General features: G+C 43.9%; 8 protein-coding genes and 8 long non-coding RNA genes across 33 annotated transcripts; 10 read left to right on the top strand and 6 right to left on the bottom strand.

The window, feature by feature from the left end:
• Positions 1 to 104776: 104776 nt before the first annotated feature.
• LOC127596427 (uncharacterized) lies at positions 104777 to 109626 on the bottom strand. Its single transcript, XR_007961455.1, has 7 exons — positions 109246 to 109626; positions 108193 to 108285; positions 107993 to 108094; positions 107813 to 107887; positions 106832 to 106945; positions 106685 to 106762; positions 104777 to 104978 (listed from the first exon to the last, which is right to left on the bottom strand). It is a non-coding gene; the product is annotated as an uncharacterized LOC127596427 (long non-coding RNA).
• A 21716-nt stretch (positions 109627 to 131342) lies between these two features.
• On the top strand, positions 131343 to 138159 carry LOC127596435 (uncharacterized). Of its 2 annotated transcripts, XR_007961466.1 has the most exons (4): positions 131343 to 131549; positions 132783 to 132956; positions 133985 to 134097; positions 137452 to 138159. It is a non-coding gene; the product is annotated as an uncharacterized LOC127596435 (long non-coding RNA). The 2 variants fall into 2 exon arrangements; XR_007961465.1 differs by lacking the exon at positions 133985 to 134097 and having other exon boundaries at positions 131348 to 131549.
• Positions 138092 to 174168, bottom strand: LOC127596342 (lysine-specific demethylase 6A-like). Of its 4 annotated transcripts, none has more exons than XM_052058699.1 (30): positions 173618 to 174168; positions 173435 to 173498; positions 163991 to 164099; positions 163798 to 163847; positions 163634 to 163710; positions 160423 to 160543; positions 160284 to 160338; positions 158418 to 158452; positions 157798 to 157891; positions 157591 to 157717; positions 156981 to 157079; positions 155841 to 156060; positions 155005 to 155142; positions 152442 to 152573; positions 152276 to 152347; positions 151908 to 152009; positions 151367 to 151783; positions 149117 to 149979; positions 148697 to 148826; positions 147197 to 147302; positions 146863 to 147068; positions 146701 to 146759; positions 146507 to 146581; positions 146283 to 146431; positions 146054 to 146168; positions 145772 to 145959; positions 142093 to 142234; positions 141850 to 141976; positions 140017 to 140187; positions 138092 to 139233 (listed from the first exon to the last, which is right to left on the bottom strand). In XM_052058699.1, exons 1-30 carry the CDS (start codon positions 173794 to 173796, stop codon positions 139204 to 139206), a joined length of 4452 nt encoding a protein of 1483 aa, XP_051914659.1. In that variant the 5' UTR covers positions 173797 to 174168; the 3' UTR covers positions 138092 to 139203. The 4 variants fall into 4 exon arrangements, with proteins under 4 accessions (XP_051914659.1, XP_051914660.1, XP_051914661.1 ...); XM_052058700.1 differs by having other exon boundaries at positions 163634 to 163692; XM_052058701.1 differs by lacking the exon at positions 155005 to 155142.
• A 272-nt stretch (positions 174169 to 174440) lies between these two features.
• Positions 174441 to 181563, top strand: LOC127596415 (FUN14 domain-containing protein 1-like). 2 transcript variants are annotated; one of them, XM_052058943.1, is made up of 5 exons: positions 174441 to 174564; positions 175335 to 175500; positions 175577 to 175652; positions 178219 to 178350; positions 180156 to 181563. In XM_052058943.1, the coding sequence occupies exons 1-5, from the start codon at positions 174474 to 174476 to the stop codon at positions 180231 to 180233; spliced, it is 543 nt and encodes a 180-aa protein (XP_051914903.1). In that variant the 5' UTR covers positions 174441 to 174473; the 3' UTR covers positions 180234 to 181563. The 2 variants fall into 2 exon arrangements, with proteins under 2 accessions (XP_051914903.1, XP_051914904.1); XM_052058944.1 differs by having other exon boundaries at positions 174443 to 174564; positions 178219 to 178344.
• Positions 181134 to 184726, bottom strand: cenpl (centromere protein L). Of its 2 annotated transcripts, XM_052058888.1 has the most exons (6): positions 184606 to 184726; positions 183299 to 183464; positions 182968 to 183219; positions 182472 to 182876; positions 182313 to 182388; positions 181134 to 182223 (listed from the first exon to the last, which is right to left on the bottom strand). In XM_052058888.1, exons 1-5 carry the CDS (start codon positions 184626 to 184628, stop codon positions 182326 to 182328), a joined length of 909 nt encoding a protein of 302 aa, XP_051914848.1. In that variant the 5' UTR covers positions 184629 to 184726; the 3' UTR covers positions 181134 to 182223; positions 182313 to 182325. The 2 variants fall into 2 exon arrangements, with proteins under 2 accessions (XP_051914848.1, XP_051914847.1); XM_052058887.1 differs by having other exon boundaries at positions 182313 to 182876; positions 184606 to 184723.
• Positions 184727 to 187466: 2740 nt separating this feature from the next.
• On the top strand, positions 187467 to 234660 carry LOC127596422 (peripheral plasma membrane protein CASK-like). Of its 3 annotated transcripts, none has more exons than XM_052058957.1 (27): positions 187467 to 188373; positions 194683 to 194795; positions 200418 to 200523; positions 202143 to 202220; positions 202988 to 203060; positions 210740 to 210842; positions 210948 to 211123; positions 211436 to 211558; positions 211630 to 211713; positions 211823 to 211922; positions 213308 to 213325; positions 213988 to 214109; positions 214474 to 214551; positions 214651 to 214731; positions 223581 to 223769; positions 223926 to 224004; positions 224079 to 224164; positions 224285 to 224353; positions 224439 to 224507; positions 224615 to 224650; positions 226133 to 226329; positions 226420 to 226535; positions 227199 to 227264; positions 227354 to 227434; positions 227558 to 227760; positions 230834 to 230917; positions 231345 to 234660. In XM_052058957.1, exons 1-27 carry the CDS (start codon positions 188315 to 188317, stop codon positions 231519 to 231521), a joined length of 2766 nt encoding a protein of 921 aa, XP_051914917.1. In that variant the 5' UTR covers positions 187467 to 188314; the 3' UTR covers positions 231522 to 234660. The 3 variants fall into 3 exon arrangements, with proteins under 3 accessions (XP_051914917.1, XP_051914915.1, XP_051914918.1); XM_052058955.1 differs by having other exon boundaries at positions 227184 to 227264; XM_052058958.1 differs by lacking the exon at positions 213308 to 213325 and having other exon boundaries at positions 187469 to 188373; positions 227184 to 227264.
• LOC127596382 (probable G-protein coupled receptor 34) lies at positions 205245 to 486493 on the bottom strand. 4 transcript variants are annotated; one of them, XM_052058803.1, is made up of 3 exons: positions 486478 to 486493; positions 266740 to 266905; positions 205245 to 207243 (listed from the first exon to the last, which is right to left on the bottom strand). In XM_052058803.1, exon 3 carries the CDS (start codon positions 206585 to 206587, stop codon positions 205340 to 205342), a length of 1248 nt encoding a protein of 415 aa, XP_051914763.1. In that variant the 5' UTR covers positions 206588 to 207243; positions 266740 to 266905; positions 486478 to 486493; the 3' UTR covers positions 205245 to 205339. The 4 variants fall into 4 exon arrangements, with proteins under 4 accessions (XP_051914763.1, XP_051914766.1, XP_051914764.1 ...); XM_052058806.1 differs by lacking the exons at positions 266740 to 266905; positions 486478 to 486493 and adding exons at positions 210022 to 210063; positions 210146 to 210239 and having other exon boundaries at positions 205245 to 206570; XM_052058804.1 differs by lacking the exons at positions 266740 to 266905; positions 486478 to 486493 and adding an exon at positions 346041 to 346191 and having other exon boundaries at positions 205245 to 207220.
• On the bottom strand, positions 257843 to 525976 carry LOC127596358 (interleukin-1 receptor accessory protein-like 1). 4 transcript variants are annotated; one of them, XR_007961441.1, is made up of 13 exons: positions 525596 to 525976; positions 481071 to 481167; positions 396156 to 396435; positions 375030 to 375216; positions 374333 to 374486; positions 338212 to 338286; positions 282446 to 282578; positions 280233 to 280378; positions 275921 to 276067; positions 270476 to 270646; positions 268009 to 268053; positions 258434 to 263110; positions 257843 to 258235 (listed from the first exon to the last, which is right to left on the bottom strand). XR_007961441.1 is itself a non-coding variant. In XM_052058749.1 (12 exons), exons 2-12 carry the CDS (start codon positions 481150 to 481152, stop codon positions 262383 to 262385), a joined length of 2148 nt encoding a protein of 715 aa, XP_051914709.1. In that variant the 5' UTR covers positions 481153 to 481167; positions 525596 to 525976; the 3' UTR covers positions 257843 to 262382. The 4 variants fall into 4 exon arrangements, 1 of the variants encoding a protein (XP_051914709.1); XR_007961442.1 differs by lacking the exon at positions 268009 to 268053; XR_007961443.1 differs by lacking the exon at positions 481071 to 481167.
• On the bottom strand, positions 263194 to 421769 carry LOC127596401 (uncharacterized). Its single transcript, XM_052058913.1, has 3 exons — positions 420583 to 421769; positions 418166 to 420536; positions 263194 to 263800 (listed from the first exon to the last, which is right to left on the bottom strand). Exons 1-2 carry the CDS (start codon positions 420776 to 420778, stop codon positions 419821 to 419823), a joined length of 912 nt encoding a protein of 303 aa, XP_051914873.1. The 5' UTR covers positions 420779 to 421769; the 3' UTR covers positions 263194 to 263800; positions 418166 to 419820.
• On the top strand, positions 333395 to 334422 carry LOC127596441 (uncharacterized). Its single transcript, XR_007961472.1, has 2 exons — positions 333395 to 333872; positions 333948 to 334422. It is a non-coding gene; the product is annotated as an uncharacterized LOC127596441 (long non-coding RNA).
• On the top strand, positions 381601 to 475329 carry LOC127596452 (uncharacterized). The gene is made up of 2 exons (XR_007961483.1): positions 381601 to 381859; positions 474314 to 475329. It is a non-coding gene; the product is annotated as an uncharacterized LOC127596452 (long non-coding RNA).
• On the top strand, positions 397392 to 398081 carry LOC127596430 (uncharacterized). Its single transcript, XR_007961458.1, has 2 exons — positions 397392 to 397670; positions 397958 to 398081. It is a non-coding gene; the product is annotated as an uncharacterized LOC127596430 (long non-coding RNA).
• Positions 403421 to 426023, top strand: LOC127596438 (uncharacterized). Its single transcript, XR_007961469.1, has 2 exons — positions 403421 to 404835; positions 423456 to 426023. It is a non-coding gene; the product is annotated as an uncharacterized LOC127596438 (long non-coding RNA).
• On the top strand, positions 491568 to 509129 carry LOC127596434 (uncharacterized). Of its 3 annotated transcripts, none has more exons than XR_007961464.1 (3): positions 491568 to 491875; positions 505351 to 505806; positions 508945 to 509129. It is a non-coding gene; the product is annotated as an uncharacterized LOC127596434 (long non-coding RNA). The 3 variants fall into 3 exon arrangements; XR_007961462.1 differs by lacking the exon at positions 508945 to 509129 and adding an exon at positions 508044 to 508320; XR_007961463.1 differs by lacking the exon at positions 508945 to 509129 and adding an exon at positions 507143 to 507334.
• A 21572-nt stretch (positions 525977 to 547548) lies between the features above and the next one.
• On the top strand, positions 547549 to 548811 carry LOC127596443 (uncharacterized). Its single transcript, XR_007961474.1, has 3 exons — positions 547549 to 547830; positions 547966 to 548086; positions 548561 to 548811. It is a non-coding gene; the product is annotated as an uncharacterized LOC127596443 (long non-coding RNA).
• Positions 548812 to 564599: 15788 nt separating this feature from the next.
• LOC127596383 (uncharacterized) lies at positions 564600 to 566881 on the top strand. 2 transcript variants are annotated; one of them, XM_052058808.1, is made up of 3 exons: positions 564600 to 565054; positions 565545 to 566420; positions 566497 to 566881. In XM_052058808.1, exons 2-3 carry the CDS (start codon positions 565557 to 565559, stop codon positions 566821 to 566823), a joined length of 1191 nt encoding a protein of 396 aa, XP_051914768.1. In that variant the 5' UTR covers positions 564600 to 565054; positions 565545 to 565556; the 3' UTR covers positions 566824 to 566881. The 2 variants fall into 2 exon arrangements, with proteins under 2 accessions (XP_051914768.1, XP_051914769.1); XM_052058809.1 differs by lacking the exon at positions 564600 to 565054 and adding an exon at positions 565158 to 565349.
• The last annotated feature ends 9835 nt before the right edge of the window (positions 566882 to 576716 follow it).

Raw genomic sequence — 576716 nt, 5'->3', positions numbered from 1 at the left:
ATAGCTACAAATTAAGCAGGAAGGTGAGCCTGTCTCTGACATCAGTGTCTGTACTCTTGGAATTATGGCTGAGACACAGACAGGAGGTCACCCTCTACTAGTAAAAAAGAAAAAAAAGAAAAGGCCTGTAATTATTCTTCATTACAGTGCATGTGGAAAATTCACAGACACTGGAGTTTCGGAAAGATGAGCAATATTTGGCCTCATCAGAACATCAGGGACAGTGGGAGAACTAGAATGTGAAATTATTAACCTACTGGATTTGGGCCGTCAAATGTCATCTGACCCATTTTAAATGCAGCATTAAGGCCGAGGGGAGCGCTGAGGAAAAACATCAACTTGAAATCCTTGAAATATGAAATATTATGTGATCATCCACACCTCAGTGTGACCAGCCATGGGGGAGATGTCTGCGCAAACACATGGCATTGCAACTTTCAATACAGATTTGCAGTCTGGCAAAATGAGGCTCTCCCTGCAGTTTGTCAACAAACACCTCCAGCACTGATCAAAATCAGCGTGGAAATTGTTGACGTGTGAATTTCTAAAGCATGCTCTTATTGTGGGTATCATTAAATTTAAGGGAGGTCCCATACCACCAGTCACTGATAAAATGATGCAGTATGTGGCATCTGTTGCACAAATAATGTCAGTGGCTTTTCCATTGCTCATGTTTCTAATGACCAGCAGCATATTTGAAGTACCGTATTTTCACGACTATTCGACGCATCGTACTAATGGCCGCAGTCTCATTAATGCGTGACATTTCTGTATTTTACACATACACAGGACGCATCGTACGAATAGCCGCAGTTTTACAGTGGTAAAACATACGCCAGCTTAAACATACGGCATGCATGCGCGCACTCTAACACGTTAGCTTGAAGCATACGGTAGCATGCCAAGACATACAAATAAGATAAAAACACGTTTTTAAAAAGGCAACAAAAGCAGAACTGAGTTCGGGTGTATTTTATTTAGCCATCGTACAATGTTCTCACGTTTTTCGATCAATCATCACCCAGAAATCCATCAAAGTCCTCATCCTCTGTATCAGAAGCAGAGGACTGCACATCTCAGTTGTCATTGAATGCATCACATGCTAGTGTGAGTTGCTACGCATTGCCGAGCGAAAAGAAGGAGTAGCAACAGCAAAGTCAACATTTCTCTCGTGTGAAGCTTTCCCACATTTGAAAGTGAAGAACAGAGCGAAACATGGTGGCAGCGCGTGTGTGTGTAGAAAGAATTGAACAATTGTGCAAGTACCGTAATCCATCCAAAACGCCGCGTTCCCTCTCGTTGTTGCGTATTGTGGCGTAACTCGCCAAGCGCTGCCTCTCACTCTTTGTAAAGTTGTGTTTGCCACCGATCATCCATTGTTCCCATGCCGTTTGCAACTTTACTTTGAACGCCCGGTTGATGCCAATGTCCAGCGGTTGGAGTTCTTTAGTCAAGCCTCCGGGAATAACGGCAAGCTCAGAGTTCATTTGCTTGACTTTTTTTTTTCACCGCTGCTGTGAGATGGGCATGCATGCCAGAAGCATAACCGGTGGCTTGAAGTTTGAACTGAGCTTCGTAGGCGTGCGTGTCTTTTTGTCGAATTTATTTTCAGGGGTTCTTAGAAACCAAAACCGGAGTTGTTTTGCAACAAAGCACATTGCCACACTCTATACAAGTGTTGGTACTGGCTTGAGGCGTCCACTTACACGCCCACCCTTCACCATTGGCGGACTAGCTTGTCTGTCCTCTCTCTCCCTCTCTCTCTCTCTCTCTCTCTCCCTCTCCATATATGTATGTATACACGCCCACCCTTCCCTGATTGGCCGACTTCTTTCACAGTCACTTCCGCCTTTTCTCTATGTAAACAGCGTGTCGGCAGTCAGTCAGATTTTGGAACTCAGCGCATATAAAGGACGCTCCGCACCATAAGGCGTACTGTGCATTTTGGAGAAAATTTAAGACTTTTAATGGCGCCTTATAGTCGTGAAAATACGGTATTTGTAATTCTGGCTGCACACAAGTGAATTAATCAATCACCGATGTTTACATTGGAGAATTGTATTGTTTCGGAAAAGTTCAGTCGGTCATTGAAGGAAATGTGGTGACTGTCTCGAATGTGAAAACAAACAGTTGAATATGATGGCTCAGGTCAGGTTTTGACGTGCATCGTGGTGTGTTGCTGATGTCTGCACCGACAAAAGCTGGAGGCAGGACATTAAAAGCTGGGTGGGTAAAAATACATTTTGTAGTTACCATCTAAGGGCAAATCAAGCGCTTTTCTTTCCTTACTTTCAAGGAATGGAATTGGGAAAATCCTTCAGTTCATCGAATTAGTCAAATACAACTAACTTCCCCTTTTATTTGGATTAACTAAGTACAGTAAAGCTGGTGTGATTGCAGGCAAACTGCTTTTCTGGAGAAGGGACTTATTTTTCCATCACTGCTATGTGTCCTCGTTCCAAAAGGTGGATTGCTTTGCGACTTGTAGAAGTAGCCATGTAAATTATACCTGATACTCAGCCGCAGAGAGTGGCTGCCTGTCATAATATGTCCTTGGAAGAGGCTTTGAGTCAAATAATTGGCGTTATTTTAATCTAGACTGAAACCTGGAATGGAAGCATTTGCAGAATTCACATGACGAGACTCTCGTATTTATTGCTGCACTCTGTTTGTAAATCTTTGGATCTAATCTACTGTAAATAGGTGGCACGGTGGAGAGGTGCAGGGTTCATGGAATATATTATCCTGTACAATTATACAATATGGGCGGCCCGGTGATCCAGTGGTTGGCGTGTCGACATCACAGTGCAGAGGTACCGGGTTCGATTCCAACTCCGGCCTCCCTGTGTGGAGTTTGCATGTTCTCCCCGGGCCAGCGTGGGTGTTCTCTGGGTACTCCAGTTTCCTCCCACATTCCAAAACCATGCTTGGCAGGTTAGTGGAACATTCTAAATCAGGCTTGTCAAACATACGGCCAGCGGGCCGGAATCGGCCCTCAAGGAAGTTCGATCAGGCCTGCAGGATCATTTAAAAGTGAAAAAAAGCATAAAAGGCACGGAATGAATACTTTTAATAAGGTGCAATTCACGGAGTATCCGCTAGGGGGACACTGTTTTGATCAGAGTAGAAGGCAACATCGTTTCTATCAGAGAAGAAGACAACCGCAGCCTCAGTCTGTCACTGAGAGAGACCCAACACAGCAGATACTATCAAAGACAGGTGAATACTTTATTCTTTACACATTTAATAGCACTCTCCTTAGTTTGGAATGTGTAGGCAGATATTAAATGTAGATTTTATATACACATGTGTAAACGGTTTAAAAACTCCTTTCTTTATAAATCTCGTTTAATCTTGAAGAGCATTTCTGCATTTAACAATACTAATTCCTTGTTAAAGTTTGTACAATCAGTGAGATCAGTTGCAATGCATATATGTGAATGATAAAAGTAAATTGCACATTTGTCTCAGGAAATATAAGGTGCTTCATGAAATGTTTTGTAAAACATATGTTCCTTCAATTTCAATATGTTCCTGATGTTCTTGTGCTTCACCATACTCAAGTCAAGTCAAGTCAAGTCAACAGTATTTATAGAGCACCTTCAAACAGCCATCGCTGCATACAAAGTGCTGTACATGGAGCAATTTAACATGCACAATAAACAGTAAGACAAATTGGTAATAAAGGCGGTATAAAGCACCAAACAGTAAAACCAAGAACAAATCTAAGTCATGTTGAGCCTGAGTTTAGTTCTTGGTACTTCTAATAATGTCTGGTCCACAGAACTGAGGCGCGGGGCAGGTGTGTAGGGGCGGATGAGCTCAGATAGGTAAGGTGGCGCGAGGTTATTCAGAGATTTGAAAACAAAGAGGAGAAGCTTGAAAATAACTCTAAAATGAATGGGGAGCCAGTGAAGTGATGCCAGAGTAGGAGTTATGTGCTCCCTCTTACGAGTACCAGTCAAGAGGCGAGCAGCGGCATTCTGCAACAGCTGAAGGCGCTTAATGGAGACTAGCTGACTCCAAAGTAAAGGGCATTGCAGTAATCGAGCCGGGATGTGACAAAGGCATGAATTACTGTCTCAAAGTGTCCATGTGAGAGGAGAGGTTTTATTTTGGGCAGCTGTCTAAGGTGAAAGAAGCTGGATTTAACAACGGCACCAATTTGCCGAACAAGTTTGAAATCACTGTCCAGTTTAAGGCCCAAGTTTGGGACTGTTGACTTAATATAAGGAGACAGGGGGCCCAAGTCTACAGGATGGAATGTACAAGGGCCACTGGGACCAAACAATATCACCTCTGTCTTCTTTTCGTTGAATTTATATATATATAGATTATCTATCTATATACAGTATATATTTTTTAAAAAAATCCTCATCTCACCCCTCGGGTGGTGTCCATCCCTCATTCAGCTCGGGTCCTCTACCAGAGGCCAGGAAGCTTGAGGGTTCTGCGCAGTATCCTTGCTGTTCCCAGCACTGCACATTTCTCGACTGAGATGTCCGACGTTGTTCCCAGGATCTGTTGCAACCACTCATCTAGTTTGGGGGTCACTGCCCCGAGTGCTCCGACCAAAACAGGCACGACTGTCACCTTTACCTTCCAGGCTCTCTCCAGCTCCTCTCTGAGCCCTTGGTATTTCTCGAGTTTCTCATGTTCCTTCTTCCTGATGTTTCCATCACTTGGGACCGCTACATCCACTACAACGGCTTTCCTCTGCCCTTTATCTATGATCACGATATCTGGTTGGTTCGCCATTACCATCTTGTCAGTCTGGATCTGGAAGTCCCACAGGATCTTCGCTCTGTCATTCTCCACCACCTTCGGAGGTGTTTCCCATTTTGATCTTGACCCAGCCCTCTCTAGCCACTGATAGGACTTCTTGAGATCAGCCACTTCAGTTATGGTCCGGTGGTACATCCCGTGTAGGGGCTTGTCCTCCCATGATGGTCCCTCTTCCAGCGCCTCATCTTCTGTTCTCCATTGTCTGAGACATTCTCTGAGTACGTCATCCGTTTGAGCCTTCTCCTTGATGTGTTCATCCGTTTGAGCCTTCTCCTTGATGTATTCATGGAGCTTGGATGTTTCATCCTGGACAGTGGCTCTCACACTCACTAGTCCCCGGCCTCCTTCCTTTCGGCTTGCGTACAGTCTCAGGGTGCTGGATTTGGGATGGAACCCTCCATGCATGGTTAGGAGCTTTCGGGTCTTAACGTCCGTGGTCTGAATCTCTTCCTTTGGCCACCTTATTATTCCTGCAGGGTATCTGATCACTGGCAGGGCATAGCTGTTTATTGCCCGGGTCTTATTCTTGCCATTGAGCTGGCTTCTTAGGACTTGCTTCACTCGCTGGAGGTATTTGGCCGTAGCCGCTTTCCTTGTTGCCAGTTCGAGGTTGCCATTGGCTTGTGGTATACCAAGGTACTTGTAGCTATCCTCAATGTCTGCTATTGGTCCTTCAGGGAGTGAGACCCCTTCAGTGCGGACTACCCTTCCTCTCTTAGTCACCATCCGACTACATTTCTCAAGCCCGAATGACATCCCGATATCGCTGCTGTAGATCCTGGTTGTGTGGATCAGGGAATCTATGTCCCTTTCGCTCTGAGCATACAGCTTTATGTCATCCATGTAGAGGAGGTGACTGATTGTAGCTCCATTTCTGAGGCGGTATCCATAGCCTGTCTTGGTGATTACTTGGCTTAGGGGGTTCAGTCCTATGCAGAACAGCAGTGGGGAGAGTGCATCACCTTGGTATATGCCACATTTGATGGACACTTGGGTAAGTGGCTTGCCATTGGCTTCAAGTGTGGTTTTCCACATCCTCATCGAGTTCGCAACGAAGGCTCTTAGGGTCCTGTTCACCTTATACAACTCCAAGCATTCAGTGATCCATTAATGTGGCATCGAGTCATAGGCTTTCTTGTAATCAATCCAAGCTGTGCACAGGTTGGTACGTCGGGACCTGCAGTCTTGTGCGACTGTTCTGTCAACCAGGAGCTGATGTTTGGCTCCTCTGGTATCTCTACCAATGCCCTTCTGTGCTTCGTTCATGTATTGATCCATGTGTCCACTTATCTTAGCCGCAATGATGCCTGACATGAGCTTCCATGTTGTGGAGAGACAGATTACTGGCCGATAGTTGGATGGAACTGCACCCTTCGAGGGATCCTTCATGATCAGGATCGTTCGCCCTTCGGTTAGCCATTCTGGGTGAGTCCCATCCCTCAGCAGCTGGTTCATTTGTACTGCTAGGCGCTCATGCTGTGAGTTTCTTTAGCCAGTAAGTGTGGACCATGTCCGAGCCTGGTGCTGTCCAGTTCTTCATATCTGAGACTCTTTCCTGTATGTCTGCCACCGTTATGGTAACCGGGTTCTGTTCAGGGAGGTTGCTGTGTTCCTCTCTCAGGGTCACCAGCCATTGTGCACTGCTGTTATGTGCAACCTCCTTCTCCCATATGCCTTTCCAGTACCTTTCAGTTTCCAGTCTTGGTGGGTCAGCTCTGTTGTTAGGACCCTGCCACTGAGCGTACACTTTCGCAGGTTGTGTTGCAAACAGCCTGTTTATTCGTCTGGCCTCATTCTCTTTCGTGTACCGCTTTAGGCGACTGGACAAGGCTTGGAGCCTTTGTTTGGCAGTTTCGAGTGCTTCAGGTATGGTCATCTGGATGTACCTCTCGGGTATCGGCTTTTCCGTCAATTGACTCACATCTTTCCGGGCCGCCTTGATCTTAGCCTCCAACCGTCTTTTCCATGGTGGGTAACGTAGCTCATGGCTTCCATGGTTGCTCTTATAGCCCAGAGTCTCCAGGATCACTGATGCTGAAGCGTATATCAGCTCATTGGTTTCTGTGATCGTTACGGTAGGGATCGCCCTAAGTGCTGCATTCACACTTTCTATGAGACTTTCAGATGGTACTTCACATAGCCGTTGTAATCGGTTTCTACGTTGCCCAGCTTTCATACTTCATTGTATGAGGTAGGCATTAGCGTGAAGGATCTTGCCCAATGACCCTCACTGGATGGTGTTATGTGCTCATTTTTGCCCCAAGCGGGATTCAAACCACCGTCTCTTAGCTTTCAGGTCAGTTGCTGCCTCGCTCAGCATTTCATTCATTGGGGCTGGCCACCCAATCTCATCATCTGCATTCATTGGGGCTTGCCTCCCAACCTCTTGTATGACCTCCTCCTCTGATCTGGCAGCCTGGGGCCCTTCACCATGGAACCTGCGTTGTACCTCATCAATCTCAAGTTGTGACAGCAGTTGCCGTTTGTGGATGTTGGAACACTGAGCTACTAGTTGTTTCGCGGTCAACCGTGACTGTGGGTTTCGAAGTAACCATTTAGCCCACATTCTCTGCATGTAACCCCTCTGACTAGGGTTGCTTGAGTAGTAGCATTCCAACAGAGCCATGTTATCGCATCTCGCCCATCTCCGCTTTGTTCCCATTTTTCATCAGGGTGCTCTGGTTCCCCAGCACCTGACGCAGACCTTGTTTGGCCGGGCGACGTCTGAGCCGGCATGTCATTCGTTTTATTGTCTCTCATCATTGTATGAGGTAGGCATTAGCGTGAAGGATCTTGCCCAATGACCCACACTGGATGGTGTTATGTGCTCATTTTTGCCCCAAGCGGGATTCAAACCACCGTCTCCCGTATGCCAAACCGATGCCTTACCAACTGAGCTATCCAGCCGCTATATATATATATATATATATATATATATATATATATATATATATATATATATATATATATATAGTATGGTATCATTTTAATGGCCTGGCCCACTTTACATCTACTGAGGCCGTATGTGGTCCACAATGTGAAATGAGTTTGACACCCCTGCCCTAAATTGTCCGTTGGTGTGACTGTGAGCACGACTGGTTGTATGTCTATGTGTGCCCTGAGATTGGCTGGCAACCGGTTCGGGGTGTCCCCCGGCTACTACCCGGAGACAGCTGGCGTAGGCTCCAGCAAGCCTGTGACCCTCGTGAGGAGAAGCTTGTGGAAAAAACTAATTGAATAAACTCCATTCAAATGAATGAGAGGTCTCCAGCAGCAGTGCAGGGCCTCAGCGGCCCCGCAGCCTGACAGTTGTGGCCCCTGCCTTGCTGATGACAACACGCATGGTGTAAATGTAAGTGAGGTCTCTATTCAACTGAATAAGAACTCACACTTGTTCACTTGAACCCGGTGAGGTGCCACCAGCTTCATTATGATAGCTGTCTTTAAACTGCAAGCCATTCTACTCGCCACGTGAGTTCACCTCCTTTTTACTAGTCGGTGTTTACATTGCGCCACAAGCTAACGCTAACACGGCGATACAAACGCTAGCCGAACAAGTAAACAAACTCGAACTAAAATACCCAGAGTCACCCCTGATCATTTTGGGCGATTTTAATAGAGCACATCTTAACCGTGAACTTCCCAGATATAAGCAGCACATAGACTGTTTCACCAGAGAAGGCAACATTCTAGATCACTGCTATACAACAATCAAAAATGCATACCGATCGGTCGCCCGCGCAGCATTGGGTCTTTCTGACCACAATTTAATCCACTTAATACCTACATACAGACAGAAACTCAAATGTGTTAAACCGGTTGTTAAGACTGTGAAAAAATGGACAGATGAAGCAAAGCTGGCTCTACAAGAATGCTTAGATTGCACTGATTGGGGCGTCTTTGAAACTTCAACGGGCACACTGGATGAATACACAGACACTGTAACATCATACATCAGTTTCTGTGAGGACATGTGTGTACCAACGAAGTCCTTCCGCTCGTTTAACAATAACAAGCCATGGTTTACTCCCAAACTCAGGCAACTCAGGAAAGAGAAAGAGGCCGCATTTAGAAGTGGAGATCGGGCACTGTACAAACATGCCCGAAACCAATTAACAAAGGAAATTAACATCGCAAAGAGAAGCTATGCAGAGAGGCTGAAAAACCAGTTCTCTGCTAACGACTCTGCATCTGTATGGAATGGCCTGAAAGCAATCACTAACTATAGAATGCCATCCCCCCAAACAGTGAACAAAAGGGTCTTGCTAATGAACTAAACATGTTTTTCTGCCGATTTGAAAAGGACACCCCCATTTCCCACACACACCCACCTCTACCAGAAACCACTCTACCTAGCCCCCCACCCTCTTTTTCTCCACTACAGATCCACGAACAGGACGTGAGACGGCTCTTCAAGCAGCAAAAGATCAAGAAAGCTCCGGGGCCCGACAAAGTGTCCCCCTCCTGCCTGAAAGTCTGCGCTGACCAGCTGGCTCCGGTCTTCACACAAATCTTCAACAGATCCCTGGAGCTGTGTGAGGTCCCATCCTGCTTCAAACAGTCTACCATCATCCCAGTTCCCAAGAAATCGGCAACATCGGAACTGAACGACTACAGGCCTGTCGCCCTGACGTCTGTGGTCATGAAGTCCTTTGAACGCCTTGTGCTGATTCACCTAAAGAACGTCACTGGTCCCCAGCTGGACCCTCTCCAGTTTGCCTACCGGGCAAACAGGTCTGTGGAAGACGCAGTCAACATAGGTCTGCACTACATCCTCGAGCACCTCGACAGCACAGGGACCTACGCAAGGATTCTGTTTGTGGATTTCAGCTCTGCGTTCAACACCATCATCCCGGAACTCCTCACCCCCAAACTACTCCACCTCGGTGTGTCCCCTACGATCTGCCAGTGGATCCTCAGCTTCCTGACGGGACGGACACAACAGGTGAGACTGGGAGCAACAACATCATCAATACGCACTACCAGCACTGGTGCCCCACAGGGATGTGTCCTCTCGCCTCTGCTCTTCTCTCTCTACACAAACGATTGCACCTCAACAGATCCAGCTGTCAAACTCATAAAGTTCGCAGACGACACCACGGTCATCGGTCTCATCAAAGACGGCGACGAGTCTGCGTACCGCCAACAAGTGGAGCAGCTGGAGCTTTGGTGCGGCCGACACAACCTCGGGCTGAACACGCTCAAAACTGTAGAGATGATCGTGGACTTCAGGAAACATTCTTCTCCTCAGTTGCCCCTCACACTATCCAACTGCCCTGTGTCAACCGTCGAGACCTTCAAGTTCCTGGGAATCACAGTCTCCCAGGACATGAAGTGGGAAGTCAACACCATCTCCATCCTGAAAAGGGCCCGGCAGCGGATGTACTTCCTGAGGCTGCTGAGGAAGCATGGCCTGCCACAGGAGGTGCTACGACAGTTCTACACTGCAGTCATCGAATCAATCCTGTGTTCTTCCATCACGGTTTGGTTTGGGGCCGCCACAAAAAAGGACAAAATCCGACTTCAACGGACAGTTAGGACGGCAGAAAAAATCGTTGGCACCGCCCTACCCACTCTTGAGGACTTGCACACTGCAAGAATCAAGACAAGGGCACGGAAAATCCTCCTGGATCCCCCGCACCCTGCCCACCACCTTTTCCAGCCACTCCCCTCAGGCAGACGCTACAGATCCATGCGCACCAAATCCAGTAGACACTTAAACAGCTTCTTCCCTCTAGCCATTAACTCCTTAAACAGTCACTGACGTAGTCACTCTTCTTGCACCACAAAATGGTACTTCAAAACTAGTGGTTACTCTAAAATGGTTCAATTATTTTGTTGTTTACGATGATACTAGTGCAGCGTGTTATACCGGAGACAAATTCCTTGTGTGTTCTACATACTTGGCCAATAAAGATGATTCTGATTCTGATTCTGATACATATTAAATGTAAATATGGTTAATTAATTATATATAAGTATAGGTAAAACACACTAGTGATTGAATGAATATTGACTCAATGCATTGACTCAATTCAGTACAGACATTATTTTTATTGGAAAAACCAAAAGTGCTCACTCTGTGTTATTTTGAGTAAGCTCAAGAAGCCGTTCAATAATTTTTTATAGTGATACCTGCAATGTTTGAAGGCAAACAATATTAGGAAACAACGCCTGAAATTACATCACACTGGCAGTTTTATCCACTAATGAAAATGGTGTTTTCTTTGAGTTTTGATTGTGTTGTATGAATGAAAAGTTCATTTTGTTCTGAACACAACGGTATTGTTGCATGTAACCTGGCTGACTCCAATAAGTGAGCCTTCAACTCCCTGAGATAATTTTTTGTGATGCTTTAAGATTTGTATTTGAGTAGCTCTGGTTTAGGGAATCACTAAATCGGACACACCTGTCATCAGGAACAGATTTATTTTTGAGATGTTCAGCTCCGTTGCACACACAGAAACTGGCTAAATTATTTTCACTCCTCCAAGGGGGACCACCATCTCCCAGCTAAGGACATTATGTTGTCTGCATGTGTTTGTGAAGCATCCAAGGGTTCCATGTCTATTTATGGAATTACAGCAGGGAGGAATGCCGATCTCCAAGCATGATTCGGGGAAGGGGTAGAGAGGGCATATGGAAATTGTTTTCAATTCACTTCCTATTCTAGACTGGAATACAGCAGGCCTACAGCAGACTGAGGCAGTCCTCCAGCTTCACTTGGATGATGGTGCTGACACTAGATATGGAGACGCCTGCTACATCCTCCCAACACTTAAATGGCTGGCCTGATTTTTCCATAGCCACTGTCCTACTTTGGTTCATGATCTTCAACCTCACTGTGACTCATTGGATAGTTGCATTTTTGAGAACATCAGACCAATAAATCATCATCCCAGTCTTTTTTTATGTTTTTTTTTGTTGGGTGATCTATTTCCCCCTTTGCATCACAACACCACCCTGAAAGCCACTGCAAAGAAAAACAATCTTGCATCAGCATGTGTGCGTCTTCCAGATCTTTGAAATGAGCACCAAATAAGGCCAACATGATTGGAGTGTAAACCACTGTACAAATGAGGCTATTCCATTCTGCCTAGTTTATATGACAACATCCTTCGTCAACAGCCAAATGCTCATTAAAAAATGATGCCGTTCACATGGACATAAAAAGTGATGGATGTGTATTGCTTTTGCATTTCTGTCTCTGGATCCTGGCCAAGGATGTGATTTGCATCTTTTCAGTGCAGTTTCTCAGGAGCGGATGTGTAATTTATCCGCAATCGTACGTAGACATCAATGCTTTAATTCATTATTTAGATTCATCCTAATAGATTTTATGGGGAGTTACAATACACAGGAAAGTCATTTCCATACAGTCAAACCTCAGTTTTCGAACGTCTTGGTTCTCAACCAATTCGGTTTTTGACCCAAAATTTAGAGGGGTTTTTTTTTTTATGCCTCGGATGACGAACACATTTTGGTTCTCGAACAAACTGAGCACACTTGAATGCACCATTTGAATCCTCATGTCACTCTATTTATTCTTACTATTTTCTCGACTGTTAAATAAGAAAACAGACAAGAAGAACATTGAAAATGACTTTGCGGGTTCAAGAACCTTCAATTCCCATTTTTGCGGCAGCAGGCCAAAAAGATTTTTTTTTCATTTTGGATATTGTTTTCACAATATGAAATTGCTAGTTACTTGATTAGCTATGCATGTTTTTGTAGTTATTGTTCTTACTTATGTAACACATGTGAATTGTACATTTTTTGTACAGTTTTCCCAGTGCAATGCAACTGTATCAAAAAAATAAACTTCTTGTGTTTCTCCTCTCTGCGGGGAGAATTACAAGATGTTTTATGGAGATTACAAGGCAAACTGGCTACTAGTGCCGTCTCCCTTTTGAATGCGGCATGGGGGTTTATTTTTGACTCCCTGTTGTCTGTATGTTCATCTCTGAAACCCATGTGGTAATACGCTTCAGTACAGGTATGAAGTCAGATGACGAGTGGCGAGCTAAGTGATGGCATTGAGCCTGTTTTCCTCCTTTTAATGTGAACCATGAATCTGTTGCAGCACATGCCGAGGAAGGTGTAGCCGCTGCCACCGCTGGGCCAAATCTACTCGACTTCAATGTTTGCACATTGACATCAGCTTTTTTTTTGTTCTCCGCTGCCCCTCCTGCATGGCACCTGGTGCATCATCTGATGGTGTTTATTATATGTCCACATGTGAGGGTAAAAGCGGGTCAGGGAGAACTGTAGGATTTGTTTTTGCATTGAGGTGAGCGTGTCACAACACGATTGAATACTTCCCATGGTCCTTGATGCTCCATAAGGCCCCCTGCTCCCCCTCAGCCTTCTGTTTAGATAAGGGGGCCCAGCTACTAAACACTGGGATGTGGGTTGGAGTGATGATTTGGACAGGGGAGGCAGGCACGTGCAAAAGCCTTTTCTCTTTCCCCCTCCAAGTGTTTGCTCTCAAACTCAAGCTCGGTGTGTGTCTCCCTTTCAAACCAACAAGGAAGTTATTGTAGACTTTACATTTGGTTTATTGCAACATAAATCCTTAATGAAGTTGTTTGTAGACTTATTGAAGTAAATATGTGGAGTACAGCACAGTTGGAGGTCCCCGCGACTCTTCAGTGCATGTAATTCTCACCTTTTTGCACATTATTTATGGTCTGGATGGAATGGAAATGAATGAATGAACGAATGGAAAAGTCTAGAGTCCGACATTACCAATTTCTGAAGCCGCTTTTCCGTTTCAGGTTCCAGAACAGTCTGGCCCTACAGCGCCCCAGCCTCACTTAGTCTGGCCTGGTCTGCGTCGCTTTGCAGAAAGGCATCAATCAAATGGGGCTGGATCAATTGAACTGTGCAGCCACCACTGCACATTCAAAGTAAGCTGGGTTCTGTCATACCATGTCACGAGTGGGCGAGTCTCGACCACTGGTTTTAAAGATTTTCAAAATATGAATTGCAGTTACATGATGTGATGACATTGCAAATTACAGAAACTTTCACACAGACATAAAAACAATTTAAATAGGACACATACATTAGTTTTCAAATAACACTTCACCATATTTACAATGTCATATGTACCAATGCTTTAAATTCGGAAGCTTTTGCTTAAAATATATGCCAGCCATGCCCACATCACTGGGTCCATTCTCGTGGCTGCCTCTCATTTATTTGGCTGCCTCTTCGACTTGTAACCATAGGCGACTCGTCATCATCAGCCTCCGGCAGCCGAAGCAGGGCCCGTGACAGTCAAAGCTCTGCCAGAGGTGGGAGTTGAAATTCCTTCTGATAGGTGATTCTGCCAGATGCTCACGACAAACTCTCACATACGTTTGGGTCTGCCCGATCGGACCAGCATGGGAGTCAACTCACCACCAGGTGGTGATCAGTTGACAGCTTCGCCCCTCTCTTCACTCGAGTGTCCAAAACTTGCGGCCGCAAATTCGATGATACGACCACAAAGTCCATCATCAAACCGCGGCCAAGGGTGTCCTGGAGCCAAGCCCACATTTGGGCCCCCTTATATTTGAACATGGTGTTCGTTATGGACAATCCATGATGAGTGTTTTGTCCAATAACAAAACACCACTCAAGTTCTGATCGGGGGGGTGGGGGGGTGCTGTTCCTCTCAATCACACCCTTCTAGGTGTCACTGTCATTGCCCACGTGAGCATTGAAGTCCTCCAGCAGAACGAGTGAGTCCCCAGCAGAAGAACTGTCCAGCACACCCTCCAAGGACTCCAAAAAGGGTGAGTACAGTATTCTGAGCTGCTGTTTGATCCATCGGCACAAACAACGTTCAGGGGCATAAAGCCCCTGACAACTTAGCTACTAGGATCATTGGGAGAAAACAAACCCTTGCGCCACGGTAAGGTGACGGCTGTCTACTTTTTTCAGTGTTCTGAGCTGAGCTTTATGGGTGACTCTGAATGGATGTTGTGTGTGTAAAAAAAAGAGTGAAGGCTAACAAAACAGCCCACCTGAGCTGACTTGGAAGGCCCATACATTCCACAGATTCTTGGCTAGTTGGGCGGGGGAGGGAAAAGAAAATACGTTTTTGAATAATTGCAACCACATTTTATGTGTTGTTCAAGGGGACAATGAGTAAAATTGTAAAATAAAAGATAAGGCGGGCAAAGGTAATGCTACATATTATTTTCAAACAATTACATTCCTAAGAAATCATGATCTGATTTGTCCTTGTCTGAAAGGTGACAGGATATGTGCCATGTTGTAAATACACCACAACACACACACAATTGAAATCCCTGTTTCCTCTTTAAGCTAATCAGATTTTAAATTTAGCGCTCAGCACCTTCTCGAAGTGTGTTTCTCCGTCCTGATTCACTTTCAAGGCGCACCTTTTAAGAAAAATTGACTTTATATTTGTTTGTTTTTTATGTACAATCCATTCATCGGTGTTCTTCAATTGGAACTGGTTCATGTGAAAATTTTCATCGATCGGTTCATGGAACACTCTAGACCACTGGTGGCCACTCAAGGCCCGGGGGCCAGATCTGGCCCGCCACATCATTTCATGTTCCCCGCAAAAACAAATAAAGCATGTCAACTTCTACGATGATTGGTAAAATCTGGACTAAAATGTCTACTTTTCACATTTAATAAATAAGAGAGATGTGAGCATTTTCTTGTGACTAAAACCTTCATTATAGTAGTTGACTTCTTCATATGGTTTCACAGTCATAACAGCCCTCCAAGTGAAACGGCCACGACAATGCGGCCCGCGACAAGAATTATTTTGACACTTCTGCTCTAAACTGTCTGTTAGTGTGATTAAGAGTGTGAATAGTTGTTTGTCTATGTGTGCCCTCCTATTGCCTGGCAACCAATTCAGGCTGTACCCCGTCTATTGCACAAAGTCACCATGGATAGGCTCCAGCACACCCACGACTCTCATGAGGATTATCAGCAGTTTCATGGAATGCATGAATGGATGATCCAGATCCTGTGATTTCATCCTCTGAAATGTGAATACTTTCTGAATTCCTTCATTCTTGATGAAGGCAGACACCGTTTGGGGGTGTTTTGAGCACGACAAGACATTCATGGAGCATTAGCTTGGACTGAAAAACTAATATTTTGCCAATTTTCAGACATCAAACACTTGCTCAGTCAATTCCAAACTTAAATATTGTCGAGGTCAATTAGAAATTTGAGATTCCCCTGAAGCCCACAAAAAACGCGTGAGCAGGCCTGGAGTGGGATTCATTTTCAGCCCTGGAGTTTCATTGCACAGACCAGCCCAATTTAGTTTTAATGTCGATGTATAATTTTACCCTTATTGGGGTATCAATGTAAACTAGGTTACCATTCCCTCTGAGATTGATATTCATACCTGGGAGGCAAATGGCGATGCACACTCAATAAATTTGCTCCCCTGTATGGGGTGCATCCCTCTTTATTTCAGGATGTTTCTCTTCATGACACCAAGGGCACCAGTTGAGGCAATCTCCGTGCTCTGTGAGGTCATCTCTCCTTCACTACACTTTAATATTACTTAATTATTTAATGCAGAAGTCATTGAGATATATATTTCCTACAACCAATTCAGTCGCATATGCACTAAAATGTAATTTTTCTTAACTTCAGAAATATTTGCAAAACAGTCACTGTGCTGGGAGCCCAAGTCATGTCATTTGCCTCCATGCTGAACTAAAATGTGTCTCAAAGTATCTTGCAAAAGGAGACTCGATGGTTACATAATACACAGTGAGCCTTTTTTGCATAGTTTGGTGTACACTATATAGGGTCCAGCAACCCCCCGCAATGATACACACACACACACACACACACACTTACATACACACAACCCACTGATGATAGGCCACCCAAAATACTGCATGAATCGTGACCAAAAAACAATTTCACTACATTCAAAGCATGCGGTCAGGCAGCACTTGAACAATGACCTAAGGCATCACATCAGAAGAACACATTTCATCATTGAACACTTTTGATAGATTCCAAAAATTAAACATATGTCCATCAGAGAAGCGGAAGTTTAGTCACTTGTGTTACCTGCTAAAGCGTCTTGTCATTGTTGAAGTCAAAATGACGGCGTGCCCGAGCAGGCATCCGTCAGCAAGTGGTCTCATGAGCCTTGCTTTTTTTGTTGTTTTTGTGTTTGTTTTGTCACTTTGTGTTTGTAACACTTTGTGTTACATCGTGTGGACCTGATGTGGACTTTTTTCCGCTTTTTTTTTTGGTCATGACATTCATCAAGGAGGAGACTCTGTGCTTGGTGGTTGCGCCTTCTCGGCAGCATGGGTATACCAGCACTGTTTTTGACTGGGAGGAATGTCGGCGCCATTTGACTGTCGTTGCTGGACAGTCCCGGAGCGCTTGTGTCTTGCACCTGTAATGGGCAGCATTTTTCACAGCCCCGCTTTGTTCAACGTAGAGATCGGTGCTGTTGAACGGTCTGCGGCTGGATGGATGTAAGTCTTGAGGAGCCGACGATGAAAAGAAAGGAGTGTTAGCGCGGACCGCCGATCCGGATTTGGAACTGGGAGTTGCAGCTTGGAGTTTGAAGCGGATTACGTGGGACAGGAGAAGTGAACTAATCTCTTTTCGTCAATGGACGCTTCGTGTTTGCTTTCAAACCTTAGCTTGTAGCAGACGTGTGCACATTTTCAGCATGACGTCTCTGATCCACTGGTGAAAGGACACTTTGATCCTCTCCTCTTTCATCTATAACTGCTTCAGACAACAAAGTGTATGCAGAAAAGTGGTGAAGATTGCACAACTGCTATGTGTCGTGTTGTGTTGTTTTTGTTATTTTGACTTCAAAATGGTGCCGCGAGAGTGGCTGCCTTTCCAGCAGCTCCTATATTTTGTTGTTCTACTTCTTACTTTCATAACTTTGCTGCTGGGAATTGGGAATTTCTCCATTGTGAGACTAATAAAGGTTTTCTTATTACAGATCAGTCATAGTCCACCTTCTGTGTTTCTTACACAGAAAAATTCTCTCTCCCCAAATCAAAGACACTTGAAGCCTTTTTTTTCCATCCTTCCATCCAAGCATTGTACTTGTGTTGTTTTCCTCTTACAGTTTATAAGAGTGTTATTAGGCCAGTGTGAATATTTTCCTCTCTATAAAAAGAAATTGGGATCGTATTCAGAGTTGGAAGGAGGGTGGGGTTTTTTGCCCTCCAAGTGCTTTCTTTTCTTCTTAGATATATGACTGCAGACACATAGACCTGCCTGGAATGGGTAAATGTCGGACTGTATAGAAAAATCCTTGTTCCTACATAGCCATGCAGCAGCTATTTTTCTCCTTTGAAAACTCATATGCATGTCAGGGGCCTCCCATTCGTGTTGCAAAATGGGTGCATTGTTTCGTAGGAAAGACACAAAACACAAGTAAGTGATGAACAATGAGGGAAGGGGAAAGCATTCATGTTTGAGTCCATACATCTGCCTTTTCGACCTGTAAACAAAATCTCGAGAACTGGTGCGGTGGGAAAATAAAGTTGATCAAAAAAAAGACAATAATTTCCACCTACATTAATAGATCAACTATGAGATGACCATATGTGCTTTGTTAAAGGCCAATTGTGAAGTAATTTCATGAAATGCCAAATAGGGTCACAATGAAAGTACTTAAACGTTGTCCACCAAATAAGGCATGAAAAAATAATTTATATGTTGTATATTTGACAAAATAATCGCTTTTCCGAAGTTGGAGCCTGAAAGGGGAGTAACCCGGAAGTGATACGTCACATGGAGAACAGCAATGACAGAGCTCCATACGGCCGAGCTGCAAAGCATTTCAAACAATGATTCAAACAGCGATACAAGCGATCGATCGGGCGCAAGTGAGGACATCCAAGTTTGTGAATAGTTGGAGGAAGAAGAGGAGTTAGGAATTTTACATGTTGTCTGACTCGTGCCAGACGCTAATCAGGATGTAAACAATGTGCCCAGATGACCTGACATGGAATGGAGACAAGACCCATGGAGATGACAAGATTGGTAAAATATAGGCTGGAATTATTTTTCTGATTTGAAGATGCCATCTTCTGATTTGATTTTTCTGATTTGAAGATGCCATCTTCTGATTTGATTTTTCTGATTTGAAGATGCCATCTTCAAATCAGAAAAATAATACCAGCCTATATTTTACCAATCTTGTCATCTCGATGGGTCTTGTCTCCATTCCATGTCAGGTCGTCTGGGCACATTGTTTACATCCTGATTAGCGTCTGGAAGCAGGCATGTGCACATAATTTTATGTTTTTGTCGATCTGATGACATTGTTTAAAGAAAATAATCAGACTTCATGTTCAAGCAGTGAGCCTACTCGTTACTTGAGTATTCTTTTTAGTAAATAATTTTTTGACTTATACTTCAAGAACAATTTGTCTGACTGTCATTTCGACTCATCGCTGATATGAATAGCATCGATCGTGGTTTGCCTCGAGCCGAAAAATAACGTTGCTACCTTCTCTTGTTCAACATTGCTAGCTTCTCGAGTTAGCTTTCGGCTAACGTCGCTACCTTCTACTGTTCATTCCACAAGAGTTGGCAGCTATGCTTTGACAAAATCATCATCATCTATCCAAAAATCACACTTACTTTTTTGCAAGTCCTTGATCATAAGCAGACCGGTTGAGAAAGCAGTCATCTTTGAAGTGGAGATAGCAGAGAACACTCGTCGATGATGCATGAAATTAATTCGCTTCGTGCAAATAAAAAATGTCCATTTAAGTGCCCTGCTATCCTTCGGCCACTGGTACAACTTTTCTGTCGATTGCGAACAGTACATCGCAACACACCGCCGTTGCATCTTACCAACAAGCAATGCAACAATGCTGTTCAATGGAAGGACTTCCCTCGCATTTCTCCATGTGACGTAATTTCCAAAGATTGCCGAAGAAAAGCATTTTCTTTGTCAAGGGCGTTGCTAAGGGTCAACCAAAGAAGCTGGAAGGGTTGCGTTTAAAAAAAATGGAAATATGCTTATAATTGTTCAGTTATTACTCAAACACATGGTTGGCCAACTTCACGTCACACCTTTTCTTTACAGTCTTTACACCTTTTCACCTTTCCAAAGAGATTATGCCGGCTCCCATTGTTTAAATTGAGATTTGAAAGGATTGTGTGTTGAAACAACCACAATATTCCTCTGCCAATTTGAGATGAGAAAGCTGTCGTGGCATTTTAAGGAGGCTTTCTTCTCGTGTCAACATGCGGTAGAGCCAAATCGCTGGTCAATTTGTCGGTCACTGCAAATAACGGCAACAGAGACGCTGCTCTGTGTCTGACAAAATCCAAGGCCGCCATACTCATCATTTTCTGGAAATGTGACGACATTTCAGAGGATTTCAGGAAGCCCCTAATTTACTATGTGACAATAATTTGTTGAACTTTCAAATGAGGCCCAATTTGGACTGAGAATCGCCCCAATTAGAACTAAGAAGCACATCTACACTCCTTACATGCTTTCATGGAAGTGGAAATGATTTCTTTCCAACAGTCTTTTGTCTTCATTTCATTGCGTATTATCTTGGCTGCACGCCTTCTGGTTCTCTTCGGGTTATTTATTCTTTTTTTTTTTGTTTGTTTCAATCAGATTTCAGCTTTGATGTGTTGCCATGCGCATACTACGTCCAATGCCTTCAGAACATCGAGAGCAAGTGTCTGCCGAACCAGATACAGACACACAAACACACACACACACACACACATGCACATGCACACACACACACACACACGCACGTCTAGAGAGTTCAGTTAGGTTGTCCTAATGCATTGAAACAAGACGAGTCATTGGACGCCCCCTCCGTGAGCCGTCAATGGCACAATAAAATCAATGGCACTCAGTTTCCCTTGCCCAGACGCGGCTCACTGGGGCCCCCCTCTGGAGCCAGGCCTGGAGGTGGGGCTCGTTGGCGAGCGCCTGGTGGCCCACACCCATGAGGCCCGTCCGGGCTCAGCCCAAAGAGGCAACGTGGGTCCCCCTTCTCATGGTCTCACCACCCGTGGGAGGGGTCAAATGGGTCGGGTGCAATGCGAGCTGGGTGGCAGCCAAAGGCGGGGACCTTGGCGGTCCGATCCTCGGCTGCAGAAGCTAGCTCTTGGGACATGGAATGTCACCTCTCTGGCAGGGAAGGAGCCCGAGCTGGTGTGTGAGGCAGAGAAGTTCCGACTGGATATAGTCGGATATAGTCGGACTTGCCTTCACACACAGCCTGGGTTCTCTCGAGAGGGGTTGGACTCTCTTCCACTCTGGAGTTGCTCACGGTGAGAGGCGCAGAGCAGGTGTGGGCATGCTCATTGCCCCCCGGCTCAGTGCCTGTACATTGGGGTTCACACCGGTAGACGAGAGGGTTGCCTCCCTCCGCCTTCGGGTTGGGGGACGGGTCCTGACTGTTGTTTGTGCATATGCACCAAACAGCAACTCCACATACCCACCCTTTTGGGAGTCCTTGGAGGGTGTGCTAGAGAGTACTCCTGCTGGGGACTCCCTTGTTCTGCTGGGGGACTTCAATGCTCACGTGGGCAATGACAGTGAGACCTGGAGGGGCGTGATTGGGACGAACGGCCCCCCCGATCAGAACCCGAGTGGTGTTTTGTTATTGGACTTCTGTGCTCGTCACGGATTGTCCATAACGAACACCTTGTTCAAACATAAGGGTGTCCATATGTGCACTTGGCACCAGGACACCCTCTGCCGCAGTTCGATGATCGACTTTGTAGTTGTATCACCGGATTTGCGGCCGCATGTTCTGGACACTCGGGTGAAGAGAGGGGCGTAGCTGTCAACTGATCACCACCTGGTGGTGAGTAGGCTCCGATGGTGGGGGAAGATGCCGGTCCGCCCTGGCAGACCCAAACGTATAGTGAGGGTTTGTTGGGAGCGTCTGGTGGAATCCCCTGTCAGAAATAGTTTCAACTCCCACCTCCGACAGAGCTTTTCCCATGTTTCGGGGGAGGCGGGGGGCATTGAGTCCGAGTCGACCATGTTCCGTGCCTCTATTGTTGAGGCGGCCAATCTGAGATGTGGCCGTAAGGTGGTTGGTGCCTTTCGTGGCCACAACCCCCGTACTCGCTGGTGGACACCAGCATTAAGGGATGCCGTCAAGCTGAAGAAGGAGTCCTATAGAGGCAGCTGACGGGTATCGACTGTCCAAGCGGAACGCAGCTTCTGTCACGTCCCGTGTTTGCCAGCAGGGGGCAGGCTTTTCCTGCCTACCGCCGACACACCTGTCACCCATCAAGGACTAATTACACAGGCTTTATCTTTGTGCTCGGGCAGTTGACTTACTGCCGGAGTACTCAACGCCGTGCCAATTCTCTCGATTATTGCCCTATTCTATTCGTTGCCGTGTAGCCTTGTGATTGTGATTGCGCGTCGTTAAATCTACTATTGTCAATTCCTATTATTACCAACTATATTCCTTGCCATTTTCTCGCAAGCGTTTTCTGTTTATTTCCTTTATTCCTGGTCCTGATTTTGACCAGCGTTTTCTGTTTGTTGCTCCCGGACGGGTACTTTGTGTTTTGTATTAAAATTCATTTGTTCTCGGAACACCTTTTCTTTGTCTGCTTTTTCGGGGATCAACCTCATTATCTTGTTGGGCACGAAGCGATCATTTTATCGCTTCGGACCCAACGTGACAGAATACTCCGGCCACCATGGATCCCGCAGACTTAGAGAAGATTTTTTCCGCTCTGCCCTGCCGAGAGCAACAGTTGAGTCAGCAGGGCCAAGCCATTGCGGAAATCAGCCGCGCGGTTTCCATGCTGGCTCACAGGTTCGATGATTTCGAACCCCGTCTTGTACGGGTGGAGGAACGGAGAGCACCTCCCTCCGTGATTCGTCCTGCCACCCCTGAGGGACCCGCATCATTTCCCACAATGATGAGGGAGCCTTCGCTTCCACACCCCCCACGTTACGGGGGTGAGCACGGGCAGTGTGGGTACTTCCTCCACCAGTGCTCGCTCGTTTTCGACCAGCAACCTTCCCTCTATGCTACTGACGCCGCGAAGGTGGCATATATTATGAGCCTGTTGACAGGTCCGGCGGCGTCATGGGCGATGGCGACAAGCGACGCGAAGCCGAGCCTCCGGTCTTCTTTCCACGGCTTCGTGGCGGCGTTTCGGGATGTTCCACCATCCCGTGCGGGGCAGAGAGGCTGAGGGCCGGCTACTTGAACTCCACCAGGGGAGGCGATCGGTTGCGGACTACTCCATCGAGTTCCAGATTCTGGCTGCCCAGAGTGGCTACGGCGACCGGGCGCTGTGCGGACTGTTTCGTCGTGGATTAAACACCGAGCTCAAGGATGAGCTGGCGACTCGCGACCACAGCCGACTCCAACCTGGAGGAGTTAATCGAGCTCTCCCTGCGACTGGACAACCGCCTGAGAGAGAGAAACCGGGAGCGGGGAGGTGATCGTTCTCCGTCCCGGAGTGCCACGTACTGCGGGGAGGAGCCGATGCAGCTGGGTGGCAAAAACGTTGGACCGGAGCAGAGACGGCGCCGATTCGACGATCGGGCTCGGTCTGACAGCTGTCAACGGGGACCTCATGCTGCTCCCAGCCGACCGGGACATTCCCCATCCTCGCCCTCCAAAAACTGTGAGTCCCGACCCCGCGCAGAGTTCCCCACGCCTCGGCGAACTGACTCCCGGCCGGGACACACCGGGAGACTGGAACTCGAGGGCGAGATATTTGAGGGGTCCCGGTCGCAGCGGGTTAGCGCTCTGATAGACTCGGGGGCTGATGGTTGTTTTATGGATACCGACTTCGCCGCTGACCTGGGCTGTTATGTCGAGAAGTTGGCCGATAAAGAGCGGGTTTGTGATCTCGATGGACGCCTCCTGGGGGACGTGACGCAAAGAACAGAACCACTAAAACTAAAATTATCCGGTAACCATGTTGAGCATCTACGGTTCTATTTAATGCAGTGTCGTAACGCCCCGGTTATTCTCGGCTTGCCCTGGCTCAGGACTCACAACCCCGTAATTTCCTGGGAGCGTCCGGCAATAGAGAGTTGGAGCCGGAACTGTTATGAACGTTGTCTAGGATCAGCCGTAGGGCAGCACGAACGTGCCGGTGACGACATCCCCGAAACTATCTGCCTTGACGGAGTGCCAGACTGCTATCACGACTTGCGACAGGTGTTCAGCGAGGATCGCGCACGCCCCTTGCCCCCGCACCGACCCTACGATTGCGCCATAGACCTGCAGGCGGGCGCTCCGTTGCCAACCTCACGGCTGTATCAGGTGTCCAAACCCGAGCGCGAGGCACTCACGGAATACATCAACAGCTCGCTCGCTGCAGGTCTAATTAGACCATCGCGATCGCCGTTAGGTGCGGGGTTTTTCTTTGTTGAGAAAAAGGACAAATCCCTGCGACCGTGTGTGGACTATCGAGGTCTGAACGACATCACGGTAAAAAATAAGTATCCGCTACCGTTGCTAGACTCCGCCTTCGCTCCTTTACAATCAGCCACAATCTTTTCAAAATTAGATTTACGCAGTGCCTACCACCTGGTTCGCATCCGGAAAGGTGACGAGTGGAAGACTGCTTTTAAGACCCCGCTCGGCCATTTTGAATATCTGGTTATGCCCTTCGGGCTGACAAATGCTCCCGCCGTTTTTCAGAATCTCATCAACGACGTGTTGAGAGACATGCTGAACATTTTCTGTTCCGTCTATCTCGACGATATTTTAATTTTTTCCCAATCTATCCAAGAACACAAGCGACACGTCAGACTGGTATTGCAGCGTTTATTAGAGAACAGGCTCTTCGTCAAGGCAGAGAAGTGTGAATTCCATGTACCTGTCATCTCCTTTCTGGGGTTTATTATTGAGCAGGGCAAGCTGAGAGCAGACCCCACCAAGACGGAGGCGGTGACGAACTGGCCAACTCCGACTAACCGGAAGGAGTTGCAACGCTTCTTGGGGTTCGCAAACTTCTACCGTCGTTTTATTCGCGGCTACAGCCAAAAGGTACTCCCGTTGACCCGTCTGACGTCCACAAAGATCCCATTCAAATGGGATTCGGCTGCGGAGTCTGCATTTTCTGGCTTAAAGGCCGCATTCACAAATCCCCCGGTGTTGCACCATTCTAACCCGGACTTCCCGTTCGTCGTAGAGGTGGACGCCTCGGATTCAGGGGTCGGGGCTGTTCTGTCCCAGCGTTCCCCGGTCGACCAGAAATTGCACCCCTGCGCCTTTTTCTCTCGTCGACTCAGTACAGCAGAGTCCAACGACGACGTGGGCAATCGTGAACTGCTAGCTGTAATCGTCGCCCTACAGGAATGGCGCCACTGGCTCGAGGGGACTAAGGAACCGTTCACGGTCTACACCGACCACAAGAACTTGGAATATCTCCGCTCTGCTAAAAGACTCAACCCCCGTCAGGCCCGTTGGGCACTATTCTTAACCCGGTTTAATTTCATCCTCACATACTCTCCTGGCTCTAAGAACACCAAGCCCGATGCCCTTTCCCGTCTCCACGACCCCGTGGAGAGGGACCGGTCACCAGAGACCATCCTCCCGACCCGGTGCATCGTGGCGTTGAGGTGGGAGATTGAACAGAAGATCCAGGAGGCCCTGGATGGTGTCCAGGTCCCGGCTGGATGCCCCGCAGGGAGGTTGTTTGTACCCCCACCTCTGCGCTCGGAGGTGTTGCAGTGGGGGCACGGGTCCAAGGTGGCCTGCCATCCTGGGGTGAACCGGACTGTGCATCTCGTCACCCAGCGGTTCTGGTGGCCGGAGCTTCGGAAGGATGTGGTGGACTATATCAATGCCTGCTCCGCCTGCGCCTGCGGCAAGGTCTCACATAGGCCTCCGGCAGGCCTGCTCCAGCCGTTGCCCATCCCTCCTCGACCTTGGTCACACATCGCCCTGGATTTCGTCACGGGCCTTCCTCCATCCCGTGGGCGGTCGGTCGTCCTCACCATCGTGGACCGGTTCTCTAAGGCGGCTCATTTTGTTCCGCTGTCTAAGTTGCCGTCTGCACTGGAGACCGCCGACCTCCTAGTCCAACACGTCTTCCGTCTCCATGGGATCCCGATGGACATCGTCTCGGACCGGGGGCCCCAGTTCGTGTCCCGCGTATGGAAGCGGTTCTGCCGATCCCTCGGGGCCACGGTCAGTCTGACCTCAGGATATCACCCCCAGTCCAACGGACAAGCCGAGCGTGCCAACCAGGATATGGGGGCGGCCCTCCGCTGTGTATGCCTGCGCAGTCCCTCCTCCTGGGTCGACCATCTACCGTGGGTGGAGTACGCACACAACACCCTCGTCTCTTCAGCCACTGGTAGGTCCCCCTTCATGTCGGCCTACGGGTATCAACCGCCGCTGTTCCCGTCCCAGGAAGGACAGGTGGAGGTCCCGTCTGTGCAGCATCACCTCAAGCGAGCCCACCGCGTATGGAAAGAGGCCCGAGCTGCATTGGCCCGCACGGCGACCCGGAACCAGCAGATCGCGGACCGTCGTCGGCGCCCGGCACCTACTTACGTGGTGGGGCAGGAGGTGTGGCTGGCTACGAGGGATCTCCGCCTGGCCGGCACGTCCGCGAAACTGGGGCCCCGATTCACTGGTCCGTTCGTGGTCGAGTCCATCGTCAGCCCCGTCACGGTCAGGCTCCGGCTGCCGCCCGCCATGAAGGTTCACCCCGTGTTCCACGTTTCCCTGCTCAAACCAGTGGTTTCCAGTCCCTTGGCTCCGCCTTCCACTCCGCCCCCCCCCCCCCCCCCCGCGGGTCGTCGACGGTGACCCGGTGTACACGGTTCGTACCATCCTGGACTCTCGGCGCAGGGGTAAGGGTTTCCAGTATCTGGTCGACTGGGAGGGCTACGGGCCTGAGGATCGGCAATGGGTGCCCCGCTCCTGGATCCTTGATCCGTCCCTTCTGCGCGACTTCCACGCAGCTCATCCGACCAAGCCGGGTAGGCCGCCGGGAGGCGTCCGTTGAGGGGGGGGTACTGTCACGTCCCGTGTTTGCCAGCAGGGGGCAGGCTTTTCCTGCCTACCGCCGACACACCTGTCACCCATCAAGGACTAATTACACAGGCTTTATCTTTGTGCTCGGGCAGTTGACTTACTGCCGGAGTACTCAACGCCGTGCCAATTCTCTCGATTATTGCCCTATTCTATTCGTTGCCATGTAGCCTTGTGATTGTGATTGCGCGTCACTAAATCTACTATTGTCAATTCCTATTATTACCAACTATATTCCTTGCCATTTTCTCGCAAGCGTTTTCTGTTTACTTCCTTTATTCCTGGTCCTGATTTTGACCAGCGTTTTCTGTTTGTTGCTCCCGGACGGGTACTTTGTGTTTTGTATTAAAATTCATTTGTTCTCGGAACACCTTTTCTTTGTCTGCTTTTTCGGGGATCCACCTCATTATCTTGTTGGGCACGAAGCGATCATTTTATCGCTTCGGACCCAACGTGACAGCTTCGGTGGTCGCCGAGGCAAAAACGCGAGCGTGGGAAGAGTTCGGTGAGGCCATGGAAGCCGACTTCCGGACGGCTTCGAGGAAATTCTGGTCCACCATCCGACGTCTCAGGAGGGGGAAGCAGTTCACCACTAACACTGTGTACAGTGGGGATGGGGCGCTGCTGACTTCGACTCGGGACGTTGTGAAAGGGTGGGCAGAGTACTTTGAAGACCTCCTCAACTCCACCAACACATCTTCCTTGGGGGAAGCAGAGTCTGGGGACCCTGAGGTGGGCTCTCCTATCTCTGTGGCTGAAGTCACCGATGTGGTTAAAAAGCTCCTCGGTGGCAAGGCCCCAGGGGTGGATGAGATCCGCCCGGAGTTCCTCAAGGCTCTGGATGTTGTGGGGCTGTCCTGGTTGACACGCCTCTGCAACATCGCGTGGTCAACGGGGAGAGTGCCTCTGGATTGGCAGACCGGGGTGGTAGTCCCTCTTTTTAAAAAGGGGGACCAGAGGGTGTGTTCTAACTACAGAGGGATCACACTCCTCAGCCTCCCTGGTAAAGTCTATTCAGGGGTGCTGAAGAGGAGGGTCCGTCAGGAAGTCGAGCCTCAGATTGAGGAGGAGCAGTGTGGTTTTTGTCCCGGCCGAGGAACAGTGGACCAGCTCTAGACCCTGAGCAGGGTCCTCGAGGGTATGTGGGAATTCGCCCAACTAGTCTACATGTGTTTTGTGGACTTGGAGAAGGCGTTTGACCGTGTCCCTCGGGGAGTACTGTGGGGGTTGCCTCGTGGGTATGGGGTACCAAACCCCCTGATATGGGCTGTTCGGTCACTATACCACCGATGTCAGAGTTTGGTTCGCATTGCCGGCAGTAAGTAGGAATCGTTTCCAGTGAGGGTAGGACTCCGCCAAGGCTGCCCTTTGCCGGTGATTTTGTTCATAACCTTTACGGACAGAATTTCTAGGCGCAGCCAAAGCTTTGAGGGGGTCCGTTTTGGTGGCCTCAGTATTGCATCCCTGCTTTTTGCAGATGATGTGGTGCTGTTGGCTCCTTCAAACGGGGCTCTCCAACTCTCACTGGAGTGTTTCACAGCCGAGTGTGAAGCGGTTGGGATGAAAATCAGCACCTCCAAATCTGAAACCATGGTCCTCAGTCGGAAAAGGGTGGAGTGCCCCCTCCGGGTCGGGGGGGGAGATCTTTCCCCAAGTGGAGGAGTTTAAGTACCTTGGGGTCCTTGTTCACGAGTGAGGGCAGGAGGGCGCGGGAGATCGACAGGCGGATCGGTGCAGCGTCTGCTGTTGTGCGGACGTTGTATCAGTCTGTCGTGGTGAAGAAGGAGCTGAGCCAAAGGACGAAGCTCTCAATCTACCGGCCGATCTACGTTCCAACCCTCATCTATGGTCACGAGCTATGGGTCGTGACCGAAAGAACGAGATCCCGGATACAAGCGGCCGAAATAAGCTCGGTCATCCGGGAGGGGCTCAGAGTTGAGCCGCTTCTCCTCCACATCAAGAGGAGCCAGATGAGGTGGCTTGGGCATCTGATTCGGATGCCTCCTGAACGCCTCCCTGGTGAGGTGTTCCGGGCATGTCCCACCGGGAGTAGGCCCCGAGGAAGACCCAGGACACGCTGGAGAGACTATGTCACCCAGCTGGCCTGGGAACGCCTCGGGATCCCACGAGGAGAGCTGGAAGAAGTAGCTCGGGAGAGTGAAGTCTGGGCTTCCCTGCTAAAGCTGTTGCCCCCGCAACCCGGCCCCGGATAAGCGGTACAAGATGGATGGATGGATGGAGTCATTGGATAAATGCTGGTTTTGTCCCGCCCGTCGGACGCTCAGCGTCTCTGGGAGTCTATGGACAGTGGGCGATTATGGGCTGGCCCGGAAAAAAAACCTTAGCTTTTCTGCATGATGATTGGAAGATCTGTCTAAGGCTGAATCTCTTTTTGATTGACAGCAAAATGAGCCAATCTTATGGTGTCTTATGGAATCTTATGGTGAAGGCATCCTTTTTATTTTTTTGAAAAGGAACGGAGAGTAGAATTCACGTACAAATAAACAGACACATTTTATGATGTAGGCCAAAATTGAGATTCCCCTCCTTGACAGACCAGCATCCGCCACTGGTTCCAGGGTACATCAAAAGGTGAAAGTTTTTATATTGGTAAAATTTGATTGTGAAGTATTATATTTTGCTGTAGAGGGTTGGAGTTCTTGAAGTGATATATTGGAAGGCAACTGTTTTTTTTTCTTTCTATGTTTTCTTCAAATACGTAAAATGCTCTTCTTTAAAGCCAAGTAACACATTGGCCGCTTTTCGTATCGATGCAGTGGTTTGCATGTGGAACATTGTTTCGAGACCCCGTGTTTATGTAAAGAAAAAAAAAGATCTGACGATCCCATTTATTGAAACAGCACGGCATACTGTCACCTTACTCTCCTGTAAAGGGTCCTCATGAACTTCATTTGGCTTTGTGTCTGCCCAGTAACAGAAGCTTTGAAATTGGGCCTCATCTGACATCCTTAACATGCTTCGAAATTCATCATCATTGTTTATGTTTGTTATCATTTGTTGACAGAATTCTAATCGCAGCTGGTAATCGTTTTCCTTCGGTTGTTGCACTATCTGCAGCTTGTATGGAAAGCATTTCAAATTTAAAGTAAGAATCCTGCGAACACTCAGCTAGGACATTTCAACCACAGCTGCTTGCTTTCGAAATGAACACCATGGGCCCCGTGAGACAGACTCGCATACAATATCAATGCTCTGTGGAGTACGAGCACTTCTTGGTCTTCGTGTTGGTTTCTTCTTTTGATGAGATCCAGTCTCTTCAAGGTTAATCTATCACTGTTTTTCAGATTTTTTATCATACACTACTTCCTGTTCTACTGATCCATGGTTACTAAAATAGCAGTGTGTTTACTTGCTGCTATTTCACAGGCACTGACTCGCAGTGCTGACCATGTAATACACACACTTCAATAATGCATGCATGTTTTTTTCCTATAATAATGCATGTTTTTTTTGGGGGGGGGGTGACCCCACATTATCCATTGTATTGAGTAAGTTGCTTGACGCGACAGAATAAAACAATGACTGGAAAAGTGCCACTGCCCAATTTTATTGACCAGGAAGTGGGCCGCCTGCCATTGCTTCTCTTTGTTTGCATATGAAACACTGCGTCAAGAATGAAATCTTTCGAAAATAGAATTGATTTCCCTTCTTACTGTGATAATCAGAAGTGACGCTGTGGAAGGGATGGCGACGTTTTGCTTTGTCTTGTTTTTTCTGGGAAATAGTCCTGCTCAGCCGTGCTCTGCAAACCTCATCCACAATAATATGAATGTTGTTAAATGTCGGATTGTCCCTATTTAAATAAAAAATGATTATCCTTTCAAATAGTCCATCGATTAATACATTTTGGTTTGCATTTAAAGTGTATTTTGAAACGATTTTTTTCTTGATGACTGTTCATTCCCCAATTGTGGTTTACTTGGTTTGTTTTGTATTGTCTCATGATTCCAAACATTAACAAAACAACTAAACAACAATTAACAATTATTAAGGACAGACACAATGGATTTGAACACATCCAATGGTTTTGGCAGGGTCAACTAATCTTGGGAGATTTATGTTAGGAGCATTATTCTCATTGTGTTGATAAAAGACCCCATTTATGCAATGGGTTATTTTTAGGGAACATCTGACGTAGAGTTCCTTCTGTGTCTTGATGGAAAACATGACTTTTAATGTCCCATCAAATTATGCACAGTATAATGCACTGCAAGAAATGAATCGTACTTTCTCATTTCCCACCACTGATGTGTGCCCTTACATCAGGGATGTGCAAAGTCTGTCCTCAACGGCCACCATCCTGCCTGTTTTCCAGCTCTCCCGGGAGCAACACACCTGATTCAAATCATCAGGATTGCTCGAACGCTGCTTCAGAGCTGGCTGATGAGCTGATCATTTGAATCAGGTGTGTTTCAGCCGGGAGAGATGGAAAACAGGCAGAACGGCGGCCCTCCAGGCCCGGAGCTGGAAAGCACGTATCTTTTCTTAATGTAAGTCTTACGTTTAAAAAAAAGATACGTGCTTTGGTGGTTTCATTAAGTTTGCTATTTCGAGTGATGTAAAGTGTGTTGCATAAAATGGAGAGCTTCTCCTCATATTTTGAGCATCTTGTGAAGCTGGAAAAGGTCAACTCAACATTGGGAAGTCCAAGATTGTTTATTTTATTATTATTTTGTTTTACTTCTATTGTCACCGGACATTACACATGACTGTTGAGTGGCTTGCTTGCAGTTCCGTTTGTTGCCTGGCTCTTTGCAGTGCGGTGGGCTGTTTTTTTAGGGCTCTTTTGCTCTTCAGGTTGGCCAGGCCTGGTGTAGACCAGGAACAGGGACACGGTGGCCAGCGGAAATCTCAGACGTGTGAAGACGTGTGAATCTTCCCAAAAGGATGGTCGGTCGTGTCGGTCAACCAACCACCGTCGCTTGTTTTCATTGCGAGACGTCCGCCTTCTACACATCCAACCATCTTTTTCCTGCTGTGCTTATTCTCAAGGTCATAATTATGCTTGGGTTTATCGGAGCTGGCTTTTGGGAATGGGCTGGGTATAATCTGAACTGGTTTCCTAAGGAACATATTGAAAAATAAACACTCACACTCACATCCACACCGATGGACAATTTAGCATCTTCCGAAAAGACCAACAACTCAGAGATGTCCCCAATCCATCTCTCTTGTCCCACTTCAGGAAAAGATCACGACATGGCTGATGGGAAGAACCAAATTTGAGGTGTTGCTTTGAATAAGAACCATTTAGCTAGCTCCATTGTTCTCATTACAAACGTGTCCTCAGCAACATTCCCTCCGTCAGTGTCCCACACATTAGGCGTCAAAACACAGGAAGGGGAGAAAAGGCATGCTCGGATAATTGCTGTGTAAATCATGCCAATCAAGTCAGGGATATTACCCAAACATTCAGTCTGATGGGTTCCATGGTGGAAAACGCATCTCAAGGGTGCGCACACACATCTGTCCATTTGGCAGATGCAAAACACACATACTCTTAAAAAGAAATGTCTTGTATATCGCTGGTGTCGAGCCAAAAGTTCCTGTGTCACAATTTGGTTGCTTGTTTTTTTTCACTTTGGTGCTGTAGGTCAATCCAGATATGTGTGTGTTCTTTTTTTCAAATTTTTGACGATTCCTACGCGGTGCAAATGGCTTGCTTTCTTTTGACGATACAATGTGAATGCCTGGAACAAACATACCGTTTCTCTGAGACCTGAAACGTGAGGATTTTGGAGGTACCAGAATTCCGCCTGACACCAGCAATGTGCACTTATAAGAATGTTTGCTAATGTGTATTTTCTAAAGAACACATCACAGAATGCTTCTCTACAAGTTTGTCAGAGTTGAGTAAAATGTTTTTGACCACACACCCCTGTGATTCAACTCTTGTATATATTAGTTGTAGAGGATTAAAAAAACCAAAATGTCATCTTCATTGCAATGGCTTGAAGTTTAGAAACTCTTTATAATTCCCAGTTATATTTTTGGAATCCTTCTGAGAACACATCAAAGAAAACACTTTTGAACCATTTGACGAATTATGTCCAATATTTTAGCCATTCCAATGCATGCAATCAGCCACCCCGAAACTCTGATTAGATGTGAGATCATCGCTCTTTCCTTTAATTGTCAGAACGGTGTTCATGCGTATTACAGGTTCTCTTCGTAAATGCTTAAACTCTAACAGTGATTCTTGTAGCATAGTGACACACAAATGTTTTGGGTTGTTTTGGGGGGATTTTCCCCTCCTCACCCCTTGGGACCAGTCCACGAATGGTGGATCGTGATCAAAGTATTGGGCACTCCTGACGTAGACAGTTTTTTCCTCTCTCTCTCTCTCTCTCTCTCTCTCTCTCTCTCTCTCTCTCTCTCTCTCTCTCTCTCTCTGTCTCTCTCTCTCTCTCTCTCTCTCTCTCTCTCTCTCTCATATTCTGTTTGGTTTGCTGTTTACAGTAAACACTTGGAATAAAAATACTTGAAATTTGGATCAATGTGTGTTTGCAGAAAAGCATGATTACAAACTTACATAGGCTTACTTGTGCACAGAGAAAACAAAAGCCAAACGTGTTTTTCAATCTTTTCATCAGTGTGTGGTGGACGCATCGTGTGCTTACTATTTTGTAATATGAAGGCTTGTGTCAATTGTTTGCTACAATAATACAATTTTTACAAAGGTTTGAAGAAGAGAGACTTATTTGCTTTTGCAAGATGGTTTGCCAATTTGGTGGAAGGCTTTCTTATTTGCGTGAAGAGATTTGCAAAAATAACCGATTGTTACAAAGTTGCCTAAAAAAAAGAAGTGACTGTGCAATGGTCTCTTTGACAGCATTATGAGTTTCAGGCTGAACAGTGTAATTTGGTGTACTTTTCAATGTATTCAAATGGATATATGAGTTTTATGAGTGCAGGCATTCTTGTGGAATGTTCAACATGTGCGTTTACAAAAATCCAGCATTCGAATTTTATGATGATTGCTCAAGTAACATGGCTCTTCTTCAATGTACCATGTTATGTAACAGTACTGCAGTGGATGATGGATGTGCAAAGATAATGTTGAGAGCGAAAAAAACTCAGTGTGTCTCCTTTCAAAATGTGTCCATGTGTGTGTGTGCGTGTGTGTTGGAGAGACGGAAACTGTGAACGAAGGAGGAACGAGAAACGTAGACCAAGGCAGATAAATCAAAAGGAAGAATTAATTAGGCGTAACAAGGTAGGGAACTGACGTCTGCCTACGTGCAAACATAGTCGGTGACGAAACCCTCAGGTTAGATGCGTCATTTTCCGTATGTTGCAAACGCATGATTCATTTCCTTGATGTGTTCCTAAGCCCAACGATAAACACCTTTTCCTTCTCTCTGCTGACAAACTTTAACTTGTGGTAAGGTCCTTGACGGCACTTCCCCATCTGCTACTGATAATACATCGAGGAAGAAAAAAAAAGAACATGCCTGGAAATCTTTGGACAACCTCAGTGTCGTGTGCAGTGCCTGGAAAGTTGCCACTGTGAGGGTGAAAATGCACAAGGCATATGATTCGAGGCACCTTGAGTAGCAGCGTTTTGGCTGGTAAGCCATTGCTAGCTTCACTGCATATTTCACAGCCACGGTTGGAGCTTCGCTGTTTTCAACATCAAACAGCTTTTCAGTCGCAACGCTGCTTTCGTGTTCATTTAGCGCAGGCCTGTGGGAAAGAAGCCGGCGGGAAAAATGAGAGGAGAGATGAAGCTGAAATTTGTAATTTCGTGTTTTGTCAATCAGAAATGTTTGTGCAGATTATTTTCTCGACAAACCAAATTGCTGTGGTGTATTTAAAGAATCCATTTTACATGTGATCTTTTTAAAAGGTTAATTTAATAGTTGATAACAATGATTACTTCTGAAATTATAACATTGTTTAGTACACTCTGTTCGGTTTTGTTAATAATAATATACAGTCGTCAGTCTGCGGCTGGATGGATGGATGGCTTGTGGAACTGGGAGTCACGGCTTGGAATTGAAGCGGATTTACATGGGAGATGTGAGCCAATCTCTTTTTCGTTGAATGAGCTTCTTGTTGCTTTCAACTTTAGCTTGTAGCAGACGTGCACATTTTCAACATGGCCTCTTTGATCCACTGGTGAAAGGACACTGATTCGCTCCTCTTTCATCAATAACCGCTTCAAACAACAAGGCGTATGCAGAAGAAGTGGTTGACATTGTAAAACTGTCTGTGTCATATCTGTTGTGTCGTGCCTCGATGGGATCACCACCTTATCGTGGTGAGGCACTTTGCGCGTCTCCATGACCCCTAGAGCTATGTCGGCAGGAGTCCCGCACTCCTGGCAGGGTCACCCAAGCCGAACAGGTCGAAGGCTAGAGGCCAGACAAAGAGTGATCCCAAACTGTCACCTGGGGGCAGGCACAAGGGGAGTCCAACAGACCGGACTACCGGCAGCCCCACTGTAACTCTTGCCAGGAGAAGGTCGTCATGGGTAGCCTCGTGCCACCGGAAACCACCTGGCAGGAGTTAATATGGTGGGAGTGAGGACTGTGCACCCACACCCTCACCTTAATCCGAACCTCTGCGCAAGCTTCTTGCCCCAACCCCACACCCAATCCCCCACCCTGCATCCCCATAATCCCCCAAAGTCCTGTGGTGATGTGGAATGGCGGTGGGCACAGGCCAAGGATGTGGCTGGGAGTGGCTTGCCAAAACATGCACACAGGTGGCAATGGAGTGATGGTCGTTGACACTGCGGGATGGAGCAGCGCATCTCTTCGGCAGCTTCCATTGTGACTGAGCAGCTCCACACTGCTCACCCCTGTGAGGGGAGGGACCTAGAAAAAAATGGTCTAAAAATTGTCTGCTCTCCACACTCCGGACGGTAAACCGCAATCGTCGGAGCATCCCCCTTGCGGTCGAAAGGATAATAAACGAAATAGAAAAAATCTATGCATAGCTTCGTGGAACGTCCGCACACTGTTGGACCTGGCTGAAAGTCCTGACAGGCCCCACCGGAGGACAGCACTTGTGGCCACAGAGCTTGCGAGGTATAACATCGATATCGCAGCTCTCAGCAAGACCAGAATACATGGAGAGGACTCCCTGACAGAAATTGGTGCAGGGTATACCTTCTTCTGGAAAGGAGTCCCTGAAGGCACTCGTCGAAACCATGGAGTTGGCTTTGCTGTGAAGTCCCAACTGTTGAAGCGCATCCCAGAATCCCCCACCAGCATCAATGAAAGGCTGATGACATGGCCCATTCCCCTGGCTAAGAGACGCTTCGCCACACTCATCAGTGCCTACGCACCAACTCTGAATGCCGAGCACAATATAAAGAAGGATTTCTACAAAGCTCTGGACACCATCCTGCAGCAAACACCGGCTACGGACAAGCTCAGTCATGGGAGATTTCAATGCTAGAGTGGGCACGGAACACCTGTTATGGAGTAAAGTTATTGGCCAGCATTGAGTGGGAAAAATGAACAACAACGGCCTTCGGCTCCTCTCCCTCTGTGCGGAACATCAGTTGGTCATCACTAACACCATTTTCCAAATGAAGAACAGGTTTAAGACCACCTGGCAGCACCCCCGCTCCAAGCACTGGCATCTCCTGGACTATGTGATTGTCAGTCAAAAGGACATACGGGATGTCCTCATCACCCGTGTCATGCGCAGAGCTGAGTGTTGGACTGACCATCTCATGGTCAGATCCATGAGCATTCAACCCCGTCATCCAAGGACATCTCCCAACAAAAGGCTCAACTCTGCAACATTGAACAACCGGACCACCAGAGCCAACCTCCAGTGACTCTTTGCTGAAAACCTTGACAAGATCCCGGAGGAATCAGGTGACTGGCCAGCTCTGCACCAGGAGCACATTCGTGCTCTGGATATCCTGGAGGTGCTTGGCCAGTCAAGGAGACGCCACCAGGATTGGTTTAACTGCAACTCAACCGAGATACATACACTTCTGAAAGCAAAGCACGAGGCCCATAAAGCTCTCCTGTCCTGCCCTACATCTCTCACCCGTAAAGCCACCTTTTCTGCAGTTAGAACAGTGACCCAGCAAGCATTCCGTATCATGGAGGACACCTGGTGGGTGCAGAAGGCAAATGAGATCCAAAACCTGGCAGACTGTAACAACACCCAGGGCTTCTACAATGCCATCAAAACACTGTAATGTCCCAAGAAGCGGGCAATTGCTCCAGTCCAATCAGCTGATGGCTCTGCACTTCTCAAGGACCACCATGAGATCCTTGCCCGTTGGGCAAACCACTTTGAAAATCTTCTCAACCATACCAACTCTGTCAACCTATACATTCTGGACAATCTTCCAGACCTGCCAACAATCATGAGCCTCAACACCTCGCCATCCTATTCTGAAACCCAGCAAGCCATTGTGGCACTAAAGAACAACAAAAGCGCTAGACCTGATGGTATCCCTGCATAGGTTTTCAAACACGGAGGTTATCTCCTCACGTGCCAACTGCACCTCCTGATTCAAAACATCTGGGAACATGGGACCGTCCGGCAGGATTGGAAGGATGCTAACATCGTTGTTATTTATAAGCAGAAAGGGGACAGAGCAGCCTGTGGGAATAGCCGAGGAATCTCTCTCCTCTCCACCGCAGGAAAGATCTTGGCCAAAATCATGCTTAGCAGGCTGGTCAAGCACATCTCAGAAGGTGTGCTTCCAGAAACTCAATGTGGCTACCATAAGACTAGTCATGATCTTTGTTTTAAGACAGCTAATGGAGAAAAGCAGAGAACATCACAAGGACCTGTACATAGCCTTCATCGATCTCAGCAAAGCCTTTGAAACCATCAACCGTGAGTTGCTCTGGAAACCCCTCTCCAAACTTGGGGTGCCACCCAAGTTTCTCTGCATCCTCCAGCAGCTGCATGATGGGATGCAAGCCAGAGTGCTCATCGGAGGACTCCAGTCAGAGCTCTTCAAGGTGAAAGTTGGGGTGAAGCAGGGCTGTGTCTTGGCTCCAGTGCTTTTTAACATCCTCCTCTCTGCCACCACGTGCCTCTTCCACCGTGGCATGGGACATGAAGATGGTGTCCATATGGAGTACCGCCTAGACGGAAGCCTCTTCAACATTAGACGGCTCCAGGCTCACACAAAGGCAAAAATCTGTCAGATCTGTGAGCTTCAGTATGCTGATGACTGCACTATACTAGCTCACAGTTCAAACTCTATGCAGCACGCCCTGGACACCATTTCCAATCTGTACCAATCCTTTGGTCTTCAGATCAACATTAAAAAAATTGAGGTCATGTCCCCAAGCAGCTTGAAACACTTGCACTCAACAGACCAACCTGGCAGATCACTTGTGCCACTGCAATCTCTCAAATACACCAAATTAACCAAGCCAGACTAACCGAGAAACGCATTCAACGACACCAGCGGGCAGCTGGTACCCCCCTGGTATCCGTTTTCCCTTGCTCCGTCTGGGGTCGAGTCTGCGGCTCAAGGATCGGTCTCTATGCCCACGAGAAGTGGCACCAGCGACAGAGTCGATAATTTATAGACAGGAGTAGGAGTGCAAATGACTGGGATTATATTTTACCCTTGGCCACAATGCAGAGCGGGATTCTGGTACAGGTAAGCCATTTTAAACTGTAAATGAAAACTTATGGCAATTTAGGAGTTAAAACAGCTGCAGGCAGGCACCAGCATGCTCCCAATGTACCTGACAGCTCAATTGATCAGCAGATAAATTAATGTTAAATGTATGTGCTCTTTGGGTAGGCACCGTATGATTTAGATACACTGACTGATCTGTAGTGCACTCCATTTACCATTTTAACCATGTTGGAGTTTTCATCTGTTGTCCTATGTTGTGTTTTTTTTTTGGGGGGGGGGGGGTAGACCAACGGACTGAAGATAAGACGGACTTGTGGCCCAGGGAAATTTACTGACGGAAGCGATGACGGAATCGTGGTTAAAATAACATGACGCACTGACCAACTGAAAAAAAATGTCGTGATGATGGACTGGCACGATTTTTTTAAGTTGCCCACCTCTGGTTCTGGGTTTATTTTAATGCCTCAAGTTATGAAAGTATTGTATTTTGAAAACCCTTCCTCAAGATATTGGGCTCTATTTTTGGCCCAGAGCTAGTCAAGCACATAGTACAGTCTGACTGAGCACATGGATGTAGTTTTCTTTCTTTGGGTATTTTCATAGATGGGCGCACTTAGTAAAGGGGAGTTTGTGCTGTTTTGGGAGTGAACACACCCGACTTGTTTACAGGCCAATGAAAGTGGCTCCACTTATTCCCATTTAAATTCTGCAGAGGAGAGGCACACGCTGGAGTCCATGCAGAAGAAGCATGCAAATTACCTTTATAAGGATGTGCAAGCAGACTTCCAATTGTAGAGTGTAGAAAAATCACTCATGGAGTTCCTCAGGGGTCAGTGCTTGGTCCAAAACTATTCATCTTATATATAAATGATATCTGCAAGGTCTCAAAACAATTTAAATGTGTCCTATTTGCTGATGATACAACTTTATACTGTTCTGGAATAAATCTGAAACAGCTCCTGACAACCATAGAAAATGAATTAAACAAATTAAAAAACTGGTTCGACAGAAATAAATTGTCACTTAACCTGAAAAAAAATCGAAGTTAATTGTTTTTGGCACAAGACCAATCAAACACAAAGCTAAAATTATGGTAAACTCAATTGAGATAGAAAGAGCGTATGAAACCAAGTTTCTTGTTGTCTTTAATAGATCCTATCTATACATCTTCTCTTTCACTTGTCCTCATGAGGGCCGCATTTACCCAGCTCCCAGTCAATTTGTGGCGCGAGGCTGGCAACACCTTGGAATGGAGAACATGTAGGCGCACACTGCACAGAGTAAGGCTGCGGGTGAGATTCAAAACCTCAGCCTCAGAACTCTGACGCAGTGGTGTTAGCCACTCTTTCACCGTTCTGCACCCTCAATCTCAGTCATAAATTCAAATTTATTTCAATTTTAATCTTCCCCAGTAAAAAGGTGAAGCATAGTTTGTTACTGTACAATAATACACTTCCTCAAAGGCCACAACAGATTTCAAATCAATTGCTCTCCATGATTTCACGCTCACTGACTGCACCCTCTCCGCTCTTCTTGGAGAGTAACATCTTTTCATCTGAAATTTCCAAACCTATCCATCCTTGGAGCCGTAAAGTGCAGCAATAAAGTTCCAGAATGTCAAGTACAAGAGCCGTGACTGCCTTAACATAACACACCGAGGCCGTGATTATGGCTAAAGCACATTCCCCTTTGAGAGTCTGCTTGGGACAAGGTATAGCTAGATTTGAGATGAAGCAGGGTGAATGTTGATATTTGAATAATATGCTCTTAAAGGCCAGACTTCCTGACCTTGAGAAAGTAGGTGCAGAATACATTCAACAGTCTATATTTTTGTGTTTCTCCAGGTGTGTAGCAGAAATCGAATGGGCCTTGGGGTGGGATGCTGACAGGGTTTATGGTAGGGTTTTGTTTCTAAGATAACACCAAAACACAATTAACCCCCAACGACACATGAGAAGTCCTTCCTGAGCCTCAGAATACCAGCGGTCTCAATGTCAGCCAGCATCCCTAAGTGGGCCTATTGTAAAAAAAAAAAAGGGTGTTTACTTTGGCCTGTGCTCACCTTTTTGCTGTTACATTACCCGCCCCATTCCTTTAAACTCATCGTTCATCCCTTCCCCTTGGCCACACAATCACACGCGCATATACAAATTGGAGATTCTTTGGTTGAAATGAAAGCCTCTTAGCAAATTACCTTTGGGGGGTCACCTTGCCCCGATCATTCCCTTCAGTGAACAATGTTATTTTTCAGACTTTTACTGGTCATGTTTGGTGTGTGCCCCCCGCTTCCCACCACACGCCAAAACCAAAGCACATTCCTGGCAAAGTGCTGTAAAATAAACGGCGGGCCACTAGATTTCAATGAGGCGAGATGGAGCGGATGAGAGAGAAAACAAGCGCATGTCAGCAAGAGAACAGGCAACGGGTAGAACGCAAGGTTGTTCAGATTGTTGATACAGATGGCCACACTCTGAGCAGACCTTGGACATGCAAAAAATGTGAAAATAGCCCATTTGGAATTGTAATTTTGAGTTACATCTTTACATTTCAAGAAATGCTTTTTGGTTTCCAGCAACATCTATTTGGAATTTGATCCATGTTTCTGCCATTCCTATCTGTACTAATGCAGTCAGGTGGTGGTGTTTGATAATCACTTCACTTTGAGGCTGCAAAGAAATTGGTCATCTGTACCATCCCAGTGCTTTTTGATACATACTGCCAAAGTTCATCTTTTAGATAGAGCTGTTTTTTGTAAATACTATATTCTGTGACGTTACCCCCGCCCCCCCCAAAAAAATCTTTGCAACCGCCTGATATGTACATCTGTAATGTGTATCTGTGATCAAACATTTGGACCACAGAAGCCCTAAACTGTACACAAAGCATATTGATGTTGGTCCAGAGGATGTTTGTGTGCCCAAGTGCGTAACTGTTGTTTATGTATGTGTCTTTGCGAAGGGGGCAAGTTGGTCACGAACAGTTGGCCACGACATCATGGCCCCCGTCAACTCGTGCGTCGAGGTTTGTTTTGCAGCAGAAAACAGCCGCAATCCACCGCCTTCAGCATGTGAGCACTCGGAGGCAGAGCCAGGAGGGGGCGGGAAGCGAAACTGAATGACTAAGGTGAAATTTGTGTCAGACGTTTGCGCGGGCAGAAAAGTAACACATATGCGACTACAAGGAATGAGCTCCGATGTGATGAAGACCGGCAAGCTTACCTTCTTCCCCCTGTCGTTGCAATTTCCTCTCTCCTTTACTGTAACTCAAACCCGAGCAGTTCACACGAAAACACTCTGCGGTCTTAGATTGCTCTTTGACGTCAAAAGTGTTTTTACGTAAGGCCAAAGGAACCCTTCTTGACGGTGTGTCTTATCCATTTGCCCAATTATTCGTACGTACCACAAAGACCTCCGCCCAACATTTGGTGTGCTTTGTGAAAATTTCTCAAGAGGCTTGTCTTTTTGCTAATTTGGAGTCAAACATGGACTTGGTTGAAGCAGATGTTGTTGTTTGGAAACAGCGACATTGCATCTTGAATATTTGCTGTGCGAACACTTTTCTTCTTTCCAGAAATTCCAGTACAAAGGTGGAACATTCTTCATTGGTCATTTGTTACCAGGGTCGACCATCCATTAATTTTCTAAAGCTCTTGTCCTCAATCAGGTTGCAGGTGAGCTGGAACCGGTCACAGCTAAATCTGCATTAAGACAACCATTAATCTAACATTCACACCTACAGATGATTTAAAGTTCTCAATTGACCTAAAAAGCGCGTTTTTGAAACATAGGGAAAAGAACATGAAACTGCCACAGTGGTGGTGTGAACCTTGAACCTCAGATCTCTGAGGCACATGTTATCTTCACAGCCATACCATTGCAGACAATCCGACTGTGCTGATATTATCCATGCAACAAAAAGTATGCTTTTTAACTGTCACGACTAAAGTCAGAAAATTTTTGAAAATACATTCGCAAGAGCGGCGGTCCAGTAGTCCAGTGATAAGCACGTTGACTTCATAGTGCAGAGGTACCGGGTTCAATTCCAGCTCCGGCCTCCCTGTGTGGAGTTTTCATGTTCTCCCCGTGCTTGTGTGGGTACTGTCGGGGTCCTCCGGTTTCCTCCCACATTCCAAAAACATGCATGGCAGGCTGATTGAACACTCTAAATTGTCCCTAGGTGTGAGTGTGAGCGTGGATGGTTGTTCGTCTGTGTGTGCCCTGGAATTGGCTGGCATCCGATTCAAGGTGTCCCCCGCCTACTGCCCGAAGACGTCTGGGATAGGCTCCAGCACTAAGCGGTGGCGCGGTAGTTGACTGTTTAAGGAGGTGCAGGGTTCGATTCCGAGTGTTCAGACCTACTTAAAAGTCTGAAATTAATAATAATAATAATAATACACTTTATTTGTGGGCGCCTTTCTAGAAACTCAAGGACACCTTACAACAAACAGTTAAAATCACGAGTACAATGTTAAAAACAACATCAATTAAGAAAAAATAAATACAACAAAAATAAATAAATAAATAAAATAATGGCTTTATGGTCTGAGTGAATAGGCTTGTCGAAACAGATGTGTTTTGAGGCTGGATTTGAAATGTGTTAGTGAGTCTGAATTACAAAGGTCAGCTGGGAGTGAGTTCCAAAGCTGGGGAGCAGAGCGACTGAAGGCTCTATTTCCCATGGTGACGAGGCGAGCAGGGGGGACAGAGAGGAAGACAGAGGAGGAGGAACGAAGAGAGCGGACAGGCGGAGGAATATGGATGAGGTCAGATAGGTATGGAGGGGCTAGGTTATGAATGGATTTGAATGTGAGGAGCAGGATTTTATATTGAATGCGGTGTAAAATGGGGAGCCAGTGGAGATGTTTGAGGACAGGTGTAATATGGTTTATGTATGGTGTGAGTGTGATAATGCGGGCGGCTGAATTTTGGACCAGTTGAAGCTTATGGAGGGTTTTTTGAGGGAGACCAAACAGAAGGGAATTACAGTAATCGAGTCGCGAGGTGACGAGGGTGTGTACAAGTATAGCAGCGGACTGAGGAGTGAGAGAAGAGCGGAGCCGGTGGATGTTTCGAAGATGATAATATGCAGAGCGAGTGATGTGGTTGATATGTGAGGTGAAGGAGAGGGTGCTATGGTTTGACACCCAGACTCTTGACCTGAGGGGAGGGGGAGAGCTTTCGAAGGGAATGGAGAAATTGTTTATTTTGTTTAGAGTGGATTTAGTGCCAATGAGGAGGAATTCAGTTTTATTGCTATTCAGTTTGAGGAAATTTGAGGTGAACCAAGATTTTAATTCCTGCAGACAGTTGGTTAGGGAGGATGGTGGAAGTATGGTATTAGGTTTGGTAGAGATGTAGAGCTGGGTGTCATCCGCGTAGCAATGAAAGTGAATGTGATGTTTCCTGAAGATATTACCAAGGGGAAGAAGATAGATTAGAAATAGCAATGGGCCAAGGACAGAACCCTGAGGAACACCTGAAGTGAGGGGAAAGGGGTGAGATCTAAAACGTTTGAGCTGGATAAACTGGGTGCGGTCAGAAAGATAGGAGCGGAACCAGGAGAGGGGGATGCTGGTGATGCCAATGGAGGAGAGTCTGTCGAGGAGGATGGAGTGAGAGATGGTGTCAAAGGCTGCACTGAGGTCAAGCAGGAGGAGGATGGCGAGTGAACCGGAGTCAGCAGAGAGAAGAAGGTCATTGCATATTTTGAGGAGGGCAGTTTCGGTACTATGGAGGGGACCGAAGCCAGATTGAAATTGTTCGTAGAGGTTATTGGAGGAAAGATGGGTGTGAAGTTGAGCAGCTACTGTTTTTTCTAGAAGTTTGGAGATGAACGGAAGGTTTGATATGGGACGAAAGTTGTTCAAGTCGGAGGGATCAGAGCCAGGTTTCTTCAGTATGGGAGTGACAGCAGCAGTTTTGAGATGGCATGGTGCAATGCCAGTAGAGAGGGAAGTTTGAATAATGTTAGTGCGGTCCAAAATGCAAGAACATCAGCAAACCAACAACAACAGAGACCTCTCATCTGTTCAAAAGCATGTTAGTCCATGCTAGGGTTTGTGGGAGAATTGAGGTTGCTCTGTAATCGTGCCTTCCCATCCAAAGAGACAGCTGCACAACCAGGTGAGTTGCATAGCTTTCAACCTAATGACAACCCCTGGCTGACTTCTGTCAACAGGGCCAAAGGGGCTTAAGACCAACTGGTGGGAGGATTAGGAACACGACAGGGAACACCAATAGCTTTTGCGTGCTTCTCTTGGCTTTGTTATATAACTAATTCGACATTTTTGAGCGGCAAAAGGGTGCGCGCCTATACCGCAGCCCGATCCAGAAAGAGTGAGAGGTGAAATACATTTAGCCAACAATACTATTTATTTATTTATTTATTTTTACATTTGGGGGGTCCATGTGTTGGAAATGGTTTCGTGTTGGAGGGGTTTCAACTGATTTCTCATCATATTTTGGGAACGATAGAAGAGGGCTCCAAATATGGCTACAAAATTACACTTTCGGACCCCATACTTCTGACAATTTTAGAGTGTTCAATCAGCCTGCCACGCATGTTTTTGGAATGTGGGAGGAAACCGGAGCGCCCGGAGAAAACCCACGCAGGCCCGGGGAGAACATGCAAACTCCACACAGGGAGGCCGGAGCTGGAATCGAACCCGGTACCTCTGCACTGTGAAGCCGACGTGCTAACCACTGGACTACCGGGCCGCCCTAGTCCTTATATAATTAAGAAAAAATATGAGAAAATGAGAGAAAATTTTAAGTTTCGAGTATATCCAGTAAAAACAAACAAGAAAGAGAAAAAAGCAACAAATAAACAATTTACAGTATGATCTTTATACAATAGGGAGTTACTTGTCAATCGCCCTTTGCATGTCAAGTTGAGTCAAGTCTATTTATTTATTTATTTATTATTTATTTCTGTTGCCCTTCATCCCAAAAGAGTCTCCAATGACTTCACAAGCCCACAGTTGACAAACATAATGATATGCCCATGATCTTAAGCCAACAGGAAGGCAAGGTAAACCTCACCCCAAAATAAACACCTGGGGAAAAGGAACCTTGAGAAGGGGCCAGAGATGGACTGGGGTCTCCTGTAGCCTGTTTTATACAGTGGAATAGAGCACCAAACTTAGTTGTGTCACAAACTAAATTGCCACTTCCTAGCTTGTACTTGAATACAAAATGGTTGATATTCCTACAGCCATGCAAAACAATATGAACAGTATTCTGATGTTTAGAGAGCGTTCAGAAAAAAAAAGCTGTAACTTTGCTGGTATTGACGAATAATTAAAATACAGACTTCTGCAAGCATTACAAATCACACACAAAACCACTGTCAGTGGTTTAGCTTTGCTTGCAGGTTTTATTGACCCTGTGTTGTAAACATATGTAGTTTGTTATAGATTGCATATCTTGACATTTTCCATTTGTCTTAGACTCCCTCCTACACACACACGTCCGTATGCACATCCTCTCTTCTGTCATTTCTCGGAAGGGCCTCTGGAAAAGTGTGCGGACCAAGTAGCAGCACACGTTTCTCCAACTGTCCAATATCTGCCTCCCTGAGTCTTAGAGTATGCAGTTTCACTCTGTGACAGAAACATTTATCTGTCATATAGTCCAAATGTTGAAATGTTATGAGAAGATTCAGAACAATTAAGATCAAATTGTGCAATTTTTTTAACTTAGTACACTCACCTCCCTTACACTATATGACAGTGTTCAAATAAAGAAACAAAGACAGCACTTTTGGAGAATGGCCTCATGACACAATTCAACAAAATTGCCAAATAGTTGAATGAAACTGTCTGACAGTAAATCAAATGAAATGTCGGCAATAAATCAAAGTGATTTGGAATCTGTTTTTCGTATAGCACCCCATTCTCCATTTATGTTGTTAAAATCAGCATTTTCCATAGTGTTTGGAGTTTGAAAAGATCCAGGCTTTCTTCCCCCTTGGGTTGCAGTGATGGAGTCATACTGCCCCCTAAGGATGAAGATGATCACGTGAAATGTGCATCATGTAGGCCAGGGGATCGCTTCTGTTTGGGGTTAAGCCTGGAAAGCCATGGATCCGAGAAGCACGTTTCCACAACAGAATAATTACAAGGTTGTCTTTTATGCCAAGGAGGATATACAGATTTAGACACTTGCTAATGCCATACCTCAGTTCTATTTTTTATGGCGCATACATACAGTATCAATGCATTTTACTTTTTTATGAACCTGTTTGAAGAGAATGTTGGCTTCAAGTTGTCACTTTAAAATAGTTGTTGAACCACAGTTTGTTCTTTGCAAAAGGGTAAACGAATCCTGTCAGTGTTGTTACAATTACCTTAAAAAGTAACATTGTTATTTTACTGATTACTTGCTTTCAAAAGTTAGACTACAAGTTGCTTAAATATCGGTGGCAGGAGGGGGACACCCTTAACCGGTTGCCAGCCAATCAGAGGCCACACAGAAACTAATAACCATACACGTTCACACTCACACCTAGCGACAATTTACAATACAATACAATACAATACATGCTGATTTCTATAGCGCTTTCACAACAGCAGCAGCTGTAACATTTTACAATGTTCAATTTAGAGTGTTCAATCAGCCTGCCATGCATGTTTTTGGACTGTGGGAGGAAACTGAAGTACCCACAGAAAACCCATGCAGGCACGGGGGGAACATGCAAACTGCACACGGGATCGAACCCACGACCTCTGCACAGTGAGGTCGACACGCAAACCACTCAATCACCGGGCCGCCTTAACACAAACCAGCCAGGAGTCGAACCCATCGTCTTCTGATCCGTAGTCAGACGTGTTTTCCATTGCGCCACTGGCCCCCAAACTTCACAATAAATTTTTATCAATATCAAAATTTTAAATAAACAAATAACATCATACTCACCGTATATGCAAATACAAAAGCCCCGACCTGGCTGACAAACTCCAGTTTGTCTTGAAAAGTACGCCTTGAAAATGAATTTTCAATCATATCTTACTCCACTGTAAATCAAGCTTCGTCCGCACGTAATGCTGAACCAATCAGAAGCGAAAGTAGCTAAACCAATAAGAGGACGGACAAACTCACTCGTCACAGGGCCTGCAGGATGGCTTTCCGCAGGTGAATGTCCAATCTTCTATACATCCATTTTCTTCCGCTTATCCGGGGTCGGGTCACGGGGGCATCGTGTTTAGCAGGGAAACCCAGACTTCTCCCTCCCCAGCCACTTCTTCCAGCCCATCCCGGGGCATCCTGAGGCATTCCCAGGCCAGCTGGTTGACTTGTCTCTCCAGCGTGTCCTGGGTCGTCCACGGTGCCTCCTGCCCATGGGACATGCCCAAAACACTTCACCAAGGAGGCGTCCAAGAGACATACTAATCAGATGCCCGAGACACCTCATCTGGCTCCTTTTGACGTGGAGGAGAAGCGACTCAACTCTAAGCCTGATGGTCGAACTTCTCATCTTATCTCTAAGGGAGAGCCCAGACACGCTGCGGAGAAAACTCATTTTGACCGCTTGTATCCGTGATATCATTCTTTCAGTCACGACCCATATTTTAAGGTGCTTTGATTCGTTTTTAAATGTCTCTACGGTCTTTGGGCTAGACGAGGAATTGTCATTTTTATATTATGTGAAAGGGATGTCAAATATTGGACAAAAGGTCATTTCTGTGATGCTGCTGCACATGTGTGAAGGTGTAGGTGTTTTCACTCTGTGCGTCACTCCATCTTAACAAAGATGAGTGGTGAGTGGGTAGGACGTGACTGCTAGAAATATAACAAGCTGGTGGAAACAGTCGGACATGAGAACCAGGCCGAGGGAGCCCTGCTGCTTCGCCCACCCTCTGATGACTTTACAATGAGACAAGGGTTCTTGGGTTCCTGACAAACACAGACGATTGGTCACAATATGGCGGTAAGTTTAAACAGTGTGTTTAAGTGCACATTAAAAGTGCATCCATGGGGCCATTACTCCCACACTGCAGGTCAGAAGCCAAATGGGATCTCAAGCTTCCTTCCTCTGGGAAAACAAAAGTCTACTGACGAGCTCAGCAGGCTGAAGGAACCTCCGTAATCCGCCATCCCTCCATTGTATCATAGTTACCTTACTGGGACTGTCTGACCATCTGTGGGCTACTTTATGACTTAAATAAGAGTCTACAGCAGTATACGGTGTCAAAGTTCAGCTGATGAAAATGTCATTTCAGTCCCCCAATCTAGTAATGACACTACCAGAATGACAGTAAACTACCATTTTTCTTTCCGGTAGTCATTGATATGGATCAGTTTGGTAATGAATGCTCCCTACAACTATGTCTTAGCATACAGTGGAACCTGTTAATATTTGTTTCATACATTGCCATTTAATAACATTGCCCGTAAATGTATTAATCAAGGATTTTTGTTGGAGATAGTGTAACTCTGCAACAGATTTATGAAAGGTCAATGATTTGTGATCTGTAAAATTGTTTCAAAATCCAAACTAATTGGAAATCAACCAGCATCAAGTTATTTCACGAACAGAAGAGCATGGCCCTCGTTGACTTTTTTCAAGAAATGAAGACACAGCGCAGCCTCTTATTAAATAGATGAGCCCCTGTGATCAAGCCAACATCAGGAATGCACGGCGATATCTCCAGGGCAGCATGTTGGGAATCCTGCTGCTTTTCTCCTCCTCTCTCTTGGAGCGGTGCTAAAACAACAACGCTCTTAAATTAGCTCTTTCACGGTTCAAAACGTGCTCGTCTTTCCCTTTCGCCTTTCTCCCAACATGTGTTGCGGTCTCCAACTATGTTAAGCCAATCCAAACAGCTAAGTGATGAAGACGTGGCCTTGGGTTTAACCGGACTTTGATGGGGAAACTGCCAGTTGACCCACTTTCCCATCAGACTGGTCGCTTCACTCTCTTGCTCTCCCTTGAAGTCGAGCAACTTCACAAACGGAGGCGGCGAGTGCGAGCAACAGTTAATGCGCCTCACACGGATGACACAAGGTTTTGTTTTCTCGTCAATTGGGTTAAAGCGCAAACCACCACTATGGCATCTCTGGATCTGAGAGTTGCCTAGGAAAAAAAATTGTGAATGGGATGCAGCATACCTCCAGGCTGATTCCAGGACTGTGCATCTGGGAAACTTCTCCACCATTTGCGGTTTGAGACCAATTTTACTGGCAGGGCTGGCTGGGGCCAGAGGTTTGGTTGGAGCAGCACAATCGACACACTTCTATAGCTACAGTAACTTTAGTTAACCTCGGCAAAACTGAGCAAGCCCGCAAACATACTCAGTGACAATAAATGTTGCTTTTTTCTGTCACAGGTTGTCTATAATTCAAAATGAAAGGGCAGTAGGCGGTGGGATATTGCGTCCTATTTCTGCAAAGACAAATAATAATGAGGCAGACATTGACACATAGACAGCTGAAGAGAAGTAAGCCGAGACTAAGAGCGCCACCAAGTGAGAGCAAGGGGACTTGCGAAATAGTGGTTTTCATAGAGACTACACAGACAATGAAAGAGAGACGGTTGTAGATCCTGAGAGTGAGCAGGTTGAGAGGGAAAGGATTTACAACTACAAGCAGAACGTGAGATTATACAGGTACTGTATGTGCATTCACAATCACTGGATCATCAAGTTTGTGATGTTGAAAAAAACATTTGCCTGCTTGGTGTATTTGATGCAATCACACACAAAAATAATGGAGTGTTTAGAGATTTTTTTTTATTTTATTTTAATTTTGATGTTTTACGGATGAATTATTCTGTTGCGTTGAGGATTGGGTCCTTGTGGGTCCTGGCCTTGCCGTGGCAACGAGGCTTGTGTGTTCCAATGATCCAGAGAGCGTTACCTTCTGGAGCTTGCTCCAGCTAGGGTCTCCCTTGGCGGTCCGGTCTTCCGGGGAGGTTCCAGACTAACAAGGTCCCAACGGTGTGTCGGTAGGCCGCTGAGATGGCAGCCCCATCATCCGACTATCCTGCAGAGGGCCAACAACCCACTCAGGAGAAATTTATTGTTACGAAAGCGACCAGAAGAAACCAGACTGCCCAAACAGAAGCAGCAAAGCTCGGCCTCCAAGTAAGATGGCAGAAAACCAAACGTATGTGTATCGGTGACGGACCCCACCCCTCACCCCTGATCTTTGGCACAGACGAAGTGGAATTCGTCAATTCCATCATCTACCAGGGCTTCACTATTACTAGCAGCGGCAATCTCAAGCCAGAGATTGACCGCAGACGCGCCCTCGCGGCCGCGGCAATGCAGTCACTGTTGCGGCCCCTCTGGCGCCACCACTCAGTGTCCCAAAAGACCAAGATGCACATTTATAACTCAGCAGTTCTTCCCATCCTTCTGTATGGTCAGAATCCTGGCCTTTAAACAAGACCCTGGCCAAGAGGATCGACGGCTTTGACAGCAGGTCACTCAGAACCATCTTGAACATCAGATGGCAACTCCATGTTTCCAACTCAGACCTACAAAAACATACTCTTCAGCCCCCTGCATCCCGACTGGCCGCTCAGAGGGGCATCCGTTGGTTTGGACATCTCCTCCGATTACCCCCGGAACACCCAACTCGTGCCATCTTCTCATTTGATCCAGCGACAGCCGGCTGGAAAAGGCCACGCGGCAGACCCCACACCAGATGGCTTGATGTCATCAGAGAGGATCTCAAACACCAGGGCCTTACCCTGGAGGATGCAGCGGACCTGGCCCATGACCGTGGTCATTGGCGGGCCCCGGTGAAGCTGATCGGCTCTACGCACTGCGACGACCCAGCCGAATGAGACTGGGCCTCTGCGTCGCAAGAGCATTTACTATTATTATTATTATTATTATGTTTTAGGGATGAATTTTTCTGTCGGGTTGAGGATTGGATTTGGGCAGGCTGAAGAGCTGAAGCTGGTTGCCAGTTTTTAATTTTGTGTACTGACATTTAAGTAAATTCATTGGGAAAAAAAACAATGACAAAAAACATAGGTGGCTGTGTGACTCAGTGGGTGAAACCACAGACTTTGAACTTGGAAAATGAGTAAGTTGTGTCAAAAGGGCATCTGGTGTTTGTGTTGTAGTCAAGACCACACCAACCGAGACGCAGTTGGCATCCATGTTTTGGTGCAGAGGAGCAAGGCACTTTTGAAGTGCACATCATTTTGATATGACGGGTTTTCACCATTGGTCTGGCTCATATCTTGAAACAGAAATGATATTCAAGATTATTTGGCCAAACAGTCTCACGGTTGTGAGAAACAATGCAGGTCCTGAGCATAAACGGAGTCAGTCCAACCAAATCGTGAAGATCCTACATGGATGGTTCAGCACAACACCATGGATCAACTGCAAAAGCTCATATCTCTCCAAAAACAGCAAACACATGTGTCAAACTAAATTCCCTTTTCATATAAATACTCAGTGCCCCCAAAATGCATCGTACATTTGTTATTGTGTCAGCACCGCAGGTCAAAATGCTTCGTTCGATGTTTTGTCACTTTGGCAGAGGCCAAGCTAACATAATATTCTGATGTATAAATCTGCTAAGAAAACAAACAAACAAATTAAAAAACATCAAATACCAGTTGTGTTTTCTTGATAGTCTTCGAGCTCCAGCAGCAGTGGCAAAAGCAAAACAAAACAGCCAAGATTATAATCCTTCGGTCACGGGGCAACCTCGGGTTGGGCTATATATCGTTATCATGTCAAAATTAGAACGATATCAGTCACGTGAACTTATCAAGCTTGTGTTGCGTGTAAAACTCAGTCTAACCAACCGCATACTGAACCACCTTTCAAGTATGAAGTTTATTACCTGTTAATTCCAGCGTGACAATAATCTTGCGCACAGAAAGTGGGACGGAGACGTGCAGCCGCTGGCAGAGAGCACACACACACACACACACACACGTGAAATCCACATCTGTGTTAGCAAGAGTTGCAAGACAGCTTTCTGTATTCAAGCCATAACACAGTATATAGTGCACATCTATTGTTTTTTTACAACATGATGTAACCATATTTATATTTCAAGTGTAGTCATGGATAAAAAAAGCAAAGCTTCTGGTGGTGAAAATGTACGAGCATTCCGAGATTCCACGATCCATTAATTTGAGAGAGTGGGAAAGTGTCTTGCGGTTCAATATAATTACACTTTCCTCATGATTTCCTCACACTTGTTTTTTGTTTTATGTTGAGAGGGAAGAAATTTCATCCGTGCTGTATACAGCACATTTGACAATAAAGTTGTATCCAATCCAATCCAATTATGTGTCATAACCTCTTGTCATACCATATTCTTTATAATTGAGTTCGATGTATTCAAATGTATTCCATTTTAAATTTTTTTTAAAGTGTGAATAAATATAAACGAGAGCAGTAATTTCAAGATGTATGACTCCGGTTACCTACCACGCAGGTGATCCCTCCTTCCTGTAATAAAACATTGGGGTTCTCAGTTTGGTAACCCAAGAATTCCATTAACTATCTGGTCCAACCATCTTCCCAGTATTCATTTCCATTATCATGTTGTTTCAGTGATCGTCCTCTGTTAAATCAATCCCCAACTTCCTTCTCTTACAACAGTTTTGGAATATAAAGGCCTGTGAAAAGCAACATCTCATCTACATGTTCTTGGTCCATTTTGGAGCTGTATAACCTTTTGTAGTACTCGCTAAATGTAAGCGCTTTGTTACATCTACAACTGTTGTGAAAGTGCTGTATAAATCAGGATGAATTGTATTGTAAATGTGAACGGTACATTGGAAATGGCTATCATTGACTCTGTTATTTGATTTGTTTCTCAAACATGGCAGCAGATTTTTAGGAGTCACCGATACAAGGGCCCATACTTCCCTTTTGCATCATCACCTATTGTGTTTGATTTCCTGTACTCACAAAATGCTCTATTTGACGTTCACTCCATGAAGTCACTCTGCCGCGTCCGTGCCCACGCCCTTACCCACATTTCGTCACAGTGACACTGGGAAGTTCAAGTTCAGCAAAACCCACATCTGCAACCATTTTCATATGCCAGAAAGACAAACTTCCTGCATCATAAGTAGAAGTTAGTCATTCCTCTGTGAGCTAAGGCCGGAAGGCAGGGTGTGCTACATGGAAGCGAAACTTCCTCACATTAAGAAACAAAGTGACATGTTCCTTGATTCAGTGATGCAGCATTTCCTTCCCAATTGCCTATGAGATAACTAGTGGATTAATAAACTGTGCAAATAAAGCCAAAGGTCTCCAGCACTTTCGAAAAGAGGTCAAACATCTGTCTGGCTGTGTAACATTGATGATACATCCATAATACACCTGATTATGAAAAGCACAGTTATTACCAACATGAGGTCTAATGGGTACAATTCTCACTGCTCCCTATCCTGTGTGTGCCTTGTGACTGACTGGTGACAAATCCAGGATGTACTCTGCCATTTCTTCTGGAGACAGCTGGGAGAACTTCCAGCTTTTCACAACCCTTAAAAGGATATGCGGTATTAAAAATAATTGATAAATAGGGCTGCAGCTATTGAATATTCGGATATCCTACTGAAAATGTAAACAATAAACATATGTAGTCCATTCAGACTAATATCTATAGATTGCTTAGTTATAAATACAGAATTGAAACAAAAAAACACATTTCCACTTAAAAAAGAATGACAAACCGATTTTCATTTTAATTAAAATTGCATAGCAGCACACTATTTTTCTTTCTAGATCGCACCTCTTTAGTTTTGAATAAATGTTGTTGAATCAATAAACAAATTATTTATTTGTTTATTTACTGAATTATAATTTCCATATATAAAAAAAATCCTCCCCATAATTGTTTATGAGACAAATGTGTAACGTCAAAACCACAGTTGCGCTTTTGCCGGCTAAAGCAACACATTTCGGCACGCCTAGTTTGTTAAAAATGATCAGATTAATGGCAACTGTGTCAGGCTGTCACCATCAACGTGTACGTTCAGTATATTCAAACTGCCTTTGAAAAGTAATCCGACGGCTCAATGTCGATATATTATTTGGTCAGCTAAGCTTTATTTTGAAGTTAGCCGTAAAACTCAATATACAGTACAGTATAACACCAACTATTGTTGGTGCAGTTAGCTTGAAGACTTCTTTCTGACTGTGTACATGTTAATAAGCGTTTTTTATTTATTTTTAACTGAGGCAGCTAAAGTACTTGACGATTCGTTTCAGCCCTAGATAAATGACTATTACCAACTATCAAAGTGGAAGGAACGGTAGACTTTGGGGTGCACATGGTCCTTGATTTTTCTACAGCTCAAAGAGCATCCTCGCTGCTGAACTGTGCAAGTCTTTCTTGCATTGATCCTTCAGAAATTGAAGTGCAGTTGCCCCTGCACCCAAGTCCACTACCATGGCCATTTTGGGCACAAAAAGCTACATAGGTCACCCAGCTCTCCACAGGTCAAGTGTTTACCAAGACTACACAAATAATTTCAATGTCTCCTCTCTTGTGCAGATCCACTTTGTAGTTCCCCTATCTGGGTAAGAGATAGGGAATTTAAAAGTCAGAACAGCACAAAAATTGCTGAAAAGCAAACCAACTCAATTACTGCATTCTTTCACAAAAAACCAAACTCCTTCAAAATTGTATGTAAGTATGTTTGCCATCTAAAGGTGAATGGATATATTACAATTTAAAACCAGTCGACCCTGCATACAAATTATTTATTTTCTTTGAAATGTTTTCCCCATTTATATTATTTTTAATTATATAACACAATAGTACTGCAATGTACCGCAACAGTATTGTGCATTATATTGCAAAGTATCGTGCGAAATCTAATTAAGTTGACCGTCGGTCTAAAACGTTTAGGCAACCCTGCTAAACGGAATACATTGTTTCTTTGTGTGGATTAAGATGAAGTAAGATAAGATAAGAAAACATTTATTTTTCTACCAATGGAGAAATTCCCAATTTCTTATGTGCTTTTAAAGCTCTGAATGGGCAGTATATTGATTGAAAACAACAATGCATTGTTTGTCCTGGTAATTGGCTATGTATCCACGGGTGACTTTGTCAGTCATCCAGCTGCATCTAAAAATATCTTTGCGAGTCAACTTTTTAGCATTGACAAACCCTATTTTCCAGTGCTTTTTGGCATCCGTCAACAGGAGCAGCCTGCCCTGTCCGGTAGATGATGTCATAGAAAGTGACGCAGATAATTGACTCAGGGTCATGTACCTACTTCCCTGGGTCCGATCCAACAAAGGCAGTGGAAATCTGTAGTTAACTCAGCTCTGACTAATTTGCCAGTCTCCCGGACTGCTGTAACTCACAACGGGTTAAAAATAAAAGTTTGTGTTCTCTCTGTGACATACCAAAAACAGTGGTAAGATGACATGTACAGTATGTTGTCATGGTGCCGGTGACAATCGTGTCTGCATTTGTTTTTCTTTCTGTCTTTAGTAGTTGTAGTGACGTGTCGAGTCATTGTGCATTCACAGCTCTTTTTTGTGCGCTGGGTTGGAATTTGTCGCTGTGCCATTCTTTCATTGCAATGTCATTGATTGATTGATCAGTCAATGGTACGATCAGATTGGGATATATGCAGACGACTACCCTCAACAGGAATAAGAAAAAAAATTAATGGATCGCAGTAATATCAGCACTAGTCATGATCGCATATTATTGAAACTATTTCTGTAGATGCCGTCACTCATGAAAGTTCACCTGACTTTTCTCACTCAGTGTGAATGTGAGTGTGAAAGGTGATCTGCCTGTCTGTGGCCTGTGAGCATAAGTGGTTGATAAAATGCATGGACATTGATGCAGCTGTACGACGGATCCAAAAGTCTCAACACCCCTATTAAAATGGTGTTGTAATATAAAATACCATTAATGTGAAATATAACGTGAACAATAAGGTTGAAGAACAAACTTGAATCTTTTAGTCGGCAAAAATATTGCATGTTAAAAAAAGCCTGGTTGCCCTGCACTGGTTGTTTTAGGTGCAATTTTCCATTTTTCATCACCTGGCACTTTTGTGATCTCCTCTTTTTCATTCTGCCGTTCATCCCCAGAAGCACCCATTTCTTGCTCTTTTGGCCAGAGATGTGTGGCTCATGCAAATAACAAGAGTAGGAAGACGGAGAAACAAAGAGCACAACTTCCTCCTCTGAGTCAAAAGGGATGAGAAGAACAGCCGCTTCCTTTTTTTTCCGTTTTGGAAAACCTGTATTCAAATTGTTTTGAAGTCTTGTTTCACCCCACCCCCCCTGGGTGGAGTTGATGAATGCTGGATAGCAAAAAAAACACCCAACTTGAATGTTCTTTTCTTCCTGCCTTTAAGGTCTGCACCACCCAATATAACAACAGCAATGAGGGGTGTCTTGGTCACGTATGGCCGCCCAGCCAATTTGTCCATGACCCTGGGTGGATGCACTGGATGTGGGGGGGGCATGCAGAGCAGCAGGGGTGTATTTTTGGCCAAGGATACCTTCCTCTTTTCTCCCTCTTCCTGTGGTTTTATGGCCTACTTACTGGTAGCTGACTTTCATCTGGCTATGGGAGGAGATCTCTGGCAGATCTGTCAAAAAGATCGCTTGGGGTTCCAGCAGTACTACTTTGCTGGATCGGATGTGACACAGTTCAGAAACGAACTGAATGAACGGACCGACAAAGTATAAACAGAAATCGCTCATCACGAGATGCCAGGAAAAACAAAGCATGAACGAAAAGGGCTTGCAAAAGGCAAGGTTATAGTCATGCCGACAACATACACTAAATGACTGGCGTCCGATTAAAAGGAAAACAAAACAAGAGCAAAATCAAAGACAAAATAATATCAGTACTTACTACTGAGGAACGAGAGGCAAAAGCGACGATGACATGACGTCTCGAAAACAACGCTTGAACAAGAGAAGCAACAAGGTCAATAATCCGACAAGAGACATGGAATCTTGGCAGTCTTTAATCATGATGATCACATTGGCATCAGGTATGCACGTTGGAAGAGAAGCCTTCCACTGCTACCTGCTGTCGAAACACAAGAACAGCATCATGACAGGGTGGCTGTGGGAGACTGTTTAACACACCTAGGTCAGCATGACATTGAGGAAAAAGCTCCAGACATATGTACTGAATGTATGATCCAAACATACATGTGCTCAGAATGTTAGGTAATTATGTTCACGTTTGTGCAAGGCACCCTTCAGATGCCAAGTCAAACAGGAACAAATGATTTTACTTTTTTTTTTCATTCATTTTCCGAACCGCTTTATCCACACTGGGGTTGTGGGGGGTGCTGGAGCCTATCCGAGCAGTCTTCAGGCAGCAGGTGGGGGACACTCGAAACTGGTTGCCAATCGCATGGCACACATAACCGAGCAACCAATCGCACTCAAATTCACAACTTTGGACAATTTGGAGTGTTCCATTAACCTGTCATGCATGTTTTTGGAATGTGGGTCGAAACCAGAGGACCCAGAGAAAACCCACGAAAACATGGGGAGAATATGCAAACTCCACACAGGAAGGGCGTAGCTGGAATTGAACCCGGTTCCGCTGCACTACGAAGTCGACATGCTAACCATTCGACTACCGGGCTGCCCATGAAATATTTCACCCTTTATCATTTTTAAACTGTTTTCTTATCATGACAGATGCACAAACTTGAAATGTCGTAAATCTGTCCAAAACATTGTAAGATGGTGGCTCTGAGATTGTATGCACCGCTCTGAAAATTATCTTTGGACGGGTACACACACGTGAGGCTAATTAATGAAATGCTGCAACAACCACAAATGCAATCCAGTGTGTATGTTGATATGCCTTGACTGGCCGCACTAACTTCATCCACAAAGGTACCAACGCTTTAAATGGTTACTCTTGTCACACAACTTTTAAACATGCAACAGACACAACAGAACAACTTTAAAGTGCATGAATAATACGAGCAGCACAAAAACTGAGGTATTTTATAGATATGACAACGTGAAGCTGCATTTTTATGCAACCATAGAAGCAGCATCCTCCTGAAAATGCGGCAACACAACAAATATAAATATAACACCTGTATATAACTCAGTCACCAAAACGCAAATTGTGCCATGCCGGCTTTGTGCATCATCTCTTTTTTACTCATTTTTCTAGCTTGTGGGTTGAACATTAGGTTTACGCAGCTGAGACAATTACTGCATCATCTTGACATGCATTTAGTGTCTCTCATGGCCAGATCTAACATAGAGAAGCCGGTCACTTTTCAAAATAAAATATTTCACAATAATAAGTTAACCGGTACTGGAGGTTTTATTTATTCTTTTATCTGCGTGGGCCGCACTGCAGCTAGGTCCAAAGTGGGTCCCGCAACACGATGATTCATGACCACTGATCTCAATGATTAGAGATGAATGCATTAACCAAATGTTCAGAGTCTGAGACAAGATCACAATTTAGATATGTTTTTGGGGTGGCCAATAGTTGTCTATCTCACAGAGTAGATCCAGTTCTGCACTATGCAGCAGCCAAATCCCATCTCCACATTCAGAACCCATCCGTCGATCCATTTTCCGATCCACTTATTCTCACAAGGGTCGCGCGGTGTGCTCAAGTCTATCCCAGCTGTCTTCGGGCAGGAGGCGGGGCGCACAGTGAACTTCTTGTCAGCCAATCACAGGTCACACATAGACGAACAACCATCTACACCAGGGGTGGCCAACCAGTCAGAGACGAAGAGCCAATTATTTTACTGTGTTACTGCAAAGAGCCACATCATACCCTTCCTTGCGCAAGCGCGTGCAGACACGCACACACACACTTTTTTCGCCAAAGAACGACTTTTGAAGCGACCAACTTCTCACGAACGACCCGATGGCGCACGTGCAAGCATACACACACACACACACACACACACACACACACACACACACACGCATGCAGTCACGCGGGTGCCCACCAGTGCACTCACGCACATATGCATGCACACCACGATGAGCAACAGTCGGAACAGGCCGAAAATGAATGAAAGCTCAAGATACAAACAAACAAATCTGTTTTTTCCCCACGCATTTCATCCTCCTATCCCTTGCGGTCGACTTGGGACCAGCTCGCTGGCTCCCAGTCGATTCTGATCGACGTATTGGGCACCCCGGCCTTAAAATCACAGGTATTTCGCTGACTAGCTTAACGCTTAACGCCGTTGTTTGTGCATGAGCGGTGATGCAGTCATCTGATTGGTTGCCCTCTATGTCACTCAAGTAACGTGATTGATGACAGGCTGACGGAGTACGTTCTGTGAAGTTGGCGCCTTGTTTGAATGGCATCGCCGCTGCTGAGGCGTTTTCGAAGCTTGTTGCGCGAGAGCCCGGGAGCCGCATTGAACCAGCCAAAGAGCCGCATGCGGCTCATGAGCCGCGGGTTGGAGTCTGATCTACACTCTCATTCAGTTATAGGGATAATTCAAGTGCTCCATTAACCGGCCATGTATGTTTTTGGAAAGTGGGAGCTCGCGACATTTGACATGCCACATTAATTAAAAAAGGTGAAGGTGGTCAAAGTGAGAATGGAGGATGTCCGAGAAATAGGTGCCATTATGCCTAATAAATGTGTTTTATTATGTGTTTGTTAAATGCTGGAGAACTTTTCTCAATATTAAAAGATACAAATAAATCATTAATGATTAAAAGAATAACACCATTTATCTTCAAAATACTGCAAAAATAAAGATAATTCAATTTTCAAGGTAAAATTAGTTTCCACTTCCCCTTAGTCCTCTATGGTTGATTTATGAAGGTGTCACATTAATGATCCTCAAGTGTTTGAAAAATGGTCAGCTTTTTTTTGTGTGTGTTCTGAATGAAGGGTGGCCTGGTGGTCGACTGGTTAGTGCGTCAGCCTCACAGTGCAGGGCTGCGGGGTTCGATTCTGGCTCTGGCCTTCCTGTGTGGGGTTTGCATGATTTCCCCGTGCCTGCGTAGGTTTTCTCCCGGTACTCCGGTTTCCTCCCACATTCCAAAAACGCACTCCAACGTGTCCCTCGGTGTGAGTGTGAGCGTGAATTGTAGTTCGTATGTGTGTGCCCTGTGATTGGCTGGCAACCGGTTCAGAGTGTACCCCGCCTAATGCCTAATGCTACAGCAACCCCGGCACCCTTTGCGAAGATGAAGCGAATCAGAAGATGGATGGATCATAGATATTACACATATATACATATGTATATGTATTTTTTTGTATGATGATGAGCAGTAATTCTTGCTTGATTGAAGCAGTGAAAAATTGACACCGCCTCTTCAGTGTTCTTACATTATTAGAGTGATGGTTGTTTCGAAGGTGTGAAGAATTGTTTTCACCTGAGTGAATGTTTATGTGTGTATGGGTAAAGGAGAGTAAGAGATGGAGGAGTGGCTGGGTGGGGGGTGAGAAAGAAAATGGGGCAAAAGTCTGTACGGTGCTCTGAAAATCATACTGGGTTGTTGATGTCATCATCAACCGTCTGAGTGCATGTGTGTGTATGTGTGCGCGCGCACGCGGATATGTGTTTGTGGGTGGGCAGTCTTCTCCCACTCTTCCGTTCGACACTCTTTCCTCTCTTTTGTTTCCCTTGCATCAGTGAGATTTAGCGTTCTGCAGACACTTGGCTTCACGTAGCTGCAATGTTTGGACTGAAAGAAGTCACCGTGAGTTGTGTGTGGCTCAATCAGATGTCTCTCACTCAAAAATTACCTACATCAGAATTGACGGCAACGTTGAGGGTCAGTGGCCCAGGAAAGCACTCTCAAGGTCACATGATGACAACATGCAGAGCACGTTTTGCTTTTTCGGGGCGCTCATACTTGACTCGATCCTTATTTGGAATGTGTGTGGAATCCTTTGCTAAGCCGACAGTTTCTCCCTCACAATTGATAATGGCACTATATCTCCTTCCCCCCAGGTTAAGAGTCTGGGTGTCATCCTTGACAGTTCACAATCCTTTCACTCCCCCATCAATAACATTACCCGGTCCGCTCATTTCCACCTTCGCAATATAAACCGCCTCCGTCCCTCACTCACTCCGCACACCAGCGCTATCCTTGTTCACAGTCTCGTCACTTCCCGTATTGACTACTGCAACTCACTCCTCTTCGTTTCGGTGTCCATCAAAAATTCCTCCATAAACTTCAACTTGTTCAGAATTCAGCAGCCCGGATCATCACGAGAACCCCCTCCTTCCATCATATCACCCCCATCAACCGACAGCTCCACTGGCTTCCTGTCAAACTTAGAATCAACTTCAAATTACTTCTCTATACATTCAAAGCCATCCACAACCTTGCGCCCCCCTATCTGTCAGATCTTCAAATCTCCATTCCCTCTCGCTCACTCAGGTCCTCATCCTCCCTCCACCTTTTTCTACTCTCTGCCCGTCTCAGTACAATGGGGTGCAGAGCCTTCAGTCGCTCTGCCCCCAAACTCTGGAACTCACTTCCTCCCAACATTCGTAATATTGACTCTCTTTACTTATTCAAAACCCAGCTCAAAACCCACATATTCAGACTTGCCTACCCGCCTTAAATCTTTCTTTCTTTATTTATTATTTTATCTGTGTTTTACTATTGGTCTTGGCTGTACAGTGTCGTTGAGTGTTGTGAAAGTCGCTTACAAATGTGATGTATTATTATTATTGTTATTATTATTATTATTCAGTAATCCGGATTTTTAAATGTCGTACATATTTTCCCAGGCTAAGTTCGAGCAGTTCTGAAGTACTAGATATGTGGCCATGCATTACCTGTACCATGTTATGGATTGATAATGATGTATATGATGTATAGAAATGCCCTCCGTCCCTCCATTTTACAGGGAAGCTGGAGCCGATCGTGTGCTGATTCAGAGACAGCCAACCATTCACACCATTCACATTTACAGCTATGGCCAATTTAGGGTCTTCAGTGAACCAAAAAAAGCGCCAACCTGCCAGCTGTGAGACAGCGGCCTTTCCAGCCTTGCCCGCTGTGAAGCTTGACTCTTCATCTTTCTTGCACAATTGTCAGCACAGCCAATTCCCTCTGCCGTGCTCACAGAAGTGAGTCTTCAGACGGCAATTTGAAATCAGATCACTGTTGCTTTTCTCAGCGGTACAAATATTTGGGGAGTGGAGAGATTACATTTCACCTTTTTCCTTTATTTTTCCTGTTAACTACCCATCTTTCCAAATTGTTGTATTGGGGAAAAAAAATCACCACGCGGCTTTGGAGCCAGGAAAGTTTCCGTAGAGCTGCAGGCCCGGTTCTTTTTTTTTTTTTTAATGGTATGCTGAGCGGGCTAATTGGCTTTGCAGACAGCTTTTATCCGCAGTGACCCATGCAGCAAACAAACCCATCAAGGCTATGACAGCTTCACTTAACTTGAGAAAATGGGTCAAATTCACTTTGTCTCCACACGTCATACGCTTAAGTGTTTTATACGATCATATGTTTGTGCAATAGAGTGGGCAGACAGGTGGGAGGCTTCTGCAGTGAGTCACAGAGACATACAAAATATCTTCTCAGCAGCTTCTGGAAAAATGGAAGCTCACGTTCCCAATCTGATTCGCCCCCAAATAAAAGATGAAGTGGGTGAGATGTGAGTCTGCCACTTGTCATTTTTGTCAGTCTTTGTGTTTCGACTCTGCATGGAAATGAATTCACTGTTTCTAGCCTGTGTGACATTCTAAGAGAAATTATTTCCATACTCCCACGTGAAGTAAAAGCAGTCATAATGGGAGAACTGTCACGAAGCAAGGTGGTGGTGGTGGACCCCAAAAAGTAGGCAAGAGGGAGGAGCAGAGTGAACTTGACGAGTTGTATTAAAACACAGAAAATAAATCCAGAACAAACAAAGTCATGAAAACACAAAGATCCCAAAGGAACAAACCAAAACCATGGCTGTGGCAAAAAACTCACAGGAACAAAAACATGACAGGAGCAAGCAACAAGCAAACAGCAACAAACAAACAAACATGACAGAAGCCAAGCGCAAACAGCAACAATGACCCGCCACTGGGTATTCGGGCTGGGAGTCCTTTTAGAGCACTAATTACATAATGACCAACAGGTGTGCAGCTGCAGGGAGATCCCTACAGTGCCACCTGTTGGTCCCAAATCGAATCATGACACTACCCCTTCCTCAAGGGACGGATCCCAGACGATTTGTTTGCTACTTTGGACTATGTTTGTTTTGATTCCGCTTTCTCTATTTTATTAAATATAATTTGTCAAGTTCACCCTGCTCCTCCCTGCTGCCTGCTCTTTGGGGTCCACCACCACCTCGCAAACGTGACGAGAACTTTAAAGTCACGCTGTCTACAGTGATTTGAAATTGGAACTAATACAACAAGTTCATCAAGACAATTTCTAATGAAATGCAATACTCGACCTGCGCAGTGTGCCCACGAGTCTCAACCTAGACTGCAGAATGGACTGTAACCCCAGGTGCACAACTAACATGCTAACCTCAACTTTGTCAATATTATATTGAATGCATTTACAAAAATATGTCATCTTATTTCAATACATGGCTATATGCGCATATATGGTAAGTATTGTTATCATTAGGAAATACACATTTTAATCAAAATTATAAGCGCTCATTTTAGCATGAAATAGTGAACAGTGATCCCTTGCTTATCGCAGTTAATGGGAACCGGGACCACCCGCGATAGACATAAATCTGCAAAGTAGGGTTTGCCCACCTAGGAATTTCTGTCTAAGGGTTTGTGGGTACCAGCATGTTTAAAATATGGAAACAGTATTTATACTTTACATATTTGAGACAAAGACTATAGCAGTACACATATTTATTTAAATCTTTAATTATAAAACCTTACACTGTACAGTAATTAAGATTCATCAGCATTGTCTTTATGCAGCTGTGACCTCCATTAGCCTCCAGCGAGCTGCTGGCCAGCTATCCCTCAGTGCAGCCGATGTGTTTGTGGTTAGACAATTAAGGAGGAAGAGGCACTGCTGATTTTTTCATACAAGCCCAATCACCCTCCCCCTTCTCTCTCTCTCTCTCTCTCTTTCTCTCTTTCTCACCTACCCCAGCCACACACACATACACAGGCACACACACACACACACACACACGCACACTAACACACGTCGTAAACACAACACTGATCTAGGCAACCACTCTATTAGACACTGATCAAAGAGTAACCCACGTGATAAGACAGAGGGAGGGGTGCTGGGCGGGGCTGAGAAGATGCACAGCCAATCAACATGGCTGTGTATCATGGGATCGATCCACTCGTGGTGTCATTGGTCGACGTCGGCGCTTGGAATCAATCAAGCCATGCACAAAACCTCTGAGTCATTCGGCATTTTTTTCTGAATACAGTACTTTTGAAAAAAAAACACGATGCACTAAGGCCACGATAATCAGAGCGCGAAATAGTGAGGGATCACTGTATACCATTTTTGACAGTGATGTGTCATTATGGGTGACACGGTGATAAACTGGTGAGCACCCTCACCTCACAGTGTTTGATTCCAGCTTCGGCCTTCCTGTGTGGAGTTTGTATGTTCTTTCCGTGCCTGTGTGGTTTTTCTCCAGGTTCCCCACCTCCCCAAATTCCAAAAACATGCATGGCAGGCTGATTGAACACTCAAATTTGTCCCTAGGTGTGAGAGTTACTGCGGATAGTTGTTCTTCTCTGTGTGCCCTGCGATTGGCTGGTAACCGGTTCAGGGTGTCCCGCGCCTACTGCCCAATGACAGACGGATGAGGATCCAGCACACCCCTCTTGAGGATAAGCGGATTAGCAAATGGATGGATGTGTAATGACAAACTTATAACGCACCGAATATGCACTGTACAGTAAATGAAACTCTAAATAAAGAATTATCAGTCAAATATTGGCCTTCATTGCTCCAGCATGCAGGAAATAATAATGTTGCTAACATTTGGCCCACGGCTGTCATTTTTCCTATTCTGTTTTTTGAATAGTTGTTGCTAGAATGCCTGGGAAAGATGCAAAATATAGTGAAAACGTTGGCAACGCAGCAGGCACACGTTGCAGCTCTTGCTGGCGACTTCGCTTGCACTGGCATCCGCACATGCACACAAAATAAAAGCACATGGTTCAAAATAAAAACACCACTTATTTTACCTTTTACTTTGACTTCAGGGTCACTGTGAAGGCCAGTCAGAGACACTGATGTGGCCCTTAAGGCCGTACTATGCCAAGAACTGGCCAAAAGTGAGTCAAAATGTTTGTGAAAAAACCTGTGATTTCCGTTTGCTCGTGATCCTTCAGTGAATCCTTCAAATCCCGGGCCGAAAGTGAGAATGTCCACAAAATTGTTTTATGTGCAGTGAAACGTCTTTTCACACACAAGCCTCCTTGGCAATAATCCTTCTGCTTCAGAACTGCGCAAAGCAATGGAACAGTGAGGCCAATTCCTTCATTTTTGCAGTAAACATTGAAATTAATAAGTGTTATGTTATCTTCAATTGTGAATATGCAATTGATAGAAAATGTTTGCATTACAAGAATTATTTAAAACAAATCACAATTTCTTTAGATGAAAGAAAAACTGTTGGACCTTAAAATAAGATGAATAGGACGGAATATTTAGTTTGGAATTATTTGGTTGCAACATCAAGGTTGTGGCCCTTTCCCTTCACGAGACTTTTGCATTATGTTTTTGAGTGGCATCTTTCCAAGATATTACCTCAGGTTCCTCTGCTTGTTTGCTCTTTCAGGCTTCTCTTCAGCGGGTGAAATGTTCACATGTGGTTTAAGTCTGAAGATTGACTTGGCCAGTGTGAGGCACTCCATTTCATGCCCTTGATGACCTTTGTTTTTTGGCAAAGTGTTGTTCACCGTTATCTTTTGGCATGATCAAGGTTGTCCTCATCCCATTTGTTGTGCACACAAAATATTTCTGTAGGATCTCTTTTGGTTCAGGTCCTACTTGGAGAAGAGGAGTTACGTTGTGACCACTGGAGGTTTTGAATTTAATCGAATGGTCATGACATGTGGGGTCAATCAAGGATCCCTTTTTCTTCAATCTGTCCGTGTTACCTTTGGGTTGAATACTTTTTTCGGGGAGGGGCGGGGGTTTATTCGTGTGCGTGTAATCTTGTAATCAGGTCCTGTGTCGTCCACAGAGGAAATCCACGATCGTCTCATATGGAGGAGACATGTTGATCAATTCCTCCACTCTTCAGGTGAAAACTCATTCATTCCAGAGGCATAGGTTCATCAAGAGCAAGGTCCATCCCCAGAGGAGCCTCAGGAGCAACGTTCAGAAATGGACTGGGCAATTGGAACCCTGCTCCGGGTTCTTATGCAGGCTACCACTCCCATTTCAACACTCATTCAATGCTCACCAAAAGACACTGCGACTGAATTAACCATTGGTCGTCACTCTTGCCGTAGTTCGTGCATCAGTTCTGATACTGCCACGAGGTGGTTTTTAACTCAACGTGAGCCGTTTTTCTCAAATTGGGAGAGTGCCAGCCACCTTTTGACCATTTTGACTATTTTTTGAAGGCCAACAGAAAATTAGATTCTCTAGCTCTAGAATGATATATATTTATAAGGAACCTACCAAAAGAAAGCTTTAACCCTCTTCTCCCATCAGGAAAAAAGTGCATGTCTAACTTTGACCATTCTTTAGTAAACGGCAGGTGAACATTGGTAAGTTTCTTGAAAAGACTCGTTTCCAAGAAAAAAATCTGAGAAAAAGAGCTTTTTATGAAAGAATGCACTTCAAGCAGAACTTTCACTTTGATGCTACTTGTTTTTTTTTGTTTTTTTTGCACTTGTGATACTTCAAATATCTAAAATACTTTCCCACTAAACAGCAACATAAACAACACAAAAAAGGTCACTTTGATTGCAAAACAAGTTTATTGCAAGATAAACACTGCACTGATGCATGACCTATGCATGAAGTTTTCATGAACGTTGAACTTTGTATGTGTGTGTGTGTGTGCGTGTGTGTGTGTGTGCGTGTTCATGTGCGAGTATTCATCAAGAATGACGATGGGTCTTGGTCATCTTTTTGTTATGTTTTTTTACTTCATAAAGCTGTGTTGTATAGTTAGCTGTCAATATTTATCCATTTATCCACGTTCTCAACACCACACTGCTTCCACACGTCACCTCGTGATGATCTTCCACTTCTGCCATTTAGTGGTGATTTATCAAACTGAAATAATTCCCACAGCCTCAATACTGACTGAGGAGGTGTGCAAAGCCCTTAATGAATCTTTTTTTTAATTAAAAAAAACAACATAAAACATATTCATATGTTTTGGCAGTAAATGGTTGTATTTTGGCAAACATAGTTTTACCTTTTGGCATTAAATGGGTTAATTTAAGGGCCATTAGTGTTTGTGTACTGGGGTACCTTGACGGTTGGGGAAAGGCGTATGTTGTGTATTTGATTGCTAATGTTTCTTGGTAAAATGCAGCGATGCCCCCTGGGTAATCTGAGTGATGACATAAGGCTGCTGTCGTGAGTTACCGGTAAACTGCAATGAAAGCAAAGGTGCAATGGCTTCCCGCTTTATAATACTGCTATTGGCAAGATCACATGTTATCAAGGGAGTGATTTATTAATTTTACATTTTAAAGCAGTAAACATGTTGCTTAATCGGTTACATTAAAATAAAGCCTAATGAAAAAAAGACATCAATTTGACCCTGGAGCAGTTTATATTAATTTCCGTGATTTTTTATGGGAAAACCTTTTTCCAAATGCCAATTTATAATGGATAGTGTTCAACTTTGGCGGTTCCACAGTTCACACAGAGAAGTCAAAGCTCCGGTTAATTTGCTCATGGTTGCTGATGCACACATGGTGATGCACACTTGCCTGCAAGACTGCAACTGTAAGTATTTAAGCATTTGTATTGATACAACTTCTGATCCCTTTGCTTCGATTGTTTTTTTGGCTCTTGTGGGCTCAGAATTTCTCAGGCCAATCCAATCAAGAACTTAATCGGATTTTAAACATTGTTCACTGTATGAAACTGACTGAAGTAGGCCATGTTCATTTTTGCAGAGATATGTCTTTTTTTTTTTATTAAAACTGCTGACGCTGTACAACTGAACTTGAGTTGGCTCTCAGATTATTGTTGAATTTGCGTATCAGTACTAGAAGAGGCCATTTAACTCATAATGCCATCATGCCACATTACAGTAAACACAAAACATAATGTTAATAACGATTGGTTGTCCACTCATGCCCTACAGTTTTATGAGACCCCGACCAACCTCTGCTTAACTCTCTTTCACATATGGAACAATTCTGCTCGTGGTTTGGATGGGAGCACGTGCATGAGCTTGCAGACACACACAGTAAATCGCCTTACACATCAACTCCCGCTGGTTGCATTTCTACTTACACACTACAGCGAAATGCCTACCTCAGCGATATCCAGTTGTTTTTGTATGGCGGCCTCGTTGTGGCCCGTGACCTCCTTTTTTCAATTTTGCTAAACGTGAACAGATTTTCAAGGAAAGGCAGTGAGACATTCCTTGCATTAAAAAAAAAAAAAAAAGACATCTGACTGAAACACCCACCGGCTTCTCTCTGCCAATGTTTTTGTTTGATTCACATCCCCCCAACCCCTTTCCTACAGTATAGAGCTCCGCGTGAGTGTTGGGTGCTCAGAGGACTGACCCACTTGGCAAAGGATCAGCAGTGTGGTTGTCGTGGGATGAAGACAGTTTCCCTAACCCACAGGCTAGCACATTTCACACACTACCAGTAGGACCGATTTTGAAGAAAACTGCAGCTTTGTTGGGTCTATTAGGTGTCTTTTTAATGATTACTTGCACGCTGGACGCAAAAGCCCTCATTAAATTTAAACAGGCAAACGCTGCAGTTAGATTACGCAAAATAAATATTGGCCAAAACCCACTTTTTTTCCTCATCGCCAAAGTTTAGCCATTCCACTTCTTTCCTGTGCTTTCAACTAAAAGAAGTGGTAACATATCATTTAGTTTTCAGCGAGAAATGTCATTATTAACATGCTGAAACTTGAGTGACCATTCATCTGAACCTTTTGCTTCAAGTAGCCCAGTTACAAGCCAGCCAAAGATTTCTGGAAGTGGAACAAAACTTCACAAAGTTCACAAGTTTGTCTTTGTCTTTCTGTGTCTTTCATGATGCCAAAACAAAGCGGACAAAGCGGAAAGGTGACTGACACTCATCGAACCAGAAGTTGAACTAGCCCCATATCAAAGCGGGAAACACATCTCTCTCTGTTCTCTCAGTACAAGACGGTCAAGCCAACGATAACACTGGTCAAGAGCAAATTTTAATCAGAGATGGCTTTATTTGTCCCAAAATATATTATAAACACTGCTTTAGCAGAAATAAAATTCCACCTGTTAATGAACCTAACTCTTTATTACTAAATACTGTACTTTATATTACTATATTAGATTATATATTACCGGTATGTTATAAACCTGACATGGTAGAGAGGCGCCCACAGGGGTCAGCTGTCGGCCCCGCAGTGTCGATTCCAGGCTCCGGTAAGTGTGGCGTTTGCATGTTTTCACCGTGCCTGCGTGTGTTTTCTCTGGGTCCTCGGGTTTCCTCCCACGTTAAAAACACATGCCTGGCAGGTTACTGGAACACTCTAAATTGTCCTTAGGTGTGAGTTTGAGCACGAATGGCTGTTCCTCTATGTATGCTTTGGCTGGCAACCAGTTCAGGGTGTCCCCTGCCTCCTGCCCGAACACAGCTGGGATAGGCGCCAGCACCCCCCGCGAAACTCGTAAAGATATGTGGTTTGGATAATGGATGGATGGATGATGTGCTCGATAAACTGTGCAAAAAAAGTTTATTTGTATCTCTGACAAAAATAATCTGTAAAGATTTTCTGACCAGTGTAATCAAAAGAATGAAATGTAAAATAACCTGTTTAGTCGTACATTATATTCATCTTAATCTCCATCTGCACGTTCATCACCTCATCTGTTTCCGCTAAACGCTAACAGAGTTAAGATTGAGTAGGAGTACACATTTTATTGTTTGTCCTGTTTGACATTAACAGCAGTGATTTTTTTTCCCATTATCTGTCTTAAAACTAAAAAAAAGATTCACCCTATGCAGGTTGACTTCCCTTCATGAATCATATTGAGAGTGAGATCACAATTTATACTTTTATGACTGCGATTGTCCAGTCCTCTTCTTGGACCAAAGACTGCTGGGGCCGCCTCCAGCTTGTTTGTGACTCTGCAGAGGATAAGTGGCAGAAACTCAATGACAGTTAAAAATATTAAATTGTTGCTTGCAAGATTGATAATAAAGTTACTGAGGGTTTACCCTTGAAGAAATAAATGCAATTTGTATGATTCCCTCTTGGAAAATGTATTATTTTTCCAAAGAATTTGGATACATCGTGCAACACTCGAGAATTGATTGTCAGCTTGCAAAAAAAGAACACCTAAAAGCATGCACAAACAGAAGAGCAAATTCAAAAGCAAACCAAGGAGAACAAAAGTAGAACAGTATTTTAAAATTCTTAAAAGAAAGTATATTGATAACATTGAAACAGATTTAAAAAGAAAACATTTCAAGGCATTTAAAAGCAAAGGAAAGAACTCAAAGTACACTGAAAAAAATAGTGAGCTGAAGGTACTCAATTTTATTTGTCAGTGGCTGCACAAAGGAGAATACATTTTTTATAAGTATAGATATAGTCGACTTAAAAAGTCTACTGGAGTGTAGCTTTCTGAAAGTGACTGTATCGTGAAATTGATTTTAAAAGTCCTTAATCATAAAATCAAAGGAATGTGGCAGGGGGGGATTCTTTTAAAAAAAACATTTTAACTTACATTGAAAATCATTTATATTTGCGGCTGACTTCTATGGGCAACCTCAGAGCCCTACTGTGTTTATTTTCTACCAGCAGTTCCCGAATGTATTCAGGAATGTATTCATGTATTCATGTATTCAAACAAATAAGACACGTGTGGTGAACTTCAGCCACTACTACACGTAGCTCTTGGCAGCCAATGGCACAATCCCCAATCCCCACCACCCACCCCACCCCTAAATGGTGCACAGGGTGGCCCGTCAGTGTGTCAAATGAGCTGGAAAGGAACAAAAACAATAGGCGAAAAGTGCATCATTCAACATCTCCCGAAAATAGGCCAAATGGCGCCCAATGAATCTTTCCTGGAGGAATACAAACCATGCTTGAAAATGAACAGTATGGAGAGTCATATTCTTCCTAACCTGGGGATTTTCACTGCTGGCAAGGAACATACTTTTTGTTTGTCTCTTTGTGATGAAGTCAGGGAAAAGATGCATCATAATGAGTAGACGCATGTGTACCAGCAACCACATGTGCACGCCTCTACTTTAGAGTGGGTTTTTTGAGTCTTCAGCCATGCTCTGCAATGCCATCCATCAATCAGGTGAGTAGGTGTGCTGGAGCCTATCCCAGCTTACTTTGGCGCAAGACGTGGCGTGCCGTGTATACCCTCGCCTGGGCTCCAATCAATCACGGGACAGATAGAAATACACAACCATCCATCCACTTTCTGATCCGCTTTATCCTACCCCGAAATGGTTGCCAGCCAATCGCAGGGCACACATCGACGAACAACTCTCACACCGAGGGACAATTTGGAGTCAGCCTGCCATGCATGTTTTTGGAATGTGGGAAGAAACCAGAGTACCCGGAGAAAACCCACAGAGGCACGGGGAGAACAATCAAACTCCACACAGGAAGGCCGGAGCCAGAATCGAATTCTGCACCTCTGCACTACGAGGCCGACGCGCAAACCACTCGTGCACCGGGCCGCAGAATACACAACCATTACCACTCTTATTCGCAGCTATTACAGTTTAGAATCCTCAAACCCACGCAAGCAATGGGAAAACATGCAAAATTATTTATTCTTGGAAAACCTTTCGTTTCCAATTCTGAGCCGCAGGATTAGACAAACCTTGACTTGCTGGGAATTAGCAATCAGAGTTGGGAAACTAAAGCATGCAATCTGTCTCTAACTGGATACTTATCCATCGTAGTCACAGGGATATTCTCTTGATATACGTTGATTGCTGTAAACAGCCAGTGAACAAAATTACAGACTTCATCTTCTCCGACTCAAATTGGGCCAAGGCCCTCGTGCTGAAAATGCTTCATTTATCCTTGCTAATCTAAATTTAGATCTGCGAGTATGAATCGAACATCCCCTGTGGATGTGGCAAGGTGCACGTTTCCATCTTACAGTAGGTCACATTCACCTCACTTGTATATTTGTAGGTCAGGAGGGTGGGCACCACTGCAGAAGAAAGCAGAAAATACAATGCATTCAGCCGCCGCGGCCTCATTGGAAATTCCCTTTGTGTACTTTCCATGGCATCAGTGCGCCTGTTCCCGTGATTCACTGTTTCACCATACAGAAATGGGGCCATGGCTGAAACTGCGATTGGAAACACCCATTTGCCAAGTGTGACTCAAAGTGAAACATGACAGATTTTTGAGCAGCAGTATATCATTGTCACGTTCACAGTAATATCTTGGATAAAAGCCTCAACAAACACCAGATTACACGTTTTCTTTATTGGACGATGATGCAATCAGAACTCGACAAGAGTTGGAGTGTTTCTTTGTGCACGTGAAGGCGGCTGTTCGAGGATCAAGACAACAAGTCACATAATCCCACGCAGTTCCTCCAATTGGCCAGCTATGGAATTCACAATACATTTCCACGCATTAAAAAAAAATCACAAAACTCTGTGAAAACAGGAATGTTAATGATAAATAGTGAGGTTGTGCATCTGTTGGAAATTAACCATATGGCAGCAATTACTCGCAGCCCACATCCCTCAAATGCAATTTATTAAACTCCACATAGAAATAAGCCACATTAAGCACGACAGCAACACTTACTGTATTATTATTGACACCTCAAATCTCTGTGTGTCTGTATATGTATTGTTTTACACATGACGATTGATGATTAGCTATTGTTCAGATTCCTGTTCTGCTGAATGCAGGCCACATATTGGATCGTGTTCTACCATGTAAACAAACAGTGTGCCCGCATGACCACAGGTATCGATGCTGTTATGCCCTCACTTTCCTAGATTCTTAGATATTTACAGACAGCAAATAACTACATTAATGTATAGTAAAAATAAGAAAGAGGAGTTGTTATGTTTGCCCTATGGGAGAGTGACGTCACGTACGAGCCATGACATGTTTTACCCATGTGAAAAATAACAAAAAAAGTTGCCAGTCCACAAACAGCATGTGCTTGTCTCAGCTGGTCCATTATGCAAAAAAGGTTGATGACCCCTACCCATAGATGATGAAATCCCGAGATTTCTTGCAATTGTATGGTGAGGAACATTGTCCTTAAACCGTTCGATCATTTTTTCCCTGCAGTTGTTCACAATTATGTGAACTTGGCCCCATCTTTGCTTGTGAAGGACTGAGCAATTCAGGGAAGCTTCTTTTATAGCCAATAGTGGCACCCACCTCTTCCCTGTTAGCCTCTTCACCTACCTATAGGATGTTGCAAATGGGTGTTTGATGAGCCTTCTACAACTTTCTCCATCTTTTTTTAACACCAGTCCCAGCTTTTTTGAAACATGTTGCAGCCATTAAATTGAAAGTTTAGGATAATTTGCTTAAAACAAGTAAGTTTAGCGCTTTGAAATTGAAACATCTTGTCTTTGTATCGTGTTCAATTAATATTATAAAAGTAAATTATATTGGTTGAAAATTATTTAGAAAAATCATTGTATTCTGTTTGGATGTATGTTGAACACAACGTACCAACTTCACTATATATAAAGCATGGCTTTCGAACAAAATAACAGCAGTGAAGTGAGATTTTCAGTGCTATGTCTAACAGATTGCATTTATGATGCATGTAATCCAAGAATGCAATCTTTTACTTTTGAGAGATCATAGCAACAAGAATGGCAGTGGTGCAGAGCGTGAAATTTAAAAGAGGGTTTTCATTTCAAGTAGCCCTGGTGGTTTTCACTTTAGAACGTTTGAGAGAGCACTGAAACCGAAATATGAACTTTTAAGAAATGGGATCGGAATGTCAGCAACATTGTAAAAGCCGCATTTGGTTTGATTTGAAGTCAAGATGGCGCCCGAGTAGGCAGCCGTCTCATGAGCAAGTGGTCTCATGAGCCTTGCTTTTTTTGTTGTTTCTGTGTTTGTTTTGTCACTTTGTGTTTGTTGTTGCGTCATGTAGACCTGATGTGGACTTTTTTCAACATTTTTTGGGCCACGAAATTTATCAAGGAGGAGACTCCTTGATGAATTGCTTGGTGGTTGCGCCTTCTCGGCAGCATGGGTATACCAGCACTGTTTTTGCCTGGGAGGAATGTCGGCGCCATTTGACTGTCGTAGCTGGACAGTCCTGGGGCGCTTGTGTCTTGCGCCTCTATGGGCAGCATTTTTCACAGCCCCGCTTTGTTCAGCGGAGGGATCGGTGCTGTTGAACGGTCTGCGGCTGGATGGATGTAAGTCTCGAGGAGTCGACGATGAGAAGAGAGGAGCGTTAGCGCGGAGCGCCAATGCGGATTTGGAACTGGGAGTCGCGGCTTGGAGTTTGAAGCGGATTACGTGAGACAGGAGAAGTGAACTCATTTCTTTTTGTCAAGGGACGCTACAGCTTCGTGTTTGCTTTCAAAACTTAGCTTGAAGCAGACATGTGCAGATTTTCAGCATGACGTCTCTGATCCACTGGTGAAAGGACACTTTGATCCTCTCCTCTTTCCTCTATAACTGCTTCAGACAACAAAGTGTATGCAGAAAAGTGGTGAAGATTGCATGACTGTCTGTCTGTATCCAATGTGTTGTGTTGTGTTGTGTTATTTTGACTTCAAAATGGCGCCACAAGAGTGGCTGCCTTTACAGCAGCTCCTATATTTTGTTGTTCTACTTCTTCCTTTCATAACTTTACTGCTGTCAATTTCTCCATTGCGAGTCGAATAATGGTTTTCTTAGGATTTAACTCACGACGAGTGTGTGGCAATTGGATGTCTGCACCCATCCAATGCCGCACTGCTTTTAAAATTTGGTGCAGCACACCAGGAAAATTGTCCGAGGAGAGCATCATGCCCAGCATCATTCCTCATCCTGCACTGAACTGACCCAGCTGCACGGAAAGGAAGAGTTTTGTCATAGGTCACATGGCATGACTTTTTCCTGTGACAGATTCCATGTCAAACCTGACATCATTCAGAACCTCTAAAATGGCATTGCTAGAGAGATGATGTGTCATGATAAAGTTTCTGACGTTTCAAAATGTTTGCATGAATGGAAACATTTTCCCTGTTATCTGTCATTTTGCCTGCGCTTCGCTGGCATCTCTGAGGGTGTTGGTTTGCACCTGGAGCCCCGTTTCACCCTTTCATGCACGCCTGTAACCTGAAAACATGATAAGCTGTCCACTGTAGTAACTAACCGCTGTCCCTGAAAGGTTGAAAGACACAAAATCAGTTAATCATATCATCCATGCTCAATCGTCCCAGAATGCATTTTGCATATTTTGCCAGCCGCAATTCTGGTTGCGCCCAGTTAGTCGATCAGCTGTCCTCAACTGTTTGCACAACCCATTTTTGCATGTGCAAAATTTGGTTTACCACATACAACATTTATTTTGAGTTTATGTTGCGTTTACTTTCACTCACACACACACACACACACACACACACACACACACACACACACGCACACACACACAAAATGCTGGGGTGTTTTATCAAACTACTGCGGAGTTATGAAATATTTAATCAATTTTTGGTTTCCGCAAAATCCCTCAATTCAAAACGTATTTTTTCTACACAACTCTAGGGTTATGAAATGTTTTATCCATATAGGAATAGTTGTTCCAATTGTATTAATTTGTATGTTTTATTATGTGTTAGGTTGTATTATTTTTATTTTCATCATTCAACACAATTATTATGTTGAATGATGTATTATTTTTATTTTCATCATTCAACACAATTATTATGTTTAATGATGAAAATAAAAATAATACAATGGTCAACTGGTCACCTGTTCTGTAAAGCGCCTGGTTAAAGCTGCAGCTGTTGTGAAACTAAATAAAGATGCATTGTATTGTATTGTATTCTGACCCTTGTGAGGATGAGCAGATCAGATAACTGATGGATTTATATTGAGCATTTGAGTTATGTGCGTCAGTCGTATGTTGTGACATCATCCTACCTTCACGACTTCCATCCATTGACCTGAGACTTCACACACACTTTGCGGTTCAGGCTCCATGAGCACATAATACCTGCTTGATGAGGTAAATTTCTGATTTTATTCACACTACATATGATTGACATTGTCTGTGTTACGTTTCCTATTGGAGTAGTATTGATATATTTTCAGTTTTTCTAACTACATCGGTAGTCATTTTGCCGCACACAGCTTCTTCGTCCCCTGTGGTCCTTGGCTATTTAACAACTTGGCGGCCAGATGGTCCAGTGGTTAGCGCGTTGTGGAGTTTGCATGTTCTCCCCGGGCCTGCTTGGGGTTTCTACTACGGTTTCCTGCCACATTCCAAAAAACATGCATGGCAGGCTGATTGAACACTCTGAATTGTCGCTAGGTGTGGGTGTGAGTGTGAATGGTTGTTCAGGGTGTCCCCCGCCTAGTGCCCAAAGACGGCTGGGATAAGCTCCAGCACCCCCCGAGACCTTTAAGTGGATTCAAAGGATCAGAAAATGGATGGATGGATGGATTCATGAAACTTGGTCATGATGCCTGTGGTCATGTTTATGTCGAATTTTTCTAACAGTCAATTTGCTAGGATAAAGTTCGCTCAATTTACATGCATGCACACACACACACAAAAGGTAGTCGGGTGGAGATCAAGGTACAGACACAGAAGACATTGTAGAAAGATTCAAAGGTTAGAAAAACAAAGGTGCTGATTGGACAAAGAGGAGATGTGTGTTTTGCAACTGATTATTCTTCCGAGAGTACCCGGACAACTGCCAATCAAACTGAATTCATATAGAGAAAATTTGAATTTGTATTTGGAAAACTGAATATGAAAATCGATTTAAATGAAAAGACATGCTCTGCCAGATGGGGATCCGAGGGCGACTGGAGGACTTGCGCCACCTTGCAAACCACTTGGCTTGGTCAGAGGGCGGCTGTATCGCTTGCGCTGCTGGAGGAGGGTTGGAGGGCAGCCACAGGATTTGCGCTACTGTAACAGGGTCGAAGGGTGGCAGCAGGATTTGCGCCGCCAGAACAGGGTCAGAGGGGAGCCACAAGACGTGCGCCGCCGGAACAAGATCGGAGGGTGATCACAGAGCAGAGTCGGGGGGTTGGGGGGGGGGGGGGGGTCACAGAGCTTGCGCCACCGGTGCAGGTTCGGAGGGTGGCCTCAGGGCTAGTGCAGGCACAGCAGGTTTGGTGGACGGCCACAGGGCTTGCACTGCCAGAGCAGGTTCTGTGCTCTGTGTTTTTGTTTTCAATACCAGCTGGAGTGGAGACCACTGCTGATCGTTCCCCATCAAGCCTTGCCTAGTATTTAAGGAATGTCAAGTTTCCAAGTCTTCTGTAGGATTATTGACCTTGCTTGCAGTTATGCTCAAGAGATATTTTCTTCACACTCATCTTCGCCCCTTTTCTGACAGTTCCTTGTTTTTTAAGTATTTTGGTTTTCCAATTATTCTTGTCTGATTTAAATTTTGTGTGTTTGGGTCCTTGCCATTACGATTTGCGCATTTTCAGTCGTCAAATTTACCTTGCAAGTGCTTTATGTTCATATTTGGTTTTCCTTATCGCCAAGGATTTCTATTCATACTTCATCGGTCCTTCGTTATTCTATAAATAAATATTTTTGTTTCATAGTTTGTCTAGGTCTGCGTTTGTGGGATCCGCACACTATCTGTTTAGGTTACGGGCCATATCAGGTTCAGAGGGCAGCCACAAGATGTGGGCCGCCAGAACAGACTCGGCGGGCGACTGCAGGGCTTGTACGCCTGGAGTAGTCTCAGAGGGCAGCCGCAAGGGTTGTGTTGCAGGAGCAGGATCGGAGAGCGGAGGGCGGACGCAGAGTGTGCGTCGCCGGAGCAGGGTTAAAGAGAGGTCGCAGGATTTGCACTGTTGGAGCAGGGTTGAAGGGTGGCCGCAAGACGTGCGCCATCGGAGCAGTGTTGGGGCCTCGCGCTGCCGAAAACTGGCAAGGGCTTGAGTAACGACTGGGGAAAGGAGTAGAAAAAACATATTCAATGTCAAAATCGGGATCGTAAACAGAAAGTAGCTCAACTAAATCAGGGCCATCTTCACAGTCCGAAAAGTCTCAGTCTAAAAATAAAACATCGGGTGGGAAAATTGAAAAGGAGCGTGAAAAACTAGGACAAGTACATGGCACAGGTGAGAGAGAGATGTGGAGGAAGAGAGAGGCTGTAAGAGGAAGAACGGGGCTTATGACGGCCTGGGCGACCCATTGAAGAGAAACACGAGGGGTTGCCGGTGAAAAGGTGCAGCAACAGCAGGTGAGGCGATCACTCCCTGATTGGAGATGGAGGGATGGTTAGGAACTGTGTGTGTCAGTACATACTGTCACATGAGGAGTGGAGTTTGGACTCTGAAGCAGACATGGAAGTTGAAAAATAAAAGTCTTTACCTGCGAAAATACAAAGTAACTACAGAGAGCAGGGCTGCATGCGGAAGACATAAAAGAGAGCGGACACTCTCACACAGAGAAAGCTTGACTACTGACAACATGCCACTGAGTAATCCATTGGTGAGACATCAAGCCTGTTTGACAGAATGCAGGACCAAAGCATAAAAGCGCAAGAGCAACTGAAACATGAAGGAGGAACAAACAGTCACAACAGGTTTGCAGTTTTACAGTTTTATCGGTCATGCTCATCTAATGCAATTAATATGTACAGATTGTACGACAATGTATTAGAATTCATTTTGTGTGTTGGTTAATGTGGCCGAACACTGGATTAGATAACTGAACAAAAAACATATGTACAGGAGTTGAAACAACCCAAGAATGTAGTACATTTGAGCCACCATTTAGGGAAAGTATTTAAGAAAAACATTGAGTTGAAACAAGACAGAGTTGAGGTTAATTTGGCCCATAATTTGGGAATGATATATAACAAACACGTTTCTTTGAAAAAACCCGGAAATGTTAAAAAAAATGACGCCGCACTTGGGGATAACAACACATTTAGTTGAAAACACCAAACATTTCAGTTGATTTGACACAGCATTTTGGGACAATGTGACAAACGCGTGTGTTTGAAACAACCCTGAATTTTTGTTGATTTGATAAAACATACTGTACAATATAATTATAATGCACCGATCTGGATTGAAAATAAACTAATTTGGATTCGTTTCGATTCATCTGTTTTCCCTGTGTGCCTTGGGAAATTAAGACAAGAGTCTAGTTTTTCGGGTGTGATGCTTGGTGAGATTTAAAAAAAAAACATTGGGTGGATTATAAAAGGAATTGATTGTCTCTTCTAACATTTTAACTAACCCTCATTTATTAGTAACAATGTTTCAATAGCTAATTTCAAGATGAAAGCCGAGGATCGCCCCAGGTTTAGTTTTATACAGTACGAATAAAAGAGATGTTACAGGGTCATCAAGCAAGATATACACTGCCCTCCAGTGGTCACAAATGAATAGGATTTTTCATTTTTTTAAATAATTTGAAAAGTCGTCGTATGATATTTATTTACACAAAAACATTGTTGATAACCATCCCTTTATAAATGAGCGCAATTCCGTAATCATTGGTTGACACACTTTGGTCACTTCCGCCAATACCTTTTCCATAAATTTTACGTGAAACCCAAATCTCCCTAACTTCTTATGAGCATTGGTCGAGATTAGATAGATAGATAGATAGATAGATAGATAGATAGATAGATAGATAGATAGATAGATAGATAGATAGATAGATAGATAGATAGATAGATAGATAGATAGATAGATAGATAGATAGATAGATAGATAGATAGATAGATAGATAGATAGATAGATAGATAGATAGATAGATAGATAGATAGATAGAGAGTTGGGGGCGGGGGGGCTTACAAGCCATAAACAATGCTTTATTTGTTCTTATCAACGGAGATGTTTTTAACAATAAGAAATAACATCTGTGAACTTTGTTCTTTTCTTCTCTCTACAAATCAAAATTTGACCACAGTGCTATGATCTCATTCTTCACGCATTCTGCCAGAACTATCACTGATGAACAATTTGTTCTGCGACTCGCCAATCATCCAGCAGGTGATGCTGTCGGCCATTACATCGCTGGAGACTGTGTATGGTGCCGCAATCTGTCAGGGATTTTGCTGAAGGTTTGGGACCTTTTTATTCCATACCTTCGATAAAAGCATCGCAAAGGGAGGACTTTCATCTACTATGTCACAAGTACTAATCAACGTAATTCCTAAAACGTTTAACATTTTAACAAGTTCATTCCAAGTCCAATCGGTTAATGGGGAGAAGGTTCTCTGACTTCTGTTAGTGCCGTTTGCTGCTGGTCTGACTGCCGCACATCTACTCTATTTTATCCAGATCGTTAGTCATCCACTTGAGTCCGTTCATGCTTTTGAAGACTGCTTTAATCACTAACAAGCAAACAATCAACATACAATATGACACGGTAAGGGAAGCGCGTGTCTCAGCAGCTAAACATTTCCGACCTGAACTATTTCCTCCCACAATGCCCAAGAGGAAAGCCTGTTATTGGCCACTGTGTGATTAATAAAGACAGGATAACGATGACATAAAAATAGTGACATAGCTCCAATATGTTGAGCCACACAATTTATTTATTATATTTGCATTTATTCGTTTATTAGTTTTAGTTAGGTGGCCCGGTAGTCCAGTGGTTAGCACGTCGGCTTCACAGTGCAGAGGTACCGTGTTCGATTCCAGCTCCGGCCTCCCTGTGTGGAGTTTGCATGTTCTCCCCGGGCCTGCGTGGGTTTTCTCCGGGTCCTCCGGTTTCCTCCCACATTCCAAAAACATGCATGGCATGCTGATTGAACACTCTAAATTGTCCCTAGGTGTGAGTGTGAGTGTGAGCGTGGATGGTTGTTCGTCTATGTGTGCCCTGGGATTGGCTGGCAACCGATTCAGGGTGTCCCCCGCCTACTGCCCGGAGACGCCTGGGATGGGCTCCAGCACCCCCCGCGACCCTAGTGAGGATCAAGCGGTACGGAAGATGAATGAATGAATGAATGAATGAATAGTTTTAGTCATCCCCTCCGTGAGCCGTCACCTTACCGTGGTGGAGGGGTTTGCGTGTTCCAATGATCCTAGGAGCTAAGTTGTCTGGGGCTTTATGCCCCTGGCAGGGTCACCCATGGCAAACAGGTTCTAGGTGAGGGGCCAGACAAAGCACGGCTCATAGACCCTAATGATGAATACAACAGATGGCCCAAGGTTTCCCTTGCCCGGATGCGGGTCACCGGGGCCCCACTCTGGAGCCAGGCCTGGAGGTGGGGCTCGTTGGCAAGCGCCTGGTGGCCGGGCCTACACCCATGGGGCCCGGCCGGGCACAGCCCGAAGAGGCAACGTGGGTCCCCCTTCCCATGGGCTCACCACCCATGAGAGGGGCCAAAGGGGTCGGGTGCAATGTGAGCTGGGCGGCAGCCAAAGGCGGGGACCCTGGCGGTCCGATCCTCGGCTGCAGAAGCTAGCTCTTGGGACATGGAATGTCACCTCTCTGGCAGGGAAGGAGCCCGAGCTGGTGTGTGAGGCAGAGAATTTCCGACTGGATGTAGTCGGACTTGCCTCCACACACAGCCTGGGTTCTGGTACCATTTCTCTCGAGAGGGGCTGGACTCTCTTCCACTCTGGAGTTGCTCACGGTGAGAGGCGCAGAGCAGGTGTGGGCATACTCATTGCCCCCCGGCTCAGTGCCTGTACATTGGGGTTCACACCAGTAGACGAGAGGGTTGCCTCCCTCCGCCTTCGGGTGGGTGGACGGGTCCTGACTGTTGTTTGTGCATATGCACCAAACAGCAGCTCAGCATACCCACCCTTTTTGGAGTCCTTGGAGGGTGTGCTGGAGAGTACTCCTGCTGGGGACTCCCTTGTTCTGCTGGGGGACTTCAATGCTCACGTGGGCAACGACAATGAGACCTGGAGGGGCGTGATTGGGATGAATGGCCCCCCCGATCAGAACTCGAGTGGTGTTTTGTTATTGGACTTCTGTGCTTGCCACGGATTGTCCATAACGAACACCTTGTTCAAGCATAAGGGTGTCCATATGTGCACTTGGCACCAGGACACCCTTGGCCGCAGTTCGATGATCGACTTTGTAGTTGTATCATCGGATTTGCGGCCGCATGTTCTGGACACTCGGGTGAAGAGAGGGGCGGAGCTGTCAACTGATCACCACCTGGTGGTGAGTAGGCTCCGATGGTGGGGGAAGATGCCGGTCCGTCCTGGCAGACCCAAACGTATTGTGAGGGTGTGTTGGGAGCGTCTGGCGGAATCCCCTGTCAGAAAGAGTTTCAACTCCCACCTTCGACAGAGCTTTTCCCATGTTCCGGGGGAGGCGGGGGACATTGAGCCCGAGTGGACCATGTTCCGTGCCTCTATTGTTGAGGCGGCCAATCTGAGTTGTGGCCGTAAGGTGGTTGGTGCCTGTCGTGGCGGCAACCCCCGTACTCGCTGGTGGACACCAGCAGTAAGGGATGCCGTCAAGCTGAAGAAGGAGTCCTATCGAGCCTTTATGGCCTGTGGGACCCCAGAGGCAGCTGACGGGTATCGACTGGCCAAGCGGAACGCGGCTTCGGTGGTCGCCGAGGCAAAAACCAGAGCGTGGGAAGAGTTTGGTGAGGCCATGGAAGCCGACTTCCGGACGGCTTCGAGGAAATTCTGGTCACCATACGACGTCTCAGGAGGGGGAAGCAGTGCACCACTAACACTGTACAGTGGGGATGGGGCGCTGGGACGTTGTGAACCGGTGGGCAGAGTACTTCGAAGACCTCCTCAACTCGACCAACACGTCTTCCTTGGAGGAAGCAGAGCCTGGGGACTCTGAGGTGGGCTCTCCTATCTCTGTGGTTGAAGTCACCGATGTGGTTAAAAAGCTCCTCGGTGGCAAGGCCGCAGGGGTGGATGAGATCCGCCCGGAGTTCCTCAAGGCTCTGGATGTTGTGGGGCTGTCCTGGTTGACACGCCTCTGCAACATCGCGTGGTCAACAGGGAGAGTGCCTCTGGATTGGCAGACCGCGGTGGTAGTCCCTCTTTTTAAAAAGGGGGACCGGAGGGTGTGTTCCAACTACAGAGGGATCACACTCCTCAGCCTCCCTGGTAAGGTCTATTCAGGGGTACTGGAGAGGAGGGTCCGTCGGGAAGTCGAGCCTCAGATTGAGGAGGAGCAGTGTGGTTTTCGTCCCGGCCGTGGAACAGTGGACCAGCTCTACACCCTTAGCAGGGTCCTCGAGGGTATGTGGGAATTCGCCCAACCAGTCTACATGTGTTTTGTGGACTTGGAGAAGGCGTTTGACCGTGTCCCTCGGGGAGTTCTGTGGGGGGTGCTTTGAGGGTATGGGGTACCGAACCCCCTGATACGGGCTGTTCGGTCACTATACCACCGATGTCAGAGTTTGGTTCGCATTGCCGGCAGTAAGTCGGAATCGTTTCCAGTGGGGGTAGGACTCCGCCAAGGCTGCCCTTTGTCACCGATTCTGTTCATAACCTTTATGGACAGAATCTCTAGGCGCAGCCGAAGCGTTAAGGGGGTCCGTTTTGGGGGCCTCAGTATTGCATCCCTGCTTTTTGCAGATGATGTGGTGCTGTTGGCTCCTTCAAACAGGGCTCTCCAACTCTCACTGGAGCGTTTCGCAGCCGAGTGTGAAGCGGTTGGGATGAAAATCAGCACCTCCAAATCTGAAACCATGGTCCTCAGTCGGAAAAGGGTGGAGTGCCCCCTCCGGGTCGGGGGGGAGATCTTGCCCCAAGTGGAGGAGTTTAAGTATCTTGGGGTCTTGTTCACGAGTGAGGGCAGGAGGGAGCGAGAGATCGACAGGCGGATCGGTGCAGCGTCTGCTGTGATGCGGACGTTGTATCGGTCTGTCGTGGTGAAGAAGGAGCTGAGCCAGAGGGCGAAGCTCTCAATTTACCGGTCGATCTACGTTCCAACCCTCATCTATGGTCACGAGCTATGGGTCGTGACCGAAAGAACGAGATCCCGGATACAAGCGGCCGAAATGAGTTTTCTCCGCAGGGTGTCCGGGCTCTCCCTTAGAGATAAGGTGATAAGCTCGGTCATCCGGGAGAGGCTCCGAGTCGAGCCGCTTCTCCTCCACATCGAGAGGAGCCAGATGAGGTGTCTTGGGCATCTGATTCGGATGCCTCCTGAACGCCTCCCTGGTGAGGTGTTCCGGGCATGTCCCACCGGGAGGAGACCCCGAGGAAGACCCAGGACACGCTGGAGAGACTATGTCACCCAGCTGGCCTGGGAACGCCTCGGGATCCCCCGGGGAGAGCTGGAAGAAGTAGCTAGGGAGAGGGAAGTCTGGGCTTCCCTGCTAAAGCTGTTGCCCCCGCGACCCGGCCCCGGATAAGCGGTAGAAGATGGATGGATGGATAGTTTTAGTCATTCTTGTTTGATTGACTTGTGATTGTCTTTTTTATTTTCTTCTTTTTTTTCCCCTTCTGTGCCGTTGCCATCTACTGGTCGTGCTCCATCATATTTTCAGTTTAGAAATACAAACGGGAGAAATGGATCAGACTTTCCCTTACTCGTTCCAGTCAGCAAACGAGAAAATGAAGCAGTATTTCGGCGTTTCCATTTTAAAATGAAATTCAAACATCTATTTTAACTATTCCAGTTTGGAAATCGGTTTAGGCAAGTCAAGTCAACAGTATTTATAGAGCACTTTCAAACAGCCATCGCTGCATACAAAGTGCTGTACATGGAGCGATTATCATACATAATAAACAGTAAGACGAATCGGTACTAAAGGCGGTAGAAAGCACCAAGCAGTAAAATCAAGAGCAAATCTAAGTCATGCAGAGTCGAACGCCAAAGAATACAAGTGAGTTTTCTAAATTTAGTACAAATATTTACCAAAAGAGACACGGACCCATCAGCATAGACTGCCCTGGAAAAGCCCACGTAATAATTCATCCATCAGCGGAGCGTGCTGGCGCCTTTCCAAGCCGTCTTCAGGCAGTCGGCGGGAAACACCCTGAATTGGTAGCCAGCCAATCGCAGGGCACACAGAGACGAACGACCATTCACACTCACACCAAGGTACTGTCACGTTGCGAGCTGGACCCCAAAAAGCAGGCAGGAGAGAGGAGCAGGGTGTATTTGAAGAAGTGTATTGATAAAACACAGAAAACTAAATCCTAAGCAAACAAAGTCCAAAGTAGCAAACAAAAATCATGACTGAAGATATAAGACATAAGAGCAACCAAAACGGTCGGTACTTCGCAAAAGATCTGCGATCCCTAGGCTCAAAGGTGCGGATCAAACCGTCGCCAATTCCTAGTGGATCGCAGTGAAATCCGTAAGGGAGCCTCCACGCCGAATTGACTGGAGAGTTGGTGCAAAGTGGTAATGACCTTCGGGTCAGCAAAATCCCGCGGGACCGTGTCCGGCGGTATACAAATCCACCGCAGTCCTGGCGTTAACCGCCAAGCAAGGCGGCGGACCGGATCCCCAAGCCGACCATCCCCATGGGTTATGAAGGAATGCCCACCCTTCAAAATAAAACACCGGGCCCGGCGCACCCACGGTCCAACCTCGGGTGCTGCAGACCCCCTGGACCACCACCGTCGGCCACCGCGCTGCCGTGGACCCTGGCCACGGGGTCGAAGTGCAGGGGTGGGGTTGCGACCGGTCCCCCTCCCTCACGCTACATAGCCCCCAGGATGGCGATTCTCCCCCCTCCCCCACCTGCCCCCTCAACCGGTTTCCCCCTCTCCCGATCCCCTTAACCTCAAGAAGTCCGGCGGCGATGGCGCGGGGCGTCGGGGACAGGCTCAGATGAGGGCCCACGTCCCTAGTTCCACAACCACACGTCGGCGGCCGTGGCACGATGGTCGCTCCCCTTGCGAAATGGTGATGGTGCAGGGGAGAGGCAGCGACCACGGTGGCGGAGCAGGACTCTTTGGTCGTAGAGCTGCTCCCCTCAATCCGAGGAAGGGCCAATAAAAGGCGGCCTAAACCCGCCCATCACCGCCACCGATCGGCTGGAGACCCGCCTCCAGCAGATTCATCCTTCATGCGGGCGAAACAAATACAAATACAATAACCGGACTGCTTTCCTGGAAATCGGCACTTGGAATGTACGAACCCTGATGGACAATGCAAGAGCAAATAGACCGGAGCGCAGGACTGCCCTCATCGCCCTTGAGATTCAGAAGCTCGGCCTGGACATTGTGGCCCTCTCCGAGACCCGTCTCCCTGGTGCCGGGCAGATCGAGGAGCCTCGGGTACACCTTTTTCTGGAGTGGACGAGCTGTGGAGGAGAGAAGAATTCACGGTGAAGGGTTCTGCGTTAAGTCACGTCTGGTTAGGGATCACAACATCATCCCCGTAAGAACTTCTGAGAGACTCATGTCCATCACTCTACCTCTGTGTCATTCCCTTGTGATCATCAGCTCCTATGCACCTTCCCTGGACGCCTCGGCCAAGGCGAAGGAGTCCTTCTATTCCACGCTGCGTGGCCTGATCCTCCGCGTCAACCCCCGGGATAAGCTCTTGGTTCTGGGGGATTTCAACGCGTGAGTAGGCCGGGACCATCAGCTTTGGGGAGGGATTCTGGGGAAGGGAGGCGTTGGCAACTGCAACGAAAATGGAGAACTACTCCTTGGTCTCTGCGCAGAGACAGAGATGGTAATAACAAACACACTGTTTCGGATGGCCAACAAGCACAAGACCACCTGGCAACATCCAAGATCCGGCCACTGGCACCTGATGGATTACGTCCTTACCCGCATCTGCGACCGAGCGGACGTCATGGTCACGAGGGCAATCCGCTCCATGGATGACGGATGGTCCGATCACAGGCTGGTAGCCTCAAGACTTAGGCTAAAGATCACGCCTGCGAAAAGAAGGTCCCCAAGAGGATACGTTTCAATGTTGGGCTGCTGAGGAATCCCGAAGTCCTCGAACAGTACCAGACGTCCCTCGCGGACAAACTGGACACTCAACCTCGGACCCTTCCTGCCACTGTCCACTCAGACTGGGAGCACTTGAAAACTGCGCTCACCAAATCCGCGGAAGAGGTCCTCGATATCCAGAAGAGGAGAAATCCCGATTGGTTTGCCGAAAACCTGGAAGAAATTGAGCCACTGATTTCAAGAAAGCGAGAGGCTCGCATTGCATAGCAGAACTGTGTTTCCTCCAAGAGACTTGAAGAAGTCTACCGGGCGGCCAAGAGTGAAGCACAGAGAGAGATCCGCAGGATCCAAAATCAATGGTGGGTCAACTTTGCCCACCAAATGCAGAGTTTCGCTGACCGTCACGATACCAGATCCTTCTTCGAAGCAACGAGGAAGATCATCGGTCCGGCTCACAGTCCTCCAAGGAGGATACTCACCAGCGATGGAAGGAGCATTTCATGGAGCTCCTGAACCGTCCGACATGCGCAGCAGACGGCTTCCTCGATCCTGTCCCCCAGCTCCCCATGCAACACTGGATGACGGAGCTCTCGACTCTCCGGGAGATCTCCGGAGCCCTGAGGAGGATGAAGAAGAACAAAGCTGCTGGAGTTGACGACATCCCCGTAGAACTTTTACAAGCTGGCGGTGCACATCTCACCCGCCTCCACACCTTCAATGCTGGGTCGAGGAGACGGTGCCTGGAGAACTGAAGGACTCCGTCATCGTCACGATATTCAAGAAGGGCGACAAACTCGACTGTGGTAACTATCGTGAAATTTCCCTGCTGTCAACTGCTGGAAAACTCATCTGTCGTATACTGGCCGACCGACTCACCTGTCTCGCTGAGCCGGTTCTTCCCGAGTCCCAGGCAGGCTTCCGTCCAGGCAGGAGAACCGCGGACATGGTGTTCTGCGCCAGGCAGCTCCTGGAGAAGTGCCGGGACCAGCGGAGGGAGTTCCACGCCATCTTTTATGATCTGGCCAAAGCGTTTGATTCTGTGCCCCGAACAGCACTCTGGAAAGTGCTGGAACGTCAAGGCTGCCCCCCCCCCAAATTCATATCCCTCATCCGGATGTTTCACGACGGTATGAAGGGTTGCGTCCTGACTCAGGGCGAAATGACTCCCCTATTCCCGGTTCGGACCGGTGTCAAACAGGGCTGCACGGTGGCGCCGACGTTGTTCTGCCTCGACATCGCCGCGCTCATCCACCACGTCACCCCTGTCCGGGAGCACGTAATCTGTCTACGCTACCAAACTGAAGGGTCGCTCTTCAACCTCAGCTGTTTGAGGAGCAAGCGGGGGACCATGGTCACGACCGTCAACGAACTCCAGTACGCTGATGACAATGCTGCGGTCTCCAACTCCTCCGGGGGCCTCCAGCTCATCGCGGACGGCTTCGCCGCGGTGTACAGGACCTTTGGCCTCTCCGTCAACACCAAAAAGACCCTCCACCTGAATCGTCATCCACCCCAAATCACCATAGACGACGAACCCATCGAGCAGGTCTCGGCGTTCCCTTACCTGGGTAGCATTATCCAGCAGGACGCCGGCCTCACGGAGGATCTCACTCACCGTAACCAGGCAGCCCACACAGCCTTTGGACGCCTCGGTCGTCGGGTCTTCAGGAATCACGCCATTTCCACCAACACGAAGATCATGGTGTATAAGTCTGTCATCCTCCCGACCCTTCTCTATGGCGCCGAATGTTGGACCCATTATTGGAGCAGCATCAAGAGGCTCGAGAGGTTCCACCAAGGACGACTCCGATCTCTCCTCAACGTTTCCTGGGAGGAGAGATCGACTAATAATGAGATCCTCACGAGTGAGGCTGGCCTCACGAGTATCGAGGCCATGATCACCTTGGCCCAACTGCGGTGGGCCGGCCACGTGCAGCGGATGAACGACGACCGTCTCCCGAAGCAGCTCCTCTACGCAGAGTTGCTGGAGGGCACCTGTCCCCGCGGTGCCCCGAAAAGACATTCAAAGACCAGCTAAAGGGTCATCTTCAGCGGTGCCGGATTCCCCTGGCACAGTGAACTGACCTGGCCGCGGATCGGGTGGCCTGGCGTGGGGCTGTGCGGGGCGGGGCCGGGTCTTCGAGACTCGACGCGTCGCTGCAGAGGAGGGCCGGCGAGCGCGGAGGAAGGAGAGGGCCCTGTAACCGCCCGGCCCCCCAACCCACTTCTGTCAATCCTGCGGGCGGGGTTTTCGGGGAAGACTGTGCCTCCACAGTCATTGGAGACACAAGCACAAGGAGCCGTCGCCCTGTCCTGCGGGCTGCATTCCTCGATAACGAGGGCCTTCACCAACCAAAACATAACTGAAACAAACCTGATTGCAGCAAACAAACAAACATGGTAGTAGCAAGAGCAAACAATGACCCGACACCGAGTGCTCGGGCAGGAGTCCTTTTATACAACTAATTACCAAATGACCAACAGGTGTGCAGCTGCCGCGGGAGCCCTACAGTGCCACCTGTTGGTCCCTAAACCGAATCATGACAGGGACAATTTAGAGCAGTGGTTCTTCACCTGGGTTCGGTGAATCGGTCTCAGTGTTTCGACGGAGCCTCTGCCATGGAGGTGAAGACACACCCGACTCAAGATGTCAATTAGTTATGACATGCTCTCTTGGCCATCGCTGGCTGCGGATGATCACATTACATTGCTAATCCAGTGCTTGTCAGTGCTGCGGGAAATTTAGTTCCCTCAGTTGTCACCGTGCAACTGTCTGATAGTACATCATACGTTTAAAAAAAACATGCTTATGCCATGCAATTTTAATTACTGTTATTTGTTTTGAATAAATGTGTTGTTGTTTTTTTTCATATATTGAATTTGTGGTGGGAAAAATCTTTTTCACTAATGAAGGGTTCGGTGAATATGCATATCAACTGGTTGGGTTCGGTACCTCTAACAAGGTTAAGAACCACTGATTTAGAATGTTCCAAAAAAACAAACCTACAAAAAACAAATTCTCACACACGAATTCCTCCTAATGACCACCAGAGGACGACTCCGCCATTTGTTTCACAAATGTTTTCAGTCCAAATTCAATGTCTGTCAATCTGTCATTCGACTTCTATGTACCATCAATGCAGCAAAACGTGTACAAATGAAGCCCTATTTATCATATTAATATACAGTAGTTTTAACAGCTACATTGTGATTGTGTTGAAAGAGTCACGTTGTCATCCCCACGGTTTTATCCACAAGTCTAAATAAGCTTCACTTCTCATCATGTTTCAATCTACTACTGCACCATGCAGCCCCTGTTGAGCTCCCCCAGCCATCTTATTTATTCCTTTATTTATATTTAGCAATACACGTGAGAGCGGGAGGAGGGAAGGACAGGTTTTAGCTTTACAATTGACGAATGACAAGAAACTAAAAAAAAAAAGAGGGTTATCACGACCGACAGACCTCTCATTCCATCACTGACGGACACCCGTTTTGCTGATGACTGACAGAAACCATCCCCGCTTGTCTCGGGAGTTTCATAGAAAGGAATATTCAATTCAATCCTACTGAGAAGCGAATAATTGTGAGTGTTTTTGAAAGCAGAGAATGTTACTTTCATCAGGCTTCGTTACAGTCACAAATGGTTGCTAGGCGCTTGGCGGACATTCGGCTGTACTTTTCTTCTTAAAATGAAATTTTGAACATGTTCCAGGAAAAAAAATGTAAACTATTGGTAAATATCTGGTGAATGGTAACCATTTAGCGAACATTCGCGACCTGATCAACGCTGATGTGAACATGCATTTTTCCAACATTGCCAACAGTCGCGATAGGATGAAGGCTTTAATTAACAATATATAAATTTAAACTATTTTATTTCATTTGTTGTCCATATTTTCAAGTGAATTATTTCTGTAGTGCTTGCTGGACATTTCATGTCCACGCTTTTGTCCACCATTTTGTTTTTGTACTCGCAATGCATTGTGGTCTATTTTTGCCCGTTGAGTGATTATTGATGGTCATTGCTTTCCAAGTGCAATGTGGGTTATTCTGAGTGCACACTTTTTTTTCTACATGTGCAACGGCGTAACCCCTTAAACCCTGCAAATTTATAGTATGGCCTTTGCAAGTTCATCTCTTTTCAGTTTACAAATGGGTAGTGTACCATTATTTGCTGAAAAACTCACCTGTTCTCGGTTTTTGTGCTCGTGGGTCAAACCATAAAAATAATAACTTTGGTGCCATCTTTTTTGGTGCATCTTGGTGCCGAGGGGCTTTGCTGAAGTGAGTTGAGGAGTTTCATATATTCACACTTGCACTGCGTGGTCCACTACAAAGGGACCGGGCTTCCTTTTATGCAGGCGTGATTACACACAAACGAATCCTGGTGTTAATACGAACCATATTAAATGAAAAAAAAATTTAGCATGCTTTTAGACCGAACCATACAAGTGATTGAAGTGAGCTGAGGAGTTTTATTCAAACAAAAATAATTCTTTGATCCCATCTCATGACATCTGCAGGCAATCATGAACCTTTTAGGGGGCATCAACCAGATTTCTGTTCTTCGTAGCAGGGCACTGGGGAAAAAAAACTCTGGAGATCCACTTTTGCATCCATCAAATTTAATTTTTTTTTGTCGTCATTGGCTTGCCGGGTGAGCTGAAGGTTTTCCCAGCTGAATTTTGGCCAGAGACAGGTTACACCATTGACATATCACCATGTCGACTCGGGTTATTATTTTCTTTCTGTCCTGCTAATTTAACAATCAAGACTTCCTTCCCCCAGTGTCACTGAACAACTGTTATTCGGCCATTTGTTTTATAATGTGCCACCGCGTTAACACGCTGGCATCTGAAAACCCAGTCAAGCCGCGTTTTCTTTTTCATCACCTGCCTCCCCCTCCTTCCTCATCCTCCTCTTCACCACTTCCGCCCACTCTCCACTTTTATTAACTCTTGGCCTCAGAGTGGGTGCTCATGGACATGTTTTTCTCAATTTTTTGCATACATTTTCTCCTTCTTCATCTGCATGTTTGCTCAACACGTTGCTCAGCTTGGTCGCACTGTGAATGAGCAGTTGGCATTGCTACCTTACACCCAGAATGATGCAGGTTCAAATCTTGCCGATATTCCTGCTATTGAATTCTTTCCACAGTGTGTATAGGTAGGTACAAAAGACTGGACCAAACTTGCCATGTTAGTGTTTCTTTCCTGTGTTGAGTTAGTGGTGAGTACCCTGCCTCACCCTCAAGTCAGCATCGCAGACAGTGGAATAGATGGATGTTAATGTATGCTTCCAAAAAACTGATATGGCCTCAAGGTAATTTTCAATAGCACTTGTCGTTTTGGGGTCAGGCCAGAGGCAGGGTACACTGTTAACTGGTTGCCCAAAAATAGCATGGCACATATGTGGGCGTGTCGTCACTCAACCTATCCATCCATCCGTTCATTTTCAACACCACTTACCCTGAACAGGGTCGCGGGAAGTTGTTCCATGGAGCCGAAACCAGCTGACTTCGGGTGGAAGGCGGACTGCACCCTGAACTGGTGGCCACTCAGCCGCAGGGCACATATAGAGACAAGTTGCCAGGCTGCCTGCAAACAAGCCCGGCGTGTGTACCACGACACCATCAGTGATGCTTCAAGCAACCTCACATACGCTTTTGGAGGTGCGGTGGTTGACTGGTTAGCACGTCCGCCTCGCAGAGCAGAGGTGCAGGGTTTGATTCCGCCTCCGGCCTTCCTGTGTGGAGTTTGCATGTTCTCCCCATGCCAGCGTGGATTTTCTCCGGGTAGTCCGAATTTCTCCCACATTCCAAAAACATGCATGGCAGCTGAATGGGAACGCTTTAAATTATCCATAAGTGTGACTGTGAGTGCACATGGTTGTTAGCCTATGTGCGCCCTGCGATTGGCTGGCAACCAGTACAGGGTGTTTCCCGCCGACTGTCCGATGGCAACTAGGTTAAGCCCCTGCATGCCCGCGTCCCTCGTAATGATTAGCGGGTTAGAAAATGGATGGATGGATATGTTTTTGGAGGGAAAGAAAAATTGGGCCTCTTTTTTTAATCCCTCAAGCAACTTTATTTTACATGACCAGCAACAATCTAGTGACTGTGTGGTGTTGTTGGAGGCCTCTGGGGACTCTGGCCCTCCCTCTAGTGCAGCAAAATACAAATGCAGGGTGCTTGTACAAGGCCATTCATTCATTCATTCATCTTCCGTACCGCTTGATCCTCACTAGGGTCGCGGGTGGTGCTGGAGCCCATCTCAGCCGTCTCCGGGCAGTAGGCGGGGGACACCCTGAATCGGTTGCCAGCCAATCGCAGGGCACACATAGACGAACAATCATACACGCTCACACTCACACCTAGGGACAATTTAGAGTGTTCAATCAGCCTGCCATGCATATTTTTGGAATGTGGGAGGAAACCGGAGCACCCGGAGAAAACCCACGCAGGCCCGGGGAGAACATGCTAACTCCACACAGGGAGGCCGGAGCTGGAATCGAACCCGGTCTGGAATCGAACCTGGTACCTCTGCACTGTGAAGCCGACGTGCTAACCACTGGACTACTGGGCCGCCTGTACAAGGCCACTACTGGTGAATTTAACCAGAGCTAAAACCCCACTGCATGTGGTCAGGGCCCATCAAGATATCACTCAAGAAATAAACCCATTCAACAGAGAGGATATTCAAACCTGAAATCCAAATCTCCTGACTGGGAGGCATGTGTGCCGACCCCCATTTCATGGTGCTATCCACTCACAACTACTGTACATCAAATTATTTTTACTTTGAAAGCGATCCCTGTTAGTCAATGACAGGCCGTTCTTTGTTTCCATTCGTCAATTTCTCTCCTCTTTCACAGTATTATAAGCAACTATTGTCAGGTAAGAATTATCTGGCTAATTTTTTTTGTGTGGCACAAAAACACTCTTCTCGTCAGCAGTGTTCGCAACCGACTGTTGCCATGGCTTTTGCAAATCTGCCAGCGTCTGGTTGTCAAGGCTGGTATGTTTGACAAAGATATTGTCTGGAATGATGATTCACTTCGCACTCAGTGGCAATGCAGAATGTGTGTGAGTGCGTGTGTGTGTGTGCGAACTACACAAGAATGCAAACTATTTGCCCACTCTATCAAGGGAACCGAGCATATGAAAGTTCAACAAAAATTACTTCCTTGCAATAAAAGAGGATTAGCGGATTTGCCCGACATATTTTGAAGATTGCCACTGACTGTCCGTTTGTTCTGAAGACCCACTGACTTGTGGAGAATTCAATCAGAATAGGCACCACTGTGTGATGAACTTACGATGTTCTCACGATGTTCTCAGTATGGTGATATAAAATGTCTTTTTTTTTTGCTGCAGCGTGGTTGAGCTTTGCCAGAATACGCCCACGCGCCCCATGTGTTCCTCTGCGGCTATCTAAGTGCACGAGCTGCACACAGAAACACTTAATATTACATTCAATTCATCATGGCTCAGAAATTAGCCCCTGGTGTAAGGTTGCCTCAAAGTACCACCACATTGAAAGTATCCAAAAGATGTTCAGGGGCTAAAAGTATTGAATTAAAATGGACAAATTTGTAAATGTGACTACGATTCAACGAGGGTTCAAACTTGAGTCAATGAGGGTGTGAAGTCTAGAGCCAATAAATTATTTCCTCTTGGAGTTGCCTTGGGCATCTGCAGCCACGTTTATCTGTTTGTGGGTCTTACTACCTTCACCTTCGTCTTTAGCGATTAAAAGGCATGCTCATTATGCTTGAAATCAAGCTAGTGGAATTGCCACTGAGGAACATTTCATTGATTTTCCTTCAAAATTCCTTCCATTGCTTTCACATGTTTTAAGGTCATTATTCATTTGAGCTGTCAAATATCATCCCCTCATCATATTTTGTTGAATGTGCGCTCAGGTTAGTCGATACAGCCTCACAATTGGTCGACTAAATTGTGTCAGGAGTTGAATCACAAATACACACCAGGAAGTGGGTTCCATGGGTACCATGTTTGAAATATTTTTGGCTCACAAACTGTTCCTTAACTTGACGGATTTACATTTAAGGCATGTCTTGATTGTCATTGTTCATAAAAATGCCAACTTGCTCCAGCATATTCTTGACTTCTGAAGACGTTAAAATGCTCAATAAAGAATGGTTTGGTCATTATCTGCTTTTACTTGTTCTGAGTTATTCCAAAACCAATTGCAAACTATTGGAAGGAGAAAGCCGAATCACCATTTTCTGCCCCCACCGACAGCAAGCATCATTTAAAAAGTGAATGAGAGATACTGTACATCATGGCTGCACCTGGTTTTAGCCGGTTTGGAGCCTTTTATTCACCATGTGCTACAATGTAATGTAATGCAATGTACACAGTTTGCTGGCTACATGACAAATCCACCAGTATTAAACGTTCAGGGACAGTGTTAAAAACAGAATGTCAGTGTTGAATTAACACCACTCAGTAATAAAATAGAATTATAAAATTTCTTCCCACATTCCAAAAACATGCATGGCAGGCTGATTGAAAACTCAATGTCCCTGTGTGTGACTGTGAGTGTGAATGATTGTTTGTCTCTGTGTGCCTTGTGATTGGCTGGCAAAAGGTTCAGGGTGCCGACTGCATGCCTTAAGATGGTTGGGATAGGCTCCAGCAGGCCCGCGACCCTTTGGAGGATAAAATGGATGGATGGATGAAATCCCATGTATTTGTGAACTTGAAGGAGCCCTTGACCACACGCAAACCCGCCAACGAGTTGTGTGTGGCCTACTAGGTAAGGAGCCATTCAGTCTAATGAGTGTCATTTGTCAGCCACCTGACGACTAATATGCCTATCCTCCAAAATGTAACATGTAAATGGGATGATGTGAAAAGCCAAGTAACCTTCCTCCAATCTGAGAGACATGGCCTCAACAACTAGTATTGGGTTGCACAAACCTCTTGCGTTTTCTCTTTTGGCGATGGAGGTCTACAGGAAATGGATTTGAGTATGTAATGTTAATTGTTTGGTGTCCACATTTGTCTCGGCTTCGCAAAAGATCTGCGATCCCCAGTTCCACAACCACACGTCGGCGGCCGTGGCACAATGGTCGCTCCCCTTGCAAACTGGTGATGGTGCAGGGGAGAGGCAGCGACCACGGTGGCGGAGCAGGACTCTTTAGTCGTAGCGATGCTCCCCTCCATCCGAGGAAGGGCCAATAAAAGGCGGCCTAAACATGCCCATCACCGCCACCGATCGGCCGGAGACCCGCCTCCAGCAGATTCATCCTTCATGCGGGCGAAACAAATACAAATACAATAACCGGACTGCTTTCCTGGAAATCGGCGCTTGGAATGTACGAACCCTAATGGACAATGCAAGAGCAAATAGACCGGAGCGCAGGACTGCCCTCATCGCCCTTGAGATTCAGAAGCTCGGCCTGGACATTGTTGCCCTCTCCGAGACCCGTATCCCTGGTGCCGGGCAGATGGAGGAGCCTCGGCACGGGTACACCTTCTTCTGGAGCGGACGAGCTGTGGAGGAGAGAAGAATTCACGGTGTAGGGTTCTGCGTTAAGTCACATCTGGTTAGGGATCACAACATCATCCCCGTAAGAACTTCTGAGAGACTCATGTCCATCACTCTACCTCTATGTCAATCCCAATCCCTTGTGATCATCAGCGCCTATGCACCTACCCTGGACGCCTCGGAGGAGGCGAAGGAGTCCTTCTATGCCGCGCTGCGTGGCCTGATCCTCCGCGTCAACCCCCGGGATAAGCTCTTGGTTCTGGGGGATTTCAACGCGCGGGTAGGCCGGGACCATCAGCTTTGGGGAGGGATTCTGGGGAAGGAAGGTGTTGGCAACTGCAACGAAAATGGAGAACTACTCCTTGGTCTCTGCGCAGAGACGGAATGGTAATAACCAACACACTGTTTCGGATGGCCAACAAGCACAAGACCACCTGGCAACATCCAAGATCCGGCCACTGGCACCTGATCGATTACGTCCTTACCCGCATCTGCGACCGAGCGGACGTCATGGTCACGAGGGCAATCCGCTCCATGGATGACGGATGGTCCGATCACAGGCTGGTAACCTCAAGACTTAGGCTAAAGATCGCGCCTGCGAAAAGAAGGAAGAAGGTCCCCAAGAGGATACGTTTCAATGTTGGGCTGCTGAGGAATCCCGAAGTCCTCTAACAGTACCAGACGTCCCTCGCGGACAAACTGGACACTCAACCTCGGACCCTTCCTGCCACTGTCCACTCAGACTGGGAGCACTTGAAAACTTCGCTCACCAAATCCGCGGAAGAGGTCCTCGGTATCCAGAAGAGGAGAAATCCCGATTGGTTTGCCGAAAACCTGGAAGAAATTGAGCCACTGATTTCAAGAAAGAGAGAGGCTCGCATTGCATGGCAGAACTGTGTTTCCTCCAAGAGACTTGAAGAAGTCTACCGGGCGGCCAAGAGTGAAGCACAGAGAGAGATCCGCAGGATCCAAAATCAATGGTGGGTCAACTTTTCCCACCAAATGCAGAGTTTCGCTGACCATCACGATACCAGATCCTTCTTCGAAGCAACGAGGAAGATCATCGGTCCGGCTCACAGTCCTCCAATGGCTGTGAAGGCAAAGGATGGCACAATCCTGCAGGAAAAGGAGGATACTCACCAGCGATGGAAGGAGCATTTCATGGAGCTCCTGAACCGTCCGACATGCGCAGCAGACGGCTTCCTCGATCCTGTCCCCCAGCTCCCTGTGCAACACTGGATGACGGAGCTGCCGACTCTCTGGGAGATCTCCGGAGCCCTGAGGAGGATGAAGAAGAACAAAGCTGCTGGAGTTGACGACATCCCCGTAGAACTTTTACAAGCTGGGGGTGCACCTCTCCTCACCCGCCTCCACACCTTCATCCTTCAATGCTGGGTCGAGGAGACGGTGCCTGGAGAACTGAAGGACTCCGTCATCGTCACGATATTCAAGAAGGGCGACAAACTCGACCTTGGAAACTATCGTGGAATTTCCCTGCTGTCAACTGCTGGAAAACTCATCTGTCGTATACTGGCCGACCGACTCACCTGTCTTGCTGAGCGGGTTCTTCCGGAGTGCCAGGCGGGCTTCCGTCCAGGCAGGGGAACCGCGGACATGGTGTTCTGCGCCAGGCAGCTCCTGGAGAAGTGCCGGGAGAAGCGGAGGGAGTTCCACGGCATCTTTTATGATCTGGCCAAAGCGTTTGATTCTGTGCCCCGAACAGCACTCTGGAAAGTGCTGGAACGTCAAGGCTGCCCCCCCAAATTCATATCCCTCATCCGAATGTTTCACGACGGCATGAAGGGTTGAGTCCTGACTCAGGGCGAAATGACTCCCCCATTCCCGGTTCGGACCGGTGTCAAACAGGGCTGCATGGTGGCGCCGACATTGTTCTGCCTCTACATCGCCGCGCTCATCCACCACGTCACCCCTGTCCAGGAGCACGGAATCAGTCTACGCTACCAAACTGAAGGGTCGCTCTTCAACCTCAGCCGTTTGAGGAGCAAGCGGGGGACCATGGTCACGACCGTCAGCGAACTCCAGTACGCTGATGACAATGCTGCGGTCTCCAACTCCTCCGGGGGCCTCCAGCTCATCGCGGACGGCTTCGCCACGGCGTACAGGACCTTTGGCCTCTCCGTCAACACCAAAAAGACAAAGACCCTCCACCTGAACCATCATCCACCCCAAATCACCATAGACGACGAACCCATTCCTGTTCCCGTTCCCTTACCTGGGTAGCATTATCCAGCAGGACGCCGGCCTCACGGAGGACCTCACTCACCGTATCCAGGCAGCCCACACAGCCTTTGGACGCCTTGGTCGTCGGGTCTTCAGGAATCACGCCATTTCCACCAACACGAAGATCATGGTGTATAAGTCTGTCGTCCTCCCAACCCTTCTCTATGGCGCCGAATGTTGGACCCTCTATCGGAGCAGCATCAAGAGGCTCGAGAGGTTCCACCAAGGACGACTCCGATCTCTCCTCAACGTTTCCTGGGAGGAGAGATTGACTAATAATGAGATCCTCACCCGGGCTGGCCTCACGAGTATCGAGGCCATGATCACCTTGGCCCAACTGCGGTGGGCCGGCCACGTGCAGCGGATGAGCGACAACCGTCTTCCGAAGCAGCTCCTCTACGCGGAGTTGCTGGAGGGCACCCGCCCCCGCGGAGCCCCGAAAAGACGATTCAAAGACCAGCTAAAGGGTCATCTTCAGCGGTGCCGGATTCCCCCGGCACAGTGGGCTGGCCTGGCCGCGGATCGGGTGGCCTGGCGTGGGGCTGTGCGGGGCGGGGTCCGGGTCTTCGAGACTCGACGCGTCGCTGCGGAGGAGGACCGGCGAGCGCGGAGGAAGGAGAGGGCCCTGCAACCGCCCGGCCCCCCAATCCTGTCAATCCTGCGGGCGGGGTTTTCGGGGAAGACTGGGCCTCCACAGTCATCGGAGACACAAGCACCAGGAGCCGTCGCCCTGTCCTGGGGGCCGCATTCCTCGATAACGAGGGCCTTCACCGACCGACGTTAATTGTTTGGTGTCCACATTCGTCTGTGTTGCTTCCATGTAATTCTGAAGGGTGCCCAAAGGTTCTGCAAGCCTGCTCAACACCTGAACAGCTATCCGGTGTTTCATGAAACGTTTGGCGAACCGGCCAGTTGTCAAGGTGCACAATGAACTCAACTTTCACACGTAGAGGGATGTTACATTATCCATAGAAGCACACCAAGTCTTGTCCAGAATGCCGAGAGTTGCTCCTACCTCCTTAGTGAAAAAAAAAACTACGGAACTGAATGCCAGAATGAGGTGTTTGCATGTGGGGGACTGAAAATTATTTTCCTACTTTTGGGGAAATCATTGACATCTTAACGACAATAAAACATTTCTTTCTTTTGACCACAAATATTATTACAATGGGTTTTGCTGGTTACCCGAATGTATTTAGAATTAATTTGTTCACTCTTATTGACCTGATTTCATGATTGGCATCATCATGGTCAGTTTTCACATGAGAACGATGAAAGAACATCGTGCCCTTCTGCTGTTTTGTATGAGCTGTTTGAAATCGAGATAATCAAAGAAATCTGGGGGGGAAGTGAAATCTTGACATCTTTGTTTGATTTAAGGTCTGACTCCACACTGGATAGTGTTGGTACGAACACTCATTAGTGTTAATTTAAACACTCAGTGTCATTATTAGTGCACCATCAACACTAGTTTTCGTAGCTCTTACACACTATTATGTGTTGAATGTGTAACACTTGTAGTGTTAAAATTAAAGGATTACAAATTATGAAATCGGTCAAGTTGTGGCGGACACTAAGACCATGTTTCTCACCCAGCACACATACAGTAGGGGGCGTGTTTATGTGAATTGTTCAGATCCACTTGTTGGCAGTCGTGGAATAAAGACGTGTTTACAGTCAATCGTGTGTGCTCCTTATGACTACCACAAAGTCAACTATAGGAGTTTGTTCAATTATTGTTCAAGTGAGTGTAAAAAGGGGAACAAAATGACTGCAAAATCTCACCGTTATTTACTACACGTGACAATTTGACGTTTCGGGACAGATTTTAGCAAGGATCATGTCATCGCATACATGATAGATTGTGCAAATTAATTGATTTGATTTAGCGGGCCACATAAAATGGCATGGCGGGCCAGATCTGGCCCCCAGGCCTTGAGTTTGACAAAAAGTGCTTAACTGGATAGATTACTGTTAAATAAGTAAAGATGTTAAAAAAGAATTTTAAAATAAATAGCCTCAAGTCAATGGAGCAAGCCTTCCACTGAATAAAGCAGAGGTCCCCAACCTTTTTTGCCCAACGGACCAGTTTCATGTCAGACAATATTTTCAGGGACCGGCCTTTTAAGGTCGAATAGATACAATATAATATGATATGATCTGCATGAAAAGTGTGGTATTTTCGAAACATAAACACGAATCATGACACGAGGAACGTCCTATGTGGTCGCAACATTCTCTGGTCACTGTGGTAACGTTTAAACGTGCCTTCAAAATAAGATACACAAATAAAAAGTGCGTGAAAAATACGACTCGCCATTGCCTTTTATTCTGCAGAGTAGTCTGGGTGCGTGTGAATCTTGAGATGAAGTCGTATTTGAAATTGGACTCCTGATACTGTCTATTAAATATAGCCTTCTCTTTCTTGAAAGCCGTAGGCTCCTCCTCTTCTGTCTCCTGGCTAGGCCTTTTCGGCCTCCCGAAAAAACTTTTCAAAAGACGTTTGTTTTTTATGCGGTAACCTATCACGTGAAGCATGCATTCACCTGCGTCAAGAGTGACATACAGTAGACTAATATAACAAGGAATCCGGTAATTTTTCACAATAAAACGTCTTTCAGATTGAAGTGGATAAAACGGAAGAAATGTAAATTATTTATTCTTTCAGTGCAGCCCGGAGATTGGGGACCCCTGGATGAAAGGTGCGAAGACTGCAAGACCCACAGACAAGGAGCAACTGAGCATTGAAATGTGTCCATCTTCATGTCAGACAATATTTATATCATACCATCTTCAGGTTGGACACATTTGGATTGGATAAAACTTTATTGTCAAATGTACTGTATGTGTAACATGTAACATGCAGCACAGATTAAATTTCTTCCCTCTCAACATAAAAGAAGAGGAGCCGCTGCAGGTGTCATTTCAATCAAATTGGGTATTATTTTGTTTGTAAACAACAGTGGGGGCCGACAAAGAAAAAACCCTGTCCTTGTCCATGTAATTTGTTGTCTTCACATGAATCAGTAGCTCTCGCCTGCACTGGTTAATCCATCATTGTCATAAGCATAAACAACAGTCGGGACTGGTCCGCCCACTCAGAGGCAAAGAGAGGCTACCCTGTTGTCCACCTGAATGAACCCCAATGTACTGGCACCAAGCCGGAAGGCAAAAAGTAAGCCCGTAGCTGCTCAGCGCCTCTCACCGTGTAGAACAGGGGTGCCCAAACTTTTTGGATCGAAGATCTACTTTTCGATCAACTAAGCTCCTGGGATCTACCCACACACACACACACACGCAAGCGCGCACGCACACACGCACACACACACACACACACACACACACGCACACACACACGCACACACACACGCACACGCAGGCGCACGCCATGATGAGAAACAACGTGAAACTGAGGCATGCGACGCACTTTTGCAGCCTGTTATCTATCATAGCTCACACATACCGTTTTAAAGAGCTTCCCTGGGCCCACCTAGATTCCTATTCTTTGCCCGTGCCCTCGGTGAATTGTACACAAAGCAAACTCTGAATAAGAAAAATGACAATAAAAGATAGAGCGCAACAGTTCTGATCACAAGCTGCAATTGCAGACTGCTGAGAGCTAACAACTTCCGGTGACGTAATCACTCGCCACCAGAAATTCAAGATTTACCTGCTTTATTTTATTTTTTCAATGTTTTTTGGATGAAAATGAGACTGATAAGATGATTAGGGTGCAGTGTACATTAACACAAAAAAAGATATTACTAACATGTACAAAGACACACAAATGGTTGTTTGTTTGTTTTCTCCTCGACACTCCTCGGATCTACTTGGGACTTGTCTTAGATCTACCGGTAGATCAGGATCGACCTAATGGGCACCCCTGGTGTAGAACCTCGAGTGGAAAAGAGTCCAGGTCCTCTCGAGGACTGGTACCATGAGAGCCCAAGCAGTCTGTTGAGGCGACCCCAATGATGTCTCGTCCTAGCTTCTCGATCAACCGCAGCATCTCGATCTGTTTCCCTGCCAAAAAAGTGATATTCCACATCCCGAGAGCCAGCTTCTGTAGCACCGCCAAGGTCTCTGCCTTCGGCCTCCACCAGGCTCACATTGCACCTGACCTCTTTGGCCCCTTTTACAGGTAAGAAGCACAAGAGAAGGGGAATCGGATGGACCCCGTGCCATGGGTGCAGGCCTGACCACCAGGCGTTTGCCTTTGAGCTCCACTGGGGAGGGGAAAACATAATCCACTTTTTATCATCGTCATAGCAGTCTTTAAGCCGAGCTTTGTTTGGCCCTACGCCGAGAACCTGTTTGCCATGGGTGACCCTGCCACGGGCAGAAAGCCCCATGCAGACAACTGGGATCACAGGGCCATTCAAACCTCTCCGCCTTGAGGCGTAAAGTTGAATTAATTTTTCAAAATGTTTGCCTTCCTCTGATATTTACTGTATTGATGTTATCTTCGGATTTCCACAATTATTTGCATCGAAGCAGTTCAGCATCGAGTTAAATACATTCCATACCTCTCATATTCACTCTGTTGCAACACAACACCAGAAGCTGTGAAATGCTTTTCTACATTCTTATTCTCTCTTGTTTGGTTGCATTGTTCCAAAGAATAGATTTTTTTTTTTTGAAGAACACATTTGAATAACCTTTCTCTGTCAGCGATTCAGTCCTTTTTTTGCGATGTGACTCAAAAGCCTGAAGCATAAATTCTTTTAAAGTCTGAACTCGTGTTCAAATGAGCACCGCTTTCAAAACCCCACTATCCTGCTGTTGATTTGCCCTTGTAAAAGTGTGCTCGCGTGCACAGTGCACACACACACACACACACACACACATTCCTGCACTTGCTGCACAGTGAGGACCGAGTAAAAAGGCCTACAAAGCGAGGACCACCCTTTCTGCTTGAAAAAGAAATGAAAAAGACACATTTCTAGACACAGGAGGGCGCCCTTAGGCAATACATTCCTTTAGATTAAATAAAACACCAAAGGTTAAGAAAAAGTTTTTAACTAGATAAGTGAGGACCGGGCACTGGCCATGCGTTCTTAATGATTTTGAAGTAGATTAGGTGCCGTTCACCTTACTAAACATTTAATGATGTAAATTTATAATCAGATATATTATTTTTAAACAGTTTATCACCATTAACAGGGTACTGTCATTTATTTAGTTTTATTTAGTTCTGATATTTGTGTGTTCAATACGCCACATGTTTGCACTGTGGCTGAGAGAGGAAAGTATTTTAATCTGTGCTGTACATTACACAGAGAGCATATTTGACAATAAAAGCTGACTTGACTTTATGATTTATTTTTGACAAACAAAAGTACTCTTATTCAAAACTTACAAGAACACCTGAAAAACTTCAACCTTCAAAACGCACACTAAAAAAACTTGCTGCGCCACAACCTGACACATGAACCCACATATACCCTACCAAATAACTGTGCTTTCAAACTCTTATCCTTTTCTCCCCTCTCTCTCATCCCATTCCCTCTCTCCCTTCATTTATCTCCCCCCTATGTCTCTCCCTCTCTCTATCTTTCATCTTCATGCTTTTTTCCCAATTACATATCTTTTAATAATTTCATTGTGGAATATCTCTCCATGTGCGGTCTTCAAGGTCTGGCGATGCTTGACTACGACACTTAACGCAGTCATCTTTCCTTGGAACTTTCTTTAATGCTACAAATTTTGAAAGGTGTCGAGCAATTGCTGCTCTTTCCTTTGGAGTCCGGGTCTCTTCCTTTTTTTAGTTTCCAATTCTGGAGGGAAAAAAAGAGGGTTATTAGTGGTTTAGTTGAATATAAACAGACATTCTTGAAGTTGTATTAAAATCTGAACGCTGCCTTGACTGATAACAGGACCAGAATAAAAACTATCAAAAATGCATTGATTCAAAACATGTTTTAGGCATCTAGTTTAAAGCAACTTTGTTGACTTAAAAACACCTCAGCAGCAATTTCCCTCAAGGCATGATTCATGAGTGTTATGCTCTTTACATTATTTAATAATTTTCAATATCCTTAAAATTAATGTGGGTTTTTTTGCCTAGTCTCGGCCTTTAATGTCTTGTTTATCTATGTGGGCCCCCCAATTGGGTGGCAACCACTAAAGGGTGTACTCTGACTACAGCCCAATGACGGCTAGGATAGGCTCCAGCATGCCAACTTTTGTTTTCTATTTCTGAAGCCTTCTATTGTGAAGAACGTACAGAAAAAAACAGTCTTTGCAAGTACAGTGATCCGCTAAGTAGCAAAACCCCCCCACCCTCCATATAGGTATATGAACATGTGTATGAGTATAAATATTTATAAGGCCAAATGTACTGGTATACATGCATGTTTGTAGTAATTAACAGTACTTAATGCTATATACCAATATATTTAAACATGTATAAGTTAGGTTAGGTTAGTGTATAAATAACGAAATACAGTAAACACAGTCCTGTATATGTTGCTCTATGTGACTCGCTGTTGTTTTGATTATTTTCACTGCCTCTTGAGGACCTTTTGCAGCATTTTCACTTTTTTTTAATGAATATGTTTGAAAAAATCCATGACACACAGAGGCCGCGATAAATGGTAATCCAGCGGCACTGTTGGCATTCATGTTTCGAAGCTACAATCAAAGCCTGAACCACTGTGCCGATTTCAGAGCAACATATGTGGTGAATATTATCTAATACGGTATGCATTACCAGTTTTCCTTGTTTGCAGTGAAATGCATTATTTTACAATCCATTCAAATGTCAGATACCAAATATGTAACTTCTGGTTGCTGATGGTGTATTGCAGGAGTGACCAACTCATTTTTGGCACAGGCCACATTGTAGTCATGGTTTCCCTTGGAGGGCCATTATGAATTTTGGGAGACCATATACATATTTAATCACCTCCACATTACATACACCACTCATAACATATTGATGGATAACTACTTTTAAAATCAGAAGTAAAACATAATGATTGTTCTTGTGGACTTCATATGACATTTTGAGATTTTGGTTCAGACTTTAGCAAGCCTCATGGAATTCGACATGCTTTATTTGCTTTTGCAGGCCACATAAAATGATGTGGCAGGCCAAATCCGGCCCCTGGGCCTTGACTTTGACACCTGTGGTGTAGTGGTATACTCGCATGACTTGTGTGGGATCAGTTCCTGCTCAGTGATGGTGTGAATGTGAATATTTCTGGCTGCAAACATGATTTTGTTGTCGAGAGGTTCGACTGTATCTCTCTTTGGTCAGATTTTTTTTTTAATTGGATTCAATTACAATCAGTGTGTAACTGTAACCAAATTATATCATAACCCTGTAAGAGAAATTGCTATACAATAGAAATTGAAGACAATTTTACAACTGAGGAGACCACTTCAACGACTCGTCTTTCCATCTGCAAGTCACAGTGACTTGTGCTGTTTGAGTTTCTTAAATTGTTATACGGATCTATCCAACAGAAATTCATCTTACCAACTTCACTATGTTCTTTTCGAACTGCTGTCTTCTTCTTCCCAAGAGATCTGTGTCCAGTCTTTTTGTCCTCTTCATCTAAGAAAGTTGGCATGTTAGTATAATGGTAATGAAACTTTGAGTTGTGTTGACGATGCACTGACTCACCGCTGTCTTCAACATCATCGTCGTCATGTGTAAGTGTTGCAATCCTCTTTCGTTTGGTGGCGCTCCCTGATGTTGATGGTTGTTCTTGGCCATGTGTGAAAGATGCGTCATAGACTGTAAATAATAATAATAATATACTTTGGGTGAATATGCTTTGATGATACACATTTGTAATTCCTGATATATTGGAATGTACAAAAAACAATCAGGACTTGGAGCGGGGGTGTCAAACATACGGCCGGCGGGCGGTTACCGTCCGACAAGCAGGTTTGATCAGGCCCGCAGGATCATTTAAAAGTGAAAAAAATGCAGAAAAGACATGGAACGAAAATTTTGAATAACATGCAATTCATGGAGTATCCGCTAGGGGACACACCGTTTTGATCAGAGTAGAAAGACACATTGTTTTGAGAAGAAGACAACAGCAGTCTAAGTCTGTCACTGAGACGGACGGACCCAAAACAGCAGATGCTATCAAGGACATTTGAATTAATTGTTCTTTAAACATTTAATGGCACTCTCTTTAGTTTGTAAGGTATAGGCAGGGATTACATTTATAATTTATATGCACAAGGCTTAAAAATTCCTTTCTTCACAAATCTCCTTTAATCTAAAAGTGCATCACTGTATTTTTCAACACCAATTACTTGTTTAGTGCCCTTGTACAATCAGTTGCGATGCATATATGTGAATGATAAAAGTCAATCGCACATTTGTCTAAGGAAATCTAAGGTGCTTCATGAAATGTTTTGTAAAAAGATATGTTCATTAAATTTCTACATTTCCGAATGTTCTTGTGCTTCTTTATAGCAGAGTACGGTATAATTTTAATGGCTCGGCCCACTTAACATCTACCGAGGCCAATGTGGCCTGAGTTTGACAGAGTGAAATGAGTTTGACACCCCTGACTTAGAGTAAGAAAAAAAATCTTACTAATGCCAGGTCTGTAACATGTCACTTGTGCTAATGTTAGAGACTCACCCAATCCATGTCTTCCCAACATTGTCTTTTTTTTCTTGACAGTCTTCTTAACTGTCTTATGGCACACCCCTCCATCTATAAAATAATGTTTTGATAGAATCAAAGTTCTTTCCACATGCATCTCAGAAATATGCCAATAATACAGCAAAAGAGGATTCAAGTCGGACAAAAAAACATTACCGCCATATTCACTGCCAGAAACATCACTCATTTCGTCATCAGCGTCATCAGCATAATTTCTTTCTTTAATTGACTGCATCTTCGGTGGCCTTTTGTAGGTGCCTTGTAGCAAGATGATGTACTCAAATGAAATTCCTTACATCTCAGAAACATAGCAATGGTGCAGTGACAGATGGTCCAAGTCAAACTGAAAGCATCACCTGTGTTTTCAGTGTCCAAGTTGGTACTGTTACCGCCTCCATCATCTTCATCATCAGATCTCGTTGCTACAGCTGAATGTGGCACTTCTCATTCTCTGAAAGATGACATTTACACCATGTAAATATGGATGGAAGACATTCACTCTTGCTCCGAGAATGAAAGGGTTTTCTCATTTATGCAAATGGTCTGGACACAGAGAAAATGAGAGCCTTCAAGGTAAAGGAATTACTAAACATCCATCCATTTTCCAATCCGCTTTATCTTCACAAGAGTCGCAGGGCATGCTGGAGCCTATCCCAGCTGTCTTTGGGAGGTCAGCGGGGGACACCCTGAACAAGTTGCCAGCCAATTGCAGGGCACACAGAGACAACCATCTCAAACTCGCACCTGGGGACAATTTAGAGTGTTCAATCGGCCATGCATGTTATGGGAATGTGGGAGGAAACCGAAGTACTTGGAGTAAGCCCACGCAGGTATGTGGTGGGAAAAATAAGCAAACGCCACATAGGAAGACTGGGACCGGAATTGAACCCTGCACCTTTGCACTGTGAGGTCGACATGCTAACCAGCTTTAATCAGTTGTAGTTTAACGGTATTAGAACGGTATCGATCGCATGTTATCACTAACTCCCTTTTTGATTAAAAGTTCTGTCTTTGATCATTGTTTGTTACTTTTAATCCACAAGACAGATGTGTGTCAGAACAGCACACGTGTGAGGATAGTGAGAGGGAGCTGCCTGTCAAGTTGCTGCAACATTCCCCCAAATAACTCGACATACATATGTGTGTGCTTTTGTCTGCTTATTGTTATCATTGAAAAAAAGGTTCTGGTTAAAGGTGCCAGAGGCAGAGGCAACTGGGATCAATTGGTGTCTAACTAAAAATTGTTGTAACTTAGAAGTAGGTCATTTGGTCAAAACTAGGTCTAATGTTTGAATGTGATTAATTTGAAATGATTCAAGGTTTCTATATTAATTTCAAGCATAAACTCTAGAGCATATATTGGCATCCCTCTTCCTGCTATGACTACTAATGTTATTTTTATTACATACCATCTTGAGCTTCCTGTCGTCTCCCTGGATCTGGTCTTCTCTTTTTGCCACCTTTCAGATCTTTGGTTGAGGTGGCTGCATGTGCTCTTCCTTTTGAAATATTCACAGTCAGAAATCAGAAAACAAAATTTTACACTAAAATATGAAGGTAAAAGAAAATATGCCGATAAAGACATGCACACTGTCGTGGAAACAAAGACAGAGGGAGAAAAGAATAAATGGAAGGGGATGACTTTAAAAATATATTAATTTACATACCAGTGATAACAGAGTCCAGGGTTTGCAGACTCTTTCCCTTCAGCGACTCTGTCCCACGTTCCATCGCAAACAGTAGTTTGGCAATCTTGGCCACTTGGAAAGTTTTATCGGTCTGCCGATAAAACTCACAATGGGACTCTAATGTCGTGTCCCATAAAACGAGCAACTTGCTCGAGTTCCTGATTATTCAGGTCGAGAAGCTGACATAAGGTAGCAACATGCTTCCTTAATTTTGTTTACCTCAACAGTTCTGGGTTTTTGGCCTTGCTCTCTTGTGCGTATTTTCTGAGGCACGTGTCACATCCACGAAGATTGGTGGTAGTTCCTTTTTTGGCCATCATTTAACTTCTCTGTTCCTTTCGATTTCATACCTTTTTGTTTTGATTTACATTTTGCCTTGAGGGCCTTAGCTTCATGCAAATCAATGTGGTCCTTTTCTGATCCACTGCTGTTGGACGACCGGGACCCCCTCCCTTCACTGAATGCGGGTTTGTGGTCATCTCCACTTTGGGCGGATGACACAGACTCCTCTGATGATGATGATGGTGTTGACCTTGTGGAGAAGGCTCCGGAATGAGTCTCAGCACCAGGCCTCTCTTTGAGAAGAGGTGTATGTTGCCCTGATGGTTGGGCTTTACGCATTTGAGCCTACACATCAGGGCAGAAGAGGGAAAAACAGGGAAAATTGTTAATTTTGTAGACAACTGAGATGGTGAAAAAGAGTTTTATGCTAGATCTCGGAAATTCTGTACAAAGTTTATCTGTCTTTGCCAATGTTTTCAACACTTGTCTTCCAACTTGCATCCATGAAAATACGACAATGTTTTGTCGTCACACATTTTCACAGGATGGAAAGTAGACCAGATGGAACTAAAACCGCCATTAATAAAACAAAGTATGAGTTAATCAGCATGCATTTTCTAGTATCATGGAAAAGAGACAAATAATATAATTTATTAAATTAAAAACTGGGCAAAAATCTATGGACATTTTAGTTGACAGGCAGAAAAAAAGAGTAAAATGAATATGATTATGTAAATTAAATCAAAATATGATAGCAATAAATAAAATGGTACAGAGTAGTATTTGAACCTGTGATGATAAAACTCATGTTGGATACACGCTTCGGATGCTCTGTGAAATTAAGCAACTGGCATTTAAAAACACAGTAAAGCAGCTCGCGTTGGCCTGCAAACCCGCCTCATTCATTCGGTATTTAATTTAAAAAATAAAATTTTCTCGAGAAAAAATGGTTTCTGGCTAGACTAAACATGTCTAGTTTAGTATAATACAGCGAGCCAGAGCATTGGTTCATTTCTCTACTTATTTCAATTCGGTATGAGTACAGAAACTAACAATTTCTGTCTCATTTTTGCCGAAATATAAACCACATAAATTCAACGCGACGCGGCCTTGCCGTAACCGCCTGAGCGCAAGCCATGTGCGTTGTTCCTAAATTGCTGTGTTCGTAGTTTACCATTGTTTCTTCGTGTAGAAAAAAAACTACATAAAGCAGCTTTAAATTAAAACCAATTGACGGCCTAGAGTTTACAGTACGCCGCGAGTAACAAGTCCTTCGGTGCTCAGTACGCAGATTGTTACGACGACACTCGTATTCGCGGGTACCCGTCTCTCGACAAAGAAAGGGTGATTACTTACCTGAGCATTCTCATTCTGACGGTGGTGCTCCCGGTTAGGGGCGAGTCTTCTCCGTGTTTTCTCCATGTCGTTAAAAAGCCAAATGGTGATGGTTGTCCCGGTATAGAAATATAAATGGCTGGAGTGCGCCGAAAAGTATCGCGCGAAGACAACGCTCCTCCAGCCTTTGAAGCCAACCGCTTCTTAATTGATGCGAGGGGGAGAGTGGGGGGATGGGCAGAGTGGGGGGATGGGCAGAGCAGCAACTTCGGAGCGAAAACTCTACTTAAACATGATTAACCCTTTCATGGTCTTCTCACTTTAACGTTTCATATAACATAATCAGAAATTCACACAAATTCTTAAACTACATAAAGTATTGTAACAACAGTCTTCTCCGTGTTTTCTCCATGTTGTCAAAAAGCCAAATGGTGTTGGTTGTCCCGGTATAGAAATATAAATGGCTTGAGTGCGCCGAAAAGTATCGTGTGAAGACAAACCTCCTCCAGCCTTTGAAGCCAACCGCTCTTAATTGATGCGAGGGGGGAGAGCGGGGGGATGGGCAGAGCAGCAACTTCGGAGCGAAAACTCTACTTAAACATGGTTAACCCTTTCATGGTCTTCTCACTTTAACGTTTCATATAAAATAATCAGAAATTCACACAAATCCCTAAACTACATAAAGTATTGTAACAACATTTCAAAACACTTTAGTTATTAATTTATCAATCAAAGAAATTAAAACAAATAAAACACCTACACTGTGTATGCAATGCTCTGCTTCGGTTATTACAGTTTGGGATATTGTCAAAGCTGTTCCATATTTATGTTTGTCCATTTTTCCTACTTCCAAGACTACAACTTCACTTCAACAAGGTGAGCATTTAACAGTGCTGCCATTGAAACCAATATACCACGAAACTGTCAGAAGGGCTCAAGTTGTAGTTTATCAATGTAGTCATCCAATAATACTGAAATAACAACCTATATTTCCAACCTGCCTTTCCAAAAAGATGTGAAATGTTTCTTAATTTAATACAGGGGTCTCACACTCACGGGCTACAAGACGCTAATTTCAGGCCCCTCACCTTGATGTGAAACTTTGCGTCAACGAAGCGAGTCTCCACTTTGTCCCCCCCCCCCCCCCCCCCAGAAACCAAATATGTGTCACACCCTAATTACTGTCCATTGCATTCTTAAGTACTCATCAACGAGTGGGTACTTGGCCACTGACAAAGACGCAGTTGTCCTGCACAATCTCTAATGTAGACATCTTTTTTTTCAAACCAAAAGTTCATTTTTACAGTGTAGCCATGTGAAAAGCTGTTCTAAAAGGACATGCATGGATGAACAACCATCCATACTGACACTCACACCTAGGGACAATTTAGAGTGTTCTATTATTCTTTCATGCATGTTTTTGGAATGTGGGAGGAAACCAGAGTACCTGGAGAAAACCCACACAGGCCCGGGGAGAACATGCAAACTCCATACAGGGAGGCTGGAGCCAAGATTGAAGGTTATCAGAACCTAGCAAGGGGCCGGTTGCGATTTGCTGTTGTAGGAACTGATTGACTAAAGGGCCATTCACACGGCACACATTTGCTCCGGCGCTGCAACGATATATTTTGTTGCGATATATTTTGCACCGCAGCAAATTGTGTGGAGCGTTCACACGTACAAAGCCGCTTCACACGGCAGTTTCTGCAGCGGAGCAAAACGACAGAAAACAAACGAGCTGTCGTGTTGGTTCTTTTTAAAACGTACTGTATATACACAACTCAAGCGACTACTAGACCGGCACGTCCTTCTCCTTCCCGGTTTCCATGCCTTCTGCTCGAGAGTGACCACCCAAGAAAACGTAAATGAACGATGACTTCAATGACACTCAGAAAAGCAAACACTAATGCACCAAACTGAAAATCAAGAGAGGAAATCACAAAATAAATTCTATGGGGGTGGGGGGGTTGTGAACAAACAACAAAGGAACAAACAACTCCGAGACAGGGGGTTCGGTACTCCATACCCACGAAGCACACCCCACAGAACTCCCCGGTCTGCCAATCCAGAGGCACTCTCCCTGTTGACCACGCGATGTTGCAGAGGCGTGTCAACCAGGACAGCCCCACAACATCAAGAGCCTTGAGGAACTCCGGGCGGATCTCATCCACCCCTGGGGCCTTGCCACCGAGGAGCTTTTTAACCACATCGGTGACTTCAACCACAGAGATAGGAGAGCCCACCTCAGAGTCCCCAGGCTCTGCTTCCTCCAAGGAAGGCGTGTTGGTGGAGTTGAGGAGGTCTTCGAAGTATTCTGCCCACTGGTTCACAACGTCCCGAGTTGAAGTCAGCAGCGCTCCATCCCCACTGTACACAGTGTTAGTGGTGCACTGCTTCCCCCTTCTGAGACGTCGGATGGTGGACCAGAATTTCCTCGAAGCCGTTCGGAAGTCGGCTTCCATGGCCTCACCGAACTCTTCCCATGCTCTGGTTTTTGCCTCGGCGACCACCAAAGCTGCGTTCCGCTTGGCCAGTCGATACCCGTCAGCTGCCTCTGGGGTCCCACAGGCCATAAAGGCTCGATAGGACTCCTTCTTCAGCTTGACGGCATCCCTTACTGCTGGTGTCCACCAGCGAGTACGAGGGTTGCCGCCACGACAGGCACCAACCACCTTACGGCCACAACTCAGATTGGCCGCCTCAACAATAGAGGCACGGAACATGGTCCACTCGGACTCAATGTCCGCCTCTCACCGTGAGCAACTCCAGAGTGAAAGAGAGTCCAACCCCTCTCGAGAGAACTGGTACCAGAACCCAGGCTGTGTGTGGAGGCAAGTCCGACTATATCCAGTCGGAAATTCTCTGCCTCACACACCAGCTCGGGCTCCTTCCCTGCCAGAGAGGTGACATTCCATGTCCCAAGAGCTAGCTTCTGCAGCCGAGGATCGGACCGCCAGGGTCCCCGCCTTTGGCTGCCGCCCAGCTCACATTGCACTCGACCCCTTTGGCCCCTCTCATGGGTGGTGAGCCCATGGGAAGGGGGACCCACATTGCCTCTTCGGGCTGTGCCCGGCCGGGCCCCATGGGTGTAGGCCCGGCCACCAGGCGCCTGCCAACGAGCCCCACCTCCAGGCTTGGCTCCAGAGGGGGGCCCCGGTGACCCGCGTCCGGGCAAGGGAAACCTAGATCCATTTATTGTATTCATCATTGGGGTCTTTGAGCCGTGCTTTGTCTGGCCCCTCACCTAGAACCTGTTTGCCATGGGTGACCCTGCCAGGGGCATAAAGCCCCAGACAACTTAGCTTCTAGGATCATTGGGACACACAAACCCCTCCACCACGGTAAGGTGACGACTCACGGAGGGCCCCAGAAAATCCAATTCATTTTATTCTGCTTTGGACATTGAAACTGGAAAATATGACTTGCATTCAATAAGTAAAGAATTCCAATTCCAAGAAACCAAGAAACGATTAAATTCCATATTAGAGTTTGGAATTATGTTGCTTTAAAAACAATTGTAAATTTTTAAGTCAGTTTAAATATACTGTGTGTGCGGTTGTGTTTGTGAACATATATATAATTTGATTTGCTGTAATTATTTTAGGAGTATGTGACATTGGTGATCCTCGTTACTCAAATACTGTATGTAGATGTTGCTTAAAATTTATCATGCTCGCCTTCACAGCAGACCTCAAAGTTCAAAAAGGCTGTGGCAATTTTGATAATTGACTTAGTCATTGGCCATGAAGAGGAGCGGCTGTTACCTGCTCCAAAACGAAGTTTTTGCAGCACCCCTCCCCCCAGACATGAGTTTGTTTACATTTCAATTAGCAGAGCTGCGCAGAAGCCAGCCACAACGCTTTGCAAGAAAAAAATGAGTTAGGTACTGTATTGCAGAAGTGTCCCCAGCATATCCAATTTATTTCATTCAGCTTTGGACATTGAAACTGGAAAATATGACTTGCATTCAATAAGTAAATAATTGTTTCATCTAAATTCCATATTAGAGTTTGGAATTATGTTGCTTTAAAAACAATTGTAAAATTGTAAGTCAGTTTAAATATACTGTGTGTGCGCGGAGTATGTGACATTGGTGATCCTCGTTACTCAAATACTGTATGTAGATGTTGCTCAAAATTTATCATGCTCGCCTTCACAGCAGACCTCAAAGTTCAAAAAGGCTGTGGCAATTTTGATAATTGACTTAGTCATTGGCCATGAAGAGGAGCGGCTGTTACCTGCTACAAAACGAAGTTTTTGCAGCACCCCTCCCCCCAGACTGAGTTTGTTTACATTTCAATTAGCAGAGCTGCGCAGAAGCCAGCCACAACGCTTTGCAAGAAAAAAATGAGTTAGGTACTGTATTGCAGAAGTGTTCCCAGCATATCCAATTTGTTTCATTCAGATTTGGACATTTCAACTGGATCATTATGATTTGCATCCAGTAAGTAACAACAGTAAGTATTCTTTAGTAGAAATCATGGTTGCGTTGCTCAATCAGTCTTGATAACAGAATTTCCTTATGTGGGACATGACTATGGTACACGTCCTTTATGAACATGCAAGTATGTTAACAAAATACATGTGTAAGAACACATGCAGTCAAATGCAAAAATATATGCCCCAACAAAACAAATAACACAAAAACGGCAGTATACAGTACAGGTATATGAACAAAATACATTATAACAAGAGTAGTCACAAAATGAGGGCTCTTTGCGACCTATAACAGCTGGTGGCTTTTCTTTCCAATCACTCACTATCTCGAACTTGACCTCCCCTCGATCACCACCCAAGACAGCGTTGCTCAGCTGTCCAGAACCTAGGCTGTGTGTGGAGGCAAGTCCGACTATATCCAGTCGGAACTTCTCTGCCTCACACACCAGTTCGGGCTCCTTCCCTGCCAGAGAGGTGACATTCCATGTCCCAAGAGCTAGCTTCTGCAGCCGAGGATCGGACCGCCAGGGTCCCCGCCTTTGGCTGCCGCGCAGCTCGCATTGCACCCGACCCCTTTGACCCCTCCCATGGGTGGTGAGACCATGAGAAGAGCTTTAAGCTAGCATTTTCAAATTCTGATTAGAGTCGGCATACTTGAAACATGCAATATTCCACAGTATTTAAGTTTGAGTCATTCGTGTGGACATGCAGCAAGGTCATGAGCAATATTTCTTCTAATTTTCCATTTGTAATAGCATTCACACAAACTGCCTGAGTATTACTTGGACCACGGTGAGCAAAATCAAACAAGCGTTACACCTGTCTAAAACCTGAGATCACAAGTTACATGAAGCAGATATGTTACAAAACAAGCAAAAATCAAACCACTGAATAGAGAGTTGTAACATATATACCAGCCCTCATTCGTTACTTTTATTTTAGCATGGGTCTTTTCAAGAATATTCAAGTCTCAATACAACCTGTAGCAATATGGTCCCACACTGCCTACTCATTAATCATGGAAAGCATGTCATTTAGTTAAACACAAACATTTCTAGTCTCCTGTCCACCGAAAAGTGTGAAAGAGGTTTAAACAAACAAAGAGGCTCATTTAAGGGGCTCGTAAACTATGTCCACATATGGTTTTCGTGAATTAAGCGGTCTCAAGGGGTGTTCACACGGCAAAATTTGGTCCGGTGCTACACCGGGGCTGCCCCAGTAGAGCGTTCACGCGTGCAAATTAGCTCCGGCGTAGCCCCGGAAAACAGCTTACACCGGACCAAATTTGATCCACCACAGGGAGGTGGTTTAAAAATTTGCTCCGGAGCAAAAGCTCGTTTGCGCAGCAGCACCGAAGTAAATTTGCACGTGTGAACGCAACTGGGTTAAATTTGCTCCAGAGCAAATGCTTGTGAAGAGTTTACGTACGGCGAGAATGCGTTGCTTTCACGCTCTGTCGGACTGCATGTGTTTGTTTAATAACGACACAAGATTTAGCTGGTAACATCTTTCCTTTTGTAGGAGACTGGACTGTCTCGGAGTTGTTTGTGTAGTTTGTTCCTTTATTGTGTGCTCACAACCCCCCACCCCCATATAATTTATTTTGTGATTTCCTCTCTGATTTTCTGTTTGGCGCATTACGTGTTTGCTTTTCTGAGTGTCATTGAAGTCATCGTTGATTTGCGTTTTTCGGGGGCGGTCACTCTCGAGCAGAAGGCACGGAGACCGAGAAGGAGAAGGACGTGCCTGTCCAGTAGTCCTTGAGTTGTGTATACGTTTAAAAAAACAACAACACGACAGCTCATTTGTTTTCTGTCGTTTTGCTCCGCTGCAGAAACTGCCGTGTGAACGCAAGTGGGGCTGCACGACGCTGTGCCGGTGCTGACATGCTCAGCGGCTTTGTTCGTGTGAACGCTCCACACATTTTGCTGCGGTGCAAAATATATCGCAACAAAATACATCGGTGCAGGGCCGGAGCAAATGTGTGCCGTGTGAACACCCCTTCAATGTTGCCTGCAGCTGCGCGTTGTGCGCGCCAGATTCACCGTGTGCGGCTGGGAGCACGAGAGCTACGCAAAATTGCTCACGAGCACAATTTAGAGGGAACATTGGTCATGCGGACATTTGGCGACTGATTCACAGCCTCTTCTAAGGAAAACCATGCCTGCAAGCTGAATTCTCGCAGTATTTGTGAATTCACACCAACTCCAGAATCCATCCAATAAAATAAAAATATGTGCCATCCTATTGTCAATCCCCATGATAAGTTATTTTATGATAAGATATTTGATTAATTCGGCTTGATGCACTCAGCAGGAGTTGGCCACCATGTGCAAACACGATGCCGTCTCCCAACGGCTTTCAATTCTCGCACACATTTTATTCATAAACTCCTGTATGTAAGTGTTCTGCCCACAGTAAAAGTTTCGGGCCATTTCATTAATAGAAATCGTGTTTAGAATATTCATTTAGTTATCGCGGTGCATTGTGGGTAGCAGACGCCGTGCTGGTAGCAGACTAATCGTTCCAGAAAGCCCGATTGTGGTCGTTGCAACTGGTCCTCCTGAGTTATATTCCTTTCGTTTCACCTTCGAAAGCAATGGCTGTAAGTCTGCTTGTGCTTAGAATTATTTAGAAATGTGTTTCGGAGATCGTTTTTCTTCAATTGTTGTCATTGAAACTCGCTAGCTCAGAGTACAGTACTGCTAACGACATAGCGATGATGCTAAATGAATGCTAACAACATAGCGACGATGCTAGGTCGGTGCTAGCGAGCTAATTAGCATGCGAAAGAATCGCGAAAACGCCTTGTTTATCGTTGTTTGTCACACTTCGAGCTGCATTTATGTCTTTGTTTAGTACCTGATGATTTGTGTTGTATTTATGTACACGAGGTTAGTGTTTAAATCTGTTCATTTCAGTTTCACTCTACATTTCATTGAGCTGATGTCACAGTTGTTCACTGTATGTGTACACATTGAAGAGATATGTCAGATCGTTTTAAAGTGCTATTTTCTTTGTCCAATTGTAATGGTCAGACAGTTTAAAATTATGCTAAATGCAACGTTTATTTGTGCCTCAACAAAAACAACTGATGAAAAGTGGCTTTAACGAGCCTCGAACCTCTCTTTTGTGATGTAATACATTTTTCTACTTGTTTAAGTACAGTACTTTTGGATCTAGACAATGTAAAATGTAATGTAGACAAGAAAAAAATAATAATTTTGTGTATTAACATTTCGTGTATTAACACAAAATAATAATTTTTATCCATTTGTGTTCATATTGTATTTAATTGAAAGATGTTTGGGTTTTTTTCTCTTTCTCCTTTCTTCTTTCTACATACATTCTTGCTGCTGGAGGCTGTAAATTTCCCCAGTGTGGGACGAATAAAGGATATCTTATCTTAAATAACTATTTCTCAAGGTGGCTCTTCAAAGAGCAGCAAGGGGATTTGTCATTTATAATTTTGGTCCAGTACCAAATTTCGACACTAGTTGAAGTAGAGAGCAAAAAGTGTGAAATTGTTGCAGTACCAAATTTTGACACGAGCTGCAGTAGAGAGCAAAAAGTGTGAAGTTGGTGCAGTACTGAATTTCGACAGAAGCTGCAGTAGAGAGCAAAAAGGGTGTGAATTCCCGGCGAAAAATTCTCAACATGGACCCATTCTGGGGACCTTTGGGGAAAAGCACAGGGTACCCGTTTTGGACACTTTGGAGTTGATTTAGAGGGTGTCAAAGTGAGGACCGGCCAAAATGTCCTCACTTCGTCAAAATGTCCTCACTCCGTTGGTTAAAAACTCACGCCGGTCCTCACAATGTAGTGAGTACAAGAACACACACACACACACGCACGCACGCACACACACACACACACACACACACACACACACACACACACACACACACACACACACACACACACACAAAGACAAATGCTTAAGTATGCACACACCTTGAGTATTGGCTTGCTCACACACCTACACAAGCATGTAGGCTGTGTGTGGACGCAAAGGCTGTTCATGCATGTCGAGCAGAACAGAGCTACGCAAGGGAGGATCTTTGATCTCAGCCGGGCACACCGGCAGCTTTTCTGCTATTTGTATTTAACCTCCTGAGTCGGCATTGGCTTGTTGGCCTCTCAACAACGTCACTTGTTGTGCGTGTGTGTGTTGCGTTTTTGTTTGTGCTACTTGAAATAAAGATAGAGAAATGAGAAAAAACAGTACTGTACCTGCTGAAAGGTACGAGTGCCAGTGAGAGACATGGGGTGAAACATTGATTGCTCTTGGAGGCAAAACAAAGTTGTGCAAGCGAAAGACTTAGTGAAGAGGAGATGAACGAGTGTGGACAAATAGAGAATGGGGGTGTGAGTCCTCTCCCACTGAGTTTCTGGATCTCTGCTCTTTGTGTGCCACTGCATATTCCTTAGCAACAACCACACCAGTCAGCCAGGGAGTTCCAAAAAATGACACAAAATAAAGGAAAGACTTTCATTTCCTTCTGTGATGTTGCTCCAATAACTTAGCTGCAAATCCCTTTTCATTCCCTCCTACTTCTCAAACCTTGAACCATTTTATGCCACGCATTATTTGATTGAGATACCTGATATCACTGTATTCAAAGTCTCAATGTTCGATGGAAGAATTTGATTCTGTCACATGGCTGATTCATTTTACTCGGGTCTTGCAAAGTGAAGGTTGTGTCGTTTTCCTTACTCACCGCATTCTCAAATGCTCTCCCATTCTAAACTCCTTAACAATGTGCAGATAACGGAAAGCAGCGGTTTTCAAAGCCCACTCCAAATACAACATCTTGATTAATAACATCCCGATACGACAATAATTACCACAACAAATAAATCGTGCTTATTTCCTTCATTTCATGTTTTAGGGTCCAGACCAATTTGCTTCTTTTTCAAAAAAATAAATAAATTAAAAACCCACTACCACCCATCTAACCATGCATCCATTTTTTTTTACTAATTGACCTCACTCGGGTTGCGGGTGAGCTGGAGCCTACCCAAGTTGACTTGGTGCAAGAGGCGGGATACACCGTGGACTACTCGCCTGCCGATCACAGGACACATCTCAGCACACCACAGCATTCAAACTCACATTGTCACCTCAGGATAATTTCGAGTCGTGCATGTTTTTGAAATGTGAAGGGAAAACACGTCAACTCTCCACGGGAGGCCGGAGATGAGAGATCGAACCTGGGACCTTTCAACTGTGAGCCAGATGTGTGAAACACTTTATCCCCCCCCCCAACCCCCAAACGGGTCCACCCATTCCAAAATCCTTTCTTCGCAGCCATTGACCAGAAGCTGAGATGAAGGCTCAGCATATCATAATCATATCTTAATATTTCTGTATCGATATCACAAGGCTTGAGCTGGACCTCTTTGTTCCATTTTTTTTTTTACCTTTTGGCCAATTTATGCTCTTGCCTTTGCAGGAACCGTGTAAAGACTTAGTGGGTTGAGTTTGTTGCAGGAGAACTTGGCTGGACACACACCATTCCTTTTTGCCACAAAAATAATTTGACTGACAGCAACTTTCGGCACATTTGGAAATGTCTTAAAAATATACAAGTGTCACTCACAGGCTCTGCCGCCCATAATGCACTTCCTGGTGTGCCACAGTCAGGGAGTTCACGCGTGTTCCTGTCGGTAATTTGAAATGTAATTACCTATAATTTTAGAGTGCTCCACAAGCCTAACACATTAAACTCTCTCTCTGCTTTTCTGTCTGTCTCCCTACCCCACATACGCTAACCTTCATTTTAGCTGGCTTTATTTATTTATTTATTTTGCATGACGGATTGTATATTTTTTGCCCATATACTTTTTACTGTACATGCTGTCCCCATCCTAACCTTTATAAACCATTTGAGCTCTGCAACACTTTAAAAAATGACTGTAGTATTTCAAGGAAAATATTGTCAATTCTCAACTTATTAATAATGCGGGCATGAAAGCATTACACAGTCAAATTGAGTAATATATGAAATTAAATAGTTTTCTCAAAATTAAAATTACAGCAAGTGTGTGATTATGATCAACTTTTGTTCAAACTACAAATCGTACTAGTATAAACAGAACAAAACATACTGTACTCCAATCAATATGTGGTTAAAATGACGCTTAATTATATATATTTTTCAGTTTCTTTCAAAATCCAACACACTTACAGGTATGTTAATGATGTTCTTGATTGATTGCTTAGTGAAATACACCATTATACATTGGGGTTGGTATAATTTGTGTTGCGTGAGAAGTCATAATGCCGTAAAATCCAAAAAGGTAAGAATTATTAAATTTATTTATTAATCTTATTAGTAAATATACACCAATGCTATTTATAGGGCCGGATTAACCTGCATAGTCAGACTTCATTTTCATTTCAGATTGATAAAATATAAATAAATTAGTGCTGTCAGTTTAGGGTTAGGGTTAATCTATCAGCCTTTTATCAGCATTAATTTAACGTGATTAATTTTTTTATCGCGAGATTAACGCGGCAACACGTCACAGCGGATGTTACATTGCTCTATAAATAAACCGGAAACAAAACAACAAGCGCGCTGCACAGGTCCATGTCCTGTTTTGCCAGCAATGGCAGCGCGAGACACTGAAAATGGATACTTAAAGAGTTTATGAATGGAAAGTTTACTTTTAAAAAGTTGCCAGATGGTTCCACTGACAAGACCAAAGTTACCTGTATGTTTTGCAGTCGTAAACTGAGCTATCATCATAGCATGCCGAGTCTGAAATACCACTTAATGGCCAAGCACACAGCTGATGAGAGTACTCCGCCCCCTCGTCTAAAACAGACAGCAATGGATCATTTCAAAGCGAAGAAAATGGATACCACAACGAAGAACAAATTTGCTGAAGCCATAGCTAAATAATTTAGCTATACATTTAGTCTAAATGTATGGCAACTGCCTGTCAACATTGTCCACAGCTAGACTCTAGCTGAAATCATTCGCATTGCATCTAACGACTCCACTACGGATTGCCAGCGAGAGCCTCCATTACAAGCTGTGTACAGAAATTGTACAGAGCGGAGAAGGCTAAGGTACACCTAGCGGGAGAAGACACTGTTTCGGGAGAGAAATAAGAGACTATGTTGATGAGCCTCTGGTGAATAAAGAGCAGGTAGCCTGACAGGTAGTGTGATGTATGCCACTGACACGATTGTTACTTGTTTGGAACTATTTTGTGTGGAAGGTTACCGTGTTCCGTGTCCATATAAATAAAGGGGGTGGAGCTCCCCTGTGTTTGTCTGACAGTGACGGTGCGCTGAGGCACGTCGAGAGTTCAGCGGTGCAGTGGTAGCGAAGACACTGAAAATAAAACGTCTCCAGTGTTGTGCCTCGAACCAAGCGTAGTCATACGAAATGATGTCTGCACAAAACCATAGAGAGACTTCCGCGCAAGAAGGACCAACAGAATCAACATAGCCTGACTGCTGTGTTCAAAGCAAACTAGAGAAAAACGAACTATGCAACCATGGCTTAAATCCACACAACCTCTCGCAGTGTTTCGCAAATAGTGGGGCGTGCCCCCCAGGGGCAGCGCGAGGCTCCGTCAAGGGGGGCGTGTTTGACCTCAGGGAACATGCTTTTTATTTTTTTACTGTCCGTTAATAAAGTGCAGTTGCACCTCCACTGCATTAGGGGGCAGTGGCGCTCTCATTGACAGAGTTTGTGCAGGGAGGATTGTAAAGGAGGAAATATGACGAAGCTATGTAGCGCTTGGCTCCACTGTGACTACGGTGCCAGACGAGGAAAGATTGGTGTGCTTACTGTGTCTAAAAATGATGGTAGCGGACAGCATGAAGCCAAATAAATTAAGGCATCACTTAAGACATTACACCCTGATCACTTTGACAAGACGCTTGAGGTTTTTTTCAGCGAAAACGTGCCGAATATTGCCATCAATCATGCCTCTTTGTGACTACTACTTCAGTAAACTAAAATACAGGTCCCGGCTACACATTGAGCAGGAGCCAAGAGTTGCTGTGTCCTGCTTCAAAGCTCGCTTCGAAAAGCTGTGCATTGCAAAACTTGCTCTTTGTAGCCATTAATCCAGACATCATCTTTGATTTAAAAAAAAGCACAAATTATTTTATATTTTTGGGTTTTCCTGGTTGAAGTTTTTTAAATATTGTGCTCTGAGATCATGTTGGTGATTAGTTTGAATGCATTATTAGTTATTGATTTAATGTAATTACGTTTTTCAGTATTGTATTGTTTGACATGGTCAGTTAAAAAATATCCATCTATCCATTTTCCGAACCGCTTGATCCTCACTAGAGTCGCGGGGGGTGCTGGAGCCCATCCCAGCTGTCTTTGGGCAGTAGGCGGGGGACACCCTGAATTGATTGCCAGCCAATCGCAGGGCACACAGAGGCAAACAACCATCCACGTTCACATTCACACCAAGAGACAATTTTAGAGAGTTCAATCAGCCTGCCACGCATGTTTTTGGAATGTGGGAGGAAACTGGAGCACCCGGAGTAAACCCACGCAGGCCCTTGGAGAACATGCAAACTCCACACAGGGAGGCCGGACCTGGAATTGAACCCAATACCTCTGCACTGTGAAGTCGACGTGCTAACCACTGGACTACCGGGCCGCGTAGTCAAAAAATATTTATAGTTAAATTAAGGATTTAATGTTATTTTTGAATTTCAGATGCATCTTTCTGTTACAGTTAGTTAGGCTATGCTTTGGTCCATATATCTTTTTTTATTGTCTTATGCGTTAATAAGGATACAGTGTTATGCAGAGGTGTATTTGAAACAATTTTAATAACAAATGACACAATTTAGTCGTGCGGGTGGGGGGGGGGGGCGCGAGATGGTTGACTCTTCCTGGGGGGTAGGGGGGGCATGACAGAAAATAATTGAGAACCACTGGCCTATAGTGACTATCGGCTGAGTACTAGTTTACCTTAGATGTGCACTTTATAAAGGGGGGGCATGACAGAAAATAATTGAGAACCACTGGCCTATAGTGACTATCGGCTGAGTACTAGTTTACCTTAGATGTGCACTTTATAATTTTATATTGCTCTGTTTTGATTCCCTAAAAAAAAGATGTTAAAGGAGCTGTTGTGTGACAAAATATTTTTAAATCACTGTTGTTGATGTAATATTGTGTGAGAAATTATGTGTGAGTAACTGCTCCGAGTGAAAAATGTTTATGTAAAATTGAAAATCGAAATTGTAAATATTTGCATTTTGCACATAGAAAACTGATCCATGATTCCCTGTTGATGAGAGCATTAAAACGGGAAGAAAATAGGACAAAAAATATATAAAAGGAAATTTAGAAACAATAAAAAAATGTGTGAGTAATCACGATTAATTATGAGTTAATTATGACAGTTGTGTTTTTAATCCCGATTAAATACTTTAATCATTTGATAGCACTAAAATAAATATAAAAAAATAGTTACTTTTCCTACTTCCTGCTCTCCTTTTCTATATAAATATAACCTTTTTTGTTTAAGTACAATGTGCGAAAATAGATCTCATTCAGAGTGATTCTCCGTGACTTTTTCCTTTTGTTCCACTGGGCCTTTGGGATTTTCCTCACTGAGAAGAACGAGGAACACCCAGCAGAGCAGCTGTTTGTCTATTTTCTCATGTCAAATATATTTGCCATTGCTGTTTCCAAGCTGTTCATTTTTTGTAAATCAGTTATATCCGAGGAGCCTGGAAGGAATCTTTTCTGATGTCGGGCTGTACAAAAAAAAAAATCCATTGAATTTGATTAATGTTTGCACCTTCTGTTGCTCTGTGTTGTATGTTGTGATGTCCTCTCATTGACATATTGTCATGCTAATAACATAACTAACTCAAGTTTTGCCTTTGAGATTAAATGGTGGAAAGTCGTTTCCAGCAAAAAAGAAGTAGCAGCAGTAGCGCACCTTTACACCTGTGTCGGGAAAAACGGAGAGTGTCCGATCACAGCTAAGCAAAGGTAGTGTTTTTTGGGGGTTTTCGCTATAAATCCAGAGAAAGGAACCAAAGCAGATCTGAAAAACACAAAGGTGAACCATTGAGTCATCACTCATTGACGTGCTGTGACTCCTGAATTGTGTCTCCAAATGAACTCTGTAAAAGCTCTCTCTCTGCAATCACTGACTGTTGTCTCACAGAAGAGAAATTCAAAGGTGACATTTTCTTTTCATTATGTCTCAATGTTGAAATCAGCATAATCCCAAGAGTTTTCTGAATTGTTAAGAGGTAGTTTTTTTTTTCAGATGTTAAACTCAAACATTGCATTTGTTCATTGATTCTTCGGTTTGAATGCAAAGTCTTCATTGTGTTGACCACTGACTTCTTGGCCTATTTTACTGGGATACCAACTTTGCCGTGCCATCCCTCAGTTTTCATGCCAGGCTGTGGAAGGACTTTATAACCACTAAGAAATTTAAAGGTGTCGGCAGGTAGCAGTCGCTGCTCAGGTCCTATTATTTCCGTAGGAATGATTATCCTTCTCTGCAAAGTATGGCACTTTTGAGACCCTAAACATGACCAAAATCGCACCGAACTTTGCACACACATTGGACTTGGTGGGAAACGTTATATTTTAAAATTGGCGTGCACAAGTACAAAAAAAAAAAGAGTCTGTTGCTGAAATCTTTTAACTTTATACCTTTCATTACGCCACATGGCGCACCCATTACATCATAAGTGCTCATTTCCACCTCACAACTCCTTCCTCTTGCGTCATGTGATCGTTCTCCATGTCACCCTATCCTCCACAGTTTTAACAGACCCCTATCCCAGTAGGTTTGACTCAGTTCAACGAAAATTGGGTAGGCTCATGTCGCACTTTCAGTCACAGACAAAAGTCTTTGGTCGCCATACCCTAAAATGTACAGCAACATTTTTTGCGCATTTACAAGAGGTTTCATGCCACTGACCTCAAACTTGGGTATCAAAATAGCCATCCATCCATTTTCTAATCCGCTTCTCCGAATGAGGGTCTTGGGCATGCTGGAGCCTATCCCGGCTGTCCTTCGGGCACTAGGCAGGATATACCCTCAACTGGTTGCCAGCCAATTGCAGGGACACATGGACGACCATTCGCACTCACAATCACACCTGATGGCAATTTAGACTGTTGCATTGACCTGCCACACATGTTTTGAGAACATGAAAACCCACGCAGGCACGGGGAGAACATGCAAACTCCACACAGTGAGGCCGGAGTTGGAATCGAACCCCTCATCTCTGCACTGTGAGGGCAACGCACGAACCAGTCGACCACCAGATGCAGTCCTTGCTTCCCGATTATGAACACTGAAAAATATGAGTCCAAGTGTCACCCCTGTACAAACATACTGTCGGTAATAGTTTGACATCCTTGAGAGCCATATGAATATACAGTAAGTCACCCACTGCGTATTGCATGTTGTATTTTCATGTCAGATATTTCGCTTAAGATGTGAAAACATCCATCCATCCATAAGTTTTTTTTTCACCATTTAAAACAGTTCATAGTCTTCCAAATAAAATTTGGACAGTTTTGTCTCTTGCAAATGTCGAATAAGACTTCCATTCTCATGATCGCGTGATACAGTAGGCCAGCGGTCTCCAAAGTACAGCCCGTGTCCCTGAACAATACCAGAGATGCAGTGTCATTTTTCTTGTCAACATTTGTACCTGCAAAGAACGTAACATACTATTAAATTAGTTAAATTGTGAAGACAATTCAAATTCAGAACAGCTTGCTCACAGACATAATTTCACAAACACAAAGATAAAGTGTTTCATTGGTTGTTGAATGGCAAACTTCATGGGAGGGCGGACACTAAAGACACTCGACTATTTCTATACAAGCAAATAAGTCAACTTTGTACGATATGTCCCCTTTAACAACACAGTAACAATTGTGCAATTGATGATTGAGTCCCTTGTCCATGTTTTTGTCGACAAACAAACATGCAAACTCCACACAGAAAGCCCAGAGCTGGAATTGAACCCTGCACTGTGAGGTCGAGGGGCCAACCAGTCGACCACCAGGCTGCCTGGCTGAATGCAGCTTCACCATGTGATTTAGTCCTCATCCTTTAATTAAAAGGCCAGGGCAATGAAGTGTAATTTGGAATTCCCTCTCTATTCCTGTAGGTGGCCTTAGAATGTCCACCTGGCGTCAGTGACACGATTCTATTCTATATTTGCTGGTCAGGGAGAATTCAGTTTCAGCAATGTGTGCAATCCTATAATAAGGTAAAGTGGCTGTTGTCGTCCATCACCAACAGCGCTGGTCAAGATCTCCTTTTTAGGACTGAAGTAAACTAGTAGATTGAAAACCGCAGCTGGTGCACAAAGCCATGACATCAGCTCCGTGCCAGGTATAAAAGATACGGGCCTGACAGGGGTTGGGGGGCTTTTTTACATCCATGCCTTGGGCCACTCAACTTTTTGGAAAGACTTCACTCTGACATTGGTAGAATAAAATCTTTTCCCAATCAGCCGTGGTCCCTGAAGTGCTCATTCGTCGGGAAACAGCCACCGATCACCCAGTGTTTTTTGAAGACCAGCGAAGCAGCAAATACCATATACCACAGCAATGCAATGGTTTTAAAACTGGTGTAATGTGTGTGTTCCCCCCGGTCCTCGTCAGGACTCGTGCGGCTGAGTTCTGGAGTAGCTGTAAGCTTGAAATACTCTTTATAAAGCTCTTTCTATAGCTTTATAAAGCTATAAAGATCTTTTCCTCAAAGAATCCACAAAATGTCTTTCAAAGTGATGTGGGTATTGGAACTAAAAGGCAGTTTGTTGGATTTACCTTGGGGAAAACTCAACCAAGTGGCCTTGCATCAACCAGGGCAAAACTTTCCACCGTTTTCCCTAGGAAAAATGACTGTTCAGGTTTTTTTTAAAACTTACATTACATGTCTGGTGACTTGCCAGTTATTAAAATTCGTTTGCAAGTAGTATGTAAAATTGATAAGAACTCTGAAAACTCACGGATAAAGTGGAGTGATGGGGATGTCTGGAGACAGTGAAACAGAATAGAAGAACTGCTAAAAACAAAGACATGTTTAAAGAATAAATACCTGTTAAAAATGATCTCCGTTGAGATAAGAGCAGTGTTAAAAATGGATGCAGTCCTGCCTCCTCTTTTAGCATACCTGGTCGAAAAATCCATTTTCTAATCAGCTTAACCTCACGATGTCACGGTGCATAGTGGTGGTGGACCCCAAAAAGCAGGCAGGAGAGAGGAGCAGGGTGTATTTGAATATGTGTATTGATAAAACACAGAAAACTAAATCCTAAGCAAACAAAAATCATGACTGAAGATAAAACATAACAGCAACCAAAACATGACTCAAACAAACATTACAGTAGCAAAAGCACAAACATTACAGTAGCAAAAGCAACAATGACCCGACACCGAGTGTTCGGGCAGGAGTCCTGTATAGGCCTGATTACCTATGACCAACAGGTGTGCAGCTGCTAGGGGAGCCCTATAGTGCCACCTGTTGGTCCCTAAACCGAATTCGAACCGAAATGCAGGAACGATAAGCGAGGTGACCTTTACCTCGCCAGGGAACAGGGACAAAAGCGAGGGCAATTCTCTTGGCTGGGCGTGGCCTGATGTGGACGGAGCTCGACGTAGCGGGGGATAAGGAACAGCCAGTCGTGAACAGGGGCTCGGCCTGACGTGGGCGTGGACGTGGCGCGGCTTGTCGTCGATGTGAATGTGACTTCGCTCCAACAAACATGTGACGAGCCTCAGCTCAACGTAGACGCGGCTTGACGAGACGAATACAGGACAGCCGCCTCCCCACTGCTGCCTGAAAGGGGAAAGGGGTGTCGGCCGCAGACGCGCTCCGCCAGTCACATGGTGGAACAGGGACCAATCCTTAATACCTGCAGGGTCCAGGTGGTCGGGTCATTCTGTCATGGTGCATGGTGGTGGTGGACCCCAAAAATCAGGCAGGAGAGAGGAGCAGGGTGTATTTGAAGATGTGTATTGATAAAACACAGAAAACTAAATCCTAAGCAAACAAAGTCCAAAGTAGCAAACAAAAATCATGACTGAAGATAAAACATAAGAGCAACCAAAACATGACTCAAACAAACATTACAGTAGCAAAAGCACAAACATTACAGTAGCAAAAGCAACAATGACCCGACACCGAGTGTTCGGGCAGGAGTCCTTTTATAGGCCTGATTACCTATGACCAACAGGTGTGCAGCTGCCAGGGGAGCCCTATAGTGCCACCTGTTGGTCCCTAAACCGAATCGTGACACACGAAGATCGCAGGGGGCATGCTGGAGCCTATCCCAGCTGTCTTCGGGCAGTAGGCAGGGGACACCCTGAACCGGTTGCCAGCCAATCACAGGGCACACATAGATGCACAACCTTCCGAGCTCCCACTCACGCCTACGGACAATTTAGAGTGTTTCATTAACACGCCACATGTGTTTTTGGAATGTAAAAGGAAACCGGAGTACCCGGAGAAAACCCACACAGGCACGGAGAGAACATGCAAACTCCACACAGGGAGGCCAGAGCCACAATCGAACCCTGCACCTCTGTACAGTGAAGCAGACGTGCTCACCAGTTGATAAAAAGGTCAAATTTGGTGGGCAACCCTCGGTGAGAGTAACAGGAGCATCTATGCCAAGTCATTTCTTTGGCAAAAGAATACCTTCTAGACTGTTGTCAGGTCATTTATAATCAAGGTTTTGTTTAAAAGAGAGCAAGCAAATGTTCGCCCCACGCCTGCGTGGGTTTTCTCCAGGTCCTCCGGTTTCCTCCCACATTCCAAAAACATGCCTGGCAGGTTAATGGAACACTCGAAATTGTCCCTAGGTGTGACTATGAGTGTGAATGGTTGCTTGTCTATGTGTGCCCTTCGACTGGCTGACAACCAGTTCAGAGTGTGCCTCGCCTGATGGGATAGGCTTCAGCACGGTCCGCGATCCTCGTGAGGATAAGCGGCTAGCATAAGGGATGGATGGCTGGACACAGCACACAAAAACCCAAAACGCGACACGGGCTCGCAACCAACTGTAAGCTCTTCAGTCTGTCCTTGCATTTATTCATTCTTATCTGCATTTGCCTGCCTGATTACGTGCTGCCTGCTCTAAATCGTGGTGCCTTCCTCTCTGCTACTGTTAACAGAACAGAGCGGTAGAACTGCACATGAGGGTCATTTTACAAAAAATCTAGCTTCTGATATTCTTGACCTTATGATTTACAATAAGAGATCAACTGCCCGGTCTTTATTTCTCTTCAGAAGAATCTATCTATCCATTGTCAACAGTGCTTTTTCATCATTAGAGTGGCTGGTGACATGGATGGTATCCCAGCTGACTTTGAGTACCTGGCAAAAACCAATTTAAGCATGGGGAGGACATGCAAAATAAACACAGAAGGACCTCAAACCCAAGACTTTGCAGCGCTCAGGTAATCACTAACCACTTGGAATCATCGTGACTTTTTTGCTTTGAAGCCAAGTTGGGCAGAAGCTACCCATTCGACCATATATGTAGTTAACAATTAATGGTTGGTTATCTTTTATAACCGCTAACAGGTGGCTTTGCCAATGCTGAGAAAAAGCTGGTGATGTTTGTGCGTGTGCGCATACGTAGGTGTATGCAGTGGTTAAGTGATGAGCCACTGTGGAGGCTGAGCGCCCTGGAGAGTGGTGTGTGTGGGTTGGAAGCCTCTTCTCCTCTCGGTGATACAGACACACACACACACACCCACGGGGGCGGGGTGGAGGCAACGAGCTCTCTTTGCTGCGTGTCCATTGAGCAGTGGAGTGGTCGCATCAAAAAGATCCGTGTGGTGAGGAGGAGAAAGGAAAGTTGGAAGCACCGAGAGGCGGAAGAAAGCCAAGAGTGTGAAGGGACTGCGGCAAGAGCGGAGCCCTGCGCGGCGGCATCTGGGGGTTGCCTGGGGCTTTCGGAGCCTCAATGACGCCTGGTAAGCATTTCATGTTTCCATTTGCCGATTTGTATGCCTTGCGTGCCCCCTGTGCCGCCCAAGCTTGTGTGTCACTGCGGAGAGAGAGAGAGAGAGAGAAAGAAAGAGAGCAAGGGAAAGGGAGAGTCGGGCGGCGCACAGGTGTCCAAACCTTGTGGGTTTGCACCGCAGACAGCCTGTTGTGTTTTCAATTAGAACAGCAGCCTCCTTGCGGCAGAGCTGGTGCACGATTAATTCATTTAGTCAGAGCGCGAGCCTGCGTGAAAGTAGGGAAATCAGAATCAGGGAGGGGAATGCCAATCTGCAGCAGCCGTTTGTGTCATGTGCATGTATTTCTGGGTTTCCGTGTAATGTCACGTCGGGTCGATGGAGTGGGAGGAATTGACAGTACTCATTGGATTTGCTCAATCTCAGCCCGCCAAATAAATCTCAATATGAAAGATTCGGCACGGCACCTGCTGGCTACAACACTCTAGAACAGCCTTTCCCAAAATGAGGATCAGGACCCCAAATCTTTCTTTTTAAATACTCGATGCTCGTGTCGATCATCAAACAGGTTGCACACATATTGTCGGGAAAGGGCTTATTGATTCTTGAAATGTTGTGTTGATCATCATCCATCTCTATGTGACCACCACATTAGGCCATAATCATACGTGTCTCAATCGAGATAAAACATTTGCCTCACCAAGAATATAACGCCAAAGCTAAATTGATGTGAATGTTTTATTGATTCAACAGTATGTTTCAATATTTGGAGAGGGTCTATGTGTCTTTGAGAGGGTTTAAATTACACTGTACTTTCCCGCGATCTGTGTCTACAATTTTGGCTCATAAATATCTCAGATATGGCTCTCTACACCACTCCAAACTTACAATTTCAATGATTAACATTGTTAAATGAATATACCTGATGTTGTCCATTATTAACTAGGTAATGAATGTTTTGATCCTAATTTGCTTCTCCTCCGATCGTACAAGTGTCCATATTGTTGTAAGCTTTTGTTAAATTGTTAAGCAATCCATTCAAAACCTGCGAACCCCTCAACTTACATTGTTATGGCTTGTGGTACATAGCTTATATGGATTGTATCGATATGTATTATGATAGGAAGAAGTTGGGGAAGATGTTGGGGGGGGGGTGTTTTTTTTTGGGGGGTGGGGGGTATTGAGTTGAGATAGTTTAGGTCGACCCCGTTGGAATCACTGCATAATCATGCATCAACATTTTAGGTCACGGATTCCAAAACGGGGAGCCACGGGAGGGCCGCACACCGCCGCTTGTGCACCGGGAAGGCAGGGGCTGAAGAATCCCTGCGATGACATCGAAGCGGCACACACACACGCTGACACACAAGCGCTGCAAAACAGGCACTCCTACTCGGGGACACGCGGTCAACAATATGGGTAAGTGCAGCTCGTTTTCTCGCTCACGCAGACAGCCGCGTCAAACGGGGAAAGAAGTCGCCCGGGGAGAAGTTTGAGCACTTTGTTTCGTTCGTCCGCGTCTTTGCGTCGACCGCACGCGTCAGGCGAGAATCGCACAACTCGACGCTGGATTGGAATGGATAGGAGTCCAAACATTTCTCCGTCGTCGGTTTCTGCTCGCCGCTCGCGACGGTTCATTCCAACCTTGACCGAAGCAAACTTTCGCTATCTCGGCCACGCTTTGCCTCGACCATGCGGCGCCCCTGGAGACCATCGTTGTGCGTCCGTGGAGGGAAAAATGAGTCTTAGCGCTTTCAGTCGTCGTGGGGTTTACTAAATCATCCTAAATTTCCCCTCTCCGTGGTGTTTTAATGTAAAAAAAAAACTTGAAATGGTTCGCTTGTGTGTGTGCCAAGTGCATGTGTGCATGGGTGGGGAGGGGGTGCACAAAGTGTGTGGTCCCCAAGCCACACGCACGCAAACTCATAGAAGAGCACACATACTGAAATTCGGGAACATGGACATGCATCTATGTTTCACGCAAGAAAGATTGGGAGCAATTGATTGAAGAATGCAATTACATCGAGACTTCCTGTTGCTCACGCCCGCCCCTAAATAAAATAATAATAATAATAATTGGAATTAGTTTTCTGCGTGACTTGTGTTTCTTTGATAAAATTGATTGCCAAAATAAACTGGCTAACCGTAACAAAGCATTTTTTATGGTTTCAACCCATACGCTCTTTTTTTGTACGATAAATTAATGTCAGTTAGAAAAAATAATTGGCCGGTGCTCAGTGGGATACAGAGTGCTTGTTTACCACTTTCTATTCGTTGTAAGATTTCTGAAACGCTTCAATGTCAAGGTTCTAGTTTCTTTTTCCGTTTTTTTAAATCTGAGGCTGGCCAATACCTCGTTTTCAAAATAATATGTGCGTATGAGTTGAGAAGATGTATTTATTTATTTTGGATTCATTCTGACTGTCGTACAACTTTGGTGTTTACAGTGTGTTTCCGGAGCACTCATGCTCGCTTGACTCTCGAGAGGAGAAGCTGGGAGACGGGGGTTCGCCCCTGTCTGCTGGAGAGGAGCGAGAGGGGGAAATTCTTCTTGTATTTGGTATGCGATTACCCAGCGGAGAACCCATGACTGGGAGGGCTGTGGGGGTGGGTGGCAAGGGGTTGAATTTAGGATACATTCCTCGCCTTCCTCTTTGAGTTAACTGCATTATCGGAGCTCCTGACAGGATGCCGTCTCACATGATGCCCATAAGCTCCCAGCTGATGTATTTGATCTGGACAAAGTGGTCAGATGACCTCAGCGCTGGCATTTTATTTGACTTTTTTGGTCCTATGGATTCAAACGTAAAAGTGGTGGCATTGCTGGAATGCGGGAGACTGGACTTCATTGTTTTCTGACGCTGACAAACTTTTCTTTTCAGCCCTTTTTTTTAAATAGACACCACAGCTACTCTGTGGAGGCATCATGAAATGGCCTTGACTTCACTTAATTATTTAATTTCATTCTCTCAGAGTGATGCAGGTAGTTTCGGCTTCACACAATTCCTCTGATTGATTTAATTATAAGCCTATTAAATGTTCTCAGCACAAAAAAAGGAACCATCTGATATTAAATGTCATGGGTGTTTTGCATAAGAGTCTTGCGCCGTGCTCTGTATTCCTGTCAGAACCGCAATCGCCCACTTGTTAATCACAATTACTGTAATAAACCAACTGTCAGATTATGCCGCTAAAATGGTTTTCACACAGATCTCCATAATTGCTCTCAGTGTATGTGCACCTGGGAACTCTCTGCTGCCATTAGCTGCCGCACAGTTCGTGGGGGATTGAAGAGCAGGAAATTGTGCCAATCATGTGGGCGTATCATGGACAAGTTGGATATGTCAGTAGTTTGTGGAAATTATGTTCTTTTGCTGATTGCAAATAAGAATTGTTGTAGTGGCAAAGCGAGGAGTGTGGTTGCATCACAGGGATGCCCACCTCTGGCCCTCAGCCCGTCCGATTTCTGAATAAACGTTCAGGAACGTCGTAAAAATGAATTAGAGTCTGCTCGAAAGCGTGCCATCTTTTCCCAAATTGGAACGAGACCAAGTTCACATGCAACAGATGATACCTGTTATTTCAAGGTGGACTATAACGCAGTATTGGCCAGCCAAACACACAACATAACTCTCCTTTTTCTATTTGAACACTGCGAGGTAGTGGAAAAGTGCAAATTTCCAACTGATTTTTACAAAGGCAGCGAGCACCTTGACCTCCGTGCAGCGTGCAGGCCTCTTTTCCTCTACATCCTCCTCTTCCTTCCATTACTGCTCATCTCTTGAAAGCGGGCCAGCATCCCACACACTTGCACATGTATCCATGCTGCACCATGTATTTCACGCCCATCCCCCCCCACCCGAACAGCACTTTGTGCTGATTGCCCGCCGTTTCCGTGGAAACGGGCAGCACCTTTTTTTGCTAAGATGCTTCTCAGTACATTCTCCGACTGAGGCGACGGTTAAGTTTGGTCAAGGAGGGAGCTTAATTGGTAGCTATTTGATGCACATATTATCCATCCATTATCCGAACCGCTTATCCTCAGGAGGGTCGCGGTCGTGCTGGAGCCTATCCCAGCTAACCTGAGGCCTGAGGCAGGGTACACCCTGAACTGGTTGCCAGCCAATCGCGGGTCACACACATGCACAAATTAATGCACGTGAAAAGAAGACTTGGTGATAGCACATGCTCAAAGCAGGAAACCTTTGTAATAATGGGAAACATTTAACTCTGGGCCCCCACTGACAGCTGCAATTTAAAGACAAGCATATCCAATTAAAAACCACCATCCATTGTATGCCCCATTTAATATCAACCCAGCTGCAGTAAATGATCTTGGTTTAAGCCAGTGGTGTCAAACATACGGCCCGCGGATCGTAACCGGCCCCAAGGAGGCTCGATCAGGCCTGCAGGATAACTTGAAAGTGAAAATATGCATAAAAGACACGGAATTAATAATGTGCAATTCACTGAGTATCCACTAGGGGACATAATGGGGACAATAGCAGTCTCAGTCTGTCACTGAGACAGAACCAACACAGCAGACGCTATCAAGGACATGTGAATACTTCATTCTTTACACATTGAATAGCACTCTCCTTAGTTTGTAAGGTGTCGGCAGGGATTCATTTATGATTTTATGTGCATGTGTCAATGGTTTAAAAATTCCTTTCTTTATAAATCTCGTTTAATCTTAAAATGCAGTACTATATTTTTCAATACCAATTACTTGTTAAAGTTTTGTGCCTTTGTAGAATCTGTGGGATCAGTTGCAATGCATATATGTGAATGATAAAAGTAAATTGCACATTTGTCTAAGGAAATCTAAGGCGCTTCATGAAATGTTTTGGAAAAGATATGGTCATTAAATAAAAAAAAAACATTTCACTCATGTTCTTGTGCTACCTTAGACCAAAACAAAAGAAACACATATTATTTTGGTTATTTATAGGAGAGTATGGTATAATATCAATGGCCCACTTGACATCTACCGAGGCCGTATTTGGCCCACAATGTGAAATGAGTTTGAATCCCCTGGTTTAAATTTCCCCAGTGTGGGACGAATAAATGATATCTTATCTTATCTTAAGCCATAAAATGATAGCAATTGCTCCTACAAAAAAAGGAAAATAACATTGAAGTAGTTTTAAAATGGACTACTGTGCTAATAATCATCAATATCAAAAACAGAGAAGTCAATTAAAATGGTTCCCCATTTCCTCCTGCTCTGTATCAACGCAATAGACACAGTGTTTTGAGCATGTGGATTTCTATCACATGACTCAAGGTTGTTTGCGAATGGGCAGCTCTGCGTAACAGCCAATCATAGGAGTGGACGGAATGGCGCGTGCGCGCGCCTGTGCGTATGTGCGCGGCTGTTTCGTCGAGTCCTATCTTATCTATCGCGATGGAACGCAATTGTTCATATGAAAACTAGCAGTCAGAGCCACCTGTTTGCCCCTCGCCGAGGCAGAAGCACGGGTGCAGGCGGGTGTAAGATGGCAGTTTTAGAAAGGAAGGAAGGAAGCAAGAGGAAGGTCACAGATCATTCCGCTGTTTTCTTTTCTCGCGTTCCTTCTCTCGCTATGTCCATCATAGGGACACAGTGAGACTATGTTAGGTGGTCAGGATTTGAGTGTGCGCGTGTGGTGGGGATGGGGGGGGGGGGGGGGGCGCCCGGGCCAAGCAGAGTTCACATACCTCTTTGCTGGATCATTGCCAGGTTTCACAAAAGGATATAGAGTATATAGTTGGGAGATGGAGGAGAGAGCATTGAGAGGGCTATTGCCGGGATTCGATATAGAGTGCGCCCCCACCTGTGTGTAATGATGTAGGTGCAGAATGAAACAGGTTCAATTCCTGAAAATCTATATCTGCCATGTTTGAAATGCTCTCCTTTGTGCCTTTTCCCCAGGACACCAGAGGGGCATCAAATTAAAGACGCTCCGGAAAAGAAGCACTGCAAAATCTCCACCGCCTGTGCGCCGCACGATAGTTAACGTGATCACAATAGGAAGATGCACAATAAAGGATTTCAAGCAGCGAATGTATGCATTTGGGCAGCCGACGTCCATCTTGTTCTGTTGTAGCCTCGCAGCTGAACGCGACTTGGAGTTGCCGCTTCCCTTTGGCATCCAATGAAGTTCCAGCGTGCCACGGTTGTCATCATGTATGGAATGGAGGGAGACCCTCTCACATTCATGGGATGCCCAACGCTTGCTCAGTAGTCAGTGTAGATCCTGTGGGGCTGACAGCAGCTACATCTGGCTACTGGGTCTCCGTTGGCCATCTGAGGATGCTTTTGAAGGTTTATCTCGTGACCGAGCTCCCATTAAACATACTATATGGGCTGAATGTCAATGCTCAAGTAACTGAGGGAAACATTTGGGGTAATTTCTGGACCTGGCATACAGTGTAGGACTCTGTGTGTCAGTCTACAGCTACATTGTCTGCTGGGTTTCAGACATTACTTTGCACAGGTGCTATTTTCAGTGCTTCCACTTTTAGTTGTGAGAAAAATGTCCGAAATTGGAGGAAGCGGAGGCAGTTGCAGATGATTTGACAACTTTGTGTTTATTGACTCATAAAACATTCTTCAAACAATAAAACAATTTTAAATGTCCGTTCCTGTACAATGCTTGCTAAGCAATTTTATTTATATATAGAAAATGTAAGAGGAATTGTTAAAATGACAAAACCTCTTCAAATTTAATGGCAGGTACTCTGGAAAAAAATAACAGCATTCCATCAACAAATATTTTCAAGCAATAAATATGCATTTATAAATAGTGTAAATTTACATCAAGATTAGAAACAACAAAACAAAAAATTAAACTTTATTTCATAAGTCTATGTGCAACCCATTTTCTTTGTGAATTGGCTAGTATACGGTGTATGTGTATGATGTAATATATATATATATATATATATATATATATATATATATATATATATATATATATATATATATACAGTATATATTACTAGATTTTTTTTCCTTTTTAGTTCAGAAAAAAGTATGGAAAAGAACAAGACAAAGAAATCAAAAGCTGAGAAAGAATAAAAACAAAATCGCATTACAAATTTGGTGAAGATACCGAGTCTCAAAATAGCAATGACAAAGAGCACGCTACTGCCCCTTAGGGAGGACAAACTGAAGACATTCGGAGAAATTGTTAAAAATCAAACGCCAAAGCCTCGATGCAGAAGTGAGAGAAAGGAGCGAAAAGGTGGTCAAGTCAGTAGTCTTTTAAGGGTGGTATAGCCAGTTATGAACAGTTAAGTATCTACAAAATATTTCATCGCGCATGAAAAGAAACTCCACCCTCGTTCTCCTGCTCTCAACCATTTTTGATTAAGTCCTCCACTGAAATGGGCTGAACCATTGTCATTCGTGAGGGCTGAGAGGGAGAAACAGTCCTGTGAGCAATCTTGGTGCCGCCCCCATCTGGTGGGGGCCTGTGCGCCAAATAGGTTGCATAGACAGACACACGCAGCAGCCTCAGCCTCCAGCCATCGCTATGGAGACCTGCCATGCGGGGAGAGGGGTGGTGGCAAAGGTGTCGAGACGGCCTTGGCTTTCCTGAATATCAGAAAGTGGTCCGTGTCCATAGAGCATTTTTATTTAAATTGGCTTCACGCTGCAGAAGAAATGCATCTCCTAATGTCAAGATGAAGAGGAATGAAGGGGCGGGGCCTATGGAAGAGGTGAAATGAAAGGAAGAGACAGGTTAGACAGGTCAAGTTAGTAAATCATGATTAAAATGCCATTAGCTCCCAAAAATCTAAACCTACATAATGATCTTAACAAAACACAAATTGTCGTATCCATGTACGAGGTACGTCAGAAAAGTTTCAGCACTGGTATAAAAAACGGATACATTTCATATCCAAAGGTTTTCCCGCTGGAAGTCATCTCATTGGAGTCTAACACCTGACACTCTTGAAAAAATTCTGACATCTTATGTGCCGTCGTATCAGTGCAATTCCTCACCATCCCACAATTTCAATACAACAACCGCCAAACCTTCCACTAGATCATCGACACAAGAACATTCCTCTCCATTCCATTTGACAATAAAGTTTAATCCAATTTCCAATCGATCACATTCACATTTCTTTTTTATTATTCTGTGACTGGATCTTTTCTCCTACACACTTGGAATGAACCATACTTCCGTGACTACAACAAATTACAGCTAACTTCTCATTAGGGTTACACAGGTATGCCGACTGGGTAAAAGGTGGGGTGGACATTCGACTACATGACAGCTACAGAGACTCACAGCCTCAACAGCAAGAAAAATAACAGCGCCTCCAATGACAAGTTTGTGAGACTTTTTTTTTTTTTAATGGGTGCCAATGATTTTCTAAACCTCAATCAAAATGGAAAGAACACACCCAATTAGAGTTGTTAGTTCCCACAACCTCCTAGTTTTTCTTGCATGGAGTCAATTGTGTCATCAATATGTATACTTACTAATGCAAACTGGTCGTAGACCTGCATGAGGTCTTCCATCCGGTGCTGCTCCAGCACCACAAAGTCGTCCAGTGTGGCGCTACCTTTGCGGGCGCAGTCCTGGCAGTGGACCACATACTGCTTCTTAGACAGGAGCTCACGGCGCACAAATAACAGGTTGAACACCTCGACCTGAAGACCACAGCGCACAGAGAAATATATGAGAAAAGAGCTCAACGTGTAGAGTGATTGTCTAATTGCCCATAAGTACCGTATTTTACGACTATAAGGCGCCATTAAAAGTCTTAAATTTTCTCCAAAATGGACAGGACGCCTTATGGTGCGGAGCGTCCTTTGTATGCGCCGGGTTCCAAAATCTGACTGACAGCCGACACGCTGTTTATAGAGAGAAAAGGCGGAAGTGACTGTGGCCAGGCATGCGGGAAAGAAGTCGGCCAATCAGGGAAGGGTGGGCGTGTATATATACATATATGGGGAGGGGGGGGGAGGAGAGAGAGAGAGAGAGACAGAGAGAGAGAGAGAGAGAGAGAACAGGCAAGCTTGGGAGCAGTCCGCCAATGGTGAAGGGTGGGCGTGTAAGTGGACGCTAAAGGGACGCCTCAAGCAGGTACCAACACATGTATAGAGTGTGGCAATGTGCATTGTTGCAAAACAACTCCGGTTTTGGTTTCTAAGAACCCCTGAAAATAAATTTGACAAAGAGACACGCCTACGAAGCTCAGTTCAAACTTAAAGCCACCGGTTATGCTTTTGGCATGTGTGCCCATCTCACAGCAGCGGTGAAAAACCAAGTCAAGCAAATGAACTCTGAGCTTGCCGTTATTCCCGGAGGCTTGACTAAAGAACTCCAACCGCTGGACATTGGCATCAACCGGGCGTTCAAAGTAAAGTTGCAAACGGCATGGGAACAATGGATGATCGATGGCAAACATAACTTTACAAAGAGTGAGAGGCAGCGCTGGGCGAATTACGCCACAATACGCAACAACGAGAGGGAACGTGGCGTTTTTGATGGATTACGGTACTTGCACAATTCTTCAATTCTTTCTACACACACACGCGCTGCCACCATGTTTCGTTCTGTTCTTTACTTTCAAATGTGGGAAAGCTTCACACGAGAGAAATGTTGACTTTGCTGTTGCTACTCCTTCTTTCCGCTCGGCAATGCGTAGCAACTCACACTAGCATGTGATGGATTCAATGACAACTGAGATGTGCAGTCCTCTGCTTCTGATACAGAGGATGAGGACTTTGATGGATTTCTGGGTGATGATTGATCGAAAAACGTGAGAACATTGTACGATGGCTAAATAAAATACCCCCGAACTCAGTTCTGCTTTCGTTGCCTTTTTAAAAACGTTTTTATCTTATCTGTATGTCTTGGCATGCTACCGTATGCTTCAAGCTAACGTGTTAGCGTGCACGCGCATGCATGCCGTATGTTTAAGCTGGCGTATGTTTTACCACTGTAAAACTGCGCCCATTGGTACAGTGCGGTCTGTCTATGTGTAAAATACAGAAATGTCACCCATTAATGAGACTGCGCCCAACCGTACAGTGCGTCGAATAGTCGTGAAAATACGGTCCTTAATATCATCCTATTAAAAAAAAAGTAGTGTTGATTGATGGTGATGTATGCTGCCTCTGACACAAGCGCTTCAGTAACTTGCTCAAAAATGGATTGAAATGAACCACCAGCAACCTAGTTTGAGCTGAGAAATGACTACTCCACCTACGCCACCAAATAAGCCAAGCCACCTAACGATTTAGACTGTGCAAGAGGTGACACTGGCTCCAAGTACGACACAGAAAATCTCTAATTGTGTTACGAACCTCACAGATGGTGCAGTAGTGGGCCGGTTCATCTCTGGTTCTGTTCCTCAGCACTGTTTCTTTGCCAGCCGTCGCTAAGGCTTCCTTCACCCACTGGCACTGCTTCAGCGTCCGTAGCAAACAGTACCTGCAAAATATGTGTCAGTTGGGAAGGTTCTGATTAACACACGCCCAAGAAAATAATAATAAAATGAAAATGAACCATAACAGTAGGGCAGGGAAACGTGTCAAATACGAACTCACTTGATCATCTCAAACAACTTGTGATCGGACACCTTTATGTTGCGTGCCATGTTCCAAGAGAGATGCACCATGGGTACCATGGATTTCACACTTTGGAGCTTATTCCACTCGTAACGCTCCACGGCCAACTTGTACTGATGGGCTTAAAAAAACACAGTCAAAGCAACTTGTCAGCAGCATACAATAATTGAAACTACCAGAGGCAGATCATAATGCACCACATTTACACAGTCACTCAAGTAACTTTTTGGATAAATTGCACATGTCAAAGTAGTTTTAATGTCATGTACTTTAGTATTTAGTCTTTTTTATTGTTTTTTTTTTTTTTTTAAATGGGGCGGCCCGGTGTCGATTGGTAAGTATTCTACCTCATGAAACTGTATATTGTTGTATGTACGGTAAATAGACATCCACTTTATATAATAAAATGCATTCATGACCCATATATCCCTCTTCCTCAACTGGCGGACCGCGATCCACGACCGGACCGCCGACCTCCTCTGTCCGGACCGCCGACCTCCTCTGTCCGGACCCTCGGCAAATTGTATAACATTATATAAATTATAAAGTGATTTTTACGTTGTACATTTTCTATTTTTGGACTATAATCTGCGCATTACCGCGATCGCTTGTTAAAATTATCCGTTGTATTATTTGCGTGCTGCTGCGTCCTATTGCAGAGGACGCAGCAGCGCGACTGTGTGTGTATGTTTGACAAACTGGAGACGGGGGCATGTCGGCGATAACGATGCGCTGATTGGCTCCTCTGAACTTATGGTGTGCCCATACATCAGCGTCACGCATTCAAAATGGATGATTGTGTCCGGAAACAGACGCATGCGCGACGCCACAGTGTGCTCACAGCTTCAGCACAGGAGAGCCACACACAGACAATTAGACAAGACAAATCGCGGGAGGTTCCGATTGTGTGCAGTTTTGCTCCCGTCTACCCGGGGATCTTTGCAGCTGTTTAACAGCAGAACACCGCAACATGTTAAATGAACATCCCAATGGCGTCCTCAAATAATATTTGCACGCCTCAGACATTGCATTCACCTTTAGTGGAAGAACAGCACCGCACATTCCTGTGCTCCCTTGTGTCAGTATTTAAAATGGTTCTTAACTCCTCTTCTGATATGTTTTTCAATGATTTCAGAGGGGATGTGAAAAGGGGAATTGTACAAATGAAAATAATATTTTTGTTTTCATGTTTAGTATTTATTTTGGTAAAATGAGTATTTTGTTTTGCTTTTGTTAAATTAAGGGGAAAAAGACAACTACGGTTTAACAAAGTTAAAGTAAAAAATGTCTTATTTCCCTAAAAGGGCTATTTCTATTATTAAGAAGGCACAACTTAACAAAATAAGAGTTCCTCTGCCTCAACACAATACCTCTCATTATTTGCTGTGTACTGGCAAAGTGAATAATTGTTATTTTCATGCACCCCATTATTGGTTGGTTGTGAGGAGTGTTGATTTGTATAAGCTTGGCTAGACCATACTAAATGGGCATATAACCCTGCTCCCCATGACCACCGTGCATGGGACTGGACCTTGGTCTTATAAAAAAAAAAAAGTGGACCGACAGCATTTCTAGTTGAGGACCACTGCCAAATATAGTAAACGGTGTGGGACTTCGCTATCACTGTATGAGGTAAGAATCAACAGCTTTTTTAAAAAAAATCACATTTACACAACACTTTATGAATGCAAGCAATGAACAAATCTTAAATATGGCAGGGAATATGTTTCCTTTTTTAGTTTTTATTTTGAGCAGCAAATTTGAAGTTACATGTTGGTGCTCACCAGGAATGCATAAGCAAAATTGCACAAAATTTCACTTGAAAGAATAGTGAACAATCTTGGGATTTTTTTCTGTTAAAGTTTCAAATAGTATGTAAATTGAATACACTTCATCTTCAGCATGTTTAGAGCCAGTTTTGTAATAATAATAATAATAATACATCACATTTGTAAGCGCCTTTCACAACACTCAAGGACACTGTACAGCCAAGACCAATAGTAAAACACAGATAAAATAATAAATAAAGAAAGAAAGATTTAAGGCGGGTAGGCAAGTCTGAATAGGTGGGTTTTGAGCTGGGTTTTGAATAAGGAAAGAGAGTCAATATTACGAATGTTGGGAGGAAGTGAGTTCCAGAGTTTGGGGGCAGAGCGACTGAAGGCTCTGCACCCCATTGTACTGAGACGGGCAGAGGGTAGAAAAAGGTGGAGGGAGGATGAGGACCTGAGTGAGCGAGAGGGAATGGAGATTTGAAGAAGATCTGACAGATAGGGGGGCGCAAGGTTATGGATGGCTTTGAATGTATAGAGAAGTATTTTGAAGTTGATTCTAAGTTTGACAGGAAGCCAGTGGAGCTGTCGGAGGATGGGGGTGATATGATGGAAGGAGGGGGTTCTCGTGATGATCCGGGCTGCTGAATTCTGAACAAGTTGAAGTTTATGGAGGAATTTTTGATGGACACCGAAGAGGAGTGAGTTGCAGTAGTCAATACGGGAAGTGACGAGACTGTGAACAAGGATAGCGGTGGTGTGCGGAGTGAGTGAGGGACGGAGGCGGTTTATATTGCGAAGGTGGAAATGAGCGGACCGGGTAATGTTATTGATGTGGGAGTGAAAGGATAGTGAACTGTCAAGGATGACACCCAGACTCTTCACCTGGGGGGAAGGAGATATAGTGGCATTATCAATTGTGAGGGAGAAACTGTCGGCTTTGTAAGCAGCCCGTCCCCGTGCCGGCCACGCCCCTTCCGCTTTTTTTATCACTAGCCACTCTGATCCCTGATGGGAGAAAATCCACGCAAAGACGGGGACATGCAAACTCCACGCAGCAATTGAACCGGGTAACCTCTGCACTGTGAAGTCGAAATGCTAACCACTCGACTACCGGGCCGCCCTGGCACGTTAATAGAATACTCTAAATTGTCCCTAAATTGTGTGAGTGTGAGCCCAATTGGTTGTTTGTCTCGGTGTGTCCTGTAATTGGCCGGCAACCAGTTGATAATAATAATAATAATAATACATTTTATTTATAAGCGCCTTTCAAGACACCCAAGGACACTTTACAATAACAAAAACACAAAACAATACGGTTGAGGGTGTCCCCCGCCTACCGCCCGAAGACAGTTGGGATAGGCTCCAGCACACCCGCCCTAATTTAGACTTTTGTCTAATTGACCAAGCTCTGGCTAAAAAGGAATAAATCAGAAAACTCACCACTTAGTACTTGAATTTTTTTTTCAGTGAGTATTTATTTGGAGGGCTGCTTACTTTCACTTGAATCACACTGATCTAAATAAAGTAACAGTTCTAGTAAGAACATATTTGGGGCTTTCTGGCAACTGCAGGCTTTGCACATACACTGATGATTTCCTGTAGTATGTCAGTATTGCACACTACTTGCTTTGTACTAAAAGTTGCGCCGGCTGAGTGTTTAAAAAAAAAAAAGGAAAAAAAGAATGGTTTCGGGAATGGAAGCCAATCAGCCGAAAAGGTCAATAATCAGCTGGAAATCGCAAATGCCATTGTAAAAGGTCAAACTATATTGGAGACAATTTTCCTTTACCAAGGCTCAGCTCAGCTAAAACTAATTCCCCTTGTGGCGGAAAAAAAAAACCAGGGCTGTTTTTTTCTGTTTGAATGCTGTTGAGGCCCCATACCTGTAAGTGGTCCAACGTTCCAGGCGATGTTGTTGCACCAGCCGATGGCCTGCACCCAGTGCACAGTGCCGGTGTTGAGCCATACCAGGTCACCCGGTCGCTGGATAAAGCGGTACACGGGTACGTCAGCCTCATAGAGGTCCTCCAAATTTGGCCACCACGAGCCCATGAGAAAGTTGATATTGTTCCTGAGGGTGCGAGTGACAAAAGGAAAACATAGGAGGTTAAAGCGCTCAACCGTGGTTACCTGGCAACAAACAGCAGCTCAGAACGAGGCCTTACTTTTCACAGAAGTTGCTCATCACACCCCAGTACGCCTCTGGCACAGCAAACCATTCACAGTCTCCCGGCCCGATGTTAATGTTGACTGCGCAGAAATTATTGTGCTCCTGGTGACCTATGGGTAAGCAAAAAAAAAAAAAAAAAAAAAAATTAAATACAAATTGCCAAAAACACCTACACCCAACTTGATCGAAGGAAGAATAAACATGATCCATTTGGTTGAACCGACCTGCTATTCGGCTCCCCGGAACCTTCATGTACAGCTGAACCGTGTTCATTCCCAGGATGGTGTGGCCCACGTGGCTCAGCAAGTTGCCAGCAGATACAACACGAGCGAATGCTGGCAGTTTACTGAGTTCCTGGAGCTGCTGCTTCCACCTGGTGGAGGAAAGTGTGTTTAATTTTTAAAAAAGCACATGAGATTCAAGCTGGCCAAACTCCAGTCACACTTACTTCCTTTCGTCTGACACGTCTATGTTTGTTCCGAACTTGATGTGCTTCAACGGTCCTCTTCTTTTGCGCACAACACTGCAGAATGACCAAGCATACATCCTCAACGATTCTGGCTGTAGACTAACATGATACTATATAAAAATGAGTAACTTCAAATAAGATGCTGGAGTGTTGCGTTTCCAATTTTTTTGTACCTCTCTGCTGCTGGCTCTGTGTCACAGGGTTCCTTGAGTGCCTTTTTTTCATTTTCCTCCTGAAAAATTAGACAGTGGCACAAAACGTGACATCGGACATTTATCTTGATCTTTTGGAATGAACATAAGGATTCTTCTTGGGTGTGTCGTCTTGTCACTGACCCGCAGGGACTCCTGGAAGGAAGCAGCTTGATACTGAGCATACTTGGCGATCGTTGTATGGGCTCGAGCACTTTCACAGCGCCACATTTTCTTGGTGCCCGTCACATCCCAGTTCTCATCCGCGGGTTGTGACAGCTGCGTCCACACTTCCACCAAGTGCTCTGGGTTGGCCTCAACCAATGTCTTTGTGGAAAAAAGGCCCAGGTCTGCAGATAGCCATCAACAACCACATAAAAGCTGGATGATAATACAAAATCTCTTTCGGTTGGCTGCAGCTTGCACATGAAGCAGTTTGGCTTCAAGCACAGGATCATACATTGATTGCAATATTTACCCAGTTTGAGTGCTCCAGCCAGTCCTCTGATGACAGTGACAGGATTGGAGGGATTTGTGCAGAACTGGTGCAGTGGTGGAAAGAAAGCATCTCTCTTGTTCTCCAGCTGGCTCAAACAGGAAACATGGTGTCGAGAAATTATTATGATTATCTACGTAGGATTTAGGCAAAAAATGTATTTGCTTTTCTGTGCAAGTCTCGACAAATGCTTCGATCACCAATAGCAACATAAAACATGTTAGATCATTACATTTACCAACTGAGGAACAGCATGAGTAGCCCCTCATCCCCCTGTATGAATGCCCTCATTTCATCTGTGGCGATTTAGTGCAATTTCCTTATGGATTCCTCACTGAAAATAGCTAATTTCTACCACCATAACACACAGTTAGCCATCAATCTATGCCTACAACCTGAAATGCCAATGCCTACGCCGGTGTCTCTAAATTCCTGGCGGGCATAAAGCAAGCGATGAAAAGAGCAGGGCAAGGATGGCTGTGAGTAGGCCTGTCACGATAGCATTCCCCCCACCCCCCCTGGACAATAAATTTATTGCGATAAACGATGGTAACGTGTTGTTGTTTTGTGTGTGTGTGTGAGTGTGTGTGTGTGTTCATTACCCGTAAGATTTTTCGAATGTAAAATAGGTATAATTGACTAAACAAAGATTGATTTTTAAATACACTAAGAATACTCTCCAATAAAATCTACATTACTTGTTGAGAAGTGTTGAACCTGGTTGTACAGTCTACTATTTTTTTGTATCCTGTATATGTGTTTTTCAGATAAGAAACAAAAAAAAGAAAGCACTTTTTAACGAGCGTTGCGTTTCCGGCTGATTTAAATGACAAAAGCTGGGGAGCCATTTGGAGCCCAAACCACACATAAACTCATGTCCTAAGAGCAACATCATCTGGTGGCTCTCTTTTGTTGGCTGTTGCTCAATGACATCGCTTTTCTGCGACACACATTAAGACGATTAAAACTCTCTCACGACCGTTCAACCTTCTCTTTTTCCGGCTAACGGACATGCAGCGATATCGAAATAAATCAACCCCTACGAGTCGTGGGTTAAATTAATTGCCAAAGACGAAAAAGGACATTCTAGCTTTAATTATAGTTAGTTTTGTAAACATAAATTGTAATTTCAGTTTTCGTTTTTAAAAAGCATTTTCGGTTTCATTTCATTTTGATCATGACTTTTTTTTTCCATTTCGAGTTTTTCCATTAGTTTTCAATTGAGAATGTGCAGTCTTGTGGTGGTTCCTGTTTGTGTAAAAAGCCTAAAGATGAAGGACTGGCAAAAGTTACCAAAACTTGTCATTGGCGTTCAGTGAATTCCGTAAAAATATAAGGACGATCCACAACATTTGACAGCTTTGAAATACTCACTATAGGGAGCAGTTTGTCTACATCGAAAAGCACTTATTTACACAGAATAACATTATCCTGAGCTAAAAAGAGCAGACATGGGTCAGGTGGAATGTCTCCATTACTCACATAGATGCTGGGGGTCGGTGGATTGAGTTTGTCTTTGGGCAGGGCTGGCGTAGGAGGAGGGGGCAGCCGTGGCGGCGGGCACTTGTCGAGAAGGATGCTGCTGTTGGACAGCCCATTCTTTCCCAAGTTTCTGCACACACAATTTTGCATGAGCACTGTCTAGTACAGTACAATGAAATGAATGAGATCATGTTCTTGCACTTTGTTCATCTCTTATGCAGCATCAATTTATCATCAAATTCAAATGCGGCCCATTTTTTTCTCACAAAGTCAATCAAATAAATCTTAACATTGGGTGAAATATCTGCATGGCAACAGACTGCCATGCAATTACATAACCATCTCTGATGTTTCAGTGGCTACAAGATACCACTCGGGGGAGCCATTTGCAAAGGAACATTGGCTCCACATTTGTCTCACCTGCAGGCTTTCAGCACATCTGTGGAGCTGGGGTAGATTGATACGGATGATGAAGACGATGAGGATGACGAAGAGGAGCCATGGGGTGGCGTGGCCTTGAGACCGGTGACAGCGGGTGGCTCGGCTTTCAGTGGGCTCTGAGAGTCCTCAGAGATTCCCCCTTTGCCATTTCCATTGATGGCCGGTGTTGTTGTGATAGGTGTGGCGGGGCTGTGGCTGCCGATCTGGGTATGTTCTAAGGATTTGGGGGAGGGTGTGGCCGTGGATATGACAGAGACGGGTGAGGAGGCAGCTGAGCTTCCCTGTGTGTTGGGGGTTGAGGGCAAGCCCGCCGGGTGGATGTTGTTGACTTTGTTGGGAGATGTCGTCGATACAGTCCCTTCTGTCTTTCTGTCACCCTCCTCCACCCTGCCTGCTAGCAGGGCAGATAGTCTTGGATTGTCTGCGCTAAGGCTCTGCTTTTCGCCACCTTCTGCCACCTTACCCTCCTCTCCCAAGTGGGTGTGACAGACCAGGTTGTCGGACTGCGCCACTTTGAGATCTGCTGATGACAATGGCGAAGGTGCCCGGCCCGCTGAACTGCCATTACCAAGGGATGGGAATGTGGTGACAAGGGTGGCTGCAATGTTGCCATCTTTGGTAGCGGACACACCGGGTGCTGCCCCACTTGAGGTAGAGGAAGGAGGAAGCGAGGGAGGGGATGGTAGGTGGTTGTGCGCTGGCTGTTGCTGGGCCGTTGTCACGTTGGAATGTCCAACCTGATGGTTGGACTGCGGGGGAGCAATGGAATTGGGGGGATGCGAGTGAGAGGTGGATCCCTCAGTATTGGAGCCCACAAGAGAAACGGACCGCTTCTGTAGCACCTGAAAGAAGGGGAAACCCACTTATTACGACCACTGGGGGGAGGCAACACAGCCTTAGAATTATTTTTGATTCCGATACGTATGGCAATTTTTATACTGCAGCTGGCAAGAAGTTGTATTTTAACAATAATAATCAATGAAATGAATACACAGTCAACCCCTGCACACTCAAGTTTTGGCACCTGTGGCTTTGCATATTAAAATCCCATTATATTTTCATATTTCAGAGGGGTGGGGGGGGGGCTCCTTTGTTTTGCCATGACCCCCCCCCCCCCCCCCGATTCAAACATCGCTGCCCATAAGCAGCAAGGCTGGAACCCGACATTGAATGCCTGTGAAATTTGATCCCTCAGATGCACAGCATTAAAAAGCAGCATCACCGTGTGAAGGTCATTGCCACGTGGGCTCAGAAACGCTTCAGAAAACAATTGCCAGTTAACACAGGTCTTCGCCACGTCTACAATTTTAAATAAGCCAAAGCCATATATCAACAACTCCAAGATACGGCGGTAGCGTCTCTGGGTCGGAGGATGGACTGGCGCAAAATGGAAAAGTGTTTGGACAAATCCACATTTCAAATTGTGTTTTGACTTCCAGGCTAAAGACGAAAAGGACCATTTGGATTGTTATTGCTGCAAAGTTCAAAATCCAGCATCTGTGATGGGATGCGTGGGTGTTAGTGCCAATGTCGGTGGTAACTTGCATATCTGTGAAGGCACCATTCACGCAGAACGCTTTACACGTGTTGCAACAGTGTTGTTTCATAGTAAAACACTGTGTGTCATTGACTGATCTGCCAGCAGTCCTGACCGGTCTCCCATTGAAAATATGTGGTGCATTATGAAACACAAATTCAAACAACGGATACCCCGGACTGATGAGCAACTAAAGTTGTACATCTAGCAAGAAGGAGGAAGAGTTCCACCTATAAAGCTCCTGTCCACAGTTCCCAAACACTCATTGAGTATTGCCAAAGAAAACGTGATGTAACAGTGGTAAACGTGCTCCTGTTACACTTTTTTGGGGGAATGTGTTGCAGGCATCTAATTTAAAATGAGTGAATGTATCCCAATTTGATTGAAATTGTACACACACACACAAAAACACATTTCATGTTTTGAGGCTTCAGTGCTTTGCAGAAAGACACGTGGTTTCATGTTGATTCGCGAGAGAAGTTTCCCTGCATACAGAACAAAGAGCTGATGTGACTCAAAGGCTTTGTACATGCCTGTGCACAGCGATCTCAAACAGTTAATTTGCCTTCATAGTGATATCCTACAACCGAGGGATTTCGTTTAAGGTCTGCTTCGTCAAAAGAATTAATTTTTGGAATTGAGCCCCTCATCATAAGGTGGGAAGACTAGATCCAAACTGCAGTATCACTTACCTGAGAGGCGTTAAGGTGCAGAGGGTGTGGCGTGGCGTCCTGTGTTTGCGTGCTTGTGCAGGTGTGAGGTAGCAGTGCTGTGTCGCCGCTGCCGGCAGGTTGCAGATAAGGCACATCTCTATTGGGCCCCAAGGCTGTTGGCCCCTTCTGATTATTATTACTACTACTACTACTACTACAACTACTGTTACTACTACTGTGACTGTCACCCACAGGAAGGGAGACTGAATCTGAGTGTCTGTGTGCCCCGAGACCCACAGGCCCATTGGCCAAAGGTTGAGGGGGGCACAGGGGCCGATGAGGTCCCAAATGGGGTCGCGTGGTATGCAGGCTGGGATTTGGGGATGGGAGGGAATTGGCAGTTGGGCCATTTGGGAAGGAGGGGCGCACCTGACCTCCTGCCGCATTCTGCCGCATCTGCAAGTGGAAGGGAAGATACCATGAGCAGTCATTAAGTTAACAAGACGTGCGATAGAAATGTAGCGCAGCGTATGACCATCATTTCTGCTCGTGTGAGTATTGCACAAGTCATCATGTTTACCTGGTGCTGCTGCATCATGGTGAACTGAGTTTCCAGCTGCTCCAACATCTGCAGCTGTGGAGGCTTCAAGCTGGCTCGATTACTCCGTAACTGTTCCAACAACTGTAGCGAATAACAGTAAAACAAAACGAAACGGAAAAAAGCATTGGAATCAGAAGTGAGAATATGAAATGGAATAAATGGTAAACCTACAGAATGCATAGCAGCACGTTCTGTCACATGTTCTTCTGTGTGCAAAGAAACTAATGTTCGGAAGGGGGAAAAATATAACAACCTTCAAAGCTTGAATATCCCTACTGACTGATACCCTCCACCTGAAAATAAATAAATAATTGGAACCATATAATGGAATAAATGCAATGACCAACCTGCAACTTCTGTGGGGAGAGGTACCAATTGGGAACGGGCTGCTGCACTGGATTCGTGGCCCAGGAATCCACCTGTTAAGAATTCATGGAATAGGGCAAGTTCGACCCATTAGACGGTAGCGTCAAAGAATAAATACATGCAAAGACTAATACTTCGCACTTTTACCTTGGCAGGGCTGGAAGCTCGTTTCCTTTTGGCTGGGCAGGTCTGGTCCTCCGCTTGACCCAGCGCGGTCACGTGAGGAGGCAGCGACTGACCTGAACTACCACCTTCTGCAGCGTGGTTGGGTTTACAGGCCTGAAGGACGGGAGAAAGCCGGGGAGTAGCGCAGGTAAAATGAAACAAGGGAAGAGTAAAAAAAAGCAAGAGAAGGGCGGGTAAATGTAACAGAAGTAATTGAATAATGGTTGCATGAGATCAGAGCAGAGTGGAGAGAAAAATGGGAAATTAGGGAGGAAAACAAAACAAGGAATCATTGTTAAAGTGAATGAAAAGGAAATACAAAGCCAAGCAAAGGATTGAAAGTAAGAGAAATGGGAAAAAAGAGACACATGTTGACGTAGGAATAATTTGAACACGTTTAACTATGACTAGACTGTTATTAAATTATCATGACATGTTTTTACTGAAGCATCACAGTGCCATAGCAGCCCTGGGTGGAAAGAGGGCTGCCGATTTCAGTCGTTGCAATGACCGAAAAGAAATAGCGCATAACATACTAAGACTATCTGGTGAAATGATTAGTTTGTGTACGAGTTTCTGGTGTCCGTTAGTTGCTAGCTACTAAAAATTATAGTATCTGGTGGAAAAATAACTCTCTGTAACTGTATGATAGCAAAGCTCGGGGCTATTCCAATGGAGGACTGTGTTGGTGTGATAGTGTCTCAGGCGGTAAGGTGGACATTTGGACGAGATTTTGGAAATGCGATCAAATGTAGACCACATAAAGCGAACAGCTCCATCATCAATTAAAATGAATAGAAATGGCACTTATACTGTATGTGTTGCAAGCATTTTGGGTCACCCTGTATATTCAATAGTGCAGCGCTAGTACTTTCCAAGATCAACATTTCAAATGTTTTTACTTTTTAAAGACACAGTAATAGCTAGCCATCACCGTGTTGTGCCGCCCGTCATGTTCAGCAATTCAATTTGCCTTTTTATTTTAATATGTTGAACAGTGAGCCGTTACTACAAAGGAGATGGAACGTTTACATTCACTGAGACAACAGCAACAATGATGCTCGACTCGACGTCTTCCAACCCCGCCCCCTCCATAAGCAGATGCTGCTTCATTCCTTTCTGGGGAGTAAGGCCCTCCCCTGTCAGCCATGCCCGTCATGAATCTGAAGTCATGACAATCAATGGAAGACACGATCGAGCTGTGATCAAATTGATCGTATCAAATGTCTTTTTTATGATTTAGTGAGTGTCCCCCCCCCCCAATAATGTTATATCTTCCCAATAAAATGTAAATGCAGACTTTCAAGTTCATGTAATACTTTTTTTACAGTTATTGTTTTTCTTGTGTGCTCTGGTTCAAGTTGAAAGTCGCGAACGTTATTAGCCGTGCAATTTAAAGGACACATGAACTTGTACTGTGAAGCTGAATGGCTCATTAGGTCCGATATGGATCCTAAAAATCATTCCACTGATACTTGGATAACTGTAGAAAGTATAAAGGTCAAATGTTATTCATGGCAGCATGACGCAATTCGAGCAGACAGCAAGTATACTTTGAAGACTTTGATGCCATCTTTGTTGTCGCTGTACATTAGCCCCCCTAACGTGTTAGTGTGCGTAGTGCATCAATTGAATGCATGCAACAGTACAATTGCTACAGCGCCCCGATAAAAGAAAAAAAACATCAAGCTAGTGTACATCTCATTTTACGCCATCAGCAGAATTGTGTTAAATTATTCTTGCTTCAAATTCTAAAATATGAAAAACAGTATGACCAGTAGAAAATGATATTTAAGGATCATTCGGACCCAGTGAAGAGACCCTGGTCAACACATCAAGGGACAGTCCAAAAATACAACAGCGATCATGCACATACAAAAGCTACAACCTCCTACTGTGAGACAGGTGTAAATGAACAAGTGATGGAACACTAGGGGGCGATGGAAGAAAGAGACTGGAGGTTGGAGGCTGAACCAAGCACAACCTCACTGAAGGCACCCTTGTCACAAGATGAAATGGGTTGGAGAATTCCGATTGCAGTTGCTTGACTTTAGAGCTGCGGCTCTTAAATCAGGAAGAGTTTCAAACAGATCAGGTGAAGTTTGCCCCTAAACAGATTTGTCGACAAAGTGCTTGCTGCCTATATCTTGTTCTGTGCGGGGGTGGTGAGGTGAGGGAGAGGGGAGATTAGTGTTTGACTTGAGTGGCGAGAGATGGGTGAAGCCGAGTGACTACTAGAAAGAAAGGGGGTGGCAGGCTGAGTAACACTTGGCTAGACTCCCTCACCATCTAAACAGGCGCTGTGAAGCAGCCGTTGACCTCCATATTATATCTGAAAGTGCTATCCCAAAACGATTGTGAAAGAGGCAAACTCAAGCATTGGAAGAAATAAACAAAAGATTTTCAGGTGTATAATATTGTGGGAGGTGGAATTCAAGCGCAAGTGTTACCCAACAGTGCATGTGCTGACAGGTGAGACGGCGTGTACATTAGGATTATGTGTTTTGAGCGTCTCAGATCAAAGGGGAGGGATCTGGTCTCTCACCTGCTGTGGCGCACTGCTCAGGCCTCCCTGCCTGGAGGTGAGCTCAGCCGGGATTGGTAGACTCCATGCCTCCTCAATAAGAGGGAGCATTTTACTTTTACTCTGTGGGCTACTGAGCTGGGGGTTACTCAACTGAGCCTAGGGGAATGGAAAACGACGTGAAAAACAAAAAAAACAAAAAAATAAAAAGGAAAACACAAAGCGCTTTCTTGCTAAAATTGCAATAACCTCAAAATAATATTGACAAAAAAAAAAAGAAAGAAAAAAGATCAGCAATGGTACAAGCAGGTTACAGCACAAGTGAAGCAGAGCCTTGGAGCTGCATGGCCATGTGTGAAGTGTGGTTCAAATGGGAAGGTAGCAACTGCATGACACTCAGTAACAATAATCCCAAATATGGCCCTTAAGGGCAAGCCATCGCTGTCCCGTCTTGATACAAACTAGTGGGAGTGTGACTCATGCGCAGGGTAGACATGAAACTGTTTTGAAGAGAAGTGACAGCAAATACAGGAATGGCATGACATGGCGACCCTCAGGACCCCAGATGACGACATGCCAACCTTTTGTTTAGCCAGAAATAAATTGCCCTTAAAAAGAAATGGCTCCTGACGGAACTGCAGTTGGACCTACTTTGTGTGACGATATATTACAGTGTGACACTTTACTGTTTTCCTCATCTTTTTGGAAATGTGTCAGAAATGTTTGTACTTGTGTTACAGGTGGCTTTTACATTACATAAACCTGACTAGTCAGCAGTATCGGTGCTCAAAACCGTGAATGTCAGTTTTTTGGAGCACATGTCTTCTATGAATTGCTGCGCATCTCTCTCCACCCACCTGCAGGCATTTTATTCGGTGAGTCAACATGGTGGCATTGGTGCATGCCTTGCTGCGTGTGGCGTTGATGTAGCACTTGATGGCGTCATGCGGCTGGTTGCACGACTCATACAGTGTGCCCAGGTCCATCCAGGCGGCAGCATGGCTGTGGTCCAGCTGCACAGCACAAATGTAAGCCTGCAGCGCATCCATGGGCTGGTTCTGCTGCTGATACAGCACCCTGGGGCAAGATGCAGGAGAGAATAAAGTGTACGGCGTGGTTCAGACAGGAAACCCCAAAGCGATGGAAACGGTAGCAAAACAATATCTGAAAAAATCAGTAGAGTCCTTGTGACTCTAATTGATACCCGATTCACGTGGTGGTGTCCATGTGCCATGAACACTACGCCGGATTTAAAAAAAGACACCATGCTGTTGAAATGATTCTATTTTGGCTACCAGACAAGCATGGGCCCAACCAGCAACCAAAGTTGAATAAAGCCTAGTCTGGACAGTGACATGCACTCACGACATAGTGTTTACATAATGGAGCGATTCTCATTTGTAAGGCATTATTTTGTACAGAAACCTCACAATATATATGCAGTGGAGTGAAAAAGTATTTGACCTCTTCTCGGGTTGTTTTAAATCGTTTTCCCACTTAAATGTTTAAGATCATAAAACAAAGATAACCAAAGTAAATAGTAAATTCAGTGTTTAAATTGTAATTATTTATTAGGGAAACAAAACGCCAACCTCAACAAGTGCAATCAAGCATTTTCTCTAACTGGCGAGGACTCTTTCACAACAGAATAATTTTTTTTCTCATTCTTCCCTGCAGAGTTGTTTCAATTCAGCAACACTGGAGGGGTTTTTGAGCATGAACGGCCTAGTTCATGCCACAGATTTCATGCAGTTTCAAGTCTGCACTCCAAAACCTAAACTTTTTTTAAAAATTCAGAAGTTGATTTGCAGATTTATTTTGGATTGCTGTCCTGCTAAATCGATCACACTAATTGATGATTATCTTTTTTTTAAATCAATTTAATGGAAACTTGTAGTGTTACTTGTCATCTATCCTTAAAAGCTGAGGGAAACAAAAATGACAAACCAAATCCTCCCTGCAACAAACATATGTACTTTAAAGAAATTAGTGTTTACCCTATAGAGCACCAGGTATCTGCGCTGGCCTCAGATTTATCGATGGATTGCCGATAGGAGATGAAGGCATCCTGGACCTTTCCAATACTAGAGTAGCACCTGCAGGAGAGACCAGCTTTCAGGGTTGTATAGGTAACGAAGAGTATTTAGAGAGTGCAGTGTTTCACTAAGCCTCAGACATTCACCATCTAGCACACGTGTTCAGATCAAATATTAAATGTAATTTTTCAACATATTATGAAATTCTTAGCGAACCCTGCCCAACGCCCCCACACCCCCCTAAAAAAAACATTCCTTCATTCATTCATTGATCTTCCGAGCCGCTTGATCCTCACTAGGGTCGCGGGGGGTGCTGGAGCCTATCCCAACTGTCTTCGGGCAGTAGGCGGGGGACACCCTGAATTGGTCGCCAGCCAACATTCAGCGAAAAATAAAATTCCAGCTAACCCCACAAAAAAAAAACAGGCGATCCAATACAATAAAAAACGAAAAATCATAGCCACAAAATAACGTGACCTTCTTGGTGGAGGTAATAAAACAACTGGGAAACATGCATTTGTTTCAGAATAAGTTTACAACATCAAGTGTAATATAAGGGCGTCATGCCTACCTGCCCAGGAAGTACCATGACTGTCCAGAGTTGGGATCTGCCTCCAGAGATTTCTGCAGACATTGGATAGCATAGCTGTCCCTACTGGCTTTGTCCCCGAGCTGCTCCACTGTGTGGTGCATCCAGCCTGGAGTGACAAAAGCACCCAGAGGGAGTCAGTCACAATATACCTCACAGTGTAATGATGCATGTTGAGCGGCTTCTTACCAAGCTGCTGCAGGGTAGTGGCTTTCACCTGTGCAGGAAGATCCTCTGTCTGCAGGAGGCTTTCATAGGCCTCCTTGGCAGCCCGATATCTCTTCTGGATGGGAGGAGCAGGGTAGAAGTATTGAGGGGGAAAAAAAGAGGAACCTAGACACCCCTTTCCCCAAATGCTCACCCCCCTGGATGCCACTAAAACGCACCCATAAAACTGACATTTTCATAGTATGCTCTTGTTCTGACAGAGCACAAGGTGTATTGTTGACACTTCTCAACAGCCAGTGAAAGTGATATTACCTCTCGACAGAGACACCATCAGCATATAAAAGAGGGGGAGATGGACTAGTTTCCGTGGCAACCCTGTCGATCGGCTCTGAATAATTTCCTATGCTCTCCCGCATTTGCCACCCACTCATGCACCCTCTTACCCCCTTTCATTTGTCAGCACTTGGCTGAAAGAATCGAAAATAAAGCTTTCTGTGACTTCACTGTGTTACCATTAAAAAAAATGTATTACAAATTTCTATACAAAAAATGTTGCAGCTCTTCACTTGAATTGAAAATAATACCAACAAAACAATGATTATGTCCTTTGGAGAGGACAAGAGTGGAAGAAAAACACTTACCTGAATCTCATATAAATGAGCAATGTGGAACTGAACTGCAAGAGCAAAGAAAATAAAGTTAGGTTCAACACTCGAGAGCATTTTAGAAGTCCTCCACATCGTCTTAACATTTTCGGCAAAGTTGTTTGGCAAGGTGAATAAATTGAAGCCCATGGTCGACTGGCCATAATCTGAGCAGAAGGGCGGCAGCCAAGCCAGCGCCTTCTTGCGCGCCGAACGCCGCAGTGTCTGATCTGAACTGCCTGAGTGACTCTCAGCAGATAGAGCTAGGGATGGAGAGAGAGCGAGCGGGTGAGGAAAAAGGATGGGGGCTGTCCTTAGTCGTGTGTGCATGTGAGAAGAGGTCTCTCACACACACACATACACACACACACGCACACACACACACACACACACACACACACACACAGAGGCTGGGCAAAAATGGATAAGGCTCTCTCCAAGGTCACACATAGCAGGTAGGGGAAATGAGGATGCTTCAGTATGTCTACAACTATTCAACCCGGGTCAAAAAACACGATTCTGCAGCGTGTGTGTGTGCGCGCGAGTAGGAATTCTAATGACATGCAGTATATGATTGTTTTTGGTTTTTTTTAGGTCAAAGTGCTATCCTCTGTCCAGTATTTACCGTCCATAACACCTTAAGATGATCTGAGATAGGTACAGTGAAACTCCTCTACAACAAAATCATGTTTGCAGCAAGATATTTTTCACAACAGGGGGTTTTTCACTGTAGCAAATTGGATCTCAGATGTAAGCACGGACACACACAAACACACACACGTATGTGTACATGCACACACAAACGTATGTGTAGTCTATTTTTATTCCAATAGTGCATAAGCATGAGCACACACTTATTTGACACTTCATATTGTCAGTGTACGATCACCATTCACTTAGATCAATTTCTTGGATAATGTCTTTTATTTTGCTTGTTCCGTCTTTCATTTTGATCACTTTTACCCTCTCTTCCAGCATCAGAGCTGCTCTTGTCTTAGCTTGACATCCAAAGGTCCGTTTTGTAGCCATTTTAGCAATGCAACGTCCATCCTCGTCTGAATCTAACAATAAGAAATACTTCCTGGACCCGGTGGCTTTTCTTTCCACCATCTCACCGTCTCTAACTGGACCACTTGCCACTCAAGACAGCGTTGCTCAGCTGATGTCATGCAATGAACTTTTAAGCCAGCCACGGGACGCTTCATAGTCCTCGATGGCCATAGTTAGCTCTCGAAGGCTAAAAACCTTATGCTAACTGGAGCGCTTCTCTCTAATTAGCGCTCCAGTTAGCGTAAGGTTTTTAGCATGATAACAAGTAAAGCATTCCAGGAAACGTCCGTTATTTGAACGTCCGTCAAGCCATAAGCAATTTACTCTGAGCGGCTAATCGATTGCATTCCACTCTATCTTCCACAGATCTAGCTACAGTATCTACACACATAGACAGTGAGGTCCCTCTTGGCCAATCGAAGGTCAGGATGATGCTCAGTAATCCAATGGCAGAGCAGCTATGAGTATGTTGCGTTCAGGAAACTCGCAGCTGTGACCGAAATAAACATCGTTCACTATGTAAACCAGTGCGGTGGTTGCTGTTGCCGTTTCCAAACGAAGCAGTAGAGGTCGTTGATGGATTAGACTTCGTTGTAGTGTCTTTGCGTGGCTGGAGCAGAGAAAATTATTTTGTATCACGCAACAGGGTTTTTTTTTTCGTCGTATGGGGACAGGAGAATGGGAATGGTGTGAATGCATTAAGATTTTTTCACATTAGGGGGTATTTTCGACCACGTAGGTTTCGTTCTAGAGGAGTTTCACTGTAGTCACTTTCAACATTTCAAGTAAAGAGATAATGAGGGCTGAACTTACTTTCAGCTTTGGACAAAGTGCAGGGATTGGAGTCAATCAAAGCTAGCTGAAAATGCTGTAAGAGAACAGAAATTAGGAAAGGCACTTCAGCTGCCTTCACTTGTTCACAGTGACTTTGCAAATTTGGGGGTGGGTCTACCTTTAGGCTTGACTCGTAGTCTGTGTTGACCTTGAACATGAGACCCAGGCGAAGGTGGATCTCCTTGGCTCGGGAAAATCCTGGATCAATGTACAACACTTCCTGGAATGCTTTGATCGCCCTGGGGGTAAAGAGGTAAGAGGAGTGGCAAAACGCAGGGCTGTTTCAACAAGATGATGCAAAGAAGTTTAACAATAAGAACGTGACAGTTTAGGCGAAAGCTTGATCTTCCTCAGTGGTGGTAAAGGAGACGGACAGCACTCAGTATGGAAGGCCAACCACAGTACTGTGCAAATGTACCGCACATTTTAAACATTTAACATAAGGAGAAGGGCTGTCAGCAACAAATATTTTTAGAATGGATTTTCCCATCAACTTATGCAGTGATTAGTCGGGTAATTCGGCAACCGCCCACCTCATTTTTTGTCCACATTTCCCACCTGCTGCATCACAGTTTTGGGGTGCATGTGAGTATAGCAGAAATGCAGGGGACTGTAAAGTCAAAGGTGTTTCAGAGTTCAGGATAAAAAGGAACTCTTTCTGGGTCCCCCATTGCTGGTTTTATGGCCGCCATATAATTTTGAATCTGTTTTACATAAAACTGCATTTGATTTATATTTGACTATCATTTCCATATTTGTTTAAAGAACATGGTAGTTAGTTGGTATGGCAAGCACTGAAATCCATCCATTTTCTAATCCGCTCATCCTCACAAGGGTCGCGGGCGTGCTGGAGCCGATCCCAGCTGTCATTAGGCAGTCAGTGGGGTACCGGTTGCCAGCCAATTGCAGGATGCACTGAAATACGATGAAAGTCATTTTGATTCAGTTTGCTGAGATACGAATCGGACACTGTACAAAAAAAAACCCATCTCTTCTTTTACTAACCATTCATCGGTCATGATGTGTACAAATGTTTCTTGTCCATCCTTGTTTTCTTACAGTTAAAAAAAATAATCTTTCTTTGTACAAAACTATAAACATTTGAGAAACACTCAAGCTCTGACACCATAATATCAGTTTTAGTTGAACTATTCATTTTCATTGTCATGTTACCTGATGAAACAAAAATGTAATTTAAAACCATGTTTGCGTGGAAGGACAAGATAAGAAAAGAGGGCATTGAGAGCACAACAATTTGATGGATGGAAAAATGCCATTCAAGAGCAAACTGAGTCCCAATTGGGACTCCGTGCTCACTGTTAAATAAAGAAAAGTGCAGTTTGCTAGTTTTTAGCCCAGCGTTATTGTTTGCAATTCGATGCTGTATCGTGGTGTACATTGCGCACGGTAGGATTTCCTACTTGGCCCATGTATTGTATGTGGATTGGTGCCCTACATTGTCATTGCTCCAGTAGTTCTTTGGCCACTTTTTTAAAATTAAAATTTGTTGATCAACCTATCAATCACTTTACAGTCTTGCTGGCCACCCAGAATTATGATGCCTTTGCAAGTCTCCTGAAATGGGTCGGGGAGAATGGCGAGGAAAAAGCAAACGGCACTAATTAAAAACAAACGTGTCTTACACTATGTCATCTTTTGGATAAAAGTGGTTTCCCCAGACAGTAAGAAGTCGCTTCCAAAACAAGTCCTTTGTTTCCGGCTCATCGCATTTTGTGCAAAGCTGTCATCACTCAGTTCACATTGATGCATATCTTGGTCTTTTTACTTATTTTTTTTCCGTTATTTTTTGATTGATTCTTCGATCGGGCGCGCCGGTGGGCGAGTGGTTAGCGCGTCCACCTCCCAGTGCATAGGTTCAATTCCAGCTGCGGCCTCCCTGTGTGGAGTTTGCATGTTCTCCGCGTGCCTTGTGTGGGTTTTTGATCCGGGTACTCCGGTTTCCTCCCACATTCTAAAAACATGCATGGCAGGCTGATTGAACACTCTAAATTCTCCCGAGGTGTGAGTGGGAGTGCGGATGGTTGTCCTTCTCTGCGTGCCCTGCGATTGGCTGGCAAGCGGTTCAGGGTGTTCCCCGCCTACTGCCCGAAGACGGCTGGGATAGGCTCCAGCAATAAAGCCCCAAAATTTATTTTAAGCTCGTACCCAGTTCCTTTGATGAAATTGTATAGAAACGTATTCATATTTGTGAGCGGTGCCACATTTCAGTCTCGTTTCAGACAAACTCAATCAACGGTAACCGGCGCAAATCCGTGACATTCTGCTGTTTGTGTGGGGGTTTGTTTTCTTTTGGGGGGAGGGGGTTGTTGTGAATTCATTTGACCCGCGGGTTTCACATTACAGAAAGTGGTGATTGTTCTGATTGTCCTTAGCCAAATCTCCGAGCAAAGCAAGAGAACTTTTGTGTTCAGTTGTGTACTTTTTGTCACAAAAGTACACAACTGAAGACAAGAAATCCTAATGGATCGAATGACTATGCGAAGAATACTTCTTTTATGCATGGATACCAGCGAATCAGGTGGGAGTGTATTTAAGTTCATCGGGAAAAAAAAAGCTTTTGAAGGCTGAGTTTTGGGGTGCGTATATTAATCCAAAGCATGTTCTCCTCAAGAAATTCTGGTTGTAATAAAATATAAGTACATATTTCAACATAAAATGGTTTGGTTGACCTAGTGGGGGGAGCACCGCAGGCACACACATGTGAATGGTCATTACGGCACCGCCTCTACCTAAATTTGGGCCAGGAAAACACCTTACAATTCGTACACGAACAAAGCCAGTGATCACTTTGTCCGGTTTATATATTTAATAATTTTTCTTTAGTTTAAACAATTAGTTTGGACAGTTTGGAAGTCAATTTAAGATTTGACAATTATGTACATGTTGCCAAGTAAAAATAATTCCTTGATATTCATGATTTAAATACCTTTTAAAGTGTAGTATTTTTCAGTTCCTCAAAACATTTGCGGCTTTGTCTGCATAATGGTGATCAGTTTTGATGCTCACATTCAGATGAAAAACTGAATTGCACATCTTTCTGAAGAAATCAGATTGTTTATTTTTTTTCATGATTATTGATTCACTGTAGAGATTTTACCAATATACTTGTATTGCTTTACATTAAAACATTTTGTGGGCATTCTGACCGGATGCAACATTTTGACACACTGTCATTTTTCAGAAATCTTGTCATCGTGCTAATAGATGAGCTCATGGGCATGCGTGGGGCTTATCATCACCTGCAAAATTTTTATGTGGTTCTGTATTAAACAGCCGCTGAATAAAAGATAACATTCAACATGACTCACCACTGAAAGGCGTTGTAGTGGAAGTAGACCATTCCCAGACCATACAGAAAGGCAGCATTCTGTGTGTGATGAGAAGACTTTTATTTGGATGAGTAAAACAGAATAAAGCCCATCAGTCTAACTTTAATCCTTGGCACCATGTGAGCATGGTTGTGCTGGCTCACCTTCCAGTAGTCTGACTGTAAACTGTAGTACCTCTGGTATGCCGATAATGCTGTAATTGGGAGAAAAAGAGGGAGGATCACAGTTTTGAGACGGCATATTACATGAACCAAAGCACACGAAGGAAAGCTTAGCATAGGAAGCGGATGATTTTAAATGAACCAATGAAAGGGGAGCCCCTCAGTCCAGACTCACCTTTTGGATAAGCCTCCAAGAGGAGGTTGAAGTGGCCGAGTTGGCAAAACACCTCTGGCTCTACTTTTCCCTCCGCCTTGAGGATGAGTGAATCGTAGCAGCGCACAGCCTGAGGGGAACATATGCGCACACGTGATTAAAAAATGTCCCTGATATCCTAAGAGAAAACAGGTACAAAGGCTGAACCAGAGAGTGCAAAGTCATGCAGAACTGCTTCCAGACCGTGAACAAGTTGCCATTAGTGTTACTTCAGCCGGACACCAGAATATATTTCGTATCCCTGGCAGGCACATTTAAACTCCAAGAACTCTCTATCTTTGATGTGCATTAAATGGCATCCTAATTATTGACAGAAGGAAGCTTGAAGAAGCCACATTTAATGTTGGCTGGTGAAATGTCACTGTTCTGTGGTGTGAACTGATTGTACTGTTTTTGCAGTCCTGTCTTCATTGGGATTCCATTAGTTATAGACGTCCCAGGACTTAATTCACCCACAGCTGCACATATTTTGAAGGATCTTCGTCAGCTTGAAGCAGGGTCCATCATGAACGGTGGCCCGATGGCCCGGACCTGTCTTGCACTGTGTCAGGCCACCACGTAGCTTCTAGACGAGGGATTTAACGATGTTAAAACGTCACAATACGATATGATGACATGATGAACCTCATGATACAATAATTATCACAATATTGAATGGAGATTGGTGATATACAGTATATATATATATATATGTATAGGGCGGCCCGGTAGTCCAGTGGTTAGCACGTCGGCTTCACAGTGCAGAGGTACCGGGTTCGATTCCAGCTCCGGCCTCCCTGTCTGGAGTTTGCATGTTCTCCCCGGGCCTGCGTGGGTTTTCTCCGGGTGCTCCGGTTTCCCCCCACATTCCAAAAATATGCATGGCAGGCTGGTTGAACACTCTAAATTGTCCCTCGGTGTGAGTGTAAGCGTGGATGGTTGTTCGTCTATGTGTGCCCTGCGATTGGCTGGCAACCGATTCAGGGTGTCCCCCGCCTACTGCCCGCAGACGGCTGGGATGGGCTCCAGCACCCCCCGCGACCCTAGTGAGGATCAAGCGGTACGGTAGATGAATGAATGAATGAAAACATTCTTAGTCTTTCAATATTTAATAAATAATACACACATGGGGGAAAAAATGGCATCACCTTTGTTTATGAAAAAAAGGTCACAGAAGCAATGTGAATCTGAGTAAAGAAAAAAATTATTTAAAAAAATTATGAAAATCAGACATTGCTTCTGAATTGTGGTTCAACAGAATTCTTAAAACTCAAGAACCAGACCTTGACAAAAACTGTGATCCATCACTTAATATTTTGCTGCGCAACAGTTGATTTTTTAACCTTCACTGAGAGTTCTGCACGTCTGTGCATGAACACACAATCGAATTATTTTCTTTTCCTCTTTTCATATCGTTTTAAAAACAAACGAGCCAGGGGCTTTGACAAGCAGTGGCTAAATGAATTTAAGTGGGCATACTGAGGAAGGCATGCATTGTAATTCATGCCAAAAGCACTGCGTCCCAAAAGAGCAGGCACCCGCTGCCTTCCTTTTGAGACAGCCATCAACCAACTACAGGCTGGACACATTAAAAAGACATGAGGTGACAACCATTCACAAAGCAGCAGAAGAGAAGGAGAAGTGAAGTAAAGATGGTCGGACCAAAAAAATAGTCAACTAGTAAAGTTTTTTTTAAAAATAGCAGTAAATAAACAAACAAACAAACACATTGGGTACATTACGACCGTCACACGTTGACGACAGAGAACTAAATTTGCCGCAGCACTGATTGGACAAGCAATGTAATGTGATTGTCTGCAGCCAGTGATGGCCAAGCGGGCGTGTCATAACTAATTGACATGTTGAGTAGGGTGTATCTTAACCTCCATAGCAGAGGCTCTGTCAAACCCCTGAGACGGGTTCGATCGAACTCTGTTTAAGAACCACTGGTTTAGATAGATGGTGTAAAAATGTGTTTTTGTTCTAACAGAGGAAACTGCAGCATGCTATTGCAGGACAGGTCAACATGGACCACAGACGGTACTTCAAAATAATCTATGAGTGTCTCAAACTAAAGTGGCCCCACTCCATCAGCTATACGTACATCATTCTCCTATGCAGCTTTTTATGAATGAATGCTTGACCATGGTAACAGTTATATTCTTAATGGGACTCTAAGTATGTTTCCTGTAAAAGAAAGTGAGTCGGTTCGATTTACAGAATACATGAACATCATGGCGCAAGGTCAATGTGGTACCAGCTCTGCCTTAACTTGAGCCGCGCACACGTGCACACACGCACACACACAAAAGGAGATTCCCTGAATTGCTCAGTCATTCACAAGCAAAGATGGGGTGAGGTTCACCATCATCATCTATGGTCCATAATATCATCAAAAGGTTCAGAGAATCTGGGGAAATCACTGCATGTAAGCGGCAAGGCCAACAACCAACCCTGAATGCTCATGACCTTCCATCCCTCAGGCGGCACTCCATCTAAAACCAACAATAACGTGTAAAGGCTATAACCACACGGGCTTCAGAGCACTTCAGAAAACCAATGGCAGTAAATACAGTTTGGTGCTACATCCCTTAGTGCAACTTAAAAGTCTACGATGCAAAGTAATGACATTTGTCAGCAACACCTGCCTGCAGTCCAGACCTGTCTCCCGGAATGTGAAGCGTAAATGCTGACAATGGAGACTGTTGAACAGCTGAAGCTGCACATCAGGCAAGAATGGGAAAGAATTCCATGTATGAAGCTTCAACAATTAGTGTTTCTCTGCAACCCTAATCTATGGTACAAGATAACATCCCTCCATCCATTTTCTGAACCACTTTATCAAATCTCCATACAATAGTCTTGCTTTGCCACAAATCGTATCTTGGCTCAGACTGTCCCCAGCTAGCTGTTTCTCACTTGTGAAAATAAGCAAAAGGTTCTCCACTTCCTCTAATATTTGTGGCAAATGTTTGCTCAACACACGAGATCCTTTAGCCACATCAGTGACTTTAAGATAGTCTTTCTTTTTTTAGGATGCTGCTGATCATCGATTTTGGCATGCCAAACTCCTTACCCAACACGGACACACATACGCCTGATTAAGATTTCGCTATCAAATCTTTCTTCAATTCAATAGTTTTGCGCACTACTTTCCTATTTTTTTCACCAGCTTTACTATTTCCACTTGCTTTCTCTGGTGCCATGATTAGGGGCTGATGCACAATGCAAAAATAACAGTCCGATTTGCATAGATGTAAACAAACACGGTGCCTTTTTTATTTATCTTTATTGAACACGTTCGCTGACATTGGACGCTTTTTTTCCCATCTTTATTGAACACGTCCACTGACATTGGACGCTCTTTTTAAAAAAAATCTTTATTGAACACGTGTGCTCACAGTGGAACGCTTCACGAGAAGGAAGGCAAGAGGAGTCGAGTTGTGCATTCAAGTGCACTCAGTTTGGTCGAGAACTGATTTTCGGTCGCAATCCAAGGCATAAAAAACTTGAAATGGTTGGTCGGAAACCGATTTGGATTGGATTGATTAAACGTTATTGTCAAATGTACTGTGTGTATCGCTCGAGAACAGAGACGTTCGAAAACCGAGGTTTGACTGTGTGTGTATATATTTCAAATGAAATACTTTGTCATATCGTCCAGCCCTTGTACCACATATACTGTACAGTATTTCTATGACAGTTCGCTCACTTATGACACACAAATGCATGTGTCTATGTGCATATCTTGCCCTCACCCTCCCTCCCAGTCAGATAATTGCCGCCGGATGGTTATTTCATCCCATGGTTCAGTCTTTGAGTTCATAAATTCTCCTCTCTTTACCCTGCTTCCAATGATGCAAGGCCTTCTCAAAGTCAACAACTTATCATCGCAAAAAAAAAATCCAACTTTAGCTGTTTCCTCTGTGATATTGGATTGGATTGGATAAACTTTATTGTCAAATGTACTGTATGTAAAACATAGAGCATAGATGAAATTTCTTCCCTCTCAAAACAAAAGGAGCCGCTGCGGGTGTCTGCGCCGCCATCACAAGAAAAGTTAATCTCCGCAATAAACTTTCGCAACACTTGTTTTAACGTTACACAACTTGGCAATCGTCTGCTTGCCGCGAGGTGAAGGCCGATCTCGTCTCAGGAGAACGGAAATCTCGTCACACGAGATTACTTAACGCGAGAGCAAAACAGCAATGGCGGCAATGGTCTAAATGCAATCGTTACTGGAGAAAAAAAAATTACCGTTGTTTTTTTTGTTGTTGTTGTTTTGACTGAGAAATTTCCTTGCGTCCCAAAAACGCACATTATTTGGAACTGTGCGTCCCGCGGAAAAATCATGTGTCTAGGACGCGGCACGCAAAGGTAACGAGATGGCTGTAGAAGGTTTTATAATTCAAGATTTAAGTAAATATGTGGAGACGTCCTGTCAGGGGAGGCAGGTGAGGCAGATCCTCACTTCTGAATGCCCATTGCAATCATCACAAACTGGGTTGATACATGCAACTGGCTCGTGCTGCTTGCCGTATATCTGCATGTCGCAAATATAATGTTTAGCCAATTGAATAAGCTACCCTTTTTTGCTTTATATATTTTTAAATCTGACACTAAAGGAGTCAGTGCCTCACCAACCATGCACCTCACCGCACGCCACTGGTTTGTGTACTGCTATAGCAACACTGACTTCATGTCATGTTGCCGGCATCAACTATTTAAAATCGCTATTCAGTTTAAATTTCTCTCTCCCGTGATTATTTATAATTTTATATGTGGTTTTATTATTCTTGTTTTGGTTGTAAAGTGTCCTTGAGTATTTTGAAAGGCGCTTATAAATGAAATGTATTATTATTATTATTATTCTAAAAAAAAAAAAAAAACCCCTGTCTATTTGACATGATTGCCCCGACATTAACCGTTCATTGTCTTAATTAAAGATCCGCTAGATTTCAATAAATAACATACAGACTGTAATAAATGTTTTTTGGGGGGGGACGAAAATAAAATGATTTTCGGACTTCTACAAATCCAATAGAATACACTGATTTGCAAATCACATTCACCTTATATTGAATTGATTTAGCGACAAAGACAAGTTAAGAAATCTTCATACTAATAAACTTTTTTTTTATTTTAGCAAATAATAATGAACTTAGAATTTTATGACAGCAATACTTTCCAAACAAGCTGGGTCAGGTGACAAAAAAAAAGACAAAGTTGAGTAATGCTCATCAAACACCCGTTTGCAACATCCCATAGGTTAACAGGCTAACTGGGAACAGGTGGGTGCCATGAATGAGTATAAAAGAAGCTTCCCTGAATGGTCATTCACAAGCAAAGAAAGATGGAGCAAGGTTCACCTCTTTGGTTACAACTGTGTGAGAAAATAGTCAAACAGTTTAAGGATAATGTCCTTCAACATACAACTGCAAGGAATTTAGGGATGTCATCATCTGCGATCCATAATATCAAAATGTTCAGAGAATCTGCAAAAATCACTGCATATGTCAGCGACAACCCTGAAAACCAACACGAATACCCGTGACCTTCGATACCTCAGGCAGCACTGGATCAAAAACTGACATCAATGTGTAAAGGATATCACCACATGGGCTCAGGGACACATAAAATACAGTCGATACAGTTCAGTGCTCCATCCGTAAATGCAACTTGAAAGCCATTTATCAACAACACCAAGAAACACCGACGGCTTCTATGGGACTGAGCTCATCAAAGATATACTAATGCAAAGTGTAAAAGCGTTTTGTGGTGCGAGTCCACATTTTACAGACACATCTGTGAAGTCACCATTAATACTGAAAGATGCCATATGCTGCCACCCAAGCAACATCTTTTTCATGGACACCTCTCCTTATTTCAGCAAGACAATGCCAAACCACATTCTGCATGTTACGACAGCGTAGTAAAATTGAGTGGGTAATTGAGTGGGTACAAGACTGTCCTGCCTGCAGTCCAGACCTGTCTCTCATTGAAAATGGGTGCTGGATTGTGAAGCGTAAAAGCGGATAATGGAGACCCCAGAATGTTGAACAGCTGAAGCTGAGCATCAAGCAAGAATGGGAAAGAATTCCACCTACAAAGTTTCAACAATATCCTCGGTTCCAAGATATTTTTTTATGATTGTTAAAAGAAAGGTGATGTTAGACAGTTGTAAACAAGACAAGTTTTTTGAAATGTGTTACAGCCATAAAATTAGAAACTAATGATTATTTGCTAAAAATAATCTTGTTCTTTCAGTTTCAACATCTTGTCTTTGTACCGTAGTGTATTGAAATATAAGTTGAATAAGATTTGCAAATCATTGTATTCTGTTTGTTTATGTTTAACACAATAGTATGACTGGCTAGCACATCGGCTTCACGGTGCCGGGGCGCAGGGTTCTGGCCTTCCTGTCTGGAGTTTGCATGTCCTCCCTGTGCTTGTGCGTGGGTTTTCTCCGGGTACTCCAGTTTCCTCCCACATTCCAAAAACATAAATGTCAGGTTGATTCAGCACGCCAAATTGTCCCTCGGTGTGATTGTGAGTGCGAATGGTTCTTTGTCTATGTGTGACCTGCGACTGACTAGCAAATCGGTTCAGGGTGTCCTCTGCTGAACCGATGACAGCAAGGATAGGCTCCAGGACACCTGCAACCCTTGCGAGGTTAAGTGTATTAGAAAATGGATGGACAAAATCCAAATTACACCGGGAATTGGGTTTGTAGTAGGCCACATGTCATTCAACCATGATTAGACTTGTGACTGGATGATCAAGCATGTGGAGGTGAAACTTCAGCCGACCTCTGCAACCTCTTTCTGTTTTTGCCTTCAGCCGTGGAGGAATACGACTTGTTTTCAAGTTTATAGCAATGTGTTCTGCTATCCTTGGAATCCAGACTCATCACTGTACAAGCGCTTGAGTCTGGTGGCCAGTCAGATCAAGTGCATTTCTGAGGTGCGGTAAAACTATCAGTGAAGAGCAGATGTGATGATTGGGGAAAAAATATTTTTGAAATAAAAGCTTCCAGTGGCGTCAATTGCTGGGGGTTTTCATCACGCTATGTGTTTCTGGTCATTTCAAATTGAGTTAAATGCTGAATGAAACAAATTCTCGTTTCTCCGGCGTGCCATTTTGAATGTTAAGAGGGTGGATTACCACTGCCGAAGAGTGACATTGCTCACGAATGATACATCACAGCAAGTAAATGAATGATTGGACTGTTTGTTAAGAACTGAGGACTAATCATGGTGAAGGGCTTGCTTTCAGACCCACTTTCTTGTGGCTGTGGGTGTGGCATATATCGAAAATGGTCCAAAAATAGGTGGGCTTTTTTCTCCGTAAATTTTTTGCTTAAGTCAAATTTGTGGGTGTTCAAAACTTGAGATTCCACTGTACGGCACAAAAAGAATATAGTTATCATTTAAGCCTTTGAAAGAAAATGAAAGACTGTGATAGAGAATTTCCATACCGAGTAGCCCGGAGATTGCTTGCTTTCAAGGATTTTGCTTGTGTCATTACAACATCCACTTTCGGCTGTGTTTCTTCATAACAAATCTATTTACTTTTTTTATACTTTTGTCAATTTTTGCCCCCTCCCCCCCAAAAAATCAGCATTTGGCCAAAAAAAATCAGCACATCCCAATGATTTACTTCCATAAACACGACGCCACTGGACTTCATGGTTTGTGCGCATGTGTGTTACCTCAAGGACATATTCCATTGAGATTAGAAGTAACATTTGTTTCATTTATCTGAGTGAGTACATAAAAATATTGAATTTTAAAAAAAGTGTAAATATAGCTCAAGTCTTTCAATCAAGCTGGACCACCTCACAATCCTTTCTTGACACCAATTACTTTGTGTGCATTATTAGACAGGCTTTGGTGCTATCTTGTGGTATTATGGGGTGATACAAAAAGGGAACAAAATTTGCATTCAGGTGACTGCCCAGCAAAAAAAAAAAAAAGTGCAATTCCAAATCTGGCCATGCGAAATGGCAGGGGTTCAGCGTAAAGGCATTTTACAAAACTAGGCACATAAAACAGGCAGTATAAATTGGAGCCTTGTTCTGAACGATGCATGCCATCAGAAATGTACAGGTGACACGAAGGAGCTGGCTGATAAATCACAAACTCTTCTCGGGCATGAGGTGTGCACCTGCTCCATCACTGACCCTGGCTGTAACTTGGCAGCCACAACAAAGACAAGATTTTTGTACATAGAAGTGCATTCATCACCCAGACCTTTGACTGCATTCTCTAACAAGTCTGGGGCCTGCTGCTGACCCGCGTGCAGTGACTTGAGCAGTGAGCCCCTCCTGGTATCCTGCACCACCTAGCGAGTAGATTTGTGGATAGCGCCTTAGAAGTGAGATCATCATACATTTGTACACAATAAGCGTAATTCAATTACCAGGCTCAGGAAATTGTTTGTTTGCTCAGAAGTGTGTAGAGAGTGGATGGGCTGAGGTTTTTTTTTTTTTTTAACAGAAGACAATGCAACAAAGAGTGGGTCTTAAACCTAAGTCAATTCCATGTATAACAACTTCAAATACCTGTACACATAAAGCCCAGCTAAAACGCGCCTTCAACACACCACAACTGATGCCACCCGACACATCAACAGAGTTACATCACCAGTCCGCCATGTCCCCGCCATCTTGGAGAGCCATATTCAACGTTACGTGAAACGTTTGTAAAAGTCGAACCCGACCACAATGAGACACACCGCGCTTCCGTGAGGGTAATCCAACGAATTGAGCATTTACACCTCCGCCACAGCAGTCAGCTGAAAAACGCCTATTTTGAGCACCCCGATCCGGAGACTGTTCGTATTGTTTTCGTGATCGTGCATATAAGCAAGCAGATGAGGCTCAGCCAGCACACAGTGTTGTTTTGCGTTTCGATTTGACACGACACCACACAATAGACACGCGCAACGTATTCCACGTAGTGAGGGAACAATCGTTCGACTCGCGTGCTGGGTAAAACCGTGACGACGTTGTGTTGCGGTGCGACGAAAACGTCAGTCACAGCAGGTCCACTTTGACACGCTGAGCGGAACGGCCGACATTTCCCTGCAATGTAGCACTCCGTAGTTCATAACACAAGCACGACTAAACATTTCAACGCCAGCGAGATGTTGTAAACTACACGTTGTAAACGACAGAGCCAGAACAGAATGGACGCAGGTGCAGGGTCGCTGATCACCGGATGAAGGGAGCTAAAGATCATGCTAGTATGCTAACACATAGGCTAAACTGGCCTCCGTCTACTCTGCAAGAGGGCCGCTTGCAAGCAGGTTCGCTTTGGGGGCTGATTCTCCGCTGTACATTTTACTTCACTGGTTGAGCTGAGTATGCCCCGCGGACTAGAGTGCACCTTTGGTCGAACACAGCATCTACTTTCGATGTTCTACCTTCATCAACAGGGCCTTCGTTCTGGCGCCATCTTCATGAAGCTTCTGAAATCCAAATAGTGAGCTGCAAGCAGAAAGACAACATAGGCGGCTCGGCGTTAGTTGCGAAGCGCCTCGGCATGCACGTGAAGAAATCCACTCTATTTCACACAACACGCGAAGACGCGGGCTCACTATTCCCACCTGTCAATTCCGGCCAAACTGTCCCTTTCCTGGGCTGTCAGTGTCGGAAAGTCCTCCTCTGTTTCACTCGCTTTTCCCGCCGCCATTTTCTTTTCCTCATCACCACCATCAGAAGCTGAGCCGAGACTCCGAGCAGCAGCGCAGGCAGCAACGGCGACAGAAACACTGCACGATTGCATGGAAAAATCCCGACGCAGGGGCGATCGTCTTACTCCACCGAATCAAACAGAGGCAACCGAAGAAAGGCAAACAATCAAAAACTTTTTCCCAGTCTGAAAAGATGTGATTCGATGTAGTAATTCCTTTCCGGGGGACAGCAGCGCTGTGCGAGCTGATCTTCAGGCGTCACATTTTTTCTTCCCGAAGCGAGATCATACCGTGGCTCAACTGCGACTACCCGAACACATAATCCAAACGTGTAAGTACAGTATTCCTCGATTAAACGCGTTTCGGCCGAGAAGATAAAGTTGTTTTAATTGTGTCACCGAAGCGAACCCACGCGCCGTCGTGGCCACGCCCTCCTCTTGTGTTTTAGCCAATCAACACGCGTGCATCCCACCATATGACTTATCTGCCATAGCTTCTCGTTTTAAATATACTGTACATCATCCCTCTGCAAACAAGTCTCCGTATGGAGTCTGATCAACTGAGAACTGATCAGAACCATGTCTATATCACCTCTGGTCATGGCGTTAAAGGCACGTTTCAGAAAGTAAGACTGCATCTTAATAGCTAATTGTAAGTATTGAGATACTTTGTCCCAGAGGTTGTCAAATTTAGACTCTATCCACGCCTTTCATGCAATGTGAATTAAAGATCCCGATATTTTTATAATAAACTTGTCGGGTTACGTGGCATGGCATCATCGTGTGGGCGCGGCTTATTTTGTCAACATCCTGTTAAATTCTCCAGCCCATCCAAAATGGCGACCGTGGACCAGACGGAAGGTGCGCAATGATTTTTGTATGAATTACCGACGGAGTCGCTTCAAATAATTAGATGCATTGAGAATATGTAGTCTCTGTACTTAGTCCTTAACTGTTATTGAAATATTTGCCGTAGCCATTTGATGATGATTTTCCAAAAATACTCCATCCCAACCCCATTATTATGACCGGGTTCTATATATAAATTCGAAGGTACCTGTCAAGAGCTGAATCTTTCGCTCCTGCAGGCCATTCCTTATGATGCCGTGGTGAAAAAGAATTCCGATCAATTTGCATTTTTCTTTGAGAACCTGATCGTTCAGATAAGATAAGGAACATCTATTATTGTCTCACAATGAGGACATTTGCAATGTACAGCAGCTAAGTTCGGAGGGAAGAAGTAGAAAACAAGTATTTGTATGCATAAAATATATTTTTTAAATGAAAAAAAACCGTACAGTGCACAGATTTTTTAATTTATTGGACAGACTTGTTTAAAATCACACAGCGTAATCTGGGTGGCATTTTATTTAGTATTTTTAAATCATCTTTTTATTTTTGACAATATCTGTAAATTTAGTTTCCTGCTCTTAATTGTGAATGCATACTTGATGGTTTTAAATGCTCCTGAAATTAAGTGCTGCTTGACGAGCCTATATTTTTCTATGTATGCGACGTCACTGAAGGCCTAAGGTTGAAATGCACGGCCCACCACTGTCAGAATGCAATATAAAAATACAAAATATGAGATACTGTATAAGCATATTACAGCATTCAACTCATATCAGCAGGGCAGGAAGAGCCGGGGAGTGACAAAGAGGTGTACGAGGTGGTGGATCTGACAGAATACGCTCGGCGGCATCAGTGGTGGAGCAGGATATTTGGGAACAATTCTGGGCCTATAGCTGAGAAATACTCTGTCGCAACCCAGCTCATGATGGGAGGACTCACTGGATGGTAAACATTCAACATTTGGTTCAGTGGACTCCTATAGAAAGTATAATATTACCATTCATCATTTGTCCGCATGCAGGTGTGCTGGTTATATCTTCCAGAGAGTGGGTAAAGTGGCCACCACTGCTGTCGGTGGAGGGTTCCTCCTTTTACAGGCAAGACATACACATTTTTGAGTTTTTATATATATATATATTAGTGTGTGTTGAAGTGCTGCCACCCTATAGAAATCCACTTCCAGAATAATTTGTCATAATTTCTACATTTTTATGCCAAGAACATCACAGGATGACTGGTGTTTCATGGCTCAGACCACCACTCTGTAGATGATAATATTTTCATGAAGTTGTATCATTTTATCCTTTGAGCTTGCCATTCCCCTAACATATTTTTTTTACATTCTGTTCATATTGCATTTGATCCAAAATAAAAATTACATCTGAATGTGCTCTCAAGATCGCAATCAGTGTTTATTTGTACAAGTATGAGAATATAAATAGTTAAAATGGACAAAAAAAACAACCAATAGGAAAACATCTATAACATGGATTGAGAATAGAGGTAAGATCTGTCCTAAAAAAATCGAGCCCGACCCGACCGTGCCCGAGGGTATTAAAGCCCGTCCCGGCCCAAGCCCGACCAATGAAGTTGATTTGCAGGCCCGAGCCCGAAGCAAACCCAAAATTTCACATTTTATTTGTGAGTATTTTTGGCAGAAAAAACGTAAGATTTCTTACGGTTAAAATAATCTATACATTTTTATGAACATGATAAATGCATTTGCACAACGAAATAACGCTTAAACACAGAATAAGAGTCCAGACAAAGAGAGATCCTGATGCGCATTTGCTTAATTACGCAGAGAAATCCTGCAGCCCACTAGGCTTAAAATAGAATAATTCAAATCAAATAAATAGGTAAAGATATATGAAATTATTTCAATAGTTTTGTTTAAACGAAATTTAACATACACGTTTCAGTTTTCGTTATCTGTAATTTGATGTGACATGTGCGCAGTGCATGCTCAGCGTTTCGCCGTCTGCAGCTGCGCTCCTGTTTGGGAGTTAAATAGCAATTACATTACAGCGCCATCTCTGTTTTATCCAAATTGTTTGTTTTAAAACAAGTCTTCCTTAGTTTGGTATCCGCATATTATTTTAGTATACATTTTTAAAAACATATATTTATTTTTTTAAAAAGTCAACGAGAGAGAAGCCTGACCCGAACCCGAAGCATTGATTGACATTTTAGGGCCCGACTCAAATTTCAGCTCGGGCGGCCCGATCTTACCTCTAATTGAAAAGCTTCACACAAGGCAGATTAAGGAAACAGTATTAAATCAACATTTGGGTCGCTAACACGGTACTTCCCATTTTCTAATTTGAAACCAAGTCACACAATCTCCAGTGTACTACAGTGCATACTGACGCGAACTTCACGATCGACTCACGGTGACAGGCACGTTCTAGAACGTCACACAAAAACAAATATTGTGGCCTTCTGAGGACATGACAATGTCATTCAAGAAGTGGCATTTCCACAATGCTTTGCTGCAGTCATAGTTAAGACTTGTGAAATCGTTTGACAAATGTGTTGTGTCATGGCTGTTTATAGTACAGTATAGATAAAGGGGTGTTGTTTCTAGTTGATTGGCGGCAACCAGTTCAGGGTGTACCCTGCCTACTGCCCAAAAGACAACTGGGAGAGGCTCCAGCACATCCGCGACCCTCTTGAGAATGAGCAATTGGGCTGGATGGATGATTCTCATTTTGTGTTAAATTATTGCTACTGTTGATATTAACCTGTGCGGAGACTAAGTAGCAAAATCGGTCAGTCGGTCAGTGCTGCTGTGTATATACAGTCAAGTCTATAAATATTTGGACATTGACACAATTTTCAGCACTCCAGCTCTCTGTAACACCACAAGGAATTTGAAATGAAACAATCAGGATGTCTCGAACCCAAGGACATCACCAGACACTGGGTTTCCCAGTTCATGCTTTTTCTTCGGGCATTTTCCTTTCGATTTTGTCTTCTGCAACTGAAATGTATGTTCAGTCGGATTCAGGTCAGGCGATTGACTTGGCCGGTGCAGAACATTCCACTTCTTCGCCTTTAAAAACTTCTTTGGTTGCTCTCGCACTATGATTTGGTTGTAAATACCCACAAATTAACCTTTTCATTCATAAATACAAAATTGTATTTATGGACCTGACTGTACTTCGATGGCCAATTTTAACAATGCCATATATAGATGAGCCTCTACTTCTAGTGAGGAAGATCATGAGTCTTGCACCAGATGCTTTCTTTGTAGATTTGCGAATGATCTTGAATGTTGCGTGACTGAAAAGATATAAAATATATTGATATGGCAGACCCCGAACCATGACCCCCGTATTGAATGCTTTGATACAGGTACATATAAAACCCATTATCCTCACTTCTTCACAAGGTTTGCAGGCGTGCTGGAGCCTATCCCGGCAAGCAGTAGGCGGGGGACCCCCTGAACTGGTTGCCAGCCAATCGCAAGGCGTGCATAGTCAAACAACCATTCACAATCACACCTAGGGACAATCCACGTGGGCGTGCGCAAATACGCACGCACGCGCGCACAAACACACACAGAGGTTAGGATATTGTGTAAGAATATATAGCTAGAAAAAGTGGAACGATGTCTTTCTCAGTTGAGAAAGCCTAAATTTGTGCACCCTATTTCCACAGATTGCCAATCACAGTGGCTATGTGCAGGTGGACTGGAAAAAAGTGGAGAATGATGTAAACAAAGCAAAGAAACACCTGAAGAAAGCGAACAAAGCAGCCCCTGAACTCAACACATTCATTGAGGAGGTAATGGTATCTGTTAAAAAACAAAAGATGTCTTTCATGCTTATTCCTGTTATAGAATCTTATTTTTCTATAGATTAGTAAATATTTTTTGTCCCAATTGAATGCACCACACCCTCCTCTATGAAAATGTCTTTCTTGTGTAAATTAGACCAACCTTTTAACGTAAACTGTTGTGTTTATTATTTTACTTTGTTAACTGTTTTGTTAAGCGCTTTGTTACAGCTGCCACTGTTGTGAAAGCGCTATATAAATCAGCATGTATTGTATTGTAAACTGTAATGCTAACAAATTTAACTGAAAAGCAACTTTTGGGTGAGGCAGGGGGCATAGGCATGAGTTAAAAAAAAAAAAATTATGATCCAATTTAAGGGGTGTTCACACGGCACACATTTGCTCCGGTGCTGCACCGATGTATTTTGTTGCGATACATCTTACACCAGATCAAATTTTCTGGAGCGTTCACACGTACAAAGCCGGTGAGCGTGTTAACTCCGATGCAGCCCCACTTGCATTCACACGGCAGTTTCTGCAGCGGTGCAAAACGATGGTTCTTTTTGAAACATACACAACTCAAGCAACTACTGTACAGGCACGTCCTTCTCCTTCTTGGTCTCCGCGCCTTCTGCTCAAGAGGCGTTCAATGACCGCCCCCGAAAACGTAAATGAACGATGACTTCAATGACACTCAGAAAAGCAAACATACAATGCGCCAAACAGAAAATCAAGAGAGGAAATCACAAAATAAATTCAAGGGGGGCGGGGAGGTGTTGTGAACACACAACAGAAGAACAAACTACACAAACAACTCCGATACAGTCCAGTCTCCTAAAGAAGGAAAGATGACGGAAGTACAACAGAGCACGAAAACAACGCATTCTAGCCTTCTGTAATCAACTCTTCTCATGCGTAACAAGGCTACTCCCCCCGCAAACGAGCATTTGCTCCGGAGAGAAATTTTTAACCCTGTAGCGTTCACACGTACCATTTTACATCGGTGCTGCCCCGCAAACAAGCATTTGCTCCGGAGCAAATTTTTAAACCTACCTGAGCAGGGTTAAATTTGCTCCGGTTGAAGCTGTTTTCAGGGGCTACACTGGTGTAACTTTGCATGTGTGAACGCTCTACTGGGGGAACATCGGCGCTGTACCCGAGCAAATGTTGCAGTGTTAACAGCCTTTTAGTAAAATCTTGACTCATGACTAAACATTACTTGAATAACAAAAATGGGATGAGATTTTTTTGCACAACAATGCACATACTGAACTGTACTGCTCATGCCACAAAAAGCATGTTCCTTACGAATGGTGAATCACTTCAAGGGGGAATTTGCGGTTTAAAAAAAAGGCAACTGCACTTTTGTCATGTCTTAAAACTGCCTGTAAACCAGATAATATTGAAAAATATTAAAATAATATTTTGAAAAATAACCCCTTAACAGCCTTTAAATGTAATTTTAATTACCAGTATATTGGATTCCCACAAACTTATACTTCGTCATCGCATTCATATATTTGTTAATTTTTATAACATTTTCAAAAACAATTTTGTTCGGTGGGGGAGTGCAACCCCTGTTTTAGAAACGTTACAAACTCATGTTGATGGCTTTGTTTTCAGACGTTTTTTAAAAAAGCGGAGGGTGGGGGTCAAGTGAAGTGAGGGTCCATTCAAATCCCAAATTGCCCTTGAACGAAAGAAGTAAAACAGAAATCCATCAGGCTCAGTTTGTTCTGTTTGGTATTATGCTCAATTTTTCGATTTGTATTTCTTTATCTACTGTGCTTATTGTCATGATTTCCCCCCCTATCACACAGGCCACAGATTTTATCAAGAGAAACATCGTCTTGTCCAGTGGTTTCGTTGGAGGATTTTTCCTGGGTTTGGCCTCCTAAAAGACACCGACTGCACTCTATCAGTCACTGAATAGATCATTTTTGTCTCCATCATTTACATCTCCTTCCCCTTTCTTATTTAATGACGGACATCATTGTGAGCGTTGAATCGTGATAGTTTGAGTTACAGTATACATTTACATTTATGGTTGTAAATTACCCAAATTAACACTCATGCTGGATTATACTTCTCATTGTGGACTTAATCCCAAATATAGGTCCACCGCCGTTTTATGTAAAAATGTGTCTAGCCTCATATGCATGAAAACACGGCCCCAGAGGCCACAGCAGCCCCACCAGCGAATGGTATCTGATCGTTGCACATTTTTGCACCATCTTAACCTTTCATTTCTTTGTGCTCTTTCTTGATTTGGGTTATCATGTTGCCATGCACATTCGATACATACTCGCCTCACGACTGTGAAACTAGCAGCGGGACCGACAGACCAAATTACATGCATAAATACCATATCTTGATTAGCTCACTGTACTGTCCATACTGAAGTCAGACCATGGGGTCGCCCCCACTAAGAGAAGTCGGAACAGGTTTCATAGGGTACTTTAACAAAGATTTGGTCCATTTACTGTCTCTGTTGTGAATACATTAATGAATCGCTCCCTGTAACTGTGGGCCGTTCCCCTGATGAAAACAAAGGAGAGAAAATAATGAATCAATAGCACTGCATCGGCCCCGAAGGGCTGCCGTTGCGCCTGGCATTTATCTTGCCCACTGCTGGCCAGTCCAGCCCAGCTCATGTGCCCAACACAAGAAGTCGTGACTTTTGGATGACTTTTGGATTGTCTCGAGTTGCCACTGTGAATCACTCACACAACTTGCTTGGCATCATTTTTATGCCACTCTTCCTGTCATAACCAGAACCCACTCATTTATTCCCTCCCCCGCCCACCCTTTTTGTTTTTTTTATTCAGCAGTGGCTCAGCATTGTTTGGGATACTGGCCATGAATTGAAACCACTCTTTCACAAATCTACTGCATGCAAGTATTATTTTTTTAATCTTAATCGCCTTGCAAATTCATGGAAGAATGAGAATCTGTCATCAAGAGTAAGAGCGTAGTGACTGACTGCCGTGCATTTACTGTAGTAGAATTTAAACTTGACATTCATACATGACAAACTGAAATAGGACATCCATTTTTGCTCTTTGCCTTAATTTGTTTTTGTACAGTATGCATCTGGATATGGGTCGATGTGAATATGTGAACTGCCTGTTTTTATTGTTGACATCGAAACCGTAATATTTTGTTTGGCTCCTTATTTCGTCTTAATAATGGACTTTGACATCTGTATTAAAGACTATTCAATGCTGACTGTGTACTTGTGTAAAAGCCAGGAAAAAGCTAATTACTAAACTTAACTTTTATTATAGCTATGCGAGCCATAAAAATAACATGAATATACAATTACCAGTATACAGTACCCGGCCAAATGCCAAAACATTGGTTGCTTCAACCAAACTTTACCACTTAAATAGTGAACAGAAATTGTGTGGATGGGCATCAATGTTTGTTTTCTTGTGAGCAAGCAGGCTGCGTCTTGGTTTATGAATAATAATAAACAGGGTGAAGATGTCATGATTCTGAAGGGTGGACTCTCACTGTTGAGGATTCAAACTCTTAACCCACCGGTAAATGGATGGACTCTCACATTTATACAGATCCTCATTAAAATGGAAAGCTTTCCTCGACCACCCCTCTACAAAGTTCTCAGGCCTGTTGTGAAAAAGGTAATGGGAAAAAAAACGCTGTCTCACAGTTTGGGTGGACAGCAAATAACGCGCTTATTTACAATCATTTTACAGATAAAATCTAAGACACAATCCCACGATTTAAAAGAGCAAGCTGAGTGAATTAGACTTAAAAAATGTCAATTTACTCTGCTTCATGACGGGAACGTTAAATGGGCATTTTGAGGAGGGCACACTCTGTGAGCAGCGCCAGTGTGGTGGCCATGCATTTGCTGTTGGAGATCTGAAACAAAAGCACAGAAATAATCACTGTACGCCTTACTCAGTTTTTGCTGGACACACAAATGAAAATGCTGTTTCAGGTGAAAGTACCTTAATGCTGCCACTACTTTTGGCTGAGCCCAGGGCTGTGGACACAGAGCTCAGGCTCCCCGCTGATAGATCCACCCTGAAGAACCGATAGAAGTGGCCCATCAGACCCTTCGTGAGTTTCATCACATCGTCTATATCAATGACTTTGTTTTCTTTCACCAATTCTGGCCGATCCCCTTTTACACTGCACCATAGCTCCCAAGCATCGACAGGATTTACAGCATAGGTGACCTGAAGCAGAGGCTTAACTGGAAGAGTCCAAATCATTTTGAGTTGCTTGATATTGGACTCCGCATGGTCGTTTGTCCATAATGCCACCAACCACTGCAAGCTGATGTGGTTGATCTCCAAAGACCCGAAGCAGCAGTCAAAGTTCTTCTGGAACCAGGATTTTACCAAAGCAGTAAGTGCCTCTGTCCCGCTGCTGCCAAACAGTGGTAGAGAAATAAACTCTTTTGGGACTGAGTTCATGTAGTCACGGTTGCCATTGACGCATGCAAGCCAGCCCTTCCATACTGGCTTCTGATGTTCATTTTGGCCAGCAGAGAAGGACTTTGAGTAGATCTGTAGTAGGAGACAATGGAAGAGTAGACTAAAGGATCTTACAGATGTATTGACATCTGTCTGAGCATAAGCTCCATAAGCCAGCGCTCACCTGTATTAAAATGGTCTCAGCATCGTAATCTGTTTCAACCAGGCCATGAACCACGGAGAAGGAGACCTTGAAGCTTTGTGTAGCTCCATCATCCACTGCCACCCCTTGCTGCTTCTCTGCAGCCATAAATGCAGACAGTTGCCTGGCGTAGCTCTTCAGCTGGGTATAGCGGAATTGGTAGAGGGGTGTGACATAGGACAGCTGCCATTCTGTTTTCATCAGTGAAGCCAACTGTCTGGGATCCACCTTATCCTGATAAAAGTGTAGGGGACGCGACCCATTAATGATAACCTGTCTCTCATCAAGCGAGAAACGACTTGGGATGACTCACAAGCATATTGTCAGACTTTGGTGCTGTCCTGCTGGTTTTGAACCGCAATGACGTCAGTGCCCTCGTCAAGCAGAGACGCGAAGCAGCCGTCATGCTCTGGTAGGACTGTTGGTAGCTCTTAATTTTACTCTTTCTATGTACAACACTGTTGGGGGTTCTTGCCACACTGGAAAACAGATTTTTCAATGTACAGTACAGTATTTGAAGAACTTAATGGTGAAGCAGCACATGCACAGTGAAACTAGAGACGCATATGTCACAAAACATCTTGCAATTTAAAATGGCTGAAGAGAAATCAGGTTTTACTGATAAGGCTGTCCATGGTCCTAGCAGTGAATTAGATATCTTACGGCATCTTTTAGTTTGAATAACTTTCGGTGTAGGTTGTAAACTCAAGTATTGGTTAAAATACTTGGGCAAGGGAAATGACTTCTTTCGTGTAAGGATATCTAAAATTACATGGTGATGACACGTAAAGGTTAGTCAGCCCTTAACACCTTATTTTTAATTCATTTATGGGTAAATTTTGTCTTTTGAAAACACAAAAGGTCACAGGTACGGAATCTTACATAGACCGCGGACCCTTATAAGGAGGGGTTCGACCTTTGTGCGAAAAATAGGAGCGTCAAGTACAAGTTTGTCATATTTTGTCAAGCATATATATCCCACATTGCCTCGCCATAGAGGTAGGCTGTTTCCCTTTTTCATTGCGAACATCAGCCCGTAGTTTTGTTAAAAGTACATCTAGATTTGTTTCATAAACTAGAAGTTTTTAGTGGACTTTGACAATCAGAAGCAATGGAGGAGTACGGTTCTGATTGGTCGATCGCTTCAGCGAGAAATTCTGGGCCAGCTGTGAATCATCTATTGTACTGATTACAGTAGGGTCGCCGTGAATAGGATATTTTAGCGTGATGTGTAGGCTCCCGTGTTATGGTTCTACTGGCTTCCACATTAGCTAGAGCCCGATTCCAGCTGTGCTCCTTTGGGCAATGTCAGTTCAGTAACTTTCAGTTGCCTAATCGTGTATTTGTAGTTCTCATGCGGTTCATGTCAAAATAACCACTATATTTTGTCTTTACTGGAACCCCCCCCCCCCAGCTGATAGAGAGTCTTCCCTTAGAGGGCGGACAGTTTTATTACAAACCCATACAAATGGATTCGCTCCGAACGGCATCGCGTCCCTAAACAAACAAGGACTCCACAATCCAGAATTTGCTAGGATTTATACACACGGGTAACTGGGCAAAATGATTTAGAGACGAAAGCATTGCTTAACGATGAAAACACCGTAGTGACATGATTACCTTTTTTGTCCTGCGGGTACCATCTTTGCCACTCCGATTCAAACAGAAGAGCGCCGGAAACACATTTGAACACCGCGCCCGCATTTCTTCTTCATTGTAGGCAGGAAACTGTCAGTTGCATTACCGCCACTTACTGGTAGGAAGTGTGAACGAGTTTATCTCGTTAAACTGTCGCACCCAGGAGAGGAGGGAAATAATAAATAGATAAATAAGGAAACTTAACAACCCAACTCTAAGATTCTCCCAACCAAATATTTAGTCTTTAACTATTTGAACTAAATTCACTTTAAAACTGCAGTTTCCATTTCTTTTTTCCAATAGATTTATCATGTGTATGATAAATGACAAGTGTATGTCGGAAAAGTGATTAAGATTACACGACTGTCTGTATTTTATGTGTTGTGTTATATTGTTATTTTGACTTCAACATGGCGCCGCGACAGTGGCTGCTGTCTTGTCCAGGGAAACCAAGACAACAAAGGTATTTATAAAAAATGATGAGATTTATTTAAGAAAAAAAGAAAAGAATAAAACATGCAGGGGCACCATTCACAGATCTGTCAAAGGAGCCTTCTCCCTTTCCGCGTCAGCACCGTGCTCTTTGTCCACAAAATGAAAAGCACAGGTATAAAGTGGTGGTCTTTTCAAACAAAGATTCTCAGACAAGGGTCGCTGATGGTGGAGTGGGCCACTCTCCTCACTTGTGTGTGGGCAGCGTGGGATCGGTGATGATGTGGGTGTGAATGGTTGTTCTTCTCGATATGTGATCTATGACCTATTTTTTAATTTTTTTCTACTTTCTTCCCTCCAAATTTTCCCGCTGTAAATATCGAATATCTCCATTGTGAGACAAATAAAGGTTTTCTGATCTTTTCTTATCTTAAGACTGTCTGGCGACCAGTTCGGGGTGTAGTCCACGTTCCACCGAAAGTCAACTGGGATAGGCTCCAGCACCCCCCCCCCCCCCTCCCCCCGGCGTGATCCTGTTCTGGATAGGCGGTTTGGATAATACTGTAGATGGATAGATGGATTTCTTTCTGAGATTCTCATTCCTACATAAGCACTGGAAGCTGCCATGACAGTCTCATCATCCAGGCAGCCAGTTCAAAATGTTGCTCTTGTAGTCACAGATTCAACTTATTCTGCGTGTTATTATAACTGCCAGCTTCTCACTTCAAAACTCAAACTTTCACACCAAAAGAGCAAGCTCAAAGCATTCAAAAATATAACCACTAAACACATCATTACACACTACACCAAAACAATTGAAAACACAATGCTCAATTTGTGATATGGTTCTTTGTTTTATAACTGCCAATGCATATTTTAAAAAACTTTACAGTAAAGGATCTTATTAGATCTCTGTAGAGGATTAGGCATTTAAATTTACGAGTTTCATATTGAGTACAAATCTATAGAAATTACTGCATATACACTACTGTAACACAACTTTTTGTAATGCAAAAACAGAATCTATCTCACACAACAGTATTCTTGAAAAGATGTTCAGGGTGTGAAGTTTATTTTTATTTACTTTATTCACACCACAATCACTGTGCAGCACCATGTCCCTGAGCTGCATCGGTTCACATCGCAGGCTATATTCTCTCTTGCCAGGCACCATGGGGAAAACGCCCTGCAAAGGCGACTTCATCCTTGGAAGGCCTCCACTGGGATGTATTGTTGTCAGTCATAAGCCTCCCATCTCCTCGATGAGAAGAACTCTTTTATAGGTTTCAGGAAAGGGGAGTAGGGCGGCACACAGGTGGAATACAATACAGTATTTGTGGAAGTTCATCCATCCATCCATCCATCCATCCATCCATCCATTTTCAACACCGCTTATCCTAAACACGGTGACGAGGAGTTGCTGGAACCTATCCCATCTGTCTTCCGGCGGAAGGCATATTACACCATGAGCTGGTCGACAGTCAGTCGCGGGGCACATATAGAGACAAGCAACCACATCCACATGGTCGGAGCGGGAACCGACGCCACGCTGCCCGCTCCCAATTCAGGCGAGTGTCCCAGCGACTCTGGGAAAGCTAAATTACATTAAAATGAATAAAAGCAATAGTTTCCATTCAAATATTTTTACAATTAGGGATACATTAATTTAATCTAACCAGTAATAACGGTGTGTGTGTGTTTGTGTGCGCGCGCGCGTGTGTGTGTGTGTGTGAGTGAGTGATGAAAAAAACGGCTAAAAATAACCCCCGTATTTTATGTACATTATTTTGTATTGGTGTTAGAAGGAAGAGAACAATCTATGAGCAAATGTTTTCATCGTAAATCTTGGGGATTTATATTCACCAATCAGGAATGACCGACGAAGTACGAAAATAACGCCCCCGCCCACGGACACAGCCTGGTCGCTTCTCCAATTTCGATATTTGTTTCTTTTACTTGACATTTAGAATCCAATTAGTCAATAACAATACAGATATTATGTTGTCCATGGTTTCAATTTTATTTGCTCAATTGCATGATTTGAATTGGATCTCGGGCTATGTATGTACTGGATAGTACTACTTCGATGACAACATCAACAGTGGACGCGAGGAGAGGGACTGATGCAAAGCCACTGAAATTGCGGAGGGGGGCACGAGTATCACCGCACAAGACACGACAAAACAAACGTATTTTCTGTGGAACCTCCTTTTGAAACCATGGGCATCAGTGAATCGCTGTCAAGATAATACAACCATCAGCGTGACTAAAATTATGCTAACAAATCATGCCAAACACTGGATTTTATCACACAGGATAAAGCAGTTCGAGTAATGGATGGATGGATGGAGAAGCAGCGACGTGGTAAAAGGTGACGTAAGACAAGGAGCTGCAGGAATGCAAGCACATGCGCAGAAAAAAATCGCACTGGATGGCTGGAACCGTTGCCTGGAAATCAGACGCCCTGTGAACGCCATCTTGGCTCTAAAGTCAGCAGAGCATTAAGTGTGGGTCGTGCGCGCGGGGCCATTTTGGCTCACCAGGTTCTTGGGCCACACATTTGTGGAACTCGGAGCGACTGCCAGCATCCGACTAACGGTGGACGTAACGTTTGATGTGTTGGAGGCAATTTGGGGGTTAAGAAGCACATACGGCGTCTCCATCGGCGTTGTGATCGACCCAAAAGTGGAGATTTTCTGCTTAGGTTGGGGGAGCGGAATTTCCCAAATGATACTTTGGGTAGGGTAAACCGTCTGAGATACTGGGCGTACACAGTGCAATCAAGACAGGAGTCCACCGGCGATTGCATCGTCAGCTAGCCCATTAACCTAGAAAGCTAAGCATTTTGGACAGCTACGTTAGCGTGCGGTGGAGCTCAGCACCGTGGTCCGAACTGGAAGTCTGGTTGTTTTTTGATGATGGAGTCAAACACTTCCCACTACAATTCGATGCAATAATGCGGATTCGAGTCATGCAACTGTTTCCCTGCAAAGGAGGAAAATCTCCAACCCTTGCGGTCTGGTCTGTGGTTCCTGTTGAGCTAGCCCGCTAGCTGGCTAGCCCACTCACCGGGATACCAGGACAGTACCAGAGAAGGTGGGGCGGGCGAACTTGGACGCTTTTATCTTCATCCCATTTGGGTCATACGTTCTCCACTGCCTTTGAGCTGTCATAGAAACACCTCCGTTAATTAAGCGTGCAGATCTTAAACTATTGTGAAGCGTCTATTTGTGGAGCTCCCCGCGTTTGCCTTTGGACCATGGCGGACGACGACGTGCTTTTTGAAGATGTCTACGAGTTATGTGAGGTGATTGGCAAGTGAGTACGCACACGGCACATGTTCATCGCCTTGTTTTTCCCAAACAGCTATTTTGCATGGCATTTGTTCCGCCGCAACGTTGAATTTCAAAATTGGTGTTGGCACAAAGTCTTGCAACTTGCTTGATTCTGTACTCTTATCTCTTTTTCCCAATACGACAGTGGCATCACTGCATGCCTTTGCAAATATGAACTGCTATAGTGCGTGCGTGTGTGTGTGTGTGTGTGTGTGTGTGTGTGCGTGTACGTGGGCGTGGGCGCGGGCGCGCGAAAATAGTCATGTGACTGGAAATTTGGGGCTCAATGACATAAGATTACAATGCTTAGTTTGCATTTATACTACCTGCCCATTCAGCAGAGGTTAGTTTTCTAAGGGGACGTTACAAAAAAACGTCAATGTATTTCTCATAAACTCAGGTGACAAATGGCCTGTGAAAACATCACAAACCAAGTGTCAACCCACCTACAATTATTTGTTCCTATGTGTTGGAAGGTGTTTAGACCTTGTTTTTATTTTTGGGAAAGAGGACCCCGGGCCGTTTGAAGTACCGCTCACTTTAGTACATCATTTCATTTGTACACACGATCGAGGCACTCTAACATGCGGCTTGCCTTGAGAGATCTGGTTGCTGCTGTGGTCATGAATTCAAGGAAGGTCCTGGAAAATGACCTTGAAATTCCACAGGCTAACTAATTAATGAAATTATTTGAGGAAAGAAAAGAGTGGGCTGTGATATATTTCTGAAAACGTTGCTGTAAGGGCGGCCCGGTAGTCCAGTGGTTAGCACGTCGGCTTCACAGTGCAGAGGTACCGGGTTCGATTCCAGCTCCGGCCTCTCTGTGTGGAGTTTGCATGTTCTCCCCGGGCCTGCGTGGGTTTTCTCTGGGTGCTCTGGTTTCCTGCCACGTTCCAAAAACATGCGTGGCAGGCTGATTGAACACTCTAAATTGTCCTGAGGTTTGAGTGTGAGTGCGAATGGTTGTTCGTTTCTGTGTGCCCTGCGATTGGCTGGCAACCGATTCAGGGTGTCCCCCACCTACTGCCCGAAGACAGCTGGGATAGGCTCCAGCACCCCCTGCGACCCTAGTGAGGATCAAGCGGCTCGGAAGATGAATGATTGAATGAATGAACTCCTGTTTCACAGTTACTTTCCCCATTTCATCCCTCCTCACTGACACAAAAAAGACCTGTTAATTTCATTTCTTTTGGGTACTAGACCTATTGTTTTGATTTGTAGTTTCAATTCTCTTTAGTGCTCACACTAGCATTGCACATTTCACACCCATGCTTCCTGTTTCATGTCGGTGCATCCCATCTCATTGCATTTACCTTACTTCCACACTTACCAGTTGAACCAGTCAGCTCCAAGGTGGTCTTCTGAATAGATCAAACTGTGGCGAAAGATGACAAACAGATCTTTGAGTTAAGCCATGGGAGATTGTTCTTTGCTTCTCATGTTAGAAGACAGACATTGTTGTGTTGCAGAAGCATGTGATACAGTCAAACGTCCTCCTAACCAGTGGTTCTTAACCTGGGTTTGATCGAACCCCAGGGGTTTGGTGAGTCGGTCTCGGGTTCGACTGAGCCTCTGCCATGGAGGGAAGGACACATATGCCGTAACACGTTAATTAGTTATGACATGCCCGCTTGGCCATCACTGGTTGCAGATGATCACATGACATTGCTTGTCCAATCAGTGCTATGGGAAATTTCGTTCTCTGAGTAGTCAACGTGTGACTGTCGTCATAGCATGTCATTCAATTTAAAAAACGGTATACTTATCCCATGAAATTTTATTAACTTTTTCTGTTTTTAATAAACGTGGGTTTAAAAAAAAAATATATATATATATATATATATACCGTATTTTCACGACTATTCGACGCATCGTACTAATGGCCGCAGTCTCATTAATGGGTGACATTTCTGTATTTTACACATACACAGGACGCATCGTACTAATGGCCGCAGTTTTACAGTGGTAAAACATACGCCAGCTTAAACATACGGCATGCATGCGCGCACTCTAACACGTTAGCTTGCAGCATACGGTAGCATGCCAAGACATACAGATAAGATAAAAACACGTTTTTAAAAAGGCAACGAAAGCAGAACTGAGTTCGGGTGTATTTTATTTAGCCATCGTACAATGTTCTCACGTTTATCGATCAATCATCACCCAGAAATCCATCAAAGTCCTCATCCTCTGTATCAGAAGCAGAGGACTGCACATCTCAGTTGTCATTAAATGCATCACATGCTAGTGTGAGTTGCTACGCATTGCCGAGCGGAAAGAAGGAGTAGCAACAGCAAAGTCAACATTTCTCTCGTGTGAAGCTTTCCCACATTTGAAAGTAGAGAACAGAGCGAAACATGGTGGCAGCGCGTGTGTGTGTAGAAAGAATTGAACAATTGTGCAAGTACCGTAATCCATCAAAAACGCAGCGTTCGCTCTCGTTGTTGCGTATTGTGGCGTAACTCGCCAAGTGCTGCCTCTCACTCTTTGTAAAGTTGTGTTTGCCACCGATCATCCATTGTTCCCATGCCGTTTGCAACTTTACTTTGAATGCCCGGTTGATGCCAATGTCCAGCGGTTGGAGTTCTTTAGTCAACCCTCCGGGAATAACGGCAAGCTCAGAGTTCATTTGCTTGACTTGTTTTTTTCACCGCTGCTGTGAGATGGGCACGCATGCCAAAAGCATAACCGGTGGCTTTAAGTTTGAACTGAGCTTCGTAGGCGTGTCTTTTTGTCGAATTTATTTTCAGGGGTTCTTAGAAACCAAAACCGGAGTTGTTTTGCAACAATGCACATTGCCACACTCTATACAAGTGTTGGTACTGGCTTGAGGCGTCCACTTACACGCCCACACTTCACCATTGGCTGACTAGCTTGCCTGTCCTCTCTCTCCCTCTCCATATACGTATATATACACGCCCACCCTTCCCTGATTGGCCGACTTCTTTCCCGCATGCGGCCACAGTCACTTCCGCCTTTTCTCTATATAAACAGCGTGTCGGCTGTCAGTCAGATTTTGGAACTCGGCGCATATAAAGCACGCTCCGCACCATAAGGCGTCCTGTCCATTTTGGAGAAAATTTAAGACTTTTAATGGCGCCTTATAGTCGTGAAAATACGGTATCTTGAATTTCTAAAAAATATTTATATTTATTTTTCACTCATGAAGGGTTCGGTGAATGTGCATATTAACTGGTTGGGTTCGGTACCTCTAAAAAGGTTAAGAACCACTGCTCCAGACCAATGACTTGTGGGTTGTAGTTTAGTGTCTCACTGTGGACCAACATCCTTGGGATTGGTTGTTAGAAAGAAGTTTGGTCCCTTCGCCTATTTCACTTACAAGCTGCCCATCACAAACGACTGCTCAGGGGTGACACTCAACCAAAACTATTATCTACACTACGACCATTTAAAAAAACGGAGTGTGTGTGTGTGTGTGTGTGTGTGTGTGTGTTTGATGAACACCATTGCATTCATTCACACCTTGAGCAGAAGCATTTATTTAGATACCAAATTCCAATGAAATTGCGACATTGTGCTAAACATAATTAGAAACAGAATGATTTACAAATCATGTTCAACCTATACTTAGTTGATTACACTACAGAGACAAGAAATATTATGTTCAAACTGATAAAGCTTATTGTTTTTAGCAAATAATCATTAACTTAAAATTTTACGGCTGCAACAGATTCCAAAAAAGATGGGACAGGGACATGTTTACCCCTGTTTTAAATCACCTTTTCTTCAAACAGGATTCAATAACCGTTTGGGAACAGGGGACAGTGACTGTAGAAGTGTTGTTAGTGGAATTCTTTCCCATTCTTGCCCTATATACAGCTTCAGCCGTTCAACAGTCCGGAGTCTCCTTTTTGTATTTCACACTTTATCATGTGCCCCACATTTTCAATGGGAAGCAGGTTTGGACTGCAGGCAGGCCAGTCGAGTAGCCTTTTAGTATGAAGTATGCACTGGTTTTATATAAATCAGCATGTATTGTATTGTAACACATGCAGAATATGGTTTGGCATTGTCCTGCTGAAATAAGCAGGAGCATCCATGAAAAAGATTGCTTGGATGGCAACATATGTTTCTCCAAAACCTGTATGTATCTTTTAGCATTAATGGTGCCTTCACAGATGTGTAAGTTAGATATGCCCCATACCATCACAGATGCTGGCTTTTGAACTTTGCATCCATAACAACCCGGATGATTCTTTATTTTTACTTCAGCCGGGAGGACAAGGTGTCCACAATTTCTGAAAACAATTTGAAATGAGGCGGAACACTTTTACACTTTGCATCAGTCCGTCTTGGATGAGCTCGGGCTCAGAGAAGCCGGCGGCGTTTCTGGGTGTTGTTGAAAAATGCTATTGCTTTGCATAGTAGAATTTCAAGTTGAATTTACGAATTTATGGGAGAACTAGAGTGACACTGGTATTCTGCAGTGTACCTAAGCCCACGGGGTGATATCCTTCCCACATTGACTGTTTTTGTTGCAGTGTCACCTGAGGGATCGAAGGTCACCGGCATTCAGTGTTGGTTTTCAGCCTTGCCGCTAACAAGCAATGATTTCTTCAGATTCTCTGAACTTTTTGATGATATTATGGACCGTAAATGATGACATCTCTCAATTCCATGCAATTGTACGTTGAGTAAGACTGTCATTAAACGGTGAACTGAGTATTTTCCAACACAGCTCTTCACAAAGAGGTGATTGTCACTCCATCTTTTCTTGCGAATGATTTAGCAATTTGGGGAAGCTCCTTTTATACCCACTCATAGAACCCACCTGTTAGCTTATTCACTTGTGGGATGTACCAAACAGGTTTTTAATGAGCAGTCCAAAATTATATTTGCCACCTGTCCCATCTCTTTTGGAACCGGTTGCAGACATAACATTATAAGTTAATGATTATTTGCTAAAATAAAAATTAAGTTGATCAGTTTCTACACGATATAAATACAGTTGAGTATACATCTTGTCTTTGTAGCGTATTCAATTAAATATAGGTTGAACGTGATTTGCAAATGAGTGTACCGGTATTCTGTTTCTATTGATGCTGAACAGAACATTACAACTTTTTTGCAATTGGGTTTGTACTTGGCCCTGCTGTTTCGACCACACTAATAAATGGACTTACATTAGGCACAGTGAGAGAACATAAAACTGCACCTGAAATGTAATTTTCTGCGCATGTTTTTTTTTTGCTCTTCGTGTTGAGTCTGCAGCTGCACGTGTTATGTCTGTTTAGGCTAGTAAAGCAACCGAGGAGCTCAACGAAAAGTGCCCTCATGTCCAGCACATCCTTTTGCAACAAAAATGTCTGTCATCCAGACGTCTATTGAAAGAATATAAAGGAGGCCTCTGTAATGATTTAAATTCTGGCAAGTGTTTTGATGGTTGCTGCTGTCTGGATGTGAGGAGCATGTGGGCGTTTTGCATGATCCCACAGCTGTGGTGATGTCAGCGTGACATGCGGCACCTCCACTCCCTCAGACACAGTTGATTCAATTGATAGAGTTAAGTATCATTTTTATGCTATCCATTGAAATGGTACCTCTCCCACCTGTTGTGTGTAGTGTGCCCCATTTGTAAATTGATTTTCAATGCATTCCCCATTGTTTAATCATTATTACAAATGGGACTTAAACATGAAAGCAGGCATTGTCACCTGGCGCAAATTGCTCAATAGTAGTAATGACGTCTATTGGCATCCTTCAATGAAATGCTCAATTGCTAATAGCTGGAATTTTGAGATTTCCTTGCGAAGGGATGTTCAGCTGCTGTAGCGGTTTCGCCCAATTGGGCAAAGGTCATTGTGGTTGTCATATCATCAGCAGGGAACCGAGTGAGAAGAGTGTTTTCCTTACCAAACTTTGCACATACCTCATGCGGTGCTTACTTGGTTCAGAAAGAAATGACGGTCAGGGGCAACTTTCAAGCTCACCACATTCTCTTTTCACTAGTCTTTCACCGCTCTATAAATAGCCTGCATGTCCATACACCATATGCCTACACAACTATGTTAGGGAGCACATTAACAATACCTGCCACCTCTGCGACCATTGGTGTGGTCACTTTTGCCCATGTCCCTATAATAATGCTTTTATTTCAGTATTCACACCTGTGTGGCTTACAACTGCTCTGTAATTCCTTTGGCAACAGTATGGCAAAACTTCCATATGCCAAACCTTCCACATGGATGTTGTGATATAATTACGAGCCCCTGAGTGCTAACTATGTGCACACACATGCGTAGGTTTCTGATTAAATTTGTGTCTATTGTAGGGGACCTTTCAGTGTGGTACGCCGCTGCATTAACAGGGACACGGGCCAGCAGTTTGCTGTGAAGATCGTCGATGTGGCCAGCTTCACCTCCAGCCCCGGCCTCAGCACTGAAGGTGAGAAACGGTGCAGACCAGAGGCGATTGCGCTAAGACTGCAAGGGAAGCTCAGCTTCCCCTAAAATGTCAAAAAAATAAGTGATCAAATATATGTGTGCACATACAATTGTGTGTACATATCATTGACTAAATATGCGCTACAACGTGCTCAACTTTTGTTCCTAACAGCTTCTTATTACTGGTTACGACGCGACAGCTTCACTGTGCTTTAAACTGTGTGGACGCTGAGCGTCTACAGCACGGACGCTGGGCGTCGAGAGAGCTCAGGGTAGGTTGTCCCAATGCATCGAAAGGAAACGAGTCATTGGATAAATGCTGTTTTTGTCCTGCCCGTCGGACGCTCAGCGTCTCTGGGAGTCTATGGACAGTGGGCGTGTATCGGCCCGCCCGGACGCTGAGCTTTTCTGCATGATGATTGGATGATCTGTCTGAGGCTGTACAGTGAAACTCCTCTACAACGAAATCATGTTTGCATGTAGAAATTTTTCACAACAGGGGGGTTTTCACTGTAGCAAATTTGATCTCCGATGTAAACACACACAAACACAAACGTATGTGTACACACACACACACAATCGTATGTGTACTCTTTATTTTATTCCAATAGTGCACAAGTATGAGCACACACTTATTTTTTTTTGTTGTTCTACTTCTTCCTTTCATAACTTTGCTGCTGTGAATCTGGAATTTCTCCATTGCGAGACTAATAAAGGTTTTCTTATCTTATCGTATCTTATTTGACACTTCACATTGTCAGTGTAGAAAGAAAAAAAGGGAAAGAAATTGCGAAATTTACGATCAGCATTCACGTTCACTTACATCAATTTCTTAGATAATGTCTTTTATTTTGCTTCCTCCGTCTTTTCATTTTGATCACTATTACCCTCTCTTCCAGCGTCAGAGCGCTTCTTGTCTTAGCTGCCTGACATCCAAAGGTCCGTTTTGTAGCCATTTTAGCAATGCAACAGCCATGCTGCGTCTGAATCTAACAATAACAGATACTTCCTGGACCCGGTGGCTTTTCTTTACACTAACTCGACCTACCCTCAATCGCCACCCAAGACGGCGTTGCTCAGCTGATGTCATGCAATGAACTTTTAAGCCAGCCACTGGGCGCTTCGTAGTCCTCGATGGCCATAGTTAGCGCGATGGAACTCGCCTTCTCTCTAATTAGTGCTCTAGTTAGCGTAAGGTTATTAGCATGATAACAAGTAAAGCATTCGAGGAAACGTTTGTTTATTTAAATGTCCGGCGAGCCATAAGCAATTTACTTTGAGCAGCTAATCGGATGCATTCCACTCTATCTTCCACGGATCTAGCTACAGTATCTACACACATAGACTGTGAGGTCCCTCTTGGCCAATCGGAGGCCAGGATGATGCTCGGTAAGCCAATGGCAGAGCAGCTATGAGTATGTTGCGTTCAGGAAACTCTGAGCTGTGTAAACCAGTGTGGTGGTTGCTGTTGCCGCTTCCGAACGAAGCAGTAGAGGTCACTGTTAGATTAGACTTCGTTGTAGTGAATCTTTTCGTGAGGCTAGAACAGAGGAAATTATTTTGTATGACGCAACAGGTTTTTTTTTCGTTGTATGGGGGTCAGGAGAATGGGAATGGTGTTAATGCATGAAGATTTTTTCACATTGTGGGGTATTTTCACCCATGTAGGTTTCGTTAGAGGATTTTCACTGCATCTCTTTTTTATTGACAGCAAAATGAGCCAATCACCGATCTTTTGGTGTAGGCATCCGTGAGAGCATTTTTCAATTCTCATTCTGTTCTGAGTTGAACTGGAGACTTCTTCTAATCATTTTAGCGACACTCTCTTTGTTGAAAACTGCTAGCAACAGATTAATATTTTATTTCTGGTGTGTTTTGTTGTAGTTGCTTGTGTTAGCAGACTGATTTATATCACCACAGTTAAGACCTTGGAAAAGACGCTTTGTTGGTATGACAGGGTCACAGATACATTTTTTTTAAAGGAACGGAGAGTAGAATTAACGTATAAATAAACGGACACATTTTATGATATAGGCTGAAATTGAGCTTCCCCTCCTTGACAGACCAGCATCCGTCACTGGTGCAGACATTGTTGCCATTGTTGTGCCTAAACCTTGAGCCTTGTGCATGTGGAACATCAGATGGGCAGGGTAAAACCTCTCTGCACACAAGGGTACTGAATAATTTGCCAGAAATTACACTTTCAATGCCCAATCTGAATTTTGCCTGCGTGTGTCGGCTTCAGGGGCAGGACCTAATTTATGTGGTTGCATGCATGTTAAGATCACATGTGCCCCTGTAGTGCCCCTGACAGGGGATTAGCAGCCAGTGAGAACATCAAGAGAGGAAATGAGCCCCAGGAGGAGAACCGCTTAGTCTCTTGTGACTTAATGCTTCTCAAGTCCAAAACTGACACAAATCTTCTCAAATTGGATTCTATTGTCATGATCCGAAAGCCCACCACACACCGAGCAGCATGGTCAAAACTGGTTTATTTGAGTGGCTGCCAGTCAGCCACTGCTTTTGGTAAAATTAAAAATTTGAATCGTTTGTGTACTGAATTGCAATGCTGCGGGGCTCACGGGCCTTCAGAAATACAATAGATCTTTATATGGTGTCTCCACAGCATCTGCAGCTGTAACAAAGCACTTTACAGAACTCAACTGAACTGTATTTATAGAGCACTTTCAGACAGCCATCGCTGCATACAAAGTGCTGTACATGGAGCAACTAACATATACAACAGTAAAGCAACAAATCGGTAACAAAGACGGTAGAAAGCTCTGAACAGCAAAACCAAGAACAAATCTGCCATGCTGAGTCAAATGGCAAAGAATACAAGTGATTTTTGAAGCGGGTTAACAGTTAACATAAAATAACAAAATATGGTCAAATAACAAAACACATAAGACGTGCATGCTGTCATTTGTGTCAAGACAATAACTTTCTCGGTGCATCGGTGCATTGAATCAATTACAACGAGACTGTTATGCTTGTTTGAGAGGATGTTTTGCCTCTCATCCATGCGGGCTTCATCAGTTCATTCTCCAAGGTGTTGTTCGGACTGCACTGATTTGGTGTGGGGAAAAGCCAACTATTTATGTTCCAAATTAGAGGCATGCTCCAACCACGAATGGTGTCATTCTTTTGAAATGCAAAGCAACAATTTTTGAGATGCATTGCAGAGAGGCATCTGTCTGTCACCAAGGGTCATTGAATGGAAATTCACTTATCAATATTTCATTCAGTTGTAAAAAAAAAGTATTGGAGCTGAGTCAACAACTGGCTTAAGTGTCACCCCCCAAACTTTCTCTGGAGAAAAGGAAAGCTGTGACATTGCTGAGCAAGGAAACATCACAAGCTTGAAAGCAGATAAGGGGAGATGCAAACTAATCCTTCACACAGTAGACTACCATTACAATGTACTCACACTTATCAAAACGATACCACCACAAATGAAAGACTCAAAGAGACCCAACCCATGGATCCAAGATCAAAATAACGTAGTACTTACAAATATAGATATTGCGATCAGGGTTTTAAACTGCTATGACCAATCATCCATGAGTGTGAACGCCTGATACCGATCATATGGATTTGGTATAACATTTTCAAGTTTAGAGCTGGTAGTATTTTTCTGAATAAATCGATTAATCAGTACTGCCATATTGAATTTGCAATTTGGAGTTTGGATCCAATGGGGGAAAATCAATCTTTGGGCAAACTTTGTGTGGCAGAAATACATGTAATTAATGAAGGACATTCATCCTTTTCGTGTGTGTTTGTGTGTGAAATTGTCATATCTAAATGCGAACATTTGTCACCTTTTTTTCTTTGAACATACCGTTAGTTTACCTTTTGTGTGAAATTCTGTCATCCATGTAAATTGTATTGTATTGTAATGTCACTGGTGATGTGTCGTGCATTGCAGGTCAAAATTAATGGAATGTAGAGACCGTAACATGTATATACTTATTTTCTTCTTACCAGAACAATTGCATATGTAGGGTGATCGGTTGGCGTGTAGAGGCTTTGATCAAATTCACAGCTACCGCACTTTTTCAGAAATATCAAGTGATTAATGGCCACCGATTGATCGGGGCATCCCTACATAAAAACATGAGGGGTGGAGGAAAACCATGGGGCCCCTGATTGGCCCGTGCTCCCTATTTTTGTTACCTTTGATTGGGACCGTTTTGGGCTGATTAAAACTTCTTCCACAATATAGCAGAACCTTTCAGTCTGCTGAAAATACAGAGAGGAACACCTCTCACACCTATTGACATCAACACCATAGCATTATGAAGTATGTCGCTAACGTCTTGGCAGCTTTGGTTGGCGATACACCACACCAGGTCCATAAACTCTATGGACTTTAAGAATGTCAGAGACCTAAAGTGGTTTCATTTGATGTTACTTCTTTTTTCACATGGATTCCAACCCAGGATCCAGTGGTAATTCGTGAGGCAACGACTACTGCTTGTCACGCTGCCACAAACGATTATTGTGCTAGTCAACTAATCACCAACAGTAGTCGCGATTAGCTGACTAATCGAATCACATGTAATTGGCGGCATATTGCACCACCAAACAGATACTCAAATGTAACCGAGCCATCATTATTTTATAGCCTGAATTTCTTAAGGCAGGGTTGTCAAACTATTTTTGTCACGGGCCACACCTTGGAGGGCCGTTATGACTGTACAGTATACAGTACAAAGAAGTCAAGAATAATGGTTTATTCAAGTATTTTTTTAAAGTTACTATACTGAGGGGTTTCCTAACAAGAAAATCCTTACAATAGCTCTCTTTTTGACTCTATATGAGAATTAGAAATTGAGGTGCAGATCCAGTATTAGCAAGCATCATGGAAGTTAACATTTTTGATTTGCTTTCACGGGGCTCATAAAATGAGGTGGCGTGCCAGATCTGACCTTGACCCCTGTGTGTTACGGTACGTAGAAATTAACAATAAAGACAATGAAGACTTTCCTACTTAAAAATGGTAAGTTGGATACCGGTCTGTATGTATTAAAAACAATGTGGTCAAAACTGCTCTTCTTCAGAAAGGGCTTCAACCGCCGTTTTAAAAGTTGTTGGGAAGAAACCAATCTGAAGAGAGCAATTGACTACCAGTACATTTAAAATCAGTAAAATGTCTTTATAAGTGACTTGTGAAGTGTGTCTAAAAGGCAAATTGTTGGATTTACCTGGGAGAAAACTCGACCAAGTGTCTTTGCATCAACCAGGGCAAAACCTTCCAGTGTTTCTTTCCTCAGGTAAAAATAATTACCGGTATGCAGATTTCTTGAAACTTACATTACAAGTTGGAGCTGGTTAATAGATCCATGGTGGTGAAAAGAAATCTGCGGCTGTTTTTATTGACTGATAAATCAGATATCCTTGTCTGACTATTTTAAGTTACATAAGTTATAATTATTCAGAACATGTTCAATAATGGATTTGACCTACTGGCTTAAATTGTGCTTCGACTGAGTGTGTTTATATTTGTAAAAATTGACTTGCTTTGTGACTGCTCACAATGTCTTGAGTCTCTTGATTTATAAGTGATCGATGAGTGATTCGAACAAAGACTCAAAGCACCTTTTGTCTCATTTGTCAGATCTGAAGAGAGAGGCCAGCATCTGCCATATGCTGAAACATGCGCACATCGTGGAGTTGCTGGAAACTTACAGCTCAGATGGCATGCTTTACATGGTGTTTGAATTGTAAGTGCATGTATCTCACCCACAGCCCGTGAAATATTCCATAATTAGCTGCTGGAGTATCTAGAAGATGAATTTAGACCGTTGGCAAGCAACTACTTTAATTGCTCACCCACATTAGAGGGTGAGGCGGAAGTGGACTAACATTTCTGTTCCAATTCCACTTCCACTTCCACAGAAAAAAAATCCTGTCCCAGTCCCGGATCATCGTTTAAAAGAAATAAATTAATAAATAAAAAGTCCTCAACCATTCCGCTCTCGTTGAAGCCAAATCCTACTCCCGTCCAGCTCCCATTCAGAATGACTCCCACTCTCATTTTGGAGGTCACCGACTTTAATCAAAAATGACTGCGCACCAGTACAGTGGTACCTCTACTTATGAAATTAATTGGTTCTGGAAGAAATTTAATAACAACAAAATTTTGTAAGTAGAGATACATTTTCCATGTAAATGCCCTAATCCGTTCCAAGCCCCCCCCAAAATTCAGGCATAAATGTTTTCCAAATGCGTAAAAATGCATCAAAAGATGGAACAAATACATGTTACAATTAGATTGCACAATAAATGAGAGTTGTGCGTAATGTAAAGAATAAAAATGATGGTCATTTAACTTTAAACTGTGTCCTCATCGTTTTTTGCCCTCTTTAGTTCATGTTCTCTCTCAGAAATGGCGTTTGTAAAGAAGTGATCCTAGGGCATTTGCTTTTTTTCGGTTTTGAACAAACCTTTGAAAATGTCCAAGGTAAACATCAGCATAGTGAGCGATCGACCGACTGGTGAACACTTTTTCTGGGTGATTCACATTTACGTAAAATTATCGGGACCTCATGGCCCGAGGGGCAATTGACGAGGACGCTCCATCGACATATCTATCGACACACATCGACACATTTGGTAGAGGTCCATCTTAGACAATGGGATGCCAGGATGATGCTCGGGAATAGCCAATGGCAGAGCAGCTATAAGTATGTTGCGTTCATGAAACTCGTAGCTGCGACTTGCAGCCCATATTGTATTTTTAACTTTTGTATCTTGAAATTTCTTTCATAATAAGAGGCAATATTTTACTTTTGAGACATTTCGTAACTTGAACATTTCGTATGAAGAGACTTTCGTGAGTAGAGGTACCATTGTATATTTTTTTGCCCCTTATGTATAATCGCAGTCCCATCTGCTCTTGTGAACTTTTTATCCCGTATTGTCTCAATCCCGTGACTAAAGATAAAGTTTACTCCGATCCAGTGGGCGTCCCACAGGATTCCCGAAAAATGTCAACCTCTAACCCACAGCCTTTGTGTGTGAAGAGTTAATATTGGTACACAATATTTGTTCTTACATACCCACCAGGATGTCTGGTGTAGTTGCATAATAATAATAAATAATTGAGTGAATTCTAAACGCTCATAAAAGAGAATTAAAATCACTATGCTGCTGCAGTATAACTTCCAATGTGATACAGAGTTAATTAGTTGCCTTATTGCACTTGACCTTGAGAATGCACTCTCTATGATGTAGGTCGTCTTCTGCATTCTGTTCAGAACGCTTTTTGGATCTTTCAGTTGGTTTGCCAAAAATAGTTGCTTCAAGCCAAAATGTAACCCCGTTATCCTCTTACTTCTAGTATGGATGGAGCTGACCTCTGTTTTGAAATTGTGAAGAGAGCTGACGCTGGGTTTGTGTACAGTGAGGCTGTGGCCAGGTAAGACGCCCATCATCTGAATTCTCTCTTAAGGGCTGTTGCACACGACCCAATTATTCCAAATCTGAGTAACACCCGATCATGAGTACTGCTGTGTTTCTATCACTTGGTGGACTGTGGTGGGCGGTTGCTTGCTCTCTTTTAATGTGATAATTGATTTTATTTTAGTTTTTTTGCCTCTGTGAAAGTTTTCGTGCAACTTTGATTGGTTATAATTTGTGACGTCACCACATTGTACAACAGCAACCTCAAACATATATATATATATATATATATATATATATATAATATATTTTACTTAAATAAGACTTTATATTCACATTTTTCACAATTTACAGCCCACTTTCCACCCTCTTTTTTGTTGCCTGTTTTTATGGGGCTGTTCTATTTTTTATGTTGTTGTTGTTTGTTTTTGTTTATTTTGTTTGTTTTTGCTGATTTTGTTCGCACTGAGTCTTAATGAGCAAACACACATGCAAGTCTGTAAAAAGGCCTTAAAAGCACTATTCCATCTTCACAGCACTACTTAATTATGCTTGTCTTTTAGTGTAGCATTTAATTATACTGCACTTGTGTATTAGTGTACAAAACCGCACAAATTCCAGTGTTGTGAAAATTTGACAGGTTAATTTTTCACTTGATGGATGGGCAAGCACTTGAGAGACACAACTATTTGTATTTTAAAAATTCCTTTTTTCCATCATGTAACCCCCTTAAAGTTTGACTAATTTGCTGATGGTGTTAATCTTTTTTTTTTTTCCTCGCAGCCATTACATGAGGCAAATTTTGGAGGCACTTCGCTACTGCCACGACAACAATGTAATACACCGTGATGTCAAGGTGAGCTAGCCGACATCTCTCTTTCCACTACACAAGCTACATATACATCCAGAAATTAATCAAGTTACTGCCATATTGACATTGCAGTTTGGAGTTGGTATCCAATGGGGAAAAATCAATCTTTGGGCAAACTCTCTTCTTTTGAATGCTAGGTGGTGATGATACTGCTCTCAAATGGTTTAAATGTGGATTTGTTTTACACTTAAGAGGTTGCTTGAAACATTGAATGCTGCTGCTGTAAATTAAGAGCGCGCGAGGAAGGTAGCTCCGTTGTTCAGTTCGTGTAAATTTCCATCCCAAACAAGCGTGGTTTCCAATCAGTCGTCTGGGGTTTGAATACCACTTTTTAAAAATTAAAACATGGTCAGATTATAGTATTAACATTTTAAAGTTTGGTTTCAATCAATATAAGGCAGGGACGTAGCCAGAAATGTGCAATTATTATTAAATTAATTATTATACATGCGCTCCAGACTTTGAAGTTACGATTTTATAATAACCGCTACAAACAACTATCAGATTAACTAACTGATTCATTAGGGTTTTTTTTGGGGCGGGGGGTGTATGCCGTCTGTGTTTCTGTTTGCTGATGTATTATTTTCGCTATCGACACTCGTCAATTTGTCTGCTCACTTGTTGTTTATAGCCATTTGCTCTCTGCTTCAATGCAGTCAGTTCCAGCCAGAGATCTGTGAAAAGTGTTCTTAACACTTAAGCACTTTTTGTGGTGTTTGGTGACACAGCAGTAGCTATTAGCATGGGCTTCTTTTGTTCTCCAATGGCAATGCACACCATTATTACCTGTCAGTGACTCTGGGAAATTATGCATGGTAATATCGAGCCAGTTAAGCTAGTCCAAATAAAGCTGTCATTTGTTGTATGATAGTAATGGTGTGCGTGCCGTTTAAAAGCTCAACTAGATTATTAAAATGGACGCTTGATATATGATATGTTGGTCTCAGATTTTTGCCCCACATTCCTTTGTTTTAATGACAGCGTTTGCATTGCTGGCCACCTTCATCATGTGAAGGTGGTAAACTACACATGTAACATCTTGTAATTGTTAAGCTGTTCTGAAGTGCACACACTTCGACCGATGTTGTTGTTGTTTTTTTTTTTTTTTGCCCAATTATTGGTCTCCGGCTTTGTGGTCATTTTTTTTTCATGAATGTCCCTTTTCCTTTCTTGCATTCTAACGTGATGTCTTTTACTACAAAGTCTCCTATACATCCACAATGGAAAGTTTACTCACTCCTAACATGGCAGATCTTTGCATGCCAAAGTGCAGCTTGATAACACAGTAGGGTGGCAGTAGCTCTGTAAGGACTTGGGCTTTGGAGCCAGAATCAAGTCCTGCCACGGTGTCAGTTTTAAAATGGCTTTTAGTTGTTGGAGAGACGCTCGTCTGCTTCCTGGGGACTGTTGAGGTGCCCTTGAGAAAGGCACCATCTCCACTCTGCCACTTCATGAGGTGCAGCACTGTTTGTCCTCCCCTTTCACTCGGACATCTCATCTCGTGTGTGATTTGGCTCTGTGTGTGGTGTGTAACACAATGAGTACTTTGAATTTCCCCAAAAGGAATTATTATGAGTACAGTAAGTTAAAAATGCAAATAATAGTTTGAGAGTCCCTGTTATAAACAGCTGATTTGTTAGTGGTTGGTACTCAAAATGTTGCACAATTGATAAAAATAGAAAAATTGCACACTGAACTGTAGGGTTTTTTTTAATGTTATTGTTGACTAAATCACAAAATAATGTTACTGTGTTCAGCTAATTTTAGTGACACTTATACAGTACAAAGTCTCCACAATTAGCAGTTCATGAAAGCAATACAGTACAATTTAATGGCTCATATAACTACATTTAAATTGATATGGAACACATTTGAGCTTTTAACATGTTGGCATTATCCTTGACAAGTGTTCCAGCTTCATAAATGCCCCCTTTGGAAAATTAAATTCCCACCCCTGATCTACAATGGTGTATAAAAAAAGGGCTCATAACTACAAGAACCAATGCACAATTATCATGCGCGGGCAGGAAAAGTATCGAACAGTTCAAGTTACCCCGAATTTGGTAGGCCTTCTTCTGGTCACCAGATTAGGCATCCAATTTGTGCAACAAGCCCAAGGGGTCCAGATGGAGCAGTTTTGAATCCGTCACTGAAACAGCACAGCAGGCATCCAACCACACATTTATTGGTGTTGGTATCTGATTCATTGCTTTCTTAAAACTCAGTGCTTTAAGGATGCCAATTTTTCAGCATATGGATTAAATTCAAGCAGAAAGGCCAACACCAGTTGTGAAAATTCGGTCCACAGTTTCTGTTAACGCCAAAGGTACTGAACGCTTTCGGAACTCTGTTGTCGAGCTGTTGGATGTGGCTTCATTTTGGAAGAGAGGCCGATTGCCAAGTCGTTTTTCGAGCACATCGAGGGCAGTTTTGCGCACTGAGCCTGAGAAAAGAAAATACATGATCGGATTCAAGCAGCTGTTAAAGGCAGAAAACAACAACATGACCTCATTGGTGTGATCTACCACACGCAAGTAGTCACAGGATGCTGTGGTGTTAAGCTGGGCGAGAATGTAGATGGGCCGGAAGGTGTGGTACGGAACAAAGCAAAGTATGAACAGGAAGAGGACAAAGAAGGACTTCTTTGCAGTACGTTCATATCTTAGTGCATTGGGAAGTTCTGGCTTGTCCCTTGACACTTTTATTAACCGGTAGGCGATCTTGGCATAGGACACCGCGAGCATGAGGAAGACAAACCAAAACAATATGACCACTACAACATTAAAGTAGGCTTTCCCACTGGCACGTTGCCGCCGCTTGAATTGGAAACATTTGTCTTTGTCCTCTTTGTCCTCCGCCGTAGCAATCATGGGAACCAGTGCCACCAGAGACAGGCCCCATAGCGCTCCACATGCCACCCAACTCCACGGCAAACTGCACCCGCACAGCCGCAGCCCCAAGCGTCTCCTCTCCCTGCGCTTCCCTTTGAGCCTCAAGTAGCGATCCAGGCTGATGAGCCCCAGTAGCATGATGCTGATGTACATGTTCATATAGAAGAGATTCCCCACTATCTTGCAGGCGACATGTCCCAGTAGCCAGCGGTTTCCCATCACGTGGTAGAAGAGTCGGAAGGGGAGACATGCCAAGAGCACCAAGTCCGCCACTGCACAGTTGATGAGGAACACAAACACAGAGTTGCGGCTGGAATGAACAAAAACAAAGACCCACAAGGCAAAGAGGTTACCCGCTAAGCCGAGGAGGAACAATAGGGAATAGACAACAGCTAGCGGCAGACGGAAAGCCGCATCATCTAGTGAGCAACTCGTTGTGTCAGGAGTGACCACAGAGGAGATCAGCATAGTGGGTGTGGGAGGAGATGTGGCTGAGAGCGAGAACACAGAAATGTGAGCAACAACAGTGTTGACCGAAGTTGGTGACCACGCAGCAGAGCTGTTCATTTTTTTGAAGCTTGGTATCCTCGGGGTAGACCGGTTTCTGAGGAAATCAAACATAATGGTTCGATATAAGAACAAAGAAATCAATAAAATAGTTTCAACATCTACTTCCACAGAGGCAAAGGTTAATTCAGATGTTTGAATCTCCGTTCAAACCTCTTTGTATGGGGTTTGTATTGACTCACTCTTTTTCCCCATTTAAAATAAATGGAAATTAAAAAAAAGTTTAAAAAAGTGAAATAGAAGGGGTGTGGTGTGGTGTTGATGTATATTAGCGGTTGAAAATGAATCCACTACTGCAGGGGCGTCAAAGACACAGGCCACATTTTAGGTACCATTTTCCTTGGAGGGCCATTATTCAATTCAATTCAATTCAATTGTATTTATAGAGCACTTTCGAACAGCATCGCTGTATACAAAGTGCTGTACTTGGAGCAATTTAACATATACAATAAACAGTAAAACAAATCGGTAACAAAGACGATAGAAAGCACGGAACAGTAAAACCAAGAACAAATCTAAGTCATGCTGAGTCGAATGCCAAAGAATACAAGTGAATTTTGAGGAGGGATTTGAAGATGGGCAGCGAGGAGGCTTGCTGAATGTTCAGTGGGACGTCATTCCAGAGAGAGGGACCAGCAACAGAAAAGGCTTGATCCCCTCTGAGCCTCAGTTTAGTTCTTGGTACTTCTAATAATGTCTGGTCCGCAGACCTGAGGCGCCAGGCAGGTGTATAGGGGCGGATGAGCTCAGAGAGGTACGGTGGTGCGAGGTCATTTAGAGATTTGAAAACAAATAAGAGGATCTTGAAAATAACTCTAAAATGTATGGGGAGCCAGTGAAGGGATGCCAGAGTAGGAGTTATGTGCTCCCTCTTACAAGTACCAGTCAAGAGGCTTTATATGATTGAAATCATATAAAGAAGTCAAGAATAATAGTTTAGGGAACTATTGTTTAAGTGATTGTAATGGGGTGTTTGGCAACAGAAAAAATGCTTTCTCTCTCATTTATTACAAATGAGAATTTGACATTTTGGTACATATTTTAGCAAGCTTCATGGAATTTGCCATGTTTGATTTGCTTTTGCAGGCCACATGAAATAATGTGGCGGGCCAGATCTGGCCCCCGGGCCTTGACTTTGACACCCGTGCGCTACTGGCAGGGATTCTCAACATTTTTTTAATAGATTTTTTTTTGTCTTGCGAACGACCAAAACTTTTGAGTAAACCCTCATATGTGTTAATAATTCTAAACTTGAAGGTATCCGGCTAACTGTTCATTGAATGAAAGTCATGTAATTTCGTCTGCTTGATTCGAAGATTCACTTCCCAGGCATTGTCTTGTTTTTAACAAAAAACAAACCCAATGTTGCCTTGGGAATGGTATTATAAGTCAAATAAATTAACATAATGTTTTTTTAAGTGCCTTTGTTATATATAACATATGTAACATTCACCACATAAAACTGAGCGCCTTTGCTTCAGTCCCCTTTAAACAAGCATTTAAACTTTCAATATCAGGAATGAAACACTTGGATGGGGTTGAACCAATATGGTTTAATTTCATCGCCAATTAATTTTAATCAGAGTTTTTAAATTAAGCTGAGCTCTGTTGCGTCATTTAAAATGAATCTCAGTTTGATAAAACTCGGCGGTCCGGTCGTGAAGTGGTTAGCACGTCGACTTCACGGTGCAAACATATAAAGTTCAATTCCAGCTCCGGCCTCCCTGTGTGGAGTTTGCATGTTCTCCCCGGGCCTGCGTGGGTTTTTGATCCGGGTACTCCGGTTTCCTCCCAGATTCCAAAAACATGCATGGCAGCCTGATTGAACACCCTAAATTGTCCCTAGGTGTGAGTGTGGGGGTGATTGGTTGTTCGTTTCTGTGTGCCCTGCGATTGGCTGGCAACCGGTTCAGGGTGTCCCCCGCCTACTGCCCGAAGACAGCTGGGATAGGCTCCAGAATCCCCCGCGACCCTACTGAGGATAAAGCGGTTTGTAAAATGAATGAATGAATTGATAAAACTCACTTCAATTATATTTTAACTGAGTTTGAACTGATTTAAATGAATAGGGACATTTGTGAATCTTGAAATTTAAATGAATAATTAGTTATGCAATTAAAAGTGTGCTGTCAGGACCCCAAGACTATTTCAACGGGCGACTGTGCTTAGAGAGGAGGAGGAGGTTGTCTTTCAAAGCGACATGATTCACTGTCGGAGAAAATCATTCCCCTCATCCCGCAGCAGATGGAGCCATTTCATCATAAAATTCAGGTGTGAGCCTGTCTCTCAATTTTCATTGAGGCGCTTCATTATTTTGCACTATTCACCTCATGGTTAAAGTTAAACCTTCTCAATCGTCTGTGTAAAATTAATTCTCAATCACAGTTTGAACAGGAGTTCAAAGTTCTGGTACTACAGAATTACATTAACTTTGAGACTAAATATTTCACTAAGTTTTAAAGTTCATCAGTTTCATTTTAAACTAAGTTGGAAGTTTGGGGCGACAGAATTCGTGGTTTAAATTGAAATTCAAAACCATAAATTTTAAACCTTATTCGTGCAACCCAGCCTTAATAACGAATCAAATTCAGATCCCTGGAAGCATTTTTACTTTTGCTTCCAGGGATCTGAGCTCTAAGAGACACCCGAGCTGACATGCAGCTACTGTTATTTTGGCGTGGTTGTGCTATAAGTTATTGTTTCCCCGGGAAAACAAGTTTCACCTTTTTATGCCTTATGGAATGATTGACATTGTGGGGAAAGAAAATGTTAGGTTTTACTGTTGTACCACTGTACCTCTGCTTGGGGAAACACTCGCCCATGGGCATGGAAGTGATCCAGTGGGGCAAATAAGTATTTAGTCAACCACCAATTTTGCAAGTTCTCCTACTTGAAAAGATTAGAGAGGCCTGTAATTGTCAACATGAGTAAAACGCAACCATGAGGGACAGGATGTGGGGGGAAAAAACTCAGAAAATTACATTTTGATTTTTAAAGAATTTATTTGCAAATTAAAGTGAAAATAAGTATTTGGTTAGCTACAAAGAAGAAAGATGTCTGGCTGTCAGGGGTCTAACTTCTTCTAGTTCAAGCCAAAAATCAAACACACAAACTCTTTGCAGAGAAGCGAAGTCACTTGGTGGCTCATTTTTTTTGCCCACTGCTAGATGATGTTGTTTTCGTGCGGCACACATATATAACTCCCAGTCGGCTGAACATTCTTCAGACTGATGCCGAAACAAATACACTTAAAATTACATTTTAAACCAACCCCAAAGGCTCAAGTATTAAAGTAATTTCCAAAGATGAAAACGACGGAAATTTCCGCTTATTATTATAGTTAGTTTAGTATACGTAAAAATGTCGTTTCAGTGACTTTTTTCCCTGCATTTTTTTCTTCCAAATTTTATTTGTTAGTTTTTGTGAACCAAAATAACCTTGCACACATATCATGTCCCCCACGCATCCTTTTACTGCGTAACACTTACCAGCCGTGCGCGTTTAGGTCCCAAGTACGTTTCTCCAATCACCTTCAAACAAAACACGAAGAAATTTGTGCAAACGTGACTGAATAAAAAAAATAAAATAAAATCTCTGGTTTGCAATATGGACCTTTCACTTCACTCGCTCACTCTCCCAGTGAGTTCGGCACTCGTCGCATCTTCTCTACTCTTTGTGGCCGCCTGTCGCTCTTGCTTCAATGACTGTGAAGTCAGAGGGCTGTCTATGCCCCCCACCCCTTTTTCTTTTTTTTTTTTTTTTTTTTGTAATGCTGCACAGTATTTCTCACCACCTCACCACCGTCATGAGAAATGTTCAAAAGCAAATTCAGGTAATGGTAAGTGTTGGTTCCCAAGTATTTACCAACCTGGTTGTGTTATCTTCAAAGTTGTCCATTTACCTGTTTTACAGGCGGCATTTTGAATCATCGTTTGTGCCTGTGAATGAACCAATGCCATCTTGCATTTGTTCTTTTCTTTTTTTTCCTCCCCAATCCATGTATTAATAGAGAAGACATAACAATGGCAACGTGGACATGGGGGCACAATGGTGGAGGCAAGTACTTAGGTGATATCTGCACATAGTGCTGTCAAGACGCGAGAAGAGTTTGAAGACTTGCCATTTCATTGTGATGGTGCACACTTCAAATGTCTGTGCTTGACATGATTGGCCTTTGATTCGATGCTCCGATGTGTCTGTGTGTAGCCCCACTGTGTGTTACTGGCATCCAAGGAGAACTCTGCTCCAGTCAAACTGGGAGGCTTTGGAGTGGCAATACAACTGGGAGAGTCGGGCCTCGTTGCTGGAGGTTCGTACACCTTTGTGACATCCCGTTTCGGTCTTTTTCGTCAAGACTGCCACTTTCGTGAATGCTGCTTCTTCTAGCTTATACCACGTGGCTCCCCCTTTTCAGGTCGTGTTGGCACTCCCCACTTCATGGCTCCAGAAGTTGTCAAGAGAGAGCCGTACGGCAAGCCAGTGGATGTGTGGGGATGCGGGGTGATTCTTTTCATCCTCCTGTCTGGCTGCCTGCCTTTCTATGGTACAAAGGATCGCCTTTTTGAGGCTATCATCAAGGGAAAGTACAAGGTGAGGAGTTTTTTTTTCTTTATCTTCCTCTGACATGCATTTCTGTGGACGGTATGAAGTGAACGCGTTTGAAAGAGCAGTAGGCACCCTCTCACTGTGAAAGTACGGCACACTGAGGTGTTGCTTATTTTGCTGCTGAGACTGTGTCTGCCGCAAATTCGTCATGCAGGAAGTCTGCTTTATTCTGTTCCTCTGCCTGCAACCTGACATTGTGTTTCTGTCGTCACGCTGCAGTTTACAGCTTCATACGTTGTTCAGGGACCCGAGACTTCATCTCTCTGAAAATCTTTTGTGTGCGCAACTGTTGTCCAGATGAACCCACGGCAATGGGCCCACATCTCTGAGAGTGCCAAAGACCTGGTGAGACGCATGTTAATGCTGGACCCCGCAGAAAGGATCACCGTTTACGAGGCTCTCAACCATCCATGGCTGAAGGCAAATTTGAACAATTTCCTTGGAGCCATCGTTGTCACGTTTGCATACACCAACATTGCCTCTGTTGATAGGAGAGGGACAGGTACGCCTACAAGATCCACCTGCCTGAAACGGTGGAACAGCTGAGGAAATTCAACGCCAGGAGGAAGCTGAAGGTCAGCACCTTGTTGAGTGTGATGATCTGGGTGAATCAAAGAAAACCAAAAAAGGCCCCCTTCTCATCACTGACTTTACAAGCTTTGCCATTTTCTCACTGGGTGCTAGGGTGCAGTGCTGGCTGCTGTGTCAAGCCACAAGTTTAATTCGTACTACGGCGACCCTCCTGAGGAGCTCCATGACTTTTCAGATGACCCAACCTCCTCAGGTGAAAAGCACAAGGCTTTGCTTGCTGCAGTTAATGCCTGTAGGACAGATGTGTCAAACTCATTTTTGCCACTTTGGAGTGACATTTTCCCTCGGCGGATCGTTATGACAGTGAAACCGAATAAATGTTTCATCATCTCTTCGCATAACTTGTACACAACCAATTGATACATTACTAGTTTTGAAATCACTCAACTATTTGTTAAATTAGGTATAACGTTTTATTTATTTATTTTCTAGACAACTGTCTTTTTTGGTGAAGTTTCTCTTCAACTCTTACCTGGCTGACAGTTTCGGCTGTGAAGGAAGCCGTCACTGCTTCCTTGTGACATTAAAAACAGCAGTTTGTTTGTTATTTGTTCCATTATTGTTGAAGTGAGTGTAAACAGGGTAACAAAATTATTGCAAAATCCCAACGTCATCTATTACACATGGCATTTCAGAACTGATTTTAGCAAGGATCATGCAAGTTGACACAGACAATTTTCTTTCGTGGGCCACATAAAATGATGTGTTGGGCCAGCTCTGGCCCCCGGACCTTGACTTTGGCACCTGTGCTCTAGGGCTTCGCGAAGAGCCACAAAGAAAAGCACCTTTGAACAATAGGATGGTCATTTCACCGGCGTTCATTTTGCAATTAAATATGGTCTGAAACTCACTATTATTTTAATAAGTGATCCATTTTGTCAATGAATCGAAACGTTTTAACTTCCACACCTCGAATTCGTACTTATCAAGTATCCAACCCTGGTTGTGTATGTATGTTTCATGTTCGGAACCATCTCTGCGTTTTCTCTTTTTCTTTGAAGTGAGTGCAGGCTGTCTGGTTCGAGCTTCCTCTCTCGGTGGAATCTGATACAGTATTAGCTGCACATCCCTGTCTCAGCCAAGTCTCACTTCCTTCCACAAGAGCTGCAGACTGCGCATGCGTTATTTCTCCACAACACTTGAAAACCACGTTTCGAATTCAACAGGAATTTGGAAAAATTACAATTTGCAATGCGGTTTCTTAAACGTTCAAAAGCTCACTCCAATGAATCAACCTGATGTGTTTTCTACTCTGTTGAATACGGAGGCACCTTTAACTCAACTCGGCTTTGCTGAGTCATCCAGCAGCGCTTCTTGATTTCTTGGTCGATTAGTTGCAGTTGTCTGTACCAGACATGCTGCTGTTCTTCGTGCATGTTTACGGCGTCTTAGCGGCTTATTTTTTGCTTCTGCTGATATTACTTTTTCCACTCTGCTGCAGCTGCTCTTTCTGTCACCCATATGCCCTGCGTACTCCTTCCATCGGCTTTCCTGTCGTTTTGAAATCAAACGGTTGTGCAACTGTTTCTGTCGACCTCCACTAATGCCACTCTTGTTCCTGTGCTTTGCTGCCCTTAGGACTGCTAGCTGCAGAAAGTACGTATCCGTGCCCCCACATGTTAGAACCTTGATGTGCGTTAATAACCCTTCTGCCTACCCCTGCCCCCTTTTTAGTTACATTTGTGTTCAAGGTTCCTCCTGGCCTTTGTTTCCCTCATCTACCTTAAAAAAAAACAACAACAAAAACCTTGCTCCAAAAACGTTCACCACCTTTAGATGACCAAACCCGTTGATGATGAGGACGAGCAATATACGAGTTGTTGAGATTTTGAATGTAGTTCACGAATTGTGACAGTATTCAATCAATTTTTCCCCGATGCGTGAATGTGCTGCTCTTTGCAAGCATCCACTCTTTGACTTTGTGAGCTGACTTTCTTCTCATGTCGTATTGATGCCACTGCTACTGTTTCTCTGGTTTTGCTGCATGTGTGGGCAATGCAGCAGGTACTTTGGCTTATATAGCTGAATGTTTACCTATTTGTGGTTGTGACTTTGCCTGTAGTGTGATCGTGCATCTGTCTTCCTTGCCTGTTTGTTGTTGTGTCTTTGTTTCTGTGGGTACATGTACCATGACCGGTGTTTGCATTTTGTGTTGTGTTGAATGTTTTGGAGAGAGTGCTCAGAATGGTTTGATCATCAGCGTGTACGGCATGCATTTTATATTCGAGTGAGTAACATGTTTTTGTTTGCATACTCAGGGGCAGTATCGCAGGTATTGGACAGTCTCGAGGAGATTCACGCTTTGACAGACTGCAGCGAGAAAGATATGGATTTTCTCCACAGTGTCTTCCAGGATCAACATCTCCACACCCTGTTAGATGTGAGTGGACCTTCCGAAGCTTATAGTTTCCTGTCACACCAAAGTTGATATCATGGCGCATGCGTAGTCTGTTGCCTTCATTATCATGTTGGTTATAATACCATTTGTCTTCTATCATAAATGCTCAGGAATGAGCATCTTTGATGGTTGCAAGGGCGGCAAATAATTAAGCTGCTATGGGCTATTTGACCATAATGTCATTTTGTGTGGTGCTGGATTGGCAACTTGGCACGTTAAATGACTTACTTAAAACATGTCTTCAATCTTGACTGAAAGTGATACTTGTTTTGGTCCCACAGTCACATTTCTTTGTGGCGGTTACCCATGCTTGTCATTTTATGGTGTTGTGCTTTTGCCTTTGCAGTTGTACGACAAAATCAACACCAGGTCGTCACCACAGATTCGAAACCCTCCCAGTGATGGAGTGCAAAGAGCCAAAGAGGTAAGCTTGATGCAAGTCTCATATCATGAACATGTTGGCCTGTCGTTGTGCCTCCGTGTGTCAGTGCTATTTATCTTTGCTTTATTCTTTTTGCTCAAGGTGCTGGAGACAGTCTCCTGCTATCCAGACAACACGGAGGCCAAGGAGCTCAGAAGGATCCTCACGCAACCACACTTCATGGTGTGGGCACGCACACACACACACACACACACACACACACACACACACACACACACACACACACACACACACACACACACACACACACACACACACACACACACACACACACACACACACACAGTATTGCGGTTTGTCATGAATGTAAATTTTGAATTCTTAAAGATATGAATGTTTTTTCTAGGTGGGTAGCATTTTTTTCTGAGGTAGAATGATTACACAACATAAAGGGAAAAAAAACCTCAGTGGAATTACACGCTGTTCTGTCAGGGCGCCGCATGCAATCCGCAGAACGGGCCTGGCAACACAAAGCTGCTTAGCACCTGAGCTGGGTTAGTGAGGTTAGACCTGCCAGGGAAAAGCTTGGGGACAGAAGTGATGACAAGAAGTCACTGAGGGGCTCAAGCCTACTGTTGCACGGAATGTTTGCTCTGATGGCGATCACGGTCAAAGCGGGACCGCTTCTGGACTCGCTCAGAGATTGATCGTAGAGGCACAAGGAATGTGGGGAGGATTTCAAAGGTGAAAAGCTTTTTTTGTGTCTTTCTGAGCTGCGGTGTCAATTGTAATGCATAGCGCAGAGTCTGTAGATTAGTATGTATGTATGTATATTGTACATAAGTGAATGCGTGTGTGTTAATGCAGTGTTTAAGGTGAATCCCCATCTATTCACGGTTTACAAATTGGCCTTGCCACATCTTTTTTCTTTTGTGAGTTTGAAAAACTCACCCCAACATCCTGAGATGCCACAAGATGGCGTCAACATGCCGGTTAATAAGAAAGTAGGCAGTCATTTTTGTCACGGGAGTATTGTTGAATCGAAATATCCCGAGTGAGAGACTATAAGACCTTTTGTGTTTCAGGAGGAGGTGAGTTTTAACCCGGTTTGTTTGTGGAAGTGATGGACATGCGCTGATCGCTCTATTTTGTTCATTTCTAAGGGTCATGTTTCAAGATGATTCCTCAGGCTCGCAAGCTTCGCCCTTTCCTCCAAATGTCACGATGCCCATTATGGCCAAACAGCTAAATTTTAGTTTCAGCAGAGAACAGGACTTTTTTTTTCCATTCCATGTCGGTGTTGGAGTACAAACTCTTACCAGCTCCAGCCATCATCTTCACAGGATATTTTGCTTTTGTTCTTTGGTAAATATGCACACTTGGGACTGAAACACATTCATCTCTGGTACACAGAATGGGTCCACTTTCTGAGCAGTATGATAGCTGGACATTCCCATAGTGTTTATACTCGTGTAAAATTGTGGGTGTGGGAAGAGATGAACGTGGCACTTTTAAGGCATCTGGAAATTGCACCCAAAGATGAGCCAGACTTCCACAAGTCCACAATTCCCTGCCAGATATCCTGGAGGAATTCTTTTTACTTTGCCACTAATTTGCCTAACTGACCTAGTCTGGTTTAGTCAGACAGGGAAAAAATAATTCTGCTTTCAACTACATGTCGCTGATGTCCGGTTGAAATCTCCTCGGTCAGAGTAACAAGTAACGATTCACATATTGATAGTTGTTCAGTCCCCTCATGGGTATGTTAATTTTTCAAGTGACTAAACATGACAAAGTATTGACAATGCAATCTTAACGGCTTAACAAACATGCCGTTTTCTTTGTTTCCTGAAAAATTATGCTTTTGGAAATAAAAGGTTTCTGCCTAACACTAGCAATATTATACACACACACACACACACACACACACACACACACACATCGTATAAGTGGATGGGCATGTTCAATTGGTATTAAGTACACTGTTGTGACACACTTTGTCGACCTCTATCCAATTAGGCCGAAATGCCTTGCGATCTCGTGCATGCTGCTTGTTCCACACACATAATACTAAAAAGTTCTGTCTTCCTCACAAGCTCAGCTTCATATTTGACGTTCCCTCCATTTCTTTTAATGCTACAGAAGAGGATTAGGGCCAATGAAGAAAGAAAAAATAAGGTTGGCAAGATTCTCACTTTAATCTCAGAATTCTGACTTTAAAGTGAGAATTCTGACTTTAATCTCAGAATAATACTACTATTTCCACAATTTTACACGAATTCTGACTTTAATCTCAGAATTCTCACTTTAAAGTCAGAATTCTGACTTTAATCTCAGAATTCTGACTTCAAAGTGAGAATTCTGACTTTAATCTCAGAATCCATCCATCCATCCATCATCTACCGCTTATCCGGGGCCAGGTCGCGGGGGCAACAGCTTTAGCAGGGAAGCCCAGACTTCCCTCTCCCTAGCTACTTCTTCCAGCTCTCCCCGGGGGATCCCGAGACGTTCCCAGGCCAGCTGGATGACATAGTCTCTCCAGCGTGGGACATGCCCGGAACGCCTCACCAGGGAGGCGCTCAGGAGTCATCCGAATCAGATGCCTAAGCCACCTCATCTGGCTCCTCTCGATGTGGAGGAGAAGCGGCTCGACTCTGAGCCCCTCCCGGATGACCGAGCTTCTCACCTTATCTTTAAGGGAGAGCCCGGACACCCTGCGGAGAAAACTCATTTCGGCCGCTTGTATCCGGGATCTCGTTCTTTCGGTCACGACCCATAGCTCGTGACCATAGATGAGGGTTGGGACATAGATCGACCGGTAAATTGAGAGCTTCGCCCTTTGGCTCAGCTCCTTCTTCACCACGACAGACCGATACAACGTCTGCATCACAGCAGACACTGTCGATCTCCCGCTCCCTGCTACCCCCACTCGTGAACAAGACCCCAAGATACTTGAACTCCTCCACTTGGGGTAAGATCTCCTCCCCGACCCGGAGGGGGCACTCCACCCTTTTCCGACTGAGGACCATGGTTTCAGATTTGGAGGTGCTGATTTTCATCCCAACCGGTTCACACTCGGCTGCGAAACGCTGCAGTGAGAGTTGGAGAGCCCTGTTTGAAGGAGCCAACAGTACCACATCATCTGCAAAAAGCAGGGATGCAATACTGAGGCCCCCAAAACGGACCCCCTCAACGCTTCGGCTGCGCCTAGAAATTCTGTCCCGAAAGGTTATGAACAGAATCGGCGACAAAGGGCAGCCTTGGCGGAGTCCTACCCCCACTGGAAACGATTCCGACTTGCTGCCGGCAATGCGAACCAAACTCTGACATCGGTGTTATAGTGACCGAACAGCCCGTATCAGGGGGTTCGGTACCCCATACCCACGAAGCACCCCCCACAGAACTCCCCGAGGGACACGGTCAAACGCCTTCTCCAAGTCCACAAAACACATGTAGATCGGGGGGGCCGTTCCTCCCAATCACGCCCCTTCAGGTCTCACTGTCATTGCCCACGTGAGCATTGAAGTCCCCCAGCAGAACAAGGGAGTCCCCAGCAGGAGTACTCTCCAGCACACCCTCCAAGGACTCCAAAAAGGGTGGGTATGCTGAGCTGCTGTTTGGTGCATATGCACAAACAACAGTCAGGACCCGTCCACCCTCTCGTCTACCGGTGTGAACCCCAATGTACAGGCACTGAGCCGGGCGGCAATGAGTATACCCACACCTGCTCTGCGCCTCTCACCGTGAGCAACTCCAGAGTGGAAGAGAGTCCAACCCCTCTCGCGAGAACTGGTACCAGAACCCAGGCTGTGTGTGCAGGGAAGTCCGACTATATCCAGTCGGAAATTCTCTGCCTCACACACCAGCTCGGGCTCCTTCCCTGCCAGAGAGGTGACATTCCATGTCCCAAAAGCTAGCTTCTGTAGCCGAGGATCGGACGACCAGGGTCCCCGCCTTTGGCTGCCGCCCAGCTCACATTGCACCCGACCCCTTTGGGTCCCATCCAAAAGAAAAAAATTGACTTTTGGAAAAATTATGTGAAAAAATGAAAACCAGGAAAGAAAACGGGAAAGAAGACACTTCCTCAAAGACACAACAAGCAAGACAGACGAAGAGGCAGAAAACAACGAGAAATGTTGCAATCGGATGGATACACAATGATGGAAAAATAACCAAACAGGTGAGGGAGAAACAGGGAGGGCGTACCAGAAAACTTCAAATGTCCACAGAAGCTGGGTTGAAAGAAATTCTCAAGGAAGGAAAGAAGGTATTTTCCCCGATGGCCAAGATTTTCCTGCAGAAAAGTGGAAAGCAGTTGGGAGAATTATTTTCAATGGATCCCAAGATTGTTGCTACTTCCCAAACAAACTTGCATTTCCTTTCTTCGAGCAGGTGCTTTTCAACTGTGTCTATAGTGATCTAAAAGCCCATTTCCTGCAGTTTGTGAGCAGCCAAGAATGTGAAGTTTTGATGGGAGCAATGAAGGACTTTTCAGAAGTGGACCTAGATGATCTTTTGGAATTTCTTGACAGCTACGGGTGTCGAAAAAGAATCTCTGCTGAAATCTTTCCCACAATACTGCAGGAAATGGCACACAAAGAGCTTATCCAAAAGCCCATGTTTGTGATTGACTGCTGGAGGGAGGTTACTCTTCACCGTGTCTCCATCGGTCTTGAAGCACTGAACAAGTTGTGCTTGGACTTGCAACCTACATCAAAAAAGTCTGCCAACTGCTGAAATTTGCAACTGATTTAACCCCAAAGCAAAAGGAAGTGATAAATCATCTGAAAAGGTTCATCAGAGAGTTGGATGAATTCAAGCTTCAGAAGTTTCTCCGGTTTTGCACTGGATCTGATCTTGTTGTAACCAATGCCATTCTTGTGGAGTTCCAGGAAATGACGGAGTTTAGTAGAAGGCCGGTGGGACACACATGTGGAAAGGTTCTGCATATTGCTGACAGCCATGAAAATTTTCCAGATTTCTGATCGGAATTCAATGCTGTTCTTGAAAGCAATGTCTGGTTGATGGACATTGTTTAGCTTTTTCATACCCGTAATGATGCTAATAAGCCATCGTAGGTTGCATCAGCACTTCATGGCTTGGGTACATTACCGTGTTCACTGTTTACGTTAAGTTTGTAGAAACGAATGTTGCATTGTTTGCTGTTTTTATAGTTACTGTATATAGAAATAACTTGCATTTGGTGTTATATTACAGTAATATACAGTTCTGGGGTTTTGTATACAAAAAGGCCAAAGAAGTTATACATAACCATTGGATGGTTGTTTCAACAGCTATGCTGTATTATTTAGGTCCATGCTTCTATTATTAAATGTAAGAATTTATTGTGTTCAATAAACTTACTCTTCATTCACTATGTTTTTCTGTCTACACATGAATGTTGAAGGATAATATACTTGTGTGCAACGGTGAATGGTTTAATAACATTTTACAGATATTTCCTAATGGCTGTAAGGCACGTCGGCCTCACAGTGCAGAGGTGCAGGATTCAAATCCGGTTCCGGCCTTCCTGTGTGGAGTCTCCGGCTACTCCGCATCCTCCCACATTTCAAAAACATGCGGGGCAGGTTAATGGAACACTCCAAATCATTGTCCGTGATTGTGAGGGCAGATGGTTGTTCGTCTGTGTGCACTGCGATTTGCTGGCAGCCAATTCAGGGTGTCCCTCGCCTACTGCCCAACAAATGCTGTGCAGCCTGTCCCAGCAGATCTCGTGACCCTTGTGAGGATAAAGCGGATCAGAAAGTGTGGAGATGATTTCTATCAATATTAACAATAAGACATCCATCCACCTTTGATCCACATTTTCTCCAGGGTCATGGGGCATGCTGGTGCCCATGGCACTGTTGTTTAAAATAAAGGTTTCAGAATGGGCAAGTCCGTGTACTTCCAGCCCACTGCTGAAAAGAATGCAATCTAGAGAAGTTCAAAAACAACAACTGGTTCATGGAGCAAATGTGAAGCTTCATTTTCCCAAAATTGCATCAGTACACATGTCAAATAGACTTCAGTAATTCCTCTCTCAACTTAACATACAAGTCACTTGCATCCAATAGATCTGATGGCGCATGCCATTCATTTTCCTCCATTAGTAAACAACAACGTTCAAAAACAGTTTCATGACAAGGACAATTGCCTTTTGTAGTGCACTCTTCCATACATGCAGCTCTTCCGTTCCAACAGGTTTTAATTGATCCTCGGCACTGCATCGCAGGGAATGAATACATGACGACTGGTCGACCTGAGGCTGTATCATGGTGCAATCTTGGTCTTCTTTTGTGTGCGTTCCACGTGTTCACAACTTCATCCAGCTCATCCTGAACACAAAGCAGCATAGTTAAATATTATATTTTCATTCATCCAAAAACAATTTGTCCAGAAAAAATCTACCTGCACAAGATTAAGAAAGCAGATTAAGACTTTTATCCAGAAAATCTCCTGAAAAGTGGCCATCATCTTGAAGAGTTTGAAATAAATTACCGTATTTTCACGACTATTCGACGCATCGTACTAATGGCCGCAGTCTCATTAATGGGTGACATTTCTGTATTTTACACATACACAGGACGCATCGTACTAATGGCCGCAGTTTTACAGTGGTAAAACATATGCCAGCTTAAACATACGGCATGCATGCGCGCACTCTAACACGTTAGCTTGAAGCATACGGTAGCATGCCAAAACATACAGATAAGATAAAAACACGTTTTTAAAAAGGCAACGAAAGCAGAACTGAGTTCGGGTGTATTTTATTTAGCCATCGTACAATGTTCTCACGTTTTTCGATCAATCATCACCCAGAAATCCATCAAAGTCCTCATCCTCTGTATCAGAAGCAGAGGACTGCACATCTCAGTTGTCATTGAATGCATCACATGCCAGTGTGAGTTGCTACGCATTGCCGAGCGGAAAGAAGTAGTAACGGCAAAGTCAACATTTCTCTCGTGTGAAGCCTTCCCACATTTGAAAGTAAAGAACAGAGCGAAACATGGTGGCAGCGCGTGTGTGTGTGTAGAAAGAATTGAACAATTGTGCAAGTACCGTAATCCATCAAAAACGCCGCGTTCCCTCTCGTTGTTGCGTATTGTGGCGTAACTCGCCAAGCGCTGCCTCTCACTCTTTGTAAAGTTATATTTGCCACCGATCATCCATTGTTCCCATGCCGTTTGCAACTTTACTTTGAACGCCCGGTTGATGCCAATGTCCAGCGGTTGGAGTTCTTTAGTCAAGCCTCCGGGAATAACGGCAAGCTCATTTGCTTGAACTTGTTTTTTCACCGCTGCTGTGTGATGGGCACGCATGCCAAAAGCATAACCGGTGGCTTTAAGTTTGAACTGAGCTTCGTCGGCGTGCGTGTCTTTTTGTCGAATTTATTTTCAGGGGTTCTTAGAAACCAAAACCGGAGTTGTTTTGCAACAAAGCACATTGCCACACTCTATACAAGTGTTGGTACTGGCTTGAGGCGTCCACTTACACGCCCACCCTTCACCATTGGCGGACTAGCTTGTCTGTCCTCTCTCTCCCTCTCTCTCTCTCTCTCCCTCTCCATATATGTATGTATACACGCCCACCCTTCCCTGATTGGCCGACTTCTTTCACAGTCACTTCCGCCTTTTCTCTATATAAACAGCGTGTCGGCAGTCAGTCAGATTTTGAAACTCAGCGCATATAAAGGACCGCTCCGCACCATAAGGCGTCCTGTCCATTTTGGAGAAAATTTAAGACTTTTAATGGCGCCTTATAGTCGTGAAAATACGGTAACCCAAAACTGTGCACTCTGTTTGCAAAGGGTGGACCACCGCCCTTCAATTCGCTGATTGGCTGTACTTCTTCCGTAAAGGAAACCTTTCTCCGCAGCAAAATTGTCTGAGTGGTTTCTACGCAAAAACATCTGCATCTGTTCGACACAAACATTTTCTGTGCCCGTCTGCACGGGTCCTCTCTGGGCACCCGCCAAAGCGTGAAACTGTTTTTATAAAATAACTTGCAACCACCTTAGAGTCACTGTTTGTGGTATAGGCTCCCGCCCATAACACATACCGGCTAAAGCCATCAATACAGCCATTGATGCCAATCCCGTAGGGCTTTAATTTGTCATAGCCATCCAGGTGCCAAAGAGCATTTGGCCGCCGACAGTTGTATTAGCGCCTTCTTAGGCGTCGTGCTCTTCTTATTCCCTCACCTACAGGGTCAACAAATTTTATAATTTGTCTTATTGTATCTTGTGACACAACAAATCCTTTTTGAATGGCACACAGATGAAGCCAGCGATAACCTTGCTTGCATCTGTCCACTAGTCATGATCTCATGCTGGACAAAAGCCAACACATCTCCCAGGTCTGACTGGTTCTTTCTTCGAAAAAGACCAAGTCTTTTGCATATCCTTTTCAGAGACCGAATACTTAAAATACTTTTGAGCATTATGTGCTAAAATTGCAAGTATTTCCTTATTGCTGAATCCAAGTCTAAAGTGTAGCTTGATCAAGTCATCCAAATCTGGATTTCCAGCCACTGTTTGAGTTGCACCCTCCATCAGTCACTTTATCTGCACAAGAAAAGACACAACAATTACAATCTGACAAAAAACAACGGTGGACATTTTCAAAACATGACTGCATGACCATATGGTTGTTAAAGTTAAAGTCAGAATTCTGAGATTAAAGTCAGAATTCTCACTTTAAAGTCGGAATTCTGAGATTAAAGTGAGAATCTTGCCAACCTTATTTTTTTTCTTTCTTCATTGGCCCTAATCCTCTTCCGTATAATACAGTGAGTTGTTCTATGGAACTTGTTGAGTCTTTACAAGTAAAACAAATGGGTTCCGCTGCATTGTTATTCTCGGTTCTAATGTAGAGGCAGCTACTTCCCCCTCCTTGAGTGTCAGTGAGCATGTTGGCAGGTTGATGAGCAAGGGCAGCTTGTAAATGTTAGTAAAAACAAATAATGGGTTAGTAACTTGATCAGTGGCCTGAGAGTATTCGTGCAAGCCACTGTAATGCTACGGGCGTGTATTTTAACTCTGAACGAATGCTTTCCACGTTGCCGCCCAGGCTCTGCTCCAGACACATGATGTGGTAGCCCATGAGGTTTACAGCGACGAGGCGCTCAGAGTAACCCCCCCACCCACATCCCCTTACCTGAACGGAGACTCGCCAGACAGCGCCAACGGAGACATGGACCTGGAGAACGTTACCAGAGTCCGCCTGGTGCAGTTTCAGAAGAACACGGATGAGGCCATGGTGCTTATATACACACTCTCTCACACACACACACACACACACACACACACACTCGAAATGAAATCATTTTGGAAAATTCCAGATATACCTCCTAACTCTGTTCTTTGCCCTGTAGCTCAAAACTTCTCTTTGACCTGCTGTTTGTGTGTTTCACAGGGCATTACGTTGAAAATGAATGAGCTCAACCATTGCATCGTGGCTCGAATCATGCATGGTGGAATGATTCATCGGCAAGGTGAAGTCCCTTTTGATTTTATATGCTCATGTTATGTCATGTAACTAGCCTAACCTTTTGTTTCTCTACTTCAGGGACGTTGCATGTCGGAGATGAAATCCGAGAGATTAACGGCATCAGTGTTGCCAATCAAACTGTGGAACAGCTCCAAAAAATGCTTGTAAGTTAGCGGCTGAGTTGCAGCGTGCCACTTCAATAGGATAGCATGATCTTTCTCACGTTACGTCTCATGCCAAATTCATGTTTGCAAACATGTTTTTTAAGTCTTTGTCATCCACAGAGAGAAATGAGGGGAAGCATCACATTCAAGATAGTACCCAGTTACCGGTCCCAGTCTAAGTCTTGTGAGGTACAGAACCAAAACCTGGTATGCTAACGTGTCTGCGTATGTGGTTAAAAGTGAACAAAAGCACAGGAAAATGTTTGTGTTGCAGAACGAGTCACCAGATTTGCCTCAACATTCGGCTGCTAATGGTCACGCAAGTGTCACCAGCTCCATCCTGGTGAGTGTTCATTCTTTGTGATTTTAAAACCGAAATAGATGTAAGAAAAAGAAAATGTGAGAAGTAGTGTTGTGAATATTTACAAAGATATTTTGGCTACACAATAGGATCTGCCAGCAACAATTCAGCCCAAACCTCGACAGGTGAGTTCTACGGCAAAGCCCCAGTTGTCTTCCATGTTTGCTTTAGCAGCAACTGCAAAGTGTACCAAATCAGTGTCAGTCCGAATCTGCATGCATGTATGTGAACCATTGCATAACTACAAGGACCGTATTTTACGGACTATAAGGCGCTTAGGAGTATAATGCTCATCTACAATGAATGGTCTATTTTTAAACCGTTTTCATATATACAATACAATACAATACAATACATTCTGATTTATATAGCGCTTTCACAACAGCGGCAGCTGTAACAAAGCGCTTTACAAAACAGTTAACATAAAGTAAAATAATAAACACAACACACAACATAAAACACAAACAGTCGTGCAGTCCTAACCACTTTTCCGTCACACGCTTTGTTGTTTGAAGCGGTTTGAGATGAAAGAGGTGCACCACAATATAAATCACTTAAAATAGAAGTTACAATAGTGGTTGCATTATGCATCCACTAGATGGCGCTACGCTAAAGTAATACAATACCATATAGCTTTATTTATATAGAGCTTTTACAACTGCTGCATCTGTAACAAAGCGCTTTAAGAACCTTGACCACACTTCTTGATCCATGTATAAGGCGCATTGGATTATAAAACGCACTGTCGGCTTTTGAGAAAATGGAATGCTCTTAGGTGCGCCTGAAAATACGGTTTCATTGGTTTAACTTCTGTCTTGGACTTGGACATTTAACCTTAGCTCAACTCTGCTCAGGGCTCCACTGAGGTTTTATTCTGACTCCCACTGGAGTGCTCAGCAAGAAAGGCCCTGCTGTCATGATGCATCATTTTGCAGTAGGGCGTGTCTTGCTTAGCACTCGCCTGGAACCCATATTAACAGTCCATCGAACATTCGAATACACGTGTTTGACTTAATCGCACCCAGTGGGGAAAAAAAATAAACCATTGTGACAAACAAGAGTTTTTCCTGTCACAACTTCACTTACAAACCTCAACACTCACAAGCTGCATGATTAATTTGATGCTCAAAAGGGACACACACGTACGGCTGAAGGCATATGAACAGACAATTGCATATGTCAGATTCAGTTTACACTTGTGAGTCGACCTCCTGTTTGCGCCGCACAACTACTCTACTGCATGATTTCTATGTAAGTGTATGATGCTCTCGACTCCATAGATCTCCAGACCTGCTATCCAGGACAAATTGTCCATTAAGGTAAGATGTCTGCTAGAGGAAGCACGTCAAAATAGATCCCGACTCACTCCATCCCTGTCGAAAAATGCTGCCCCCACGCCAATTTGATGCATAGGCCCCATACTAGCAGTTACCGTTAGCTAGTATTATGCATTCTCTCAACAGTGTGCTGACTTTGTATTTGTAAAATGTTGATTTAGCAGCCATTCCCATTTTCATACGGGCACCTGAAACAATCAGCGCCTTTAATCATATGGCCTCGCATGATTCCATCAACAAAAATCACGTCTGACTGTTCTACTCCTGCAGATCTATGTTCGTGCTCAGTTTGAGTATGACCCGACAAAAGATGACCTCATACCTTGTAAGGAAGCAGGCATTTGCTTCAGGGTGGGTGACATCATTCAGATTATCTCCAAGGATGACCACAATTGGTGGCAGGGAAAGCTTGAGAATACCAAGAACGGTACGGCGGGCCTTATCCCTTCCCCCGAGCTGCAGGAGTGGTGAGTGACAAAATGACCGCTGAAGGTCCCCTTGACAACTTTGCAGATTTGCATCAAACGGCCTCACGCGTGCCCATGTGGTCTTCACAGGCGTGTGGCATGTATTGCTATGGAGAAGACCAAGCAGGAGCAGCAAGCCAGTTGTACCTGGTTTGGCAAAAAGAAGAAACAGTATAAAGACAAGTACTTGGCCAAGCACAATGCAGGTAAACCATATGCGTTCACGTCAAAGTATATGCTGTGTAATACAGTACACAGTTCGGCGTTGGCATAGTAAAAACCAGAGGCTCAGTAGCCAATTGAAGGTGATGTTCAAGCAGCAGTACTTAAGTGTGCAGTCATTTCACAGCATTGTTTGCAAAATCAGATATGCATTTGCGAGATCCTGCTGTGATTTTTTTTTTTTTTAATGCGTCCTCAAATTTGTCCTTTCAAGTGCAGTGTTGCCAAACTGCATTTGCCTTGCCTTGCTTCTTGCCTCAGAGATCCTCACCTCACTCAGTGTTACTGTATTCCTAATGGACGTAGGCGCTGGATGTAACATTTTTGTCTCCTTTGATTTGAATGTATTTTACTAACCCTCGCGCTCCCACCCTCTGCCCATGTTACATGCTGTCTCATACCCAATGACTTGGCTGCATGTAAGTAACTCCTGAGAGCTGTTATCCAGCTTCCGTTTTCTTCCTCACCTTCTCCTTGCTTTTATTCCTGGTCCTCCCTAATCTGTGTTCGACCCTGGAATGCAAATGCCTTTTTGTGTGTGTGTGTGTGTGTGTGTGTGTGTGTGTGTGTGTGTGTGTGAGATACCTACGACTTTTATGAATACATTCCGAGATACGTCTTTATTTTGGCAGTGTTTGATCAACTAGATCTGGTGACATATGAGGAAGTGGTCAAGCTCCCTTCCTTCAAGAGGAAAACGCTGGTTTTGCTTGGTAAGTCTGGTTGGTGAAGTATGCTTTCAAGCTTCCACGAAGAATGACAATGAAGCTGTCGTTTCACACACAACTGGACTTCCATTCAGGTGCGCACGGAGTTGGCAGGCGGCATATCAAGAACACGCTTATCACGAAACATCCAGAACGCTTTGCCTACCCCATCCCTCGTAAGAAATATACATATGACACACACGCCTCCACTCACTTGTATACAGTAATGAGTCAGTCTAAATTTTTGTCCCGCCTAACTGTCCTATTTGGGCTGAACCTTTTCCTCATGTCTCCATCAGACACGACTCGGCCTGCGAAGAAGGATGAGGAAAATGGAAAGAACTATTACTTTGTATCTCACGAGCAGATGATGCAGGACATCAGCAACAATGACTACCTGGAGTATGGCAGTCACGAGGATGCCATGTACGGAACCAGGCTGGAGACTATTCGTCAGATTCACGCTCAGGGCATGATCTCCATTCTTGATGTTGAGCCACAGGTGAGGAACACCATGCTTGTGGACGGCAACAAATGCCCCTCAGAATTCAATCCGCTCCATGAAACTGTTCACTTTTGATTTGTAGCGAATGTGCACAGACTTTCCAGTAAAGAATTGTGGAAATCCTATGTAATGTCAAATAATACAATATCTCCAAAAAGTGAGTAAATCCCTTATTCTTTTTGGAAATATATTTTCACTTGGGTGACACGAAAAGAAATGACACTTTGATACAATGTAGTCAGTTTTTTAGAATGGAGGAAATGTACTTTATGGGCCCGAATATTAAAAGACCCTGAGTTTAAGACGACCCCTCTTTTTCAAGACTCAAGTTTGAAAAAAGACTTTTTGAACACCAAATTAATTTTTATACAGAAAGTAATTATAGTACATCTGAAAAAAATGATTATAACAATATATTTGAGAGAATAAGCATGTTAATTTGCCTCATTCAAATCTAAAGTGCAATGCCATTCATAAATGAATGGCTTCTGGTTTTTGAAATGTAAATTACATCATACTGTAACTTCTCCTCAGCTGCCGGTTAACCTGGCCGATCTTCGACCCACTTTTCTCCAGATTGTCAATACGTTTCTACATTTTCTGTTATCTCTTCTGTTTTTTTCTTCTCTTTTCCTTCTGACTGCTATTTTTTTATTTTTCTTCTTAGTGGCAGGGCTCACTTTGGCCTGGGGAGTCAAGTTCAGCATTCGCTTCAATTATATCTAGCGCCATCTAGTGTCGTGACTGGGTATAATGTCTAGAATATAAGACGACCCCCACTTTTTATTTCAATGTGAAAAAATATTCGGGCCAATATGGTACTCTCTTCTCTAAATAACTCAACGTACACCCGTTAATGTCAAAATGCCCCTCTGCAAAAGTGAAATCGACCTGACACCCTAGACTTTGCACCGCCCACCTTTTTTTGGCGGGAGCAGAAGAAAGCAGCACAAAAGTTAGCTTCAGCCACATTTTCGACTGTGTCAGATTCAACACCACAGTTTAATAGGTCCACTCTTAAATAGGTAAGGTGAAACTCCTCTCCAACGAAATCATGTTTGCAGCAAGAAATGTTTCACAACAGGGGGTATTTCACTGTAGCAAATTTGATCTCAGATACAAACACACTCACACATTTGTATGTGTACTCTTTATTTTTATTCCAATAGTGCATAAGTATGAGCACACACTTATTTAACACTTCATATAGTTAGTGTAGAAAGAAAAAAAGAGAGAAATTACGAAATTTACGATCAGCATTCCCTTTCACTGACATCAATTTCTTAGATAATGTCTTTTATTTTGCTTCCTCCGTCTTTCATTTTGATCACTTTTAACCTCTCATCCAGCGTCAGAGCGCTTGTCTTAGCTGCTTGACATCCAAAGGTCCGTTTTGTAGCCATTTTAGCAATGCAACGTCCATGCTGTGTCTGAATCTAACAATAACAGATACTTCCTGGACCCGGTGGCTTTTCTTTACACTATCTCACTGTCTCAAACTCGACCTACCCTCGATCGCCACCCAAGACAGCGTTGTTCAGCTGATGCCATGCAATGAACTTTTAAGCCAGCCACGGGACGCTTCGTAGTCCTCGATGGCCATAGTTAGCGCGATGGAACTTGCCATCTCTCTAATTAGCGCTCCAGTTAGCGTAAGGTTTTTGGCATGATAACAAGTAAAGCATTCCAGTAAACGTTCGTTTATTTGAACGTCCGTCGAGCCATAAGCAATTTACTCTCAGCGGCTAATCGGTTGCATTCCACTCTATCTTCCACGGATCTAGCTACAGTATCTACACACATAGACAGTGAGGTCCCTCTTGGCCAATTGGAGGCCAGGATGATGCTCGGTAAGCCAATGGCAGAGCAGCTATGAGTATGTTGCGTTCAGGAAACTCGCAGCTGTGACCGAAATGAACATCGTTCACAATGTAAACCAGTGTGGTGGTTGCTGTTGCCGTTTCCGAACGAAGCAGTAGAGGTCGTTGTTGGATTAGACTTTGTTGTAGTGAATCTCTTGGAGGCTTGAGCAGAGAAAATGATTTCGTATAATGCAACGTTTTTTTTTTTGTCATATGGGGGGCAGGAGAATGGGAGTGGTGTTAATGCATGAAAACCTTCTCACATTAGGGGGTATTTTCGCCCATGTAGGTTTCATTCTGGAGGAGTTTTACTGTAGCTGTCTTTTTAGGCAATACTGACTGGTAAATGATTAACTAACAGTTTGGTCATACACATACATAATGTTATTTGTGCTACAGTTAATAGAGATGAAGTTCCCAAAGGTAGTGGCGCTTGAAGCGCTGTGTGTCAGAGTGTTAACTAGGCACTTAATTAAATTGAATTGAATACGTTATTGTCAAATGTGCTGTGTGTAAGAGCACAGATGAAATTTCTTCCCTCTCAACATAAAACAAGAGGAGCCGCTCCGGGTGTCCGTGCCGCCATCAAAAGAAAAGTCAACAAAAAATGACAAAATAATACAAGACAACACATGAGACACAGACAATCGTGCAATTAAGGGTGACAAAGACTGGGTTTATTAATAACAGGGCAAATTCCAGTCACAACACACCTAGCCGTAGTTCACCAAAGAAGACGCCCAGTGTCCTCGCCAAAGGTTTGCCTTGGAAAATAAACGTGTAGCTGGCATTGCTGCTGAGGAGGTGACGCCCATGGGTACACGTAATTTGGTCACAAATTCTCCTACTTCTAACGGAAGTATTGTTCGTCTCAGTTGCTGTTAAGCACATGCCATGATTGACATCGCCGCCTGGGATCGTAAATTTTTATGCCTGGAGTCAGCTTTAAAAAAATAAAATAAATAAATACCCCTCCGCAGCAAACTACGGTGTAGGCAAAAATGGCTGCCGCTGCCACCCGGAACGTAGCGTAAATGTAGCTTTAATAGGCTCGCACAGGTTCGAGTGACGTTATATAGACAGTAGAAAACGAGAGTTCAACTTTTGCCATCTACACACAAGCACAAACCTCGGTGACACTGGCAAATGCTAAAGGCAAAGTAAACTACACAGACCTGTTGAGGGTTTTTCTCTCTCCCTCATTTTAGGCACTAAAGATTCTCAGAACCGCCGAGTTTGCTCCCTACGTCGTCTTCATCGCAGCTCCCACGATCACACCAGGCCTGACGGAGGTACAGTGACCGGCTTTCACGCGGCTTCCCTTGCACTCACGTGGTATTTGCCTGTTTTTATCTGTGCACACACTGACTGTTCGTGCATACAAAACCGGTGTTCTAAACGGCCAGTGTTGTCCTTTTCACCCCGTATTTCTCGACTGCCCTCTTTGCTTTAAGCACGTTTGTCTTTTCTTTGGCATGCCTTTTTTCCATTTACAATGGAGGTTCCCAAATGGTGTCGCAAACTGCCTGTAAGTATGAAGTGCCTATGTTTTGCGCGTTTGACTTTGTGAGGTGTGTAGCGTCAAAACCCAAGAGCCCTTTTGAGTGTGTGTGTTTAGTCGTCGCCACATCTGTCAAGCTCCTCACTTCCTGGCGACAGACGGCCATCTTCCGCTCCGTACCTCATTACTCCCGGGATGTGTATGTGTATTTTTGCCAGGATGACTCGCTGCAGCGGCTCCAGAAAGAGTCGGAGATGCTTGAGCAGACGTACGCTCACTACTTTGACCAGACCATCATCAACAACGAGATAGACGACACCTTGCGCCTGCTCGAGGAGTCTGTGGAGCTGGCGTGCAACACCCCTCAGTGGGTCCCTGTATCCTGGGTGTACTGACATCGTGACAGCAGAGGCTCGGCTTGCTGAGACGTTCAAAGCTCCTCCTGAAGGGACGTGTGAGGCCTGCGCAGACACCTGGAATGTCGTACGATCAAAATCCCGTGTTTGTAGATGAAGCTATAATTGGACAAGAAATAACGGTGCCACCTCATGAAGACTCCACTCTGGCCCTTTTTCCTCTTTCAATGGCCTTGAAGGCCTTAACGTGTACATATATACATATCTATCTCAAATGATATCAATGCTAAAAGATGTTAGATGAAAGCTGTTTTGTCCTTACATAGTTTAAGGCTGTGTGGGGTGTGGTCTATATTTTGTACATTTCTTTTCAACGTAATGGGTGACTGATAACGCTGAGACGGCAATAGTAAGTATGCCTTGAAGCGGGTGCCGCGTGGGCCCTCAAAGGCACTCTTTGTGGAACCCATGTGTTGAAAGCAGTTGAACTTTGAAGCACATCAGAAGCTGCCATATGTGCACAAGTCAGTCGCCGGACACCAAACCCAACAAAAAGCACAGGAAACTTGGCAGTTTCGTTTTCCCAACCTCTTATTTATGCCACCATTTTGTCCAATGGAGCACGTGTCGCGTAGGCAACTCGCCTCTCGTATCCCGTAACTTGTCTCTCCCAACCTCGCATTTGTTTACATCAGAATTTGCACAAAAAGGACAATGTAGATCACATTGTCGACTCACGCGTTTTGGTGTGCTCGTACGGAGCACCATCGGTGACCCTGCAGGTACAACTAGCACGCAAGTGGAAGGCAAAAAGATGAGGCAAAGTTGAAGTAAACTTTGCGAGAGACTTGGGGAAGAGGTTTGTAACATCTATGCACACCCCCAGTTTCTCTTGAGCAGATCACCAAGGCCATTTTTCCCCTCCACACTAACTGTTATTATTACTTGTGTGTCAGGAGTCATGCCTGTGCTATAGAAGAGGGTCAAACTTCACATAGGTTGGACGTATCAAATGTTAGAGCCGATGTTTTGGAACCGAACAGTTGTTTATTTAAAAGAAGAAAAAAAACAAAGACAAGTATTCTTGTTTTGAGAGTGAGTAAACAAGTCAAAATTTTATGTGTAAATGTTTCAATGGTGAGTATGTCGTTTGCGTGAACAACAGAGAGCCAGTGTTTAATAATGTTGAAAAGATGCTCAGTGAGTAACACGCGTCGCCAGAAGTAGCACAATGCTTTCCCGTCACGAGTGACATCGTCATGATTATTTTTGAGTACAGTTGCTTTTGTGCCTCTTACAGTGTTCTCATTTTAACTTGTGTAAATGACTTCTGTCCAAAGCAGCTCTTGTGGATGACATGTTTTTTTTTGTTTTGTTATTTCATTTTGTAAAGAAAAAAATACATACAGTATCTTGAATTGAATGCGTGAAAGCAAAGCGACTTGGTTTCCTTGTGGTTGTGGCTGTTTCGCATTCCATGTTGCTGAAAGAAACGGCTGCAAATGTTGCTGTGCGTGATCAAATTTGAATTCCCTCTCTGCTCCTTTTGTCAGTGGGGTGAAACACTGCCGTGATCCAGGGAAGATTGCACAGTCTTGTGGAGAATAAATCTTGAGTACGAAAGACATTATTTTACAATTATGGGTGTTGGCATTTACAGAATCTTAAATAACATGCAGTGGCAACACTTGCCCATGCGAGGTATCACATCCTGCGTTCACACCGGACGTGTTTTTAACTACAGTATTGGCACCAAATGATCCCACACAGAGAACAATGCAGCGGTAGTGCAAAAGGGAAGTGGGCAAAGGGCAAGGCGGGTGTACCGAAAGCCCTGACATTGTACTTTTTGCACATGATTACATCTAAAGTTCTACCAAAAAAAAGTACACAATACAAAACAATACATGTCAATGTTAAAGCAATGCCTGCTGTAAGAAAATGTTATTTCAATAAATGCATAACAGCACAAAATATTTTATTTATTCGTTAAAAATGGATAATAGAAATGTCCTTTAGAAAAAAAAGTCCCCCCTTGCTCAAATTAAGAAAAACCGAGCCAACATGACAAAATGGCATGACAGCTGTGTAGCCAAAGCCAATCAGAGGCCAGCATTCTAGACAGCAAATGAAAGACGAGCTAAACGTCCTGTGGCACTCCTGAGCTTTTCAATCCATTCTACAACAAAGACTTCAAAGATGAGCGAAGGAGGTGGTTTATTTTCTCAGCATATTTGCATTTACTTCATTTCACCTGTCGAGTGTAATTTACGTGTACCAAGTATGACTGTGCAGCGCACAATAACCAACCACAGGTAATACCAATTCACCGATTGTCTGATTGAGCAGCGGCATTTTTCTTCGATCTACCGCAAAAAGAAAGGACACTTATTTGACAGGATGCAAAATATATCATCCATCCATCCATTCTCTAATCCGTTTATCCTCATAAGGGCGTGCTGGAGCCGATCCCAGCTGTTTTCGGCGGGCTACACCCTGAACTGGTCACCAGCCAATCACGCGGCACACCTTGACAAACAAAACAATCACACCCATGGACAATTTAGAGCAGTGGTTCTTAACCTGTGTTCGATCAAACCCCTGTCTCTGTCTCAGGGGTTGGACGCAGCGTCTGCCATGGAGGTTCAGGCACACCCGACCCGGAGAAAGCCCCCACAGGTACGGGGGGGAACAGGCAAACTGCACAGGATGGCCGGACCTGAAATCTAATCTTGCACCTCTGCATTGTGAGGCGAATGTACCGCCCCACTTAATATTGATATTATTATTATATTTTATCATTACTTGTTGAGTGCCCTGCTGGACCACATGCTGCGCCCTAATAACTGATGGACTCTGCTCATTGAGTCGTTTGTTCTGTGGTCATGCATTAAACGGAAGCAGAAACCAGCCATGTGCTATCCAGGCACTCAAGTGCCTCCAAGGATGATGATTTTCCTCAAAGGCCTACAGTTTCCTGCCCTACGTAAATAATCTATGCTAATAGGGAGAAAGAAATTAAATTTGACGTTTGAAAATGAATATATATGAAGCCAGCACATGTCTGGGAAGCAGTCTTTGCAGGGGAAAAAAAACCCCTGAGGTTTTCCACTTTGTTGACTTTCTCCCATTTTTTTCTGATGCTGCGTTTCAAAATAAAAGGCCTCTGCATTTGTTATTTTCATTCTGATTTGATGTTGCATAAAAAAGAAACAACCCCCCCCCCCCAACCCCTGCCGAAATATGCAATTTCAACCGTTGATTCTGATTCCAGTCCCGTCTTGGGGGACGTACTTGTGTACATACCTGTTGTTGTATTTGAAAATACAGTTTCTTGGAAATTTAGTTGCGTTAGGGTTTGACTTTACTTTATAAAATTTAATGTTGGCATACGGACATCTTTTTTCCCCTGTATTACACAAATACAGAATACCACACATCCATCCATCCTTTTCTACCAGTTATCTGGGGTCGGGTCGCGGAGGCAGCAGGAAAGCCCAGACTTCCCTCTCACCGGCCACTTCTTCCAACTCTTCTGCAGGAGTGCCAGGCATTCTCAGGCCAGCAAGGACACAGCCTCTCCTCCCACATTCCAAAAACTCGGCAGTTTACCGTAATTGGACACTCTATAGCCCTCTTCCTCAACTGGCGGACCGCGATCCACGACCGGACCGCCGACCTCCTCTGTTCGGGCCTCCTCTGTCCGGGCCCTCGGCAAATTGTATAAAATTATAAAGTGATTTTTACGTTATACATTTTCTATTTTTGGACTAGAATCTGCGCATTACCGCGATCGCTTGTTAACATTATCCGTTGTATTATTTGCGTGCTGCTGCGTCCTATTGCAGAGGACGCAGCAGCGCGACTGTGTGTGTATGTTTGACAAACTGGAGACGGGGGCATGTCGGCGATAACGATGCGCTGATTGGCTCCTCTGAACTTAAGGTGTGCCCATACATCAGCGTCACGCATTCAAAATGGACGATTGTGTCAGGAAACGGACGCATGCGCGACGCCACAGTGTGCTCACAGCTTCAGCTCAGGAGAGCCACACACAGACAATTAGACAAGACAAATCGCGGGACATTTCGATTGTGTGCAGTTTTGCTCCCGTCTACCCGGGGATCTTTGCAGCTGTTTAACAGCAGAACACCGCAAAATGTTAAATGAACATTCCAATGGCGTCCTCAAATAATATTTGCACGCCTCAGACATTGCATTCACCTTTAGTGGAAGAACAGCACCACACATTCCTGTGCTCCCTTGTGTCAGTATTGAAAATGGTTCTTAACTCCTCTTCTGATATATTTTTCAATGATTTCAGAGGGGATGTGAAAAGGGGAATTGTACAAATGAAAATAATATTTTTGTTTTCATTTTTAGTATTTATTTTGGTAAAATGAGTATTTTGTTTTGCTTTTGTTAAATTAAGGGGAAAAAGACAACTACGGTTTAACAAAGTTAAAGTAAAAAATGTCTTATTTCCCTAAAAGGGCTATTTCTATTATTAAGAAGGCACAACTTAACAAAATAAGAGTTCCTCTGCCTCAACACAATACCTCTCATTATTTGCTGTGTACTGGCATGTGAATAATTGCTATTTTCATGCACCCCATTATTGGTTGGTTGTGAGGAGTGTTGATTTGTATATGCTTGGCTAGACCATACTAAATGGGCATACAGCCCTGCTCCCCATGACCACCGTGCATGGGACCGGACCTTCGTCTTATAAAAAAAAAAAGTGGACAGACAGCATTTCTAGTTGAGGACCACTATATTATCCACAGGTGTGACTGTGAGTGTGAATAGTTGTTTGTCCATGTGTGCCCTGTGATAGGCTGGCCACCAGTTCTGGGTGTATCCGGCCTACTGCCCTGCAACCCTTATGAGGTGACGTGGATTAGAAAAAAAAAAACTATATAGAAGCATTTTGAGTTGAAATACAGTAAGTGACATCCCATTTACCATTGACATGAAGCAGAATGAAAATAATCGTTCAAACCACTTTGTGAGTTGCCACTCGATTGATGAGCATCACCTTCAGAATTTGTGCGTCATTGTCAGAGAGCCACTCCTGTTACAGTGTGAAAGACTCAATCTATAATGAAGAGAAACAGCTCAAATTGGTGAATGCTGGATTAATTATTAGTCATTCATTTTTGACAAACAGATAAAAAGACTCTTATTCAAAACTTACAAGAGCACCTGAAAAAAACTACGAAACACATACTAAAAGGATTTGCTGCGCCACAACCTGACAAGTGAACCAACATAATCCCGACAAAACAACTGCTTTGCTTTCACTCTCTCCCAGATCTCTGTATCACTCACGACCACCCTCCCTCTCTTTTTCCCTTTCTCAACTCAACGGTAAAACCAAGAACAAATTTAAGTCATGCGGAGTCGAATGCCTAAGAATACAAGTGAGTTTTGAGGAGGGGTTTGAAGATGGGCAGCGAGGAGGCTTGCCGAATGTTCAATGGGAGGTCATTCCACAGAGAGGGACCAGCAACGGAAAAGGCTCGATCCCATCTGAGCCTCCATTTAGTTCTTGGTACGTCTAATCATGGCTGGTCCGCAGACCTGACGCACCGGGCAGGTGTGTAGGGGCGGATGAGCTTAGAGAGGTAAGATGGTGCGAGACCATTTAAAGATTTGAAAACAAATACTGTAATAGGATCTTAAAACGAACTCTAAAATGTATGGGGAGCCAGTGAAGGGATGCCAGAGTAGGAGTTATGTGCTCCCTCTTACGAGTACCAGTCAAGAGGCGAGCAGCGGCATTCTGGACCAGCTGAAGGCGCTAAATGGAGGACTGGCTGACTCCAAAGTAAAGGGCATTGCAGTAATCGAGCCGGGATGTGACAAAGGCATGAATTACTGTCTCAAAGTGTTCATGTGAGAGGAGAGGTTTTATTTTGGCCAGCTGTCTAAGGTGAAAGAAGCTGGATTTAATAATGGTACCAATTTGCCGATCGAGTTTGAAATCACTGTCCAGTTTAAGGCCCAAGTTTGAGACTGTTGACTTAAGATAAGGAGACAGGGGGCCCCAAGTCTCCAGGATGGGATGTACAAGGACCAGTGGGACCAAACAATATCACCTCTGTCTTCTTTTCATTGAATTTCAAGAAATTTTGTGCCATCCAGGTTTTGATTTCTTCCAGGCAGGATAGAAGTGGCCTTAATGAGAAGGAATCTTTTTTGCTCAGTGGGTCAGAGATCTGGCAGTCATCTGCATAGCAGTGGAAGAGAATACCATGTTTCCTTAACATGGAACCCAATGGGAGCAGATGCAGCGAGATCATCTCTCCCTTCATCTCTGACCTCACTTCTTCTTTTTCCCCCTTTGTCTGTCGCTCTCCCTCTTTCCATCTCTCTCTCTATCTCTCATCTTCAAGCTTGCTTCAAAATGCAATTTTTTTCTGTTTTTAGTTTTTTCATTGAGGAAGAAATATTTAATATCGCTCCAAGTGCGGTCTTGAAGGTCTGGCGATGCTTGGCTACCACACTTAATGCGGTCCTCTTTCCTCTGAACTTTCTTTAAGGCTATGAATTTTGCAAGGTGTTGATTGACTGCAGCACTTTCCTAGGGAGTCCAGGGTCTCTTCCTTTGTTTTTAGGTTTCCATTTATGGAGAAAAAAAACCCAAAAGGGGTTTATTAACAGTTTAGTTGAATATAAACAGACATTCCTAGAGTTGCATTTCCATCTAAACCAGGGGTGTCAAACTCATTTCACATTCGAGGCCACATATGGTGTCGGTAGATGACAAGTGGTCCGGACCATTAAAATTATACCATACTCTACTATAAATAACCAAAATATGTGTGTGTGTGGGGGGGGGGGGTCTAACGAAGCACAAGAACATTAGGAACATGTTGAACTTTAATGAACATATTTTTACAAAAAATTTCATGAAGCACCTTAGATTTCCTAAGACACATGTTGTATTTACTTTTATCATTCACATATATGCATTGCAACTGATCCCAATGATTGTACAAAGGAACAAAACTTTAACAAGTAATTGGTATTGAAAAATATAGTTATGCACTTTAAGATTAAACAACATTTATAAAGAATGTTTCATCCATCTCACATAAAATCTAAATGTAATCCCTGCCTACACCTTACAAACTAAGGAGTGTGCTATTAAATGTGTAAAGAATAAAGTGCAGGTATTCACATGTCCTTGAAAGTGTCTGCTGTGTTGGGTCTGTCTCAGTGACAGACTGACACTGCTGTTGTCGTCTTCTCTAATAGAAACAATGTTGTCTTCTACCCTATGCATCGCACCTTATTAAAAATATTCATTCTGTGTCTTTATATGCATTTTTTCACTTTTAAATTATCTTGCGGGCATGATCGAACCTCCTTGGGGCCGGTTTCGGCCCACGGGCCCTATGTTTGACACCTCTGATCCAAACGCAAAAAGTCAATCAAAAATGCATTGATTCACTACTTACATAAGTAGTGATACATTATATTATATTATAGTTATACATACATAATTGATACCATCTTACATAAGTAAGATGGGATGAATAAAGGATATCTTATCTTATCTTACTTATAAAACATGTTTTAAGCATCTAACTTAAAGTAACTTTGTTGACTTAAAAACTCCTCGTCACGTTGTGCCCGAAGCGATGGAATTATTGCTTTGTGCACAACAAAATAACTGAAAGGTGAATCCCCGAAATAGCAGACACAAAAGAGATTTTGTCAGAGAACAAAAGGAGTCTTTAATGACGAACACAAAATACCCGACAGGGAGAAAAACAACAAACGCTGGTCAAAATAAGTACCAGGGATAGAATAAAGGGAACAACAGAAAACGCTTGCGGAAAACAAATGGCAAGGAAGGTCTGATTAGACGATTATATAAATTTCGTACGTAATAGGAATAATGGCGCGTAATAACAGCCACAAGGCTAAGAGGCAACAAATAATCCAAATAGTAATTTGAGCGAGAGAATATTGGCGCGGCGTGGAATTCTCCGGCAGTGAGTAGACTGCCAGAGCGTCCAAATAAAGGCTGAGCAATTACTCCCAAATGGGTGACAGGTGTGTAAACGACGGGCAGAAAGCCCGTCCCCTGCTGGCAAACACGGGACGTGACACTCCTAAACAGTAATTTCACTGAAGGGGTGATTCATGAGTGGTATGCTCTTTGCACTATTTAAACATTTTCAATATCTTTAAAATGTATATTTTTTGCAAAGTTTATGACGTTTGTCTAAGTGGGCATCCCAAATGGGTGGAAACCAGTTCAAGGTGCACGTACTCTGACTACAACTCAATGACAGCTAGGATAGGCGCCTGCACGCTCGCGATTTTTGTAAGGATAAGAAGATTAGAAAATGGATGGATGGATTTGTGAACCAGATGAAGGCTTCTATTGTGTAGCACATACAGGAAAAGCAGTTTTTGCAAGTAGGTAAAAACAGCTGGATAAATGGCCAAACAGTCTGACTGTGAATATGTGTTTGAGAAACCATGAGTGATCTATCTGTGAATAATCCACCGGCACTGTTGACATTCATGTTTAGAAGCTACAATCAAACCCCGAACCACTGTGTTGATTTCAGATCAACACATGTGGTGAAAATGATCTAACAATGTGTGCCCTCTCATTGCATTACGTATTTCCTTGTTTGCATTTAGATGCATTATTTTACAATTCATTTAAATAAATGCCAAATGTCAAATATGTAACTTCTAGTCGTTGATGGTGTAGTACAGCGGTGTCAAACTAATTTTTGTCGCGGGCCACATTGTAGTTATGGTTTCCCTTGGAGGGCCGTTATGAATTTTGGGAAACCATATGCGTATTTAATCACCTCCACATATTGCATACACAGCGCACTAGAAATTGATGGATAACTAGTTTAAAAATCAGAAGTAAAAAATAACGACTGTTATTGTGGACGACATATGACAATTTGAAATTTTGGTTCCAACTTTAGCAATCACCGTGGAACATGACATGCTTAATTTGCTTTCGCGGGCCTTATAAAATGATATGGCGGACCAAATTTGGTCCCCGAGCCTAGGCTTTGACACCTTTGGTGTAGTGGTATACTCAACTGACTTGTGTGGGATTAGTTCCTGCTCAGTGATGGTGTGAATGTGGATGTGAGTGGTTTGTCTCTACGTGTGCCAGGTGACTGGCTGGCGACCATTTCGGAGTGTAATCTGCCTTCTATCCAAAGTCAGTTAGTATATGCCCGTGACCCTCATGAGAACCGGTTTGGATGGATGGAACGTCTAAATATATTCTTTTAAGTTTATGCAAAACATTCTTGGAATTTAATTTGGGAAACCTTACACATCTCTCTTTGGCCAGATTTTAAAAAAAAATTGACTTCAATTTCAATTACAAGTGAGTATACAAGTCTGCGACACCACTTTAACCACTGGTCCTTCCATCTGTAAGTCACAGTAACTTGTTCTGCTTGAGTCTCTTATATTGTTATATAGGTCTATTTAACAGAAATTGATCTTCACAACTTCTCTATGTTCTTTTGGAACTGCAGTCTTCTTCCCAAGAGATCTGTTTGCAGTCTTTTTGTCCTCTCCATCGGCGAAAGCTGGTATGTTCGTATAATGGTAATGATAATGAGATTTTGAGTTGTGCTGACCATGCTTTGACTCACTGCTGTCTTCAACATCATCGTCATCATGTATAAGCGTTGCAATCCTCTTTGGTGGAGCTTCCTGACGTTGACGGTTGTTCTTGGCCATGTGTGAAAGGTGTGTCATAGACTGTAAAAATAATATACTGTACTTTGGGTAAATATGCGTTGATAATACTGTACACATTTGTAATTGCTGATATATTGGAATGTAACGTAACAATGAGGACTTAGAGTAAGAAAATCTTACTAATGCCAGATGCATAACGACACTTGTAGCAATGTTATAGACACACCCAATCCATGCCTTCCCGACATTCTCTTCTTTCGCTTGACTGTCTTCTGGCACACCCCTCCATCTATAAAAGAATGTTTTGATAGAGTCAAAGTGCTTCCATATGCATCTCAGAAATATGCCAATACTACATCGAAAGAGGATACAAGTCGAACAAAAAACATTACCTGTATATTTACTGCCGGAAACATCACTCATGTCATCATCAGCATCATTTCTTTTTTAATTGACTCCATCAGTGGCCTTCTGTAGGTGCCTTGTTGCAAAATGATATACTCAAATGAAATTCCTTACATCTCAGCAACATAGCAATGGTGCAGTGACAGATGATGGAAGTCACACTAAGAACATTACCAGTGTTTTCAGTGTCTAAGTTGGTACTGTGACCATCGCCATCATCTTCATCATCGGATGTCGTTGCTACAGCTGAATGTGGCACCTCTCCGTTTGTGAAAGATGACATTTACACCACGTAAATATGGATGGAAGACATTATTCACTCTTGCTCTTAAAATGGAAAGGGTTTTCTTATGTATGCAAATAATAATAATAATAATAATAATATCACTTTTGTAAGCGCCTTTCATAACACTCAAGGACACTGTACAGCCAAGACCAATAGTAAAACACAGATAAAATAATAAAGAAAGAAAGAAAGATTTAAGGCGGGTAGGCAAGTCTGAATATGTGGGTTTTGAGCTGGGTTTTGAATAAGGAAAGAGAGTCAATATTACGAATGTTGGGAGGAAGTGAGTTCCAGAGTTTGGGGGCAGAGCGACTGAAGGCTCTGCACCCCATTGTACTGAGACGGGCAGAGGGTAGAAAAAGGTGGAGGGAGGATGAGGACCTGAGTGAGCGAGAGGGAATGGAGATTTGAAGAAGATCTGACAGATAGTGGGGCGCAAGGTTATGGATGGCTTTGAATGTATAGAGAAGTAATTTGAAGTTGATTCCAAGTTTGACAGGAAGCCAGTGGAGCTGTCGGAGGATGGGGGTGATATGATGGAAGGAGGGGGGTTCTCGTGATGATCCGGGCTGCTGAATTCTGAACAAGTTGAAGTTTATGGAGGAATTTTTGATGGACACCGAAACAAAGAGGAGTGAGTTGCAGTAGTCAATATGGGAAGTGACGAGACTGTGAACAAGGATAGCGGTGGTGTGCGGAGTGAGTGAGGGACGGAGGCGGTTTATATTGCGAAGGTGGAAATGAGTGGACTGGGTAATATTATTGATGTGGGAGTGAAGGGATAGTGAACTGTCAAGGATGACACCCAGACTCTTCACCTGGGGGGAAGGAGATAATTGATAATGCCACGAGCATTATCAATTGTGAGGGAGAAACTGTCGGCTTTGTATAGAGTGGATTTGGTACAGACGAGTAGGAGTTCAGTTTTATTGCCGTTTAGCTTGAGGAAATTATGGGTGAACCAAGATTTGATTTCTGAGAGACAGTGAGAGAGGGATGAGAGTGGGAGAGAAGCGTCGGGTTTGCTGGAGAGATAGAGCTGGGTGTCATCTGCAAAGCAGTGAAAGTGTAAGCCAAATTTGCGGAAAATGTTTCCGAGCGGAAGGAGGTAGACAATGAAGAGGAGCGGACCGAGGACAGAACCCTGGGGAACACCAGAAGAAACGGGGAGGGATTGTGAAGTAAAAGAATCAAGTTGAATGAACTGAGAGCGGCCAGTGACATATGAGTGGAACCAACGTAGAGGGGTGTTGGTGATGCCTATGGTAGAGAGTCTATTGAGGAGGATGCGGTGAGAGATTGTGTCGAAGGCTGCACTCAGGTCAAGGAGGACGAGGATGGAGATTAGGCCAGAGTCTGCTGCCATGACAAAATCGTTTGTGATTTTTATGAGGGCTGTTTCAGTACTGTGACGGGGACGGAAGCCGGACTGGAATTGTTTATAAAGACTATTGTCGGTGAGGTGGGAGTGGAGCTGAGAGGCGACAGTTTTCTCCAGAATCTTCGAGATGAAGGGAAGATGGGAAATGGGGCGTAGGTTATTGAAGTCATTGGGATCTGAACCAGGTTTTTTCAGGATTGGGGTGATAGCTGCAGTTTTGAAGAGCACAGGAACAATTCCAGTCGACACAGAGGAATGGATAATGGCTGAGATGAAGGGAAGCAGAGAGGGTAGGCAGGATTTGACCAGAACTGTGGGGAGGGGATCGAGCTAACAGGAGGAAGTCTTGGATTTAATGATGAGGTCTGAAATTAATGAGAGATGGGGGAGTTCAAAAGAAGAGAACAGTTTGCAAGGGGTGAGAAGGTCAGATGAGGGGAAAGGTACAGAGGAGCCCAGATGATGGTGGATTCTGTTGATTTTTTCATTGAAAAAGAGGAGAAGTGCGTTGCAGGTGTCACAAGAGTAAAAGTGAGGTGGTAGGGAGTCAGGAGGTTGAGTGATTCTGTTCCAAAGGGAAAAGAGAGTCTTAGTATTTCCAGCATTGGAGCAGATGAGTCCGGAGTAGTAATGTGATTTTGCTTGAGAGATGGAATCCTTGTAGAGGGATAGTTGAGCTGCATAGATGTGCTTGTGAGTAGTGAGGCTGGTTTTCCTATAAAGTCTCTCAAGCTGCTGGGTTTGGGATTTCAAGGAACATAGATGAGGGGTGAACCAAGGGGCAGACCGAGTAAAAAGGACAGAGCGGGACTTGACAGGGGCGAGCATATTGAGGATGCTGGTGAAATGGTCTGGACACTGAGAAAATGAGAGCTGTCAAAGTAAAGAAATGAAACATCCATCCATTTTCCAATCCACTTATCCTCACAAGGGTCGGGGGGGGGGGGGGGCTGAATCCTTTCCCAACCGTCTTTGGGCAGTAGGTAGGGGACACCCCGAACCGGTTGCCAGCCGCCTGCAGGGCACACATAGACGGACAACCGTTTGCGCTCATACTCACACCTTAAGAGTGTTAAATCAGCCCGCCATGCATGTTTTTGGAGGGGGGAGGAAAACCGGAGGACCAGGAGAAAACCCACGGAAGCATGGGGGAGAACATGCAAACTCCACACAGGAAGGCCGGAGCTTTAACCAGTTGTAGTTTAACGGTATTAAAACGGTACCGATCGCATTTTATTACTAACTCCCTTTCCGATTCAGACATCTGTCTTTGATCATTGTTCGTTACTTTTAATCCACAAGACAGATGTGTGTCAGAATGGAACATGTGTGAGGATGGTGAGAGGCAGCTGTCATGCTGCTGCAACATCCTCCCCAAATAACTTGACATATGTGTGTGCTTTTGTGGACTGTTACCATAGAAAAAAAAAGGTTCTGGTTAAAGGTGCCAGAGGCTGGACGGCAAAACCGGGACCAATTGATGTGTAACTGATAATTGTTGCATCTTAGAAGCGGGTCAACATTAGGTCTGACATTTGAATCTGATTAATTTGAAATTATTCAAGGTTTCTAAATTAATTCCAAGCATTAACGCTACAGCATATATAGGCGTCCCTCTTCCTGATATGACTACTAATGTGATTTTTATTAGGCACTATCGTGAGCTTCCTGTCGTTTCCCTGGATCTGATCTCCTCTTTTTGACACCTTTCAGACCCTTGGTTGAGGTGGCTGGATGTGCTCTTCCTATCGAAATAATCAGTCAGAAATGAGAAAACATCATTTTACATTAAAATATGAAAGTAAAAGAAAATATGCTGATACATAAAGACATGCAGACCGTAGCGGAGAGAAAGACAGAGAAAGGAATAAATGGAAGGGTGTGAATTTAAAAATATATATTTACATACCGGGCCGGCCGGTAGTGGTTAGCACGTCGGCTTCACAGTGCAGAGGTACCGGGTTCGATTCCAGCTGCGGCCTCCCTGTGTGGAGTTTGCATGTTCTCCCCGGGCCTGCGTGGGTTTTCTCCGGGTGCTCCGGTTTCCTCCCACATTCCAAAAACATTCATGGCAGGCTGATTGGACGCTCTAAATTGTCCCTATGTGTGAATGTGAGCGTGGATGGTTGTTCGTCTCTGTGTGCCCTGCGATTGACTGGCAAGTGATTCAGGGTGTCCCCCGCCTACTGCCCGAAGATGGCTGGGATAGGCTCCAGCACGCCCGCGACCCCGGTGAGGATTAAACGGTTCGGAAAATGGATGGATGGATATTTACATACCAGTGATAACAGAGTCCAGGGTTTGCAGACTCTTTCCCTTCAGCGACTCTGTCCCATGTTCCGTCGTGAACAGTAGTTTGCCAATCTTGGCCACTTGGAAAGTTGTATCTGTCTGCTGATAATTCTCGCAGTGTACTCTATGTCCCATAAAATTAGCAATTCGCTCGAGTTCTTGATTATTGAGGTCGAGAAGCTGACATAAGGAAGCAACCTGCTTCCTTTGTTGACCTCAGCAGATCTGGGTTTTTGGCCTCACTTTCTTGTGCACGTCTTCTGAGGCAGCCACATCCACAAACATTGGTGGTCGTGCCAACCCTCGCAAACAGAAGTGGGTTCTCCTCAAGTATGCCGACTTCCCTCCGTTTTTCAATTAGGAAGTCAAGTGAAGCTTGAGTTCATTCAAGGATGAGGATGGGGACCTTTCTCCCTCTTTCCTCGGGTTACCAAACGCGTCTGTCTGTGGCTTAGCTGCTTTTCCATGGGTGACAGAGTCTCATATATGTCCTTATTGACAGGGGCTGTGTCTCCTTTTAAATATGTTCCACGGGTTAAAATGTGATACTTCACACGCTTCTTATTGAAAACAATTATTTGAGTGAGAAGGCTTTCACTTAACTTTTTGTACGCTGTGATGCTCACACTCTCCGTCAGCTCTGCCTTTACCTCATACTCAGCTTTCCTAAGGTAATTCTGGAAGGTGACTACATCCTCTGTAAGAGGTACATCATCTTCCTTGCCCCACTTCCGTTGCTCAACTGTACTATGGGCACTGGTTGGCACATAAGTAGCCCAGGAGGTATCCAGAAGTGATGGGTCAATGAGACGTGTTGACACACTGACACATTGTGTTGATACTGTGCTGATACTTTGTCTCTGATCACTGCCACCTGCTGGACCTTCAAAATCCCTGCAGCCAAGCCACTTGACAGACTGAACTGACTGATTTGATGATGAAGTGTATACAATATCCTTCACATCCATGCATTCATATTGTATTAGTCAATGTGTTTCAAGAATGTGAAAATCATGTGAATGAGAATTCCTGTGGGCTTTGTCTTCAAAAATTTTGATTTGGAAAAATAATATGCTCCAGTGTTGTAAATTTCAGTCTGTTGCGTACATGCGATTTCCCCTGCTGTGGAGAACACACGCTCACAAGGGGCAGATGAGGCTGGCGTACAAAGGAACTCCTTTGCGAGGTTTGGGAAAGAAGTGTGTTGGTCCTTCCAATGCAACAGCGGGTCTTGGTCACGTGCAATATTCCCCTGTGCCAGGTATCGCTGGACCTCAGATATTGCATCTGCTGTTGCACCTCTTCCTAGTCTCCCCACCTCATCATCCAGATGCTACCACAGGCCACCTAAAAAACAAAACCCAACACATTGGCATTTAGAACTGCTTCCAGTAACAAACTAATAATGATGAGTAACATGCCAGATGTAGTTGCAGAGGGCTGCGATGATGGTCCTGGCTGGGCCTCGATTGTGCGCCCGATGACACGCACGCACTCAGACCGCAGTCTGGATATGGCCTCCGTCCACCTGGAGGAACTGCGGAATCCAAGTGATTTGAATCTGGGGTCTAGAAGTGTTGCTAAGGTTAACGCACTCATAGCCTCCAAACTGGAAGCAGTGTCTGCGAATCGACGCTTCAGGTGTTCGTGGAGTTGTATGACTGGCTGTGTGTGCAAGGTTGAAGCATGGCGCTCAAGTGCATGATGAAGCATTTTCATCATCGGGATGACCTTTGAACCAGACACTCGCCTCTCTTCAGACAACTCCACTGTAGCTTGATGGAATGGAGAAAGCACAAATAGTGCTTCTCCTATGATGGTGAACTCATCAGCTGTCAGTGGAGCCAAATCTGTCTTTACGGAGGCCAAAGATACCCACCACACTGGTTCCCTCTCATCATGCAGCCTTGACAGCATTTCATAGGTACTTCTCCAGCGTGTTGGCACCTCAGTGATGAGTTTCAGGGTTGAACGTCCCATCTGCTGCGGCACCTGAGCAAGCTTCTCCTTGGCTGTAGTGCTTGAATAGAAAAATGTGACAATGTGCCGAGCTTTGTTTCCTTATGTCTGTAAGTGCAGGGACCTGATCGTATGATTTTCTAACGAATAAATTAAGACTGTGTGCAATGCAAATTGAGTTGCGTATGTGGAAGTGTCTAGTGGATGCGATCTTGTTTGGTGCTGCGTCACTCACAAGACACTTTACTTTGTTGGTTATGGCCCAGTTCTCCATCATTCCCCTTTTGACCTGGGCCAAATTGCCAGCACCGTGATTCTGTGGAAAATATTGTACTCCCAACACTGATGAACACAACTGCATATTTGCATTAATGTAGTGACAGGTGAGTACCAAGTTGGCCTCCATGTTCACAGAGGGCCACATGTCAGTTGTTATATTCACTGCCACAGCTTGCTGTACTTCCATTTTCACTTTTTCCCGTTCCTCCTTGTATTTGTCGGCCACCATTTTCTTGATGGTCTGAAAATTAAACCAAAAGCAAATACATTATAGGGGATTCATCTACGACTTTATGGAACTTTGACACAGACCTTTCTTGCCGGCAAAACATAGGAGGATTCAAGGACCTGAATCGGTTCCTTGAACCCTTCACTCTCCACAATGCTGAGGGGCTGGGAGTCCTTGACAACGAAGTTCAGCAGTGCCTGATCGAGCAACTGCTTCCTGGAAGCTTGATTGTCAAACATGAAGTGGAGAGTGAACCAATAATAATTATAGACTGCCAATAAATTATCAACATAGCAAGCGTGAAAAGATAAGAGAATGACTGTATACCTGGCGTTATCCTGGGTGTATCGGGAATTTCATTCTCATGCTTGGCCTGATAATGCCTCAGCATGGAGGTGCTTTTGTTGTCATATGATAATTCAACCTGGCAAATTCGACTTTTCACCTGCAATAAAATGTGAATAGTAAACCAAGTTACCTTGAAATGAAATTGAATTAGAATGGAACAACACATGTCAATAATCTGAGAGGCACTTGGTGAGAGAAGGAGATTTGAATAAATACTAGAGCTGTCAGTTTAGCGCGTTTTAATTGGCATTAAATTAAATGAATTTTAACGGGATTAAATTTTTTCTCGCGAGATTAACGCGGCACACATCACAAGCGGATGTTACGTTGCTCTATAAATACACCAGAACAAAACAACAAGCGCGCTGCAGAAGTCCACGCCCATGTCCGTTTTGCCAGCCACGGCAGCACTACAAAAAACGGATACTTAAAGAGTTTATGAATGGAAAATTTACTTTTAAAAAGTTGCCCGATTGCTCCACTGACAAGACCAAAGTTATCCGTTCTTTCTCTCTGTATCATACAGGTATAAGATGTATGCCACTGACACGATTGTTACTTGTTTGGAACTATTTTGTGTGGAAGGTTACAGTGTTCTGCGTCCATATAAATAGAGCGGGTGGAGCATCTCTGTGTTTGTCTGCCAGTGGTAGCGACCTAGCGAAAATAAAACGTCTCCAGTGTTGTCATTCGAAATGAGGTCTACACAAAAATTGTAGAGAGACTTCCGCACAAAAATGACCAACACAATTAACATAGCCTGACTGTGTTATGGGGAGTGACCCCCCCCCCCCCTTTCAGAATGGTTTGCCCCAGCAGCACGGGGGAAGTGCTTGCGCTTTTTTGTACGGCCGACAGTTTTGAATACAGCGGCACATAATGAACACTGGCGTCCAGTGTCTCGTTATTCTTCAACAAACATACAGACTGCTGTGTTGAAAGTAAACTTGAGAAAAACGAAGTATACAACCATGGTTTAAATCTACTATAGGTCGAGTACTAGTTTACCTTAGATGTGCATTTTATATTGTTATATTGCTCTGTTTTGATTTTATAAAAAAAGTTGTTAAAGCAGCTGTTGTCTGACAAAATATTGTTTTCACTGTTGTTGATGGACAGTAATATTGTGTGAGAGATTATGTGTGAATAACTGCTCCAAGTGAAAAATGTTTATGTAAAATTGAAAATCAAAATTGTTATTTCAGTAAATATTTGCATTTGGCACATAGAAAACTGATTCATGATTCCATGTTGATGAGAGCATTAAAATGGGGGAAAAAATAGGACAAAAATGTAAAAGGAAATTCAGAAACGATAACAAATGTGTGAGTAATCAGGATTAATTTTTAGTCCATTTGAGTTAATTATGACAGTTGCATTTTTAATCAGATTAAATATTTTAATCGTTTGACAGCTCTAATAAATACCTTATACTCCAAAATGGTCCCACGTAGTGGATAATTTGCATTTCTGGCACGAACTTCAACAAGCGAGCGAGAGTGAGGTCTGGCTTGTTTCGGTAGGCGGCATCGTGTCGCTAGACGCACTTCATTATAAACACTGTGTTGCGGGCTTTTGCTGCGTCAACGCCCCCTGGACTGAGTCGACGCAGTTCACGTGTTGATCACGTGATCGTCACGAGGCAGCACACGCTCCGACACGTGGATCGCTCTGTGAGCCCGACGCATCAGCGTCGCTGGACCCATCACTAGTATGCAGCAACTATAAACTTGTTTGCCTTTTTTTCTGCCTTGACATTTGACGTCATCAAGCACTGGCCTAAGCAGGCCTCAGTTGCCCATCTGAGGGAAACCCAATTTTAACTGCTGTAGATGGCTTGCCATACTCATTCTTGGTTGCATCGTAGTTCGACACATGCTTGGCTGCTTGAATTGCCATCTGAAAATTTGCTGAATCACACAGGTCTTTCAGACTTTTGACATGCTGATTAATTTTCTTGGCGGCCAACACAAACTGTCCCAGTTTTCTCATTTTTTGTGCAATGTATCTGTGCTGAGATCGTTTGCGGCCCTTTTTTTGCAAATAATGCATCTCCATATGCACAAATCATCGCATCACTTCTGAGATGAGATCTTACATGATTCTGTAGCATGGAATGAATTGTCTGTACTCCACTGGATGATTCTTTAACTGGAATCAGGTGTGAGGATGATTTTTGTACTCTTGCTGTTTTGTTTTTCTGTCCTTCCTCTTTCCGTTCTCGAAATGACTTTGCGTGTCTCCAGAGTTCGGTCCTCTTGAACATTACAAAACAGTATTGACATGGTCGGTATTTTTCAATGTCTACCTTCGCAGAAGACCATTTCCATGTCACAATCTCACCATTTCCTTCTTTTAAAACAGTAAGATTGTGTTGCCAGTCACCCTTATTACGAAGGCCGAACAATGACTTCCTTTGTTTGGAACAAACAGGGAAGCTAAATGCATAGGCGACATCACGTTTGTCACTGTTTTCTTTCGAGATGTCTGGATATCTTCATTTGAGTCTTTTGCAGTAAATACAATAGTGAACTTTGTCCCAGACCCTGGCAACATCCTTTTATGTACTAGTCTTAATCATAATTTGGTTCCTTTTCTGGCCATCATTTACCGTAACTTCTCTGTTCCTTTTGATTTCATACTTTTTTGTTCTGATTTGCCTTGAGGCCCTGAGCTTCCCCAACCTTAGTTCTATGAGATGCCAAATCAAGGTGGTCCTTTTCTGATCCACTGTTGTAGGAACCCTCATCTTCACTGGATGATGGTTTGTAGTCATTTAGGTGGATGACACAGACTCCTCTGTGAGCACCTCAACCCTTGATGATGATTGTGTTGAGGTGGTGGAGCAGGCTCTGTCATCAGGCTCAACCCCAGGATGTTAAAAAGGTAAAATGATTGTGTGGACTAAAATAGAGTTTTTCCTGGCCAAAAGTAGATGAATAACATTGTTTTGTTGGATAAAAAAGACAAAAACGCTCAACTCATAGTCTACTAAAACTTGACTCAATAAAACGGAATGAAGCTGACTAAATATGACTAAATTGGGCTAAAAATTGACACCATGTAAAAATGGCTGATTAAAATCAACACTAGTGATGGGTCCAGCGACACCGATGTGTTGACGCATGCGCCGGGCTCAGAGCAAACCATGTGGCGGTGCATGTGCTGCTTCATTACGTCACGTGATTGACACGTGAACTGCACCGACGCAATTTAGACTGCATCGACACAGTCCAGGCTGCGCCACTTAGTCCAGGGGGCGTCGACTCAGTGCAGGGGGCGTTGACGCTGCAAAAGCCCGCACAGTGTATCTAAGGATGTGCGTCTGGCGACACGATGCCGACTGCCGAAACAAGCCAGACCTCACTCTAGCTCGAATAAAAATAAATGTTTGGGCAATACGGAAAACACACTGATTATCAGAAAAACGTGTCCGTCTGACTTCGAGCGTCATGTCGGCTGTCATATAATAGGCTATTATTATATGAGAAGTGCTTTATAAACGTTTGTACTGTACGTCATATTCCAGTTGATTGAGAGGTCCCGCCTATAAGGGGGAGTTTCAGAAAGTGACTGCGAGTGAGCACATCGCATGTTTGAGGACTCTGCCACATCGTTATTAAAAAGTCACATAAAACGTAAACCTTGTCTGCTGACCATCATTACATCGGCTAGGCTAGCTTAGCTGTTGTCGTAGTTCAAAGCTTAATATGTGGCGTGGGTTGGGTCGGCGCCACGAGTACTTGCTCGCGCTCACAGGTGAGAGCAGCAGATTATCGACTGCTGAGACGAGCTTCAATCGAGTGACATCGCTACAGTATGTGCATATTATGGAGCAGCTTCCGGACAAACAAATTGTCATTGTCCGTGTAGAGCAATTTTGATCTCCTTTTGGAAAATAAGGTATTCATTAAAATCTCCTTGTCTCACAAAGTGCCTCTCGGATTTTTTACACGTCTTTTTCCATTGTGTGTGTTCTCCACAACAGGGGAAATAGCATGCATTTCACGAAACAGACAGAAATTTGAAACACTGGAGCATCTCATTTTTCTAAATCAAAATTTGTGAAGACAAAGCCCACAAGCATCCTCATTCACATGATTGAAACACATTGAATGATACAATATGAATGCATGGATGTGAATGATATTGCCAAGGGTCAAGGTCATCTTTATTGTCAAATATGCTTTATGTATGACGTGCAGCATAGATTTAATTTCTTCCTCTCAATCCTCAGTGCATAAATGCATGCAAACATGCTGTGCATTAAACACACACAGCTAAGAAAGGATAGCAGCTACACTGTATAAAAAAAGACATGTAATCTGAAGAGTATAGACAATATAAACAGCATAAACAACAACATAAACAATGGCACTTGTGGCTATTGTGGGTAGAGTGAGGTAGTGCATTGTATACAATTCATCAAATCAGTCTGTTCAGTCTGTCAAGTGGGTTGTCTGCAGGGATTTTGAAGGTCCAGCAGGTGGCAGTGGTCAGCGACACAGTATCAACACAGTGTGTCATTGTGTGGACAGGCCTCATGGACCCATCACTAATTAACACTACCTCCAACATATTTAATGTACCGGTATTTACAAATGCACAGAAATTACTTACAGAAAGTGTTCGGGCACAGGAAAGGGAGAAGTAGCAGTGGATTCAAGAGTGAGTGGGGAGCAGGATAATCGTAGGGTAACGTGGACCGTGCGGAAAACGCAGAGGCAGGCTGGGCAGGGAGGCACTGGGAAAAGACAAGCGGGAATAAATAATTATGCACCAAACATCCAAAAAGGGCGAGCATGTGCACTAGAAAAGGCCTAGATACCAATCGTAATTCAAGAATCATCTGGCACCCGCTTGCAGATCAGTAGAGGTCTTACATACAGGTGGTGATTGCTCATCAGCTGCAGGTGCGGGAGCACCCTCTGGGCCAGCCTGATAATTAGAGGAAGAAAATAAAGTCCTGGAAGTGGACCACCAAAATGAGGAAGTCATAATACAAAAAACCTAAGGAGGATCACATCACAAAAAGGTCTAATGTGGAACAAATGGCTTATTAAGTCATGCCTGGCTGCAAGAAATTGTAAACATAATAACAGTATAGTAATAAATACAATGATAAAGAGCAGTGTTTGAACCTGTGATGATAAAACTTATGTTGGAGGGTCTGAGGAGCTAACCAACTGGCGTTAAAAAGAATTGCTCAGCTCGCGTTGGACTGCAATCCACCTCATTCATTCGTTAGTTAATAAAAAAGAAAATGAAACCTTTTTCTTGAGAAAAAAATGGTTTTGGCTTGACTAAACCAGCCTATTTTAGTACAATAGAGTGAGCAATAGTCATCATCATTTCAATTTGCGAGGTCTTATTTTTGACGAAATATAAACTACATAAAAAATACAATAAGTAACTGAGCGGAGGCCATATGCGCAAGGTTGCTAAATTGCTGCTTTCTGTTTTTAGTTCGCCATCATTTCTTCGTGTAGAAAAACACATTTGTTGATGAAAAACGTCCTTCACTGCTTTCATTATCAAAATCCACACGGTCAAGGTCATTCTCATTAGGTTTCATTGGTCTACATCAGGGGTGCCCAAACTTTTTGGACCGAAGATCTACTTTTCGATCAACTAACCTCCCGGGATCTACCCTTTCCGGCACGCACGTGCACAGACACGCACACATGCACACCATGTGAAACAGCCTGAAACTGATGCATGCGATGCACTTTTGCAGCCTGTTGTGTTAACTATCGTAGCTCACACGTACAGTTTTAAAGGTTTAAACGGTTGTTGTTGTTTTTTCTCCTCGGATCTACTTGGGACCCGTCTTAGATCTACCGGTAGATCAGGATCTACCTAATGGGCACCCCTGGTCTACATAAAGTAACTTTAAATTAAAATCAATTTACGGCCCATCGCTAACGGATACCTAGCATGCGCTGGTGACTGATTTGTGAGCGAAACCTCGAAAATAATACACGTACTGAGATTGACCGTCTGTATTGACTCGGTTCGTGAAAAGTCCCGAATCGGTAGAGAACCTGGAGACGAACAAAAATCTTCTTCCATCGGTGCTCAGTACGCGGATTGTTACGACAACAAGCTGGACGCATTCGCTGGTGTCCGCCTCACGACAAAGAAAAATTATTACTTCCCTGAGTATTGTCATATCGTTCGGCACACTGTCGGCGGTGCTCCCGGTAAACAGCAAATCTTCTTCGCAGTCTGTCCATGTCAAAAAGCTGAATGCCTGAGCCAACTAGTGTAGGTTGTCCGGGTACAGAAGTGTACGTACAATGCACGCGCCAAAATCACGGGAAGACTTAGCCGCTCCCCTCCGGCCTTGATTTCAATAATTGGTTTCCTAATTGATGCGAGGGGGAGGAGGCAGATGGGCACAGCCGCAACTGTGGAGTGAAAACTCAATTTAACTCTTGATCAATCCTTTCATGGTCTTCTCACTTTAACGTTTCATATAAAACATAATCAGAAATTCACACAAATTCTAAACCTATATAAAGTATGAAAACTGTAACACCATTTCAAAACACTTTAGTTCATAATTTATCGAGGGTTAGCAGGGTTACTTCACAGCGCGTGTCGACTGCCTAACATCCCAAGAATGACATGATGAGGTGTTTTCTTCAGCCATACATCGGTGTGTTTATTCGCCCTTTTTTATACGGCTGACTACGTCATTCACCACGAACAAAATGCGGAGTACAGTTATATTGCCCTCTGATAGCTCAGCTGCAAAAAGGCAATCATACAACTTTAACAATCTATTCAAGAAATTAAAACAAATTCAAACATCCATGCTATTTATGCAGTGATCTGCTTCAGTTATTTCAGTTTGGTATATTGTCAAAGCTGTTCCATATTTATCCTTGTCCGTTTTTCCTACTTCCAAGACTACAACATCACTTCAAGAAGTTTACTGGCTCCTTTCCGCATCCACCATTTAACATTGCTGCCATTGAAACGAATATACGGGTACCCTTAAACTGTCAGAGGGGCTAATATTGTGGTTTATCAATATAGTAATACAATATTACTGAAATAACAACTTATATTTCCAACCCACCTTTCCAAAAAGATGAGAAATGTCATTGTTTCTTCATTTAATACAAGGGTCTCACACTTGTGGGCCACATGATATTTAGCACCCCCAGCCTTCATATGAAAGTTTAATGTTAGTGCACCCAGTGCGGGTTTGATATGGATGCTGTAAGTACAGTATTAGCACTACTACTGTGCTAAAAAGTTAGGTTTGTCTCATTCGAAGGCCGACAGTTTTGGAGCACCTCAACTATAACGGCAACCTGACCGTGTCACGCTTCGGTTTTGCGGTCTGGCCAGCAGGTGGCATGAGCGGTCTTTCTAGCGCACCTGCTGCCAATCTGTAATCTATAGATGCACTATTTAAGGACTCCACCATCCTATACCTGTTGTGGGAGTATTGTCTATGGCATTGCTATCTTCACTGTTCTTTGACTTAGTGGCTTTTGACCTTGTCGTGATTTCGCGTTATAGTTCTCGGCACGCAGTTTTGAGTAAATACTGTTTTGTTTTAATGATCTGGCTTTTTGTGCCTGTACAGGTGTTACATTGTTTTTCGTTCATATTTTGCAGGCTTTATTTTTCTTCCTTGCTCTTTTGTGCAAGCACTTTTTGTTACTCGTTTGGATTTACCTCCTGGTCCTTATTGTGGACCAGCGCTTTATGTTCTCGCCTTATTTTTGGTGCGATTAAGACATTAAATTGTCTTCTTTCCTTCTTCGGAGACCTTGTTTTTGTCTACGTTTTTGGATCCCCCAAACTCGGTTTATCCGAGTCTTAACAGACCGCGACCACAGTTCCCAGGATCCGCTTGAATTAGTGATGGGAATTGCGGCTCTTTTTAGAGAGCCGGCTCTTTTGGTTCGGCTCACGAAAAAGAGGCGGCTTTTTGGGCTCCCAATTGGCTCCTCAGTTTTTTTGTTGCTTACCGGTAAATTAATTTACGACCAAAAATAATGTAAAATGATGTGTCAAATAATTACTAACGTAAAAAATATACAGAATATCAAATCTATTATTTATATGGCTTTATTTATATTCTTCTGAACATACTGAATATGGAGTGCTACAAAAAAGAAATTACAAAGTAAAAAGACTCATCTCAAAACAAGGTCAACAAAAAGTTCCAATCTCTGTCTATTCATAAGCTTTTAACCATTTACAGTGAAACGACATAAGTAAGCTTTGATTACCACACAACAAATTATAAATTAAAATTTGATATAGGATATTTTAACCTTGCAGTCTACACGCTGCCTTTGAACTATCAAATAAGTTGAAATGATTCCAAATTTCACTGCGTTTCCCTATCCATTTTCTCACCTTTCCACTTTCCACAGTGTTGTTTTTTCTCTGTAGCGCTATAGAGCTTCTCTCGTCTCCGTCTCTCCTGTTCGTGTGCTGCTGTGAATGTCACTCCTCCCCATTCTCTTCACTGCAGTGTGTGTGTGTGTGTGTGTGCGTGCGTGTGTAACCCCCCCCCCCCTCTTCTACCACGGATCTTGACCAATCACGTCGGCTTTAACCGAAAGGGGGAAAAAACAGGAGAAAAAAAAGTCGGCTCCTATTATAAGCGGCTCCCGATTAGGAGCCGGCTGCTGTCGTTCACTTCAAAGAGCCGGTTCGTTCGCGCACGACACATCAGCCTTTCCCGAGTAGATGTGTAAGTTGAGGGGTTCGCAGGTTTTGAATAGATTGCTCTACGTTTAGAATGGGCAAAAGGAGAGGACGACTTCGTTTGAACACAGCTCTTTTTCTCTTTATTTTTTTCTCTGCTCAACCGCTCCCCGCTAACGCTCTAACCAACACTCCCCCTTCCGGTAACGACCCGCCTTCCTGTTTTTCTTCTCCAATCACATGTAAGCAACCTAAGAATATTTCAGGACGTATTAAACAGAGTATAATTAAGGTAACTAACATAAAAGAATATAATGCATGAATATAAAATGATAATAATTAACAATTTAACAAAAGCTTACAGATGCATTGGGTGGTGAACTTCAACAGCAACACTGAGCAACTGCTCTGTTTATTGCTCAGCTAACTTTTACGATAGATCGGAACACATCGTAAAATGTGGGCTGTCACCAGTGTGAATAACCACATTTCATATTCTAGAACCGTTGCTGTATGCACGATCATGTAAAAAGTGACATTTAACTGTTTTTCAGCCAAAAACGGCGACTGCATTGCCCAACTGCTGGTTGATACATGACCAACACATTACCCACAGTTTGCAGTCATTCCAGTAATTCTGAATGTGTCATTCTCAAACTGAGGCCCACAGTCAGTGATCACCCGGTCAGGCTGGCCATAGCGAGCAAATTGTGACTTACACTTTAGAACTGTGGTTTCCGTCAGTGTTCTTCCACACACATCCAGGTGCATGCAAACATGTAACTCAGACTGTGTGACTTCAAGTGTGTTTTATTAATAGCATTAGCTCATTTCATGTACATTACAGATAGATGACAACAGAAGAGACCATTCGTTCTCCGCTCTAGTGAAAAGTGCCTGCAATTAATTCTGTGCTATGTATTTGTTACTCATCTTCATCACAGCCATTTGTCACCACAAATATTCCAAATACTCACTGTAATATAAAAAAAATGGGTGTCCACGTATAACATGAATTGGTGCAATGGGAATTTATTTAAGCTCCTCCTTTAGGACGATTGCTTTGTGATGTGGCCCCAACGGGATTATTATGTATTATGGCTTGATTGTCTTCATCTAAATCTTCATCATTGTATTTTGACATTGCGTTGTCACAAGCACACTGCTCTGCGTATCCGTCATTTGTTCTGCCCCCCGAAAGGGGGGCGGGGGGGACACACGGGTCCTTTCAGGAACGCTTGAATCTCAGTGTAAAAAGAAACAATTCAAGAGTGCTGAAAATTGCACCTTATGGCTCCAATAAGTCAGTGAGTGTTTTGTTTGATAGACCAGCTAGTGACACACCACAACCTGCCAGTGAAGCAAACAGTTGTGTGTTGACTTACTTTCTTCTGTTTTCGTGCTTCATATAAGCTTTCTTCACCCCCCCCCCCAAAAAAAATCATACACCTCAATGAATCCTCTCAAAACGTCGTGACTTTATTTCAAGCTGCCTTCAAATAAATTGTCAAAATTATGCACAATAAAATGTCTCAAATTTAGTTTTATTCCTTTAGTTTACCTAACCACAACAGTAAGCCAGGGGTTGGATGGATCTTTCTGTTCTTAATTATTTATATTACCAAGAATTTTGGGATGATTCTACGCTTTCAACTTTGTGGGAACGGTTTGCGGAAGGCCCAATGTTTTTCCCAGCGCATAAAGCAGCTTGATGGGTTTGGGGTGGAAGAACTTGAATCCTGACCTCAACCCACCAATCTCTTTCCACAGATGCATTGTTAAAGCGCCTTGACTGAGAGCGGAAACTACGATATCTGCAAAACAGGAAAGAAATCATTGTCTTGTCCTGTTAGGCATATATTCCTTTCTTTGATATGGCAACACCTCCCGCGCTGGAGTCGTAGTTTCATTTCTGCTCATGTTGCCACAGGTTTAAAGAAACAAGAAAGAAAAGTAGCAGTCACAACACATATGCAGTCCCACGTTTCACACAGAAAACGTGCACAGAGAACACGCGACATCATCCTGAGTTTGGAGGCCAAAGCCCTAAAGTTTGCACTCCTTGGATAACTGACATCTGTCCTTCTGGCAAAATGGAATGGTGCTCAAAGAGCCGAGCAGTCGTGTAAGGGAATGATGGCTTAGCCCTGGTCGGAGTGGGTGAACCGCATGAAGCGAATGCTTTGGGTTGATGATGTGGCTTCTCCTTTCCCCCGTTTCCGAAATCGCCAACGGCATTGTTGCATCACAACTCGTCTTTTTTATGATGGAAATACAGATTGTGCAAAAGTCTTCGGCCCTCACTATTTTTGTTGTTTTTCCTTTTTTTTCCCCTCAACAGTCATTTTGAGACATTGTAAAACAGTAAGTGGTCATTAAGATACCGCTACCACAAAAACACATTTGCGGGAGGAAAGGAAGAAAATGTCACATTTTGGTAAGAATCGGGGTAGAAGTGCAGATACAAGCTTTGATTTTCAGTGTTTGCCCCCCCCCCTCCACCCCATAAGAATTTTAACAACCTCCATGAATGACTTTTGTCTGGCCCTGGCAGAGATCTGCGCTCTTCTGAGGTACGCTAGCTGCTAAAACAACACAAGATCAGGTGGGCGAGGACTTCCCAACTGTAATATACTCTTTGCCATGTAAGACATACTGTGAATGACCCATCAGAGGGGGTGAGCGATGCCCTCCGACTTACAAATCTCTGCTCTGAAAGTCCTTCTGTCATCCGCACTTTTACAAAAATAGACTATTTTCATAAAATACTACACAATTAAATTTTTTCTGCAATAGAATCATTTGTTAGGGGTATATAAGTCTGCATTATCTCAAAGAAAACAGCAATGTAAGCCAATAGCACCGTCTTTCTCAGTTACCACTGCCATCCGTTATTGGGGTTTGTGACTCCTGAGTTTGTGTCCTTGACTTGACAAGTGGTTGGAGCGGCTGAGACGTGGCTCCCGGAGATCCTGCCCACCACCGGTAATCACCCATCTCACATATCTTCGACCCACACACTCATGTATGTGATCCATTTCACAAACTTCGCAAAAGCAAACAAAGAAACACACACACGCACGCACACACGCACGCACACACACACACACACACACACACACACACACATACACACACACGCACACACACACACACACACACACACACACACACACACACACACACACACACACACACACACACACACACACACACACACACACACACACACACACACACACAACCAAACGATGACAGAGAATGTCATCAATAAAAACAAATGCTACAAAGAATTACAAACACTATGTACATGACCCTGTGTTCCAGCATTTTGCCAGCCATATTGGCCGGTGTTGGATTAAGTTACTTGTTTACAGGCATGGCGTAAAACAGTTGCTCCCCCCCCCCCCCCCCACTTGTTATTCAGTGTCACAAAACAATCCGTGCATCGTTTGTACTTACCACTTTTTGTTTGGCAATTGAAAAAAAAAAGTGCCTGGTTATTATTATTATTTTTACTCAATTCAATGCTAAAAAAATACAAAATTTAAAAGTGAGTTTACATAAGATTGGTCCTTCTATTAGAACAGCTATGTTAGCTGTCATCGTCACCGCGATCAGTCCGGACAACGAGACATTGAATGATTTAACAGCCACATGAGATCATCAACACATTTTGAAAGGATTATTGTCTTTGGCATCATGTTTGCTTCGTTTGTCACTGCATAATGGTTGAAAGAAGAATAAAAATAAGCACTGAGAAAACGATTTGTCCCAATTCTACTCGTCCATCTGCTCGTGTGGACATGAATGAGTTGAAAACGATTTGATTAGAAAGACAGAGACGGCTGAAAGCAATTGTTCGGTCTGCCTGATTTTGATTAGGGTCCACGCAGTCAGATTCTAAGATCCACGGATATGTGAAGTGGATGTCGTCGTATTTCATTCATAAATATAAAAATGCTGTGTATCGATCGCTCTGAATCAATGTAGAAATCAATTTATTGAATGCATTATTATTATTATTATTATTATTATTGATATTTTTAAAATCACCCTCTTTGACCATGGGACAGCTATGTCGGTGGGGTTCACATGCAGACAGGAATGATCAGGTTTGAAGGTATCCAAGTGCCCACTTCAGAGTGATGATCTGCGATCGCACTGGCCAATTTGATATCCACCAATGGAGATCTCCTTGCAGTTCCTTATAAACACACTTTGTGTGCTTTGAGCCTCTGCTAGTCACTGTCTGCTTCAGCAATATCAAAGACTGCGTGCCTCTCACGCGCTGCACTTAACTCATTCACTCCGAAAGACGTTTTTAAACGTCTTTTCAGACTTGGTCCAGAATTGGCTGGTACTGAATGAGTTAAAGGACATGAGTTGCTTCCATTGGCCGGGGAATCTATTCGGCTGTGTTTACGGGCACAAAGGCTCAAGAGGCAATTTCTAATTGCGCTCATCTGTGAAAATATCAAAATAAAATAAAGTCCACCCTTGTGCACAATTAGACAGCCCTTTGTACTGGATTTGCACACTGGGCACAACAGCACAGCCTAAAGGATGACTATGTTACTGCATTTAAATGTGAGGCGTGATGGTAGTAATTCTTGTAAAGCCAAGTATATTTTTACGTGGTGAGGACCTTATGCATTATTTGAAGAATCATAGCCGTCGGAGTCTTAACTAATTAGGCAGTGAACAAGCTATTTTTGCTTCTTTATGCTTCTATTAAACTTCCGGTTCACATAAAGATCCATCCATCCATTTTTTGATCCGCTTTATCCTCACAAGGGTCACAGGTGGTGCTGGAGCCTATCCCAGTCATCGTCAGGCAATAGGCACGGGACACCCTGAACCAGTTGCTAGCCAATCGCAGGGCACACAGAGATGAACAACCATTCGCGCTCACACTCACAGCAAGGGACAATTGAGAGAGTTCAATCAGCCTGCCATGCATATTTTTGGAATGTGGGAGGAAACCGGAGTACCCGGAGAAAACCCACGCAGCCTCGGGGAGAATATGCAAATGCAACACAGGTAGGCCGGAGCCGGGATTGAAAGCTGCACCTCTGCACTGTGAAGCCCACGCGCTAACCACGCGCTTGATTTGGGCTTGAATTGAGATGTGAAATATCTGACATTTCATTTTTTGTTTCATTTAAAAAAACAAAACAAAACAAAACAAAAAAACAAGGAACCAAAAAGTCTTTTTTTCTCTCCTCCAATTGCCAATTAAAAACGGAAAGGACGAATGATACACAGATTGCAAAAGCAATCCCACCCTGTCTCCCGGATTAGTAAATCCTATATTGCGGTGAGGGCTGTGTGTCACCAGATAACGCTGGATATACTGGTCTCTCGGGGCAGAAGCGGGAGCATGGCGTTGTTGCCGTGGCCTTCCTCTAAACTCTGCTGTCGCGGCGACTTGGACTGAGGCCGCTGTCCATTCAGGAGTGTCATGGGGATATTGCAGTACGTGTGCTGGTTTCGGCCGGAGGACAAGTGCGGCAGAGTGCCCCTTTGTGGCAGCTCATAGTCGTAACTACGGTAGTATTGTTTCTGTCTCATCTGGGTGTGGTACGAGTTGTGGAAGTTGGAACGCAAGTCTGGATGCGCCGTTGCCATGGCGGTGGAGGTGGCGGCCGCCATGGACATTGCCGATACCGCCTGGAGCTCGCCAAAGGGCCCTTGCTCGCTCACATCCAGCACTTGCTCGTGGGAGATGCTCAGGGGCTCGGTGCGCTTGAAGGGCATCTCGTAGACGAGCTGCTTCCAGAACTTGGAGTCCAGCTTGTTGCTGGCCGCGCCGCGCCATTTGATGACGGTCAACGTCTTAATGGTGTGTTTGAGGGCCTCCACCTCCTGGTAGTTCATGATGCCGCGCAGCTCGGCGCACTCAATAAGGATGACCTTGATCTCGCCCGTCACCAGCATATTACGAAGACGTGTCTCCAGCTCAAAGATGCTCCACCCCCTCCGTACCACGTAGCTGGGCGTCAAAACGATGATGAGGCGCTTGCTCTGGTCCACACAGCGTGCAACGTCCTCGATGTAAGCTACAAGCACATGTACAAAAACCACACGGGCGATCACTTTCTTTCAGCCAGAGCTGCTTTGGCAATCTTATTTACATGATTCATTTTTGTTGGTGTGGTAACAACCTCGACTGCTTTCTTTCAAAGGAGCCTTCATGGCTTTTGGGGACGCGGATAAAATCCTATTGTTTACACCCAGTTTGAGACGATTGTTGCAAAGAATTACACATCTAAACCTAGCACAGGGGTGGGGGTGGGGGGGGGGGGGGTTTCAATTGATTCCCGACAATAAAGCTCAAACACTAAGATGAGTGAGCCAACAGGGCCACCACTGTCTGCATGTCTCTTAAAAATAAAACATGTTAAGTTTCATCCATCTTGAAACCTTAAACCCTTGTCTGATTTGTGTTTTCACATTCATGTGTGTCAGTGCAATACAGTGTGTCACTGCATCAGCTGCTAAGTGACACCTAAGCAGTGTGACACTAACACAGAATCATGCATGTTTTAACAGACAAAAGAAACATGACACAGTAAAGGACAACATCCATTACTTTCTTCTTGGCATGTCGAATTACAAGGCAAACTTTGCTTGAGAAAAAAAAAGGCTTTTGCATGACAATTCTCTCCACAGGCGTCAAACTCAAGGCCCAGGGTCTACCACATCATCATGTTCCAGCAGCTCCTATATTTTGTTGTTCTACTTCTTCCCTTCAGAACTTTGCTGCTGTGAATTGGGAATTTCTCAATTGCGAGACTAAGAAAGGTTTTCTTATCTTTCTTATCTTATGTGGCCCCAAAAGCAGCTCAAACATGTCAACTTCAATGATGCCTTCTAAAATGTCGGCCAAAATTTTACATTTTCATATGTAATAAATAAGAGATATGTTCGAAGCATTTTCTTGTTTCCAGACCCCTCATGATAGTAACTTAAACATAGTTGAATTAACAGTTGACTTCTTTACATGGTTTTAAGTCAGAACGGCCCTCCAAGTGGAACGGCAACTAAAATGTGTCCCGTGACATAAATTAGTTTGACATCCCTTGCTTTCGGCTGGGACCTAAAAGCTATCAAAACTTTGAAAAATGAAACACAACGTACTGTAATTGTTTACTGTACAGAACGGAATCCAAACCGAGCGACTTGCGCAAATGGTTTTGATTTTTATCTTGTTGTTGTTGTTGGATAATTTTTTTTTCTCTTTCTCCTTTCTTCTTTCTACATACATTCTTGCTGCTGGAGGCTGTAAATTTCCCCAGTGTGGGACGAATAAAGGATATCTTATCTTATCTTATAATAATGGCAGGAGACCCCGAGGACGACCCAGGACACGCTGGAGAGACTATGTCACCCAGCTTGCATGGGAACGCCTCGGGATCCGCCAGGAAGAGCTCGAAGAAGTGGCCAGGGAGAGGGAAGTCTGGGCTTCCCTCCTAAAGCTGCTGCCCCCGCGTCCCGACCCCAGATAAGCGGTGGAAAATGGATGGATGGATGGATGGATGGATAATACATTGGCATGCTCGTTGTTGCAGCCCAATTCCCGCTTCTCACTTGTTGCCATTCTGTCTCACCTTCAATTGCTCTTCGGGCAGATCAGCAAATGCAAGTGTGTGTTTCTTTTTACTAACTTGTCAATGGCCTTGCAAGCTTCTGATTTATTGGGTGCGCCAGAGAGGTTGGCGGTGGCAGTGTCACAAAAGACGGATTTCCCATCCAAACTACAAACTAAACGTTTGCCCTTCAAAGTAATCCTCTTGGAGTCGAACATTTCTCGGCCACACCTTCGGGCACTCCTGGAGGGATTCTTTCAAGACCCTCCTCAGCTCTATCATCACGGCCATCTCGGTGTCGTCCGCACCTTCAAAACCTTGATGATGACCTTGAGTTTGGGAAAGATGAAAAAAGATCACACATGGCCAGGTGAGGTTCCTCCGGCACGGAGGATTGCTGTCAGATGCTCAGCGTGTTGCGAGCAGCCACGCTGTCATGGTGAAGCAGTGCCGAGTTGTCCTGCAAAAGCCCTCGCCTCATTTCGAGTACTCAACAAAGCAAAGGCCACTGACCTCTTTGTAGATGTGTGCTACTTGATCAGGCCCACATTGAAAGGGAAAACGTAGTTTGGGTTTCAAATATGTTGTTTGTGACACTGGTTCTGGAATTTTCCTGACAGTCCTCATTGAGCAAATCATTCAGACCTCAATGAATTTTCCCTTTTCCCTAAATAGGAGCCAACCAAAGACATTCGGGCATCTTTTTTTTGGACTGATGGCCATACAAAGCTTCATGTTAAAATGCGCTGAGGTAATGCATTTCCACATTTCGATGTTTGGTATGTGCATTCTTCCTTAAAGGTTTACTCTATAATTGTCAGGTGTAAAGTAATGAAGTAAAAAGACTTAGTTACGTTAAGTAGAAATTTGGAGCTCAACACTCTACTGAAGTACCGGTAGTTATTTTTCAATCTACTTTTTATTTCTTGCAATTTATCGCAAAGATCTGTACTTTGTGGTCCTGAAAGAAAATGAAAACCCAGCCACAATTTGGCTTTCGCCAAACGGTGCTTCAAAACCCTGGAGTGCTTGTTGAAGACGCAGCCGTAGCTAAAGCCAAATTGTGGTTAGAATTTTACTGGATCTGGATTTGGACTTGGCAATCCTGCCTTTCAAAAATTCACCATCCAACCTGAAAAAGCATACCGAAGTAAGATGACTCCATGAATCACACATTAATGCTCAGGAGTACACATGGCTCTTAAATGTAATTTGCATTGTAGTCCTTTTAAATGTGTTAATTTGGAATGGCCATCTTTGCAAGTGAAGTAAGTAGACTTTTTAATATAACATTTTAGTCATGATGGCCTTCATTTATTCATTTTTTTCACAATAGCCTGATGTGGCCCAAACATTTGTCCTTAAAGTTTTTGTCAAATATTTTGGGATGGGGTGGAAGTGGATTAATTTGATTATTCTTCCACAAATGCGAGATTATGGAGAAAAAAATGTTTATAATATAAATGCACTTAAGGAAAAGAAAATGTTTGACTTGACTTCCTCATCAATGCATTTTCCCCCACATTGCATTACATTTACTTTCTTACTTTGCGTAGTTTTAAAAAAACATGACTTTGATACTTTTACCGAATTAAAAAGCTTGAGTTTATACTTGGACTAAAGTCCATCCATCCATCCATCTTCTACTGCTTATCCGGGGTTGGGTCGCGGGGGCAGCAGCTTTAGCAGGGAAGCCCAGACTTCCGATCCGATCCTGGGCAGTCGGCCCCCGCCAGGGACTTGCCCCCCCTCCCGGGTCCTGCACCCGGCACGAGTCCCGTTGGTGCCTCGCGAGGTTCCCCGCCAACAATTCCTTCCCACAACTCCCGCAAGCCACCCTTCTCCCTCCGCGACCCCCCTCCCCATTTGGTAGAAAGCACCAAACAGTAAAATCAAGAACAAATCTAAGTCATGCTGAGTCGAACGCCAAAGAATACAAGTGAGTTTTGAGGAGGGCTTTGAAGATGGGCAGCGAGGAGGCTTGCCGAATGTTCAGTGGGAGGTCATTCCAGAGAGAGGGACCAGCAACAGAAAAGGCTCGATCCCCTCTGAGCCTCAGTTTAGTTCTTGGTACTTCTAACAAAGACTGGTCCACAGACCTGAGGCGCCGGGCAGGTGTGTAGGGGCGGATGAGCTCAGAGAGGTAAGGTGGCGCGAGATTATTCAGAGATTTGAAAACAAAGAGGAGGATCTTGAAAATAACTCTAAAATGAATGGGGAGCCAGTGAAGGGATGCCAGAGTAGGAGTTATGTGCTCCCTCTTACCTAGTACCAGTCAAGAGGTGAACACCGGCATTCTGGACCAGCTGAAGGCGCTAAATGGAGGACTGGCTGACTCCAAAGTAAAGGGCATTGCAGTAATCCAGCCGGGATGTGACAAAGGCATGAATTACTGTCTCAAAGTGTTCATGTGAGAGGAGAGGTTTTATTTTGGCCAGCTGTCTAAGGTGAAAGAAGCTGGATTTAATAACGGTACCAATTTGCCGATCGAGTTTGAAATCACTGTCCAGTTTAAGGCCCAAGTTTGAGACAGTTGATTTCAGATAAGGAGACAGGGGGCCCAAGTCTACAGGATGGGATGTACAAGGGCCACTGGGACCAAACAATATCACCTCTGTATTCCTTTCGTTGAATTTCAAGACATTTTGTGCCATCCAGGTTTTGATTTCTTCCAGGCAGGATAGGAGTGGCCTTAATGAGAAGGTGTCTTTCTTGCTCAGTGGGACATAGATCTGGCAGTCATCCCTGCCAGAGATGTGACATTCCACGTCCCTAGAGCTAGCTTCTGCAGCCAAGGATCGGACCACCAGGGTCCCGGCCTTTGGCTGCCGCGTTCGGGCAAGGGAAACTTCAGACCATTTGTTTTGCTATGAAAGTCTATACTCATATTTCTTTTTCTGCTTGAGTAATGAACATGAATACTTTTGACACCTGAAATTTGTTGATGGCCTCTGGTGAAACTGTCATCGGAATGTAAACTATTGCAGCATTTGTTGGAGGCACTCAAGTGAAAAAACACAAAATAAACGACGTGAAGCAAAATTGGACTTTGTTGCAAATTTATGTCAACAATTATTTTAGTGGTTTCTATGCTTCTTGTACAAAATGTGTATTGTCAGTGAGCACTACTTATGTAAGTCAAACCCGCATTAATTTGGCATTTGGCAGTCGTATTAGCATTCTTTGTGAGAACTTGAATTACAGTGTTAACGCCTAACAAAATAGAGTACTCCGAGGTTAGTATGCTTCAACAGACCCTTGGGCGACAGTGATCGAAACAGTTTTAGTCAGAAAAGTTGGATTTCTTGATGCTGTGCACATCCAACATATTTGCTCTTCCTGTGTTGACACAAAGAGAAAGAAAGTACCTCTAAGTAGTCTGGTGTCATCCTGGAAATGATCGCTGGTGAAACCTACACATAAATATTCAACATTGGCAAGGTAACGAATACATTTACAGTCAACCCAAGCAACTCTGTGTTGTGGCTTAAACTGCCTGCAACCAAAGGCATGGCGGTTGTGTGCCGATTGGTCTGTTCTGATTCAATATGGGATGAGTAGCATAGAAAAGCAGAGGAGTGTCAAGTACCCTGTGCTGACAATTATCTGTCATCCCTGTTATTTATCTCAAGTATACCGTGATTCAAGTGATTGCAGTAATTCTGAGGACAAGGAGCAAGGAGCAGGAGAGGAGTTGGTATTTGAAAAGTCAAGTGAAGACAATCTACTTTGGAAATGGAGAATCGAACCATTCTGTCTGTGTAAGTTCCTCACTGATGGACACAACAGTTGCTTTTTTACTTTCAGAATTAGCTTGTAGCAGACGTTTGTATGCCACAAACACATGTATGCCTGCTGTGATCACATCTCTGATCAATTGGTGGAAGAAGACTTCGCTCCTCTTTCTTCTATGGCCGCTTCAGACAACAAAGTTGTGTCGGAATGGAGACCAAAGATTTTGTTGGTTTGCTTTGTTCATTCATTCATTCATCTTCCGTACCGCTTGATCCTCACTAGGGTCGCGGGGGGTGCTGGAGCCCATCCCAGCCGTCTCCGGGCAGTAGGCGGGGGACACCCTGAATCGGTTGCCAGCCAATCGCAGGGCACACAGAAACAAACAACCATTCGCACTCACACTCACACCTAGGGACAATTTAGAGTGTTCAATCAGCCTGCCACGCATGTTTTTGGAATGTGGGAGGAAACCGGAGCACCCGGAGAAAACCCACGCAGGCCCGGGGAGAACATGCAAACTCCACACAGGGAGGCCGGAGCTGGAATCGAACCCGGTACCTCTGCACTGTGAAACCGACGTGCTAACCACTTGCCTACCGGGCCGCCCGGTTTGCTTTGTGTTATTGTTAATTTTTATCTTGTGTGCTCTGTTCTTTGTTACAGCTGCAGACGTTGTGAAATCGCTATCCTGTATAAATACAGTTGGATAGAGTAATTCCTCACTACATGTGTGTGTGTGTGTGTGTGTGTGTGTGTGTGTGTGTGGAGGGGGGGGGCTGCCACGAATAGTAACAAAATGTGACTCATTGTTTTAATGAGATTTATTCTTGCCGAAATTAGTTGTTTAAACCTTAAATATATAACAACAGTTTCATGTCAGTTTTATCAGAATTCTCTTTAAAAACAAATGACTTACTGATGATTTGGTAGGTAAATAACGAACTAAAAATAAAAAATAAAGAACCCAAAGAGCACATGTATGCGGAGACGATTCTTTCCTAACTTCCTCGGCTAAACTTAGCTCCTTCCTTTGCTCCCAAAATATCTCAGTTGAGATGGATCGCTTTAATATCGTTGCTTGAGAGCAGATTGCCACAAGAGGGTGCCAGAGGCTTGTTTAATAGAAAAACAGTTTCCCGTTAGAGCACAGAGGCGAGTTGAATAATCAAGGATGGGTTCTGTAAATTCAGCGGAAAATTGAATTCCACAATAGGCACGGGAACACTGTAATGGCATTTTCGTGATTGGATTGCATCCAATTACAGAAAGTTACCAAACTCCTTGCATTTATACGCCACTTTCTCCATATTAGGGCCACTTCACATTGGGGACATATTCAGAGTCAGAATTTCTGACCTTGGAATGGTGCCCAAGACAAGTACAATTAGTGATGGTGCTGAGCCTGCGACGACAGGTGGGTGCAAGTACAATGATGATGCCATCCAAGTCATCCACATGATGAGTCCATCAGACATAAGCGGGTAATGGAGGTGGTGGCGGGGGAGTCCTGAAGGGTCGGGCGCGGCCTGATGGGGGTCGTCCAGAGAAATGTTTCAAAACATGCACATGCACCAGGAGCTTGCGGACTGCGCAGCATGCATTGAGTAAGAACTGGATCGGGACCATGGACGGGATTGATCAGTAGAGCTCCAGCTTCCAACCACTCACATTGCTATGCCAAAATTATGCTTTTTTTTTTTTTTTTTTTTTTTTTTTTTGCCAACTCATTTTGCGAATGGAACTTGACCATCATCCTGGTCATATAATTTTGAATTCAGGTAAATCCCCTGGTAAAAATGTCCCTCCAAAGTCAAAAGTAGTAACCAAGACAATAAGAATAAAACACCACCTCACATCTCAACCTAAATTTGTGCAACTTTTTAAATAAACAATGTCCGACAATAAATGTTTGAAGTCCACTGAAACCAGGAGCCCTCCATGGTGTCTATCCTTTTGAGCTCATGTCTGACAAAACAACTTGCTGGGCCACTTTTGCTACAGCACGGTAGCAAAAGAAAACACGCCACGGTACCACTGTGCAGACACCGGCGATGCCATGCCACACAACATTTGACGCATCGCGATGGAGGGAGAGCTTACTTCCTGTGGGGATCAAGTCCCTGTCTGGAATGAAGAGTTTATACCCATAATGCTTCTCCAGCATGTCGGGCAGGATCTCCAGGGCAAAGCGCTCCTCCTCCCGAGTCTCCTGGCTCCACTGGTCAGGGTCTACTTTCGTGTAGGACAGGTAGGCGTCATAGTCTTTGCTATCTGTAGGCGCAAACGCACATACAAATCTGTCAAGGCCTTTTGTCACAAATCTCTCTCTCTCTCTCTGCATCACTTTAAAATATATGACCCTTTGGTGCCCCAAAAACACACTCACACATGCCTCTCAAATACAAGCACACACACACACATATACGTGAGCCGTATATATTTTTTTCATGAAAAAAATTGTTAGCCCAATATGAATATTATCACCTTAGTTTTTGTTAAGTGTCACTATCACAACTGTCACAATAGAAATACCATTGTGCTTGCGATAAGGTCTGTGTAGATTCTCAATCATCCAGGTCGTGGTAGTCTACAAGAGTTAAATCAGAGCAACTACACTCTTATTGTTTGTTGACTTTTTTTGTATATTTTTTCTTGTTTTCCAAAGACAAGACTGGCAATTCTGCTAATGGACTAACAATCACGATATGTTGAATTATGAACTGGGCGGCCCGGTGGGCGACTGGTTCGTGCATCTGGCTCACAGTGCAGGGGTGCAGTGTTCGATTCCGGCTGCAGCTTTCCTCTGTGGAGTTTGCATGTTCTTCCCGTGCCTGCGTGGGTTTTCTCCAGGTACTCCAGTTTCCTCCCACATTCCCAAAACATGCATGGCAGGTTTATAGAATACCGGCACTCTAAATTGTCTGTAGGTGTGAGTGTGCCCTGCGATTTTCTTGGCAACCAGTTCAGGGTGTTCTCTGCCTACTGCCCGAAGACAGCTGGAATTGGCCCCATCACCCTCCGTGACCCATATGAGGATAAAGTTGATCGGAAAATGTATGGATGGATGAATTATGAACCAACAAGTGGCTAATAGCCAGCCTCCAGCACACTTCCCAATGATCACCAGATATCGTATTTTTTTTGACTTAATAATGTTCGTGTGGGGAGAAGGCTGACTGCCATAAATAAGTGGAACCGAATGACGCTGTCATGGCTTCACTGAGCTGTGTAAACGCAGGGTTTAAGATATCCTTTATTTGTCCCACACTGGGGAAATTTACAGCCTCCAGCAGCAAGAATGTATGTAGAAAGAAGAAAGAGAAAAAAAAAACATAAACATCTTTCAATTAAATGCAATATGAACACAAAATGGATAAATCGCAGTACTATTTACAATTTTCCTTCACATCATTTAATTATTATTATTATTATGATTGTTATTTTTTATTCAACAGCCTGACAGCAGTCGGTAGGAACGAGCGTCGGTATCTCTCCTTCTTGCAGCGCGGGTGTAACAGTCTCTGGCTGAAGGAGCTACCAAGTGCTGTCAGGGCGGGCTGGAGGGGGTGGGAGGGACTGTCCATCATAGCTTTTAGCTTAGTTAGCATCCTTCTGTTGCCCACCTCCTCCAGAGTGTCAAGGGAGCAACCCAGGACAGAACTGGCCTTCCTGACCATTCGCTCCAGTCTCTTTCTGTCCCGGGCTGAGATGCTGCCTGACCAGCAGACAATGCCATAATGGATGGCCGAGGCCACCACCGAGTTATAGAACATCTTAAGGAGTGACCCCTGAACCCCAAAAGACCTCAGTTTCCTGAGTAGGAAGACTCGGCTCTGTCCTTTCCTAATCAGGGTGTCCGTGTTTGAAGACCAGTCCAGTTTGTCGTTCAGAAGAACACCAAGGTACTTGTAGGAGGTCACCCTCTCTATGTCCATACCCTGGATGTTCATCGGTGCTGGTGAGGACTTTTTCAATTGAAGATAATATTTCTAGTTTGTTTCTAACATCTCAGAACAACAAGACAGCTGCTTCAATGAAGGACATTTTTTTTTGTTACCATCTCGCTGTCTTGAAATGCTCACCCGAAAAGACACTTCAGTGGCTGCTTTCAATTTTTGGAGTCAGCTGTGAGAAAAAGGACTGCTGTCTGGACAACTGGGATTTTACTTCCTTCATCTTTTCTTTCTCAGCTCACTTATTAGAAGACGGGCTGATGAGCCTTTGACTATGATACAGCGATACAAATGACATGGCTCCATTTTTTTCAGCTCCTTGACTCATTTTTATGTCCTTCCTTAAGTGGAATAAAAACACAAGGCTAACCAGGCAATGCAGTAGGCTAAAATGTTGTACTTGCAGCGCTTTTACACGCATGCATCCGGCTGACAGAACTCAATCAGTCCCACGATGAATGCCATAGGTTGTAAACATGCATTTCTCCACAACTTTAAACTTGATCACAGGTGCTTGCTCGAAAACTGGTGTGCTTTATTTTTCTGGGTTAATGTGCAGAAAAATAACCTCATTTTGGTTGAAAAATCTAAGATGAGTTTGTTGTTTAAAACACTCAAACGTTTCATATTTCGGACATGGCAGTTCTAACTGGCTCACTGAAGACTGTTCAGATGGTGCGCCCCGCAGCAGCCGCATCAAACCTCTAGTGCACAGGTGTCAAAGTCAAGGCCCGGGGGCCAGATCTGGCCTGCCACATCATTTTCTGTGGCCCGCGAAAGCAAATCAAACATGCTAACTTCCATGATGCTTGCAAAAAAAATGTCACATGTAAAAAAACAAGAGAGAGATGGTCAGCATTTTCTTGTTGTCAATCGCTTCATTACAGTAACTTCAATGTTATTCTTGACTTCATGATATGATTTCAGTCACAATGGCCCTCCAGGAGGAAATGGTAACTAAAATGTGGCCCATGACAAAAATGGGTTGCTCTAATGCTACTTCCTGGGGGAGGCCAGCCAATAATAACCCAAAAGCCAACTGCCTGACAAATATGATAAATTTAGTGCATTCCATTCTGACATTCAACAACAATAAATTTACTTTCCAGATTAATTAAACAGGAATAGCATTGCTACTGTCAGAGTCAGTCTCAAGTATCTCCAGCATAACAGCTGTGCATCCTCAAGAGTTGACTCCGAGGAACTACATAGGACATATAAATACTGGAACTCGCTGCATTAGAAATGGAGAGGTTTGAGGGTGTGGGGTGCTGTATATGCGAGTGCACCGAGAGCCCGCGGTTACGGAGTGAACTCCTGAACTTGTAGTGGTGAGCGCCAGCTGAGGTGTAGGCGTAATATGTGCTGTGTCTCCAGGCTCCATTAAGTTTGATGGGCGCTAAGCACACTTCAACTCTGAAAGCACAAACTTCCAATGAGGTATGGGGATTGTTTTTTAAAATAGTTTTGACGATACTAATTCCATATTTGTTTGAATTTAAGTTAGGGCTGCAGCCATCAAATATTTTGACATTCGGATATCTGAATGAAAAGTCTATTGAATAATTGGTTATACTGATTAAAAATACATTTTTGCTCGGCTAAAGTGCAATTATAAAAAAGAAGACAAAACACATTTCAAACTAATAATGAACAACCAACTGATTAGAATTTTTACATAATCAACATACGGCAATTTAAACTGCATAACAACACACTATTTTACGCAGCTCCTAAAGTGACATGGAGAAAAAATATATTTCCCGTTAGGACGAGAAACTTTCTCATTCTAATGAGAAAACGCTCTGGTCCGAATGAGAAACATCTTTCCCTGCGAGTGCCAGCTTTAGCTTATTCACTTGCGTCAGCATGCTTCCTGTGAAGGGTAGTCGACTTTCAACCACTGCAGTGAGACAAACGCAGCAGAAGAGGACCTACACTCTTTCCTCAAAATACAATGATACGAAATAATGTCATTGACCAACGAAGAGAAGACAATGTGAGGATAATTGTTTCTCATTAGGACAAGAAACATATTTCTGTTTTTGTCCTCCGCATCACTTTAGGGGCTCCGTACTATTTCCCTTCCCACAAACATTTGAGAATCTGCACAAATGTCTCCCTGTACATTTTGCTTGATGAAACAAACTCATGTCAGAAACACAATTGCAATTTTGCCGGCTAGAACAACACACTTTAGTAAATCTGGTTTGTTAAAAAGTGATCAGTTGAAATGGCAACTGTATCAGGCTGTCAGCATCAATGTGTGCCGAGTCATTTACGCCTATTAAACTGGCTTTGAAAAGTCACCCGACGGCTCTCGCCAGCCCTTGAGCGCTGCTAACGCTGGAGCTGCTGCTGCTTAACCCTGGCAGCAGGGGGGGATACAATGCAGGGTCACCGTAAATACCATATTGGCCCGAATACAAGACGGTGTTTTTTGCATTGAAATAAGACTGAAAAAGTGGGGGTCGTCTTATATTCGGGGTCTAGACATTATACCCATTCACGACGCTGGATGGCGACAGATATCCATTGAAGCGAATGCTGAACTTGACTCCCCAGGCCAAAGCGAACCCCTGTCACTAAGAATAAAAATAAAAATAGCGGTAGCACGAAGAAGAAAAATAGAAAAATAGCGGTAAGAAAGAAAAGAGAACAAAATAATAGAAGAGATAACAGAAAATGTAGAAAGATAGTGACAATCTGGAGAAAAGTGGGTCGAAGAATGGCCAGGTTAACCGGCAGCTGAGGAGACGTTATGGTGTAAACTTCAAGATGCTTATTCTCTCAAATATATTGTTCTAATCATTTGTTTCAGATGTACTGTAATTATTTTCTGCATAAAAATTAATGTAGGCTTCAAAAAGACTTTTTTGAAACTTGAGTTGAAAATGAGGGGGTCGTTTTATAATCAGGGCCGTCTTATATTCGGGCCAATACGGTAAGTTGTTTTTTTTAGCGTCCTCAATTAGCGATTAAATGTTTCCGTCCTAACTGAAATTTAATCCTTGATGCCACACTTTTGTAAAAGTTGTTTTGTTGCCTCGTTTCACAAAAGTTTCCTGCGAGTGTTTGATGGACATTCATCTCAGTTCACACGATTACTATGAGGTCACAGTGAGCATTCAGACTGTAATCCAAAAGATTAATTATTTGCCACTGCAATCGACAGACACTGTCAATGACACAACGTGTTGAAAAATAATTTCCAATGTCAACCTTTCTCTTGAGGGCTGTGGCTGCACAAAAGCTGTCACGACTGAGATTTTCACAGTGACACCACTTTTGCCAAACCCATGCCTGATGCTCTGTACCTCTTTTGCCTGACTGTGTTGATTGCTTCCTCCAAGTGTGAAAAATGTATGAGCTGAACCATGTATCGCGTAGTGGGAAGAAAGGGCATAAACGCAGCAGACAGGCCTCATCAAACCTATGTTGCATTGAGGAAAGTGCGACAAAGATGACTGCTCATCAACTATTTGCTATGGAGAACGACAACAACCAGTGTGCTGAGAAATCGTTCGCTTGGATGCAACAAGGATACAAATGCAGGTCCTGCGGAAGTAGCCTTACAAAAATTCCTCTTTACCTCCATCTAGATCCTCACTGCCGAAGTGGTTCCTGTAGAAGAGCATGAGTTCAATCCTGTAACACTTGTACAGAGTCACCAGGCAGATGAGCAGGATCAGGATGGCCCCCAGACCGCCGGCCAGTTCCACGGTGTACATGAGTTCAGCTGTGAAGGCAAATGCAGGGAGACAAAGCCATTTAGGGCCCGTTACCTGAAAATAACCCAAACATTTATCATGATCTTGTGAGCACATTCGGTGTAATTTTGATTTTCGAACAAACACAATAAAAATGCAATATAAATATCGATGAATGGTAAGCTATTTTAGAGTGATATACTAATAAGGGTGAAATAATACATTTTCATTCAAATGCCGTAAACTAAAGTAGGCTGTTTCCATTTGGTTCTGTCACGGTGAACAAAAAGCAACAAATGCAGTGGAGCCGGCTGACTGAAAGATCAAACTCGAATAGCTGTGCCCATTTTGTCGATTGTGAACTACCAGGAGCTTGCAAAGGGGAAGTCGGTCAACTCAACCACTGTCTGATGCTATTGATACAGCTACATGTCAATGTCATTGAATGAGTTAAAAAAATAGAGTACACTTCCTCCTGTCATCCATTGATGTGAAATTTATCATTTGATTGACATACCAGCCAGTCTCATACGCATTGTATGAGTGTACAACGACACGGTTTTCCATTTTAACTTTAAACTTAATAATTCATTCCTTCATTCATCTTTCTAACCGCTTGATCCTCACTAGGGTCGCGGGGGGTGCTGGAGCCTATCCCAGCTGTCTCCGGGCAGTAGGCGGGGGGCACCCTGAATCGGTTCCCAGCCAATCGCAGGGCACACAGAGACGAACAACCATTCGCACTCACACTCACACCTAGGGACAATTTAGAGTGTTCAATTAGCCTGCCATGCATATTTTTCGAATGTGGGAGGAAAGCGGAGCACCCGGAGAAAACCCACGCAGGCCCGGGGAGAACATGCACACTCCACACAGGGAGGCCGGAGCTGGAATCGAACCCGGTACCTCTGCACTTAATAATACAGTATAAAAATAATTTGCCGCACAAGTAAGCCAAGTATTTCATGACAGAGTGACAAGAAGATTTTTTTAATGGTCAGCTCTGTGGTGGGGCGTCTCAGATTTCCTGCGCAGTGGGCGGGCCGAGGGGAAGTGGACGATATATTCGGGCACACGTTTGCGGTATGTCCGGCATTGGACAAAGGCCAGCAGGACACAAAAGCTGGCCACCCGAACACCACCGCAAGGCCTGGGGCCCTGCGATGGCACGTCACGGCTCACAGCTGGTGTGGTGATGTGGAACATCCGGCAGACCCCATCACGCCAGTCGGTTTGCCCAGGGAGCATGCTGTCTGGCCAAAGGAAGGAACAGTGGAGCGACATTTTCGGGCTATTGATTAAAAACATTAATAAGTCGAAGTACTGTTCCAACATGACTCATGTCCGTTGGAAGATTTGCACATGGCTTGCTCTCCGGAGCTCGTGTCCAGACTCCACCTTTGGCTGATTCCATTCAGGGCAAGTCATGAAAGTCAAGTGAGGACAGGAAATGTACACAAGTTGTACTGTGCAAAATAGCTCATGCAGTTATGCAAGGTACTTTTGTACACCAAAAGGCTATTTGTAAAAGAACAATCAAGTGAATTAATAAAGTAGGTCCTGATACATAATTTGCATGTGGCCATTTGATAAGTATCTTGCATGCTAAAAAAGTGTGGACCCCTCTGCCCTAGAAGATCAACGGGTGGGAGTGAGGCTTAGCCTCAAGTAAAACAAGTCTGATCTCCAGTTTCTGAATGCCTCCTGGCCCACGACACGTCACACTGAGACAAATACTGATGCTGGTAAACAACGGCCCTCATTGACATGCCAGCAAAGTTTACTGTTGTGTGCTTCAGTGTGTGTGTGTGTGTGTGTGTGTGTGTGTGTGTTCATGTAAGGTGAAATGATGCTCCAGGCAGCACAATCTCCCTGCATCCCTCGTGAAGCTACAGGCAAGAGATTGTTGTGTACATTTGTCTTGGCAAGATCTTTCAAAGTCTGCTAACCCCACCTTCACTTCTCCTCATTGCGACGCATCCTGAACTAACTCAGTTCCCGGACGAGGAAAAAGTGGAATGCTTACTCTGAGGGCTTACTCTGAAGTTCTTCTGCTCCTACTCTTGGGACTACTTACTGCATGCCTCCTCATATCACCAGACAGTAAGGGGAGCCAGTGGCCCCCTTAAAAAGTGTATGAGGCCAATAGCTTGCCATCCACACTACCACAAAAATGATGAGCTCCTTACAAGAAGCAGGCCAAATCGAGTGAAATTGCAGAGGCCGCCACTTGGATAATGAGCAACAGCCATAACAGCCCCTGAGATAAACGAGGCACGGGACGCACTTTTGTAGCGTGTTAACTTTCGTAAATGACGTGTACTGTTTTAAAAGGCTTCTCTCGGTCCATCAGATTGCCATTCTTTGCCAGTTCCCTCGGTGGATTGGACATGAAACGCCGTTCCCTCTTACAACAGCCACCTGCCTGGCATCCCGCCCTGATAATAGAAACGTGTGTCGCAGTCTATGATGCAAATCAACAGAAAGGTTGAAATGTAATATTTATTCGATACATTTTTACAGCATTGGAAAATGTTAATACTATTTGTCCTCCTACAGAAACCAATTTCAAACAAAAAATATTTTCACTCCCTCATCTTTTTTCCATTTTTCCAATTTTTTTAAATCCAGGGAGCCACTAAGGGGCACTCAAGAGCCGCATGCAGCTCGGGAGCCGCGGGTTGCCAGCCCCCAATTTAGAGTCAAAGCGCTGACTGAAGCGGAGAGCTTCACTGAATAGAAATGCTTTCGAGCTAATGTATATAAATATTTGAAGAAACATAAAATACAGTGGAGTCAGCATTAATTTCATGATGTTTGTTTGGCCTCATCTTTGTTGATACTTTTTTTTCAACAGTAATATGAGATAAGATAACCTTTATTTGTCCCACACTGGGGAAATTTGTAGTCTACAGCAGCAATTTTTTTTTGGGGGGGGGGGGGGGGGTAGAAAAGAAAATAAACAAAGTGTTGCATGCACAAAATAAATAAATGTTTCAGTATTTATATTTTTTTGTGTGATGTGATGTTTCAATATTAAACATCACATGACATTATTTAGTGCTCATGTAACGTTCCATAAAGTGCAACATTCTCTTGTAGGTTTAATGTTTGGGAGATGAGTCTCTCTGCATAGCTGTCACGGTTATGTTTCAGTCTGGCCAGCAGGTGGCATTAGCGGACTTCTGTGCACACCTGCTGCCAATCTATGATTAGTCTCACTCTGTATTTAAGGAGCCCTCTGATATGCACATGTCGCTGGAGTATTGAATTTCGCCTTGCTACGTCCTTGCTCATTGACTGCTATTGCTACAGACCTCGTTGTGTTTTGCTTTTTGAACTCTCGGTGCTCAGTATTTTGTAAGTATGGTTCTTAGTTTGTGATTTGGCTCTTGCTTGCGTGTAGTGGTTACATTGTTTTTTGTTTGCCTTCGCGATTCTTATTTTCCCCCTTGCCTTTTGTGCAAGCGCTTTTTGTTATTCGTTTTTTTGTGCCCTCTGGTCCTTGTTTTGACCAGCACTTTATGTTACTACTTTGTCGGTGCCAATTTTTGTATATTAAACCCCTTTTGATACGGAGACCTTGTTTGGTGTCTGCATTTCAGGGATCCACTTCCTTATTTTTGTTGTGCACGAAGCAATTATCCTATCGCTTCGTGCACAACCTGACAATAGCAACTAAATGGTGCTTCGTTTTCGAGATGTGTGCCGTTGTGCATGACAGTGGTTCAAACACCGGCCGGGTTAGTGCGAGAATTTCAAAGTGTATTTTTCAAACTGCGTATTGAACAATTATTCAGGGGGGCAACTATAGATTACATTTTAAAATAATAACCTTGACATAAAAGTGCTATTTAGCATAATTCGAAGTACCACTGCTTGTCAGAATGCAAGGTTTGCTTTCAAAATGAGGGAAACGATTAAAAGGGTCAGAAATGAAATGCTGGATGATAAAAGGTGGAATCGAGCATCACAAGAGGTCACTGCTTATCAGTGGAGTGGCTTTTCTGGCACTGTCTTAATCCTGCCTGTCTCTTCCCGACGCCAGAAACGAGCAGTCAAAATTCATTGTGCTTGCTCAATTCTTGCAAGACATTCTGTTGTCAGAGTGAAGGCCACTTCAGACGCGTCACAACTTTGAATCAAAGCCCTTAAAATCCACTGTGTGGATTCATCACATTCAAAAAGCGCTACCTTTCTTGACGAGCTGGATGTTTGCCTGTCGTCGACCATTGCCATTTTCCACGTAGCAAGTGTAGTTTCCCAGGTCGCTCTCCTCCAGGGAATCGATGCTAAGCGAGATGGAGACCTCCTGCTCGCCCAAGTGCTCACGTATTGTCCTGAAGCAGAGCAGAGCGCCCGATATAAGGTCAGATAAATTAAGGCCTTTGTGAGTCAACAATCGACGCATCTTTGCTGCGCATGACAGAAAGAAAGATCAAAGGGCAACAAAACCACATTCAGGAACACTTTTTTTTTTTGCGCAAAATAAAAAGTTCTTGTCCAGTGATACAGTATTTATTTCCCACAACAATGGGAATTCCAAAGTGGCTTCTTGTCATTGTCGGTGTTAAGATGTAAACACAGAAGTCTTTGTACATCTGATAATGTACCTTTTATACTCAAAACTTTACTGTGAATATTGATGCTCAGTAACAATTCTGAAATGCCAGAAACACTTTGGGAAAACAATCAGTTCGCACTGTGGGGGGTCAAGAAAGTTTCCTCATGCCTAGAAAATGTTTTCCTTGAGAAAATGTGTGCACGTCCGAAAATCAATAAATTGTGACCTGAAAATTAGTCTTTGACTAATTGGGGAGAGATGACACATTTTTTGACACATTATTCTCAAAACTATGCACTAGCTGTTTATACCAGATATTCAATGTCTAACAATGAGATGAGCTGTAAGATGGGGAACACCGATGACACGAAATGGACAACATTTCATATCTCGATATTCACGTCGGATCTCAATAATAATAATAATTCATTCATCTTCCGAACCGCTTGATCCTCACTAGGGTCGCGGGGGGTACTGGAGCCTATCCCAGCTGTCTGCGGGCAGTAGGCGGGGGACACCCTGAATCGGTTGCCAGCCAATCACAGGGCACACAGAGACGAACAACCATCCACGCTCACACTCACACCTAGGGACAATTTAGAGTGTTCAATCAGCCTGCCACGCATGTTTTTGGAATGTGGGAGGAAACCGGAGCACCCGGAGAAAACCCACGCAGGCCCGGGGGAGAACATGCAAACTCCACACAGGGAGGCCGGAGATGGAATCGAACCCGGTACCTCTGCACTGTGAAGCCAACGTGCTAACCACTGGACTACCGGGCCGCCCAATAATAATAATAGATTTTATTTGTAAGCGTCTTTCACAACACTCAAGGACACTTTTCCAGGCAAGAGCAGACAAGAAAACCACAGATAAAATTATAAATAAGAGATAAATTTAAGTAGAATAAGCAAGTCTGAATAGGTGGGTTTTGAATGTGGGAAGATAATCAATGTTACAAATATTGGGTGGAAGTGAGTTCCAGAGGTTGGGGGCAGAGTGGCTGAAGGCTCTGAACCCCATTGTGATGAGACGGGCAGAGGGTATAGAGAAGTGGAGGGAGGATGAAGACCTGAGTGAGCGAGAAGGAATGGAGATCTGAAGATCTGATAGATAAGAGGGGGGAAAAGTTATGGATGGCTTTGAATGTGTAAAAATGAAAAAAAAAAAAGGTCCATGCTGTTGGCAGTTGTCGAGAAAGGTACCACTGTCAGAGCCAATGGACCTTGGGACTCAATTTCAGGGGCAATACAACCACTACACTCTTTGGCATGTTGTAACTGGGCTGCAATGATCTATGATAAAATTGACACGACGCAAGTTCAGCTGCAACTACTTAAAAAGTGTGGCAGTGAGTTTGGGACCCCTGCTGGAGACTCAAATTGGCCCCTGTGTCTTTCATGAGAAGAGAGTTGTGTTGAGAGCATGCTAGTACGCGGAGAGGCATCTGAAAATGCTATGACACCAACTCCTCCTCCCAGCCTTGTCATACTGCTCATTGTTAACCTTTTCATTCGGCAGCTTTTGTCTAAGATTGAGAAGTAGGAAGACTGCATTCCTACTTCACAAGGACCGCTCTGTTTCCCTTTAAACTGCTTTATCAGGTTGAAAAAGAGATTAAGGGAGTCATCCATGGAAACGTCTCCAACTAAGCTGCTGTTCTCACAAACGAAATGTCAGAGTCGGCGTCATTTCATTTGCTTCTTTTCCTGATGTTTCCAACTTGTTTCCTCTCCGCTCACTAGCTCGTATTTCAGTCAATCATCTGTCTCATGTAACAAACCAAGCTGTACATGCCATTTCATTGTGTTACTTTATGAAGACCTGGCACGAAAGGACTTACTTGATGTCACTCTCCCGCACCCGCTCCTCATCCAGATCCTCAATAAACTTCTCCGCCTTCATCCAGTAAATGAGTGGGCTGACATCACCACTGTACCCAAAGAATGCTCTGCATGTCAGGTTGACGGGACTTCCTGTGGGACAACAGAGGACAGGAGAATCATTGATGGTTTGAATTTTTAATTCTCCGACGCATTCAGGATGGACGAGTCCCGATCAGACATGCAGCACTGCCTCATTCGTCCTGTTCCGTTTTAATTCGACACATGAGGCCTTTTTTACACTAGAACCAAGGCCCATCCTGCTTTTGGAGAGCATTCCACGATCAGGCCCCCCCTTCCTGCGGAAACATCATCTCATCTTGGTCTTACGGGGACAGATAAGAGCAGACTTAAAATCATCTCCAAGATATAGTTCCGACTGGCCCAGGCTTGGCCTGAATCCCTTCTTTCAGTAAGGTTGCCATTTACCTCGAGTGCCAGGGCATTTCACATGACGTGATCTTCTATCCCCATTGATAGAAGCGTGAATGTTAATAACATTTTCCAAATAACTTTTTAAAACTGCACACGTTGAAGCATTCAGATCGGTATTCAGAAATGCCCCGCTCAAGTGTACACCCTCATTATGAAGAAAATACAATGTGATGCCTTTGATGCAGCTTTTAAATTGAAGGCACTCAACCAATGAAACAGTAGAATGACAAGATTCTCGACCTGTTTTTGTTTTCAGATTTTGTTGAGGCGTGAGCAGTATTTCTGCTTCTGTGGCATTCGGTGCTGTTTCCACATGGGTTTATCATTGACAGTAGGCTGGCTGGTTTTGTTTTCCCTCTATTCTCCTCTCCCAGAATGTGCAGGGTTTCGTTCGGCAGATAGTCTCCAAATAAGAAGCCAAGTGACCTTGGTTCAAGCTGTTGATTTGGGCAAATATTAATTCAAAATACCTACAACACAGCTTTGCAACCAATGACAATGGGAAATGCCATAGAAGGGCTATCAGATAATTGCACAGTTATATGAGTTTTTGGTATGCACGCCGCAGGGGGCGGCTCACTCTTTTATAAATCTCTTATTTGCTAACAAAGCTCCTTTTCAAAAAGAAGAAAAGAAAAGATTAGTGGGTGCGTATTACATGCACATTTTTATGGCACTACACTTTGGTTGTATAAAATGGTCTTCGTTTTTAGTAATAGTAGATTATATTACAGATTGGAGTTATTTTACCCATTATTCAAAGATTACTGTATTATACATGAGTAATCCATCCATTCATTCATTTTTCGTTCCACTTCATCCTCATAACGGTAACGAGGGGTGCTGGTGACTCTTCCAACTGTCTTCGGGCAATTGGTGGGGGACACCCTGAACTGGTTGCCAGCCAATCATAGAGCAGACACAGACGGACAACCATCCATGCTCACAATCACGCCTAGGGACAATTTAGACAAGAGTCTTCCATTAACCTGTCATGCATGTTTTTGAAATGTTGGAGGAAACCCGGAGTACCCGGAGAAAATCCACGCAGGCACGGGGAGAACAATAACATTAATAATCAACAACATTGAAAGCCACTCGATAAATAACTTATTTATTATGGCAGAGTTTTAAACCAATCATATTTCATCTAGCTTGTGTTGCCAGGTAAACTTGCTCGGGGCCTTCAGATTAAACAGAGCAGGCCCGTGCGCTGTAAGTGAACGGGCACACACAATCAGGTTGCAATAGCCAATCTCGTTTGCGTACTAGGGCCAGCTCGAAGGCCTTACGTCGAGACTGGCCGTGCGGGTTCGGTGATTGGATTAGCGCCTTTTCTGTTTCCTGAGAATTGTATCCTGACTTGTTCAATAAAGATTCTTTAAAAACAAATAAAAATATTGGATTAGCGCCTGCTAGAGCTATCACTGCATTTTAACCCAAAATGGCCAAAGGAGAAGACGTTTCGTTGCAGAACTACTTTCCACACAGCAAGGAAACATCAGAGCACGGCTGGGCACTTACAAGCTACAGTGCGTTTGAAAACGTTTGGGGACACTCACGTAGATTTGCAGCTCAGTGAACAGGCACTACATTGGTGAGTAAATGAATTTTATTTTACAGTTCTTCTTGTCATTTTATTTCGTTAGTATTAAATTAATGGTAACGAAATAAAATGACAAAGATACAAAAATGTACAGTATCAAATAAATCTGCTCACCTGCAATTTACAATGGTGCATTGTAGTCACCTTCGTGCACGAAAGTTCATTCAATCTCAGCTGCTCAACATTTTCAGTTACTGTATTTGCTGTGGTAGCGCCGATTTTCAAAATGCAAATGATCTGTTTACTTGATTTTCAAAGAATAGTTTTTTGTTATTGTTTGGTTGGTATTGCTCAATATATTGGACAGACTTGTTTAACACGCAGCGTAATATGGGTGGCATTTTATTTAGTATTTTTAAACCATCTTTTGATTTTTGAGAATATCTGTAAATTTAGTTTCCTGCTCTTAATTGTGTATGCATACTTAACGGTTTTACCACAGGTGTACCACAGGGATCTGTCCTAGGTCCACTTCTCTTCATCATCTACCTCCTGCCTCTTGGCCATATCCTCCGCAAATTTAACATCCACTTTCACTGCTTTGCTGATGACACCCAGCTCTACCTCTCCTGCAAGCCAAACTCCATACTCCCACCCCCCTCCCTCACCTCTTGCCTCTCCAAACTCAAAACATGGTTCACAACAAACTTTCTTAAATTAAATGCTAATAAAACTGAAGTCCTCCTTTTTGGCACCAAATCCACTTTATCCAAAGTAAACAGTTTTTCCTTCAACATTGACAGTTCACTCGTGTCCCCCACCCCCCAGGTTAAGAGTCTGGGTGTCATCCTGGATAGTATGCTCACCTTCCATTCACATATCAACACCATCACCCGCACTCGCTTATTTCCACCTCCGCAATATTACCAGACTTCGCCCTTCCCTCACCCCCCGCACAACTGCTATTCTTGTCCACAGTCCTGTCACATCCCGCCTTGATTACTGCAACGCTCTCCTCTTCGGCCTACCTCAAAAGTCCCTTCATAAAATCCAGCTGGTTCAAAACGCCTCTGCTCGTATCATCACAAAAACATCTTCCCACCAGCACATCACCCCCGTTCTCCAACAGCTCCCCTGGCTCCCTGTTCAACATCGAATCAATTACAAACTGCTTCTGTATACATATATGGCCATCCAGAACCTGGCCCCTCCTTACCTATCCGACCTTCTCCAGGTGCATATCCCCTCTCGCTCCCTCAGATCCTCGTCCTCCCTCCGCCTGTCAGAGCCCCCTGCCCGACTGATCACCATGGGAGCCAGAGCCTTCAGTCACGCTGCTCCAAAGCTCTGGAACAACCTACCTCCGGACCTCCAAAACTGCACACCTCTTTCCACTTTCAAGTCCCGACTAAAAACACACCTGTTCAGGATTGCCTACAACACATAGCTCTTCCATTTCCTATGTTTTTATTATTTTATGTCCTGTTTTTATATAACATCTCGTTTACAAATTTTTACATTGTATTTTCTTATTGTTTGTACAGTGTCCTTGGGTGGCATGAAAGGCGCTTTTAAATAAAATGCATTATTATTATTATTATTATTATTATTATTATTTTAAATGCTCCTGAAATTAAGTGCTGCTTGACGAGCCTATGTTGTGTATGCATGTGACGTCACTGAAGGCCTAACGTTGAAATGCACGGCCCGCCACTGATATTTAATACTAAGCATATTGCCATGTATTGAAATGCTAGCAGCAGTCGCTTTGAAGAGAAATGTACAACTTGGATGAGCTTGTTGTGGAAGCATGAGACCCCTGACCTTAACCCAATCAAACACCTCTGAGACAAACTTGAACACAAATGATGCCACAGACCTCCAGAATACTGAGTAAACAGCAACATATTTGGAAAAATATTCATATTCATCACATCCTGGTCTGATGGTATGAGAACCTTGTAGTGTGACACATGAGAAGTGGACAAAAAAAAAAATCAGGATATCCATAAAGAAGCTGCAGCAGGGATGCCCAAGGAAGCACTGCTGGGCACACATACAACAGTATAAAAAGATATTTCAGCCGGTCTCTGTATGCAATTCCGGATCCTTGACCCTGTGGCAGAGACTCAGGCGGCTGTGACATTGTAGATAACGGTCGTGTATAATTGGTGACTTGCTACTTGGGAGATGATAAGGACTTTTATTTTACCTCTTAAGAACAATCCAATTGAAAAGCACGTTTGAAGCTTCACCAGAGGCAAAGCTGGGGAAATCTCTTTCTCCGTGCATTTAGCACAAATACTTGGCTTGTACCGTACATTTAAAACTGCATCTGGGTCTTTTCCACTCAAGAGTGTGGACAAGTTGGCATTTCTTAAAAAGTCCACCGGGGGGCTCTAAGGCGCTACTTAGCAAACGATGCATAAAAAGAAGATAAAACAAAGTGAACAGACAAGCAGATCCTTTTATGTGACAAGGAATGAACCGCTTATTGTGTTGCTGTACCCACAAGGTCACTCCACTGGGAGCCTACACAGCACGTGCGGTCTGTGCTTACCGTATATATGCACACGTGGCAAAGGCAGAACCATGAGGTTTGTTGGAATTGAATTACACATAGAGCTGAGACCTCTGTGGCAAAGCAGATAAATCACTGGCGTGAAAAAAATAAAATGAATCACAAAGACTAATGAGAGCCTTCTTTCTGATTGGGTACACAAGATTGCACGTTGACATACTTACAAGAAGTACACACAACGCGGGGTTTGTCTATAGGTTCAAACCACGAGTAGAAAAGTAGGAAGACGGCCCTGAAAAAAAAGGGGGCCAGGAGTGAACAGGAATAACACTTAAGAAGCGGGATTTCCTTTTTTTTTTTAGAAGCTCAACAGTAATGAGGTCACATGCAGCTCCTTGCCTCGTGTTTTGGCAAGGCAGGAAGCAATTAAAGACAGAAACGCTGCATATAAGAAAAGCACAGTAATTGTGAGCGGGAGTCTGGAATCGAGACGGTATGTAGGCATGTATTAAAGATAGATCATTGCAGAAATCTGCATAGCATTCAGGTGTTTATAGTGGATCTCATTTGATCGCGTTGGACTGAGATCACTGAAGGCACGGAGCCTCTCGCTATCGCTAAATTCCTGAAAGCACGACAAGGACCCGAGTGCCGAGGAGGACAAGAGACATCGAAGGTGTATAGCCGCTAATTGCCAGGGCTGGGACCCCTCGCTTGTCAGCAGATGTCCCATTTTAATTGATACCCCGAACAGAACTTCGCTGAGTTCTTCATTAAAGCTTACAACTCTCCGATCACATTTTCAATTGCCTCAGTCAGACTCGTGTAGTCACACTGTGGCAGGAGACTTCATTGCCGGCTGCCACGGAGATATGAGCGGACGCACACATTGTTCAGCATCTTCACATATGGCAAACATCAAAGTCAATTATGTTGCATGGCATGTAAAGTTCCAATTTCTCTGCTTTTCTGACAGTCCGTTTTGCCAAGAGTGAGCTGTCTGCCAATAAATATTCTATCATTGTTGAATAATCCATGACGAATAGACAAATAAGCAGAATAACAAATACAATGGCGGAACAGTGGATGACATTTGTAAAGATTAAGAGCTGCTGTGTTCGCATGACGCATGAGTATGTTGACAAAGTCGTTAACTATTCAGTGGGTTTGTTGCCTGTTGTCTTGCTCAGTTGCATTCTCCAAATGCAAATCTCACCAGACATTAGAGAAATATGAGAAAGGGACAAAGGCCACATCGAATGGGAAAAACAACACTTCAGCCCCTATCCCACTGAGCGGCCGGTGTTTTTGAAGGAAGCAAAGGTTGCATTCATGTCAGAGTTCATCAGGGTTCGTTCAACATAGAAAATAACCTGTAACCACACTAACCGCTCCAAAGTTAGAATAGATCAAAACAGCGAGCTAAAGATGTGGGGCAAAAAACCCCCAAAACAAAACAATTGGCTTGTGGAAATTCTCATTGGCCAGTAACTTTAGAGAGTCACCGGCCAATGTGGCTGGCCATTAAAAAAGTAAATTAAAAACGCTGCCTGTCAGCCAACAGTTTTAGCCACAACATCTTGAAAAACAAACAATGAACACATGAAGTAAACAGCAGATCCTGTAGGAAGACAATTTAGTAGTCATAGATAATAGGGCCAGTGCCTTCTAAGAAGAGTTTGAGCATCGTGATATTTGTCAAATTTGTTTGGCGTGAAAATTGTATTCTTTTTCTGTCTTGAGGTTTACTATTGCTCTCATCTGGACTTGGACTTTGTGGACTCTGACCAGACTTGGACTCGATAAAGGAGGACTTGACGACAGCCCTGGGTCATACCTGGCATTACGGTACTAGGCCGTGAACAAGTGGCGAAAGACACCTTAAAAAGAAACCGACCAAATAGGCCGACATAGACATAAATGCTTTGGATTAAAAATGATTCCAATCTAACTTTCATCAAGAGGGCAACACAGAGATTATGAGGTTCATGCCGTTTGCTGTCTCTATACAGTACTTCTACATCATCATAATACTAGACTGAGGCCTGTGTTGGTTGCGGTGTGTAGACAGTCCTACGACACTACTATACTACTCGTTTTCTGTTGAGAGCTCAAGATAATGGCAGTTCTTTCTTACTTTATTGTGTTTAATGACTGTATGGGATTTAGGTGGGCTTCTAACAGAGTAGCCTGCTGGCCTCTGGGCATGGTTGCACTTCAGCCAGTGTTGCTGTACAACTTGTAGAACAATGTGTACAACTACCCAAACATCTGGCAAATGGCATGAAAATTCAAAGTCTTTTTGCATTGCATAACTAGCTCTCCTTTGGAATGAGACCTTGATTTGGCAATAGATACCAAAAGTAATATTTTAATGGAAATGGTACAAAGGAGAGATTGTTGATTGCCTCATAGTTACGGTACTCTTGTTTGGTAATGTGTTACCAAATCCTGGTCCTGAGCTTCAGTTCCTCCAGACACCTTTGGATTTAAAATCTTTTGTCATGTCTTAAAATTGTTCATCTTAATGTGCGCAGCTTATTCTCCAAAATTGACATGGTCAAAATTGGGATTAAATCTGCAGATGCATATATTGTGGTAATTTCTGAAATGGAGTTGATGAAATCTACTGAAAATGGTGACTTGAATATAGCTAGCTACAATATCTATCATAGTGGTAGGCCTAAAATAGGTGCGGGGCGTTTTTTCCAATTTATGTTGAATCACCACGTATAACCGTTGTTGAGTGTGATGGGGCTCCATATGTCCCCAATGAATCAGAACAATCCAAAAATCATATCTCCAAACTGAATTGTAATGAACTCATTTTGGCTGGTGATTTACTGGAAATTGGAACTGTATTAACAGTTTCAGATGAGTTCAAATCTTTTTGTGATCCTTTTAATCTCACACAGTTGCTGAATATCCTCATGCGATCAAATCTTAAAAGCCCTGGTAAATGAATGAATAATTGAGTTTGTTGTTACTCGTGTTCCAAATGAATTCTCATTCTTGAGTGTCTTCCGTGATGATTTCAGTAATCACTATGATGCGGCCGCTGTTATGAATACCAAGGCAATGAATTTTAACCATTGAAATGAACATGGTCATCATCATTATCACCATCATCATCATCATCATTATCATTTGGCTGATGTTGGCTGGTACCAGATGTTGAAAAACAGCGTGGACCTTTTCTGGGGATATTTTTATGCAAATTCTGAATAGCTATGCCTCATTAGGAAGGTACAGGCTCAAGGGATGAGAAGACCCCATGTTTTTCCCCAAACCAGTTCTGGAGGCTATTCATAAGCGTGAACAAGCTTGGGGCAAGGCAAGAAAAAGACTCGCACACAGATTGGTCTAATTTCAGACGTTTAAGGAACAAATCGTTGCCCTTCATTTAAAAAAAATAAAAGATAAATCAGAATATTATTTTTCTGTCACAAATGAAAATTTAAATAATCCACAGACATTTGGGAAAGTTATTAAGTCACTTTTAGTAAGTAAAGGCACTTTGGTTTTGCCATTGTAACTTTTAAGCAACTCTACTCTATATCTTCTATATATATATTGCGCGTCGTCCCGCATGCGGTCTGACCTTCCGTCTGTCCCTTTTCAAAACGTACCTACTTCACCGCGCCGCTGCGCGCCGCCACTGCGCCGCCACTGCGCCGCTCAGGCAGTGGCTCACTACGATCGCGCGGGCAACTTAGCGAAAAAATGTTGTCTACCCACAAGCATTGCAATAAAATTGTTAGTTATTTAGTAGAGCTAAACATCTCTTTATTTTCGCGATAAGCAATGAAGATGAACAAAAAGTTGAACCAAGCAACAACACTTTTGTGGGCCGAAGGCCCACCTTACCAGCCTTCCGCAGGAACTAGCTGATGAGCCGCCCGGAGGGTGGCGAACCACCACCTTACCAGCCTTCCGCAGGAACTAGCTGATGAGCCGCCCGGAGGGCGGCGAACCAGCTAGTATCTATACAATAGGACTGGGGTTCGAAACTGTTTTAATCAGCATTTTAAACTCAGGCTCTTTGTTTGTCGCTCTCGATGAAAATCTCAACAATTCTTCCAATGTACATTCGAGATGCATTTAATCTGGCGGCCCGGTAGTCCAGTGGTTAGCACGTCAGCTTCACAGTGCAGAGGTACCGGGTTCGATTCCAGCTCCGGCCTCCCTGTGTGGAGTTTGCATGTTCTCCCCGGGATTGCGTGGGTTTTCTCCGGGTGCTCCGGTTTCCTCCCACATTCCAAGAACATGCATGGCAAGTTGATTGGACACTCTAAATTGTCCCTAGGTGTGAGTGTGGGTGTGGATGGTTGTTCGTCTCTGTGTGCCCTGTGATTGGCTGGCAACTGATTCAGGGTGTCCCCTGCCTACTGCCCGGAGACGGCTGGGATAGGCCCCAGCACCTCCCGCATACCGAGTGAGGATCAAGCGTTTTGGAAAACGGATGGATGCATTTAATCTTGTATTTTTTTGTGCGGGAAGTCCATGAAGCCCTCCAAACATGAGATCGTGTTTGCCTTCTGCCAGCAGACAGTGTGGCGGAGACATACTTTTAACCTCAAAATTGGAAAAAAATTAATAACATCCAGTCCCTGTGCAAATTGGCTTTTGTTCTCTACTGCAATGTTGACAAACTATCGACAAATATAGAACCTCTCAAATTCATAAAGCTCTTGTTAGTAAGCAAGTAAATGGGTTTTTGTACTGATACAGTATGTCTTTTTAACAGCATCAATCTGGCTTCAGAATAAACATTAAACCCGCAGCAGTAACACTGTACATCGCTTTTTATTGATTTTATTTGACACCGTTGACTGATATTTAAAAATGAATATAAATATGAAAGGTTGTTTCAAATGATTCCCACTTTGCCCACTATCTGAGACAGTTTTTCAGCATGTGAGCTACTTATAAAATGACCAAGTCCAAATGATCGACCTAATATTTATTTATTTGTTTTTATTTATTATGTATTTATTTATTTATTTGTCCCCTCCGTGAGTCGTCACCTTACCGCGGTGGAGGGGTTTGTGTGTCCCAATGATCCTAGAAGCTAAGTTGTCTGGGGCTTAATGCCCCTGGCAGGGTCACCCATGGCAAACAGGTTCTAGGTGAGGGGCCAGACAAAGCACGGCTCAAAGACCCCTTATGATGAGCAAAATATATGGACCAAGGTTTCCCTTGCCCGGACGCGGGTCACCGGGGCCCCCCTCTGGAGCCAGGCCTGGAGGTGGGGCTCGTTGGCAAGCGCCTGGTGGCCGGGCCTACACCCATGGGGCCCGGCCGGGCACAGCCCGAAGAGGCAACGTGGGTCCCCCTTCCCATGGGCTCACCACCCATGAGAGGGGCCAAAGGGGTCGGGTGCAATGTGAGCTGGGCGGCAGCCAAAGGCGGGGACCCTGGCGGTCCGATCCTCGGCTGCAGAAGCTAGCTCTTGGGACATGGAATGTCACCTCTCTGGCAGGGAAGGAGCCCGAGCTGGTGTGTGAGGCAGAGAATTTCCGACTGGATATAGTCGGACTTGCCTCCACACACAGCCTGGGTTCTGGTACCAGTTCTCTCGAGAGGGGTTGGACTCTCTTCCACTCTGGAGTTGCTCACGGTGAGAGGCGCAGAGCAGGTGTGGGCATACTCATTGCCCCCCGGCTCAGTGCCTGTACATTGGGGTTCACACCGGTAGACGAGAGGGTTGCCTCCCTCCGCCTGCGGGTGGGGGGACGGGTCCTGACTGTTGTTTGTGCATATGCACCAAACAGCAGCTCAGCATACCCACCCTTTTTGGAGTCCCTGGAGGGTGTGCTGGAGAGTACTCCTGCTGGGGACTCCCTTGTTCTGCTGGGGGACTTCAATGCTCACGTGGGCAATGACAGTGAGACCTGGAGGGGCGTGATTGGGAGGAACGGCCCCCCCGATCTGAACCCGAGTGGTGTTTTGTTATTGGACTTCTGTGCTCGTCACGGATTGTCCATAACGAACACCTTGTTCAAACATAAGGGTGTCCATATGTGCACTTGGCACCAGGATACCCTAGGCCGCAGTTCGATGATCGACTTTGTAGTTGTATCATCGGATTTGCGGCTGCATGTTCTGGACACTTGGGTGGAGAGAGGGGCGGAGCTGTCAACTGATCACCACCTGGTGGTGAGTAGGCTCCGATGGTGGGGAAGATGCCGGTCCGACCTGGCAGACCCAAACGTATAGTGAGGGTTTGTTGGGAGCGTCTGGCGGAATCCCCTGTCAGAAGGAGCTTCAACTCCCACCTTCGGCAGAGCTTTGCCCACGTCTGAGCGACCAATCTGAGTTGTGGCCGTAAGGTGGTCGGTGCCTGTCATGGCGGCAACCCCCAAACTCGCTGGTGGACACCGGCAGTAAGGGATGCCATCAAGCTGAAGGAGTCCTATAGGGCCCTTATTGCCTGTAGGACTCCAGAGGCTGCTGATAGGTATCGATTGTATCGATTGAGTTTCAACTCCCACCTCCGACAGAGCTTTTCCCATGTTCCGGGGGAGGCGGGGGACATTGAGCCCGAGTGGACCGTGTTCCGTGCCTCTATTGTTGAGGCGGCCAATCTGAGTTGTGGCCGTAAGGTGGTTGGTGCCTGTCGTGGCGGCAACCCCCGTACTCGCTGGTGGACACCAGCAGTAAGGGATGCCGTCAAGCTGAAGAAGGAGTCCTATCAAGCCTTTATGGCCTGTGGTACCCCAGAGGCAGCTGACAGGTATCGATTGGCCAAGCGGGCCGCGGCTTCGGTGGTCGCCGAGGCAAAAACCCGAGCGTGGGAAGAGTTCTGTGAGGCCATGGAAGCCGACTTCCGGACGGCTTCGAGGAAATTCTGGTCCACCATCCGACGTCTCAGGAGGGGGAAGCAGTGCACCACTAACACTGTGTACAGTGGGGATGGGGCGCTGCTGACTTTGACTCGGGACGTTGTGAACCGGTGGGCAGAGTACTTCGAAGACCTCCTCAACTCCACCAACACGCCTTCCTTGGAGGAAGCAGAGCCCGGGGACTCTGAGGTGGGCTCTCCTATCTCTGTGGTTGAAGTCACCGATGTTGTTAAAAAGCTCCTCGGTGGCAAGGCCCCAGGGGTGGATGAGATCCGCCCGGAGTTCCTCAAGGCTCTGGATGTTGTGGGGCTGTCCTGGTTGACACGCCTCTGCAACATCGCGTGGACAACAGGGAGAGTGCCTCTGGATTGGCAGACCGGGGTGGTAGTCCCTCTTTTTAAAAAGGGGGACCGGAGGGTGTGTTCCAACTACAGAGGGATCACACTCCTCAGCCTCCCTGGTAAGGTCTATTCAGGGGTGCTGGAGAGGAGGGTCCGTCAGGAAGTCGAGCCTCAGATTGAGGAGGAGCAGTGTGGTTTTCGTCCCGGCCGTGGAACAGTGGACCAGCTCTACACCCTTAGCAGGGTCCTTGAGGGTATGTGGGAATTCGCCCAACCAGTCTACATGTGTTTTGTGGACTTGGAGAAGGCGTTTGACCGTGTCCCTCGGGGAGTTCTGTGGGGGGTGCTTCGTGGGTATGGGGTACCGAACCCCCTGATACGGGCTGTTCGGTCACTATACCACCGATGTCAGAGTTTGGTTCGCATTGCCGGCAGTAAGTCGGAATCGTTTCCAGTGGAGGTAGGACTCCGCCAAGGCTGCCCTTTGTCGCCGATTCTGTTCATAACCTTTATGGACAGAATTTCTAGGCGCAGCCGAAGCGTTGAGGGGGTCCGTTTTGGGGGCCTCAGTATTTCATCCCTGCTTTTTGCAGATGATGTGGTGCTGTTGGCTCCTTCAAACGGGGCTCTCCAACTCTCACTGGAGCGTTTCGCAGCCGAGTGTGAAGCGGTTGGGATGAAAATCAGCACCTCCAAATCTGAAACTATGGTCCTCAGTCGGAAAAGGGTGGAGTGCCCACTCCGGGTCGGGGAGGAGATCTTACCCCAAGTGGAGGAGTTCAAGTATCTTGGGGTCTTGTTCACGAGTGGGGGTAGGAGGGAGCGGGAGATCGACAGGCGGATCGGTGCAGCGTCTGCTGTGATGCGGACGTTGTATCGGTCTGTCGTGGTGAAGAAGGAGCTGAGCCAAAAGGCGAAGCTCTCAATTTACCGGTCGATCTACGTCCCAACCCTCACCTATGGTCACGAGCTATGGGTCGTGACCGAAAGAACGAGATCCCGGATACAAGCGGCTGAAATGAGTTTTCTCCGCAGGGTGTCCGGGCTCTCCCTTAGAGATAAGGTGAGAAGCTCAGTCATCCGGGAGGGGCTCAGAGTCGAGCCGCTTCTCCTCCACATCGAGAGGAGCCAGATGAGGTGGCTTGGGCATCTGATTCGGATGCCTCCTGAGCGCCTCCCCGGTGAGGTGTTCCGGTCATGTCCCACCGGGAGAAGACCCAGAGGAAGACCCAGGACACGCTGGAGAGACTATGTCACCCAGCTGGCCTGGGAACGACTCGGGATCCCCCGGGGAGAGCTGGAAGAAGTAGCTAGGGAGAGGGAAGTCTGGGCTTCCCTGCTAAAGCTGTTGCCCCCGCGACCCGGCCCCGGATAAGCGGTAGATGATGGATGGATGGATGGATGGATGGATGGATGGATTTATTTATTTGTATTTATTTATTTATAAGGCACACTTAAAAGTGTTACATTTTCTCCAAAATGCACCGAATAATGTGGGGCGCCTTATTTTTACACCAAGTTCCACAATCAATTAATGCCGTTGTGTGACTTGTGTAAAGGAAAGGAGGACGTCACTGAGGACAGCATGTGGGCGTTATGTGGGAAAGGTGGGCATGAAAGAAGATACTGAAGGCCGGTATATAATGCCGGTATTTGCATTGTGTAAAACAACATCAGATTGGCAAGGATCCCGAAAATGGCACCTAGGAAGAGACATGCTTACGAAGCACGGTTTTAAACTGCAAGCTATCAGTAAACGCGGAGGACGATGGGAATCGAGCAGCCACGAGAGAATTCATAATCAATGGAACCATGGTGTTTGGTGCTTTTGTTTTATGAAATGGTGCCATCTATCCATCTGGGCAAGGACTACCTTGGCACAGCAACAGCCGGCGGATCACATGGAAAAGCTGGCCATCTTCCACTCCTACTACAGTAAGAAGATCCTCAACAAACACATACAGCCCAACCACATCACCAACATGGATGAGGTGCCGATCCCTTTCGACATCCCAGTGAACCACACAGAAGAGAAAGAAGAAGGGGACCAGAATGGGACCCATACACATAACAGGGCACGAGAAGTCGGCTTTTACCGTTGTACTTGGTTACCATAGTAATGGAATGAAACTGCCGACTATGGAGGAAGACGCTGCCTCAAGAAAAATTACCAGTCAGACTGAGGTGGACATAAGATAAGATATCCTTTATTCGTCCCACACTGGGGAAATTTACAGCCTCCAGCAGCAAGAATGTATGTAGAAAGAAGAAAGGAGAAAGAGAAAAAAAAACAACAAACATCTTTCAATTAAATACAATCTGAACACAAATGGATAAATCGCAGTACTATTTACAATTTTCCTTCACATCATTTAATTATTATTATTATTATTATGATTGTTATTTTTTATTCATCAGCCTGACAGCAGTCGGTAGGAATGAGCGTCGGTATCTCTCCTTCTTGCAGCGCGGGTGTAACAGTCTCTGGCTGAAGGAGCTACCAAGTGCTGTCAGGGCGTTGCTGGAGAGGGTGGGAGGGACTGGCCATCATAGCTTTTAGCTTAGTTAGCATCCTTCTGTTGCCCACCTCCTCCAGAGTGTCAAGGGAGCAACCCAGGACAGAACTGGCCTTCCTGACCATTCGCTCCAGTCTCTTTCTGTCCCGGGCTGAGATGCTGCCTGACCAGCAGACAATGCCATAATGGTTGGCCGAGGCCACCACCGAGTTCTAGAACATCTTAAGGAGTGACCCCCAAAAGACCTCAGTTTCCTGAGTAGGAAGAGTCGGCTCTGTCCTTTCCTAATCAGGGTGTCCGTGTTTGTAGACCAGTCCAGTTTGTCGTTCAGAAGAACACCAAGGTACTTGTAGGAGGTCACCCTCTCTATGTCCATATCCTGGATGTTCATCGGTGCTGGTGAGGACTTTTTCCTGCAGAAATCCACAACCAACTCTTTAGTTTTCCTAGGGTTGATCTGGAGGAGATTCTGCTGGCACCAGTCCACAAAGTCCTTTGTCAGTCCCCTGTACTCCCGATCGTCCCCTTCTGTAATGAGGCCAACAATCGCAGAGTCATCGGAGAACTTCTGAAGGTGGCAGTTTGGAGTGACGTGTCTGAAGTCCGAGGTGTAGAGGATGAACAGGAATGGAGCCAGAACAGTCCCCTGCGGCGCTCCAGTGCTGCAGAGAAGCCGGTCCAACTCAAAGCTCTGCAATCTCACGTACTGCGGCCGATTTGTGAGGTAGTCTATGATCCATGCTGTGAGATGGTGGTCCACTCCGGCGTTGTGCAGTTTGCCTCCAAGCAAATTGGGCTGGATGGTGTTGAAGGCACTGGAGAAATCAAAGAACATGATTCTCACAGTGCTCCCAGCCTTCTCCAAGTGTGACAGCACTGAGTGGAGGAGGTAGATAATGGCGTCTTCCACGCCGATGCCAGGCTGATAGGCAAACTGCAGCGGGTCCAGTGACGGGCTCACCAGCGGTCGAAGGTGGGTGAAGATGAGTCTCTCCAGCGTCTTCATCAGGTGAGACGTCAGCGCCACCGGTCTGTAGCTGTTCAGCTCCTTAGGGTGGGGGGTCTTGGGCACTGGGACCGGGCACGAAGTTTTCCACAGCTGTGGAGCTCTGCCCAGCTTCAGGCTCAGGTTGAAGATGTGCTGGACAATATTACACAGCTGGTCAGAGCAGGTCCTGAGGAGCCGGGAACTGATCTTGTCCGGACCTGCTGCCTTCCTCACATTCATCTTCCTCAGTTGGTTCCTTACCTGCTCTGTTGTGACGGACAGGCAGGAACCAGGTGACATACTGGGTTGATGAGAGCTGGTCGAAAGAGGAGGGGGAGGAGAAGAAGTCCTCAGTGAGAGAGGTTGCAGTTTGTGGTTGGGGGAAGGGACAGACGACTGGTCGAATCGGTTGAAAAAATGGTTCAGTCCATCTGCCCAGTCCTTGTCCTTCTCGATCACTGTCTTTGGGCTGTCATGGCCTGAGATGGTTTTCAGGCCCCTCCAGACACCAGTGACATTGCTGGCCTGTAACTGGTCCTCCAATTTCATCCTGTATATCTTCTTCCCCTCCCTGATCTTTCTTCTCAGCCGAATCTGCACGGCCTTCAGCTCCTCTCTGTTTCTCGACCGAAAAGCTCTCTTCTTCTCCTTCAGCAGGGTCTTTATGTCAGGATTAATCCATGGTTTGTTGTTGGAAAAACACCGCAGAGTTCTGGTGATGGTGGTCATCAAGGGACCGGATGTTATTTTCCACGTGTCACTGTCCCCATTGATCTGTGACCCCATGCGCGACCATCTGACAGCAGCTGTGAAAAACCAAGAACAGCAAATGAAGTGGGAGCTAGACATCCTTCCAGGAGACTTGACGAAGGAACTCCAACCACTGGACAGTGATGTAAGTAGGGCGCTCAACGCGAAATTGCGAGCGGCATAGGAGCAGTGGGTGACAGATGGCGAAGTCAGCTTTGCTAAGACTGGGAGGCAGCACCGGGCCACAATTTCTGAATGGATTGTGGATGCTTGGGGAGTCTGTTTGCCCTGTTGTTGGAGCCTTCGCAAAAGCCTGCATCATTTCTGAGGAGCTTCATGGCAACGAGACTGACTCTGACACTGACATGAGGGATCCTGGCATGTTTGATGGCGAACTTGCCCAGCTGTTCATGAATGGGTACAGACCACGGTGACTTGGATGGATTTGTGAATGAGGATTGATCTAAATTAAAGTGAGTACATTGTTAAATACTTCAATAAAGTACAACCAAACTCAGTTTTGGTGAAAGTGCCTTTTGAAAAAGATACGCTCGTGTGCATGTATGCTACCGTGTGTTTTTTTTTAAGCTAGCCTGAGTTTTACCATGCCTGTGTCCAATAATAGAATGCGTATTGTGTGTGTTTTATATACTGAATTAGAGCCCGTAACTGGGATTTCGCCTTTTACGGTATGTGAAAAGTTGAAATTGTGAATTGCAATAAGAGTTTTGTAACATAACGAGATACCTCGTCTACTTATACAATGATTGAGTCCGAGGAGGAATGTTAATTTATATTCATATGAAATGTATTTGTGAGCATGGTTTATTTACTGTATGTGTGTGACCAATATGCAGGTTGAAAGTGTACTAGTTCATTATACAGGGGATTGAATACAATATAGCATGAGTCGATAAAAACCATCGTGATAACTTTGCCTTTAAACTTACTGAGTTAGTACATTATTGCGCATGTATGTGTCTAAGTTATTATTATTATTATTACCACTACTAATATTATTATTATTTCATTTTAGATATAGTCTTGGACCAACATTGCCGAACAATGACAGCTAGATAAAGTTGGAGCACTTACCGGTAATCTTCAAATCTCCAAAATAAGCTGTTGTCATTATTTACAATAGCTACATTTGCAGGAAAGTATTTTGAGCCGTACTCGGTTACATGCTACTGGCATGAAAGGACAATGACTATTCAAAGTCATGCTAAAGAAGCATTGTGGGCCTCCTTGCTGTGAGTCTCAGTTAGATGGTAGTAAAAGGGGGGTGGAAGGGATGGTATTTGCGGGTGGACGGTTGTAACGTGCTAGTGCCAGGGCTCATGGGGAATTACTGAGGAGATTTGGAAGGAAACGCTGGCAGCGTTTTTCCCGTTGCTTTTATTAGCCCAGATGTGCAAATCTCTTGCCGCCTCGTTGAATACAGGCGACGTCTTTTTTTTTATACTGCACCTCTTGTGCTTGTTAAATGTTAACATCATTGGATTAAGTGTCAAGTGTAGCTTGTGAGCGCTTAAGGTGGGGGTTCTCATCCCTCGCCTCTTCTGCTTTGTTCCCAGGCTACCCGCCTGCTGCCCTACAACACGACAACCTGTATCTGCACAAATACACAGTGCTCCTGGGAGGAACAAGCACAACAAAGCAGCCCTGGTCGGAAGCACATGCGCACCTCGGCGCATATCTTGCTCACACAGGCAGCCACATCGGAACTCTGCTGTTTAGTACACAAATGATAATGAAGTAACCTACAATGAATGTGATGATTTCTCAAGTAGGGTTTGTTTCGGTTGAATGATGCAGATGGAGCAAATCTTTGACATTTTCATTAGTGCGTCCTTGACATGGGCTTTGCCTCAGTCAAAGTAAATCCAGTGCTGATTCGCAATGGGTAAATGTGCTCACGAGGGCAGGGAACGGGACCTGCATTCTGATCGCTGCTGCTGCCACTAAGGCAAGCAGTCATCTCGTACCTGCTCACGATTTAGAAGACGGGGAGATAAATACGGCCTTGAAGGAATGGCTGCGAGCAACGAGTCACAGGAATCATGATCTGGAGCCAAGTCGAGTGGGAGACGGCGGTGGGAGGAAGAGAAGCTGCATCTTACAGCGTTCCCGCAATTCAAGCAACAGCGGCGTTGTGTTCTGATCCTGAGTCGGAGACGGTGTGAGTATGTGCAGATGGGAAGACGGTTTGCCACAAACATGATACAGACAACAGTTTCAGGACACGAGAAAGCCTCTCAGCGATTCCTTAAGAGACTGACACAGACACCTTTGCGTCAAATCATGAAGCGTTGTAAAAGTCAAAGTTGTTGGAAAGTCAGAAAAGGCTCGTGTTACCAGTTCTCTCCATGGTCCAAATCTTGATTTCTTGAGGCTCTGGCAGCAACAAAACAAACCTATTTTTATTGGCTCCAGCGACAGTGACACTCTTTGCAACTCACAACTGGCCCGCAGAATCGGGCGCACAGTGAAGTCACGGAGTTTAGTTTTCGTGGTATGACTTCATTACGTTGATAGGTTGGAGGTTGATAACAAAGAGTGGCTTTGTATGTTGAAAATTGGCTGAATCTCACCACAAAGAGCATTATTTGAGCATCCCTGTAAAGAGGCAATCAATCAAAAGTGTCATTTGAAACAATAATAATAATAAAGGGAGACTGGTTAGCACGTCGGCCTCACAGTGTCAGGTCCAGGGTTTGATTCCAGCTCCGGCCTCGCTGCGTGGAGTTTGTATGTTCTCCCCGTGCCTGCGTGGGATTTCCCCGGGTACTCCGGTTTCCTCCCACATTCCCCCAAAAAACCCCGCACAAGGCAGGTGAATGGAACACTCTAAATCAGGGGTGGCCAACCAGTCAGAGACTAAGATCCAATGTTTTTACAGTGTTACCGCAAAGAGCCACACAGACACACACGCACACACACACAATTTTTGCCGAAAGATCGACATTTGGAGCAACCAACCTCTCACGTTCGACTCGATCGCGCACGTGCAAGCATATGAACACACACACACACAGACACACACGACCATGCACTCGCGCACATTTGTTTGCACGCCAAGACAAGCAACAGCCTAAGCGCCCGAACATAAATGAAACCTCAAGACACAAACACACAAATCTTTTTTTTTTCCTCCTCCCACCACTCGCATTCGACTGGGGACCAGTTTGCTGGCTCCCGGTCGATTGCAATCGACATATTGCGCACCCCTGCCTTAAAAACAGAGCACTGAGCGCCGTTGTCTGCCCATGAGCGGTGATTCAGTCATCTGATTGGTTGCCCTCTATGTCAATCAAGTAACGGGATTGGTGATAGGCTGACGTAGTACGTACTATGTATTAAGCACCGTTGTTTTAATGGCAGCGTCATTGCCGAGGCGTTTTTGACAATTGTCATGTGAAAGCCCGGGAACTGCATTAAACCAGCCAAAGAGCCGCTGCTCTAAATTGTCCCTAGGTGTGAGTGTGACCGCGGATGTGTGACCGTCTATGTGTGCCCTGCGATTGGCTAGCAACCGGTTCAGGGTGTCCCCCGCCTACTGCCCGAAGACACCTGGGATAGGCTCCAGCACGTCCCACGACCCTTGTGAGGATAAAGTGGATCAGAAAATGGACAGATGGACAATAATAATACAAAAAATAATCAATTTGATGACACTCATGCTTTCCAGATAAACAACAGCAAAAACAAAAGTGGAATTGAGCGTTCAATGTGGGGAGTCCATGTGTTCTTACAGACACTGATCACTTGATTTCTCAATTTTGTGGTGTCCTACCCTGAAGTAAAGAGCAGAGAAAACTGTGCTCCACAGCCTTTGACTCATGTTCAATACAAGTTAAACTCAAGAGGTGGCGTACCTCCAGCGACAGAACAAATGAAGCGGGTAATGCGGGCAATGAATGAACCTGCCGTCTCCAAAATCAGCATGCACAGCTCAAGTATAATGGACCGAAAACACAAATGAGTCACATATCAGCTACACTGTATCTCGCCCATGATGATGCTTGTGCAAACACAAGACACTATTCATGCAAAACCCATTCGGAACAATGATGTGGAGCCAGTGGCCTGGGCCTTCAAGACATTCTTTGCTGGCACATGTACCTGATGGATTCCTTTGTCACAACAGCGCCATATTCTAAACTGAGTGTTTGGCAAGCCTTTGGCCTTTTATCGGTTATTGCATCCCATTCACAAATGTTAAAAAAATGTTACAAGGACAAATCACAGATTCATGTTGATATATGTTGTGCTTTGTACGGTGGAAACTATTTGATTATGACGAAAGGTCGCCTTCAATGAACTCACTAATGCACCTTATGCCATAATGACAGGCCAGCCACTTCAGGTGTCTATTCTGTGCAGTGTATTATGTGAATTTGCATCGTTTTCAGGGCCAAGCAACTCAAAGTGCAAAGCACAAGCTACCATGGTACTGATCTCAGACACCTCTGATGGCCTTGTGACGTGCTCTAGCACATGCGTGTGCTCCCCTACTTGCTCTCATTTTGCTCCATGACATTGAGGACCTCAACACTGAACCCCCAAATCTCCTGAATGTATGCAACTGTATCTTCAGACCTCGATTGTCATCAAGCTTGTGCCTATTGAGAGTGATGTCAAAGTAGCACTTGAAGAGTCTAGATTGTGTGTGTGTGTGTGTGTGTGTGTGTGTGTGTGTGTGTGTGTGTGTGTGTGTGGTGGTGGTGGAATGGGGGGGGGGGGGGGGACAGGCGCAATAAAAGAGGCCGAAATGGAAGCTCTGGACACTAAACATTTGCCCAACTGTAGGTTTGCAGACTCAGGTAGTTCATTTCCTCCAAATGTAACATTTTGCTGAACTGGGATATTTGAGGAAAAAGCTTCTTCCTACTCGTAAATGGATGGAAAATTGCCCCCCTATCAGCTTACCAAACAATTGAGGTAAACAGTTGAAGAGATGTCGGCTAGCGTAAAAAGTGTAATGTATGAAATTGAGAATTTTCAATGGTGAAATGGTTCCAAAGGAACATATTGCTGAGCGAAGGATTGCTGTCAGTTTCTTTTTATATGCAAAGCGGGGTCCATGTCTCAAAGCACACTTGTGGAGACAAATTCATTCATAAGCACTTTTTACTGATCCTGGCACATATACTGTAGTATAGCAGTTGTTATTTTTGAAATTTGCGACAATTTAAATTGCCTCCTGTTAGCAAACTGAAGGCCTGTTAGTTTCCTATTATGTTAGTTACGCAAAAAAAAAACAACCCCAAAACAAAGCAAAGAACAACAAAAAAACAGTCTATTATTTATAGTTACAAAAAAGTAGGATTCTTATACCAATGAAATTGTGACATGGTGTAAAATGTAAATAAAAACAACAGATTTATTTGCAAATAATTTTCATTCTACATAAGGTATTTAATGTTCAAAGTTATTAACTTTTTTTTTTCAGATATTCTCAAATTTTGAATTTGACACATGAGACACATTTCCAAAAAGCTCGGACAGAGTCATCAAAAGACTGTGAAAGTTGAGGAATGCTAAAATATAAAACATGTTTGGGTACAATCTGCAGGTTTTGCAAATCTCTGCATGCTGGTTTTAATTACGTTTGACACAATGTCCCGCCTTCATCTGCATTGGGCTCCAGATGGCTATATAGGACGACCACCCAAAGCTTAATTGATGAATTAAAAAGAACATTATATCTGCATTTCCATCGTTTTTATTATAGAAAAAAAGGACATTATTTCAAGTTGACAGTGTAGAAAACATGTTATGATACAGTGTGTGGTTTGTTCTGTAATCTGCGTAGTGTTAAGGATAGGCGGAGGGGATGCTACACTGTGCACAGGCTGGTCTCTCGTTGGCTGCAGGCTGCAAAGTACAAGTTGCAGCAGATCGATATTAATAACAGCACACCTATTAAAAAGGTCAGATTGTTTTCCATGTATGCATTTCCAGTATCCTCTTAGTGCAGTTTAATTCGAATTAGGCATGAGTTGGCCATCGATGTTTAAAACCCACACGAAAACATAACCCGTTTGAAGATGTGATGATCCTGAGCCTCAATCAGACACCCCAACAAAAGAGTGGGGAATAACAGCACCACATCCAACTTGTAGACATTTACTTATTTAAATTAAGATTTAAAAAAAAAAACACCCCAACATGACACCTTTTATACGGTTTGTGGAGCAGTGGTTGAAGCCAAGTAAAACAGCGGGAGTGGGAAATGACAACCCTGGACAGCTTACATCGGATGCTGTCAGACACCCTCCTATCCGCTTAAAGCACATGACTTAGTAAATCAGTCTTTTTTGAGTGCCTTTTGGGACTTTTGCTGAGGTCAGAACAATTCAGACATAATGAATACATATCCATCACATCTTTAGGCATCCAAAGCATCAAGCTATTGGCTGAGATGGAGCAGAAGACAATAGAATCAGTTGGATCCGAACCAATCCTCAGGCTCTATTCCCACAATGCTCAACAGGCTAAAAAAATTGCAGGGTTGCAGAAAGAATCGATTTGAAAGAAACAACAACACAAGCTGCCTGAGTCAACACACGTGGGGCAAATACAGGTAAGCACGGGCGATTTAAAACAATATTTGCTGAGCGGGAAATAATTTCCCCAGAGGCTGTTCAAAAGGCTGCTCTTCAACATCCTCATAAAATTGATGAGTACTCTCATTGCGCCATGGTAGACGGTAAGAATTCTCCCGTCAACGGGCAAGGATAAGATACATTCAGTTTATGAAAACAAACCCAAGAGACTAATCAGTTTGGAGGGCGATGTATGTTGGATCACAAACACTATCCAGTCCAGAGTTTATGTCGGTACATCCCTTAAACCATGAATGCTATGAACACCAGTTTTGCTCACCTTAACAAAATAAAGAGACGAAAAGGAAACCGGGAGAGCACTGTGAGGCATCTCAATGTGTTATATATATATATATATATATATATATATCCTCTTTGTCCACAAGAATCCATTTTCGGGCCTGCAGTTAGAATTCAACTTTTTCTCCACATATTGGTCCAACTGTATGGACCACGATGCAGCCAAGTGTTAGGTTATCATATTAAGCGCTACACAAAGAGTTGTTGACATATGTATGGATCAACAAGCACAAGTGAACTTTGTAGATTCTACGTAATCTAAACCATGGTGATCCGCAAAGATTGAACGGAGCCAACAGTACTTTCCTTGATTGTTGAAGCTGATAAATCTATCTGAAAACAGTTCTAAATTTTAGCTGTTGAGTCTCCCTATTTATGTCTCTGGTGAGTGTGTCCCCTGGAGAGAAACATGCAGACGACTTCTGCTAACTACAAGTAGAAATTCCCGAACGGTGCTTTGAAATGTTAACCATTTGTTGTTCTTGTCTCTCAGCCAGTCCTTTGAAGTACTGTACGTTTGTACATGAAACCGGTCAGCGGTGCAATAAAGGCTGGGGACTGCTCTACTTTGCTGACAAATAATCAATGACCTCATTGGCTAATCGACTACGACTTGATTCAATCCAATTTATCTGCTATGATAGATGACAAGAAAACCACAAGTCATTTAACCTCTTTCATATGCTGTCTTGATTAGTGTTTCAGCTCCAGCTGAGTTAAGGGTGTTTTCCCTCCAGCAGGCGCACCTGTGCCGCATTTCTTCATCAAGCTTGGCCGTATATTTAAGGACCGCCAAGATCATCTCTCTTTATCGGGTTATTGACCTCGCTTGTGTTACGATGCAGTGGTGGTGGAGGACCCCAAAAAGCAGGCGAGAGGGAGGGGCAGGGTGAACTTGAAAACATGTACTAATCAAACACTGAGAAAAACAAATCCAAAACAAGCAAAGTCTTGAAACAACAAGAATTCAAATTAACAACAAAACCCATGGCATAAGCAAAAAAAAAAAAAAAAAAGATGTGATTAACACAAACTAACAGAAGCAGTGACAGCAACAGAAAAAGCAACACGTCTTTTAAATTGATAACTACCATATTTTCCACACTAAAAGGCACACTAGAATATGAGGCACACCTTCAATGAATGGCCTATTTTGTATTTTTTTTCTTCATATATTTGACGCACCGCACTATAAGACACAATCTACAATGCATCCACTAGATGGAGCTAAACTCAACGAAATGTGAAGCACACCTCAGCAGTCCATAGTCCGTTGCTCTCCGCTGTGCGCACAAGCAGTAAGCAAGTGGTTCAACCAATCAGCGCCGACGCAACCCACATCACAGATCAAAGAAGCTTTGAACAAACGACAAGAGCTAAGATAGCTTAGCTGTTGAGTGGCGTTGCAACAAAACGATCAAATGTCAGTAAAACTGTCAGAGATTTTCTCGGACAAAGTTAAAGAAATGACTTGGCACACAGGAAAATTGTCTTCAATATCGGCGGAAGCGGATCTCTGAGAGCGAATGACGGTTAGTTGCTCCGCGATCACACTCAAGCTCCCTTCCTGCCAATTCGGGCTTTTATTGTAACATACAAGGAAAACACTGCCCCCGATATTTGGATACCGCACCCATGGTCCGGCCCCTCGGTAGTGATTGGTTACCTGTGTTAAACATTGAACCAGCAGTACGCTGGCGCCTTTTCTGTCTGGTCTACATCGAATTAACATGTTGCAGACTTTGCGGATGGCCAATGACGCCTGGACGCGACGGGTGTTCTTAACTCGTCTTTTGTTGCTCAACCGCTGTTCCCGAATTATTCATTCCCTTTTTGTGACTGAATTTCGCCTTCTCCCCTGTGGTCGCCCACCTGTATTGACGTGCTAATTGTGGACTTCAACAGCCCTCCGGCCAGATGGCCGGCGCCTTTATGTGCAGACATTTGGGAGTGCTGGATACGCACCCAAACGCTTCGATGTGCCCAAAGAAATGAAACTTTAAACATGATACAATTTTGCTCATAGATTCCTCTAACAAAAACTTTTTTAATCGAGCAGCGACACAGTTCACTTAACCAACAGCAAGTTATCACATTGACTCGTTAACATTGAACTCTCTTGCCGCTGCTCTATTTCCGTGTTCAACTGCGTGACCCGATCGTGTTAAGTTTTAACTCTGCGTTGTAAGCATGTCTCTAGCAAGGAGCCATTTTGGGGATGACTTATTACCGTGATGACGATACACAAGGCGCATCGGATTTTAAGGCGCGCTGTGAGTTTTTAAGAGAATGGAAGGCTTTTATGTGCACTTTTAGTGCGGAAAATACAGTCATGACAATACAGTCACGTGCAGCTGCAGGCAGAACCCTAAAGTGCTACCTGATGGTCACAAACATATCCATGACAGCTTGCTGTTGCGCTTCATGTGTTATTTTCTAGACCTCACAATATAATTTATAGTTGCTCTTGTTTGTTTGTAAGTATTTTGTTAATTTTCTTTTGCTCTTGATTGTTTTCCAGTTACTGGATTTCGGACCTTTTTTTTTTTTAGTATATTCTATGTTCTGTTCAACCTTGCCTTTTCAAGCATTTTTTGTTTCAAACATTGTTTATTCCTGGTTCCTTATGAGCAGCGATTTCACTTTATACTTTGTTGGTGTGATTTTCTTTAAGAAACATTTTTTTGTCGTCGCACTTTGTCTGAGCCTGCATATTTGGAATCCTAAAATATTCGGTTCCGTGTGAACCGAATGCACCTCTCGAGTACACGCATAGTGTAATAAAGCAATAAAGCACACCTGTAGTTCCTAGCAGAGGAAAATTAAACCCGAGAGATGAACGTGACTTTGCGAAGTCCATTCTATTTCAACTCTTCTCGCTCCTTCTCCACAAGGTTTGAATAAATTGAGCGAAGTCATAATAGACACCTCCAGGCATCATGACAATGGAACAAATTGGGGGTATAGGTGGGCGAAAACATAGTTTCCCTCTTTCCTTGCAAATGGCCATCCATGTTCATGCCCTTCTAAAATGTGTTTTTCTGCACGATATTCAATCACTGGCAAGATAACTCCCGAGGTGGAAGCGGAGGCAAACTGACCTGGGGTCCGTTGAGACTCGAGTGATGGATGGCCAACTTGCCAAGTGGTTGTTAATTTCTGCCAGACCAGGTCTGGTCCCAGGGGTTTTGTTGCACAAAACTAGGCTGGAAAAGCGCATGTGCCACAAATCCAACTCAATCTTCATGGCACTCACCGAGTATAAATTGGACCTTGCTTCTGAGGACGAATGATCATCTTATTTCCCTGCTAAAAACACCCCCAGCATAGGCCAGCATTGTTTTGTTGTGTTTTCATGCTGAGCAAGACCAGTACCAGACGCAAAACAAAACAGCCAAGATTCCAACAGTCGAACCCTTGGTCACAAGCAATCCACTCTGTGGCCTGAGCCACAGCCGCCCAGCAGGGGCGGCATGTTAGGCCCTGCCAGGAGCCGCACCGGCAGAACCAGCGGGCGGCTGTTGCCACAGGTAGGAGGAAGTCACTTCCGTGCAAGTAACAAGCACATTTTGCAAGTCGTAAGCTTCAAGTCTGAAGCAAGTACCAAGTTGCTGTGCAAAAAAAGTCAAGCAAGTTAAGTCGAGCTGCCACCAAATTTCAAGCAAGAAAAGTCATAACTTGGTTCACGCAAGTCGTAAATTGAGTCATAAAATCTTTCTCACGGACAACCTATGTTGGAGTCTTCATAACGTACTTTTTTTCCCCCATTGATCACGCTACAAAAAACATTATGTCTAAAAATTCAATGAACATTTACATCTCTACAAATGGAATGAAAAACAACTTTGTTTATGAGATGAATGTCTACGCTGAAATGATTTAGAAGAATGCATGGTATTTATAGAAATGTTTCGATGGTGATAAATACTGAAAGTGGGTGTAAACGTGTAAGCATCACCGCATAGCCGGTAAAGAAAAGATGGATGGATGGATGATCCTTTGAGTTGCTCTTCTGCTGTTTGTTGGCGATTATTTTGCCATGCCACATGGACAAGGGACGCTGACTGATTTGCCAGGTTTGCGTGAATGAAACAAAACCACTCCTTTTTTGTCTTTCGTTCTTGCTTTCCTTTCACAAAAGCCAAACTGTGTTAAAATTCAGATTTCAAACTGAAAACAAGTCTAAGTCGAGTTGAGTCACTTGGCATGAAAGTCGTAAGTTGTAAAAATAGCAACTCGAGTTTGACTCAATTCAAATCATACAACTCCAGTCCCTTATTTGTGACTGTTGCCCTGCTCATAGCTGGTGACACCAGGCACACCAGCATGAAAACACAACAAACTAACACAAACACACATTGAGCAAAACACCTTAAAGTGTGAAAAACGAAAGCTGACCTCCACTTTCTGAATAATCGGAAGACATTACAAAAAGCTGTGTGTTCGCCACCTCTGGAACAATTCATCAGTCCATGTGTGGGAACCGGAAAAAAAAGAGAAAAGAACAACAAATATATACAGGTTTGTGCGTAAGAAAAGACACATAGTCCCCCACAGGCATAGACATATGCATAGAAGTCATGAAGTGGGACCTAAGAACATGGAGTTTCATCTCTTAGTGGTTCAGCATCGGCCAGCTTTTGTGGCATCATCTTAAATCTAAGATCAGACATTGTGCAGTTGGTGTGTCGCTGCAAAGATAAGGCGCTTCAAAGATGCTGAAGATTGAGGGGAAATTGTGATGTAAAAAATTTGTAGGACGTTAACCCTGAGATGAGCAAACTGAATCAGTCAAGTGGCGAGAGCCTGGTAAGAGATATATTTCGAGTCAGTCACCATGGTAACGGACACTGCGAACCTAACCTGCTCGCTGGGAGTTTTTGTATGCTAAACTCTGACTTTCTACGGATGTCCTCCCGCTGATGACACTTATAGCAGGTCCGTTTCTCCATGAGTAGCAATGAGGAACTCACTAAATATAAAAATCCCAGATTAATTCCTGATGCTATGGTGTTGCTTTTAATCACACTCACTTTTGTACGTAAAAAAAATACATTTTTCCCCTCACACACTGTGGGTAGGAGTTGACATGGTTGCACATTTTACATATAGTATATACTTTACACACTATGATGTAAGACTTTGGATTGTCTACTGACGTGGCCGCTGTAGAGCGCCACAATATTGGTCATGAGTGTGCACATATTATGCAGAGAAAGATGAAAAAGCAAGAATTGGGGATGTGGGGTGGGGGTGCCTGACTCGGTCGCCAACGTGTCGATTGTGACTTTGGGCTGGTGCGGCTGCTTTGGAGCTCCTGGATGTCAGCCATGAGTGTGCCCATATCACAGAGAGAGGACGGGGATGCAAGGGAAAAAAGAAATACTGACATGATGGCCAGCACATGGATCAGGGGCATGGGGCTGGCATGCTGCTTTCGATTGCCTTCTTGTCAATTCGAAGTGCGTGCATGTCACATCGGGACAAGGGGAAGAATGAGTCTGACTTGTCAGCCAGCGTGTGTGATTGATGTAATTATGAATTTCGCTCTTTAACAGAAAATCATCATGGAGTATGTTCAGCCATGACTTGGTGACCTCAAGCCTAAGTGCGCTTCAGTTCTGCAGTGATCCACAGTACACAAGTAAGTCAACTTCTGAATGGCTTCATGAATGAATAAAAAAATAAAATGTAAAACAAAAGAAAGAAATTAATATCTGGTTTAGCTGCCAAAGTGTAGACTTCCAATTGAAATAATGCGAAATGATCCTAAAAAGACCTTTCATGGTCAAAATCAATCCAGTATTACAAAATGAACGCAATTCTGCAAGGAGTGGGCCAAATGATCTCCACAGACATACGAAAGAGTCATTGCCAGTTATTTCAGACCCTTCATTTCACTGAGGGTGGCCCGACAAGTTATTAGGTTGAAGGGGCAAGTGCTTTTTCCACGGAGGGCCAGACACTCGTGAAATGAGTTATCTCACTAAATTAATCCAACTCCCACTTAAAAACGGCATGTTATGTTGACTTGGGTTGCCTTTGTGTCGTTTTTACATTTGTTTTTGAAATGGGGAAATGAAGTGAGAAGAGAGCAAACTTTTTCGCAGTGCTGTAGATGAGCCTTCGGTTACCATAGTAACAAGAGATATACCGTTCCCTTCCACATTACGAGAGAGTACATCCGCATATCGTTTTAAAACTCTTTTTTTAATTTGCAACGACTACATAAGGCCGGGTTTAACACAGAGGCGGGAATAAATAAAACCCTTGAGTTGAATATTTTTTATTCCACTGTTTTAGGAGCCCCCACATTGCTACACGCCCTGAGGCAAAAAGCAGTCAGTTGGATAGAATCTGTCGACCAAAATGTATCATAAAATTCATATTTTTGAAACCTCACGCAGATATTACAACAACTTTGAGTTTTAATGGCCTGTGATAATGCAACAACTGGAACTTATTGATATAATATAAATGCATGCTAGATAATAATTATGTATTAAAAGTATCCGCAGGTCGAAGACAGAATTTTAAGGTGGATATTTTGTATATGTGTGGGAATTGCTGGCCTTGAGGACAATAATTGCAATTTGCCAACCTAATACTGTTCGCAAATCGCAACTTTCACATGTTTTTCCCTCTCAAGAATTAGGCCATTTACAAGAGGAACAGAAAATGAGAGAAAATAAAGACAATATACAGTGCAAACATGAAAAGTATACATGAAAGCAAAAAAATAAAACGAGACATTGACAAATTAAATGAAGGGTATGAATGACAACTAAAAACAACAAAACGTTCTTCCTTTAACAGCTCAACATCCATTTCAAATGCTATTTTGTCATGAGACAAACATATCAATCTGAATTATGAAGAGACCCATGAACCTAAGTTGTATTTCCTGCGAAAGACTGCCCCAGTTTTGGGCACCAAACCACAGACGGACAATTAAGTGGGTGTTTAAAATTATGATTTTTTTTTTCTTTGAGCAAAGAAAAATAACTGCAATCCATTTTAGTCTTGGAAGTCAAACACGTCTCCTTTAGCAGGCTGTTTGTTGGATCTTGAATTAATTTCCTATTAACGGTGAATGAAAATTGGAAGAAAAAAAGCCTAGGTTAGACACGTTTCATTGTAATTACCGATAATATTTCATGCTGTCAAGATTATCCTGCACAAGTTTTTGAAAAGATCAGCTTGCTCTACAGCTGCATCTGCTACCGATCCCACAGATCCAAATGGACTCCATCTGCTTCTCCTTTTCAAACTCAGACAAAATCGTGCACTAGCTGAATGATTTGCAGTCGCGTTTGACTCTGTGACCCGGAGACCAATTTTACAGAAAGGGTGTGAAGTGTAGGAGTCTGATTATGGGCCCATCTTCTCAGAAATGGGGTCTCTGTCACTGGGAGAGGGGTGGGGGTTCTTGGAGCATCATCACACATCTTGCTGCAAAGCTAAAATGTTTTTCCCCTCTTCCGTCACTTCTTATTGTTGGTAACTAACGCTGCAGAACGCAAAAGCCGCGTGGCTTTTACATCGATTAGAAGCGTGATCCCATCGACAGATGCCAAACGAATCACCGCGCACTGATGCAAACGCGTCTCTTTTCTCAAGTGACATGCGTGGCGGCAGAACTGCGCATCTTGGGTGTTCTATTTTCAAACATGAAGAACCTGAATTCCAGAGCAGCTCTCATCTCTTGTCATCTAAACACAACACTGGCATTCATAATGCAGATGGCACTGCAACGTTAGTTTAATCGAGCCCGGAGCATGTGGCACCAATAATCCTCAAAAACACTTCCAACTCTCACCGATGATGTGTCCTAAATTAATGAAAGCAAAGAGATGGATGTTACATCGGATGGGTGTATGCAAGGGTTATAGAGGGGTGGAGACCGGGGGGCGCGAGGGGGGGGGGCTAATTGCAAACGGTAATTGTTCAGCTTGGAAAACATTTATAAAAGCGACCCCAAATCTTCAACTCAGCTCATTTTAAAACCACGCAAAAACTTACTGTATCACTCCCAATCTGCTTGCTGATGTCGCAGTTCCACAAATTCATTTTGCACAGATAAAACGGCATGAATTTTTATTTCAAGGGACTGATGCACCAAGTGTGCATGTTCTGCTGCTGCGTGACACCCGGGGTCAATCTATCAGCAGTCAGACAGTGACAACACAGCTACAACTCGCTCTGCTTTCATGTGGGGCTTGGGTTGTGCTTCAAAGAGAAGGCTGGTTCAGAGAAAGCTTCACTTTGGATACATGTTTCTGCGCATGGCTGTGCGTGTGTGTTGGTGTGTGTGGGAGGACTGTGCACTAAAAGGTCAGGAATCGGCCCACGTTCTCCCTCGGAAGAAGAAGTAGTGACGAGAACTGGGTTCTAGTGTGGGTGTCGCTTAAATAACCTAAACCAGGGGTGTCAAACTCATTTCACATTGTGGGCCACATACGGCTTCGGTAGATGTCAAGTGGGCCATTTAAATGACCATACTCGGCTATAAATTACCAAAATAAAATGTCTTTCCTTTGTTTTGGTCTAAAGAAGCACAAGAACATCAGGAAAATGTTGAAATTTTATGACCATATCTTTTCCAAAACATTTCATGAAGCACCTTAGATTTCCTTAGACAAATGTGCAATTTACTTTTATTATTCACATATATGCATTGCAACTGATCCCACTGATTGTACCAAGGAACAGAACTTTAACAAGTAATTGGTATTACAAAATATAGTCATACATTTTAAGATTAAACGAGATTTATAAAGAAAGGATTTTTTAAACCATTTACACATGTGCATATATAATAAAAATGTAATTCCTGCTGACACCTGATAAACTAAGGAGAGTGCTATTAGATGTGTAAAGAATGAAGTATTTACATGTCCTTGATAGCGTCAGCTGTGTTGGGTTTGTCTCAGTGACAGACTGAGGCTGCTGTTGTCTTCTTGTCTGATCAAAACAGTGTGTCCCATAGCACATACTCTATGAATTGCACCTTATTAAAAATATTCATTCTGTGTCTTTTATGTACTTTTTCACTTTTAAATTTTCCTGCGGGCCTGATCAAACCTCTGTGGGGCCGGTTCGGGCACGTGGGGCCTATGTTTGACACCCTTGCCGTAAACCGAATGCCCTCATGCTCACTTTCACTGTAGAAGAACACTGCATTTTAATTAAAGTGACAAGGTTGAACATTAAAACGGAATCCGTTTTGGAACACATGTCACAAATTCCCCCAAAGACACACAAGCACAAAAGAAAGGAGCTGTGGTGAATTTAGGTTTTAACCACTAATGGCGTGGAGCAGTGTTCTTTTTGGCAGATCTAGATTTAGACTTGGCCTTCGTCTTTTGAGCAAAAATGCTTATTCGTTTTAATCACATTTTAGTCATTACTATTCGGAGTAGTTTTAGTCAACGAAAACTCAAAAAGGTTTTCGTCTCGTTTTAAGATGATGCATTACACACACATAAAGTGGTAACAATGGAATTACTGTTCATTATTCCAAAATAAATCAAGAAGCAAAACATTTTCTTTGTTGCAGTTGCAATTGTTGCAGCTATAATAAAAATGAGCAATGGATGAGGAACACTTAAAAGGACGAAACTAACATGACACTTTAAGCAAAGCAAAGCAGTAAAGAGACAAAATAAAACAACAATGTTTGAACAACATAGATGAGAGGGGACTACTTTCCCTAGTGCAGTCATGGTAAAAAGCTTATTTCATTCTTAGAGCTCACAATGTGGATAACTTTACACTCCCATTTCATCACTGGAGCTCAAAATAACATGAGACAGAAGACAAATAATTCACACATTTCATCCCATCATCCAACTAAATTCCAACCATCCAACTTCTTGCTTGGCTCTGGACGAAGGCGGACACTTTTGCTTTATGCTCCTAGTAAGATTTGGCCGCGGGCGTGCTGTAGCCTATCCCAGCTGTCTCCGGGCAGTAGGCAAGGTACACATAGACATTCAACCAGTCGCGCTCAAACCCACACCTAGGGACAATATGGAGCGTTCATTCAGCCTGCCATGCTGAAGTACCCGGAGAAAACCCACACAGGCACGGGGAGAACATTCAAATTCCACACAGGAAGGCCGGGGCCCGAATTGGACCTTGCACCTCTGCACTGTGAGGCTGATGCGCTAACGCAGGGGTCCCCAAACTACTACACATTTGACCCGGCCTTTTAACCCTCCTGTTGTCGTCGGGTCAAAATGACCCGTCGCTGTGTTAAAAATGCCCCAAAAAAACCCTAAATGATAATTTTTAACTTGAAATTTTATGACTTTTCCTAGATTGTCTCCAACTGCAGAAAAATTGAAATGTTGTTTTTATTCACATTTCGATGGAAGCTGTAACAAAAAAGTACGTACAAATGTGGTCTTTGGGGCAAAATGACCCATGACGCAAATAGCGTTGAAATCAAGGTCACAAATTATTATTAATTATTTACACACCATAGAATGTTTCAGTATTTTAGTTGTCTCAGATCAATTAGTAGAACACGTGAACAAGATGGTAGCAGACATAAACAAGACAATATAGGTGGCGTTCTCGTAGATGGCAGAACTCTTTTTTGTGGATTTCAAGGGGCTATAAAGAGAGAGAGTTGTTTAGCTATTATTTATTTCCTATTTTTTTCGGTGAAGAACTCAGAGGGTTATTTAGTTATTATTTATTTCATTAAGAGTGTTATTATTTGTTTCCTGACTTTTTTTTCTGTAAAGAACCTGGAAAGGGTTATTTGGTTATGTGTGGCTTTCTGGGAAACAATAATTTTTTTAAGCTCCCCTACGATCGTTGATGTTACAAACTGACACCGGCCCCCCATCAGAGAAGGGAAAAGTTATGTGGCCCTCACAGGAAAAAGTTTGGGCACCCCTGCGCTAACCAGTCGTTAGATATACGTTTTCTGTGTGATGATGTGGTGAGGGGAGAAAGTGGAGAGCAGGAGAAGGTGGAAAAAAATAACTATGATCATATATATATTAGAGCTGTCAAACGATTAAAACATGTAATTTCTATTAATTATTTATTAAAATTAAAATTAATCTAATTATTTTAATTTTAATCGAATTAAAAATGCAACTGTCATAATTAACTCAAATGAACTGAAAAATTAATCGTGATTACTCACACATTTTTTATCGTTTCAGAATTTCCTTTTACATTTTTGTCCTATTTTCCCCCCCATTTTAATGCTCTCATCAACTTGGAATCACAAATCAGTTTTCTATGTGCCAAATGCAAATATTTACTGAAATAACAATTTCAGTAAATACAAACAATGAACATTTTTCACTTGGAGCAGTTCACACATAATCTCACACACAATATGAATCCATCAACAACAGTGAAAAAAAATTCTGTCACACAACAGCTGCTTTAGCAGCTTTTTTTTAATGAAATCAAAACAGAGCAATATAACATTATAAAGTGCACATCTAAGGTAAACTAGGACTCCGCCTATAGTGGATTTAAACCATGGTTTCATAGTTCGTTTTTCTCAAGTTTGCTTTGAACACAGCAGTCTGTTTCTGTATGTTTGTCGGAGAATAACGAGACCCAAAACAGACAATGGGCGTGGACCTTTGCAGCGTGCTTGTTGTTTTGTTTCTATGTAATCATAGAGCAACGTAACATCCGCTTGTGACGTGTGCCGCGTTAATCTCGCGAGAAAAAAAATTAATCCCATTAAAATTCATTTAAATTAATGCCAATATATATATATATTGGGTAGAATTTTATTGTCTAATGTGCTGATGAGGAAAGCTATGAGTGACGCCCAGGAATGAAATTAACAGGCACAAAAAAAAGAACAAGTTTTCCATTTTTCAATTGCCATCCCTAATCATGATGACAACCAGATCAATTTCAATAAGTATCCAAAATGAGCCCCCTGAAACTGCTAATTCATCTTTTAACCCAGCGCTGCACAGTTTAAGTCCTGCTTGCTTCTTGCTCAAATGATTACCGGTAGCTAAATTGCCAACAATTCATGAAATCCGTTGTCTGAAACCTTGACTCAATAACCTCTGGCTGTGTGTTTTAGCCAAAGTCACACGGACTGTTGTGAGGCTATTTGGCCAGCCCATTCGGGTCTTTTGCAAGGATCACAGCATGCCCTAAAAGTTGACAAAGAGAAAATGCACTTCATTGCTCGAGCATTATTAATAATTGTGTCTAAGTGTATCTTTGCAATACAAATCACACATTCAGTATTTCATGAAACTTTATTACAAAAAAAACTTTACTTACTTAACTTTAACTAAACTTTATTATTAAAAAAAAACTGAAAAAAACATGCTGTGCCCAAACTGTGCTGCCAAACAGCTCAAGGGTGAGTTTCTCTTATCTTGCCGCTGTTGTTTTTGACCGCAGGTGCTCAATAGCCTCGCTCCTCTTTGTTTGCTCATACCGTAAAATTGATTAGCGATGGGCGTTAATTGCAGTCAAGATTTGGGGACAAAAACATTGTCTCTTGTCAAAGACGGGAGCTTTCTGTAATAATAACGAGAGAAGGTGTTCAGACTGCACTCAAAGTCGGAATTTAAACATCCATTTTTCTCAGCTGCCAAAGGATACATTGCAAATCATTAGGACGGCAACTCATGATTATTTTAAAATCAACTGCGTTGATTATTTTTTTAATGAATGAATGAATTGGAATTTTAATTTCAATTTCCACCACTTTATTTGAAATAGGACATTACAGTGGACGCGGTAGTTATGAATGCTCCGTTTCACAGACAATTCGAGTTACGTTACATTTTCGTAGAACAATTGCATCTATTTACGTGCTTTTTTTTCTTTCTCTTTATTGCATTGCTGTGATCTGAAAACGAGTGAGATCCCTGTGCGGCTAAAGGCATAAGCTGGAGCATGTGTCAGTGGAAGTTCCAATCCGAGCTTTCGCAATCACCCAATCGCAAATCGGCATTGAATTTGTGACGCCCAAAAATAATTTCATTCCGTGCCACCTACGTGTCCAATGACTGCGGAAGCCGGTCCCTTGTTGACAGACACAATACAGTACAATACAATACATCCTGATTTATATAGCACTTTCACACGTTGAACTTTTCCCAAAGACGTAAAAGTAAAGCGCTAAATAAGCAGCATGGCCCTTAGGAATAGGGAAGCTGCTCAAGGGAGTGTTGTTCAAAGCGCTTGTCATACAGGAGCAGAAAGCTCTGTGCTCTTCCTCTCGTGGTTTGTAACCAAGCTACGTATGTGTTGTTGTTGTGAATTTTATGAGACCGACAAATGAGAAAGAACTCGCTGTTGATAGCGTGAAAAAGAAAAAATAAATAAATTGTTAAAATGATCAAAAAACTATATAGCAAATTAATCTTCTAAATGTCAATGTGACATCCCAAGAATTTTTTTATTTTTATATTTTTTAAAGATTTGTTTTCCTCAATCAGTATGCTAAAATCAACTCATGAATTCGAAAAGAAACAGAAAACAAACACTTGAATCAGATTTTCCCTGTGTTGTAATGGAAGTTTAATATTTCTATTTGGAGCTGAGAGTGCAGAAAATGGACCAATATAAATTAATTATGATTCAGTTACTGTTTTCATCTGTACCATGTAAGAAAAAAGGTAAGCAAAAATATTGTTTTTCAAAGGAAAGGAGGACTTAAACAACAACAAAACGACACTTTTTCTGCAGAAATCAGATTTACTGTTGTGAGGCTGAAATGCCAAGGATTTGGAAAATTTTCAATGAAGTAAGTTCACTAAATGATTAGTTTATCAACAAAATAATTATTGATTCATTTGATTGATTAAATTGTTGATTAATCGTTTCATCGTTGCACCTATAAAAATAATCTTTACAAGCATCCTCCATATAAATGTGTGGGTGACTGAGCCTCATTGAGTGCTTTAAAGCAATACTGATTCATCAATGCTTCCCCCACAATTCATAATCAATTAAGAGAATCCTCTCATTCGATTCACCTCCTAGCCAGTGAGAGACACTTTGCATCTTATTGACAGAAGCCGCTTTCGACCAAACAGCAACAAAATAGCGACAAAAGCAAGCGGCAGTAAAAGAATTGTACTTGATATGCCACGTTTTTACAAGGCAGTTTTCATATTTGCAAACTGTCGAAATATACTTTTATCTGTATTGTTCTATTTCTTACTGAATGGATAGTGGAGCATTTAAGTCAAATCAAACTGAATTGCCGTCTAGAATCAATATCAAAATCTAATTGAAATGGGAATGAGGTATTTCAAATTAAATTCACCTTTTTATACCCACATTTGAGGTGGCTGACGAGACTCCTCCGAGAAAGTCAAACTCATCGCACATAAGATTCAATTAGGACTAAATTTTAGTAATATAAGGAAATAACTACATTGGACAGTTTAAGCAATAAATATCGTATTGCTTTGTATCTTTTTTGAAACTGTTAAAATTTAAATTTTAAAATACTGCAATATTATTTACAATTTAGCGATAACTGTGCTGTATATTTTTAACGTAATGGCTTGTAGATAGTGTATAAACCTTGACAGAACTAAAAACCAATATTTTGGTCTTTCCGATGCTGTTAATTGTGTGCAGTACAGACTAGTACAATTGTTAGGTACTTTTAGATACTTTAGTGTACGTTGTTCCCATGGGCTCACCTCCTATGGGAGAGGCCACAGGAGTCAGGTGCAATGTGAGCTGGGCGACAGCCAAAGGCGGGGACTTTGGCGGCCCGATTCTCGGCGACTGAAGCTAGCTCTCGGGACGTGGAACGTCACCTCTCTTGCAGGGAAGGAGCACGAGCTGGTGTGCGAAGCAGAGAAGTTCCGACTGGATATAGTCAGTCTTGCCTCCACACTGTCATGTTCCGTATTTGGGCAGCAGGTGGCAGGTGTTCTTTTCTGCTGTCTGCACACCTGCTGCCCATTTGTCTGTGATTACACCTGCTATATCTAGGCGCTCCGGCTGTCGACTCCTTGCTGGAGTATTCCATGCCGTGCTATTGCTGTTGCCCATGTATTTTTGAAAGCGCTACTCTAGTACTATTGCTGATTGTTACATTCTTCGACATGTCCTTGTGAATAATTATAGTATTTGCCTAATCATATCCCTTGCCGTTTTTTGCAAGCGCTTTTCGTTGTCTCGTGATATCATTTCCTGGTTTTCGTTATTAACCAGCGTTTTCTGTTTTTTAAATTAGACGGGGTTTTGTTTATAATAAATATTATTTTGTGACAAAGTCCTTTTTAGTGTCTGCTATTTCGGAGATCCACTTATTCTCGTTTTTTAGTTACGTACGAAGCGGTTCCTTTTTCGTTTTGTGCGTAGAGTGACACACACACAGCCTGGGCTCTGGTACCAGCTCTCTCAAGAGAGGTTGGACTCTTCCACTCTGGAGTTGCCCATGGTGAGAGGCGTAGCGCAGGTGTGGGCATACACATTGCCCCCCGGCTCAGTGCCTGTACATTGGGGTTCACACCGGTGGACGAGAGGGTAGTCTCCCTCCCAGTCCTGACTGTTGTTTGTGCATATGCATCCAACAGCAGCTCGGCGTACCCACCCTTTTTTGGAGTCCTTGGATGTTGTGCTGGAGAGTGCTCTCTCTGGGGACTTCCTCGTTTTGCTGGGGGACTTCAATGCTCACATGGATAATGACAGTGAGACCTGGAAGGGCATGATTGAGAGGAATGGCTCCCCCCGATCAGAACTTGAGCGGTGTTTTGTTGTTGGACTTCTGTGCTCGTGTGTAACGAACACCATGTTCAAACATAAGGGTGTCCATATGTAGACTTGACACCAGTACACCCTTGGTCGCAGTTTACTGACTGACTTTGTGGTTGTATCATCGGATTTGCGGCCGCATGTTTTGGACACTTGGGTGGAGAGAGGCGGCGCTGTCAACTGATCACCACCTGGTGGTGAGTTTACTCCGATGATGGGGGAAGATACCAGTTCGACCTGGCAGACCCAAACAAATTGTGAGGGTTTGTTGAGAGCGTCTGGAGGAATCCCCCCGTCAGAAGGAGCTTCAACTCCCACCTTCGGCAGAGCTTTGCCCACGTCTGAGCGACCAATCTGAGTTGTGGCCGTAAGGTGGTCGGTGCCTGTCATGGCGGCAACCCCCAAACTCGCTGGTGGACACCGGCAGTAAGGGATGCCATCAAGCTGAAGGAGTCCTATAGGGCCCTTATTGCCTGTAGGACTCCAGAGGCTGCTGATAGGTATCGACTGGCTAAGCGGAATGCAGCTTCAGCGGTCACCGAGGCAAAAACTCGGTCGTGGGAAGAGTTCGGTGAGGCCATGGAAGCCGACTTCTGGATGGCTTCGAGAAAATTCTGTTCCACCGTCTCAGCAGGCGGAAGTAGTGCACCATTGACCCATGTACAGTGGGGGTGGGGCGCTGCTGACCTCGACTCGGGGCGTTGTGAGTCGGTGGGCAGAGTATTTCGAATACCTCCTCAACTCCACAAACATGCCTTCCTTAGAGGAAGCAGAGTGAAGACTGAGGTGGGCTCTCCTATATCTGTGGTTGAAGTCACCTATGTGTTTATAAAGCTCCTCGGTGGCAAAGCCTCAGTGGCAGATGAGGTCTGCCCGGGGTTCTGCAAGGCTCTGGATGTTGTGGGACTGTCTTGGTTGACATGCCTCTGCAACATCGTGTGGCCATTGGGGAGAGTACCTCTGGGTTGGCAGACCGGGGTGGTGGTCCCTCTTATTAAGAAGGGGGACTGGAGGGTGTGTTCTGACTATAGAGGGATCACACTCCTCAGACTCCCTGGTAAGTTCTATTCAGGTGCTGGAGAGGAGGGTACCTTTCAGATTCAGGAGGAGCAGTGTGGTTTTCGTACCAGCCGTGGAACAGTGGACCAGCTCGACACCCTGAGCAGGGTCCTCGAGGGTACATGGGAACTCGCCTAACCAGTCTACATGTGCTTTGTGGACTTGGAGAAGGTGTTCTACCGTGCCCCTCAGGGAGTTCTATCCGGGGTGCTTCGGGAGTATGCCGTACCGAACCCCCTGATATGGACTGTTCGGTACCGATACCACCGATGTCAAAGTTTGGTTCTCATTGCCTGCAGTAAGTCGGAATCATTTCCAGTGATGGTCAGACTCCGCCAAGGCTGCCCTTGGTCGCCGATTCTGTTCATAACCTTTATGGACATAATTTCTAGGTGCAGTTAAGGCGTTGAGGGGTCCGGTTTGGTGGCCTCAGTATTACATCTCTGCTTTTTGCAGATGATGTGGTACTGTTGGTTCCTTCAAGCAGGGCTCTCCAACTCTCACTGTAGCGTTTCGCAGCCGAGTGTTGTCACGTCGCGTGCTCGCCAGCAGGTGGCGGGTTCCCCCGCCACCTGTTCGGCACACCTGCCCGTTATTTCGGGCTGATTACGTGCCTTTATTAGGCGACTCCGGCAGTCATCTCACTGCCGGAGAATTCCTTACCGTGCCATTGCTCTCGATTTGCTATTCTCGTCGTTCGACTGTTTCTCGCTGCCCTATTGCCTTACGGCCTCAATCATTCGCGTACTTCTTATAGTGATCAGATTGTTATCTCGGTTGTTCCTCGCCCTTTATCGTTTCGCGAGCGTTTTCAGTTGTCTTCCTTATTTTTTCCTGGTCCTTATTTGACCAGCGTTTTCTGTTACCGTTTTCCCTGTTCGGGCTCCTTTTGTTCTTTATTAAAAACCCCTTTGTTCTCACAAGATCTTTTCGTTGTCTGCTTCTCCGGGGATCCACCTCTTTTTTTCTGTTGTGCACGAGGCGATTCCTCATCGCCTCGGGCTCAACGTGACAGAATTCTCCGGCCACCATGGATCCCGCAGACGCCGAAAAGATCTTGTCCGCTCTTGCTCGACAAGAGCGGCAAATGAGTCAGCACCGCCAAGCCCTTACGGAACTCAACGGCGCGGTCTCCATGCTGGCTCATCGGTTCGATGATCTCGAACCTCGCCTTATTCGGGTGGAGGAACGAAGACCACCTTCCGGGCTTCGTCCTACCACCCCGGAGGCTCCCTCCTCGTACCCTACTATGTCGAGGGAGCCCTCGCTTCCACACCCCCCTCGCTACGGGGGTGAACACGGGCAGTGTGGACACTTCCTACACAATTGCTCGCTAATATTTGACCAACAGCCGTCCGCCTACACTACTGACGCCGCCAAGGTGGCCTATATCATGAGTCTCTTGACAGGTCCGGCGGCATCGTGGGCAATCGCGACCAGCGACGCAAAGCCGAATCTCCGCACCTCCTATTCTGACTTCGTGGCAGCCTTCCGTCGGGTGTTCCACCATCCCGTGCGGGGCAGAGAGGCGGAGGGGCGGCTGCTCGCCCTGCAGCAGGGCAGGCGTTCGGTCGCTGACTACTCCATCGAGTTCCGGATCCTGGCCGCGCAGAGCGGGTACGACGATCGGGCCCTGTGTGGACTGTTTCGCCGGGGTCTCAACACTCAGCTCAAGGACGAGCTGGCGACTCGCGATCACAGCACGGACTTGGAGGAGCTGATCGACCTCTCCCTCCTTATGGACAATCGCCTGAGGGAACGGGGTCGGGAGCGAGGAGGTGATCGGTACCCGTCTCGACGTCTCCCGTACCGTGAGGAATATCGGGGGCACGGCGAGCACTCCCGGGGCCGGGAGACAGCATCCGCGGAGGAGCCGATGCAGTTGGGCGGCAAAGACGGTGGCGCGGAGGAAGGAAGGCGCCGTCGCCGGGACCATGCTACACCTGACGGCGCACAACCACCCTCCCGCGCCACAACCAGCTATCCGGGATCGTCTTTCCACGCTCCTCCCGATTACTGTGAGTCACGACCTCGCGCGTCACCCTCCGAGTCTAGGCGAGTCGATAAGCGACCAGGACACCCTAATAGACTCGAGCTCGAGGCGGAGGTATTCGGCGAGTCCCGGTCAAGACGGGTTCGGGCCCTGGTGGATTCGGGAGCAGATGATTGTTTAATGGACACTAATCTCGCGTCCGAACTGGGGTGCTTTTTAGAGGAGTTGGTCGTGGCGAAGCGGGTGCGTGATCTGGATGGGCGCCTCCTGGCGGTGGTAACGCATCGAACGGAGCCGTTAAAGCTTTCACTATCCGGTAATCATATTGAGCATCGTCGTTTTTATGTTATGCGGTCCCGGAACGCCCCGATCATCCTCGGTTTACCCTGGCTCCAGACGCATAACCCGGTTATCTCATGGGCGCGCCCCGCTATCGATAGCTGGAGCCCTTATTGTTACCAGCACTGCCTGCAGTCAGCCGTCGGGAGGCACGAACGCGTCACGCCCCCCGAGGAGATCTGCCTTGACGGAGTGCCGGAGTGCTATCGGGACCTTGGGGAGGTCTTTAGCGAGGATCGCGCGCGCTCCTTGCCCCCACACCGCCCCTACGATTGCGCGATAGACCTGCAGGCGGGCGCTCCGTTGCCAACCTCGCGTCTGTATCAGGTATCCCATCCCGAGCGTGAGGCGTTAACGGAGTATATTAACAGCTCGCTCGCTGCAGGTCTCATCAGACCATCACGCTCACCGTTAGGGGCGGGTTTCTTCTTTGTAGGGAAGAAGGATAAGTCCCTACGACCCTGCGTAGACTATCGTGGACTAAATGAAATTACAATTAAAAATAGATACCCGCTACCCTTGTTGGACTCCGCCTTCGCCCCATTGCAATCAGCCACCATATTCTCAAAATTAGACTTACGCAGCGCGTACCACTTGGTTCGCATCCGAGAGGGCGACGAGTGGAAAACCGCGTTCAAGACCCCCCTGGGCCATTTCGAATATCTCGTCATGCCTTTTGGCCTCACAAACGCACCTGCCGTCTTCCAAAACCTCATTAATGACGTGCTCCGGGACATGATCAACATCTTCTGTTTTGTTTATCTTGACGACATTTTAATTTTTTCTCGTTCTCTGCATGAGCACCAGCAACATGTTCGGCTGGTGCTACAACGTTTGCTCGAGAACCGGCTCTTCGTCAAGGCAGAAAAGTGTGAGTTCCATGTTCCCGTCATCTCCTTCCTGGGGTTCATTATAGAACAGGGCAAGCTACGGGCGGACCCCATTAAGACGCGTGCGGTCACTAACTGGCCGGTCCCGTCCAACCGCAAGGAACTGCAGCGTTTCTTGGGGTTCGCCAATTTCTATAGACGCTTTATCCGGGGTTACAGCCAGATGGCGCTTCCCCTAACCCGCCTTACCTCGGTCAAAATCCCTTTTAAGTGGGACCCTGCCGCGGATGCGGCGTTCGCGCGTCTTAAGGCGGCGTTCACTAGTCCCCCGGTTCTGCAACATCCTGACCCTGACCACCCGTTCGTCGTAGAGGTGGACGCCTCGGATTCAGGGGTGGGTGCGGTGCTGTCCCAACGCTCCCCAGTCGACCAGAAGCTGCACCCCTGCGCCTTCTTCTCCCGCCGACTCAGTGCCGCCGAGTCCAACTACGACGTGGGCAACCGGGAACTGTTGGCTGTGGTAACCGCCTTACAGGAGTGGCGGCACTGGCTCGAGGGGGCTAAGGAACCCTTTACTGTTTACACCGACCATAAGAACCTTGCATATCTCCGCTCCGCAAAAAGACTTAACGCCCGTCAGGCCCGGTGGGCCCTCTTCCTCACCAGGTTCGACTTCGTCCTCACCTACTCCCCCGGGTCTAAGAACACTAAGCCTGACGCCCTTTCCCGGCTCCACGAACCTGCGGGGTGGGACCATTCCCCGGAGACCATCCTCCCGACCCAGTGCATAGTGGGGGCCGTCCAGTGGGAGGTTGAACAGCGGGTCCAGTCCGCCCTGGTGGGGGTGCAGGTGCCGGCAGGGTGCCCAGCGGGGAGGCTGTTCGTGCCTCCTGCCCTTCGTTCAGAGGTCCTGCAGTGGGGTCACGGATCCAAGGTGGCGTGTCATCCCGGGGTGAACCGGACTGTGCAGCTCGTCGCCCAGCGTTTCTGGTGGCCGGAGCTCCGCCACGACGCGACGGAGTTCGTCAAGGCCTGCACCTCCTGCGCCTGCGGCAAGTCGTCACACCAACCTCCGGCAGGACTGCTCCAGCCGCTGCCCATTCCTCCCCGCCCGTGGTCTCACATCGCCGTGGACTTCGTCACGGGCCTACCGCCTTCCCGGGGCCGGACGGTCGTGCTCACGATCGTGGACCGCTTCTCCAAGGCCGCTCACTTTGTGCCCTTGTCTAGGTTGCCGTCGGCGCTGGAGACCGCCAACCTCCTCATCCAGCACGTCTTCCGTCTCCACGGCATTCCGGCGGACATCGTATCGGATCGGGGGCCCCAGTTTGTGTCCCGCGTCTGGAAGCGGTTCTGCCGGTCTCTCGGAGCTACGGCCAGCCTGACCTCGGGATACCACCCTCAGTCCAATGGGCAGGCTGAGCGCGCCAACCAGGATCTGGGGGCGGCCCTCCGCTGTGTTTGTCTCCACCGTCCGGCATCCTGGGCCGACCACCTGCCCTGGGTGGAATACGCCCACAACACTCTCGTCTCCTCCGCTACAGGCAGGTCGCCGTTCATGACGGCCTACGGCTACCAGCCACCGCTGTTCCCGTCCCAGGAGGGGCTGGTGGAGGTCCCTTCCGTGCAGCGCCACCTTAAGCGGGCCCATCACGTGTGGAGGGAGGCCCGGGCTGCGTTGTCCCGCACTGCGTCCCGGAACCGGCGGATCGCTGATCGTCGTCGGCGCCCGGCGCCCTCATATGCGGTGGGAGAGAAGGTGTGGCTGGCTACGAGGGATCTTCGCCTGGCCGGCTCGTCTGCCAAACTGGGGCCCCGATTCGCTGGCCCGTTCGAGGTCGAGGCCGTCATCAGCCCCGTCGCGGTCAGGCTCCGGCTGCCGGCCTCCATGAAGGTCCACCCCGTGTTCCACGTCTCCCTGCTCAAGCCTGTGTCTTCCAGCGCCTTGGCGCCCCCTCCCGCTCCGCCGCCGCCCCCGCGGGTGGTCGACGGGGACCCGGTGTACACGGTTCGTGCCATCCTGGACTCTCGGCGCAGGGGCAAGGGCTTCCAGTACCTGGTCGATTGGGAGGGCTACGGGCCGGAGGAGCGGCAATGGGTGCCTCGCTCCTGGATCCTTGACCCGTCCCTTCTGCGCGACTTCCACACTGCTCATCCGTCCAAACCGGGTAGTCCGCCGGGAGGCGTCCATTGAGGGGGGGGTACTGTCACGTCGCGTGCTCGCCAGCAGGTGGCGGGTTCCCCCGCCACCTGTTCGGCACACCTGCCCGTTATTTCGGGCTGATTACGTGCCTTTATTAGGCGACTCCGGCAGTCATCTCACTGCCGGAGAATTCCTTACCGTGCCATTGCTCTCGATTTGCTATTCTCGTCGTTCGACTGTTTCTCGCTGCCCTATTGCCTTACGGCCTCAATCATTCGCGTACTTCTTATAGTGATCAGATTGTTATCTCGGTTGTTCCTCGCCCTTTATCGTTTCGCGAGCGTTTTCAGTTGTCTTCCTTATTTTTTCCTGGTCCTTATTTGACCAGCGTTTTCTGTTACCGTTTTCCCTGTTCGGGCTCCTTTTGTTCTTTATTAAAAACCCCTTTGTTCTCACAAGATCTTTTCGTTGTCTGCTTCTCCGGGGATCCACCTCTTTTTTTCTGTTGTGCACGAGGCGATTCCTCATCGCCTCGGGCTCAACGTGACAAGTGTGAAGCAGTTAGGATGAAATTCAGCAAGTCCAAATCTGAAACAATGGTCCTCAGTTGGAAAAGGGGGAGAAGATCTTGACCCAAGTGGAGGAATTTAAGTATCTGGGTCTTGTTCACGAGTGAGGGCAGGAGGGAGCAAGATATTTACAGGCGGATCGGTGCAGCGTCTGCTGTGATGTGGACCTTGCATCGGTGTGTCGTGGTGAAGAAGGAGCTGAGCCAAAAGGCGAAGCTCTCTATTTACCGGTCGATCAACGTTCCAACCCTCATCTATGGTCACGAGCTATGGTGCGTGACCGAAAGAACGAGATTCTACAAGCGGCTGAAATGAGTTTTCTCCGCAGGGTGTCTGGGCTCTCCCTTAGAGACAAGGTGAGAAGCTCGGCTATCCGGGAGGGTCTCAGAGTCGAGATACTTCTCCTCCACATCGAGAGGAGCCAGCTGAGGTGGCTCGGGCATCTGAGTAGGATGCCTCCTGGATGCCTCTCTGGTGAGGTGTTCCTGGCATGTCTCACTGGTAGGAGGCCCCGGGGACGACCCAGGACACGCTGGAGAGACTTTGTCTACCAGTTGGCCGAGGAACGCCTCGGGATCCCCCGGGAAGACCTGGAACAAGTGGCTGGGGAGAGGGAGGTCTGGGCTTCCCTGCTAAAGCTGTTGCCCCCGCGACCTGACCCCGGATGAGCGGTCGAAAATGGATTGATGGATGGATGGATGGATGGATGGATGGATACTGTACGTTGGGGCACAAAGCTCTCAAATGATCTGCTATTTTGTAGTACAAACACTTAAACATACTTGTTTCACTGCTGCAAGCGCAATGTACAAATGGGAAAAAAAACAAAACCAAAAAAACCCCACATTTGTCTCCATAGCAACATCATTGCAGCAGTTTGAGTGAGTTGCGATGGATTCACTCGGCAACAAAGGTCAGAGTCGCTTGCTGATGCATATCTTGTGGCTGTCAATCAAAACCATGTCCACCTATCCAAGCAAACAAATACATGAGAACAAAAGGTATGTTTCCAACTGTGAGAAGTACGCTACATGAAACTCACTTTCATAAAACTGTTATCAATATCACATCATCCACCATACATTAAAAAAAAATTAGTTCTAAAATCTAAATGGTTAATGTTGAGTAGGTGAAATGTTTGTATTCGAGTGAAAAGCACTGAATGCCTGCGAGCACGAAGGCTGACAAGATGACAATACCAGGCACTATGCAGACATGGAGGATGGAATTAATTAATCAATCAGGCATTAGCTACAGCTGGATTGAATTCTCCCCTCCGTGAGTCGTCACCTTACCGTGGTGGAGGGGTTTGTGTGTCCCAAAGATCCTAGAAGCTAAGTTGTCTGGGGCTTTATGCCCCTGGAAGGGTCACCCATGGCAAACAGGTTCTAGGTGAGGGGCCAGACAAAGCACGGCTCAAAGACCCCTTATGATGAGCAAAATATATGGACCAAGGTTTCCCTTGCCCGGACGCGGGTCCCCGGGGCCCCCCTCTGGAGCCAGGCCTGGAGGTGGGGCTCGTTGGCAAGCGCCTGGTGGCCGGGCCTACACCCATGGGGCCCGGCCGGGCACAGCCCGAAGAGGCAACGTGGGTCCCCCTTCCCATGGGCTCACCACCCATGAGAGGGGCCAAAGGGGTCGGGTGCAATGTGAGCTGGGCGGCAGCCAAAGGCGGGGACTTTGGCGGCCCGATTCTCGGCGACTGAAGCTAGCTCTCGGGACGTGGAACGTCACCTCTCTGGCAGGGAAGGAGCCCGAGCTGGTGTGTGAGGCAGAGAATTTCCGACTGGATATAGTCGGACTTGCCTCCACACACAGCCTGGGTTCTGGTACCAGTTCTCTCGAGAGGGGTTGGACTCTCTTCCACTCTGGAGTTGCTCACGGTGAGAGGCGCAGAGCAGGTGTGGGCATACTCATTGCCCCCCGGCTCAGTGCCTGTACATTGGGGTTCACACCGGTAGACGAGAGGGTTGCCTCCCTCCGCCTGCGGGTGGGGGGACGGGTCCTGACTGTTGTTTGTGCATATGCACCAAACAGCAGCTCAGCATACCCACCCTTTTTGGAGTCCCTGGAGGGTGTGCTGGAGAGTACTCCTGCTGGGGACTCCCTTGTTCTGCTGGGGGACTTCAATGCTCACGTGGGCAATGACAGTGAGACCTGGAGGGGCGTGATTGGGAGGAACGGCCCCCCCCGATCTGAACCCGAGTGGTGTTTTGTTATTGGACTTCTGTGCTCGTCACGGATTGTCCATAACGAACACCTTGTTCAAACATAAGGGTGTCCATATGTGCACTTGGCACCAGGATACCCTAGGCCGCAGTTCGATGATCGACTTTGTAGTTGTATCATCGGATTTGCGGCCGCATGTTCTGGACACTCGGGTGAAGAGAGGGGCGGAGCTGTCAACTGATCACCACCTGGTGGTGAGTAGGCTCCGATGGTGGGGGAAGATGCCGGTCCGTCCTGGCAGACCCAAACGTATAGTGAGGGTTTGTTGGGAGCGTCTGGCGGAATCCCCTGTCAGAAGGAGTTTCAACTCCCACCTCCGACAGAGCTTTTCCCATGTTCCGGGGGAGGCGGGGGACATTGAGCCCGAGTGGACCGTGTTCCGTGCCTCTATTGTTGAGGCGGCCAATCCGAGTTGTGGCCGTAAGGTGGTTGGTGCCTGTCGTGGCGGCAACCCCCGTACTCGCTGGTGGACACCAGCAGTAAGGGATGCCGTCAAGCTGAAGAAGGAGTCCTATCAAGCCTTTATGGCCTGTGGTACCCCAGAGGCAGCTGACAGGTATCGATTGGCCAAGCGGGCCGCGGCTTCGGTGGTCGCCGAGGCAAAAACCCGAGCGTGGGAAGAGTTCGGTGAGGCCATGGAAGCGGACTTCCGGACGGCTTCGAGGAAATTCTGGTCCACCATCCGACGTCTCAGGAGGGGGAAGCAGTGCACCACTAACACTGTGTACAGTGGGGATGGGGCGCTGCTGACTTCGACTCGGGACGTTGTGAACCGGTGGGCAGAGTACTTCGAAGACCTCCTCAACTCCACCAACATGCCTTCCTTGGAGGAAGCAGAGCCCGGGGACTCTGAGGTGGGCTCTCCTATCTCTGTGGTTGAAGTCACCGATGTTGTTAAAAAGCTCCTCGGTGGCAAGGCCCCAGGGGTGGATGAGATCCGCCCGGAGTTCCTCAAGGCTCTGGATGTTGTGGGGCTGTCCTGGTTGACACGCCTCTGCAACATCGCGTGGACAACAGGGAGAGTGCCTCTGGATTGGCAGACCGGGGTGGTAGTCCCTCTTTTTAAAAAGGGGGACCGGAGGGTGTGTTCCAACTACAGAGGGATCACACTCCTCAGCCTCCCTGGTAAGGTCTATTCAGGGGTGCTGGAGAGGAGGGTCCGTCAGGAAGTCGAGCCTCAGATTGAGGAGGAGCAGTGTGGTTTTCGTCCCGGCCGTGGAACAGTGGACCAGCTCTACACCCTTAGCAGGGTCCTTGAGGGTATGTGGGAATTCGCCCAACCAGTCTACATGTGTTTTGTGGACTTGGAGAAGGCGTTTGACCGTGTCCCTCGGGGAGTTCTGTGGGGGGTGCTTCGTGGGTATGGGGTACCGAACCCCCTGATACGGGCTGTTCGGTCACTATACCACCGATGTCAGAGTTTGGTTCGCATTGCCGGCAGTAAGTCAGAATCGTTTCCAGTGGAGGTAGGACTCCGCCAAGGCTGCCCTTTGTCGCCGATTCTGTTCATAACCTTTATGGACAGAATTTCTAGGCGCAGCCGAAGCGTTGAGGGGGTCCGTTTTGGGGGCCTCAGTATTTCATCCCTGCTTTTTGCAGATGATGTGGTGCTGTTGGCTCCTTCAAACGGGGCTCTCCAACTCTCACTGGAGCGTTTCGCAGCCGAGTGTGAAGCGGTTGGGATGAAAATCAGCACCTCCAAATCTGAAACCATGGTCCTCAGTCGGAAAAGGGTGGAGTGCCCACTCCGGGTCGGGGAGGAGATCTTACCCCAAGTGGAGGAGTTCAAGTATCTTGGGGTCTTGTTCACGAGTGGGGGTAGGAGGGAGCGGGAGATCGACAGGCGGATCGGTGCAGCGTCTGCTGTGATGCGGATGTTGTATCGGTCTGTCGTGGTGAAGAAGGAGCTGAGCCAAAAGGCGAAGCTCTCAATTTACCGGTCGATCTACGTCCCAACCCTCACCTATGGTCACGAGCTATGGGTCGTGACCGAAAGAACAAGATCCCGGATAAAAGCGGCTGAAATGAGTTTTCTCCGCAGGGTGTCCGGGCTCTCCCTTAGAGATAAGGTGAGAAGCTCAGTCATCCGGGAGGGGCTCAGAGTCGAGCCGCTTCTCCTCCACATCGAGAGGAGCCAGATGAGGTGGCTTGGGCATCTGATTCGGATGCCTCCTGAGCGCCTCCCCGGTGAGGTGTTCCGGTCATGTCCCACCGGGAGGAGACCAGGACACGCTGGAGAGACTATGTCACCCAGCTTGCCTGGGAACGACTCGGGATCCCCCGGGGAGAGCTGGAAGAAGTAGCTAGGGAGAGGGAAGTCTGGGCTTCCCTGCTAAAGCTGTTGCCCCCGCGACCCGGCCCCGGATAAGCAGTAGATGATGGATGGATGGATGGATGGATGGATTGAATTCTATGCTTGCAAATTTGTGGATTCAGTTTTAGAAAATGCGTCTTCTTCAGGACTGAGCCCCGGTATACAAAGCGAGGTCCACGAAGGCATGCTGGTATGCACTTGAGAGCCCTGACGTTAACCTCATTAAAGACCTTTTGGTTTGAACCAAAGCACCCAGACGACATGGGAGGCAGGCCCTCTCATCCAACAGGACCAACGTCTGACATCACTCATGCTCTTCTTCTGGTTGAATGGACACAAAAAAAAAACAGAACCTCAAAGTCTTGTAAAAAAGAATCCCACAAGACTGAAAACTGGCATAGCTGCAAAGGGGCTCAATTCAACATGTTGTTGTACTTTCACATGTTTGGTACTTTGGCCAGATGTGCCATATGTGTTTCCCAAACTTTATTGAACCAAACAACCAACACAATTCACACATGAAATAAACAGAAATTGTCTGAATTTACTCATGAATCGACTGACTCACTTTTAAATCTGGGCCTGTTTATTGAACACAAAGCTGATTCTATTCTAATTTATTCTAATGTATGAATGTCAAGAGGTGAATCAACAGATTTATTGCAACTTCCGTCATCTCATGGAAGAGCATTTCATTGACTGACGAACAAATATTTGTTTTGAATGATTTTTGAATGAGATTACAGTTTACCGGCGGAAGAGGATTAGGGCCAATGAAGAAAAAAAAAAAAACAAGGAAGAATCTTGCCAGCCTTGTTTTGTTTTTCTTCATTGGCCCTAATCCTCTTCCGTAACTACAGCTCAATGCATACATATATATACAGTATACAGTAAATATTCCCATCCCCGGTATTCTACGGAAAGGAATATCCTTCACCCGGAATAAAAACCTATGCATTGACATTTTGACTACGATATTACATGTTACCGGAAGTTGCGTAAGCGGAAATTCCACTACCCGTAACCCGGATGGACTTGTAATGCCGCGGGAGCTTAAATACAAGCAACGCCCACCCGATGCGACAGAAAAGACAACGCTGAAACAGGTTTTCACTTTGTGTTTTTCGATCATCAGATTCTAAACGACGACGTGCAAGTGAGTTTTTATTGCCGTGCGTTTTACTGTAATTGTGAATGATTTTAACTTTATTCACTTACGTCCTGTAGAACGCCGCACTAGCTTAAAAGCAGCACCCACTCGACACGACCGAAGAAACGTGTTCGCTTCGCAGTTTTCATTCATCAGATTCGAAACGAAGTCGTGTAAGCGACTTTTTATTGGCGTGCGTTTTACTGTAATAGCGAAAGATTTTAACTTTATTCACTTACGTCGTGTAGATCATCGCATCGAAACGTAGAAGAACTGTAACAACTGGAGCGGAGCGTGTGAAATGCATCCGTTTGAGCGAGGCTGGACACAAAGTTAAAAAGATCCAGCAAACACTTGGAGTCGGAAAGACGCAAATCTACGAAACTTTAAACAACAAGGCATCGATTCAACTCCTGATGACAAGCCACCATCCAGCAAGGAAGCAATGCAAATGGCAACAAAAATCCTTCAGTATGCACAAGAATTACCAGACATCGGTGATCAACGGGACAGTTACTTGCAACTAGCAAGAAAACTGTATGACACGCAGGCAAACATTGTCATAAACCAAAGAATGCATCCAACAAAACAATCCAAAATACATATTTTTTTCCAAAGACAGAAAAAAATAAACATTAAAATACTGTATGTATTTTACTTTTGTGATTTTTTTGGGTACACCTGTATTGCAGTTTTTGTTATATAAACAGTTTTTGGACAGTATATTTTTGTATTTTATTGATTGTGTTGTTACACATGCATTTTGTCAACATACTTGCAGGTCCATAAAGGACATGTACCGTGCTCATTTCCCAAATGAGGAATTTCTGTTATCAGGACAAATTGGACAGCGCAAACACGAGTCCGTACTAGAGAATATTTACTGTATATACAGGTATATATTTACAAAATGCAAAACACATTCCTACAAAGTGTGACAACAATGAATTATACAAAAGCTGAAATTTAAAAAAGTATACAGTAATCTGAAAAAACTATGCCCCCACACCCCCTCTGCCAAAAAAAAGCTGACGATGAAGCCAAAACGCACTTTTTATCGGTAGAATTTGAAGTAGATTACAGACATTCCGAAATGTTGAATTCCAATCAACCAGCTACAAACAGGATGACTGCGATGTATCTGCAACTTAACATAAAAACAGACCTACACTCCAAACACTTGTGCCACTTGGCAAACCACAAGCAAACTTGTCCTTGACTAATACCGTTGCTCAACAGCTTTCTGGCTGGACATCAGAAACCACTCTATTACTCTGTTGCACAAACAAAACCCACACAGCTGTGAATGCATAATCTGGGGTTGGCCAGAAGAGTACCGCAAAAGCAAAGAGATCCCCGATCAAGGTCACACTCCAGGCACGGATGAAACATCTTGGACCAGCCACACGCATAGTCAGAAGCAAACCATCATGTTCATGGTCTATTGTGCTGTGGTCATTCAAATGGGCTTTCCAAACATCTATCCATCCGGTTTACCCTGTTCAGGGACACAGGGAGATGGAGCCTTTGGTCCAGCTGGCAAAGCTGGCAGACAAAAGGTGGCAGTCAGACTCAAGGCAAATGAAGAAACAGACAATAATTCATCCTCACAAGCACGTCGTCACTGAGTGGATACGGAACCCATGCAGCATGCACAAGTCCGCTGAGTGAACCACAATGCCATCAGTCACTTTCTATATCCATTAAAAGTGAAATTGGGGACCTCCCTGAGATTATGACCCCTAAACATATCATAAACAGAAATAAGAGCAAGCATCTTGCACGCTCCAATCAAGTAAGGAATAATAAGTCTTACAAATTCTCCCCCGTGAGCCATTGCCTTTCTGTGGTGGAGGCATTTGTGTGTCCCAATGATCCGAGGAGGTAATTTGTCTGTGGCTTTCGGCCCATGGTAAACAGGTGGGGGACCAGACAAAGCACGGCTCGTAGAACCCTTATGATGATTGAGAAATTTGGAATACATTTTTCCTTGCCCGGATGCTGGTTGTGGGGACCCTGCTCTGGATCCAGGCCTACAGGTGGGGTTCGCTAGCAAGCCCCTAGTGGCCAGCTCTACACCCATGGGGCCTGCCCAAGCTCAGCCTGAAGAGGCAACATGGGTCCTCCTTCCCTCCACCTGTGGGAGACTCCAAAGGTGTCGGGCGCTTTGTGAGCTGGATGAAGGCGGGGAACTTGGCGGTCTGATCCCCTGGCTACAGAAGCTAGTTTTAGGGACATGGAATGTCACCTCTCTTGCAGGGAAGGAGCCCGAGCTGGTGTGCGAGGCAGGGAAGTTCTGACATTGTACGACTTGCCTCCACACACAGCCTGGGTTCTGGTCCCAGTCCTCTCGAGAGGGGTTGGACTCTTTCCACTCTCGAGTTGCCCACAGTGAGAGGCATTGAGCAGGTATGGGCATACTCATTGCCCCCGGGCTCAGTACTTTACATTGGGGTTCACACCGGTGGACAAGAGTGTAGTCTCCCTCCGGCTACGAATGGGGGAGATACGGGTCCTGGCTGTTGTTTGTGCTGATGCACCAAACAGCAGCTCAGAGTCGAAGGCGCTCCTCCTGGGGACTCCCTCGTTTTGCCGGGTGACTTCGATTCTCACGTGGGCAATGACAGTGAGAAGTTGTTGATGGACAATAATATTGTATGAGAGATTATGTGTGAATAACTGCCCCAAGTGAAAAATGTTCATGAAAATTGAAACAGAATATCGTGATCATAGATAAAGGGCAGAGGAAAGTCGTTGTAGTGGATGTAGCGGTCCCAAATGATGGAAACAGGAGAAAGGAGGAACACGAGAAACTCGAGAAATGGGCTCAGAGAGGAGCTGGAGAGAGCCTGGAAGGTAAAGGTGACAGTCGTGTCTGTGGTGGTCGGAGCACTCGGGGCAGTGACCCCCAAACTAGATGATTGGTTGCAACAGATCCCGGGAACAACATGCTAGCAAATATTCTCATGAAATGAACCTCCTCTAGAGTTCACACACTCTCTTTGCAACATTTTTGTTAAATACTGATAGGGGTTTCCTTTCATCACAAATGACCTGTTCCTTTCTCTAACAAGACCACATTTCACACCTCGACATTCCAGGCATGTTAACTTTGAAGAAGGGAAGAAATAGGGCGTTGAAAGAAATACCCTCATGTAATATTGATCCAAAAGTTCCCAAACCGATGTTGCTGATGCAGCGCTTTGCAACATTTCGAGAGAATATCTTGTTTGCTTGTGAAAGATATCAAAACAGTAGATGAGGAATTGTGTTTTTGTGTTGACTTTTGCTGATAACAAAATCATTTTATTCATAAACTTACCATTTATGACTTTAACATCTCAATGTTAAAGTAGAGGTGTTAAAGTTTTGGCCAGGGTGAAAAAAAGGCAATTATTTTGAGGAGCAGAAACAGAATAGCATTCAAAAGCTGCTAGCAATAGCCATGACTTGCTGACCTTTCTTTATTTGCGGTGCTTATCTGAACCAAAATCGATTACATGTGTCGAGCTTTCTGCCACATCTACCAGAATATTGTCAACAAGAATCACAACAAATCAATGAGAATCTGTAGGACTGAAAATTTTAGCTTCAGTGAATTCCCAATGCCAAACGTTGCATCAGCTGCTGAGGGTACCCATGCTGTGATCATTGAAATTGATCAACTCAAGAAAAGGTTATGCAGGTTAAGATTCTACACAGCTTCCATGAGATCGGTTCAAGGTTTGTCATTTGCTTCACACACTCACCACTCTTTGCTCTTTGATTGGATCACCCCCCGCCCCCCCCCCCAAAAAAAAACAAGACAACTCTTTTTCACTGTATTGGCACATTTGGTGTCAATCCAAGCGGACTGTGAAAATAAATTTCTCAACTATTCAGATCTGTGCCTCTAAAATTTTGTGGGCATTACTGATACAGATTATGCGTAATCCTGGGAACTAATTTATTACGTAACTAACCACAGTGACCAAAACATAAATCCCCTGCTTTTTTTGTCTTTTGTCCTTGGTGGAGGCAACAAGTAAAAATCTTTTCTTTGGCCACGTTGAAATAATCTTTCTTAAAACGCTTCATCAAAACGACATGAATTAAAAAAAAAAACATTTCAAAGAGCTTTCCGTCCATCATTAGTTTGATGCAACAGCAATCTACACCCTCTTTCGAAGTGCCACATTTTACGCCTATTAACACAGAAATGGGGGGGGGGGGGAGATCCACCATGACCTATTTTCTCTTTTGCAAAGGCTGTTTGTTTCAAGTAAGGCAATGAGCTGGAATTTTCCCAGGAACTCCTGACAGAAGAATGCCAGTCAAAGGCAGCCACATGATGTGTAATCAAGCTTGCCATGGTTTCTCATAAGAGGCACTGGGATTAATTGTCGATTCATTCCATTTGAGTAAACAGAAGGTGACCCAGTGGAGCATGACAGTTTACCCACCCGTTGGCAAATTCATAATTCCCACACAAAATGTACCGCACCGGTGCTAGCATGCGGCGTCTTTCTTTACCTAGAGCCATTTCAATGGCGCTGGTTTGGCCCTCGGACGGGGAGAGGATTTTTGGCGGCTTGTCTGTCAAAGGAGCTGCGGGAAAGACAAATGGAGAGAGGACCTTTAGTAACTCAAAGGCAAAACCTTGACATCACAGAGAAAAGGAAGATGTCTGATATCTGGTGCTGGATCAACAGTAACTCATTTCTCAATGAATTTATTGAAAATGAAACAAAAACAAATCATGTAACAGTCCAACTGCATTTGGTACTTTCAACATTTACAAATGTCCAAAAGTCGAATCAACAGATGATTAACACAAAGAGGTTCTTAATGCATATAAATCGCCATGAGCAAAACCAGGTCGGTTTTCCAGGATGCATATTGGAAAAGCAGAGCGGGGAGACCTTTTTTTTTTCGAATGACTGGCGGCGTGATTGGCGCTGAATGGGTAGGAATGAATACAGATGAACCAGGTAGAAGGTTTTTCAGGCACACACCTGGAATCGTGGGGAGCTAGCATTGGAAAAAATTAGTCAAGACTACAAATATGGTCTCCAGTCCACATTCTTTGTAATCGGGAGTATAAGAAAGTAAAACTGCTTCTATGAGCTCATTAATGACAAACTTAGAAACAAATGCCAAATAAATGAAAACGGGAACAGCAAACTATGCACTTGCGTGTGCTTGGCATGCTTCGGTGCCGTGAGAAAGAAATCTCATTACTTTAATTACCCCTTTCCCCACAAAGTGTGCTGGCATAATTTGCTTCATCGTGACAAGGCGAGGAGGGGCACTGACAGCAAGGAATGCTGGATTTAAAAAGAAGGTGCAAACACACGGACGTCACGCCTCAGGCGTGAAACCACAACCTCCAGTTTGCACAGGATGGAATCCTTTTGGATATTGTGGAGCACAACGGTTCAAATGCAATTGGCACCTGTTCCTGATGGTGCAATCTCATAGGTTTTTCGAGTGGTACAGTTCATTTCGATCAAAGGGACATTGCTATTGATTATACACGTATTGAGATTCTGCCATGTTGGAAGTGGCGAACACACAAACTCGAATTCTCTGGTGGGTTACTATGAGTGAGAGTTTTTAGCTTTTCGCTGAGGGACACCGAGCACATCAAGTCTGACCTGCTTCACGGCACACTTAGATGCGCGCAAATTCGGCAAGGCAACCGATGTCACAATCTGCTGCGGAGCCCATCTTAAAAGGTCCCTGTGATCACATGATAATAGATGGGTTAAAGAGGGTTGAGGGTGCCGAAAGGTTGGTGCAAGAGGGGAAAAAAAGACCTTGCTCTCTCCCATTAACTCTCCCATCACTTTGCTTCCTGTGCTCGGCTCAGAGTGTGGCACTCTGCTCGATTCTTCTTGCAGCTCCCTGGGGTGACACCAGGGAAGATGAAAACAGAGGGAGGAGAAGAAGGAGGGGAGGAAGGGGATTGGTCGTTGCAATGTGCTGTTCACACTTCATTGAAGACCACTTCTGCAGATGAAGGGCAGGAGCGTGTGTGTGCGTGTTTGTGCGTATGTGTGTGCGTTTGCCAGAGAATTGCGCAGGCTTTTCAAAGTCAACTTTTTGAATTAAATTTTGTGGTTACTATTTTGCATATTAGACAATGATATTCCGGCCTTTATTCTTCCCTTAAATTTCCAAACATTGAATACATGTTGAACAGCATTTGTGTATGCACATTGAAAGTGAGTGAGCATGCCCTCTGATCCAACAAATTCATTTACTCTGGTTCTGGGTCTGTGCGGTGCTTCCGTTTTGGGTAGAGCTTCCTGCGCACACCTGAGGACTGTGACAATCCAACCGTGCTCTTCAGTGCAGGAGAAACAGAAGAAGACTGCTTGCTAGCCACCGTTACCGGTTGCGGTAATCGTTTGGTTTGCTTTGTCACACCCTTACTCCAACTCAGTACTTCCCTTATTTACTCCTGTCAAAGGAAGTAGTTGTGGTGTTCTTGATGACATTTGTCTTCCTCTTTTGAGAAGGTCTTTACTTGTGTCGTTCAGATTTTGTGTGTTTGTTATTTTGTGGCATCGTCTGACGTGGCTCTATCTCCTTTGGATAGTTTTCCATTGTGTGCATAATTCTACGTGTTAACCGTTGGTCATCATTTTGCGTTGGGATTTGTTGTTTCTTCCTTTTGTTCAATACAACATAATCTCAATCTTCCGGAGAAAACGCTGAGAAGTTTGAGATGATCCAGCACAACAATTGTCAGAAGAGAACAAGACGGGCGTTTATAAGTGATCCAATGTGCAGGGTGGAGATGGCGTTAATTAGGGAGGTTGTCACTCATCACACAGCCAATCCCTCAGCGGGGAACCCCTGCTTTGTGAAATTTGCTCTCTGACAATGACGATGAGTGGTAGGAGGAAGGGTGAAGTATTTCTAGGCAACTGGGCTCAGGAAGTTGAAGATGAGTCAGAAGAGGAGGTGGTGGAGGAGGGAAAAGATTTCAAAGTCACATGGTGCGCCGAGGAGCAAAAGAATTCCATAGGATCTCAAATGAAAAGTCAAGTGACCAGAAGTGACGCCGAACTCTTGTCCTATTTCGGAGAAACGTGCACATCATTCAACATTCTGGGTACAGGTCGAGAGCTTCACACGAAGCTGATCGTTTCCTTTTGAAGTGTATGCATCATGATTGCGGTGAAAAATCAATTTAGCCTGAAACAAACATGACGGTTACCACCATGATGCGATTGAGCCATTTCTGTCATAAATCTTTCGTTCTGATTACAAAACGGATTTACGTATTACCTCCTCGGGTCTTATTCGGATGGATGAATTCTAACCATGTTAGTGGTATCTATTAGCATGGGAAATGTAATTAACTCCTGCAGTATGTTTCATTTTGTGATCAAGCTTTTGCAGGAAAAAGATGAACGTTGGGATTATGGGAAGAAAAAAAAAAGAAAAAAAATCAGCCTTATTTTTACCCCGTTGGTTAAAGATAGCTTCCATTTTTTAAAGCTCCGGGACCACCGTCTGGTGTGGGGGTGAACATTTCATAGAATGGCACTCAAGAACCTACTTTATTTTCTCAGTCACATTAGTGAGTAGTGTTCCGCTTAAGTATCAGTTAACACAAAATGTCTCATTTCACAACACTTCAAAACCATTCATTGGAACTGAAATGTTGATATTTTTGTTGAGTGTGAGTTTAGTATGAAGCTAGCCATGTTCAAATCTTTTCTGACTGAGTCACGTTTTGGAGAATTCTTTCCTCAATGGAGTTATTGTGAGATTTTTAACAACTTTTTGTGATTTCCAATTTTCAGTGACACACGAGATTGCAAATCAAAAACAAGGCAATCAGATAACCGAGGATTTTCTACGCATGCAACATTTTCTCGGATCAGCTGATTGCCATTTTTTTTTAACTTCACACATGCCACGATAAATTATTCAACATTTCTTTACTCGTCATGCTGCAATACAACCATAAGCAACTGCAATGATCTGTGCCAGCAGTCTGGCTTTAAAAGTAATTATTATAAAGTGTTGTCTATAAAATTGAAACAACATAAAGTTAAATTGTATATTTTTGTTCGAAAATGGCTCAGGCCTTATTTAGGGGCATAAGTCCGTTCTTTATGTGCCTTTCTTTCTTCAAGACAATGTAATTCTCCCATATAGACCTCTGCCACACCCACCATGGGTGACCTGGAAATATGTGTGCAATCACCAAAGAGGCCTGATTTGGTCAAGTCTGAGGAGGGCCCTAATTTCCGGACCGTGGAGTTTTCACGAGACGTGAATTCCATCCTGATCTATTTAGAAAATATGGCACACTTTGATTGGGAAACTAGCCTGCGTCGTGAATACAGAATTTATGGCAGTGACGTGCAGCTCATCTCCAGGCTACTTTGACGGCGTGTGTGTCTTTGTATTCACTTTTTTCAGATATCCAATCCAAGCAATTTAATCAAACACAATACTGTGCTCATAACGTATGCTTAGGAAATTGAGATTTGATCAGGTTGCCGAGCAACACGTGCAGTACATCAAATACCCTCCATAAATCTATAATTTAATACAGGTGTGCCAAACTCATTTTTGTCGTGGGCAACATTGGAATCACTGTTTCTCTTGGAGGGGCATTATGACTGTCAAACCACATGAAAAAGTCTAAAATAATGGTTTATTCAATGATTGTTGAAGTGACTGTGATAAGGACTTTGGTGGCAAGAAAAATGCTTCCAATATATACGATTTATTACATACTAGAATTTGAAATTTTACAAAATTCAAGCATTACAAGTATCAATCAATCAATTTATTCTTACACCATTTATCACGATATAATGTTTTTGTTTTTGGCCTTCAATGGAATGTAGTAGGAACACATATACAGCGTTGGGCAGTTATTCAGCATATATGGGACAGGTGTGGGCCAAATCCCCACCTGCCCCGCCCCGTCCAGCCGAGTCGGCCACTGATGGTCATCACTCCATCCAGTGTGTGGAGATTCCATGGAGGTCTGTGAGTGACACACCTAAGTTGATGGGAGAATTTGCCCAACCAAAGAATTGCGCGGTACCGCGCCTCTTCTGACTGAAGCGCGTGGAAAAATATATCCCGAAGTGCAGCAGAGATGCAGCATCGCTCCAAAGAGAGGCGAGACGTTGATCCGAAAAGAAGAGAATGGTATCTCAGGAAAGAGAGGGAGAAATGGCAGAAAGACAGAGAGACAGAAAAAAAAGAACTAGGGACCCAGAGATATGTTCAAGAACATATGGTGCAGTTGGAAAACTAACCGCTTCTTGTGATTTACTGCTTCCATTCTTGCTTTCCAATCATGCACACTTGTGTGAGATTTTTTTCAGTGAACACTGCTCTTGTTCTGCCCGCTGGATCTCCTGAAGATGATATCAAGGGAAGTTGCCATGAGGAAGATTTGGTTAACTGAGGATATGTTGCTATTTGTTTTGACGGTGTTGTTTTTACCAAAATGAGGACTGAAACGAAATTGGGAGCACGAGAAAGTTTGTGCAGGTGCTGCATTGACCCAATCATTGCTGTGGATTTTTAAAATGCAGATACTCTCCTGGCAGCAAAATGACTTCTCGCATTCCGCCTACTCTCTGCATGGTAAATTATTGCGCTGCTGCGACTGTGAAAACGTGTCTTTTAAGTCCATTATTTCCATATTTTTCACATGCGAAACCATGTGCGATACAATCTTTTAATTAAGATTTTACAAGTTGCTTCCTCCAGCTCCAAAGATGATCTCGTTTATTGTTAGCTTCCCAAGGACAGCTTCTATTGCTGCTTGGCTTGGTAGATCACACATCTTGCAGACTACTTTCGATTTAGCCTGCGCTGCTGGATATAAACATAACAGACACACTTTGGTCTGATAGGGCTTTGCAGTGAAGTTATAAATTTGAATTGAATTATTTGGGAAAGGTGCTATCTATCTATCTATCTATCTATCTATCTATCTATCTATCTATCTATCTATCTATCTACACATACATACAGAGCGCCCAATAATGCAGGAGCGTCTTGTGTCTGCACTGAGTTCTAAAATCTGTCAAAATGCTGTTGTGTGACTTCGATGAAGGCTCGACTTGACTGACTGATGTTGTGCCAACATGCTTGTTATGTAGAGAAAAGGCGGACCTAAGTGACAGCTTGCAGACATTAAAGTGGAAAAGGTGGGTGTGAAAGAGGACACTAAAGGCACGCCCACAGTTGGTGTTGATAGGAGTATATAGTGGACGCATTGTACAAAACAACATCTTGGAAAATGGCACTTACAAAGAGACACGCTTACAAACACGCTTTAAACTGCAAGCTCTCAGTTCAATGGAGGACAATGGGAATCGAGCAGCTGCGAGTCAATTCAAGATCAACTAATCCATAGTGCTTGGTGATTTCATTTTATGAAATGGCGTCTTCATCTATCCATCCGGGCAAGGACGACTGTGGTGCAGCAATGTCCGAAAGATTACAAGGAAAAGCTGGTCATTTTTTGCTCCTACTGCAGTGAAAAGTGTAATGTTATTATTCTGTCACTTGGGTGACACTGTCATCAACTGGAAAGCACGTCGAACTCATAGAGCAGAGGTGCAGGGTTTGATTCTGGCTCCGGACTTCCTGTGAGGAATTTGCATGTTCTTTTTTTTAAAATTTGATTTGATTTGATTCTCTCCTCTTTTATCTCAAACTGCTTCAAACAACAAAGCGTGTGATGGAAAAGTGGTTAGAACTGCATGACTGTCCGTGTTTTATGTAATGTGTTGTGTTTATTATTTTACTTTATGTTAACTGTTTTGTTAAGCGCTTTGTTACAGCTGCCGCTGTTGTGAAAGCGCTATATAAATCAGCATGTATTGTATTGTATTGTATTGTTCTTCCAGTGCCTGCGTGGGTTTTCTCTGGGTACTCCGTTTTCCTCCCACATTTCAAAAACATGAAGGGCATGTTCATGGAACACTCGAAATTGCCCCTAAGATGGTTGCTTGTCTCTGTGTGCCCTGCGATTGGCTGGCAACTGGTTCAGGTTGTTCCCCTCGAGCACGCGCCGCAACCCTTGTGGGGGTAAAGCGGAACGGAAAATGAATGAATGGATGGATATATGTAAGAACTAAATTAAACTTGACAGTATGTCATAGCAACGTGCGTAATAGCGGGAATCTTATTTAACCCCTACTATCTCCCACTCACTGCTTTCGCTATTTTCAACTCCTCCAAAGCTAAGCCAAGTGTTTAATTTATTTACAATATCCACCGTGGCATTCCTGATTCTAACAGTTGATGGTGATTAAGTGGGATAAGTCAAGTCAGGTTTATTTATAGAGCCCTTAATCAGAAAAGAGTCTTGAAGGACTTTCGGAGCGCAAGGTTTCCAAAAATCAATGACAAGAAACATCTCAGAGATAACCAATATGGTGAAAAAAAATTGAGAAACCTCGGAAAGGTATCATAGATGGAAGGATCCTCCTCCCAAGATACCCCAATTGCAATAAATGCCAAGATGTCTCACCTTTACAGTGGTAGTTCAAATGGCATAAGACCACATTGTGAGCGTGGATGGTTGTTCGTCTCTGTGTGGCCAGTAATTGGCTGGATACCAGTTCAGGGTGTACCCCGCCCACTGCCCGAAGGCAGCTGCTAAGACAGGCTCCAGCATTGAGTGCCTCTCAGTTCCGACCCACACCAATGTCGGACCCATCACCAAGGGCGAACCATGGACAAGATATTTGTGCCCCACCATTTGGGGGCACATCTTTCAAAGTGTGGCATTGTGTAATGTGGCAAGAAATGTGTTTTGTATTTTATGGATGGTGGATGGTATTTATTAATGGATGATATTTCTCTCGTAAAGTCAAGTCAAGTCAACAGTATTTATAGAGCACTTTCAAACAGCCATCGTTGCATACAAAGTGCTGTACATGGAGCAATTTAACATGCACAATAAACAGTAAGACAAATCGGTAATAAAGGCGGTAGAAAGCACCAAACAGTAAAATCAAGAACAAATCTAAGTCATGCTGAGTCGAATGCCAAAGAATACAAGTGAGTTTTGAGGAGGGCTTTGAAGATGGGCAGCGAGGAGGCTTGCCGACATAAGCATTGTAGTGAATGCCAAGATTAAGAGCAAAAACACCCTAAAAATCCCTCATACTTGAGTGATAATTTCATATTTTCAGAGGTTGATGTGAGCACAAGTAAAGATGTCAACATAAAGTTTGGTGACCATTGATTGCAGTTTTCGCACATTCGGTTTTGATTCCTACATTACCACTTTAAACTGCCCCGTTGTGTCACTGTGCGGCAAGTGAGGAGGGACACATTACATGAGTGTTGGCAACTTAATAATAATAATAATACATTTTATTTATAAGCGCCTTTCAAGACACCCAAGGACACTTTACAATAACAAAAAGCACAAAACAATACGGGTTGAGCAGCAGCAGCCAAAACGCGCCAGCGTTCACTCAACCCGAAGGTCAGAAAGAAACCAGCGCACACGTACACAAAAATGCACGTGCACACACACATTAAGTGCCATTTGAACTATTTGGGAGCCAAAAACTCTTTTGAAATCTAAAATTAAGATATATATTGTATTCCATCTAAACTCGGCAGTTCCCCCACCAGCTCCAGTCTCATTCCCCTTTCTTCTTCACTCGCTCCTTTTCATTCCTATTTCTCTCAAGCTCTATGCCAGTGGCCCTAGAAAAATCTTGAGGCACGGGCTGGGCTAGCAGCTGTAGAAACAGGTCAGTGTTGAATGGTCATTTTGGTCCTGAATCATATGTCACATTGAACCTGACCAGAGCCCAGAGATCACTTTGTGCTCAGCTGAGGGCTAGTAGTCTGCTGTTTAAGTAGAAGCCATTGTATTTGGCTCAGTCTCTGTTGCGCTCTTGGATGTGACCTATTGGGACTGTTTTGGTTTGAGAGATTCCTAAGCCCACTCTGCATAATGATGGTGAGCCGTATTCTTCATGCACTTTGTATTTGCCGGCTTATCTTATTTGAAGGACAGTTTAAACATTACCAGAGCAACCAGAGAGTGCTGCGGCCAGATAGGTCGTTCCTCGTGTCATGATTCATTTTTATTATTATGTTCCGAAAATATCACACTTTTCATGCAGGCATATTATCATGTTATTTTGTTGTATTTATCCGGTCTTAAAGGCCGGCCCCTGAAAACATTGTCTGACATTAAACCGGTCCGTGAGGCAAAAAAGGTTGGGGACTGCTCCGTTATAGTACTGAAGGTGAGATGGAACACAAGCATGAACTATGTCTCTGCTTCACTCATGTTTAGAACAGGCCATATGTGTGTGTGAGAGAGAGAGAGAGAGAGAGAGAGAGAGAGAGAGAGAGAGAGAGAGAGAGAGAGAGAGAGAGAGAGAGAGAGAGAGAGAGAGAGAGAGAGAGAGAGAGAGAAAGCACACTGTGCCATCAGTACGTGAATAATGTGTTCTTTTCCATGTGTTCTTTTGCTGGGATAGGCTCCAGCACCCCCGCGACCCTAGTGAGGATCAAGCGGTTCGGAAAATGGATGGATGGATGGTTATCTCTGAGATGTTCCTTGTCCAGCTGGGGGAATTTAATCCAGGGGATGTCATTGATTTTTGGAAACCTTGCACTCCTAAAGCCCTTCAAGACTCTTTTCTGATAAATAAACCTGACTTGAATTGTTCCACTTATTCAACATAAAGTGTTAGAATCAGGAATGCAACGGTGGATATTGTAAATAAATTAAACATATGGTTTAGCTTTGGAGGAGTTGAAAGTAGCGAAAGCAGTGAGTGGGAAATGTGGGGGTTAAAGAAAATAAAAGATACATTTCTTCTATATCATTTATTTCGGAATCTGAAAGATGTTTTAATTTGAAAAATTACCAGATTCTGTGTTACATCCGTCGAACAGTATGTATTTCTTGATGCAAGTCAAGGCGCGCTTCTCAGTCACGTGCAGAAATGAAACCCAGGAGCTAGCAAAATGAGTAAAAAAAACTAATGTTTCACATACAGCACATTTGCCAATGAAGTTGTACTTGGTACTTGATAGTCAGCTTTATTTTTTACAGTTATTATCCAATACTCAGGGATGGCAATGGCTAGTGATGAAAAAAGCGGAAAGGGGCGTGGCCTGGACGAGGTGACCAATCACAACAAGTAAGACATCATACACGTCCAATCGCAGGGCTGCTTACAATCGGAGGATGGAAAGACTGATCGGGAGAGCTTGTGAAAACTCGACGATAAGGTACCTGACCCCCGCTAAAATTTTCTCAACGGATTTAGACGATTAACAAAAATTATCAATTTAAGAAATCAAACGGCGGATTTCCGTGTATCCGCGGAAAATTACCATCCCTGAATACTGTGTATAAAATGCGGAGGTGATTGCGCTAAGACTGCAACGGAAGCTCAGCTTTCCCTAAAATGTCAAAAGTAAGTGATCAAATATATGTGTGCACGTACAATTGTGTGGACATGTCATTGACTAAATATGCGCTACAACGTGCTCAACTTTTGTTCCGAATCAGCTTCTCTTCCTGGTTATGACGCAACTCTTTTCTCATTCATGAGGACATTGCTGAATAAGCGACTAAGTGGGGCCATCATAGAAAGGCTATAGTAGCCGACGCTAATGTAGCCGACTAACAGTTTTAGTCTGAGTTTAATGTCTGCAAATACATTAAATTTAATATGGGCAACCATTGAGGTTAGTATGTTGGCGTCTTTGGGAAATGACATCCTCACCCCCAGTGTGTATTGTTCACTGAGGCACAGAGATGGACTCGACAAGTTTTTCAGAATTTTTTTTCTGAATCATCCCCTGACTTAAACAGTTGCCTCAAATCATGCTATTTGCATTATTCTGTTACACATTGTGACACATACAGCACATTTGACAATAAAGTTGTATCCAATCCAATCTAAATTGTCATGAGTTTCATCAAATCAGAGGTTGATCTCCAATAATTAATATTAACATAACATTAAGGTCAGATCATGCATATTTGCTTGCTTAAAGCCGCACAGGTTCATTCCAGCAGTCCTTCTGAGCCTTTTTCAGTGGCGGAAGTCCTGGCTTGACACAAATCTTGAGTCCACAGGAAATTTAAGCTTCATGACCAAGTGAAAATGGCGAATTTTTTTTTTAACAAAGTTGTGCAGACATGCAACATGTCATTGTGAAAACAATTCCTACTTACCCAGACCTGCAAAAATGACATGCCATGACAGGAATTGGCAGTTAATAGTATATTTTCCAAAATTATATTTTCTCTCCAATCTGCGTCACATGTATATGTTTACAATTTAAAGTACCGGTATGCTAGCAGTATGACTCGACTTCAGATGTGTTTTAAAATGTTTACATTGTGTAAACTCAACTCATCTTTATTTACGTAGCGCCTTAACAACAGTTTCAGTGCAAAGAGCACCCTTAAAAACGATGCCAATGTTCAATTAGGTCACGGCTTTCAGACCCTTAAAGAAGCGTTAAATTCTAGACAAATATTTTGGCGGCTTCAAATGCATCCATCCATCCATCCATCCCTCCCTCCCTTCCTCTCTCCATCCATCTAGACATCAAAGATTCACTCGATCATTACCGCTCTGGTGTGGAATTACATTAACACGAGCTTAGCACCAATTCCCTCAACTTGAAATTGCCTGCCCTGAGTGAGTGCTAATTAGGCAAGTGAAGGCATTAATTATGCTACGTCTCGTCTTAATTATACGACCCAGATGTACGACGTGCAAGAGGAACATTTGCAAGCACAGTTTGCTAATTGATTGATATCTGGAAAGTATGAATGGACTGTATATGACAGAGGCTTTTCAGAAAGGTGATGCTTGGCTTGGGTATTTGCAGTCAGTTGGAATGAGACACAGTCTTTTAATTGAAATGTTCCTAACTCCTCCTTGATGCTTCAGCCGTGAAGTTGTCAAGCTGCTTCTCATCCATCCATTGCACATTTTTTTGCTCATTCGCGTGGTGGGTGATTTTCAGTCTATCCCAGGTAGCATTGGGTGAGGCACAGCACATTCATGACCCAATGTTTCATTACTCAAAACATTTGTCCCTCCTCACTCCTCCGTTGCTCTGCTCAAGTCATCTAATCTCTGGTAGGAAGAGTTAACATGAAACCAGAGGAATGGGGATTGAAGTCCGAGGAGGTTGCAAATAAAGAAATTAAATTAAAAGAACCCATGTTCAATTTAAATTATTTCTCACGAAAACACAGCAACATTTATCTCAGTTTCACTGTAAAGTGCATACTTTCTAGAGGCCGCAAAAAGCTATATCTGTCATATGAAATCTGTGAAGTCCTCCAATAGCAATATTTCTCTAAATATTTGGCAAACAGTTATGATGCCCAGAACGCCCCCCCTCACCACACACACACACACACATACGTGTTTTGGTGCATTTTCAGGACGTCCGTTTGTTCACCCGACATATGGGTACATGCCTTTCCCGTGGTCCTACAGGCTCCAAAAAAATATGGTAACCATGAAAAAAAATCAGGAAGACAGCCATCTACTCAGATTTTGGCTAGGACGTAATTTTTTTTTGATTTATGACAAAACTACTACATATGAGGACATTGACAGGTTTTTGTGTATTATGGAGACAGTCACCTCAAACACACTACCATTTCATGTTTTTGTGAATTTTGAGCCCCCTGGATACACATCATTTTCAAGTATATATGACTTATGAAGACCAGCTAAGAGTAAAGTGTGTATTTTTAAATTGACTCATGTTACATAGCAACAGTATATGTTAGGCACATGTGTCCAATTGTCATGCTCGGGCATGGGGAGAACTCTACAAAGGAAGGATGCCCAGATTCAAACATTCAAATATCAATTGCTGAACTGTGAGGCGAATGTGCCAAACAGTCGTTATACCCGTCATCCCTCAAATATTCACATTAATAATACAAGATAGTAAAATAAGCTGTGAAGAAGAAGAGACGGTTAAATATGTGGTCAGTCCACTTTCTTATTTTTTAATTCCTGACAATATGAAATTATGAACACAGAAAACATGCCACCTCCTCTCCATGACACAAAGCACTGCAATAGATGAGGGTTGTTTGAACTGAAGAAGATTATGTCAAAATGTGAATACTGCGATGAAGAATTTTTAATGAATCTGGCCATATATTGTGCCATGTGTGTAGCAACTTCTTTAGCTACCGTTAGACAAAAGCAACTTTTCAAAAAGTATTGACATTCTTGAAATAGGATGAATTCAAATGTTTTAGGGTTTTTCCGAAATATCACCTCAAACCTAATAAGCCTATCTTTTGTGAGAAGTTTGTATATCGTACGTACGTTTATATACAGCAGGAGTGTCCAAGGTCGGTCCTCAAGGGCCGCTGTCTTTTTGTTTTCCAGCTCTCCCAGGATGTTCTAATGCTGCATCAGAGCTGACTGATGAACTGATCATCTGAAACAGGTGTGATGCAGCCGGGAGAGCTGGAAAACAGGCACGACAGTGGCCCTCCAGGCCCAGATCGGGACATGCCTGATATACAGTATAATTTACATGTTCATACATCTTCAAGGATTTTCCAAATTGCTCTTGAAGATCATGAAACAACAAACGTGAAACACAGTATCCAACAACAAATATGAAATCCATAATTGACCATCCCACCCTAAATGCACCATTGCTATTGCTTTAGTTAACTTGAACTGAAATGTACCCAGACGTGCTCGCATTTCAATGGACTAGCCATTCATTTCCCTTTTTAATGCAGTTATATCCTGTTGTGGATGTAGTTTTTGATGGACACCCAGCCTCTGTCGTTCAGAGCTGCTGGCTCTGCGTGGAGACAGGACTCACAGCTCGTTTTACCTGAAACTTTATGGCTTGTTATGAAATCAAACATGTCGCTCAACAGCCTTCACTTCATAATCTGTCCACGTGTGTCTCTTTTTCCCACCTGTAAAAGAAGGCATTATTTATTAAAAATGGAAAAATAAAATAATCAAAATAAGATATTCCAGGAAATAATGAGAATTTTGAAAATTTGAGAATTTTGAGAATTTATCTCTCATTCCATTCATGGTCTCCAGAGGGTTCAGTCAGGTCACTTGGTGTCTGGAACATAACATTACGGTGTCAAAATATTCAGCATTCTTCATTCTGACCAGTTAAAAATGAATAAACATTAATTATCATTGAACATTGCTCACGGGAGAGTTTGGGATGAATATACCACACTATAGAAAGTTAACACTGTTCAGTTCTGTGGAACAGCAATATGGGGACATTCGAACACAGGCTCTCCAGAGTTAGGTTAAGACAAAAGTCATGTCACCTGAAACACACTCAGGTTTTTCAGGTCTGAAGAAATATGAGGACATGACGACTGAAATCATGGAGAGTCCATGTTTCTGATTTATAACTTCTCCTGTGTTTGTCAAAGAAAGCTGAAAACTCAAACCTAGTATATAATGATAAGATGTAGTAACCTGTTGTAAGGAAGAAGTGGATCTTCCACTCCTTTCTTGATCTTCAAAAGGTTTCATCAGGATCGGAACACTTGGTGTCTGCAACATAGCAACAGTGCAGTGTCAGAAATATTCAAATTTATTCATCCTGATTAGTTAATAAATGAATAAACATTGTTATTCATTGAACATCGCTCACAGGAGGATTTGGGATTAATATAAGACACTATAGAAAGTTAACACTGTTCAGCTCTGTGTAACAGCAATATGGGGACATTCGAACACAGGCTCTCCAGAATTAAGTCCAGACAAAAATCATATCACCTGAAACACACTCCGGTTTTTCAGGTCTAAAGAAATATGAGGACATGACGACTGAAATCATGGAGAGTCCATGTTTCTGATTTATAACTTCTTCTGTGTTTGTCAAAGAAAGCTGAAAACTCAAACCTAGTATATCATGATAAGAAGTAGTAACCTGTTGTAAGAATGAAGTGGATCTCTCACTCCATTCATGGTCTCCAGAGGGTTCAGTCAGGTCACTTGGTGTCTGCAACATAACATCACGGTGTCAAAATATTCATCATTCTTCATTCTGACCAGTTAAGAAATGAATAAATATTAATTATCATTGAACATTGCTCACGGGAGAGTTTGGGATGAATATACCACACTATAGAAAGTTAACACTGTTCAGTTCTGTGGAACAGCAATATGGGGACATTCGAACACAGGCTCTCCAGAGTTAGGTTAAGACAAAAGTCATGTCACCTGAAACACACTCAGGTTTTTCAGGTCTGAAGAAATATGAGGACATGACGACTGAAATCATGGAGAGTCTATGTTTCTGACTTATAACTTCTCCTGTGTTTGTCAAAGAAAGCTGAAAACTCAAACCTAGTATATCATGATAAGAAGTAGTAACCTGTTGTAAGAATGAAGTGGATCTCTCACTCCATTCATGGTCTCCAGAGGGTTCAGTCAGGTCACTTGGTGTCTGCAACATAACATTACGGTGTCAAAATATTCAGCATTCTTCATTCTGACCAGTTAAGAAATGAATAAATATTAATTATCATTGAACATTGCTCACGGGAGAGTTTGGGATGAATATACCACACTATAGAAAGTTAACACTGTTCAGTTCTGTGGAACAGCAATATGGGGACATTCGAACACAGGCTCTCCAGAGTTAGGTTAAGACAAAAGTCATGTCACCTGAAACACACTCAGGTTTTTCAGGTCTGAAGAAATATGAGGACATGACGACTGAAATTATGGAGAGTCTATGTTTCTGACGTATAACTTCTCCTGTGTTTGTCAAAGAAAGCTGAAAACTCAAACCTAGTATATCATGATAAGAAGTAGTAACCTGTTGTAAGAATGAAGTGGATCTCTCACTCCATTCATGGTCTCCAGAGGGTTCAGTCAGGTCACTTGGTGTTTGCAACATAACATTACGGTGTCAACATATTCAGCATTCTTCATTCTGACCAGTTAAGAAATGAATAAATATTAATTATCATTGAACATTGCTCACGGGAGAGTTTGGGATGAATATACCACACTATAGAAAGTTAACACTGTTCAGTTCTGTGGAACAGCAATATGGGGACATTCGAACACAGGCTCTCCAGAGTTAGGTTAAGACAAAAGTCATGTCACCTGAAACACACTCAGGTTTTTCAGGTCTGAAGAAATATGAGGACATGACGACTGAAATCATGGAGAGTCTATGTTTCTGACTTATAACTTCTCCTGTGTTTGTCAAAGAAAGCTGAAAACTCAAACCTAGTATATCATGATAAGAAGTAGTAACCTGTTGTAAGAATGAAGTGGATCTCTCACCCCATTCATGGTCTCCAGAGGGTTCAGTCAGGTCACTTGGTGTCTGCAACATAACATCACGGTGTCAAAATATTCAGCATTCTTCATTCTGACCAGTTAAGAAATGAATAAATATTAATTATCATTGAACATTGCTCACGGGAGAGTTTGGGATGAATATACCACACTATAGAAAGTTAACACTGTTCAGTTCTGTGGAACAGCAATATGGGGACATTCGAACACAGGCTCTCCAGAGTTAGGTTAAGACAAAAGTCATGTCACCTGAAACACACTCAGGTTTTTCAGGTCTGAAGAAATATGAGGACATGACGACTGAAATCATGGAGAGTCTATGTTTCTGACTTATAACTTCTCCTGTGTTTGTCAAAGAAAGCTGAAAACTCAAACCTAGTATATCATGATAAGAAGTAGTAACCTGTTGTAAGAATGAAGTGGATCTCTCACTCCATTCATGGTCTCCAGAGGGTTCAGTCAGGTCACTTGGTGTCTGCAACATAACATTACGGTGTCAAAATATTCAGCATTCTTCATTCTGACCAGTTAAGAAATGAATAAATATTAATTATCATTGAACATTGCTCACGGGAGAGTTTGGGATGAATATACCACACTATAGAAAGTTAACACTGTTCAGTTCTGTGGAACAGCAATATGGGGACATTCGAACACAGGCTCTCCAGAGTTAGGTTAAGACAAAAGTCATGTCACCTGAAACACAATCAGGTTTTTCAGGTCTCAAGAAATATGAGGACATGACGACTGAAATCATGGAGAGTCTATGTTTCTGACTTATAACTTCTCCTGTGTTTGTCAAAGAAAGCTGAAAACTCAAACCTAGTATATCATGATAAGAAGTAGTAACCTGTTGTAAGAATGAAGTGGATCTCTCACCCCATTCATGGTCTCCAGAGGGTTCAGTCAGGTCACTTGGTGTCTGCAACATAACATCACGGTGTCAAAATATTCAGCATTCTTCATTCTGACCAGTTAAGAAATGAATAAATATTAATTATCATTGAACATTGCTCACGGGAGAGTTTGGGATGAATATACCACACTATAGAAAGTTAACACTGTTCAGTTCTGTGGAACAGCAATATGGGGACATTCGAACACAGGCTCTCCAGAGTTAGGTTAAGACAAAAGTCATGTCACCTGAAACACACTCAGGTTTTTTAGGTCTGAAGAAATATGAGGACATGACGACTGAAATCATGGAGAGTCTATGTTTCTGACTTATAACTTCTCCTGTGTTTGTCAAAGAAAGCTGAAAACTCAAACCTAGTATATCATGATAAGAAGTAGTAACCTGTTGTTAGAATGAAGTGGATCTCTCACTCCATTCATGGTCTCCAGAGGGTTCAGTCAGGTCACTTGGTGTCTGCAACATAACATTACCGTGTCAAAATATTCAGCATTCTTCATTCTGACCAGTTAAGAAATGAATAAATATTAATTATCATTGAACATTGCTCACGGGAGAGTTTGGGATGAATATACCACACTATAGAAAGTTAACACTGTTCAGTTCTGTGGAACAGCAATATGGGGACATTCGAACACTGGCTCTCCAGAGTTAGGTTAAGACAAAAGTCATGTCACCTGAAACACAATCAGGTTTTTCAGGTCTCAAGAAATATGAGGACATGACGACTGAAATCATGGAGAGTCCATGTTTCTGATTTATAACTTCTCCTGTGTTTGTCAAAGAAAGCTGAAAACTCAAACCTAGTATATCATGATAAGAAGTAGTAACCTGTTGTAAGGATGAAGTGGATCTCTCACTCCATTCTTGGTTTCCAGAGGGTTCAGTCAGGTCACTTGGTGTCTGCAACAAAACATTTCGGTGTCAAAATATTCAGCATTCTTCATTCTGACCAGTTAAGAAATGAATAAATATTAATTATCATTGAACATTGCTCACGGGAGAGTTTGGGATGAATATACCACACTATAGAAAGTTAACACTGTTCAGTTCTGTGGAACAGCAATATGGGGACATTCGAACACAGGCTCTCCAGAGTTAGGTTAAGACAAAAGTCATGTCACCTGAAACACACTCAGGTTTTTCAGGTCTGAAGAAATATGAGGACATGACGACTGAAATTATGGAGAGTCTATGTTTCTGACGTATAACTTCTCCTGTGTTTGTCAAAGAAAGCTGAAAACTCAAACCTAGTATATCATGATAAGAAGTAGTAACCTGTTGTAAGAATGAAGTGGATCTCTCACTCCATTCATGGTCTCCAGAGGGTTCAGTCAGGTCACTTGGTGTTTGCAACATAACATTACGGTGTCAACATATTCAGCATTCTTCATTCTGACCAGTTAAGAAATGAATAAATATTAATTATCATTGAACATTGCTCACGGGAGAGTTTGGGATGAATATACCACACTATAGAAAGTTAACACTGTTCAGTTCTGTGGAACAGCAATATGGGGACATTCGAACACAGGCTCTCCAGAGTTAGGTTAAGACAAAAGTCATGTCACCTGAAACACACTCAGGTTTTTCAGGTCTGAAGAAATATGAGGACATGACGACTGAAATCATGGAGAGTCTATGTTTCTGACTTATAACTTCTCCTGTGTTTGTCAAAGAAAGCTGAAAACTCAAACCTAGTATATCATGATAAGAAGTAGTAACCTGTTGTAAGAATGAAGTGGATCTCTCACTCCATTCATGGTCTCCAGAGGGTTCAGTCAGGTCACTTGGTGTCTGCAACATAACATCACGGTGTCAAAATATTCAGCATTCTTCATTCTGACCAGTTAAGAAATGAATAAATATTAATTATCATTGAACATTGCTCACGGGAGAGTTTGGGATGAATATACCACACTATAGAAAGTTAACACTGTTCAGTTCTGTGGAACAGCAATATGGGGACATTCGAACACAGGCTCTCCAGAGTTAGGTTAAGACAAAAGTCATGTCACCTGAAACACACTCAGGTTTTTCAGGTCTGAAGAAATATGAGGACATGACGACTGAAATCATGGAGAGTCTATGTTTCTGACTTATAACTTCTCCTGTGTTTGTCAAAGAAAGCTGAAAACTCAAACCTAGTATATCATGATAAGAAGTAGTAACCTGTTGTAAGAATGAAGTGGATCTCTCACTCCATTCATGGTCTCCAGAGGGTTCAGTCAGGTCACTTGGTGTCTGCAACATAACATTACGGTGTCAAAATATTCAGCATTCTTCATTCTGACCAGTTAAGAAATGAATAAATATTAATTATCATTGAACATTGCTCACGGGAGAGTTTGGGATGAATATACCACACTATAGAAAGTTAACACTGTTCAGTTCTGTGGAACAGCAATATGGGGACATTCGAACACAGGCTCTCCAGAGTTAGGTTAAGACAAAAGTCATGTCACCTGAAACACAATCAGGTTTTTCAGGTCTCAAGAAATATGAGGACATGACGACTGAAATCATGGAGAGTCCATGTTTCTGATTTATAACTTCTCCTGTGTTTGTCAAAGAAAGCTGAAAACTCAAACCTAGTATATCATGATAAGAAGTAGTAACCTGTTGTAAGGATGAAGTGGATCTCTCACTCCATTCTTGGTTTCCAGAGGGTTCAGTCAGGTACCTGTCACTTGATGTCTGCAACATAACAACATTACGGTGTCAAAAGTTTCAGCATTCATCATTCTGACCAGTTAAGAAATGAATAAACATTATTTCTCATTGAACATTGCTCACAGGAGAGTTTGGGAATAATGTACAACACTATAGTAAGTTAACACTGTTCAGCTCTGAGTAACAGCAATATGGGGACATTCGAACACAGGCTCTCCAGAGTTAGGTTAAGACAAAAGTCATGACACCTGAAACACACTCAGGTTTTTCAGGTCTAAAGAAATATGAGGACATGACGACTGAAATCATGGAGAGTCCATGTTTCTGATTTATAACTTCTCCTGTGTTTGTCAAAGAACATTGAAAATTCAAACCTAGTATATCATGATAAGAAGTAGTAACCTGTTGTAAGGATGAAGTGGATCTCTCACTCCATTCTTGGTTTCCAGAGGGTTCAGTCAGGTACCTGTCACTTGATGTCTGCAACATAACAACATTACGGTGTCAAACGTTTCAGCATTCTTCATTCTGACCAGTTAAGAAATGAATACATATTAATTATCATTGAACATTGCTCACGGGAGAGTTTGGGATGAATATACCACACTATAGAAAGTTAACACTGTTCAGTTCTGTGGAACAGCAATATGGGGACATTCGAACACAGGCTCTCCAGAGTTAGGTTAAGACAAAAGTCATGTCACATGAAACACACTCAGGTTTTTCAGGTCTGAAGAAATATGAGGACATGACGACTGAAATCATGGAGAGTCTATGTTTCTGATTTAGAACTTCTCCTGTGTTTGTCAAAGAAAGCTGAAAACTCAAACCTAGTATATCATGATAAGAAGTAGTAACCTGTTGTAAGGATGAAGTGGATCTCTCACTCCATTCTTGGTTTCCAGAGGGTTCAGTCAGGTACCTGTCACTTGATGTCTGCAACATAACAACATTACGGTGTCAAAAGTTTCAGCATTCTTCATTCTGACCAGTTAAGAAATGAATACATATTAATTATCATTGAACATTGCTCACGGGAGAGTTTGGGATGAATATACCACACTATAGAAAGTTAACACTGTTCAGCTCTGAGTAACAGCAATATGGGGACATTCGAACACAGGCTCTCCAGAGTTAGGTTAAGACAAAAGTCATGACACCTGAAACACACTCAGGTTTTTCAGGTCTAAAGAAATATGAGGACATGACGACTGAAATCATGGAGAGTCCATGTTTCTGATTTATAACTTCTCCTGTGTTTGTCAAAGAAAGCTGAAAACTCAAACCTAGTATATCATGACAAGAAGTAGTAACCTGTTGTAAGGATGAAGTGTATCTATCATTCCATTCATGGTCTCCAGAGGGTTCAGTCAGGTCACTTGGTGTCTGCAACATAACATTACGGTGTCAAAATATTCAGCATTCTTCATTTTGACCAGTTAAGAAATGAATAAATATTAATTATCATTGAACATTGCTCACGGGAGAGTTTGGGATGAATTTACCACACTATAGAAAGTTAACACTGTTCAGTTCTGTGGAACAGCAATATGGGGACATTCGAACACAGGCTCACCAGATGTTAGGTTAAGGCAAAAGTCATGTCACCTGAAACACACTCGGGTTTTTCAGGTCTAAAGAAATATGAGGACATGACGACTGAAATCATGGAGAGTCCATGTTTCTGATTTATAACTTCTCCTGTGTTTGTCAAAGAAAGCTGAAAACTCAAACCTAGTATATCATGATAAGAAGTAGTAACCTGTTGTAAGGATGAAGTGGATCTCTCACTCCCTTCTTGGTCTCCAGAAGGTTCAGTCAAGATCCCGTCACTTGGTGTCTGCAACATAACACCATTACGGTGCCATTACGGGACATTCGAACACAGGCTCTCCAGTGTTAGGCCCAGACAAAAGTCATTTCACCTGATCACACTCAGGTTTTTCAGCAACATTACAGTATCAGAAATATTCTAAAAAGTATTCTACAGTAACTGGGAAGTATGAGGGCATGACTGAAATCATGAAAATCAACATTATAGCAACCATAGAGTGTCAGAAATATGTCGTAGTTACATGACTTTTGAATAAATTAAACTTCATACACAGCACAAGCCGGCTCTTTATGGTAGTTACCACTGTACAGCTCTTATAGCTAACAATTTCAGGACAACAGACATGACTGAGTTCAAATAATAAAGACAACACCCGAAACATACTCTTTCAGACTAAAACAATGTAATGACTGAAAAATAATTCCGGTGACCATTCGTTGTTTTCAACTAAGTAGAGACTTTTGATGGGCAGTACAAATTGCTGATAAAAATGTGGATTTGTCAAACAGCTACCACAGCCTTCTTCAATCAGGTGAAATAAGCATTATGAAGGAAGTTTAAAGGCATCTAATTTTCCTCGACTATTACGGATGGTATGCGTTTTTATGAATTGTGATGTTTGGTGAAGCACAATATTTTAACAGAAGCCGAATAATTTCTATTTCTATTTTTTCATCCCAAGATATTCCTAGTTCTACATGGCAATACAATATTCTCAATAATTGAAAATAATGGCTGCTAAACATTTTCTTCAAAAGTACTTCAATTATTTTTGCTCCAATATGATCAATGGCATAAAAAATATGCTGTTTATTGTGACATTTTTGGGGTAAATACAATGTACGAATAAAATCTGTCGCTGTGACAGGCTTTGGTTGCAGCTCTTGTCATGTGCTTGCGGTAGCCATAAGAATTAGATAGCAGGTAGATTGATAGCATACCTTTATAATCATTGATCCACTGGGCTTTCAAACAAGGCTTGTTGACTCCAGATAAAAGGAGCAGCCTCAGATTCAGGGCTCAGTCTGGTTCTTCTTTGTGACATTATCACCACCAGTAAACATCTACAATGGAAAGTGAGAAGAAGTCAGCCAGACAAGCAAGCACAATATTATGGCAGCACTTATTTTGGCTCAAAAAGTACTGAGCCAAAGGAATATTATTTTCTTCCTCAAAAATACAAAAATTCATTTCATCAAACATTTGCTGGTCAGACTAATAGATTCGGGCAAACCATTTGTCAGGCAGATAACAATGTAAAATTAAAATAGAGTAACACAATATTGTCTTGACCAAATGTACCAACAAAGCTGAATTCTGCTATAATTTCATTGCAAACGTTTGTTTGTTTTTTTCATTGAAACGGTGTACAATTGAATCAGCACAAGAATAAACAGTGTAAATACACCGGGCTTAGCGTAAATGCTAGAAGTGCCTGGCCCACTTTCATTAGGCTACCTGTACTAACTAATTTAAATTAACTGCAATCGAATAAAACAAATACTGCACTGAAATAAACATATGGTACCAAAACCAAGTTCCACAGACTGTGTTGTTAAAGATTTAGAAAAGTTTTCCAGAACCTTGCCTGCAGGACATGTCCACACTACTTTTACTGGAAGCTTATTAGCATGCTAACGATCGAGCTAGCTAGCTAGCTAGCTGTCTTATTGAATGATATTACCTTTGGTGGGCACTGTTAAACACGGTTATATTGAAGAACTTCTATGTTACGGTAAGATAAATGAAAAGGAATTGCTTACCCGATGGTCATCCACGCGTGGTCGTGTTTGAGAGTAGGATTGTCTGGCTGCTTCACATGTTGGATTTTGTGTGACTGCTAATTGATGTGACTTATCAGGACGAGGGCGGGGAAAATGTGTGAGTCAGTCCGAAAAAGATGACATTTGAGGTCCTGCACAATGACGTCACTGAAAGTGTGTTAAAAGTGTGTTAAGTACCGAAGTTGGCCACTAGTTTTCCAAATGAAAAGTGAGTCGAAATTTAAACACACTTAAACACACAATTTCTGAAAATTGTGCTCTTTCAGGACATCACTTATTTTTGGTGTGGGAGTATCCTCGTGAGCTCTAGAGTAGTGTAGACTGCGTGGAAATATGAGGACGCGAAAAATGTCCTCATTTTTCCACAGGTCCTCATTGTGAAGGTGTGTTATCATAAAATTGTCCTGAGATGTCATGAATACAAACGCACACACACACACACACACACACACACACACACACACTACACCCAGAGGCCATCAAACCAGGTTACACTGACCAAAGTCATCTAACCTTCTGCTGTGCTGGCCAAGTCAGTATTTGCTGGGACTTTTCTTTGTGAAAGTGTTGATGTGGTTTGGATGTGCCAAGTCACATAAACTACTCTTCATCTCTTCTGAACACAATGTTAAGATCATGCCATTAAAAGTTTCCTAAAAATGACTGGAAAAGCAATTATTGATCCACAGAGAAATTTCCGTGACGCAGAAGTCATGCAACAAATGCTGGGACATGCTGCATGATGCCTCTTGCTTACAAGCAATCATCCTGCATGGGTGCTGCTCATTTTGTGGTGGCATCAAATGGAAACTTGCCTGGATTGTTCATAGTGGGACTGAGTGGATATGACAGATTGGGGAATACACAGTTGATGGCAAAGCCAAAGCCTTGCAGATGCTTTGGCAATAGTTGGACAAAGAGTAAAAGGACAGAAACCCCAAGAGTTGGCTGTGGATGCGGAATGCTAACATTGGCTTTCCATTGGACTCAACTGGGAGACACCTGCTTTTTGTAGAGACAGAAAGAAGTATCTAAGCCAGGCCTGGACAAAATACAGCCCAGGGGCCACATCTCTGACTGGTCCTCACTGTGACAATGAAGTAAAAGTAAAGCCTAAAATATGGAATGTTTTTACTTTAAATCGTATTTATGTGCACACATGTGAATACTCGTACAAGCAATAGCAAGTAGCAAATAAAAGCTACAACTTGTGTCTGTAGTGTTGCCAACTTTGCGACACTTTAGGAGCCTTTCCAAAAATGAGCCAGGATGTCATTCATTTTATTGTCTCTTATCATTGTATGAGGTAGGCATTAGCGTGAAGGATCTTGCCCAAGGACCCACACTGGATGATGTTATGTGGTAATTTTTTTGCCCCAAGCGGGATTCGAACCACCGTCTCCCGTATGCCAAACCGATGCCTATATATATAAAAAAAATCCTCATCTCACCCCTCGGGTGGTGTCCGTCCCTCATTCAGCTCGGGTCCTCTACCAGAGGCCAGGAAGCTTGAGGGTTCTGCGCAGTATCCTTGCTGTTCCCAGCAATAACCACCGTCTCCCGTATGCCAAACCGATGCCTATATATATAAAAAAAATCCTCATCTCACCCCTCGGGTGGTGTCCGTCCCTCATTCAGCTCGGGTCCTCTACCAGAGGCCAGGAAGCTTGAGGGTTCTGCGCAGTATCCTTGCTGTTCCCAGCACTGCACATTTCTGGACTGAGATGTCCGATGTTGTTCCAGGGATCTGTTGCAACCACTCATCTAGTTTGGGGGTCACTGCCCCGAGTGCTCCGACCACCACAGGCACGACTGTCACCTTTACCTTCCAGGCTCTCTCCAGCTCCTCTCTGAGCCCTTGGTATTTCTCGAGTTTCTCATGTTCCTTCTTCCTGATGTTTCCATCACTTGGGACCGCTACATCCACTACAACGGCTTTCCTCTGCCCTTTATCTATAATCACGATATCTGGTTGGTTAGCCATTACCATCTTGTCAGTCTGGATCTGGAAGTCCCACAGGATCTTCGCTCTGTCATTCTCCACCACCTTCGGAGGTGTTTCCCATTTTGACCTTGGGGTTTCCAGTCCATACTCCGCACAGATGTTTCGGTAGACTATGCCAGCCACCTGGTTATGGCGTTCCATGTAGGCTTTCCCTGCCAGCATCTTACACCCTGCAGTTATGTGTTGGATAGTCTCAGGTGCCTCTTTGCACAACCTACACCTTGGGTCTTGTCTAGTGTGGTATATCTGGGCCTCGATGGCTCTGGTGCTCAAGGCCTGTTCCTGAGCAGCCAGGATGAGTGCCTCTGTGCTGTCCTTCAGGCCAGCCCTCTCTAGCCACTGATAGGACTTCTTGAGATCGGCCACTTCAGTTATGGTCCGGTGGTACATCCCGTGTAGGGGCTTGTCCTCCCATGATGGTCCCTCTTCCAGTGCCTCATCTTCTGTTCCCCATTGTCTGAGGCATTCTCTGAGTACGGCATCCGTTGGAGCCTTCTCCTTGATGTATTCATGGAGCTTGGATGTTTCATCCTGGACAGTGGCTCTCACACTCACTAGTCCCCGGCCTCCTTCCTTTCGGCTTGCGTACAGTCTCAGGGTGCTGGATTTGGGATGGAACCCTCCATGCATGGTTAGGAGCTTTCGGGTCTTTACATCCGTGGTCTGAATCTCTTCCTTTGGCCACCTTATTATTCCTGCACGGTATCTGATCACTGGCAGGGCATAGCTGTTTATTGCCCGGGTCTTATTCTTGCCATTGAGCTGGCTTCTTAGGACTTGCCTCACTCGCTGGAGGTATTTGGCCGTAGCCGCTTTCCTTGTTGCCAGTTCGAGGTTGCAATTGGCTTGTGGTATACCAAGGTACTTGTAGCTGTCCTCAATGTCTGCTATTGTTCCTTCTGGGAGTGAGACCCCTTCAGTGCGGACTACCTTTCCTCTCTGAGTCACCATCCGACTACATTTCTCAAGCCCGAATGACATCCCGATGTCGCTGCTGTAGATCCTGGTTGTGTGGATCAGGGAATCTATGTCCCTTTCGCTCTTAGCATACAGCTTTATGTCATCCATGTAGAGGAGGTGACTGATTGTAGCTCCATTTCTGAGGCGGTATCCATAGCCTGTCTTGGTGATTACTTGGCTTAGGGGGTTCAGTCCTATGCAGAACAGCAGTGGGGATAGTGCATCACCTTGATATATGCCACATTTGATGGACACTTGGGTAAGTGGCTTGCCATTGGCTACAAGTGTGGTTTTCCACATCCTCATCGAGTTCGCAACGAAGGCTCTTAGGGTCCTGCTCACCTTATACAACTCCAAGCATTCAGTGATCCATGTATGTGGCATCGAGTCATAGGCTTTCTTGTAATCAATCCAAGCTGTGCACAGGTTGGTACGTCGGGACCTGCAGTCGTGTGCGACTGTTCTGTCAACCAGGAGTTGATGTTTGGCTCCTCTAGTATCTCTACCAATGCCCTTCTGTGCTTCGCTCATTTATTGATCCATGTGTCCACTTATCTTAGCCGCAATGATGCCTGACATGAGCTTCCATGTTGTGGAGAGACAGGTTACTGGCCGATAGTTGGATGGAACTGCACCCTTCGAGGGATCCTTCATGATCAGGATCGTTCGCCCCTCGGTTAGCCATTCTGGGTGAGTCCCATCCCTCAGCAGCTGGTTCATTTGTACTGCTAGGCGCTCATGGAGTGCTGTGAGTTTCTTTAGCCAGTAGGTGTGGAGCATGTCCGGGCCTGGTGCTGTCCAGTTCTTCATATCTGAGACTCTTTCCTGTATGTCTGCCACTGTTATGGTAACTGGGTTCTGTTCAGGGAGGTTGCTGTGCTCCTCTCTCAGGGTCACCAGACAATGTGCACTGCTGTTATGTGCAACCTCCTTCTCCCATATGCCTTTCCAGTTTCCAGTCTTGGTGGGTCGGCTCTGTTGTTAGGAGCCTGCCACTGAGCGTACACTTTCGCAGGTTGTGTTGCGAACAGCCTGTTTATTCGTCTGGCCTCATTCTCTTTCGTGTACCGCTTTAGGCGACTGGACAAGGCTTGGAGCCTTTGTTTGGCAGTTTCGAGTGCTTCAGGTATGGTCATCTGGATGTACCTCTCGGGTATCGGCCTTTTCATCACACCTCTCTGGGCCTCCGTTAATTGACTCACATCTTTCCGCGCCGCCTTGATCTTAGCCTCCAACCGTCTTTTCCATGGTGGGTAACGTATCACATGGCTTCCATGGTTGCTCTTATAGCCCAGAGTCTCCAGGATCACTGATGCTGAAGCGTATATCAGCTCATTGGTTTCTGTGATCGTTACGGTAGGGATCGCCCTCAGTGCTGCATTCACACTTTCTATGAGACTTTCAGATGGTACTTCACATAGCCGTTGTAATCGGTTTCTAGGTTGCCCAGCTTTCATTCTCGCCATGATCTTAGCTTTCAGGTCAGTTGCTGCCTCGCTCAGCATTTCATTCATTGGGGCTGGCCACCCAATCTCATCATCTGCATTCATTGGGGCTTGCCTCCCAATCTCTTGTAATCTCCTCTGATCTGGCAGCCTGGGGCCCTTCGCCATGGAACCTGCGTTGTACCTCATCAATCTCAAGTTGTGACAGCAGTTTCCGTTTGTGGATGTTGGAACACTGAGCTACTAGTTGTTTCGTGGTCAACCGTGACTGTGGGTTTCGAAGTAACCATTCAGCCCACATTCTCTGCAAGACAGGCTATGGATACCGCCTCAGAAATGGAGCTACAATCAGTCACCTCCTCTACATGGATGACATAAAGCTGTATGCTAAGAGCGAAAGGGACATAGATTCCCTGATCCACACAACCAGGATCTACAGCAGCGACATCGGGATGTCATTCGGGCTTGAGAAATGCAGTCGGATGGTGACTAAGAGAGGAAAGGTAGTCCGCACTGAAGGGGTCTCACTCCCTGAAGGAACAATAGCAGACATTGAGGACAGCTACAAGTACCTTGGTATACCACAAGCAATGGCAACCTCGAACTGGCAACAAGGAAAGCGGCTACGGCCAAATACCTCCAGCGAGTGAGGCAAGTCCTAAGAAGCCAGCTCAATGGCAAGAATAAGACCCGGGCAATAAACAGCTATGCCCTGCCAGTGATCAGATACCCTGCAGGAATAATAAGGTGGCCAAAGGAAGAGATTCAGACCACGGATGTTAAGACCCGAAAGCTCCTAACCATGCATGGAGGGTTTCATCCCAAATCCAGCACCCTGAGACTGTACGCAAGCCGAAAGGATGGAGGCCGGGGACTAGTGAGTGTGAGAGCCACTGTCCAGGATGAAACATCCAAGCTCCATAAATACATCAAGGAGAAGGCTCCAACGGATGACATACTCAGAGAATGTCTCAGACAATGGGGAACAGAAGATGAGGCGCTGGAAGAGGGACCATTATGGGAGGACAAGCCCCTACACGGGATGTACCACCGGACCATAACTGAAGTGGCTGATCTCAAGAAGTCCTATCAGTGGCTAGAGAGGGCTGGCCTGAAGGACAGCACAGAGGCACTCATCCTGGCTGCTCAGGAGCAGGCCTTGAGCACCAGAGCCATTGAGGCCCAGATATACCACACCAGACAAGACCCAAGGTGTAGGTTGTGCAAAGAGGCACCTGAGACGATCCAACACATAACTGCAGGGTGTAAGATGCTGGCAGGGAAAGCCTACATGGAACGCCATAACCAGGTGGCTGGCATAGTCTACCGAAACATCTGTGCGGAGTATGGACTGGAAACCCCAAGGTCAAAATGGGAAACACCTCCGAAGGTGGTGGAGAATGACAGAGCGAAGATCCTGTGGGACTTCCAGATCCAGACTGACAAGATGGTAATGGCGAACCAACCAGATATCGTGATCATAGATAAAGGGCAGAGGAAAGCCGTTGTAGTGGATGTAGCAGTCCCAAGTGATGGAAACATCAGGAAGAAGGAACATGAGAAACTCAAGAAATACCAAGGGCTCAGAGAGGAGCTGGAGAGAGCCTGGAAGGTAAAGGTGACAGTCGTGCCTGTGGTGGTCGGAGCACTCGGGGCAGTGACCCCCAAACTAGATGAGTGGTTGCAACAGATCCCTGGAACAACATCGGACATCTCAGTCCAGAAATGTGCAGTGCTGGGAACAGCAAGGATACTGCGCAGAACCCTCAAGCTTCCTGGCCTCTGGTAGAGGACCCGAGCTGAATGAGGGACGGACACCACCCGAAGGGTGAGATGAGGATTTTTTATATATATATATATATATATATATATATATATATATATATATATATATATATATATATATATATTCTTCATATCAGTGTTTCTGTATTGTGTCAGTTTGAAGTTATTTCGCTGGCCACTGTCATTTCTTTCTCGCACAGGTTTACCAGAATGTTGCCTGTGTGTGCGCCCGTGTGTGTGTGCGTGCATGTGCGTGTGTAGATGTAGCCGTCCATATTTTCACCTCCTAGGAGGAGCACCGTCTCAATGGGAGCTTGCTGCCTAATTAAGGCTGTCATTCAAGCATCTCGTTTCTGTGGAAACTGCCTTTTTTTCCAACCACCCAGCTGCTCCGTAATTGCTTTGACCAGAAATCTTGGTTGTCATCCTTTCTGTTGTTAAGATGTTACTTTGTTCTTTTTGACCTTGGACCTTGCTTGGCAATTCCTAACCGCAGCATTTGACTTACACTCCCACCCTCTCAGCCCTCCACACCACCACCTCTTCGTCTAATGCCAGCCACTAAATTGTACAATCCGTGCAACAATTTTTTTTGTTTTCCCGGTACTTTGTGCTGTAATTCACCGTCCTCCTAAATACAACAAGACTTTTTAAGCGACTTTTCAACCTTTCTTGCGGAAATCAGGCTGAGATATGATCATATCCTCCTAATGAGGGATTCTAATATCCATGTGTGCTGTCCGGAAAAACCGCTAGCAAAAGACTTCTTATGACTTATTGACTCTTTTAATTTCGTGCAGTATGTGACCAGCGCGACACATGAATAAGGACATATTTTAGACCTTGTCCTTGCTTATGGTCTACCGGTGTCAAATCTGGAAGTCCTTGAAAATGGGATTTCTGATCACATGGCAGTATTATTTGACGTAGTCTTATCGCATGCTGCTGTGAAATCTGCCGCTCCTAGTTGTAAACGGCAAATTTTTAACCTTCGCACTGCTAGTCGTTTCTCTGATGCCTTTAATAACCTTTGCATACCCTCGTCTAACACAGAGGAACTCACCTCTTGGTTCAACTCGTCATGCCGTGCCATCCTGGATTTTGTTGGCTCCTTCAAAAACTGTGCTCCCAAAACCTAAACCCGAGCCATGGTTTAACGACATTACCCGCACAGCTAGGCAGGGGTGTCGCAAAGCCGAACGCAAGTGGAAAAAAGACAAATTGCATGTCTCTTATCAAATTTGGAAAGACTGCTGGCGTAACTATCAGCTCACAGTAAAAGAGGCCAAAAGAGAATATCTGTCGGACATTATTTAAGCTAACCATCACAACCCACGCGCACTGTTTAAAACGATAGATTCTGTACTCAAACCCCCTCTGCCTACTTGCTCGGATTCTTCACCAGAGATGTGCAACAAATTCCTTCAGTTTTTCATTGATAAGGTCTCTACAGCTAGGACTCCGGTATCAACTACCGCATCTGACCCCTCTGTCCATGTTCCATGTTCAGCTGTGCTAAATTCTTTTGAAACTGTGTCCTTGGCGCTTTTGGAGGATGTAGTTCGCCAGACGAAGCCATCTGGCTCCCCTTGCGACTCTCTTCCCCCGCACTTCTTTCAGGAGGTTCTCCCGAGTGTTGGCGCAACGGTCTTGGATATCATCAACAGCAGCCTTTCTTCTGGTGTAGTTCCCCAACAGTTTAAACATGCGGTGGTCCAACCCTTCATCAAGAAACCTGGTCTTGATCAGGCCCATTTCCAAACTGCCTTTCATTTCCAAAATTCTGGAAAAAGTGGTGCACATGCAGTTGAAACTTTTCTTGGATGAACATAACATCTTGGAGGTCTTCCAGTCAGGTTTCAAGACGATGTATAGCACGGAGTCAGCCCTGTTACGCGTTTCTAATGACATCCTCCTGGCAAATGACTCTGGAGACCACGTGTGTCTAATTTTATTGGACTTAACTGCAGCATTTGATACAGTGGATCACAGTATTCTGCCGACTCGTTTGCAGCACTTGGTGGGCATTGGCGGCAGTGCTCTTCAGTGGGTTAGGTCCTATTTAGCTGACAGAACCTTTTGTGTCAGCCTTGGCTGCTCTGAGTCACGCACTGCTCCCCTGTCATGTGGTGTTCCACAGGGCTCAATTCTGGGACCTCTGCTGTTCTCGCTGTATCTGCTCCCATTGGGTTCCATCTTAGGGAAACATTGTATTCTCTTCCACTGCTATGCAGATGACTGCCAGATCTATGTCCCACTGAGCAAGAAAGATGCCTTCTCATTAAGGCCACTCCTATCCTGTCTGGAAGAAATCAAAACCTGGATGGCACAACATTTCTTGAAATTCAATGAAAAGAAGACAGAGGTGATATTGTTTGGTCCCAGTGGCCCTTGTACATTCCATCCTGTAGACTTGGGCCCCTTGTCACCTTATCTTAAGTCAACAGTCTCAAACTTGGGCCTTAAACTGGACAGTGATTTCAAACTCGATCGGCAAATTGGTGCCGTTGTTAAATCCAGCTTCTTTCACCTTAGACAGCTGGCCAAAATAAAACCTCTCCTCTCACATGAACACTTTGAGACAGTAATTCATGCCTTTGTCACATCCCGGCTGGATTACTGCAATGCCCTTTACTTTGGAGTCAGCCAGTCCTCCATTAAGCGCCTTCAGCTGGTGCTGAATGCCGCTGCTCGCCTCTTGACTGGTACTCGTAAGAGGGAGCACATAACTCCTACTCTGGCATCCCTTCACTGGCTCCCCATTCATTTTAGAGTTATTTTCAAGATCCTCCTCTTTGTTTTCAAATCTCTGAATAATCTCGCGCCACCTTACCTCTCTGAGCTCATCCGCCCCTACAGACCTGCCCGGCGCCTCGGGTCTGTGGACCAGACATTATTAGAAGTACCAAGAACTAAACTGAGGCTCAGAGGGGACCGAGCCTTTTCTTTTGCTGGTCCCTCTCTCTGGAATGACCTCCCACTGAACATTCGGCAAGCCTCCTCGCTGCCCATCTTCAAAACCCTCCTCAAAACTCACTTGTATTCTTTGGCATTCGACTTCGCATGACTTAGAATTGTTCTTGGTTTTACTGTTTAGTGCTTTCTACTGCCTTTCTTACCGATTTGTGTAACTGTTTATTGTGCATGTTAAATTGCTCCATGTACAGCACTTTGTTGTCAAAGACAAACTCTAAATTGTCCCTAGGTGTGAGTGTGAGTCCGGATAATTGATCTTCGATGTGTGCCCTACGATTGGCTGGCAACCGGTTCAGAGTATCCCCCGCCTATTGCCCAAAGTCAACTGGGATAGCCTCCAGCACACCACGCGACCCATGTGAGGATAAAGCAGATTGGAAAACGGATGGATTTTGTGTTAGTTCTATGCTCATACCGCAAAGCATGCCTGACAGTTTGCTGGCTCACCATATAAAAGGCTGGCAGAATAACAGCTCATTAACTCCAGTGACAGTCTATTTTGCACACAAGAGTTGACAATCCTTCCACTGGATCCTGATTAATCAAAACTATCACACTGTGCACTTTACATCGAGAATAAAGAAAACTTTAGAATTTCACCTTAAAAAGAAGCCTCACTTTCCAACAGTCGATGAGGAGTCTCATTATTATTCTTCCCTTCATTGTAATTAAATAGAATCTGACCTTTTGTCTCACTGGGTCGCTTTGAGATTGACTGCAAGCTGTTGATGGAGGTGAGTGAGAATGAAGAATTTAAAATGAAAGAATTTGTTGGTGACGGGAAATATCAACGGGAGGTTGATGATAACAATGCTTTAAGTTATGAGAAGTACTTATTCTGTGGATGATTGAAAGGTCACGTCTAGCAATATTAGAAGTTCTACGAACAAAGTTTCTCAATTTAATACTCTCGTCTCTGAATTTCATCCTCGGGTCAAAGTGGTTATTTGTGGTTGATTGTGAAATGGCAATGCAGAAGGAAAATTGTTTTTTTTTTTCACACAAACCAAAGGCCAAAGAGTTTTGTGTCATGTTTCGTATTATCGAGCAGCCACTGTCCTAAAAAAAAAAAAAAAATCTATTGACACAGCATCCATGACAGAACCAATGGCGACATGGCGACTGTGCTCACAAATGTGTTTATTTACTTCTAAGTAAATTCTACCCCGAAACTTTGCCCCTGTCTGGTGACAATATTCATATTATCTGCTAGGATGTGTAGTTTGCTAGCAGGTGGAGCTGCCGCACAAGGCTGCTGTGTGACCGGCTGTGAGTGTGAGTGATCGTGACGGGGGAAAAGCTCTGCAGCTGCCGTTGCTCGATGGGGAGCGAACCCGCAGAGTGACAGAAGAGAGTTGCCAACATCAATGCAAAAGGCAACCATCCTCTTGCCCGGGACATGTCCACTTTTTTTACACCCTGTCCGGCCATCCAGGGGAGTTTGATCAATTCATGAATCTTGGACAAGTGTGTGGAGCAGCTGCGCTCAGTTACAAGCGTGAGACCTAGAAAAGCTATTTGCTGTTGAAATGGGGCGGATTGCAGACCCGGTCCAATAAGGAAGCAATATGACATCCCGTTTATTCGTCAGTGTTTCACCACTGTGGTTGAAGTCACTGGGCTGAGAGGAGTGTGATTATGATTCAGCGCTGAGGATGGTGACGACACACATAAAAAAGGTAACATTATGCAAAGCTCGATTGCACATATATTTTTATGTATAATAAAAGTCGGAGAGCTCAAAGCTCATATGGATACAGAAAAACACACAAAAGCTGTAGGATGTATGAGAGTTCATGAGCCTAGTTGCCTGAGTTGCTTAATTGTTAGACCAGGGAACGAGGGCTTTCATCAAGTCCCTCTTTATCGAGTCCCAATTCAGTCACAAAGGTCCGAGTCCCAGTCAAGTCCTAGTCCTAATAAATGGACATGCAGTCAGGTTAACTAATAAGATGGCTAGTCTGATGATCTGAAAAATGCTATTTCAAGTTTCTTTTGAAGGAGGCTATTCATGTTCAGGATAAAAAACCTGATTGGACTCGGTCGAGTTGAGAAAGATAGTTTGTGAGTCCAATGTCTGAGTCTGCGTCAAGTCCAAGTCCCCCCCCCCAACCCCCCCAAAAAGACGTTTTCGAGTTTGGACTGAAGTTCTACTGTCATGATGGGAACACAGGATGGAGATTTTTAGATTAATTATGAGGAAAAAATTGAAAGACTGATGTGATTTTTTTTCTTTGTTCAATTAACTCCTTGTGAGACTACTGTTTCATTATTTACAGTGGTACCGTTACTTACGAAATTAAGTGGTTGTGGAAAAAAAATTCTTAATTAAAAACTTTGTAAGTAGAGATGCATTTTCCATGTAAAATCTCTAATTCGTTCCAAACCACCCACATTTCAGACATAACTGTTTCCTAAACCATAATAATACATCAAAATATGAAACAAATACATTTTGCAAATAGATTATCCCAAAATAAATGAGAGTTCTGCATCATGTAAAACACAAAGAATAAAGAATAAAAATGATGGTCATTTAACTTTTAACTGCGTCCTCATCGTTTTTTGCCCTCTTTAGTCCATGTTCTCTCTCAGAAGCGGTTTGTGCTTGGTGTCTTGTAAAGAACGGACGATTCCAAGGACGTTTGCTTTTGTTGGTTTTTAAGAATCCTTCGAAAATGTCCCAGGCAAACATCAGCAAGGTGAATGATCACCCGACTTGTGAACACTTTTTTGGGGATAATGGCACATGGAGTGCAGAATGCAAATTCATGTGAGAATGGATATTTTTAATCTCACTTTGACCAATCAGATGCAATCTGAAATGGTCATTGCCATCCAAAAGGAGAAAAGTATCTCGGGGCATTACTAACTCGAAAGAATCTAATATATTAGAGTTATCGTCTTTGAGTATCTTTTCAATATCTCAAGGCCAGATGAAGTGCTCTCTTTTCTGGAAATCAAAATATGGTAATCCTCATCAAAATCCCCATAGCAGTTCAGAGTAACGGAAAGAAAAACTTGAAAATGCTTTGGTGGAGTTTTATACTTGACTCGCTGTCACTAAAAGAGGAATTGCAACTCAGACAGATCATCCAATCATCATGCATAAGGCCCTATAGACCCCCCCAACCCCACCCATCCCAGAGACGCTGAGCATCGGATGGGCAGGTTATAGCCCAGCATTTATCCCTTGACTGTCCAAAAGTACAATGAGCAAAACAAAAATTACACAGCGTCAATCAACCCGTTGTACATCCGTATCTCATTGTCTGAATAGCAGACACAATATCGAGATTAAGGATGGTGTCATGGGTGATTTAAGACTTTACTTTGCCCCTACTGCAGTCTGCCTTTGTCACTTTACAAGGACGGAAAAGTCATCAGATAGCAGCGCTTACATCAACTTGTGCCAAAGAACTGACGGGAGCCTTTGATCCATCTGAAACCTTCTTACGCTGTTGTTTGGCCCATGTCGGGGCGATTTCTTTTGGATTGTGACAGAAAATGGGTGTTTCACCAAAATGAGATTTCTGAGACTAAACCACTCAATTGGATCGAATGTTCCACAATCAATTAAGATCAAAACTGTATTTTCCTTTTTTGCATATTTTGGGTGCCGTTGCTCAAGTCACCTACTGTACATGTAGTCATTCCTAGTCTAGATTAACAGTAAAAGAGAAGTTGAATAGCATAGTTGACCGTCTTTGGGCCAATCGCGTCTATGAGCGAATGCAGGGTTTTTGCTTGAGTTTGCTTTTGAAGGGGTGGGGGTGGGGCAGTAGAGAGAAATTTAAACTTCTACAACAGATTGTGTAAATATTATTTTGTTGAAACACTTTTAAAATGTTCCGATACAGAAAGTCTTTTAAGAGGTACCAAACTACCTGGAAAAAAAACCTCTTGACTTTGAATTTCTCCTTACCTGTGACAGACAGTTCGGTGGTCCTCCGCACTACAAAGTTTCCAAACTGTAATTCACAGGTGTAATTCCCAATGTCATCTTCTCGAACTTCCTTGATGGAGAGCGTGTCCCTCCTCCTCTCGATTGTCTGTCTCCATTGCTTTGGCATGCACTCCTGTGGTATAAGCAGATTAAATATGTGAAGCATCTGCTGCATGTGCCACATACACTGATCGGCAAAACCACAAATTAAAATACAATTTATACTTTCTTTTTGGGGGTATTGAATGTCCTTCACAGTTCCTACTCTGTTTGTAGACTTGTGTCTTTACATGTTGCCAACCCCAATTGCTCTGTCCCAAGTCATCTGGTAGTAAAGGCCTTCATTGGCTTGAACAGTTGATGACTGAAAAAGGGATCTTTTCACAAAATAATTTCGTGGACACATTAAGAGGCCCGGGAGCTGTTTTCAACTGTGAAAAATACATCGTACACAATGTATCTGTTGAAATGAAGGGGACCGAACAGATCTATCCAATCCCCCATGTATTCATTTATGGATTTTGGTTGGGATCTTGTTTCAGTTCTGTGGTGTATATCACGTAGGTCAAAGAGGGATGAGGTTGTATGCTTTTTGTTACAGTATGGACAGGGAGGCTTTGTATTTAATGTTTAAATGAAATGCTTTCGACACCCCAAAATAAATATTTATTTCTACCTTATACCAAACAATCTGGGGCTCGGCTCCTGTCTGGATATAATCTTTGATGCCTGTGCAGGTAATTTCCTTGCTTTTACTCAGCTCTGCCTTCTCAAAGAACCTCATCTTGGAGTTGTAGCAGAGGCCTGTGTCATTTTCTGCCACGGTGAGGGACATGGACACCTTCATGCAGTAAGTGGAGTTTCTGAAAAATGAATGAGAACACATGATTAATGCAAATCTTTCTGGAGGAAGTTTCAGTTTTAAGGAACAAGTGTAAGCAATGTTCATCCCTTTTTTTTTTGCTGTACTTGTCAAGTGATGACAAATCATACATTGAGGTACGGACGTTTATACTTTGATGAATAATGAGTCTTGTTTTTCCCTATTAAGCAGGAACTGTTTGGGCGAACAGAAATCATTTGCTGCAGTTAATGCCAAATGCATCATCCATGAGGATTTGACATGGCGTGTTATAAAGCACCTTCTGTAGTTTAGGAACTGATTTATAACCCAATGCATTCAAATTTAAAATGGAAGCTTATGCTCAATGTTGAAAAAAATGAATATAAGAGTCTAATCTGGTTTTACAGCTCTGGTATGCATGTACCAGTCCAATGGGATTGCGATCATCTAGATATGCCGTCATCGCGAAAGATGCAAAGCATTGGCAGGTATCCCAAGATGTTGTCGTTAATAAAACCATGATTTCAAGATTGCATCAATTTGAGTAACTCATTCCAGAATTTATTGTAAGAATCAACAAATACACTTTGATATGGTCACTGTGTCAGGTAGAGGAACAAATGGGACTCGCCGCTGATCAGTGGATCAGTTGGAGCACCTTTTCTCTTTGCCGACACTTGCTAAAAAGCCATAAAGCAAGCTGAGTTGCAGCAAGTACCTCCTGGTGAACAGACCAAACAAATGGACAGTCTTTCGTAAAATCTCATTTCTAAATTCTCAAAGCTTGTCGCACAAATTGAGCTGAGCCAACAAACAATAACAAACATGGCAAATCCTTACATAATTATGTTGCATTCGCGGCTTGGCGGATTAGCAGGCACACTGGTCGACAGTTACGGCAAACAAATCTTCAAACTAGCCAATGCCCAACACTTAGGCTAATTGTGGTTTTGCATGGTGGCCGGATGAAAATGTAACATGATGTGGAGATTATCCGACACAACTTTCGGCAGATGGTCTACTGAGCAAATGGGATCCCATGGGTCCACGTGTTTCCCTGTTGCACAGGGAGGGGGCGAGTAGGTGGTGGGGCGGCACTGTGTCATCTGCTCTGCTTGAATGAGCAAAGAAAGGGGCCAACATTTTGTCCTTCAATAGTCTTTCCAACATTCCAAATCCATCTTGGTGCTTTTTAAGCCAGGGCGAGTCACCCGGTGTCATCAGCAGGAAGGGAGTGCCAGGCTCAACTGTGCCCCGTGTACTCCAAGCACTCACTGTTCTTGGAGCCCGATGTGGCACGTGCTGCAGCAAGTGACACAATACCACGGCATTAATAGGCGATTGTGCCCATCAAACGCGTCACACTGAAGCGGATATCCAATGTCATGGCGATCTTAGATCACGTCCTGCATACATCAGTCATGGTAGGTGACAGTGACTGTGTAGGAGAGGGGTGCCCATTACATCGATGCTGATCGACTGGTAGATCTCGGACTCGTCCCAATTAGATCTAAAAGGTGTAGAGGAGAAAACAAAAACAAAAACAAAACATTTGTGTGTCTTTGTACATGTTAGGAATATAGTTTTGTGTTAATGTACACTGCACCCTAATCATCTTATCAGTCTCATTTTCCCCCAAAGAAATAAAAAAATAAAATAAAATAAAGAAGGTAACTCTTTCACCTACGGTGGCGCGTGACCTATGTCAGCGGAAGTTGTTCACGCTCAGCAGTCTGCGATCGCCGCTTGTGATCAGAGCTGTTGTGCTCTATCTTTGATCGTCATTATTCTCATTCAGTTTGCTTCGTGTAGAATTCACCGAGAGCATGGGCAAACAATAGGAATCTAGAGGGCCCAGGGAAGCACTTTAAAACAGTACGTGTGAGGTACGATAGTAAACAGGCTGCAAAAGTGCATCGCTTGCTTCCGTGTTTGGCTACTCATTATGGCGCGTTTGCGAGCGCGCGCGTGTGTGTGTGTGTGTGTGTGTATATGTGTGCGTGCGCGGTAAGGGGTGATCCCGGGAGGTTGGTTGAACGAAAAGTCGATCTTCAGTCCAAAAAGTTTGGGCACCCCTGGTGTACGGCATGGAGAGGACTCCAAAGTCAATATTCTGCAAGTCTAGTAAACGCACACTAAAATGTGATGTAGGGATGCAGAATTCGAGAGCGGTTATTATTATAACTTCCGGTTATAGAGTACATCGTTGTTCAAGAGCTTCCACTTTTAAAACACAACAGTCCAAACATCAAAGCAGACACAAATAGTAGCCTCATTTTAATGTGGTTGTGGTACCAACACTAAAGCGGGCAGAAGACAGCACAAAGGTTCACAGTCTTCTTCTGTGCTTAGCTAGTGTGTCTGTTCTTTGACTCAAGCTGTGTCCAAATTCGTAGGATGTGTTCTCTAGGACCCTTCGCAGACTGGGTCCTTCGAAGTCTCCTCCTCCGTGGCAAATTTGGACAACCGCAATGTCATTGTCTAGCAATGAGGGGGCCCTTGTGCCTGGTGCTTCGGCTAGAGTCCTCCAATGAAAGCACTCAGAACTAGTAACAGTTCCATCAGTCTCCCCCTTTACAAAAATTATGAATATATTATGAAACAGTAAATTATCCATCCATCACTACTTATTCTGAAGAGGGTCACGGGAGGTTGCTGGAGCCGATCCCAGCTGACGTCGGGCAAAAGGCAGACAACACCCTGAATGGGTCACCAGTCAGTCACAGGGCACATATGGAGACAAACGACCATTCACACTCACATCCATACCGTCACTGAGAAGGAACTGATCCCACCCAGTCTCTATTTAGATATTGAGAAAATGATCAATGAACGAAATAAGAAAGTTCACAGTAGTGTAACAGAAGTACAGGTGAGACAATAAAACATTTTAAATTAGACCAAAATTTAATTTTAGACTAATAAAATAAATAATTTAAAAATACTAGATTTGGATTGTATTAAATTTCTTTTTGTCATTCTTCAATGGTTTTGTTTAAAATATTCAAGCATGATAGTAAAATCGTTTGAACATAATATTTCACCATAGGACTGAATTAAAATGATTTTTTATGCATAACACATAACAGTAAACTAATGAGTTGACTCTCAAATGAAAAAGAAGTTTAACCGCCAACAATAACTTTTTTCAGAACCAAATTTGTGCAAAGAAAAATGCTATTATTTTTCTTCAGAACATTTCTTTGACCTTTTTTTTGTTTTTATGTCTGGCTGCAAATTTAATAGCAATTATCCCAATCTGTTGGGCTCTCAAGTTTGAAAATGTCACTCATACTAATGCTTCACCAGCCAAGGACCTCACCGCATCGACATTATTTTCATATTAACCAAATCCCTTCAGCTCTTTTTGAAATATAGTCTGCCATTCATTGACGTGTAGATGTGGGTGTGAATGGTGACTGGCGACCGGTTCATGGTGTAAATCTGCCTTTTACCTGAAGCCAGCACCCTTCCACAACCCAGTTTAGAATAAGCGTTGTTGAAAATGGATGGATGCAATTTTTATCTAGCAGGCTGGCAATAACACAAGCAAAGTCTCCAAGTTCATGCAGGCACGCAGGACTGAAGAGAACATTTAATTCATGCGGATGACGTTACAGTGTATTTGATTTGCAGGGAAAAGTCAACATTAAAAAAATCGGCTAAAGACGCAAAGTCAAGTGAAAAACAGCCCCAAGCTTGACATAAGAATGAGGGGAGTAGTCAATGGCATGGATCTTATGACACTAACAATCAAAATGATTTCCTCCTCAATCGCCTGCCTAATGTCCACGGTCCATATAAAACTTAGATTATGAAAACATACAGCTCGCCCACCTGTCTGTAATCAGTGTTCCAATTGGTCCATGGTTTTATAAATAACCAAATCGGTGCCTGTGGTATTGCTCGTCTCAGCTGTCCAGCTTGGTTAATCTGCCTGAATCTCTTAATTAGACCAAGGGTTAACTTGCTCCAGTTAGTATCGTCTTGTGCAGCATTGATCTGCAGCTCGCTACATGCTTCCTTGTTACGGCTTTCACCAAGGGAAGCTTGAGCTGCCTATGGACAAAATGCAGGGCAACTAGGAACATATTTCCATTGGATGGATTCGGAGGTGAATAAGCTTCCGTTTTCCGTTTATTCCAAGAAACCAGGATGCCGTCTGGAGGAAAACTAACCTCATTCTTTAAAACTGTTAGCACGAGTAGTGTGATCTTCCTGTAGTTGGAACAAACCTTCTTGTCCCCCTTTGTAAAAAGCGGGACCACGACTCTGGTCTGCCAATCCACAGACACTGTCTCCAATGTCCACACGTTGTTGTTGAGGCATGTCTACCAGGACAGCCCCACAACATCCAGAGGCTTTCGGAATTGCGGGCATATATCATCCACCCCTGGGACTTTGCCACCAAGGAGCTTTTTGATCACCTCAGTTGTTTCAGTCCCAGAGACAGGAGAGTCCACCTCAGAGTCTGAATTTTCTCAATGCAAGACATGTTGGTGGAATTCTTTGAAGTCGTTGAAGAATTCTCCCCACCGACTCATAACGTCCCGAGTCGAGGTCAGCAGCACCCCATCTCCACGATACCCAGTGTTAATGGTGTACTGCTTCCCCCTCCTGAGATGCCGGATGGTGGATGAGAATTTCCTCAAAGCTGTCCAGAAGTCGTTTTCCATGGCTTCACCAAACTCCTCCCCTCCCTGAAGCTGCATGCCACTTGGTCAGCCGGTCAGTTGCCTGCGGAGTTTTGCAGGCCAAGATGGCCGGAGGACTCTTTCTTCTCCTTGACAGCATCCCTTACTGTCAGTTAAATGACCATCTCTAAACCTCGGCAGCTGGCCCACTGTCCACGGCCGGGACGAAAACCACACTGCTCTTCCTCAATCTGAGGCTCGACTTCCTGACGGACCCTCCTCTCCAGCACCCCTGAATGGACCTTACCAGGGAGGTTGAGGAGCGTGATCCCTCTGTAGTTGGAATACACCCTCCGGTACCCCTTTTTAAAAAGAGGGACCACCACCACGGTCTGCCAATCCAGAGGCACTCTCCCCACTGACCATGCGACGGTGCAGAGGCATGTCAACCAGGACAGCCCCACAACATCCAGAACTCCGGGTGGATCTCATCCAACCCTGGGGCCTTGCCACCGAGGAGCTTTTTAACCACATCGTTGACTTCGACCACAGATATAGGAGAGCCCACTTCAGAGCCCCCAGACTCTGCTTCCTCCAAGGAAGGCGTGCTGGTGGAGTCAAGGAGGTCTTTGAAGTACTCCGCTCACCGGCTCACAACGTCCCGAGTCGAGGTCAGCAGCACCCCTTCCCCACTGTACTCACTTGTATTCTTTGGCATTCGACTCAGCATGACTTAGATTTCTTCTTGGTTTTACTGTTTGGTGCTTTCTACCGCCTTTATTACCGATTTGTCTTACTGTTTATTGTGCATGTTAAATTGCTCCATGTACAGTGATGTATGCAGTGATGGCTGTTTGAATGTGCTCTATAAATACTGTTGACTTGACTGTACACAGTGTTAGTGGTGCACTGTTTCCCCCTCCTGAGACATCGGGTGGTGGACCAGAATTTCCTCAAAGCCGTCCGGAAGTCGGCCCCCGAAGCTGCATTTCGCTTGGCCAGTCGATACCCGTCAACTGCCTCTGGGGTCCCACGGGCCATAAAGGCCCGATAGGACTGATGGTCTCCCTTACTCTGGTGTCTACCAGCGAGTATGGCGGTTGCCGCCACGACAGGCACCAACCACCTTACGGCCACAACTCAGATTGGCCGCCTCAACAACAGAGGCGCGGAACATGGTCAACTCTGACTCAATGTCCCCCGTCTCCCCCCGAACATGGGAAAAGCTCTGTCGGAGATGGGAGTTGAAACTGCTTCTGACAGGGGATTCCGCCAGATGCTCCAACAAACCCTCACAATACGTTTGGGTCTGCCAGGTCGGACCGGCATCTTCCCCACCATCGGAGCCTACTCACCACCAGGTGGTGATCAGTTGACAGCTCCGCCCCTCTCTCCACCCAAGTGTCCAAAACATGCGGCCGCAAATCCGATGATACAACCACAAGGTCAATCATTGATCCACGGAAAAGGGTGTCCTGGTGCAAAGTGCACATATGGACACCCTTATGTTTGAACAAGGTGTTCGTTATGGACAATCCGCGATGAGCACAGAAGTCCAATCATGAAACACCACTCGAGTTCTGATTGGGGGGGAGGACGTTCCTCCCAATCACGCCCCTTCAGGTCTCACTGTCATTGCCCATGTGAGCATTGAAGTCCCCTATCAGAACAAGGGAGTCCCCAGCAGGAGTATTCTCCAGCACACCCTCCAAGGACTCCAAAAAGGGTGGGTACGCTGAACTGCTGTTGGGTGCGTACACACAAACAGCCACTCGAAGGCGGAGGGGGGCAACCCTCTCGTCTACAGGTGTGAACCCCAATGTACAGGCACTGAGCCGGGGGGCAATGAGTATGCCCACACCTGCTCTGCGCCTCTCACCGTGGGCAACACCTGAGTTGAAGAGAATCCAACCCCTCTCGAGAGAACTGGTACCAAAATCCAGGCTGTGTGTGGAGGTAAGTCCGACTATATCCAGTCTGAACTTTTCTACCTCGCACACCAGCTCGGGCTCCTTCCCTGCAAGAGAGGTGACATTCCATGTCCCTAGAGCTAGTTTCTGCAGCCGAGGATCGGACCGCCAGAGTCCCTGCATTTGGCTGCCGCCCAGCTCAATCTGCACCTGACCCCTTTGGCCCCTCCCATGGGTGATGAGCCCCTGAGACGATCTGTTGAATCAGATTATTATTTTTTTCCCCCAATGACAGATCCCTCTATGTCTTGTTGAAAGATGTGTGATTATTGAAAATGCGAGAAGGCATCTTTCGAGTGAGTGGCACATATCCAGAGAACATACATTCAGTAAAGACTTCATTCCCAGGTAAGTTTAAGGATGCCTTTTCAAATAGGTCATCAAGTAGTTAATCATTCAATTAACTACTGGCAATATGACTGAACATTTAGAGCAGGGGTGGCCAACCCGCGGCTCGCGAGCCCCATGCGGCTCTTTGGCCGGTTCAATGCGGCTCTCAGTCTCCCACACGACAAGCGGCGAAAACGCCTCGGCAGTGGCGATGCCATTCAAACAAGGCGCTGACTTTACAGAATGTACTGAGTCAGCCTATCACCATTCCATTACTTGATTGACATAGAGGGCAACCAATCAGATGACTGCATCACCGCTCATGCGCAAACAATAGCGCTAAGCTAGTCAGCCTATTATCAATCCCGTTATTAGATTGACATAGACGGCAACCAATCAGATGACTGCATCACTGCTCATAAGGGATTTGAATCTCAGTCAGCACTGAGGATGATTCGATACACATCTCGATGCACTACCAGCGATGCGATACTTAAACGATACATGGAATTTTCTGGCGACACGATGCGATACGTTTCACCGTCTTCGCGATGTGATACGACGCGATACACATTTAGTTCAAATCAATGCGATCCGATAAGATACAGTGCAATTTGTTGTGATATTGTGCAATTAAACATGATGCAAATACGCAAAGAAAAAAAATTAATAAAAGATGGAATTCAGTATGGTATTGCAAAAAGTAGACCACTTTATTCCTTATAAACAGTAGAACATGTAAAACAACTTATTTAAGCCCTTTCACAATTGGGTTTTGTGCAAAGAAAATGTAAACAATTTGGCACCTGAGACTCACAGCTGTTGCTGTAGTGTAAACACAAACAGACTACTCACTGAGTGTCTTATATGAAATATCCATCTCCATAGGACAGAAAAAAATACAATTGAAACAATGTGGCAGTCACAGCCTCAAAGCTGCTGCGTGTATTGTAGCGTACACAGACCACTCTCACTGAGTGTCAAAATGAAATGTCCAAAAGAATCATACATATATAGTTTTGCCATGCGCGGTCACAGTGAGCTGCAAGGGGACCCCCAAAATAAGAGGCGATTTTTTTCTGATCCTGACCTGGTTTGCCAAGAGTTTCTCCGGTGTCCAACGAGGAACTGGACGGGGAGGGGGCGGAAAACTTGTCGGTGATGTGGTGCCATCGGTTTAAGTGGTCTGCATAATTGTGGTGCTGCCGTTGTATGGCTTCGTAGTGCGACATTCTTTGCTAATTACGGAGGTTTTATCAAGCTTTCCGTCTTTCTTTTTGAAGCCGTAGTATTTCCAAACATAAGATCTGAATGTTGCGGAAGCATTAAATACAGTAGTTTCCTCGCTGCTGCTTGCGCGAACTTCGCTAGTTGTGTTCTGGACTGTATGTGACGCACGGCTACCGTCCGTATTCAACACAAAACGCAAAACAATGATGGTGCATTCATTGCGCCTAGGAAAGGGCAGATAGGTGACGTTTAACATGAATAAAACGGCGCTTGAATCGGATTTTACCGATACCCACCAATGCATCGCGATGAATCTCGATTTCACCCGTCAATCGCGTCGTACCCAGTGAATGAGCTGATGCACTCGTATCGCGCATGTGCGCATCGATGTATCGATTAATATCGATTATTTTCCACACCCTTACTACTCATGCGCAAACAACGGCGCTAAGCTAGTCAGCGAATTTCCTCTGATTTTAAGGCAGAGGTGCCCAATACATCGATCAAAATCGACCAGGAGGCAGGGAACTGGTCCCAGGTCGACCGTCAGGGATGGGAGGAGGAAATGGGTGGGAAAAAATATATATTTTTTGTCTGTCTTCAGCTTTCATTCATTTTCGGCCCGTTCCGACTGTTGCTCATCGTGGTGTGCGTGCATATGTGCACGAGTGCACTGGTGGGCACCTGCGTGAGTGCGTGCGTGCGTGCGTGCGTGCGTGTGTGTGTGTGTACGTGTGTATGTGTGTATGCTTGCACGTGCGCGAGTAAGGGTATGATGTGGCTCTTTGCAGTAAAACAGAAAAAAAAATTGGCTCTTCATCTCTGACTGGTTGGCCACCCCTGCAATACATGAAAGAAGATTTATTTTGTTTTCAACCACCATGTCACCATCGTTTTTTAACCACCTATCTTGAATATGAACATTGCATGACATTTGATCATTGCATGCTATAGCTATCCATCCATCCATCTTCTGATCCTCTTCATCCTTACAAGGGTCGAGGGGGTGCTGGAGCCTATCCCAGCTGTCCCACGGGGAGAATATGGAGCCATAGCATTAATCATAAACAGATTACATAAATGAACCCCTGTTCATAAGACATAACTTTGGTGTTTTGATTGCAGTTATTTTATTGTGGACACTAACCCCCCCCCCCCCAACCTGCCCTGACCCCCCCCCCCCGAAAACCCCAAAACACACAAAAAAAAACCACACAAGCACACAAAGTTCAAATGACAACCAAGGCTTTGGCCACCAAGGGAGGTTTGCATGCACATGAAGCCCCATGAGCTGAACCTTTTTGTGAACCAGTTGGATGAAAAGCGTCAAGGGTTCAGAAGGCTTCATATGTTTAGTGCAGCGTGTTATACCGGAGACAAATTCCTTGTGTGTTCTACATACTTGGCCAATAAAGATGATTCTGATTCTGATTCTGATTCTGATTTATACTTCTCATACAACCCCAATCAATCACTCGATCTATCCTTGCGCAATTTATTTTTTGAACAGTGATAAAGTGTAATGAACAAAATAAAATAATGTCTCTAAAGTATATAGTGTATAAACAAAATATCTACTTAATGTAGGGAATCAAAGTATTTTTAATGCATTACTTGACACCTCTGCAAGCCTGTATACAGAATGACACACGATTAAACTCTCAATGAAAGTGGGCAATTACAATATTTCCTCCCACATATGTCCTAAAATCACACAATGTCTGACACATGCATCAGCATCATTTCCTCCCAGCTATAGTGCACAAACACCATTTAATAAAAATATAGTTCAAAACCTTCCCTCAAGTCATGTGCGACAAACACAGCAGCTTCTCTCACATGTCACAGTGTTACAGTAAGTCATTTCCAAGCCAAAACCTTCAGAGAACTAGTTTTTTTTTCCACAACACCCTCAGCTCATTTTTATGCTATTTGAGCATTTTCATTTGTCCCGGACACCGTTGATTGGAGCAGTAATATGATAGTCTTCTCTTTAATTGAGCATAACCTGATGGCGAATGCCCAGTGGCCGGGACCGCATTCATGGTGCACAGCTCAAAGAGGTAACTAGTAATGTGCATTCCCCCTCCCATCAACTCACTACTTGTGAGAAGGCCAATGGGGTCGGTTGCAATGTGAGCTGGGTAGGAAGTTCAGGCTAAAGGCGGCGGCTAAAGACCCGGGATGAAGGTGGTAACCTCGGTGGTCTGATCTCTGGCTACAGAAGCTGGCTCTAGGGATGTGGAATGTCACCTCTCTGGCAGGGAAGAAGCCCAAGCTGATGTGGGAGGTTGAGAAGTACAGACTCGTTGCAGTTAGACTCGTCTTGACACAGAGCTTGGGCTATGGTTCCAGCCCTATTTTGTATGTAGTATCTTCCCCTACACTGAAAAAAGTGATGTGTTGAACTAAATTTTATTTCATCAAGTGGTTGCACAAAATAAAATCATTTGGATCCAGGTACACTTTTTAAGTAGAATTATCTCAGCTGAGCAGCTTGCCAATATGATTTTATTCCGGTGGATGAGAAAATATTGACTGCTGCTTGTGCGTTTGCGCCACACTGCAACTAAGCCCATGTTCATAGTGCGGGCAAATGCGACCAAATCGGAATTCTTTGCCGTTATGTGACCAAAAATATTTCTAGCTAAGCTAACAGCTTTGATGAACAGACTCTCCCACACCCTCCAGGCCACCCTGACAGCACCGGGCAGCTCCTTCAGCCAGAGACTGTTACACCCATGCTGCAAGAAGGAGAGGTACCACCGCTCGTTCCTGACTGCTGTCAGGCGATTGAATAGACGCACTTGAAAACCTGGAATCACCCCCACTCACCCATTTTAAATAGCACAGCCATCTTATGCAGCATGTATGGAGTTGTATTGCACTTATATTTTATATTTTGTGTTATATTGCATTCTGTGCTGTGTACAGTTCATTTTTAAAATGTATTTTGTGCATGCAAATATTTTGTTTTTCTACTTTATTCCCTTCAAAATGTTGCTGCTGTAAATTGCAATTTTCTCCTTCTCTTGTGAGCCAAATCAAGTTTTTCTTATCTGATCGTATCCAGAATCACTCCTCTGATCGCATCAGAAGATAAAAAGATGAGCCCCTACACACGGCACCATATGTACTTCCAGAAACATTCCATAATAAGTTACGCCTCTTCCACGCATGCCAGTCACTTCGAGGATACATTCAGTTCACACACCAGACCGACTGAGGTCACAATTAATCTGGACGATAATACAAAACGGCTGGATTTCCCCCCAAAATATGAATTGAGCCCAAGACCTGCAGTCTGAATGCAGCCTTCATCGGCTTGCACGTGTCTGTGAAAGTTTGACACGATGCCGCATGCACAAAAATAAAGCCCCAGGATTGTCACACTCTTCATGTGTTCATACAGGCATATTTTGTGAGGCTAATGCCGTCAAGCTCCAGCTGGGTGATCCTGCAACGCAGCATCAAACACATACAGCATCTTTGAGGTGCACATCATCAGCAAACCACGATGATTCTTATTCTGGTGTTTCTTATTGTTTTAGAGAGGTGAGCTGGATCTAAACGACTGAGTGTTCCAGAAAGGCCCATTCTGACTGGGTTTATTACCTGCTACCCCTGCCTGTGCATATTAATCCTGCCCACATGGGGGAATTTCAGTGTGCACTTGCGAGCAAGGAGAGATATGATCATGACCTCGGTGAACACATGTTTCAATATTCTTGAATCTCTGTTCTCTGCTGGACACAGGGCAGTCATTGTGATACAGGCAGGGAAGTCATTAACAGGTGAAGGACAGCAACAACAGGCCAGCATAAGTGGACAGTCAAAGGTTAAACATTATCTACCTGCAAGGAGGCAGCCCGCTCTCCACCCATCTCATTTTGTAGAAACAGTTTTGTGTGCTTGTTTGTACATCTCAGCTATGCATTTGTTGATTTAAATAAATGTGCAGCTGATGGGCGGTCATGAATTGGCGCTATCCTCCGAAGATTAAGCTTCTTTGTTTGAGTTCCTTACCATCGGTTGTGTGGCAGTATCTGTAGAGCAATGTAGAGTAAATGAAGCCGTTGTGTAAGGTAAGTCATAAAAAACAATGCAATACAACAAACCTGTTGAATAATTTGAACAAGTAGTGCCCATGTGATAAAGTGGAAAGCATGACAATGCAAGAGTTTGCACAGTAGTTTAGCATCCACTGGACTACAGCAGCAATCAATCATGTCATCTGTTGCTCCTGCACATTTTCAAGTAGCAATGATGGCAATGTTGTATGTACAGTAGGATCATCACTTAAAAAATATCCATCCATCCTATATCTACATTTATCTGCGGTCAGGTCATGGAGGTAGCAGTTTCAGTCGGGAAGCCCAGACTTCCCTCTCCCCAGGAACTTCTTTCAATTCTTCCAGAGGGATTGCTGGGTATTCCCAGGCCAGCCGGAAGACATTGTCTCTCCAGTGTGTCATGGGTTGTCCCCAGGGCCTCCTGTCGGTGTGACATGCCCAGAACACCTCACCAGAGAGGCATTCCAGGAGGAATCCTAATCAGACGCCTGAGCGACCTCATCTAGTTCCTCTCAACGTAGAGGAGCAGCAGCTCAACTCTGAGTCCGTACCTGATGACCTACCTTCTCACCCTATTTCTCTGGGAGAGACCGAACACCCAGAAAAATATTGTAACAGCTTGCATACGGGATCTTGTTCTATTGGCCACGACCTACAGCTTGTGGCCATAGGAGAGGGTAGGAATATAGATCAACCAGTAAATAGAGAGCTTTGCCCTTTGGCTCAGATCTTTTCTCCACAATGGACCAATACAGAGCAGCTAATGCTGCATCAATCCGCCAATTGATCTCACACTCCATCCTACCCTAACTCATGAACAAGACCTCAGAATACTGGAATTTCTCCGCTTGAAGCAAGAGTTCATCTCCACCCTGGAGAGGGCACCTTGCCAAATTCCTCCCATAGTTTTTGTCTCAGCAACTGACGAAGCTGTATTTCGCCTGGCCGGTCGGTATCTGACCGCTTCCTCTGGAGTCCCACATGCCAAAAAGGCCCAACAGGCCTTCTTTCTTCAGCTCGATGGCATCTTTTACTGCCAGTGTCCACCAGTAGATTTGGGGATTGCCACCACCCACAACAGGCACTGAACACTTTCGGGCCACAGCTGTGATCAGCCGCCTCAACAATGGAGGCATGAGACATGGTCCACTCAAGTCAAGTCAACTGTATTTATAGAAACAGCCATCAATCACCGCATACAAAGTCCTGTACATGGAGCAATTTAACATATACAATAAACAGTAAAACAAATCGGGAATAAAGACTCAAATTCAATGTCCTTTGCCTCCTCCAATATGTGGGGAAATTTCTGCCAAAGGTGCTAGTTGAAACTCTTTCTGAGAGGGGATTGCGCAAGATGTTCCCAGCAAACCGTCACAATACATTTGATTCGGCCAGGAATCTTCCCCCTACATCAGAGCCAACACACCACAAGGTGGTGATCAGTTGACAGCTCTGTCCCTTTACCTGAGTGTCCTAAACATGTGCCCACAAATCTGATGACACGACAACAAAGACGATCATCGAACTGCGGCCTCAGGTGTTCTGGTGCCAAGGACACTATTTTGTTTAAATATGGTGTTCTTTATCGACAATCTGCGATGAGCACAGAAGTCCAGAAACAGAACACCACTTCTGTTCAGATTGGGGTGACACTGTTTCTCCCAATCATGCCCTTCCAGGTCTCACTGTCATTTCCCACATGAGCATTGAAGTCCCCCAGCAGAACGATGGAGTCCTGTGAGGGAACACTCTCCAGCACGCTCTACAAGGACTCCATAAATGGTGGGTACTCTTGCTGTTTGATGCATAGGAACAAAAATCAGTCAGGTCTAGTCCCTCCATCCGAAGGAGGGGGGAGGCTACCCCCTCATCTGCCAGGGTGAACCCCAACATACAGGCACAAAACTGGGTGGCAATCCATCTCCCCACGCCTGTTCGGTGTTTCTCACCTTGGGCAACTCCAGAATGGAAGACTGTTCAAGCCCTCTTGAGAGGACTGGGACCAGATACCAAGCTGTGTGTGGAGGTGGGCCCGGCTATATCTAGTCAGTACTTCGAGGCCTCACACACCAGCTCAGGCTCCTTTCCTGCCAAAGAAGTAACATTCCATGTCCCCAGAGTTTGTTTCTGTAGCCGGGGATCGGATCGCCAAGATCCCTGCCTTTTTCCACCGCGAAGGTCACAGGGCACCTGACTCCTTTGGCCCCAACCACAGCTGGTGAAGCCCATGGGTAGGGAGACCCACGTTGGCTTTTCTGGCTGAGCCCGGCCGGATCCCATGGGTGCAGGCCCAGCCATTAGGCGCTTCCCACCAAGCCCCATCTCCAGGGCTGGCTTCAGAGGTGGGCCTCAGTGACCCGCGTACAGGCAAGGGAAAATGCCGTCCGATGTTGTTCCTCATAAGGGGTTTGTGAGCCATGCTTTGTCTGGTCCCTCATAAAGCCACCAAAAATGTAGCTCTTAAGATCAGAGGGAGATGCAAACCCCTCTACCACGATAAGGTTCATGGAGTGAGACTGAAAAATTATGTTAAGATTTTAAGACACGTGTGTTATTTTACGTTGTTCCACAATTGTTGTACTATTAAATACATTCTTGAAATGAATAAAAAATAAAATATATTTTTCATTTTGGTAACCCCCCCCCCCCCCCAAAAAAAGTACTTCCTATATTAATACAATGTTGAATTACACTGTTGACCCCACCTAACTATCCCCATTTAGTGAATGGTTGCTGGTCCGTGAAAAGCATGTTCTTGTCCAAATCACACCATGATGCCAAAAAGGTTGTGGTCTACAGGGCATGAACTCCTAGATGCAGGAGATCGGCATGTGCAAAGTACATTTAAAAGCAAAGTTGGCCACTGCAGATGGGCACTTGGAGACAGCTTTTCACCCCTGATCGTGCATCTGTGTGTGACACACTCCCGCCGCCACACAAACACTACCCCCCATAGATGTGGCATGCGGACAGTGGGGTACTATTAAAACAATTTGTTCAATAAATTGAATGAAAATTGACAATGATTCAGAGGGATTGTATCACGCTGTTGTCATATTCATGAACGAAATACAATATTATAGACCACACACGTCTCTGGAGGTCAGAATCTGTCTGCCTGCACCTCATAAAAATCTCATTACACCATTTGCACCATAACTTTTAGCTAGTCTAATGTACTTTTGGTTACCAATTTGCCAGATGCTCTGAAGGCATGTGATAGAATATGCCTAGTGAGGTGTGGTGCGGTCTCCCAAATTTACAGACATTCCAAACTAGACTTGTCACGGCTCGAAAATGAAGATGCACCTGTTTTTAACACTGAACACAGTCTACTTTATGTCACCACATTGTCAAATGTAAACTCATTACAAAAAAAACGATTTCGCACTGCAAACTGCACGAAAGCTAAACAAACTGGTGGTGTGGTGTGGAATTTTGTATGAATCTTATGTATTTACAATGATTAATGGTGAATCCTGGAATGAGCATCTCATGCAAAGCAAAACTAGAAGCTTTATGAAACTAAAAAGATAATGGCCACTCTTGTAGCATACCGTATTTTCACGACTATAAGGCGCCATTAAAAGTCTTAAATTTTCTCCAAAATGGACAGGACGCCTTATGGTGCGGAGCGTCCTTTATATGCACTGAGTTCCAAAATCTGACTGACAGCCGACACGCTGTTTATGTAGAGAAAAGGCGGAAGTGACTGTGGCCAGGCATGCGGGAAAGAAGTCGGCCAATCAGGGAAGGGTGGGCGTGTATATATACATATATGGAGAGGGAGAGAGAGAGAGAGAGAGGGAGAGAGAAGACAGGCAAGCTAGTCCGCCAATGGTGAAGGGTGGGCGTGTAAGTGGACGCCTCAAGCCAGTACCAACACTTGTATAGAGTGTGGCAATGTGCATTGTTGCAAAACAACTCCGGTTTTGGTTTCTAAGAACCCCTGAAAATAAATTCGACAAAAAGACACGCCTACGAAGCTCAGTTCAAACTTAAAGCCAACGTTTATGCTTTTGGCATGCGTGCCCATCTCACAGCAGCGGTGAAAAAAACAAGTCAAGCAAATGAACTCTGAGCTTGCCGTTATTCCCGGAGGCTTGACTAAAGAACTCCAACCGCTGGACATCGGCATCAACCGGGCGTTCAAAGTGAAGTTGCAAACGGCATGGGAACAATGGATGATCGGTGGCAAACACAACTTTATAAAGAGTGAGAGGCAGCGCTTGGCGAGTTACGCCACAATACGCAACAACGAGAGGGGACGCGGCGTTTTTGATAGATTACGGTACTTGCACAATTGTTCAATTCTTTCTACACACACACACGCGCTGCCACCATGTTTCGCTCTGTTCTTTACTTTCAAATGTGGGAAAGCTTCACACGAGAGAAATGTTGACTTTGCTGTTGCTACTCCTTCTTTCCGCTCGGCAATGCGTAGCAACTCACACTAGCATGTGATGCATTCATTGACAACTGAGATGTGCAGTCCTCTGCTTCTGATACAGAGGATGAGGACTTTGATGGATTTCTGGGTGATGATTGATCGAAAAACGTGAGAACATTGTACGATGGCTAAATAAAATACACCCGAACTCAGTTCTGCTTTCGTTGCCTTTTTAAAAACGTGTTTTTATCTTATCTGTATGTCTTGGCATGCTACCGTAAGCTTCAAGCTAACGTGTTAGTGTGCGCGCATGCATGCCGTATGTTTAAGCTGGCGTATGTTTTACCACTGTAAAACTGCGGCCATTCGTACGGTGCGTCCTGTGTATGTGTAAAATACAGAAATGTCACCCATTAATGAGACTGCGGCCATTAGTACGATGCGTCGAATAGTCGTGAAAATACGGTAGTTACAATCTGAATAGCATATGTGTGCGTGTGTTTGTGTATGTCTGCACATACATGTGTACTTTGCCACTCTGCATTAAGTGACAGATTTTGCCATTGCAGATGGTTTTGCTTCGCATATGACAATGTTCCTCGGGGTATAACATCTGAAACAGCTGAGTGCTGACCTCGATTTGACACACAGCGCCGCTCATCTGCTCTGCGTTCCTTTACTATACATGACGTGACCGTTCACTTATAACGTGGCAACAGATCTGCACGTGTGTGTGTGTGTGTGTGTGTGTGCATGTGTGTGTGTTAACCGCATGTGTGCAAGTATGTGTGTATGTGGGAGGGAGTGGGCGCAAGCGAGCCAAAGAGAGAGGCATGCATGCTCAGAATTTCAAGCGTGCACGTGTATGTATATGTGGAAGTAAATGCTGTGTGTTGGAGGCTCACTAAGTCCTTGTCAGTTGCATCTGGTCTTGTGGGAGGTCAGAACTGACATGTTGTGTGTGCGCATCATAGGGCATGACAATGCCCTCGCTGAAATGCATCTCAGCAAACACAAGATGGGGTGCATGGGAATTTGCGTGCGCACTTTTTTTGGAAGTCGGACGAATCGATGTCATGCCTACAAAATAGACAATCCACAACATCCATGTATTTGTTTTCAAGACAGTGAGTAAGAATGAGAGGATGGCTGTAATGCAACAAGATATGCAACATCCTATATGAAAACACACACCAAACAATCCAATGTCAAGTGTATTTAACAATCTTTGGGTTGTTTATCAGTATTGAGATCTATGGAGCTCTTTGGGGAACCATATATATTTCTCATGTCATAAGGCTATACCGAAGAGAGCTCATCAAGTCAATGTTTGCGAGTTGAACACACCATTGTATGTTTGGGTCATCCCATATCACTCTGTTCATGTAGACACACAAAAGGGAAATGTCAATTTCAGGGGGAAAAAAAAATCAAAGCAGGCTATGAGACCTATAGGCGGGTTGCGGCTTTAAGTGAGTTAATGTAGTAAATTATATTTATTCTAATTATATCAGTAGGATTTTCTTTTATCATCTGAAATTACAATACACTGTGGGCTGTGGACCATTGTGAGGATAAAAGGGAACTGAAGCACTGTGCGAACTGCAAAACAAAAAAGATGTTCTAAGATTCCTCTTTGCGCAGATGTCCCATTGATTGCATCATGCCTCATTGCAGGGGTTGGCAATTCCAGTCCTGGAGGGCTGCTGTCCCACATGTTTTCCATCTATCCCTGTTGCAACACACCTGATTCAAATGATCAGACCATCAGCAAGCTCTGCGGAAGCCTGACATTTAACCTGTTCATTTGAATCAGGTGGGTCGCAACAGGGAGAGATGGAAAACATTCAGGATAGTGGCCCTCCAGGACTCGAATCCCCCCCCCCCCCCCCCCACTCCTCACCCGCCGCATTGTGTTGCAATCATATACTCAAGATAAAGTATCTTCTAGAACAGGGGTCGGGAACCTATGGCTCATGAACCCTCACTCATGCTCACATTCTGTTGCTGCAGTTGGCGGCAGGAGTGATTTTAATTGAATGATAGTGGTCTACATAGGCCGTTGCTGGGGAAACAGGTAAACACCCTTTTTTGAATCAGCTTGCTCGGTCATTAGCACAAAGCTTCGACGAATAAAATGGTGAACAGAAAGAAAAGATGATGACTATGGTACACTTCAGGACGAATGGACCGAAGGATTCAACTTTGTGGAAAGGTTTGCAAGGACAAAATACCATCGATGAAACGGTCGAATGTAAAGCGGCACTTTGACACGCACCTTGTTCCGTTCGCATCAAAATTCACTGCGGGACACAGTAGAAAGGAAGCGTACAAGCTACTTGAGTAGGGTGCAAGCTAGCCAGCAGCAACTCCGCGTATGAACCTGGCAAGCTGACTATAATTCCGTTAGTTTCGTGGATCTTTAGCAATCGTGAGGAATGGAAAAACATTCACATTAATGGTGAGTATTATAACAAGATTTAAAAGTATACATTCAGAGGCTTATGATACTGACACGCGTTATTATCGGCATTAAATTAAATGAATTTTAACAGGATTACATTTTTTCTCGCGAGATTAATGCGGCACACGTCACAGCGGATGTTAAGTTGCTTTATAAATAAACCAGAAACAAAACAACAAGAGCGCTGCACAGGTTCACGCATATGATTGCGGTGTTTCGCCAGTGCGAGACACCGCAAACGGATACTTAAAGAGTTTATGAATGGAAAGTTTACTTTTAAGAAGTTGCCAGATAGTTCCACTGACAAGATCAAATTTACCTGTATGTTTTGCAGTCTTAAACTGAGCTATCATCATAGCACGCCGAGTCTGAAATACCACTTCATGGCCAAACACACAGCTGATGTGAGTACTCTGCACCCTTGTCTAAAACAGACAGCTATGGAGCTGATATATATGGATCTCACTGAAATACATTTCCAAATACTTTGCTTTCATGGCTCTCTTAGTCAAAAAGGTTCCAGACCCCTGCTCTAGAATTTAAGTCACTAATTATAACACCAATGTTAAGTGGTTATGTTTTCTCATTTGGTCATGAATTTCCATTCAGGCCAAACAAAATAGAACAACTATAAAGATTCCATTGTAACATGGAAACAAAGGCAATGAGGGAAACCCCTATTTTTCAATTTAGCAATTTTGTTGAAGCTACAATAGGCACACATTTGCTCCGGCGCTGCACCGATATATTTTGTTGCGATATATTTTGCACCGCAGCAAATTGTGTGGAGCGTTCACACGTACAAAGCCGCTGAGCGTGGCAGCCCCGACACAGAGGGGCTGCCCCCCTTGCGTTCACACGGCAGTTTCTGCAGCGGAGCAAAACGACAGAAAACAAACGAGCTGTCGTGTTGGTTCTTTTTAAAACGTACTGTATATACACAACTCAAGCGACTACTGGACCGGCACGTCCTTCTCCTTCTCGGTCTCCATGCCTTCTGCTCGAGAGTGACCGCTCTAGAAAACGTAAATGAACGATGACTTCAATGACACTCAGAAAAGCAAACACTAATGCGCCAAACAGAAAATCAAGAGAGGAAATCACAAAATAAATTCTATGGGGGGCGGGGCGTTGTGAACAAACAACAAAGGAACAAACAACTCTGAGACAGTCCAGTCTCCTACAAAAGGAAAGATGTTACTAGCCAAGTCTTGTGTCGTTATGAAACAAACACATTACGGAAGTCCGACAGAGCACGAAAGCAACGCATTCTCGCCATACATACTCTTCACAAGCATTTGCTCTGGAGCAAATTTAACCCAGTTGCGTTCACACGTGCAAATTTACACCGGTGCTGCTTCGCAAACGAGCATTTGCTCCGGAGCAAATATTTGACCCACCTCCCTGAGGTGGGTCAAATATTTGGTCCGGTATAAGCTCTTTTCCGGGGCTACGCCGGAGCTAATTTGCACGTGTGAACGCTCTACTGGGGCAGCCCCAGCGCAGCACCGGACCAAATCTTGCCGTGTGAACAGCCCTAATGTGATGACAGAAATTTGGTTCTGAATGGTGCCAAACCAGTACTTTGTCTCCAAATCAACTTTATGCATGATGACACAATTCTCAATGTTTGTGTTCATTGACCTCAAAATGCTGCCAATCTTACTGAACAGAAAAGCATTGGATCAGGGCTGAGTGTAATGTCTATTTGTGGCCGCTACAGAGGTGAAGGTGCACATGGCGTTGAATGCTAATGAAGGTGCACATGGCGTTGAATGCTAATGTCCAAAACTATCACAGTGCCACTTGTTAAATACCAGGAATCGTGGGTGCTGGTATATTGATGTGAGAGTATCGACTGTACCTTAACACACAGGAATAGTAGCCCATGTCGCTCACTTCAGCTGGTCGAAACCATACTGCATCCTCCTCTTTGCTCATTCGTGTGCCATCAAAACTGATGGGCTCCTCGAACTCACCATGTCCTTCACTTTTGTACCACATGAGGCTGAGTCCTGAGCTCTGAGCATGTGTGTAGTTGGCACGGATATATCCATAGAACAAAGCACACTTAATCCGAACAGGTTCACCCACGAGCACCTTGTATTTCAGATAGTCCACAGACCAATCTGTGCATCCTTCCACTGCAACACAAAAACAGAATTACGATTAAGGACATTACATTTCAAATAATCATTGTAATTGTACTGACTCACGACTGGAAATTAAGTGTCCTTAAAAGGGACATACATTGGAAAATTGTTAATGTGTTTCTACACATAGTTATAAACAGTCTCTGGAGTGCCTGGCCAATTTCATGTGTGAAATTAGGCAAGTAAAAATATTAAAATAAAAAAAATAGGTAGATGACTGCTGATGCCAGAGAGGGAACTGAGTGGTTGCATGTGTTTGATGTATACCCTGGTATCGTCAGCAAACAAATGAAGTCTATGTTTGCAAATAATCTGACAGAGGGAGTATGTAGATAGTGAAAAGGAGAGGGTCAAGTATAGAGTCTTGTGTTACACCTCTCTCGACAGAACCTGTGAAGCTGTAAGGGCCAGCTGTGAGGGCCATCACTGTGCTGTGGTGGTGTCGAAAGCCTGCTTTTTTGAGGATATGGGAAAGAAAGTTTGGAAATTGGCCTATAGTTTTTTTTGGGGGGTGGTGTGGGGGGGGGGTGAAGTGTGTATTCTGCCCATATTTAGTCACGCTGGATAACTTCCCATGCCAACAGCGCACCTTTGCGTCCTTGAAGCAATCATCACTTAATATTGGTACACTCCTTACTGGAGACCTTGTAGAGACTCACAGACCATCAGAATGCGGCAGTCGATACAAGCTAAGAATCGGTTTAAGAGAAACAAAGGTCCTGATGCTACACCATAAGTTTCGGCCCTTCTGATGATATAAATATGTTATGAATCCCTTGCTGGTAGCGTGTTGTTTCCATGGCGTCATTTTGACGGTACCGAAAAACCGTCTCCCATAAGTCACCGAACACCAGTTGACTGCACGTGATCGAATCTCTCCTGTGTGATCAACGCGATTTCACTTTGCTTGTATGTGTGTTTGTGGAATGGTGTGTGAGTGTGTTTCTTCTAATTTCCTCTCTTTTTGTTTTGTTTTCAGTGTTGGCGGGGTGGAACAGATAACGTTATGTGCTCTTGCGGGTTGCTATCTTAGTCCGTGTTCTGCCCACAGTAAAGGTTTCGGGCCATTTCATTAATAGTAATTCTGTTTCTAGTTATCGCTGTGCATTGTGGGTAGCAGACGCCATGTTTCATCAGACGAGTCATTACAGAAAACCTGACCGTGGTCGTTGCAACTGGTCCTCCTGAGTTATATTCCTTTCGTTTCACCTTCGAAAGTAATGACTGTAAGTCTGCTCGTGTTTATCATTATTTAGAAATGTGTTTCGGAGATTGTTTTCCCTCAATTGTTGTTATTGGAAACTCGCTAGCTCAGAGTACTGCTAACGACGTAGCGATGATACTAAATCGATGCTAACAAGCTAATTAGCATGCGAAGGTGCTGCGAACATGCATTGTTTATCGTTGTTTGTCACATCTTGAGCTGTATTTATGTCTTTTACTAAATACCTGACGATTTGTGTTTTACTTATGTACACAATATTAATGCATGTTTTAAATCTGTTCATTTCAGTTTCACTCTACAATTCATTGAGCTGATGTCACGGTTGTTCACTGTACGCCGTCAAGAAGACCGTAATAAAGGAACAAGACGCTCAGTTTCCTGGCTCATGAATAAATGAGTTTGGCTTGCTGTTGACCTGCGTTAACATACTCATAGTATCGAACACGTAGCGATAACGGTACAGTCTGCAAACTGAGGAATCGCGCGGATGACAGTTTGAGATGGCGGCGAAACGCCCCCTCCCCCACAAAGGTCTACTAATTACGACATTTAAGAAATGGGAATGCCAGTCAGATTTTTCGTATGAATCGTCCAAACGGCATATCACTGAACTCACCTGTGACGTATGCACAGAACAAGAGAGCGAGATACGACGCGAGGCAAGTTGGTCATTAGATCTAGAGGCTAATCGCAATGAAAAATATTATGAAATAGTCTTGGTTATTCTATAATTTACTGGTTGTAGCATGGTAACTTTATGAATAAAACATTCGTCACAAAGTGTAGTTATGCTAATGTTAACTGTTGGTAGAACTCATGATGACGTGTGTTAAATTCTTTCGTCAAATTGATCGTAGATTACACATGCATCGTCTTGGGAAGAGGATGTCAAGCCACATCAATACTTACCTGTATTAATGATTACCTGTCAATTCATCTTTGCAGTGTGAGATTGGAAAAAATACTCTGATGATGCCACATGAGTACACCAGTTTTTGATCCATTTATTTTTTGGAATAAACCTGGAGTACACAGCTGCTGATGTAATGTCCATTGTTAATGCATAGTTTTCAAACATTGACCCTTGAAACATTATACTTTTGAGTTTCAGAATTCTTGATTATAAATATCAGTCAAAATAGAAAAATGGGAGACTGGAAAAAAAGACTCTGATTTTGTGGTATGTTGTATTCATGATGCCATATGAGTACAACATATTTTGACCCATTTATTTTGTTGAATAAACCTGGAGTATACAGCTGCTGATGTTCATTGTTAATCTTGTATGCCTGAATTATTAACATTATTGCAGCATTTGTTTATAAGAAAAAAACCTATTATCAATGTATATTGTTGTTGTTTGTGATATTATCATATGAATTGAATAAGTAGACCATTTCAGAATTCGAAATTTGGGACTCTCTAAATGCATAATGGAACTCACACTTTTCTGATCAGCGAGTCCCTGGGACTCGCTAGGGGAGAACTGTAAAGTTATCACTGGGACAGTCATGCAGTCTTAACCATTTTTCCTGTATATGCTTTGTTGTTTGAAGCAGTTCTCGATGAAAGAGGGGAGAATCCAAGTGTCCTTTCACCAGTGGATCAGAGGCATGAAGCTCAAAATGTGCACGTCTGCTACAGACTAAGTTTGAAAGTAAACAAGAAGCTGCAGCATTCATTGATGAAAAAGCAGATTGGTTCACTTGACTTGTATCATATAAATCCTTTTCAATCACAGCAGAGACTCTCGTTTCCAACTACATATCCGCGCTACGCCCCGATGATCCTCTCTTCTCATCCTCGGCTCCAGCAGCCATCCAGCCTGCCGCACCAACGCAGACTGTCCAACACCGCCGTTATCCCCGCTGAATAAAACGGGGCAGTGAAAAATGCTGCTCATTACAGGCACAAAACACAAGCGCCCCGAGACTGTCCAGCGGCAACAGTCAAATAGCGTCGACATTGCTCCGAATAAAAATCAATGCTGGTACACGTGTGCTGCCGAGAAGGCACCACCACCAAGCACAGATTCTTCTCCTTTGACGAATGTCGTGGCCAAAAACGTTGGAAATGGTCATACATTGGGTCGACGCGAAGTAACAACCAGTGACAAAATGAGACAAAAACTACAACAACAACAAAAAAAAATCTGAAAAAAGGCAAAGCTCTCGAAAAGCAATTGCCAACTACTGCCAAGTAGGACTCCATCTTTTGACGTGACCAGATCTGACCAGAGGTCTTTCTCATCCATGCCCCTGTGTCATGCTCTGCCAGTTTCACTGCTACGGTGGGTGCATAGCTGTGACCTGATTTGTTTATCTGACCTGGGTGGAAGTCGTGTACTCTTTGCCATACAGTTAATAAAGCTGTTGTTGTAACCCAAATTAGGTGAAATAGTTAACCTCACGCCATGTTTAATAGAGACCAAGCCAATGCTGGGTAATTTGTACCCAATGTATACAGTTGAGGATTTGACCCAGGATTTTGGGTAAAAATCTTGATCCAGAAAGGGTGTAACAACTACCCATATTGACGTTTACATACTGTCAATCTTTTCAAAAGACAAAAATTAGCAACATTCTACTAACGCCAAGGCACATAAGCCTTGGCAATAACCTGAATAAGAACCTTGGGTTACTTCTTTTCCATTGTGAATATTTGGTCAAATAAATGCGTATCAGGTGTATTTCAAACTTTATTAGTTTGGTGGAAGACACCGATATCATGGGGTCTATTGTTATTTCCGCCGCAAATCTAGCGCTATGCGCAGTCTAACTTTGCACATGCGTGGAGTTTTCTTTCTTTTGGTTTTTTGACTGACTTTGCACTCGGGCGTAACAGGGCATTTGCGTTGTCGTTGGATGGACTGGATTCCATACCAATTATGGCGGAGACCCTCATTTGCATTCAAATCAGGGCATTTGGAGAGTACGGCGTACTTTGCATTGCGAGAACAGAAATAGACTTGCTGGGGTTCATGCATGACATTGGCAGGTACACTTCAAGAGCTCACCGCGCAGATGTTGTAGTCGGCCGCACATGTGAGACGGGCAAGCATATGTAGGTGACCCCATCTCCTGAAATGGGCATAAGCTCGTTTTTATATTGAGCACAGTCTACATTCTGTTACTACATTATCAGATGTGCGGTCAGGGTCTTGGCAGCCTCATGGAACAGCCTCACGGAACACCCAGTGAAATGCATCACAGTCCCAAACACACGAGACTCCATGGCACCAAAATGAATTTGCGCATGCTTTTACATCGAGCCCAACATTATTAACATTCGTACCGATAACGTTTATTTGTGTCATGACATTGTCCGTGAATCGTGGTTCAGACGGGAGATATTCGAATTGATCACAATTACGAATTTTGACCTTCATCTGAATATTTATGGCATATAAACGTAGTCACTGCTGAGCAGTGTTGTGAACACACAACTTTATAAAAGTAGCTAGTTATAGTTACTCATCACTTGCTCAAAAACGTAACACAATCGGCTCATAGTAATCGACTCATAGGCGGCCCGGTAGTCCAGTGGTTAGCACGTCGGCTTCACAGTGCAGAGGTACCGGGTGCGATTCCAGCTCCGGCCTCCCTGTGTGGAGTTTGCATGTTCTCCCCGGGCCTGCGTGGGTTTTCTCCGGGTGCTCCGGTTTCCTCCCACATTCCAAAAAACATGCGTGGCAGGCTGATTGAACACTCTAAATTGTCCCTAGGTGTGAGTGTGAGCGTGGATGGTTGTTCGTCTCTGTGTGCCCTGTGATTGGCTGGCAACCGATTCAGGGTGTCCCCCGCCTACTGCCCGAAGACGGCTGGGATAGGCTCCAGCACCCCCTGCGACCCTCGTGAGGATCAAGCGGTTTGGAAAATGGATGGATAGTTCGCGTGTGTCATGTGCACAGTGGAGAGGCTACAAAGTGGTGGTTGACCACATGGTTTGAGGAGAACGGATTGTTGTAGTGGGAGTTCTCCTGGGTATTCATTCAACTGATTGAAAGAAAAGTATCATTACAGGGAATAATCTCCCACTCGACACTCGACCATGCCCTCCTAGTGAAATCGATATGTATAGAAACCTCTTTGCGAAACAAAAACAAATGAAAATGTACTTTAGTCATTTTAATCCAGTGCATTAACTGGAATATGTGGCTCTCTTTCCACCCCACAGTTGGTCGTGTTGAAATCTCAGTACAATTACCTGGATAGAGACAACTCTTCCAACTGTATGCTCTTGGTTTCGGCTCTATGCTCATTTCGGTTTTGGCTCTCGATGTTAGGATTACTTCGGGTCCACAGTTTTTTCTTTTAATCTGTCTTTTGTTCATTGTCTATTTAAGTAATTTTGTGGATTGAGTTTGTTTGGTTTGATTTGTTTGAATCATTTACTTTTTTTCATTGTTTGATGGACATCTGAACCACAGCCATCTTAGCAGGATTTAAAAATCTCTCGCTCGCTTGTAGAACAGGTGCTTCAGACCTGAGATACCGGCTTATTTCCTAGTTGTGGAGTTTAATCCCCGTTTATCTTATTTTGCTGGTGGGTTGTGTCATGGGTGTTTAGTTGCAGACTTTTTCCTTTTTTGAAATTCAGTTGTTATACAAATGAAATATAGTTAGCCTTCAGTTTTGTCTCATCTTTTCCCTTCTTGTAATTGCTGTGCTTTTATTAATGTAACCAATGAGCTAATCAGAAGCCTTAGTATTGTTGGCATTATTTGCTGAATAAACCTTGCTTACAATTTGGAAACAATCTCCCCCGAGGTGTAAGAGCATGCGTGTCACATTAGTGCTTACTATTGGTACTGTATAAACATTACTACCAGCAATTCCCGTTGTTGAAATTCCCCTGGATGGTATTGTTGGCAACATTTACCCCACCCCAGTCATGCCACACGGACAAAATGATAACCAGTATCAAATATTCAGGCTTAATAATATTAATGATGCTCAGTTTTGATTGTCTCTGTCAAAGTGAGGTATTAATTTAGTTTATTTCTTTATGTAGGGCGGCCCGGTAGTCAAATGGTTAGCACGTCGGCTTCACGGTGCAGAGGTACCGGTTCAATTCCAGCTCGGGCGTTCCTGTGTGGAATTTGTATGTTCTCCCCGTGCTTGCGTGGGTTTTCTCCGGGTCCTCCGGTTTCCTCCCACATTCCAAAAACATGCATGGCAGGCTGATTGGTCACTCCAAATTTTCCCTAGGTGTGAGTGTGAGTGTGAATGGTTATTTGTTTCTGTGTGCCCTGCGATTGGCTGGCAACCAGTTCAAGGTGTCCCCTGCCTACTACCAAAGACAGCTGGGAGAGGCTCCAGCACGCCCCGTGACCCTATTGAGGATAAAGCAGTTCGGAAAATGAATAAATGAATGAATTTCTTTATGTGGCCTTAGTTTGCAGTGGTGTAACACGTGTACACCAGGGGTGGCCAACCAGTCAGAGGCTAAGAGGCAATTTTTTTACTGTGTTACTGCAAAGAGCCACATCATGCACATGGGCACACATAAACATAACTGCATCCCTTCCACACACACATACACAATTCAGTTGCCATCTTTGTTGATTGTTGATAGGCTGACATCGTAAGTTCTGCTGTACATAGCCCCGTTGTGTGAATGACAGTGCCGCAGAGGCGTTTTCGACGCTTGTCATGTGAAAGCCCGGTAGCCGCATTGAACTAGCCAAAGAGCCGCACGTGGCCGGGGTTGTAACTGCAGTGTAGTAACTACATTATAATTAGAGCTGTGTCCAATATCCCTGGCGTCAAGAAGCCTCCAAAATGGTCTCTTTTCAAAAACATGACATGTTTGCTCAATCATGAACAGAGCGTCACCAAGAGAGCAAGCCATTTTCAGCACATCCGATTGGTTTTTAGATCGGTAGCTGACCAATAGTACAGATTGGTGAACCTTTCATGAGAGTTAAGAGATTTCGGCCCAACGCCAGCCATATTTTAGTTCACTAAAAGAGTAAAACTCATGATGACTCAGTATGATGCTGTACATTTAAACTACAACCACGGCAATTAACTTTTAAATCAATTGAACATTATTATCTTTGTAATGGTAAAATATTCAATGCCACTCTTGTATTGAATATTAACACCTTGCATACATGGTCATAATGTTGTGGCCAGTAGGTGTATCTCTCTACCTGAGTGAAGACTCATGGACCAACTCCTCAACAAAGATTATAATACGGAGTGCTTTTGACTCTGAATTTGGAGTGGTTTAATTGGAGTAAGTCACCATGGCAATCTGTGCTGCATGGCAACAGATACCGTATTTTCATGACAAAAAGGTGCATTTAGAAGGCTTATATGTTCTCCAAAATGGACAGCTAATAAGACAGGTCACCCCGTGTATGCAGAGAGTTCCAAATTGTGTGTTGATGTATGACTTCGATGAGGGGTCCGCTTGAGTGGCTGATACTGTGTCAACACCCTACTTGTATGGAGGAAAAGCAGACGTAACTGAGGATGGCATGCAGACGTGATGAAATGACGCCATGTATGCATCTGGACACGGACAACCGTGGTGCAGCAACATCTGGCAGATTACCGTATTTTCACGACTATTCGACGCATCGTACTAATGGCCGCAGTCTCATTAATGGGTGACATTTCTGTATTTTACACATACACAGGACGCATCGTACTAATGGCCGCAGTTTTACAGTGGTAAAACATATGCCAGCTTAAACATACGGCATGCATGCGCGCACTCTAACACGTTAGCTTGAAGCATACGGTAGCATGCCAAGACATACAGATAAGATAAAAACACGTTTTTAAAAAGGCAACGAAAGCAGAACTGAGTTCGGGTGTATTTTATTTAGCCATCGTACAATGTTCTCACGTTTTTCGATCAATCATCACCCAGAAATCCATCAAAGTCCTCATCCTCTGTATCAGAAGCAGAGGACTGCACATCTCAGTTGTCAATGAATGCATCACATGCCAGTGTGAGTTGCTACGCATTGCCGAGCGGAAAGAAGGAGTAGCAACAGCAAAGTCAACATTTCTCTCGTGTGAAGCTTTCCCACATTTGAAAGTAAAGAACAGAGCGAAACATGGTGGCAGCGCGTGTGTGTGTAGAAAGAATTGAACAATTGTGCAAGTACCATAATCCATCAAAAACGCCGCGTTCCCTCTCGTTGTTGCGTATTGTGGCGTAACTCGCCAAGCGCTGCCTCTCACTCTTTGTAAAGTTGTGTTTGCCACCGATCATCCATTGTTCCCTGTGCCCCTGTGCTCAACAAAATTTTGTCTCATTTTTTTTTCTTCTTGAAATTGGCTGACCTTTCGCTTCACAGCATGTCTTGAAAAGATAAAAAAGAGATAACTGGGACTGGGTGACAGGATATCTTTTCCTTCCACTCAGTGTTACTTCAGGATTACGTTTCTGAGAAAGCTGTCATGAGTGTGAGCTATGGCAGCCAACAAGTGATTTCACCTTTTGATTTCACTCAGTCTGTGACGTGGAGAAGTGAGGACCCAGTCCTTTTCTCTAATTGGGCGGGGGCTGATGGTTAGAGAGCAGGAATGAGCGGGAATGTTCCAAGAAGGGTCAATGGAGGAAAGCATCACTTTAGGGTGTTCTCGGTGAGGTATTAGCATTTTAACATGGCTAAAAGCTAATAATAATAATACGTTGATTGAGAATAGCATGATATGGCCCCTTAAGTCATAAAGACAAGATTTAAATTCATCACCGTGACCCCAATAAGCCTTCCTAGAAATAAGAGTGTAAGTTCTTTTGTCTTGTGACTTCAACTTTGTGTGTGTCTTACACCACAACCGAGCTCAGAGTGAGTAGCTGAAATTAATGCTGCCAAGGAAATTGCAACAAAGATTTTATATCTTGTCATGGTAACTTTCATTATCATTATGAAAAATAATAAATCTCATCTTATTATTCTTTTTCTCGCATAATGATCCTAATCTGCCGTTGTATTTTCACAAAGAATTGGATTGGATAAACTTTATTGTCAAATGTACTGTATGTGTAACATACAGCACATCCATCCATTTTCTAATCCGCTTATCCTCACGAGGGTCATGGCCATGATGGAACCTATCCTAGCTGTCTATGGGCAGTAGGAGGGGTGACACCCTGAACTGGTTGCCAGCCAATCGAATGCCTCACATAGATGTACGATTCACGTTCACACTCCCACCTAGCGACAATTTAGAGTGTTCTGGTGCATGTTCTTGGAATGTGGGAGGAAACCAAAGTACCCAGAGAAAACCCACGCAGGAGAACATGCAAGCTCCTCACAGGAAGGTCGGAGCCCTAAATCAACCCTACACCTCTGCATAGCAGACATGCTAACCAGTCGCTGACTGTGCCGCAAAGCTAAAACTGTCCCAATATCACTGTGAGCGCAATCTACGAACAGAATGATATCATGTTTTAAGTTCCATTTACTTTGGGCCTGTCTAGATCGGTTGTGCATTCAGCGCCCCCAAATGTCTGCGCTAGGGTGGTCGGGCCGTCTGAGCGGAGGGCTCTTGAATCACATTCCCGCAAGAGTGTGAACAGATAGAAGGAGGCTAGACTCGGTAAACAGTTTAAGAACAAAGTGTTTTAGACCATCAAAAGACTGTCTGGGAACTGGTCGCGACCCAGGTGACCATTTGTCATCTGCAAAGCCTGCGACTTGTTTATTCGTGGGAGACGGTGTTAAAGTACTATATCTGTGGTTCAAAGCTTGACAAACGTTGATCACATCTTCGACCGAGGGGCCGGACTGGGGGCGTGGTATGCAAATATCGGGGGCAGTGTCTTTCTTGTATTTTTCAGACGTTAACAATAAAAGACCGACGAGAAACACGAGGGACTTTGAGTGTGATCGCGGAGCAACTGCCCGCCGTTCGTCCTGAGAGATCCACTCCCGCCTTCCCTGAGTCGAGTTCTACTCTTCAAACTTGTTCGGATTTAACTCCGACAATCACTTTTGTCATTTCTGTTAATAAATACATTATTTGAGTTGCTTGTTTTTTTTTTTTGGTTTGGTCATAATGGTGGTATGTGCGACCGCTCATTTCTAGCATTCCTCGAAACTCACACCCAACCATTAAAAGATTCACCCACAACTCAATCCACTTTCTCATGACTAGTTTCCGTTTTAATAGTACAGCATATTGAATAAGCAGATGTTAAGTCATCTTAGTGTGGTTTCTCCTCCAGAGAGGGTGCCTCATAATCAGAAAATCATCTACCCGCGTTCCCACAATGCCAGTAATCCTCTCATCTAGCAGAGAGCGCCTTGGGTAGTGATGAAACCCACTACGTAAACAACAAGAAGTGCTGCATTGCAGACATGAACAAGCGCATCTCACCCACACAGTTACAAAACACCCATGGGGTGTGGGGTGGGGGACCATGCAAACCTCTCTGCCTACCCTCTTGCCTGTTCTGCTGCACTGTATCATAGCCACGTGGGCGTTCTAAGTTGGTGACTCAGACCCTCGCTGGTCCACTACAGACACTATCACGTCATTTGGGCGTTATGCTCCAGCGCCCTCACAAAATGAGAGTTGAGTGGAAAATAACGCCGTTGCAGTTGGATGGAGAGCTGTCTGAAAAATGATAAGATGAAAATATGCAACAACACCGGCAGCCAGCAGGGCCCTGATGTCAACTCATTTCGTCGCCATTTTTCCCCACTGTTCACTACCAGGGCCTCATTTCCTCCATGTTCCCAAGCCTTTGGACTTTTTTAGCCTGAGCACCGCTTGCTCTCGACCTGATTGTCTTTCAGTTGTGTCTTTCCGTTATCTGAAAGCTGTTCAGTTCCGGCAAAGAGAAATGGGAGGTGGTGCCGATCGTTGAAACGAATGAAGATATTTTCATTTATAAGACAAAATGATAGTTGCAGCACCCCGATAAGCACAGCAATGTCCCCACAAGCTGCACATGGAAGATAACACTGTAGATAGCTTGAGGCATTTACCAATAATACAGCATATGTTAAATGATGCAGCTCTTCCTTTTGTTTGTATTTTGGATTCAGATGTATTTTAAACTATTTCGAAAATAACAGATTGAATTTGACATCAAAACTAAAATGCACATCAGTGGGAAATGTGGAATTTTGGAACAAATGAAGGATACAGCACAAATGTTTTTGCCACTCTCTTGCCAGTGTCGTTGATCGCCCAGGAAGAAAAAGCTACTTTTGGGCTATGTAAAGCTAGCTTGAAAGGGAGGAACTGCCGCCGTTTTTTCTTTCCTTCCGCTTCCAAGCTGCCATCATGCTTTACATTTTGATGACACATGCAGCTGTGTAAGGTTCAACTGCTTGGGTTGACTGCAGATAATCTAATTTATCTGCAAACTGTGAAACTTTCACGTGTGCCTGCAAAAATGAATGAAAACGTGTCAAAGGCCCGTAGCAGGTGATGTTTTTGTAAATAGCAAGAACAACATAAAACACATCACCAACTACTTCTCCACATACAGTATTTTTTTACCCTGTTGGTAAATGTGAAGTGTAAAATCAGAATTTGGTGAGCAATCTGACTTTGTTGGACACGTACACAAACTGGGCCTTTGTTTTAAAAAATCCCTTAAAAAAAGCAGTCATGTGTAAGCAATCCCTTCAAATGAGAGATGAAGGAGCGCCAGAATGCTGCGCAGCCACAGAATCTCTTTAAATACAAACATAGGTCACACAAGCGCTCGCGTTGAGCAAAGTCATTTAAGAAAATGCTCGTCAAAGTAGAATCGACAACCCGCTGTACTCTGATTACCACCCTGTTTCCTGCCCAAATTCAATTACAGAGAAGAACATAGATCATGCTTGACCCCTCTAACAGGAAAAAGAAATGCCACCGCCACTTCCTTTTACAATTTTGCAACAAGGATGATCAGTATTCTTGTTTTTCTTTTATAAATCTTCCTTGGCACATAATGCAGATAGAAGTGAGAATGGATTCGAGGCTCTTGCCATATGCATCACAAAAATATCCACCCAAAACGGGAGCATTTGACTAAATGTGTGATCATTCTTCAGCTACAGCTGTACTTGTTTACATTATTAATAATATTGTACTGTCACAAAAACAGAACCGTGACATGTACTACTTTTGGGAAGTTATCTTTTTGCTGCTATTACATATACACTCCTTGCTGGGGTCAACAAGTTCCGCATTAATGATGAATGCACACACACACACACACAAACGCACCCATGCACGCACACACACGCACACACACACACACACACACACACGCACACACACACACACACACACACACACACACACACACAAACGCAATCAAAGAGAAGCATTTATTACATTGACCAATGTGCGCCTTCATACCATTATGCCTTCAGAAATTGAATTATTAACACAGCTGGAATAAAAAAAATATGAAAAAGAAAAACAGACTAGTATTTTCTCACTAATAGCAGTAAATTAACTTAAAAAAATTGTATGTAGGTCAGCAAAACTTTAAACTATGGAACACATACAGCATTGAGCTCAATTTGTTGAGGTCATTTGGAGTTTACTTAATTCTGCAGGCTTTCTTGAAGTCATTCATGCATGATGCATGGACATGTGCAACCAACACGCATATTTTCACACAGACAAAAGCTGGCTGATAACTAATAAAGTATTTTAAACTCCAAATTAGACCTAAATATTTTGCTCTAATCAACATTTTTTGCAGTGCAGCATGTCTGCCTCATTGTTCTGAGGTGTCCGTTTCGCATCTTGGCTCCAGATTGCGTGATCGCTTTAGCATTACACTTTTTTAAGGCTGGGAAGTGACAATAGAAGCATTACTCGAAGTGTTTCCGATGTGGCCTGAGACCACAGGCTGAGGAGGTCTGTGACGTCATTGTCATCTGATTTGCCAACAGATGTATGTGTTTCATTAACCTGCATGGCAAGGAACTCCACCGCATACGCACATTTCCAAAGGTTCAATCCAGGAGCAATTATTTTCTTGACCAATTTCTCAGAAACTAATTGTTATCAGTAGTTTTATTTTCTTCAAAACAAATAAACTCATCCGTGGTAGTGTTCCAAGGAAAAAAAATCATTGTTTACCAAACCCCCCCCCCCCCAAAAAAAACGAAAGGCTCGTCATACCTTTGCGAAAAATGAATGACTTTTGGGACAATATTAAATGGACTGACGAGACTAAAGCCACACTTTTTTTCGTGTGCGTCATTCGTTACATCTGTCATGACTGTACCAAAGCATTTCAGAAGAAAAACATCTTACCAACGGCCAGGGATGGTTTGTGTTAATGTGAGGGTTTGGGAATGATGATTACTTGATGGAATCATAAATTTTGCTCTTTACGAGAAAATTTATCTTAAGTCAACAGTCTCAAACTTGGGTCTTAAATTGGACAGTGATTTTAAACCTGACCGGCAAATTGGTTCTGTTGTTAAATCCAGCTTCTTTCACCTTAGACAGCTGGCCAAAATAAAACCTCTCCTCTCATATGAACACTTTTAGACAGTAATTCATGCCTTTGTCACATCCCAGCTGGATTATTGTAATGCACCTTACTTTGGAGTCAGCCAATCCTCCATTAAGCATCTCCAGCTGGTCCATTATGCTGCTGCTCGCCTCTTGACCGGTACTCGTAAGAGGGAGCACATCTGGCATCCCTTCACTGGCTCCCGATACATTTTAGAGTTCGTTTTAAGATCCTATTACAGTATTTGTTTTCAAATCTTTCAATGGCCTCGAACCATCTTACCTCTCTAAGATCATCCGCCCCTACACATCTGCCTGGCGCCTCAGGTCTGCGGACCAGACATTATTAGAAGGACCAAGAACTAAGCGGAGGCTCAGAGGGGATCGAGCCTTTTCCGTTGCTAGTCCCTCTCTTTGGAATGACATCCCACTGAACATACGGCAAGCCCCCTCGCTGCCCATCTTTAAAATTCGTCTCAAAACTCATTTGTATTGTATCGCATTGGACATGGCATGACTCAGACTTGATCTTAGTCTTACTGTTTGGTACTTTCTACTGTCTTTGTGATTAATTAGTTGTTGTATTGCTGTATATATGATATTTGCTCCATGTACAGCACTTAGTTTAAAGCAATGGTTGTTTTCAAGTACCGGTACTCTATACATGCAGTTGAGTTGAGTTGAGAAAATCCTGAAAGATAACATTTGGCAGTCAGTTCATGACTTCAAGCTGAAGCATAATTTGGTGCTGTAGCAGGACAGCAATCAAAAACACATCTGCAGGCCAACTTCTGAATACAGTGATCCTTCGCTATTTCGCGGTTCGTTTATCGCAGCTTCGGTGCATCATGGATTTTTTCATTCATTAATTTTTTTATAATTTTTTTTTAAAGTCGCAAAAATCAGTGTCTAGGTGTTGTTTACTATGCGTGACAGTGTGTGCGCACTCTGCTCAAGTGTGGAAGGTCCACGTGGGGCACGTGTGTGCGTGCGTGCGTGCGTGTGTGTGTGTGTGTGTGCGCGTGTCTGTGTGTGGTGCACGCATTGGCTGCAGGTGAGTGTATAGGGCTGTTCACACGGCAAGATTTGTTCTGGTGCTACGCCAGGGCTGCCCCAGTAGAGCGTTCACACGTGCAAATTAGCTCCTGCGTAGCCCCGGAAAATGGCTTACACCGGACCAAATTTGATCCACCTCAGGAAGGTGGTTTAAAAAAACCTCCGGAGCAAATGCTCGTTTGCGAAGCAGCACCGATGTAAATTTGCACGTGTGAACGAAACTGGGTTAAATTAGCTCCAGAGCAAATGCTCGTGAAGAGTATGTATGGCGAGAATGCAGTGCTCTCGTGCTCTGTCGGACTTCCGTCATGTGTTTGTTTAATAACGACACAAGACTTGGCTGGTAACATCTTGTTTGTGTAGTTTGTTCCTTTGTTGTGTGTTCACAACCCCCTGCCTCCCATATAATTTATTTTGTGATTTCCTCTCTTGATTTTCTGTTTGGCGCATTAGTGTTTGCTTTTCTGAGTGTTATTGAAGTCATCGGTGATTTAAGTTTTTGTGGGCGGTCACTCTCGAGCAGAAGGCACGGAGACCGTGAAGGAGAAGGACGTGCCTGTCCAGTAGTCGCTTGAGTTGTGTATACATTTTAAAAAGAACCAACATGACAACTCATTTGTTTTCTGTCGTTTTGCTCCGCTGCAGAAACTGCCATGTGAACGCAAGTGGGGCTGCACCGATGCTGTGCCGGTGCTGTCACGCTCAGCGGCTTTGTACGTGTGAATGCTCCACACAATTTGCTGCGGTGCAAAATATATCGCAACAAAATACATTGGTGCAGCGCCGGAGCAAATGTGTGCCGTGTGAGCACCCCTCCTGTGTTGCTGAGAGACACAGATGGTGAGATAGAGAGAGAGAAAGAGAAAGAGAGAGAGAGAGAGAGAGAGAGAGAGAGAGAGAGAGAGAGAGAGAGAGAGAGAGAGAGAGAGAGAGAGAGAGAGAGAGAGAGGGAGAGAGAGAGGGAGAGAGAGAGGAGGCTTATAAGAACAAAAGCAGGTCTCTCTCATCCTTAATTGTCTGAATTGACTAATTGTAAACACTCTACTGCACTGTTGCGGGATCGCTGGCCTGTGTGTGTTTGTGTGTGTGCTTGTGCGCTCTGCTCAAGCGCAAAGGCCCACGTGGGTCTTTTTTTTTTTAATGTACCGTATTTTCACAACTACAAGGCGCCATTAAAAGTCTCAAATTTTCTCCAAAATGGACAGGACGCCTTATGACGCGGAGCGTCTTGTGTATTCGCTGAGTTCCAAAACCTGACTGACAGCCGACACGCTGTTTATATAGAGAAAAGGCAGAAGTGACTGTAGACAGGCATGTGGCAAAGAAGTCGGCCAATCAGTGAAGGGTGGGCGTGTATATATACATATATGGAGAGAGAGAGAGAAAAGGCAGACGTGAGTGAGGACAGGCATGCGGGGGAGAAGTCCGCCAATGAGTGAAGGGTAGCGTGCAAGTGGACACTAAAGGGACGCCCCAAGCAGGTACCAAAACCTGTGTAGAGTGTGGCTATGTGCATTGTTGCAAAACAACTTCGGTTTTGGTTTCTAAGAACCCCCGAAAATAAATTCTACAAAGAGACACGCCTACGAAGCTCAGTTCAAACTTCAAGCCATCGGTTATGCTTTTGGCATGCGTGCCCATCTCACAGCAGCGGTGAAAAACCAAGTCAAGCAAATGAACTCTGAGCTTGCCGTTATTCCCGGAGGTTTGACTAAAGAACTCCAACCGCTGGACATCGGCATCAACCGGGCGTTTAAAGTAAAGTTGCGAACGGCATGGGAACAATGGATGATCGATGGCATACACAACTTTACAAAGAGTGAGAGGCAGCCCTGTGCGAGTTACGCCACAATTTGCGAATGGATTGTGGCTGCTGGGACAAACGTGTCTGCTTGCACTGTTGTTTGAGTTTTTGGAAAAGCCGGCATCATTTCTGTGGAGCCACATGGCAATGAGAGTGACTCTGACAACGAGAAGGAACGCGGCTGGATTACCGGTACTTGCACAATTGTTCAATTCTGATACAGAGGATGAGGACTTTGATGGATTTCTGGGTGATGATTGATCAAAAAACGTGAGTACATTGTACGATGGCTAAATAAAATACAACGGAACTCAGTTTTGCTTCCGTTGCCTTTTTGAAAACGTGTTTTTAGCTTGTATCTGTATGTCTTGGCATGCTACCATATGCTTCAAGCTAACGTGTTATTAGCGTGCGCGCATGCATGCCGTATGTTTAAGCTGGCGTATGTTTTACCACTTTAAAAATGCAGCCAATAATACAGTGCGTTTTGTCTATGTGTAAAATACAGAAATAGCACCCATTAATGAGACTGCGCCCAACCGTACGGTGCGTCGAATGGTCATGAAAATATGGTATATGTTAATTGGTCGCTACTTCCGAATTTTCATTCATCGCTGGTGGTTTTGGTCCCCATTAACCGCGATAAACGAGGGATTACTGTAGTTAAAAAATGGGGGCGAAGGGGTGTGAAGGTTTTGGAGTGGCCTAGACAAAGTCTGGACTTTAATCCAATTGAAATGCTGTGGCATGACCTTAAAAAGACTCACACTTTAAAACCCTCCACTGTTGATAAATTAAAGCAGTCCTGCACAAAGAGTGGGACAAAAATTCAGTATCTTCAAAGAGATGTGAATGACTGATTGCCAGCTATAAGAAATCGCTTGAGTCGTTGCTGATGGCCCACTTAGTTATGAGGTTTAGGGGGCAATTACTTCTCCACACAAGGGTAGGTAACTTGAAATATTTATTTTCCTTAATGAATAAAATCAGCATTTTAAATCTGATATTTACATTTCTTAGGTGATCTGAAACATTAAAATTAGGAAACTGCAAGAAAAGGTTATCATTAATTTAAAAGTGTGATCAAATCATGCAGAAGCAATTCAGTTCTAAGCTAGGTCTAATATTTCGCCATTTGCCCACCGTGCCATCCTGTTATATCTTACCCCAGCAGCATCTTCGACACCCGCCTTGACTGAAAAGCTCTGTCGAATTTGCACCCATCATATCGCTATCGACTGGTAGTCCATGGACTGGTCTGAAGTCGATCATGAGTGGTGGAAGGGGAAATGAAGAAAAGAAATTGTGTCTTTGTGTGTGTTATTAAGATTATATATTTTTGTATTTGTGTATATTGCACCCAAAGCATCCTATAAGCTCCACGTTCCCAAAAACATATTTAAAAAAATCAAATGAAATTTAAAAAAGGAAGTCACCTTTAACCTACGGTGGTGCACCAGAAATTATTGGTGGTCAACAGTATGCATTTGCAGCCTGGGATCAGAGCTGTTGCGAGCTATCTTTTTCTTTAATTCTTCTCATTCAAAGTTTGTCTGATCTGGAATTCACCGATGGCACCGGTGAAGAAAGGGAATCTGGAGTGCCAGAAGAAGCATTTTAAAATGGTGCATGTGAGCTACGATAGTTCATGGAACACGCTGTTTTTTTGGTGCCGGCAAGAGTGGCTGCCTCAGTTACGCGCTCTCTAGTATTGCCTTTGTTTTTGTCATTTTCGTTCATTTTTGGCGACTTTATGCCACTAACATACTTGAGAGAAGACTTGCTAAGCATTAGGGCACAGGTGTCAAACTCAGGTCCTGGAGGGCTGCTGTCCTGCATGTTTTCTAAGTCTACCTGTTGCAACACACTTGATTCAAATGATTAGATCATCAGTAAGCACTGTGCAAGCCTGACATTGAACCTGTTCATTTAAACAGCCTGAAGAGGGGAAAGACAGCTAGTCAAGCTACGTCAGCGTGGATTTGGAAGCCCACTCCCATCGATCAATCTTGCTAATCTATATTTTCTGCCAAACAAGATTGATGAACTTCTTCTTTCCCAAGGATCAACAAAATCTTTGCACATTCTGCTGCGCTCTGCTTCACCAAAACCTGGCTCAGCGACCGCCACTGGAATGCCGTGCTGCACCTACCCGGTTTCTGTCTCCACCGAGTGGACCGTGACACTGAACTGTCGGGGAAATCAAAAGGTGGTGGAATATGCTTCAAGAATGGTGCACTGATTTCACAAAGCTCAACATACACTGCAGCCCGGACTTGGCGTCACTGTTTCTGAAATGTAAGCCATTCTACTCAACACGTGAGTTTGCCTGCTTCATACTCACGGGTGTTTTCATCCCAGCACAAGCTAATGAGGATACAGCTCACAAATGCTGCCTGACCAAGTAAACAAACTCGAGCTAAAGCATCCAGAGTCACCCCTTATCATTTCGGCCGATTTAACTTCCCAGGTATAAGCAGCATATTGATTGTTTCACCAGAGAAGTCGACATTCTGGACCATTTGTTTGTTTGTTTGTTTTGTTTGTTTATTGAACATAAGACATATACAGTAATAATTTGACAGAAAATAAGGTAGATAAAAAAGTAAAAAGAAAGAAATCAGTCTTCATTCAACACAGTTATTATGTTCAAGGGAGTAGGATGAAGTAAAAAAACGTATCTAGTCCTACCCCGTTATGTGTTTATATCTACTAAATCATTTTTATATCAATCAGAAAAGAAAAAGTAAGAAGAAGTCTCCATTAAGGCTCATACTTTACCCTTAACCGTGATATTTTCACAACTTTTGGTTTGTATCGGGATTATATACATCCTCACCCTGGCACTCTTGTGTCAATTTTCTCTTGTATTCATAATGGATATTTCAATACCTTTCTCTATTTATCAACTTAGTTCTGATTTGTCATCATATTTAATGTTTAGAATTTATCATTTTAACTCTGATTGATGTAGGTTGTTTGTACTATTTTTTTGAATTCGTTTTTGAAATCAGCAAGCGATTTACTCATTTTTAGGTCCGTTTCGAGATTATTTCACATATTAACACCTTTGCTAGATTCACTTCTTTGCTTGATGTTTGTTCTTGTTTTGAGTTTTTTGAATAAGTTGGTACCTCTTAATTCATAGTTGCTTTCTCGAATTTCAAAAAACTTCTGAATATTTTGGCAGAGCAGGTTATTGTGTGCTTTGTACATTAATTGGGCGATTTTAAAGTCAACCAGGTTATAAAATTTCATCGTATTTAATTTGATAAATAGTGGATTTGTGGGTTCCGTATATTTTGATCTATTAATAATTCGAATTGCTTTTTTTTGTAGTTTGAGAATAGGGAGTGTGTTTGTTTTGCAGGCATTTCCCCATATTTCCACACAGTAGGTCATATATGGTAATAATAATGAAGTGTATAATGTGTACAAAGATCTCTTATTTAGCACTTCCTTGGTTTTGTAGAGGATCCCTACGGTCTTGGCTATTTTTCTTTTTACGTTATCGTATGGTTTCCAACATAGTTTTGAGTCTATTACTAATCCGAGAAACTTGGTTTCATACGCTCTTTCTATTTCAATTGAGTTTACCATAATTTTAGCTTGGTGTATGATTGGTCTTGTGCCAAAAACAATTGACTTCGATTTTTTCAGGTTAAGTGACAATTTATTTCTGTCGAACCAGTTTTTTTAATTTGTTTAATTCGTTTTCTACGGTTGTCAGGAGCTGTTTCAGATTTATTCCAGAACAGTAGAAAGTTGTATCATCAGCAAATAGGACACATTTAAATAGTTTTGAGACCTTGCAGATATCATTTATATATAAGATGAATAGTTTTGGACCAAGCACTGACCCCTGAGGAACTCCGTGAGTGATTTTCAGTTGATTGGTTTTTTTATTGTTGAGTTGCACGTACTGATATCTGTTTTCTAAATAACTTTTTATCCATTTATAAGCTACACCTCTAATGCCATATCTTTCTAGTTTTTTCAATAATATACTGTGATCTATTGTGTCAAAAGCTTTTTTTAGATCTAGGAAAACCCCAACAGTAAATTCTATTGCTTCCACAAACTCCATAACTGCCATTGAGGTGGTCCGTTTTTCCCTGAAGCCATATTGATTCTCACTTAACAGCGCATGCTTTTGTATAAAACTATCAAGTCTGCGAGAAAATAGTTTTTCTAATATTTTTGAAAATTGTGGTAGTAGTGATATTGGTCTATAATTTGTAAACAGATGTTTTTCTCCACTTTTATAGATTGGAATAACTTTAGCAATTTTCATTTTTGATGGAAAGATACCAGCTTTGAATGACAGGTTGCATATGTGCGTGAAAGGTCGCACTACATATTCTATAATCTGCTTGATTATTGTCATATCAATCTTTGAAGTCAAGATGGCGCCTGAGTAGGCAGCCGTCAGCAAGTGCTCTCATAAGCCTTGCTTTTTTTTGTTGTTTTTGTGTTTCTTTTGTCACTTTGTGTTTGTTGTTACGTCGTGTGGACTTGATGTGATCCTTTTTCAGCATTTTTTGGCCACGACATTCATCAAGGAGGACTCTGTGCTTGGTGGTTGCGCCTTCTCGGCAGCATGGGTATACCAGCACTGTTTTTGACTGGAGGAATGTCGGCGCCATTTGACTGTCGTTGCTGGACAGTCCCGGGGCGCTTGTGTCTTGCGCCTGTAATGGGCAGCATTTTTCACAGCCCCGCTTTGTTCAGCGGAGAGATCGGTGCTGTTGAACGGTCTGCGGCTGGATGGATGGAGGTCTTGAGGAGCCGACGATGAGAAGAAAGGAGCGGATGCGGATTTGGAGCTGGGAGTCGCGGCTTGGAGTTTGAAGCGGATTACGTGGGACAGGAGAAGTGAACTAATCTCTTTTCGTCAATGGATGCTACAGCTTTGTGTTTGCTTTCAAAACTTAGCTTGTAGCAGACGTGTGCACATTTTCAGCATGACGTCTCTGATCCACTGGAGAAAGGACACTTTGATCCTCTCCTCTTTCATCTAGAACTGGTTCAGACAACAAAGTGTATGCAGAAAATTGGTGAAGATTGAACGACTGTCTGTGTCCTATGTGTTGTCTTGTGTTATTTTTGTTATTTTGACTTCAAAATGGCGCCGCGAGAGTGGCTGCCTTTCCAGCAGCTCCTTTATTTTGTTGTTCTACTTCTTACTTTCATAACTTTGCTGCTGTGAATTGGGAATTTCTCCATTGTGAGACTAATAAAGGTTTTTCTTTTTTCTTATCTTATTAAAGCAATCAGTTGACTTTTTATTTTTAAAAGTTTTTATAATATTTGATACTTCTTGTCTTACAGCAGTAAGGAACATCGTGGAGGAGTTTTTTTCTACGTATCTATCTATTTCAAACAGGTTTGTTGGATCAGGAATTTGTTTTGCTAGGTTACTATCCATTATGGAATTGTCTGCTGGTCAGGCAGCATCTCAGCCCGGGACAGAAAGAGACTGGAGCGACTGGTCAGGAAGGCCAGTTCTGTCCTGGGTTGCTCCCTTGACACTCTGGAGGAGGTGGGCAACAGAAGGATGCTAACTAAGCTAAAAGCTATGATGGACAGTCCCTCCCACCCCCTCCAGCCCGCCCTGACAGCACTTGGTAGCTCCTTCAGTCAGAGACTGTTACACCCGCGCTGCAAGAAGGAGAGATACCGACGCTCGTTCCTACCGACTGCTGTCAGGCTGATGAATAAAAAATAACAATCATGATAATAATAATAATTAAATGATGTGAAGGAAAATTGTAAATAGTACTGCGATTTATCCATTTTGTGTTCATATTGCATTTAATTGAAAGATGTTTGTTGTTTTTTTTCTCTTTCTTCTTTCTTCTTTCTACATACATTCTTGCTGCTGGAGGCTGTAAATTTCCCCAGTGTGGGACGACGAAGGATATCTTATCTTATCTTATCTTATCTTACTGCCGATGTTGACAAAATACTCATTAAATTCAGTTGCTATTTCTGCAGTTTTTTCCAAAATAGTATTTTTGTCTTTGATAAAATACTCTGGATAATCCATTTTTTTAGGACTATTTCTGATTACTTGGTTAAGTATTTTCCATATTTCTTGTGTGTTACCTTTATTCTGCTCTAATAGTGCATGATAATGCTCTCCTTTACTGGTTCTTATATTTACTAGTTAATTTTTATATGTCTTATATTTTTTTTCTGCTTCTTCCGTTCTGAATTTTAAAAACAATTTATATAAATTGTTTTTCTTTTTACATGCGTTTTCTATGCCTTTCGTTATCCATGGCTTACTTGGGTCTTTATACTTTTTGGAGACTTTAGTTAATGGAAAATGTTTATCATATAAGGAGATTATGGTAGACTGAAATACTTCAAACGCTGTATTTGGGTCTTCGTTTGAGTAGACCTCGGTCCAGTTTTGTTTTTCTAGATCTTGCTTAAAGGCATCGATGGAACGTTGGGTTCTTAGTCTTATTTCTGTTACACGAGTTGTTGATTTAGCTTTTCTATCGAAATAATTATGAAAAACTGCAAAAACGGGTAGGTGGTCACTTATGTCATTAATGAGAAGTCCACTTTCCATTTTATGATCAATCTTATTTATAAATATGTTATCTATTAATGTGGCCGTGTCAACTGTTATTCTGCTAGGTTTCAGGATTACTGGGAAAAAGCTGTTGCTGTATATAGTATTTATGAAGTCAATTGTTTTTTTGTGTCTATTTGGGTTTAATAAGTCAATGTTAAAGTCACCACATATTATTCGTGTTTTCTTATCGTTGTAGTAACTGAGCATATCTGTTAGTTTTTTATTGAATGTGTCAATACATGTTCCTGGTGTCCTATAGATGCAACTTATGATGATATTTGATGCCTTTTTTATTGTGTATTTCAATGGTTAGACATTCCATTAGGTTTTCTATTGTGTTTGTCAATCTCTCGATTTTACTGCATTTAAGTGCTTTGTCTACATATATTGCAACCCCCCCTCCTTTTTTGTTTTCTCTATTAGTTGCAAACATTTCATAACCTTCTATTTCCATTTCAGTTGTTTTATCTTCATCAAGCCAAGTTTCTGATATGGCAATTATTTTAAATTTATTGAATTTAGTCAGGTATTCTTTAATTTTTGTGAAGTTTTTATAGAGACTTCTACTGTTTAAGTGTATTACCGAAAGTGCATTTTCCAATTTTATATTAGTGTTGAATTGTTCATCCAGGTAATAGTCAGAGTTTGTTACCCTTTGTTTGTTGTTGAAGAAGTTATTGTCTGGGTCCAAATTGTTCTCGGGATCAATATCTTCAAAGGGTTGGAAGTTCATGTTTTTGGGATGTGAATTTCCCGCTCCCACACGGTCTTCGATGGCTGCCTCACGGCCGTCGTTGGTTCCCTCGCTGTCGTCGCACGCTCTCTCGCCGTCATCACTGGGTCCCTCGTGGTCGCTGGCTCCCTTGCGGTCGTCGCCGACTCCCTCACGCTCGCCGGCTGGCTGCCTCCCGGCTCTCTCACGCGCGCTGGCTTGTTTGTCTCCTGGCTTCCTCACGGTCGCTGGCTTCCCTGCAGTCGTCGCTGGCTTCCTCGCGGTCATCACTGGCTCCCTCACGGTCGGTCGTCGCTGGCTCCCTCGCGGTCATCACTGGCTCCCTCACGGTCGGTCGTCGCTGGCTCCCTCGCGGTCGGTCGGTCTTGAAAAAGTTATTGTCCGGGTCCAAGTTGTTCTCAGGGTCAAACGTCTTGTGGTCAGTAGGGTTGGAAGTCATCAAAGGGTTGGGAGGGTCATCAAATGATTCGAAGTCCATGTTTTTTGGTATGTGAATTTCCTGCTTCAGTAGGGTCAGAGTTTTTATTGTTGGGTGGTGAAAAATTCTCAGTATGCTGCTTGATGGTGTTGACCTCGAGCCTGTTGTGTTGGAGTACTGGTGCGGGGGTGGACAATAAGTTTGTTATGTCTTAAGTAGGCAGTTTCCCCTCTGTCACATGCAGCTTTTAATTTTGGGAGGAGCTCTTTTCTTTTTTGTCGTACGGCATCTGTAAAGTCTTCGTTGATGTAGAAGTTGGAGCCTTTTAAGTATTTTGCTTTTTGTAGGATCCTTGATCTGTCTTTGTATCTTAGAAATTTCACCACAACTGGCCTTGGTCAAGGTCTTCCAGGGTCTTGTCTTCCTGTGCGGTGAGCTCTCTCCACCTCAATTTGCCCCTGTATCAGCAGTTTCTCCTTAAGGATTTTTTGAACTTTTTCCTCTGTTTCAGTCCACGTTTCTCCCGGTTTTTCCTCAATTCCATCAATTACTAAGTTGTTTCTTCTTGACTGTCCTTCCAAGTAGTCCACCTTGTCCGTTAATACAAGCATGCTGTCACATACTTTGTAGAATTCCGTTTGCATGTCTTTGGAATGGCCAGTTTGACAGATTAGATTTTTTTTAATGTCGTCTACCTCTTTTTGGGTAAAGTTGATGCTGGTTTTTGTTTCTTGGACTTCCCCGGTAAAAGTGTCAAGTCGTGAGTTTGTTGAGTCTACTATCATCTTGACAAATCCTTTGAAATTTTCCTGTTGTTGTTGCAAGAGCGCCGTAAAAAGTTCTTTATGTTGCTGGAGTAATTCATTTACTTGAGTGAGGGTCAGGGAATCCTCTTCCTGCTTTGTGTCTTGCTTCTGTTGCAACAGAAAAGGCTCGATCCCCTTTGAGCCTCAGTTTAGTTCTTGGTACTTCTAATAATGTCTGGTCCACAGACCTGAGGCGCCGGGCAGGTGTGTAGGGGCGGATGAGCTCAGAGAGGTAAAAGGGGCCACCTTTAGAAGTGGAGATAGGGCACATTTCAAACACGCCTGAAACCAATTGACAAAGAAATTGTCATTGCAAAGAGAAGCTATTCAGAGAGGCTAAAAAAAGTTTTCTACTAACCACTCTGCATCCGTGTGGAATGTCCTGAAAGCAGTTACAAATTACGGGACACCATTCCCCCAAGCAGTGAACAATTAAGGACAGGTTGATGATCTAAACATGACTTTGCTGCCGAAAAGGGCACCTCCACTTCTCACACCTGACCACCCCCACCAGTAACTACCTTATTCACACCCCAGACTCCATTCCCTGCCCTGGAGATCTACGAACACGACATGAGATGGCTCTTCAAGTAGCAGAAGTTCAATAAGGCTGCGGGGCCCGATAAAATATCCCCCTCCTGCCTGAAAGTCTGCGCTGACCAGTTGGCTCTGGACTTCATACAGATCTTCAATGAATCCATGGAGCTGTGTGAGGTACCATCCTGCATCAAACAGTCCACCATCATCCCAGTCCCCAAGAAACTAACAACATCGGAACTGGACGACTGTCGCTCTGACATCTGTGGTCATGAATGCCAATGAAACAACATCACTGGATCACTGAAGGACCCCATACAGGTCAACGTAGTCAACATAGGGCTGCATTACATCCTGGAGCACCTTGACGGCACAGGGATCTACACAAGGATCCCATTTGTGGACTTCAGTTCTGCGTTCAACACCATCATCCCAGACCTCCTCACCTCCTAGCTTTTCCAGCTAAGTGTCTAAGTCTTTAAGATTTGCCAGTGGATCTTCATCTTTCTGACAGAAAAGCAGATTGCTCCACTGACAAGACCAAAGTTACCTGTTCTTCTCTCTCTCTGTATCATACAGGTATAAGATGTATGCCACTGACGCGATTGTTACTTGATTGGAACTATTTTGTGTGGAAGGTTACGGTGTTCTGTGTCCATATAAATAGAGCGTGTGGAGCTTCTCTGTGTTCGTCTGACAGTGAGCTGCAGTGGTATAGCAACCTAGCAAAAATTAAATGTCTCCAGTGTTGTCATCGGAACAAGTGTAGTCATCCGAAATGAGGTCTACACAAAACTGTAGAGAGACTTCCGCGCAAGAAGGACCAACACAATCCACATAGCCTGACTGTGTTAGGGGGAGTGAAACCCCCCTCTTTCAGAATGGTTTGCCCCAGCAGCACGTGGGGAGTGTGTGCGCTTGTTTGTACGGCCGGAAGTTTTGAATACAGCGGCACTTAACGAACACTGGTTTCCGGTGTCTAGTTATTCTTCAACAAAAACAGACTGCTATGTTGCAACCATGGTTTAAATCCACTATAGGCTGAGCCATATTTTCACGACCATTCGGCGCACCGTATGGTTGGATGCAGTTTTAAAGTGGTAAAACATACGCCAGCTTAAACATATGGCATGCATGCGTGCACGCTAAAAACACGTTAGCTTGAAGCATACGGTAGTATGCCAAGACATACAGATACAAGCTAAAAACACGTTTTTAAAAAGGCAACGGAAGCAAAACTGAGTTCCGTTGTATTTTATTTAGCCATCGTACAATGTACTCACGTTTTTCAATCAATCATCACCCAGAAATCCATCAAAGTCTTCATCCTCCGTATCAGAATTGAACAATTGTGCAAGTACCGGTAATCCAGCCGCGTTCCTTCTCGTTGTCAGAGTCACTCTCATTGCCATGTGGCTCCACAGAAATGATGCCGGCTTTGCCAAAAACTCGAACAACAGTGCAAGCAGACACGTTCGTCCAAGCAGCCACAATCCATTCGCAAATTGTGGCGTAACTCGCCCAGCGCTGCCTCTCACTCTTTGTAAAGTTGTGTTTGCCATCGATCATCCATTGTTCCCATGCCGTTCGCAACTTTACTTTGAACGCCCGGTCGCAACTTTACTTTGAACGCCCGGTTGATGCCGATGTCCAGCGGTTGGAGTTCTTTAGTCAAGCCTCCGGGAATAACGGCAAGCGCAGAGTTCATTTGCTTGACTTGGTTTTTCACTGCTGCTGTGAGATGGGCACGCATGCCAAAAGCATAACCGATGGCTTGAAGTTTGAACTGAGCTTCGTAGGCGTGTCTCTTTGTAAAATTTATTTTCGGGTGTTCTTAGAAACCAAAACCGAAGTTGTTTTGCAACAATGCACATAGCCGCACTCTATACAGGTGTTGGTACCTGCTTCGGGCGTCCCTTTACCGTCCACTTACACGCCCACCCTTCACTGATTGGCCAACGTCTTTGCCGCATGCCTGTCCGCAGTCACTTCCGCCTTTTCTCTATATAAACAGCGTGTCGGCTGTCAGTGAGGTTTTGGAACTCAGTGCATACACAAGACGCTCCGCATCATAAGGCGTCCTGTCCATTTTGGAGAAAATTTAAGACTTTTAACGGCGCCTTGTAGTCGTGAAAATACGGTACTAGCTTACCTTAGATGTGCACTTTATAATGTTATATTGTTCTGTTTTGATTTCATAAAAAAGCTTTTAAAAAAGCTGTTAAAGCAGCTGTTGTGTGATAAAATATTTTTTTCACTGTTGTTGATGGACAGTAATATTGTGTGAGAGATTATTTGTGAATAACTGCTCCAAGTGAAAAATGTTCATGTAAAATTCATTCATTCATTCATCTTCCGTACCGCTTGATCCTCACTAGGGTCGCGGGGGGTGCTGGAGCCCATCCCAGCCGTCTCCGGCCAGTAGGCGGGGGACACCCTGAATCGGTTGCCAGCCAATCGCAGGGCACACAGAAACAAACAACCATTCGCACTCACACTCACACCTAGGGACAATTTAGAGTGTTCAATCAGCCTGCCACGCATGTTTTTGGAATGTGGGAGGAAACCGGAGCACCCGGAGAAAACCCACGCAGGCCCGGGGAGAACATGCAAACTCCACACAGGGAGGCCGGAGCTGGAATCGAACCCGGTACCTCTGCACTGTGAAGCCGACGTGCTAACCACTTGGCTACCGGGCCGCCCCTTCATGTAAAATTGAAAATCGAAATTGTTATTTCAGTACATATTTGAATTTGGCACATAGAAAACTGATTCATGATTCCGTGTTGATAAGAGAATTAAAAAGTGGAAAAATAGGACAAAAAATGTAAAAGGAAATTCAGAAACGATAAAACATATGTGAGTAATCATGATTAATTTTTAGTTCATTAGAGTTAATTATGACAGTTGCATTTTTAATTAGATTAAATATTTTAATCGTTTGACAGCTCTAGTTTTGACTAGTGGGGTCGCATAGAACATTTTCTTGAAAATGACAATTTTGGGTTGACTTCCCTTTTAAGGTACTCTTTTTTAGAAACTGAAATATGGTCAACATTTACTACATATGAGACGCAGAATTGCTGCTACTGCTGTTGAAATATTGCTTAATAAATGGTGTGCACGACGTTAAGCCCTGTCTGGATATGTGAAATAGAGGCAAGACAAGGAGAGACAATGGAAGGGACAGAAGGCACTGTAAAGGCAGATTGGAAGAGACAGACCACCCCAGACTCTAAGACTTTGTGAGAGTCCATCAGCTGCATGCATATTCATGTAGCACTGCGCAAATTCCTCTGATGAGGCAGCTGCCAAGGTCACCAGAGATTACTGAGACCATGACTAAACAGGCCATCCATGGAGCAAGCCCCCCTACCCACCGCAACACCTCGCCGCAGCCTCCAACCATCCCATCCAATTCAACGGCTGAGTGCAGTAACATACCAACAAGTTTCCCCTCTCTCGATGATCTGTGAGTAAGTGAGGCGGACTGAATATTTGAATTTTGATGAGGGTGCGCATAACAATGAGGGTTGGAATGATATGACAAGACAGAGACTTTTGTAGCTTCATTGCCACCCAGCATTTTATATGACAGAAAAGGAGGGCCATTTTCCAGATATCAAAAATGAACATCTAACGCATTCACGTCAATTTTAATTATTAATTGCCGATTTTAGACAAGTCCCTTACAAGTGTAACAAATGCATTCAATTAAGCATTGTGTATTACAGCTCCTAACAGTACTTGTAAAGGCCAATATGCTGATCCACTCTCGCCAACTTGACTGTTATTTAAAGCATAGCAAACTCGCACCAGCACCACCTTTTCACGGATAACCAGAAGCAATTCGTTTACGAATGTGATTTCACTTTAGTTTACATATTTAAATGCTCAGATATTAAGATTTGAATGAGGCAAAATAACATGCTTTTTCTCTCAAATATGTTGTGATAATAATTTGTTTCATATATACTCTAATTATTTTCTGTATAAAAATTAATATGGTAATAATAATAATAATAATGCATTTTATTTAAAAGCGCCTTTCATGCCACCCAAGGACAATGTACAAACAATAAGAAAATACAATGTAAAAATTTGTAAACGAGATGTTATATAAAAACAGGACATAAAATAATAAAAACATAGGAAATGGAAGAGCTATGTGTTGTAGGCAATCCTGAACAGGTGTGTTTTTAGTCGGGACTTGAAAGTAGAAAGAGGTGTGCAGTTTTGGAGGTCCGGAGGTAGGTTGTTCCAGAGCTTTGGAGCAGCGTGACTGAAGGCTCTGGCTCCCATGGTGACCAGTCGGGCAGGGGGCACTGACAGGCGGAGGGAGGACGAGGATCTGAGGGAGCGAGAGGGGATATGCACCTGGAGAAGGTCAGATAGGTAAGGAGGGGCCAGGTTGTGGATGGCCATATATGTATATAGAAGCAGTTTGTAGTTGATTCGATGTTGAACAGGGAGCCAGTGGAGCTGTTGGAGAACGGGGGTGATGTGCTGGTGGGAAGATGTTTTTGTGATGATACGAGCAGAGGCGTTCTGAGCCAGCTGGATTTTATGAAGGGACTTTTGAGGTAGACCGAAGAGGAGAGCGTTGCAGTAATCAAGGCGGGATGTGACAAGACTGTGGACAAGGATAGCAGTGGTGCGGGGGGTGAGGGAAGGGCGAAGTCTGGTAAAATTGCGGAGGTGGAAATAAGCAGTGCGGGTGTTGGTGTTGATATGTGAGTGGAAGGTGAGCATACTATCCAGGATGACACCCAGACTCTTAACCTGGGGGGAGGGGGACACGAGGGAACTGTCAATGTTGAAGGAAAAACTGTTTACTTTGGATAAAGTGGATTTGGTGCCAAGAAGGAGGACTTCAGTTTTATTAGCATTTAATTTAAGAAAGTTTGTTGTGAACCATGTTTTGAGTTCGGAGAGGCAAGAGGCGAGGGAGGGGGGTGCGAGTATGGAGTTTGGCTTGCAGGAGAGGTAGAGCTGGGTGTCATCAGCAAAGCAGTGAAAGTGGATGTTAAATTTGCGGAGGATATGGCCAAGAGGCAGGAGGTAGATGACGAAGAGAAGTGGACCTAGGACAGATCCCTGTGGTACACCTGTGGTGACTGGGGAGGCCTTTGAGGTGAATGATTTGAGCTGGACAAACTGTGTGCGGCCAGTGAGGTAGGAGTGGAACCAACTGAGGGGAGTGTGGGAGAGACCAATGGAGGAGAGTCTATTGAGGAGGATAGGGTGAGAGATTGTGTCAAAGGCAGCGCTCAAGTCTAAGAGGATGAGGATGGAGACTAAACCGGAGTCAGATGCTATGAGGAGATCATTTACAATACGGATTAGGGCAGTCTCTGTGCTGTGGCGGGGGCGGAAACCGGACTGAAAGGGTTCATAGAGAGAGTGAAGGGACAGGTGGGAGTGGAGTTGAGCAGCAACAGTTTTTTCAAGGATTTTTGAGATAAATGGAAGGTTGGAGATGGGGCGGAGGTTATCAAAGTTGTTGGGGTCAGAGCCATGTTTTTTCAGTGTGGGGGTGATAGCAGCGGTTTTGAGGAGTGATGGGACAATACCAGAAGAGAGTGAGGAGTGGATAATAGCAGATATGTGAGGAAGCACAGAAGGAAGGCAGGATTTAATAAGGGATGAAGGAAGGGGATCAAGCTGGCAAGTGGTGGGCTTGGATTTGAGTATGAGGTCGGATAATTCAGCAGTCGTTGGTAGAACAAAACTGGAGAAAAAATGACAAGGAGAAGAAGTTTCAGATGGGGGGGGGGGGAGCAGGCAGGTTGTGATGGAGTTGGTGATGGATCTTGAGGATTTTGTGGTTGAAGTGTTCCATTATGGAGTTGCAGGTTGCTGTGGAGTACAGGTGGAGGGGGAGAGAGTTTGGTGGCCGGAGGATTTTGTTCATGACGGAGAAGAGAGATCTTGAATTTCCTTCGTTGGAGAGGATGAGGCCAGAGTAGTAGCTGGATTTAGTTTGTGCAATTTGGTCCTTGTATTTAGTGATATGGGTAGTGTACATGTCCTTATGGATGGCGAGACCGGTTTTCTTATAGAGTCGCTCAAGTTGGCGGTTTTTTGATTTCAATGATCGAAGAGCGGGTGTAAACCAGGGGGCAGATGTAGAGAATGAAGCAGTCCTGGTCTTCAGGGGGGCGAGAGAATTTAGAGTATTTGTGAGGCGGGAATTGTAGTGAGCGGTGAGGTCATCCGGGTTTGAAAGGGCGTCTGGAGGCGGGGAACGGTCGATCATGGAGCAGAAGGTGTCAATGTTGATATTTTTGATATTACGAAAAGAAATGAGGCGGGAGGTTCTGATTGTAGAGAGACGGAGTACGGTGTTAAAAGTGAGGAAAAAATGATCGGTTTCAGGAAAAACATCAGCAGTGGGCTTGGAGGGGGAGAGGCCGGAGCAGCAAACCAAGTCCAATGTGTGGCCTTTGATGTGGGTGGGGAAGTCAGTGAGACAGTGTATCGCGAGACTCTCCAGGTAGGATGTGAAGTCTCTTGTGAGTGGCAGGTCGGGGTTGTCCATGTGAATATTGAAATCTCCCAGCAAAATTAAATTTGGCGAGAGAGTGGATAAGTGTGTGATTAAACTGGAAAATTCATTGATGAAATCACTATGTGGCTTTCGGGGGCGATAAACTATGACAATGATGGTTGGCATGGGTCCAGGGAGTTTAAACACCATGCATTCAAAAGAGCTTGATGCAGGAATGGAGACTGGTAAGACTTTCCACTTCTCGCGGTGGATTACCGCGAGCCCTCCTGCACGGCCGTTGCCATGGGGACGGCAGATGTAAACAAAGCCGGGAGGAGTGGAGTCATTCAGAGCAGCGAACTCGTTTGTTTGTTGCCAGGTTTCTGTTAAAACGAGGAAGTCAAGTTTGCGTTCGGCGAGTACATCTTGAATGAGGTGTCCCTTGTTCGTAAGTGAGCGGATGTTCAGCAGTCCAAAGTTGACAGCGGAGGTGTCGTGTTTGACGGCGGCAGTGCCGTTAGCCGACCTAGCCAGGCAGCCTACTGCAGAGTAGGTGGTGTTGCGGCCGCGGTTCCTGGGAGGACGTTGAGAAGTGGACCAGGTCGAGTTGATTGAGCCAGCATTTTTGTAGTCAACATGTCTACGCGACCGGCGGTGAATGTAGCGACGTCGAGGCAGGCGAGCGATGTCAGGATGATGGTGCAGTTCCGGCGGTGGAGGCTCTGGTGCAATCCTTCGGATCCGGAGAAGATCCGCGACAGAATAATGGAGTAGTCCTGTCGCTGAATGATGGCAGAACGTCAGGAGTATCAGAAATAACCCAAAGGCGGCCAAGTTGTGCCGCGCCATGACGAGGGAGAAATGCCGGTGCGGTGACAGCCGGTAAGTTTAAGTTACCGGCATTAGCCCATGGACTAAGTTACGATTTGGGTTTGGTTGACCAGGTGAAGCTATGATTTGCTACATCAATCACAGTCCAAACAGTCCAAAAACAGAAGGGAAAGGAAAAATCAGAAGAAAATCTGTGCTTTGTAAAGATTGGAAACGTTTTTGGAATGAGAAGCGGCGACATGCACGCCAGCGTCCTCTCACCCCGGAAGTCGCTGTCGGTGTTCGAAAAGTATTTTTTCAAACTTGAGTCTTGAAAAAGAGGGGGTCGTCTAAAATCAGGGCCATCTTATATTTATGCCAATACGGTATATTCACTTTTTTTAAATGAAAGAAATTAAATGTAACTTTGATTTTACCGCTTTTAGAGAATATTTAACATTACGCCTATTCTGTTTTTACTGTGAAATCTGTTTTAAAGAAATATGAACCATTTGTGATGAGCCCATTTTTGCTCATTTTAGTGGAAGGTAGTCCGCACTGAAGGGTCTCATTCCCTGAAGGAACAATAGCAGACATTGAGGACAGCTACAAGTACCTCGGTATACCACAAGCCGACGGCAACCTCGAACTGGCAACAAGGAATGCGGCTACGGCCAAATACCTCCAGCGAGTGAGGCAAGTCCTAAGAAGCCAGCTCAATGGCAAGAATAAAACCCGGGCAATAAACAGCTATGCCCTGCCAGTGATCAGATACCCTGCAGGAATAATAAGGTGGCCAAAGGAAGAGATTCAGACCACGGACGTTAAGTACGCAAGCCAAAAGGAAGGAAGCTGGGGACTAGTGAGTGTGAGAGCCCCTGTCCAGGATGAAACATCCAAGCTCCATGAATACATCAAGGAGAAGGCTCCAACGGATGACGTACTCAGAGAATGTCTCAGACAATGACGAACAGAAGATGAGGCGCTGGAAGAGGGACCATCATGGGAGGACAAGCCCCTACACAGGATGTACAACCGGACCATAACTGAAGTCGCCGATCTCAAGAAGTCCTATCAGTGGCTAGAGAGGGCTGGCCTGAAGGACAGCACAGAGGCGCTCATCCTGGCTGCTCAGGAGCAGGCCCTGAGCACCAGAGCCATTGAGGCCCAGATATACCACACCAGACAAGACCCAAGGAGTAGGTTAGGCAAAGAGGCACCTGAGATGATTCAACACATAACTGAAGGGTGTAAGATGCTGGCAGGGAAACCCTACATGGAATGCCATAACCAGGTGGCTGGCATAGTCTACCGAAACATCTGTGCGGAGTATGGACTGGAAACCCCAAGGTCAAAATGGGAAACCTCCGAAGGTGGTGGAGAATGACAGAGCGAAAATCCTGAGGGACTTCCAGATCCAGACTGACAAGATGCCGAACCAACCAGATATTGTGATCATAGATAAAGGGCAGAGGAAAGCCGTTGTAGTGGATGTAGTGGTCCCAAGTGATGGAAACATCAGAAAGAAGGAACACGAGAAACTCGAGAAATACCAAGGGCTCAGAGAGGAGATGGAGAGAGCCTGGAAGGTAAAGGTGACAGTCGTGCCTGTGGTGGTCGGAGCACTTGGGGCCGTGACCCCCAAACTAGATGAGTGGTTGCAACAGATCCCGGGAACAACATCGGACATCTCAGTCCAGAAATATGAAGAGCTGGGAACAGTAAGGATACTGCGCAGAACCCTCAAGCTTCCTGGCCTCTTGTAGAGGACCTGAGCTGAATGAGGGACGGACACCACCCGAGGGGGGGTGAGACGAGGAATTTTGCAGGGGTTTGCAGAGCCCAGATCATGTGGATTAGTACATTTTGGGGTATCAAAGTCATTATTGTTCACATGCCACATTCTGTCTAATTTGATGTCAGGTGCACCGGACCATTCATGCCATAATGAATCAAATTAATCTTCAGTGTATGCTGACTTTTACCCAAAGTCTGTTATGAGTGGCTTGATCTCACCGGTGAGCTGGGTGTCGTTTTGGCAGAGTTCTTGGTGTCACTGTCTCGTTGAATGATGAGGGATTTCTCAATCACTTTGGTTGCATCGTTCTTTAAATTGTCAGACACAATTAGCTAAAGAGTTCTGAGTTCATTTTGTTCCTGTGTTACATCAATACAGATGAGTGAGACCCTCCCAGATGAAGCCATTCAAGCCCAAGCAAAACGTTACCGCCGCTGGGTTTTGCTAATAAGCCTGAACTGTATGATCCTTTCTGAACTGTATAAATGCTTTTGAATGATGTCAAACCCAAATTATTAGTTCACAAGAATTGGCCTCACTGTTTCACTACTTTTGCAGGAGCGTGTCTACAATTATACTAATAAAGTATACCATAATCGTATAGTAAACTGAATATAGTTAAAGGGCAACCTTTAGATGGCATGTGAGAATAGACAGGTTTATTCCCCAGTGACTTATCCAATTGTGGCACTTTTCTGCCATGGCTCTCTTGCTTTGATTCCTCAATCCAAGCCTTGCTGGATCTGTTTACATACGAGCTGCAGATGAGCTGCTCCCCTGGTGATAGCAGTTGCTGCCCCAGAGCATTCTTGTCTGGCATCACAACACAACAGAGAGACAGAGAGACAAATGCTGTGCCCCATAATAGGAAGATCTCCCCCTACAGGCTTCTCCACTGCATGGACTCACACCTCCAGTAACCTGCTGTCTTGCTGCAACCCACTTGGCCTACTTCCTTCCCCCCCGCTCTGGCTGGTGTTCACCATTTTTCGGCATGCTCTCTAAACTTCTTTGCTCCCGCACCCCCGCCTCGTGCACTTGTTTTGAACACACCAGAAACGGGACATAGGTCTCCAGGGGTAACGGTTCTCTTACATAACACCATAAAAAATTCACACGTTGCACATTCTTATTACAGAGATAAAAATTAGACTGGGTGGAGGGAGAGGACTGTGATCAGTCGAGTGGTGTAACCATTATACATTTTAACATTTTGTGAACTAAACAGCATAGTTGCCAAGGTAACTTTTGAGTTGCTGCAAACAAACAAACAAAAACACCCCACCACTGTGCTTGTTTATTTTATATGTGCACATTGTCAGTTATCCAGGTCGTTGTCTTCTACAAAGGCTAAATTAAGCAACTGGACTATTCTTGTTTGTTTTAGTTGTACAGTTTATTTTCTCAACAAGATAAAAAAGAATTGGGCAAATAGGTTATTATGATAATGATTTACTTACTTGCAGAGTCATGTCATTGGTAATTAAAAAACATTTTTTGATCTCGTTCCCTTGCATATCCAGCACTAGTTTGATATGATAAACGAGAATCATGTTTCATCGGGCACCAACTCATTTTTTATACCGTTATTACTTCTTGACTGGAAATTTCCTTGTGAAAAATACCAATCGTCTTTGCATTGGCGGCTGACATTATCAATCATCAGTGGAGGAAGCAGGATTGGCGCACTCTCATGCAGCTTCCGCTCTCTGCATTTCCCTCATCAGTGGGAATGGAAAACATTTTACACCAACGCAAAATGCAATTTGAGGTATTTTCTTTTCCACTCAAGACATCAAGCTTATTCATTATTCATTTTCTCCTATGCGGACAGGTAAATATTGTGTAACTGATCGAAACACTGTGAAAACCCGTTTTTAAGTCTTTTGTTCACAGATCATCAGCAAAGCATGAAATGTTAGGAAAGGAGATGGTCACTACCTCTTTCCCTCGTCTACCTTGCTTCATCTTAAGACACTATTACTTAATGCCATCTATTAGTCATGACTTGGCTATACGCCAAGAAAAGACACACACACCCACATATCGGCTGACCAGATGTCCCAATTTGCCCTGACACATTTTTTTTAACCCCAAAGAATGGTTCAGAGAATTTCACAATCGTAAACTCATTATTAATGTATTGGCTGTGACCTTCGCCTAAACAGCAGAACAAGCTTCTTCTCCTCTCACAAGTGTGGCTGCCGTCTTTGAGTCTGTGACACTAAGCTAGATATCATACAGACACTTTGACATCCCTTTTCAAATGTCTGTATTTTCAAGATAGACAAATGTTCTGGAAATGAAAGCAAAAATAAAGTCATGTTCAGTCGTAAAAAAGTTGTTCAGTAAAGTTTCAAGTTTAAAGACCAAATTATTTTACTTGTGTGGAATTTTCCTTTCATCCTGTGGTGCAAGAAGTATAAATATGTGTTGCAGAATGTGAACATACAAAACTCTGTATACGAGCACATACAGTATGTAGGAGAGCACATTACTTTACGAGGAAGCTTGACTGCCGCCTCAATGCACACAAACAGCTATGTGACAAATAGCTATGAAAAGACAGCAATAGGCGGGCGAAGCTGGTTCAAGGGCTCTAATTTCAGCAAAAGAACAAGTGAGGAGCACAGTGCCAGCGCTGGTGGGTCACGGCTCGAACATGAGCAAGAAGACTTCTGGCCCACGTCTTTGTCATCTGCCAATTTCCTATTTTCAGCATCCACAGAAGGTGGCCAAGCATTACAGATGACAACACTTTTCTTTTCATCAAGAGCCTACTGAGATGCATCCACTGCAAAAGTGGACCATTCAGTTAAAAGGTGATGAAACACTCAGCCACTAAAACAGTGGTTCAAGGTTATAATTCTCATGAGAGAAAGGTGCCGGCTGGCGCATCATGCAGCAAACACCAACAGAGCAACATGACAGTTGACATCCAACGTTTCTGTTGCACCCGTCACACATCTCTGGGACACAGGCCAAATCCTGCAAAGACCTGTTTGTCTGACATGGAGTCGACAGGGTGCTCGTTCTCCCAAACGGCAAACCCACGTGGCACAGCTCTCTGTAATGAATCACAAACTCAAACATGGTGCCTGGCTGCCCTCAAATGATCAAAGTACAATACATCTTTATTTCTATAGCGCTTTCACAACAGCTGCAGCTGTAACAAAGTGTTTTATAGAACGGTTATCATAAAATGCAATCCGGTAATATCACAACACATTAGTAATAAGACATGGCCATGCAATCAGAACCAAATTCCAGCATACGCCATGTTTTCTGAAGCAGTTGTAAATTAAAGAGGAGAAAATCAAAGTATCCTTTCACCAGTGCATCAGAAACCTCATGCTCAAAACGTGGATGACGACCCACACGTCTGCTACAAGCTAAGTTTAAAAGTAAACAAGAAGCTGTAGATTCTTCTCCTTCAACAAATGTCATAGCCACTACCCTGAAAACAGCCTACAACGTGTGCATACGAAGAACAAAATACACCATGTGACAAAACAAAAGACCAAACAAAAAGCAGAGCTCTTGAAGCCCTCTTGCAGACAGCAACTAACTACGGTGCCATCTTGAAATTGTCATCCAAGTGACACAAGTCTTCTGTTTTCATGCTTTTTGTTGTCTTAATTCTGTTCCCCGAGATGAAGTTGGCTTCCCACTGACACCGGCAAGGCTTCTGAAACGCTGAAAGAATATGCGTCTTCTATGGTCCCTCACTCCTCTGTCAGGAGGTAATTGAGCATTTGGGAATTTGCATGTCTGTGCAGGGAAGACCCATTTATTGAGACTGATTGTATAATTTGTTCCGCTCTTGTGACTTCTAATGCACGAGAGAAATAGGGCCGTTGCACAACAGAATGATCATCGGAGTAGGGCGGTGACAAATGTATTTAAGTTGCCTCACTTCCAGTAACTGAGGACACGTTTGTGCAACTTGAATGAAAGTGGTCATGGTCACCAACCTTCCATCCAGCATACAGGATATAGTGTGTATATATTATCACAGTGAACACTTAAAAGAAAGAAATGAAAAATAATGACCGAACCACAACATTAATCAGGTATACTTATTTTGAAAGGCACAGACATGTAAAATACAGAGTTATCTCACTTGCTTGGAAGAGTGAAAGCAGCCACTAACGCAGACACACGGAAGGTACATGCAGCACGTAAAACCAGCCTGCTGAGCTTTAAACGTCAGTGACGATGTTATCCGAACTGGAGAGTCCACAAGACGTCTGCATCCAACCATTTTACCCACAAAATAAACAGAGTTAAAAATCACAGGCGATGACATATTGCTTCGGTTTAAATGTAAGCTAAAAATCACTCATTATGATAGTGGTGGAAAGATATCAAATTACCACGTCAGCCTTTCTGTTTGGCATTGTCATTTCATTTAGTCAAAATGAATAATGTACCCATTTATATTCGACTCAATAGGAGGATTTAATTTATTTCTGAAGTCAAAGCAAATCAAACTTTCTTTTTCTGTGTGGATCGGACCAGGTATTTTGCTAGACTCTCTGCCAACAGAAAATGGGTGATAACGGGGTGCTTGCAACTTTGTGGACCGTTGTGGGATGGAACGTAGTTATTTCCCAGCCTATCCTTGTGGCAGCCCTCATTTGCATCAAGACCAGGGCAGGAGGGAGCTTATGTTTCTGGTACACAGTCAATAAATATGGTACTTTAAAATGCAACATGGCTCAGTTAGAGTTGTTAAAATTTGCAAAGTGTCAAAAACTTGAGATTGGCAGTAACAACATGGCAAATTAAAATTATTGCACTGGAGCAGCAAGTGAATACCAGGAGAAACACATATTGAGTCAATACACATGTTTTCTCTCGGGTTTGTTTTTGTGCCAACTTTGCAAATGTATAAAAGTGGCTCGGCTTTTCACACATTTAAGTGAGTGTCATGCCTGAAATCATTAGTGAACGAATACATACAAGAATAAAAAGTCAAAGTGGTGAAGCAGCAGAAGTGCATGAGGATTGGACTGTAAGCCCTGGATTTGACCTCTCTCAGTACTTGAGAACGGTAGCGAGCAGAGGCGAAGGCCACACAACACCCCTGAATCACCAGAAAGCGAAGAGAAACAGAGAGAGAGAGAGCGAGAGAGAGAGAGTGACCGACCTTGACTGTGAATGTGCATGCATGCTTTGAGGCTTTGTGCAATAATTGTGACCCAAGTTGAAGGGACTACATGTCCATCAATTTCCAACACCTCTTATCCTGAACAGGGTGCTGGGGGATGCTGGAGCCTTTCCCAGTGAACTTCAGGCTGAAAGGCAGACTACACCCTGAACTGGTCGCCAGTCTGTCGCAGGGCATATATAGAGATGAACCACACACTGAGTGGGAACTGATCCACTCTGCCTGTTCACAAGTGAGGCGAGTGTACACCATCAGCAACTAGATATGTCAGGTTTTTTTTAAAAAAACTAAATCTTTGTCTTTTCTTTTTTTTAATCCAAGACTATTAGTTGCACTATTAGTTGCAGTATTTGATGAAATATGGTGACCACAAGTTGCTTTTTTGTCAGGAGCTTCCATGTTCTTTTCATTTTATGGTGGGGCCATGGATGCTAGAGCACTTGTTCCTTTTGTCTTTGGTCCCCATATGCTTATGCGTTTTTCTTCTTTCTAGTGGATGTGAAAGACGGTCTGTGGCCTTAAGTTTCAAGAATAATATATAACAGCATAATCATTTTGATTAATTAAATTACTCTGATCATGGTAACTTGTAGACGTACTCTAGCAGACATGCTAATACTCGATCAGCGCAGGTTGCATCCGATGTAGGTTGGTGCGTCCAAAACTGGCTCCATTTTAAAAATTCCAATGCCAATGAAGGTGGGTTGTTATCTAAAACGCGAATAAAAGCAAAGACAATGATTTGTAGCCTAAATACTTTTCAACCTACATTCAATTCAATACAGAGCAAACACCAAGTTACCAGCTGGAGTTGATGATGTCCCGTGGAACACTCCCATGGATGACACCCATAGGTCCGACGAGCGCTCATGCTGACTTTTTCAGATCTCTATAGGACAGCTTGTTAACTGAGCAGGCACAAAACTCCAGCTACCTATTCATCCATTCATCCAAGCACAAATCGCTAGCAGAGTCCAGTTCATCACAAAACCTCACAGAACATCACCACTGACTTTGTCAACACTCGCACCCACTTTAGCAATATATGCTGCCTTGTGGTAATGTGAGAGTGAAGGAGGTAGATAGAGTGAACATCGTTGCTTTGTTTAATTTTTTATTCATCATTCATTCATTTTCCGATCCGCTTTATCCTCACAAGGGTCGCGGAGGGTGATGGGGCCTCTCCCGGCTGTCTTTGGCCAGTAGACGGGGGGATCGGTTGCAGGACAATTTAGAGTGTATGTTTTTGGAATGTGGGAGGAAACCGGACCACCCGGAGAAAACCCACACAGGAGAACATGCAAACTACACACAGGGAGGCCGGAGCTGGAATTGAACCTCTGCACTGTGAAGTCAACGTGCGCACCACTGGATTACCGGGCCGCCTTGGGATATTTATATTGTAGCTCTGTGAAATGTAAACAAATGAGCCGGATTACCCTGACAAAAGGAAACTTTGAGGAAGGGTGTGTGTGCGATTTACATGAATTGCAATTAATGGCACACAAGTTTCCCAAAAAGGAAAAAAAAATTTTAATCCCTGCACACTCTAAAAGGTTTGACACTGAAACTGCCATTCAGTTTCCCTCTGACAAGATTGGTTAGACTAGAAACTCTCACTTGGCTTGCAAAGGTAAAGCATTTGTCACTGGAGACCCTTTAGGCCTCCGATTTTGAATAGGAAGGCCATTTTGTACGCCAGCAATCCGAGGTCAAAAGGGTCATTCCTTAAAACGACGCCTGTAATGAATACTGTACAGTGTTTGCAACATTCTTTTTAGAGCACACCTTTGTCCGGAGATAGGATACAACAATGTGGAGAGACAAGATTGCTTGAGAAGTGCTTGTCAGGAGTCAGGAAGCATTCAACAAATGACACCGCGCATTTCCAAAGACATGCTGGCGGACACAATACTTCCACTCACATCTCCATCCCCCCTCAAGGTAGAGATTAACATTAGTCATCACTTTAAGTCATACTTATTGGCTCCTATTCCTCCCTGTTTCCAGCAATCAGGGTGAATTCGCCGGCCAACGTTCTTCCACCCTTCACGTGCCTGAAGTTGAAATTTACCCCATGTGACAATTTCATCAGGCCACTTACACAGTCTTGACCTTCCTCAGCGCGTGCCCTTTCTGAGGGGTAAACATAGTGAATGTCCTCTCAAGCCTGTGATGCACAAAATCTGTTGGCCATGTAAAAATGTCACAATTTTTGACTCATGAATGGACTTAAAAAAGAAGGATTAGAAAAGGAAAAAGCATGTTAGTCTGACTCCTAATGCACTGTTTTCTGATCTGTTTTATCTTTTGTTTCGTAAAAGGTAAGATTAAGTGACACACAAAAACATGACTATCTACCTATTTTTGTTGTATATTGCTACATTATCGAAAGACAAATGACACCAATAACGACAAATATTTAACAGTGAAAACAGAGGACGCCATCACGGCACTAAAACATGAATTACTGATATAGGATTGGAAGATTGTAAAAGAAAAAATCAATTTCTTCTACAATAAAAGCAGCGGAATTAAGGCAGCACAGAAAAGAGAAGGGGAGGGAAGATGCAGAAGACATGGGGGACAGAAATCAAAGCCCAATTTTGTTCGCAGGAGTTGATGAAAAAGAAGTCGTGGAGAGAGTTAGAAAATGTAAAAAAATAAAAATAAAACTCCACAGACTGGTGTGGCATTGATATGATGATAGTTAAGAACGTCATTTAAAGAATTGCAAAACCACAAACCCACATTTTTGACTTGTCTTTTCAATCACGTACATATTTAAATATATATATAAAAATGAAGGTAAGACAAGTGACACACCTGTTTAAAACCGGAGATTGACACCGATTCTAGAAACTACAAACTAGAAAAAAACACTTTTTGCAGATAGATTGGACATATTCATTGAAAAAGACAATCTGGTTTGCTGACAGCCAATAAGCATTCTGAACAGACAATCTCTGGCACCTACAGAAGTAGTAGAATAAATCACAAATCCTATAGACAACAACAACAAAAAAACAAACAAACAAAAATTTTAGACCTGAAAAAAAGTATTTTCATGTCATGAACCACAGCATTTTAGTAAATGGGAAAGATATGGTATGAGGGGGGTGAGTTGAGCTGGCTGCAGAGCAAATCGGTGACCATAAATCAGAGTACAAGGACTTTATAGTTGGAGTACCACAGAGGTCAATATTAGGCCAATAATGAATTATATTATATAAATAATATACATCAAGTATCAAATTGTTGGGGGTGGGGGGCACTAGATTAAGATGATAACAAGAGACATAAACAAATGAAAGTTGTGGTTTGACATAAATAAAATCTTTAAATTTAATACTTCTGTGGATGAGATTATAATGTGTGTAGTATACATTTACTGTACATCGATACAATTTGTATATTATATACAGGGTGTCCCATAAATCTCCATAGGAGAAAAAATACATTCCATACATATATGGTTGTAACATTGATTTCTTTATATTTCAGATAACCCAGAGAAACTCATTTCAGCCGCTTGTATTCGGGCTCTCGTTCTTTCGGTCACGACCCATAGCTCGTGACCATAGTTGAGGTTTTGGTACATAGATCGACAGGTAAATTGAGAGCTTCGCCATTTGGCTCAGCTCCCTCTTTACCACGACAGACCAATACAAAGTCCGCATCACAGCAGACACTGCACAGATCCGCTTGTCGACATCTCGCTCCCTGATGCCCTCATTTGCGAACAAGATCCCAAGATACTTAAACTCCTTCACTTGGGACAAGCTCCCCTCCCCGACCCGAGAGTGCACTCCACCGTTTTCCAACTGAGGACCATTGTTTCAGATTTGCAGGTGCTGATCTTCATCCCAACCGCTTCACACTGGGCTGTGAAACGCTTCAATGAGAGTTGGAGAGCCCTGCTTGAAGGAGCCAACAGTACCATATCATCTGCAAAAAGCAGAGGTGCAATACTGAGGCCACCAAAGTGGACTCGCTCAACGCTTCGGCTGCACCTAGAAATTCTGTCCATAAAGGTTATGAACAGAATTGGCGACAAAGGGCAGCCTTGGCGGAGTCCAACCCTCACTGGAAACGATTCCGACTTACGGCCGACATTACGAACCAAACTCTGTCATTGGTGTCAGACCGACTATATCCGGTCGAAACTTCTCTAACTCGCACACCAGCTCGGGCTCCTTCCCTGAAAGAGAGGTGACATTCCACGTCCCTAGAGCTAGCTTCTGTAGGTGAGGATGGGACCACCAGGGTCCATGCCTTTGGCTGCCACCTAGCTCACACTGCACCCGACCCATTTGGCCCCTCCCATGGGTGGTGAGCCCATAAGAAGGTGAACCCACTTACCTCTTCGGGCTGAGCCCGGCCGGGCCCTATGGGTGTAGGCCCGGACACCAGTCGACTACTGCTTTGTTTTTAAATGCAAAAAATCCTCGCTTGCCGTAACACTCGGTCAACCATTCCTTTATTAAGCTTTCTACCATCCACGCTTTCGTGTCAACTTTCACGACAAACTCTTTCGGCAGGTTTTCTTTTGGCATAGGTAACCAGGTGAACAATACTATGACTGTTGTAGTGAATGCTGCCTTGTTTGAAAAAATAAAAGGAGCACTGTCACTTTAAAAGGAGCGTTGGATATTCTCGTTGGAAATCTCGTGAGACTTGGACCACGTGGTGAAGTGAGACAAACGCTGAGCTGTGCTTATTCAGACCTGATGTCTCTGCAATCGGCATTGTAACCCGGGAGATATACAGAGTAAAATATCTTAGTTTGGGAGTTTGAACAGTGTCGCATGGTGCGTCGTGCAAACAGCCGTGAAGCAGGGGAGATTAGTTGTTTCCCGTGTGTTTCGGGCAAATACAACATGCCGGAAAGTGCTCACAAGCCACTACTGTGTCTATTTTAGTAAACTTTTCTATTTGTTCGTCCCATTCGACACATCTCAGTTGTTTATTTTATGAATACTGTACGTTTTCTATTTTCAGTCATGAATAAAGCCTTCATAAAAATTATTTCATGTTTGATCAAGTCTGTCATAGACCTAGCCGCAGAGCTTTCGGATTGCAATCCAGCTCAAAACACAGGTGAATTGTGCCCTCTCATGGCCGGTTGTTTTCACTATCACACATGATAATGTCTCACTGTTACCTTGTCTGCTCGAGCGCTCCCTGGCGGCCGTTGGAAAAATCTTTAAACAGGCCGCATCATTATATAAGCCCCAGGGTTGAAAGCGTGTGACAAAAGTAGTGGCATATAGTCCGGAAATTCCGGTATCTACTTTTAAGATAAGATAAGATAAGATATCCTTTATTCGTCCCACACTGGGGAAATTTACAGCCTCCAGCAGCAAGAATGTATGTAGAAAGAAGAAAGGAGAAAGAGAAAAAAAAAACAACAAACATCTTTCAATTAAATACAATATGAACACAATGGATAAATCTCAGTACTATTTACAATTTTACTTCACATAATTTAATTATTATTATTATTATGATTGTTATTTTTTATTCATCAGCCTGACAGCAGTCGGTAGGAACGAGCGTCGGTATCTCTCCTTCTTGCAGCGCGGGTGTAACAGTCTCTGGCTGAAGGAGCTACCAAGTGCTGTCAGGGCGGGCTGGAGGGGGTGGGAGGGACTGGCCATCATAGCTTTTAGCTTAGTTAGCATCCTTCTGTTGCCCACCTCCTCCAGAGTGTCAAGGGAGCAACCCAGGACAGAACTGGCCTTCCTGACCAGTTTTGCCCAACACCCCAGGATTCATCTGCTTTTGCCTCCTTTATGACACTGTTAATGCAGGTGTACATTTCAATGAAGCTATTTTGTGCTTACTGTCTTTGTTATGAATTCATTGTTTGTTGTATGAATTACTTTTGCTCCATGTGCAGCACTTTGAAAACAGCGGTGGTTGTTTCAAAATCCTCTAGAAACACAGTTGAGTTGAGTTGTGTAAAATGTAATTAAAACAATACAAATATTTGCAAATGTCAATCATAAGCTTCTTAGCAATTTCACCCAAGTAATATTGATATTATTTTGATATTGGTTCTATCTCAGGGCGGCCCGGTAGTACAGTGGTTAGCACGTCGACTTCGCAGTGCAGAGGTACCGGGTTCGATTCCAGCTCCGGGCTCCCTGTGTGGAGTTTGCATGTTCTCCCCGGGCCTGCGTGGGTTTTCTCCGGGTACTCCGGTTTCCTCCCACATTCCAAAAACATGCATGGCATTCTGATTGATCACTCAAAATTGTCCCAAGGTGTGAGTGAGGGCGTGCATGGTTGTTTGTCTCTGTGTGCCCTGCGATTGGCTGGCTACCAATTCGGGGTGTCCCCCGCCTACTGCCCGAAGACAGCTGGGATAGGCTCCAGCACCCCCGCGACCCTAGTGAGGATGGAGCGGTTCGGAAGATGAAGATGTTTCTATCTCATCCAGCCATCCATCCATCCATTTTTCAATCCGCCATATCCTCACAAGTGTCGCGGGGGTGCTGGAGCCTATCCCAGCCGTCTTTGGGCAGTAGGCAGGGGACACCCTGATATATATATATATATATATATATATATATATATATATACACCGTATTTTCACAACTATTCGACGCATCGTACTAATGGCCGCAGTCTCATTAATGCGTGACATTTCTGTATTTTACACATACACAGGACGCATCGTACGAATAGCCGCAGTTTTACAGTGGTAAAACATACGCCAGCTTAAACATACGGCATGCATGCGCGCACACTAACACGTTAGCTTGAAGCATACGGTAGCATGCCAAGACATACAGATAAGATAAAAACACGTTTTTAAAAAGGCAACGAAAGCAGAACTGAGTTCGGGTGTATTTTATTTAGCCATCGTACAATGTTCTCACGTTTTTCGATCAATCATCACCCAGAAATCCATCAAAGTCCTCATCCTCTGTATCAGAAGCAGAGGACTGCACATCTCAGTTGTCATTGAATGCATCACATGCTAGTGTGAGTTGCTACGCATTGCCGAGCGGAAAGAAGGAGTAGCAACAGCAAAGTCAACATTTCTCTCGTGTGAAGCTTTCCCACATTTGAAAGTAAAGAACAGAGCGAAACATGGTGGCAGCGCGTGTGTGTGTAGAAAGAATTGAACAATTGTGCAAGTACCGTAATCCATCAAAAACGCCGCGTTCCCTCTCGTTGTTGCGTATTGTGGCGTAACTCGCCAAGCGCTGCCTCTCACTCTTTGTAAAGTTGTGTTTGCCACCGATCATCCATTGTTCCCATGCCGTTTGCAACTTTACTTTGAACGCCCGGTTGATGCCAATGTCCAGCGGTTGGAGTTCTTTAGTCAAGCCTCCGGGAATAACGGCAAGCTCAGAGTTCATTTGCTTGACTTGTTTTTTCACCGCTGCTGTGAGATGGGCACGCATGCCAAAAGCATAACCGGTGGCTTTAAGTTTGAACTGAGCTTCGTAGGCGTGTCTTTTTGTCGAATTTATTTTCAGGGGTTCTTAGAAACCAAAACCGGAGTTGTTTTGCAACAATGCACATTGCCACACGCTATACAAGTGTTGGTACTGGTTGAGGCGTCCACTTACACGCCCACCCTTCACCATTGGCGGACTAGCTTGTCTGTCCTCTCTCTCCCTCTCTCTCTCTCTCTCTCCCTCTCCATATATGTATATATACACGCCCACCCTTCCCTGATTGGCCGACTTTTTTCACAGTCACTTCCGCCTTTTCTCTGTATAAACAGCGTGTCGGCTGTCAGTCAGATTTTGGAACTCAGCGCATATAAAGGACGCTCCGCACCATAAGGCGTCCTGTCCATTTTGGAGAAAATTTAAGACTTTTAATGTCGCCTTATAGTCGTGAAAATACGGTATATATATATATATATATATATATATATATATATATATATATATATATATATATATATATATATATATATATATATATGGTACTTCACATAGCCGTTGTAATCGGTTTCTAGGTTGCCCAGCCCGAGAGGGACATCCAGATGACCATACCTGAAGCACTCGAAACTGCCAAACAAAGGATCCAAGCCTTGTCCAGTTGCCTAAAGCGGTACACGAAAGAGAATGAGGCCAGACGAATAAACAGGCTGTTCGCAACACAACCTGCGAAAGTGTACGCTCAGTGGCAGGGTCCTAACAACAGAGCTGACCCACCAAGACTGGAAACTGAAAGGTACTGGAAAGGCATATGGGAGAAGGAGGTTGCACATAACAGCAGTGCACAATGGCTGGTGACCCTGAGAGAGGAGCACAGCAACCTCCCTGAACAGAACCCAGTTACCATAACAGTGGCAGACATACAGGAAAGAGTCTCAGATATGAAGAACTGGACAGCACCAGGCCCGGACATGGTCCACACCTACTGGCTAAAGAAACTCATAGCACTCCATGAGCGCCTAGCAGTACAAATGAACCAGCTGCTGAGGGATGGGACTCACCCAGAATGGCTAACCGAAGGGCGAACGATCCTGATCATGAAGGATCCCTCGAAGGGTGCAGCCCCATCCAACTATCGGCCAATAACCTGTCTCTCCACAACATGGAAGCTCATGTCAGGCATCATTGCGGCTAAGATAAGTGGACACATGGATCAATACATGAGCGAAGCACAGAAGGGCATTGGTAGAGATACCAGAGGAGCCAAACATCAGCTCCTGGTTGACAGAAGTCGCACAAGACTGCAGTTCCCGACGTACCAACCTGTGCACAGCCTGGATTGATTACAAGAAAGCCATGGATCACTGAATGCTTGGAGTTGTATAAGGTGAACAGGACCCTAAGAGCCTTCGTTGCGAACTCGATGAGGATGTGGAAAACCACACTTGAAGCCAATGGCAAGCCACTTACCCAAGTGTCCATCAAATGTGGCATATACCAAGGTGATGCACTCTCCCCGCTGCTGTTCTGCATAGGACTGAACCCCCTAAGCCAAGTAATCACCAAGATGGGCTGTGGATACCGCCTCAGAAATGGAGCTACAATCAGTCACCTCCTCTACATGGATGACATAAAGCTGTATGCTAAGAGCGAAAGGGACATAGATTCGCTGATCCACACAACCAGGATCTACAGCAGCGACATCGGGATGTCATTCGGGCTTGAGAAATGTAGTCGGATGGTGACTAAGAGAGGAAAAGTAGTCCGCACTGAGGGGTCTCACTCCCTGAAGGAACAATAGCAGACATTGAGGACAGCTACAAGTACCTTGGTATACCACAAGCCAATGGCAACCTCGAACTGGCAACAAGGAAAGCGGCTACGGCCAAATACCTCCAGCGAGTGAGGCAAGTCCTAAGAAGCCAGCTCAATGGCAAGAATAAGACCCGGGCAATAAACAGCTATGCCCTGCCAGTGATCAGATACCCTGCAGGAATAATAAGGTGGCTAAAGGAAGAGATTCAGATCACGGACGTTAAGACCCGAAAGCTCCTAACCATGCATGGAGGGTTCCATCCCAAATCCAGCACCCTGAGACTGTACGCAAGCCGAAAGGAAGGAGGCCGGGGACTAGTGAGTGTGAGAGCCACTGTCCAGGATGAAACATCCAAGCTCCATGAATACATCAAGGAGAAGGCTCCAACGGATGACGTACTCAGAGAATGTCTCAGACAATGGGGAACAGAAGATGAGGCGCTGGAAGAGGAACCATCATGGGAGGACAAGCCCCTACACGGGATGTACCACCGGACCATAACTGAAGTGGCTGATCTCAAGAAGTCCTATCAGTGGCTAGAGAGGGCTGGCCTGAAGGACAGCACAGAGGCACTCATCCTGGCTGCTCAGGAGCAGGCCTTGAGCACCAGAGCCATCGAGGCCCAGATATACCACACCAGACAAGATCCAAGGTGTAGGTTGTGCAAAGAGGCACCTGAGACGATCCAACACATAACTGCAGGGTGTAAGATGCTGTCAGGGAAAGTCTACATGGAACGCCATAACCAGGTGGCTGGCATAGTCTACCGAAACATCTGTGCGGAGTATGGACTGGAAACCCCAAGGTCAAAATGGGAAACACCTCCGAAGGTGGTGGAGAATGACAGAGCGAAGATGCTGTGGGACTTCCAGATCCAGACTGACAAGATGGTAACGGCGAACCAACCAGATATCGTGATCATAGATAAAGGGCAGAGGAAAGCCGTTGTAGTGGATGTAGCGGTCCCAAGTGATGGAAACATCAGGAAGAAGGAACATGAGAAACTCGAGAAATACCAAGGGCTCACAGAGGAGCTGGAGAGAGCCTGGAAGGTAAAGGTGACAGTCCTGCCTGTGGTGGTCGGAGCACTCGGGGCAGTGACCCCAAACTAGATGAGTGGTTGCAACAGATCCCGGGAACAACATCGGACATCTCAGTCCAGAAATGTGCAGTGCTGAGAACAGCAAGGATACTGCACAGAACCCTCAAGCTTCCTGGCCTCTGGTAGAGGACCCGAGCTGAATGAGGGACGGACACCACCCGAGGGGTGAGATGAGGATTTTTTTTTTAATATATATATAAAAGTCCGTGGTCTGAATCTCTTCCTTTGGCCACCTTATTATTCCTGCAGGGTATCTGATCACTGGCAGGGCATATCTGTTTATTGCCCGGGTCTTATTCTTGCCATTGAGCTGGCTTCTTAGGACTTGCCTCACTCGCTGGAGGTATTTGGCCGTAGCCGCTTTCCTTGTTGCCAGTTCGAGGTTGCCATTGGCTTGTGGTATACCAAGGTACTTGTAGCTGTCCTCAATGTCTGCTATTGTTCCTTCAGGGAGTGAGACCCCTTCAGTGCGGACTACCTTTCCTCTCTTAGTCACCATCCGACTACATTTCTCAAGCCCAAATGATATCCCGATGTCGCTGCTGTAGATCCTGGTTGTGTGGATCAGGGAATCTATGTCCCTTTCGCTCTTAGCATACAGCTTTATGTCATCCATGTAGAGGAGGTGACTGATTGTAGCTCCATTTCTGAGGCGGTATCCACAGCCCATCTTGGTGATTACTTGGCTTAGGGGGTTCAGTCCTATGCAGAACAGCAGCGGGGAGAGTGCATCACCTTGGTATATGCCACATTTGATGGACACTTGGGTAAGTGGCTTGCCATTGGCTTCAAGTGTGGTTTTCCACATCCTCATCGAGTTCGCAACGAAGGCTCTTAGGGTCCTGTTCACCTTATACAACTCCAAGCATTCAGTGATCCATGTATGTGGCATCGAGTCATAGCAAGATTGTCATAGCAATATATATATATATATATATATATACATTCATTCATTCATCTTCCGTACCGCTTGATCCTCACTAGGGTATATATATATATATATATATATATATATATATATATATATATATATATATATATATATATATTTATATTCATTCATTCATTCATCTTCCGTACCGCTTGATCCTCACTAGGGTCGCGGGGGGTGCTGGACCCCATCCCAGCCGTCTCCGGCCAGTAGGCGGGGGACACCCTGAATCGGTTGCCAGCCAATCGCAGGGCACACATAGACGAACAACCATCCACGCTCACACTCACACCTAGGGACAATTTAGAGTGTTCAATCAGCCTGCCATGCATATTTTTGGAATGTGGGAGGAAACCGGAGCACCCTGAGAAAACCCACGCAGGCCCGGGGAGAACATGCAAACTCCACACAGGGAGGCCGGAGCTGGAATCGAACCCGGTACCTCTGCACTGTGAAGCCGACGTGCTAACCACTGGACTACCGGGCCGCCATATATATATTAGAGCTGTCAAACGATTAAAATATTTAATCTAATTAAAAATGCAACTGTCATAATTATCTCAAATGAACTAAAAAATTAATCGTGATTACTCACACATTTTTTATCGTTTCTGAATTTCCTTTTACATTTTTTGTCCTATTTTTCCCCATTTTAATGCTCTCATCAACTTGGAATCATGAATCAGTTTTCTAGGTGCCAAATGCAAATATTTACTGAAATAACAATTTTGATTTTCAATTTTACATAAACATTTTTAACTTGGAGCAGTTATTCACACATAATCTCTCACACAATATTACTGTCCATCAACAACAAAAACAATATTTTGTCAGACAACAGCTGCTTTAACAACTTTTTTTATAAAATCAAAACAGAGCAATATAACATTATAAAGTGCACATCTAAGGTAAACTAGTACTCAGCCTATAGTAGATTTAAACCATGGTTGCATACTTCGTTTTTCTCAAGTTTGCTGTGAACACAGCAGTCTGTTTCTGTATGTTTGTTGGAGAATAACGAGACCCCGAATACCAGTGTTCGTTATGTGCCGCTGTATTCAAAACTGCCGGCCGTACAAACAAGCGCAAGCACTTCCCCCGTGCTGCTGGGGCAAACCATTCTGAAAGAGGGGGGTTTCACTCCCCGTAACACAGTCAGGCTATGTTGATTATGTTGGTCCTTCTTGCGCGGAAGTCTCTCTACGGTTTTTGTGTCTACCTCATTTCGGATGACTACGCTTGGTTTGATGACAACACTGGAGACGTTTAATTTTCACTAGGTCGCCACAACAGCAGCGCACTGTCACTGTCAGACGAACACAGAGAAGCTCCACCCGCTTTATTTATATGGACACGGAACGCTGTAACCTTCCACACAAAATAGTTCCAAACAAGTAACAATCGCGTCAGTGGCATACATCGTATACCTGTATGATACACAGAGAGAGCAGAACAGGTAACTTTGGTCTTGTCAGTGGAGCAATCTGGCAACTTTTTAAAAGTAAACTTTCCATTCATAAACTCTTTAAGTATCCGTTTTTCGGTGTCTCGCGCTGCCATGGCTGGCAAAACAGACATGGGCGTGGACTTCTGAAGCGCCGCTTGTTGTTTTGTTTCTGGTGTATTTATAGAACACCGTAACATCCGCTTGTGACGTGCGCCGCGTTAATCTCGCGAGAAAAAATTTAATCCAGTTAAAATTCATTTAAATTAATGCCAATAAAAACGCGCTAAACTGACAGCTCTAATATATATATATATATATATATATATATAGAGAGAGAGAGAGAGAGAGAGAGAGAGAGAGAGAGAGAGAGAGAGAGAGAGAGAGAGAGAGAGAGAGCAAGAGATAGATCACAAAGATGATAGAAAAGAGTCAATATTGTCACTTTTCTAATGTTGTGTCTAGTATCATTGGTCATCTACAACAAATTGCATATAAGAACGTCACGGAACGCTTGATTAGATGGGCACTGTCTTTCACTTCATTATTTCATGGCACACAGCTACCACCAGGTGCCAGACTCAGAATCATTCATTCATTCATCTTCCGTACCGCTTGATCCTCACTAGGGTCGCGGGGGGTGCTGGAGCCTATCCCAGCTGTCTCCGGGCAGTAGGCGGGGGACACCCTGAATCGGTTGCCAGCCAATCGCAGGGCACACATAGACAAACAATCATCCACGCTCACACTCACACCTAGGGACAATTCAGAGTGTTCAATCAGCCTGCCATGCATATTTTTGGAATGTGGGAGGAAACCGGAGCACCCGGAGAAAACCCACGCAGGCCCGGGGAGAACATGCAAACTCCACACAGGGAGGCCGGAGCTGGAATCGAACCCGGTACCTCTGCACTGTGAAGCCGATGTGCTAACCACTGGACTACCGGGCCGCCGACTCAGAATCAATAAAGAATAATATATACTGTCATCCTGGACGCCGACTGGTTAGCGCATCGACCTCACAGTGCAGAGGTACCAGGTTCGATCCAAGTTCCGGCCTTCCTGTGTGGAGTTTGCATGTTCTCCCTGTGCCTGTGTGGGTTTTCTCTGGGTACTCCGGTTTCCTCCCACATTCCAAAAACATGCATGGCAGGCTGGTTGAACACTCCAAAATGTCCTTAGGTGTAAATGTGAGTGCGGACGGTTGTTCTTCTGTGTGTGCCCTGCGATTGGCTGGCAACCGGTTCAGGATGGCCCCCGCCTACTGCCTGAAGACAGCTGGGATAGGCTCCAGCACGCCCCGTGACCCTTGTGAGAATAAAGCGGATCAGAAAATGAATGGATGGATGGATGTTATCCTACACTACAAATGTATGGTACAGAATTTGTGTACCAGTGTGGGACAAATAAAGGATATCTTATCTTATTTAAATTAACAATCAATGCAGATTAATACATGAAGAGGTTGGTGAATGAAAATAACAAATACATTGGGAAATACTGAACCAGCAACAACAAACCCGTCATTTTTAATAACCTTTTACCAAAAAAAAAAAAAAAAAGCACTCCAAGATCACTATCAATTTTTACAATATGCATTCACATGCTGAAAGACCGACATTTTTGCAAGTCACTTCCTACAAACCTTACTTGGTGGTCCAAGGTCAAAATGATCCCACACTTCTGAAGGTTGCATTCCCCTGGCGAACATTACCAACGCATTAAAAAACACATAGTGTGTTCAATAGTTTGGTTGTTGTCGCCAAAGTAACCTGTCAAACCTATGACAGCCACCAAACCGATTTGAGCCGTTCAATACATGCGATCTATGATGCTTCGAACGTCATTGGTCACGTGATATTTGCAGAATGAAGCAAGTTTAGGAAAGAGCTTCGGCTGGCTACTAGTGAGTGCCTAGTGGACATGTTGCAGTTTTGTTGCTAAATCAGTAATCACAGCCTCCATGGCAGTGAATAAAATACACTTCTTAAATAGGGATTACGATAAGTAATTAACACAGGGAAAGCCAAAGAAACAATGCTAATTGCTAGATAAATTGTTTTTGTGAAAGAACTGGAATTAAGTGCTTTTGTGACTGAGTATACCTTACAGATGTCTCCCTGGAACCGCTTTAAAGTGGAGCGTGTTCAACTTTGAACAGCAAAATAGCAAAAGTTAATCAGTGTCTGGATAGAAAACAATACAATATAACACACGGCAAAACAAAAAATGTTATGGCGTTCCATGCGTCAGCCGAGGGAAGTGGCCCAGAAAATTAAATGTACATTAATGTTGAGGATAAGCGACTCAGATTATGGATGGATATACGATATTGAATGAATGTAATATTACAAATGTGATTTGTTTTCATGGCGGCATGATGGTCGACTGCATAGCATTTCTGCGTTCGATTCCGGCTCCGGACTTCATGTATGGAGTTTGCATGTTCTCCCCATGTCTGCGTGGGTTTTCTCTGGGTACTCCGGTTTCCTCCGACATTCCTTAAACATGCATGGTAGGTTTATGTAACACTCTAATTTGTGCTTCGTGAGTGTGAATGTTTGTTTGTCAACGTTTGCTCTGCGATTGGCTGGCAACCAATTCAGGGTGCACCCATCCTACTACCTGAACAGAGCTGGGATAGGCTCCAGCACGCCCACGACCCTTGTGCGAAGAAGCGGAAAAACGAATTAGAAAATGGATGGATGGATTTTTTTTCATGTTTCATTCCTGAGTTTTGATTCTGACTTTTGAGATCTGCGCAGTAAATCACATTCCTGCATAGCTCATCTTTTTATTTTTATTGTATTTGTATGGATCAATTTCTGTGACTGCATGACTGCATCTCTGAAGCTAGTGACCGCCGGTCGGTCCTTTTCCACAATAATTTTTGTCGACCCCAGTAGCCAGTCGGTGTGATGGGGACAGTTAAGACGAGTTATCCGAGCCTTGCCCTTGGTCATGCAAAGTTGATGGGTTGAGGGAAAAATGTGAGGTTGGCTCATTTGTTACTGGCAATGTCGAAACGGGCAGGGTTCTCGAGCCGGAGTGCGGCCAGCTCAGTGGGAAGCTTCAGGTTCTCGCTGTGTTTTGGGGGGGAGGCATGGGGGCTAGAATGGATTAGTGGCTTTTTAATTAATTTCATTAAGTGAAAATTAATTTTACATATGATTAAAGTGAGTTGGATGATTGATCACAGAGTGAAGTAAACTTATAATGAGTTATAAAGTAAGACAAGCACTGTTTTAGTATAAACTGTATTTCACTTTTTCTATCTGGTTACCAATATTTACATGATCATTTACCCCTGTTTTCAGTGTTCAGAAAGGACTGTGAGTACACACTCCGGTCCCTTGATGCCAAATCCATGTGAAAATCAAACTCAAAGCATACAAAACCCTCAAAATTACTGTTGTTTAAAAACAAAATCTGATTTGGATTTTAATCTTGTTTCTAAATGTGCAGTCTTGATTTTAGCACCATAGAAGTATAGTTCAATGTAATCTGATTATGATGCATGTTGACAAAATTTGCCTGCAAACAGTCCCGCTCCACCACCACACACACACACACACACACACGCACACACGCACATACACACACACACACACACACACATGCACACACACACACGCACACACATAAACATATTCACACATTTAGAATGGCAATAATTGTCACTGGACATGCAGGCATTGTGTCAGGTGCACCGTGCTCTGCCTCGGGGAACACGCTTCCTTACAGTCGTTCTCTGTAAGGAAGCATATAATTGGCCCACTGCTATCTGCGCACATTTATGCGGGCACTTGTGTGACAGACTGTCAAACTTTGACAACGACTCATGAATTCCCAGTGTGGAGCATCCCTAAGCTGTTCAGAAGACCTTCTGTCAGCATAGAGATGACAGGAAATTGCCCAGAACCTGCAATCTGTCTCATGATGGTTGGGATTTTCGAGAGGGATACACTGCTTTCCAATTGAGGAAAATAAAAACGGCAGCAGGGAGCAATATTCAGGCACAGGTGTCTAATACTGAACTAGGCAGTTCATTTCCAGCTTTTAAACTTTAATTTGAGGCATCGTCTGGATAGGAGTGTTCCGCTCAGGCATCAAGCAGGAGCATGAGTTTCTCGTAAACATGCTTGCAAGAGCGCTTGTACACAATGCAGCAGATAAGAAAGCATAGCAAGAAAGCGAGAGTCAAACACAAATAGCCCATTAAGCCGCAACCGAGGAAAATACTTCAGCACGTCAGGTCCCTGGAGAAGCTGCAATAAATCCACATGGCTTTGAATGCAATATAGACCAAAACCTGTGCTGCTTGCTGTACGACAAGGGTTTAAATTACGGGGCAGTACACCTTGTTTCCAAATACTCCTCATTTTTCCCTTCAAGGTATTTTGCATGAGGTGGCTCGGGCATCTGATTAGGTTGCCTCCTGGACGCCTCCCTGGTGAGGTGTTCCGGGCATATCCCACCGGCAGGAGGCCACGAAGACGACCCACGACACGCTGGAGGAACTATGTATCGCAGTTGACCTGGGAATGCCTCGGGATCCCCCGGGAAGTGTTGGAACAAGTGGCAGGGGAGAGGGAAGTCTGGGCTTCCCTGCTAAAGCTGTTGACCCTACGTCCCGACCCCGGGGGTCTTTTCTAAGTGGTAGAAAATGGATGGATGGTATTTTTCATCAAGTGTGTTTATGCGAAGAACTATAGGCTCGTTAACGCAATTCCTTGAGCTTGGTTTTCACTTAAATTGTGGGAAATCACTGGTTGTTCAAACTATAAATGCAAATATAGATATGAAATATTAATCACATTAGCATAACTTCGGGCCATACCACTATATGACACTCTCCTTGGCGCGTGAATGTCGACGCGTGCTTACAAGGACAGAAAGAATCATCCTGAATGAGTTATGGTGAGTCATCATGATACTGTACAAAAGTCATCCCAAAAACGTAATCTGTGCTGGGAAGCACATCAGGTACCGGTAATCATTTTTCCATTGCGCTGTTTTCGTTAGGTCACAGCAAATGTAATGGGGAAAGTGTCAACGTTGTGACGGTGACTGCTCTTTTTGGTGTCAGGGACAGCTCAGATTTACCTTGTGAAATTGCAGAAGCAAGGGAAAGTTCTTCGGATTTTAGCAATGCAAGCGAGAAGAGACTATTTGTTTTGTAAGGGCACTTTGGAGGAGAAGCAGAGATGTAGGCTTATTACACTTCTGCAGTCAATTACAAATAAATCCGATGATTTACTCTGTGAAGGGCCACGGATAAAACCTCCCATGCAAAGGATGCATTTTTTCATTTTATTTGCTTGCTTATCCAACGATGGCCTACATTTACCAATTATACTTTTGTAATCTGTTGTTTTCTGATACACACTTTCAGATATTTGTAATATCTCATCAACACATTGATAATCTGTTATACCGCCATTATTGCGGACCGAATTGACCTTTTCTGAAGTGATGAGATAATTCATTCATTCATTCATTCATTCATCTTCCGTACCGCTTGATCCTCACTAGGGTCGCGGGGGGTGCTGGAGCCCATCCCAGCCGTCTCCGGGCAGTAGGCGGGGACACCCTGAATCGGTTGCCAGCCAATCGCAGGGCACACATAGACGAACAACCATCCACGCTCACACTCACACCTAGGGACAATTTAGATCGTTCAATCAGCCTGCCATGCATATTTTTTGGAATGTGGGAGGAAACCGGAGCACCCGGAGAAAACCCACGCAGGCCCGGGGAGAACATGCAAACTCCACACAGGGAGGCCGGAGCTGGAATCGAACCCGGTACCTCTGCACTGTGAAGCCGACGTGCTAACCACTGGACTACCGGGCCGCGTGATGAGATAATCTCATAGCTTATTCAACAGGTGTGGAAATTTGGGCCATTCTTTCGGAATGGAAAGGCGTTATGTCTTATCGACTGCAGCCTTATCAGCAGCCCCTTGGGTTCAAGAGTAATCTTCTTGGCCTGCATAGCAAGCCTTTTTGCAGTGGTTCTGACAGAGTGAAGAAGGGGGGGGGGGGGGGGTCAGAAATGACTTGACTGAATTTGTCAAAGGTACCATACACGAATGCCCAATGAGAACTAAACAAGATCATTCATCAGTGGTTTTTGATCTCTGCACTTGATCACCTGCTGGATTTCCAGCTGAACCCCCTCTACCCACCATTCATTATGACTGCTAGCAGGAAGGCAGAAAGACTTCAAATTCACTCATGTAGGAAGCATTTACACCATGTTTGATGCTCTGTCAATCATCGATTGGCGATGTAGTGTTGAGAGTAGGCTGGATGAGGTCGAAATATGGAGTGGGTGGACAGTGGGTGGAAAGCGGCTGCACTATGAACAAGATGTGCAATAATAGTCAATCTCTCAAGAGTTGCTTGGATTCTGTGAGCAAAATAAAATGACGATAATGTCGGTTCATACATCACAGCAAATCATTATTCCTCCTCTTTTGATTATCCGATCGGAAGCTGAAGTCAAAAGCTCTTTCACCGTTTTTGGTTTCTTCCTTTGGCAGTGTTACGGCATCACTTCGGCCTCGTATTCATACAACAGAGTTTCATCATTCTCGCGTGGACACAAACATTTGTTGAAACGAGAATGTGACTGCGGGAAGCTTTTTTGAAAACCAACAAGAAATGCATTGATTCTGTCTCTGTGTATACATGGCATGAGTGGTGGGGCTTTGGCCAGGATCATGTGCCACGCTTGTTGCTTTCTACCTTTCCTTTTAATTTCCCTTTTATGTTTCAGCGGAGGAAAAGTTCGGTGTACAAGACGTAGAATTTTTTTTCAGTGTTAAGACCGAGAGAAGAAAGAGCTCATCTGTTATAAATGAATGACACATTTAATTTGTGCACTGAATGAATTCTAACCTGTTCACCCTGCTGTTGCCATTAGCAAAATGTGTTCTTTAAAAAGCTGGGGTGGGGGGTATTTGCCCACATTACCCGATGATGAGAAAGCATGTCTCTCAGTATTCACACAATAAAAACATGAAAGAATAAGAAGATAGGATATGATACAGGCACTCAGAGGTTGGGCTAAAGTTAGAAGTAATGGTGCAAGAATGCCACCCCTCCCCCGTGTAAAAATAAATAAAGAGGGAGGAGCAAGGAGGGGTTACTGCAGCAAATATAAGTATTCACACTCAACCACTCTTTTTCAGCTGACGCAGAAGAAAAGCTCTACTGTTGAACCATATAACAAGATCGCTGGACCGTCATTAAAATCCAGCACCTGCCAGACAAACCAAGGCCCAAGTGACTGCTGGCTGGCATTGTACCCCAAAGAAATGGGTCTTGTTGAACAATATCCTCCTTTGTCAGCACTTCTGTGCAAATTTTATCCACTACTCCGTGGTAGGTCAAATCCTGGAGTGGAATTCACTCCTTTGCCAGATCCTTCAATATTTTATCTGACTAGCCCTATTACAGGCCACATGTGTTGCACCAAGTAACTCACAGATAATTTTAGCTTGGAAAAAATTACACAGTACCATCATTCCCAAATAGTCCCACCGCCTGACAGATAAGAAGACGGAAGCCTATCTGTGACATGCATCAGATGGTTCCATTTCCTCATGTACCGGTAAATATCCATACAGGCATTAAAAAAAAAAGACAGTGTGTGCAAATTTCAGGCGGCTTCTTCGATCACCCCCATGATGGAAACGCAAGATGAAATTAGCGACATTGGGCATTTATCTATTCATTCAATTAGAATATTGGCATAAATCCTTTATGGCTCTGAGATCTGCATACTTGGGTCAAATAGTGGGGCCCAGAGTTCAAAGTAAACACGGTGACCCTGCATTTTGTCGTTATGCTGGACACAAATGGAATAAGCTGCCAACAAAAATGAAGTAATTCCTAAGTGTAAATGCTTCTAAATCCAGGTTAAAAAAAAACATTTATTTTTCTCATGCCTTTGAGTGAGGTCCTCTCAAAAAAATTTAATCTTTTTTTTCCCCCAGAAATTTCAGAAACCCACTTTCTTTATCTACCTGACTTGTAAATGTAGGGTGGCACTGTGGTCAACGGGTTAGCATGTCGGCCTCACAGTACGGAGGTGCAGGGTTCCTCTGCAGAGTTTGCATGTTTTCCCCATGCCTGTATGGGTTTTCTCTGGATACTCTGGTTTCCTCCCACATTCCAAAAACATGCAAGGCAGATTAATGCAACACTTTAATTTGTCCCGAATTGTGAATGTGAATGTGAATGGTTTGTTTGTCCATGTGTGCCCTGCGATTGGCTGGCAACAAGTTCAGGGTGTATCCTCCTGCCTGCTGTCCAAAGACAGCTGGGATAGGCTCCAGCATGCCCGTGACCCTTGTGAGGGTAAGCGAATCAAAAAAAATGGATGGATGATGCCCAAAAGGTGTAGAGGTGACTAAAACCTGATACCGTGTGAGTAAATTTGATTTTTAGTAGTCAGCTTATTCCTGCGCCCCATGAGCCTTTGAGTGAATTATGTGTGTTACTATAACTGAAAACTGTTATTTTGTTTACATGGAAACTGTTTGGGCGAGGCCAGTTTCTATCACAGCTACCGACTTCATGTGAGGATACCAGTGCAGCTTAGACTAGCGACATTGCTACGTTTGGAACTCTTACGCTTTAGACGACAGCACAATGCTCAAGCTCAAAAGTCTTTTGTCCATGGGTGAGGGTGAAATGAAATATTTGCTCATATTTGCTCAAATATGATTATTTACCTTTTAACATTCAAGTTCTTGGTTCTTACCTTTATTATAATAATTTATGATATTCCTTTACTGCATGTGATGACAATGATCATGTAAATGATTCATCAAAAATAATTAGCAAACAGATTAATATAATAACCAGCATGTTATTTCCATTTTTAGAACAGTTCTAGGGTTTCGAATGTGGTCCTTGGAGGTTACCTGGTGCCCACGGGCATCACATTGGTGAATCCTGGTATGAGCATGCAGGAGTGATAATCAGGAGGAACTTCCACACCAACGATGAAGGGCTAACAGCTATTTTAGGTAGTATCTGGACTGTAATATGTAAGGTGTATTGTATTTTCAAAAGTATTGAAAAATACGACCATATTTACTAACCAAACAGTTGATGTTTTTTCAGTAAGACCCGAGCACCAAGTGAACAGTGCTGCAGTGAATGCTTGGCAGAGCATCTCTCGGATGAAAACAACATTTGGTGATGTCGATGGGGTCCAGACTTCCAAAGTATTCTTTCTTCATTGACTCTTAAAAAATAACACTCATAGGGCAGACTCACTGCTGAATGATCTACTTATTCATGTTTTGAGTATATGATTATTTACCTTTTAACATTCGAGTTCTTGGCAAACAGTGCTTCGTGTTGACCCTGCTATTTAGTAAACGTCAACATTGCATAGGTTTAATTTTGGTCTCCTCGTGCCTTTACCCCCATGTGCCTTATTTTCATTGCACCCCGATGGCTTGTACACACGGGACAGAATGGGAACAAAAGCAGACATGCATCCAATAAACAGCCATGCATGATTGAATGTGCGCATTTCCGCGACTATGCAGCTCGTGCATCATAACTCCCATCGAATGCGACATCGCATTACTGAAGCCTTCAGAGAGCCTGTTTATTGTTACACTATTTTACTTGACAAATCCATGGAGGCCATGCGAGTGTGAAATGGGATCACGGGCATCAGCCTTTGCAGTGATATTCCTTCCCGTGCACCTTGGGGTTTGGTTGAGCAAAGGAACAGGCATACACTAATCATAGCCACAAACCAACCAACAACAAATCAGCACACTGCTCCGAGGGGCTTTCAGAATCTTTCAAACACTTCAGCATGTACATGTCAGTTTGCCTTGCGCTAATCTGCTCAGCGCTATCTGGGTCATGTGAAAACAGAATAGCCTCATCAGAAGAATGCTACTGAACCTTACGTTTTCCCACCACAGTCTTCAATCTCCTCCTCGCTGAACCAAATATCCGTCATGCCTCCGCTCACTTCCTCGTCACATTTTTTAAAAATCTGGCTACATGGACATTTTGTGATACGGTGCAACATTGGGGTGTCCATGATTTTGCATGATGGTAAGAAAAGATATATTCCAGAGATGACTTATTGTCAAAAACTGACCAAACAAGAGGTATCCTTTGGAAACAATTGCTTTTTTAGTCAGATAACAAACACCATCGTAGATGTGCCTTGACACATCTCATGCATGCGCAGCTGAGGTAATCATGAGAAAAGTATTATATACCCTAAACTTCTCCTTGTGTGCTGGAAAGCTGTCCACCGCTCACTCATGGTGTGAGCCAGGCGGGTGACGCTGGCAAACGAGACACAAATGAATAATGGTGAACACATTGCAATCTGTAACTGACCCCACAGGACTCGAAGTGGGACTGAAAAGCTTGGCTGGATTTACTGTATTTTGCACGTAAAAGCCTTTTCACAGCGCCTTAAAATCCGATGCGCCTTGTGTATGGTTATTACGGAAATATGTCGACCCCAAAATGGCTCCTTGCTCCGGACAAGCTTACAACGCAGAGTTCAAACTTAACGTGATCAGGTTACGCAGTTGTACACGGAAATAAAGCAGCGGAAAGAGAGTTCAATGTTAACGAATCAATGTCATACTTGATGTTGGGTTAAAAAAAAAACTACACAAATCAAAGTTAAGAAGATAAATTTGATATACTCATAAAATATAATAATACAACAGAATTACATTGATCAACTTTTTAAATGTATTAAAGAAATGCAGTATTTGCAGTGAGAAAATTGATATAAAAAGGAGAAATAATAATTTTATATATATATATATATATATATATATATATATATATATATATATATATATATATATATATATATACAAACTGAAAGGTGTATAAATAGATAAGTACAGTACACAAAAGGGTAAAAGTATTTGATGATATGTATATTTTTTCTTTTTCATCTTTGTATTGAAAAAAGATCAACTCATATTACTACATAACAAGGGGTAGGACTAGATAACTTATTTACTTCTTCCTACTCTTTTGAACATATAACTGGGATGATGTCTGTTTTTATTTTTTTCCTTTTGTAATTTTTACTTGCCTTCACTTCTGTCAATCTGTTATTGTATTGTATGTTCTATATACAGTATGTTCAATAAATAAACAAACATGAGGATTAGTCAAATAAAAACATTGACACTGGATAGCAAGAGTTACTGTAATAATGCTTTCGAGCGTTCAATTGAGCCAACTTCCTATTCCCACTCAGAAACTATATTTTCAAACACGTCTTTGAGCTCATGAAGAAAAACCTCAGGCCAGACTCAAACTTTCCAAACATGCAGATGGGATGGGAAATGCTTTGGGCCAATGTCTGATTACTTCTTATCTGTTCTCGTCGCCCCTGCAACCAAGTCTTATCACCGTCTGGACAATAATTAACTGGAATTACAAAGCACCAAATGCTAAGCTGACGCCATTAGTACCAAGTGGTTTGTCGAATTTGGGGCCTGCCTGTTCTGAGATGACCACGAGGGAGGGCCGAATTTCATCCAACGTGGCTGCAGACAACAAATGCTTGCCCCGTGCCGCTGCAGAGTGACATACCTGTCAGGTTGTATGGTCTTGGCGTATTTTGTACAAGTGGACCCTTATTTTCAAGTGGGAATCCATTACACTACATACCTGTACACTTTTTGGACAGGCAGTCATTTTTTTTTTTAACCGTTCTGATTTTGTGACCGTTTTTGCTTGCAACCAAGGAGCGAATTACCGATATCTTCGCCTTTACTCATCGTCTGGTTCTTCCGATCACATGACTGCAGCTCATCACGTTGTGTAGTTATTTGAAGTGAAGCAAGTAAAAATTCTTCCAAAAGTGATAATATGGATGAACCAGCGCATAAGAAGAGAAAAGTTCTTGCCGGCGAGAATGCTGGATGGATTAAAGCATCTTCAAAAAGAGCACAGTATTCTTGCCATCTGCTGCGTGGAGCGAACATTAAGGTTTCTGCCTCCGGATGTTACGATCTGAGGAAACATTTTGAGGCGAAAGGTCATGAAGAAGCAATCTCCAGAATGAAAAGCTACAAATGGATAAAAGAACAACTTTAACAAAGAAAAACCATGCACTCATGTGATGGTATGAGGAAAGCGGAGATTTTATTCATCCACTTTGTTGCTAAGCACTATTTGCCTGCCGCTGTAGCAGATCACTTGACAGAACAAACGAAACAAATGGTGCCTGATTCAAAGATTGCAATTTTACTTATCTACACGTTTATTTCTTCAGTGACAAAACACGATCAGTAACATTTCATTCATGCTCATATGCTTAAAATGCTTTATTCTTATTTGCTAAATAATGTGATTAAAAAAAACAATCAGTTAAAAAATGTAGGTCAGTGTTTTTCAAACCCTGTGCCGGGGCACACTAGAGTGCTGCGGGATATTGTCAGGTGTGCCATGGGAAATTATACAATATGTATGCCTGTGCGGTCTATCGCTTGGCAGAATCTAATCGTGTAGTACTCTTCCATACCGGTAGGTAGCAACAGCAGGTAGCTAATTGCCTTGCTGCTTCGTGACAGGCGAAGTTTCTGGCCCGAAGCAAAACAACGAAAGGCATCTTTCAATTAGATTTACCGGAGATGCAACGGCACCGACTCCGTCGTGCTTGGTATGTGGTGAAACAGCACTATGGTCCCAAGTAAGCTTTAACTCCGTCTCCGAACAAAACACCCTTTACTTCGAAACAACATTGTGGAGTATTTGGTCTGCCTGCTTGAATACACGGAGAAACAAGCAACGTGCATGAAAAAAAAACGCAAAGGTAAACGACAGAGCCTTGAAAGCAAGTTACCATGTTGCTGAACATGTGGCTAAATCAAAAAAGTGGCAGAGCAATTAATACTTCCCGCCTGCAAAGCCATTGTAAACGACATGTTCGGACCCGAAACGGCGAAAGAAATATTCTGACAGAGAAAGAATGAGAGCTGCGCAGGAAGAGCTTCATGTGTCTTTCATCGATTGCTGCCAGGATATCAGATCTGTGTTCATCCAAACCATTTATCACACTGAGTGAGAATAAATATGAAAGATTGTAAAATGTATCTATCTATTTCCTATTCAAGGTGTTAGAACGTAACATTATTTTTCAATGTTTAAAAAAACGCTTATCATACATAACAACATAACACTTAACTGTTAAAATAAGCGTCTTTCACAATTTCAGCTAGTGGTGTGCCGTGGGATTTTTTTCAATGAAAGAAATGTGCCTTGGTTCGAAATAGATTGAAAAACACTATTGTCGGTCATCGACCTGCACAGTAGGAAGGCTACGTGACCTGAAACGAGAGGAAAGCCATTCTTTCAAAATAAAACAGGAAATGACCAGACAAACACAAACAACCTTCACCACGGCGTGACAATGCAAAACAGATAATACATATTACAGTTTACCACAATTGAAATGCAGACAGTGAACATGCATCTTCCCATGGGAGAAAGATAAACACAGAATACAGGAAGTCTTTGGGAATGCATATGCTGACAAATCTCCAAGTCAAGCTGAACTGTGAACTGAAATGCTATGAAGTGAAGCCATCAAAACAGATGAGTGAAATGGCAAAAAGTGCCACTGACACTCACAACAAAACTCACAGTTGAATTTCTTGCTGAAAAAGAAAATGACAAATGTGCTTTGATCCCTCCTGGTTATATTTTGACAATAAAATAGTCATTTGTGTTTTAATAAGCATTTAATTTGGTTGATATTGCACGTGATATGAATGTTGTAAGATCATTTTGGAAGGGAAAACGGCAACTTTTGTAAGATTACCTACAGCCTCGCGTTGACGGGTATAGACTGAAGTGTAGGCTCAGGTCGCACTGGGGAGCAGAAGTCATGTGTGTCAAATTAATGCAATGGTGTCAAAATTGTCAATACGTACAATCCGTCAAATGTGAAGCTTTTCTCCTCTGACAAGAATTTTAAAAAACGGATTCAGATGCAGCGGCCCGGTAGTCCAGTGGTTAGCACGTCGGCTGCACAGTGCAGAGGTACCGGGTTCGATTCCAGCTCCGGCCTCCCTGTGTGGAGTTTGCATGTTCTCCCCGGGCCTGCGTGGGTTTTCTCCGGGTGCTCCGGTTTCCTCCCACATTCCAAAAACATGCGTGGCAGGCTGATTGAACACTCTAAATTGTCCCTAGGTGTGAGCGTGGATGGTTGTTCGTCTTTGTGTGCCCTGCGATTGGCTGGCAACCGATTCAGGGTGTCCCCCGCCTAATGCCCGGAGACGGCTGGGATGGGCTCCAGCACCCCCCGCGACCCTAGTGAGGATCAAGCGGTACGGAAGATGAATGAATGAATGAATGAATGGATTCAGATGCAACATTTCCTGAGGCTATAGGTCATAATCAGCTACTTTGGCTTCCATGTCAAAATTACGCCTTTGGGTAAATTGGAGGTTTGTGAACTGGTCACTTTAATTCCTTCCAACTATGTAGACTGAACAAAAGATGAAATACAGTTGCAAGGCGGACAATCGACGACCAACCACGACAAATCTCTTCCGCTCTCTTTCCACCCTCCCTCGTTTAACAGCATCCTTGAGCCTCAGCACTTTTGTTTCCGTGGCAACGAGCATGCACTGGAATGGATGATGATGATCTCACCTCTTTCGTTGGTATAAAACACACACGCGTGCACACACAGATAAAAATGGTCCATTCTAACTAATGTGATGCTGATCTTTCAAATGTCCATATGATGTTAAGACTGCAGTGGAGGCGCAAAAGATGAGGCTCCTAAAGATGTAGGAATCAGACTTTGACCCAAACTTTAATTGAAAATACACCGTGTGATCACATCAAATCTTTGAGGTTGAACTACTGTCACACGAGATTTCAATATACTGCTCAAGAGCTCCTCAGCTAGTGTTTGACTTTTTCTGTCTTTTGCAACACAATTTCCCAAAAGACAGTTCAGATTCTAGAAGAGAAGATTAAGATGGGCATCCAGCTTCTCTATCTGCGTCAAGTGTTTCATTGCTTTGATGTTTTACAATTAACTGTCATTTGTTTATTTTTGCACTTGTATGAAAAATAATGTTCAATCATGAGATGCGCAATCCTGAATAATCTCTATTTCGAATGCAAAAATAACTGCTTCCTCATCCAAACAAAGCGGATGCGCAAGAAGCAGCTTGGAAAGGATTGCGAAATACTCTCATAGATGACATGTTCCCAATGTTCAATAATTGAGATTGAGCTTGTTATGGGCCAATGTGGGTTACAAGCCATTGGAATTTTCCAAACTGCTTTCACCTTATTTCCTCAATAGGAGAGTATGTGCCATTGCATTTTTAAAATGTATTCAATAGCAGCCCTGTGAACAATTCTGAAGAGATGCACCCAAAAACCTGGACTCACCCCCACTCACCCATTTTAAATAGCACAGCCACCTTATGGAGCATTTATGAAGTTGCATATATGCTTAGATCTTTTTTTCTTTTTTTCTTTTTTTTTGCATTCTGCACCGCGTTCAGTTCATTTTTTTGGAATGTATTTTTGTGCATGCAAATACTTTGTTTTTCTACTTTCTTCCCTCCAAATTTTGCTGCTGTAAATTGGGAATTTCTCCATTGTGAGACAAATAAAGGTTTTCTTATCTTATCTTAATCAATTAAGCTGCATCCAAACTGATGGGAATTTGTGATAGGAATATGGGGGCTGGGGGCGTTGGCGATATTTGATTAAAACCCCCCGCCAAAATAAATAAATAAATAACTCTTCTGATACGTCCTTTATAATCTGGTCCGAACTCATATCCATATGCCACTCACAGTTTCCTTTGTTAGTAAATGCTTCTAAGTGTGTACAGCCTCCAAAATAGATTCCACATGGTCAAAAAGCTCTTGGCAAAGCACTTGCTGCATTTGGCGCTTGTTTAAACATTCACTCAAGTGCCACAAGCCTCTGACAGCCAAGGGACTTCGGAGGCACGTTGCCCCATTAAACAAGTGGATGTCATGCATGTGAGCAAGAGGCAAGACACTATTCTGTCAGCACAATTACATGGAGGCTGCACAGTTCGACACGGACTGCATTCTGTTGGCTTAAAAGCAGGGAAGGCACAAAAACGGTCTTTTTCCCATTTTTGCAATCGGACAGGCAGTCAACGATTTGACTTGCATGAACTACAGCATCATAGAAACGTGAATGAACATAGTAAAAGGTGACAATAAACACTGGATAAAATAGAAAAAAAACATAAGTACATTCGTAAGTACAATTTGTAATTCTCCGGATGTTTTTGTAAATTGGGCATCAACAAGCCAGTCCTTCACAATAACTTTAAGAGTGATATGATGTAAACTCTCTGATTGGTTGTGGCGTTGTATTCCATTGGCGTGATGCTCTGAATGAGAACACTGCTTGAATGGATGCTGTTCTTCTCCAGACTTTTTTAGCTGCACCTCCAGTAGCAGAGGATTCGATTTTTATAAAACTTGGATAGAGGAAGAGGAGCTGTACAATCATCCGAGCCTATATTGTTTTTGTACATGATGAAATTATCTCGGCTCAGCAGTTTATACTTTGTCACCATATTACAGTGAGGTTTCTTATCGAGTATTTTAAACGCTTGTTTTATAAAGTGACTCCAGGGGCTTCAGTACTACGGAATGTGCACTAGACCAGCTTATGGGACAGGATGAGACATAATTATGGAGGAAAAAAAATGTGTACCTTCAATGCTGCTGTTGGCAGTGAGTCTCAATTTAATCTAAAATTTGATAGAGTGAACTTCATTTGATTTCAAACTTTCTTCATGTGAGATCTGAAACTGAGATTGGTGTCAGCATTTGTATTTTGTAACAGCCTGTAGCCTCTCCCCAGAGACAACGATTTCCAGAGTCTTGATTTCCAATTGAATTATTATTTGGGGGGGGGGGGGGGGGCATACAGTTTTAGTGAGTTCGAAACAGCATTGATTCAGCCAAAATGTAATTCCCCGCATTGCATCGGGCAGTTTAATTGCACCCTAAATGATGTCTTCCTATGCCTCAGAATAACTGTATCTTCTGTTTACATTAAGATGCAAATCATTAATATACGTGCTAAGCAAAAGTGGACTTCATATGGAGCCTTGCTTTACACAAGCTGATAACTGTAAAATATTGAAAAATATTATGATCGATTTTAACCACCCGGGAATGCGATGAAAGCTATGATTCTAAAACAGTCTGTAGAATACTGAAATTAAGTACTTTTTGTTAGTTTTTTAAAGAATTGGGTGTTTTTTCTTTTAAATCCAATTCAAACAGTTGAAAATACTACACCATTCTTTATTCGCAAAAGTCACAGTTGAATATTTTTAGAATTGAATATTCAATTTGTTATTCCATCAAGTAATAGCTGCATAAATAAATAAAGTGTATGTGCAAAATTTTTCCCAATTACTCCATATTGATAAAAACAACAACAACAACTAAGCCACAATTAAGCAATGTCGCAAGAGGGATGACCGACAGGCGAATCGGCGCAGTGCTTGCTGTGATGCGGACCAATGGTCACAAGCTGTGGGTCGAGATTCCGGATAAGAGTGGCTGAAATGAGTTTCCTTCGCAGGGTGTCCATGCTCTCCCTTAGAGATAAGGTGAGAAGCTCGGTCATCCGGGAGGAGCTCAGAGTGGAGCTGCTGTGAGGAGCCAAATGAGGTGGCTCGGGCAAACACAGAAGACAGTCTTGAATATAAATAATTTCACCAAGATTTAACAGAAAACCACAACCATAAAGGTTGATATGAAAAGAAATACACGTACCGGCACATAGAATTTTAAGACTCAAACAATGATTGTAGATTTGAACATAATTTGGTTCCTCCTCCTTAGCCAATCACTTAGCCAATAACTGGCCATCACAGTACCCGCCGTGATCCTACTGAAAACAGAAACACTCACCCTCACATTTATATTGTCTCCAAAAACCGTGGAAACAAACGCACAAGACAGGCGGGGTGTGTTTCTCTCAGTCAGTAAAACGGGCGTCCGTCAGTGATGGACTGAAAGGTCCATCAGTACCTTACCCGATTAATTATGATTACACCATCAGCACTTTAATCTGTCTTTTTTTATTTTTTCCCCGTCATTCGTCAGCAAAACGCAGGTCCGTTACTGATGGACTGGCAGACCTTCCATCAGCACTGAAGGAATGTCCACCTCAGTTAATTTCCACTATCCCACATACATTAAAAGTAGATCAGAAGCGATGATAGCACCACCACTGGATGCTGCAAAAGACACTGGTGAGTCAATGGACTCCATGCCCGCCTCATTTCCACATTTTCAGGCGTGCTAACTTCCAGTCGCGAATTTAACCTTTTCGCAATAGCATCGAACTCTTTAAAATATACAATCTGCTAAAATGATGACAAGTTACCACAAAAGACGTACGACCGTATTATTTGCGCCAGCTATCCAAGTGTTGGGGAAGTGATCAAAGAACCATATCTCATTAAATGAATGCCAATTGCTGTATCATGGTACATGTGGGTCAAGCCAACTTTGGTTAGAGGGCACAAAAACCACCAGGAAATAGAAATAAAACCTTTAATATCACATTCTCTGGTGCGGAGGTTGAGCTTACGAAAACATAAACGACAATAATAAAATAAGAATGATAAGCATGTTCTACTAACTGCAGGCTGAGGATAAATGTTCCCGGAGGGGGTGAGAAAGATTTCGACTTCATGACTCGCCGGGAAAACAAAGAGAAAGACGTACAGACGACTTTCTTTGAGTCGATCATGCAACTGTTAAATTGTCTCACAGAATGTATAACATTTCAATCGCCTTTTTAGTACCGGCTCACTGGCCAACACTTTCAAAGAAAAAGCTCAAAATAACGGACGGCACACCACAGAGTTGGCTGGAGTAGCGGTTACTTCATCTTTAAAAAGTCAGAATTTCGGAGGACATTTCCACCTTGAAATGCACTGGCTCCGAACTGTTGAATATACCAAATACAAAAACCTACGGGAACACAATTTTAAAGAATGAGGCTATGGTCACACGTCCCGATTACTTGGAATAAACTGAAACCGGAAGCTTGTAAAGCTCTGAATCTTCCCCCTGTAAATATGTTACAAGCTGTCATGTATAGTGTCCGTTAGCCTAAAGCACGACGTGAAAGGGTTAAATCCTTTAAAGTTGCTGAAAGATGCAGCTCGCTTGCAGAAATTGGTACTTAATTACCCGTTTAAAAATGTTGACACTTTTAGAGCTTGAACACCAGAACCATAGATCAATTGCACTGTTTCCTGAAATGTTTTCCGCCGACCATGCTGAAGATCAGAGACATTGTTATTACTTCCAGTGGCACAATGGGAATGGTTTTCAGATCGTACCCCTGCCTCATTTACCGAGATGTAGGTTTGGGATTTTGTTTGACGTGTCTGAATGATGTTGAAGCATCCACCATTGAGACTACTGAATCATCTTCTGCATTTCCGGAGCTCATTTCACTTCATTTGCATGTCCTGACTTGGATAGTGCTTGTCTGATTTGAAAAAGCGGTACGTATGAAGGGTTAGCACAACATCCTGGTACATATAAGTCTCCATACCAACGACCTTCTTCCAAAGCTAATCCATCATTTGCATATTAGAAGCAATGAAAGACGCAAACAGAGCCATTATCCTGAGCTGTCCGTGTGTGCTTTTTAAGAACTGGTGCGCAAAGGCGACAGAGAGCCTCAGAGAGCAAAGTGAACAGCAAAAAGGGGCCCTTTTAATGCTGGTATAATGCGCTCTTTAAAAGCACTGAGGGTGGCATGCTCATTAAGTAGTACAATTAGGCAACCTTTTAAATTCCATACAGCACAATGACCAACGCTTGAAAAGTATTACAGTGGGATTTCAGTCAGGATTATAAATTCAGAATTGTGTTGCCCTTTTGTTGCTCCATTACCAAATAAATACAGACAAGGAAATCCGACATAAATTACAGCAGTCTGAAAATCTGGTTGAAACCTTCATTTCTATGCATGAGACGATATTTTGACCGGCCTGATTGTTAACTTGTTTCAGAAATTATAGGTTGTTGGGCCAAATTTGGCAAAAAAGAAATTGCTGCAATGGATAAAAAATATATTTTTAATTATTGCAAATGTTGAAAGTCATGGCTGGAAAACGATGAATCACATGGATAGCAAACGGCAGTCAAAAGTTACCAAACACAAACGTTGCCTTGTCCATGCACCACTATGTTATAAACTGTAGCAATACTGAGTGTCATTACGAATAAATCACATACAGTGGTACCTCTACTTACAAACGTCTCTTCATGCGAAATTTTCAAGTTACGAAACACCAGGAAAATATTGCCTCTTGTTGCGAAAGAAATTTCAACGAAATTTCAAAGAAAATTCATACGAAAGTATGCTGCTCGCCGCTCTGATTTTCCTGAACGCAACATACTTATAGCTGTCTTTGGATATTACAGAGCATATTCCTGGCATCCCATTGGCGAAGAGGGACCTCTCCCGTATGCGTCTTTTTGCGTACATCAGTGTCAAACCCTGTGCCGCGGTTATCAGGTGTGCCATGCGAAATTATCCAATATGTACGCTTGTGCGGTCTATCTCCTGGCAGAGTAATCATGTAGTACTCTTCCATACCGGCAGGTAGCAGCAGCAGCAGCTAGCTAATTGCCTTACGCTTCAAGACAAGCGAAGTTTCCGGCGCGAGGCAATACAACAAAAGGTATATTTTATTTACCGGTAGATTTACTTTTACCAGAGATGCAACGGCACAGACTCCATTGTGCTTGGTATGTGGTGAAACAGTGCTATGAGCCCAAATAAAACACCCTTCACTTCGAAACAACAATGTAGAGTATTTTGTTCGCCTGCGTGAATTCAGGGAGAAACAAGCAACGTGCATGAGAAAAACCGCAAACGTAAACGAGTAAGCAAGTTACCATGTCGCTGAACATGTGGCTAAATCTAAAAGTTGGCAAAGCAATTAATACTTCCTGCCTGCAAAGCCATTGTAAACGACATTCGGACCCGAAACGGCGAAAGAAATAGCCTGAGTGCTGTAAAATGTAAAAACATAGAAAGAATGAGATCTGTGTTCATCCAAACCATTTATCACACTAGTGAGAATAAATATGAAAGATTCTAAAATATTTGATTGATGTTGATTTGATTCCTATTCAAGGTGTCATAATACAGTGTCATTTTTCAATGTTAAAAACGCTTATAATAACAATATAACACTTATTTGTTAAAATGAGCTTTTTTTCACATTTTTTAATAGTAACTGCAAATTTGTTTTGTGCAAGGTTGTGGTTTTCCTGTGCTTCAGGCATGTAGATGCAAAACAGGATGGGCTGCAGACAGATGTCAAAACAGGAGCACTCTTCCCTTTTCTCTTGTCTTTTTCCTTCAATTCATTCTCAAATACGTACAACCAATAAAAATGAAGTATTGTTTAACATAACCATACTGGAACATGTTTAGGGTTCGTTTTACTGTTTAATCCCTCCAGAGAAGAAATGCCGTAAGAGGGGCCGCGCCCCACTGCTCGGGGAGCTGCTTCATCACAGATCTGTAAATCGTGTTTCTCCATCAACTGTAGCAGAAATAAATCTCATGGTTAGCCCAAGACTTTCGTTGTGTTGGTTTCCCTGGAGAAGACACCTGCACCTCTGCACTGTGAGGCCGGCGCGCTGCCATAACAACGGGACTTTGCATTTTGACAGACTGTAATTTTTTCAATTCAATTCAATTCAATTGTATTTATAGAGCACTTTCGAACAGCCATCGCTGCATAAAAAGTGCTATACATGGAGCAATTTAACATATAAAATAGACAGTAAAACAAATCTGTAACAAAGAAAGCACCGAACAGTAAAACCAAGAACAAATCTAAGTCATGCTGAGTCGAATGCCAAAGAATACAAGTGAGTTTTGAGGAGGGGTTTGAAGATGGGCAGCGAGGAGGCTTGCTGAATATTCAGTGGGAGGTCATTCTAGAGAGAGGGACCAGCAACAGAAAAGGCTCGATCCCCTCTGAGCCTCACTTTAGTTCTTGGTACTTCTAATAATGTCTGGTCCGCAGGCCTGAGGCAGCTGGTAGATGTGTAGGGAGATTTTTGGGAAATCTTGTCACTGTGCTTATTGTAGTGAGGTACAAACAGGTGAGTTGTCGAGCCAAACGCCTTTTAAAATTGAGGGGAATGATGTGGTGAATTAATCAGATGTATGCATGTAATATTTTAGTCTCCATTCCCCTCACCCCATCCAGGCAATTAGCTTACAAGTGAGACTACACAGCTTCAGGCAGCCAGCAGGCCAATCCGTTGAGGAGGCGTGGAAGGGAGTGTGGGGTTTTTAAAAGACAATTGGTATTCATGTCCACATTGTAAATGTTAAAGTTTACAGTACATTCAATTGTTGTCAACCTTAAAGTTCAGGTGCTTTCCTTTCATCTTAAAGTCTGCCTCATCTAACATGGAAACCAAATTCTCCTCATCAAAGCACCGGTTGGCCTTCTTGATATTTAAATCCTCTTTTGGACTCAATCTTATTATCATCCATACCCCTAATCTCTGAAATTGGTACAGAGCGACCCAGATGTTGAAAGCAGGCTGAGAAATTGGCTCAGGGATCTTGGAACCGACTGTCGCGGAAGTTTATCAAACTAGAAAGTAAATGCATTGTGATCAGTATGAAAATACTGACAGACAATAGGAGCTCCACAACTCTGAACAACTGGAGGCAGCTAAATGATATTACGCCAGGCCTGTTTGATTGATAGCTGTGTGATCCATGGACACTTCACCATTTAGCCACAAGTAGCCACCCAACCTGATTCCCAAATCCGGATTTCAGTCAGACTTAAGTGAATGGTTTGGTTATATTTCTCCTCAGATAGATAAGTATTTAGATGGGTAAACTATGAATGGGTAAACGTCCCCCCCCCAAAAAAAAACTTTTGTGAAAGGTTTATTACAGCCTCAAGGTCACAATTGACAGAGGGGGGCCCCGATGACCCGCGTCCGGGCAAGGGAAACCTAGATCCATGGTTTCAGATTTGGAGGTGCTGATTTTCATCCCAACCGCTTCACACTCGGCTGCGAAACGCTCCAGTGAGAGTTGGAGAGCCCCGTTTGAAGGAGCCAACAGCACCACATCATCTGCAAAAAGCAGGGATGCAATACTGCGGCCCCCAAAACGGACCCCCTCAACGCTTCGGCTGCTCCTAGAAATTCTGTCCATAAAGGTTCTGAACAGAATCGGCGACAAAGGGCAGCCTTGGCGGAGTCCTACCCCCACTGGAAACGATTCAGACTTACTGCCGGCAATGCGAACCAAACTCTGACATCGGTGGTATGGTGACGAACCGCCCGTATCAGGGGGTTCGGTACCCCAGACCCACGAAGCACCCCCCACATAACTCCCCGAGGGACACGGTCAAACGCCTTCTCCAAGTCCACAAAACACATGTAGACTGGTTGGGCGAATTCCCACATACCCTCAAGGACCCTGCTAAGGGTGTAGAGCTGGTCCACTGTTCCACGGCCGGGACGAAAACCACACTGCTCCTCCTCAATCTGAGGCTCGACTTCCTGACGGACCCTCCTCTCCAGCACCCCTGAATAGACCTTACTAGGGAGGCTGAGGAGTGTGATCCCTCTGTAGTTGGAACACACCCTCCGGTCCCCCTTTTTAAAAAGAGGGACTACCACCCCGGTCTGCCAATCCAGAGGCACTCTCCCTGTTCACCACGCGATGTTGCAGAGGCGTGTCAACCAGGACAGCCCCACAACATACAGAGCCTTGAGGAACTCCGGGCGGATCTCATCCACCCCTGCGGCCTTGCCACCGAGGAGCTTTTTAACCACATCGGTGACTTCAACCACAGAGATAGGAGAGCCCACCTCAGAGTCCCCAGGCTCTGCTTCCTCCAAGGAAGGCGTGTTGGTGGAGTTGAGGAGGTCTTCGAAGGCACTCTGCCCACCGGTTCACAACGTCCCGAGTCGAAGTCAGCAGCGCCCCATCCCCACTGTACACAGTGTTAGTGGTGCACTGCTTCCCCCTCCTGAGACGTCGGATGTTCGACCAGAATTTCCTCGAAGCCGTCCGGAAGTCGGCTTCCATGGCCTCACCGAACTCTTCCCACGCTCGGGTTTTTGCCTCGGCGACCACTGAAGCTGCGGTCCGCTTGGCCAGTCGATACCCGTCAGCTGCCTCTGGGGTCCCACAGGCCATAAAGGCTCGAAAGGACTCCTTCTTCAGCTTGACGGCATCCCTTACTGCTGGTGTCCACCAGCGAGTACGGGGGTTGCCGCCACGACAGGCACCTTACGGCCACAACTCAGATTGGCCGCCTCAACAATAGAGGAACATGGTCCACTCGGGCTCAATGTCCCCCGCCTCCCCCGGAACATGGGAAAAGCTCTGTCGGAGGTGGGAGTTGAAACTCCTTCTGACAGGGGAGTCCGCTAGACGCTCCCAACAAACCCTCACTATACGTTTGGGTCTGCCAGGACGGACCGGCATCTTCCCCCACCATCGGAGATCAGTTGACAGCTCCGCCCCTCTCTTCACCCGAGTGTCTAGAACATGCGGCCGCAAATCCGATGATACAACAACAAAGTCGATCATCGAACTGCGGCCTAGGGTGTCCGGGTGCCAAGTGCACATATGGACACCCTTATGCTTGAACAAGGTGTTCGTTATGGACAATCCGTGACGAGCACAGAAGTCCATTAACAAAACACCACTCGGGTTCTGACCACTCGGGGGGGCCGTTCCTCCCAATCACGCCCCTCCAGGTCTCACTGTCATTGCCCACGTGAGCATTGAAGTCCCCCAGGAGAACAAGGGAGTCCCCAGCAGGAGTACTCTCCAGCACACTCTCCAAGGACTCCAAAAAGGGTGGGTATGCTGAGCTGCCGTTTGGTGCATATGCACAAACAACAGTCAGGACCAGTCCACCCACCCGAAGGCGGAGGGAGGCAACCCTCTCGTCTACCGGTGTGAACCCCAATGTACAGGCACTGAGTCGGGGGGCAATGAGTATGCCCACACCTGCTCTGCGCCTCTCACCGTGAGCAACTCCAGAGTGGAAGAGAGTCCAACCCCTCTCGAGAGAACTGGTACCAGAACCCAGGCTGTGTGTGGAGGCAAGTCCGACTATATCCAGTCGGAAATTCTCTGCCTCACACACCAGCTCGGGCTCCTTCCCTGCCAGAGAGGTGACATTCCATGTCCCAAGAGCTAGCTTCTGCAGCCGAGGATCGGACCGCCAGGGTCCCCGCCTTTGGCTGCCGCCCAGCTCACATTGCACCCGACCCCTTTGGCCCCTCTCATGGGTGGTGAGCCCATGGGAAGGGGGACCCACGTTGCCTCTTCGTGCTGTGCCCGGCCGGGCCCCATGGGTGTAGGCCCGGCCACCAGGCGCTTGCCAACGAGCCCCACCTCCAGGCCTGGCTCCAGAGGGGGGCCCCGATGACCCGCGTCCGGGCAAGGGAAACCTAGATCCATTTATTGCCATCATCATTGGGGTCTTTGAGCCGTGCTTTGTCTGGCCCCTCACCTAGAACCTGTTTGCGATGGGTGACCCTGCCAGGGGCATAAAGCCCCAGACAACTTAGCTTCTAGGATCATTGGGACACACAAACCCCTCCACCACGGTAAGGTGACGACTCACTAATACTATTCTGAGCAGTCTCATTAATTTAGAGGGTGCGTTCTATCCTTTAACATAGTTATTAATGTGGATGTCCTCCCTGAGTTTAACATTACGATGGTGAGAAGACAGTAAATGTAATTGACTGTCAGGATGTCCTTGATTCTTCCTGATGGTGTGAAGCTGATGGAGTGAAGGGGGCTAATATGTGTGGCAGGCCTACTAGTGTCACGTTAGGCACGAAGCAGGAAAAAGGAACCGCTTTGTACGTAACGGAGAAAACGAAAACAAGCGGCTCCCCGAAATGGCAGACACCGACAAGGACTTTGTAAAACAATATTTATTATAAACAAAAATGCCGCCTAATAAACAACAGAAAACGCTGGTCACAGAACGATAGCCAGGAAATAAGGAACGCGACAACAGAAAGAGCTGGTAAAAACGAGCACCAGGAAATAAGGAAATGCGACAACAGAAAACGCTTGCAAAACAACGGCAAGGAAAATATGTTAAACGAGTACTGATTCACGTACGCTAAGATAATGCTTCCCGTGGGACGACGATAATATAACCAACCGTGAATGGTGTCGAACAATATGTGTAATCATAGGCAATAGCAGTGGCACGGCATGCATATTACATAAAAGATAAAAAGACTTACACATGCCTTTTTAAATGCTACTTATTTGTGATATGCTGCTACGGTAATTATTTTTCAAACATGTATTCACCATTAATAGGATATATATAAGCTGTACAACTCAATAAGAACAATGAAATATTGCTGAGAGCATTGAAAAAAAGAAAAACAACAACAGCTGAGATCTTGTGGCTGGAAAAGTGTGCGCACCCTCTTATAGCGGGCAAGGTGATAATGTTAAGCGCTAACCATTCATTCATTCATTCATCTTCCGAACCGCTTGATCTTCACTAGGGTCGCGGGGGGTGCTGGAGCCTATCCCAGCTGTCTCCGGGCAGCAGGCGGGGAACACCCTGAATCGGTTGCCAGCCAATCACAGGGCACACAGAGACGAACAACCATCCACACTGACACTCACACCTGGGGACAATTTAGAGTGTTCAATCAGCCTGCCACGCATGTTTTTGGAATGTGGGAGGAAACCGGAGCACCCGGAGAAAACCCACGCAGGCCCGGTGAGAACATGCAAACTCCACACAGGGAGGCCGGAGCTGGAATCGAACCCAGTAACTCTGCACTGTGAAGCCGACGTGCTAACCACTGGACTACTGGGTCGCACAAGCGCGAACCAATCACATGCAAACACATTAAATAAGAGTCAGCACTCACTTGCCACTATTTCAGGTACCTTTAATTAACCAAGCATCTAAGGGACAGCATTGTTCAAAGGCATCATTCGGAAAACGGTACAAAAACATTTCTACGGTATGAAGTATACAGCATAGAACACAGTCATACTCAAGTGGAGAAAATATGCTGCAAGAGTAACATTACCAAGAACTAGACATCCCTCTGAAATTGATGAACAGATGAGATGAAAACTGATCAGGCGGGCTGCCAAGAAGCCAGCATTGAAGGACTTGCAGGAATTTCTGGCTGTTGACTACATCTGACTAAAATCTCCTATCTCAGTCCATATGTTTGGGCTATGGAGTAGGGTGGCAAGATGCGAGCCTTATCTTAATATATCCATCCATCCATCCATTTTCTGAACCGCTTAATCCTCACTAGGGTCGCGGGGGGTGCTGGAGCCTATCCCAGCCGTCTTCGGGCAGTAGGCGGGGGACACCCTGGATCAGTTGCCAGCCAATCGCAGGGCACACAGAGACGAACAACCATCCACGCTCACAATCACACCTAGGGACAATTTAGAGTGTTCAATCAGCCTGCCATGCATGTTTTTGGAATGTGGGAGGAAACCGGAGCACCCGGAGAAAACCCACGCAGGCCCGGGGAGAACATGCAAACTCCACACAGGGAGGCCGGAGTTGGAATCGAACCCGGTACCTCTGCACTGTGAAGCCGACGTGCTAACCACTGGACTACTGGGCCGCCCTATCTTAATATACCATAAGCTAAATGGTACAACTGTGCTGAAGTACAAAAGTGGTAGAGCAAATCTCCACACTTACTTGGTGAGCCGGCATGTGGCAGCAGGCAAAGAGGAACACTAGTGCGTCAGCACACCCCGGTTGGGAATCACGACTGGACATATTATTTGTATTTGTCATGTTTGGTCAGTTTGGGCTGTAGTACTTTTAGCTAGCTGCCCTGTAATTGAATGTACAGAGCTCTTCTGCCACGCATCACTTCAATGCATCACAGGAACACCCAAGTAAAATTGTAAAATCGATGAAGAGTCCACACCAGTTCTGATCGCTTGACTGACCGCAACTGTAACAATCCAATTAAACCGTTCGTCCAAATGCCAGAGCCGTCAAACACAAATATGCCCATTTATTGTCGTGCCGCAGGTCGTTACAAGTTGCAGGACCTCGGACATCACAATAACTCCAGTGCTATGGTCTGCTGTCTGACCCCAAGCAACAGGTGACAGTAATTCACAATGAAACAAATGAATTCTAATGATTGTGAACTAACCACAGCTCAAATACATCTCCTACAGTGCTCTAGAACAGCTGTGTCAAATTCATTTCATATTGTGGGCTACATAAGGCCTCGGTAGTTGTCAAGTGGGCCGGACCATTAAAATTCTACCATACTCTGCTACAAATAACCAAAATAATATGTCTTTCCTGTTTTGTTTTGTTTTTGGTCTAAAGAAGCACAAGAACATTAGGAACATGTTGAAATTTTATGACCATATCTTTTCCAAAACATTTCATGAAGCACCTTAGATTTCCTGAGACAAATGTGCAATTTACTTTTATCATTCACATATTGCATTGCAACTGATCCCAATGATTGTACCAAGGAACAAAACTTTAACAAGTAATTGGTATTACAAAATATAGTTATGCACTTTAAGATTAAACAACATTTATAAAGAAAGGAATGTTTAAACCATTTACACATGTGTGTATATAGAATTTAAATGTAATCCCTCCCGACACCTTACAAACTAAGCAGAGTGTTATTAAATGTGTAAAGAATAAAGTATTCACATGTCCTTGAAAGTCTTCGCTGTGTTGGGTCTGTCTCAGTGACAGACTGAGACTGCTATTGTCTTCTTCTCTGATAGAAACAATATTGTCTTCTACCCTGATCAATACAGTGTGTCCCCAAGCGGATACTCTATGAATTGCACCTTATTAAAAATATTCATTCTGTGTCTTTATATACATTTTTTCACTCTTAAATTATCCTGTGGGCCTGATCGAACCTCTTTGGGGCCGGTTCTGGCCCGCGGGCCGTATTTTTGACACCTCTGCTCTAGAATTTCCCTGAGGCTGTGAGCAGAGGTGTGCGATGGCATAGGAAGAAAGATTGGGTGTCCTGAAGGGAATTCATGAAATAGTGTAATTGTATCCGAGTTATTAACACTTCACCACTTTGGTTGTACATTTGATTAAGAAATTCATGGGAGACAATTATGAACACTCATTTGCTTCTTCTTGCTCTTTAAGGATTTCCCGTGTAACCATTTTGCAATCGGGGTAATAATATAATTACATCTAAAATGAAACGGCGACAGATGATGTGGAGCACAATTTAACATTCAACATGACAGTAGTTAATGACAGTAAAACTTCAGTTTTGATGGAATCAAATTTCAGATGACTTAGGACCATATTTTCAGATCCAGCGCACATCTAACTGTGGGTGGAGTTTTCTTTTGGTAGTTTCGTATCTAGGCACAGTTTGGGCATTTGCACCGGTGTGGGCATGAATACAGCCGACCTGATTCCTGACGAATCAAAGAGGCTCCTCTCATTCCCTTTAAATTCAGGGCAGGTGAAGATGGAGAAAATGGCGCACACGAAATATGTTAATCTATATATATATTGCGCGTCGTCCCGCACACGGTCTGTCCTTCCGTCTGTCCCTTTTCAAAACGTACCCACTTCACCGCGCCACTGCGCCGCTCAGGCAGTGGCTCACTACGATCGCGCGGGCATCTTAGCGAAAAAATGTTGTCTACCCACAAGCATTGCAATGAAATTGTTTAGTAGAGCTAAACATCTCCTTATTTTCGCGATAAGCAATGAAGATGAACAAAAAGTTGAACCAAGCAACAACACTTTTGTGGGCCGAAGGCCTGCCTTACCAGCCTTCCGCAGCAACTAGCTGATGAGCCGCCCGGAGGGCGGCGAACCACCACCTTACCAGCCTTCTGGAGGAACTAGCTGATGACCCGCCCGGAGGGCGGCGAACCAGCTAGTACTACATAAGAAGCTCTCCAGTTGTGGATGATGTAAATTTGGTCACTGACTGTAAAGTGTGCTATTGGAGACTGCCTTCCACCCCCAACCATACGACTGTGTGTGAACAACTCTCCTGCCACCCCCCCCCACCCCCCCCCACGCACACACACACACAAACACACATCAGTTGTGCCACAGAAAAGGGGTGCTGTGAAAAATTGATGACGGTTGAAAATAACATCCATCCATTTTCATCACTGCTTATCATGAACAGCGTTGCAGGAGGGTGCTGAGCCTATACCAGTTGATTTCGGACGAAAGGCAGACTACATCCTGAACTGGTCACTAGTCAGTCACAGGGCACGTCGTCCCTAAGTGGGAACCGATCCTGCGCTGCCCGCACACAAGTCAACAAGTGTACCACGACACCACCAGCGACTTTGATCATAACACTGTATTCAATTTACTGATTTCTACAATCATTCAGCTGCACGCTGATCTCATATTTATTAATGAAATACGATGACATCCATGACACATATCATCGGGGGCACAGAATCTGTCTGCCTGAACCTACATCAAATTAAACACAGCCTGTGCCACAACTTGGACTTGGTTTCCCCATGTCTAGTCTACTTTCTGTCATTAAATTTCCTGGTGCGCTGGTGGCATCATAAAAAATGCCCTTGGTCCACCAGAGCGGCCAGTGATGTGAAACAGGGTCTGTCAATTTGCCAAACGCTGTCATCTAGACTTGCCCCGGCATGAAAATGAACACTTGCCAGTTTTTACACCGAGCGCACGTGCACCTGTCTGCAAACATAGGATCCTAAGAGTTACGGTATGTCATCAGATTCAACGAAATATGTGTTTCCATGTCATAATATTCACCCTCAGTCACTAGTCACTTGCTATTACATATACAATATCTAGTGGTCTGATTTTAGCCGTGCATGCAGTCTTAAACAACATGGCTTGTAATAATAAAGAAAGAAGAGACAATATAAAGAGTTGCTGGTGAAAGAGTGGAGGTCTGTCAAAAAAAATCTGGATTGTTCCTGTTTAAAAGTCTTGTCCCTGGCGAAGCTGAGTTAAGCATCGCCAAAACCTTCGAGAAGTATGCTTGAGAACATACCGAAGGGGTTTGGTGTTAACAGTTCACCTGTGTTGTAAATGCATGGATGAAAATGTCCTCTCGTGATATAGCTATCAGAGCCCTTGAAAAAAAGGGTATTCTACATAACATTTGGAGAGACAACATAGACCTTGCAAATGAGTGTCCCAAAAAGCAGTTTGAAGGATTAAAATCGAATCCTGTTTGCTCATGAACTATTAGCACCTCCAGACAAATGGGGGCAATATCAATGAGGCCACTGACTCAAGGAGGTTGACTTATGACTGAAATACATGTATTATGTGTTGGTGACGCAGTTGTATTTATTTTGGTCAGACGAGGGTTTAATGTTGCATGTAATATGTTATTGGTTATGATAGAGCTTTTGGGTTCATAATATATTACCAGCTCTGTCTGTCTGTCTCTCTCTCTCCCTCTCTCTTTGACATGTTCTAAAGATGAATTTGAGGCGGGCAGATTGACAAGGGAGAGTCCAAAAACCATGTACCACTATGACTAATAAATTGGTTTGTAAACTGTACTTTATATACCACATCAAAGTGCATATACAAAGTAGGAGGAAGCTTCCGCTCCTCTGGTTAGACTTTCAAGTCTGTGTATTATGGATATTTTGTCGTAATGCTAACACATTTCTGTGAGATCTAGGATTGAAAGATGCCGGATTAGAGATTTACTTCATTGCAGTTTTTATTTTTATTTTGGGAGAGTGGGATTATGTTTGTGCACTCCAGTACTCCAATACAAATGCTGCAATATAAAATTTACAACAAATGTGGCCCAGCTCAACCTGTTTTTGCTCAATAGTTAATTAGTAGCCGTCTTTTAGTTTGTTGGTCACTGGGTTTTTGCAGTTTATGTTGCATATAAAGAGTACAAAACTTACCTGAGCCTCTCTTTGATACCACTCTCAGGCAATGGACCACAATTGCATGAAGTAGGACCAGAAAGGGTATGGATGCTTTCATTTTTTCCCCCAGGTCCTAAAGCAATAGGAGAGCAAAAGTTACTATGCTGTAAAAAGTACATCACCAGCGCCAATCATGATTAATGGCTGTGGCAAACATAGACAGAAAGACAACAATTAGAGTGAACACTTCAATGGCACAAAGCGAGTTGGGCACACACAGAATCGAGACAGCAAGCAAGTCTTATAAAATGAGACCATTTTGAATTTGGAGGTTTCAAGCTCCGCTTTTTTTTTAACCGAATCAATGCTCAACTACTTGCTCTAAGAGGGCGCTACTGTTCTTATTTGAGACAAATGGCAAAGATGCTTTACAGCGGTTCAACAAAGCTGCATTAGAAAGCCTTTAACAAGAACACTGAAAAGCTACAATAGCCACTGAGACCTTTGGAGGAATGTGAAACTGGGCAACAGCTAAAGATGGTGACAGGACTGTTTTCTCCTTCAAAAGGTCTTTTGTCATCATGCCCTTGCTAGCTGCAACAAGCCCCACCTCCAAAAAAGCAACATGTCAGAAATCTGTTATAGTTTCCTTTTAATAAGTTCTGAGTTTGGTTCAAATCTGCAAAATTAACACTTAAATCTCCAGTCGCTTTCCTTGGAGTGAAGAGGGAAAAAAACACTTAATCACTAGTATTGTAAGGCATTGGTATCACATCAGCATGCACTGTGGACCCAACATGCTTTTGCAAGACGTGGCAATACATTTCTTTGTTTAGTTAAAACACAACAGAAGCCGACGATGTCCAAGACACCAAAAAGGCAGCCATGTTACTGTATACAGTGTATGATGATACTGAATGAGCAAATTAAGCTTGAGGCATTAAAGGAGACTCAAAGTGTCAGATGTGGAATGTGCAGAGCCCAGAGCGGTAGGAGAGATGGGTTCCCATTGCCAGGAGAGCGGGCCAGTGTAAGCTGTACAAGGGAAGTCCAACAGCAAGAGGGAAAAGGCTGCCCGAGCTCTGGCAAGACTGTAGCAGACTGAACACACCCATACTGCACTGCATGATCTCCTTTGTGAGCGGGCAGGCATGAATCAATTTCAGGATGTTCCGAGAGAATTTCACATTGATTGCAGTCATGAATATGTTGGATTAATCTCCTGCACTGTATCTTGAAAGAACAGCTAGCAACTACTTGGGAATATTGACATGTCCAAAATTGGAGTACTAAGTGGTTATTGCACCGCGTTTCAAAACGAAGGGATGTCCAGCCCGAGAAATGTGTTAGATGAGTTCACTTGAGGTAATCAATTCCAAATTTAAAAATTAGTCAACTCATAGTGACAAACTAAAAACTTAAGCCTCTCAACTTGCGCATGTGTCACTTGGTCACGATAAGAAGTGGTTTTACCTTAGGTCCGCAGCACCTACCGAAATCTCGCAAAGTGTGCGTGGTTTGGCATCTATTTGTCATGACTGGCCATCCTGCTACTACTGGTTTTTAAAATGTGCATCACAGTTGCACAATAGGGAAAAAAAAACATTCTTTCACTATATTGGCCATTTTATATCACAATCACGACATACAAAAATATATATTTTCAGTTATTTTATTTAAAAAAATTATACAACACGTTTGTTGTGACTGTATGTTCCTCATTAATGTTTCAGTTGCTGTGGCTCTTTTTTCTTTGAATCTTTGTTCTGTCATCTAGCCTTGATGTCTCACAGTATATCAACTCGCAGTACTCAGTGACACATCAGTACATCAAGCTTTCTCCCACTGAGAGTGTCAACTCCTTTGCGTGTCTTCTGCATCCAACCCTGCTATCTGTAGTTACTGTATTATTTTCGTGGATAAAACATTTTTACTTTTCAATTTCTGTGTCATGTCCTAATTCCGCTCCTTACCTTTTCTCAATTCATTTTGAAAATACATTAAACCGACTTGTATCAAATGAGAAATTTATTCAATAGTGCTGCTACATAGAAGTATCAAATAAAACAGAAGCAGCCTACATATTTTGACACAAATGTAGATATCAAACTAAGAGGCCTAAAAATGTTTCTGACAGATATTGATGAACAAAAATAAAATAAATTTAAAAAGCCTGACTCTAATGTGACTTTCAGAACATTTATTGTGTACATCTCTGAAGTAAAAAAATTTAAACTATTATGAAAACAAATCACACTAATATAAGCGTTGAATATACTATTCATCCATTTTTTTGAATCGCTTATTCTAAATATTAACCACTTTTAATCTTCTTGGCCACTCCTCCCTGCTGTTGTATAGCACCCGGAGAATTATTCCTGGAGTGCTGTGTGTGGAGCATTATTTTATTTTAATTTTCCCACCAGATACTTATTAAATTGTCTGCTATTTTGCTGTTTAAAGTGTCACGTCGCGTGCCCGCCAGCAGGTGGCGGGTTTTTTCCTCCGCCATCTGCACACCTGTCCGTAATTTCGGGCTGATTACCCTCCTTTATTAAGAGACTCCGGCGGTCCTCTCACTGCCGGAGAATTCCTTACCGTGCCATTGCTCTCTCTCGCTATTTCATCGTTCGATATTACTCGCTGCCTTTTTGCCTTACGGCCACTACTATTGTTATTCGCGTTGGATCAAAATTGTTATTGCTCTAGATTACTGATCTCTGTACTTCCTCGCTCTTTGTTTTTTCGCGAGCGTTTTCGGTTGTTTTCCTTATTTCCTGGTCCTTATTTGACCAGCGTTTTCTGTTACCGTTTTCCCTGTCGGGCTCTTTCTGTTCGTTATTAAAACCCTTTGTGTTTCATACAAGATCTTTTCGTGTCTGCTTTTTCCTGGGATCCACCTCGTTATTTTTTGTTGTGCACGAGGCGATTTTTCATCGCCTCGGGCGCAACGTGACATAAAGTTGGACTTGCTCTGCTTTAATGCAGTTCCAGCAACATCTCTGTGAAGCCGTTGAAGTCTAACTGCTCCGTCAGCCAAGTACTTTATTCCGGTCTTTTACGAAGTCATTTGCTTAGCTTCGCAATGAGCATGGCTTTTCTCACCCTCGTCTCCAGCACACTTGAATAGACCTTACCAGGGAGACTGAGGAGTGTGAGCCCTCTGTAGTTGGAACACGCCCTCCGGTCCCCCTTTTTAAACAGAGGGACCACCACCCCGGTTTGCCAATCCATAGGCACTCTCCCCGATGATGTTGCAGAGGTGTGTCAACTGCGGGTAGATATCATCCACCCCGAGGGCTTTGCCACCGAGGAGCTTTTTAACCACATCACTGACTTCAACTACAGAGATAGGAGACTGTGCTTCCTCCAAGGAAGGCGTGTTGTTGGAGTTGAGGAGGTCTTCTAAGTACTTTGCCCAATGATTCACAAGGTCCTGAGTTGAGGCCCATCCCCACTGTACACAGTGTTCGTGGTGCAGTGTTTTACCCTCCTGAGACGTCGGATGGTGGACCAGAATTTCCACGAAGCCGTCCGGAAGTCAGCTTCCATGGCCTCACCGAACTCTTCCCATTCACAAGTTTTTGCCTTAGTGACCACCGAAGCTGCGTTACGCTTAGCCAGTCGATACCCATCCGCTGCCTCTGGGGTCCCATAGGCCATAAAGGCCCAAAAAGACTCCTTCTTCAGTTTGATGGCATCCCTTACGACTGGTGTCCACCAGCGAGTACGGGGTTGCCACCACGACAGGCACCAACCACCTTACGGCCGCAACTCAGATTGGCCGCCTCAAGAATAGAGGCACAGAACATTGTCCATTCAGACTCAATGTCTCCTGCTTCCCCCGGGGCGTGGGAAAAGCTCTGCCGGAGGTGGGAGTTGAAACTCTTTCTGACAGGGGAATTCGCCAGACGCTCCTAACAAACCCTCACAATGCTGTTAGGTGCATACGCACAAACAACAGTCAGGACCCGTCCCCCCACCCGAAGGCGGAGGGAGGCAACCCTTTCGTCTACCGGTGTGAACCCCAATGTACAGGCACTGAGCCGGGGGGCAATGAGTAAGCCCACACCTGCTCTACGCCTTTCACCGTGGGCAACTCCAGAGTGGAAGAGAGTCCAACCCCTCTCGAAAGGACTGGCACCAGAACCCAGGCTGTGCGTGGAGGCAAGTCCGACTATATCCAGTTAGAACTTCACCTCGCACACCAGCTGGCGTCCTTCCCTGCAAGAGAGGTGACATTCCACACCCCAAGAGCTAGCTTCTGTAGCCGAGGATCGGACCACCAGGGTCCCCGCCTTTGGCTGCTGCCCAGATCACACTGCACCCGACCCCTATGGCCCCTCCCATGGGTGGTGAGGCCATGAGAAGGGAGACCCACGTTACCTCTTCGGGCTAAGCCCGGCCGGGCCCCATAGGTGTAGGCCTAGCCACCAGGCACTCGCCACCTCCAGGCCTGGCTCCAGAGGAGGGCCCGGGTAACCTGCGTCCAGGCAAGGGAAACTTGGATCCATTAATTTTATTCCTCATGAGGGGTCTTTGAGCCGTGCTTTGTCTGGTCCCTCACCCATTCCCCGTTTGCCATGGGTGACCCTGCCAGTGACATAAAGCCCCAGACAGCTCCTAGGATCATTGGGACTGAAACCCCTCCACCACGGTAAGGTGATGGCTCACGGAGGTGATACACTTATTTGACACTTCACATAGCCAGTGTAGAAAGGAAAAAACAGGAAAGAAATTGTGAAATTTACGATCAGCATTCGGTTTTACTTACATCAATGTCTTGGGTTATGTGTTTTACTTTGTCTTCAAGCGTCAGGGGTCGTCTTTTCTTAACTCCTTGGCATACAAAGGTCCGTTTTGAAGCCATTTTAGCAATGCAACATTCGTGCTGCAGCTGAAACTAAGTCAAGTCAAGTCAAGTCAACAGTATTTATAGAGCACTTTCAAACAGCCATCGCTGCATACAAAGTGCTGTACTTGGAGCGATTTAACATATACAATAAACAGTAAGACGAATCAGTAATAAGTAATAAGTAATAAGGCGGTAGAAAGCACCAAGCAGTAAAATCAAGAGCAAATCTAAGTCATGCTGAGTCAAACGCCAAAGAATACAAGTGAGTTTTGAGGAGGGCTTTAAAGATGGGCAGCGAGGAGGCTTGCCGAATGTTCAGTGGGAGGTCATTCCAGAGAGATGGACCAGCAACAGAAAAGGCTCGATCCCCTTTGAGCCTCAGTTTAGTTCTTGGTACGTCTAGCAAAGACTGGTCCACAGACCTGAGGCGCCGGGCAGGGGTGTAGGGGCGTATGAGCTCAGAGAGGTAAGGTGGCGCGAGATTATTCAGAGATTTGAAAACAAAGAGGAGGATCTTAAAAATAATTCTAAAATGAATGGGGAGCCAGTGAAGGGATGCCAAAGTAGGAGTTATATGCTCCCTCTTACGAGTACCAGTCAAGAGGCGAGCAGCGGCATTCTGTACCAGCTGAAGGCGCTTGATGGAGGACTGGCTGACTCCAAAGTACAGGGCGTTGCAGTAATCGAGCCGGGATGTGACAACTAACAATAACGAATACTTCCTGTACTACTGTGCACATGTAAAACAGTGTGGTGGTTGCTCTTGCTGTTTCGGAGCGAAGCAGTAAGAGTCGCTGTGGCGGGCTGAGGTCGGATTAGACTTTTGCGGAAGGCTTGTTTTCGTTGTCATGAATCTCGTCGTGAGGCAAGAGAGAAAAATATTTCGTACAACGGAACAGGGGGATTCGTCGTTGTAGGGGGAGCAGAAAAGTGGGAATTGCTTTCATGCATGAAGATGTTTTCACACTTGGGGGGATTTCGCCCCTGTAGGTTTCGTTGTAGAGGAGTTTCACTGTATAGTCTTTGCAATATCCATGTATATATTGTGATATTGCCCAGCTCTAGTTGGTCATCATGGTGGTACTTGTGGTGATAATTTTTTAATATTTTAGCCGAACTTGGTATAAAAACTTTGAGAACCACTGCCTTAAGTCCATCGTCATTACGAGCCTCCTTGATGTGGATTATGTTGAAGCTCTTCATCAAGATACAATTCCACGAAGGGTAAATGCTTTATTTGAAAGGAGTGTGACTTAAATTGTATCCCAGAGTACTACTGTCTGCATCTTCCACTCAATCGATGAATCATCGAGCTTTAGCATTTTACACCTATCCAGAACTGATTCCTCCCAAAATTACCTGGATTTACAAAAAACAATCAGCTGCTGTCAACTGTCTTGTATAATTGTTTTTGTCCACTCAAGCTTCCGCCTTCACCTCTCACCAACGGTCCTTCCTCCTCGCTCATTCAAAAGTCAATTATTGTTGAGGAGGGCTAAGGAGAAGCAATGGTGCCCTGTTAACTCTCAGAGTTAACCCCAAGGAACACTTCTCACTCACGCACACAAACAATTCTGTAATCAGCAACAGAGGTTTTATGAGCACTCCCCAAACAGTTATTGAGATGAGTATTTTATGGCTCTTAATACTCTGTCTTTCCCCCTCTCTGTCTGTCACATGAATGTGTTCAAATCTGAAATGGTTGTGACTGATGCTTTCCAGTATTCAATGCCCATGGAGGACCAAACATCAATAGCAGATGGTCCTTGACACTCACACATTGTAACTCCTCTGCCTTTTGTTTCTCCATTGTCATCGTCAAAGATCAAACATTGATGAGCCAAAGTGCCAAAGGGGAACTGGGAACTGATTTTAGCAAGCTGAATTTGGATGCAGTGTGTTCACCCAACCAATCGCAAGTGACTCCACTCGTTTAAAAGTGGACATTAAGAAGCTAGTATTGCATACAACAATTCCAATAAAAATTGGATCTTGTCGATCCATCGACCCATCAATCCATTTTCAACACCGCTTATCCCTAACAGAGTCGTGGGGAGTTGCTGCATGGAGCCGATCCCAGTTGACTTTGGGCGGAAGACAGACTACACCCTGAACTGACTCACAGTCATTCATAGAGACAAATGACAATTTACACCGACATGCACACCTTCATTGAGTGGGAAACCAAGCCCTTGGTCCCCACACACAACTCCGGCGAGTGTATCACTACACCATCAGGGACTTGGAGTGTTGGGTTAAATGTAGATGAAAACAGACTACTGAATCATAATTCTCGTTTGATTACACTATAAAAACAAGGCATTGTATTTCATGTCTTTAAAATCTCTCTCTCTCTCTCTCTCTCTCTCTCGATCTCTCTCTCTCTCTCTCTCTCTTTCTCTCTCTAAATCTCTCTCTCTCTCTCTCTCTCTCTCTCTCAATCTATATCGATCAGGGGTGCCCATTACGTCGATCCTGATCTACCGGTAGATCTAGGACTCGTCCCAATTATATCCGGTGTAGAGGGGAAAAAAATAAACATTTGTGTGTCTTGTACATCTTAGTAATATATTTTTTGCGTTAATACACACTGCACCCAAATCGTCCTATCAGTCTCATTTCCCCCCCAAAATATTTTTAAAAATAAAATAAAACTGGCAAATCTTTAACCTACAGTGGTGCGTGACCTACGTCAGTGAAAGTTGTTCGTACTCAGCAGTCTGCAATTGTAGCTTGCAGAGCTGTTGCGCTATATCTTTGATCGTCATTATTCTCGTTCAGAGTTTGCATCGTGTACAATTCACCAAGGGCATTGGCAAAGAATAGGAATCTAGAGGGCTGAGGGAAGCACTTTAAAACGGTACGTGTGAGCTACGATAGTCAAAACAGGCTGCAAAGATGCATCGCTTGCTTCCGTGTTTGGCTTCTCATCATGGCTCGTGTGTGTGTGTGTGTGTGTGTGTGTGTGTGTGTGTGTGTGTGTGTGTGTGTGTGTGCGTTTGTATTCATGACATCTCAGGACAATTTTATGATAACACACCTTCACAATGAGGACCTGTGGAAAAATGAGGACATTTTTCGCGTCCTCATATTTCCACGCAGTCTACACTACTCTAGAGCTCACGAGGATACTCCCACACCAAAAATAAGTGATGTCCTGAAAGAGCACAATTTTCAGAAATTGTGTGTTTAAGTGTGTTTAACTTTCGACTCACTTTTCATTTGGAAAACTAGTGGCCAACTTCGGTACTTAACACACTTTTAACACACTTTCAGTGACGTCATTGTGCAGGACCTCAAATGTCATCTTTTTCGGACTGACTCACACATTTTCCCCGCCCTCGTCCTGATAAGTCACATCAATTAGCAGTGACACAAAATCCAACATGTGAAGCAGCCAGACAATCCTACTCTCAAACACGACCACGCATGGATGACCATCGGGTAAGCAATTCCTTTTCGTTTATCTTACCGTAACATAGAAGTTGTTTAATATAACCGCGTTTAACAGTGCCCACCAAAGGTAATATCATTCAATAAGACAGCTAGCTAGCTAGCTAGCTCGATCGTTAGCATGCTAATAAGCTTAAAGTAAAAGTAATGTGGACATGTCCTGCAGGCAAGGTTCTGGAAAACGTTTCTAAATATTTAACAACACAGTCTGTGGAACTTGGTTTTGGTGCCATATGTTTATTTCAGTGCAGTATTTGTTTTATTCGATTGCAGTTAATTTAAATTAGTTAGTACAGGTAGCCTAATGAAAGTGGGCCAGGCACTTCTAGCATTTACGCTAAGCCTGGTGTATTTACACTGTTTATTCTTGTGCTGATTCAATTGTACACCGTTTCAATGAAAAAACAAACAAACGTTTGCAATGAAATTATAGCAGAATTCAGCTTTGTTGGTACATTTGGTCAAGACAATATTGTGTTACTCTATTTTAATTTTACATTGTTATCTGCCTGACAAATGGTTTGCCCGAATCTATTAGTCTGACCAGCAAATGTTTGATGAATTGAATTTTTGTATTCTTGAGCAAGAAAATAATATTTCTTTGGCTCAGTACTTTCTGAGCCAAAATAAGTGCTGCCATAATATTGTGCTTGCTTGTCTGGCTGACTTCTTCTCACTTTCCATTGTAGATGTTTACTGGTGGTGATAATCTCACAAAGAAGAACCAGACTGAGCCCTGAATCTGAGGCTGCTCCTTTTATCTGGAGTCAACAAGCCTTGTTTGAAAGCCCAGTGGATCAATGATTATAAAGGTATGCTATCAATCTACCTGCTATCTACTGTAATTCTTATGGCTACCGCAAGCACATGACAAGAGCTGCAACCAAAGCCTGTCACAGTGACAGATTTTATTCGTACATTGTATTTACCCCAAAAATGTCACAATAAACAGCATGTTTTTTTATGCCATTGATCATATTGGAGTACTTTTGAAGAAAATGTTTAGCAGCCATTATCATTCAATTATTGAGAATATTGTATTGCCATGTAGAACTAGGAATATCTTATTTATGTTGCAGACACCAAGTGAAAGGTACCTGATTGAACCCTGTGGAGACCAAGAATGGAGTGAGAGATCCACTTCATCCTTACAACAGGTTACTACTTCTTATCATGATATACTAGGTTTGAGTTTTCAGCTTTCTTTGACAAACCAAGGAGAAGTTATAAATCAGAAACATGGACTCTCCATGATCTCAGTCGTCATGTCCTCATATTTCTTTAGACCTGAAAAACCTGAGTGTGTTTCAGGTGACATGACTTTTGTCTTAACCTAACTCTGGAGAGCCTGTGTTCGAATGTCCCCATATTGCTGTTCCACAGAGCAGAACAGTGTTAACTTTCTATAGTGTGGTACATTACTCCCAAACTCTCCTGTGAGCAATGTTCAATGAGAAATAATGTTTATTCATTTCTTAACTGGTCAGAATGAAGAATGCTGAATATTTTGACACCGTAATGTTATGTTGCAGACACCAAGTGACCTGACTGAACCCTCTGGAGACCATGAATGGAGTGAGATCCACTTCATTCTTACAACAGGTTACTACTTCTTATCATGATATACTAGGTTTGAGTTTTCAGCTTTCTTTGACAAACACAGGAGAAGTTATAAATCAGAAACATGGACTCTCCATGATTTCAGTCGTCATGTCCTCATATTTCTTTAGACCTGAAAAACCTGAGTGTGTTTCAGGTGACATGACTTTTGTCTTAACCTAACTCTGGAGAGCCTGTGTTCCAATGTCCCCATATTGCTGTTACTCAGAGCTGAACAGTGTTAACTTTCTATAGTGTGGTACATTATTCCCAAATTCTCCTGTGAGCAATGTTCAATGAGAAATAATGTTTATTCATTTCTTAACTGGTCAGAATGAAGAATGCTGAATATTTTGACACCGTAATGTTATGTTGCAGACACCAAGTGACCTGACTGAACCCTCTGGAGACCATGAATGGAGTGATAGATCCACTTCATTCTTACAACAGGTTACTACTTCTTATCATGATATACTAGGTTTGAGTTTTCAGCTTTCTTTGACAAACACAGGAGAAGTTCTAAATCAGAAACATAGACTCTCTATGATTTCAGTCGTCATGTCCTCATATTTCTTTAGACCTGAAAAACCTGAGTGTGTTTCAGGTGACATGACTTTTGTCTTAACCTAACTCTGGAGAGCCTGTGTTCGAATGTCCCCATATTGCTGTTCCACAGAACTGAACAGTGTTAACTTTCTATTGTGTGGTATATTCATCCCAAACCCTCCCGTGAGCAATGTTCAATAATAATTAATATTTATTCATTTCTTAACTGGTCAGAATGAAGAATGCTGAAACTTTTGACACCGTAATGTTGTTATGTTGCAGACATCAAGTGACAGGTACCTGACTGAACCCTCTGGAAACCAAGAATGGAGTGAGAGATCCACTTCATCCTTACAACAGGTTACTACGTCTTATCATGATATACTAGGTTTGAATTTTCAATGTTCTTTGACAAACACAGGAGAAGTTATAAATCAGAAACATGGACTCTCCATGATTTCAGTCGTCATGTCCTCATATTTCTTTAGACCTGAAAAACCTGAGTGTGTTTCAGGTGACATGACTTTTGCCTTAACCTAACTCTGGAGAGCCTGTGTTCGAATGTCCCCATATTGCTGTTCCACAGAACTGAACAGTGTTAACTTTCTATAGTGTGGTATATTCATCCCAAACTCTCCCGTGAGCAATGTTCAATGATAATTAATGTTTATTCATTTCTTAACTGGTCAGAATGAAGAATGCTGAATATTTTGACACCGTAATGTTATGTTGCAGACACCAAGTGACCTAACTGAACCCTCTGGAGACCATGAATGGAGTGAGAGATCCACTTCATTCTTACAACAGGTTACTACTTCTTATGATATACTAGGTTTGAGTTTTCAGCTTTCTTTGACAAACACAGGAGAAGTTATAAATCAGAAACATGGACTCTCCATGATCTCAGTCGTCATGTCCTCATATTTCTTTAGACCTGAAAAACCTGAGTGTGTTTCAGGTGACATGACTTTTGTCTTAACCTAACTCTGGAGAGCCTGTGTTCGAATGTCCCCATATTGCTGTTCCACAGAGCAGAACAGTGTTAACTTTCTATAGTGTGGTACATTACTCCCAAACTCTCCTGTGAGCAATGTTCAATGAGAAATAATGTTGATTCATTTCTTAACTGGTCAGAATGAAGAATGCTGAATATTTTGACACCGTAATGTTATGTTGCAGACACCAAGTGACCTGACTGAACCCTCTGGAGACCATGAATGGAGTGAGAGATCCACTTCATCCTTACAACAGGTTACTACTTCTTATCATGATATACTAGGTTTGAGTTTTCAGCTTTCTTTGACAAACCAAGGAGAAGTTATAAATCAGAAACATGGACTCTCCATGATCTCAGTCGTCATGTCCTCATATTTCTTTAGACCTGAAAAACCTGAGTGTGTTTCAGGTGACATGACTTTTGTCTTAACCTAACTCTGGAGAGCCTGTGTTCGAATGTCCCCATATTGCTGTTCCACAGAGCAGAACAGTGTTAACTTTCTATAGTGTGGTACATTACTCCCAAACTCTCCTGTGAGCAATGTTCAATGAGAAATAATGTTTATTCATTTCTTAACTGGTCAGAATGAAGAATGCTGAATATTTTGACACCGTAATGTTATGTTGCAGACACCAAGTGACCTGACTGAACCCTCTGGAGACCATGAATGGAGTGAGATCCACTTCATTCTTACAACAGGTTACTACTTCTTATCATGATGTACTAGGTTTGAGTTTTCAGCTTTCTTTGACAAACACAGGAGAAGTTATAAATCAGAAACATGGACTCTCCATGATTTCAGTCGTCATGTCCTCATATTTCTTTAGACCTGAAAAACCTGAGTGTGTTTCAGGTGACATGACTTTTGTCTTAACCTAACTCTGGAGAGCCTGTGTTCGAATGTCCCCATATTGCTGTTCCACAGAACTGAACAGTGTTAACTTTCTATAGTGTGGTATATTCATCCCAAACCCTCCTGTGAGCAATGTTCAATAATAATTAATATTTATTCATTTCTTAACTGGTCAGAATGAAGAATGCTGAAACTTTTGACACCCTAATGTTGTTATGTTGCAGACATCAAGTGACAGGTACCTGACTGAACCCTCTGGAAACCAAGAATGGAGTGAGAGATCCACTTCATCCTTACAACAGGTTACTACTTCTTATCATGATATACTAGGTTTGAATTTTCAATGTTCTTTGACAAACACAGAAGAAGTTATAAATCAGAAACATGGACTCTCCATGATTTCAGTCGTCATGTCCTCATATTTCTTTAGACCTGAAAAACCTGAGTGTGTTTCAGGTGACATGACTTTTGCCTTAACCTAACTCTGGAGAGCCTGTGTTCGAATGTCCCCATATTGCTGTTCCACAGAACTGAACAGTGTTAACTTTCTATAGTGTGGTATATTCATCCCAAACTCTCCCATGAGCAATGTTCAATGATAATTAATGTTTATTCATTTCTCAACTGGTCAGAATGAAGAATGCTGAATATTTTGACACCGTAATGTTATGTTGCAGACACCAAGTGACCTGACTGAACCCTCTGGAGACCATGAATGGAGTGAGATCCACTTCATTCTTACAACAGGTTACTACTTCTTATCATGATATACTAGGTTTGAGTTTTCAGCTTTCTTTGACAAACACAGGAGAAGTTATAAATCAGAAACATGGACTCTCCATGATTTCAGTCGTCATGTCCTCATATTTCTTTAGACCTGAAAAACCTGAGTGTGTTTCAGGTGACATGACTTTTGTCTTAACCTAACTCTGGAGAGCCTGTGTTCGAATGTCCCCATATTGCTGTTCCACAGAACTGAACAGTGTTAACTTTCTATTGTGTGGTATATTCATCCCAAACCCTCCCGTGAGCAATGTTCAATAATAATTAATATTTATTCATTTCTTAACTGGTCAGAATGAAGAATACTGAAACTTTTGACACCGTAATGTTGTTATGTTGCAGACATCAAGTGACAGGTACCTGACTGAACCCTCTGGAAACCAAGAATGGAGTGAGAGATCCACTTCATCCTTACAACCGGTTACTACTTCTTATCATGATATACTAGGTTTGAGTTTTCAGCTTTCTTTGACAAACCAAGGAGAAGTTATAAATCATAAACATGGACTCTCCATGATCTCAGTCGTCATGTCCTCATATTTCTTTAGACCTGAAAAACCTGAGTGTGTTTCAGGTGACATGACTTTTGTCTTAACTTAACTCTGGAGAGCCTGTGTTCGAATGTCCCCATATTGCTGTTCCACAGAACTGAACAGTGTTAACTTTCTATAGTGTGGTATATTCATCCCAAACTCTCCTGTGAGCAATGTTCAATGAGAAATAATGTTTATTCATTTCTTAACTGGTCAGAATGAAGAATGCTGAATATTTTGACACCGTAATGTTATGTTGCAGACACCAAGTGACCTGACTGAACCCTCTGGAGACCATGAATGGAGTGAGATCCACTTCATTCTTACAACAGGTTACTACTTCTTATCATGATATACTAGGTTTGAGTTTTCAGCTTTCTTTGACAAACACAGGAGAAGTTATAAATCAGAAACATGGACTCTCCATGATTTCAGTCGTCATGTCCTCATATTTCTTTAGACCTGAAAAACCTGAGTGTGTTTCAGGTGACATGACTTTTGTCTTAACCTAACTCTGGAGAGCCTGTGTTCGAATGTCCCCATATTGCTGTTCCACAGAACTGAACAGTGTTAACTTTCTATAGTGTGGTATATTCATCCCAAACCCTCCCGTGAGCAATGTTCAATAATAATTAATATTTATTCATTTCTTAACTGGTCAGAATGAAGAATGCTGAAACTTTTGACACCCTAATGTTGTTATGTTGCAGACATCAAGTGACAGGTACCTGACTGAACCCTCTGGAAACCAAGAATGGAGTGAGAGATCCACTTCATCCTTACAACAGGTTACTACTTCTTATCATGATATACTAGGTTTGAATTTTCAATGTTCTTTGACAAACACAGAAGAAGTTATAAATCAGAAACATGGACTCTCCATGATTTCAGTCGTCATGTCCTCATATTTCTTTAGACCTGAAAAACCTGAGTGTTTCAGGTGACATGACTTTTGCCTTAACCTAACTCTGGAGAGCCTGTGTTCGAATGTCCCCATATTGCTGTTCCACAGAACTGAACAGTGTTAACTTTCTATAGTGTGGTATATTCATCCCAAACTCTCCCGTGAGCAATGTTCAATGATAATTAATGTTTATTCATTTCTCAACTGGTCAGAATGAAGAATGCTGAATATTTTGACACCGTAATGTTATGTTGCAGACACCAAGTGACCTGACTGAACCCTCTGGAGACCATGAATGGAGTGAGATCCACTTCATTCTTACAACAGGTTACTACTTCTTATCATGATATACTAGGTTTGAGTTTTCAGCTTTCTTTGACAAACCAAGGAGAAGTTATAAATCAGAAACATGGACTCTCCATGATCTCAGTCGTCATGTCCTCATATTTCTTTAGACCTGAAAAACCTGAGTGTGTTTCAGGTGACATGACTTTTGTCTTAACCTAACTCTGGAGAGCCTGTGTTCGAATGTCCCCATATTGCTGTTCCACAGAGCAGAACAGTGTTAACTTTCTATAGTGTGGTACATTACTCCCAAACTCTCCTGTGAGCAATGTTCAATGAGAAATAATGTTTATTCATTTCTTAACTGGTCAGAATGAAGAATGCTGAATATTTTGACACCGTAATGTTATGTTGCAGACACCAAGTGACCTGACTGAACCCTCTGGAGACCATGAATGGAGTGAGATCCACTTCATTCTTACAACAGGTTACTACTTCTTATCATGATGTACTAGGTTTGAGTTTTCAGCTTTCTTTGACAAACACAGGAGAAGTTATAAATCAGAAACATGGACTCTCCATGATTTCAGTCGTCATGTCCTCATATTTCTTTAGACCTGAAAAACCTGAGTGTGTTTCAGGTGACATGACTTTTGTCTTAACCTAACTCTGGAGAGCCTGTGTTCGAATGTCCCCATATTGCTGTTCCACAGAACTGAACAGTGTTAACTTTCTATAGTGTGGTATATTCATCCCAAACCCTCCTGTGAGCAATGTTCAATAATAATTAATATTTATTCATTTCTTAACTGGTCAGAATGAAGAATGCTGAAACTTTTGACACCCTAATGTTGTTATGTTGCAGACATCAAGTGACAGGTACCTGACTGAACCCTCTGGAAACCAAGAATGGAGTGAGAGATCCACTTCATCCTTACAACAGGTTACTACTTCTTATCATGATATACTAGGTTTGAATTTTCAATGTTCTTTGACAAACACAGAAGAAGTTATAAATCAGAAACATGGACTCTCCATGATTTCAGTCGTCATGTCCTCATATTTCTTTAGACCTGAAAAACCTGAGTGTGTTTCAGGTGACATGACTTTTGCCTTAACCTAACTCTGGAGAGCCTGTGTTCGAATGTCCCCATATTGCTGTTCCACAGAACTGAACAGTGTTAACTTTCTATAGTGTGGTATATTCATCCCAAACTCTCCCATGAGCAATGTTCAATGATAATTAATGTTTATTCATTTCTCAACTGGTCAGAATGAAGAATGCTGAATATTTTGACACCGTAATGTTATGTTGCAGACACCAAGTGACCTGACTGAACCCTCTGGAGACCATGAATGGAGTGAGATCCACTTCATTCTTACAACAGGTTACTACTTCTTATCATGATATACTAGGTTTGAGTTTTCAGCTTTCTTTGACAAACACAGGAGAAGTTATAAATCAGAAACATGGACTCTCCATGATTTCAGTCGTCATGTCCTCATATTTCTTTAGACCTGAAAAACCTGAGTGTGTTTCAGGTGACATGACTTTTGTCTTAACCTAACTCTGGAGAGCCTGTGTTCGAATGTCCCCATATTGCTGTTCCACAGAACTGAACAGTGTTAACTTTCTATTGTGTGGTATATTCATCCCAAACCCTCCCGTGAGCAATGTTCAATAATAATTAATATTTATTCATTTCTTAACTGGTCAGAATGAAGAATACTGAAACTTTTGACACCGTAATGTTGTTATGTTGCAGACATCAAGTGACAGGTACCTGACTGAACCCTCTGGAAACCAAGAATGGAGTGAGAGATCCACTTCATCCTTACAACCGGTTACTACTTCTTATCATGATATACTAGGTTTGAGTTTTCAGCTTTCTTTGACAAACCAAGGAGAAGTTATAAATCAGAAACATGGACTCTCCATGATCTCAGTCGTCATGTCCTCATATTTCTTTAGACCTGAAAAACCTGAGTGTGTTTCAGGTGACATGACTTTTGTCTTAACTTAACTCTGGAGAGCCTGTGTTCGAATGTCCCCATATTGCTGTTCCACAGAACTGAACAGTGTTAACTTTCTATAGTGTGGTATATTCATCCCAAACTCTCCTGTGAGCAATGTTCAATGAGAAATAATGTTTATTCATTTCTTAACTGGTCAGAATGAAGAATGCTGAATATTTTGACACCGTAATGTTATGTTGCAGACACCAAGTGACCTGACTGAACCCTCTGGAGACCATGAATGGAGTGAGATCCACTTCATTCTTACAACAGGTTACTACTTCTTATCATGATATACTAGGTTTGAGTTTTCAGCTTTCTTTGACAAACACAGGAGAAGTTATAAATCAGAAACATGGACTCTCCATGATTTCAGTCGTCATGTCCTCATATTTCTTTAGACCTGAAAAACCTGAGTGTGTTTCAGGTGACATGACTTTTGTCTTAACTTAACTCTGGAGAGCCTGTGTTCGAATGTCCCCATATTGCTGTTCCACAGAACTGAACAGTGTTAACTTTCTATAGTGTGGTATATTCATCCCAAACTCTCCTGTGAGCAATGTTCAATGAGAAATAATGTTTATTCATTTCTTAACTGGTCAGAATGAAGAATGCTGAATATTTTGACACCGTAATGTTATGTTGCAGACACCAAGTGACCTGACTGAACCCTCTGGAGACCATGAATGGAGTGAGATCCACTTCATTCTTACAACAGGTTACTACTTCTTATCATGATATACTAGGTTTGAGTTTTCAGCTTTCTTTGACAAACACAGAAGAAGTTATAAATCAGAAACATGGACTCTCCATGATTTCAGTCGTCATGTCCTCATATTTCTTTAGACCTGAAAAACCTGAGTGTGTTTCAGGTGACATGACTTTTGCCTTAACCTAACTCTGGAGAGCCTGTGTTCGAATGTCCCCATATTGCTGTTCCACAGAACTGAACAGTGTTAACTTTCTATAGTGTGGTATATTCATCCCAAACTCTCCCATGAGCAATGTTCAATGATAATTAATGTTTATTCATTTCTCAACTGGTCAGAATGAAGAATGCTGAATATTTTGACACCGTAATGTTATGTTGCAGACACCAAGTGACCTGACTGAACCCTCTGGAGACCATGAATGGAGTGAGATCCACTTCATTCTTACAACAGGTTACTACTTCTTATCATGATATACTAGGTTTGAGTTTTCAGCTTTCTTTGACAAACACAGGAGAAGTTATAAATCAGAAACATGGACTCTCCATGATTTCAGTCGTCATGTCCTCATATTTCTTTAGACCTGAAAAACCTGAGTGTGTTTCAGGTGACATGACTTTTGTCTTAACCTAACTCTGGAGAGCCTGTGTTCGAATGTCCCCATATTGCTGTTCCACAGAACTGAACAGTGTTAACTTTCTATTGTGTGGTATATTCATCCCAAACCCTCCCGTGAGCAATGTTCAATAATAATTAATATTTATTCATTTCTTAACTGGTCAGAATGAAGAATACTGAAACTTTTGACACCGTAATGTTGTTATGTTGCAGACATCAAGTGACAGGTACCTGACTGAACCCTCTGGAAACCAAGAATGGAGTGAGAGATCCACTTCATCCTTACAACCGGTTACTACTTCTTATCATGATATACTAGGTTTGAGTTTTCAGCTTTCTTTGACAAACCAAGGAGAAGTTATAAATCAGAAACATGGACTCTCCATGATTTCAGTCGTCATGTCCTCATATTTCTTTAGACCTGAAAAACCTGAGTGTGTTTCAGGTGACATGACTTTTGTCTTAACCTAACTCTGGAGAGCCTGTGTTCGAATGTCCCCATATTGCTGTTCCACAGAACTGAACAGTGTTAACTTTCTATAGTGTGGTATATTCATCCCAAACCCTCCCGTGAGCAATGTTCAATAATAATTAATATTTATTCATTTCTTAACTGGTCAGAATGAAGAATGCTGAAACTTTTGACACCCTAATGTTGTTATGTTGCAGACATCAAGTGACAGGTACCTGACTGAACCCTCTGGAAACCAAGAATGGAGTGAGAGATCCACTTCATCCTTACAACAGGTTACTACTTCTTATCATGATATACTAGGTTTGAAATTTCAATGTTCTTTGACAAACACAGAAGAAGTTATAAATCAGAAACATGGACTCTCCATGATTTCAGTCGTCATGTCCTCATATTTCTTTAGACCTGAAAAACCTGAGTGTTTCAGGTGACATGACTTTTGCCTTAACCTAACTCTGGAGAGCCTGTGTTCGAATGTCCCCATATTGCTGTTCCACAGAACTGAACAGTGTTAACTTTCTATAGTGTGGTATATTCATCCCAAACTCTCCCGTGAGCAATGTTCAATGATAATTAATGTTTATTCATTTCTCAACTGGTCAGAATGAAGAATGCTGAATATTTTGACACCGTAATGTTATGTTGCAGACACCAAGTGACCTGACTGAACCCTCTGGAGACCATGAATGGAGTGAGATCCACTTCATTCTTACAACAGGTTACTACTTCTTATCATGATATACTAGGTTTGAGTTTTCAGCTTTCTTTGACAAACACAGGAGAAGTTATAAATCAGAAACATGGACTCTCCATGATTTCAGTCGTCATGTCCTCATATTTCTTTAGACCTGAAAAACCTGAGTGTGTTTCAGGTGACATGACTTTTGTCTTAACCTAACTCTGGAGAGCCTGTGTTCGAATGTCCCCATATTGCTGTTCCACAGAACTGAACAGTGTTAACTTTCTATTGTGTGGTATATTCATCCCAAACCCTCCCGTGAGCAATGTTCAATAATAATTAATATTTATTCATTTCTTAACTGGTCAGAATGAAGAATGCTGAAACTTTTGACACCGTAATGTTGTTATGTTGCAGACATCAAGTGACAGGTACCTGACTGAACCCTCTGGAAACCAAGAATGGAGTGAGAGATCCACTTCATCCTTACAACCGGTTACTACTTCTTATCATGATATACTAGGTTTGAGTTTTCAGCTTTCTTTGACAAACCAAGGAGAAGTTATAAATCATAAACATGGACTCTCCATGATCTCAGTCGTCATGTCCTCATATTTCTTTAGACCTGAAAAACCTGAGTGTGTTTCAGGTGACATGACTTTTGTCTTAACTTAACTCTGGAGAGCCTGTGTTCGAATGTCCCCATATTGCTGTTCCACAGAACTGAACAGTGTTAACTTTCTATAGTGTGGTATATTCATCCCAAACTCTCCTGTGAGCAATGTTCAATGAGAAATAATGTTTATTCATTTCTTAACTGGTCAGAATGAAGAATGCTGAATATTTTGACACCGTAATGTTATGTTGCAGACACCAAGTGACCTGACTGAACCCTCTGGAGACCATGAATGGAGTGAGATCCACTTCATTCTTACAACAGGTTACTACTTCTTATCATGATATACTAGGTTTGAGTTTTCAGCTTTCTTTGACAAACACAGGAGAAGTTATAAATCAGAAACATGGACTCTCCATGATTTCAGTCGTCATGTCCTCATATTTCTTTAGACCTGAAAAACCTGAGTGTGTTTCAGGTGACATGACTTTTGTCTTAACCTAACTCTGGAGAGCCTGTGTTCGAATGTCCCCATATTGCTGTTCCACAGAACTGAACAGTGTTAACTTTCTATAGTGTGGTATATTCATCCCAAACCCTCCCGTGAGCAATGTTCAATAATAATTAATATTTATTCATTTCTTAACTGGTCAGAATGAAGAATGCTGAAACTTTTGACACCCTAATGTTGTTATGTTGCAGACATCAAGTGACAGGTACCTGACTGAACCCTCTGGAAACCAAGAATGGAGTGAGAGATCCACTTCATCCTTACAACAGGTTACTACTTCTTATCATGATATACTAGGTTTGAATTTTCAATGTTCTTTGACAAACACAGAAGAAGTTATAAATCAGAAACATGGACTCTCCATGATTTCAGTCGTCATGTCCTCATATTTCTTTAGACCTGAAAAACCTGAGTGTTTCAGGTGACATGACTTTTGCCTTAACCTAACTCTGGAGAGCCTGTGTTCGAATGTCCCCATATTGCTGTTCCACAGAACTGAACAGTGTTAACTTTCTATAGTGTGGTATATTCATCCCAAACTCTCCCGTGAGCAATGTTCAATGATAATTAATGTTTATTCATTTCTCAACTGGTCAGAATGAAGAATGCTGAATATTTTGACACCGTAATGTTATGTTGCAGACACCAAGTGACCTGACTGAACCCTCTGGAGACCATGAATGGAGTGAGATCCACTTCATTCTTACAACAGGTTACTACTTCTTATCATGATATACTAGGTTTGAGTTTTCAGCTTTCTTTGACAAACCAAGGAGAAGTTATAAATCAGAAACATGGACTCTCCATGATCTCAGTCGTCATGTCCTCATATTTCTTTAGACCTGAAAAACCTGAGTGTGTTTCAGGTGACATGACTTTTGTCTTAACCTAACTCTGGAGAGCCTGTGTTCGAATGTCCCCATATTGCTGTTCCACAGAGCAGAACAGTGTTAACTTTCTATAGTGTGGTACATTACTCCCAAACTCTCCTGTGAGCAATGTTCAATGAGAAATAATGTTTATTCATTTCTTAACTGGTCAGAATGAAGAATGCTGAATATTTTGACACCGTAATGTTATGTTGCAGACACCAAGTGACCTGACTGAACCCTCTGGAGACCATGAATGGAGTGAGATCCACTTCATTCTTACAACAGGTTACTACTTCTTATCATGATGTACTAGGTTTGAGTTTTCAGCTTTCTTTGACAAACACAGGAGAAGTTATAAATCAGAAACATGGACTCTCCATGATTTCAGTCGTCATGTCCTCATATTTCTTTAGACCTGAAAAACCTGAGTGTGTTTCAGGTGACATGACTTTTGTCTTAACCTAACTCTGGAGAGCCTGTGTTCGAATGTCCCCATATTGCTGTTCCACAGAACTGAACAGTGTTAACTTTCTATAGTGTGGTATATTCATCCCAAACCCTCCTGTGAGCAATGTTCAATAATAATTAATATTTATTCATTTCTTAACTGGTCAGAATGAAGAATGCTGAAACTTTTGACACCCTAATGTTGTTATGTTGCAGACATCAAGTGACAGGTACCTGACTGAACCCTCTGGAAACCAAGAATGGAGTGAGAGATCCACTTCATCCTTACAACAGGTTACTACTTCTTATCATGATATACTAGGTTTGAATTTTCAATGTTCTTTGACAAACACAGAAGAAGTTATAAATCAGAAACATGGACTCTCCATGATTTCAGTCGTCATGTCCTCATATTTCTTTAGACCTGAAAAACCTGAGTGTGTTTCAGGTGACATGACTTTTGCCTTAACCTAACTCTGGAGAGCCTGTGTTCGAATGTCCCCATATTGCTGTTCCACAGAACTGAACAGTGTTAACTTTCTATAGTGTGGTATATTCATCCCAAACTCTCCCATGAGCAATGTTCAATGATAATTAATGTTTATTCATTTCTCAACTGGTCAGAATGAAGAATGCTGAATATTTTGACACCGTAATGTTATGTTGCAGACACCAAGTGACCTGACTGAACCCTCTGGAGACCATGAATGGAGTGAGATCCACTTCATTCTTACAACAGGTTACTACTTCTTATCATGATATACTAGGTTTGAGTTTTCAGCTTTCTTTGACAAACACAGGAGAAGTTATAAATCAGAAACATGGACTCTCCATGATTTCAGTCGTCATGTCCTCATATTTCTTTAGACCTGAAAAACCTGAGTGTGTTTCAGGTGACATGACTTTTGTCTTAACCTAACTCTGGAGAGCCTGTGTTCGAATGTCCCCATATTGCTGTTCCACAGAACTGAACAGTGTTAACTTTCTATTGTGTGGTATATTCATCCCAAACCCTCCCGTGAGCAATGTTCAATAATAATTAATATTTATTCATTTCTTAACTGGTCAGAATGAAGAATACTGAAACTTTTGACACCGTAATGTTGTTATGTTGCAGACATCAAGTGACAGGTACCTGACTGAACCCTCTGGAAACCAAGAATGGAGTGAGAGATCCACTTCATCCTTACAACCGGTTACTACTTCTTATCATGATATACTAGGTTTGAGTTTTCAGCTTTCTTTGACAAACCAAGGAGAAGTTATAAATCAGAAACATGGACTCTCCATGATCTCAGTCGTCATGTCCTCATATTTCTTTAGACCTGAAAAACCTGAGTGTGTTTCAGGTGACATGACTTTTGTCTTAACTTAACTCTGGAGAGCCTGTGTTCGAATGTCCCCATATTGCTGTTCCACAGAACTGAACAGTGTTAACTTTCTATAGTGTGGTATATTCATCCCAAACTCTCCTGTGAGCAATGTTCAATGAGAAATAATGTTTATTCATTTCTTAACTGGTCAGAATGAAGAATGCTGAATATTTTGACACCGTAATGTTATGTTGCAGACACCAAGTGACCTGACTGAACCCTCTGGAGACCATGAATGGAGTGAGATCCACTTCATTCTTACAACAGGTTACTACTTCTTATCATGATATACTAGGTTTGAGTTTTCAGCTTTCTTTGACAAACACAGGAGAAGTTATAAATCAGAAACATGGACTCTCCATGATTTCAGTCGTCATGTCCTCATATTTCTTTAGACCTGAAAAACCTGAGTGTGTTTCAGGTGACATGACTTTTGTCTTAACCTAACTCTGGAGAGCCTGTGTTCGAATGTCCCCATATTGCTGTTCCACAGAACTGAACAGTGTTAACTTTCTATAGTGTGGTATATTCATCCCAAACCCTCCCGTGAGCAATGTTCAATAATAATTAATATTTATTCATTTCTTAACTGGTCAGAATGAAGAATGCTGAAACTTTTGACACCCTAATGTTGTTATGTTGCAGACATCAAGTGACAGGTACCTGACTGAACCCTCTGGAAACCAAGAATGGAGTGAGAGATCCACTTCATCCTTACAACAGGTTACTACTTCTTATCATGATATACTAGGTTTGAATTTTCAATGTTCTTTGACAAACACAGAAGAAGTTATAAATCAGAAACATGGACTCTCCATGATTTCAGTCGTCATGTCCTCATATTTCTTTAGACCTGAAAAACCTGAGTGTTTCAGGTGACATGACTTTTGCCTTAACCTAACTCTGGAGAGCCTGTGTTCGAATGTCCCCATATTGCTGTTCCACAGAACTGAACAGTGTTAACTTTCTATAGTGTGGTATATTCATCCCAAACTCTCCCGTGAGCAATGTTCAATGATAATTAATGTTTATTCATTTCTCAACTGGTCAGAATGAAGAATGCTGAATATTTTGACACCGTAATGTTATGTTGCAGACACCAAGTGACCTGACTGAACCCTCTGGAGACCATGAATGGAGTGAGATCCACTTCATTCTTACAACAGGTTACTACTTCTTATCATGATATACTAGGTTTGAGTTTTCAGCTTTCTTTGACAAACACAGGAGAAGTTATAAATCAGAAACATGGACTCTCCATGATTTCAGTCGTCATGTCCTCATATTTCTTTAGACCTGAAAAACCTGAGTGTGTTTCAGGTGACATGACTTTTGTCTTAACCTAACTCTGGAGAGCCTGTGTTCGAATGTCCCCATATTGCTGTTCCACAGAACTGAACAGTGTTAACTTTCTATTGTGTGGTATATTCATCCCAAACCCTCCCGTGAGCAATGTTCAATAATAATTAATATTTATTCATTTCTTAACTGGTCAGAATGAAGAATGCTGAAACTTTTGACACCGTAATGTTGTTATGTTGCAGACATCAAGTGACAGGTACCTGACTGAACCCTCTGGAAACCAAGAATGGAGTGAGAGATCCACTTCATCCTTACAACAGGTTACTACGTCTTATCATGATATACTAGGTTTGAATTTTCAATGTTCTTTGACAAACACAGGAGAAGTTATAAATCAGAAACATGGACTCTCCATGATTTCAGTCGTCATGTCCTCATATTTCTTTAGACCTGAAAAACCTGAGTGTGTTTCAGGTGACATGACTTTTGCCTTAACCTAACTCTGGAGAGCCTGTGTTCGAATGTCCCCATATTGCTGTTCCACAGAACTGAACAGTGTTAACTTTCTATAGTGTGGTATATTCATCCCAAACTCTCCCGTGAGCAATGTTCAATGATAATTAATGTTTATTCATTTCTTAACTGGTCAGAATGAAGAATGCTGAATATTTTGACACCGTAATGTTATGTTGCAGACACCAAGTGACCTAACTGAACCCTCTGGAGACCATGAATGGAGTGAGAGATCCACTTCATTCTTACAACAGGTTACTACTTCTTATGATATACTAGGTTTGAGTTTTCAGCTTTCTTTGACAAACACAGGAGAAGTTATAAATCAGAAACTTGGACTCTCCATGATCTCAGTCGTCATGTCCTCATATTTCTTTAGACCTGAAAAACCTGAGTGTGTTTCAGGTGACATGACTTTTGTCTTAACCTAACTCTGGAGAGCCTGTGTTCGAATGTCCCCATATTGCTGTTCCACAGAGCAGAACAGTGTTAACTTTCTATAGTGTGGTACATTACTCCCAAACTCTCCTGTGAGCAATGTTCAATGAGAAATAATGTTTATTCATTTCTTAACTGGTCAGAATGAAGAATGCTGAATATTTTGACACCGTAATGTTATGTTGCAGACACCAAGTGACCTGACTGAACCCTCTGGAGACCATGAATGGAGTGAGAGATCCACTTCATCCTTACAACAGGTTACTACTTCTTATCATGATATACTAGGTTTGAGTTTTCAGCTTTCTTTGACAAACCAAGGAGAAGTTATAAATCAGAAACATGGACTCTCCATGATCTCAGTCGTCATGTCCTCATATTTCTTTAGACCTGAAAAACCTGAGTGTGTTTCAGGTGACATGACTTTTGTCTTAACCTAACTCTGGAGAGCCTGTGTTCGAATGTCCCCATATTGCTGTTCCACAGAGCAGAACAGTGTTAACTTTCTATTGTGTGGTACATTACTCCCAAACTCTCCTGTGAGCAATGTTCAATGAGAAATAATGTTTATTCATTTCTTAACTGGTCAGAATGAAGAATGCTGAATATTTTGACACCGTAATGTTATGTTGCAGACACCAAGTGACCTGACTGAACCCTCTGGAGACCATGAATGGAGTGAGATCCACTTCATTCTTACAACAGGTTACTACTTCTTATCATGATGTACTAGGTTTGAGTTTTCAGCTTTCTTTGACAAACACAGGAGAAGTTATAAATCAGAAACATGGACTCTCCATGATTTCAGTCGTCATGTCCTCATATTTCTTTAGACCTGAAAAACCTGAGTGTGTTTCAGGTGACATGACTTTTGTCTTAACCTAACTCTGGAGAGCCTGTGTTCGAATGTCCCCATATTGCTGTTCCACAGAACTGAACAGTGTTAACTTTCTATAGTGTGGTATATTCATCCCAAACCCTCCTGTGAGCAATGTTCAATAATAATTAATATTTATTCATTTCTTAACTGGTCAGAATGAAGAATGCTGAAACTTTTGACACCCTAATGTTGTTATGTTGCAGACATCAAGTGACAGGTACCTGACTGAACCCTCTGGAAACCAAGAATGGAGTGAGAGATCCACTTCATCCTTACAACAGGTTACTACTTCTTATCATGATATACTAGGTTTGAATTTTCAATGTTCTTTGACAAACACAGAAGAAGTTATAAATCAGAAACATGGACTCTCCATGATTTCAGTCGTCATGTCCTCATATTTCTTTAGACCTGAAAAACCTGAGTGTGTTTCAGGTGACATGACTTTTGCCTTAACCTAACTCTGGAGAGCCTGTGTTCGAATGTCCCCATATTGCTGTTCCACAGAACTGAACAGTGTTAACTTTCTATAGTGTGGTATATTCATCCCAAACTCTCCCATGAGCAATGTTCAATGATAATTAATGTTTATTCATTTCTCAACTGGTCAGAATGAAGAATGCTGAATATTTTGACACCGTAATGTTATGTTGCAGACACCAAGTGACCTGACTGAACCCTCTGGAGACCATGAATGGAGTGAGATCCACTTCATTCTTACAACAGGTTACTACTTCTTATCATGATATACTAGGTTTGAGTTTTCAGCTTTCTTTGACAAACACAGGAGAAGTTATAAATCAGAAACATGGACTCTCCATGATTTCAGTCGTCATGTCCTCATATTTCTTTAGACCTGAAAAACCTGAGTGTGTTTCAGGTGACATGACTTTTGTCTTAACCTAACTCTGGAGAGCCTGTGTTCGAATGTCCCCATATTGCTGTTCCACAGAACTGAACAGTGTTAACTTTCTATTGTGTGGTATATTCATCCCAAACCCTCCCGTGAGCAATGTTCAATAATAATTAATATTTATTCATTTCTTAACTGGTCAGAATGAAGAATACTGAAACTTTTGACACCGTAATGTTGTTATGTTGCAGACATCAAGTGACAGGTACCTGACTGAACCCTCTGGAAACCAAGAATGGAGTGAGAGATCCACTTCATCCTTACAACCGGTTACTACTTCTTATCATGATATACTAGGTTTGAGTTTTCAGCTTTCTTTGACAAACCAAGGAGAAGTTATAAATCAGAAACATGGACTCTCCATGATCTCAGTCGTCATGTCCTCATATTTCTTTAGACCTGAAAAACCTGAGTGTGTTTCAGGTGACATGACTTTTGTCTTAACTTAACTCTGGAGAGCCTGTGTTCGAATGTCCCCATATTGCTGTTCCACAGAACTGAACAGTGTTAACTTTCTATAGTGTGGTATATTCATCCCAAACTCTCCTGTGAGCAATGTTCAATGAGAAATAATGTTTATTCATTTCTTAACTGGTCAGAATGAAGAATGCTGAATATTTTGACACCGTAATGTTATGTTGCAGACACCAAGTGACCTGACTGAACCCTCTGGAGACCATGAATGGAGTGAGATCCACTTCATTCTTACAACAGGTTACTACTTCTTATCATGATATACTAGGTTTGAGTTTTCAGCTTTCTTTGACAAACACAGGAGAAGTTATAAATCAGAAACATGGACTCTCCATGATTTCAGTCGTCATGTCCTCATATTTCTTTAGACCTGAAAAACCTGAGTGTGTTTCAGGTGACATGACTTTTGTCTTAACCTAACTCTGGAGAGCCTGTGTTCGAATGTCCCCATATTGCTGTTCCACAGAACTGAACAGTGTTAACTTTCTATAGTGTGGTATATTCATCCCAAACCCTCCTGTGAGCAATGTTCAATAATAATTAATATTTATTCATTTCTTAACTGGTCAGAATGAAGAATGCTGAAACTTTTGACACCCTAATGTTGTTATGTTGCAGACATCAAGTGACAGGTACCTGACTGAACCCTCTGGAAACCAAGAATGGATTGAGAAATCCACTTCATCCTTACAACAGGTTACTACTTCTTATCATGATATACTAGGTTTGAATTTTCAATGTTCTTTGACAAACACAGGAGAAGTTATAAATCAGAAACATGGACTCTCCATGATTTCAGTCGTCATGTCCTCATATTTCTTTAGACCTGAAAAACCTGAGTGTGTTTCAGGTGACATGACTTTTGCCTTAACCTAACTCTGGAGAGCCTGTGTTCGAATGTCCCCATATTGCTGTTCCACAGAACTGAACAGTGTTAACTTTCTATAGTGTGGTATATTCATCCCAAACTCTCCCGTGAGCAATGTTCAATGATAATTAATGTTTATTCATTTCTTAACTGGTCAGAATGAAGAATGCTGAATATTTTGACACCGTAATGTTATGTTGCAGACACCAAGTGACCTGACTGAACCCTCTGGAGACCATGAATGGAGTGAGAGATCCACTTCATCCTTACAACAGGTTACTACTTCTTATCATGATATACTAGGTTTGAGTTTTCAGCTTTCTTTGACAAACACAGGAGAAGTTATAAATCATAAACATGGACTCTCCATGATCTCAGTCGTCATGTCCTCATATTTCTTTAGACCTGAAAAACCTGAGTGTGTTTCAGGTGACATGACTTTTGTCTTAACTTAACTCTGGAGAGTCTGTGTTCGAATGTCCTCATATTGCTGTTCCACAGAACTGAACAGTGTTAACTTTCTATAGTGTGGTATATTCATCCCAAACTCTCCCGTGAGCAATGTTCAATGATAATTAATGTTTATTCATTTCTTAACTGGTCAGAATGAAGAATGCTGAATATTTTGACACCGTAATGTTATGTTCCAGACACCAAGTGACCTGACTGAACCCTCTGGAGACCATGAATGGAATGAGAGATAAATTCTCAAAATTCTCAAATTTTCAAAATTCTCATTATTTCCTGGAATATCTTATTTTGATTATTTTATTTTTCCATTTTTAATAAATAATGCCTCTTTTACAGGTGGGAATAAGAGACGCACGTGGACAGATGATGAAGTGAAGGCTGTTGAGCGACATATGTTTGATTTCATAACAAGCCATAAAGTTTCAGGTAAAACGAGCTGGGAGTCCTGTCTCCACGCAGAGCCAGCAGCTCTGACAGACAGAGGCTGGGTGTCCATCAAAAACTACATCCACAACAGGATATAACTGCATTAAAAAGGGAAATGAATGGCTAGTCCATTTAAATGCGAGCACGTCTGGGTACATTTCAGTTCAAGTTAACTAAAGCAATAGCAATGGTGCATTTAGGGTGGGATGGTCAATTATGGATTTCATATTGGTTGTTTAATACTGTGTTTCACGTTTGTTGTTTCATGATCTTCAAGAGCAATTTGGAAAATCCTTGAAGATGTATGAACATGTAAATTATACTGTATATCAGGCATGTCCCGATCTGGGCCTGGAGGGCCACTGTCGTGCCTGTTTTCCAGCTCTCCCGGCTGCATCACACCTGTTTCAGATGATCAGTTCATCAGTCAGCTCTGATGCAGCACTAGAACATCCTGGGAGAGCTGGAAAACAAAAAGACAGCGGCCCTTGAGGACCGACCTTGGACACCCCTGCTGTATATAAACGTACGTACGATATACAAACTTCTCACAAAAGATAGGCTTATTAGGTTTGAGGTGATATTTCGGAAAAACCCTAAAACATTTGAATGCATCCTATTTCAAGAATTTCAATACTTTTTGAAAAGTTGCTTTTGTCTAACGGTAACTAAAGAAGTTGCTACACACATGGCACAATATATCGCCAGATTCATTAAAAATTCTTCATCGCAGTATTCACATTTTGACATAATCTTCTTCAGTTCAAACAACCCTCATCTATTGCAGTGCTTTGTGTCATGGAGAGGAGGTGGCATGTTTTCTGTGTTCATAATTTCATATTTGTCAGCAATTAAAAAATAAGAAAGTGGACTGACCACATATTTAACCGTCTCTTCTTCTTCACAGCTTATTTTACTATCTTGTATTATTAATGTGAATATTTGAGGGATGACGGGTGTAACGACTGTTTGGCACATTCGCCTCACAGTTCAGCAATTGGTATTTGAATCTTTGAATCTGGGCTTCCTTCCTTTGTAGAGTTCTTCCCATGCCCGAGCATGACAATTGGACACATGTGCCTAACATATACTGTTGGTATGTAACATGAGTCAATTTAAAAATACACACTTTACTCTTAGCTGGTCTTCATAAGTCATATATACTTGAAAATGATGTGTATCTAGGGGGCTCAAAATTCACAAAAACACAAAATGGTAGTGTGTTTGAGGTGACTGTCTCCATAATACACAAAAACCTGTCAATGTCCTCATATGTAGTAGTTTTGTCATAAATCAAAAAAAAATTACGTCCTAGCCAAAATCTGAGTAGATGGCTGTCTTCCTGATTTTTTTTCATGGTTACCATATTTTTTTGGAGCCTGTAGGACCACGGGAAAGGCATGTACCCATATGTCGGGTGAACAAACGGACGTCCTGAAAATGCACCAAAACACGTATGTGTGTGTGTGTGTGTGTGCATAGATGCTGGCAGGGAAAGCCTACATGGAACGCCATAACCAGGTGGCTGGCATAGTCTACCGAAACATCTGTGCGTAGTATGGACTGGAAACGCCAAGCTCAAAATGGGAAACACCTCTGAAGGTGATAGAGAATGAGAGAGCGAAGATCCTGTGGGACTTCCAGATACAGACTGACAAGATGGTAATGGCGAACCAACCAGATATCGTGATCATAGATAAAGGGCAGAGGAAAGCCGTTGTAGTGGATGTAGTGGTCCCAAGTGATGGAAACATCAGGAAGAAGGAACACGAGAAACTCGAGAAATACCAAGGGCTCAGAGAGGAGCTGGAGAGAGCCTGGAAGGTAAAGGTAACAGTCGTGCCTGTGGTGGTCGGAGCACTCGGGGCAGTGACCCCCAAACTGGATGAGTGGATGCAACAGATCCAGGGAACAAGATCGAACATCTCAGTCCAGAAATGTGCAGTGCTGGGAACAGCACCCTCAAGCTTCCTGGCCTCTGGTAGAGGACCCGAGCTGAATGAGGGACGGACACCACCCGAGGGGGGGTTAGACGAGGATTTTTTTTTTTTTATATGTATAAACAATGTCTATCCACTCGTTGAGGAAGTTGAGCTTCCCATAACTGTGATTTGATTTGGAGACTTAAACAATGGGCATGCCATGAAGCTTGAAGACATGGTTCACTCAGATGTCCGCAGTCTCAAGAGGGCAAAGGGAAGTCTGGGTAACGGAATGAAATGAACCATCTTGGAGAATCAACAAACCGCAGTCAACATGACTCTGATTCCAAAGGAGGGAGGAAGGACTAGAAATGAAATCGATCGATACGTGGGACCAAGGAGGATTGGGGATGGGCAGGTGTTGAGGTCGACTCATGGGGCCATGGTTTGAGGACTTCCCTCGACGTGGCAATGAACTCCCTGACATCTTGGACCATTTGATGGCCTACCAGAAGCGTTTTTGCAGGAACTGGAGAGTTTGATTCACCTCAGCATGGAAAGACCATTGCAGGACTTGAGAGTGAACTGAATCAGGGACAAATAATCTGGTAGCTGTACTAATACTGTCCACTCAATGTCCCATACAGCCACACTGATGAAGCCTGAAGGAGAGGGATCGTACATGAGTCAGAGATTCAAGGCTTAACATTACAGGAGCCTGGACGATAGGACAGAGAAAAATTAAGAGCCCTGACATCATGACATTAGCTGCTTGCACGAAGACTGATTAATGAAGGGCTGATCAAAGTCTTTATGCATCTCCTCAGAAAACAAAGCAAATTATTTCATTGTTTCTGACTGAGACTCCAGCAAGAAATTGTCCGACCTCTTCCCCAAAGCAAGTTGATGACAAAGGCCAACTTGACATGATGGGCCAGATTGTTACTCAAAAACCAGGTCATCGGCCACAAGCTCCCAGCCCCTCCCCAGAATAATGTTCAAGTGATGGAATGTTGGATTCCCAGTGAGAAGTCGATGAGCAGATCATTCCCTGATTGGAGGTGTGTACCTGGGCTGGGGGAGGTGATGAAGTCCGTGGTGGAGTTTTGGGTGCCAAATGGACAGCCATTGAGTTGACAGTGGTGCAAAGGTTATGAATAGAGTCCAGAACCTCCGTAAGGAACTCCTCATGTCTGCCGAGTCGTGCTCTCTGTGCCCTTACGGCTTGGTGGATCGTGTCATCTGAGTCTGCTGCGTCCATAACTGGTCAGAACATACTGTCATGCGAGAAGTAAGATTTGTACCCAGAAGCAGACAGGACAGAAGAGTGGGGAAAGAAAAGTCTTTATCTGCAAAAATTCAAAGTAAAAAACACACAGCGCCACTGGATGCAACAGGACAATTAACTCAAGTTTACATGAAGAAAAATAAACCAAAACTGTCAGATTCAACACCCGCAGATATGCAGACTTTTTTCTTTCTTTCTTGTTTTAATCCCAATATTATATATGAATCCCAATATGAACGTTTTTGATCAATGTTTTTTGAAGAATTTGTGGAGGGGCGGGTGCTCATTTTGCATCCGCATTCCGCTCCAAATATGCTCATTTTGCATCCCCTGGCATAAATAAATATATTTATTTATTTATTTTCCTGCAATGCGTTTCAATGTTTGTCAATTATATGTGGATTTTGGCTATTCGCAGGTCAGCCCATCCTCCCTAGTGAAGAGCATGGGCAACTGTATGCCTTGTCTTTCCTTGTGACTTATATCCATCCATCCATCCTTCCGTTTTCTAATCCGCTTATTCTCACGAGTGTCGTGGGCATGCTGGAGCCTCTCCCGGCTGTCTTGCGACAGTAGGCAGGGTACACCCTGAACTGGTCGCCGGCCAATTGCAGTTTGTGACTGACATTGCTTAAAATATCCAATTTACAAGAGAACACGCGAAAATAGTCCATAACAAAAGCAGCATATGATGACGAGCATTGGCAGTTAAAATGAACCACATTTTACATGGTTGCACCACACATAGTAATTTTTACTTCTGATCCGATAAACACATGTTCATTTTAAGTGGGAAAACTGGCTACCAATGGTGCAAAATGTTTTCGCAAGAAGCATTTTTCCAGTTTTCTTTTTTAAAACTTTATTAGTTAAAGTTTATTAGTCAAGTATTAAAAGTACATGCAGATATAATGACAAAAAAACCTTCCCAAATTACACATCCAAATATCACTTCAACCACAAATCTGCTCAGCCACAAAAATGATGAGACATTTTAGTCACTGCTGAAAGCTTCACAGGACAATGCAAATGAGCTTCCAACGTGATTATGAGCGATCTGCATCTCCTTGCTCTGCAGCTAAAATTGAATACTAGAGGGACAAGTAGGACTGTGTCTCTAGGCCCTTCTTGTAAAGTGGTCTGTCAATCACAAACTCTGTTGAGAGCCAATTCTGCTGCTTCTGCTCTAACTGTGTTCTGGCTGGGAAAAGCACCACTAAGCTATGTAACTCAGACTATGAAGGATACCTGAGCTGCTTAACATGTCTCTGGATGACTGCCGTTACCCAACCTGGAGACCTGCACATCACATGCGTTCGACTGAGCCAATTAAATAATGAGAATATAGAACTCGATCTCTTAGTTAAATCTTTTACAGTAAACCCAATAATCCAGTTCAATCCAGAATCCTACCAAAATTGCCCTTTCAAAGTCACACAAATAATCAAGGTTTGAATGACCATGACGAGCAGAACTTCATATGTAACCTTCTCATATCTCACGTAACCTCAGCATATCCATCTATCCATTTTCTGATCCGCATATCCTCACGAGGGTTGCGGGGCGTGCTGGAGCTTATTCCAGCCGTCTTCGGGCAGTAGGCGGGGGACACCCTCAACTGGTTGCCAGACAATCGCAGACCAGACATACCACACTACGGACAATTTAGAGTGTTCAATTAACATGCCATGTATGTCTTTGGAACGTGGGAGGAAATCGGGGTACCCGGAGAAATTCCACGCAGGCATGTGGGAGAAAATGAAAACACCACACAGGAAGGCCAGAGCCGGAATCGAAGCCTGCACCTCTGCACTGTGAGGCTGAGGCGCTAACCAGTCGCCCACCGGGCCGCCCCTCAGAAAATCTTACTCACACACAAAACACACACATTTAATTCTTTCGAAGTTCCATGAACAGAAATTATGTGTTTTGATTTGCTTTGACTTTTTGGAGATGTCACCACATCAAGGTTAGAATAATTTGGCATGTTTCATTATGGATTGTTTTTATTTCTGTTTAACTTTTGTTTTTCAAATTCAGTTAGTATTAATTACTTCTAAGAGCGAGTTTTTTTTTAAATTTAACTCCGTGCTGCCTGCCGTATTAAGTGTGACAACAAAGCTTGTATAAGTGACTAAGTGTCGATCCCATGACCAGAGGAGTGGGAAATGAGAGGAAAATGTGCTCATTTTGCATCCCCTGGCATGCCATTTCCACCCAACAACAATGCACATCTCCCTGAAAGGCATCCAAAGCAAATCTCTTCGAGTCTCAGTGGTCCCCGGAAGATAACCCTGAGATGTATTGTTCATGTCTTTGGGGATGAAAATAAAATATAATGGTAATTATTTCCTCTCAGTTTTCGCGCAGGGCTTTGACCCCATACATCAGCTGCTTCTGAAGATATATACAGTATTGAGTTAACTGATCCCACTTTTAGAAGATAATTTCAGCAGAGAAGGCAGAGCATGAGAATTTTACATGGGAATTTTCTACCTGTTACAAATGACCTTGTGCTGTGGTTGACCACAGTGTTTTATTTGCAGCTGCGGAAAAATGCTCAAATCGAGTATGCTTCGGATGCACTTGATCCCGCTCAATATCACAACATAGTTGATGAACTCAGAGACACCACCATTCAACCGTAATATTTGATGCCATTCAGATCAAGGACAACAAAAAAGAAACAACCTATGTTTGGCACTCACGATTCTCAATCAATTGTGTTGTTAACTTTACCAAGTGTGAAGGTGAAGGGTGGGGGTGGGGGGGTGTTCATGTATGTCTTTGCAGGATTTATGCAAACATTATCTAACTGAGGTGCAGCCTGGTGGTCCAGTGGTTAGCACGTCGACCTCACAGTGCAGAGGTTATGGGGTCAATTCAGGCTCTGTCCTCTCTGTGGAGTGTTTGCATGTCCCTGAGTATGTGAGTATACGTGTGCTCCTGTCGTGTTTTGTTTCCTGTCATAGTTTTGTTTGGTCCAACTAACTACCCAACCACCATTACGCAAAATGCAACATCTCTAATAATGTCTGGTCGGCAGACCAGCGGCACCGGAAAGACACGGTGGAGCTCATAGAGGTAAGGTGCAGCAAGGCCATTTAAAGATTTGGGAACAAACTATGGGATCTTAAAAACTCGAAAATGTATAGTGAGCCAGTGAAGGGGTGCCAAGGTAGGAGTTATGTGCTCCCTCTTAGGAGTACAATTTAAGAGGCTCGCAGCAGCGTTCCGGACCAAGTGGAGATGTTTAATGGAGGATTGGCTGACTCCTAAGTGAAGTGCATTCCAGAGTTGCAAGTCCTGGCAAGAAGCCAGATCCAGCATTTGGTCAAAAAATTGTGTCGTTCAGGTACAATACAATACATGCTGATTTATATAGCCCTTTCACAACAGCGGCAGCTGTAACAAAGGTAAAATAGGAAGCAGATTTTATGATCAGCTAATTTTAACAGAAACCTACTATCTGTCTAGTTTGGGTAGAGACGCTACCAACTGAAAGATTTCAACCAAAGTTGCCGCTACAAAACATTTCTAAAAGTCCACAAACGATAGTGATTTTATTTCTTATTTTCTTACAAGAACCGTTAACAGTTGTGCATGAAAGTGGCTAAAGTTAAGACCACATGGACACATTCAAAAGCTTGCTAGTTTTACAAATTGCAGAGGGTGGCTTAATTGGGCAATCGGCTGTTGTGGCATTTCGTGGCCTGGCATGATGCAGCAGAGGGGACGACTTGACTGACAACTTTACTTCCGCATACTGCACTGCATTTGTTATACAGGTGAGGATTTTGAATGACATTCAGGACAAACAGTATAATATGAAGAGCTGTTGAGAATCTGTTGATTTTTGTGTGAAAAACACCTCGAAATGAGGTCGTACACTTAACGTTGGTTAATGTTTGGTTAATTATTCAATAGACTTGTAGCATTTTTAATGGGAATCTTAACGCAAGAGAGACACGTTTTTTTGTTTGCTTTGTATTTGAGGAGTGGATATTTTATATACCGTATTTTCACGACTATAAGGCGCCATTAAAAGTCTTACATTTTCTCCAAAATGGACAGGACGCCTTATAATGCAGCACGTCTAGTGTTTGCGCCGAGTTCCAAATCTTGACTGAGACCACTTCTGGCTGACACGCTGTTTATACAGAGAAAAGGCGGACGTGAGTGACGACAGGCATGCGGAAGTTCGCCAATGAGTGAAGGATGGGCGTGTAAGAGGATGCTAAAGGCACGCCCCTAGCAGGTACCAGTCACCAATGAGTGAAGGGTAGGCATGTAAGAGGATGGCAAAGGCACACCCATAGCAGGTACCTGTCACATGAGTACATTGTAAAATGGCTAAATAAAGTACAACTGAACTCAGTTTTGCTTCCGTTTCCTTTTTAAAAACGTGTTTTTACCGTGTGTCCGTATGTCTTAGCTGCTACCGTATGCTTTAAGCTAACATACCTGGTATGTTTTAGCGTGCATGCATGCTATCGTATGCTTCAAGCTAACGTGTTTTTAGCGTGCGTGCATGCATGCCGTATGTTTAAGCTGGCGTATGTTTTACCATGCCTGCATGCAAGCCCAATAATACAGTGTGTTTTGTGTATGCGTCAAATACAGAAAAGAGATTAGAAATATAGATGCGTATTTGTTTTCTGTTCATATCACTATCTATGTGAGCTGCCATATTTGTCAATTCGTAACATGACAGTGGCAACAAAAAAAGAAATAGCTCTTTGTTTGACCAACGCCGCGAGATTGTGATTTACGATGGAACCACGGGTGGAAGATTCTTTCTTCACAGCGATTGGATTTTCAAAATCCGCTGCAGCCATTTTGCGTGTGGTGCGTTGCTTGAAGTATTGACGTTGCACACTGGTCATTGTCTCAACATTGATAACAGGCAGGGATGGAAGGACTGTTGGGGGTTTGTTATAGTTCCACACAATCTGGATCACTTCTGCGCTTTTCATTTCCTTCAGAGTCATTAATGTAATTTAATAGCCAGGATGGAGGTGCACCCTCTCAACATCCTCTTTGGTGTTCCTCAAAAGAAATCTGGATCACTTGCTCAATCATTCCTTACAAAGGGCTGCAGTGCCGGGCGAGACATCGCTTATTTCCCACCCAATTAATGAACCGGTTCATTCAAAAGCTTTTAAATAACTCTTCAATTCAAAACCACGACCAACGGGAGCTGGTAATGGCTCCTTGAAAATTACAAGAATCAATCAACAGAGGAAAGCTTTTGATGTCTTTGCATGCTTAGGTCTCAGCAGAACCCGCCCCAATGCTTGACAGGATTCCAGCTGTTCATACTAGAAAAACGGCACCAAAAGGAATATAAATGATGAAACGCCTTAATAGAGCAGGAAGCTGATCAGCTTATGACAACAGCATCATTACACATACATCATGGAATATGGTCAATGTTGGTTGGAACTCTTGACAAACAGAGTATGGCATAACATTTGATATGAATGATATGATAAGTCAATCAAAGTACACAGTGAAGGCAATTGACATATTCTAAATTCTAAGTTTGTCTTCAGGGTATCAGTGAGAGAACCCACTGTCACGAGGTAATAAATATAATTGTCATTCAGTTTAACTGCTGGTGGACATTACCTTCATCAACTCGACTCAGCTCAATCTGGAGCTGCTGGCTGGGCCTACGTTAAGTGGCCGCTGCCACTCACCAATTAATTCATGTGATGCTAGATGCCCCGGTGGCAAAGCTCAAATCAACATATTTACTAACAGACCCCGTTGGCCTACGCAGAACCGTGTCATTCCAACTACGTACGAAAATAGACACTTCAGCTGCACGGGTTTCTTCATTTAAAGAAACACACGACTCCAATTTCCTTCGATCTAGCAAACAGTTTGTGTGGACATAAAAAATGCATACATCACTGGCATCTGATTCCGGTAAAAAAATGTTGAAGCCGATTATGCATCATAACAATGATAAAGCTGAATGCCGCCGAATTGGACGTTTTTTTTTCCCATTTCACCTAATCATTGTGATGTTTTCTGTGCTGTAACCCTCTACTGTTCACTTTGCCATAATTTAGATGGCAGTCCTAACCATTTCAGGTTTCATATTCTTCCTTTGAGAAAGAAAAAAAAAGGACATTTATTGCGGAAGTGACAGGCTATCACAGCCAAGAAACATGCAGGCATGTGATAATCATAGACTGAAAATATTAGAACGAAACTTTTATAAAACATGTTTTATTGTATTCACGTCGGAAGGTTGTCTCTCCTAGTTGCCTTGAGGAGAAAAAACATGACAGCATTTAATGTACGTACAAAAAAGCGCGACCAATTATCACCCAAATTTATGTGCACATGTGTAGACTTGTGATAATCAAAGTCTGAAAACATTAGATCTAAACATGTAACATTTTATATATGTATATCGATGAGGCAGCACTTACGGCCATACATGCAGCATGTGTGACATCACAGTGATTACGAGAACGGGTCAAAAGTGTCCAATATAGCAGCATACGGGTATGTTATTATTTTTTATCATTGTGCCAACGTCAAACGACACAAATGTACCATATTTTCCACACTAAAAGGTGTACCTAAAAGTCTTCTATTTTCTTAAAAGCTCACAGTGCGCCATGTGTGTGGTCATTACGTTAATATGTCACCCCCAAAATGGCTCCTAGCTGGAGACATGCAATAGAACACGGAAATCGAATAGCGACAAGAGAGTTCACCGTTAATGAGTCAATGTTATAACTTTTTATTGGTTCAGTGAACTGTGTCGCTGCTTTATTAAATATGTTTTTGTTGCAGCTCCGAAAAAATGAGAGCTGTGATGTTGGTTTTTTAAAACGTACACTTTATTCATGGTTTTCACCAGGGGTGCACATTAGGTAGATCCTGATCTACCGGTAGATCTAAGACAGGTCCCAAGTAGATCCGAGGAGTGTCGAAGAGAAAAAAAACAAAAGAAAAACAACCATTTGTGTTTTTGTACATGTTAGTAATATTTTTGTGTTAATGTACGCTGCACCCTAATCATCCTCAGTCTCATTTTCACACACAAAAAAATAAAATAAATAAAAAATAAAATAAAGTAGGTAAATCTTGAATTTACGGTGGCGCCTGAGTACGTCACCGAAAGTTGTTTGCGCTCAGCAGTCTGCAATTGCAGCTTGTAATCAGAGCTGTTGCGCTCTATCTTTTATCGTCATTATTCTCATTCAGAGTTTGCTTCATGTACAATTAATCGAGGGCACGGGAAAAGAATAAGAATCTCGGAGGGCCCAGGGAAGCACTTTAAAACTGTACGTGTGAGCTACGATAGTTAACAGGCTGCAAAAGTGCATCGCATGCCTCAGTTTCAGGCTGTTTCTCATCATGGCGTTCATGTGTGCGTGTGTGTGCGCGTGCCGGTAAGGGTAGATTCCGGGAGGTTAGTTGATCGAAAAGTAGATCTTCGGTCCAAAAAGTTTGGGCAGCTCTGGTTTTCACAGTCTCAACAAATACAGGTACGTCTTTGTCCGTCTCCGTGCCTTATCTTCTTCTGTTTGACTCGAGAGGCGTTCATGACCACCTCCGAAAAACGTAAATTAACGATTACTTCAATAAAACTACGAATATTGAAAATAATGCATCAAAACAGAAAATCAAGTGAGAAAATAAATAAATTCTATAGCGCCCCCTACAGAACTTATTTTGTGATTTCCTCGTTAGTGAATACACAACAGAGGAATAAATAACAAACACTTCTGAGACAGTCCAATCTCCTACATTTTACTGACATTTGATCCTTCTGTTTGCATTTCCTTGAGTGTAGCTCCATCTAGTGAATGCATTGTAGATTGCGTCTTATTATCCGGTGCATCCAATCCCGTGAAACTCCTCTACATCTAAACCTACATGGGCAAAAATACCCCCTAGTGTGAAAAAAGTGTCCATGCGTGAAAGCCATTCGCACTTTTCTGCTTCCTCTACAACGAAAAATCTCCCGGTTCCGTTATACGAAATCTTTTTCTCTCTTGCCTCGCGACGAGATTCACAACAACAAAAACAAGCTTTCCGCAAAATGGTATCCAACCTCAGCCAACAGCGACTCCTACTGCTTTGCTCCGAAACTGCAACAGCAACCACCACACTGGTTTACACCTGCGCAGTAGTCCAGGAAGTATTTCATTGCATTGCTAAAATGGCTACAACACAGACCTTTGGATGCCAAGCAGCTAAGACAAGAAGAGCTCTGACGCTGGAAGAGAGGGTAAAAGTGATCAAAATGAAAGACGGAGGAAGCAAAATAAAAGACATTATCCAAGAAATTGATGTAAGTGAAAGTGAATGCTGATCGTAAATTTTGCCATTTCTTTCCCTTTTTTTCTTTGTGCACAACTGTACATTGGCTATACAAGGAGTGCCCATTAGGTAGATCCTGATCTACCGGTAGATCTAAGAGAGGTCCCAAGTAGATCCGAGGATTGTCGAGGAGAAAAAAAAACAGAACAAACATTTGTGTGTCTTTGTACATGTTAGTGATATTTTTTTGTGTTAATGTAGGCTGCACCCTAATCATCCTATCAGTCTCATTTTCACAAAATAAAATATTCAAAAAAATAAAGCAGGTAAATTTTAAATTCACTGTGGCGCGTGATTACGTTTGGGCACCTCTGGGCTATACAGTACAGTATGAAGTGTCTTTGTGATTAGGATTGTTTGATTTTAAGAATCATTGATTTAGATTCCAATTTAAATGTCATGTTTTGCGAGGTCGTAGTTGGAGGACCCCAAAAAGCAGGGAGGAGCAGGGTGGCTCACAAGACATCAAAGTAGCAAAAACCTAAGACAGAAAACAAAACATGACACGTGCACACAGCAACAATGACCCGACACTGAGTGGTCGGGCATCAAGTCTTTTAAATTAGCAACTAATGACAATGACCAACAGGTGTGCAGCTGCAGGCAGAGCCCTACAGTACCACCTTTTGGTCACAAACACATCCATGACATTATTACCTTTGCTAAAAAATTAAGAACTCAATACTATTATTTTCTATCAATTATTTTTTCAGGAATGGATGGAAAACTTGAATGTTGCTTTACAAAATAACCAAAAATGTATCTGATTTTTGGGTGCGTTTTTTCTTAGTTATGTATCATTAAATGTATTAATTACATATTCATAAGGTGTAACAGTACTGTATACAGTCGACATATTGTTCATTTCAGTACTGTTATGCCTGAAGTGTATTTTATAGAAGTAAAGTTTGAAATCAAATTTGAAATATTGAAACTTCCTTTTTTATAAAGGAGTATAAATGACTTTTTTAAACCAACAAACAAAGTGGAGTGTTTAACAAAAAAAATTATGTTAATGTTATACAACACCAAATAAGTGTATGCTCATATTTATGCACTACGTACAGCATTGGAATAAAAGTAAAGAGTACACATATATATATGTGTGTGTGTGTGTGTTTACATCTGAGATAAAACTTGCAACAGTGAAAAAAACCCTGTTATGAAAAAAATTCTTGCTGCCAACATGATTTCTTTGTAGAGGAGTCTCACTCTATGAAAAAAATTACAAAATAGGCCATTCAGTGAAGGTGCTCCTCATAATCCAGTGCGCCTTTTAGTGTGGAAAATACGGTAGTCGGATTTTGAGCTGACAGACCTGCCACGGACAAATGTAGTGGCTCAAGGCTGATTTTGAGTTTGAATCTTGATGCATCGTAGCCATGTGTAGTGTGACAAACTCAACTGGGACGCTTCACGACCACAATAACGAAAGTCTGGCATGTCATAAGTTTGTTCGCCTTGCCGCAGAGTGTGACATGTCCTACCTACATTGTCCTTCGATTGAATTTTCTGCATTGACCAAAAGAAAGACAGTACCCTCCTACTTATGACGAGACACAATCACAATTTGTGATGTGTACAGTATTTAAAAAAGTATTTAAAAAGTGATTTGAACAAAAAGGGACATATTGGAAAGTATTTGTAGCATTTCAACTCCTGCTACCTTTGCAAACTGAAAAGCTAGTAGCTTATGAGCAAGTGTGTTGTCATTAAAACAATTATACACCTCAAAAGAGACTGGAGCGACTGGTCAGGTAGGCCAGTTCTGTCCTGGGCTGCTCCCTTCTCCACTCTGGAGAAGGTGGGCAACAGAAGGATGCTAACTAAGCTAAAAGCTATGATGGACAGTCCCTCCCACCCCATCCAGCCCGCCCTGACAGCACTAGGTAGCTCCTTCAGCCAGAGACTGTTACACCCGCGCTGCAAGGATATACCAACGCTCGTTCCTACCGACTGCTGTCAGGCTACTGAATAAAAATAATAACAATAATAATAATTAAATTAAATAATAATAATTAAATGATATGAAAAACAATTGTAAATAGCACTGGGATGTATCCATTTTGTATTTATATTGCACTTAATTGAATGGTGTTTGTTTGTTTTTTCTTCTTTCTTCTTTCTACCCATATTCTTGCTGCTGTAGGCTGTAAATTTCCCCAGTGTGGGACAAATAAAGGATATCTTGAATCTTAAAAGACAGTCCATACGACAATCTCCACAGGAACGAATTGGTCCACACTCTATTTGCTTTTTTTGATTCATAGAAACAAGGCACGTGCACATTATGCCTCTGTCGACATGACTTTGACAGCTGCTTATCCCGCCTCCCCAACGTAGCTGCGATGAGAGACTGAATTTTGTCGCAAGCATGTGATGATTAGGCACAGCCTGGTCAGTGACGGACTAATGAGTGTGACATCTCAACATCTCGCCCAGTCGGAGACACAGACCAAAATTTATTTTTTTATCTGGCAGTTTGACAAAGCAGCTATCGTGATGACAAAAAGGTCATATACCTGGACAAGGCCATTATTCCGCTTAAACATTTTTCCAGGGAATCAGATACCATTGATCGTTGTAGAGCATGGGTGTCAAACATCATTTGATGTGTCCCACAAAAGCAAATCAAACATGTTGACCTCTATGATGCTTGCTAAAATTTGGACGAAAATTTCAAATTCTCATATGTAATATATAAGAGAGCTATTGTAAGTTTTCTTGTTACCATAACCCTGATTACAGTAACTTAAACTATCCCTGAATATATATATCGTTTTACAGTCATAACAGCCCTCCGAGGTAATTATAATGTGGCCCGTGACAAAAAATGAATTTCACACCCCTGTTGTAGAGTCTACGAGATCTTCAGTTCATTCTTATATAAGAGAGGTTAGTAATGATGGACTGTCGAACCGTAAGTAAATCCGACCCTACAAGTGAAGGGATGCTCTGATTCTTTTACTCAGATACGGTACCGCATACTTTTGCTAATTGAGCTGTAGGTTACCCACATCACACATCAACGTTGTGCACACGTCTTTGCCGCAGATAAGATATCCACATCCATGTTTGCGATCATAAATGAGCATTTACCCAAACAGACCACGGAAAGCAAGAACGGAGGGGGACACTCAAGCTGGCGTAAAGCATGCTGAGGGATGACCACCAGACACCTCGCACAAATAATAACGCGAAATGGCAATCCGTGGTTGTCCTCGCTTTGCTTGCGTGTGGGCAAATGCACATAGAAGCACAGCGGCAGCAGTCGTGACGCACCGGGAAATGTCCAAACAAATAACATTCTGAACAAATCGCGTCAGGTCCTCTCCAGTCTAACAGACTTGATGCATTTAAAACGACACTGACGTTTGAAGACGAGAATGGGGCATATGGCAGTCACCAATTGTCTACGTATAGTGTATGAGGCAAAAAAAATAAATAAATGCAGCCAGTTGATTTGACGCGAAACGGGTTTACTGCAGTATATTGATGGACTTTAATATGACAAAACGCTTCGGCAGTTATCGGGAAATACATTAAATTTCAATTTTGGGAGGCTATGAGTTCCAAAAAATGCTGAACTCACCTTCACACAGCTTCCGAATGTTTAGGATCTTCACTCTGTCAATTCACACAGCCATTGGAGGGAATCAATGCCCAGCTCGGCTACAGAATAGAGCGCCGTTAAAAAAAACGAGTCAGAGAATGACAAATCAAGTATTAACTCCCAAAAGTAGTGCAATTCTCCAAAAATAGCAGCGTTGTGTCAAAAATTACATATTGCCCAATCGTGCACACCTGCAGCCTGTCAACAAACGGAGGAAAAGAAGAGAATCACGTTGGTGAGGAATCTCGATCGATAACACCACCACAAACATCGATATGGCGGTAGGCAATCGGTGTGATCATTCCATAAAATCAGTCATGCCTCCTCTCGCTCAGTACCACATAGGCGCGGATGTCCCAGTCACATTCTCTCTCTCTCTCTCTCTCTCTCTCTCTCTCTCTCTCTCTCTCTCTCTCTCTCTCTCTCTCTCACTCCCACCCCCCCCCCCCCTCTCTCATCTCACAAGCGACCGGTGACAGAGCAGAGTGCAAAAAAGGAAGTTTGTCCGTCTGTCAATACGCTCAACCTGTACAGTATTGGGGTCATTCCAGAATTGGAGGACATTTTACATCCCACCCATCCATTTTAAATAATCCACATACAAAATACTAACACATGAAGTAATTGAGAAAAATGTACTTGTCCTGAGACCACATCTTAAAAACAAAACAAAAAATTCAAATACCAATAGTGTCGTGGGTTCGATCCCAGCTCTGGCCTCCCTTTGTGAAGCTTGCATGTTCTCTTTATGCTATCTATTGCTTGTGACTGTGGAAATATGAGTTTGAATAAAAATAGTATTTCAAATAATAACTATTAACCCTGTTACCATAACCTTTTTAGCATGGTAGAACAGGAAAGCATTGACTCACATGATTCCCCTAACTCGACATCATCAAACGGATTTGACTGAATAGCTCACTGTATCGCATGCAACCCCGGTGTGCATATGATTAGAATAAGACAATTGTTTTTAAAAATGTTTTTTTTTACTTATTTATAGGAGTGAGTTTGTGCTCTTGGTCAGCAGTAACAGCTAGCTAAAAAGCAATCTTCTACCGCTGAGAGCAAACATTCATCCTGATTAGCATCTCTGTAAGTGAGAGTGCAGTGTCAGGTATTGTAAACACCAAATAAATCATGTAATTAAAATTTTACAATTGACATAAGATGAGCTAATCAAGCTTTTGATGTGTAGCATCAAATCAGAAAAGTGAAGGTTTATTTTTCAAAATTTTTGAAGGCAAAATGCCCTCCAATTGCGGAATGACCCATTTATGAGCTGCCAATGACGTAACTGTGGCCACCAGCAGGCAAAATCTGAATCATTCAAGTTGATGAATTGATAGGGAGGTGCCTTTCTTTCTCCGCAAAGCGAAACGGTCGAATTTAAATGCTGGACATATGGTAAGCAAGTTGGTCCTCCCTGTGGGCCAGTATGGCAATAGAAAGGTTCCTACTTTGATTTTCCCCTCGCTGGGCTAACTGACTTGGGTTTCGAAGAGGAGAATTCTAATGAAGGGAGGCCTTTGAGGACGAGGAAAAAACTAGCCTCCGCTTGGTGAAAATGAGCAGTTGTGAGCTTTCTTTGTCATCCACAGGGCCCGGCATGAATAGTTGATCCTTAATGAGCAAAGCAGTGGACAAACACATCATTGAGTCCTCTTTCTATTCAAGGTTTTCGGCCACAGATGTCCTCGACTCAGTCAACTGGTTCATATGCAACTTTGAGAGTGGTGGTGTTTTGAGGGCACCAATGGAATTTGTTGGTACTTGTCCGTGATTAAAAGCACTCTGCAAAACTTTATGGCTGCCACTTCATTTGTTGTTGTAGCAATTGTCAAATGGCAATTTATAATTTGAAAGCCTCTTATGGGAGTGCAAACTAGAGGTTGACATTTTTGGGGGAATCCCGCGGGATTTCCACGGGATGGCTGTCAGTCAGCTTTACCTTTCATCATGGGATTGGGACGGTACATGATGGTTCATAGGACTCGATGGGAGTGGGACTATCCGGTAGGAAAACCAAATGTCTTCATCCTGTTCTTGTGTCTCTCCGGCAGGTGGCAGAGGAGGGCCTTCCTTCCAGATTGCACACCTGCTGCCAATGTAATGAGCTGACTAAGGATTCCCATGTTGTCATGTTTTGGTCGGATGATTCGCCTTATTCACGATTGTCACCAAGTGTTGAATTTGTCTAGATGGTCCATATTCTTGTTCTTCATTTTCCCACCAGGTTTTCTGCACAAATAAAACCTCTCCTCTCACATGAACACTTTGAGACAGTAATTCATGCCTTTGTCACATCCCGGCTCGATTACTGCAATGCCCTTTACTTTGGAGTCAGCCAGTCTGCCATTAAGCGGCTTCAGCTGGTCCAGAATGCCGCTGCTCGCCTCTTGACTGGTACTCGTAAGAGGGATATATAACTCCTACTCTGGCATCTCTTCACTGGCTCCCCATTCATTTTAGAGTTATTTTCAAGATCCTCCTCTTTGTTTTCAAATCTCTGAATAATCTCGCGCCACCTTACCTCTCTGAGCTCATCCGCCCCTACACACCTGCCCGGCGCCTCAGGTCTGTGGACCAGACTTTGTTAGAAGTACCAAGAACTAAACTGAGGCTCAGAGGGGATCGAGCCTTTTCTGTTGCTGGTCCCTCTCTCTGGAATGACCTCCCACTGAAGCCTCCTCGCTGCCCATCTTCAAAACCCTCCTCAAAACTCACTTGTATTCTTTGGCATTCGACTCAGCATGACTTAGATTTGTTCTTGGTTTTACTGTTCGGTGCTTTCTACCGCCTTTATTACCGATTTGTCTTACTGTTTATTGTGCATGTTAAATTGCTCCATGTACAGCACTTTGTATGCAGCGATGGCTGTTTGAAAGTGCTCTATAAATACTGTTGACTTGACTTGACTTGACTTGCCTTTATAAGTCGTTTTTCATTGGAGTTATGGGCATGATTTTTGTATTATACTGTATGTGTTTGAGTTTCTTCTTATCTCTTTATTGACAAGCAATGTCTGTTTATATTTTTATCCTTAAGTTTTGGGTTCTTTCATTTTCCTGGTGTTGTACCAGCGTTCTTTGTTGAACTTTGTCAGTCTTGTGACCTATTTTTGTTAATAAACAGTTTTTGTCAATTCTTCCCAGACGATGCACATTTTTAAAGTAGCTGACCTCCCAAATGGAAGTGGGAGTCATTCGGAAGTAGAGCAGGACAGGAGTGGGAGTTAATTTCACTGGGAGCAGGATTTTTTTTTTCTGTGGGACTGTGCTGGGAAGAGAGTGAACATCCACTTCCATGTCTTCCTCCAGTGCGAACTTCCACCAAGGCCAAAAACAAGTTAAAATCCTGAAACTACACATTAGTGCTGATTTGTCTATCTATTTGTTAGTTCACTGGCTACTTCCTGGTTCATGGTATGACCATTGTGATCTTCAGCTTGAGTTGTGAATTAAGTCCCTCTATCTGTCCCCTTATTCAAATCCAAATGTCAACAGTTATTTCTTAGACATTTACTAGTTAGGGACAGTTATTTCTATAAACTTGCATTAGTCCTTCTACTTCCTGTATTTGTCAAAATGGTACTTCACCAGTTGTGTGTTAGGGAGGGGCCAGCCAGGCAGCCTCCTCAGCCAGGGTGCTCTGCACCTCACACCTGAGACTCATCAGCTCATCACCCACCTCTTGCCTATCTGCTCGTTTGGACTGGTACAAATTGACTCACAGACCATTCCCCAGTGCAAGTTTGTGCCGTCACCACACCAGTGGACTCTGTTGTCATCTCCTGCAGCTTCTTGTTCCTCCATCCATCCATCCATCCATCCATCATCTACCGCTTATCCGGGGCCGGGTCGCGGGGGCAATAGCTTTAGCAGGGAAGCCCAGACTTCCCTCTCCCTAGCTACTTCTTCCAGCTCTCCCCGGGGGATCCCGAGTCGTTCCCAGGCAAGCTGGGTGACATAGTCTCTCCAGCGTGTCCTGGGTCTTCCTCGGGGTCTCCTCCCGGTGGGACATGACCGGAACACCTCACCAGGGAGGCGCTCAGGAGGCATCCGAATCAGATGCCCAAGCCACCTCATCTGGCTCCTCTCGATGTGGAGGAGAAGCGGCTCGACTCTGAGCCCCTCCCGGATGACCGAGCTTCTCACCTTATCTCTAAGGGAGAGCCCGGACACCCTGCGGAGAAAACTCATTTCAGCCGCTTGTATCCGGGATCTCGTTCTTTCGGTCACGACCCATAGCTCGTGACCATAGATGAGGGTTGGGACGTAGATCGACCGGTAAATTGAGAGCTTCGCCCTTTGGCTCAGCTCCTTCTTCACCACGACAGACAGATACAACGTCCGCATCACAGCAGACGCTGCACCGATCCGCCTGTCGATCTCCCGCTCCCTCCTACCCCCACTCGTGAACAAGACCCCAAGATACTTGAACTCCTCCACTTGGGGCAAGATCTCCTCCCCGACCCGGAGGGGGCACTCCACCCTTTTCCGACTGAGGACCATGGTTTCAGATTTGGAGGTGCTGATTTTCATCCCAACCGCTTCACACTCGGCTGTGAAACGCTCCAGTGAGAGTTGGAGAGCCCCGTTTGAAGGAGCCAATAGCACCACATCATCTGCAAAAAGCAGGGATGCAATACTGCGGCCCCCAAAACGGACCCCATCAACGCTTCGGCTGCGCCTAGAAATTCTGTCCATAAAGGTTATGAACAGAATCGGCGACAAAGGGCAGCCTTGGCGGAGTCCTACCCCCACTGGGAACGATTCCGACTTACTGCCGGCAATGCGAACCAAACATCGGTGGTATAGTGACCGAACAGCCCGTATCAGGGGGTTCGGTACCCCATACCCACGAAGCACCCCCCACAGAACTCCCCGAGGGACACGGTCAAACGCCTTCTCCAAGTCCACAAAACACATGTAGACTGGTTGGGCGAATTCCCACATACCCTCAAGGACCCTGCTAAGGGTGTAGAGCTGGTCCACTGTTCCACGGCCGGGACGAAAACCACACTGCTCCTCCTCAATCTGAGGCTCGACTTCCCGACGGACCCTCCTCTCCAGTACCCCTGAATAGACCTTACCAGGGAGGCTGAGGAGTGTGATCCCTCTGTAGTTGGAACACACCCTCCGGTCCCCCTTTTTAAAAAGAGGGACTACCACCCCGGTCTGCCAATCCAGAGGCACTCTCCCTGTTGACCACGCGATGTTGCAGAGGTGTGTCAACCAGGACAGCCCCACAACATCCAGAGCCTTGAGGAACTCCGGGCGGATCTCATCCACCCCTGCGGCCTTGCCACCGAGGAGCTTTTTAACCACATCGGTGACTTCAACCACAGAGATAGGAGAGCCCACCTCAGAGTCCCCAGGCTCTGCTTCCTCCAAGGAAGGCGTGTTGGTGGAGTTGAGGAGGTCTTCGAAGTACTCTGCCCACCGGTTCACAACGTCCCGAGTCGAAGTCAGCAGCGCCCCATCCCCACTGTACACAGTGTTAGTGGTGCACTGCTTCCCCCTCCTGAGACGTCGGATGGTGGACCAGAATTTCCTCGAAGCCGTCCGGAAGTCGGCTTCCATGGCCTCACCGAACTCTTCCCACACTCGGGTTTTTGCCTCGGCGACCACCGAAGCCGCGGTCCGCTTGGCCAGTCGATACCCGTCAGCTGCCTCTGGGGTCCCACAGGCCATAAAGGCTCGATAGGACTCCTTCTTCAGTTTGACGGCATCCCTTACTGCTGGTGTCCACCAGCGAGTACGGGGGTTGCCGCCACGACAGGCACCAACCACCTTACGGCCACAACTCAGATTGGCCGCCTCAACAATAGAGGCACGGAACACGGTCCACTCGGGCTCAATGTCCCCCGCCTCCACCGGAACATGGGAAAAACTCTGTCGGAGGTGGGAGTTGAAACTCCTTCTGACAGGAGATTCCGCCAGACGCTCCCAACAAACCCTCACTATACGTTTGGGTCTGCCAGGACGGACCGGCATCTTCCCCCACCATCGGAGCCTACTCACCACCAGGTGGTGATCAGTTGACAGCTCCGTCCCTCTCTTCACCCGAGTGTCCAGAACATGCGGCCGCAAATCCGATGATACAACTACAAAGTCGATCATCGAACTGCGGCCTAGGGTGTCCTGGTGCCAAGTGCACATATGGACACCCTTATGTTTGAACAAGGTGTTCGTTATGGACAATCCGTGACGAGCACATAAGTCCAATAACAAAATACCACTCGGGTTCAGATCGGGGGGGCCGTTCCTCCCAATCACGCCCCTCCAGGTCTCACTGTCATTGCCCACGTGAGCATTGAAGTCCCCCAGCAGAACAAGGGAGTCCCCAGCAGGAGTACTCTCCAGCACACCCTCCAAGGACTCAAAAAAGGGTGGGTATGCTGAGCTGCTGTTTGGTGCATATGCACAAACAACAGTCAGGACCCGTCCACCCACCCGAAGGCGGAGGGAGGCAACCCTCTCGTCTACCGGTGTGAACCCCAATGTACAGGCACTGAGCCGGGGGGCAATGAGTATGCCCACACCTGCTCTGCGCCTCTCACCGTGAGCAACTCCAGAGTGGAAGAGAGTCCAACCCCTCTCGAGGGAACTGGTACCAGAACCCAGGCTGTGTGTGGAGGCAAGTCCGACTATATCCAGTCGGAAATTCTCTGCCTCACACACCAGCTCGGGCTCCTTCCCTGCCAGAGAGGTGACATTCCATGTCCCAAGAGCTAGCTTCTGCAGCCGAGGATCGGACCGCCAGGGTCCCCGCCTTTGGCTGCTGCCCAGCTCACATAGCACCCGACCCCTTTGGCCCCTCTCATGGGTGGTGAGCCCATGGGAAGGGGGACCCACGTTGCCTCTTCGGGCTGTGCCCGACCGGGCCCCATGGGTGTAGGCCCGGCCACCAGGCGCTTGCCAACGAGCCCCACCTCCAGGCCTGGCTCCAGAGGGGGGCCCCGGTGACCCGCGTCCGGGCAAGGGAAACCTAGATCCATTTATTTCATTCATCATAGGGGTCTTTGAGCCGTGCTTTGTCTGGCCCCTCACCTAGAACCTGTTTGCCATGGGTGACCCTGCCAGGGGCATAAAGCCCCAGACAACTTAGCTTCTAGGATCATTGGGACACACAAACCCCTCCACCACGGTAAGGTGACGACTCTCGGAGGGGGCTTCTTGTTCCTTGTGCGGACATTTCCTTGTGGACTCCTCGTGCTTCTCCCTGAGTGATTTTGTGAAGACTCTTAAATAAACTACGGCAAGTGTTGGCTTCCACGATACCTGCCTGTTGTCGTGCTGTTGGGGTCACATCCAAACCCTAACATTGTGTAAAGGTCATTCAACGTCAAAGTCAGTGGTGGCTTAGGATTTTGCATGGCATTGAAACAGTGTGTGTGTGGTTTTTTTTAGGCTTTGGTTTCATACGCATCAATCACTTCCTTTATTCAGCTATGGAGAAAACATGATTTGTTTGCATAAGACATTGCCTGCAGTGCAGCAGCCTCACACACATCTCTTCCGGTGTGACTATTGCTAGTTCCTGCTTCATTCTCTTCCTTGTCTCCCATTAAAACCATCTCATCTTCCTCCTCATCCTTCTCTAAGACCAGCACAACTTCCTCATCGCCACCGCCATAACTGGGGTTACCCAGTCCCTCAATAACCACTGTGCTCTTCACCTTCACCGCTGCATATAATAACATGAATAATCATAATATGTATTTTGTTCTTAATACACAAAGGCAATGCATCTATGAAAAGGCCAGACATAAATCAAACACACACAGACAACCCTCTAGCAAGGTTTATGCTCCTTTGTGACAAAGTGTTCCAATTCTTTTGCTCTCATATCAAATAATATGTTGACAGTGTTGGGAAAGTTCATTTTTATTAAAAGTTAAGTTCACAAATTTTAAAATGAGGTCATAATTCAAAACTTTAAACTAACTTCACAGTTCAAAATGAACTTCTTTTATTTTCCTTTTCTTATTTGGTTGTCCAATAAGTTGCTGGGAGCCATTCCCCTCAAATCACTGGCATTGCCCGAGCTTACCCCCCCCCACCCCAACCCCCTCCCCCATTCAGTCCAGACTACTTCCAGAGCTGCAACACTTACCCTACAATTAACAGGAAAAAAAAGTTGTTGCTTGAGTGAATGCTTTTTTTCTTAAAAGATGAATTAAAATAAAAACTGGACTGGAGTCCTGAATGTGCAAGCACAAGTACACGCTAAGGTACAAGGGTGAGGTAGGAAATTAGCTCTCGCTCACTCGAACTACACCCCTGGCTCCTGAGACTTCCGGTGACCCCCTGCATGTACCCTCACCTCATGAAATCCAAAGCAAAAAGACTTGAATGCCTACCAGGGACTAACAATCAGTAGCCTAACTTCCTATTTGTTGCCAACCAAGACAGATTTCCCTGAGTGAGGTAACAGCCTCTTTTCTCTCCTCACCCCCACCCCGCCATCATGATTTACATTTTGCATTTGGCTGAATGGGTATTAGTAGGTTGAATTGGAAAATATGAAATTCATCTCCTTCCATATGAAATCTCGTTTCCTGTGTGTTTAGCTGAGTTATCTCCTGGATGTCCAACTAAACCTGCCACTCTGGCACAAAAATGAGCTGTCCTTCATAAAAATGTTCACGCACGCCAGAATGAGCGCATTCATCAGATCCATGAACGGGTTCATGAACTTTCATTTACTGAACTTATTCAGGTACAACGTAAATACCACTTAACTTCTTAAAGCGCAATGTTACATAAACACAAAGTTAGTTCTCACAGAGTCTTGATCATTTTCTTCTGGAGAGCAAAAACAATCATGTGATAAATGAGGACTAATGTCTAGTATTTAACATCTTTATTTAATTGTAAAGTGAGACCAAAACCATTTGCATAAATAACGCATTGTTTTCTGCCCACAGTAAAAGTTGCAAGGGATTCTCATAAAGATTAAAAGAAAAAATGGGTTTATAACATTTCCTTATTTGAAACGTCATCATTTGTTTTCCATGCAAAGGGCAATTGTTTTTTAAAATAATCTCCATCTAGTAATCGCAGTGCATTGTGGGTAGTCGTGTTTCATCAGACAAGTCGCTGCAGAAAGCCTGACTGTGGTCATTCGAACTGGTCCTCCTGTGTTACATTCCTTTCTATACACCGTTGAAGACAATGGCTTTTCACTCAACATTTTTATCAAGCTGATCTCACAGTTGTTCAGTGTACGCTGTCAAGACGACCGCAATTAGGGAGCAAGACGCTCAGTTTCCTGGCTCGTGAAGTTTGAGTTTGGCTTGCGGTTGACCTGCGTTAACATACCCAGTGTATCCAACACATAGTGATAACAGTTGACGTTGCCTGCTAGTTCTGATACTGAGCCAATTGTCATGCTTGCATCGCTGATGGTGTAGTGGTACACTCGCCTGACTTGTGTCCGGTCAATGTGGGATACGTTCCTGCTCAGTGACAGTGTGGATGTTGGTATGAATAGTTGGTTGTCTCTATACGTGCCCTGCGATTGGGTGGCGACCATTTCAGGGTGTAGTTTTCCTTCCGCCCAAAGTCAACTGGGATAGGCTCCAGCAACTCCCTGTGACCCTCCTCAGGATAAGCGGTGTTGTGAAAATGGATGGATGGCTGGAGGTCGTGCTTGCCTCAGCAGCATCTTGCTTAATCCTTATTCTACTGAAAAGATCATTTTCCTTCAATCTTTTCTTCAACAAGCATTTTCTTTTCACCTGCCTTCTCTCTGGCTACAGCGGAAGTGTCCTTGGATTAAGCCCCAAACCCCAAATTTCCTCCAGGTTGGCAGTGTAAAGAAAAAAGTCTTCTCAATTGCCTTTGGTTAAAGACAGAATAAACAAAAATGAAAATGTTCACGTTTTTATATCATCAAATTGCTTAAAATTGGAATGGAGTCTGATCTCCACAAAAATGAGGTCACATTCCAAGTGGTGTGGGGGTTGGAGCCAAAGCACTCAGGGCTTGGAAATATAGTATGCAACTTAAATTAATGGTGGCACAACATCAACAGTCCGACAAAACAGCACAGGCTTTAACACACGCTTTAACTCTAGTGATGTGTCTGCCACTGCCTCCTGTGCCTGAGCCACATTTCCACACACTCGTATCATATTATAGCTTGATGCTTTACTGGGACAAGGGTTATGACACAGAAGATAAGATCCCGCATCTTCTTACGCAGCCCTCCTCGCATGGAGCCCTTGGCCTTGTCTGTAGCCTGTCAACGCTGTACCAATCTGGCACGCCCACCGCATGGGCGGCAACGGAGGTAGCTGCATCTCACGTTTCAGCATGGGTTGTCCAGCAGCCAGCAAGTTTTTTAGGTGTTGCGGCAGTATGTAAATAATTTGCAAGGATTTTATTGATGGAGAATGAAAAAGACCAAACCCCAAGACACACTAGGGGATGGCTGTCAGGCAAAAAGAAACTGTTGGCTTCTTGGACTTATTACGGATACTTGATGCCTTGAAGACTTGAAGCCATGATGGAAGGGAAAGCATGATCCAAGTGAAGATCATCAAGGATGGTGCAATCAGGTTTTTTCTCAGACCTGTCTAGAAAGTCATTCTTCTTCAATCCATATCTATTTCAGTGACAACCTAGATTTGTATTGGTTTTGTTGGCTTGACATCTTCCATTTGCCGGGCAGGGAGGATTCGGCGCCTTTAAAGGACCGCTGCGGTCAAAATAGTTTCACGAACAAGCTCACTCTTTGATTTTGTTTTTGACACCATCCGTGAACAGACCAGATGGTTAGCAGATCCCACAAACGTACACTGAGACAAATGACAAGTGCTAAAAATATTTACCAAAAAACTAAGGACTCACAAAGTGTAAACAGAAAGCGCGGACAACACAGAACCAGGAAAAGTAATATGAACAAAAAACATCCCCCAAAAATGCAAAAACAAAATGGCAAAAGTCCAATTACAAGAGCAATCATCCGGTAATAACAAGAAATCCAAAAATACAAAACAATTAACTATCAAAGCCAGGGCGACTATAAACATGAATGCAGCACCAAGACAATATTTCTTGAGCAACGGCAAGCATTGTCAACAATCCAACAAAGGCTTGGATCTTGACAGTCCTAAAATACAATACCGTTTCTGTGAGCTAGTGCAATATTAATGTTCACAACACTCAAACACTGATAGTAAACTCAACATTTTAACGAAAATCTAGTCAAGTTTGTTATTTCTGGCAAGGTTCACTGTTTTCTTTTGCAGTGCAATTAAAGAGAATGCTTTAATGATTGACACGTAGACTGCCAACGGATGAATGAACAGTGACTAAAAATCTGATCAAGGCTGTACAAGTTTCATCAAGGAAATCTGCTGGAGTTGTTGGGTTCCGTGGAAAGCTTATTCTGTTGCAGTCTGTTATGATGCAATGTAACAGACTAGCCCCCCGCTGCTCGAGACAATTGTCTCATTCACCAATAAATGCATAGGAACGTACGGACATTTTTTTGTTTGTTTGTTGATGTGTGTGTGAGCCTGCCTGTGAGCTTTAAGCAATAAAACGCAATGTAAACAATAACAGTTTTGGATGGAGAGAAATGTGCACCTTTCTTCCATCCAAAATCCACAAAAAAAATAATTTTTAATACATGTCTTTCATCATTATGAGAACTTATGAGCGTTTTTGGTAAACTGTGTGTCATCAAGTCAAATCAGATCCCTGATGGTACATTAGCTTGCATGTTAGCTATTTTAATGCAGTGAACAAAGTTATTCACTGCTTTGTAGGTATTTATGGAACATCCATCCATCCTTTTTCTGATCTGCTTTATCCTCACAAGGGTTGGGGGCGTGGTGGAGCCTATCCCAGCTGTCTTCAGACAGTAGGCGGGGGACACCCTGAGCTGGTCGCTAGCCAATCGGAGGGCACACAGAGACGAACAACCATTCGCTATAAACCATTTCAATCACTCGATGCATGTACCCCCGTTGCAATTTGAACACCTGCCTGTCCAAGGTCTCATTCAGTATGCCTCGATATTTCCAAGCATCACCCTTTAAACTTGTGTTGACTTGGCTTAATACTTCGGCTTACTCCCCAAATCTTTATTGCGTTCATCATTTTGCTTGTGAAGAATGTGAAAAAAGACAATTTTTTGGCAAGAGGAAAAAGATAGTCAACAGTCTACTTTCCTGATCTTCTTTGACATTAAATGAAAAGCTGTGCGCCTTTTGTCTCTGCACAAGCAGGGGCCTCCATCTACATGAGGCTCTTCACGGTGAGAGAAACCACAACTTCTGTGCTGCCTGCATTAATTATAGCTTAGGCAAGGAGTGCACCTTATTCTAAAATTATTCTGCAAGGTTGAGCACATAACACTCTCTCCGCTGAACTACAGGGCCAGATTTTCTTTTTTAATGGGGCCACGTTTCATTTGGACTTTGTGCTCATACATTTCTGATGTCTTCTTTTGTGTTGCAATCCCATGGCTAAAGCAGACCGCATCTTAGCTGCGACAGGCTTTGAGAAATCTTGAACAGGCTACTTCTCAGTGTCGTCCAATGTCACAGTTCAGATGACGGCCTTTGCAAATCTGCATGATTTGAAATTCATATCGTTTCATTCATGGGCATGCACACATTTCCATCCATCCGTTATCTGAAATGCTTTTAACCCCACAAGGGTCGCAGGTCTATAGTTCTTTGTAAAAAAGCTGCAAAAGCAAGTGCAACGTGTATGTTTTTTTATCTACCAATGAAAGAAAAGGGAATACAGCCCATGGGATTACCGTTTCTGCCGCTAGATGAAAACCACCATATCCAGAAGCCTCACTCATCAATACTTTTAAAAGTATACATATACACAAATCTTGAAAATGAGGGGGAAGACAAATATGTATTTATTTTTTCGTAGTGGTCTGAAAGTGCATGTCCAAAGAAGAATTGCGGACCTTTCACAAAGCGTTTGTCATGATTTGCGTGGTGGTAGTTGGAGGACCCTAAAAAGAAGGGAGGCAGGGAGGAGAAGGGTGACCAAGATGTATTTAACAAAAATACAAACAGGAGTACACCGGAAAATTACTCACTAGAAATATTCAAACAAAGTCCTGGAAATGATGAGGTAGACAAAGTAACAAAAGAAAACTGTGGCAGAAAACAAAACGTGACAGGCGCGGAGCACACACTCACAATGACTCAACAAAGACTGACAGAACTTAAGGAACTAAATACGAGCAAAGACAACGAGAAACACTTGGACAAGACACAAAGTGTTGAGGGAGCTGATTGGTTAAACACAAGGGACACTGATGACGAGAACAGGTGGTGACAAAAATGGCACATGAGGAAACAAAACCAAGTCTTTAATTTGGTTATTTTGCACAGTCGTCACGTTTGTGCGGTCGCACTCGAATGTTTGTTTGAACCAAGTAATTTGCGTTACAGCTGGACCCGGCACTTCACTTCTGGGTTTGGCCGTTGGGATTTGGACTCCTTTTGCTCGATCCCAGTTATGTTTGCTGAATGCTTTCCCATGTTTGGAATAATGAATATTGATAATACATAGTTTAAAAAACCATTCATTCATTCATTTATTCATTCATCTTCCGAGCCGCTTGATCCTCACTAGGGTCGCGGGCGTGCTGGAGCCTATCGCAGCTGTCTTCGGGCAGTAGGCGGGGGACACCCTGAATCGGTTGCCAGCCAATCGCAGGGCACACAGAAACGAACAACCATTCGCACTCACACTCACACCTAGGGACAATTTAGAGTGTTCAATCAGCCTGCCACGCATGTTTTTAGAATGTGGGAGGAAACCGGAGCACCCGGAGAAAACCCACGCAGGCCCGGGGAGAACATGGAAACTCCACACAGGGAGGCCGGAGCTGGAATCGAACCCGGTACCTCTGCACTGTGAAGCCGACGTGCTAACCACTGGACTACCGGGCCGCCCAGTTTAAAAACCATGGTTGATTTAACTATTGATTATTATTATTGTGAAGTTGAAGGTATTAAATTCATGTAATATTAATGGTAGTGGTAATAATAATCAAAAAATACTCTGATGATGCCACATGAGTACACCAGTTTTTGATCCATTTATTTTTTGGAATAAACCTGGAGTACACAGCTGCTGATGTAATGTTCATTGTTAATGCATAGCTTTCAAACATTGACCCTTGAAACATTATACTTTTGAGTTTTGGAATTCTTGATTATCAATATCAGTGAAAATAGAAAAATGGGTTCCCATGATGAACGTTTACGGAACCCAACATTTGTTATCGTGGTTTCCCATTGGGTAATCCGACGGAACCGAAAAACGGTTACCATGAATTTCCGAAATCCTCAGGCCTGCTCTTGATTGATTTAAATTTTTGCAGCATTTGTTTATCATTGTATGTATATGTTGTTGTTTGTGTTATTATCATATGCAATTGAATAAGTAGGCCCTTTCAGAATTCGAAATTTGGGACTCTCTCAATCCATAATGGCACATGTACTTTTCTGATCAGCGAGGCCCTGGGACTCGCTGCCGGTAAAGTGTAAAATTATATAATTATTGTGATTGACTTCTATGCAAAGTCATTTCTCAAATTGTGTTTAGTGCCACGTCATGCCTGTTGAGTGTTGATTTACTTCATATTAAGAAACTACTGCACTAAAACATTAATTCATAAATGTATACCATATGATTTAAAAAAAAATTCTCAGTATAAATAACACGTACCCTGACTGTTCTACTCTTTGAATAAAAACACTTCATTCAAGCGTCAGGGAGTGCAAAGGGTTATGATGGAGGGGTGTTGCAAATCATGAAGACCTGCCAAGTGGTATGATAGCATTGTTTAATACATGTCCTTGGCTCGGCCTCAGTTTCAAAATCAATCCTTGGTCCTTGGCCTTGCCCTCAGAGGCAAGTCCTTGGTCCTTGGCCTTGGCCTTGCCCCGGAAAATTTTCCAAGTCCTTGGCCTTGGCCTAGGAGTCAAGTCCTTGGCCTTGGCCTTGGCCTCAGGTTGCCGGTCCTTGGACACAACACTGATAATTCCAAGAGCATCGATCAATGGAATGAAGATGAGCATATGAGCCAGTCATCATCATGGGGCACGAAATGTTTGTGGTCCAAACTTTTCCATCTTCATTGTCTTGGAGCTGTGCCAGGAATTCTGTCATGCAACATCACGTGTGGCTGTCAGTGCAGAATTTATATGCTGATTAGGCAACCACACTGTTTGGCTTACGTCGACAAGATAGCATAAATCAGATTCATCTCAATGAATTAATCAATCAAAACACTTCAATGGGGAATTCAATAGGAATGAGGAGCAACATGAATATAAAAATGCACAAAACATCAACAACATTAGATTGCACACAAATAGAAAAATCAGTGCATAATTGATGATTAATTAAGTGAAACTGGATGAGTGAAACATGGAAGCACGGTTAAACTGACAAGTTGGACTGATGATTACAGGTGGGTTACGGCTTGAAAAAAATAACGGACTGACGAGTACTGCCAGTTACCCAGGCCACTGACGAATGACGAGTGACGAACGGGCAAAGTTTAATAAATTGCCAACCTCTGGAATATAATTATCAGTTTGTTCTTGTTTGTTTGTTTTTTTAATTAACAGTTTTCAGGCTGCCAAAGCACTCTGTCAGTTCATGTATTGTCTCTATTGTTTCATGTTAGCCATAAACCTCACTGGTGTGGAGGTATTGTTTTGAATGCTTTTTGTTCTTTTGGTTGTTTGTTTGCTGCCTTTCCAGCATTTCCTATATTTTGTTCTTCTACTTCTTCCTTTCATAACTTTGCTGCTGTGAATTGGGAATTTCTCCATTGCAAGACGAATAAAAGTCTTATTATCTTATCTTATCTTATCTTATCTTATCTTGTTATTCAATGATGCCTTGTGGAGGAGTGTCACATGTGTATCTGAATAAGGGCGGGGATGGCAGAATCTATTTTCTCAGATCACCATCATAGTCCACTTGCGTTTTGTCCAAGTGTGACAGTGACTGACCACTTTCAGTGTACGGAGCATCCACTGAAGTGCAACAATATTACCTTGTGCATACAAATGTGTCAATAAAGCGAGATGTGCAAGTGTAGGCTTTTAGGTAACTAAATCAAAAGTAGATCTAAACTTTGGCTTACTCTGTATAGGGCATACATATGGCCCTTCCTCTAAAAGACTGATTGTATTCATCACCTCAGCTCGTGGCAAAAAATGGCACTCGGCCTCTGATGGCATGTACACAGCTCATGGAGAGCCATCATGCTAAAGGCCAGGTTTGTTTGAAGTCGGCTTTGCAATGCATCAGTGGCGATGACCTACATTCCCCATCACTCCTTCCTCCAAGAGTGTGTGGCAAGGCGGCCTCATTTCAGCATTCTCCATCCTCCAACTATGTCAGCTCACATATAAACATTTGCCACAGAAGACACATTGTGACAAAATGCCCCTGACCCACACCCACATTCCCCATGTTTGTCCCTTGGGATGAAGGTGGAAGGCCGAGTCAAACAGTAGAGGGGAGGCAGATGCTGGGAATAGTAATGCAAAATGAGTAAAAGCAACACACACATAAAAAGGAAACAAACACATCCATTTAATTTATGTAAGTGCACACATGAATTGTGCGAGTTTGACTGACTAAATGAGCAAGTGGCGAAATGTTAACATATTTGGAAGCGGTCAATGTCCTTAAGGTACCCTTTTCACGTTTTTCCTCATTTATTCACATCTAAATGTGGCTACTAAAAACTTTCCCACGCACCCCACACAACGCAACAAAATGTTTCAAGTCAACAAGCAGATTCAACAAGCCAGAAAGTGCACAAGCAATGTTTTAATTATGCATTACATTGGCCTGTCAGTATGGGGAAATCGCAGCCTTGATGACAGCTACCACCCATGGCTTTTTGTCACTTGGTCCTCTGGCTCCAAAACACCGTTCACAGAAAAGAGACACAATAAATCCATATCCATACGAAGTTCATGTTCCAGTTTCTGTTACCATTCTTTGTTCGTACAAAAAAAATGTGCACATAATCCACACCAACATTGCAGAAGAGAGACAGGAAGACTGCTGTTGCATTCTGACTTGCTCCCAAACATACAGTTATCAAAGTGGGTTTATAGCGGACAGTTATGGCCTCAGATGGAAGAATTTCTGTATCTGCCCGTATCAGACTGGGCCCCAGCAAGAACAAGCCTTGAGATGCAGAATGGTGAATAAATTAATCATCCATCCATCCATTTTCCGATCCGCTTTTTTCTCACAAGGGTCGCGGGCGTGCTGGAGCCTATCCCAGCTGTCTTCGGTTAGGAGGTGAGGGACATCCTGAACTGGTCGCCGGCCAATCGCAGGGCACACACAGACAAACAAACATTCACGCGCACAGTCACACTAAGGGGCAATTGAGAGTGTTTCATTAACCTGTCATGCGTGTTATTGAAATGTGGGAGGAAACCGGATTACCCGGAGAAAACCCAAGCAGGCACGTGGAAAACATGCAAACTCCACACAGGATGGCCAGAGTCGGAATCAAACCCTGCACCTCTGCACTGTGAGTCTGACACGCTAGCCAGTCGACCACCGGGCCGCCGTAAACGAATCATTCAAAAATAATGTTGAAAGTCGGTGGGGATTTACAACATATAAGAAGGGAACTATACATTGTGCCGTACTGTCATAAATGGTGCCACTTGGTGCCATAAATTACAGATGACACAATTAGAAATGCTAAATTAATGTTTTATTTAATAAGTCATTTACATTCAATGGAATTGCCAACCTAATTCAGGCAAACCTAATTAGCTGGGTGCCTCAATGCATTAATTGTTTTTTAATTATTTGACCTGTTATGCAAATGAGTACGCAGGAGATGTTTATGGACCCGTGGATTTCACTGGGTAAAATGCTGTTGAAGATGGTGATTCAAAGCATTTCTTGTTTTGTTTAGTGAAATATATTAAATGAACATATAAATTCGAATATTACATTGGAATTTTGTTTGATAATGGGGAAAATGTTTCTTAAGCATTAGATTTATTGCCCTGCTTTACAAATGAAATTCATTTTTCAGGCCAGAACCATGGAAAGATTCGGATAACGGCTGTGGTCATTGTTGTTTATCTTTCTTCATGTCAAAATGTCTCGAAGAGCTTTTGGTGGACAAAATGCATCATTATGTTCACACTCGTAATATTTCATTGGAGTAAAAAAAGGCAACGCCAGGTCGTCAAGGGAGAAAAACAACACGACCACCTAAATAAAGTGAGGGTTTAAAAGAGACAACTTGAAAGTTCCAGTGTCTTTCCATAAAAAATGCAAACATCCATGCGACAAATGAAGCCTTGAAAATGTCGAAGTACCAACACTAATCAAGTCACACCGAGTACCCTCGGGGTTGTCTCTTGTGGTCTCCTTAAAAATTTAAGATTTCAGATTCCTCACCTTTAAGTAAGCACCTGGAAACTGTGCAAGAAGCCAGGAGCACGAGTTGCCCCAAAGACAATTTTGCGACTGCATTACTTCAATACACATCATCAAAGGCCATTTAATTTTCACAATGGGCATCTTCTTGCCACCGTCACGATTCATCATTTCTTCTCATGCAATATCGATACAGTGAGTACAAGGAAAAGCAAAGTGCATTGCCGCGCTTGTGCAGAATGAGGTACCATGTTGTTTCCTCTTTAAACCCAGAGCATCTATGGCCGGCCAAAGCTGTGATCCATAATTTATTTGCTCTGAGCACTGTATGTTGAAGGATGCACATCAGGGGTGGAGTCGTACATTTCTTACTGAGGCAAAGCAAAAACCTCCTTTTCAAAGAGCATGTCACAGCGTTGCGACACATTTCTCGATAAACGCATGACACTAAAACATGTCGGAGAAGTCAACAACCTTCATCTTGGAAATAATATTGGGACACGCGAGGGAGGGCAAAACTGCAGCTACCAGTGCCACGAGGTAACACGTGGTCCCCTGTGTTGACGATCGCGTCTTTGGGATTTGCCTTTAATTGAGCTTAATAAATGGTCACTTCATAACAAATTGTAGGCGTATGTTGTGCAGGAAATAGTGTATTTTGTAAGCACAGTGATGTTGCCTTTTCGTTTGGGGGCTGGGGGTGGGGGGGGGGTCATTTCCTACACAGGAATGAACACTGATAACTTTACAATTTAAAGATCCGCTTGATTAATAGCATGCATCTTTGAGTGTGCGGTGACTGCAAGACGCCAACGCCGCTGAGGGGCGGGAACATGAAGGACATTGAAATGCAGCGTAGATAAAAGCAGTCATTATTTCTGCACTGACAACCTTACGTGCCCAGAGATAAGATGGTTAAAACTGGGGCTAGGCTGCAAGATTTTACATCTTGTGTTCATTTCGACCGGTTTGTCGTTTGTCACAAAACGTACTGGAAATGAGCTTATGCTTTGGAGCATCCATTTCATGAACAGGGAATCCATATGAGGGGTCAACATTGCAGTAAAAAAAAAAAAGACCTGTGAGTCAGATTTACTCTGGGGAGCTTTGATCGATCGACACCCTCAGCAGTGGCACGTTAATCATCTCCAAAGCTTTTGGAAATACGCCCTGTGCTGTATCAATGCCAGTTTGCAGTCGTCAAATCGGAATCTACCATAGACTTACTTTCCAGTCCGGTTAAGCGTGAGGCATCTATTTGGCGGAACAAGCTATCATCAGACCAACGGATTTTGTGCAAAATGCTGAAGGGAGGTGGAGTGATAGCTAACAAGTCAAGTCAATTGTGCTTGCAAGTACTTGTAAAATGGGAATAAATTAAGATGCTAAATGGTTCTTTTCCAAGGCCAGACATTCCTAAACGTGAGGCTGACTTGTTTGGGACACAAAAAGCCATATAACCATCTGGGTGGTACCATCACTCTTCAGTGCAAGTGACTCATTGTATCAGCAATTCTTTACTTGGATACTGAACCAATTATACCTGCTCGCAAACAAACAAGATGCAATCAAAACAAGTCCTCTCGCCTTAATACTTTTTGGTATTGGAGCTGATGGTCTCAGCCAAAATAGTCGAATAAGGGGGCCAGACCGGGGGTTCTTAGGGAAGTTTTTGCGGAGACAAAATCGGTCTTGATCTGCTCTTTAGAAACAATGTTGCTGACTGCTGTGAAGGCAACATTGGAGGCAAATCTTGACTGTGAAAGTGAGAGTCCACTTCATATTTATTTACATTTTATGCAGGACATGGAACAATTGATCACTTCTCCAAGGGGATACCTGAAAACTCAAACAGGACACGTCAAGAACCAAATACAGAGTAAAAATGGAGAGAAGACTGCCGAGAAGATCTTTCTACCCACGTCGTGTTGAATTATTGCGTTAACGTGCATGCTCTACACAGGCTGTGCTTGCCGCACTAAGATGACGGGGTGGTCTGCTTCGTCAAAATAGAAAATGATTGTACAGTTGATACATGCGCAAAACTGATGAGACGCCGCTGCGTGGGTGGCGCACACTCCCCTCTATTCATATACCGGTAATTGGAAAATAAAAACGTGGCTGCTGACGTCGCTGTCCTCCAATCATATAAGAAAAAAGAACGCATTGTGCTAACGTGCGCCATGGAATGCTAATTCTCGAGATGGTTATTTGAAGTGAAGCATGGCATGTTTTCTTCATCCCTCAATCATGTCACACTGTCATTGCAGTACAGTGCTTTGCTCTTCAGCATCGACATGCAAACCTCAATCGTTATTCTGCCTGGCATGTCCTCTGCATTAAAATACTCGTCACCTAAAAATACGCATCCCCTGATTGGAGTTTATGTTTGGCATTGCGGCCAGTGAGCAAGAATCCTGGTGCAAGAAATTATAAAGCGAGGAGGAGAGGTGGCAGCTGACACAAAAAGGAAGGGAGGGAGCCACGTCCATGAGCACTATAGACAAATACTGCACTCAAGGGTTTTTTGTTTGGGTATCAACATTTGAAATCACGTTTCTTCTCCTTGCACAAAATAGGCTTTTTACTCTTTTCACCCTCGACGGATGATGACAAAATGTAAAAGAGATGTCACCAAAGAAAGGTAGCGTCTGTTTGGCATCTTGTTTGATTGTGTGATTGTGTTCTTTGAGCCTTAAAAGGCAGGGAGAATGACACAAAAACAGGGACTGCAGCGACATGGAGGAACGTGCAGCAGGGATCATTAATGACGAAGTAACGAGAGCCTTGAGCTGTTGCTGAGCCGGAACTGGGGTCATGGGAAACTAACCCACTGTTGAAATCCATTATTTGTCCTGGGGAGTCCACTCTGTCGCTCCTCCCTTTGTGTTGCGTTTTGTTACCTTTTTCAGTGTGGGCTGGGCGTCTTCCCAAATCAATGCACCTGCCTCACCTACACACCTGCCATTCTTCACCTCGTCAGCTACACCCACCCCTTGCAGCATAAAAGCCGGCCTGAAGAGCCACCCGTTGCCAATTCATGGGCCAGCTTCCCAGGCGTACTTTCTGCTACCTAGATGCTATGATCCCGCCTTCCTGTACACCTTCATTTGGCTCCTCTGACCACTTTGGTTCTTGCCTCTTCAAACTGTCGATCTTCCTGACAATAAAACCTGTTTAGAGTCCATTGTGTCTGCCTGTAGGTCCTGTGCTCACTTCTAGCAAAGTCTAACCACTAGTGATGGGTCCAGCGACACCGATGCATTGACACATGCGCCGGGCTCACAGAGCAAACCACGTGTCGATGCATGGGCTGGCTCATTACGTCACGTGATTGACACGTGAACTGCGTTGACACAGTCCAGGCTTCTAATTGACACACCGGCTGCGTTGACACAGTCCAGGCTGCTAATTGACACATCGGCTGCGTTGACACAGTCCAGGCTGCTAATTGACACGTGAACTACACCGGTGCAGTTTAGACTGCATCGGCTGCTTGGCACAGTACAGGCTGCGCCACTTAGTCCAGGGGGCGTCGACTCAGTGCAGAGGGCGTTGACGCAGCAAAAGCCCGCCGCACAGTGTTTATAAGGAAGTGGGTTTGGCGACACAATGCCACTTGCCGAAACAAGCCAGACCTCACTCACGCTCGCTTGTCGAAGTTCGTGTCAGTGCAGACTTCGTGTTCGTGCCTTGCCTTCCTTGCCGATTATGGAGCAGAGACGCAAATCATCCGCCGTGTGGGACCATTTTGATGTCCCGGAGAATAAGGTATTATTTATTTATTTATTCAAATCGCCTTCTGTCGCCGAGTGCCTCTCAGATTATTGACATGTGTTGTACCATTCTAATCCGAATACATTTCAAGGTAACTCTTAGTTACTTCTTATTCACATTTCATTACAGGTGAAATGTCGAATTTGCCGGGTCGAATTGTCATACACCAACAGAAGCACCTCCACCATGCTGAGGCATTATCGGGCCAAGCATGAGAATGAAGTTCGCGATACACCCAGTATTACGCCAGGTATACAAACGTTCACTCATCTTTTCACGGTTGCTATGTTGATGATTTAATTGACAATCAGTAATTATTATGGCGGCCCGGTAGTCCAGTGGTTAGCACGTCGACTTCACAGTGCAGAGGTACCGGGTTCGATTCCAGCTCCGGCCTCCCTGTGTGGAGTTTGCGTGTTCTCCCCGGGCCTGCGTGGGTTTTCTCCGGGTGCTCCGGTTTCCTCCCACATTCCAAAAACATGCATGGTAGGCTGATTGGACGCTCTAAATTGTCCCTAGGTGTGAATGTGGGCGTGGATGGTTGTTCGTCTCTGTGTGCCCTGCGATTGGCTGGCAACTGATCCAGGGTGTCCCCCGCCTACTGCCCGAAGACGGCTGGGATAGGCTCCAGCGCCCCCCGCGACCCTAGTGAGGATTAAGCGGTCCAGAAAATGGATGGATAATTATTATTGGTTGACTCTCCACTCCATGTTTGACAATCAAGGTTCCACGAAGCAGCTGTACTGGAAGGACCAACACACTTCTTTCCCAAACCTCTACCACCTCGCAAAGGAGTTCCTTTGTACGCCAGCCTCATCCGTCCCTTGTGAGCGTGTGTTCTCCACAGCAGGAGAAATCGCTTGTAAAAGACGCAACAGGCTGAAGTTTAAAACATTGGAGCATCTTATTTTTCTCAATAAAAATTTGTGAAATAAAAGCCCACAAGCATCCTCATTCAAATGATCTTCACATTATTTGAACACATTGAATGTTGCAAAATGAATGCATGGATGTGAATGATATTGTACACTTCATCATCAAATCGATGAATGATCTTATGAAAATGTTTTGGAACAGTTGTAGATGCAAAACCGTGCTGGCAGCTACATAATAGATAATAAAAGAAAAATATCCCAAACCATAGGGATCCTCCCAAAAACTAAGGATGTGCTGAATAAGAGATCCTTGTACACATACTTTTATTACTTCCATATTTGACCTATTGTGTGGGAATATGGGGAAATGCCAGTAAAACACCGTTTTAAAACTACAATACAAAGCAATCGGAACAATCACTGGTTCCAAATGGACGGAACCCACAAATCCACTGTTTATCAAATTAAACAATGAAATCTCATGACCTGATTGACTTCAAAATCGCCCAATTAATGTACAAAGCACACAATAACCTTTCCCAAAAGATCCAGAAGCTTTTTAAAATTTGAGAAAGTTGTCATAATTTAGGGGGTACTAATCTATACAAAAAAATCCAAAACACGAATGAACATCACACAAAGGAGTGTATCTGTAATAGGTGTAAATCTGTGGAATGATTCTGAAACGGACCAGTAAAATGAGGAACTCTCTTGCTGAGATTAAAAATGAATTCGAGAGTAGTACAAGACAACTACACAAATCAGAATTAAGATGATAAATTCGATACACTCATGAAATGTAGCAATACATTGATGAGATTATTTAATATATTAATGAAATGTAGCATCCATTATGAATATGAGAAAATCGACATATACATGTGCTCTAAAGAGTATGTACTGTATATACAAACCTAATGTAAAAATGTATTAGTACAGCATACATAAGGGTAAAAGCATTTGTTGATATTTAGACTTTCTTTCCTATTTAGAAAAATGATCAATTCATATATAAGAAGGGGTAGGACTCGGGGTAGGTTTTTTGCTTCTTTCTACTCCTTTGAACACATATTTGTGATGATGACTATTTTCTTTTCCTTTTTTTATATCTTACCTTCACCTTTTGCCAATTTATTACCGAATTGTATATTTTACATGTTCAATATACAAAACAATTTATCAGTCAGTTCAGTCTGTTAAGTGGGTTGGCTGCAGGGATCTTGAAGGTCCAGCAGGTGGCAGTGGTCAGTGACACAGTATCAGCACAGTATCAACACAGTGTGTCAGTGTGTCGACACGCCTCATGAGGCCTCATGGACCCATCACTACTAACCACCCACTGGAGACCAACAACCTACCGGCACAGCAGAACAGAAACCGAGGAACATCATTACATGGGCGCCTCTGCTGGTCACCAGGAGGGCTGGTCAAAGAGGTTCCGAAGTAATGGCAAGAGGTGCATTTAGCACTGCAGTTTGGTGAACAGCCCCACGCAGCGGGTAACGCTCATACTTGTTCATCCCAAAATAGAAGTGAGGCCGTTTTCATAAAAGCACATTTCATTAAAACTTCCGAAAGCGCGCACTGCGGCTTTAATTGCTCACCCTATTCATGCCCTGACAATTGAAAGAAAGAAACGAGGTTGCGGTGACAGATGGGAACGCTTCCTGTGTTCGTGTCATCTTGCTTTGCTTGCTATTGCCCGTCCAGGGAGCTAAATGTGCCAGAGGGAGTGCAGGAAAGGGGCCAGGGAGACACGCCAAACTCATCATGGCCTTGTTTCCCAAACAATGCAGAAGCACATACTTGGTTTAGGCTTTGACGAACAAATCTTGTCGGAGCAGCGGATTTATTTACTATGACCTAGAAAGAAAACAGAAACACTCAGACGCCTTGGCATGTAAGGGGGGAGTTGCGGGGTTGTCACTTGCAAGTGTTCTGTACCTGTTTGTTCGTAGGTGCAAGAGTTTTCTCATAACCACTACAGAGTAAGCCTCGGTTTGTTAAGGACATGCAGACTTGGCCGCCATCTGGAAGTGAAAGTCACAGACAAGCTTTTCCGTTCACTTGCATTGAGGTCACCGTGTTGCGCCAATAAATTCATCCGAATTCATCAAATTCTTTCTGGATTTTAACACAGACCGGTTTGTTAGAAACATTAGAACTGCAGTTATATACTGTAGGTTATTTTATAATCGGGCTTTCACAACATAAATTAAACATTATTTAATTTTTGAAGAGAAAAAAAACATCAAAAACAATGAACTTGACTTTACATTAAATATCCTTTCATTTCTCTTGCTATGACATTTTTAATAGGAACGTGACATCAAGCAAGAATGGGGAAAAAAATCCCGCCTCCCAAGCTTCGATAATTAGTGTCTTCAATTCCCAAACATGAATTGAATGTTGTTCAAAGGTAGGCTCATGGAACATAGTTGTAAACGTGCCCCAATCCCAGCTTGTTTGGAACATGTTAATGAATATTTGATCAATAACAATAAGGTGAATCAGTTTGAACCTGAAATCTCTTGTCTTTGTAGTGTATTCAATGAAATATACCGGTAAATGGATTCGCAAATCATTGCACTGTACTCTGTTTTTACTCAACATCTCAACTTCACTGGAAATTTGGCTTGTGCCATCAACGATATGAATAACGAGACCCAGTGAGATGCCCTTTCCAGCTGGCCCCAAACAAATACTGCCTCTGTGTTTGGAAGACCCTGAGAAGAGAGATTACCTGACATATTGTAAATGCCTCATTATTTGCACTAATGTCACAGTCGATGGCACATCAGAATGCCAGACAGTCATTGTGAATATATTTTCTGGTTTGGAAAGTGTCAGTTATGCAAATGCTGCATTCTGATCTGTCACTACTTTCTCCTCTGGGAATCATATGACAGCCTGACACATTCAACCAGCTATTTCTTTCTTGATTTGTTTGGTTGTTTATTTGTTTATTTATTCGAGGGATTGGGCTTCAACTGTCAAATACAGACTCTTGTGCCAGGCAGAAGATTACCTTTTTCAGCTACTCCTATTGAGTTTGCTAGCATTTGCGCGAGTATTTAGCAAATCCTTTTTGTTACAATTTGCAGTATATTGAATCAGTTTTATGAGTGAAAGAGAGAATAACATATTTTATCAAGTCTACCCAACGATGAGCCCATGAAAATCGTAGGAAATGCATTCGAATGTCTGTTGAGCGTGTGATCTTTGTGATTGTGTGGATTTGTTTTGTTTCCATGTAAGAATTGTGGGAGGAAGCCAAAGTGCCTATCTTGCTTTATCTGCCTTGCAATTGACCAACGAGGGATATGTACGTTCCAACTCACTTGCAACCCTAATGAGGGCAAGCGCTTTGGAGGGATGGAGCAAGCATCGAAACATTGGTAGAGGAACGCACTAGCTGTGAAGTCAAGCAGATGACAATGTCGCTGAAGTCTGGATGCCGGAAACAAGCTGACACAAAATAGTTTAAAGGAACCACCATACACTCATGGTATTCACAGATTTTTTTTTCAAATATTTTTTATTGGGGAGGGGGAATAGAAAAAAATGTTATACATTTCCTAATGCATTTCAACGGCCGTCAACTCCACACAGATTTCACCCCACGCCCCTGTCCGCCCGCGAATAGTGGTGGTCCACTGTACTATTTGGTCTGTCTGCATGATGAACAATTGAACTTTGACCTGTTGCAAGTCAAAAAGGTGAGAGGAATAGTATGTTGTATGACTGATTGCAAATGTGTTATGACTAATACCTTTTGCAATTAACACAAGAAACGCCGTGTGGGAAAATGTATTTCCATCCCCGTGAGAGTCCTGTCAAATATCAGCATGTATTGTATTGTATTGTAAATATCCTTTTATCCCAAAGCCTCTATGGCAGTGGTCACCAACATGGTGCCCGCGGGCACCAGGTAGCCCGTGAAGACCACTTGAGTAGCCCGCCAGTGCCTGGACATTGTGATTTGCTAGTAGAAATTATGATTTAAAAATGCAAACATTGGCAGTACTGTGAGACATTTCGAAACACGATCAAAGTCTGACAATTTAAATCATCAAGTATTAAAAATAACACATCCTCATATTATTGAAGGTATTTTGGACAAATATGTTATTTCAGACGTGTATCAATTTGGTAGCCCTTCACACAATCGGTACACATGAAGTTGCTCTCACCCTCAAAAATGTTGGTGACACCTGCTCTATGGTGTGCAATACACCATGACCTTGCCCTTATTGAAATATCCGAATACTCGGTTTATTGCCACAACACAAGCAAACAGTGACTCATAAAGCTGATGGCTGCCATAACTCATCCTTCAGCTCCATTGTCACGGCTCTGGTAGGGGGATGGAACAAAGGAGTGATCGAAAGGGGCATGAGGCCATCAACCAATGGACGCTTCATTCTATTTGCGACAGTCGCTTCAAAGTCAGAGGCAAAGAAGCAATTTGGTCTTTATATTGTTTGTTCTCCTATTTGCAAAACCACTTTTATTATTATCAATGCATCTAACGGTGCTAACTGTGTTGCACTGGGAATGAAGTATATTGGAAGGCTGGAAAACAATTAATCAAATTTTAATCAGGATTTCAATTTTGGCATGAAAACAAAACTCGACAATTTTCAATACTACGCTATGTGGAGTTAGTAGAGTGGGTGCTAGGGCAGACATCCTCATTAGTCATGTCAACTTGCGGCTGAGAGTCATTCACTCCGACGAAGAGAAGGGGGCATCAAATTGACTGATGCAAGGCCATACAACACAGACCGCTTCCAAATAAATTCATTCATCCATCCATTTTCCGATCTGCTTTATCCTCACAAGGGTCGCGGGGAGGGTGGGAAGGGGGGTTGCTGGAGTCTATCCCAGCCATGTTCGGGCAGTAGGCGGGGGACACCCAGAACCGGTTGACAGTCAATCACAAGGCAGACAGAGAGGAAAAACCATCCGCGCCCGCACTCACACCGAGGGACAATTTGGAGTCTTCAATCAGCCTGCCATGCATGTTTTTGGAATGTGGGAGGAAACCGGAGTACCCGGAGAAAACCTACGCAGGCACGGGGAGAACATGCGAACTCCACACAGGAAGGCTGGAGCTGTAATCGAACCCGGTACCGGTGCACTGTTAGGTAGACGCACTAACCGCTGGACCACCCGTCCGCCCTCCAAATAAATTTAAAATACCGGTAATAATAATAATAATAATAATAACATTAACAACATTTAAAAAATCTGCTACGTAAATGTGTTGACTTCACGTGACTCCGGACTCCAGTTAATTGACGACCAGAGAGATGGTGTTGGCAAAAGGTAATGTGAATGGTCACGACTGTTATGTTATGATGCTGAGACTTAAATGAAGATCATGGATCAAAGTGAAAGACCAAGACGATAGGCTATTTACTAGCCTCTTGCTAATATGTCGCTGAGCCACAGAAAAAGGGATTTAGTATTTAGTTTTGCTGAACTAGCAACTATCAGCACTGAGGCATCATGCCACGCATAATTTCACCCATAGGCAACCGAGTCGAGTTTGCGTTTCCAACATAGCAATTGCAAATTCACACAGACGTCTTGACTGTGGATTTGTTATTTAATTTTTTTTTGAAGAAGAAGAAGAAGCTGGAACGATCATCCTTCTTTTGGTGTTCAATTCGAATGTCTCCATTGTGAGACAAATGAAGGTTTTTCTTCAACAAATACATCACCCAATTTTCGTTATTGCCATTTGTGAAATATGTGCATTTGCATCTGCAGTTCATAATGAGCCTCCTTCAAAATATGACAGCTCTACCAACTGCATTTTGTAAGCAACCCGATTACGTAGAATGCTTCCGCTTGTAGTAGTGTTCCCCGCTACTTGTCTATCTTCACAATGATAGTCTTAGTTGCTCTTTCCTGCTCTATGTACAGCTCTATGTACAGCAAATGTCTTTCCCACTCAGTGTCTCAGGGAGATGAAGTCGATTTCAGCTATTTCAGGTGAAAGGCAGAGTACACTGGATTGGTCGACAGTCTACCCCAGGGCACACAAAGCTACAGACAGTCACATTCACACAGTCACTGTGAAGGAATTGAACCCACGTGGTTTACATGGAAGTCCTCTGAGTGTACGACACTGTTGTGGATGAATGTGTTCTGATTTTTGCTGGTTGATTAACAGAATCTTTAAACCCTTAAAGTTAGGAGGGCCCACCGAAGGGCCCTCCGTTATCTGTCAAAAGAAATCGCTGATGCACGTCGTCAGTTGAGTACATCTGTGAACATGTTCTACATATCTACTTACTCTAATTGCCCCACGGGGATAAATCAAGTTTTCTGAATCTGAATACATCTTTTAAAAGCTGAGTGATTGTAGATTTGAATGGTACATGTTACAATTGTCGAATTTGAACCGGAACTTGGGAGACCTCAAGCTTTAATCCTGTAGTGTTTTCAAGTCCTAATGAACATTCTCAATCCATTTCCAAGGCAGATTTTATGAAAAGACATTAGACGAACATAAGATTCCCCTTTTTCTTCATTTTCGAACATCCATAGTTCAGTGACAGGAGCACTTACACAGATTCTTACTATATGGGAGAAATATTCATAATGATAACATTTTGAATATTTAAAAAAGAGACCAAAACTATGCTGACACTCCAAATGGTTCAAGAACAGCTACAAATTTACTTTGGGTGCATCTTTCCAGAGGCGTTTTTGGCAAAGTTGCCCTCAGTTTAAGGTGAAATGCAACTTACTTTTTTATTAAGAAAATTCAAAATACGACAGTGTTAACTTTATTCTGGAAACAATCAGAGAAATGGCGTTGATAAATACTTTTTGGATGATTAGCATAAAATGATTCAGATGAATGCATCGGTTTTAGTCATTTGGCAAGAATTGCATGTCTGTGTGCATGCGTCTCAGATTTCACAGTTTTAATCTGCCTCATAAATCATGCTGAACTGAGCCGTTAAAGAGGTCAGTTTTGGTTGGAGGATAATATCTTGCATTTAAGGATGCCTATAAGCAAGTTAGAGGGCAATGTTGACCTCTGCGCCAACACAAATTTATTGCAGTCGTACATCACATTGCAACAACCCCCCCAACACACACACACACACACTCACACACGCGCACACGCACACGCACGCCATGAATATCCGTTAATATTTGAAAGAGTGGACACACAGAACACTTTGGTTTAGTGGGAATTTTGGGAAGGCAGAAATTTGACAACAACAACAAAACAAAACAAATAAATAGCAGAAGCTACCGAAACTGTACGTTGGGAAAAAACATGGGTGTGACATTAAAAGATGAATGAGATTAGATTCTTTTTTTTTTTCTAGAACGTTTATTATTTCTTGGTATTTACTGTACATCTGCATCTTATTCACATGCCCTGTGATTGGCTGGCAACCGGGTCAGGGTGTCCCCCACCAACTGCCCGAGGACAGCTGGGATAGGCTCCAGCACCCCCCGAAACCCTTGTGAGGATAAGCGGATCGGAAAATGGATAGATGGATGGATCTTACTCACAAATGAGGACATAACCTTTGGTTTGAAATTGTATGCAAGCAAAAGTATTGGAACATGGGACTGACAGGTTTGTTTTGATAACCAGATGTGTTCCACTTTGATGAACAATTATTAATAAGGCTAAGTATTTGTGCTCACTTTCTGATTTGGGCTTTTTTGTGGATACAAAATGTATAAATGTTAGAAGCGGAACCATCATGATCAGAGAGCTGGCTATGGGTGAAAAATAAGCAACCGTCAAACTGAAAGACGGAAAATCAATCAGACCTACCGCAAAAGCATCAGTCATACGCAGTCTCACTGAGCAAAAAAAAAAAAAAAAGACGCTTTCTCATCGAGGCCACTTTTATTCTCCCTAGAGTAGATCAAGATCTGAATGACACTAAATTTCTTGAAGTCAATAGCGAGAAGACAGTTGTGATGGTGATTGGTCTCAGTGGTCCTTGTGCATCCAATCCTGTAGACTCAGGCCCCCCTAGCTCTTTTTTAAAGCCAGCAGTCTCACACTTGGGTCTTAAACTGGACAGTGATTTTAAATTGGACCAGCAAAATGGTAAATCCAGCTTCTTTTATCTTAGGCTGCTGGCTGAAGTAAAACCCTCTCCTTTCTCATGAGCACTTTGAAACAGTTATCCATGCCTTCGTCACATCTCGGCTGGATTACTGTAATGTACTTACTTTGGAGTCAGCCATTCCTCCATTAGGTGCCACCAGTTGGTCCAGAATGCTGCTGTGAGCCTCTTGACTGGTACTCGTATGCACATCACTCTTCAGCCCTTCACTGGCTCTCTATACATTTTAGAGTTCTTTTTAAGATCCTGTTATTTGTTTTCAAATCTTTAAATGGCCTCGCACCACCTTACCTCTCTGAGCTCCTCCGCCCCTACACACCTGCCTGGTGCGTCAGGTCTGCGGACCAGCCATGATTAGACGTACCAAGAACTAAACGGAGGCTCAGATGGGATCGAGCCTTTTCTGTTGCTGGTCCCTTCCTTTGGAATGACCTCCCACTAAACATTCAGCTACTGCCCTTGGTTCCCGTCTTTAAAACTCGTCTCAAAATTCATCTGTATTCTATGGCTTTTGACTCAGCATGACTCAGAGTTGATTTTTAGTTTTACTGTTTTTGTGCTTTCTAATGTATTTGTTCTTAATTTATTGTTTTATTCTTTGTTGTTGTAGATATAATACTTGCTCTATGTAAACTTTGTATACAGCGCTTGTTGTTTTAAAGTGCTCTATAAATACATTTGAGTTGAGTTGAGTTGAGTAGAATACAAGCATTTTGATCGGATGTATTAGCTGATTCACATGACATCCCAATATTGTTGGCCCACGGGGTGCCAGTTGCCTGTGCCTGGCTTGAATTAAGTTCGCTACCACGAACCCTGTTGGGCACCAACAAGCAGCACACTACCAAGCCTCTTCTCTGCATGGCCAGCTGCGCCCAGGTATGAGAGCCAACAAGTGGCTCTCTGATAGAGAAATCTATGAGCAAAATGGGATCATGTTTAAAGTTTCGGTTAATTTGGGCATGGTGTCTGTCACGTTTGCGAGGTGGTGGCGGACCTCAAAAAGCAGGCAGGAGAGAGGAGCAGGGTGTACTTGACAGTTTGTATTAAAACATAGAGAAAACGAAATCCTAAACAAACAAAGTCCTGAAAACAAAACGAATCCAAAGTATCAAACAAAAACCATAACTGAAGCTAGCAGCAGCAAAGAGCAACTATGACCCGACAATGAGTGCTCGGGCTGGGAGTCCTTGTGAAGCACTAATTACATAATGACAAACAGGTGTGCAGCTGCAGGAAAAGCCCCACAGTGTCACCTGTTGGTCACAAACCAAAACATGACAGTGTCTGCCATTTGGGTGGAGGGCCTTTTTTGCCCGGACACTCTCTTACCTGTTCCATTCGCGTTTGTGCACAATAATTCTCGTTGCGACAGACACGTGGTTGATGTAATAATTTCACCACCATCCACACGGATGCAATATCTTGAATTCAAAGATGGATCCAAACAAAATTACGACAGATCAAATAACACTAGCAGTTAATGAGCAATCTTGAGGCCTTGTAGCACTAAACAATTGTGGTATTTGGTGAGAAGACATTTTCGCACAAGAAACTCATGACAAAAGAGAAACACAGCAGTTTTCATCACATGAAGTGAGTCCCTGTCAAGCCAAGTCATTAACACCATAAAAGCAGTTTGGTCCGTGGACTCTACCTTCCATCTCCCGGTTCCGCCGAGCAGCCTCCTCGCCCCACGAGCGCTGCACCAAGTGACACATTCTATCCATCAACTTTTCCACCTGCAACATACTGTATGAGGCCAGAAACTCCAGGGATAGCAAATTTTTCATGCATATGATATTTGTTCTACAGAAGACCTACCCATGTTAACTCGGGAGAGTGAGATAGGGGTAGCGGGTGGGCTATCGGGGCAGAGGGAGGGTATATTTAGAGGCAGAGAAGATGGATTACTACATCATTTCATAAGAAAGATTCTGCTATGAGCCATCATCAATTTCAGTCCGAGGCTCATAAAGTGAGAGAAGTGTGAATATCTTGTCGAATTTCATTTGCAAAAAGAGTTTATTTTTATTGTCAAGAGCACAGCAGGGTCTCTTGGTGTTGTCAATCTCCTGAACAGAACTAAATAATACGCACCTTAGGCTTTTTAACTAATTTAATGCCAGCCGTTTTTCTTAGATTGGAAAAGCCATCTTTTGACCATTTAGACCAATTTTTGAAGGCCTACGGAAAATGGAGTTCTGTAGCCAAAAGAAATATTTAACCCTATTCTTTCGTCAGGAAAAAAAATAGAGAAAGTACATTTCTACCTTTTCCCATTCTTGAGTAAACAGCAGTGGAATATTCTTCTTGAATTCTCAATCAAATTCACCCATTTTGACTGTGACATAATTATTGGATTCAAAAAGAAAATACACTACAAGAGCACTACGATGCAAAATAATTGAATTAGTGATTTGTTTATTGTTTTACCCTTCATGTTTGCATTATAGGACTCTCAGTATCAACTTTGTGTGCGTTGTGTACTACCTGACATATATCAGAAGAATATTTTGCACCTAAAAGAGCGATCTGGTTATCAGATGACAATTTTAGAAAATAATGAAATGGATAGAACAATATGATTACTTATCACCAGGAGTGTTTTAAGGGATGCTAAGCAAAAATGTAGGTCAGGTAAATGTGTTGAAATACGCCCGGAGATTTGTTATGAATTCCCTCCTGCTCCCAACAAATGAAGCCGCCTTCATTTCCAATAGCAAGGCCTTGCTGATATAGATTAGGGATGTGAATCTCAGCACTGAGGACGATTCGATACACATCTCGATGCACTGCCAGCGATGCGATACTTAAACGATACATGGAATTTTCTGGCGATACGATGCGATACGTTTCACCGTCGTCACAATGTGATACGATGCAATACACATTAAGTTCAAATCAATGCGATCCGATACGATACAATGCAATTTGTTGCGATATTGTGCAATTAAACATGATGCAAATAAGCAAAGAAAAAAAGCTTTTAAAAAGATGGAATTCAGTATGGTACAGTATTACAAAAAGGATACCACTTTATTCCTTATAAACAGTAGAACTTGTAAAACAACTTATTTAAGCCCTTTCACAATTGGGTTTTGTGCAAAGAAAATGTAAACAATTTGGCGCCTGAGACTCACAACTGTTGCTATAGTGTAAACACAAACAGTCTATTCTCACTGAGTGTCTTATATGAAATATATATATATATATATATATATATATATATATATATATATATATATATATATATATATATATATATCAGGGACGTGCGGTCAGGGGAGGCAGGTGAGGCAGTGCTGCACCTCTGAACGCGCATTGCATTGCGCAATCATCACAAACTGGGTTGATACATGCAACTGGCACGTCCTGCTTGCCGTACATCTGCACATCAGCAATATAACATTTGCAGTTACATTTATTTGATCTGCTTTTCCTAAGTCTGGCCAATGTTTTTAAACCATTAAAGTTTAATGTTTTTTGTGACATATTTAGATTTGCTGATGGGAAATAAAACCGCAGTGAAAAGGCATAGGTTGCGGCAGATCGTTCTCTGCCGCAATTAAGAGGGCGTACGTGAGCAAACAGGTACGTTGCGCTCTTCTTCTGTGCAGAGGCGCCAGGCGAGTCAAGTGCGATCCTTTTTTAAATTTGCTACGTCGGACAGCCAAAATGGAAGAAAAGGATTATATATCAAAGCTTAAAAACTTCTCAAAACTGGACTTTCAGTCAAAAGTGGACGTGGTTAACACAGGTAGACCAACGCCGGACTGAAAAGGTTTGCTTCCAACTACGGGACAGCCCGGACAACTTTTCAAACGGAGTGGTAAAGCCGAAAAGAACGGTGATGTGGCTGTCCTTCGAAAACAGGTCTTTACTGTTTTCCCTGCCTTTTGTTCTCAATTTGTCTGGATATTGTGATATAAAAAGCGCAAGGATCGATTTGGCATTGAACGAACAGCGGAGGTTCAACGTTAGCATCCGCAATGCCAAGGTAAGGGAAAAGCGAGAGATTGTGAAAGACCTCATTCATGCAACCTGCTTTTTCGCTAAACGGGAGTTGGCATTTCGTGGTCACGACGAGAGGGCAAGCTCTTCTAATCGTGGCGATTATGTAGAACTATCACATGCTTTTGATGAGAAAGATGAGAGGTTAGCTAGACATTTGGACTCATCCAGTGTGCTTTCTGGCTTGTCCAATAGAATACAGAACAATATAATTGAAGCTTTCGGTGATGTGATAATAAATGATCTAAAAAGGGAGATCAATGCTGCCCCATTTGTTTCCATAGAGTTGGACGAGACTACGGATATCACAAACAAAGCACAGATCTGTTATTTTGCGCTATGTTGCCAACAGTGAAGTGGACTGTGGTGGTGGAAGCATTTTTAGGATTTGATGATGTAAGTGATGATAGGCGAGCCCCTGCTGTAGCTGCGTATGTCTTGGAAGTGTTGGAGAAAACAGCTGTGTTAAAAAACTAGTAGCGCAACCCTATGATCCCGATCGCTGGGACAATGATACTCAAATGATGGTCACTGGATATGATCGATGGCTGTCAGAAGAATCGACATGCTTTTTAATGATGGCGTATGAGGGCATTTTCAGTGAAACTGATGCACTTTTTAGAGTGCTGCAAAACAAAGTCATGGACATTGAATATTGTTGTGCGCGAACCCACGACACCATCGGAGTTTTTGAACGCATGAGACGGGACTTTAACACACTGTATGAGCGATTTGAGCAGAAATGCAGCACACTTGGCCGAAACAACAGTGGAAGAAATCAGTCGGTCAGAGACGAGAGAAAACAAATGTTCGACAAGATTATGGTCAACATCAGTGTTCAGATGAAAGCTAGGTTTGATTTTGTGAGCTAGCTTTCCTCGGTTTGGTCGACTGTACAAAATGTAATGAGATGTCACAACATTTTGATGACACAAAACTGCAGAGCCTGTCAAAATCTTATAACAAAATAAATTAGTCTAAGAAAAATACAATAGAATATTGTATTTTTACCCATGGGGTCAAATTTTGGATATGAAATAACCAGTAGCCAATTGAATAAGCTACTGTTTTTGGTTGATACATTTGTAAATCTGACACTAAAGGAGTCGGTGCCTCACCAACCATGAACCTCACCGCACGCCACTGATATATATATATATATATATATAGGAATCTATAGCGCAAGATGTCCACCCATCCACTGTAAGTGCAACTCTTTGCGCACGGTTCAGCGACACAGTAATCTCACTTCTCACTTTGTTATACACATCGGGAATATGTTTGTAAGTGAACACAGACCTGTCTGGTATTTTATACCTGGGTTCCAAAACGTGCACGAGCTGTCTGAAACCCTCGTTGTCCACCACGCTAAGGCTGGAGGTCTTTGCATATGAAATAAGCAGTGGCCTTAGTTATAGCCATTGCGCGGTCACAGTGAGTTGCAAGGGGACTCCCAAAATAAGAGGCAATTTTTTTCTGATCCTGACCTGGTTTACCAAGAGTTTCTCCGGTGTCCGACGAGGAACTGGGCGGGGAAGCGGGGTGCGGGAGGGAAACTTGTCGGTGATCTGGTGCCATCGTTTTAAGTGGGTCTGCATATTTGTGGTGCTGCCGTTGTATGGCTTCGTAGTGCGACATTCTTTGCAAATTACGGAGCTTTTATCAATCTTTCCGTCTTTCTTTTCGAAGCCGTAGTATTTCCAAACATAAGATCTGAATGTTGCGGAAGCATTAAATACCGTAGTTCCCTCGCTGCTGCTTGCGCGAACTTCCATAGTGTTTCGCTAGTTGTGTACTGGACTGTATGTGACGCACGGCTACCGTCCGTATTCAACACAAAACGCAAAACAATGATGGTGCATTCATTGCGCCTTGGAAAGGGCAGCTATGTGACGTTTAACATGAATAAAACGGCGCTTGAATCGGATTTTACCGATACCCATCAATGCATCGTGATGAATCGGGGTTTCACCCGTCAATCGCGTCGTACCTAGTGAATGAGCCGATGCACTCGGATCGCGCACGTGCGCATCGATGTATCGATTAATATCGATTATTTTCCACACCCTTAATATAGATCTTTTGCAATCAAGAAGGATACTGCTCCAAATACATATTCCCCTTTTGCCAAAACCCAAAACACCCCACAAGTGGCAGGTGTTCAGTCGACACGCATGCAGCCGCTTGGAAAGTGAATCTCTGCCAAATCCCTGTGGTTTATTACGTGAACTGGACAAGTGGTGCAAAGCTCAGCAAAAAAAGTGAAATGCCAGCAGATCATTAGCAGCACAGGGAGAATGATGTGCGTTAAACTTTCTTCAGCTCCTCCTCAAAAGTTTGGCCTATTTTTTAACAATGTCACCTCAAACAACACCCGCGCAATCGACCAGTGACAGAGGTCCCGAGAAGCGAATGAACCTTCTCTGTTGAATCCTTTGGGAGCACCCGCACCTTTTGCATCAATTTAACTGATTTAGCCCTGTGGGAGAGTCAGGCAAGGATGGAAGTCACCACTGGTGCTGAAGCAGCAGAGAGAAGGCCTCTCACCGTCCATCCCCACCTCCACATTTTTGCTTGCCCCATTATTTCCTGAGATGACAAGCAACTTCACTTACTTTGAAAAATGTTTCTCATTTTAAACAATGCAGCCTGTGCCCACCGTGCGTTTTAACTCATTTCACGGCGCCTTACTTCAACAACTCGAACCATCGAGCTGGCTTAAGCACATTCAAGTTCAGGGTTGTCGCACCTGGGAAAGGAACGGGATTCATTTCGCTTACTTCCTAGAACAATTTTGAAATGGATTGTTTTACTCTGCCCTTAAGTAAGAAGTTTTCTGTCATTTGCAGTAGATCATCCACAAATGTGGTCTATATACTTTGAGCATCAGCACAAGTGCTGGTCGAGTGCTGTGCAATCACTCAAAACGTGATAACACAGACATGTCGTGGTTTGGAAATGAATACATGAACCCAACGGCTTGGCTTCTGTCATGGTTCTGTTTTGTCCTGTCTCCAGGTCTGCAACTGTCTCTCATCATGTCATTATCACTCAACCGTTTTAAGAGACTGTCAAGTCATCACCAGAGGTTGGAATATTCTGTTAAGGTTCCGGACCAGGCCGGGACTTCAGCGCATCGCAAAAATGCAGACGAGGAGTGGTTCCAATACAAAAAAAATTGTTTATTATGACAAGCTGGTCACGAGGCCGACAAAGTACAACAGAAATCGCTGTGAACAACCTAGGGTAAAAATGATGAACGAAAAGAGCTTGCAAAAAGCCAGAGAAATAAGAACGCAAAATCCCTTGTCCTAAAATAACAAGGCGAAGCCAATCAAAAGTAAGCATAAACGCACCGAGGATAGGAAAACCGCAAAACTAACTGAAGATAACAAGGAGAACGAGCCAGAAATACAACAGGTCTAAAGAAAAAAAGATTGAGAGTGACGAAAGTCTCGAAAATTCAGCACTTTGGCGAATATGCCGACAACTTGTGACAGTCTCCTAAAACAAGTGACCTATAACATGACGAGAGACAGGTGAGGAAAGGAAGGATGAGCCCTCCACTGCCACCTGCTGGAGACACGACAAAACAGAAACACGACAAGTTTCTTTGGTGTCCGGCCATGTTTTAGTCATTTAATACGGAAGAGGATTAGGGCCAATGAAGAAAGAAAAAATAAGGTTGGCAAGATTCTGACTTTATTCTCAGAATTCTGACTTTATTCTCAGAATTCTGACTTTAAAGTCAGAATTCTGACTTTAAAGTGAGAATTCTGACTTTAATCTCAGAATTCTGACTTTAAAGTGAGAATTCTGACTTTAATCTCAGAATTCTGACTTTATTCTCAGAATTCTGACTTTAAAGTGAGAATTCTGACTTTAATCTCAGAATTCTGACTTTAAAGTGAGAATTCTGACTTTAATCTCAGAATTCTGACTTTAAAGTCAGAATTCTGACTTTAATCTCAGAATTCTGACTTTAAAGTCAGAATTCTGACTTTAATCTCAGAATTCTGACTTTAAAGTGAGAATTCTCACTTTAAAGTGAGAATTCTGACTTTGTGACGTTCGTGGAGCTATGAATTGTGGGGGGACCGTCAGCGTGTAGCGTGACTTGAAAGAACGGACATCATGTCGTCACCCAGCGACTTTTTGCGTGGCCGAGGAGTGTCGGAGGACATCCTTTCACTTTTGGAGGAGCAGAGGGTGAGTAAACAGTGCGTCGTGTTTGTTTCATTTGGAATTAACGTGCTCCATGAAGCTTGTAGCTCCGTTGCTAGTCCGAATGTCATGAATGGATGCACCCAGTTTACATTCGCGAATAAGTAGAACGTAACCAATTTAAATGGGTACGTTCCTGTGACGCCACACAACGTTGTTAAAAACAACACCACTCTCGACATCGAACCCCTTTGTGTGGATGACAGTGGCCGTCTGGAGCATCGTTGCAGCCTCATTGCCGTGAACTGAACACACTGATCACGCGGTCGTGTCGTAGGAAGTATGTGCACACCCACCTCTATTTACTTTTAGACTATTTACTGAATATGAGTATACTTGAGTTTGAACTAACACAGTACCATGAGCGAGAACATTATTAAAAACTTTAACAAGCATAAGGTCATGCAGTCATGTTTTCAAAATGTCCACCATTGTTTTTTGTCAGATTGTAATTGTTGTCTCTTTTCTTGTGCAGATAAAGTGACTGATGGAGGGTGCAACTCAAACAGTGGCTGGAAATCCAGATTTGGATGACTTGATCAAGCTATGTTTTAGACTTGGATTCAGTAATAAGGAAATACTTGCGATTTTAGCACATAATGCTGAAACTATTTTAAGTATTCGGACTCTGAAAAGGATATGCAAAAGACTTGGTCTTTTTCGAAGAAAGAACCAGTCAGACCTGGGAGACGTGTTGGCTTTTGTCCAGCACGAGATCATGACTAGTGGACAGATGCAAGGTTATCGGTGGCTTCATCTGCGTGCCATTCAAAAAGGATTTGTTGTGTCACAAGATACAATAAGACAAATTATACAATTTGTTGACCCTGTAGGTGTGGGAATAAGAAGAGCACGACGCCTAAGAAGGCGCCAATACAACTGTCGGGGGCCAAATGCTCTTTGGCACCTGGATGGCTATGACAAATTAAAGCCCTACGGGATTGGCATCAATGGCTGTATTGATGGCTTTAGCCGGTATGTGTTATGGGCGGAAGCCTATACCACAAACAGTGACCCTAAGGTGGTTGCAAGTTATTTTATAAAAACTGTTTCACACATTGGTGGGTGTCCAGAGAGGATCCGTGCAGACAGGGGCACAGAAAATGTTTGTGTCGAACAGATGCAGATGTTTTTGCGTAGAAACCACTCAGACAATTTTGCTGCGGAGAAAAGTTTCCTTTACGGAAGAAGTACAGCCAATCAGCGTATTGAAGGGTGGTGGTCCACCCTTCGCAAACAGAGTGCACAGTTTTGGATTAATTTATTTCAAACACTTCAAGATGATGGCCACTTTTCAGGAGATTTTCTGGATAAAAGTCTTATCCGGTTCTGCTTTCTCAACCTTGTGCAGGTAGAATAATTTTTCTGGACAAATTGTTTTTGGACGAATGAAAATATAAGACTTAACTATTCTGCTTTGTGTTCAGGATGAGCTGGATGAAGTTGTGAACACGTGGAACACACACAAAATAAGACCAAGCTTGCACCATGATACAGCTTCAGGTCGACCAGTCGTCATGTATTCATTCCCTGCGATGCACAGTGCCGAGGATCAATTAAAACCTGTTGGAACGGAAGAGGTCACTGCATGTATGGAAGAGTGCACTACAAAAGGCAATTTTCCTTGTGATGAAACTGTATTTGAACTGTGTTGTTTGCTTATGGAGGAAAATGAATGGCACGCGCCATCAGATCCATTGGATGCAAGTGACTTGTATGTTAAGTTGAGAGAGGAATTACTGAAGTCTATTTGACATACAGTATGTACTGATGCAATTTTGGGAAAATGAAGCTTCAAATTTGCTCCATAAACCAGTTGTTGTTTTTTGACTTATCTAAATTGCACTCTTTTCAGCAGTGGGCTGTAGGTACACGGACTTGCCCTTTCTGAAACCTTTATTTTAAACAACATTGCCATGGCTCCAGCATGTCCCGTGACCCTGGAGGATATGTGGGTCAAAAGTGGATGGATGTCTTATTGTTAATATTGATAGAAAACATCTCCACACTTTTTCTGATCCGCTTTATCCTCACAAGGGTCACGAGATATGCTGTGCAGCCTGTCCCAGCAGTTGTTGGGCAGTAGGGGGGGGGGGGCACCCTGAACCGGTTGCCAGCAAATCGCAGTGCACACAGACGAACAACCATCTCCCCTCACAATCACGGACAATTATTTGGAGTGTTCCATTAACCTGCCCCGCATGTTTTTGGAATGTGGGAGGATGCGGAGAAGCCGAGACTCCACACTGGAAGGCCGGAACCGGATTCGAATCCTGCACCTCTGCACTGTGAGGCCGACGTGCCTCACAGCCATTAGGAAATATATGTAAAATGTTATTAAACCATTCACCGTTGCACACAAGTATATTAACCGTCAATATTCATGTGTAGACAGAAAAACAGTGAAGAGTAAGTTTATTGAACACAATAAATTCTTACTTTTAATGATAGAAGCATGGACCTAAATAATACAGTATAGCTGTTGAAACAACCATCCAATGGTTATAACTTCTTTGCCTTTTTGTATATAAAACCCCAGAACTGTATATTACTGTAATATAACACCAAATGCAAGTTATTTCTATATACAGTAACTATAAAAACGGCAAACAATGCAACGTTTGTTTCTACAAAACAATGTAAACAGTGAACACAATAATGTACCCAAGCCATGTAGTGCTGATGCAACCTACCTACGATGGCTTATTAACACAGTTACGGGTAAGAAAAAGCTAAACAATGTCCATCGCCCAGACATTACTTTCAAGAACAGCATTGAATTCCGATCGGAAATCTGGAAAATTTTCATAGCTGTCAGCAATATGCAGAACCTTTCCACATGTGTGACCCACCGGCCTTCTACTAAACTCAGTCATTTCCTGGAACTCCACAAGAATGGCGTTGGTTACAACAAGATCAGATCCAGTGCAAAACCGGAGAAACTTCTGAAGCTTGAATTCATCCAACTCTCTGATGAACCTTTTCAGATGGTTTATCACTTCCTTCTGCTTTGGGGTTAAATCAGTTGCAAATTTCAGCAGTTGGCAGACTTTTTTTGAGGTAGGTTGCAAGTCCGAGCACAACTTGTTCAGTGCTTCAAGACTGATGGAAACACGGTGAAGAGTAACCTCCCTCCAGCAGTCAATCACAAACATGGGCTTTTGGATAAGCTCTTTGTGTGCTATTTCCTGCAGTATTGTGGGAAAGGTTTCAGCAGAGATTCTTTTTCTACACCCGTAGCTGTCAAGAACTTCCACAAGATCATCTAGGTCCACTTCTGAAAAGTCCTTCATTGCTTCCATCAAAACTTCACGTTCTTGGCTGCTCACAAACTGCAGAAAATGGGTTTTTAGATCACTATAGACACAGTTGAAAAGCACCTGCTCGAGGAAAGGAAATGCAAGTTTGTTTGGGAAGTAGCAACAATCTTGGTATCCCTTTAAAAGAATTCTCCCAACTGCTTTCCACTTTTCTGCAGGAAAATCATGGCGAATGAATGGTACTTTAATTGATGTACCAAGGGTGCATCGGTCATAGAATTCCTGCCAGAAGCAGCTGAGAACATCCCGCAGTACTCCAGATCCAACACCTGCTTCTTCTGTATTATCTGGGAGTATGCGTTTCACATTGAGTGATTTGTTTAAGATTGCATTTTCAGAGAATGCTATGATCATATCATTCAATGTGTCAGTGTAGTGGACAGTTACTGTCATCACATCTTGTGGATCTGGTGGACCATCATAGATAAGTGTGATGTCTGCATCTCCCTCCGTGTTGTATGTGGGGCCAAAAGTAATTTCTGAATCAACAGAAACGTCGAATGACGTGTAGATTTCATTTGAATCGACAGAGACCTCTTCAATTTCAGAGTTGTAGTCACTGGCAGCGTGTGACACAACCAATACTTCTTTGGACGCCGTGCTGCCATCATGGTGGTCGTCCTTTGGCCTTGTTGCAATGTAAAAGCGCAACAACGTGAGCTTTGCAGCCTCATACATATTGCCGATGGATTGGCAGGTTTCATCAGTTAGGAGGTTTTGTTTGAAATCCCACACCTCAAACTGAAAGTCCAATTCAGATCCTTTAGGAGAAATTCCATCGGGGAAAAATGGTTTCTTTCCTTCCTTGAGAATTTCTTTCAACCCAGCTTCTGTGGACATTTGAAATTTTCTGGTACCCCCTCCCTGCTTCTCCCTCACCTGTTTGGTTATTTTTCCATCATTGTGTATCCATCCAATTGCAACATTTCTCGTTGTTTTCTGCCTCTTCGTCTGTTTTGTTTGTTGTGTCTTTGAGGAAGTGTCTTCTTTCCCGCTTTCTTTCCTGATTTTCATTTTTTCACGCAATTTTTCCAAAAGTCAATTTTTTCTTTTGGATGGGAGCTGTTGAGTCTTGCAAAAATTGAAGAGTGCTATACGGTCTCCATAGCATGGGACATAATTGGCAAGGGTGGCATCGTCCATCAGTGCTATGACATCACTGTTAATCTGCACAACAAGACAAATAGAAAAAATATACACTCAATCACCGTAACACATAATCGCTTAATTTTAAAGTATGAAGCACAAATGTAATACTAATCTCTACAATTGTAAACCAAATACACAGGCAAACATGTTGCAACTCTTCAATGTTGAAAACCGTTAAGAATGTACAAAGATACATTTATGCTTGAAAATTACTCTATAACCTATTTGTATTAGAATATGCAACTATGATAATAAAGTCCCTATTCAGACAGCAATTCATCAACTGTTGACTTCATTTATGCGTGCATGTGCACATACTTCAAATGATGTAGCCTTGAATTGCGGCACGTCACTACAGTACTTGCTACGACACGACCACAGGTGTGTTCAGTTCACGGCAATTAGGCTGCAACGATGCTCCAGACGGCCACTGCCATCCAAACAAAGGGGTTCGATGTCGAGAGTGGTGTTGTTTTTAACAACGTTGTGTGGCGTCACAGTAACGTACCCATTTGAATTGGTTACGTTCTACTTATTCACGAATGTAAACTGGGTGCATCCATTCATGACATTCGGACTAGCAACGGAGCTACAAGCTTCATGGAGCACGTTAACTCCATATGAAACAAACACGACGCACTGTTTACTCACCCTCTGCTCCTCCAAAAGTGAAAGGATGTCCTCCGACACTCCTCGGCCACGCAAAAAGTCGCTGGGTGACGACATGATGTCCGTTCTTTCAAGTCACGCTACACGCTGACGGTCCCCCCACAATTCATAGCTCCACGAACGTCACAAAGTCAGAATTCTGACTTTAAAGTCAGAATTCTGAGATTAAAGTCAGAATTCTGAGATTAAAGTCAGAATTCTCACTTTAAAGTCAGAATTCTGAGATTAAAGTCAGAATTGTGACTTTAAAGTCAGAATTCTGAGATTAAAGTCAGAATTCTGAGATTAAAGTCAGAATTCTCACTTTAAAGTCAGAATTCTGAGATTAAAGTCAGAATTCTGAGATTAAACTCAGAATTCTCACTTTAAAGTGAGAATTCTGAGATTAAAGTCAGAATCTTGCCAAACTTATTTTTTCTTTCTTCATTGGCCCTAATCCTCTTCCGTACAATTTTAAATAGGTGGGTTTTGAGATGAGTTTTGAATATGGGAAGAGAGTCAATATTTCGGATGTCAGGAGCGAGTGAGTTCCAGAGTTTGGGGGCAGAGCGGCTGAAAGTCCTGGAGTCCTTAAATGCTGAGTCTAATTACAGATTGGCAGCAGTGTGCCAGAAAGTCCGCTCCTGCCACCTGCTGGCCAGACCGCAAAACCGAAACGTGACAAGGGCAGGGGAGGGGTACGGAGGAGCCCAAGTGTTGGTGGATTTACTTTATTTACTTTTTACTTACTTTATTTAATATTTACTAAATAAGAGAGAGAGAGAGAGAGAGAGACAGAGATATCCACGACCCTCGTGAGGATTAAGTGGTTCGGAAAATGAATGAATCTCTCTCTCTCTCTCTCTCTCTCTCTCTCTCTCTTTCTCATTTATATATATATATATATATATATATATATAAAGCGGCTGGATAGCTCAGTTGGTAAGGCATTGGTTTGGCATACGGGAGACGGTGGTTCGAATCCCGCTTGGGGCAAAGATGAGCACATAACACCATCCAGTGTGGGTCCTTGGGCAAGATCCTTCACGCTAATGCCTACCTCATACAATGATGAGAGACAATAAAACGAATGACATGCCGGCTCAGACGTCGCCCGGCCAAACAAGGTCTGCGTCAGGTGCTGGGGAACCAGAGCACCTTGATGAAAAATGGGCTACTGGAACAAAGCGGAGATGGGCGAGAGGCGATAACATGGCTCTGTTGGAATGCTACTACTCAAGCAACCCTAGTCAGAGGGGTTACATGCAGAGAATGTGGGCTGAATGGTTACTTCGAAACCCACAGTCACGGTTGACCACGAAACAACTAGTAGCTCAGTGTTCCAACATCCACAAACGGCAACTGCTGTCACAACTTGAGATTGATGAGGTACAACGCAGGTTCCATGGCGAAGGGCCCCAGGCTTCCAGATCAGAGGAGGAGGTCATACAAGAGATTGGGAGGCAAGCCCCAATGAATGCAGATGATGAGATTGGGTGGCCAGCCCCAATGAATGAAATGCTGAGCGAGGCAGCAACTGACCTGAAAGCTAAGATCATGGCGAGAATAAAAGCTGGGCAACCTAGAAACCGATTACAACGGCTATGTGAAGTACCATCTGAAAGTCTCATAGAAAGTGTGAATGCAGCACTGAGGGCGATCCCTACCGTAACGATCACAGAAACCAATGAGCTGATATACGCTTCAGCATCAGTGATCCTGGAGACTCTGGGCTATAAGAGCAACCATGGAAGCCATGAGATACGTTACCCACCATGGAAAAGACGGTTGGAGGCTAAGATCAAGGCGGCCCGGAAAGATGTGAGTCAATTGACAGAGGCCCAGAGAGGTGTGATGAAAAGGCCGATACCCGAGAGGTACATCCAGATGACCATACCTGAAGCACTCGAAACTGCCAAACAAAGGCTGCAAGCCTTGTCCAGTCGCCTAAAGCGGTACACGAAAGAGAATGAGGCCAGACGAATAAACAGGCTGTTCGCAACACAACCTGCGAAAGTGTACGCTCAGTGGCAGGGTCCTAACAACAGAGCCGACCCACCAAGACTGGAAACTGAAAGGTACTGGAAAGGCATATGGGAGAAGGAGGTTGCACATAACAGCAGTGCACAATGGCTGGTGACCCTGAGAGAGGAGCACAGCAACCTCCCTGAACAGAACCCAGTTACCATAACAGTGGCAGACATACAGGAAAGAGTCTCAGATATGAAGAACTGGACAGCACCAGGCCCGGACATGGTCCACACCTACTGGCTAAAGAAACTCACAGCACTCCATGAGCGCCTAGCAGTACAAATGAACCAGCTGCTGAGGGATGGGACTCACCCAGAATGGCTAACCGAAGGGCGTACGATCCTGATCATGAAGGATCCCTCAAAGGGTGCAGTTCCATCCAACTATCGGCCAATAACCTGTCTCTCCACAACATGGAAGCTCATGTCAGGCATCATTGCGGCTAAGATAAGTGGACACATGGATCAATACATGAGCGAAGCACAGAAGGGCATTGGTAGAGATACTAGAGGAGCCAAACATCAACTCCTGGTTGACAGAACAGTCGCACACGACTGCAGGTCCCGACGTACCAACCTGTGCACAGCTTGGATTGATTACAAGAAAGCCTATGACTCGATGCCACATACATGGATCACTGAATGCTTGGAGTTGTATAAGGTGAACAGGACCCTAAGAGCCTTCGTTGCGAACTCGATGAGGATGTGGAAAACCACACTTGAAGCCAATGGCAAGCCACTTACCCAAGTGTCCATCAAATGTGGCATATACCAAGGTGATGCACTCTCCCCGCTGCTGTTCTGCATAGGACTGAACCCCCTAAACCAAGTAATCACCAAGACAGGCTATGGATACCGCCTCAGAAATGGAGCTACAATCAGTCACCTCCTCTACATGGATGACATAAAGCTGTATGCTAAGAGCAAAAGGGACATAGATTCCCTGATCCACACAACCAGGATCTACAGCAGCGACATCGGGATGTCATTCGGGCTTGAGAAATGTAGTCGGATGGTGACTCAGAGAGGAAAGGTAGTCCGCACTGAAGGGGTCTCACTCCCAGAAGGAACAATAGCAGACATTGAGGACAGCTACAAGTACCTTGGTATACCACAAGCCAATGGCAACCTCGAACTGGCAACAAGGAAAGCGGCTACGGCCAAATACCTCCAGCGAGTGAGGCAAGTCCTAAGAAGCCAGCTCAATGGCAAGAATAAGACCCGGGCAATAAACAGCTTTGCCCTGCCAGTGATCAGATACCCTGCAGGAATAATAAGGTGGCCAAAGGAAGAGATTCAGACCACGGACGTTAAGACCCGAAAGCTCTTAACCATGCATGGAGGGTTCCATCCCAAATCCAGCACCCTGAGACTGTACGCAAGCCGAAAGGAAGGAGGCCGGGGACTAGTGAGTGTGAGAGCCACTGTCCAGGATGAAACATCCAAGCTCCATGAATACATCAAGGAGAAGGCTCCAACGGATGACGTACTCAGAGAATGTCTCAGACAATGGGGAACAGAAGATGAGGCGCTGGAAGAGGGACCATCATGGGAGGACAAGCCCCTACACGGGATGTACCACCGGACCATAACTGAAGTGGCTGATCTCAAGAAGTCCTATCAGTGGCTAGAGAGGGCTGGCCTGAAGGACAGCACAGAGGCACTCATCCTGGCTGCTCAGGAACAGGCATTGAGCACCAGAGCCATCGAGGCCCAGATATACCACACCAGACAAGACCCAAGGTGTAGGTTGTGCAAAGAGGCACCTGAGACGATCCAACACATAACTGCAGGGTGTAAGATGCTGGCAGGGAAAGCCTACATGGAACGCCATAACCAGGTTGCTGGCATAGTCTACCGAAACATCTGTGCGGAGTATGGACTGGAAACCCCAAGGTCAAAATGGGAAACACCTCCGAAGGTGGTGGAGAATGACAGAGCGAAGATCCTGTGGGACTTCCAGATCCAGACTGACAAGATGGTAATGGCGAACCAACCAGATATCGTGATCATAGATAAAGGGCAGAGGAAAGCCGTTGTAGTGGATGTAGCGGTCCCAAGTGATGGAAACATCAGGAAGAAGGAACATGAGAAACTCGAGAAATACCAAGGGCTCAGAGAGGAGCTGGAGAGAGCCTGGAAGGTAAAGGTGACAGTCGTGCCTGTGGTGGTCGGAGCACTCGGGGCAGTGACCCCCAAACTAGATGAGTGGTTGCAACAGATCCCTGGAACAACATCGGACATCTCAGTCCAGAAATGTGCAGTGCTGGGAACAGCAAGGATACTGCGCAGAACCCTCAAGCTTCCTGGCCTCTGGTAGAGGACCCGAGCTGAATGAGGGACGGACACCACCCAAGGGGTGAGATGAGGATTTATATATATATATATATATATATATATATATATATACTGTATGTATAATGAATGAATGAATGAAGGTTATGGATGGCTTTGAATGTGAAGAGGAATATTTTGAAGTTGATCCTCTTCACATTCAATGCCATCCATAACCTTCATTCATTCATTCATTTATATATATATATATAGGGGCGGCCCGGTAGTCCAGTGGTTAGCACGTCGGCTTCACAGTGCAGAGGTGCCGGGTTCGATTCCAGCTCCGGCCTCCCTGTGTGGAGTTTGCATGTTCTCCCCGGGCCTGCGTGGGTTTTCTCCGGGTGCTCCGGTTTCCTCCCACATTCCAAAAACATGCGTGGCAGGCTGATTGAACACTCTAAATTGTCCCTAGGTGTGAGTGTGAGTGCGAATGGTTGTTCGTTTCTGTGTGCCCTGCGATTGGCTGGCAGCCGATTCAGGGTGTCCCCCGCCTACTGCCCGAAGACAGCTGGGATAGGCTCCAGCAGCCCCCGCGACCCTAGTGAGGATCAAGCGGCTTGGAAGATGAATGAATGAATGAATATACTGTATATATATATATATATATATATATATATATATATATATATATATATATATATATATATATATATATATATAGTGCCCTCCATAATTATTGGCACCCCTGGTTGAGATGTGTTTTTTAGCTTCCAATTATTTTATTTTTTTTCTAAATAATATGGGACCTTAATGGAAAAAAAGAGAAAAATCCAACCTTCAATACAAGTGCATTTATTCAGTGGGGAAAAAATCCCACATAAAGAAATAATTATTTGACATCAAATCACCTGTTCCACAATTATTGGCACCCTTAACAATTCCCAGGAAATAAATATAATTGAAGCATTTCTGTCATTTCTACAGTAGTTTACAAAGTTTACCAGAGTATGTAGGAACATTTAATTAGTAATTCATCACTTCCTGTCTCCCTGGGGTATAAATATGACGTGACACCGAGGCCATTTCTCTTATCCACTCTTAAACATGGGAAAGACAAAGGAACACAGCATACAAGTGAGGCAGATGTGCGTCGACCTTCACAGGTCAGGCAGAGGCTACAAGAAGATTGCCACTCAACTGCAGCTGCCCATATCCACTGTGAGAGGAATAATTAAGAAGTTCAAAACAACTGGAACAGTGGTAAACAAGCCTGGACGAGGAGCCAAGTTTATTTTGCCACCACGCACAGTGAGGAGGATGGTAAGAGAAATCAAAAGATCTCCAAAGCTCACTGTTACAGAATTACAACAAATGGTAGCATCCTGGGGTCACAAAGTCTCCAAATCAACCATCAGGCGCTGTCTACACGCCAACAAGCTGTTTGGGAGGCATGCACGGAGAAAACCTTTCCTCACTCACAATCATAAACGCAAGCGTCTGGAGTTCGCCAAGCGGTATTGGGGCTTCAACTGGGACCGTGTGCTTTGGTCAGATGAGACCAAGATTGAGCTTTTTGGCAACAAACACTCTAAGTGGGTCTGGCGTACCACGAAAGATGCGCATGCTGAAAAGCACCTCATACCCACTGTGAAGTATGGGGGTGGGTCAGTGATGCTGTGGGGCTGTTTCGCTTCCAAAGGCCCTGGGAACCTTGTTAGGGTGCATGGCATCATGAATGCTTTGAAATACCAGGACATTTTAAATCAAAATCTGTTGCCCTCTGCCCGAAAGCTGAAGCTGGGTCGTCACTGGGTCTTTCAGCAAGACAATGACCCTAAACATATGGCCAAATCTACACAGAAATGGTTCACCAGACACAAAATCAAGCTCCTCCCATGGCCATCTCAGTCCCCTGACCTCAACCCCATTGAGAACCTGTGGGGTGAGCTGAAGAGGAGAGTACAGAGGAGAGGACCCAGGTCTCTGGATGATTTAGAGAGATTCTGCAAAGAGGAATGGCTGAAGATCCCTCTTTCTGTCTTTTCCCATCTTGTGAAACATTATAGGAGAAGATTAGGTGCTGTTTTGTTGGCAAAAGGGGGTTGTACAAAATATTAACACCAGGGGTGCTAATAATTGTGACACACATTATTTGATGTCAAATAATTATTTCTTTATGTGGGATTTTTTCCCCACTGAATAAATGCACTTGTATTGAAGGTTGGA

The sequence above is a fragment of the Hippocampus zosterae genome, chromosome 2 (assembly GCF_025434085.1).
Source record: "Hippocampus zosterae strain Florida chromosome 2, ASM2543408v3, whole genome shotgun sequence".
Taxonomy (NCBI): domain Eukaryota; kingdom Metazoa; phylum Chordata; class Actinopteri; order Syngnathiformes; family Syngnathidae; genus Hippocampus; species Hippocampus zosterae.
This window is presented reverse-complemented; position numbering and strand designations above follow the sequence as displayed.

What these genes read in the sequence shown, in the direction of transcription:
- LOC127596383 (XM_052058808.1), top strand. Translation starts at nt 565,557, where the DNA reads ATGGAGGGTGCAACTCAAACAGTGGCTGGAAATCCAGATTTGGATGAC. An exon ending in GCTTTCTCAACCTTGTGCAG is followed by an intron (nt 566,421 to 566,496) that starts GTAGAATAATTT and finishes CTTTGTGTTCAG; the next exon opens with GATGAGCTGGATGAAGTTGT.
- LOC127596382 (XM_052058803.1), bottom strand. Translation starts at nt 206,587, where the DNA reads ATGTTTGATTTCCTCAGAAACCGGTCTACCCCGAGGATACCAAGCTTC.
- LOC127596422 (XM_052058955.1), top strand. Translation starts at nt 188,315, where the DNA reads ATGGCGGACGACGACGTGCTTTTTGAAGATGTCTACGAGTTATGTGAG. An exon ending in TCATCAAGGGAAAGTACAAG is followed by an intron (nt 211,124 to 211,435) that starts GTGAGGAGTTTT and finishes ACTGTTGTCCAG; the next exon opens with ATGAACCCACGGCAATGGGC. An exon ending in TCACGCAACCACACTTCATG is followed by an intron (nt 214,732 to 223,580) that starts GTGTGGGCACGC and finishes GTTGCCGCCCAG; the next exon opens with GCTCTGCTCCAGACACATGA.
- LOC127596342 (XM_052058699.1), bottom strand. Translation starts at nt 173,796, where the DNA reads ATGCAATCGTGCAGTGTTTCTGTCGCCGTTGCTGCCTGCGCTGCTGCT. An exon ending in CACTACAACGCCTTTCAGTG is followed by an intron (nt 160,544 to 163,633) that starts GTGAGTCATGTT and finishes CTTTACCCCCAG; the next exon opens with GGCGATCAAAGCATTCCAGG. An exon ending in TGCACCTTAACGCCTCTCAG is followed by an intron (nt 149,980 to 151,366) that starts GTAAGTGATACT and finishes CCCTTCTTTCAG; the next exon opens with GTGCTACAGAAGCGGTCCGT.
- LOC127596401 (XM_052058913.1), bottom strand. Translation starts at nt 420,778, where the DNA reads ATGGACTTCGAATCATTTGATGACCCTCCCAACCCTTTGATGACTTCC. An exon ending in GGAGCCAGCGACGACCGACC is followed by an intron (nt 420,537 to 420,582) that starts GTGAGGGAGCCA and finishes CGACGACTGCAG; the next exon opens with GGAAGCCAGCGACCGTGAGG.
- LOC127596415 (XM_052058943.1), top strand. Translation starts at nt 174,474, where the DNA reads ATGGCATCATCGTGTGGGCGCGGCTTATTTTGTCAACATCCTGTTAAA. An exon ending in GACCGTGGACCAGACGGAAG is followed by an intron (nt 174,565 to 175,334) that starts GTGCGCAATGAT and finishes TCATATCAGCAG; the next exon opens with GGCAGGAAGAGCCGGGGAGT. An exon ending in CATTCATTGAGGAGGTAATG is followed by an intron (nt 178,351 to 180,155) that starts GTATCTGTTAAA and finishes CCTATCACACAG; the next exon opens with GCCACAGATTTTATCAAGAG.
- LOC127596358 (XM_052058749.1), bottom strand. Translation starts at nt 481,152, where the DNA reads ATGAAAGCATCCATACCCTTTCTGGTCCTACTTCATGCAATTGTGGTC. An exon ending in CCCAGATTGTTTGGTATAAG is followed by an intron (nt 374,487 to 375,029) that starts GTAGAAATAAAT and finishes CTTATACCACAG; the next exon opens with GAGTGCATGCCAAAGCAATG. An exon ending in CACCGAACTGTCTGTCACAG is followed by an intron (nt 338,287 to 374,332) that starts GTAAGGAGAAAT and finishes TCTTTCCCGCAG; the next exon opens with CTCCTTTGACAGACAAGCCG.
- cenpl (XM_052058887.1), bottom strand. Translation starts at nt 184,628, where the DNA reads ATGGTACCCGCAGGACAAAAAAG. An exon ending in CAAAGTCTGACAATATGCTT is followed by an intron (nt 183,220 to 183,298) that starts GTGAGTCATCCC and finishes CACTTTTATCAG; the next exon opens with GATAAGGTGGATCCCAGACA. An exon ending in CTGAGACCATTTTAATACAG is followed by an intron (nt 182,877 to 182,967) that starts GTGAGCGCTGGC and finishes CTCCTACTACAG; the next exon opens with ATCTACTCAAAGTCCTTCTC.